This window comes from Phaethon aethereus, assembly GCF_964289735.1.
Source record: "Phaethon aethereus genome assembly, chromosome: 19".
NCBI lineage: Eukaryota > Metazoa > Chordata > Aves > Phaethontiformes > Phaethontidae > Phaethon > Phaethon aethereus.
Genome location: NC_138595.1, coordinates 1,307,107 through 1,869,212, shown reverse-complemented (window position 1 = coordinate 1,869,212; position 562,106 = coordinate 1,307,107). Strand labels below are relative to the sequence as shown.

The 562,106-nt window shown below is 47.4% G+C and overlaps 8 protein-coding genes across 12 annotated transcripts; 5 read left to right on the top strand and 3 right to left on the bottom strand.

Annotated features, from left to right (window-relative positions):
* Nucleotides 1–9,941: 9,941 nt before the first annotated feature.
* On the top strand, nucleotides 9,942–17,539 carry CUEDC1 (CUE domain containing 1; the record flags this gene model as incomplete). The annotated part of the gene is made up of 8 exons (XM_082008503.1): nucleotides 9,942–10,232; nucleotides 10,756–10,883; nucleotides 11,756–11,882; nucleotides 13,478–13,661; nucleotides 14,564–14,647; nucleotides 15,666–15,746; nucleotides 16,580–16,673; nucleotides 16,879–17,539. 8 exons carry the CDS (start codon nucleotides 9,942–9,944, stop codon nucleotides 17,222–17,224), a joined length of 1,335 nt encoding a protein of 444 aa, XP_081864629.1. The 3' UTR covers nucleotides 17,225–17,539.
* Nucleotides 17,540–25,436: 7,897 nt separating this feature from the next.
* On the top strand, nucleotides 25,437–28,496 carry MRPS23 (mitochondrial ribosomal protein S23; the record flags this gene model as incomplete). The annotated part of the gene is made up of 5 exons (XM_082008418.1): nucleotides 25,437–25,480; nucleotides 25,636–25,803; nucleotides 26,375–26,452; nucleotides 26,564–26,687; nucleotides 28,008–28,496. 5 exons carry the CDS (start codon nucleotides 25,437–25,439, stop codon nucleotides 28,164–28,166), a joined length of 573 nt encoding a protein of 190 aa, XP_081864544.1. The 3' UTR covers nucleotides 28,167–28,496.
* A 49,507-nt stretch (nucleotides 28,497–78,003) lies between these two features.
* MSI2 (musashi RNA binding protein 2) lies at nucleotides 78,004–330,324 on the bottom strand (the record flags this gene model as incomplete). Of its 2 annotated transcripts, XM_082008648.1 has the most annotated exons (13): nucleotides 78,004–78,045; nucleotides 79,799–79,953; nucleotides 98,992–99,054; nucleotides 115,055–115,129; nucleotides 122,641–122,755; nucleotides 131,091–131,173; nucleotides 174,573–174,621; nucleotides 243,189–243,281; nucleotides 325,110–325,151; nucleotides 329,356–329,440; nucleotides 329,787–329,868; nucleotides 330,030–330,070; nucleotides 330,263–330,324. In XM_082008648.1, 13 exons carry the CDS (start codon nucleotides 330,322–330,324, stop codon nucleotides 78,004–78,006), a joined length of 987 nt encoding a protein of 328 aa, XP_081864774.1. The 2 variants fall into 2 exon arrangements, with proteins under 2 accessions (XP_081864774.1, XP_081864775.1); XM_082008649.1 differs by lacking the exons at nucleotides 78,004–78,045; nucleotides 79,799–79,953; nucleotides 98,992–99,054 and adding an exon at nucleotides 109,493–111,437.
* Nucleotides 330,325–357,894: 27,570 nt separating this feature from the next.
* On the bottom strand, nucleotides 357,895–373,025 carry AKAP1 (A-kinase anchoring protein 1; the record flags this gene model as incomplete). Its single annotated transcript, XM_082008484.1, has 10 exons — nucleotides 357,895–357,954; nucleotides 358,103–358,168; nucleotides 358,952–359,025; nucleotides 360,486–360,553; nucleotides 361,226–361,376; nucleotides 362,061–362,238; nucleotides 365,012–365,142; nucleotides 365,716–365,842; nucleotides 369,379–369,512; nucleotides 371,564–373,025. 10 exons carry the CDS (start codon nucleotides 373,023–373,025, stop codon nucleotides 357,895–357,897), a joined length of 2,451 nt encoding a protein of 816 aa, XP_081864610.1.
* Nucleotides 373,026–393,565: 20,540 nt separating this feature from the next.
* Nucleotides 393,566–492,684, bottom strand: NF1 (neurofibromin 1; the record flags this gene model as incomplete). 4 transcript variants are annotated; one of them, XM_082008480.1, is made up of 60 exons in its annotated part: nucleotides 393,566–394,557; nucleotides 397,778–397,828; nucleotides 401,244–401,460; nucleotides 402,243–402,289; nucleotides 403,123–403,265; nucleotides 404,449–404,549; nucleotides 405,262–405,389; nucleotides 406,098–406,220; nucleotides 407,133–407,290; nucleotides 408,097–408,232; nucleotides 408,769–408,900; nucleotides 409,471–409,597; nucleotides 409,967–410,107; nucleotides 411,047–411,148; nucleotides 411,837–411,951; nucleotides 412,078–412,139; nucleotides 412,351–412,565; nucleotides 413,748–414,027; nucleotides 414,258–414,398; nucleotides 415,904–416,097; nucleotides 417,146–417,348; nucleotides 418,081–418,421; nucleotides 418,662–419,094; nucleotides 444,510–444,620; nucleotides 444,962–445,108; nucleotides 445,501–445,647; nucleotides 445,789–445,886; nucleotides 446,742–446,900; nucleotides 448,867–448,929; nucleotides 453,534–453,669; nucleotides 454,592–454,695; nucleotides 455,728–455,889; nucleotides 456,527–456,738; nucleotides 456,844–457,025; nucleotides 457,579–457,695; nucleotides 458,328–458,411; nucleotides 458,817–458,939; nucleotides 459,488–459,627; nucleotides 460,064–460,504; nucleotides 461,115–461,198; nucleotides 461,309–461,382; nucleotides 461,711–461,957; nucleotides 462,681–462,824; nucleotides 464,233–464,356; nucleotides 465,714–465,793; nucleotides 467,675–467,788; nucleotides 468,339–468,473; nucleotides 470,398–470,442; nucleotides 471,370–471,501; nucleotides 472,678–472,752; nucleotides 473,051–473,173; nucleotides 473,355–473,528; nucleotides 474,179–474,336; nucleotides 474,828–474,903; nucleotides 475,147–475,214; nucleotides 475,475–475,581; nucleotides 477,874–478,064; nucleotides 480,301–480,384; nucleotides 482,936–483,079; nucleotides 492,625–492,684. In XM_082008480.1, the coding sequence occupies 60 exons, from the start codon at nucleotides 492,682–492,684 to the stop codon at nucleotides 394,415–394,417; spliced, it is 8,598 nt and encodes a 2,865-aa protein (XP_081864606.1). In that variant the 3' UTR covers nucleotides 393,566–394,414. The 4 variants fall into 4 exon arrangements, with proteins under 4 accessions (XP_081864606.1, XP_081864607.1, XP_081864608.1 ...); XM_082008481.1 differs by lacking the exon at nucleotides 470,398–470,442; XM_082008482.1 differs by lacking the exons at nucleotides 397,778–397,828; nucleotides 470,398–470,442.
* On the top strand, nucleotides 423,030–423,797 carry EVI2A (ecotropic viral integration site 2A; the record flags this gene model as incomplete). The annotated part of the gene is made up of 1 exon (XM_082008623.1): nucleotides 423,030–423,797. The coding sequence occupies exon 1, from the start codon at nucleotides 423,033–423,035 to the stop codon at nucleotides 423,795–423,797; it is 765 nt and encodes a 254-aa protein (XP_081864749.1). The 5' UTR covers nucleotides 423,030–423,032.
* On the top strand, nucleotides 431,541–432,854 carry OMG (oligodendrocyte myelin glycoprotein; the record flags this gene model as incomplete). Its single annotated transcript, XM_082008519.1, has 1 exon — nucleotides 431,541–432,854. One exon carries the CDS (start codon nucleotides 431,541–431,543, stop codon nucleotides 432,852–432,854), a length of 1,314 nt encoding a protein of 437 aa, XP_081864645.1.
* Nucleotides 492,685–515,666: 22,982 nt separating the features above from the next.
* Nucleotides 515,667–525,552, top strand: WSB1 (WD repeat and SOCS box containing 1; the record flags this gene model as incomplete). Its single annotated transcript, XM_082008502.1, has 7 exons — nucleotides 515,667–515,706; nucleotides 519,220–519,351; nucleotides 519,775–519,875; nucleotides 522,062–522,234; nucleotides 522,628–522,741; nucleotides 523,521–523,632; nucleotides 524,181–525,552. 7 exons carry the CDS (start codon nucleotides 515,667–515,669, stop codon nucleotides 524,331–524,333), a joined length of 825 nt encoding a protein of 274 aa, XP_081864628.1. The 3' UTR covers nucleotides 524,334–525,552.
* Between the last annotated feature and the right edge of the window lie 36,554 nt (nucleotides 525,553–562,106).

Sequence of the window (562,106 nt, the reverse complement as noted above, 5' to 3'; positions counted from 1 at the left end):
GCCGCTGCCCCAGGAAACCTGCAGGCGCAATTAGGAAATGCAAATACGAATGCAAATTCCTACAACGCCTTCCAGGGCCTGGAAAGTTGTCACTGGGCCATGGATGTCCTGGGCCACCGGTGTCCCTAGATGCGGTGATTGGGAAGGTGTCGGGGCAGGGTCGGGCAGGCAGCTAGAGCTGGGGTGAGCTGCTTTTGGGGTGCCTCGAGCTCTTCCCCAGCCACCCCACGCTCGGTGGCGGGAGGAGCAGGGCACCTCAGCCCATGCTGAGCAGTGACTCATAGGTGACAATATGACATTGATATTTTTTTCCATCCTCTCCGTTGCCCAGCGACAAACAAACAAACAAGCGTCTTAAAACCCAAACTAACTGCCTTGCAGGAACTGTCCCCTCCCGCCTAGGTCCCTTCCTACCGGCGGCTGAAGCGGTGCGGGATGTGCATCCCCTTTAGTGGTGCTTTCCCCCAGCCCCGGTCCGCTTTATTGCTGGGAAATGAGCTCTGACTCCTGGTAGTGGTATTTCTTCCCTCTGCCTGGCATCCTGTCAATCCCTGCCCTTGCCTGCTTCCCCGGGGAAGGCGCACACAGCTGGGCACACAAGCACGCCGGCGATGGAGCCTTGCTGCTCTCCTTGGCGAGGAAAGCAGAGCTTGAGTGGGGGGAAAATAGGTAGATGGTCTCCAGAAAACGGAGTGTGGCACGCTGCTAGGTGGGTTAGTGGCATTCAGGCTCAAAGCTGATTTTAATATTTGCCTCAGTTATGGAGTCAGTTGTAACGGTGGGTTTTTTCTTTGCCGCCACACGTTCTGACAGCAGTCGAACGCACATGCCTGCAAACTTTGCAGCAGCCGGGGAGCTCCAGGGAGCGCAGGGAGGCACCGCGGGCTGCACCGGCTCCCTTCTCCGTCGGGCACAGCCCTGCCTTCACCCCAGGTGCCATCTGCGAGGGGACGGCGGGGACAGGGGGACCAGGAGCCTGGGCACAGCTCGCGGGCAGGACCCTGCCAGTGCTGTCCCTCGCACCTTTGCAGAGCCGGGCTGGGCATGGACGGGGGGGAACGGTGGCCAGAGCCCCGGCCGATGGAGACGGGTCGCCTGGAAGCACGTGCCGGGGCCGTAAGGCCACGGTGGGGATGGGGGATGGCCTTTGGGGAGGATTCCTGGGCTCCTGGAGCCTAAACTGTTGCTTATAAAATCCTTGTGGCTTTGAACCTCCTTGTCTGGCAATTGCCACAGGCAGGCCAGTGCAAAGCAACTGGGACGGGACGGTGATGTGGTTGTACGTGAGTTAATTATGCAAACTTAAAAATAACGAAACAGAAGCAAGATGGGATTTCGAAGGAGAACGTGACCTAGTTTGGTGGCCGGGCACAGCAAGCGGCTGGCGGGCGAAGGGGGCAGCGGGCAGAGCCGCTGCTCAGGGGGCTCTGGGTTTCCCTCGCTGCCAAGAAATGGGGCTGTGCTGGCACGGGAGCAAACTCTGCTGCTGAGCTTGAAAGGAGACTGAGAGCTTATCTGAGCATTGGCCTGGCTTCAAATCCAGGTTGGCATCCCGTATAATTTCCGTATAAAACCGTGATGTGCTGTGATGGAGCAGAAGGAATGGAGCAAACTCAATACTTCAGCTTTTGAGGGCTTTTCTCTCCCTCGTTGTGCCGGGGATGGAGCAGCCTGTTCTTGAGGATGGCTGGAAATGCTTCTGCAGGAGGGGCCTGATGTATTGACGTTAATTAAATATCTCTCCCTGGCGAGGTATAGCATTTCAAGCCGGTTCTCCTCTGATGAGCAATGTCACCCGGCGCGAGGGAGGACAAAAGACCAGCACAATTACAGTGTGACGCCGTGTCCCAGGACAACGAGGATACGGCAGCACCCGAATTGTCAGCTCGGCGCTTTCGCGGGATAGCTTGCATCAGCCATATGGCTTAGTGACTCATAAGAAGAAAAAGAGCTCCTCCATTTGCAACTTAATTAGTCCCTTTCTTCCCTTGGTCTTGGCTCGCAGCGATCCCAACTTGTAAGCGCGGTGCTGAGAGCTGCTGCGGGCTGCGCGGGGCTGCGGCCAGCTCCTGCCTTTGGCACGGCAGCAGCACGGGCTCATCCTGGACGCCAAGGGATGGGTGACCGTGTGGGGTGGCCGGTGTGTGGGGCAGGAGCCTTTTCACTGGCTTTATGCCGTGTATCGTTGCTGTGCCGCATAGCAAGGGGCTGGAGAGGAGGGAGAAGTGAGGGGTCCTGCTTTACCTCTGTGCCCAAAATACCTGCAGGACGGCCCCGGGGCTCCTCGACTTCCCCGGAGAGGCTCTGCCAAGGCGTCTGCACCCGCTCGCCTTCCCGGAGGGCAGGCAGGAGCCAGCCGATGAGCCGCCCGGCAGAGCCCGTGCGCTCGCCCCGCCCGCCCGTCACTGTGGTCAAGATGTGTGAAAAAGCAAAACCACAGGAAGGCGATGGCTTCGGGTGCCTGTGGCTCTCCTCTTCCACGCCAGCGTACTCCTGTCTGCGCGTCGCAGTCTCCCCGTGCTGCCCTCGTCCTCTGAAGCTGCAGACGTGGTGATGGAGGCACAGGACCTTCCTGCGCAGGCGTCCCTGGCGCGTTCACCACGCACATGGCACGGAAACCCAGGGGCTTTCCTGCCCCTCGGCCGTGGTTTAGTGCCCTGAGCGAAGGGGTTGCCAGCAGCCCGTGCAGCGATCACCTTTAAGTCTTTTTACCAGACCTTAATGGCCAGGGGCCTGTCCTGGTAAATAATTCACCGTGCCGGCAGTGAGAGTTTTACTCCGCTAATTTTGTTTCCATAGAAACTTGTGCGGGCTCGCTGCTCCACGGAGCCTTGGGCGCATCAATACGGTTTTTTTCCTTTGCACGTTAAGCAATGGCCCTTAAACCCTGACGGCAGGAGAGCAGCAGCCGGCGATGCTGGTGGCTGGGCGGCACCTCGGCCTTGCTCTGCGCTGCCTGTCCCTGCCTGTCCCTGCCGGGCTGCCTGGCTCTGGGGGATGCCCAGGGCCAGGTCCTGCAGAGATGCTCTGCACCACTGGGCTGGAGCAGGGTCAGCCCAGTCTAATCCCAGGCCGTTCCAGTCCATTCCCAGTATGTTCCTGCTATGCAAAGAGCTGGAGGGGAAGGGGCTGCCTCTGCTCAGGCTCTTTCTCTGTTTTTCCTCTCCCGTCCTTTAATTTCTTTGACCCTTGACCTAAAATGGCAAATTAGCATTTGTGAATCAGCCACGCTAATTAGCCGGGGAGCAGGGCCGTGCCTGCCCCCAGCCTGGGTTTGCTTTCGCGCATTCCCTGTTCGGTGCTCGCTGACCAAATCTAACCCGAAAATTGCCTCCGCGTGCCCTGACCCGGGTCCGGCCCTGGGGAGAGCCGCACACCTTTGTCTCTGCAGGAATTTTTATTTTCTTTCACTCCCCGCTGCTTCCCGGTGCTTTTGTGCCGAGCCGGGAGCACAAAGGCAGAAGAAGGGATAAGCGGCTAAAGATGAGTTTGGGTGACATATGGCATGAGGGCTTTGCATGATGGCTGCAGCCGGCGCCGGGGGGGACGCATGCGGGCGCGGGGGTGCCTGGGCTTCCTCCTGCGAGGCTTGGCATGGATGGCTAGACTGAGGCACGGAGTTTGGTGATGGGCGCAGGGCTTTCCCGCGGGACGGAGGCAGTGCTGGCACCCAGACCACGCTGCTGTCGCATGCGCCTTTGCACCGGGCAGCGCTCGCTCCTCGTAGCCCTTTCAAACCAGCTCTAAGCTGATTTTTCAGCTGGGACAAACACGTTTTGATGTCGGCGGTGAAAGCCGGAGGAGGAGAGGTCACTAATGTTCAGCCACCTCGTGCAATAATCTTATATCAGCCTCTCTGCTTTAGGCAACCTCTTGCATCTAATTTATTGCACGTTGATACAAGATAGATTTGAACAGAGATGCAGTTAAACCGTACGAAGGGATGCTGGGTTACTTTAATCGCTCACACTTGCTTGACCTATTTTTTTTCAATCCCTTCCTGGAAACCTTATTTCATGTTTGAATTCCCTCAACTATTTTAGGAATGTCGTCCTACCAAGATCAAATTACCTTCAATGAAACCAGTGCAAGGCAGCCTCGAAAGGCAGGCGACTTTTTGATTAAGATCTAGTGCTACCTCATTAATATAGGCTTAGTTTGCGGGGGGGGGGGCTGTAATTCTGGCATGGCAAATGTGTGTGAAAGCTGGGGATTAGCGTGGGGTGATGCCGAAGGAGCCTCTACCCTCACTTGGCAGCGAGGGCCCGGGGCTTCCCGGCGTGGCCGGCAGTGCTGGGACCCCCGGGGTTGGGCAGCCCTGCTGTGGATCCTGCTGCATCCCAGCACTGGCAGGAGTGAGTAAAAGTGGGGGCTTTGGGTGCTGCTCCGGGAGGGCGAGGGGTCCCCAGCGGAGCCCTGCCTGGCGGAGTGTGGCCCCCCAAGGTTTAGCTGGGTGACATTGGTTTGTGAGCCGGCTGGGTGCTGTGGAGGGCTGACGTCTGGTCGGCTCACAAAGGGCCCTCGTGTATCTGTCTGGGAGGATGGCGTGGCCGGCCGCGGCTGGGCGAGCAATGGGTGCCCCAGGCAGAAGCAGCCGCTGCTTTTTCTCTTAAACGTGGTTATTGTGCGTTTCAGAGCGCAGGTCTGGCCGCGGGCTCCCCCGTAAAGCTGCCAGGTGAGAGCGCCTGAGCAGTAACGCTGACAGTGCCGGGCGTCGGGACCGGAATGGCTCCACCGCTCTCCCTGGTCCCCTCTCGGCTGCTCCTCTGGTCTTGGATGCTGCTCTCAGAGCCGGGAAGGGAATTTCCTTTTGCAGAGAGGTACGTGCTGCGCAGGTTCTCAATCAGGGCTTACTTCTTCTCTCCTCCTGATTGCTTTTGACTTTTTTTGAAAAGGGCTTAAACCCAGCCATTTTAATATGTGGTAGAACAAGTATTAAAGGGGATCCTCAGGTGCTTTTTTGTTTCTGTGAAAAAGGATTTGCTTGCAAGCAATTTTCCCAGGCTGCAGACCAGGAGGTGTGCGCACGCATCCCCTGAGGCGGACAGGAAGGTGATGGAGGGGATTTGGGAGGCTGATAAGACCCCATCCTGCACATCCTTGGTGTGCACTCTGTGCTTCAGTTTGCTGGTAGACACTACTGTAATTTTCGTTCCCGATCATTTACTCTTCATCCCAATTTCAATCCTATTATAGTCACACCTGCGACCGCCGAGCGGTTGCGTTCCCAGGCTTCTTGTTCCTGCGTAGAGCAATCCCTTTGCAGGGGCCGGGCTGCAGGCAGAGCTCGGCAAATCTGCTCTGGCTGAAGCCGCTATTTCTGGTTGAATGTCCCGAGTTGCGAAGCTTCCTCTGAGAGTTTCCCCTCCAGAGGCTGGGTGCCGGCAGCCCTTGTCTCTAGATAATCCCGTGCATGGAAATGCCTTCTGCACTTCTGCTCCGCATCGCCCAGCTGAGTCCGTACAGGCCTGGGCTTGCGGCCGCCGCTGCCGCCGCGCGATGGCCGGGGGGAACGAGCGCTCGACGGTGCCACCCCCATCCCGGCTGCAAACGGCGGGTCACGGCTCCAGCGTGTTTGATGATCTGCAAACGCAGCGTGGCAATAGCGGGGGGAAGGGGGCCGGGCTGGTTTGGCGGTGTTTGAGCAATCCCATCTGTTGTCTGAGCTGCAGCAGACAACTGGGGAAGGGAATATTCAAGTTTGCACTCGGTGCCAAGGCTCTTCCCTGAGCTGCGAGGGCTGCGAGCGATCAGTCCCACTGCTTTTACAGCTGCTTGCTCCTCCGTTCGGGCTGCATTCCTCGCAGAGCTGAGCAACTGTTGTTTCCAGCGTGACATTACCGGTTCAACCAACCCCTGGGATTATCCAGCTGCTCATCTGCGCCATTCCCGGATGGCTGACGGCCGAGCCGCAGGCAGCCTCCTCCGCGCCTTGCACTGTGCTTGTTCGCGGCTGGAGCTGACCCGAAGCGCCCGCGGCCCCGTCCCTCAATGTGAAAAGCCCATTTCTGTGAGGTATCGAGTGCCCCGCTCCCAGGGCTGGCTGGAAAGCAGCTCTGCAGAGGCGGGCTGCCGGCCGGCACAGGAGGACGTGCTCCCCCAGGCTGCGCGCGCTTTATCTGCTCCCCGAGGAGCGTTATTAAGGGTTTCTCCGTGGCTGCCAAGGTCTTGTTCTCGGCTCCGGCGAGAGCGGATCTGAATTGTGCAAGTCGTTAGTGGCCTGGCTGCGAGAAAAGGCAGGGTGCATCCGTGGGCCTGCAGGGGTGAGCCTCCTCCGGGAAGGTCAGCTTTTGTTTGGTCATATTTTACGGTTTTTAAGTGGTGAGCTAACGCAGGAGCTGGACCCAAGGGCAGGCTGGGGCCTGAGCGCAGCGTGCAGTGCGAAAGTGACCGTGGACATGGGTGGGAGAGCATCCCGTGCCATCCTGGCTCGGCGGCGATGGCACAGCCTGCGTGGGCATCTTCTGTGCTAACCCCCATCCCGGAGCGCAGAGCCTCTCGGATAAAAGCTGGTGTGGACGTAGCAACATGGCAGCCTTTCCTGCAGGTGAGACGCTACAGCGGCGCGGTGGAAGGGCCGGCGCTGGCTCTGCGCCTGGTCCCCAGCCTGGCGTTGTGGTGTCACCTGGCACTTTGTGGCACAGGTCAGCGCCGGGACAGCCGCGGCGGCTGGGTGCGGAGGCGGCTCAGCCGGGAGCTGCCACCGTGTCCCTGGGGTGAGCCAGGACCAGGCACTGCTGGCGCTGTGTGGCTGCCGACCCTGCCGGGACGGGAGGTTTTACCCCGTGCTGCCGGGGCTGGTGGGGGGCACGGGGGCAGTGCTGGCCCCACCAGGGTCCCTGCTGCCGCCTCGCTGCTCCTTGTGACCCGTGGGACGGGGACATGGGCACCCAGAGCTTGCAAAGCCTTTAAGCTCCTCCTGTGATGGGTGCAGCAGAAGGGCAAAGGATTTACGCCTGTGCCTGGGTTTGGATGAATGAATAACAGCATTCAGGGTCTTTTCTGTGTGGAACTATTTTAAGGCAGAAAGAAAGATCGTCAGGCAACTGCTAAACGAGTCATCACAGCCTAATTCTGCAAATGGGGCGCACGAGGTGAAGAGAAGCCCAGCCCGCACCCCACGGTGCCCCGAGCGTGCCCATGCTCGCACCCGGGCTGGCAGTCGGACAACAGCTTTCTTCTTTCCTTTTTGGGAAATCCGAAGGATTTTGCTTTTCCTGGCATCTTCCCAGCCGCTCGCTGACATCACAGAAATGAGGATCAGAAACCTGCCGAGCCCCTTCCCTGCACCGGCGGCTGGGGGTCCTGCTGCCCTCCCCACTGCTCACCTGAAGACGCTGATGCAGTCGAGCAGGAACTGGGGAGGATCCTGCAAATGCAACTACCAGTTTGTGTTTTAAATTAACTCGCTCCGGTGGTGTGACTTGCATCGGTCTGGATTTTAACTCATGCCGGTGTAGTGGTTTGCATTTCTCTGGATGAGCAGCAGGAACTTTTAAAAACTCGGTTTAAAAGCCTGTATTTGCAGCGTTTCACCGCTGCCAGCTCTGCCCGTGGAGCAGGCGGAGCGTCCCTGGCCTGTGCTGGGGACTGGGAGGCTCTCAGGGGCTGGGAGGGTCCCAGCAGCACCATCCCTCGGGGTTGTTTGAAGCCAGATATGCAGCAGAGCCTTCTTGGCACATAAATATCTTGTCCCCATCCCTAATTTAGTTCATCTTCTGACCGGAAGCTTTCAGCTGCTCGGCGCGCTGCGGCGCGCAGTCACGCTGTCCGGCGTGGGCTGCCATTTCAGCGGGTTGTCCCAGACTGTCGTGTCGCGTTGACTAACGCCTTCCCCAGCACAGAGGCGTTTGCACCGGGAGGAGCCGGTCCCTCCCCGGCACGGCAGAGGGATCGCAGGGGGATTGCCAGCGCCTGGTGCGCGGCGGGCTGGGGGCTTTGGCGCCGGTAAATGGGATTTCCCAGCCTTCGCGGTTACAGAGAAGACCTTAAATATATACTCAAAGGTCAAACGCTGGGAGGCAAAGATCCCCAACCACAGGCTCCTCATTACTTTATAGACATTAGGATTTTTATATACATCTGGGAATTTCCAAGCCCGTTTCCTGAGTTCGGGGACTGATTTTACTATTTGAGGTTTATGGGCTAGCGTGGCATCGCTGAGCTAATGGTTCTCTGCAGAAGCTCTCATCTTCATGTTTGGTAGCGTGTGTGTTTGCAGTTGGACCTGATGTAACCTGTTTTGCCCTTGATGTCCAGGCTTTTTCCCCATCATCTTGGAGTAGTCAAATTTTTAAGGAGTGTGTGTACCCTGTGAGTGTGTTATAACTCAATTTGATATGTGCCTAAACCAGCCATGCGCTATTGCAATTGAAGCATAATACCAGAGATGCGAACAATGCCGGCTTTTTGCTGTGAATGAGTCACGATAGCAGAGGAGAAACCGAGAAGCAGTTTTTTATTAATTGACTCCAGCAGATTTATTTGCCCTGAGTGAATAGAGCCGGGCAGGGCTGTCGGAATTGTTTCTGCTCCGCTCACACAACGCTGCTCCGTGCCTGGCCCCTGGCAAGCGGGAGCAGATCCGGGGGCAGAGAGCAACCGCGGGGCCGGAGACGGTTCTCGGCTGAGTGATCTGTTAAATGCACTTCGTTAGCGAGCGGGGAGCGAGCTGGGGGTTCCCGGCGCTGTTTGGAAACGGCCCCTCGAGCCCGGCAGTGAACCTCCTGCTGCTTTCCCGCAGGTCCCGGGAATCCCGGTGGGGTGGGATCCCTGCGGTGTGTGCCTGGGGTCTCCAGCTGCCCTCGGGAGGTGTCAGCAATTCCTCTGGGTACGGAGCTCTCCCTGGGGATGGAAACAGGGGTTAACCAGCATTGCCAAAGTAAACCTTCTCCTGGAGTTTGTGCCAAGTTTCCCAGGTTTTGCAAGTGTGTTTTGCTCTCAGCAGCCTCTGGAAGCCCCTTGGAGCAGGTCGGGGCTGGGAGCCGGGGAGGCGGCCGAGGCCGGGCAAGCGCTGGGGACGTTGGCCCTCACACATGGCCCCGCTTCAGGCAAGGAAGAGCCCGGGTGACCTTCAGAGTCTGCTCCGCTTAGTGGCTTTGAATCTGATTATACCGTTTCGCTAAGAAATGTGCTTGGCACGTTCTTCTGCATTAAATACCATTTTAGGGACAGTTATCTTGAACTCTCTGCCTCCTGCTTAGGAAAAAGCCTTTGAAAATGATATTATGGATCAAAAGTGTTCCTGAAGTAATTCTGTTTCAACAGTGGAGTTAATCCAGAACTGAATTTGGCCCGGCATTTCCAAATGAGAAGCAGTAGCTGTATAATCTGTTTATGGTTTTAAAGTGAATGTTAATCTTGGATTTGGTGGCTTTTCCCAAGGGTCGATTTGCCGTGCTGCGGAGTATTTTAGCCCCCTCCTCTGAAACTCTCTGAGCTGACTCTTATTTTGTATTTTAAAGAGAGAGATTTTGCTGTGTTTATAAATACACGTCAAACCTGGAAATGTTAAAACTTGGGGAGCCCTTGGCGGTGGAAGCAATGCCATTTTTCTTACCTTGCATTTTGTTTGTACAGCGCTTGGCACGGCGCATCTGAGCTCTGGCGTGCCGGCCACGCTGCGGAGTCGGGATGGTCCCATGAGGACGCGGTTGGATGGGTCGAACTGAATCAAGTTTCCCCCGTTGAGATGGGGTCTCATGGTACCTCTGGGTGCTCTGTCCCGTGGGTGACTTTCTCCTCTCTCCCCTCCGCAGGTGGGAGGATGCTGCAGCGCGCCGGGGGCTGACGCGCGGTGCCGCCGGCCGCGGGGAACAGGACCCCCGCCGCCCGCCCATGCTCCCCGCCGGCTGCCAGCGCCCCGTGACGAGCGGCGGCGGGCGCCTGCCTCGCCGCAGCCGGGACCGCAGCCGCCGTGCCCCCGTGCCAGCTGGCCCGCCATGACGAGCCTCTTCCGTCGGAGCAGCAGCAACGGCAGCTCGCGCGGCAGCTCCTCTGCCCAGGAGCTCAACAACAGCCGCCCCGCCAGGCAGGTCCGCCGGCTGGAGTTCAACCAGGCCATGGAGGACTTCAAGACCATGTTCCCCAACATGGACTACGACATCATCGAGTGCGTCCTGAGGGCCAACAACGGCGCTGTGGACGCCACCATTGACCAGCTCCTGCAGATGAACCTGGACAGCAGTGGCTGCGACGACAGCTCGGACTCAGAGGACAGCATCCCCCCCGAGGTAACCCCCGACGGTGGTCCCTGCCACATGGCTATGGCTGGGGGTCCCCTGCCTGGACTCCTGGCTGTCACGGCTGGCTCACCGCGAGCGGGCAGCTCAGTCTCATCCTGCCTCCTTTCTGCCTGGGCACGGTGCTACTCGGCTGCTGCGGGCCGGCAGAAATTTGAGTGCCTGATTTGGCTGATCTGGCTGGTTTGTCTCGGGCAGTTGCTTGAGGCTCAAGCCAAAGCGCTCTCCTCCCTCCCACCCCAAAACCCAACAGAGACCCTTTTGCTGCTGTCAGAGGGTCCCTGAGGGCTGCGTGCATGCGGGGACGGGCTCGTCTGCCCACCCGAAATGCCATGCCTCAAGAGCAGCACCTCCAAATCCTGCCAAAAGCCCCTCCGGGGTAGGGGGACCGGTGCCGGGGGCTGCCCCCTCCTCTCTGCAGCAGTGTTCAGCCTGTCCCATCCCCGCTTTGCTGCCACGTGCAGGTGGGGAGTGTTTCCCCGGCTCGCCCTCACCCCGTCCTCTCGCCCTGCAGATCTTGGAGAGGACCCTGGAGCCGGACAGCTCGGATGAGGAGCCTCCTCCTGTCTATTCCCCTCCCGCCTACGAGAGCCAGGCGTTCGGCAGCCGCTACCCCGGCGCGCCGCCCACCCCGCCGCCCAGGTGAGCCCCCAGCCCTGCGGCAGCGCCGTGCCTTCCGCTCGTGGCAGCCAGCAAAGCACCCTGCGCCAGCGCCCGGGGGTCTTGCTGCGCATTAGCTGGGGCGTCTGGCATCAGTTCGTTAGGGCCGGGTGAGACGAAGCCAAGGGAGATGAACGAAGCTCACAGCTGGCTAAAACATCCCCGCGAGGCCCTAAAAAGTGAACAGCTGAAGGGCCTGGAAGGCCGCTTCGGCAGCGCGTGGAATGGCAAAAATCATCTACCGGAGGCGGGGAGCACTCGCCTCCGCTCGAAAACACCAGGTGCTGGGCGGCTGGGCCCCGCGCGTCGCGGCTCTTGGGTCGGTTTGACTTGCTGCCACTGGGTTGCAAGTCTCGGGGGTCTCTGGCCCTGCGGCGTGCGGGTTCTCCCCCAGCAGCATCGCCTCAGCTGTAGGCTTGGGCTTGCGGGAAAGCAAGCGCCGGTGTCCTGGCCGCCTCTGTGCCAGCCACCTCGGACAAAGGCGCTGCCGGCTGTGCAGGCTGGCGGTGACATCTGGTGAGGTGTTCACCAGCTTCGTGAGTGCTAGGGCTCCCACAGGGCTGTGTTCTGGGAGTCCGAGCAAAACGGGGAGCAGGTGGGAAATTCAGCCTGCGCAGTGGCGTGGCAAGGTCTGAAAAGCAGCTCCCAAAGATTTCGAGCTGGCTAGGAAAGCCTTGCTCTCCAGAGGCAATGCTAACGCCATGGGTCTGGCAGGCGTGCTGTGGTTTCTTGGTTCCCTGGACCACCGGTGGAGCCAGGCAGGGAGCTGCCGTGCGGGCCCTGCGTGCCGCTGCTGTGGCAGATGTCGGGGGGTTTCTCCCTCACCAAAGGTGCTGTCTGTGCTTGCCCCGCAGGACGGACGTCCCAGGGCCCGGCAGCACCCCAGTGCCCGGGCGTTACAGGAACTGGAACCCACCACTCCTGGGCAACCTCCCCGAGGACTTCCTCCGCATCCTGCCCCAGCAGACCGCCGGCACACAGGTGAGGCTCGCTGCCCCTTCCAGCCCGTGTTTCGGCTCCATGGTGCTGCATGGAGCACCAAACCTGGTCCTCAGCCACCCTTGAGCTTGCAGGGTCAGCCCTCTGAAGGCATTTGGGTACTGGGACCCGAAAGTCTTGGAGGGCTTCTTGGTGTTCAAGGCGAGACTGAAATGAGCAAGGTGTGAAAGGGGAATCTTCCAGCGAGGCTGTGATGGTTCTGTTGCCATTAGCCCAGTGGTTAGTGCCAGAAATGTCACTTGCAATAAGCACCTAATATTTTAAATTATTTGAAAATCTTACCTGCTACCCTGGTAAGGTACAGCAGGACCAGCATACCCTCTTGGGGAGAGTGGTATGGCCAGGGTGCTCGGGGCCTGTCGCAGTGTAACTTGGGTGGAAAACCTAGAGCAAACCAGAGGGTTTCCCCTGGGAAAATATTGAGTCCCCACGTGCTTTGTGGCGATTTTGGAGCCACAAGGCGTGGGGTTGCGGCTGCCCTTCTGCCCACATGGGGCCGGCAGTGGGCAGCGTCTTGTGGGGAACGAGCAGCCCCAGCACAGGCTATGCTGGGCACCCGGCTCAGCTCCGGGCACGCTGCATCCCTGGGGTGTCCCTTGGCCCCTTTGCTAACACAGGAGCTGGCCTGCAAACGGGCCCAGAGCCCTCCTGGCACGGCGAGGGGCTGGGGAGGGCTGCAGGCACCCTGCCTTCCCCGCGCATCGGCTCCTCTCTCCCTTTTTGGCTCTAAAGGCAGCCTGCCATGTTTTCGTAAATGATTGCGCTGGCAGTTGAGCTTCGTGGGCTATATTACCTTTCTGGGAGCAGGAACATGCCAATTCATTTGGGCTCAGGGGAGTTGAGGAGCAGCTGCCCTTTTCTCTCCCCGGTAATTGTGTGCTTTTTCTTTTTATAGCTCTCTGAGAGCAGCTACAAATCAGATAAATATTGTAGGCGAGGATGAGGTTGCGGCTGTACAGCGTGGCTCTGGGGACCACACTGGGAGCTGGGGCAGAGCGTGACGTGCCTCGCACAGGGACATTGTCAGTGGGAAATTGCAGTCTCTGCTTTTTCGCTAGGGGTAAATAAGAGCAGCGAGGCTGGCTGAGACCCTTCTCCCTCGCCTCCACACCAGGTTCTGTCTTGGCTCAACCCCATGGTTTTAAATTAAAAATCTCTCCAAGTCTGCGCTCTGCAAAGGAGCTCTTCCGGAGGCACGGTGCCACGCTGAGCCCGGACCGAGGGGTCCCCGTTCCTGCATGGGATGTCTGTCCCTCCTGCCTCCGCTCCGTCCCCCTTCCCACCGGGCAGAGGCAGCGGTGCCCCGTCCCCCTTCGTCCCCCTTTGTCCCCTTTGCAGCAGCACCGTCCTGAGCGCAGCCCCGCCAGGTGCCCTGGGCGGTTGGGTGCTGGGCGTAGGAGGGAGGGACCCCTGTGGGGAGCAGCAGTCGATGGCCATGGGGCTGGGGGTGCAGCGGTATAGCAGAGGAGCAAAAGGCCAAGCTCAGCCCGAGGCGCTGCTGCGGGGAGCTTCCTTCACGCGCCGGCGCAGGCACCGAGACCACTGACCAACCTCTGCTGTGTTTGCCTCCTGCCCAGGGCTCCCACGGCTGCCAGCAGCCTGTGCCACGGGGGCTTGCCCCACGGGGCCAGGGCTCCCTGGAGCAGGAGCGGCGGTGGAAGCAGTACCTGGAGGACGAGCGCATCGCGCTCTTCCTGCAGAACGAGGAGTTCATGAAGGAGCTCCAGAGGAACCGCGATTTCCTCCTTGCCCTGGAGAGAGGTGAGAAGCGCCCTCAGAAACCTCTGCCTCCGCTTTTCGGGTGCATGCCCCCCCGTGACACTGGCTGCCAGGAGCATTGCCCTGCCCGTGGCACTGCGGCTCGTGCCAAAGCAGAGCCAGCGCAGGATGCGGTCAGGCTGGTGGCTGCTGACATCGAGCGGTGGGCTGCTCCCTGGGCTCCTGCTGCTGGTGCTCAGCCGCCTGCCACGAGGCTCTCCTCCCCCTGCCCACCTCTCTGCAGTATCTGTGGCAAAGCCCGGAAGAATCCATAGCAGAGAGCCTCAGAAATACCCCCCGAGCCCAGCCCAGCCAGCACACCCTCCCTGGCTGTGTCCCCTCCACAGGTGCTGGCAGGGCCCGAACTGGAGAACAGTTTTGCCATGATTGCTCCTTCCCTGTCACCACGCTCCTTCCCCGTGAGCTGGCAGCCGCCTGCTCGCCCGGCGCTGTGGGGAGGGCTCAGGGGTGTCGGTGGTTTTGCTGCCGCTAACCAAAGGGCTGCCTTTCCCCTCCCTTGCACTGCTGCTGGCTCCGAGCCCCCCGGCCGAGGGGCCGTCTCCCTCAGAGGTCTCGCTGGTGATTTGCAGGGTCCTGGCAGCACCTTCACTGCAGGGCTCTCCCCCGGCCGCCGTGGCTGGAAAACCACCGGTGTGCTCGCTGCGTGCTTGCGGCGGGCAGGCGGGCGGTTCCTCTGCTGCGGTGAGAGGAGTGCTCCCGCCTGCTATTGTGGGCTCCCACCGAAGTGCTTGTGGTCGCTGTGCTGAAGTGAAGCCCAAGCTCCCTTCCTTGCCATCAGCCTGTCCCTCCGCAGCCGCAAGGACCGGGAGGGGAGAGGGGAGCAGAGCTGTGTGTGCTGCCTTGGGGGTCTGATCAAGCTGGGTGCTGCGCTTTTTGTTTTTCAGATCGATTGAAATATGAGTCAAAAAAATCCAAGTCGACCAGTGTTTCTGTCAGCAATGACTTTGGTTTTTCCTCCGTAATATCAGGTAACTTTCAAGATGCACATGAGCATCAGCAGCTCCTGTGTTCCCAGCCCTTGGCCCCTGCTGGCTGCCTCCGAGGTGGCTGCCAGGGGAGGAAACTGGCTGATCCCTCCCTGCTGCTCCCCCAGCGCTGGAGGGGAGCCGGTGGGTGATGGGGATGGGTGCTGCTGCCCTCCCTGCCCTCCCCACGTGGAGGTGCTCCTGCGTCCTGCCTCCATCCATCCCTGCGGGTGGGAGCTGGGATCCAGTTCCCAGGGGAGACAAAGCCCTCCCTTGTCTTGGCGGGAGCAGAGGGTTGTGCCTGGGAGGCATAATTACTGTTCCCGGGTAATCCTGATTAACCTCGGCAAGTGGAGCAGCTGCCCGGGTTCAGAATTAGAGCTGGTGTCTGTCTGTGTCCCCGTGCGGGGCGAGCGAGACGCAGTGGCTGGGCGGTGCGGCAGAGCTCCGGCTGGACGCGCGGCGCTTCGAGGGCACCCAGACCTGGGGAAAGGGCATGGGCCGAGGGGAGGGGGCACAAGAACATGGCTGTTGGGGTCCACCTGACCGAGTCACTGGGGTGCCTGAACTTCTGCTCCTGATCCGGTGGCCCTGCCGTCCCGGGTGCCGAGTATGGGCACGATCTAATACCCAGAGTGCAATTAGTGCCCCAGGGTAATTTGGGGCTACTGTCCCTGGAGCAGCACAGGAGGCCCCCGGCTCCGCCGCGGTGCTGGTGGTGGGACTGAACTGCCGCTCGCCCCACGTCTGCTCGCAGGCGGCTCTGTGGGACTGAGGGTGTGCTGCAAGCCGACGTCTCTGCACCCATGGTCTCGGGGGTTATATCTGCAGAGGGTCCTTGTCCAGAGCCAGCCCCGGCGCGCCGCTGCTCTCGTCCTGCCTGCTCTTGCTCAGCTCTGCTCCGTGGCAGGGCTGCGCTTCGCTAGCGCTGGAATTGGGTCATGGAAATGATTTGTCTCCAGCCTCCCCTCGCCGTGCACGCACTCCCAGTGACCAGATGTTTGCCTTCCAGGTGACGTAGCCCCCTCTGTAACCAGCGAGGCCGGCGGTGCCGTGTCTGACGATGCCTTATTCAGAGACAAATTGAAACACATGGGAAAATGTGAGTTGGTTTGCAGGCTCCGTGTTGGCAGCGGGACGCCTGCGAGGGCTGGAGGGGAAGTGGGAGCGGGGCGGGCAGGGGAAGAGCCAGCAGCATTGCCTGGCGCTCGCCCAAGCGCTGCCGTGCTCCCCGCTCATGCAGCGTGTCCGCTCGGCATGCGTGTGCCTGCGTGTGCACACCAGCCGGCACACGCATGTCTGCCTGCACGTGTGCGTGGGCTTTCTTGTCACTCCTCTTGGCAGCTGGGCACACGCGTCCCCATTACCCCGCGAGTCAGGCAGAGTGCTCTGCACTGTCTGTCTGTCCCTGGTGCATGTGTGGGTTGTGGCGTGGGTCGAGGATGCAGGTGGTGTTGGGGAATAGAGGAATTTCTGAGCGGGAGTTGTGTGAATCCTAGAAAAGCAAGCAGAGGGTTTGCTGTAACTCTCCCTTTTCCAATCCTTTCCTCCTTAACAAGTCACAGCCCGCTTCTCCTGTCACAAAATAGACTGAGGTCTTTGGGCAGCCTGAGTCAGGCTGCAGCCAGCTGAGGCACTGGGGAGATGTGGGTCAGTCATGGCTAGGGAAGGTCACGAAAATCCCAGCAAGAGGGTAAAAATGTCAGCACCCCCCCCCAGGGACCAGCGTGTCCCTCTGGGTCACAGGACCTGGCTCTCTGAGCCCGGCAGCCTCGTGTGGCTCCAGTGTTTCCAGGCAAACCGGGGGTATTGCTGTGGGGCATCGGGGCACGGGTGGCTCTCGCACCACTGGCCCTGGCCATCGCCTCCCCGTCACCCATGGCAGCTTTGGGAAGGGTTTTGGGGCAAGACCCTCACTCAGCTGCTTCCTTCCAGCCACGCGCAAGAAGCTATTTGAACTCGCCAGAGCCTTCTCTGAGAAGACGAAGATGAGGAAATCAAAAAGAAAACACTTGTTGAAGCACCAAGTGTATCCTAAAAGGGGCTGGGGAGCTAGGGGGGTGTGGGCTGTCGGAGTAGCCTCACTTGGATGCTCCCAGCGACTCCCCAAGGCTGTGGTCTGGCCAGAGCCTCCCGGGTGCCTCTCACAGCTGGGCCATGGGCTGGGAAGGGCGATTGTGGTACCACAGCCACGACCCGGCCCCACAACTGGTTTTCCTTAGTGGAGCGCACAGGCTGGGGACAGCGGCTTCCACAGCAAATCTTCTCGACGACGTCGAAGGACATTCGTGCGGTAAGAAATGCTGTGCTGTGCTGTGCCGTGCCGTGAGCGCCGTCCTCAGCGTGGTTACCTGGGGTCCTGCGGTGCCCGGCCCCGTCCTGCCCCACGCCATCGTCCTGCTGCAGTGGGCTCCCGCTGGGACTGTGCTGGGGCATGGCCACCCGTGCAACGGGCTCGCGCCTGGTCCCACGTGGCTTTCCTGCAAGCATGCACTTTGCCAGGGTGACTGGAGATGGGGATCTCTTTTGGGAAGTCTCGGGGGCTTGCAGCTGGGATGTGCAGCTCTGCGGGATGTGTAGCTCGGGGCTGGGGCGCAGTCCCGGTAAATCTGTCATCAGCCAGATTTGCACAGAGGTGGGTTTTGTGCCAGCCCCGGCCACCCCCCAGGGTTGGTTCAGGTGTGACCGTGTGGCAGAAATGTCCCTGTGGGCCAAAACCTCCTTCCAGTGTTCTCAGGTGTGTTCTGGCAGAGGGTCCCCGTGTCCCAGTCTCCGGGGGTTGTCTGTCTGGGCGAGGAAATCCCTGCCCCAGGGCAGGGGCCGGCCGGCCTCCCCGCTGGGGCTGGGGTGGTGGCCAGCATCCCGGCGTGGAAGCGGCTGCAGCCCCCGCCAGCTCCCGCCTGCCTCTGCCTTTCAGATGAAGACTTCCAAGCACGGAGTCAGCAGCTGCGGGAGGAGGAGGAGACGCCGAAGGAAGGGCAGTAAACGGTGAGAGGCACCTGAGGATGAATGCTTCCCTGTGTGCCTACGAACGCCCCGTCCATACGTCTGTCCTGGCTGGAGGAGGGAGCCGGGTGCTCTGGGTCAGGTCCAGAGTGTGTCTGGGTGGGGACAAGCCCTGTCAGTGGCTGCGGGTGCTGTGGCTGGAAACAGCCCTGGGTGCCACAACGGGCCGGTGCCGGTGCTGGCCACGGTGCGGCTGAGGCTGAGCACATGCCGTTCTCCTTCCCTCCCCTCCTCTTCCCCTCCAGGTCCCAGCGCTGGGGTTTGTTGCTGGCACAGGACGTGCACAGGGCTTCATCAGAAGATGGCTGAAAAAGGAAAAAAAAAACCACCAAACAGATAACCCAGTTTTTTGGCTGTTCCCCCTCTGCTGTTGTACTCCTCTGAAGTACAAGTATTGAAGTGAGGCACAACGTTTTCTTACCAGCGGTTTGAAAACAACTTCTCCTATCTAGCAAACCAGCCAAAAAGGAAAAAAAAAGGAAAAAAAAGTCGGCAGCTGATGTGAGCTGCTGTGGGGGAGCCAGTGGAGCTCAGACTTGGAGGAGCAGCATCCCGCCTGCTCTCTCGGTCCGAGCGGCGTCACAGGAGGAATGAGAATCAGTTGTACTAACGAGGATGCATTCACACGTGGGATCTGCTTGGCCGGAGCACTCCTGAACATATCTCTGTAGCGATCTGATGTAACTTTATTCTGCGCACACAGGAAAAAAAAAAAACCACGTGAGAAAGAGAACCTAACAGTCGTTGTCTACTATTGCTAGGAGTAATGAGCAGAGATTCAGATCAGGTAATAGTCAAATAATATAAATTGTTTATAAAAGGAAAGGCCTTCTTTTCCTAGGCGTTTCACTTTGAATTAAACCTTTGCCTTGGGCATTGCTAAAACTGCCTTGAACTCCGGACGCTTTGTGGGCCGCGGCGTGGCTCACCTCCCGGCGGGGCCGGTGCCACCGCGGGGCAGGACGGCGGGGCAGCACCAAGGGCTGGATTTTGCATCAGTTTGCCCCTCGCTGCCGAAGCAGGACACGTCCCGCCGGGCGCGGTGTGCCGCTGGTGGTCCTGGCTGCCGCGCAGGGCGCTCGGTGGCTCCGGGGCTGCCCCCGCCGTAGGGAAGATGCGAAGCCCGAGCTGGGGGGTTGCAGCTGAGGCTGGCGAAGGCGTTTTCGGCACGGAGAGTTTGCACAAGGGCTTGCAAGCGCTGACGGGTTTGGGGCTGGCCGGGTGGCGGGAGCAGAGCACCCCTCCTCGTGACCACCCCAGGGGCTCGTTTCGCCGGGGAGCGCAGCGGAGGGCTGGGAGGCCGGCAGTCAATGCTTGAATCGTTGCAGCTTTCGGAGATGTTGTCAGGCTAAAAATAATTACGTAAACAAATTCCTTCCCTGTGTAAGTAATGAGTGACGGGCGTAAAGTCAGAAATCGCTCCCGCCAGCGATTTTCTTCTCCCTTATCAGCATAATCTGTTTACTGCTAAATGCAGGAGGTGGCTATAGACGTGCCTGTTTCACTTTCTGGCTCCTGCGAACCAGCACAAATGTTGCAAGATTGGAGCTGCGAAGGCGGCAGACGCAGAAACCCCAGCCATCAAACACACAGGCAACTGTTTTCCCTGCCTCGCCGCGGGGTTTGGTAACAAAAGCCCACACTGCAGGCGCTGGCTCCCGACAGGCTCCTTTTCAAACCCGCCCGGAGCCCGCGTGCCTTTGAAGTGGACGCCAAGATTTCTTTCCCCGTGAGCGGCGCAGCCCGTGCACCTGTTGAGCGCCGCTGCCATCGCCCCGCGGCGACCGATGGTGACCCACGTGCTTCCCCCTCTCCCTGCTCCCTGGCCAGACCGGGGCTGCGTCGAGGTGTCCGGGGCTGCAGGGTCTGGGTAGTGTCCCGTTGGCACCGGGGCTCGGCCAAAGCCTGGGGTGCCGAGGTGAGGGCAGGGCGGGCTGGGCTGGAAGCACCCCGGGACACCGGCGAGCTTTTGGTTCCTAAAAGCAGGAGAAGACCCACCCCACTGAGCTGATCCTGGCTTTGGTGTCTGCTCCTTTTCTTTTGAAGGAAGGATTGAGGAGCATCCCTTGAGTTGCGGCAGCCTGGCCGATGGGTTAGAGCCGTCCCAAGCCACACTGGCCTTGCCTTGGCGTGGGCAGGCTCCGAGCCCGCCCTGCTCGCTGCCGCGTGCCCACTGTCAGGGGCAGGGAGGTTGCACCGGGCTGCTCTGCACTGCGCCGGGTACGATGGGTGTCTGGAGGGGCCGTGTCCCTGCCTGGCCAGGGCGCAAGCGTGGCTGCGGGTGCAAGGGGCTAAGTGTGGAGCTAAGGCTGGGAACAGAAGGTTTTTTAGTTCCTGGGTGGGACGTTTATCCGTGGCCTGAGACTGGCGGAGAGAGAGGAGGGGCTCCGTTCCTACCCTCCGCTGGCTTGGGGGTCCGCAGGAGGAGGCTGCTGTTACGCCTTCCCAGTCCAAAGCAGTTCTCTGCATATTTGGAAGGAAATCAAGCTTGGAACCGGATCAGCTTGTCAGTGTTCCAGCACCTCTTAGCTACCAAGGGCTTAACTTCCAGCGAAGTTTCCATGAGCACAGGAAGCACGGACAGGCAGTCGGGCAGGAGCTCAGGCTCTTGTGGGAAGGAAATTCTGCTTCTCCCAGACAAGGAGGTTGTTACTGGAGGGCTGGTCTGGCACGCGGGGAGGAGAGGCCCTGAAGCACTTGTGCCTGGGTGCTTGCAGCATGTGTTCCTGCTGCCGAGCCCTTGGAGGGTTTGCTGTGCTCCTCGTCCTTGCCGGAGGACGTGGCTGCGGAGGATCGCATTGAGCTCTCTTGGGCACTCTAGCCCTGGGCAAGCCATGTTCCGCATCGCGTCACAGGTCAGTCCTGCTGGAACTGCTGGCTTTAACCACAGCAAGCGGCGCAGCGGGGAATGCCGCTGTTCCTCCGGTCCCGTCTGCTCAGCCTGCGCGTTAGTTGACACGTTGCCTTTGAGTCGTCTTTGTAACGCAGCCGTAGTTTGTTGGTGGAGGGGAGCCCGGCTTCGTCCCCGAGGCGTCCGGCACCCCCTCTGCTCCCTGCGAATGCTACCGGGGAGCCGACGGAGCCTGCACAGGGCTGCCTGCCGGGGAGCAGGGCTGCAGTCCTGCGAGAAAACCGGGAGAGGGAGGGCAGCCCGGGGGCTGCGAGCTGGAGCGTGGGGGCCGTGGAGGGGACGGGTGTCACTCTGCATCCTCCGCTCGCTGCACACGGTGGGTGCGAACCCGCTGGCCTCGCTGGCTCCGTCCACCCTGCCAGCAAAGGCGTTGGGTGGGTCCGGCAACACGCGCTAACCGCGAGGGTCCTGCGCCGAAAGTGGGCACCGCACCCGGGAGCACAGAGGGTTGGCAGCCGGCTGGCAGCGTACGCTTCGTGCGGGCTTGGGGATGTCTTTGCTAACACGGTCTAACAACGTGCCCTTAAATATCCTAGGCTAGGCAAAGCCTTTCTGAATGATGTCACTCTGTAGCCATTTCAAAATATCTTGGAGGCACAAAGCATCATTTTAATGGAGGATGAAGAGTGATTATTTTTATGTCCTTTAAAGAGAAAAATTAAATCTGTTCTAATGAGTAGAAAGGCCACTAAAACCAGCTTGGAAGCCAAAATGCAATTCTTACATAAAAGTGCACAATTCTTAGTGACATTTGTATCACTTCTATACAAAAAGGTTTAAAATGAACAAAACAAACAAAAAAACCCCTGTGACATTTGTGAGTGTTGCTGTTTTAGAATTTATTTCCATAAGTGATTTTTTTTTAAAGATGTTTAATAGTAATTCATACAATAAAGTCCTGGTGTACTCTTAACGCTCTTGTATATTTTGCTTTTTGCCACCATTTTTTTACAGGGGGGGAAAAGAAAGAAATCGGGGTGGGGAGGGAAATGCTTCTTCCCATCATGCCCCCTGTAGCCATGTCCCTCATTGCTGCAGATGCCCAAAAGCTGCCCTGGCTCGTTGCCTCCCTGTGCGTGACGGTGCTGAATTTCCATCCAATGATTTTCTCGAGAAAGTGAGCGCTGGAGACCCGTCGCTGGTGAGCTCCTGTCTCCACCCGGCTGGACGTTTGGCTCAGGAGCCGGTCCCCTCGCGTGCCTGTTGTGGGAGAGCGCGAGAAGAGCACCGGGACCTCACGGTGAGCTAACGGCAGGGAGAGCCCAGGACTTGGGGGAAAGTGCTGGCACAGGTGAGGATGCTTTGGGGACGCCCTGTCCCCATTCCTCCCTGCTTCACCTCAGCTGGCAAAGCAATGCCACCGCGACACATGGCGGGCACGTGGGGCACCCACTGCTCCCCTCTGCCGTCCCCGTGCCGGGGTTTCAGCCGGGATCTAACACCAAGGGCTCTGCTGGGGTCAGAGGCTGCCAGGGTGGGCTCTGCACTGGGGAAACCATCCCAGCGCCGAGCATGCTGGGGCGCAGCACTGCCGGGGACTGCGCCTGCCGGTCCCTGCGTAAGCTCCCAGCACGCTTGTGGCCAGCGAGGCGTGTGGGGACCTGCCTTTCAGGAAAGAGCGGAAAAGGAAGAATGCTGTGGCTTACCCGCTTCATTCTGGAAATAACAAGCCTCTCTGGGACGGGACGTGTGAGTTTTCTTTAAACTGTTTCATTAGCTATTGCACAGCAACTCCTCCGCGTCTGTCAAGCAGGCAGTCTGGCTCCTTCGCGTTGTCTCCTGGTGGAATGGAAATACGTTACAATAATAAATTATTTCTGAAATATGTGTTATTCATCTCCAGCCCTGCACGTTTCTGCACCGTGCCGAGCTGGCAGGATCGCTGACTCTGTGAAGTTGGAGCGTGAGGAGCTGGATGGCGTTGGTGGAATCGCTCCCGTAGGGGCTGGTCCCAGCATTACTCCCGTAGGGAATTGCCTGCTTGGCACCGGGCTTGGCTTCCCTTTCCTTTCACGTTCCTTGCAACAGGCTGGAGGAGGAAAACTTTTGGTGAGAAACTCCTTGGAGGCTCAAAAAGCAGGACCCAAAGATGAGGGGGGGCTGTGCCAGGTGTGAGGGAAGGGCAGGTGCACATCAAGCTCCACTTAGAGGAGCTGGCCCCTGTGTCCCCAGACAGCACCCAAGCCCTTCGTATGGGGAAGGGTAGGACTTTTGGCCTGTACAGGCTGTGCTGTCCTTGAGAAATACCCCCCGGAGCAGCCTTAGCAAGGCAGCATCTGGCCAGAGGGGCTGTGGACCACGGGGACTGCTCCGTGCCTCCACCCCCCCTTGCCGTGGGCAGCCCATGGCTCACAGAAGGGGGGTTATTTCTCAGCAGCGGGGAGCCTCTGAGGCCGGGGGGCATGGCGCTTCGTGAGCAGCCCTGGGTGACAGCGACAGGGCTGGGGGGCACACAGAGCATCCCCTTCGCTTGCGGGGAGGGGGCTCGTGCCCGCAAGGGATGGGGACAGAGTCTGCTTGCCCTGCACCAGCTGTCTGGGAGCAGCTTTCAGTTGCTGGCGGGATTAGAGCTCCCCAGCCTCACGTGTGGCTTGGAAACCTTCCCTGTGAAAGAAGATGCTGGAAAGAGTCAAGGCATTCTTGCCTTAAATGTCAAAAGCATCGAAATGCTGGAGAAACCCTGGATGTTGCCTTCCTGCCGCAGCCAAGCAAGCTGTCGCGAGCCCACGGGGGAGCCAGGGCTTTTTCAAAGACCAGGGCCTGCCCAGTTCTTTGAGCAGCTCAGACGCAGCCCTGGAGTGGTCCCAGCAACTCCCTTTTGAATTCTTTTGCTCTACGGGGGCAAAGGGTTTTTCATTCAAAACCGTGTTTTAAGAAAACCAGCAGCTGAGAAAAGCCCAGGACTGAAGCCTGTGGTCATATGATGACTGGCATGGAGCGCCTGCTGGCTGTCAGTCTGCGATGGAAATTTACTGCCCCCTTCCTTCCCAAGGCTGGAAGATGGAAGGAAGGATGTATTTTTTCCCCGTCAGCTCATTCCCAAGCTAAGGGCTGCATCTAGTGACCTGCATCGCCCGCTGCCACGCAATTCTCCCAAGTCAGGTCGGTGGAAACGCTGACTTGGGGGCGAAGGCTGTTTACACAGGGCAAATAGCTCGGGTGTAGCTGCTGGATTTTATAAATCAAGGTAAAAAATACAGACTGGGGCTCTGTGCCGGGCAGCCAGGCACCGTCTGCTGCCACCTCCTGGGCTCAGCAAGCAGTGCTGGGGCTGCGCAGGGCAGGATCAGGCCGTGGTGCAGTGCCTGGACAGGGCTTGTGCAAACCATGGCGGCAAATCCCACCGTTCGCTCTCCATCTGGGTGAGACCCAACTCCAAAAGGCAACTGGGGCAAGACTGATCCTCCTTGCATCCTGCTGCTAGTGATGGTTGGCAGCCCAATGTCACCGCCGGTCCCCAAGCCTGGGCTGCCGTGGGGACGTAGCGGTGCTCAGCTTGGGGAGACAGCAGACAGGGCAGATGTAAAGTGCCACGGGTGGAGAAGACGAGCCCCAGCCTCTGGGGATGTCATTCCTGCCGTACCGAGAGAATGACTTCACTGAGGAGGTGCAGGTGCAGCACGCAACGGCAATCTCTGATGTGTCCCCTCCTCCTGGGACCGGCCAGCACGGGCGGCAGCAGCTCCTCCTTCCCTTGGGACGTGTCCCTTGTCCGGGGCAGCTGTCCTGCCCTGTCACCCGCAGCAGTCAGCCGAGGCCGGCAGTGGGACAGCCCCAATGGCTCCGTCAGAAACCGGAGATGGCAGCCGGGCCGCTCTGCCAGGGCCTGCACGAGTTCAGCGAGCGTCACGGGGTGACAACTGCTGCCTCTACACTGGTGTTTATCCGCCCTCTCGGTTTGCGCTCACAAGCCCTAAGGCCAGGGGGGCTTTTGGGAAGCACAGCTGGTGTCACCTTATTCCAGGCTTGGTGCTAAGGAGGACCCTGGTATATTTTGACATGGCCCATCCTTTTTGCCTGTCCGCTGCACTTCCTGGAGGGCTGCGGGCCCAACCCCTGCTGCTGCACCCCCTCACCTGCCCCAGGCCCCCGGAGCTGCGCTCTGGCCCCGGGGGCACGGGCGTTGTTGGGGAGCAGAGGAGGGATGCTCAGAGCGTGTCTGAAGGCTGGGCCAGGGGTGAAGGTCGGGGGTTTAGTGGTGGCTGCCAGGCCCAGCGCTCCCTGGCTCTCCTGGGGCACCGGCTTCCCGAGCCACTCGGGGGGCTGGACAGACCTCCCGGCTGGGGACAGGCCCGAGGGGCAAGGCCCGGGCTGGGGGGTCCCTATGCTGTCACCTTCATCTCCTCGTGTGCACGACATGGTGTCAGAGGCCTCCTGAGGAGACGTGGCTTCCCACAGGCCTCGGAACTCCCGCTCCTACCCGTGCTGGGCTGAGGCGGGCGAGGGCGGCTGTCCTGCCCTTCCCTGGGGAGAGACCAGCCCCGGGGACAGGGCTCCCGTCCCCGTCCCGGTGTCCCTCAGTCCGCCTGGGAGCCACTGCCGGGCTGCGAGGGAGGCGGGAGGGCTGCGCTGCTCAGCCGGGACGGCGGGCACCGGCCCCGCGTGCTCGCGTTAGGGCAGGGGGTGGCCGCGTGGGATGGCGACACTGGCCCTTTAATTTGAGGGGGGACACGATCCGGCTGAACGCCTGCTCGGCCATCGGCTGGTGCTGTCTGGGCGCCACCTTCCGCCGCTGCCCTTCGGCTGTTGGCTGCCTGCCCTGGCGGCGGCCTGCTCGGCGGCGGAGTGGGCGCGCGCTTCCGCTTCCGGGTGGAAGGGCAGGCCGGTGCTTCGGGTGGCGGCGCTGCCAGGGCGGGCCCGGCCGCCGGCGCTGCCATGGCGGGGAACCGCATGCAGAAGATAGGGAGCGTGTTCAGCCGGTGCGGAGGGCGGGCGGCCGTGCGCGGGGTCCCCTGCTGCTGGGGGGCGCTGGGAGGGCGAGCCGGGAGGCCCGGGGGCCCGCGGGGGGGAGGCGCAAGGCCGGGGCGGTGCGGGTGGCCCCTGAGCTCCCGCCGCCAATCCTCTCCCCCGGCAGGACTCGGAACCTGCTCCGCATCGGGGTGATCAAGAAGCCGCTGTGGTTCGACGTCTACGCTGCCTTCCCCCCGCTGACGGAGCCCGTCTACCGGGTGCCGCGGCCGCGTTACGGCAAGGTGAAGGATGTCATCCCTCCCATCTTCTACCAGGAGGACGAAGTGCGAGCGTGAGTTACCGCTTTCCTGCCTTGGGCGGCCGCCGAGGGGTGCCTGAGCTCCGCCGCTCACCGGAGACGTTCCTCTGCCCCTTGTCGCTAGCCCTGCGGAGGGAGTGCAGCTGCCCCTCTTGCCCCGCGCCCTTCAAGCAGTATTTTCTCTGCTTGTTGATATCGTAGGGAAGCTGCATCACGCGTTTCTAGCGTGCTGTCACCCGCGAATTTATGATCGCTTTGGGTGGGGAGGCTCATTTGCGGTTAGAAAAGGCAGGCGCCTGTACAGGGCAGAACTCCTGGAAGCCACCTTGGGTGGCCAGCATGGGCTAACTTAAACCTTCTGTGAGGGAGCTACGGTACTTCTCTGGCTCACCAGCAGTGGTGAAGATTAACTGGAGTTTATTAAAACAATTTAAAAATTCTGGAAAGAATCTCTCTGTATAACATAACTATTTCTCCTTCTTCCATTAGCTATTATGTGAATGCTTTTTGTCATATCCTAAATTAACGGACTCCGATGTTGTTTATTTACTCCAAGACATACCCCTTTTTGATGGTTTGAAAAATGAAACTTTTTTTTTAATAGGAAATTTTACAAAACTTATGGCAGTGGACCAAGACCTTTTGACCTGTCACAATCAAACTACAAATCGACTTGCCAGAAGTAAGACTTTTTTAAATTAAATTGGAAATATTTCTGAAACTTGTCTCTTTCTCCTCTTAAGTCAGTGAACCCAAATGTTTGTGAGAGTAAAAATATAATTTTGAAATCTAGGTTTGTTGAAAAATTCAATGAACTGAGAGAAGAAGGAAAAATTGAAGAAGAAAAATTGTTTGAAGAAACGGGAAAAGCCCTTTTAGCCAGTGGGATAATTTTACAGAGAAGAGGAACAGATAAAGTAAGTATTACATATGCACAGAGTTGCTTGGCCAGTGGATTCAGAAAACTTCACTTCCAGGCCCTTTATGCTGAGTTAGTCCAAATTAAATTCTCAGCAAGACAGTCACACGCCTGATGGTTGTGATAAAATGTCTTTGCTGTGCAGAGTAAACTTTCCTCTTAGTCATGAACGCAACTGGCCAAGGTTAAGGTACTTCTTGTGGGACAGAAAAGAGAAGCGCTTTTTCTGGCGATGAAAGATTTAAGCCTTCAGTGCTTTCAAATTGTCCTTTGGTGTGTCTATGTAAACCGTTTGGAAATACGTGTACGTGTTACCATATACATGTTATCTCAGTAAGGTAGCAGGGAGCAAATTAGGACCTCCTCTGGTTCAAAGATAACTAACACGCTTTTCCATCCCTTTTTAATAGCTAAATTGTGTAATGCATTCTGTTTCATCTTGATCCTGAACTGGAAATTTTTGCTTAAGTCCTGCAGTTTGGTGTTTGGTTTTTTGGTTGGTTTGTTTGTTAAAGGTATTGAGATGGAGGATTGTAGTCTGGGGGTTGTTTACTTATATTTTTGGCAAGAAAATAATGGCCCCAAATGTTCTGCTACTGCTTTTTGTTTTCCCTGACTTACAAGAGGGAAGTGTCTCCTGGGCACATGGATTCTAGTTCCTCGTTACTTCAGGCAATTGTCATGTAACTCTTACCATAAAATGGGTTAGAAAAACCAAACTGAGGATGCTTCTAGAGTAGCATGTCGGGCAGAGTGGAGCATGGCTGCTCTGTGATGGTTAGAAATCCTTTACCTTGTTCACAACCAACTGATGACCACTTCTTTTGAGAATGGTGTCCTTTGAACACCCTCAAAAAGAAGGGGGAAGAGCTGTTTATAAAAGCTGCGGTTTTAAACTTTTTAGCTAAATTCATTTATTATTTCCTTTTGTAATACACCCTCCTTTGTCCTTCATTACTCAGTGATCTCTGGGCCGAGGGTCTGTAGTGGTTTTACCAATAAAAGAGGCTGAAGAGGAACAGAAATTGGTTCTGCTTAAAGTGGGCTGTCCCAACGAGCATGTGAAAGGATGAAATCACTGAGTTTCTTTCATCTTTTAGCTTGAGGTCAGCAGTTTCATTTAAATTTCTTGCCCTGGTGATAACCTTGACACTGTATTGTACCTTCACAATAATGTAAGCATGAATTAGAACTTTTCTGTCAGCTTTTTTTGGACATACAAACTGGGGCTGTTGCTTTCTATTGCTCTCTTCAGTCGTGCTTCAACAGAAACTTCTTACGACCATGTTTTTTGGTGATTGTCTGTCTTTAACTGTAGGTAGCACAACAGGGTCATCAGGATGTTGAAACCAGGGATTCTGTGTTACACCTGCAGCTTCAAACTGTGTTGGAAGAGATACAGGGAAAGAAGAAAGATCAGGAGGAGCAGGCACCAGAATCGGCAGAAATGCGGAAGGAAAATCCCTTACCCTCCTAATAGCTGTGCTGTTGTCCTGGGACGCTCAGCTGCAGGATGTGCCCTGGCTGTGGCAGTCGCTGGCTCACGAGCCAGCATTTCTGCCTCCACAACATGGTGGTTATGAGACATTTTCTTAGGGGGAATATGCTCCAGTTATGCGGCTCTAGTGCCTTCCGTGGTAGTGTGTGGGGCACACGTTCTTTTCTTCCATCTCCCCATTTGTAAAAAAAAAAAAACAAAAAAAACTTCTTTCTGAGGTTCAAGATTGTTATCTCAAATGGTGAGTTAGAAAATGTGAGTATAAAAGTGGAAAAGTGGAAAATTAAACATTTTCTTTAAAAGCTGGAAGTCCTGTCTCTTCAGGTGTCTTATTTGCAGTATATTAACTTATTTACTACTTATTTACTTATTTATTTATTTACTTACTTACTACTTTACAGTAGTAAAGATGTTTCTGAACTTCTTGCACTTGACAGTACAGGCCTTGTGACAGTCCTGCTGTTGAAGTGGCAGATACCGCTTGCCTGACACGCTCTAACAGCCATCTGAAATGTCATATTTTTATAGCTAATTGAGAAGAGTTGCTATTTATAGAAACATAATAATATGCTCTTCCTGTTTCATCATTTGCTTAAATTCAGAATAGGATAAAGTGTAACAATACCAGATATTTTGGACCTTTGCAGTTTTTTAGTGACTCTTAATGAAATTGGTCGCCTCAGAGGAGTGAAAGATGCGATGTGACAAGTGTTTGCTGAAGAGAAAGTTGAGTGCTCTACAGAAATAGTTGCGGAAACTTTGGTGTAGAACAAGGTAAGAAAATAACAATCAATCTTACTCCGATTTGGAGCCAACAAGCATTTCATTCTTCCCATGCTTGCAAACTCCAGTGCCTAGCTAAGTTTTTGTTAAAGAGTTTGGCTTTGGGTTGTATGAAAAAACAATTACTGTTTGCGTCTTTTTTTTTTTCCCCTTTTTGTTTGTGTCTTCAAAAAAGAACCAAACTACACTAACAGGTGTAAATAATGTAAAATCTCTTCTCTGGCTCTCCCCAGAAAGGAACGGGGAGATTTCCTTTTGGTTTCATACCTACCTCCCAGACGCTTTCTCCACGATGAAATTTGGTGACACTGCTGCTGTATGTGATGCAAAAAAATGCTGTTATGAATCTGTACTGAATGGCAGTGAAACGGAGGATTTAAAAATGCCCATGGTTTGTTTTTGTATGGCTTGATTTGCTTCCTAGTAGCAGCATGATTACAGAGTAGACTTACTCAGTTATCCTTGGAAGGTCAAACTTTATTCCTATTTTATTTTGTACTTTATTACAAAGAGAAAAAAGCCCTCTGAGCACTGCCGTAGCTGTAAGCTGTGGAGGATGTGTTTCCAGAGCTGGCCTTGGCAGCACAGAGACCTGTCTGAGCAAGGTGGAGCAGGAGTTGCTGCCTGACTTGCTGAATTCATATGCAGCGGTGCCTTAGAGGTGAATATAATGGCTGCCCCTACCCCCAGCACCCAAGTTTGGCAACCACTGTGCTGCGTCAAGGGTAGGAGAAGTCTTAATGTAAACAGATGACAAAAATGCATTAAAATGGGCTTCAGTCTGAAGCAGCACTGGAGGGGAGGTGTGCTGGGAGTAAATTGTAGCAAGCCCTTCGCTCTTCTGCAGCCAGCCTGTGGATGGGGCTTTCCCTCCATCGCAGGGGTCTCCCGTTTGGCTGAGGACCCAGGAGCTGCCCTCCTCCGAAAATCTCTGGCAGCTGGGATGGGAATTTCCCTCCTTGTGCCCGGTTTTCTTGCTTGGGCCGAATGATTCTCACCAGCCCAAGGTAAGAGAGACTAACAGTTCTGTGCCTCCTATGCCACAGCTTTGTGTCTCTGCCTTTCGTGGATTTTTAGAGGTAAAACTTTTATTTTGAGCATCTTGTTCTGCATTTTTAACTGTTGATGATGCACTTAGCTTGCCAAAAATTGCAAATGGAAGTACTTTAAAAGGAGAAGTAATGCTATGAAGTTGAATGCAGTAACACATGAGAGATTTCTCACTCCACAGCTTGGTGGTCTCCTGTTTGTTGTCGCTTCTCTAAAAAATTGCCAACATTACTTAAAGAGCTTTTTCCTCTATCATCTGCTGTAACTAGCTTCATCCTTGCATCTTTACTGAGCTTGGCTGTGTTTTCCTTTAGTCATCTGAAGCATATTAAGCAATAATGTATTAAATTTAGAACACAGAGTAGAGCAGCAGCCTTGTGGTGTTCCCTGAGCGAGTTCCTGTGCGAAACAGACAGGAAGAGAGTTGGAATTTTCTGTTTTTATTTTGTGTTGGGAAAAAGTCACTGGGGTGGCTGCCCTGGGCAGAGCACTCCCAGCTGGACCAGCCGTTCTGCAGTGCGCTTGGCTGGGGAGCGATCGGATTTACCTCACCTGCAGCTGTGGCCTGAGGGGTGGGAGTAAGAGACCCCTCATTTTTTTTTTTCTTCCCCTTCTACATCTGAAATGATGGTGACTGTCCAGCTTCTTAACCACTAGTTTTCATGAACACACCTGAGAGGTTTATTGCAGCTTACCTCTCTGTGTGTAGCCCAAAGCTGCCACGGCCAGTGAGCCAAACTGTGACTTGGAGGGTGCAAAGAAACTTGGATTTGTGCAGCAGCGGTGTAACCTGGCTGGCAGATGGGAGGGTGCAGCTCCAGGCTTTGCCCAAACCCTGTATAAAGCAATGGTGTCCTTCACTGACGTGTGTGCATGCTGTTATTCTGGAGCAGGTACGTGGCCAAATTTAGCTGGAAAACCTGGGAATGTATAAGGAAGGATATGCTTCAAGTGGGGCAGCAGGAGCCATGAGGGAGGCTGGGAGCCAGCACAGGGCTGAGCCAGCCTTGGGGCTGGCTGTGGTGATGGGGCCGCTTCCAGCCGAGTGGCTCTGGACGGAGAAGCCATTAGAGATGTTCCTCTGCGCTGAGGGTCTGCTACGGCTGCTGGGTCATGGGGAACCTTCTGGGTAAAGGAGGTGAGTAATTCAGTGCAATTAGGAGAAAACACAATTAAGACCAGAGCTCTGTGAGTTTTTGGTAGTGTGCCTTTGGTGGGTGCATTTGCGGGCTGGGACTGAAACGCCAGTCACCGTGACCTTGGAAGAGCTCGCCTGCTTTAATTAAAAGCTCTGAGTAAGAGCCTGGGGCGAGCGATTTGTTATTTACCCAGCAGTTACCCTCCGGCCCGCAGCTCTGCGGGAGGAGGGAACGACCCGTGGGGGCGCGTCCCGCGCGGTTTCCACCGTGGCAGCGGGCGGCCGTGGCCGGGCTCCCCGCTAGGTGGGAGCCGCGCTCCGCCGCCGGCCCCACGGGTGGGGAGGGCTCTCGGTGGCCGTCGGTGTGTCCGTCACCCTCCCTCTCCCCGGCCGGCCCTGCCCCACGCGGGGAGGGCCGAGCGGCCGTGTGGACCCTCCCGTGTCGCGGCGGGGGCGTCGGCCCCCACGCCGCGCTGCCTGGCCGGAGTGGGTAGCTGGCACCAAGCAGCATGAAAAATGTGTGCGATGGGTGACGTCGGCTTTGCATTGCCCCGCAGGCTGGCGCTAGCATGGGGAGAGCCCGAGCTTTCACCAAAAACACCCGAAAAAAAATCCCCCGAGCCCGCGGGGTGCGCAGCGCTGGGGTACGAGAAGAGACCAAGGGTACTGGGGGGGGGAGAGCCCCAGGGGCCCGTGGAACCCCGTGCTGACCTTGCTGCCTGCCCGCTGCCTGCCCGCTGCCTGCCCGCTGCCTGCCCGCTGCCTGCCCGCTGCCTGCCCGCTGCCTGCCCGCTGCCTGCCCGCTGCCTGCCCGCTGCCTGCCCGCTGCCTGCCCGCTGCCTGCCCGCTGCCTGCCCGCTGCCTGCCTGCTGCCTGCCCTGGGGAAGGCAAAGGCTGTTCTTGGGGTTTGTGGGCAAAAGATGCGGATGTGACCTTGCCGTTTGCCCTTTGCCTTTGCGGGGCAGCTCGTGCAGTCAAGTAATTTCCTTCAGCCTGGGCAAAGCCATCCTCTGCCATTGTGACGCTTGTTAGTGATGGGAGCGAAGCTTTTGCTGTCTCGCAATCCTACACCCCATTATGCAGCAGCTGTATGACCTTTTCTGGGCTAAGTTGCTGACCTCCTTCCTCATGCGAGATGAGTGGTGTGTGTAGCAGTTCCTCTCGCTGAGTGCCAGGCTATTTTTAAGTGGAAATAAATGCCAAAGTATCAGTTACAAGGTTCCTTACTCCCTGAGGCATCAAAAAGACGATTGCAGGCAGTCAGTAACCCCTTCTACAGCTCTGAAAGCCAGGCTGAAGGTTTTCCAAGGTCAATTCCTAAAACTGTGGGCCTCGCCTGAAAATTTTAGGATTGCCTGCTCTCTAGGGGGTCCCAGTAGGACCTAGAAGTCTTGATTGCAGAGGCTGCTGCTTTTGTGACTAGCCCACTCGAGCACTGATGCCCAGGTTAGCTTGCCCCAGTAGCGTTAGCAATGAAACCGGCAAAGCCGCTGTGCCCAAAGCGCTGGGAGGGGAACGCCCTGCCCTCTGCCCCTTGGGAATGCAGGGGGGCTGCCTCTGTCCCTGGGCAACGGCATCCCGTGTAGAGGGGTGCTGCAAATGGGTCCTGCGCGGATGGTAAATCCCTAGAGGCAGCAAATGACGCGGGTATATTGGTGCAATGAACATCAGAAAGAAGCTTCCAGGGGTGCCATAGCATTACTCAGGCTGCTGCTCTACCCAGCAGCGCCGGTGCTTGTACGCAGGACGTGTCCCACTGGAGTGAGCGCCTCTGGTCCCGCAGCTCAGGGCTGTAGGAGCCCTGAGCTTGGGCACTGTTTTAATCCCAAGGCAGCCGCGCCCCGCAGCGATGCACAACCCCTTCGGCAGGTTGCCTGCGTGGCAGAGCCGGGCACATGTTACTGTGCGGTAACACACCTCTGAGCGCACTGTTGGTCACGTGTGGGCAGATTATCCGCTGTTACGTGTTGAGGGCAAGGGAACTAAGGATTTAATAGGATCAAGTCTTATGTCTGGAGCAGCCAAAATAATTCATCGGCTTTGCTGGAAAACCAGATGATCTGACCTTGGCAATGCCAAGCTTCATCGAGGCAGGTAATAAAGCATTTAATATTTTAAATAAAGCATTTAATATTTTAAGAATGTGGCTCCAAACAAGATACAAAAATGTTGGCATTGCTGCACTGGAGTATTTTTCTGTGATTTACCTCTGCCCACTCTTCTGTGCACATGTGCACACACGCGCACTTGGTCTTCAAATCTGACCCATTTTGAGCTTGGGAATATTCCAGAAATCTGTATCTCTTAGGATCTTAGCTTGAATTTATTGTGTTTTTATACTTGCCTTATTATACTTCACCTGATAGAAGACATGCTGAGATCTATTAAGGAGTGTGATGGCCTTTGTAACCCAGGGATGAGGCAGTCCCATTGCTTGTCACTTGAATTGAGGCAATAGCCGCCTTTGCATCACCTGAATTTAGAAAGCTTTTAGTTGGGTAAATTTGCCGGCTCTCCTAAAGGAGCAGGGCTTGGTGCTGCTTTCCAGGGGCAGCCCACCGCCATGGGGCTCTGCAGCTGCCGTTTCCCAGGGCTGTTGGGGCCGCCGGGCAGACGAGAGAGGCATTTTACACACATTTGTCAGGAAAATGTATGTGGCATTGGAGCAAGGTGCTGTCTGCTCGGGGGGATGGCACACAGGTGGCTTCTGCTTTCGGGAGGGGGTTTGCAAAACCTCGGCAGCATTGGCTCCTGCCATCTGCCTAGTTTTTAAAGTGTTTAAATTAACACTTGTTTAATGCATTGGGATTGGCACTCTTTGTAGTGTTTTGCTTCTACAGCACCAGAAATGCCCATGTAATAGTAATTCCTGGCCCAACAGTTCTGGGATGCATATTGCAGGACAATACCCCTTGGCAGGGCAGGAGGAAGGAACAGCGGGAGGATTGGAGCATCCACACAAGAACAGTAGGTTGAGCTCAGCGGTGGCTTGGGGTGAAGAAGCTGCCTGGCTGCTGTTTTACCAGTAAATTTTAAGTACTTGCAGGACTGACCCACTCCTTGTTCAGTTTTTCGATAGCTGATGCAAGCCACCGACTGTTTGGCTAACCAGCTTGCTTGTGGCTGGGTCAGCTGGGAGGGTTGAGCCCCATAGGGACCCCGTCTGCGGGGCAAGCGTGCTGTTAGGTGCTGCAGTACATTTTCGTTTAATGAACATTTTAATAATCATTCAAGGAAGGCCAGGCTGTATCATGTGCCATGGCTTGGTCCGGGCTGTGAGGGGACCGCTCAGGAGCACGAGGGCTTTGCTGGCGGAGAGTGATGCGTGGTGGTGTTGCAGCCCCGAGAAACCCCCGCAGCCCCGTCCTGGTGAGCTCTTGCCCCAGTGCTGGCAGTGGGGCTGCTCCCTTGGGGCCGGTCACTCCCCTGCCTGCTTTCCTGGGCCTGGGGGTTGAAATCTTCCTGGGACATGGCAGTGACTCGGGATGTCCCCACTGCTCTGAAACCTAGAGCATCAGAGATGCTCGGGAGGGTCCCCCCAGGAGCCCCGGCGGCTCAGCTGTCCTTGGCTCTGTCTGTCTCCCTGTGCTGCTGCTGCCTGTATGCATATTGCAAGCTCATTCTGATGTGTGCTAATGCTATTATCCTCCAGAAATTGAAATCAAGTCTGAACCTATAATGTTTCACTGGGAGGGAATTGGGGTTATATATTCCTGTGTACAGCAGCATTCTATTTCAGTCATAGCATTTAATTATGATTGGTGTGTTAGTGCCCACCAGAGCATAACAAATTGTCATTATGTTATTCTGCTGAGTCTAATTTAATTGGCAAGTTGTCACAAAAGCAATTATCCATCATTTATTTTGTTGCCATAACCACATCTTGGAGAGCACCTGCTGCCTGAAGTGGAAAGGCTCTGCAGTCTCTTGGTCCTGGATTTCTTCCACTTGCCTGACACAAAGACACCATTTCCTCCTCTTATTTAAAAATATGTTCCTCATTTCCCAGCATGGGCTCGTGCGCAAGGCTGGAAATGCCGGAGGAAATGCGCTGTGCAGGTAGCGTCCAGTTCCAGCATCCTGGGGCTGATGCGAGTTACAGAGGTTTGTCCCCTCCAGAGACCCCGGAGCCAGTCCGTTGTGGTGGCTGTGAGTTGTGGTCAGATGAGTAAGTTGTGTCTGACTCCTCACTTCTGGAAAGTTAGGATGAAATAAGGAGAAAAAGGGAAGTTTGAAGACGAGACATTCTCTGCCTGCAGTAAGTAAAGCACTCGGCTTCTTGCAAATAATTTTTGGGCAAAAAGGGGGGAAAAAAAATCCCCCAAGCTGCTGATGGTTTATTTTGGTGTCTAAATATGTGAAGGTGGGTAGGAGTGTGCGCAGAGACGTTCAGAGGGGCAGAAGGGATGCGTGGGCTCTGCCCCAGGACCCTGAGCCCAGCTGGACCCTCTCCTTCTGGAGCTGCTCAGCCCAGATGCAGCTGAGGTGAAGAGCAAATATCTGATGTTTGACATCTGTGTTGGCCTTCACCAAACTGCTCCCACACCGGTGGATTTGCTTCCGCTGGCAGCACCGCTGGCTGACACGGCATGGGACACCCTGCGCTGGCTGTGGCACGGCAGCCAGCCGGGCGCCAAAACCCATGTCCTCTCCCTGCCTGACGCTCCCCAGGTCTGAGAGCCGCTGCAAACCATCACCCAACCTGCTGGCACGCAAGCTCTGGGGTGCTTTTCAATGAGCAAGTTTCAGATAAGGTATCTGGGTTCCCATAAAGATTAGGAGGCTGGCGAGGGAAGATTAGTGTTCTCTTATAATCTAGCAGGCAAAGCACTATCAGACTTCCTGAGACCAACCCAAAACTGCAGATTTTCTCCTTCCTGAGATGGTGTGTGGCAGTGACCAATTAAATTTTGATATTTTGGAGACAGCATCCCAAAATCCTGCAAGGCTAACGCAGACAGGAATGAATTTGAAGCCTGTGACTCACTGTGATAAATGAGTAAATAAATGAAAATCTGTTTTGATGTCTGTATTTCTTTCAGTTACTCCCCTCTCCGCCCTGTCAGTAATCTCTTCCCCTCTGGTTGTTCTGATTAGCTGCTAATGAGGAAAGATGATTTTGTAGTTAAAATAGAGAGAGGGTTTTTTTCCAGGTTCTGCTTTTCTTTCCCTTCCATGCCTTGATTTCCCCATCTGTAAGCGAAGATACTGTTTATTTAAGATGGATGTTGTAAAGTTAAATTAATTGGTATTTGCAAAGCAATTTGCTTCGAAGGTAGGGTACAGTGACTTGAAAAGGAAGGTTAAACCTGAGGAATCATCACTTTTCCCTCCCAGTGTCTCTGCTGGGAGTGAAGCCAAGTGCCGTCCATCTCTCATTGCCCAGCAAGGAAAACCTGCCATTTGCCAAGCTCTTCTGCTCGCGTTCACCAGGAGAAGGAGGTTTGGAGGTTTGTAAGGTGTCCAGCTGTCACTTGTGTGCCTCACTGGCCAGTTACCAGGTTTTCCTCCAGCGACGGAAGTTATAATCGAAAGCCGAGGCTTGCGTGGGGTGTTCATGCGACCCCCTGCAAGCAAGGATCGCTTTCGTTTAGGGCTGGAGCCAACCAAGGGGATAATCTGCAGTGATGCTGCGTGAGCATCGCGGGGCGGGACAGGGCTCCTGCAAAGGGCCGTGCCCGTTTGCAGGGTGAGCTGCTCTGTGAGAGCAGGTCACAGCCCTCTCTGAGGGCATTTGCATAGTGTGGAAAGGCAACAGCTCGAAGAAAACGTTTCCAAAGCATTTCGAGCATCTCGGGTGGTAAAATGGTGTGAGAATGTATGATTCGATATAAAACCTTGGTTTCTTCTTTCTTCCCCTTTTCCAGGTTGCGGGAAGACAAGAGCAGCTTTTGTCTCATAAAAATCCCTGCGCTGCGACGGGATGTGCTGGTGCAGAAGGGACAGCCTCGCGCTTCTCCAGCGCTTGTTTGTGAGAGGTCAGGATGTGAAGGTGGGTGCTCTGGGTTTGCTGGTGCTCTGCGGCAGCAGCATTGAACGGTTTGGGTCCAAGTCTGGTTTGCTCGGCTGCAGCAGGGTCTGGGGGTGCGGTGGGGGCAGAGCCCGGCCACTGCAGAGGATAATGTGTCCTGACAGGCCAGTTCAGTTTGCTGCTGAGCTGGAAAAATTTGATTATAGAAGATGCACTCTTGCCATCCCCAAATTGCATTTCCTTTTTATATCAGAAGAGCTTGTAATAATAATGGGTCAAGAATTGCCAGGCGCTGACTAGACATCACTCGGTGCAGCAGGGCTGAGCTCTGAACCGGGACATGTTCTCGTTACTGGAATGTAAATGGTGTTTTGACAGCACCTCTTGCCTCGTTATCCAAACGCTGCTGCTGTTGCCCAAGAGCACCAAGAGATCTTAGTAAATAGGTAAGTGGAGCCTGAGAGAGTTTCCTCTTTTCCCTGGGCTGGGTGTCATTTGGAGGGGGGATCAGGAGCGCCCATCTGCTTGCTCTCTCCTTGCTATAGGTGATACGTGTGCAGGCACTTACTCAGCCTTTTCTGCGTCCAGAGGGCACCTAGGCAGACGGTTGGTGCTGCATCACTTTGCAAGGCAGAGGAAGAAAGAAGAGTCCTCCTCTGTACAGGTTTGGGGGAGGGAGTGACGCTAATTTGAACAAACTGATTTCTTTTTCCTGCTGCGTGACTCAGGCTGGAATTGCCCAGCCACCCACTGTGGAGAACTACCAGCTCCCTGCACGCTGTGGATCCCTCTGCAACCCTTACACAACCTGCCACAGGAGCCGAGCGCCGAAAAGCTGTCGAGGCATTGTCCTCACCCACCATCCTGCATTGCCACGACAGCTGCTCGTGTGCAGGTGACAGGACCTGGCTCTGTAAATGGCCACATTTGCCTGGCCCGGCATGGCGCCTGGGGCAGCACCACAGCAATGCTGCAACCACTTCTGGCCAGCCGGTTCATTTGCAAACACTTCAATTCTCCGGTGTTGCCTCAGCCTCAGCACCAAGTTCCCATTCCCCACATGACTCTTCTCTCTTCCTGGCTCTCTGTCGGGTCTGCATCCCTTCATGTCGTGCCTGCCACCATGCCGGCCCTCTCCTGGATCCTGGCTGCCTGTCCTATGGATGGGCAAACCTGCTTGCGTGCCGGCTTGGGCACCGGCACAGCCCTGGTGCAGGCTGGATCTGCTGACGTGTGCTCAAATCCTCCATCCTCAGTTCCCTTCGCACGTTCCTGGGACTCCTGCCAGCCGATGGTGCAGGTTCAGAGATGAGTGCTCAAGGAGTAAATGGATGTGATCTGATTCTCTGGAACCTGGGAGCTGTGGCAGTACTGTCCTGCAGGAGGAGAGCTGCAGTCCTGCACCAGCAGAATGTTTCCTCTGGATCCAGTATCCTGGCAAATACAACTCCTCTTCTTCACACGTGCACGTGATGCATGGCACCAGCAGATACCAGGCTCAACTGATATACCAGCTTCGGCCCAGCACCACTTGGAGAGCAGCAGGGCTGGGAGGGCCATGCCAACAGGAGCCTGCAGCGCAGCCCGAAGCGCCCGGATTACTTTTCCCTTGTGGCTTCTCCACCCTGTGAAGTAGGCACTTCCAAGGTGCTCAGGCTGGAGCTCCTGTAGCTTGAAAATCAAACAAAGAGCAAATCGGCATCCCCTTTACTCCTCCCTTTTTAGGAGCATTTAAAATGTTTACATATTTACACATATCTAGGACTTTTCTCCATTTTCATGTGCCTGACAGAGGAGTGCCAATGCCTGTGCGCTTTGCAGCACTACAACGAAACGATCTGGTCTCAGACCACTTATCAGCTACCTGGTGTGACCAGGAGCAATTAAGCTTGCGTCCTACTCACAGCACTGGCCTCTCCCTTCCCACAGTTGCCATCTGTAAAATGAAGCAAAGTGAGCCGTAAGGACGGGTGCACGTGGGGTGCGATGGCACACAGGGTGAGATCTGTGACGGGACCGTTCTCTCTGGGTCACCGGCTCGCATGCGGTGTGGGTGGCGTCTGGAGGTCAGCAGCAGCTTTGGCTGGTGCAGAGACGTGCGCCGTGGCTGCCGTGCAGTCCTGCGGTGCAGGGGTCTGTACGGCCGGAGCCACTGGCGCAGGCTGCCTGTCCGGTTAGTGCAGGGGTGGAGGAGCAGCCCCTGCGCGGCACCTCTCTGACGGCTGATCCCAGGGAGCCGGGATGGAGGGCGTGTTTCAGGGCATGCTCCAGGAGTAACACTGATAGAGATGTTGCAACCTTGAGCCCTTCCCAAGTTAAATGAGATGAGCAGGTAAATGTGCCGTGTTCAGCACAAGCTTAGCTCAGGGTGGTGGCTCCCGATGCTGCCCCATTCAGGGCGGCTCTGGACTTGCCTGGCCTCGCTGGGAAAGCTGCATCCTCTAAATCCCCATGTGTGCTGTGTGATCGAGGGCCAGAAATACCCAGCCTGCATCCCAGGGTCCATTTACATCCTCAGAGCACTTACTTTAATGAATTTTACTCGTTTACCTCTTGGTGCCACTTTTGCTTCTTCCACCAATATAGTTCCAGCAACAGGAGCGGGAGAAATGGAGCTGCCAGCAAAGCTTCTCCTCCACTTTCTTTAATCTGGGGGGTTTGTGTCTATTATTTCTATTCCCTCTTTGCCCTTTGGCTGGTGTCCAGAGTAGGACCACAAGGAGAGGAGTAGCAGAGAGACAGATGGCCATCCTGGGGCAAAGAAATGCTGTTTAATTCAGGTGATGGCTCTTAGCAGAGCCTGGGAGTGTCTGGGGCAGGAGCTGGGCGCGCGAAGGAAAACGGCGCTCGGCGCTGCGGCAATGCCAGATACTTGTGTGACTGATTTATGGGTGAAATTCCTCCAGATGGAGGGGGGATCACGAAGTTGCCGAGTGTGATAAATAACTCATTGTAATGTATTATTTAGCAAATTATAATGAAAAGCAGAAAATATATGGAGGGGAGCAGACAAATATGTTCCCCAGTTGGCAAGTTATTGACTGTTTAGAGCCAGGAAGCAGATATTTAAGAGGGTTTGGGAATTTCCATGGCTTCCCCTACAGATAAATCACCCCTCTGCTGATGTATTTATTGGGTGCCCTGCTGCTGCGTTAGATCCCAGGGGACAAAATCGCTCCAAGAGCTGGAAAGAGGCTACAGAGCGCCTCGCTTCCAGGCTGCTGGTTTGAGTGTAGCCTGCCTAAAAGTTGCGTTTGGCTGCTGGCTGGTGTGCATGGGGTTTTTGGTCCTGGTCCTGTGTTCCCAAGAGTCTATGAGGACTCAAGTCACCCCCAGGGCTCACGCTGGTGGACAAGCTGCGCAGGAGGGTGCCTTTATGAGAGACAAGAGTGTCGAACAAAGTCTGGAGCAAGGACTGGGATACAGACCTCCTCTCTTTCAGCTTCTCTTTTATTGTGAGTATTAAGGGTTGTGTATTGCACTGCCTGTGAGATTGGAGGGTTATTTTTCAAAAAGCTTTTTTCTGAGCAAGAGCGAGTATCAAGAAGTGCAGTATCAGTGCAGTATTACTTGCAGTTCCTTGGGCAAGCGAGGCAGGAGCCCTTCTGTTAGCCTTCTGCTGGGGTGGCTGCAGTGTGCTGCAGGCCCGGCTGGCATGAGACCAAACACTGCTCCTTACAGAGGCCAAAGGCAGAGACAGGAGTTTGGCATTACAGCTCCCTACTTGGAGTCAGGGCGGCTTTCTTCCCTTCTTAAATATTAGTTAGCACCAGTTGATTAGGATGAGGTCAGTTTTTCTCTCAGTGTTTCTGCCTTGTTGGGGCTGGGAGGCCACTAGCAGTGGAGTCACAGAATCATCAAGGGTGGAGAAGACCTTTAAGATCACCAAGTCCAACCGTCAACCCAACACCACCATGCCCACTAAACCATGTCCTGAAGCACCACATCCACATGTTTTTTGAACACCTCCAGTGATGGTGACTCCACCACCTCCCTGGGCAGCCTGTGCCAATGTCTGACCACTCTCTCCGTAAAGAAATCTTTCGTAATATCCAGTCTAAACCTCCCCTGGCACAACTTGAGGCCATTTCCTCTCGTTCTGTCGCTGGTTACTTGGGAGAAGACACCGACCCCCACCCCACCACCACCCCCTTTCAGGCAGTTGTAGGGAGCAATGAGGGCTCCCCTCAGCCTCCTCTTCTCCACCCCCAGTTCCCTCAGCTGCTCCTCATCACACTTGTGCTCCAGACCCCTCACCAGCTCCGTTGCCCGTCTCTGGACACGCTCCAGCCAGTCCATCCTCCCGCTGCGACAAACATCTCCCCGACGCGTGGAGGAACGCCCGTACCAGCAGCACGGTAACCGGTTCTTTCGCTGGGCCGCGGCCGGGGGCTCTTCGCAGGCTCTGTCCGCGGGCGCGTGAGCGTCCCTTGGGGCTCTTTTTCTGAATCTGGATGAAAGCCCCGGTGCTATCGCCTGGGTTGCTGGTGCCCCGGGTGGCACGGCGAGGACAGGGCCCCCGCGGCGTGGGGCGCCCCACGGGCCGGGCCCGCGCGGCGGCGGCGGCAGGGGGAGCTGCCTGCCCGCGGCTCGCGCTGCCGGCGGGAAGGGCGGGAGGAGCCCCCGCGCTTGTCGCTGGGGCTTTTTGCGGTCGTTGGCATTTGACGGCTCCCGGGGCCTGTCCCGGCGATGGCCAGGGTGCCATTAGGAGGGGGGGGTCCCTCGGCGTTGCGGGACGCTCCCTCCGCCCCTTGCCGTCGAGATAGTTAAACGTCGGTGGTCGAGTGGGGGAAAATACGTCCTTGTGCTCGCAGCCTCTGCCCGCCGGCCCTCGGCCTGGCACGGCTGCTGGCCGGCGCAGGCCCTGCCGCTGGCAGCTGCTCCGCTGAGGGCATCCCAAATGGCCCCAGCTGGGCTTCTCCTCGCGGCTGCAGGGAGGGAGGTGATGCCGAACCCCTTGAGCACCACAGGGAGGGGAAGGCCCGGCATGGAGCCCCTGGCACTGCGTCCTCCTTGCTCGGTCGCTTTGCACACTGCTGCCCGGGGGATCTTCCAGGCCAGGGAGGGAGACGAGGGCTGGGCAGAGGCAGCCACATGTCTTGGGATTTTTATACACTCTCAAATGTCATCTGTGACATGGCGGCTTCTGCACAGCTGTCCCTGCCGTGTGATGCTCTGTGGTGCAGGCCCTGTGCCACCCGGCACAGCCGCAGAGCTCCCAGCCTGTGCCACGGGAGAAGCTGCCTTAACCCCTTCCCTAGCGCAGGCGGCCCCGCTGCTGTGGTGCTGCTCTCCCAGGGCGTCCCGGTGTCCAGAGCCCTGGGCTTGGACCCCCCTCAGCACACCAAAACCAGACACTCTTGGTCTGCCCTGCATGCGCAGCCACTGCGCTCCTCTTGTCAGCCCTCGCTCCGGTTTCTGTAGCTGGTGGCTGGCTGGGGTCTCCCAGGAGTCCCTCCCAGGGCCCGATCCAGTTTTCCCAAGCCCAAGGGAATCTCTGGTGGTGTTTCTGGTCATGCAAATAGACAGTAAAATCAGGAGGTGGTTGTACATGTTTATGATACGCTTAAAAACCGAGGCCAGTATTTGCTTTCAGAATAATCGGGAGGAGGAATGAGGCATTGCAGCCATTACCGAGCAGAGGTTGGGGAGGCTGGGGAGGCAGCAGGAGGAGGACGTAGCTTGGCCTCTTTGGCTGTGACTGGGACAGGGATCAGCATCCCTCGAACTGCAGCCCTTGCCCCCCCCATCCCTCAGGTCTGCAGGCAGCCCCAGGCGCTTCTCCTTTGGAGATGCCTTTCTCCTCGGCAGGAGCCGGTGCTGGGTTTGAGTGATGAACTTCCAGCCCGTGATGAGCGCGGGGTTTCCAAGGTCTCCTCTCGGCTGGGACGCTGCCCAATCGGCGCGATCTCTGGATTGCCACAGCCGGCTTTATCGGCAGCACAGATAATGTAGGTGCTTTCAGTTGTACAGAGGAGGAGAAGATAAGGGGCTTGGAGAGAACTTGACTGGGTGACTAAGATAAATTTACTGTACTACAGGAAATCGAAATGTGAAATAAAGATCTCAAACAACTGAAATATTTAAAAAGATACAGAAGTTGGGCGCGCGTGAGAGCCATTCTGAGCGAGCCGGCTCCCGCCGGGACCATCCCTTATCAATCCATCACCCGGCCTGGCTGAATTTTATAAAAGATAATAGGGTGGAGGGAGAATTGAAATAGAAACTATCCATTACAGGAGGCTGAATGACAGGTTCTCTGTGCAAAATAAGATCATAATTAACAGGAGAGAGACAGAAAGTTTTCTGCTTTCTGCAGCTGTTTGTTTTCCTTCCTGGCTCTGTGGGGCAGGGTGGGTGCACGAGGGGTCCTGGGGGGGCTTGGGGCGTGGGCGGGGGTGGCCCCCCAACATCCACCAGCACCCACCACTTTTCAGGTGTTAGCAAGCGGTGTTGGAAGGAAACCAAACCTACTCAACACGAATACTTTCATCAACCAGCTGTAATGTCTAAGAAAGAGGTGCCTTTGCACGTGCGTGAATTCCTCTGGGTGAGCTGGAGAAGGCGGAGATGTTCCTGCCGCTGCGTGTCGCAGTCTGGATTTCATACTGGGCTGACCAGTGGATGTTTGCAAACTCTTTCATTCAGCGTTTCCTTTTTTTTTTCCTGCCTGACAGCACCACTCTGTTCACATGGCTTCCACAGCCTGCAACCCCCCTGGAAGTTTGCTGAAAGGAAATCCAGGCTCTCCTGTGTCACCTCCTGGGAGGGAAGAAAAGTTTGGTGTCCAGGCTGAGATCCAGTTTGCCTTCATGTGCCTGTGGTGTCCTTCCCACCATGGGTCCCGTGGCATTTTTGTTCCTTATTTTGGGAATGTCTCCTTAGTGCTACAGCTGCTTCTCAAGGTGCTTCATGTGTGGCTTTATGGTGGAGCCCTCCAAAATAGCAGCTTTTAAAAAATGTACGTGCTTTTGCAATTTCTTGGTATAAGCAAGGCTACTTGGTCTCCATCTGCTGCTGCTAACAGCTCTTTATTCTCTCAACACAGGACCTCCAAAAGTACAGCCAAGACCGCCAGCCTGCCCTGCTCTGTGTGAAGTTGCAGCTTCTTAATGTTGTATCAAACGTCACCTCCTTCCCTTGCTGCACTCTAACACCTGCCTGTTATTCCTCATTCAAGTAAATGATGAAATCCTTATGAACATCAGCAGCAGCCAGGTTGTGTTCTCCATCTTTAAAATGTCCTTCAAAATATAAATGCCTAAGTGAAAACATTTCAGAATGTTTTTTCCTCTGGCTCATTTAATTTTGAAGCAGCGTTAGGAGCGCTGCTACTGCTATTAAACCCAGTATTTAGGAATGTGAATTGTAAAGGAGTTCTTGAAGCATTTTGAGTTGCAATGAGACTAGATTGGGTGGATTTAAATGCTGGGAGCTGGGAAACTGTGCTTGTACATGGGAAGCCTGACAGGGAAATCGTCTAGAAAGGCTAATGAAACTCCTGAGTAAAAGGCAATAGCAAGTCACAGGCTTGCGATGCTGGGAAGGAAATCATCCTGATTTGCTTGTGTTTAGTAACCTGAGACATAGAATTAATAACATGAGTAGGGACATTTGAAAAATATGTATTATGCCTATTTTGAAACCGTCCGTGTCTGCATGTACTGCTCATAATGTTAACCCTACAGCTAGAGACTGCAGTTGGGCTCCTGAATCTGTTGCTGACTTATTCCATAACCCAGAGCAAACTCAATGCTCCATCTTCCTGGGGCTCTGCCTCCCTTGTTGAAATGCAGGAGTTTGGAGGGCTTCAGGCAGGTGAGCGAGGAAAGGCTGGGTCAATCTGTGAATTTAAAACAGAGCAGTCACTGGGGTACCAGCCTTTCTCATGATGTAAGAGGTATGGTGTGAATACAAACGCGACCATCCGCCTGTGAGTGAGAGAGAGTCCAACAGGTCGTCATGCAAGATGCCCAAATTGGTTCATTCCTGAGATGAGACAACCTAAAAATGCCCAAGGTAGCGGAAATGGCTATATCATTATTCCATGTTATCTTTATCACTGCAATCACACTGTGTGTCTGGATGCAGTTTGGGACTGAAGTATCGGTACAAACCCCCGGGGGGAACTGGAGCCTTTCAAGCCGTGCTGTTGAGCTGCCCGGTAGCCTTCAGACTTTGGAAATTAGGCAAACAGAGGTAGCATGCCGATCCAACACATTGATTGTGTGGTAACCTTTGCATAACCTTTAGAAAATCTTTGGATGTGTGAATCCAAAGCCCAGAGCACATGTATTCCTGGGATGTGTAGCAGCATTGCTTGGGGTTCAGGTCCTTGGACCAGGGCAGAGCGTTCTGGTTTGTAGATGACTAAGGGGAGTTGGCAAAACTGGGGCTGTCAGTGCTCACTTCCCCCCAAAATATCAGTGTGGCAGGAGCCTTGCACCTGCACATCACCCCCTCCGGCTGATGATGCCTGGCGCCGGTGACTGGCTCCGTCCTGCCTCCGCAGCAGGCAGCCCTTGGGAGGGATGCAGCCCACTGCCCACACCCCTCCATCGTGCTGGAAGCAATCAAAGCGCCGTGCTGCCGCCAGATTGCCTTGTCCATTCCAATGATCTTTAACTCCGTTTTTCCCTGAGCAATCAGAAGCACTTTCTCTTCATCCAGGTGGTCTTTTCCCATTTTGCTCTTCCCAGTCCCAGGACCCAGGGCAGTCACATCTCATCACGCCTTTTCTCAAGCCATTTGTATGTCCTGCTTTTTCTGTTGCCATCAATTTAGTTGCAGCCTCCCCTCCCTGCTCTGTTCCCTCCTGTGCTAACCACAGCTTATTTGGGAATGAAACTTGGCCTTCAGAGCCTTGGCAGATGCAAATGAAAATTCCCTGCCCCTGCAGCCAGGCTTTCCAAGCCTGTGCCTGTCAGCTTTTCATGCAGCTGGGAGGGTGGCTTTCCCCATTTTGCTGGGGAGGGCAAACCCCTTTAAAAATTTTTCCCTAGAGAGACTGTTATAAAGCAGATACAAATGTGGATTTTTAGGAGTGACCTATTGGCTGCTGTAAGTGAAGACTGAAAACATGCAGTAACGCTGCTTTCTTGAAGGTATAATAATAATAATAATAATAATAATAATAATAATAATAATAATAATAATAATAATAATAATAATAATGTGGCAGCATCCTTTGGCCATCTGGGCTTTGAACCCTTCCAATTGACCGAGTTCTGTGCCTGCACGCTCCCTTCTGCTCTCTGAGCAAGGTGTCCCTGGTCACCCCCATGCGCTGAAGGTCTTCTCTGCCCTGGAGGGTCCATGCTGGTGCTTCCCAGAGACACGTCCGTCCCCAGGGGAAGGCAACCCAGAGCCCTCCCCGCTCCCGGCCCTCCCCACGGGCTTGTCCCACTCTGAAGTGCTGTGGTCCATGCTAATTAAAACAAAAGCCTTTTTTTGTCCTTAGCTTGCCCAGGCTTCAACCCAGACTAGAAATCATTCAGCAGCACATTTCAAAACACAGGATCATCTGCACTGTGCACCATTAAAAAAAGAAAAATATAAGGTTACGGAAATAAAAGATCACTTAATAAGGAGTCCATCCTGTCTCCAGTGCACCAAGCATCAACTCAGCAGAACACTTTAACTGTGTGATTAAATATAAGCTTGGTCTTAAGTCCATTGCTGTTCAGCAAAGCAGTTTAGCGAGTGCTGAAGTACTTTGCTGAATGGGGGTTTTGCTATCTTTCTGTTTTTCCTTGGGCAGAAGAATTAAACTCATGTTGGTATCACCTATTAATAAGGCAGCAAGTAGCCGAGGCAGTACTCGTGCAGTGCAACAGAGCTCATCATTTTTCTATATATGAGCAATTAAGCTGCACCAGGAGGCCTATGTCTTTATATCATCACCTAATGACAGTGCAAAAGTATTCAGGGGAAGGAGAGCGAAAAAAAATCACATCCATATTTAATTGGCAAAGTTATCACCTTCACTTCAGAGCCCTAACTTACAGCCCTTCTGGCCGATTTCCAAGTCAGATCTATTTCCCCAGCCTGGAAAGCGAGTACAGTGTCCTTATATTATACTTCTGCAACAAAATGCCGTTTGAAAGCTCGTGAACACGCTCCCAACTGCTGTAAGTAACAGATAGTCTATTTTCTTTGCAGCAAATGAAGATATCTTTGAGCTGTTAGATTCCTTTCATTTTTTTAAAGGAAATTATTTGTGTTATTATTATTGTCCAGCCCCACACTTGCCTGTCAGATTAAATTTTGTATTGCACTAAAACAAAAAGCCGTCTGGAGCTCCTCGCATCCTGCGCTCGGTACCGGTGAGTGGCAGCGTGGCCCTTCTCTACGCAGCATTTTGATTCCTCCCAAGGTCTTTTTTTTTAGTAAGTGCTCTAATCTGTTGCTTTCATCCATGTGTCCCCTAAGTCTCTCTAATTCTTGATTGTGTTCCTTGGGGCTCAGCATCTTTATGCCCCGTCTCTCGGCTGTGCATTTCTCAGGGTGGCAGCGTAGCTGGAAAGTGAACAGCAATAGGGGCTGTCCGCTTTCATTACACATGTGAGGAAATCCATTGCTGTTCCGGGGGACTGTATCTGTTCAGCCAAATACCTAATTTACCAGCTTCTTCATTTTCTTTTGCAAGCCCCGAGGTCCTCCTGACAGTTTGCAATGCTTTGCTCAGGCCCTGGGGCTGAACTGAAGCTATTTATCTTTTTCTCTCCTTCTCTCCTTACCCCTCAGAGAGAGATGAGACCCAGCTGGTGGTGGAGGCAGCTGGACCCACGGGTTTCATAATGCATCTCTGGACTCTCCAGCCGCCTTTAAGACTGTCTGTGTCAGCGGCGTCTGACAGCTCCTTCCGAGGGTTGACCCTGCGGCTGTGGTGGAGGAGGGCTCTGGTACCTGCTGGCAGTAACCTTGAAACTACAGTGGGAGAGCAGGTCTGGCCCCCGTTGGCTAACATTGGGAATGACCGCAGAAAAATCGCACCAGGAAAGAGTGGCCCTGAAACCTACCCCTTCTTGGCTTGGCCACCCAACCTTTCTTGGTTTCACCACCCAACCTTTCTTGGCTTGAACACCCAGGCCTTCTTGGCTTTGCAGTGCCCTGTCGTAAGGGCTATTGCCTTACCATGTTCTGAAGAGACAGAGAAAGAAGAAAAGAGAGAAAAAGGAGAGGAGAAATATCGATAACTTCCATCTCCTCAAGCCCAGTAACTAGCCTTTGACACTTCTCCACCACTTCAGCTTCACAAAGCCCTGGATCTCTGAAGATTAATTGATGTAGGCCACTCAACCTATTTTCAAATCCCTTTCAGTTACCATTTAAAACCTTCTGATTTTTTTTTTGGATAAAGTCACCAAGGCTTTTTATGGATTCTCAAATGATTGTCCAGCTTGACAAATTGGATTCTTAAAGCTGGTTCTTTAAAGAAAAGGATGTGGTTTGACAAGACAAGAAACAGCTCATCTTTGAGACAGGGGGGATAAATAAAAAAAAAAAAAATCCCATTCTTCGAGTCAGGTGTTACTCAATGGGTGTCTCGCTCGTCACTGATAATCTTATCTGTCTGTGATGGGAAGGGACCCGCACAAAGAGGCCCCGACTGGGCTGGAGGGCTGATATGCCTTTGATTAATAGGACTGTCCAGCGCGTGCAGAGCCTTGGGAAAGGTGATTAATGCAATTTGATATGAACTCCGACCCCCTCCCCTCGCCGACACCGTGCTGGGGGCACCTCCTGCCGCCGGTGATGGATTGACTCCTGCCTCCCGGTCCGTGCGCGCGGTGCAGCTGGCAGGGTGGTGGCAGCTGGGTCGTCACCCCTGACTTGTGCTGAGGTTTGTAAGGTCATGTCACTCCCCAGTGCTGCAGTTGATGTTTTTGATGGAATTTTATTGTCCGTGCTCAAACCCTGTTTTCCACTAGAGTCCAGGTACACATCATGTCACCAGAGGCTTTGCAAACAGCAAAACTGCGTTCATGTCTAGCGCAGGGATGGGGCAGAACAGCTATGGAGCTTGAGCAGTGTGTTTCTGATCTTTATGAATCCAAACAGGGATGCTCCTGTAGGGCCTCTTCCATACCTGCTGACAATCAATGCAAATGTCCCTTTGGATGTGCCTGAATAAAACCTGTGTGTGGAACGTAGCCAAGGTAGTTGCACCTCCAAGAGCAGTTGGAGTGAGGACCACTGGGAGAGGAGACATCCGAAAGACCTGTCCGCAAGTGCCTGTCTGCCCTCTGAAGATCAGACCCTCTGAGATGTGCTCAGGTAGAGCCCACATGAGGCTAAATCAGCATCATTGGGAGCTCCATGATGACCTGGGTGATGGGGCTGACACTTTGTCAGAGCACCCGTGGGCTGGCATCACTGCTCCTCTGCCCGAAGGTCAAGCTTGGCACAACCTGAAGCTGCCAGCTCAGGCTGGTACCGAGGAGATGCCCAGCTCTGGCTGTGCAGAGCAGCCATGCAGATGGGTCCTGCAGGAACACCGTGGACTTTGGTGGCAGGGCTGCGTGGTGTCACGCTGCCGGCGTTTCGGCTTGTGCTGCAGGGAGAAGGAGAGAGGTGAGGAGACGGGACCTCGGTGCGTTGCAGCCTCCGGGCTGCAGTCTGGCCAGGAGCCAGAGCGTTCGGTCTTCCCAGGCAAGACAAGATATAATCTCTTTCTGTTTAAGAAATACTTTAATTGCAGGCTTTAGCTTTTCATTTTTTAATTGACTACCTTTACTTTGAAAATTTCACACCTAGCAGTTACTCTGAATAATGGAAATGCAGCATAACTCCTACCTGTTCTCTGTATTGAATAAATCCAGGTGATACTTTATATCTTATTATGATTATTTATTACGATGTCCAGTTTAGTTCTGTAGCAGAGGGAGATCATTAACCTCTCCTGCAGTAAAGAGAACTCTCCGTGTTGTTTTCAAAGCCATTAAAGCTTTGAAAACTCCTCTTTTCTTTTTTTTTTTTTAACTTAAAACCCTACAGGGCTGCAGAATAAAATGCTGACACAGGTCAGCTAATGCAGGAGGAGCGCAAACCCTCCTGCTGCGTCTCACTGAATTGCAAACGGAGCTCCAGAGTAAGGAGGAAGTTATTTGCTTGTTAGAAAACACACGCGTGGTGCTGGGAACCCTGAGGCAGATTTTGGTGCTGCTGAGAGAAGAGGAGGTGGCTTGGTCTCAGGAGGGGTGGGAGATGCCACCCGGGGTCTCCAAGGACAAGCGTCCCCAGGCTGTGCGTGGGGCAGAGGGAGGTGGGGTGCCCCTCTGCAGGGGTCCGCAGCTGTTTGGCTGGTCCATGTGCATCGGAGCAAACTCCTTTGCTCCTCCGAGAAGGCCCGTAAAAGCCCCCATGGTCTATTGTCATCTCGGGACGCTCGTGTGGGGAACTTATCTGGAGAGAGATGGAAGCAGATGCTTCCACCCAGGCAGGTATCTCCTGGAGATGTGTATCCACTCTGGAGTCTGCGTTTTGCTCAGGACCCAGAGGTGATCCTGATTAAAATCCTGTCTGCGGTAAGAACGATGCTCACGTCCTACAAAGTCACCTTGCCTCCCAGTCCATGCTGTGTTCCTTCACACCCAAAAGATCCCAAAATAAGGTGTTCCCCATCTCCGTATAACCACAGGCTACTTTAACGTGATGGCTGATGGTAATAAAGCCTTTGTAGATGTCCCCGTTTTTTGGAAGCATATCGTGCTGACCATATGGCTGGGGAATACTGTGGCTACATTCATGATGGGATGTTAATGAATTGGTAACTTTATCTGGCCTGTCTATGCCTCTCAAAAACAAGAAAATGTTCTTCATTAAGCTCTTGTTAAAGTGCCATCATAAAGAGAAAAGCATCTCTGTGTAAAAAAAGATGCTGCAATTCCTTGGTTTTTTCTTCCCAGGTCTTCCAGATGAAATTTTCTGTGTTTGAAAGCCAGGAGATGATTTTCCTAGTGGCTGTAACTACATTGCTCATGTTCTGGCTCCACAAACTTGCTCTTCTAGCCACGATGCATCTCAGGGGAGGTGAGTATTTGCTTTTCTACAAAGTGAACACTGTGATTTGAGTGAATATTGAGAATCAGGTCCTGTTTTCACAAGGCCACCTCCCCCAAGCAGCTGTGGCTCTACATACCTGCTTGCAGCACCTCCATCCCCGTGTCCCGGGGAGCTCTCCCATGTCGAATGCTACCTGAGAATGACTTTTCATCGCACATGGAAACATTATTAACGTTTAAAAGATTGAGGTGTTGAGGCCCAAAAGAAGTTGAAGGATATGCCTACCTGGGAAGAGAGCCCCAAGCTCTGGACATCTGCCTGGGGCTATAGGCACCAGAGCAGAGCAGCCATCACCCCAAGGTTAAGTGGATGGGGACCCCTTGGCAGTCTAAGCCTGGTGTAAGTGGATGAATAATAATAATTATGGAATATTAATATTATCCAGAGAGCATCTGTAACTCTGCCAGTGGATTGTGTGGTGTAACCTTGCTGCCTGCCCGGAAACCTCCGCTGGCTCCTGACTCATCACAGGAGCTTTCAGCATCCTGTATCACAGAATCATTAAGGTTGGAAAGGACCTTCAAGATCATCACCCAGGTGAGCTGGACAGAGATGCCTGGACCCGTGAAACAGCGATTGCTGTAAGCGGTGATCGCTGAGCCGCTCGTGGCGGGTGCCATGCCTGGGTCGAACGGTGGTATGCAGCCCTTGTCTTCTCCTGGGCTACCAGGAGGTTTCACCCCGTGTTACCCACCATAGCACCAAGGTAGGGCAGCAGAGCTGGTCTGCTCAGGCCACTTGTTTTCCACTCTGTGTGAAACTGCTGCTCTCTCCGCTGCCACAGGGAAGGTGAAGCTCACGGGCGGTGGTCCTCACACCAGCCTCCAGCACCGGTGGACTTGTGCTTGTAGAAGCCGTGCTCGACGTACGGAGAGCAGCGTGCATCCCACTGCGGGCAGCGAGCCCCAGAGGCATCCTGCATGCTTCAATTAAAATGTAGGAGTGTGTTTGTGGCTGATGCACTACGTTAACCTGAGTTTGTAAAGATGTCGTGCTGAGCAATGCGGAAGCTGAGTGACCCCTTACCATCTCCCAAGAGCTTAAAGGCTTGGGGTGCCGGAGGACCGTCAGGGTCCGCGGCGGGCTGCGGTGGTGCACGCCGGTGCGGGGGCTTATGCAGGGAAAGAACAAGAGTTTGAGATTGGAAAGGAAACTAGGCCAGAAAATGCAGCAGATAGTTTGCAAAAGGATGATCCAAGCAGCTTTGATATGGATATGTTCCCTCGCAAAGACACAGCGCGGGAGAAGCTCTTTATCAGTGTCAGGCGATGACAAACGACAGCGGGGGAAAGTCACGGGGCTGCAGCGCGCTGTCGCAGCTGCAGCACCTTGGAAATGATACAGGTATCGCCACTGCTCTGTGCCTCGGGGTCCCGCTTCGGCCTTAATTAATCACGGAGAAAAAGGATCGTCTTTTCTTCTGTTCTTTTTATAGCACGATAAATGAGGGAGGGAAGATGAGCAAGAGGAAAATTGCATGTGGGCACGTTTGGGGAAGATCATACTCCATCCCAGTACACAAAGACGTTACTGCCTGGCTGGCAGAAGCCGTTAGGAAACGCAGGACCTGCCCCTGTGTGGGGTAGGGAATGGGGGGAAGGAAGAGGAGGGGAGGCAGCAGCAGTCAGACAGGCACCGAGAGCTGGGACCTTCCCTGCAGGGTGCTGCTGGAGACCAAGGATGGCACAAACCAGCAGGGCTGATTAAACAAGAAATTTAAAAAAAAGGGTAAAAATCAAGCCAGAGTTTCTTACCATTACCTCTAGTCCTTTTTTTAAGAGTTCCCTTGAAGCCTTGTCTACGTAAATGTTGAATTATATGGTTCTTTGACTCTTTACTAGAAATTGCTCTGGATTACTTTTTTATATAATCTGTTTCATTTCCAGCACTCTGCCATATCTCGCAGAGGAATATCTGTAGCTGTCGACTGGCTCATTCTCCTGCTGCCAGGCTGCTCTGCTGCATCTTCTAATAAAGTTGCCCTCTGTTCCACTACAGGGCAGTAATCTGTAATGAAAATTTTATATGAGTGGCTGGGAAACGGAGTTTGAACCTGGGTTTCAAGTACGATTTTCATAATACCCCAGGCATATATACGCGCGATGTTTGGGGATTCAGAAATAAAAGGGGTCGTTTCCCAACAAGCGTGTTTTCCTTAACCCCCCTCTTGATGGGATCACTGGAAATGTTTGTGGCTCAGACCTCACCCTTGTGAGCGCCCCGGTTACGGTGTGAATTTGGGAACCTGCTGGGATGAAGCATCACGGTCATCCATCCTCATGGAGATGGCAACATCCCCGCGTAACCTGCGGGAAGATGGGGCTGTTTGGTGGCACTGCTGTCGCTCTGGCGCTGTGCGTGGGGCTGCGGCAGCCCTCAGCGAGATTCACGGGTCCCGGGGGGCTTGGTGATAGGTGGTATCTGAAGGAGTGAAAGGAAAAATTACGCTGCTTCTCTTTCTAGAGGCTTCAGACGAGATGGGGGATTTTATACGGGTGTCATGTCTGTCCTGCTGGGATCAGTGGAAGTGTCTTCACTGCCCTCACTGAATTTGGCTTGTCCCGCACAGCGTTTCTGATGTCCTTGTTGCCTGTGAAGACAACCTCGACGGCCGGGCTCACTGAGTTATTAACGTTTGCACACAGTGTCTGTGTGCACACATATATTAATACCTGTATTTCCATTGCGGTGATGTTTTCAGTGGCTGCGGGTGCCGGTTACGAAGAAGGTAAGAAAATCCTCAAAAATGTAGGGGAAAGAAAGTCTCTTATGTTGAGGTGGCTGAAACCGTCCCTGGTCTTCTCCTGCAGGACTGGCCTTAAGGACGCAGTCTGGGAGAACGGAGCCGGCGTGTTCCCCGAGGTGGGGACGATGCGATACAACCCCAGCGCCCGGTGGGGGTCTCCACGCTGCAAACAGCTCCTGGGGGGGTCCTGGGGTCCCGTGCAGCCCCGGCCCCAAGAGGAAAACCCAGGAGCAATGTCAAAGCTGCTGGTCCTGTCCTCCGGTTACAGCACCTTGCTCCGGGGTGACGGCTGCGTGCCGGGCAGGGTGGCTCCCATTGGGACGGGATCTGCGGGTGCTCCTGGCCATTGACCTGAGAGGTTTTTGCTCTTCTCTGGCCGCGTGATGAACAAGTCGGTAATTTCTTTTCTGCTTGCTTGTGATGATCCCTGTCTTTTCCATCTCCCACATGGTATTTCTCTTGTTGTTATTGCTGTTACTGTAATTATTCTATGAAAACTAATTAAATGCAGAGCTGCTGGACTGGGACTGGGGTCCCTATTGTGCCAGGACAGGGCAGCAAGTGCCGTCGCGAGCCCTCTCTGCCCCCGCTCGCTAACTCCCTGGTGCGGAGCAATTGCCGTGACGGTTGCCGTGGCCTGGGATGGGATGTGGGCAAGCGCTCAGGCTCAGCCGTTGCTGTTTGAATTCGGCACGTCTATGCTAAACAGGCGGTATTAGCCCTCTCTGGGGTTGATCAATATTTAATGTGGAATTTACAAAGATTGACTTGAGGATGCGTTTAAAACTGGAGCATTAGCCGTAGGTGGCAATTTCCAAGTCGCAGCAGTAGAGTTTGATTATTTAGAGAGATGGCATTTCGTACATTTAAAAGAATCCTTAGGACCGCGGGGCCTGCTGCAGCCCTCTCTTCCCCTAAACTGTTGACTTTTCAATTGTTTTGTTTGCTTACGTTCAATATTGATCACTCTGCCCGCTCGCTCAGTGCCGGGCTGGGCTGGCGGGGCTCGCGCAGCCGGTGCTGGCGGTGGCGGGGATGCAGCTCGGCTCACTTTCGGGGTTTGCCGCTTTACCAGGGTCCCAGAGCCGAAGCCGTTTCAGGGAGCGGAGTCTCGTGGCCGGTGCATGCCGGCCGTGCCGGCGTGCTGCAGGCTGGTGGCATGTCCCCCTGCGCATGCCCCCGCAGCACGGGCACCGATGCACGCCTGTTTCGGGGGGTTAATATTTATCTCCAGGTGAGACTCCACGACCTACCCCAGGCTCGGGTGCTCTGCAGACCGCCCGGTGCCGTGCTGCTCGGCTCCTCGGCGGTGCTGCCGTCCCAGCCCTTGGGAACCGGGCTGGCTTCTCTCCCCACCCCCAAATTCTCGCTATGATCAATTCATCTCCCAACGCAACGAGGCCGGGTGGGACATTATGCATGCACACAATACGCATGCACATAGAGACTAATGAAATTCCTGCTTTATCTTGGTTTGCTCGTCCTGCGAGCTACATTAATAAGAGCTGACAGGTTTGAAATAGCTGATCTGCGTTGATTCAGGTTGCGAATGCAGCGACCACGAGAGCAACTGGGACGCGGGATTGAGCGTGAGGACTTTTCGGTTTATGGGCTGGAGCTGTAAAGGACGGCTCCACCGAAACCAAAGCATCCGGGGGTCCGTGCGCGGCCAGAGCTCCCCGCGCGCTTTTCTGCGTAAAATCAATTCGGGCTTAAATGAGAAGAAGGAACCGCACAGCGCAGATCGTTAAGGGCCAAAACCAGGACGATGCGGTGGCTCCTGCCTTGCTGGTGTCCCTGGGCTGCACCCGCAGGCGCCCGCCGCCTCCCGGGTCCCTCGGGTTTGGTGCTGAGTCCCTGGGAGGAGAGCTTGCCCCCGCGCCGTGCTCAAGGGAAGCCGGGACTCGGTGCGGTGCCGTGTGCCGCTGTGCCGGCAGCGGCGGTGCGGCCGGTGCAGGCACCGGCTCTGCTGTGGGCACCGGCTCCTGGGGCTGGGGTGCTTCGCCTGAAATTTGTATTTCACCTGTGACGGCTGAGCCAGCTCTGCACCCCTTAGCCGGGCAGGTCGTGGTTGGAACGGCAAACCAGCAGCTCTAAACGTACCGTTTCTTCGCTCAGCATCGCAGCGCCCAGGGCGGAGCCCGGGCTTCCAGCCGGGCTGGCAGGGCTGGTAGGGGTGAGCAGGCTTATTCCCTTCCTCGTGAGGTGGCCACAGATCTGGCCCCGAATTTAACTCGTCTCTGCAGTCCTTGTGGGGAGAAGGAAACCCTTGAAATTGCTTATACGAAGGGGAGAAATTATTTCCCTTTCTCCACTTTATCTAATCTTTCTACTAAGACTTTGCTCAATTTTGTATAATTAAAAAGCTTGAAAACAGCTTGTTTCATATATGGAAAAGGAGCACAACATATGGTAGTGACAGCGCTGTTCATAAATACGGATGTTTTTTATATTAAAAAAAAAAAAAGTGGAAATGCATTGCTAAAACCATGAGTGAGGTGTTGGTGAGGAGAGTGGGGGCACCCACGGGTGCGACCTCAGCTGCCCGGCCCCGTGACCGTGCGATGACACCAGCTGTTTTATTGAAAACTTGAATGTTGGGGATTTTCTGCTCAACCCCACAGCCCCCCTTTGCTGCTCACACACCCCGGGCCGGGCGGCACTGCCTGCCCCTGCCCGCTGCCCCGTGGGGCTGGGCTGCCCAGGAGGGGCGCAGGGGCTGAGCCGAGGGCAGCAGGATGAGACCCCCTGCGCAGAGGTGGGTGGGATGGGACCCCCTCGTGGGGTCGGCCCCAAATGCCGTGGCAGCAGTGGTGCCGGGGGGCTGTGGGGATCCAGCCATCGGTGGGGGCCGTGCTGGCGGATGCCGGGTCCGGTACAAAATAGCATGTGCAAAAAAATCAGGACTGACTTCCCCTTCTCCTCCCTCCTCAAATTGAAGCACAAATACGGCAAGTGTTACGGCCAAGGCTGAGCCGCGGCCCCGAGCATCTCTCCCCGCGCGGATTGCTGTGTAAATCAGCCTCTTCATATCGCCGCTTCCCTCCACCGCGCGTTGCGTGCGAGGGTGGGGAGCGCGGGGGACGCGCTGGGCAACAACCCCAGCCCGGAGCGGGTCGCGTGCCGCGATGGAGCCGTTCACGTGGCGCGCGTAAGACCCGGCTAATGCGAACCGGGCCAAACAAGTCACTTCGTCGGCCTTTTTAACGGTAACTTGTGTTCTTTCCCAGCACCTCTTGTCTGAAAAGCCAAGACACTTTCCCGTGCGGGGTGACACAAGCGGTGTCCCTGGGCATGCCGGGGAGAGGAGCCGTGACAGCTCAGTGTGCCCACGCCACCCCGAAGCGCCGGAGAGCCGCCTCCGGCACGCGCTGCCCGCGGTGCGCAGCGCTCGCAACGCGCCGTGGCTGCCCTGGAAGAGGAGGTGCTTCTCCCGCTGCCCTCGTCCTGCAAAACTCAGGTTTCCCCGGAAAGAGGCGGTGGTGACGGCTCCGGGTGGCGGGAGGGGCTGCGCGCGGTGCTGGGAAGAGGCTGCGCATCGTCCCTGCCCAGCTGGCAACCCCTCCGGGGTCTTAGTGTTTCCCGTGTGCCTTAGTAACTGCCCCCTCGCTAATAAACTGGAGGCTCTTCGATTCTGTTGGGTTCTCATCTCGCTTATTTTGCTGCTTATTCTGTAAGAAGATTGAAATAGCAGCAGGATGCGGTGGGCTGCGTCGTGGCGTGTATTGCAAAGCTGCGACGATGGAAATAATTTCAGAGTAAAGACGTTATTAATGAGGACTATAAGCAGGGAAGGTACGCCAAGCTCATGTACCTGATCTCGCCCGGGTTGTACTTGACCAGCACATCCATCTATTGGTTGCATTAATCCATTTTTTAAAATGCCGTCACTGTTGATGTCAGCCTGCCTGGGAGTTTTGTGCCGTTTAAAAGAATCAAAACGAATTAACTCCAGGAAGTTCACACCTGAAATGCTGCTACTTCCAGCTCCCTGGCTGTGAGCGAGGGGGGAGCCCCGGGGGACGGCACCCCCGGACTTGCTTGTAGGACGGCCACAGAGCCTAGAAATCCCTATAGAACTGTTCCTGGTGGCTTAGCTGTGGCCAGACGGAGCCAAGCTCCGGCTGCCGTCCCAGGGCTCAGGCTGGGGAGCGCAGCCCCGTGCCCGCCGTGGGGGGGCCGGGAGCGTGGGAGCCCGGCGGAGCTGCTTGTCCAAGAGAAATGCAAATACGGGACAATCAGCCTCCGCGGCAGCAAAGTAAGCTGTGATGAAACCCAATCAGTTAATAACACTTCAAGGCAGTGGAAGAATTGCAGATGAACATGTTTTTAAATAACTTTTTTTTTTTCCCCCCCACCACAACTGTTCCTCTGGATTTTTACTGAAAAAACCCTCTCATTTCAGTTTGTGCCTCGCACAAAGGGCTGCTGGTTTCAAAGCCCAGAGCCGGGGAGTCCTGGCAGAGCTCTACCATTGCCGCCTCCTGCACTGTTTCGGTTCCTGAAAAGGCACCTCCGTCCTTGCGGGCGGCCCCGCGGAGCCTCCCGCTGCCGGAGGAGGGTCCCGCGGGAGCATCGCGGGGACCCCCCCAGCCTGGGACCCCGGCGTGGGAATAAACACTGCAGGAGCAAAGTGGTTCGACAGACACAGCTGAGGAGCATGAGAAAAAGAAGGTTTTGAGACCCAGAGAGTAATCAAGGCTAATTTGCTGATTTGCCATCCGGAATCGCTTCTTGCATTATTTTTTTTCCCCCTACACAATTTGCTGCCTGCCTTCGGGGAGGGCGGGGGGAGCGCGAGCCCTCCATCCTCCGCCAAGCCTCTACGCAAGCCCCTTCTGCCTGATTAAGGGCTGTCGGGATGATTGATGTGTTCTTGCTTGGAGAAGGTGAGTCCCTTCGCCGTGACAGCCGGGTTTGACAGCCAGGCAGAGACCGGCCCTCGCCGACACCCTCCTCTTCAAATACCTGCATTTTCCCAGCCCGGACAACACCGGGCTGTGGCTCCGGTGGCAGGGCTGTGCTCTCCACCGCGTGACAGCATGTGTCCTGCCAAGGTCAAAAGCCTCCGAAACTGAGGCGTCCTCCCCAGCACGGCCCCTTTGATCCCTGGATGAGGACGGGAGGAGGAGGGGGCTGGCGGGGAGGCAGGCGGCTGGAGGGTGGGCAGCTCCCCGGGAAGGTCAGGGATGACCCCTTGCAGCATGCGGCTCTGCGAGGCGAGGGCTCTGTCCATCCGCTGGCCGAGGACGGAGGGTCTTGGTCCGGACACCGAAGATGCGCAGGTGATGCGGTTTTTCTGAGGTCAAACAGCAAGCCCGTGGCAGGCGGGAGAGCTGCGAGTCCTCGCTCTTCCAGCTGCCGCGAAATCAAACTCGTTGACCGTTATTGGGCAGGGGGTGGTGAAACCCCTGCTTGGGCATCCTCTGCTTGGGCGGTGAGCTCCCGGGGGCTGGGATGCCTCTGACGCGGTGAGATGCTCAGCCCCAAGTGCTGGATCCCCTGTTACCGCAACGCAAAACACGTGGGGTGCTCCAAGACGTGTGTCTTGACCCGGCGCTGCTGCGAGAGCAGCCACTGGCCCTGAGGAGCCGGGCGCGTCCCTGGGCTGGTGGTGGACATGACCAACCCTTGGTGGAGGCACCTTGGGAAGGGCAAGCGGGGCTGCATCGCCTGATCCCGCTCCAACGAGGGTGTCTGCAGTACCCCCAAAGGGAGGAGCTGATGGAGCCAAACCGCAGCAGGCTGGGCACTCTTAGTAAAGAGAGAACTTCAGATGCCAGAGCTGACATGGAAACAAGATAATTGCACTTTGACATGCAGTGACTGAATGATTTTTGTTGCTTAGCATGTAGCTCCTTAAGACATCTCCCCCCTTCTGCAGTAACGTGCATTTCGCCGCAGGCTTGGTTTGTGGGTCCATCACTGACACTGGACGAGGTTCCTCAACACCGGGGGAGCGCTGGAGCAGCAAGGTCAGCCCTGCACTTGGCCTTCAGAGGGCAAGGCCAAGGTAAAACCCATCAATGATGGCTTTGCAAAGATGCTGAGCCTTCCAGAGAAGCACTGAAACCTTTCCATTTCAGGTTGGGGGGTGATGAAGCGGAGGGCAGGTCGGGCGGCGGGCCAGCCTCTGCCGGGGCTGGGGGCAATGGTCTTGCAAATAGACATTGAAACGTCCTGGTATATTTAAGTTCTGGATGGAAAAGCGTGTCAGCAGAGCCATAAAAGCAGTGTCAGAGGGAAACAAATGCGCAGCCGGAGGTAGTTTTAATCACAAATACGTGTTTTTCCGACTGTTGAATGCTCGGCATTCCCTGCCTGGGAGGTTTCCGAGGCTTTCAGCGACAGGGCAGCGTGCTTGGAGAGGAGGCGGCGCTTCGGGCTGCTTCGCGTGGGAAGACGGCGCGGTGCGGGCATGCCGGCAGGGAGGGACCCCTCGCCTGGGTCCTCCTGGGACCCCGGAGCCGCCGGGGTGCTGGGGCTGGGTGTGCACGGGGGCTCGCGTCGCTCCGACGGGACATGCGCATTCGGGGGGCAGCCCGGCGGAAGGCTGTCATGGGTTTCGCAAAGAGGAGCGAAAGCTGCGGCCGGCGTCAGCGGCACGTGGCCGACGCTCGGGGGGCAGGAGGAGGCATGTGGCCCTGCTGCCTCCCCGGCCTTGGCAGCTCTGCAGAAGCGCATAGGCATTATTTTTGGGTGGGCAGCACCCTGCTCCTCGGGGAGGGTGGGTGCCAACCCAGCCTTCTGCTGCGGGGAAAGCAGGCGGGGAGCGTCGCGCCACGGAGAAGGGCAAAAGACACAAAGCTCCTCGGGGCAATGCCGGAGACCTTCCCCCGGGCAACACCGACACGTGGGGGGGAAAGGAGAATTCAGCACTTCTTGAAACTCATATGGTGTTTGGGAAGGGGCATCTGTCCTGGAGAATATGGTGAACAGATGCTCCAGCGCTTATTATTTTAAAAGCTATGAATTTAAAATGTGTTAATTAGGAGGAGTGAGGAGAAACATCAGCAATTCCAACTGATCATCCACAGGAGCCTTGTACAGGAAAATAAATGATAGAGTGCAAAAATATAGCCTGAAGTCACTGGGTAGATGGTGGGCTTTGCTCCTGCGGGACCACGGCCAGCTGATCTGGAGGGCAACTTTACTAAGACCTGAAAAGCAGGGAAATCTGCCCGGAACGAGTGTTTATTTCAAACCTGAGACAATCTGTGGACGTGTGGATGGGGCAGCCGAGGTTTGTCAAAGTGGATGTGGGAATTTCATGTGCTTGTTTGATACACTGCCAGACACCGCTCGTCTGGCTGGAGAACTGTGTAGGAAAGCCAGGACAAGCCCAGTCCAAGCAGCCTCCTCCAAAATCCCAGTATGGCTTACGGGGAAACTGCAGCCCTTCAGCATCTCCTCGGCACGCAGCGGGTTTGTGCGGCGGTGCCGGCTGCTCTGCTGCCCAAGCGCTGGCGAGACACAGCAGTGCCGGGAGAGAACACCATACACCGGCAAAAAATCTTACTTAAGTCTTTGCAAAGCCACAGATAACGCACTGCGAGAGTGAACAAGCGGGATGAAAAATAATTGCACTCCTATTTTTCTCCAGCTTTTCTTATCAACGACTTTATCACCTTTGGTTTTATTTTACACCTTATTTAGACTTTACTGTAATCCCAGCTATTTCACCATTGACACCTCCTTAATACCTTGTCTAACACCTCTGACACCTCTGGCTGATGCCCAGGCCCTTCTCAAGCACAGAGCAGCTCTAGCAAAAATGGAAAAGAGCTAATATGGAGGGAGAGAAAAATTATTTACTGCCCAGGCTCTGTGAATAATAACCTTTGAGGAGAAAGGGTGGGGGCCAACCTTCCCTGTGCAGCTGAACTTTGGTATCTACCCACATTAGTCTACATCTGCCCATTTCTTCTTGTTTAAAGATCGTGCAGCAAGTGCTACGCGGGAAGAAGCAGTGAGGGGATTTATCGTTTGAGGGAAACCGCAACCTATAAAGGCTCAACTTAGTGAACTGAAGCAAATCAATTGCTCTTACTTAGACACCCCGCGCCCAGCTCAGCCCGACTCGAGCCGTCCATCTCCGCGCGTCCTGCTGGCGTTAGCGGGTTTGGTGCCGACCCGAGCACCCGCGGCGGCTCCCTCAGGCGCTGCGGCCAGGGCTTTGCCCCTCGCTGCCAGCCCTGAGGGTGCCTTTTGGGGGGCTGATTCTCCTTTTTGCGGCCGGGGAAGGTACCTGCCCGTTTGCAGGGGATCCCTCCTTTGCAATATCGAGAGTTGCTAAATAGCTCTCAAATATTCCCGTTCTTCTGGTCGGGAGGAGACTAAACGGGACGCCGGGGCACCCGGCTGGGTTTGCGGCGTCACTGGGCTCCGTTCCTCTCCGGGTCGCTGGCCGCGTCCAGCAGCTTCTCCTGCAGGCGATGCGGGCTGGAGCGACGCTGCCTCGGCGCCGAAGCCGGGAATTCCCGCTAGGAAACCTCTCCCCTCCGGTGGTCTCTGGCTTTTCCTGGCAGCACAACCTGGAAGAAATGCCGCTGCAGCTGGCGATAACATCGCAATACACTTCTTTTTTTCCTTTCCTGTGATCTCTGAGCCTGAGGACTGTTGCTACATTACCTAGATTTAACTACCCATTACACAAACTATACCTCTAAAGCGAGGGATATGGCAGCTTTATTATACGTTTATTACATGCTAATTCAAGCAAATAAATTTGCTCCAGCTGTGGAGCAAAGGAGATTAATAACCTCGAAGATCACTTCGCTGCTTTGATGAGTTTCTTGAACAGAGTAGAGTATATTTAGGAAGAGCAACTAGATTAGTCAAAAAACCCCTTTAATTATTAGTGACACTGTGCAAACTGCTTCGTATGAGTGGAATACCAACTACTTAACTCCCTGACCTTATTATTCAAATAAACACTTCTTATTATAGCAACATGACTTGCTCGTCAACACATCAAATCAGCTGCCTGGGTGGCGGTTTGGGTGTCCCCGCTGTGTCAGCAGCCGGGCTGCAGGAGGGGTATAATGGCCTTAAAGGTCCAGGGGCTCCCGCACGGAGAATTTAAAGACCTTTATGTGCTACACGGTGAGCAGAGAAATGCGCTTTGCTGAGATGGTCTCAGTGCTTTGCTCCTTCCCCTGCCTGGGGTGTTTAATACTGGTTTTTATTCTGCAGTTAATTTAGATTTTTCTGAAAGTGCTTACGACTGGTTGCTCGGAACTGCCTGGGCGCCGCTGGGATTTTAACGCCTTCTCCAAGACGCGCGCGTGCGTTTTGGTACGTGCGCAGCCTTGGGTAGGCGATGGTGGGGCATCTTCTTGCTGCTGGACCTCTCCGAGTGGTCACGGCCATCCTCTTTGCTGGAATCCAGGGCAATTGTGCCCTTGCTGGTTCCTCTTTGCTGTAACCGGGGGGCAGGCGGGATGCTGGAGCAGGACGAGGTTTTTTCTGCCCCTTTTCATGGATAAAAAGCAGGGGAAGAGTGGCTTCCAAAAAAGGTTTCAAATGTCACAAAAATATATGCTGTTTGCCGAGAAGCGGGTAATTGTCAGGGGTACTTCCTAGTGCAAGGAGTTCACCCAGCGCCGAAGGCTCTTCTGGGGAGCAAGGCACGGCGTGCCGCGCTGCTGCGGGGATGCTGCAGCGCCCGGGCAGCGCCCGTCCCGTCCCTCCTGCGCAGGGAGGGCTCGCGCCTGCTCCTCTTGTGTTAAACGAAGCCGGTTTGGTCCTGTGTGAGACTTGCGCTTTTTCACGGTGCGGGGTGACGGTTGCTGCCATCAGGGGAGGTGGCTGTTGGGGAGGGGAGCAGAAAACGGGCCTCAGCGCGGCGCTGCGGCACCCACGGACCTGCCGGAGAGCTGGTGCCCGCACTGAGAATAAAAGGATCCGCACCCCTTTGGGTAGGAATCGCGCATTTTTGCGTCTTGCCGCCCTGATTGCTGGAGGAAGGTATTTGTGACCCGGTGCCAGGGCCTGGATGCGGGAGGGATCAAAAGGCACCTTCAGCCTTCTCGCAAGGGGACACGTCCCCGTCACCGCGTCCTGTGCCCTTAGACTGCGGCGGCTGCCCTTGAGCCTGACGGATGGAGGCAGCGGCGGCTCCGGTGAAGCAGAGAGGACGCGGAGCACCGATCCGCATCACTAGTTGCTTCCCTTCATTTTCCCTGGTCCCGTTGCACCCACCGGCCCGGCCAGGCGCGGCAGATGCCAGTGCCTGGGGGATGCTCAGAGGGTCTCAGAGCCCGGGGGTGTCACTGCGTGGGGAGGGTCCCCAGGGTTTGTCAGCAGTCCGTGGGGAGGGCGTGGGTCCAGCCGCTCTTCGAAAAGCAGCAAATTGAGAATATTCTCCTGCCCTCCCCGTCTCTCTCCCGCAGAAGGCAGCCCTTCTGCCTTCAAACAGTTTCTATTATATGTAGAGCAAGCAAAAATGATGTGTTAAATACAGCCCGGGCTGAAGCTCTGAATCAAATCAATTCTTTTCTGATTCCCCGAGCTTTTGAATTTTCAGCCCTGCCGAAGAATTGTTAGCACAAGAATAGGGCTGAAGGAGCAATCCTTTCGTATCACTATTGACTCAATTATTTTGCCTCTTGATTTTCTATGAAGCGGGCCGCAATGCCGCGCCGATACGCTGATTGCTAATGGCAGAGCATTGTTCAGCACCGTCTCCGAAGGCTCGGGGTGGAATACCTTCATCTCCCCACTCGCTACCGGCTGCATTTGGGACCTAGTTTTATTTTGATTGCTGCAAACTGCAAGGCGCAGGGGGGTGTGCAGAGCAGGCTTTTCACCGTGAGCGGCCGGGAGGACCCTCGGCTGGGCTCCGGGCTGCCGGTGCAGCAAAGGGTTACCGTTCTCGCCGGGGCTGGCTGCGTTGGTGACCTTCCTCTGTCTGACCTACTAATGTCCGCGCTCCTGGGATGTTCCCGGTGCTGCCGCACACGCAGATCGATAGGGCCAGCGCGGCGTAAAGCGGCGAGGTTGCATTTACACAGTGTCACGACTATCAATATTGACAGCTCGGACGCGTGTCCTTCGGACCGGCGTGTGCTGTCAGCGCCGGGTTATTAATGCCCCGGCAGCCGCCCATGCCCTGAGCCCCGCAGTGCGGCTGTGGGGCCGCCGGCGGCTTGAGCCTGGTGCCCGGGCAGCGATGCTGAGCCCGGCCCTGGGTGCTGCGTCCCTCCAGGGTGCTCGCCTGCCTTTAGCATCCCAGCTCAGGCATCCTTCGAACGGCTGCTGTGTTGCCAGCCTCCGTCGGGGCGGAGAGGGGCAGGGGACAGGGACGTGGCTCCGGCTCCACCGCGGGCGGCTGGGGGAGTTTGGAGCCCGCAGCCCGGTTCAGGCTCGCTCTTTCAAGATAAACGAGAGGAAGTCCCCACTCTTCAAAAGGTGGCGAAGGAACGGTAGGAAGCACTTTGGATGAAAGGGGCTGAGGAGGAGCAAAACGCTGCCTTGCTTTGAAGGGGCAAAAAGTCCTGTATAAACCCTCAGCAGTTTTGTTAGCGGCCCAAACCCACCGCGGGCTTTAAAAAGGCTGCGGCACGTACGTGCTTGCGCTGCTACCCGTGCAGACGCTCGCGCCGCACCCGCGCCCGCAACGGCTGGGTGCTCCTCCGGCGCGCGGGCGACGCAGCCCGGCTGCGAGGGGGCTGCGGGGGTAGAGCCGCGCCGGGGGCACAGCCCGCGCCGCATCCCGGTTCAAGCCGGCTTTGCTCCGAGGCCTGGCCTCAACGCACCCAGGCAGAAAACTTCTGCCGTTGTGACAAGCGGCCTTGAGGAAGTCGGGCGCAAAGGAGCGGGGGGAGCCTGGGGAGCAGCAGCCCCGAGGTGCAGCCCCGGTGCTGCGGCGGGAGTTAGAGCGGGTGGCCCTGGGGTGTGGGATAAGCCCCCCGTCCCGCCACCACGGCGCCTGGGACACCCGGGGAGCATGGAGGGACGGCGGGAGGGCCCCGGAGCAGCCGCCCGCGGGGCTTTGCGGGGTGAGCGTGGCCTTTCTCTCGGCAGCGCTTGGCGACACGCTCGGAGCAAAGCCGTCGGGGCAGGGGAGAAAACCCCAAATCGATACGGGATGGTGAGTTCAACTGGGCCCATTTTCAAAGTCAGGAGCGGCGGGTGAAGTGCAGTCACCGGGAAGGAGAAACAATTTTAATCTTTTTGGGAAGCAGGACCCGGTAAGGGGCAGCTGCTGGTGCCGCTGCCCGAGCAGAACAGTTTCACCCCGAGCGAAGGGACCGGCGGGGGGGTCCCCGCTCCCTTCGCCCCCCGCCTTGTTCTCTGTTTGCTGCACGAGCCGGGGTGGCCGACATGGCTGCTGCGCATGAGGTGCCCGTGGCTGAGCCAGAGAAGAAAGGAGGCTCGTTCTGTCCAGTTTGCCAAACCACATGGTAGACTTTTTAAAATTACAGTGTAAGAAGTAGCGGCAACGGCCGCCGTCTCCATTTTCCCACCAAGGGGCAGGCGGCAGCGCCCTTCCCACCTTGCGTGTCCTCCCGAGTGCCCGGCCACCGCCGCCGCCTTGGTTTCGTGGCAGCCTGGAGCTGGGGACGAAGCTGTTACCGCCCGCCGAAGCGCACAGTCGAGAGGGTTTGCCATCACGGGCTGCCGCCTCCCGCCCTGCCCTGAGGCGAGGCCGGGCCCCGACGAGGTTGGGGGTGTGCAGCCTGGAGAAGAGGAGGCTGAGGGGAGCCCTCATCGCTCCCTGCAACTGCCTGAAAGGGGGTGGTGGTGGGGTGGGGGTCGGTCTCTTCTCCCAAGTAACCAGCAACAGAATGAGAGGAAATGGCCTCAAGTTGCGCCAGGGGAGGTTTAGACTGGGTATTACGAAAGATTTCTTTACGGAGAGAGTGGTCAGACATTGGCACAGGCTGCCCAGGGAGGTGGTGGAGTCACCATCACTGGAGGTGTTCAACAAACGTGTGGACGTGGCACCTCAGCACATGGTTTAGTGGGCATGGGGGTGTTGGGTTAATGGTTGGACTTGATGATCTCGAAAGTCTTTTCCAACCTTGATGATTCTGTGAGGGAGCCCTGGCAGCGCCGCCCGCGCCACGGGGATTTGCGGGAGCGCGTGCGTGTCCCGCCGAGCGCCGAGGAGGCCGCGAGGCCCACGGCCCTCCTTTGGCCGAGCACCCCCGGGTTTACTTACACCCCACCGACTGCCTGCTCGCCGTGTGAGAGCTCTTCGGGTCTCGGCCACTGCTGTGCTTCAGATCGGCGGAAAACAGGACACCGAGCGCTGGGGGAAGCAAGGCCCTGCGGTGCCCTGAAGTGGCCGTGGGGGCAAGCGCCCTGAATCCACCGGTGGTACCCACCGCGGCACCCCAGCACTGTAAGGCGTGCCCTTGCTTGCTCAGGAGGCAACAAAGTGAAGGGTTTAACGGCACAGGTTAAAAGCAGATGGACTCCCTGGCTCTGTGGCCCCGGTTCCTACCACGATGCCCCGGCACGGCTGAGCACGGTGGGTGGGAGAGCCGCGGCGCGGCTGAGCCTCCCGACATCACCATAAATCCTGGGGAAATTCAAGCGGCTGTTAGTGTTTGGAGATGCTGCAAGTGAGGATTTCATAATCGCTCCCGTCTCTCCGCGGGCTGGCTCGAGACGGGGGTCATTCGGTTAATGCACGTTTCAGTCTTCATTGCCTTTTTAACTAGTTTTTAATCAGTAATTATTAGCGAGCGGGAGCGGTGTGTGGGCTCCTCTCACCCGCTCCCCGGGCGAGTGCCGCTCAATATGTCACGGCAATTAGCATCCAGCGGCGGCCGCGGACACCGTCCCCATCCCCGTCCCCGCACCGAGGCCTCGGCCGGTCCCCAGGCTCTGCGGCTGCGGGGCCGCGCCGGCCGCTCCTGCGGAAAACGCAGCGGCCCGTGGGAACGTGCCCGAGCATCGCCAGCCCCGACCCCGTCCCGGTTTGGTTGTTGATGTTGGTGAGGCCAAGCTGGCTGTGTGGGGTTCGGTGACCCGCGCTGGCGGCCACCCTGCGATAAAGTGGCTTCGAGGACCGGGCTCGTCCACTCAGGCCAAAAAGAAACTTTAATTTTCTTTGTTCACCCTGCAGATGAGGAATTACCGAGCAGCGGATGCGAGCGGCAGACGCCAGCCCGGCCCGTGGGAGCCTGCGCCGCCGCTAATTACGGCCGCTGCCATGGAGGTAAATAGCAGGGAAATCAGCCTTCGACTGATTCAGAAATGAAGTCAAGTATTTGTGCCCTTTGCAAACAGCTAATGAATTACAAGTATCTCTCTATACACAGGAGCTGCCATCGCCTCGTGACCAGCTGAAGACTGCAGCCAGGCACCCTTGAAATGCGGAGCCTGCTGTAATCGTTCATGCCTGATGATATTTAAAATAATTGAATGCAGAATGGTACAAAGGTGGGGTTTTTTTTGGGGTGGTGTGCAATTATAATCAGGGTTTCAGTGCTCGGTGCTCTCGGGCTGCGTGCCGGGTGGCATCTGGGCTCGCACCCACCGCAGGAATCAGTACCTTGCGGAACAAATGAGCTTTAAAAACCCTCTATTTTATTATTCTTTATTAGTAATGAGGAGGTCCTTGTAAATAGCCATGAAAGGAAGTGCTTAAGCTCATAATTAAGAAACGCTGGCTTGGTTTCTGCTGCCGAACTGCAGCCTTGAGATGCCCCATGGGGGATACACAGCTCTGCCGAAACGGCGGAGGGTGCTTGCGTCTGCACCGCAGTTAATAAAGCCGGGAGACACCGCCCGTGTCCCCGGAGACGGGGACAGCCCCCCTTGTAGCAGGGTACCACGTGGCCATGACCCATGGCACAGGGCCGGGGCGCCCTGGGGCGGGGGCTCAGGATGGGGCCGGGGGGACGCGGGGGCTCGCCCGTCCCCCGTGGGTACCGTGGCGTGGGCTCGCTGGGGCTCGGCTTCCCAGCGCCCGCCACGTGGCTTACGCTGCAAAACCCCAAAGGGCCCCGGCTGCCTCCTGAAACCCATCGTTATGGCTCGGTCATAAATGTTTATGACGGGAGGGAAAGGAAGTAAATCACATTTATATCCCTTGTTTTCTTTATTGGGGCACTAATTTGACAGGGAAGGGAAATTTTTGCTTATTTTACAACTCTGAGTTTGGCTGCAATTTGATTTCAGTAGCTGGGAGGCGAACACAAAATCTTATTTTTTTTCCGGAGTTGGTATAAAAATTTACATTTTGACACAGAACCCCGCTAACATTTTAGTGCAGATACAGCGGGCCTCCGGGCTTTTCACAAAACACATAACCCAACATAATACACTCATAATTCACTAATGTTTGCTGAATGACAGGGTTAAGTGGCTGCTATTCCCGGCCTCCCACCACACTAATGTACTCCAGACCTGCGCTCCTTTTCTTCTGGATTGCAGTCAAATCGTTTCCTGCAGCCCTCGCAGTGGAAGCTCCTTCCACCCCGAAATAAACGCTACTTCCGAAATTATTTTCATTTGTTTTTCTAATCTAATTTTCCCCTCGGTGCTCCACTAATCATCAATCCCATTAAGGGCTTGATGTGTTGACTGCTTTCCAGCAAGGAGCCCGTTCTGCGTCCCGCCGCGCGCTGACCTTCACCGGCACGATCCCGGCCGAGCCCCTGCGCCGCCGCTGCCCCGGCACCCCACGGCAGGGCCGGACCCGGAGGCTATGCCCATGGCGGGGGCTGGTGGGGCTGGACCATCCCCTCCATCCCAGCCCAAACCCGCATCCCAACCTCCCGGCTGTGCCCCCGCCTGCGGGAACTAGTGCTGCCCTGGGCAAAATAACGTCGAGTATTTAAGCCAAAAAGGAGGAGGGGGAAGCGTTGGCTCCGCTCCAAGTGCCAAAGTAAAAGCTGGTGAAATACCTGAGCTGCCAAGAGGGTGCGAAGCCAGGCAATGCGCGTCGCTCCTAATGAGAATAACCAGCGTGCACGGGGCCGGGGAACTGATCTAACTGGACTGGGAACGCGTTGCCGCCCGCCGCCCTTCCTGGGAATGGGATTAGCGCCGCCATGGAGAGGACGAGCTCACATTCCGTCTCTGCTGCCTTTTGCCACGGGGGCCAGAGCGCAGCCTGGGAGGGGAGCTTGGGGCTGTTTCTCCCCTTTGAGGAAAACCCACATGGACGGGTGGGCTCCTGTTTATGGGAAATCCGACGGTTTAGTGAAGCTCTTCCCCTCTGCCAGGGCTTGCGGCACACCACTCGCACACGCGCTGGGAACGTGGGGTTGAGTCAAAGCCGTTAAAACGGTGACACTTGAGAGTGAGACTCAGAGCACTGTGCAGGGCGACGGGGCCGGGGTCACTCCAGCCCGCCCCGGGGCCAGCCTCCCACGCAGGAGCAGGAGAGGTGACGGGGCCGCACACTGACCTCTCCCCCCAGGAATAAACATTTCACTCCCCCGAATGAATTGGACTCTATGGATCTGTTCAAAACAGTTTATTGTATTTTTTCGTCAGACAAACACATTGATTTCTGGACCACAGTAGAGGATGGAAACCTTTCACAAACTTATTTATTTGAAAATACAAATATAAAATTATACTTTCCACATCTGTGATGTGAGAGACCCCCATCCACATAGTATTTTACAACAGGGCTTTAGAAAGCCGTACACAGAGACCTGAAAGATGCTTGATATATATATAGATACATATATATATGTATATATATAAAAAAAAAGTCACTACCAAAGTTCTCATCAGTTCATACTAAAGTATAAAAGGAAGGGCTAGGCCTGCCACTGTGCCATAGTTTATTTAGGTACATTTATGACCACCTGAAATGCTTAGACTTGCATCCTAGTACTGATGGAGTTCAGACCTCGTACAACAGAGAATGACGGCGATTTGCTACCTACGACGGTCGACGCGACACACGAGCCCACGCGCGGTGCTACGAGTATGTACAGAACAGAGAGCCGGGCGCACGGGCGAGTCCTGCTTCCCCCCAGGCTACTGGGGCGTCACCCTGCTCAGACACGGAGCTCTCTCGAGACAACACAGTCGGACTGTTTGGGAACCGAGAACCGATCACAAGGATTTACTTTCTCAAACTACTTTTTTTTTTTTTTTTTTTTGGTAATTTTTATTACAGTATTAAAGTATTGCTTAGCTTACAGAATCTCCTCACGTAGTGTTCGCACACGGCAATGGGTTTGACTTGGATTCTGTACGTATGAAACTCTACAGTGTCTGTGCGCAGACCGGGATCTGCCGGTGTGTCTTCGATGCATCCTGTCTCTTCACCTTACACTAACTTCAGTTTTCTGTTTGAACTATTTCGCTTAAAAAAACAAACCAAACCACTAAAAAAAAAATTCAGAAAATTCCACCCAAGAGACATTTCCATAGCATAAAAGACAGCTATGAGTTAGTGTTGTTTTGTGGTTTTTTTGTAAACAGTTTCATATGCAATATCATACATAACCATGGCTGGCCTTCAGTAAAAATGTAGTAAACTATATTGCTTTATTATTGATTATGTTGCATTGAGTGAATGGCAGAAACGAAACAGGAAGGTAACTGTGGCTGGAGTCGCTAGCCCTCATTCACACTACAGATGAAAACAGCATCCTAGGCTTCAGAGCAGGGAAGAAAAGAAATCCGAACACCTTTCAGGTCGTTATTACCAACAATTACCCAATGGTTTAACTAGCCTAGCAAGATGTGTCACATTCACCAGCGGTACGCTGCTGTACAATGGAAAAAAATAAACTTACAGCAAAGAGAGCCATGCTACCTTAAAGTCCAAGCTACAGATTCAACTTAAAATGAACATTTATGAAGAAAAAAAAAAAAAAAAAAGGACAGATCAGGCTTCATTTTAATCAAGCCAATCGCAAAGGCGTTGTTCATTTTGAAGGGGGAGGGTACCCGAGCTCTTGTGGCTTGCTACCGCTCCTCTCAAAGTGGCCCTCGCGCTTGGGATGCAGCCCGTCCCACGGCAGGGGCTGAACCTGCCGGCGCCGCTGCCCGCGCTGGGGAGGCGCTTTGGGTGCCCGTTTCGCACAACTAGATGGAAATCGCTCTCTTTTCCGTCATTCCAGGGGTAGCGGGGTCCGTATGAGATATTTGGAAAGAAAAGGGCAATATTCCTCGTGACGATCCTTCACTCATTGTGCTTGACTAAAACAAAGGTGGAGCTGAACCTTTGTGCTGAAAAATTTACAAAAAACCCCCAAACAAACAAAGAAAAAAAAAAACAACCCCCTTCAAAATGGAATTCTAGATGAGTGGGGGACTAACGTGAACCTTAGTCTAGGTAGCCACATCAAAACATATCGGATTCCACGACATTTGTGCTATGGGCCACTGGGACTTCTCAAAAGGTATATAAACATCTAAAACATATTCACACAGATTAGCAATTTCTTCTGAGCATTCTTAAAAAAATATTTTTTTTTCTCTTAGTAAAATCGTTTTAATATACCGTGCCTCCCTCTTTTAAAAAATAAATTAAAAAAATCCAGTTTTGCATATCTAGCATTAGCATTTAAGGTAGTATGGCACATCCCCTTTTCAAAGTCAAGGGTGGGGATCTACAAATGCCTTAGGAGTTTGCCAGCATTTTTAACATTGTGAGACCTTTGGTTAGTTGAAACCGCATCAGATCAGCAAAAGAAAAAAAGAGAGGAAAAAAAACAAAGAAAAGAGGAAAGGAAAAAAAAAAGAGGAAAACCTTCCCAAAATTATTAGCGCTTTTTTTTCTTAAATAAGAGAAAGTTCTATCCTTACTGGTCCTAAATCTGAATAACTACATCTAAATTTTTAACCTTAATTACGATACACCTACCAATATGTACTAGAAGAGGAAGAGAGGAGGGGGGGAATTCACTACACTAGCATCAGGACAGCACTCTTACAAGATAGCCATTTTATACACTATTAACATACAACAATGATCAACAAAGAATATTCTATGAGGTGACAGGGAATGGAGAGGAAAACCAACTGGTAGTACAGTACATCATCAACATTGACAAAATATCAATAAAAAATTCCCTGATGGTACATAGAATTTCAGGGAATTTGGTTTGTTGTTTTTTTTTGTTTTTATTTTTTAAAGAATTGTTTTATTTATTTTATTACTTGATCAAGTCTCAATATTTAAAAAGCGTCCAGCATTTTGCTTAAACCTGGTTGTTCTGAAATAAGAAAAAAACCTAAAATATTACATAAAAAGCATGATCCTTTTTTAAAAACAAGAAAAACAAGGTTTTCTCCTTTCGGTTAGCAGTATGGTGCCTTGTTTTTGTTAAAGATGCCTTGCTCTACCTTGTCTATTGAATGTCTACATTAGTCTACTTGTTAGTAAAATTTACAAAAATAGGAGTGCAGCAGCTCTTTTTAACAAATGTCGCATTCAGTGTCTTATACTGGCTGTACCTAAAGTACCAAATTTATAAACGTAACAATTTAAAAAAATATTAATAAAACTTGTCAATATTACGTTAAAAAAAGAAGAAATATATCCACACTACAGTATGTTCTTAATGCCACCTACCATGTTGTACTTCTAGTTTGCTGTTGCAGGCCTATTTACCAATATTAAAAAAATTAAATTAAAAAATATCCTTCATAAGTTTCCTCCCCCAACAGAGGACCATATATATAACAGCCAAATATTAAACATGTGCAAATAGGAAACTGTCAGTTTTTCCCCTACCAGTCACAGTGCAATGATGTTTTATACTTTATTTTTTTTTTAAATTCTGTTTACAACTATAATAAATTAAAATCTTCCGTTGCTTCTAGGGTGAAACTTGTAGCACTGAGGTATTCCCAAAAAAACCAAACCAAAACAAAACCAAAAAGTTGCTTTCCTAATTTGTCAATACAGAAAGTAATGGATAAAAAGGTAACCATGCAAGCTTCAAAGCCGCTCTGCCTGCGGCAGGCGAGCGCGGAGGAGGGACCTCGCCTCCGCCCGGGCTGCGCAGGGTGCCCAGAGCCGCTGAAATGACTGGACAGCAAGTTGATCTAGTTTAAAACAACTAAAAAAAAAAAAAAAAAAAAAGGTGTGCTTTGAACCGTAAATGCGTTAAATAGGAAAATCGTAGCTTCCTTTTCAGTCTTGGGAAAAGCAGGTTTTAAATTAAGAAAATACCACTAGACTGTTCCTTTGTAAGCTGTGCACGTCTGACGGCGAAGATGCTGGTATGACGCTAGGAGAGCTGGAAGGTCTACCACGCCTACGGAGCAAGCTGAACAGCGTGTGTGTCGCCTAACTCCCGCGGGCCAGCTCCGGCAGTTGGTCACAAAGTCTAAAACTTCCTTTTTTTTTTCTTCCATTTTCACAGAGAAACTGCCTTAGGCTGACTCCATCACAAAAATAGGTTTGTATTTCTCTTTCTTAATAGTTTATATGTAGTTAATGGAATTGTATTTACAGTATTTTTTTTTTTTTCCAGAATTCACAATTTCAAAAAACCTTATATCACCTCTTTCAACAAAAAAAAGCACTTATAGAAAAAGGACGCACAAAAAGTTTGTAGTCCTTGCCTTATTGCCGAAAATAGATAGAATTAGGTTAACGAAGACGCCACAAACGAAAAGAAGGGCTAGAGAACCTGCTGCTCACCCGCGCCCCCCGCGCCCTGCCAGGCCACCCTGAAACCGTGCCCGCCGCCGGCTCTGCTCCCCCCGCCACCCTCGGCGGCTGCAGAGCCGGTACCGGCGGCTGAGACTCCTGTCACCATCTCAGCATCCTTTAAGCAACAACGACTACGTAAAACAGAAGGGAGAAGGAGGGGAGGCGGGAAAGAAAAACGAAAGAAACCCCTTAATATAAACAGTTACACTATGGTTAGGCTCTCGCTAGATACACAAAGAATTAGAACTACGTGGCTACGAGACTATGTCAAAATGCTACGAAAAAATGTGGTTTGGAGAGGTTTAAAAAGAGGGGGGGAACCCATCAAGAAAATAAAACGAACAAGAAATGGATTTTATATACATACTTTTAAAAGCTGTTTTTTTTATAGTACAGCAGATTCATGAGATGATGAGAGAGATTTTAAACAACCTAAGTCCGTCGAGTGCCACCTCCAGTTTGTTTGCGTTATCGGTGATGATGTAGTGCTCAAAGTCTGATGAGATCACCCAAACGTGGGCCCGTTCAGAAACTTCGCCCCGTCTTGCCCGGACATCCAGAGAGACTCTGCGGGGAGGAGAAGGCGGGAACAGGACACAGAGGAGAGCGAGAGTTAATTCAGGTCAACCGGCGGTTTTAACAAAAAGCCCCACATGTTCGCAAACGCTCCGCAAAGCCGCAGCCTGCTCCGACCCAGAGCACGGGCGAGTCCGGAGCGGCCCGGCTGGAACGCGGAGGTGGCCCTGCGATCGCTGCCGTGGGCGCGCGTACGTGACGCGTTTACTGCTCCTGCTTCCCGGCTCCATGCCCGTGGAAAGCAGCCTGGCAGCCAGGCCCGGGCTGCGGGCAGGCCGCGCCTCCCAGGCGGGCTGGGCTTGGCCGTGTGCTGCTCGGGTGTGGGAGCTACAAAGTGCCACTCGCGATGTGGGCAGGACAAAAACGGCTCCTCGGGCATCTGTTAGGCCAGGAGTTTTCAAGGCTTCGGCCAAGAGCGTCCTGGCCTGTACCAGCAATGGTGTGGCCAGCAGGAGCAGAGCAGGGATCGTGCCCCTCTACTTGGTGAGGCCGCAGCTCGAATCCTGTCTTCAGTTCTGGGCCCCTCACTACAAGAAGGATGTTGAGGTGCTGGAGCGTGTCCAGAGAAGGGCAGCGGAGCTGGGGAGGGGTCTGGAGCACAAGTCTGGCTGAGGGAACTGGGGGTGTTCAGTCTGGAGAAGAGGAGGCTGAGGGGAGCCCTCATCGCTCTCTACAACTGCCTGAAAGGGGGTTGTGGTGAGGTGGGTGTTGGTCTCTTCTCCCCAGTAACCAGCGACAGAACGAGAAGAAATGGCCTCAAGTTGTGCCAGGGGAGGTTTAGACTGGATATTATGAAAGATTTCTTCAGTGAGAGAGTGGTCAGACATTGGCACAGGCTGCCCAGGGAGGTGGTGGAGTCACCACCACTGGAGGTGTTCAAAAAACGTGTGGACGTGGCACTTGGGGACATGGTTTAGTGGTCATGGTGGTGTTGGGTTGACGGTTGGTGATCTTAAAGGTCTTTTCCAACCCAAACAAGTCTATGATTCTAAAACAAGTGTTTTCTAAAGGCACGGCTAAAAGGTAACAGCTTTTACACGGGCACACTGTGGTGGGGATGTATCTCATGATGGAGGCTTCAGTTCTAACGCCCTGTTCCTGCCGGTGCTTACACTGAGATGGAAATAAACCGGGGACTTGGTGTGCAGGCAGCCGCTCGCAGGGCCGGCTGCGCCGAGGAATGCACCCTGGTCACACATTTTTGGGGTTGATCTCCAAAACCCATCCCCAAATGGCCGTGCCCAGCGTGAGGTCCCGCCAGCACCCCGTGGGTCTGCCCCGGGGACCCACAGCTCAGCCAAATTCCTCCTCTATGGCCGCATCCTGCCCTGGGGAGTGGGGCCAGCCGGGGCGGGCGAGGGACCAGACGCCCCGGGATGCGCCGCCGCAATACAAATTTCAAACTCAGTGGTCCTTGAGGAATTAATAATAGGGCTCATTTCCTCCTCTCAAAATCTGTTTTAATTAGTAACGAGCAACATTAAAAGCACTTTCTGTTTTTAAGTCATTAATGGTTTGAGTCTTAATACTGGCCAGTAAATGATGGTTACAGTTTGCTGTGCTGTGGTAAGTGTAAAATGATTACGATACATTAATCTGATGAACACTGCCTTCATTGCAGCGTTATTAGCGTGAATTACGACGTTCTGCTTAGGTCTCCAGCCTGCGTTGTTGTGTACCACCTCGTTATTACAAAGGCTGGCGGCCCAGAAAACGTGAAGGATTCTGACAAATTGATCTGTGAACGTACACTGATACGTGCAAATAATAACTGGGATTAAAGCAAGAGCGCTTATGTCACTTCTTTCTTTCCCATAAAAAATACTACTTGGTGGAGCAGATCAATTGACGGAACAATTTCAGGTAATCTTGGGTGTATGTGGGGAGATGAAGAGTAAATAGAAAACCCCTTTATCCACTAGTATTTAGGTAGAAATCTATTTTTATATAATTCAAAGCCTCCAAACGCTTTCCACAGTTCCCGGCCCCTTGACTAACTGTAATTCTAATTTCATACACCTATTTTGAACGTAAAACATGTGACATTGATCAGGTAGTGCTGGTAGAAAGGCAGAGCAACAAAATCTGTCACATCCATTACATTTGTCTGTACGGACTAAGAGCTCTTGAGGTAAACCTGTGCCATTTAATGGGGGTAACTTCTGTTTTTCATTGACTGACTTTTCTAATCTACTCTGTTCTCGGTGTAAGAATAGTTGTTTGCAAAGATGAATATGCCAAAGGCCGAAAAAATAAAATGAAAAAATTAAACATTTAATTAACTTGAGCTTAGTTCAAAGGGTAGGAAACTGGCAGCCGTCCAAGGATGCATTACTCAGGTAATGTCTTTAATTTAATTTGCTTAGGTTTAATTTTTTTTTAATCTTGATAATTGCTCTATGGTTACTAGTTACAATGTTATCTTTTAGCTGTAATATTTGGTACAGCACTTAATTAAGAATGATGGTTTCTCTGTAATAAAGCAGTGGTGCTTGTCTATTTTTAGACAAGTGCATTGGTAGCGGGTCTATAATCCCCACCGGGATGCCGTCAGCTGGCACTTGGTCATTTCCCCACAGGCTTCTGGGATCGCTGGTTTTTCTGCGGGGTTTTTGGCTCTCCAAATTATTGCACTGTGTGTCATGAATATGAAAACATGACTTTTTTGGGGTTTAGCTCCCAATCAGTCTTCCAGTTTCCAACCCGTGAGATTGATTTGAATAACATAAATCACAGAAAGGAATGATTAAAGGCCAAGGAAAGATGAAATGAAGATAAAAAATTGTTCACTTAAAGTAAATATAGGGGAGATGGTAGTTTAGCACAAGGTACAAATGGTATATACTGTAATACCTCCAAGTGAGATGGCAACCAACCATGTGTAACGTTTCAATGGTATCCATTTGTAAAAGCCGTTGCAATCAAAGGTCCCTAAAATTGTACAATTGTTAAGTTCATCAGTGCTCTATACATGGGAACAGATGATTATTAATTTTGGCAAGAAATTATCAAAGGACTTGAAAGACTGTGTTGCCAGCATGAATAGGTATTTCCAAGAGTTGCTCTGGCCACCGATGACTCGGTGTGCTGAACCCTACGGTTACCTTTCCAAGACCATAATCTTCTCATTCCCCCAGTTGCAAAAATAAGCTTTGGGTTTTCCCTTCTTTATTTTTAAATCAGGGTTAGTAAATGGAGAGTGTTAAATAAATATATATGTAAAAAAAGCTACGGGATTCTTTGCAGTTATTGGGGGAAATTAAGAGGCTGCCAATCTGCAAGTCAAATACAAAATCGTTCTCTGGAGAAGTGTTAGTGCAGACAAATCCGGATACCCACGCTTGTACCTTGTATCCTATGACTTGAAAAATTGGGATGTTGCTGAGGCCAAAGTGCCCAAGTTTTCAAGAACAAACAGGTCTTTTCTTTAGGTAAAAAATGCAAACAAGAGGTGGTGTAAGAGGTGAGAGATGGCAGTTTAAGTTGATGCACCTCTTAGCAGAGCAATAACATTCAGTGTTTGGTACTAGAACTGATCCGAAGGGATTGTCGCGTCCCCGGCGTGACCACAGGAGGGGCAGGACCGCGATGGGAATTGAGCACAAGGGCACAAACGGAGGCAGCAGCATCTTTTTGGGTACTGGTTGCTTATGCAATAAAAATAACACAGTTTCAGGAACTTTGTCTGCACTACGCTCCGGCTCCCTCCGCTCATCCAATTCAGTCAGGAAGTCAAATTCTCCACTCGGTTTGAGGGATCTTGGCGGAGCCCTCTGTACTTCGCCATGTTTATTGTACGAGAGGCAAAAAAATCTCATCGTTTTACTACAAAAAACGGAAAGAACTTCCGCTGCAGTTTTTCTGTTTGGGAGACTGACAGCCACCAAGGAGGTCCAACCACATTCATGCTAACACACACAGGTAAAACAGCGCGATCTGAACAACAGCGTGCAGCTTTGTTAAGCAAATCTCCGTTGCCCGTCATTAGTGAGATTGCAGACCCACGCGGCATTAGAGAGGTACTTTTCCAATGGCTTGACAACAAAACGGAAGCGACTTGCCTGTAACCTGCAGGTGTTAAGGACTGATAGCGATGCCGTAACCGGCTGGGACGGGACCCAGGAGGTCAGCAAAGGCCAGCGTCCACCCCCGGTCCACAGGGATGCTGCAGTTACAGGGATGGGCGGTGGGGAGCAGGACAGCCCCACGGCCAGCGGCCGGATGGCCATCCCCTCACCGGGGTGGCTGTGGGCTACCCCGGGGTTCTGCTGGCTGAATTAATGAGCCGCTTTTTCCTCGTTTAGGCAGGAGCAGGGACTGCTACATTGTCTGCCAGCGGGCCCGTCGGCCGGGGTGGGCGGTTCGGCTTTGTAAAGCCCGTATAGATAAGCAGAAACTTTAAAGCCCGTAATTATTCGGTGTTTCCTTTCGCAGTGTGTCAGGTCTGGCAGACGTCTCCAGCCGCGCTGGTACCCGCAGCGGCACGCCGGGCAGCCCGTTGGCAGCTCCAGTGGGTTGGGCACAGCTCTAGCAGGCTACGGCAGCAAGGTGCTACGCTTGCTGTCAGGTCATAATTAACAAAAAACCCAGTGTACCCCCCGCAATATCACTGAACGATGAAAACACCCCCCCTTGACCGAGAAGCAGGGGCGGCGGCTGTGGCGCCGGCACGCGCGGTACTTACGGCGATCCCGTGGCCGAAGCCGGAGCCCGGCTGCGGGCTGGCGGCGCTTATGTAGTTACCCACGCCGGAGTCCTGGCTGGCCGTGCCGTAGAGGTCCGCGACGGGCCCTGGGCTGTTGGCCCCGGGGAAGCCTCCGGGTCGGGCTGGGTTGGAGCCTGCCGGGGAAGCGGGTGCGCCAAAATTCGGTTGAGCACTGTAGCTATTCAAGACTGGTGTGCAGAGAATAAAGCTGGGTATGAGGCCAGACGCCGGGCATGCACCGTTATTACAAAGCCAAACACCAGAATAAACAGCCTAGGCCCAATTCTAACACTTAACCAAGGCCATGCGATAGGAGAGCAAGTACTGGATAAGAGTCAGCCCGTACTACTACGAAGCTTAGAGCTCCAAAACTATATATATGGATATATATAAAAAAAAAACAAACAATCATTCAACACACTACTGCAACCAGAGACTGGAGGTGCTCATTTTCACCAAATTATCACAAAATATAATAGATATTTTTCAACATCTGACTTGATGCTCATGCAGTAGTAACAAGTTCTCTAGGTCTGGGCACGCCGAGACAGCATTCACATCCCATGCAAACTACAAAGGAACTAGTTTGAGACTACACATTGTGGTAATATTGATATTAAAATGTTGACAGCAAATAACTTCAATCACGTCTAGTAAAATCGTTTTTGGATCCATTCGATACTTTTGAAAAAAACCCGCCCTTTTAAATCGGTAAGCTGTAGAAATAGTTCAATTGGTTTTTTTTTTCTTTAAATGGTATGGAATGGAACAGTTTGGAATTTTTCTTTTTTAATATGACCGAGGAGAGTGTTGTTTTATTTAATTTTTTTCCTTTTGATTTGGAGAGCGAAGACGTACCTTCGTCTCCAAAACCATGCTTGGGACATCAACCAAAATTAAACAAATAAATAAAGATCAAAAGCAAAAAAGAATTCCAGAGGGTGTATGACAACTCACCTCCTAACGTGGAAGTAAAAGAAAATTATTTTTTTTTCCTCCCTTTATATTTTTTTTTTTGAGACAGAAAAACAATGTAAATAAGAATGATACTAAAGAATAAATTTAAATATTAAAGCATGTTAGATGATCAGGCTTCTGGCATTTCTCACAGTTTACGGATGTAAAATTTATGAATAAGAGGTTTCAATGCAAAAGAAAAGTTAGCGGACTAGGAGGAGCTGGATGGAAATGGCTTGCGGGAAGCTGGAGCTACACCTGGCTGGTACTTGCAAGGTCCCTCGGGAGCACACGGAGACTTGCCTGCCCACACCGTGAGGCTCAACTAGCGTCTCACCGCGTCCCCGCCGCGTGCAGGTACCGGCAGCGCCGCGACACACGCTGCGAACGGCTGGCCTCGAGTCTCCCAGCTGAGCACGGTGTCGCACACGCGCCCGGGGGCAGGACAAGTCCGGCGGTGACCAACACCCGCCGCAGGCTCCCCCGGGAGCCAGCCAGCCGGGAGCCCCAGCCGGGCTCTGCAGGTATCAGCGTAACCGGGCACCCGACCCGCGGCAGATCCCATCACCTCCGCGTTCGAGGCCGTGCCAAGATTTCTTCAGCCTTTTCCTCTGGCTGCAACTTCCCGTGCATCTTCATTAAGCGCTAAAAAGGGTTTATGAAGTTTGACAGCCTGCAGTAACGCCGCGCCGCTAGCCCGTGGGTCAGAGCCGCGCTGACCGCCTGCAGCGTTTTGCTGGGGATGGGAACCAGCCCGCGAGAAAGCCGCGCTCTCCCGACAAGGGCAGCCCAAGGGAAGGCTTTGGCAGCACCTTAGGAGGGCTGCGGTGGTCTCAGCCTGGGTTTGCTGCTGGGCCACCGCCGCTCCTGCCCTGGTCCCTTCCCTCCGCACCGCCCTCCCAAGAGGTCCCCATTTTTCAAATGAATTAATTCACTAGCCAAAAAAAGTCAACCCGACTGCTGTCGGCTCCGCAATGACAGGGAAGTAAATTTTACAAAATAAATGATTTAATGCAGCTCTGAACTGGTAGCAAGGGAAAGTAAGTAGGACATCTAAGCTAGCAAGTTAAAAGAAATAAGGCATGAGTGAGTAAACAGGTTTTGGAATTCACTGGCAAACAAAGTGCCTTTTTTTATTATTAAAGATTAAATGTCAAGATAACATTTGGCCTTCTCACTCATGAAGAAAAATATCCAGCTGAGATGTTCAAAAGTCCTTTGTTACTGTAAGCTAGCACTTTTTCTCCCATTTCTTCCTTCTGGTTCAATAAAATGGGTGCGAGTTCTACCGTCAAGTCACGCGGAAAACCCCGCTGGCCAGTCTGAGCAAAGGCAGGAGCGCGGCAGAGGGACGCGGCAAGGCAAAGGGGATCCTGTTAGTAAAATACTCCTGTGAACGCCCGCGGCAGCGCCAGGAAAGCCCATTGCACCGCCATCGCCTCAGGGCCAGGAGCAGGGACCCGCCGCAGCCCCGAGCAACTGCCCAGGCGATGCCCAGAGCCACCATCACCGCATCCACCGCGGGGAGGAGCAGCCGATGCCACGTGCTGACGGGCCGTGGCGATGCCATGGCTAACAGGACAGACAGATGTACACGGGGCATCCGGAGGGAGTTCTGCGTCATTAACCCGCAACCACAGAACTTGCGCAGGGGACAAGGGGACACGCTTTGCCGTCTCCTGAAACCTTGCAAAGAGAAGAGCAAGCGGCGACCGAGGAGCCCCGGAGAGACGCTTTGTCCCCCCAGACATCCCCCCCCGGCCACTGTCATTTACATAAAATCAGAGGATCACAGAAGGGTTTGGGCTGGAAGGGACCATTAAGGCCATCTAGTCCAAACCCCTGCAGCGAGCAGGGACATCTTCAACCAGAGCAGGTTGCTCCGAGGCCCGTCCAACCTGACCTGGGATGTTTCCAGGGATGGGGCTGTATGAAGACTGGAACCACCGGCTTTCATACATGCAGAAAGAGCCGGCAACCAGTTCTTCCAATGTCCTTCTGTTCGCAGGCATGTAATGTAAGAAAAAGGCAATTTTCTATCCGCTGAACATCAGCTGAATACCCCACACTGCTCACAGGAGTGCCCGCGGGAAAACGGGCACGCCGAAAGCACGCGCGCCGCTCCATGGCCTGGGAACGGCCGGGTGGCGGCTGGGGATGCCCCGGCACCGCTCCGCGCCGACTGCTGAGCAGCTGCCCAGAAAACGGTATAGAAGGATGGAAGCTTTTACAGAGCTGACACTTCGCTCCAGGCCCAATAAATGAAACAGCAAAGCTCTCATAATTACTAGGATGCTAAGCGCTCCTCAGAAAGCTGTACTTTAACAACGCACTCAGCCAGGTTGAGGTGCTAAATTTGGCTTCTTATGATAGCTGCACGTAAGCTCACCCGGAGCCAGAGGCACTTCCACCATGGCTTTGAAACAACAGCAAAGGGACCTCGAACAACTCTCCCAACATGCAAAACGTGGTGTGTTCTGGTAAGAAATACCTGGAAACACATTTGTTTTACACAAACCTGGAATAATCTGAGACTAAAATGAAGAAGAAAAAGCCCCCAAAATCCTCAAGACTCCAGATACTGGTTCAGTCCTCAAAGAAAATGTAAGACTCTTCGGAGACGTATCTTTCCGAGAGAGTTCTCGGTGTCAGCTCAGTCTCTGGAGGAGGCAGAAGCTGTCCAGGAGCCACACTGTTGCAAGCTGCGGGGAATCGCAGAGCACTAAGACTAATGCCTTGCAGGCTGGAAGGAATGTGAGACTTTCCCTGGCCACCGACATCCTGTGGTCAGAATGGAAAATAATTAAGGGCAGAAGTTTGGAAGCACGTTACTGAAAAACCGTCAGGGGATTGCGCTGACCCAGGAGAGGGGAGGGAACCACGGCCCGTGTCGATGCCAGTCAGCGGAGACCAGGAGCAAAGCCCGACCTGTTGCCTGGTCCCAGCAGAGGTACTGGCCAAGCTGACCAAGTATCTCCTGACTTAGGTTTGCCAGAAGGACCCATCGGACTGATTCAGCATTGCCTGGGGGTCGGCGAGGCCATCTCCTCTTCCAAGGACTGCCAGCACTCAGATAGCCCCAGCAGTCCAACTCACCATCCAACTGCGCAGGAAACCATCCTGCACCAGACATTTTCACAGCTCTGAGACTGCGGCTAAGTGCCTCCAACCCAAGGGTTTCATCTACGTGTTATTTGCAATCCCAAGCGTCACCAGGAAGCCCTGTGATAGATCAAGGTCTCCTATGCCTACGGAGATCAAGAGACAGCAGCCAAGAGATGTGGCAGTGATGCAAGCAAGGAAGTTTAATGTCTTGTTTGCTTCACTTTGAATTTGCTGTGTTTTTTCTTATGGAAAACGCTCTAAGACTGTGAATTTTCATCAGTAAGTGAGTGCTTGCCTGCAGGCCAGAGGCACAGGCTTCGGGAGCCTCAGGCTCTACTCTACCCAGTGCCACGGTGGCTTGGGGAGCTCTGAAAAGCGACGAGGGAAAGAGAGATGGAGCATGAGACATTGAAGCAAATGTCGGTTCATAAAGCAGCCCCAGAACAGGCTTTTTTTAAATGCGAAGTGTTGGCGATGGTGGGGTTGGGATCTGCTGCACACGGCTGGCGCAGCAAGAGCTGGACCTTGTCTGAAGGGGTGGCTGGGAGAGCCACCAAAACATCAAAAACATCACCAAACGTCGGTATGGCCCCCATCTTCCAGAAGCGACGGGAAGAGACAGAGAAATGCCATTGCCGACAAGGCTGGAAATGGATGAAAGGACCTTAGAGTCGGTGCCTGGCCACAAACCTTTGCCAGCGTTTAGTATTTACAGCGGTCAGGTTTTGCTATGGCAAAAGCCAGGGTTTTGCCCCCGCCCGCAGGTGGGGTCTCGTCTCGGGGACATGTTTGGTGCAACCATGCACATTCACTGCACCCTCTCCTCTGCCCAAGCTGCATCTCCTCAACGGAGAGTCTACGGAAAATCTGCTAAAATAAATATGAATTTGGAGAGAATTTTAAAATGCATTCGTAACCTCAAGACACTGCTTCAACAGGCAAGGCTATTTTATTACTCACTCATCTTGGTGGCCTTTAGCAGAGCCGTCTTTACCCACATTTAACATGTGTGTAAGATGCTTCCCGACACAACGCTTCAACAAGTGATTTCTGTCAAGGAGCTGAGAGCTGGGGCCCGAAACGCGCCTGGCAGCCCAGGTTCACGCAGAGGCAGGAGGCTCGGGGCTGCGAAATGCTCTGCTGGGAGCAGGGACGGAGCTCGCTGGAGCTCGCTTATCAAGTGCCGCCTTCTGCAAACTGCCATGTTAACACCGACCCTGCTCATACATTAACCTGCGTTCAACGAGAAAGGTCACTGCTGAAAGACAAACTCTCTTTCGATGAACTCCTGAGAAATTTCTAAGTCAGGATTCATTATGACATTTGCCTTAGTGAACGGCATATTACGCTAACGAGGATCCAAACGCCTTGCTGCGGGGGCAGAGAGGGCAGCTGGGTAAAGCACAAGTCGGATGCTGGAATCTCACCCAAATAAACTCAATTCAGCCACGAATGATGATGGGAAAGAGAGAGGGAAAGGGAGAAGAAATGTAAGGATTTTGACATTACTGTCCTACAAGGAGAACTTGCATGGTACCGGGCTGATGGTCAGTCCCTTAGGGCCGAGTAAATTAGATGTGATGACAAAGCAACACTTTTGAGCACCAGTGAAGTACATCATTGCATTTCCAAGGAAACACACCAGGCGGAGTGCGTACAGAGGTGTAAGACAGGCACAGCACCGGCATGGCTGTCCCCCGCACACAGCCCACACGGAGCCCTCGGCGACAGCACGTCTCCCTCTCCCACAACACCAAACCCCGAAGACTTAAACACCATTGCGGGCGGAGGACTGGCTCCTACACCGGTCTCTTCACCGATAACTACTGCGGTTTTGCTTTTTTATAAACACATGACAAATATGAGTATTTCAAAAGTGAAAAAAAAAAGAAAGGTGAAGAACGGTGCAAAATGTGGTTAGAGAAACTCGTGGCTGCCTTCCCAGCCATGGTGCACAGGCACGCCTGAAAGAAACCACCGCATGATTTACTGGCTTCCCTCTTTGCGAAGAGGCAGGATACTTCAGGATGAGATATAGTGCCCCGTTATCGCAGCCAGAAATACATTTCGCACTTGAGACAGCAGCTGAGAGCCGCCCCACCTTCTCCCCATCCGCGGGTGCCCACGTCCCTCTCCTGCACCCTGCAGAGACACGTCTGCGGGTACCGCTGGGACCCCGCGGCTGCATACGCTCGCCCCAGAGTGTGCATCGCTCAGTACTCGACCAGCGCTCCCACACACCCCTCTAATGACACTCGCTGGCCGCCTGCACCTCCAGGAGCCGCTCCTTATCCCTGGGCAACAATTCACGCGGGCGAGCGGCTCCGCGGTTACTCCTGGCGCAGCTGGAGGCAGAACCCGGCCTCACACAGGCTGCCTTTTGATGGAGCTGCTCGCCAGAAAGCGGATCTCGTTATCCAGCGCCACACGGGAAACACAGCGACGTGTATAAAGAAAAAGATAAGAATAAAAGCAGGCGGGCAGCAGGGCTCGCGCTGCGCGGCCACCGGCACCAGGGGCCGGGCAAGCGTGGCCGAGTGCCCAGAAAAGGACTGCCCTCCCTCTGTACCCCTCAACTTCTTCTAAAGCAGCTCCTTCTCGTCGGAAATTCACTTTTAGTCTCACGCTGAGCATTTTCTACATCAAGTGCCGGTCGGTCATCTCCGGCACTTCTTTCCTCCAAGGTCCTCCTCGCTCCTGCCTTGTCCCACCGGCCCCGGGGTGGCTTTCTGTACAAACGAGCTTCTTGACAACTTGTTGATCCAGTGCTCTAATTTCTGCATGACTCTCTCATCCACCATAAAGAGCCACGCACAATTTGGCAGGCATTTCTACCATCAATGTTTATGATAATAACTACACGTGCTTGAAAGCAGCAGGAAATTTTCAATATAACTATCATTAAGACAAAACGCTTTAAATCAAAGACATTACCCACTACCAAGACTCAAAGCTCAAAAGATTAGGCTGTTTTTCTATCTTTATGAAAAATTCATATGACACGCTGCAAACATCATCTTCCCAGCTCGAAGGAGTAAATGATATAATAACACCGAAGGCTGCTGACAGGGACGGAAACGGGCAGGGGGTGGGGGACAGGGCAGGCAGGTGCCGTGTGGCAGCAGCCCGGCAGGCTGAGCCGATGCAGAGCCGGCACCGCGGCCCTGCCGGCAGCAGCAAGCGGACGGTATTTCCCTCCGCCCGCGCCGGGTTCAGCGGAGCTGCGAAGCAGGGTGCCGAGCAGCCCAGCTGGGACAGGGAACTACACCACGGTCTGGAGGCGTTTAATTTGAGTCACGTGGGATTTACCGCTGGATTTTAAGAGGAGTTGCACAGATTTTTGCACCAGGAATATCACCTGTTACCCAAGCACGCAAGCCCGCTGTATCGCCTTTGCAACAACCCAAGCACAAACGCTGCAGAGGACATGACAGCAAAACCACGGCGACCGGTGCGGGAAGACTGCTGCCTTCCCTGGGGATCCCATGTGTCCTGAAGCACGAGCACTAACGGCCACGTCGCAGCGCGCATGACCAGCAGGCACAGCGTGGTGCTGATAAATAACCAGCCACGGTATGGACTGCGGGAAAACTTCAGCACCGCATGCAAGTCTTGCATCATTAGTGCTGAGAGCCTTATAAACACCATTAGCTAGCGCTGCCCCCGTTACAGATAGCTGGGCCAAAGCTACTTCTCTGTGCACTCACAGCTGAAGTTAGTGGGAGCTTGTACCTTGCTTTTCAGAGATGCTAACAGCCAAGATGTGATCCACCCGAGACTGGATGCACAAATTAACGCCAGTCTGAAATAAGATGTCGGTGCTCTTGGTTCTTGGTCGCCTATTCAGGCTGCAAGAGTGCACCAGCACAGCACTGAGAATGAAACGCTCACGTTCACGCTCTTTTTTTCTATACCAACCACCGCGTACAGCTCCAGCTAGAGGCACAAACACGTCCGTTTTGTGGTCAGGCTGAGCTATCAGAAGCATCGCCGCCTTCCATCTGCGCTTTTACACACCGGGCCGTTTCATGTCTGAGCCAGCACGTGGCACACCTCAAATTCAGATCAATGCTCAGACTCAAAAATGTCTCAGGAATAATGAGCTGGAAAGACACAGACATTCTGGAGAGTAACAACGTACAACGTACAGCTCCCAGGCAGCTGAAACAGAAAGTGGGAGACAAACCAGAAAAACAAATAACCCCAGCGTTACCATGAGAGGTGCCATTTAGCACATCTCTCGCGGGGACCTGCAAGGCGCAGCCCTTCGCTCCAGCTCTTGCCAGGCAGGCTCGAAAAGCAAACACCTCTCTGTAGGAAGCCTGTGGCAGACAGCGCTCCTCTGCAAGTATTAAGAGCCGTAGGTATTTTGCTTACGACAGCCGGTTCAGTCCCGACTCCAGAAAACCAAACCGCGAGGTTTGCGCCTTCCCTGCCGCGGCTCCGTAACGCGGCGCAGCCCGGCGGCCCCGGCGACGCGGCCGCGGCCGTCCCTCCCCTGCAGCCATACCGGCCCTGCAGGGCAAAGAATAAAACAACCGTCGGGCTCATCAGTCATAAGCGGTGATGAGGCCAAGAGACTGGGAGCTGCTCTCTGCCGTAACAAGGTACTATCTGTACGTTACTTTCTATCTGCAGTCACTCTTTGACAGGTTCTGCCTCCGCAGCCCCTTTGCAAACGGCTTCGCACATCAAAATATCGCAGGGATAACGGCGGGAAGCAGCGGGTGCCGAGCAGGTTCCCGGCTCGGCAATTACAGCGGGAAGCGAGCAGAGCACGGGGAGGGAGCGCGGCCCAGCCCCGTCCTTACCGCCGCCGGCGCCCAGCCCGCGCCGGGCCGCCAATTATTCGCCCCGTCAGACCCGCACCTCGCAGCAGCCCGAGCTGGCAGGAACCGAGCCGGACACGTCGGTGTGATAATGGCGGTTGGGATTTGGTGGCAGCCGCTCCGGAGGCGGCCCCGGCGCCCTCCCTCTCCGGCGCAGCTCGGGGACTTCTGCGCCGGCACCCGCGTGGGTGCTGCGCAGGTGGCAGGGACACAACGGGCGACTGCTCCGCGACCTTAGATGCGCACAGAGCAAACCCGAGCACGTGTGAAAATTCAACTGGTGCAGGTGTTTCAAAAAACCACCACTGTCCCTCTCGTGCGTGCTGCAGGCACGTCAGCAGCACCCGCTCCTGCCAAATACCGCGGTCACCGCATCCGAAGCATCTGCCACGTCTGGAAGCTGTTGATGGGCACCGATTTGCAGAAGAAGAGACACAAAATTCAGCGTATTCAAGCTCAGCTTTTCTGAGTCAGTCCTGCAGTTCTGTGGCAGGATGAATACATGCACTTTCCAGCTTGGCTGCAATTTTTTGCGAGCGATCAATATTTATTGCCTGATCACGTTTTCCACAGCGCGAGTTAGCGGTGTCGCTCGCGCCGGGCCGAGCGCTACGCGGAGGCCACACAAAGCTTCGCTTGTGGAAGCTGCAATCAGGGAGCCAGCTCTTGTCACAGCCTTACCAAAGGATTTCCTCTCGAGCAGCTCATCTTTAATCATTATAAAAGCACAGAAGTTTAATCCATTTTTGATGTAAGCGCTAATAGCTTTGTGTCCTTGAAGTTCAAAGTGGTCTTCGTGCATGTCGCTAATTAGCCAAGCAAGCAGCCATTCAGCTCCCTCTCATGTTTCTAATTAGATCCTTAACAACAAACAAATGTCGACCTTACAAAGGCTGCGCTGCGTTTCTCTCCATTAGTTAAACAGTTCGGGAGGGACGCGGTTCCCACTCGCCTGCACCCGCCCCAGCCCCGCACTGCAGGGTGTCGGGCCGGGGGCCCTCGGGTGCCTCCGCCGCCCGTTGGAGAGGTTCCGCCGAGGGACGGCGTTTTCCAGGGGTGCCGAGCACCCCGCGGCCGCGGGGAGGGGGGCGACCTCGCCACGGCCCCCCAAGCCCACCGGGCTGGCCACGGCCCGCCGCCGAGCTGCTCTGCTGTCCCTCCCCGCCGACGCGGGCCGCGCGCCAGCTGCGCTGAGAGAAGCAAATAAAAGAGAGAGGTAACCAAACCCTGCCCGCCAGTCATCTTTCTGACAGGCTCCTCCGTCAGTTTGACTGGTTTTGCAGTTAATTTAAAATCTGGTGTGCTTTAAAGTTTACCTACTTCGCACCGAATGCTTGGGACTGTTTTCTTCCACTCTTTTTTTGACGCTCGGATGTTTCTAACGTGCGGCACCGGAGCCACTTCAGCAGCACCACGCTCGCACGTCCACGCGCTCGGTTTTCGGGCAAGGTCTTTGCTCAAGCCCTGGCTCTGCAGTGGAGCAGCTCCTGCCCCGGAGCATCCCGCAGCCGGTGCCGCTCGGGCAATGCCGGGCTCGGGGGGGGCGATAAATGAAGATATTCCTGCGTCAGGGAACTGCTGCCATTGCGCTCCTCCCGCGCACCGCGGCCGCTCGCTGTTTCGCAGGATCTGACCCCGGCGCTGTACCTGCCGGCTGTGTCTGCACGTTAAGCTTTAACACTTATTACCATGCACCCAAGTGGCGAGTAAGGGCTACAGCGCGTGGTGCTGTGCTAACGCAGACCTCTCTCGAACAATTTTTCCATTTAAAATGAAGGCAGAGCCGAGCCAGGCGACGCCAGCGCTTTCGCCTCGCGCCGGGTAGCACAAAAGCTGTTGTTACTTTTACCACGGGCAACCACATCTGCATTAATTGTTTACCACAGCCCGGACAGGTCTTTTATTAATATTAATGAGTAACAGGGAACAAAAGGCCCCTTTATTTTTAGCCTACTCTAATTGCGTAGTAATTACTCATCTACAAAACAAATGAGCCGAACTCCATCGCCATAGCAACAGAAACTCCGGCCTCCCACCGCACCACATTAACGGGCTATCACTCCGGTTAATTTTAAATTGAAGCCTTTTGTACAGTAAGAGGCAATACGGGAGGAAAATGAAAAGAAAAAGGGGTCTTTGCTTCACCGCATATTTTAAGTGGCCGTAGCAGGAGGGCATTGCCCGAGGGCACCTTCCTGCTGCTGACAGACACCCATGGACGGACGCTCGGGCGCTCAGGGGGTTATCGGGGCGACAGGAGAAATGCGGCCGCAGCCCGCCGCAGCTTCCTGCGCAATGACCCGCTCCCGCAGGGGAGCCCGCGCCGGGCGCCGGCACAGAGGGAGCGCCGGGCGCCGCGAGCAGGCCTGCCCGGCCGGCCGGGAACCGAGGCCACGGCTGAGCAAGGCGGAGCAGGCACGGCTGGTCACGACACCTCCCAAAGGAAAACCCGAGCTCCTCGGTGAGGAAGCACCGAGGGAAGCTGCCGCCCACCACGCGGCGTCTGGGGGAGAGCACCAGCGCCTCGGCGGGGGAGGATTTCGGCACAGGCACCTGAGAGTCCCCGTGGCACAAAGCTCTGGGCTCTTGCTTTAACTAGCAGGAAACACCCTTAAAAAGACCCAGCTGTGTGAATTTATTATTTTTAAATAGCTCAAGTTTCTAGACCTGCAGACCGATTTTGCGTTCTCGGGCAATTACTAATCCACCACGTTCCTCAAGCTAACCCAGATGCAAGCTAACATCTGCTGCAAGGAGAAACTCCACTGCTTCCTCTTCAGTTTTCTATTGCGTAAGGGAGAGAGAGAAAAAATATAACTCTAATTATGTATTTACTTTTAAAGCATTTGGGGAGAGACTCAACAGCGTGTCAGTAAAACGCGCGCTGCGTCACGTTCAGTAGTTGTTCCACTAACGGGTGACAGCCTGCGACTGCGGCCAGACGGGCACGTCACCCCTCAGCTCGGCGGGGACTTTAGGCGTTTACTGGCCAAAATGCACGAGACGTGCCGATGTGCTCAAGCACCTCACTGCACGGGAGAGCCCGTGCGGAAGGCCCCCGTTTCAAACTTCACCATGACTCGTCTGCATCCCGCGTGGAACGAAGTCTAATTACAACCACCAAGAGCTCTGTCCCCCCGCTTCCGCTGGGAGGAAGGAAACCAGCACCGGTAACCAGCTGCTGCAGGGCTTTGCGGGGCTGGAGCACGGCTGCCCGGCGAGGGTGGCACGGTCCCGCGCGCCAGCGAGCCGGTCCCTGCCCGCGGCACGAGGCAGCAGCAGCGTCCGCGCCGTCACCGCCTGCCGTGCGCCGAGCGCGGCAGCGGGGACGCCGGGACGAGCTCTGCCGAGGAGAGTTTTCCCATTGAAAATAATTCTCCTGATTGAAAAGACTATTAAAAGTTAGCCGCTAAATTCGTTAAAGATTAACTTCCACTGTACTTAAGTCTGCACTTCAGAGTTGGTCACTAATTGCACTGGAGATGATTTATCAAGTGCACAAGATTTTCTATTACAAAATTATTGATTAAGCTGATGTATTTTAACCACAATAGACTCCAGCCGGGAGCCCTGTAAAACGGCCGCTGCTGTGGTCACGGCCTACCAGCAGCAGCACCAAATTGTTTCAAATCTACTGAATTTTCTACTCGGCACTGAAGGCAGCTCACTCCCTTGTGGATCAAAAAAAAAAAAAAAGAAATGGTATCCTACAGCAAAATAAGGCAAACCATTCTTGTGTGTAGCCTGTGTCCTGGAAAGGACCTGCGTGATGCCCGCCCTGGGCCAGCACAGCACTTCTGAACCGAAACAGAAATGACTCCCCTCTCATTTTTTTTTTTTTTTTCATTTGGGGTAATAGTCAGAAAAGTAACTGTCGCGCTCACAAAGCAGTAAGAGGGTATCGCCAGTAACGAGGCCAAAACCGCGCACAGAAATGCAGAGTGGCCTCCTCCGAAGCCACACGACGCTAACGAGAGGTGACCGGCGCACTCACCGCGCAGAGCCTGGCTGCTTTTCTATTTAACATGCGCTATTCGTCTTCGTGCCCACCCCTCGCCGAAGGCGCGCGCGGCGCGGGGCCCCGCCGTCTCCCCCTCCCTGCCGGGCCGCCTGCGATGCTCTCCGGCGCAGGCTGCCTCTGCTACGGAGATAAGCAAAAGATAAAATCTGATGCAGCCGTTCATGTCCCGAGGCATCAGCCGCCAGCCTCTGCCACGTAATTACCGGCGGTTCCAGCAGAGTGAGAAATTTCAGCCCGCTTGCGGCTCCCAAGTGGTCCGCTTGTTAGGTTCTGGCTTTTGAGATTACATGGCTCGGATTAAACTTTATGTACTTTTATATAGTAGAATAAAAGAGGGACAGCAGGTCCATCAGAGCTGCCGTGCCACAAGGGAGTCCTCTCAACGGGTCGAATAAATCCCAAATTGGTTCGTCGCTGGATCTTTGAAACGTTCCTCCTCACGACACTTCTGTGAACCGGTGGCGGCTTCTCTCCCTCCGCACACACAGACCAACCGTTGTCCCGCTTTTTACGGCCGCGATTTCCTAACACCATGGGTGCCTAATGACAAGATTAAATTTTCAGAGCACCTTCTTTAAGTGTAAGACAAGGCTTCCTAAACCCCATGCAATTTGTCGCTCTGCCGACTTTTAGACACACTCCTCACTTCATCATACGCCTGGCGCGTTAAACAGTGGGTCCCCCGTCTCCCCGGCAGACTGCGACCTAAGGGGGAAATTACTCTCCCTCTCGACGCACAAGCGTTTCAGCTGCCGGGTAGCAGTAAGGAAAGTAATAGGGGCGGCTCAGATGGCCTTGCGCAGGCTTGCGTTGCGTCGGCCCCATCCAAGCGGTTGTTTGGTTGATTTACTTTATGTTCTATCAGAGGTAAGGAGCGGATACAAATCCTTAATTACATTTTGAAAGCCCATTCTGGATATTTTATTTCCTTTGAAAGCGCTTGCTGGAATAAGTGCGCTCAAGCCTGCCTCGACTCTCCCCAGCGGAGCAGGACGATGCTCCAACTCGCGCCCCTGGTCTGCGGGAGGGCCGGGGACGTGGGCGCAGGGAAGGTGTGACCGCGCCGTACCATATCTTTTCTGCTCCCAGCAGGCTGTTTTCTGACAAGCAGCAAACTAAGCAAATAAACAAAAGCCTGATTCGGGATCTCGATTGCCGTCTGTTAAATTTACTGACGGCAGCCTCATCTGTGAAAAAACTTTAGAAGTTTAGCACAGAAACCTGGGCACAAGAAGCAAAGACACTTGCTGGCTCAATGGCAAAGATGATGAACTCGCCTCGAACCCCTCATGCTGGTATTTATGAAATGTTAAATCTTCAGTTAAAAATGTTCCCTTAAGCTGGGTGGCATGGCAATGAGTACGACCCACTACTAGCTCAGAGTCTCTGTTGCATAACAAGATTTAAGGTTTATGACCTAAAAACAATTGCTTCGTGTCTCAGGACAGTCTGCGGGAAGCTGCTTCGCACACACGGTATTATTTAGATACCCAAATGGAGTGATTTGCGTTTGGCACATCTGGTCTGTGACTGCCAACGAATGATTCTATGGGCTAATATGGACGAGTAACAGGCTGATGAAGAAACCATGATTGTAAAATGATTTAAAAAATATCTCAAGTTCTTTTAATACAAAATAAAAATAAGAGAATATAGTTATAGTCAGCATTTTAATTCCTAGGGAGTTTAATTTGGGGGAAAAAAAAAAAGGCGTATTTACTATCAACATAACAGCATGTGCGGGTTCTTGTACAGAGGGTGTAGGTTGCCTACAGCCAGCTTCAATTTAAACTTCCAGATAACGGGATTTAGCAAATGCAGTACTATGGATCCAAGCCGTGAGCAGCTCTCTGCTGTATGGCTAGCCCTACGCTTTCAATCAGACCAAGGCTATGCTTTTAACTGCCACGCTAGTTCACGTTGATGATACCTATAATATCAACTCAACAATGCATGTTCTACAACTACATCTACTGCTACCAGTACGACTACTACAGTGCATGCATTTAGTTCAGTCCCACAGATACATACACTCTAAGAACAGGCAAGGGGAGATGTGAAATGTTGTACGGGACGACAGGTGTTTTGTTTTTTAAGTAAGGGAAATTAATAAAAACATCAAAAGAAAGAAAGTGTACAAAAAAATAGAGACATTTCTCAAGAGTTGATATGAGTCGTTTCTTGAACCGTTTCGTCCGAACAAGCAAAAAACATGCAACCAGCTGCTACTAACAAGAAGCTGGACACTGAGAGAGGATTAATAGGTGTGGACAAACCTTCCCGCTGAGAGCGCTCAGAAGAGTGTTTGAGAGGAGGTGTGCACGTCCGAGTGTAAGAGAGGCCGGAAAGTATGCCTCAGAGACACCCTCTCTCACAGCAGCCCCAACCAAGCAAGAGAGAAAACAACAAAACATAACTGCTCACACTCACCATCAAGGTCAGTAGCTCACGTTACGAGATTTGTTATAGCTGGCAAGTATAAAGTACAGTAAGGGGTTGTCGGGGCGCAGGGCTCAAAGGCGGCACTGGCAAGCCAGGACTGGCGCCCAAAATCCAGATGTGCCGGGGGTCGGGGAGCGGGGGGAGCAGCTCCTGGCGCCGCGGCACCGCGCTGTCCCACCGCGCTGCGTGCCGCCGGCCGTCTCGGTGGGCGAAGCGTGCCCGCGGGAGCCCGCGCCGCTCACCTGGGACAGGCGCGCACGGCTCCTCCCGGTACCGAGCAGCGGGAATCGGGCTGGATTACGGATGGCCTTAGCAGTTTTGTCTCCAGTCCTCAGGGAGGAATAGTTGGTGGCAACAGGTTGGGAACTGGAAAAATCTCAGACTTGTCACTGAACCAAAGAGGAAGGAACGAAAACCCTCTCCTGCCAAATTTTCCTTGTCTTGCTCTCCTGCCAAATGAATCCCTCCCATGTCAAATGCAAGATAAAAATGTGCCCCCCCATGATTGTATTTTGAAAAAACCACTTACACGACAAAAATGTTTTACACGTAAAATATGCCAGGTGAATGCAAAAGAAACGTGACATTGATAGTGAAGTTGTCTAGGAGGAGTTTGCAGCATTCAGACTTTTAGGTTTGTTCATTTTCCATGGCTCAGGTCCCAATTCATTAAAAAAATACAAGAATGGACGAGGTTGTCAAAACCTGCTGAGGGATTCGGCAGCCCAGTCCCACCCGGCGTGAACGGAGGTGGCCAAACCTCTCTGTCTGCTCGAGGGACCTCGGCTATCGCCTCGTCGCTGGGACGTCGCCCGGGCACATGATTTATAAAGAGAAGCATCGCTGCGTTCACCCTGCCGGCACGTGAGCAGCTAAGCTGGACGTGAATTTACGAGCGGCGCTAAGCACGAGCAGGGGGAAACGTCCCTTTCTGCTGGCTGGAGAGAGAGCCGCTGCGACAGACCAAAGAGCTTCTTTGTCTGGGAGGGTAAACTGGTGACTGCACCCTCAGGCGCTGCAACAGGAGAAGACGGGGCGAGGGCAGGGAAGACCAGGCGGTGCAGAACCGGGGCCGGGCGCTGCCCCCGGGCAGGTAACTGCGCCGGGCGGGCTGCTGTCGCTGGCTGTTAAGCAAACATGCGGGCTTCCTAAGGGGGGGAACATCACCCTGGGGAGAAACCGAGGTGGTCGGTGCCCACGCACGGCAGCCGGGGGGTCGGAGCGAAAGGGCCGCAGCTTCCTTGGAAGACCAAGATGCGCGTGCGGAGGCGGGTGCTCTCCACAGGCGCCCAGCCCCACCGGCGGGCACCGGAGCCCGGGCCAAGCTCCGGCGCCGCAGAGCCGCCGCGGTGGCGCTGACGCCAGAGAGGTGGGGAAGAGCCGGCGGGACGGGGCCGGAGAGCAGAGGAGGCCAATTTGGAGTGAGCTGGTGGGGCCGGAGCGCTGCAGACGGGGCAGCGATGGGGACGTCTGGGGCAGCCTCTGGGCAAAGCTCTGCCCAGCGGGCGGAGGGGCGGTGGGACGCGCCTGCCCGGGCGCTCCCCAGCTCTCTTCCGTTTACTGGCAGAAAGGGGCCAGTAAGGGCCAACTGTGCTGCGCTCGGTGCTTTTGGATGAAGGAGGGCTGTGCAAATTTGCAAAGGAAAAAGAAAAACCCAAACGAAAAGAATAAAAAAAATCCCCGGCCATTTTTCTTGTAATGAATCGGGCCCATACACTGTAGCGCAAGATCGGTCGCACTCTCCTGCTCCTGAATACAATTCACTACCATTGCTGGATGGACGTGGCGAACCCAGGATGTCCCTTCCGAACACCGTCTTTGGATGGAAATGACTCTACGTAAAACACCGCTGTTCCCAGAGCACGTTTCGCTGCAAATGTGAGCGGCCGTCGGGCCGGGCCGGTGGCAAACCCATCTTCCTCCTTGAGATCTCGGGGCTGGGGAGGGGGGGCTCTTTTGATTCAGTTTTGGGGTTTTGCCAGTTTTGTGCACACAGGCAATTTTGAGGCTTGACAGACATTTCCAAACACCATACTGCTCTTTAAACTTGCCAGAAAGGGTGTTGTTAATTTAGGGTTAGATTTAGTTTCGTATTGCAAGTTCAAATAAAAAACAAAAACAAAAAACCAAACCAAAACAGAAAACCCAACAAAAGAAAAACCAAAAACCACTCAAATTAAAGACAAATGATTTTCAGGCACAGAATTGATCAATGCTCAGTTCAGTTGTAATGGGCACCAAAAGCACTCCGATTAAAAAAAGGAATAATAATCAGGGAAGCAACGTTAATCCAGCCAAACCCTCTGTGCCTTGCTAAGGGGCAACTCACCAGGTCTGTTTGCACGTAAAACAAAACCTGAAGGGCAAAACATGAGGAAGAGGCAGAAACAATGAAGTCTGTTTTCCTGAAATCGTATGCAAAATCAGTCTCTTTTTTTCTTTTTTTTTTTCTTTTTTCCTTTTTTTTCCCCTCCCCCCCCCTTTGGGTTTGTTTGTCCCCCTCCATGAAGGGGCTGTAGGAGAAGCCGGGAGACGGGGACTCCCCACAACCAGTCTGGCAAGTCACCCCTTAGGCGCTCGCTACATGCCACAAGATGAAACCGGGACAGATAATCCTTTGTAGCCTGCAAGCAGTGCCAGTTTGCATGGAACGGAGTTCTCCTGGTGTCTTTCTTTGGCCTCCATGGCATGGGGCTCGCACTCGAGACACGCCCGGGCCTGCGCCCTCCTCGTAACCCCTCGCGCAGCGGTTTAGTCGGGTCTTTTCGGGAAGCGCCCGGTTAACCCACCGGCACCGCCAGAAAAGCCGCCGAGAAACCCCCACTTCAGGACCGTGCCATGAGAGAGCTGCAAAGCCGCCGCCGCGTCCCCCGCGCCGGCGCCGCGCACGCCGGCCAGCCGGGCCCGGCGCGGGCTCCGTCCCGGCTCGACTTGGGCAGGCCGGGGAGCCGAGGCGGCGGCGGGCGCTGCCGAGCCCACAGCTCACTGATGGCTGTACTGAACGCTGAATCACCTGAGCAAAACACTAATTCACGTGTTTAGCTGAATTTAAAACCTAAGGTAATAACGGTAATTGGCAACGATTTATTTATTTTCCTTAAGGGGAAAAAAATAATCGTTTTCAGAAGGGCAGGAAGAAAAGCTTTGACATCCCTCGTGAAAGCAGGCCGGGGAGCGAGGCGGGCAGGGCCGGCGAAGCGCCCGCCGCGCTGCGGGGCCGACAGCGCGAGCGGCGCCGTTCGCCCCGCGCGGGCGGAAGATGCCGTCCCCGAGGGGTCGCGGCCCCCTCACCGCGGGGGTGCCCGGCGGGGGCCGACTCTCGCGCCGGCCGCGGCGAAGGAGGCGACGGCGGCTCCGGGCATGGCGGGAGCGCCCGGGGCCGCCGCCGCCGCCCCGCCCCGGAGCCAGCTGTCCATGAGAAACGAAAGCTTTTTTTCATAAACACAAATTAATTTTTTGGGGGGGTGTCCTTTATAACTTCAAATTTAAACCAAAGAAACAAAGAAACCAACATAATAAAGGAATAAATAAAGAAACGAATCGGAACATCTACCCTGGTTTTTGGCAGTTCTTGCGCCAATCTCCTGCAAGGTGCTCCAGGCCCCGTGGCCTCTGCTTGTAGTTTGGGTTTGGTTTAGGATCGAGTATTTATTTTTAATGTAATTTTTTTTTTTTTTTTGATCATTTGTTTTCAGGTCCCCAGGATAAGTGTGAGGAAAATCAGAGAAATGATGGAGAGCTGCAGCCACACAGAATACCGACAGAGCTTTTACCTGACCCTGCACTCTGAGGGTTTGCTCTTCCACGGGCCCCCCTACCTGATCCTCTTGCTGCCGCCACGGCTGCCGCTGCTACTGGTCCATAAGCCGCTGCCGGAAAACCTGGCCATGGAGAAAAGGAGAAGGGTAAAGAAAGAAGCCAGCGGGTACCGCGAGTCTCTGCGGGGCGCGGGGCGGCTGCCGAGCGCACGGAGTTTCCGGCGGTCGCCGTCCCGGCTCTCCGTGCCATCAACAGGCAGCGGTTTTGGAAAGAGGCGAGCCCTCGCCGGGTGCCCGCTGCCGGCGGTCTCTGCCGGCACAAAGGTGGCCCAAATCCCCTTGGCAGAGGAGGAATGCGGCGGCACGTGCCGCTGATGGCGCGCCTGGTCACGGCACGCCGCGAAAGCCGAGGTGCTGGGGCGGACAGACTGGCGGCAGAGCCTGCAGCGCTCAGCTTACGTCTCCGTACTCTCAGAGGGCTAGGGTCAGACCGCTCTGCAAAACAACGAGGGAATTCTCTTCTTTGCTTATTTGCAAGTGATAATAACGTGCTGATCTACAGACATAGCAGTAATGGAAAATATGAGAAGGTCCTCATGTCAAGATCACAGATTTGCCAGGATCAAGCAGAAAAAAATCACTGGAATGTAATTTAAAAAAGAAAGAAAGAAAGGAAAAAAGCTTTTGAAAGCAAAACAGCCGCAGATCAAGGAGCTCTAAGACATCCACCCTGCTACAGAGGGACTGAGCCCTTACAGATGAATGAAATGCTGCTAGCAAGATCGGAGATTTACTTTCTTTACTTAATTAATATTCAAAAGATCTGCCAGAGGCTCTGACTTTAAATGTATGTGTTTTAAGAGGGCGAGGTCCAGGTGATCAGCAAGAACCCCAAACCCCCTTGCTGCAAAGTCAACAAAAGCCTCGCAGGTTCCTGGTCTCGGGGGAGCTCCGACCGCTCCTGGCGCCTGACGGGACAACCCCGGGGGAGTCACCCCATGGGACCGGCCCCTGCAGCGGGCTCCAGGACTTTGATCACAGCTGCTTTGCAGTGCTGAAGAACCACAGAAAAACAACTGAGGCAACAGAAAAAGAGAACAGTGAGCTAGAAGAACGGAGAAAGCGAGACCCAGAGAAATCAGCAGACTACAAGCCCGCTACCTCTAGCACTATCGTCTCCGCTACAGGTGATCTACCGGGGAAAGGAGCAGAGAACAACTAGGCTAGAGTGACTTGAAGCTACTTAAAACATCAATTAAAAAAAGACATACTTGCATTTAAATATGGTAATAGGGCTGTTGGGGGAAAAAAAATAGTATAGGTAAACATATGCACAGCTACCCCAGGCTGCCGTCTGCTGCCGCTCCCCACGCGCAGAGCCCACGCGCCGCACAGCAAATCCCGTGCCTTAACGCCGAGGTGAGTCTGTTTGTTTCCGTTATGCTGATGAGCTGCTACAACCTCTGCGGAGTGGGATGCAGGAGGAAGCACATCCAGACTGGGGGATACTATAACCAAATAGCCAAGCGCTAAATTCCCTCTCGCTGGTGATGCAGCCACCAACCCCGGTTGGGTCCCCCGACATAGGTTTAGGGCTGGAGCTGCGATGCGCTGGAGTGAGGAGACCTTGGTGTTAGAATCAAACCGACTTTCAAACAGCAGAGACAAGGGCTGAGGCTCTGGGGCTTCGTTTTCATGCAGAGCCATGCCTAGGCCAAGCCCCGAGCTTGCGGGTTAGGCAGGAACAGAGCTGGCACCGTCCCTACAGCCTCTCCTCCTCCGCTCCCTGCACACCACACTGCATGCCCCAAGGGCAGCGTCCTCAGCGTCCCCATGGCACGTCCAGGACCAGCTGGCCACCAGCAAATCTCTCATTTGGAGGCTCCAGTGACTCCCTAAACCATCTGTAAGGGACCAGAGGCGTTGTGGCTTTTCCACAGAATAAAATGCCTCTGCCCAAACCAATCAAATACCCTTCAAATCACAAAGCATCCCCTGAAAACAGCATAAAAACCAGGGCTGGAAAGTTTTGTCTCTTGTTCAATTGCCAGGGACGCTCAGTATCTATTTGAAATGCAGGACAAAAAGTTTTGCCATGCAAAAGAAGAATGAAGTAACAAGGGTGGAGAAGGCACTCCACAGAAAGGGCCTGAACAAAGGATCTGTTACTGCATTCCAGTGGACAGATGTGTGAAAAATTAATCCCTCCACCCCCAAAGCAAGCTATTATCCCATTTCTGAGATAAAAGCATCTGCGCGACATGGCACTCGGAACAACTCAAGTGTGATCGGCTGCTCATGCTCTGCCCGGGAACGCTGCGGCCGGCAGCATCCCGGCTGCAGGGATCGATGATCAAGATGGGCAAAACCCTGCTTACCAGTACAGGCTCACAGCCTGGCTCCACCACTGGAGGATCCCTAAATCAATCCAACATACTGGAAGTAATCAATTCCCCACACTGAAATGACATTTGCCAGGCACTGCATTAATCAGCTTGTTCAGCTGAAAACGAATTTCCCCGTCATCACATTGCTGAGCGCATTAATGCTGTGCGACGTCTCCCAGCTCTGCTAACTAACTTTTGTGCTTATGCGGTTGTTTGCTCCCGAACCTCTCGGAAGTGATTGGCGGCTGACGCTGTCCCCACGTCACAGACGGGATGAAAGGCGACATAAAGAAGCAAAATGACTTGAAAAAGGCATTTGCAGAGAGCCAAGGGTGCAGCCAGGCTCTCGCAGGTTCTGGTCTCAAGTTCCACCACTAAGCCCTGTAATGCCCCTCGTACCAGCCCTACGGCGTTCCTTAAGGACTTCGGTCACACGGTATTCCCGCCCGCTGTTCGTAGGCTTCTTCACCAGACAAGACTTCACAGAACAGCACTACAGTGACAGTGCAATTAATACCGAGCCTGCTTTGTGCACCGCACGGACTTCTGCCTCTATCACCCTTCCGCCTGCGTTGTCACACCCTTAAGATTCGAGAGCTGAGGTTAGTGAAGAGGAAAGCGTTAGCAGGCACTTTTGCTGGTTTCCAGGCCCCCAGAAGGAACCTGCTGGTCGACGGAGCCTCTTGCTGGTCCCCCAGAGCACAGCGAGGCTTTGGCGAGGCTGCGTGCCTGCAATCATTCCCCTCCCCGGGCATGAGTGTTCAAAACGGGGTGAAACGCAGTTCCCGCGCCCCAGCGGCACCTTCCCCGGCGCTGCTCGCCGGGCAGCGGCAGAGGTGGGTGCCACCCGTCCTGCTCCGGCCGCTGGGGAGCCCGGCACAGGGCACACCGCCGAGGGCCAGAGCAGGGGGCAAGGAGAAGCGGTAGCTGGCAGAGCCCCGGGCGCGACGCGCCAGCACCAGTTTCCCTTGGCAGCGCCTGGGAAGTGCGGGCGTCTCCAGGAGCCAGAGCAGGGGTTTTGGGGATGCAGGAGTGCCGGGCGCGGGGGACCCAGGGGCCGCGGGGCGCTGTGGGGGATCAGCAGGTTCTTTGCACCCTGTAGCCAGCTGCCGAGGGGCTTGCACGCTCCCGGTTCATTTTTAATAGGTGGCTTGGAGGTAACTGGGTGTCAGGAACGGGTGCCCGGACCAGAGCGCCTTGCAGTCACCGGGAGCATCGACCGCAGCGTGCTCTGCATCCCATCCCCAGCGACCATCCCACCGCCGGCCAGGCAGCGAGCGCAGCCGGCGCCAGTCCCGCTCCCTCCGAGCCCTCTGCTCTCGGAAGTCAACTGGAAAATCAGAAGGGGTGGAGGGAGAGATCAATTCACTCATCGTGTTTGTTTAAGGCGCTCCGATTCCTGCTGAACCGATCCCTGTCCTTCTTTGTGTATCCGCTGCTCATAACTGCCTAAAGAAAACAAGACACCAAAGCTGTGGAAAAGGACAGAAGTGCCCACTTTAGGCACTGCAATTAGAAGATATTTTACAATAAATGTTTTGCAACGGGCTGGCACGCTGTCCAGGAAAGCCCCGGGGATTCACTTTGATTTCATGCTCTCTTACTGCTCTGAACGAGCTAAAGCCAGTATTTGGAGTTCCATTTTTCACAGATAAAATTTTTCTGCTTCCTGCATCAACAGTTTCACTTTAAATACTGAAGCAGCCTTGTACGAGGGAGGATGCACACATCTGTTTTTAAATGCTTTGCCCTAAGGTCACGGATTTAGTCAACGGCCGGCTGCAAGCAACTGCCCTCTCCAAGGCACAAGTAAGTTTGGGAGAAGGAGGGATCGGGGCGGCGCGCCCCGGAGCAGCAGGGCTGGATTCGGGCAGGCAGCATGCAGCCCTGCCGCCTCGCACTCGGCATTACCGAGCGGAGACCGCCGAGAGCCCAGGATTTAACGGATCTTCCAGGGGCTTTGTGAACAAATCTGGCAAGAGCTGCGCGGCGCGAGCAGGGCCGGTCCTCACGGGGACTCGAGGGGCTCAGGGGCTCCTGGCGAAGGACGTGTCCCCGCCACAGGTCTCTGCCCTGCTCCATCTCGCGCTCTGGCGGGATCATTTCCTTCCCAAATCGCCGCTTTCTCCTCTGCCCCAGCCTGAAGCTCGTTACAAGGCGACCGTGAGCGAATGAGAACCGCAACCATCTTATATCCCCTTGCTCCACCCGAGATTTCTCTATGAGAAATCACTGACTGCTTCAGGCCTGCTCTGTTCAGCCCCTGAAGACTCCAAATATCTTGTGACTCCAAGGAACAGGAGACTGTTCTCTACAAACAGCCAGACAACAGGAATCAAACCAAGAAGAAGTCACAAAGATCATGAAATTAGTTCTTACATCAAAAATATTATGCAAAGAATTTTCTCCGCTTCTAATGGCTAAAGCACTTGGGGCACATGAGGTGGTATGTTTAGACTCTGGCAATAAGCACATGGATTTAAAACAAGAACAAAAATGGAAGCCGAGATTCTCAAATCATCACCTGACTCCAGCATCGGGTTTCAGAAAATAACCAAAACTATGGGACAGGCATGGGGAATAAAAACACCACCGCCATACAACTACGCCCAGCAGAGCCACCGCGTCTCAGGGCGGGACGTTTCGGACGGCCCTACGCACAGCGAGCGCTCAGGATACCCCCCCCCGAAGGACTGCCGCCTCGTACGCCGACGGTGCTCCCCAGCGCGCTGCTCTGAACACCGGTGCGTTTAGGAGGTTTACTTCATCTCCCAGGAAAAAAGTGCAAAGTCTGGAATATAAAATCACGTGCCGGTTGAGTGGGAAAAGGAGAGGGGGAAACTGATACCCTCTTTTCAAACGACGTTACCGGCAGCTTTGATCAGCACAGAAGAGCTTTGCGAGGCTCACAGCTGTCATTTCAAATGGGTTCTCGCTTGCATTATTCTTTCCATTAGGCAGTGTTATCCTCTTTGTGGGATCTTTAGGCTTCATTTCAAAAGTATCAGAGACTCAAAACCATGAAGCAGAAGAGCCTGGTAGCTTTTTTTTTTTTGAAGGCAGGCAGGCGTGGGTCCAATTTACTGGACAAAAATGTAGCCTTTAACGGTGAGCACGCACGAGGGAAAGCTCCATCCCAAAACAATCCCTTTATGTTTAAAACCTCCATCTTTCAGGCCTCTGTCTCAGACTCACCCTCCCTTTCTATAAGGAAACAAGAATGAGAAGAAAAAAACCTGCTACCATTTAAAGCTTTAGATTAAAAACTGAACACTCAACAGAGAAGAATATACACCCAGAGAAATTAAATTTTATCTAGAACTGATGAAAGATTGGGATTCTACCAAATCACTCACAAACTCGTTATCACAGTTTAGCAGCAATTAACTCTTTGGGATTTGACTGAAGACTCTACCAAAGGTCTCCCAAAGTCCGCAGGAAGCGAATGCGGAGGCAGCTACAAGCCCCGCTTGAAATGTCCCGTGTTTCCCACCAGTGACCCTGGTTTGTCTTTAAAGAAGAAGGATAGCGCCGTCCACGCAACAGCGAGCGGAAGGCACCAAGCACGGTGCAGGGCAGACCTCCCCGGAAAGGGAGAATTTCTTTCCTCGGCTTTTGATCAATTCTCTTAACACTTTTAGCATCTCCAAGCCCGCTCCGAGTCCTTTATCGTGACGGCCCCATTAAGTGTTTCCCTTTGTCTTTATATCTGTGTTCCATCAAGCTTATTAAAATCTACTTCACCAGGTCAGAAAATTAGCGAACTTCAGATACAGCACATCATGCAAAATGGAAACCTCATTAAGCAGCGCGCTGCGTTATTCAAGGCACAGGCATCTGCTGCTTAAAATGTACAGTGCGTGGCAAGACTTCGCAGAATTCTCAACGTCAGACACCCGTAATGCACTTCACACCGGATGCGTGTTTGCAGATGGATGTTATTATGAGCAAATATTTCTGCTCTGGAATTTCAACAAAACAATAAAACCCAAATATAGTTAATTTAAAATTTGGCACTTCCACTTTATGTACAGTAAATGACCCATTTTTCAGCTGTTTACCACTCTCAGGCCACGGTTTTTAAAATGAGAATGATGCATTTTTGCCCAGTAATTACTTTATGCATCAGTTAGACAAAGCCTTGTTTGTCTCCAAATCATCATTCTGTGTCATTTCAAGTGTAATAACCCTTTTGCAGTTATTTCACCGTACAGAAATCTGGGAAACTTCTCAAAGGCAAATAGTTTATTCTAAGAAAACTATTTATTAAAAAAAATGCAAAGCAAAAGCTGGTAGCTGATTTAGTTTATTTACTCTACGTAAAAACTGTTCCTATCCTACAGCAGCTTCAAAGGCATCCGCTACACTTCTCAAATGTGTCCTGTGAAAACTATACCTCCCACCATCCAACACTCGAACTCAGTATGTAATTTGGATTCTCCCTAATTTAGTAACTAGTGAACCACAGAGAATTATGAGCTTCAAGTGAATGCAGCTGACGTGGATGAAAGAGAATCTCAACTAAACCGCTTCCTAAATGCAAGTAATTGTGTTTAATACTAAGTTGATCGCTCCGATGAAAGCATTTCTCATTTTAAAGCCTGAAGCCAGATATTTACCATTGATTTTTAATAAACAAGGTAAGTATAAATGAAATGATCACTGCAGGGGGAGGAATACCTGCGAATTCGCCGCACCCGAGCTGCCACTCAGCACAGAAGCTCTGACTTTCTGTCACCTGCTGCTGAACGAACAAGGGCAGGTTAGATGGAACCACATTATGGCATATATTTGAAGTTCAGCAAAGTGGCACTGATTTGCTTCAAGCCTCGTTTCAGTTGCTGCGACGGTATAGAAAATGAGCTATTTGGTTAAACCGCTTGCTTAAATGTTTATGAATGGTCTTAACTACCTGTAAGATAAGTATTATTAAAAGACAGACCCTTGACGATGAACAAAGGCATAAAGAACTCATGTCTGGAGGCTGGAGCTGGAAAAATTCAACGCAGACAAGAGGCAACTATGTAAAAGAGAAGATAATTAATCAGAGGACAAGGTTATCAGAGGGTAGGAAATTCTTCGCAACCTACGTGTGTCGAAGTCGCGAGTGAACGCGCCTCTCGGAGAGATGCTGCAGCCCACCGAGCGCAACGGCCGTCGCTGGCAGAGACGGGGAGCTTCCCACCGCCTTGCTGGAGGATCTGCCGCTGCGTATTTCATAATCCACGTTATAAAGAAGTCAGAGGAGAGGATTGTGATGCTGAGCCCCGAAACCTTTAGGACATCGCTGCAGTGACTACGTATTACTGCGCTTCTGGGCAAAGGAGGACTTGGAAGCTACTTAATTACCAGCTTGAAATCCTCCTACTAAGTGTGATTGAAAAACATCCACATCTGAATGTTTTTGTGCTTTAAGGAGACCAATCTTTCAAGTTCTTTGCAACCCCCAGCTCCCAATTTTTAACAGCTTTACAGTTAAAAATTGTACCTACAGAGGCATAAGGCATAAAAGCAGGCTAGCCGTCATGTTCCGGCTAACGCGGACACGTAGAATTCCTCACAGCAGAACCGGCATTACCAGAACACGTTCTTCTTTCTATAGGGTCATCCATGATTTCCTCCATACATGTGTGTTTGCATTATGCCTCTTTACTCCTGTGAATAATTATTCTCGTTACGCTTCCCAATTGCTGCAGCTGTGGCCTGTTCACCGCAGAGGCGCTCGCTCAGGAGCTCTGCTGCTGCAGTATCACCCCAAAACGCAAAGAGCTCCCGAGAGACTGGCAGGTTTGGGTTTTTTACCTCTTCTCTCCTCGCTGTCCCTTTACGATCACTCATTTTCAGGGCAATAGCCCTGAAGTTTTGAAGCCTGTCTCAAGCTCCATGCACGGATCCGTGAGCAGTCGAGAACAGGACAACCAGCGTTTAGGTTCAACGTTCAAGACGTTCTTATCGCTCAAGCAGTTCCTCAGGGTATCAGTGGAGAAAATCCTAGTGAAGGATGTGGGCAGTTTTGGTCCTTCCTGCTGTCCGGGGAAACCTTAAGAGCAGCCTCACTCGCCCAGAGGTGACGGGGCAGGAAAAGGGGGGACAGGCAGCGTTTTTACCACCCACTCTGCTGCCACTGAAATGGGTGGGAGCTGGACCACTGACTCGGACCAACAGCTTATCTCTTGAAAACCTCACCTTACATTTAATATCCAGTAGATTAAGGGGTGGTGAAAAAGAAACTTTATGCAATTCTCTGCAACGTGAAAAAAATGCAACTCTTCTCAGAAAAAAAAACGTGCCTAAGAGGCAAAGCTGCTTAAGCTCTGCTCAGACTCAGAGAACAGCTCTAGGCACCATTTTTTCCTGCGTCAAAACAAAAGCCACTGTCATCTAAGCAGAACTTGAAGGTGTACCTTCCGGCTGGAAATTATGGGCTTTGCTATATTAATTTCTCAGTTTGCTGTCTGCAGTTCCAGCTGCTCCTCACTCCGGGGATGCACCTGCAATGTGAACGGTCCTGCCCTCCGCCAGCAGAAGAAACCCAAAATCTTAATTTTAAAACAGGTCCAGTCTATAGTCTTTGTTTTCACTGATGGAGGCTGAAATGGAGAGGTTTGAAGAGTGGTAATTAAGGTGGTTCTAGCAGATTTCAAACGCACTTTGTAAACCATTTTATGCCATGCAGATGCAGTAATGTGTTTTAGGTGAGAAAAAGCATGCAGCGCAGGGATGATTACAGCAGATTTTAAGCAGTTAAGAAAGGGTTAGACAAAGGAGTGAGAAACATTTCCAGCTTCGTTCCGCATCTCTTACTGTTGCAAGGCTTAACTAACTGAATAGATGACTTAAAATATATTTTTATTCCCTCCCCCTATTTTGCAGCTGCCAGCAATTTCTCCTTTTCTTAATGTTAAGTTTGACAATTAAAGTATAATGACCAGACAAACTTTGCTCCCATTGCTACGTGTTATACAAGTCTTAGACCTGTGTAACGGTGCTTTGGAAGAGTGTTTTATAGAGTTGACTCTTATTAACACTAACTTCATTAATCCCAAAGAAACCACGTGTATGCAGCATCTCCACTTAAAACCTCTTTCCATCCCCAGAGTAGTCGGGCGCTCGTGTACGCGGGCACGTGGCTCGGGGTCGCTGAAGCACCGTGCACGTCACGCTGGGAGCCAGACCTGGACAGCCTGGGGGAATTCGCTTTATGCTGCCTCTGGTGAGCTCAGCTCCCAGACCTTGCCAGACCGCGCTCAACACGGTAAAGCTGCGCCTCCCAAGGCCATTGCCTGACACCACCACACCTTGCTACGGACGCAACGGCCAGCTCTGCGGCACGCTGAAGCTACAAACCGCTCTCCGCCTCCCGTTCCCACTGCACTCCCCGTAAGAGGTTATTAACCAAGAGCGAGACCTGCAGGAGCAACGTAACGTGCAGCTTCCCAGTATTGCTGGGTGTCCCAAATAACAGATGCAGGAACTTCCTTACCTCACCAGCTTCTCTCAGACACTACGAAAAAGGAGCCTTAAGCACGTCATTATTATAATAATTACCCTTGTCTTTGGTACCAGCTCCTTTTCCTGACCCAGAAAATAAGTATTAGACCTACTAAGCAAGCATCACAAGTAACTTTTACACAGGAATACCTTCCTGGCCGGCCCCGATGGCCGACAAGTGAACAGTTTGTGACTGGTATCAGGAAAGAAACTGAATTAAGCTCTGCAAGGAGGGAGTTGGTTTTAAAAGCCCTCATAATAATGAAAAACGCCAGTTTAGACTTTGAACTCATCTTGCGTTGTATTTTCACAGCACCAGGCGCTGCAGGAGCGTGACCCGAGGCTGGGCTTCACGGACTGTGAAGTACCATTATTAACTAGCAAGTGTGTTCCCCCAAGCTCTGAAAAGTTTGTGAAAGCATGTGTTTTTCCCACCTCTTCCCATATACAAAGGTTTTAATAAGCTTTAACAAACATGCAAGCAAACAAACCCTTAATTAAAAGATAAATTTAAATTCCTGAGCTGAAGGCTTCTAAGTAACTCTGACAATCCCCAACCGTCCAGGTAGCGATGGAAGAAAGTATAACCGAGGCAACCCCAGGGATGGCAACGTCCCCGCTCCGCAGGCAGGGCCAGCGGCACCCGTCCCAGCACGGGGTCTGCACCGCGAGCGCCGGCTGCCGTCCCAGCCGGGGACCTCCTCACAGCCACAGGAGTTACCTGATTTTCCTTTCAACCTCCGAACAGCAGAAACCGGTTCCTGCACGGTAGTGCTGGAGAGTTTGCAACAAGGGTTTCTAATACGCTTACGGGTCTGATGCTTAAACCCACCTCGGTCGCTGGCACGGGCCGCACTGACCGCAGTGGTGGAAGAGCAGACTGCTGGGAATACTGCAATTTTAACACGGAGTCACTCCTCTCCCCCCAATTACAAGCGCACTGTCGTCTTTTTTGGTTTTAATCTTTGCTGCAAACACACCTCGTATGTAACCGTTCATCTGCAGATTCTTCAAACACTGGGTCACACACTTTGAGTGATGGTTGTTTTATTCTTTTATTAAATTGTCATTGGTACTGGTTATTTGGTGCGTCCAAACCAAAATATTAAAACTGCAAGCTAAGAGAGCAGCAACACAGCATGTCCGTTGTAAACAATTTATTATTATTTTCTACCTCAGTTACTTACAGGAAAAAAGTCATAAAAAAGAAAAAAAGAAAAGCACAGATGGACTATTTACAAAAAATGGGAAAATTCACAATAGCCGAAATGTTTGCAAATCATGCACACTAAGACAAGTTCACAAAAGCAAAGCAATTCATAGCAAAAAAACCCAAACAAAATAATAAGAAGCCATACAGATTAAAAAAAGCTATTGCCTGCAGAAAAGTAAAAAGAAAACTAACCAATTATTACATCAAGCATCTTTAATGAAATGAACAGCATAGCCGTGTATTGTAGAGCCTTTGACACTGACATTTTAAACAAGTGGATTAACAAACATTAAAATGCATTACAGTTCTACTGTAAGCATGCAATTTACTTCTCACAAACTTATAAAATGGGTAGAAACACTTAAAGAAAAACAGGATTTAAATACGATGCGCGTTTTCTACCCAAAAGTCCAGAATCTGATCTTGTTAAAAATAAAGCCAATGGATGGAGGCGTTATCGCACGGGTTTGCAGCTCTTCTGCGATTTGGGTGGAGATTAAGAGGCGCGACCCAGCTTAAGCTGGCAGGGGAAAGCTCGTCCCTCTTGCCAAAATTTCAGTGATTTGCCCATGATTTGCAAGCAAAGGCTGGAAGGAGAAGCGACTGCAGGGAGGGTGCGAGAGCATCGCCGGCTGCAAGACGAGGGGGGGTTAGTGGCGCGGAGCCGGGGCAGGGCTGCGGGAGGTGCCGTAACTAAGCCCTTTGGCGGTGGCTTCCAGCCACGGCCCTTGCACGATTACGGCAGCTCCAGACGGAGCCGCCAACCCAAAGCGAACGGACCAGGAGAAAACACGTGTGGGTCTGCTGCGCCCACAGCCGCCAGCCCCACAGGTCACGCCTGTGGACGCGGGGCACTCGCCTTGAACGGTTAAACCCTGCGCTGCCAGTGACCCCAGTGACAGGAGCCGCCGGTCTCGCTCCACCCTGGTTATGATTTGTGCTACTGCCGAACGTCTCTGGGTCAAAAAGCGCCAGCATGTCTCTTTGGGGCCGCTTGTAAGACCCAATCATCATTTTTGCTTCCTTGACAAAGTTATTTCTGAAAAGTTTGTGAGAAGTCATGCCTTCGTAACGCCCCTAACCCCAGTCCTGGTGAGTTACATTCCAAGTGGGCATTAAAAACTCATCACAAAGCAGAGGAAAAAAAAAATAAAAATAATAATAAAAAAGTAAGCAAACTCAAAGCAGTGAGGATATGGAGCCTTTAAAAAAATAAAAATAAAATAAAAAGTCCAGTCAATCAAACCAGCCAGTAAGAGCAGCAATTTTTCAGTGGACATTGATATTAAACATGGACCACCCAGGCTTTTTCTGTTTCTGTCTCTCATTAGCACTGTAGTAAACCCCGATTAATTTGTTATGCATCTTTAAGAACTAGTTGATAAAAATTATGTCTTGTGAAATCGGCAAATAGTCTGCAAAGTGAAATAAGAACAGAAATTAATAGATTAAACTAAAAAGATAAGTCCCAGAAATTAAAAAAAAAAAAAAAAAAAAGACACAGAAAGGGAGCGATTGCAATTAAAAAAAAAACAAAAAAAAAACCACCAGAAAGGCTACGTACTGAGTTATAAAGACCTAAAGGAAAAAAATAACGTGACGGGAGAAGATAGGGCAGTCGCCAAAGTGATTGCGTGCGTCTCGCCCGTGGAGCAAGGGGCCGTCCCCGTGTTGGTAGGCAAGAGCGGAGGGTGCGGGAGAGGGTCCGTCCCGGGGGCCCCGCCAGCAGCTCCGGCAGCCGGCACGCCCCGGTACGGAAACGGAAATGCAAACAGGTGGATCGCGACATTTGCAGTGTCGTTTCGCTTGGAGGAGAGCAAATACCAACAGGACAGTCCAATTCAGATGGGCATTTCTTTTCTTTTTTTTTTTTTTAAATTAAAAAAGCAAATAGGTAACGTAACCGGAGGAGGAGCCGGAGTAAGCGCAGCGGCGGGTGAGGAGCCCCGCGGGACGGAGACTGCTAACAGCACAGCTCTGCCATGACACCCGCCGGGGACGACCCCGGCTCCAGCCGCCCCGCCGGGCCCAGTGACCGCAGCGCAGGCACCGGCGCGGCAGAACAGGTTTCACAACAGAGCTGCGCTGTAGTCAAAAGCACCGCCCGGCCTCCTCCGCAACGCACCGTCGGAGTACAGCTGTGTATTTCCAGGTACTCTGTGTGCACTTACACACACAGAGCGATGCGGGTGCAACACCAGCGCTGCTCAGGTACCGCGGAGGCGGCCGAAGCGCGCAGGCACGCTGCCCGGGATGCTCCCGCAGAAACAGCCAAGTATTTTTCTTTTTGAATCATGACACTGAGCACTGGCCATGACAACGTATTTAAAAAGAGGATTTCCGATTTCCCTCCGCTGGTTTCGCACGTGCTCCTATCTCACGGTGCAAGCCACAGCTGTACCGTGGGCCCCGCGGGTGCTTCTGTGAGCTCCAAAACACGCGAAGGGAAGGGTGGGGGGTTCAGGCTCTTTGGAGGAGGAAGACTACGTGCTGGAACCAGGCTTACGCTATTCGTCCTGCGGCACTGAACGCCTTTCCCCACGGCTGGTCGGTCAGGCTGCCTACTCGATTCCTTCCCACCGGAGCCTGGAGCAGCGGGAGCGAGGGCTGCAGGAGCCCTGTGCCGCAGGACGCGGCTCCCACCAGCAGAGAGGGGAGAAGGGAGAGTGGGGAGAGCCATGCGGGCGCCCGAGACACGGCAGGACACGGTGCGGAGTGGCACTTACTTCCAGCGCCGTTCCCGCGGCAGGAGCAAGCGGTACTGGCACACCCCGTCCTTGAACCCCAAAACGCTCCCTTGCAGCCTGAGCTTTGCTGCTGTGGTACGGGGCTCCCTGTACCACCCAACGCTCCAGAGGGAGCACCCCGTCCTGCCGATGGGTGTCGGAGCCCTCGCACCGTGCCGCCCGGCAGGGAGGGCTCCCGCGCCCGCGCCGCTCGGACAGGTCGTGCTTCCGGAGACCGCAGTCCCCAGAAAAACCGCCTAACAACTCGGTTAACGGTTCTCATTGCCGTTACGGGAGAAATGATCTGAGCGGGAGTGGAGCGAACGACACGGGCAGAGCTTTAAGGCAGGGGAATCCAAGCGAGGCGACGGGGGACTCCGAGCAGCTCCCCTTCCCTGCCCCACGCCCGCAGGCACGACCGCTGCCTGCCGCGAGGTGCACCCGCTTTGCGGTGGCGACCACCCGCTTTGCTTTTCTTCTGCCTAGTCAGTCGCCAAAGAGACTGAAAATAACTAGCAAATAACTGGAAGGCCTGTTTGGAAAAACCAGGCCCTTAATAAAAATACATATAGCGAAGGCTACAGTCAAGCGGCACCTCTGCTGCCAGCTGGCAGACACATTCATTTTGGATGTGTTTGTAATTAAAGTCATCTTAGCTCTGCCGGTTTTCATCATTTAACTTATCAAGGGTGTCTCTCATTTAGCTGTCTTCGTACGAATCAGCTGCAATCGTGAGGACGCGGGAGGAAAGCGTGAGACACCATGCAAACGCCTTCTGAAGCCTCCTCCTCACGTTCAGCTAACGGACCTCTGCCCGCCGGCTCCAGCGCCGCAGCCAGCGCCAGTGGCGGTGCCACCCGCAGGAGCAGCGTCGCCGTCACCACCAGCGGCCGCGTCACCCGCGGCTGCCGCCCCTCCCTGCCCGGCACGCCTCCGCGGCAGCTCCGCCGTCAGCCCTGACACCCCGCTTGTTTCGGACCCGGCCCGGTTTGGGAGGGTGGTAGCCCGGGTGGGAAAGGGGCAGATGAGTTTCCAGTCGAGCCCCAGCAGTTCTGAGGCAGGGCAGCTGAAAAGAAGGCGCTCGCAGCGCGGCTTGCCTTGGCGTTACTAGTCCGAACGCCAGCTCCACAGAAACTACCGTCCCAGGGACCCTGCTGGTCTTATGGACGTTAGTAGCATGTACGCTTCCAACGCGACGTTCCACCCTAACGACCTCGCGCCGAACGCAGGGCTGCGCTTTCGCCCCGGTGCGCCGCAGGAGAGCCGAGCGTCCCTCCACATCCTGGCCCTTCCGGAAGGACCTTCCCGCCAGGACGCCTGGTTTTCCTCCCCGCAGCGCTGCTGCCCCTCCCGCACCCGCCCGGGCTCGCTTCGGGGGGTTTCACCCGCCTTCTCAACGACCCTGAGCGGAGCTGTGCTCCCACCCCTCCCTTTCTAAGCCGCCGAGGAGCGCGGCAGCGGGACCGCGCGTGCGTGACCCCCGCGACGCGCGCGCTCACAAATCAAACGCGCAGCACGCCGGGGTTTCCTCGCCACCGTGTCCGGCTGGGCTTCGGCTGTTAGCGAGCCCAAAACACAGCAGCGTCGCTTTGCTTGTTCGAGCTGCCCAGGAAACCCCAGGGTGAAAGGAAAGGCAACTCCGCCCCGGGCGCTTTCAGCGGCACGCGCTGGAACGGGAAAGGGCTTTTCGCCATCCCCGCTGTGCGCCGCAGCCGGCCCGCGGCGCGGTGCAGCCGCCCCCACCCGGTCCCACCGCCGCGGCGGTCGGCAGCCAGGCCAAGGCAAGGGGGGAAACCAAACCGAAGCCAAACCGAACCATCGACACGCGGCTAGAAACGGTTTCTGTGAAGGACACCAGAGACAGCGATAGACACAGGAAGGCCGGGCTTTTCGCTCCAAGACTGCGCTTGCAATGAACATACACTTACCGCGGGACAGCATGGGAACGTGCGTGCGAGTCTCTGCGTGCGTGTCTGTGTATATCTCTATAATATATATGAAAGGAAAAACCCATCAAAGGGAAGATAACAGCTCTTAAATTATCTCTGTTGCTTTACGTTTTAATTTAAGAAGTTTGTTTTCAAATAACCAGTACCAATTTACACGTTACTAAAAATGTATTTAGAATATGTATATAGAAATATCTATTTTAAAATAGCAAAAATAAAAAAAGTTGTTGTGTGAGATGCTCCCTGCAGACTTGCCTGTCTCAGCTTGCAGCTATGGTTTTGAAAAAAAGGAAAAAAAAAAAAAAAAACGAAGGAAAGAGGGGAAAAAAAGTAAATATGCAACCGAAATGTACGTACCTGGGAACTGATAGCTGTAACTTGGGGCAAATCCGGGATATCCTCGGCCATACGTTGCAACAAAATTCGGGTAACCTTGATCATAGAAACGTAGGAAAAAAAAGAAGAGAGAGAGAAAAAGAGAAGTTTGAACATTAAGAAAGGCTTGTGGTTTTCAAATACAGTGCAAAATGACATGGAGGATGGGTGAGACAGAAAACCCCAGATTTATTCTGCTCATGCAAAACTGCAGAAAGGTTTCATTATTCTCTTGGATAGAACCATCTAGAGCTTGCCTGCCTGGCTTTGTGCGGGAGACCTGTCACTCAGGTAATTAACATGCACTTTGGCATCCGAAGTCCAAGGACTGTGCATACTTGTTAGCTGGAAGAGTAAATGCCAAATGCTAAGGCTAAACACATAACACAGGTTTGCTCTGACATTTGGAGAGCTTACAATGAATGTACTTTGCTTCAGAGCTATTGACAGTTGGAGATTAAGGTAGTAGTAATTCTTTATCCCGGGAGTGTGAAGGACAACAGTTAACACATCAAAGAGTCAGAGGCAGCAGCAGCAATGAGCCAGAGAGTCAAAGAGCTTTTAATTTTTCAGGAAAGTAAAACCCAGGTATGAGAACTGCTTCCTAAAGCGATTTCTGAGATACGCGCAGAAGCGCATCCAACCTCAGGCAGCTTTTGAAGTCTCGTTATGACGGCAACACCGCTCGGGATCGTTGTGTTAATAAGGGTGCTGAAGGAAACGCGCCGAGTGGCGGCTCTGCCGCTCCGGCAGGGCGGCCGGGACGGGGAGGCGGTGTGGTAAGCGCAGAGCCCTCGGGGCGCGGGGCGGCAGGCCCACCCGCGGGCGTTTGGCGGACGGAGGTACCACCGTGCGGCTCCCAGCCCCGCGGGTGCTCGGCCGAGGGCTTCAGCGCGTGACGCGGCACACCGCGCCGGCGTCACCGGCCGTTACCTCTGACGGCCAGGCCAGGGGCGAGGGGGTTCACCCTCCGGGCAGCAGGGAGGGGCGCGTACGTGCTGGAGGTCACAGGAGCCCCTCCACGTGCGGGGGCTGGCAGCGGCCAAGGGGTCGCGTGCTGGGACCCCCCCCCGTTTCAACGTCCAAGCCCCTGTGCAGAACAGCTGTCCTCTCCGGGCTCCCCGCGGCTTTGCTACGACCGGGACGGCCGATGCCACGAGCTGTCCTGTTCACCAAGATTTCCTAAAACTGTAACCTCCCTTCTGAGCCTCAGCGTCTCCTTGTGCGGTTTTCTTAAAAACAGAACTACCCTTCGCGATGCCAGTGCAATAAATGCGTAACGTTCCTGCTGACTGTCGGCGTCAGCCCCGACTCCTCCGGTCTCCAGGAACGACCTCTCCAGACCAAGACACCATCACCGCAAGTTTGCTCTCACTCCGTCTGGAGTCAGCGGAAGTCCCGGCAGCGACAAGAGCAGCAGCTGGGCTGGACCCCCAGAACGGGTTCAGCAGCCAAATGGTTCTTCTGGGGGTCTCCGACCTCTGCTTTTCATTATTCTTTAATGTACCCATACATCGTACTGCGACTTTTCTGCCGCAGCAAGTCCCTCCCTTTCTGATTAGATTTATATATACATATAACGTACTATTAATCATCATCTAAAACTGGAAGATAAAAACGCTCGGATGAATTTTGATTACGGGATTAAGCAGTGCCAGGGGAAAGCAGCCCTGCGATCCCTGGACAGCACGCTGCGGCTTTCAGCAGTATGTACACACCGCTTAGCCCGTGCCTATTTATTTCACAGCTCAACAGCTGGATTCCCTTAGAAATTAATCACCTCTGTCATTAAATCAGATCTTTCGGAGTTAAGCTTTACAAAGCTTTTTTCCTTTTTTTTTAAAACAACAATATTGATAAATGGATTGTTTGCTAAGTAAGTTGCGCCATTAACACCACTGCGAGCTTCACCATGAAAAATCGCTCTGCGGCGTCCGACTGCAGCCCCTCCCCTTGCCAACTGGAAAAAATTAAGTTTTATTCTGGTTTGAACGACTCCGAAGCGGATCCGCCAGCTCACACCCGTCGGGGCTGCAGGGGCCCGACGCGCCAGGCAGCGCCTGCGGTTTGCCCTGGCAGCGGGAGCCGCAGCTGCGGTCCCCGTGGCTCCGGCCGGACCGGCACAGCGGTGGACGGCAGCTGCCCGCACGCCCGTGGTGGTCTGCACCCCGCATGGCGGTGCAGGATGCCGTCTATTCTGCTGCCCTGCCCTGAGATGCTCTGCGGGGCTGGGGATGCTCCTGCCCCAGTGGGTTCGCCTCCAAACCCCCGGCAGCGTGCGGCAGCAGCCCGGCTCTGCCCCGACGGCAGCGGCACTGGAGGAGCTGCCGGGGGGGCTCTCACCTGTACTGCCAGTGCTCAATGCTCTCTAGGTCAGGCAGATGAAATAATAAATTTATAATACAACATTACTTCAATTTTCTTCTTCATTTACTGCTGCAGTGCCCAGCTCTGCTCTAACGAGTGAAAGCCCGATCCACGCAGGGGAAATTGCCTGGCTGAATATCAATAGCACATTAACACTATGCCCATGTGGATGCTTCATCGAGCCAAATTATGGCCATGCTGACCTACCCACCATTTCCATTAGATACCATTCTCATCCCACACTGGGCACCAAACAGTTTATTTGCTTCAGTAGTGCTGAGGAATGATCAATCTCTCTAATTATCCCTTGTTGCTAAACAAAAATCCAAGTTTTGCCTGGATTACCTCCCCTGAAGCGAGACCCTCCTGCCCATGGAAGCAGAACACAAACCAACAACCAGATCTGCTTCCACACCACCACTTCCACCCAGCTCCTGTCTCTGACGTCGACGGCAGCGGGTCCCACACACCCACCCTGCAGTGGGTGAAGGTCCAGATCCTGCCCTGTGCTGGATGCTCTCTGGGCAGTGCTGGCACGCGAGGTGAGAGTGACGGCTCCTGGAAGCACCACGCTGCCCGCCCGACGGTCACGCTCAACTGGCTGTCACACGCTCGGTGGGGGCAACACCCGATGCGGCCACGGCGTCCGTGACCACCGCAGCATGCGAGCAACCGCGCGGCGCAGGGACGGTTGCGCAGGGGAAGGCCAAGGCTCTGCTTCCAGGATGAAAACAGCTGCGAACGGGTAACACTGACCTTTTTACTTACAGCGTACCCGAGGGCATCACAGCATTCCTGGTGCTAAAGCCCATCCTGGCGGGCCCACGGTAAAGCCCGAGCACTGCATTCTGCAAGAGGGGGACCCGGGCACCCTGCGCTACCTTCCATCCCGCACCGGGGAGCCGCGTCCCTGGAGACCGAGCAGCTTGCCACGGCGCACGCACAAGTCGCTGGAAAGGCAGGAGACCCGAGCCGGACTCGCGACTCCCCGCCATCCCACCAGCGCCGCCAGAGGGAGAAATGGCTTCTCTGCTCCAAGCGGGGAAGCGTCCACAACCACTGAACCAGGCTATGGAAATGTCTTTTCGTTTTTAATTTTGGTGATCTGAGATGGAAAAAGCTCCTAGTTAATATGTGGGAACACTGAGCACACTGGGGCCTGGGGACCTCTGCAAAATTAATTCAAATGCTCCAGTAAATGCAAGAAAATTGTTGTCTCCCAATGTTGCACAGAGCAAGCAACACCAAGTCCTTTGCAAGGAAAAGCACGGTCCTTCTGCCAAAGCACAGCGCAACGCTGCAACAAACGCGCTCAGGGTCTTTCTCAAAAGAAACGTGCTGTGACCTTGATGTAAGCACCTGTGGCGTGAGGGAATGCAAACCAAAAACCATCGCCTACAGACACAAGGGGTGGTCGCATACCAGGGAGCAGCTACAGAGAAGTAACACATCTGCTGTAGAAGTTTCTCCTTCGGTCCAACAAAGTTGACCTATCTCCTACTTCAAGCGAATTCAAGAGTCATCGGCGACGGCTACTGTGGGCGCTGCTGCAGCAGCCCGGGGTGTCCAGGAGGTTGTGCCAGCCTCCCGGGGGGCCTGTGCTAACGACGGGCTCCCCTTCCTGCACCCTGCCTCAGAGGCAGGCGCTGCTCCATTAAACAGAGTCTGATGGAAAAAAGGAATGACTTTCTTTGAAGGGCACGAGCTTCTTTTATGCATGAGCTCAGCCTACCTGGATTGAACGTGTGCAGTAACGCAGAGCCCCGCGCTGCCTCGTGCCGCCTCTGAGAGGCTGTCTGAAATCTGCTGTTCGTGTCAGATGACATTTTGGCAGTCTGGGGGTATAAGCTTTATGGGCCAAGTGCTCCTGTCTCTGGAGGGGTTTCCAAGTTAAAAAGAGCCCAACTTTAATAGTAAACACCAGCAAGTCCAAGATGCCCGTTGCCGGAAGGAATGAGTGCTGCAGGGCCCCAGCTCAGATCTAGCGGCGTGGCAGTCACCTCCAGGGCCGGGCGTCAGCGCCGGGACCACCACAACGGCAGCTGTGACGTCCCAGATGCACAGAGCTGCTTCAGATGGGAGGGCAAACGGAGATGACCTGCTATTAACATTGCTCCTTGGTTGCTTTCTTCTTTTCTCTCTTTTTTCCCACGTTTTCAGGTACAGACTTGAATGGAGGGCAAAAAGCCGTGGGGCAATGCAGTGACACCCACACGTCCTTGGGTGACGGGGCTCCTGGTTTGCACACCAGGACCAGGTGACAGAGGTGAGGCTTCTGGGTGCGTGGCAAGCTTCTCGGCCACCGAACCGCGCCCACTCAGCTGCAGAAGTCTGCGTTGCCTTCTGGGGTGGACATGGTGCCTGTTGACGAGCGTCCCTGGGGCTGGGGAGCAGCTCTTCCTACCGGGTGGGCTGCCAGGGAGAGAGAAATCACTGGAACTGAAACCACTCCAGCCGGCTCCTTGCGCAGAGTGGCTAATTAATGTTCCCGATCTCCCCCGAGACTGCGTGCGTCTCACCAGCAGACCGAGCCCAAGACAGCCCAGAAGCAGTCCTGGCAAAAGGCTCAGCCTGCCCACGCTCTTGGAGTCAAAAAATCCTTTCAGAAGAACACTTTAATTTTGTTCCAATCAACCAAATCATCACAGAAGCGGCTGCCTACGCACCTTTAGACCCCGGCTGCTGCAGGCTCCTTGGGGAGGCTGTGATTAATGAAAAAGACCAACTTCCTTAATAGCTTTGGAGGGAGTCGCTCTCCACTCTTTCCTTTGGGTTGTCTCGTGCGTTCGTTCCTCCAATTCCCTCCTCTGCTCATGAACGGCATCTGGAGAAGGTGACCTTGAACACGGGCTTCTGCAAACAGGTAGAAAAACCCTTCAAGAGCAGCTCCAGTCGCTCTGTCGCAGTCCAGCCAGGCGTCTGAAAGGAGGAGCGGGGTACGGCTGACACGGGCCTCCTGGGATCTTGGCAAAACGCTTGGCTACTGCAGACGCCGCCTCTGGCGGGACGTTACGTCGTGCGCCTTGTCGTTTGATGGGTTCATTACGCCCCTCTCCTGGTGGGGACTGGGCCCCACCGCCACGCAGCTGCCGGGGCTTGGGAAGGAGAGATTCGGGCTCCCCGCTGAGCTGCTGCCCATCAGCCCCCTTGAAGCCAGGCAGCCTTTGAAAATGGGGACGTGTAACGGCCATCCAGACGGCCTTGCTCTTGCGTGTTGCCATTTCCTTGTTTAGCACTTAATTATTTAACACGGTGCCACTGTAGCAAGCAGGAACTTGGAAGACGAAAAAAACAGCTAGCGCAGATAATGAAGCATCTGGCCTTCAACATGAATCAATCGTTGATTCTGATTTGAAATCTGGTAAGAGCGCGTTGCGAACCGGCCGCAGCAGAGCCGGTTGGGGTGACCCGACCCGGCCCACCGTGGCAGGACGGGGATTTGCCAGCAGGCACCTGCATCGCTTGCTCTGCGCAGACACAGCTCCGCTCGCTGAGGGCTTCTTCCCTTACTTCTTACAGCTGGAAAGGATCTTTCTCCAGAGAGGCAGCCCTGCTGGGAGTGACGGACACGGCACCTTAGGGCTGAATTTTCCCTTCAGGTCACTGGGGCGGACCCCGGCTCCATTGCCCGGCTGCAAGGAGAAGGGTTGAGGCAACTCTGCCCGTGGCGAGCGGAAGACGGGTGCTGCCCGGGATCGTTTTGCCTCCCCAGGGTGAGCTGGGGTCTCTCCTCCAGCAGCCGGGGGGGACCGGCCAGCAAGGCGGCACGCACCACCTCCACCACTCCAAACCTCGGGCACCGCAAGCGGAAGGGAAAGAGAAACAACAGAAGGAAAGTACGTGTGCTCAAGCACACTGGGAACATACAGGTAACAAAATCACAGACTGACTAGAACAAGATAAATATTTTAACCATAAAATGTAATTGCCAAACACCATGGGGCAAGGTGGCGGTGGAGTGTGGGGACAGAAAAATAAATGATCGGCTGAAATAACCGAATTACGCATCCCAGAAATGGATCGTTCCAGCCACACAAACAGAAGTACTATTAATTCAGAGATAAAGCAAACATGGCAGGAAAGTTTTCCCTATCAAATCAAGCGGTGCCTGAAGTCAGACATCTCAGTATAACAGCCTGATACTCATAGGAACTGAGTCCTCCGACGTGACGCCCACTCCAGGAGCCTTGGGGTCCTCCAGCAGCTCAGACAGCCCGTGGCTCTGCTTGGCAGAGCTCCGGGCAGCCGAGCTCCAGCTTTCAGGCTGGATTTTGTGCTCAGTTTCCGGGATCGTCTAAACCCAGGACAGAAAATTCAAAGCATCCCAGAGAGGCCACGTACCAGGGACGCCGTCCCGGGAAAGGCTCATTCCTGCCTGGGAACACCTCCAGACGCCCTCTCCTTCATGCATGCTTTATGGACACAGCAGGTGACAACCGAGGGGAAGTCCAGTGACACAAAGGGAGGAGACAGTTGAAAATATATGGCGTTTTACAAAAACACATTAGCAACAGATTAGCAGCATTTTGGCTTAGTAAATCTGAGGACCGAGGTTGTCACATTCTATAGAAAGAAGAACTATCTAGGCAGAAACAAATGAGAACCAATTATACCTAAATAGACCTCAAGCACAAACAGAATTTTGCCATTAAATATCATTTATCCCATTTAATTAGTATTTTCTGGACACAATACTCTGGACTAAAATACTGTTCCATCTCCTTGAAACTTGTAATTATTGTTGTGACCTATACTCTTACGCATCTCCCTGCGTTTTCCATCTTGCGTGCCATTTAAGAGCCGGCAAGATTTTCAATTATCTATGCTGAACTGTCAAAGATACCTTTAAAAGAAGGGGAATAATGTGTGACTCAATTCCTCTAAGAAAGGGGAGAGATCATTTTTAGTCAGAATGAACACACTGCATCTTTCATCATTCTATTTTTGCGACTAAGAGTAAAACAGGCTATTTAAAACATCCATTTAAATGCAAATTTTTATATTCCAAGAAGGGGGGGGGGGAAGTTAATCATTTACCACAGACAGGATTATTTTCCCCACTCCACCCCTGCTGAAGTTTTAGACTCACACCCACACAGGGGCAGGGGTTTGCTCACCCCTACGTCTTAAGCGTTCAGAAATCAGGGAGACAACACGGGAGCCGCTGGCTCCGGGAGACGTGTGATGGCTCCGGCACTTACCCAACATTCCCATCCCTAGCATAAAAGCGTCCATGGTATACGGTAATCCACGTGCCCTTCCTCTCGTCCCTGGTGGAAACATCACTTCTTTAGGTTGTGCTTTCTTACATTCTACCTATTGAGCAGAAACATGTACAAATGAGATGCAAATGAATTCCATGTAAATGTCAAATGCAGAACTGATCTACTTAAGGGGGGAGTTTTATTTTTAGCATTTGCCTCCCCACACCACCTCCCCCTCAAAGGTGAACTTTAAGAATAGCGTAAACGGATTTAAAAGAGCAAACGTGTACGTCTCTTTAAAAACACATAGCAAAACCCCACTATAAAATGACAGAAACGCTGATTTAAGAAGTTGCCGTGTTCCTGAAAGGAAAACCTGCGCTGCGTTCACTCTCGGCGACGCTCGCGGGCGTGGAACGAATGGAGGGAGGTCTCCAGCACAGCTCTATAGCAATCGATAACAGAAAACGACTCTCGGTGATCATTACAAAAAGCTCCTTTTAAAATAGGAATAAAGAATCAATATTTCTACCCGGCAGAAATTTTCTGTAAACCCTATTAATAAACGATCTGCACTCTTTCACTTGCAGCTACTCCTGCTGCCTTTCGGAGTGGCTTAACACCACCTGAACCACACGGCGAGTCTCCGCCAACACCTCGCGAGAGGCGGCGACGCAGCCCAGCCGCGGCAGGGCAGCCAGCCCCCAGCCACGCTGCCGGGTGCTGGTTCTCAGCCTCTTTTTAGATGGGAAACGGGAGAAATAAAGCGCTTTTCCATGTTCTCCAGCTCCAGCACCGTTGACTCGCCCCTCAGCAGACTGTGCCCGCGCTCGCCCCGGAGCTGGCACGACCGTCGTGCTGGTAAGCTGCTTTGGAGCTAACCAGTTATCCCAACCCATTTCCACGGCTCTACACCTTAGTCCATGCTCTGAGCAACGGGAAAGCGTGCAGGTGCGCAGTGCGGCCCCGCACAGGGTGCGGGGAAGCCCCAGGCCACCGTCCGCCCCGCCTGTACGGTCTGCACGATGAGGGTCGCTGCTCAGGGGCTAAGGGTCTCAGGCTGAATCCGGAGGTTTGAGCTTTATGCCTCTAACTTTGTTCTTCAACGAGTCCCTCGATCTGCTTTGCACATTTACGCTCCCCCCGGCCCTTGCCTGGCCAGACCAGAGCGGGAGCAGGGGTGCCGCAAGCCGGGGCCGTGCTCCCGGCAGACGTGGCGGCACGGCCACGTGCGGCCCCGCTGCCCCCAGCCCGGCCGTCCCGGCCGGGCACTGCCCGCCTGCGGGCAGGGGCTGGGGAACGGGGCTGCTTGTCATGGAGGACTAGGAGGGCTGGCTCCGACCAGGGTCGCGTCCCCGCGTCACCTCCATGACTCGCGCAAGCAGGCAACCACCCCAGGCAAACCCGGGGATGGCGGCTAATACGGCTAAACGTCTCGGTGCCTAATAGCCCGATCAGTGACTGTGTTCTCATTGTCTTACGAAAACCGACCGCCTGTTCCTAGGCAACCCGATCCGCGAAATTTCAGGTTTATGCAATTTTCATTTAGGTAACATAAAGGTTAACTGACTGTAATGGGAGTATTTTAAACAAAACCACCTACTTCTCCCCTTCCTGCTGCAAACCTCCACAGACTGTATTTACTTTGCTTGCTTGCAACACTCCCCAAAGCTACAATGCTCAGACACTGCCAACGCTGTCAAAACACGCACTTCTTGCAAACAAGCTGCCCCAACCCAGCGAAGTTTGGAGCAAAATCCCTTCTGGAGTTCATTGTGTGCTACTTTTCTGCCAAGAAGTGTTTGGGTCCTTGCGGGAGGCAGCGGGAGAAGGGCAGAGAGGGACCGGGGACGGCTGGCGCGGGGAGGCGTGCGCGCACGGCGCCGGCCCCGCTGCGCAAGGGCAACGGGGAAAATGGGTGAGCGGGAGCAAGAGCGAGAGCGGCGTTGAAGGGACCCGCTCTCCGGACATCCCAAAACTCAGGCACAGCCACAACAGGGCCAGCAATTTCCTCCATCTCCTCTTCACTGCTGTCAGGGCAGCAAGTCCTCCGGGAGAGGAACATCCCAGCGAGGGCCACGGCGAGGACCAGTGCGTCCTGCAGCCGGGGCCACCAGCCTCCACTCCCCTGTCCCCGCACACCCACGCACACACTCCCGTGCGCACACACAGACTCCCGCAGGCACGTGACGGCGCAGACACGCTACCGAGCACGCGACGGAGAGCCCCACGGAGCTCCTGGGCCCTGATATTCAGACAGAAAGAGAAAGAAAAGGAAACAGAAAACTTCCCATCAATGAATTGGTCAAGCGGCCACTCGCGCGCTGAGGCGCTGCTGTCGGAGCGGCGCCGGGGACCGGGACAGCGCCGGTACGTGTGCTCAGTGCCCACCCCACCACTGCCCCGTGGGGACGGAGCCTTCAGAGCCTCCCAGGGAGGAGGGGGTTTCAGCCCAATTGGGCTGTGTGCCCCTCTGAAAGCTCGGTGCCCCAGAAAGCCCCACAGCCCAAAGCCGGGAGCCTGCCGCTCGCTCCCGTCCCCATCCACCGCGTGCCTCAGAGAGCCCGGGGACACGGCGAGCCTGAAACGCCAAGCGCCGGCACCAGCCTCCCTGCCCGCCGCCCCGCACGCCAGCGCAGCCGCTCAGCACCGTCCTCGCAAACCGTCCTTTGCTCATTTTTAATCAGAGGGTCATTTAGCAGGAGCATGCCAATCTAACTTCTCCAGCCAAACGACTGGGGGTGAGCACCAGGAGTGTGTCACTTCATTTCGCAACCACGTTTTTCGGGTTCGCCACCGCTCCAAACGTCACGGTGGCATTGGTTACACCTCGCGGCTGCTTGCGCTGCCAACAGCCAGGACGATAAAAACAATCTAGCCTGGCTCGACAGACAGTTAACAGGAAAATGAAGTTTGGATTAGCACCGTTAGAAACAATAACCCAGTAATTAGCTTTTGCAACCACAAAACAGCCTACCGCTGCTCTCTGAAAGACTAGCGTAATTTATGATTTTCACAGCACACGAGGATATAAAGGGAATGGCAGTGAGCTGCAAAGCATTTTAACTGGGATTTAAAGGGGAAGAAAAAGTCACCAGTAGGGAAGAAAAATAATTCCTAAGCCTTTGTAAACAAATATACGCTATCAAAGGCAAAAATATTCTCCCTTATCCAGCAGACTCCTTCCCCCTGGGAGGGATGACATTCAAGACACGCGACCAGGAGCCCGGCCCCGCTCCGCCACCCCTCGGGAAGGGGCTGCGTGACCCCGGCCCGGCAGCAGGCCTCGGGTGGATTTTTAGGCTCCCCATCCAGCAGCACCAGGCCTTGCGGTGCTGTGCAGAAGCTGCCCACGCGCCATCCCGTCGACAAACGGGGAAAAGGCAGCGACGGGAGGTGAAGCACCACGTTAGCGCACCGGCGGGGGGCTTGGTCGGTGCCTCTTCACCAACACAGGCAGCAAAAGGGGGAAAAAAAGGCGCCGGGCTGCTTTTCTGCGAGACTCCAGACCTCTCCTCCATGGGGAGCGGCGTGGAGATGGCCATAACCACCCCGCAGCCCCGGGGAAGCCCTGGGGGCAGCAGGGATGTCACACGGCGCTGGCGAAGCGGGACGACCGACCGGGCTTTTCCAAGGGGGAACGCGTCTGGATTTACGAGTTGAGCAGCTCTGTACTGAATCACCCCCAAGAGCCCGCCCGCTGAGGGTACTTTGTACATAAATCTGCATGTTGCACAAACTTTCAGTTCAGCATTCCTGTACATCTTAATAATTTCCAGATTTTTTCCACCTCCCCGGTATGAGGGATGTGCTTCACTTTCAGCAGCCTAACAAAGAAAGTTTTAACTCTCAGGCTAAAAAAAAAAAAAACCCCAACAAAAACCCGGGCAGGGAAACTAAAATTCACTATTTTTGTTTAGTCTAGTTTGGAGAATTAACATTACACTGGGGTACTCTTGGGTCAGGCCGAGCAGTCAAAGCCACCAGAACCCCGGACGGCTGAGATGGGGAGTGAAAAGCCTCTTATACCCAGTGCAACAACACGGGCTGTCAGCCCTCAGCACCGGGGTGTCTCGAAGCCCACGGCTAACAGCTTTCCAGGGAAAAAGGGCTATTCTGAGGAAAGCAGAATGCACACATATTCACAATACACAAAAAAAAACATTTTACCACCCAAAGACAAGGCAACTTTGTCTTGCCAGCAACGTGCGATTCACAGTCAGCCGAGATCCGATGACCTTGAGGATGCCATGCCGTTTCATGCCACGGCAAGCCAGAACTATCGCTCCTCTAACAGAGAAACCTGTATTCGCCCAGTCCCGCCGCAAAGGCAGGGCTACCCCAGGTAACAGAAAAAAGGTTATAAGCACTTTTAAATAAACCCATTAGGTCATGCAGAAAGGTGGGGTGGGGATGATGGCATCAGGAGCTGCTCAGCGTGCCCTCAGACCGCAAGAGAAGGCGGCGGCAGCTGCGGGAGGGCAGAAGAATCTGCCCGAGTTTCTTGCGATTCGTCAATTCAGTTTGTCCCCAAAACACCTGGTGACACCCAGGGTTGGGCAGCTCTTACTGTCCCGTGAGGGCTGGAGAACCCAGTCACCCTCGGAGAACGTGGCAAGGACGGCGTCACTGTACAGCTCACGTGCTACATCATCAAAACATGCTTACAGCACTAAACCAATTTCCTCACCAGGGAGAATGGTGATTTCCGGACCCAGATTAAGCCTGGGTCCACAAGCGACTCTTTCATGTCCTGTAGCTTTCCCTTTTGTCCCTTGAGATGCCTTCTGGGCAAGCCAATGCCACGTCTCATTTTCGGCCCTACAGCCACTCCCTGACCCAGATGCTTGCAGAGACGGCAGGTCATTTGGTCAAGCCTCCCCAGAAACATCTGCTCCCCAACCAGCTACCTACAACACCCCAAACGCCTGCGGCTCAGGGTCACGCCTGTAAACAGCCGAGCAGCATGACATGCGTCACCCCTGCACTATGTTCCATGTGTCCCCCCTCCCCCACACAGCCAGCACACTGGTCGTCAACACCAGTAAGACACCAACTGGAGAGGCAGCAGGATCATGCACGAGGCCCAACACCACATCTGGGGGTTGACCTCTGCCTTCCACGGTGTCCAGCTGGCAAAGGACCTGGGGACTTCTCAAAGGAGGTGGTTTGCTGGCTGCATGTCACGTTCCCTCCGCTCCCGGCTCCTGCAGGGACCTCGGACACCGGTGGCCTCGTGCGCCCTCTGCACGTGGTGCACAGCTTGGTCTTTCCAGGAACGGAGGTGCCTTAGACCACCACATATTTGGATGAAAACCCAAAGGCGTGTGGTGTGCAACACCGCGTCTAAAACGTCACCGCAGAGCGAAGGCTGCCAATCCGGGGAGAAGCCTGGAGAGTGCTTATACATTAAAAAAACCCACAACAAAAAACCCACAAACCCCACCATGGGAGAAAGAAACAGCCACAGGTGCTATGCGGTGTCAGAGCCTATTTTAAAACAGCCTAACATTTTTGTCACCCACTCCAGAGTCTCACTGGAGGTTCTGACTTCAGTGCAAGGCGCCCGGGCTGGGCTCGGCTCATCGCACCGCTTGTCCCACCGTGCCCATGACGTGAACGACTCTATCACAGTGGGATCTAAAGGAAAATAAATTACTCCATCAAATTTCTTTTCCAGCCACTTTTGCACCCCCTTACAAAAGCAGATGTCTCTTTGCAAAGCAGCCTGCTCGTGCCAGAGGAACAATATTCTGGGGATAGCTTGTTTGGGTTTTATTTGTTCCCCCCTGCAATGTTTGGAGAGCATCTTTGGCCTCCCACATAAATTCCAAGTTTCATTTATTAAATACCTCACTGGCATTTTCTTTTCGCTTTCATACTGCTCGTTTAATATTACATTTGACATTCTAAGCTTTACGGATGGCAACAGAAGCAGAATGTGTGGGCTAAAAATAGCCTGCCAGGGAGACGGGAGGCTAGAAATAGGCTGGTGAACAGCAGCAGCCCTGCTACCCTTGGCTTGCCCCCGCGTTTTGGGAAATGACAGCATTCCGGAGACGAGAGAGAGCAAGCTCAGGGCGAGTCGGTGCCCGTGGAGCTGCGGATGTCCCAGCCGAGCAGCCCGGCCACGGGGATGACGACGGGGTGTCCCCGTCCCAGCCCACCAGCCGGCTGCAAGCCCCGTGGCCACGGGCCGGGGCTGCGAGAAGCCGTCCTCTCCGAGGGGGAAACGTCAGAACCGAAGCAGGAGCGGTCAGTCTCCGAGGGCGCCGCGGAAAGTACGTCTGCGCCTAAGCCTGACCCCGCCAGCCGCGTGCCACCTCCGGCCATCTGCGCCAGCTCGCCGTCACGCACGCGTGCACAAGCTCTCCGGCCCCTGCATGGGTTTGGTAATCGACCTGCAGACACAGCAGCAACACGATGAGTCAGGCCCCAGACAGGATCATGTCTCATCTCCTCCCTCGTCGGCTGCTTTTAAAATCAGTGCCATAGAAGAAGTGGCAAGAAGAGAACGCACAAAGCACCGTGGCACCTGGATTGCTCACCAAGAGGCCACGGAGAGCCAGGAAGAACATCTTTTAATTATCCGCGACAACAAAACACCAACAGCCGACACTGTTTCTTTCGCTCTTTGTGACGTTCCTCGACTGTTTTCTCCCTGTCCCGTCCTCCCCGTTCCCCACACTGCTGTTACCTTTCCTCTGGGAGGAAACCCTCCCCGCGGCTCTCCCACCTCCGCTCCCGAGCAGGGCTCTGCGAGCAGCCGGCTCCGGCTCCGACAGCCCAGCGGCGCAGAGCCCGCCAGGCAGCATCAAGGAACGCGCTCTGCCCCGCTGCCGGCGCCGGTTTTGCCGGGACACACCACCCCTCCGCTGCTCCTGCCAGCCCGCGCCAGCACCCCACCAGGGCAGTACCGGGCGGCGCCGATCCGCGCCAGGCGAAGGCCGAGCCTCGCTCCGCAGGAAAACCTCTCGTGTGAAAGAACTCGGCCTGCGGAGCGAGACGCGACGCGCACCCGCCCGCCATTAAGCGGTACGGGAATCCTGGAGCGTGGCACTGTAGCTCTGCCCTCCCCACTGACAAGACTTACCTAAATTTACATTCCAAGCGTTTCTAATTTGTTGCTGGGTCTGTTGCCTGGATGCTGGGGTGGGGGTGGTTGCGGTTCGTTTTTTTTCTTTTGGTTTGGTTTAAGGCAGATTAATCAGCATTTAGTAACTATACGGAGCAACGAACCTCCCCACCCACAGGCATCTCAGGCGAGGTGTCGCTGGCGGCCGGCACCAGAGCCCGGGAGCAGGAGGCGGCTGGGGAAGCAGCGGGATGCTCGGACAGGGCGGAGGCAAAGCCCACGGCGCCCACCTGAGATGGAGCGAGAGGCTTCCCGCTGGGCAAGGGGAACTGCCCCAGCCCGGCCACCCCACCACTCAGTTTGCCAAGGGGACCCTTACTTTTCTTGCAGATGCGTATTGCAGTGAGGAACAATATGAAGAATATTATTTCAGTGCCCTGGGAAAAATTAGCAAGTCAAATATTGAACCAGGCCTCCAGCATATGCCAAGGAGATTGCTTTGATCTTATCCACACTAAAAGCTCTATTATTGAATTTAAAGTCTGTGAACACATATCAGACCAATATACAATGCATATCCGAAAACACATTTGAGAAGCAAAGGATGTTTTGACAAAGGGAAAAAGAATATTTTAGCTGAAAATATCAAAGTTACGGCATCGATTGAAATACAAATGCCCTTTTTCATCTGGCTCAGTGGCTTTACTGACAGGGCAATCCGCGACTTGGGACCTGACTGTCATTTAGGAGAAACTTCACCTGGGTCTGGCTCCTGGGTTGGGTCTGGGTGGAAAGTGATTGCGGCTCAATGGCAGCGAGCCACAACTTCCCAGGGGACACAGTCCAGCAGGCAGCAGCAACGTCAGAGCATCAGGACTTGACCAGAACAGCTATTTTGGGAGCACACGGTCTGTGACAGCTACTCCAGCCCCCTCCCCTCCCGAAAATCCCTAACGCAGCCTTCCAGCAGCTGCCACGGCTCTTCCCAAGAGCAAGGGGGTGGAAGGAGGGCTTCTCCAAGGCTGGTCAAGAAGCCGAGCAGGTCGATTCACACCATCTTCAGCCCCTTGGCTTCCTGCACTAAAACCTGCTCTGGGGCAGCTGCCGGAGCCCGCAGACAACGCCTGTGCTCGTGGGGGGACAGACACCCGTCCTGCTGGCGGGGGGACAGGAGTAGAGCCCAAGGAAGCCATGGTCAAGGCTCAGCAGCCTGTCCCCACGACACCTCCGCCAGGCACGCTGTGCCCAGCACCCAGTTAATCTCTCGGAGAAGGTTGTCCCAAAGGGCCACCACCCAGGCATGGCACGTGTGTGTGACAAAGGGCGAGAGCTCGCTGCCGCCAACACACGCTGCGGAACAAAAACAACTTACCATTTTATTATTGATTTCGTGGAAATGAATTTCACAGACTTTTTCCACCACGTCTTCATTTTCAAAAGTTACGAAGCCAAATCCTGTTTAATAAAGAAACAAAAAGGGGAGGGGGAAAGGAAAATATTAGTTAAGTTACGCAGACCTCATTTTAATAAAGCATTACTTAGCCATTGGGACTTTGGAAAACCTTCATAAAAATATACACGTGTAAATACACCTGCTGTCTATGAAGCTGTTGCTGAGATTATTATAGATTAATGGAGGGAAGAAGCATTGTCTCGCGGAAAATTAATATGGTTCTGTTCCAGCTCTTCCATAGGATTTAATGGAGAATTAAAACCTCCTTATGGATTTTTTGATCCATCCTGCAGAATTTAATGGCTAGTTACACCCTGGTTACACGACGGCTCAGAAACTACAATAAGGCCATATTTTCTTTTACACCTTATAGGTTTTTAAGAGCAATCTCTACAAAACCCAATTATATTTCTATGGAACCATATTGATTTTATCTCTTGTTTAATTCCACGGGACTTCTCCATTACAGCTGATTCATTACACGACCCCCCAAAAAAACCCAAACGGGAAGACAGAAGATGATTGCTCATTTACCCCTTGCTACCCCTCACGAGGGAAAAAATACCAATGCTTTCCCAAACATGCAGTAGCAACTTTGTGTTTCCATTCGCTTTGAGCAAACACCAGAAGTCTCCGCTGCTGCGTGCCGGGGCCGGCGGCGCAGCCACCGCAGCTCCGTCCTGTGCGGATGCAGCCAGCCCCGAGGGTCAGCCGGGCTCCGGAGGTGGTTATTTGTCCCTTTCTTCCTGAATTACTTCCTCTAATACCTCATCAGGACATCCTGAGCCCTCCAAGAAACCATTACGTTTAAGGCCTCTGATCTAATCATTCCTCTCTTCGCCACTGCTGCTTCAAAGGAGCCGTGGATTTGGGCTGGTTTAGGGAGGTTTGATGCCTGCTGCCCGCCCGCAGCTGAACGCTGGTTTTGCTCTGCTGGGGCCACACGGCTGCAGACACGCCGCACTAAAGGAATCTGGCAGCTCATCGCAGCTGTACACAGTCACGTTCCCTGCTCATTCCTTAAAAAAAATTACGTAGAATCAAGCTAACAAACAAAAAGCAATCTAACGCGCTACATTTCTGGCAGAGGCTTGATGAGTCAACATCGACACCAATTAAGCTAATGAAATCTTAAAAACGTAACAACAGGATGAACTTCATCCCCCAAACCGCACTGAAAACTCTGCTGGACTCAACGCTGGTGAAACGGCACGTGACGTCTTCACCGCGCCAGGCTGCGAGCCAAGGAGCCGGTGCTGGGGCACCCGCGGGCTGGGGCCATGGGGGAAGGAAGGGGGGGAAACGGACACTGCCCAGCGTTACCTTCCGTGAATAGTTTTGCCCAGCGAGCATCCCTCTCAGCCATGCACCGCGGAAAAGCAGCTTTGTCTTTGCTGACCCCGAAGGAGCCGGTCCCCGTCTGCCACCGGACGCGTGTCCGTCCGTCCCGCGCTGCCCACCTCAACCCCCCTGGGCTGTTTGGGAACACAGCGGTGAAGCCTCATCTCGAGCCCATTTTGCTCCCGACGCTTCCCATCTGCAATCAGCGTCTTCCAGTGCTGGGTCTGCTCCCCCTCCAGCTGCGGTGGGTGCCGTGGCCACGTCCCGACGGTCCCAAGAGCCATCCCGACCCGCTTCCCCGGCCAGACCCGGCGCTCCCAGCACGCACCCAGCAGCAGGCAGTTTCTGTGCCGGGGTCCCACGGCAAGACTTCACAGGACTGCAGAATCTCTGGGCTGGAAGGGACCTTTTAAGGTCATCTAGTCCATCATTTTAAACACACGCTAGGTTTGCTTTGACAGGGCACAGCAGAAAATATTAAAACTATAGGGGTTTTTGGCATCCTACAGGTACAAGGTATGTTTTGCAGGCTACGATACTTGAAGCTGTAAAGGGCATTTGCTGGCTCCCGCAGTGGCCAAGGCGAGGTCTGAGCAGCTCCCAGATGGCTTGTTTGGGAAAGCACAGTGCGCACAGCAATGGGAAACGCTCCCAGCCCTCTTTGGACCCTCTTCTCGGGGAAAAAAGCACTAGAAATGGTTTCTAGATCTCCTCCAAGGCATAATACATGATCCCACAGCACATCACGCTCAAACCAGTGCTCAGAACACTATTTTACTTTGCGCTTAAAGCATGTAGCAGCTTGAAGTATTTTGCTTAACTCAAGTCTTTCATTTGCCTTCTAAATTACTCCATTTAAATCTACCTTAAACAGACCTGTAGTTAAAACTAAAATTTTTGTGGTTAACTGGCCGAATACGGCATCCCAGGAATCCCGGAGCACGCTGTGTCGGGCAATTACTGGAGCTGGGAGCAGCGCGCCGCTGGGGACCAGCTTTGCCCAGCGCAATGAGACGGCAGGTCCGGGTCTACAAGTCATTAATTGTTTGAGCACCAGCAACATCTTCATCATTAGTAACTCATTAGCGAGTACTGCAGTTGAGGATTTCTCTTTCAACTTTTGTCAGGTCTCACTGCCAGGATGGAGGAGAGGGAGGGAATTTAGAGGAGATTAGCCTTAATATGCATAACACCGCGAGAAAGCCCACTGCGGTCATTAGACATTTGGACTCAGAAACAAGTTTCCTATTCTCATCCCACTCCATATGGCTTAAACAGAGGTTTATCAAGAAATTATTTGTCTGATTAAATCAGAGAGCCACCCATCTTTCTGTATTTACAGATTTTATAACAGGAATAAAATAACAATCCAAAGGTGTCAACACTCATTTGCAGGTTTTTAGGAGATCTATGCCATTTTGCCCAGGCCAGTCTAGCTGGCTTGGCAAGAAAAACCAGATGCGCTTGGGTCTGTAAGAAAAACCAACACCAGCTTTTATTTCGCCCTCTCTGGAGCCGGCAGACGGGCAGGGTGGGCGGCTCCAGCGTGCGGGGGGCTCGCAGGTTCAGGCCCGGAGCCCATGCGGGGCACTCGATCCACAGCTGAAGGCTCAACAATATTTTACCTTTATGACTACCAACACCTCTGACTGATCGGAAAGCGACCAGGGGATTTTAATCTGCACGCACTCAGGCACTTAAAATCCATGGGATGCTATTCAAGAGATGCTATCGCTCCTTAAATGAACAATGCCCAAGAGATCATATGCCGCAGAATTAAAAACTTCATGGAAGTGACCGGTAACGGGTCCTTTTTTTGCTTCACTTTTTGAATATCAAATCCCAACTTTTAATAATTGCACACACACAAAAATATTACTGCATGCGTGCCTTGCTAGTTAACATAATGAATACATGCTTGTTTTTAAATTACTAAAACTCTTAGAAACTTTCCTGGACTAAATAGACAATTATTTCTTCTGAGAGGTACTAAGAGTCAACAAAAAAATGGTTCTCGGAAAGTGTGTGAAAAAGATTAACACAAAACAAAGAAGGCTGTTTAAAATGGTGACATAAATAGGATTCCGGTTGTCAAGGAGCACACATTTTAAAATGAAATTATACTGCATCCTTCTGAATGAAGCTATTATTGGAAGCTAACAAGCTCTATTTAAGAGATAAGCATTTAACAGAGTCAAACGGTTAGGTTTTTTATTCAAATGAATAAAACTGAATATTCATTTGAATAATCTTTTCTCTAAAAGAAAAGACAAAGAAGAGGGGAAAAAATAAAATAAGAGGCAAACAGATGCCCCTGAAACGAGAGGCTCCGAGCCAAGCGCGATCACTAAAGGAAGCCGAGACATATATTCATGACCTTCAGGTGAAAAAACCCTCCTTCAGCACCTGCTCAGAAAAAGGAGTCCTTTCACCCCGTTCACCCGCCGGCTAACGGGCACGGATGGGCACCGAAACGACGCGCGAGGCTCTCCCGGAGCGCGGGCGCCTGGGAGCAAGCGGCTTTGGCCTGTGGCAACGGCAGGCGTCCGCACGTGTGCGGGGCTCCGGCCGACTCCCAGAACAATCCGGGCGAAGGAAGGAGATGGAGGGGGCCGTCCCGCGGAGAAGCTGCGCTCCTGTTACAGCAGAAGGAGGGCCATCGGCACGGGGCAGCGGGTGCTGCCTCCGCTCGGGGTCTCGCTGCACAGTTCACCCGCTGCCGCCAGCCCGGCAGCCCTCCCCGCCCGAGCAGGGGCCGGGCTTCTCCCTCGGGCCTGCAATTTCAGAGAAGTGGCTGAAGACTTCTCACGCCATCACCCCCAAACCACCTTCCTTCCTACCTCCTCGAGTGCACGTCAGCACGGAGACACTCGGGACGTCTCGCAAAGCACCCTGTTTTACCTTCTGCTCCCCCCAACTGTGCTCACAGCTGCTTTGCAGCTTCCAGTCATCCTCTCCATGAGGACGTGGAGAGGTGCCGCGGTGAGGGTGAAGGCTGGGGCTCGCACGCTCTCGGGGACGACAGCAGAAGTGCCACCCAGGCAGGTGCCAGGGAGGTCCCCTCCGGTCTGACCTCGCTGCCTCCCGCGGCAGCAGGTTGCGGTCGGGGGACGGCTCATGCCGGGGTCCTCCTGCGGCGCCGATGGCCGAGCGGCAGTCGGTCTGCTCCAGCCCGGTCTGGCTGTGGCACCGCGCCCGCCGACAGAAACGCGCGGGGGGCACTGAGCGGGACGCTGCTTCTTCAGGGGACTGGCTTTGCCCGCTGGGACCTTCCACATCCGCTAATTAGAAGCTAAAATATTTAGGGGTCAATCACCAGAGGATGCAGCTGCCTTCAGTTGAAGGAAAACAAGCTGAAGGTGCTCCGTACCCCCGCAGGCCAGATCCTGCTCGGGAGGGCTGGCTGGCGCGACGGTGACTCCTGAGCGGGATTTTTTCCGCTAGGGAACAGCTACAAGCGTATTATTCACAGAGGAGGGAAAATCTGTCGAAATACATTTCATAGTGCGAGGCAAGATAGCCTCAAATATCTGAACAACCCCGAGCTCCCCCAGAAACACCTCCAGCGCTCCTGCGAATGCCAGCCCAGGCCCTTGACGTCCGACGGCACCGGATGCATCCTCTGACGCACCTTCATTACGCCGAAAAGCCTCCTGTGATCCAGGGCCGCGTTCAGCCAAGAAAGCTGCCCAGGCCTGCGGGTGGACGGCTCCGTGCAGCAAAGCAGAGCTCAGCTGCAGCCCTTTCTGCCGCGGTATTCCAGAAACATTGTTCAGAGAAAGTGACTGAAACCATAAAAAGATTAAAATAATTTTTTAAAAAATTGGTAGAAGCCATAAATAATATTAAGAAGCTGTGCTGAAGATACCAAATGTCAGTGCTCCTGTGTTCTGCATTTTGGTTTTTTCACACTCCAACCAACTATATTTCACACCTTTGTCGTCACTTGAGAGGTTTTATGTCAACCTCAGTAAAATATAGCTGAGATGACGACACCATTGCTATGAAATATATCTACTTTCTCTTGCTAGTTGGCAGCAACTTTTCCACAGCCTGCGTTTTATCTGCGTGTACGGCGATAAATATCGCAGCCGTGTTTGCACACGCAGAGGACGTCACTCCTCAGTAGAACCCCACGAAAGCAGCTTATCGGGTTAAGGGTCTCGCTCTCGCAAGCCCGTGTGCGCATTAGAACGACGACAACAAGGTGATGGCGTCCCGCACCAAAAAGGTTAAACCTAGGCTAATGCCGGGGTCAGCCCCTGAAGGGCTCCGACGGGTGCCAGGGCAGCGCCGCGGGGGCCGGCACCTCCCTCATCAGCTCGCAGCCCAGCACCTGAGCCGGAACCCCCCGCCCACCGCGCGGGCACCGCTGCCCTGTGAACAGGCTCTTCAGCCACCAGCAAAGATGCTCTGGTGGATGAAGGCACCGGAACGAGCGCCAGAGGAGCCTGTTTCAACTCTCAGGCTGTCTGGGGGTCACCCGGTGATGTGGAGCAAGTCACTTCGTCTCACCAGCAGCACTCCTCTTCACCCCAGCTGCGTCGGTATGGTCTGGTTAGACCGCAGGGTCTTTGTAGCTGGCGCTGCCTCTTACTGCACTTACAGCACGCCAAAGCACCAGCGAGCTCCTCGCGCGGTGCCGGGCAGTAATCACCGAGGCTCCTTTGTGCCTGCACAATAATCCCAAAGACCAAGGGCAGGAGACAAGAGCACGGCGAGGAGAGGGGAAGAGGTTTACATGGTCCACATGTACCACATCATACCAACAAGTGATGCAGGCTCTGCTTACATCTCCCTCCTGCTGCTAGGCACGAGTAACCCGACAGTCGCCTGCCGGCGCTCTCGTTGACGCAGGATCAGTCTCCTCTTACACGCGGAACGTGCTCCCGCGGCACCGTCCTGCTCCAGACGCCCAACCCAGCCGGCACGGTGCGAGCGCGGAGCGCGGTCCTGGGTCCCCGCGGTCCCGCCGGCCCCGGCGCTGCCTGACGAACGGCTGCGTGATGGATGGGAGTATCCAGCCTGACACCCACCGCAGCACACAGCATTATAATGAGGAAATATTAGCTCAGGCTGCATTCCCCTTTTGTGTTAGGTCTCAGTACCTGATCTGCTCATTTCTGTTTGCTTCATGCCTCTTCTCTTCTCCCCATATTTAAGATACTTAAGCTTTGAAACAGAGAAAGGTCCAGTCCTGCTGTGGCATTATTTATGCACCTGCTTTCTTGTTTATAGCAACAGCTTTGGCAGCTGGTCCTGTAAACTGTAATAAAATGCGCTTCAAAAAGTAAAAAAAAAATTAAAAATGAAGAAATGGGACCAGACAAGCCAGGCATAATAACATTAAAGCCCGTGTCAATTAATTTTTCCTCTTCTTGATAAACGAGCCCCATTCCATCCATTAATAATGAGGGAAGAAACAAGAAAAGTTGACACTAGTTTAATTTATTTTCTCAACTTGCCTGGTCATATTTCTCCCTGTTGCAAAGCTTTCTGGTGCTGCTGGGAATTGCAAGTGGCTCCCACGCAGCTGATGCATAGATTGGTGTGAATCAATACCATTCTACTTTATTCACACATCCCTTGTAATCAGAGGGGAAAAAGTTACTTAGTAAGATACCGCGCATCCCCGACTGCCAAGCCACCTTATAAAAATAATAATAACAATAGTAATAATAAACCTGCAGGGGAGGGGCGGAGAGGGGGACCTGAAACCAAGTCCTGTGTCGGCTGTCACCGGATCTCGCCTCTACAGACGCACGGAACGAAGCAAGCGGAGGGGCTGGGACGTTCTAATTGCTCCGACAGCGAAGGATGGATGTTTCTAACTTCTCGCTGTCTGCGAAGGTAATTCAAGTCATTACTGAGAGTCTGGGAACGGGGACCTGTGGGCTTAATCCTGCCTCTGGGAAAAGCCATTTGTTCGTTAGTGCCAGAATCCAACAGCCAGGACTCAAAAACTCAGCCCTGACTCTCCCGCCTTCTTATTTCATGTCTTCGGACAAGTCGCTTAAATCTGCCTGGTGGCCCAGGTCCCACGTTTCTTCCCCCCCACATTCTAGTCGCTTCCACAAAGTTTCCATCCGACGCACTGCATCTCAGCTCGTTAAAGCTCAAAATCGTCTCGGATAAAAGCTGTCAATTCTAACTTGTTATTTCCTGTTTTCCCATTTCCTCTGCTGCAACCGCAGGAAAGGAGAGGTTTCAGTTTCTGAAGAAGTAACTTTCTCTGGGTTGACAGAATACAGCCTTAGTTTGAGCCACACTTCTCAGATTTTGCCTCCTTACCTCCAAGGAGCGGTTTGCCGGGAAGAGCGATGGCCACACCTGAAGGCACCTCCTGCTCCATGGAGAAGAAGATCTCAGCCCACCCTTGTGATAACCAGACTGGGAGAGAGATGCCCCAGGAGGTGGAAGGGGAAAGAGAAGGTTAACATCTATGGTCTGGGCTAGAAAATGTCATCCTCATTTGACTGTAAAGTGTGCTCTCCAGCAGTGCTTCTGCGAACGATGCTCATCAAGACAGATGATTAGCCTGCACATCCATTTGGTGTTTATGTGCATCTTGGGTTGGGTACGGAAAACAGTCAGCTCTGCCGGCAGACACAGGCAGGTATTACTGCTGTTTAAAGTGTCAATACATACACCATGACATGAGAGTAAATTCTCAAAATTAAATCAGCAGACAACTGCCTTGGATCAAAACCTCCATCCAAGGTGCTAGCGTTTCAATACAGCGCGGCAGGAGAGCAGAGAGCTGAGGTCAGCCGCGCAGCTGGATAAAGGGCACCAGCAAGATACTCCTTTGCTTTTGTTCCGGAAAGCTGCAAGGCTCAGGCTCCTTGCTCTGCCTGCGTGGCAGTTGCAAAGGGAGCACTGTTCAGGAAAAAAGGGCACCTTGGGGTGAGCAGCCGCTGCGCCGCGTCGCAGTCCGCCCCGCCGCACCGATGAACCCCCCCCAAAAGCAGCTTTGGGGAACAGTTTTCCCTGAAGGAAGGATAAAGGGTACAGGGACTTGCCCCTCTCTCAAATGACCCATTTTAACCAAAGATTTCCAGGCTTGGGGGCGTGTGGGCCCCCCCTTGCAGGGGCCACATGGCTGGGGCCAGGATGCCGGTTCTGGCCAAAGCCCTCGCGGTCGCACGGAGCACCGGGCTGCGCGGCTGCGGACGGGGAACCCCACCGCGTGTCACGGACCGCGCTCATCTAAGTGGTACCTGAACTTTTCATCATAAATTTTTGATAGCAACAAATCTTCATTAAAATTTTATTCTATTAACGTTCTGAAATCAAACTGAAGCGCTGAGTACATAATGACTGAAACGCACACTACGCAGCAACTTACTAAATGCCAGTTCTATCATATTGTTAATTAACAGAAACCATTAATGCATTCACAGATCATTTAGAAGTATTAGCGGCGACCTAAGAAAAACGGCATGTACGTGTGATACGCTTACGTCTGCATTTTTTGCATCTGAATTTTCTACACAGGAGGCCCTAAAGTTTGTTCCCGACTCAGCTTCTCTCCATTGCAGACATCATGTCTCAACGGGTGCATTTTTGTCAGCGGCTCGAGAAGTAAAGCATCAGGCTGAAATACGAGATACCGAAGGAGAAAGTTACCTCGGGCAGCGTTTGCTTTTTGGTCAGTATTTAACTCCAGCTCCTCCCGTGTTTGGGAGCAGACCCACCCTGGCTCCTCACAGCTTTTCGCTGCTCCTTTCAGTTCAGGTACGGACTTCCCAGCTCTCTCACGGGTCGGTGGTACAAAAACGGTGGGACTGCAGCCGGGTGGGGGAGGCGTGGCATAATCTACCGCATTTTTTTTTGCTATCGAAGAAGAAGAACCCAAATGCTTGTAAATCCAATGAATCTGTCTACAACCAGAATGGGAACCTCAGGCTTCAAGCGAACGCTTCTGTCTGTTCGCTAGCGAGACCTGCAGCACACAGAGCCAGGGACAAACCTGAGCGCTGATTTCCATCCCCAAAACGAGTGCCCTGCGGCCCCTCGCTGTGCCACGAGGCGAGCCGAGGAAACCGTCATCACCACTGCGACACCACTCGCCACCTCTCCTGCAGCCAAAGGGCGCAGACCTGCCCGCGGGGAGCCAGCTGCGGCCCCCGGCCCCCCGCCCCTGCCTGCCAGCCCCGCGTGGCAGAGGACAAGGACAAGTGGAGCAGCAGCACGTGGCCGCGAGAAGGCTGGGACGAAGGCCATCGCTCCCCGGGTGCCAGCTAACCCGGTTAGGCTCCCCCATCAGAAAAGAAATTTGCTCCTAATGCGACTGCAGTAGCCGCTGCCCGCCGAGCGCAAAGTCCTGCCATCTTTATCTGTTTGCCTACAGGCATCAAATACTCTCTGCCTGTCAATTCTTCCACAGTTTATTACCAAATTTCTAAAATATTACATTTTTTATTATATCCAAATTCACTTTATTGCATTTGACAATACAGATAATCACATACCATATGCTCTAATGTTTTGAAACCAATGCATGTTGACAGCAGTTTTTATTCATGATGCATAATTCTACCCAGGGCTGACAAAGACGGCGCAGCACCGAGCCTGGTGTTACGGTTCTGTTGTTGGGGGGGATCCTTTTTTCCATTTCCTTTTCTTCATTTTAACAACAGATTTACAATACTGGGAGGAAAGATGCTTTGCTTTCACTAGAAAGAGGAAATTGGCTGAAGAGATGTGCTTATCAAAGAGATGACTTCAAAATATTAATAATGGGTGGGGGTCAGTTATTATAATTAGTTGCATTTGAAACTTGCTGCTGATGGGGTTAGGGAATCGCGACGGCTCACCTGCGAGCGACCAGAGGCTGGGGCGGCACGGTGGGCACGAGGCTGGCCCCCCGCTCCCGCCCACCCTCCTGCCCGGCTGAGGTTGCTCGCCTCTGAACGCAGCTCCTCTTCCCGCGGCAGCCGGCGCACACCCGGCGCGAGCTGGGATGGCCGGCGGAGAGTCCCCACATGAAGCGGACGCCTGGGCGAGCGCTGTCTAGAAGACTTTGAAAGCCACAGGTTCTCTGAAACACCACAGCAAGAGGACAAAGCCCTACGGCCTCCCTTTGCACCCCACCGATTTGAACAAGATGTGAAATGTTTAAGAGCCTTTTCGAAGGGACTCCGCTCCCATCACTTCTTCCTGCCCTCCCGTGAATCCACGGGAGACCCCGAGCTGTACACAGTGCTGACGTGACGAGCTGGAGAGGTCCCTTGCCCTCGCCCCTGCCCGGGCACGTCCCACCTCCGTGAGCAGCCGAGCTGAAGGGCCGGCAAGACCGAGCAAACGCTCAATTCCTCGTTAAGCTGCTGGGAGAGGAAAAACTCAAGCAAACCCCAACTCCCAGCCGCGGTGTTCCGGCAACAGATTCAACAACTTGAAAGATGGCACCGCTGCACAAACCAAACAGGATGCTATGTCTAAATTAAGCTGTAATGACCCGCTCTGAGGTCTTTATTAGCCAGGTAATGATCATTTAAGAGGAGGTTACTATCTTGAGCCAAGGGCACCTAATACCATTACTGAACTTGTTAAAACCTGCCAAGCAAGTCATTATTTCTAACATTATTTCTTTTTCTCTTAACACAGCTTTCTACCTTTCCCCTTGTGGTGCTCGGCCGTAAATCACGGGAGGTGGCGATCACGCAGGCTCCGTCGCCCTTCCCCAGGAGGCTGAATTTAAGCTCCCGCTCACCACCAGCAAGCTGAATGCAAAACAAATACCCCACAAGAATGAAAAGCATGCTTTGAAAAACTCCGACCTTAAAAGGCCCATGGAGACAGGCCGCAGCACAGCAGAAGCACGTAGCGGGTAGTGGTCTTCACAGCCCGGTGGCCTCAAAGAGCCGGTGGGCCTCTGGAAGTCGTTTGCAGCTGGCATCCGATGAGATGCCGCTTGGCGCCGCACATGGCTCACGTGCCGCGTGGACCGCCGGCGTTTTGGCTGCGAAAAGAGGAGCTTAAACAACAGCCCTTACGGATTTTGGGACTGGCAAGAGAAACAGCAGCTTCAGAGGCTGCGTGGGAGCTCGGGGCGAGCCCACCTGGGGACAACCCGCCTGGTGAGAGGACGCTGCTCGGCCCTGCCGCTTCCCCAGGCCACGAGCGATCGGGCAGTGAGGCTGCGGCGAGGCCAAGGGCAGACCTGCCGCTGACGTTGAGAAGGGCAAGACGCTGAGACGTTTTCCCGCTTGCCCCAGTTACTCCCCCCAGAAAAATAATATCTAATCCCCTCCATCCCCCTTGCCCATCTTCGGTCCTACAGAGGTTCGTGTGAGGAGAAGAAAGAAGCAGCTAAAACCCAAAGCAAGCACGCAGCAGCTCTACAACTTGGCGAAAAACGTCACCGCGCGCTTGCACGCATCGCACCGGGCTCGCCGAGCGCAAGGCCGGGCCCCGCAGGCTGGCCTCCGCCGCCCGCAGAGGTGCTGGCTCTGCCCCAGGAATGGCTCCCGGCTCCACGGTCTCTGCAGAGGGAGGGAGCGGATCCGGCGCCCGGCTCCTCGCAACTCTGGCTGGAAAGGAATCGAGGCGGCTGCGTTTTACAGTAACCCAGCGTGGACGATGTTATGAACGACACCAGCAAGCTGCCAGCTCAGGAGCTCATTACTGTCAAGGTACAACATGGCTGGCTGCCAGGCCCCCAGCTTTCACACTCGCTATGCCAGAACATCCACACACAATTTAATTGCATTATAATTTCAAAAGTGCTTTTCAAACTGGAAAAAGGCATTCACTGATTAACCAGCGAAGAGCAAAATTGTTTATGAAATTGAATACAAAAAGCTACAGAAATGTAATTGGGTCGTTCTAGCACCTAATTTTCAAGCCATTTTCCCACTTATTTAATCACGAGATACAAAAGGAACTAGTGAATTGACTTCATACTAATTAGATTACTCCCCGCGATACTCCAGGCCTATATTCCAACTGGTGGATAGTGCTGCTTTAAAACGAAACAAAAAATGTAGCAGCAGCTTGTCTGGGGCCATAACACATTTGTTTCCCATCAACCCTCTCTTACCGGAGGGCCGTAAAACCCAGGCCAAGTTTCCCCACCCTGCCGCAGGTAGTCACCCAGAGATCGCTAACTTGCCTGGAAAGGAACGAGGAACGTTTGCCAAACGATCGTGGCCGCGCCCGGTGCGTGGCCGAGGCCCGGGTGACGACCCAGGGCTCCCCGTCACGCCGAGCATCGCCAGCCGCCCCGCGCGGGCGAGGCAGCAGCCCGGGGCCAGCCCCGCAAGCGGAGCGCGCTCGCGGCTGAAACGGGGAGCAGGCGATGGAGTAGGACAGGCTGCCCGGGCCGGCCGGGATACGCCGTCCTCCCCAGCGACGCACGTGCGGGTGCCCGGCGCGGGGGAGAGCGCTGGGGGGTGGCTCCGCCGCCGCGGGCCGGAAAACCCCAACGCGCAGAGCTGAACCCCGGGTCTGCCCAAGGGGAGAACGTCCCTCCTAAAGCCGCCACAGAACTACTGCTAAGCTGCCTTAGGAATGCAGCGCAAGGTCACCTCTAGGCGGAAAACGTTAGTAAATTTGCCGGCAGCAACCCAAGGGAGCGGCGGGGGAAGTTGTGCACGAAGACTTTTTGTGCACCCTACGGCCTCTCCCCGCCAGCCACGCAAGGAGCTCCCTGGGCCGGAGGAGCCCGGCCCCACGGCTCCGCGCTGCCCAGCCCTGCCTGCCGCTCACCGGACGCGGGCAGAATCCGGCGCCGGCAAACGGGCCCGGGGGAGAAGTGGGGGCTGACAGACTCGTGCATGAACGCACCACGCGCCGACTTCATGGTCGCCTTTTCAGGGTGGCCACGCACCCCGCCGCGAGCTTCAGCAAGGCTAGTAGTAGCTGTAGACACTTTATTTTATTTTAAATCAAGTCACTAAATTAACAGGAACGTTTTACTAAGCCTCCAATATACTAAAGACCGGTATTTTGAAGATACGTATAGCACACACATGCTCCTTCGCAGCATACGCTTGCAGGGGTTTCTTTAAAGCTGCCCAAGACCCAGTCTGCACCCGATACAATCTGCTCACAGCTTTTTCACTAATTTTAAATTTTATTAGGTGCAACATAATTGATTATATAATCAAATGTAGAATGTACATTATCAAGATATTGTAGCACTTCACAGGCCATTTAATCAGCATATCTGGGACTGTGCCAAAATGAATTAGCCTGCATTAAATTTCAAGTACATATTATTGGTTGTATTTGTCTCCATGTTTAAGCAGGCGCCTGCTCTCACAAAAGAAATCTGAAATCCTTCAATTATAGAAATAGATTATTACAAAAATGGAAGTACACTTTCCCGGAGTTGCTGCTTCTGCGACGAAGAGCCCTGGAAAGCTCCCTCCCTCCCGGACAATCACCGTGACTGATGAAGGGAGCAGAAGTTTTCAGTATTTATTGACTTTGCAAAAGTAGAGCATAAAACTGTGAAGTGCTTTTGTACTTTGAGGATGCACTTAGCAAATACAGGGGAGACAGAGACTGGTAATGGCGCGAGGATCGGGACGGGCTCTCCGTCGGTACAGTAGCGGTTCTGCTGGCGCTGACAGACAACCAGAGCATCCGCAGCGCTGCACGCTTGCTGTGAACCTGCGAAGGGCTTCGCACCCCACCCATCCGCATACCCAGTGGGACACACCGGAGCCCTGTTACCCTCAGCGTGCCTTCAAGGGAGGAAGATACTATCATCCCCCTCCTCACCCAGAAACGGAGCCGAAGGCAGAGGTCATACAGGTGGAGAACTCCCACCCTGCTGTCCCCCACCGAGACCCTTTGGTTGGGCTCCGTGCAGGGAGCCAGGGCCAAGCATCCTCAACAGCATGCACGAGCCACGTGCCTCCACACGTTCCGCAGCGCCCAAAGGCGTGCACAGCAGCTCCTCTTCTTCCTCCCAGCCGTGCCACAGCTGGGTGCGCCCAGGAGACGTACCTGGGGCGGCCCGGAGTGAGGAGAGCCCTTCGCACTGCGCTGGCCCTTGCTCCAGCCGCGGTGGGAAGGCCCCCTCCTGGGCTCTGGTTATCACCAGGTAACCTGCCACCAAAAGGCACCGGTAACGCAGCGTCCCGTGGCGTGGATACACCCGAGTCTGCGGATGGGGCCACGGCTCACTACCACCCCGGTAAGCCAGCGCCAGCTGAGCACAGCAGCTGCTGCTCGGTTCCCGTGTCCTCAGAGCCAACCAGTCCCTCCGGATGGAAAAAGGGATTTGCAAGGACAGGGATTTCTACTTGATTTCAGCAAGCGGAGAAGCACGAGGCAGCTCCGTGGTGAAGGAATGCAGCCAAAACCCACCACCGACACTACTCCTCTCCAACGTACCAGCCAAACCCAGAGACCTCTCCTTGTTCCTGCCTCCGAAATTTAATTACCACCACCGGAGAGTTCAGGGGCGCAGCAGCTGCCGGAGGTGCCCTGAGAGAAATGACGTGTCTACAGGATTGACTTCACAGGGGGAAATTTTTCAAGCGGCAGAGAAGCTGCGCTCAAGGTGACTCCTGTCTACCCGGTTACTGCAGCAGCATCGCGACAGCCCAGGGCTGGGGGGGACAGACCCACCGCAGTGGACGGGCATCCCCCCAAAACACCGTCCTCTCATGCCGCGCCTGGGCTCGCTGGCCAGACGGTCCCTGCTTCCAGTGGATGTTACAAAGTCCTCCCTCCCGGACGGCAGAGGATGCAGTGCAAAGCAAAGCACGCTTTACTGTCAACATGCAGGCATCTCCTTTCCTCTCATTAACACACCAGCATCAGCCAAGATAAATGGGAAGGCAAAAGGCCAGGCTTTACCACGGGCGCACTCCGAAAGCGGGCTGCGGTGATGCTGCTGGCAGCAGTCGCTGCAATCCCCAGGCAGAGCCCCCCACTCCGGCTGCACTCCGGTGGAGACGTCCCCCTCCCGCCGGTCCTGCACTGGGGGGGACAGGAGAGCCAACGTGAGCCTGGGACAGCCCCAGCGTTGCAGCCTGCACCAGCTCGGTGCTCCTCTGAACCGCCGCGGGAACGGGCAACGCAACGCTCAGGCGAACGAGCACACGAGGGCACGCTCTCCAGGCTGCGCCTCCGCAGAGGGACCCTCGCTACAAAAAGCCCACAATCTTCATTAATCTGTCACAACTGTGGTTTACCTGCTGTATTCACACCTCACTTGCAGGTCAGATGTTGCCGCGTGTGAAAACCGATGAAATACTTGGTGACAAGGCTTTCTTACGGGTCTGCTGTCTGCAGGGACATCTCACCCACCCTGGGCTGCACCCCAAAGCGCTGCAAGCCCTGGTTGGGAAGGAGAGCGTGGACTCCCCGTTGCCCCGCTGCCTCTATATACCATAAGGCAAAGGAATAAAGAATTAGGCACCAAACAACAAAAAACTGCTCAAGGAATTGAAATAAATACTGCCTAGGGTGGAGGGAAATACCAGCAAAAATGAGCAGCTTAGCCTCAGGTTAAAATAATACCTTTGAGCTGTGCAGCATGACCCCTCCAGGCTATAGCTTCAGGCAGCACACAACATTCTTGGACATTATTAATATCCTTGGCCAGGACTCCATCCCTGCTGCTCATGCACCGTATCAGGATTTGCCTAAGCAAACAACATACACTACTGTGAGAAAGAGTGCCTGGCTATGACAGATGCTTTGGCTATATGCACCATTTGTTCCTCTGGATACAGATGTAAAGTATTTGCTGAGCTATTCCTGAAAACCACCTCCCACCACCAAGGAGAGGTCAGCACGCTGCAGTCTGGCCGAGGGGGTGCAAGATACGGCCTCAAACATCCCTGCAAATGCTGAAATAACCCAAGGTTTTCCCCTCTGTGCGTGGGTTAAAAACGAGAAAAAAGTTCAAACCCCTCTGGTGTGCTGTTCCCAGGAAAGCTCCGATCAGAAGAAATAGAGGAGAGGGGGGAAATCGCCCTTTTTTAATATAAGCTCGAAGTCTGCTTTTTTGTTCAAGACCACAGGCAAAGAGAGATAACATCAATTCCTTCAGTACACAAATGCTTATCAGAGCGAACAGGTTCAGGTTTAGCAAATGCGCTTCAAGCAAATGATGAATTACATTAAGATAATCACTTTCTTACATATATATTTAGACTTGGTATATGGGGGAAAAGCCCTCATCAATTACATTAACGCCATTTAGAAATTCATGTCAGCTTTTACTTGACAACTTGAGAGTTGCCTGTAGATTTAACTGATAGGGACTTGTCTCAAAGGCACCTTTAACGTGCACGAAAGCGCCGGGCGGCTATGCAGGGGGTGGTTGTCCTCCCCGGCTCTCAGCGAGCGCACCGAGTGACGTTTCATTACTCTGCTGCGCCGAGGGCGCAGGCACCTCTGTGGGGCGACAATCTGTCGAGAGCCGAGACGCACGTAAATACAACTGAATCGGCGGCATCAGCAGCGCCTGCAGAGCAGGCAGCGTTGCTCCTCAGGACTCACATGAACAACACTCACCTGTTTACTCCTCTGAGCACTGGCAACCTTATTTTTTCCCTTTTCTTTTCCCCTGGCAATGTCTGTATCAAAAGGAGACAGGCTTTTCTGAAAGACCCCGCGGTCAGTTTGCAGGGCCCTTTATTGCAGAAAGCCAGGCTTTGATTTCAATGGCACCACACTTTTTTTTTTAAAGGCACTACATAAAGAAGAAATCTTCAGTCACTGTCTATAGACTTTTTTCTTTCCCAGTAAGCCAGATGCAACCTGCTGGGGAAACGGGCAGTTTAGAAGTGGAAGGCAGGCGAGCGAAGGGTTGTAACAAGCACCTTACGTCTGAAGGAAAACTAAGGCCACATAGTAAGGCCATCCAAAAGAACTGACAGATAAATAAAAATATCCATAGCACATGCACTCACAGAATTAAAGCCCTGTATGTTTCCCGAGGCTGCAACGCATACTCTTCTGCCAAGTCCATGCAGCCTAAACACAATTCCGCTCTCATGTTCTGGGGGTTTTCTTGGGTTGGTTGGTTTGGTTTTTTTAAGAATGTTACGAACCAAAGAATGCTTCTGGAAGCATCTGCTGCCACGTGCGCCCAAGACTCCTCTCGGGCTGCCCTATCCAGTGGCAGAGCGCCGCGCGCAGAGCGCCGCGCGCGGGGACTCCCCTCCCCGGGCCAGCAGCCGGCGCGGCCCTTCCAGCTCCTCCGGCGGTCCCCCAGGCCCCTTTCCGCACGCCCCAAAGGGGTCTTCAGAAGAGCTCACGCTCTCTGCCCTCCCCACCGGGCTGGCAGGTGTTTCTGCAAGCTCTCATGCACCGGACCCACTTCTCCACCCTTCCTGCTGCTGGAGGAGGGGACATAGCGTCTTGCAAGGGGGTTCCCCTAATCGGCGTTAGCTAACGCAGCGCAGAACCCCGGCCATGCAGTGCTGGCGGCTGTCGCAGCGTCTCCTCATTAACGCCGTGGACGCTTTCGGCCCCAGCATCCGCCCAAAGCTCCACACTCCTCTTCTGAAATGGGGCAAACAGCTTCGTTTTTACAGTAATAGTTCCAGATGGGCAGGAGTCATCAGATTTTGCATGTGTCTGGGGGCAAAGACTGACAGTGGCCAGGAAAAAAAAGTATATATACAGATTTTTAATATGGCATATATTTTTTATATGGATGACATACACTTACCCCGACACGGGTTCACATGGAAAACCCAAAGTCTGTACCAAGACACTAAGGCAAGCGCAGTTCACGCACACAGAGCAGAACTGGTTTTATGTCTCTGCTCATCCTCTTCTGTCCCCCCTGCTCCCCGTCTGTGCACAGATGGGAAACCGCACCTCGGAGGAACCGAGCGTGGGGCTTCGGGCCACAGCGGGCGCAGCCACCGTATGAGCAGCGACCACGCACGTCCGACCAGCTTGCAGTCACGCTCCACTGACCTGACACAAGCCCAGTGCTATCATCTTCACCTAACCCGATCTGCGCTCTGTTACATTGTGGATGCTTTCTGCTTTTTCAGCCGTCTGTCTCACAGAAAGAGCACGGACAGGGCAAGTACGCATCGCTTCAGCCTTGCTGGGGAAGAGGAGCTAATCCATTTACTGCAATCATTTGTTGGTATTACCAATCTCCTGTTGAAGTGACCAGAGTAAACCTAACATACCTTAATCATTTTTTCCACCGTTGGAAGCCAGGCATAAAAAAAAGCCAAGAGTGTATTTTGGGAGCACTGTTGGAAAGATCCCATTGTTCTTTGCTGCATCAATAAAAGCAGTTTTGCTGTTTGATAGTATAAAGTGTTCAAGAACCAGATGCAACAAAGGAGCAGAATCACTCTAGGAAAGAAAACTTTTAATAGGGACCACACAGAGCCAAACAGCTCTATAAAACAGATCTGCTGGTAATGGAAAAGGAAAACAAGGCTCTGAGACAGCCACAAAACCCAGAGCCCTTTGCTAATAATCACGTCCATAATTTCAGTACGCTTTCTAATGTTCCTCAGATATGGCAGATGCTTTCCTTCCTCTGCAGCTGCTTTTCAAGACCATGCAGAGACAGAAGAGGCAACAGAGCGGTCACTTCTCTGCTGAGCATCAGACCCCAAATAACCATGCCTTTGTCGTCACTGGGTGCCTTAATGCCATCTTCGAACCTCGCCTCACTGATCGCCCCGTGCCGCTGCAGCCGAGCCATTCCCGGCTGCGGGTGGTTCCCTTGAAGCTTGCTCCCCTCCATCTCCCCCGGCCGCAGCTCCAGCGTGGGCACCCTCCTGAGGACGGCCGCTCTGCTGTGCCCTGGGGAGCCGCACGCCGGAGGACGGGCCAGCCAAACACCGCCGGCCTGATGGGTTCCTGCCAACGCTCCCCCGAGAAGAGCGGGCCACCTTCAGCGGTGACCTCCTCCAGCAGCCTCCCCCTGGTCGAATTCATCCCAGCCCGGCTCCCAGGTGCGTACGCCCAGCGGTGCTGTACCGAAAGCCGCCTCCTCCTCCTTGCATTTTTGGTGACATTGTTTTATGGATTTCCCCACACGCCCAACCTTTGTTCACACCATCGGGGAAAGCGCTGAAATCTTTACGCTTAAAAACAACAGCTCCACAAACAGGAGTCACAGCCAAAGGAAAAGGTGAACTAATTAGACGCATCGGAGCGTTCCCTGCAGCATTTTCACAGCCTGGGTGCTCCCGGCCCAGACCTCACGCCACTGCCCGCTGCGTCTCCCTGACCCGCGCTCATACCCGGCCCACCAGCCTCCGCGCTCGCCCGCAGCCGGAGCAAACTGTGCCACCCCTGAGCAGCCAAAACCCCGTGGACCGAGTCTGACTCCCCGGCGCGTGGAAGGCTCCTGACCTGAAGATGTGCCTGAAACCAGAAAGGTATGGGGGAAGGCACTCCCAGCACTGTCACGCCAGCAGAGCGGTTCAAATTAGAATACCCTTTGCTTCCCGGCTTTCAAAACAGACAAAGAAATTGCCTTTGGAGAAGCGGTGTTTATGCAATGACCTTTTCCTATTGTGTCTGCAGGCACTTGAGAACAAAGCTGTGGCAGAATCTCACCGCAACTTCTGGGTGACGGGAAAGACGGCCATTTAATGGTGGCTGCGGAGGCTGGGGAGTCAGTTCAGGGTTTGAGGGTTTCTTCGTTGGCGTTGTTTTGCTAGGACAGTGCTGAGGACCAGAAACCCACCACAGCAGCTCGGCCTGACACCCCGCCCGAGCCTCACATGCCGCTCGCGGCAGCCGGCTCGGGGTGCTTGCGGCACTCGGAGCTTTCAAGTGCCGCTCTCCGCCTGTATCACGTTTTGTGAAGGGTAAAGCCAACTGCAGGGTGCGGGGATCTGCGTGCGCTCGCAGGGAACACTGACCGCTCCCGGTGCAGCTCAAGCACAGAGGAATGCTCCAGCCGGGCTTCGCGCAGACAGCTCCTCCACGCAGACTCACGCTTGCTCAGGGGCTCACGTCGGGGCAGGGTGCCCCAGGACAAGGGCTGCTGCTGCAGAGCAAGTCCTCGCCGCTTCTCACCCTTGGGCTGCCTCAGCAGCGCGCAGCCACCCCGCCCAGAACGCCCCGTCTCCAAACCCCCCTCCACGACCCTGCAGTCATATTTTAACCTGAGAGAACAAGGAAACTTCTGGGGCACAGCATACACAAAAGCTGCCTGTCTTACTACGAAAGTAAAGGCTGGCCGTTCCCAGGAGACTATCCCGTGGCACAGAGATGTGAGGAGCCCCAAAGGAGCCCGTCCCCATCCATCCTGGTCCCTGGGGGAGGATGAGGGTCGACAGACCAGAGGACGGAGCTGCCAGTCCCCCCACCTCGTTCATCCACTACCCGCCCCCGCGACCTCGGGCAAGCTCCTGCTCTGCAGGACCTTCACCTCCCAACCCCGAAAGAGAGGAGTGCTATTTGTAAAGCCACCGGGATGAAAGAACCTACAGTATATACGGTGGGGAAAGAAGAAAACCCAACAAACCAAGAAAAGCCTTGCAGCTCTGCGAGGCACAGTACAAAAGCCTTATTGCCAGTCAATGGGAACAGACTATTTATAGCTGAGGATCATTAGCTGTATTAAAAAAGTTTGATGCTCTCTAACAATCTATGTCATTTCAAAACGCTGGCCTTCCCCCTGACGGCCGGCTGATAACTGGAGCGGCAGCGCTGAATAGAGGTAATTATACGCTAGTTCAATAGGCTGAGCCCACAACTGCGCTGAGCCCCACTCCGAACGCAAGCCTGTCCTTTCCCCAGGGCTCTTATTGCAATATTATGCCAGCTCCCACAGCCTACCACAGGAAGAATACTGCTATGTATACTCTCATAAAACTGCATAATTATGAATAATGCCTTGGTTTTTAACAAAATAAATTGCCATGCACCAAAAAAGTGCTTATTCCAACCTAGCACTGGAAAAGATTAAAATGCCAAGTGAAGCGAAGCATCCCTCTTCTGAAACACCAATGCTCACTGTTACTTATTTCCGTTGGCCACACCAGCTACCTGGCTGTGGAATAAGGGCAGGGCTGGCAGGACCACTGAAACGCCTGGTGAGCACCACCATTGCAGGGAGGACCTGGACCAGAGGTGCTGAGCATCATCCAGAACAGTGGTTCCTGGGCTCCTCCGTTATCAACCCCAGACATGCTCTTCCAGCCCCGATCAAGACATTAACAACGAGGCACGCTTGATTCTCATCCAGCTCCAAGTTTATCAGCTTGTAAGAAACGTACAAGCGAGAAGCCACAGATAATGCACTACCGATCGTTATCGCCAAGAATATAAAGCTCTTGCGATATGACACATCGAACATATGGTTTTAAAGACTTAATGTTTTGATCCAGTACACGATGCCATTGTCATTTCAGCCTGGTAAGACTGACATCCGCCTGACACCACGTTCCATCCACCACACGACGCACACTTTACCCTTTGCCAGACAGCACAGGACTCGGAAATAACGCAGCCACCACGGAGGTTTCTGCACGGCTACCGCTCCAGCCAGGCATGCTCAAGGCAAGCCGCGAAAATCATCTTCTTCAACGGGCTGTGCGACCGATGGAACCGGTATAAAAAAAGCTATTGATTGTTTTGATTATTTCAACATGTACCAGGGCCAGCTGATGCTATCTCCATCCTGCCAGACCCACACCACGAGCTGCTCCCAGCCTTGTCAATCCAAACGCCCAGCGAGGCTGCAGAAACACGCCGACCTGGCACAGCTGGCAGCACCGGCTCCCTGCCGGCCCTCCCTCCTTTGCCATCGGCAGCCTGGATCCGGCCCGATGCACTGGCAATCAGCAGCAGTTACCATCCAAACACTGGCTGGCAGCTGGTGAGAAATACAGGCCACGAAGCTGGGCTTTAAATGGGTGTCACGCACATCACGTGCAGGGAGGCATGTGGCAGTATTTGGCAACCTCGCCAGAAGGCGGAGGACGGGAGCCGGAGATGGCATGGCAGGAAGGCCGTCTAATGAAAGCCCAGGGATTCCCCACAGCCGAGTCACCCTCTCTTCTGCAGCGAGGGCAGGTCGTGGCGCAGGCGGGACGCTGCTGGAGGCTCGCTGCCTGGCTGCGCTCTGTCTGCAAGGCAGATGAAAAGAGGCCTTTGGCATCTTGGCTGTCAGCCTAGCACCCTTCACTGGCACTAATTTCCCTGCACCATTTTGGAAGATGAAAGGCAGAGGCCAACGGTCCTTTGCTTTCGATGGAAATCACCTCTTCCACCGGAGCATCGCATTGCTGCTCCTCATTTAGCAGTCTGGCACCTGCACGCTGTTAAAACCCTTCGAGGAGCTCCAGGCAGCTGACAAAAGGCGAGCGCATCGCTATCAGTCACGTAGCACGGACAGGCAAACTGAGGCACGGAGCCGCGGGGAGGTTTGCCACAGGCACCGGGGGAACCAGCAGCAAGGCTGAAGCTGGACCCTCGTGCGACTCCCTTTTGGCTGGCTGACGCCAGCGCTCAGCGGGGATGTGGGCACGAGAGACTTGGCACGAGCCATCGCACAGTAACTCATCAACTGGCTGCATTTCAGCTTCAAGTGTCTGCACAGGGGCACCGGGAACTCGCAGCGCGTGTGCAGGCGGCCGCAGGGAAGTCTGGAAGCCACTGCGATGTGGAGCTCGGAAGCAAGCTCCTGGCAAACCAAGTCCAAGAGCCGGTACGTAATGATGGGCCCTGCCCCTGGGTGCAAGTTTTAGGCTTTGATCTGTACCGTATCTTTGGCTGAGAAAAGCCGAGATTTCCCCCCAAAGCAGCAGAGATGGTGTCCACAGACGCGCAAGGAGACCGCCTGATGGCAGCAGCCTGTGACGACTGGCACAGGGGGTCGGTACAGTAAGAGCGTAAACCAGGAGCTCGGTGGCAGAAACCCACTGGCGTCGGCACCATCCCAGCCCGGGCTTTGCCACACTCTTTTGCCGAGCGGTTCTGTCCTTTCTTAGCGAGAGGCCGGATGTGCCAGTAACACTCCGTGACGCCGTACATTTACTCTGAGAGTGGCAGGTCTAATGACCATGCCAAGCCTCGCCGCGTTTTTAAGCGCCTTGCCTTTAAACTCTCGATAATAAGGGCTCTCCTTCCAAATACTCCACACAGCTCTTGTTTCTCGAGTTGCCATCGCTACAGAGCACCGCTTACAGGTCCCTCCAGCCTGGTACAGCTTCATTAGTGCCTGGCTCCCCGAGCAGGGGGTATGGACCGCGCCGATGCCGGAGGGGAAGGGGCACGCTGGCTTTTGCTGCCCTACCCGAGTTGTGAAAGTGCCTTCAACACCGGCCGAGGGCTTTGCCAAGCCCCACGCCTGCCCGGAGGGGGCTTTCGTAACACGTTTCATGGCAGACCCTCCCATCTGCGCTCCCCATGAGAGGGGGTTTCCAATCCACCACCACGGCTGGCCCGGGGCTCCTGCCTCGCCACGCTGCTCTCCTCAGGTAAACATGGTGCTTTGTAAAGTTATCTTCTGCCCACAAGCGAGACACGCACAAAAGCAGCCTTTCTGCTAGTCAATAATGGAAACTTTCAACGGATCAGGAACAGAGATATTTCAGCAGGTTTCGAATCGAGTTCAGAAAGACAGCTGGGGAAAGAGGGGAAAACATTCAGATATTTGGAGGTTTTCTGGCATTTTGGCAATTTTACCTTCTTAAGGTGCAAGAGTAAAAGGTTTGGGCTTATTTTAAAAATAAATTGCAGCTTTAAGTTTCGTATTCTTGCCTCCTGAAAACACTTTCCCAGGAAGAAGAATTAAATCTGACCAGAAAACGTAGGGAAGTTGCTGTTACCCACTGTGTGGAGCTCAGTACTTTCTTCATTTCTACACATGTACCAAGTACAGCCACCCTGGCTGCTAGGTCCTCTAACCGGAGAGAACTCAAAACCCTCAGAAAAAAAAGAAGTTTAAAAATACTGTAAATGGATGTAAAAACGTCAAGTGAATTAAACAAATGCTGCTGCCAGCTGCCCGCAGAGAGGAGAACAGCTCGGCACCCGCCAGTCTCCCGACAGTGGGCACGCGTGGGGCTGAGGCCAGGGCAGCTCGGGGGACAGGCAGCAGAGTGAGAAAACGGAGGGGCTCGGTCTGCCGGGTGGCTCCGTCCCGTCCCCGCAGCCGAATCATCCCCCGGTGCTCCCAGTCCGGCTGCACAGGGACCAGGGGGTCGGGGAAAACCCCGTCCTCTTGTTTGCTTGCAACAAGCCCCCACGCCCCGCCGGAGTTTCCCACTCGGTGCTACAAGTCTAAGACTTCACAGGAGATAATTTGACGCTCAAGGCCAACATTAGCAATGCCTGTCTCTCAACTAATCAGCAGGCAATTAGCTGGAAGAACTCAGGATGAAGCTTCAGATGAAGAGTAAACCTTCAGCCACTAAATTCCATCCTCAAATAATGAGACTTCATTTTAATTTCACAGTGATAATATGGCACAGCATCCCCTCCCCTTATTTACCTCCAGGAATTGACATTAGCATTAAAAAAAATAAAATACCCAGCAACCAGCTTTCACCTATTCCTATATATCATCCATCATTTAATTTGAGAATGAAGCTCTGTTAATGGACGCAAACTATCATTTTGAGCATGCAGGTAGTGTCAATATTTGAATAAGCTAACAACAACAACAAAACACAGGGGACTAATACATGCACGGTCATTCTTTTTAACAGGAAGGATTCAGTTTTAATTTTCACAGAATATTAAAACAAATTTTAATTAGATTATGCTCGTGCCTCTCTAATAAGTGCTTGCAAGGGGAACTCCATCGTGCAGAAATAACGCTCCGCAACAGAAGAGAACAACTTGCCAGGTAAGTAAGTAGCTTAATCATTGAAGAGCTTTGAGGTGGCTCCTTTTTTTCTTCCCCTCGTTGTAGCCTTCTCACACTTTGCAAAGAGGTTGTCAGAGATCTTTAGTCATAATCATTTCTCTGGAAAATGAAAAGTGAGCTTGACCAACAGGAGTGAGATCAGAAAAGAAGAGAGAAGAAAAAAACCTGCCAATATGTGAAAGACATCCTGTTCCTTCCCAGTGACCCAAAACGCCAAGGTATGGTACTTTAAAAAGGGGAACAATCTCCAAGGAACAGCTTGTATGCGATGGAGACCCACGCTGCCTCCGTTGTGTTTTCCTTTAGCGGCTCACGAAATCGCTCGTGCGCTTTTGCTATGGAGGAGAATTTAAAAGCAAGAAAAGCAAAGAAGGTAAAATATGTAGATAGAGCATCACCCTTACGTAAGCCCACGTCTGTCACGAAGGCCAGAGCTCCAGTGGCAGCGATGCTCAGCGCTGCGCCAACACAGATCAGCTCAGCTGCACAGAACATCGCTCCAAGACATCTCCTCGTTTCTTCATCCCAAGGGATATGACTCGCTCCCCCTCTCTCCCTCCTTCCCAGGGTGACTTGCAGCTTTCACCGAAGCCAAAGGCAAGCGGGCAACGCAGCACATCCAAAAACCAGAACCCACCTATAACCACTTTATTTCTCGCCTTACAGGGTCCGCAGCCCTGAACGAGCGCCCGCCGGGGCCTGCCGCACCGAGCCCCCTGCCACGGCCCGCCGGGGCCGGCCGCGCCGAGCCCCCTGCCACGGCCCGCCGGGGCCTGCCGCGCCGAGCCCCCTGCCACGGCCCGCCGGGGCCGGCCGCGCCGAGCCCCCTGCCACGGCCCGCCGGGGCCTGCCGCGCCGAGCCCCCTGCCACGGCCCGCCGGGGCCTGCCGCGCCGAGCCCCCTGCCACGGCCCGCCGGGACCTGCCGTGCCGAATCCCCTGCCACGGCCCGCCGGGACCTGCCGCGCCGAGCCCCCTGCCACGGCCCGCCGGGACCTGCCGCGCCGAGCCCCCTGCCACGGTCCGCCGGGGCCTGCCGCGCCGAGCCCCCTGCCACGGCCCGCCGGGGCCGGCCGCGCCGAGCCCCCTGCCACGGCCCGCCGGGGCCTGCCACCGCTCCGAAGCAGGGACAAGCCCGTTCGAGATGGGGATGCCCGCCGGGGCCGGCCGCGCCGAGCCCCCTGCCACGGCCCGCCGGGGCCTGCCACCGCTCCGAAGCAGGGACAAGCCCGTTTGAGATGGGGATGCCCAGCACCGGCGCGCGGGAGTCGGGCACCGTACCGGGCAGAGCGTTAACTCACCCAGCAAAGCTGCCATCCCATCCAGCCTCCTTTCTCCATCACACTGGATAATTGGGAAAACAGTTTAAAAATAATCTCTATTTTTAAGTGTTCTACTTCTAATTAACAAAATCTCACCGGGACCAAGGGCGGGGGGAAGCAATTACGCAAAATCCTGCGTTGCCACAGTCCTGTGATTACAGGTGTAGTTACCAAGCGCACACAGCGACTGGCAATCTCTGCTCTCCCGTGCACCCCCTCCCAAAGCAAGACCTTGATGCTGTGTAACAATGGGGAGTTAGGGCAAAAAAAAGGTTAGGCCGACGCGGCGTGGCGGCGGCAGGCCGCCAGCAGCAGGGACAACAGCTCTGCGGGATGGGACCAAAACCGTGAGGCAGCCTCAAACCTCCTCGTTTATCTCCGATTAAAATAAACCAACACCGTGGCCCATCTGACACACGGGTCTTTCGGCAGCAGAACCAGCCGTGGCAGCGCTGGTTTCCCTCCCCGACGCTGGCACGGCGCGCGTCGACCACAGGTGACCTGCGCCACGGTCAGAGGGACGCGGCCGAACCCCGAAGCCGGTGCTGGCACAGGCAAAAGCTGCCGTGGGGGACACAGCACAACAGCAGGTCCGGCTCTACAGTCGGCCACAGGCTGCCCTAAATAAAGTAATAAAGCACACCCCCCCCTCCATCACACGTACTTGTGACCAGTGGCCTTTTAAAAATATTTTTCTTCCTTTGTTTTTTATTCTTTCCACTTTTTACTCAATCGGCCCCCGTGTTTACAGCTCACCACACCACAAATCCTTATTTCATGTCACCCACTGGCCCAAGCTGTCCCCACTCACTGTTTCTCCTAGACAAGTTAATAAGATGGAAGGCTCCCCGGAGGCCTTGAGCCAGCGAACATTATCACTTGGAAGCAAGGCAGAAATACTGACACATCGGAAATGACTTCAAGCCTATTAATTACCCTTTCTTCTCTGGCAGATCTTTGAGAGAGAGCTTGACAAATTGAAAGGCAGCAGAGATCATCCTTCCCTGCCCCAGAAAGAGCCCCCAGCCACATCAGCAAAAGCAAAACGCCCCCCCCCAAAAACCCCAAGCACGTTCTTTGTTTTGTTATCAACTAATTCATCGAAAATTAGCTGAAGCAGAGGCTGCCTGTTAGGACAGATCTGCTCTTTCTCCTTGTGTTCCCATTTCCTAGGGGACGGAGGAGGCAGGATGCCATGTGCCGACACGCAGCCCCGCGGAGAGCGAGAGGCTGGGCCGGCGCCGGCCGGGAGCCGCGCGGTCCCACGGGTGCATCGGCACAGCTCTCCCACCCGCCGGGGGATGTGGAGAACCAGCTGCTGCCGCACCGGGAGAGCCGGTCTTGGTTTGGAGCTTCCCATCACTGAATGTCAATAATCTCCATTAATATGATCAAACCTGGTACCCCAGACGCGCTTTAAGACCTTAGTGACTGTCCCTCAGCCCATTCTTCCCCTCCCTCAAAATGGATTTTAAAATCGTTGCTGGCATAATTGATCCTAATTATTATAAGCGGTAGATAGTAAATGCATTCCTACATGCAATGTCGTTTCAACTACGGGCTTTCAGCAAAGTCTATTGTATAAATAAATGACTGGATTTCTTATTCAAGAACTTCAGATTTGACAGTATTAATTTTGATGCAAAGTAGCCACGCAAGTCTAGATAAAGTCACTACCTTCCTCTACGGCTTTATTTTTAAGGTGATTTTCATAATTTCTGGTTAAAAAAAAAAAACCCTACAAAATAACTTGAATAAAAATCTTCAAGCCATTACCTAGAAAACTATCATTAAATCATTTGTTCATTTTTTATTAGTATCGCTGTAATTAAAGAGAGTCATATTTCAAAAATATATCTTCAACAGCACTTATCAAAACCCATCCCTGCAGCCTATCAATTAGTATTACAATAACCTCGCTCCCTTGTTGCCTTTGCTATTAGCATTTTGATTGAATGTCTGTTGAAAAGTGACTGGTAACAGAAGATTGTGTTCAGAAAGTAATGTTTCTTTATTCGCTTTCATTGAAGCTTGTCTAGTTGTCTCCAGTTCCTACTCAAAAGAGACAAGACAGTTCCAAAAGCAGTAATTTTGATGCAGGATTATTTTTTTTTCTTCTCTGCGAGGTGAGATAGATTGGGTTAGGCTGGACACAAATGCTATTAGATCACTTGACAGCAGATTTGGGGTCTGCCATCGGCTCTGACCTAAACACACCCAACACACACAAACTGCCGGAGAGGTGTCATGGCAGTAACGGCCGATAAACGTGTCCCCGATAAGCTGGGAAAACACATACCTTAGGTCTTCGCAAACGACCTTTCAAGAGAGATGATGATGATGATGGCGACGATGATGATGATAACGATAACAACAACAACATCAACAATAAAAATAATAATAATCTACTCAGGGAAGTTTTTGGCTACGTTTATTGCTAATGGTATTGAATGTAAAAGGCAACAATTTATTAAATAACCCTTTGCACTTTGGGAATGTATCACTGCAACTCAGAGAGAGTTAAGTTCTCCAGCCGTAATAAAGCCTCTAACGAAGGATAGATCTGTAACTAACGTCATTACGGAGGGGAAATGGATGCATTCAGCAAGTACCATGAATTATAAAGACAAGAGTTCATTAAATCTACTACATTAAAATAAAAATGACCTGCCATGTCAGACAGTTCTATTTAGCGATATTCCCACTGCTGATGCCTTCCCCTGATAAATCACATTCAGTAGGCACAACCAACGGTTATCCAAAACATTTCAATTACTTGGACGTGCTGGGAACTCGCAGGCGATGTTGTGTCACCCTATAAAAACACCACGAGCGCAAGGTTCGCTTTTACGCCTTTGAGGGGAAAACAAACCGGCCCCACCGCCGAGCCGCCCTCCCGCCGCGCCCCTGACGCGCTCCCTCCGCTCCCAGCGCGGTGGCGATGACAGTCAATTAGACTAATAAGCAATTTAGCAGGGCAGAGAGAGAGGGAGACCTGGCATCGCTAGGACAGGGCTGGTACCGACCACGCTACAATACCCACCCCTGCAAAAGCACGGCGTTCACCACGCCGCGACGAACGCAACGGGGCCGCGGAGGTCCCTGCTGCGGGGGCTGCTGCGGCCGGGGGCGTTCGAAGGCAGCGGCCGGGCTGGGTGAGGAGAAGACCATGGCTGCAGAAGGCAGAGGCCAGTCCCGCCGTGCTTCCTCCCCTTCCTCAGCCTCCTCCATCCCACCTGCAACCCAGCCCGGCTCTCGCGCTCTCGACGCTGCTCGGGAAGGCTTTCCAAAGCCTCCCTCCTCCTCGGCAGCTCCCTCTCCGCTGGCAGCCAGCCAGGAGTGTATAACGGTGTCAGGTAGCAATTTCATTTTTAAAATGCTCTTATCAAAGATTTAAGGTGAAAGATAAGAAGAGCATACTAAATCATCATAAAGGAAACACTGTATAAGGCATGGTATTTTACAAATCAAAACAGTTATCAAAATGAAAAGGTATGACTATAAAAACAAATGGAGCCAGCGCTGAGGAGAGGAGGGGAGGGAGCGCGCCAGGTTGGGGAGACATTGATCAGATTTCGGGTTTTCTTGGCAAGTCTCAAAGCCTGTGAAGAATGGGAGCAACAACACTTTCATTGTCATTTTAAAACAGAAATAAAACCCCAGGTACGTTTAGATGTAAGCATGTACACACACCCCCCCCCAATACGCAAACATGCGCTTATTTATATGTCTTTTCATATAGATAGATCTATAAATATAGACACATATTTTTCATACCATTACCCACGGCTGTTGGGTGCTTTTATCATAGTCATCTGACCTGGAAAGCATCTGTTGTTAATACCACTGTTTTATTATTTATCAAATCCATTTCTTCATAGAGTGACTAATTTTATACCCACAGCTGCTCCCACCTTCCCTCCGCAGCTGCTCCTTCAGCCCCCTCCCTCTCCCACCACCACGTGCCGCTTCGGAAGCCTCCCGGAGCCCAGGGCCGGGTACGGAACCAGCGCTCTGTGCTCCTGCCCTGCGAGGGACAAGGTGGAATCCGGCTGAACGCCCAGGAGAGAACCTGTGCGGCACCGCCGGGAGCGTGGAACAGGCTGCTGATCTGCAGGAAAACAAATCCCACACTTTGGTCATCTGATTTTTTGGGGTTTTGTTTGTTTTCCTGCAATTGCAGAGAACTTCCAGAGACTGGAGGAAAAGGTTTTCCTTCTTTGTGCCTGCAGGATGGAGCGTGCCAGCAGGCGGGAAGCGAGCCCTCCGCTCCGGGCTGGTGTTGAGAGCAGAGCACTAAGTGGAGGGAAAGGGGCTCGCAGAAAGGGAGAGATCGGCAAAAGCCAAACCTGCCTCTATTGATATTGCTTTTGAGTGATTTTAGCTCATCCGAACTTCCCGTGAGCTGACGGGGGAATATTTGTTGCTACAATGATGCTTAAAGCGTATTCTCTTGCCAGGCTTGTCCCTGCGGATCCTGCCCTAATTTTGAGCGCGCTGTTGAGCACGTGTGTGCACGTGTGACTCGTGCAACAGAGGAGGAGGATGGTTTCCATCACCAGAACCTTGCTGTGACTGAAGCCAACCGCACAACTCTCAAATGACTTACACCGGGGCCGGGGACAGCCCCACCAAGAGTAAACATGGCAAAATGGTGCCACGGTCAAAGTCCCGGCCCCGCGCTCTGCGTCGACGGGAGCCGCAGGCGAGTCAGTTCACCGCTCCGCGCCCCTGATCCCCACACCTCACCAGCTTCACCGGGACCTTGCAAGCCTTAGTTCACTACATGCCTGCGAAGAGGTTTGAAGTGACTCACGGCAGGGCTGTGTAGGGTTAGCACCATTGCATCAGTTCGCTCTTGGTCTCCTTCCAAAGCGGAGAAACGACGAAGCTGTTAGCATGCATAGGTGTTTTAAAATGGAGAATAATCTGCGAATTATTACACTAGTTGAAGGTACCCTTTCTGGTCCAGAAAACACTCAATAAATTAAAAAGAAAAAAAAACCACAACCCAAATCTGCTGACTTGCAATTTTGTGAAGGAAGCTGTTTTTCAACTTACTTATTCTATCAGATCCAGTGAAAAAAGTGCCAGATGTTCCTACTTCAGCTTATATATACAAAAAACATACAGAATAAGCAAAATCACTCCTTGCCAGTATATATTAATCAACCTAATTAAAGAAATCTTCAGTCAAAATGCAAGGTTTTGGGAAAACCGTTATCGAGCACAGGTAAGAGGGCAGCGATGCAAAACGGCGCAGACCCTGTGCGAGCTCCGTGTGACACAACCCACCCGGCGTCACCCCGCACGCCCCGGGAGGCTGTGCCTGCCAACACAAACTCTGGATCTCCAGATATTTGGGGAAGCGAGCTCAAAGGGTCTCATCTGACGGAGGGAAGAAGGGGAAGATGGAATGGTGGAAGAATCACTCTTTTTAGAGACTTTTTGTTCTTCCCTGGCTGCTGGTGGGGAGGTGAAGCCAGAGTTACAGAAATCAATCCTCGCCCTTCCAGCCGAGAAGTGGGAAGGTGCCAGTAAAGCAAAGGGCAAAGCCAAGCTCAGGCGCAGCCCAGCGATCAGCGCTGCTCCTTACCAGCAGAACGGGAGCCGAACGCAACGCCGCCGGCAGCTCACACCGTCCATGCGGTCAGGGCTCTCCGTCCTTCGCTTCCAGCCATTTGCCACGGGCTCATCAAAGCCAGCAGACACACGACGATTTACAGCAGCAAACTGTTTGCCCTTGCAGCTCCTATTTGTTCAACTCCTGGGGCAGGAACTTAGCTCTAACTGCGGTCCAGGGCTCCCAATTTTCTCTCTTTGGGAGAAAAGCCCCTGAAACGCAGGCTACACGGACGCTGCCAAGCCTTCACGTAAGAGCTGCTGACTGCCGCAGGGCTCTGTGCAGGGAGCGGCAGGACCCAAACCCTCCCTGCGCCTTAGGCCACCACTTGCAAACCACCACGCTGGCACTGGGCAGGGACACGGCGACACGGGGCAGGGACACGGCGTCCCCCCCGCTGGAGAGCCGGCGGATGTGCTGGGGCTGCAGAGAACTGCAATGACCTGCACCTTCTCCCACCCATGGATGCCAGCAGGCTCTCCGGGAGCACCGCGCACCCGCAGGGCCGAAGACCAGAGCTGTATCAGGGGAAACCAGAGAAAAGCAACGGGCTTTCTTGGCCCACCCTCCAAGAATGTTCTCATCCATGAAAACCTGGACAGCCTCCCATGCAAAATCACTGCCCGCACCAACAACTGCTTCTCCCCGCACGCCCGACCACGCTGTGAGCGCGAGACGGCTCCCGCAGGGCGCCGGGCTCACCGAGACCCCCAGGCCGGAGCCACGATGCCGCCGGCTCTGCGCCACCGAAATCAGGCGGAGGATGCCGTGGGGCGCAGCGAGCTGCGGACGCTCTGGGGAGTGCGGCGGCAGAGGGGCAGGGCCGGGGTGTGCAGGGGGGCAAGACGGCAGCTGGCGAGAGCCGGGGCAGGGCGAGGGAGGCTCTGCGGGACCTGCCCCGAGGCCAGACACAGTGTCACTGCAGCACACATTTTACCTAGCTAAGCCAGTAATTTTAACAGCTTCTAATTTCCTAATACAAGAGGATTGATTAGGTGGAATGTATCCATGCAAGAGCTGTAAACCGCTAATTGCAGGGTAGCAACGTTTCCATTCACACACCCCACTGCCAAGCCCTCCTTCGGCAGCAGAGTCACTCGAGGCTTTTGCCTTGCAACAACGGCCGTGGGAGCAATTTCTGCTCCCCAGGCACAGAGCAGGGCCCGGGCCAGGCACACGCTCAGGCACTCCCACCCCGCTGCGCAAGGCAGAGGCACCGTGGAGCTCGGACCGGCATCCCGCACCTGAGTTACCAACGCTGAAAAATAAATGGCCAGAACACCAGAATCGCAGCCGGGGATGGCGAGGACAGCAGAGAGAGACCGCGGCAGAGCCCGCTCCAACAGGAGGCTCCGTCGCAAAAGACTTCGCTACCAGCGTTATTTGTGTTACCTACGTTTCTGCTGAATCTCAAAATTTTGGGGCTAGGGGATGTGTTATCTGTTTATTTACACAGATCACCAAGAGGCTTTACATACGGCAACGACCTTGTAAAATTGAAGGCTTCGGCACCCCCTCAGCACCATCCAGGTCCTGGGCACGAGCGAGGTGGCAGCTGATGGAGGCGATTTACTCCAGGGACTGCACCGGGCACAGAGCAGCAAACCAGCCCCTTTTCTAGGAACGTCCTCCTCCTCTTCACTGAAAGCGCTCTAGAAGCTTTATTATAAAACCCAGCGGACATAAAGCATAGGTATATGAAAAATAAAAGCTCCGCCCCTGCCAAAGCACGTTCAAGAGGACCCGCTCAGTCTGCTTCCAGCGATCCACTGGGAGAAGACAAACACACCAGGGAGTGGAAGCTGCGCAGTGCGTCTCGGGATTCTCACATCACATTTTTGGGCACAGGCATGCTGCGAGTAGCTGCCTGTTTTCTCAAGGTCACCAGACTGATTTTAATTCTGCTTGTTGTATTAAGACTGCCCTTAAGGCTGCATTGCACATCTATGTGTTTGATTTTGTTCTCCTGTTTCTGGCCTTTCCTCAATTAACATTTTCAAACAGTCCCACAAGACTTGAAGCACTACCTGCTCATCACTTTGCTCCTGCATTCTGGGAAGCAAAAGCGGTTTGGTTTCATCAGCTGAGTAGATTCATAAGCAAGAACTTATTCACGGCATTTAGGGTTTCTTGCCATTCACATATCATCAGGATTTTTGCTAATTTATGTGTCACTCAAACCGGCTGCTCAGCAGTGACAATAAGGATGGCAAACTGAAGCGGCATTGAAACGACCTCACTGTCTTCTGGGCGCAGCTTCCGCTGGGAAGATCTCGTTGGCTGTTTCTAACACAAGCACTCATCCCGGCAGAGCTCACACGTACTTTCTGCAAGCGTAACAGAACTATTATCAGAGTTTTTAAAAAGTCTTTAAATATTTGCACAACGCTTGCCTTACGTTTTCTGAAGAACCTTTCAGAGATGAGAAAGGTTATTCTGATTTACTTTGCACTCTCCAATATGACTGTAGTCTAACTGCATTAGGTGATTGGTACCGTTCAGTAGTAAGTGAATGGGAAGATTTCTCTTTTTAAGACAGCAACCGTTAGCCGCAGTTCCACGGGGAGGAAATGCCCCGTTTTCTGCCCGCGGTCCTGCCCACGGCCAGCCCTGGACGCCACGCAGATACCTCCTGTGAGACCAGCGCTGCCATCTCCCATCTTTCTGTGTCTCTGCTTTCCCATCCGAGGCATCTGGATATCAGCCTCTGGTGATCTGCAAAACCATCATTTATTACATCCCAATAATTTCAGAAAGTTTAACTGATATTTGAAAAGCCATTTAGTATCTTCTGTATACAGGTGCCGCAGAAAATGCTAAATTTCCTCCTGCACACCTCTTCCTTCCTGCAGATTTTACGCTCTGGCTGAGACCCTCCCGTCCTGCAGTCGTTTCCATCACGGGAACGAGCGCAGGACGTCGCCTCCCGCGTCCGTCAGCGCCCGACACCCACCTTGCAGCGCTGCCCGCGACCCAGCGCCGGCCGTCGGGGCGCCTGCCATCGCCTCGCCTCCCGTGGCCTTGCAGCCAACCTCTCTGCTTGCTACTGCCTGCGTTAGGGCTAATCGAAAGGAGGCTGGATAAATTAAGAAGGTCGAAAAGGTCTGGCTGTGTAGGGCTCCCCCTCTGGAGAGAGGGAATTAAATAATTTGTTTACTCACATGAGCTATGAAGACAAGATACAAATGAGTTTCACAAACCTACTGTCCTTTACAATATACTTTTAAGTTGATATACCTTAAAGCCTGATTGTGTGACTAGAGACTTACAAACTAATTGCTGGGCTGTGTTTGCAACTTTACTGGAGGTTGGCGGGATTTTTTTTCTTATTATTATTGCATTTATTTTTTGAACAAGAAAATAAAAATGTCAAGCCATCTCCCAAGTGCTGCTGGCAAGCCGAGTCTCTCCTCTTCTTTAGAGAAAGCATTTGCACGCATCTATTCCTTCGGTGCATCCCGGCCAGTGCAGCTGTTCGCTCTTTCTCCTCCTCTGGATGTAATTTTCATTACTGGTATAAAATTAAGCAATAAGGTATGACAGACAGTACATCGCTGGGCAATTATTCCAAGCCTCAGGTGGCGTCATCCAGCATGAGGCTGGGGGCAGAATGACTGTAACCACCCGAGACGTTCAATAATCGCCTTGAAAAGCGTGGCCAGGAGCCTCATTTGCTATTCTGAAACAGAGTCTACTGGGACGCAGGGCTCATCCTGGCTTGAATGCGTTTATTTTTACACTTCACGTAAGGTGCCCTGATGCAGCAGCAACAGGCGCTGGCCAGGAAATTAAAAGACAAGGGAGACGGATCCAAGAACTGGCAGCTTTTCCTTTTTGTTTTGTGTTTATTAACACCGAAGTAGGGAGCAGCACCAAGCCTGTCGAGCTCGGGGCCACCGTCACGCTGCCGTGCGAAAGCCACCCCCCCACGGTGGCTGTCACCCCGGCCCGCGGGGATAACGCTTACGGTCCCCGCTGCCCAACGCAGAGACCCGGGGCGGGAAACGGAGGCCAAACGGGACATCGGTGGGATGTGGCCACGCGGCCCCGAGCTCGGGGCTGAAACCACGAGCCCCCTCCTGGCCTCGCCGGCCGCGGCCATCCCATCCCAACTCCTACCTTGGATCCACCCGGGACGGAGGTGAACGCACGACACGAAGCAGAGCGGTGTGAATATTGCTCTTCAGCACTGCAACCCTTAATGTGTTTTATGGCATGAATATTTATAAGTGAGGATGTAATATTAAAAACATACACATATAAAATATTAATATGGCACATGTCATAGCTGCAATCTAAATAGATAGGTATGACTGATGGTGTCATCGCTCAGCCATCACCACTTTCACCGATAGGTCTGTAAATGGTAAATAATATTAACTAATGAATCTTCACAGCCCTCACGCCAAGTTTTGAAGTAAATATTTGCTTAAAAATCACTCTAAAAAACCCCGTCTGCAGCTACTCCTCCCTCCGAACCTCCGTGCCTTTGGCACGGCTCCCCTCCGTCTCCCCGCGTTGCAAACCCCAGGTCCCCGGGATGAGCTTCTCCGGCGAGGGAGCGGTGGGGCTGGGCCGAGCCGAGCGAGCGCTTCCCTCCAAACAACTCACTCTCTGGAGTCCCATTTATGAAGTGATAAAACTGACACGGGAATAAAAGCCCATCTCATCTAGGAAAGCAGTAACGCTAACACCGCCTCCATTTATAGCCCATGTCTCGCTCTTCATCCAAAGCCCTTAAAGCACTTTATGCTCTAAAAAACCACCACCGTCTTTGTGGATGCTTTTCCAAAATCCTGGGGGTCAAACCTGGCCAGACAGCAGCTCTCCCTTTAGCCCCATCCTCCTAAAAGCCAAACTACGTGAGCAGGCGAAAGGTTCCCTCCGAGCTGTTCTCAAAACGCACGGTGCTATCGCCAGATCGCTGCCAAGAAAAGCTATGCTGAAAATGACCAAATTAGGCCATTATTTCAATATATTTTAAATACTCTCTACTCAAAAGTGCCTGGGGATGTATTTTTAAATGCACATGACCTTGCCCTACTTGAGGGAGACGGCAATAAACAAATAATTGCAGCGACTCTTAATTATATTTATAACTAATCTATAAAAATGTCAGAGGTCAACTACAAAACTGAGATTTTGGCAGCCAGACAGGACACAAAAGGCTATTTTTCTCCTAAGAAAAGCATCATCCTTCGCAGAGGCACAGACGATATCTCACTAGCAACATCACTCCCGTCTCTTCCAATAAACACGACCGTTACGCCAACCAACCGCTTCCACCTGGACAATTACTTTTATGCACTGAAATCTGCTGGACGAGGCTGGCGCAAACACGAAGCACGACCCTCACGTTCCTCCTTGAGAGCGGAGGCCGTGGGAGGGATACAGCGGAGCCTGCGCTCCCGCGTGCGGTCTCGGCGGTACGGCGCGCGCCCATCTTTCCAGTTTTAGGTTAAAGCCAGACCTCGGGCACGCCGGTCTCCAGGCGGCTGCGGAGCTCCCGCGGCTCCACGAGAAGGCTGCTGCGATGCCGCGCCGGGCTGCCGGGACCCTCCGTGTGCCCCGCTCGGGGGCACGGTGGGCAGCCCCCGGGCGCTGCGGCGGCTCGGGAGAGCACCCCGGGGAGCCGCCGGCTCGGTGCGAAGCAGGGGTGCTCGCCCGTGACCCAGTCCCTCGCCCACGCAGGGAGGTGCCCGCCAGCGCGGCCCTGCGCCAGGCACCCTCCTCGCAGGCGCGGGCGGCAACGGGGGCTTTGCAGCAACTGCAAATACCCAACTCATTTTAAAGCTCTGCCACCATCAACGCCTTCTTTTGCAGATGTTTTAACCCCTAACACAGAGGACATTGTTTGCATCACACAGACAGCCTGCCTTTCTTTAATTTTGTGTAGTTTTAAGATTAAAGAGGGCCAAATCACATGCTGTCACTTCCCTCCTCCCTCCCCTGCCATTCCTAACCATGTGGGAGAGCTAATTGATATGAAAGTAACTCTGGGAGCTGTATGGCTTTGAAAAACAGATAGCGTTACACTCAAAACCGGCAACTGCAGCTCGGGGGATGCAATCACCCAAAATCTTTATTTGTCTTTTTCCAAGTTCAGGACATGGGGCTGACGCGACGCCGTGGGCAGCTTCCGGAGCAGGCGATGGCCACAGGCAAGCGTGAGAGAGGGACAGGCTGCGATCCAGAGCATCCCGCTACGGTAACTAACCATACGCCTTCTCTTGACTCACCTCTGCCCTGGTGCTTTACAGTCGCAGAAAGGAAGGGGAATTGCCACGCAAATTTATCAGCAGACACTCCGCTCCGTGGCGTTTTCCCTTCCACACCACGTACGCAACCCGGGGAGGGCTGAGCCCGCTCCCGCACCCCTCGGCTCAGGCGCTTTCATCCGACCCTTCCTTCCTCCCTCTTCCCAAGCAGCCCGACGCATTCGGCACTTTTTTCCTCAGCTTTGCTGGGTCCGACAAACAAGGCTCCCGCTGCCGGGGCTCGGGGCCCGCCCAGCGCGGGCACAGCACCAGGGCGAGGCGGCCGCCCCGTCCAGCGCCGGCTCACCGAGGCGCCCGGCGGCACGTCGGTGTGCCTTCGGGAGCTCCCCTCCATAATGAAGTTGGAAGGACATCATCATCTTGCCAGGCTCCCTCCAACCCCACGGATCAATAACTAATGCTGAGCTCCAGATTTTATCTGCTCTCTGCAAGGGGAACAAAATAACACCGCCCTCTCTTTTTTTTCTTTCCAATTACTAAATCCTTTCAAGATTGACCCAGTAATTTTCAGCTCTATGAAATTTTAGGCAGCGAAGAAAGTGATGAAAGTGATCTGCCAGAGTGTTTGGAGAACTTTTGTGTGTGGTTTTGCTCCCTGGACAGAAGTGCAAAAGTACAGTACGGGGTACAGAAATAGAGAATTACCAATACTTTCTTTCTAAAGAGAAATGGCATCTGAACTAAGCTGACCCAGAGGTATTTGTCTTCTAAGTGCCAGTTCATTGCGTGCCCACTACCACAACTAAGTGGCCAAGCCAGAAGGAGAGCCTTTGCAAGGCGACAGGCATCCCAGTGAAGCTAGGGACCGTTTTACCTACAGTACTCCAAAAATTAACCGCTCACTTCAATTAAATACCCACGGATTTTGTAGCCTGCCATGAATATGGCTAGACAGATAGGCAAGAAATGCAATAGCTCTGAGTCTTACCTTCCTTAGAGAACATCCAGGAATAGTTGGACATTAAAAAAGACACCATCAGAGGCAACAAAGTGGTTAGCTTGATGACATTTTTAATGTTATAAAAGTTATGTGCTCCACTGGCAAGGCGTTAAGTTTTATTTTGGGTAGGGTTTTCAAGCCTTCCCAAGGTATTAATAAAACTGTGCAATGACGCACAGCTTTGAAAATCCCTCTTACTGTGTCTGGTTAAATCTGTGCATTTCCACTAACTAATCGATGTCAGTCCAGTGCCACGCACGCAGGCAAGTTGAACGCTACGAGAACACAGTAGCGTTACACAAGTAACACACACGTGCCAGAATTATGTCAACAAACAGCCTCAATTTGCTTGCAAGAAAATTTATCTCGCCTCCTAGCAGTAGGGAGTGAATTTTAATTCTTTTCCTTTCCCTTTCCCTTGCCTACGTTGATTATTCTGGGCATAGACTAACTACAGTAAACCACAATGGATATTTTATCTGCCATTTCTCTTTCCCTTGGTTAATTTGACGATACAGATTGCAACCCGCAAGTGCTTTTAAGAATTGCCATTAATACTGGTGCCGCACACTTACTGCATTTTAAACATCTTTCCAACGCAATCAGAATGTCACAATTTGTAAAATCTGCGGTGATTTTATAAACAATCGATGCAGCAGAACTGGCTTCATCACAACAGCCCACTAGCCAGTTTATTAGCCTGATCAGCAGTAGCTACCTGTACAGAGAGGGGGAAAAACGTCAGAACGACTGGATAAATCCAGGCGCGAAGATGAAGATGACTCGTTGCTCTGCCTTTTACGCTTGTTTCTTCCTCCCACCCATGGTGGGCAGAGGTAAAGACCCAGAGCTCAGAATTTCACATCCCTCTGGCAGCTGCTCCGGCCGCAGGAGCGCAGCCCGTCGGCACCGGCTTCACTCGCTCACAGGAATTTTGGCTAATCCCAGCAAATAAGCAGCATCGTCCTTCACCCAGCAAAAGGCTAAGCCTGTTCCCTGGGATACAGCCTCGCAAACAGAGCTGACCCTGCTGGGTGCCAGCGAACCCCCTTGTTTCCCAGGAGCCGGGGGGGGCTCCAGCCCACGCTGCCCCTGCACGGCACAAGCAAGCGGGACAGACCCGGGCCCAAGGCCTGGCGCCGGTGGGGCGTACGGGAGGTGCGGGTAACACTACCTCCACCCAACGGCACCGCGCGTCTGCCTTTGGTCCTTTTGGACTCTTAGTTCCTCCCTGCTTACACCTCATCGAGGAGCTTACTCAAGGATGCTAACGTGAGATGTTACGGCTTGCATGTAGAAAAAGCAGGCTATAAAAAAAAAATTATCCAATGAAATAAATTCAGAGAATTCCTGGGGGGAAGAAAAGGATGAACCTGTTGCCTCTATTCTTCAACACACATCGTGGGGAAAAAACCCTTTGTGAAAAAAACAAAAGGTTTCATGGCAGCTAAGGTGCCCCACACCTGCAGCCCTCCACTTCAGCCGTTACGGACCTTTTCTCCAGAGAGTGGAAAGATGCTTTTGAAAGAGGAATCCGTCCCCTGGGGCTTACGGCCCCGGTTCACACCTGACAGCAGGGCTCCCCAGCGCACTATTCCAGCTTCCCCTAAGAGCACAGAAAAGCTGACCCAGAGCTGTTCGAGCAGAGCTCAGCACTAGCAGAGCACAAACACCAACACTTCCCGGTGCCCTCACGCCTCGGAAAGTGCTTACAGCAGCACAGTGCCACCGGCGCGGGACCAAGGAGGGATCACCTTGAGGTAGGCAGGAAGAGACGAGTCTCTCGCTTGCTGGAAGCAAAGGGACGACTTACACACCATTGCTCTATTTTAATGTCCCTGCAGAGTCTCCTGCCTGCCCTGGCAGCGGAGCCCAGGCGAGGCAGCGCAAGCTCTTGAAGAGACCACCGGTGAGTTCGGTGGGCAGGAGCAGAGCTCACTGCAGGCACAGCCAAGCGCCTCAGTGGGAACAAAACTCCAGGATTTGGGACATTTCAGCAAGCAGAGACTTTCTCCTCTTGCCTCTGGAGCAGAGCCCTTATCTCTGCCGATGGGCTGGTGTCCCCCAGGATGAGCTGCCCACGCCGAGCCCCCCATGCCTCCTGCCTGCTGTGCCCTTGGAGAGGGATGGCGGAGACCTGCTCCGTGGGGTGGCAGGGGCAGAGACAAGAAAATGCATGTCAGGGACTTGCGAATCGGGCTGCAAAAGCCTCAAAAGGACAGGGCATGGAGATGAAGGCCAGGACACACTGCCAGCCTCTCCGATGCACGCCACATAAACTTGCCAGGTTAAGAAAGAGTTTAAGAGAAGAAAACAAGGAATACAAACAGAAGCAGGCAGAAGACTTGCTGAAACACATTCACAGGGGCCAAATCTGCTGAGTACAGCCCTTGCTGGGACCAGACCCCCTGGCACTCCTTGAGCCCAGACGCCAGCAGACCACGTCAGAGCGGGGACCGGGGGGACCTTGTGCCCAGCACAAAAGCACCGCATAACGCAGCTCTTAAATGCAACAAAAAAGGTGCCAAGATCCTGAATGAAGACAGGTATTTATGGCCCGTTTAAGGGTGGTTGCAAAGAGAAGCATGGAAAATTCCCTGGATATAAAAGGAAGTTGTCAGGGGCTGAACTTTCCAAACTATATATGAGCCGTGATCACTTGGTCCCTGCTACAAAACTGACGGGCGCAGGCTGTTCACATGCCTTCCCTGGCTCTGAAGAGCTTATCTTCCCAAGCAAGTCTTTTGCTCACTGCTGCTGAATTTTCCAGGGTACTACGATCCCTGACTTCAGAGAGGGATCAGTGCCTGGGAGGGAACTGCTGGAGGGAGGCGACGCCAGCCGGGAGGTTCGCCTGGCTCACCCAGCCATCCGCATGCACCAAGGTGCTTGTTAAGGCGAACACCAGGGCAGCGAGTAATTCAGACAGCGCTGGGAGGTCAGGTCTTCTGACCCTGCCGTGGAGATGAAGACGAGGAGAGGCGGAAGCGGCCGGGCCCTCCGGGCAGCTCCCTTCTCCCATTCCCAGGGCTCCCATCGCTGCCCGGCCGGGCGCAGGCTCCTTTACACCTTCCGGCAGCCTCCCTAAACACGCAGGCTACGTACACCACCCCGAGTACTGACACTTCCGTGGCTGAGACAATATCGTGTCAATCAAGAGAGCACCCACCAAGAGGCCGGAGCGCAAAGGGCAGACGACAAACCTTGGGGCCACACGTCCACGCCGTCGCACAGGGGCAGAAGCCACAAGCTGCGCTGGCTTCTTGCACTGCCTCCAAACACACACGGTGTTAACACAGGGAGACTGGTGGCATAGAATCAACCTCGTTCGGCGAGAAGGGAAGAAGAGGGCCTCGGGGCCTGTCCCCAGTGCAGTTTCTGGTGGCACTGCGAGAGCCCAGGTACGTTTACCCCTCCCAGCGGAGGGCAGCGGCTGCCGGGCCGCGCTCTGCCTGGAGCTCGGCGTCTCTGCTCGCCGAGAGACAGAGGAGCGTCATTTATTTCCACTGAAAGGAATGGCCATAACACTGAAAATAATCCTCAGCTCATTTTTACAGAACTGCACAAGCAGTGATGAAACCTTGTCTCTCTCGTGAAATATGTGGAGGGAAATTCCTCTTCTGGAGATCCTGCTTATCCTGAGATACCACCACTGGAGGACGAGCAGTCCTCAGCTTCAAAACTCCAACATGCTTGAAACCCCAGTGGAGGGGTTTAGCACCTTAATTTCCCGGTGTCTCAGCTTAACCGGCCTTATGCCCAGCTTAATCTAATGCTAGCCACCTCGGTACGAACCCTCTGCTTCCCTGCAGCCTCACCACACACAGCTCCCTGGGCTTCACTGTCTCCAGGGATGCCACGGAGCCTGAGAATGGTCCTCCCAAAGGTAAGTCATTAGACTGACCAGAAAAGCCATTTCTAATAAGGAAATCCACGTGACGTGTAGCATTACATGCCAAACAGCCCTTCCTCTGCAACGCCTGCAGGACAGAGGGGTTCAGTACCACTGGATTTAGCCACCGGCTCATCAAGTTGATGCTGATTTTTGGCTGTGCTCACCATGCAGAAGCCGTCACAAAATGTGATGTCTGAGCTCCCGCTCTCTCTTACCTCTATGCCTGTTGGTCGTCTTGTCAAACATAAGCATGGCGTCCTCCACCTGCAAGACAGAAGAGGGGAGACGCGAGCTTTAGCACACCAGCTGCACAGTTTGCAAAGACACAACAGACAAACTGGGGAGGGGAGACAAAGGCAGGAGCAGTCTCAACTCGGGTACAAACGATGCATCAGATCTCCTTGCTTTTGCTCAGTCAGCTCTTCCTTCTGGAAATCTGCTGCTTTCAACCCCTGCCCTAGCCGACATTTGATCCTAAAGCGGAAAAGCGAACATTAAAAGTTCTGTTGCCCTAAAAAGCCAAATACCCAAGCAGCTCTTCGGCCTCTCGTCCGTCCCTATCTGTGCCTCATCTCAGCCTTTTTCCCTTTTGCAGGGAGATAAGGAAGGGCCAAGAGAGGAATCACGGATCAAGCCCATGACTTCTCCACATTAGAGTCGCTGTCTTGGCTGAGAATTAGGAGGTTTCAAGAAGTATGAGCAGGGTAAAATCTGGTCAGCCAAGAAAGGTATTCAGAGGTTTTCAAAAGGCCTTTTGAAAAGCTAGAGGAAAGAGGGGAGAAGGAGGAGGGAGAAAGTTTAATTCGCATCAGGCTTGGCATTTCCACTTCAGAAGAGAGATGACTGATGAAACGTATTGAAGTGCAACCAAATTGCTTTCAACTTTCATTACTATTTGCATGATTTATTCCACCTCCATTTAAACTGTGCAGCCACACCTAAAATTTTATACTTATTTTAGAAGGATGCTGTGCTGGAGTTTATTTTCCAGCATTATCGCATTTTAAAAACTGTTGCTCAGAGGTTGCAGGAGCTGGGGCAGGTCAGTCCTGCAAACTGCAGGAAATGTCCTGGGCAATCTTTCTGAAAAGAAATTACAGACTCGCTATTCTCCGTTGTAAACTAGGAGCCGACGAAAACCTGTATTGCCACTAAATTGCAGGAGATGTTGGGGGAAGGGAGAAGAGCTTTAAAGAAAAGGTTTTATTCTTTAAAGGACTCCACTGGTTGTCTGTGGAGGTGGGGGGTTTTTTTTGTATCTTTGGGTTTGGGGGTTTTTTAGGGCTTTTCTCCCCAGTAATTTTTATGATACTTCCATGTTCTTATATTCTTTCTATAAATCATTTATTTTAGGAAAAGTGATTTACAATGCAGTTACACGCTCTCTTCACCTTACACAGTGCCACCAAAGGGTCTATCCTGCACCTCGGCTGCCTGTGCCTGCTTTGTGCTGACCTCTTCCCTTCTACCAACCGGTTTGTGCAGCAGATCAAACCAGGGAATGGCCCCAGGTTGAAACGAACCGCACTTGCTCTCCCGGGTTAGTTTGAAGCCCGATGAGTTCCCCGGCATGGCCAAGCGAATGCTTGTGTTGACACGAGGGACAGGCTGCTGCAGAGGGCAGAGAAGCAGCACCTCACGGGAAGGTGCGACCACTTTCGGCAGCTGTGCCAGCTTCTGCTGCCTTAACGTGATCCTGGAATTACAGCAGGATTTGAAAGCTCCCGCCTGGATAAAGTCCACGGTTCGGGGAGTATAGTTTGACTGTAGTCCTCTCATGCAGGGGAGTACACATCCAGCCTACTTCTGTGCAGAATTACAACCTCGGTCTTGGCTGGGCAGAGGCATATTTTGGGACGGTGGTAAAAACACAGCTTGAACCTCTCTTAACTATGGGACTGAAATATGTTCCAGGAGTTAGTAAAAAAATACAGTGCAGCAAAACCTTATACAATGCCTAAACTCATCTGAAAACCTGTCTCTGGTTAATTTGTTCTTAACCGTTTCAAAGTGGTTTGCGAAATGTGTTAGCAACGGCCTGAGAAGTGGAGAACAGCATGCCTCCTTGATATCCATCTTGAACAAGACCCAAAGATGCTGATGCACTGAAAAATCTGAGCCACGTTAAGCACAGAGCCATTTGTCCCGCTGTCCTTTTTCACTCCAAGGAAGAAAACTCACAAGTATGAGCAATACCAGGAGGCAGATAAGGACAGAGCAGCCCTTCACCCAACCACCACCACTTATCTCTGCTCCAGGGTTATGTTTGCGCAGCAATCTTTATTTTTCATTCTCACAGGTCCTGGCCTCACTGGAACCAAAAATTACACGTTGCACCTAATGCTGTTTCCTAGAGCATCGTGGCTTCCTCTGCATCGGTCCACGCCAGCGTGCTGACCACCCTTTTGACCCCATGCCAATCGCTGTTGCAGAAGTTTCAACGTGCAACTCTTCCAGCGTAACCTTTCTGCCTCAAAACTCGTACCAGAGCCCAGAGGGGTCTCGGACGCACGACAGCACAGACTGCACCGGTCCAGGGAGGTCCTCTGCTCCCCGAGCTGGAGGCTGCTGCTGTGCGCAGGCTCTCCTGGCTGGACCCACACTGAAAGGGCTGTCACTTCAAAATGACGCCTCCTCCTGCAAGGACATCACCGAGGACTTTAAAAAGGCTGGGCTTGCACTGCTGTTAGGGGGAGAAGAGAAGTCAAGACGAGGCACAACACGACTTTAACCTTACTTTCGCATGGCCACGTCCCAGCCTGAAGTCCCCCACAGGCTGACGCCCACGCTGCGGGGTGCCAAGCCCTCTCTTGGGCTCAGCTGTGGAGCAGCACCGCGAGTTCGAACCTCCTGCGCAGGCTCGTCCTGCTCCGCACGGTGCTGCCGTGACAGAGGAGGGACAGGTCCCGGCACGGGGCCCGGCACTGGCGGGGTGAGGGCTCTGGGTGCAGCTCCTGGGCATCTTGGGGCTCTGCAGTTTTGTTCGCCTCTCCCACCTGTGCAACGCGACACGTTGTCGCACCCCCAGAGACACGTCCTCTGGGCAAACACCGTTGTGTGTCATGTGTACTAAGGCCCCGTTTCGCTAGAACGATGATCTTGGCAGAGACCTTTTTAATGCAAATAAATCCTTAGTAGCAGTAACAAACGCAGCCTGCATGGGCGAATCCAGGAGGTTGCCATCGCGCTGGCCGGGACCCCGAGCAGCGCAGACACCCCGGGGCGGGCGCTTCATCGCTCCGAGCAGCAGCGCCTGCTTCTGGAGCAGACCCGGGCGCGCAGCCGCCCACGCACGGGCCAGCCCCGCCGGCTGAAATCTGAAAACCTGCACGGCGCGAAGCGGCTCTGCAGCCGACTTTCAGAGGTGGACCAAGCATGCCTTTAAGAAAAAATAATCAGTGGGGTGTTCTTTAAGCCAGCTGGTGCCCTTTCAACAATGTCTAATTGGTTATCTTTTCTGTTTCCTAAGGTCAGAACATTTTATCTCCGTCGCTGCCCTTTCTGAGTTTACCCCACCCTGCGTTATTTTTTAGGGCAGCCATTGTAACAGAAGAATAGCCTCTTTCCTCCATAGTCCAGTGACACAATGAGACTTCTTGAAACCTCCTGAATAGATAAAGTGCAACGGCAAAAGGAAAATTCTATTAACACTTTGCAAAATAAAACATCTAAGAGCTGGTTAGACAAGAGAGAGAAGAAAATCAATATGGAGAGGGCAGCGCGCTTAGAAAAACTTTTCACCAGTTGCAAAAAGGTGGCGAGGGTACGGGAGGGAGGGGGAGAAAGAAACTTATTAATTCAGAAAACCCATCAATGGTATGGAAATCTGGCAGAACAGCAAGAACTGAAACGAGAAGAATTTGAATATACAAAGGGCTGAATAGAATGAGAAAACCGCACTGCCTCACACACACAGCCGTTTCTCACGGTTCTCTGCGAATCAAACACAAGCGGCTTGTTCAAGTTTTCATCAAGGAGAAATAAGGGACATAGTCAAGGTAACCGGCAGTAAACCCTGTAGTAAGCAAATTGATCCCTATTTCAGGGGAAGGAAAAAAAACAACCCACAGATGAAACTCAAGTAGATTCAGGAGCCGTGACTGTCCCAAAGTTAACCCCCTCCTCCAACGTGAGGCTCCCTTGCTCGCCCAGTATTTTAAAGATGCTTCAACAGCAAGTTTTCCAGGTCTCAACTCAAAACATGCAACGAGCACCTTGCTTAGAAAAGAGAAGGAAGTTTTCTCCGGGGGCAGAAACAGGAGTGGAAGATGCACTTGCCACCTCCAAGGCTTGGCTGGGGTCCACCCTGGACTGGTCGCCCACCACACAGCGCCAGCCGAACCCCGCCACCAGCCACAGAAGCACATTCTCTGGGCAGAGCGAAAACATCCCACCAGCGAAGAGCCGAATTGCCCCAGTAGAGGTGTGAGACGCTGAGCCACCAAGCAGAGCACCGCGTCCCACCCGCTGCCCTCGGAAAGCAGGCGGCACTCCAAAAATTTATCTCTTTTCAGGTGTAGCATGGCTCAATACGGAGGCTTAGAGGAGCTGATTAATTTGAGCTAATGATTGGCATCAAATGAGAGCGTATTACAAAATAAACACGGTCTTAGCACTTAAGGCAAGTAGAAAAAGAAAGAGAAAAAGAGACTTGCCAGATAATACCAGCTACAAATGGACACTTAAGCCCAACAGACTTCCCCTCTGTCCCAGCATACCCCATACATACATCCAATTTAGACCCAGTTTCTTATATAAAGCCTAACTAATGGGCTTTAGTTTGTTTAATTATTTTTTTTTCCAACCCACTTGGGGCTCTGAGAAAAGGAAGAGCTATACCACTTCTTTAATCACTGCCTGGAAGGAGGAATAGAGGAGAATGGGAGGAAAGAAAAAAAACCTGGAGGAGCCAAAGGCTTTAATAATCCTAACAGTTCCCAGGGTTATTTAAAATATGCCCAACCAGTTCACAAAAGGCTCCAGAGAGATAAATGTATTTGATTTTCTTCCACTTTAATGGAGGCATACATTTAAAGCAACAAAACCAGGGTGACCTAAATAAAATGACTATTAATTGTACTCGCAAAAGGCTCTAAATTTAATGCAACTGATCTAGCCCGGCACAAGAACACACAATATTCCCCATTCATTTCTCCCACTTTCCTCTCCAAGATTTTCCAGGGGCAGTCCGGAGCAGGCGGAGATGATCAAACCCGGCGCCAGCCCATCGCCTGTCACACCTTAATGAAGAGGCTGAGTCCTCTGTGAAGACCAGCGGCGGTCCAGCAAGCTGCTGTGGGAGAGTGCTCCAGAAACGGGAGCACGGTGCCGCCTCGAAAGCCGAGACGACCAAACCAGGATGCTTTCTGGAAAACTTCACGCCTCATCTTGTATTTCTACAACCGCGTGATGTCTGCACGGACCAGCAAACCCACGAGGTGGTCCACATGCACGCAGCTTGTAAAGCCAGCGTTCATTTACAGGGTTCCTGCACGCGCGCAGGAGTAACAACAGCCACTATTTCATGTCTCCAAGCTCTTTTTTTTCTTCCATTTGAATCAAGTTTATTCATTGAGGAAAACCTCCACAGGGAAACTACCGTAACTATACAGAACGGACACACAGCAGTCTTTATGCCTCACACTCCTCCTCATCCAGCCCAGGAAAGTTTTTCCTGATCCAAAACCCGAGTTTCTGACAAGTCCAGAGCAGGTCGAGGTGTCCCTGCGTTCCCTCCACGCGTCCCCCGGGGACAGAAGGGCTATTTGTTTCCAACACTCCTGAGCAAATTCGGTGCTGCATTCTCCATCCCTTCAAGGTAAAGAAGAATTGGGGCAGACAAATGAAACAACGCACTGTAATCGAACGCTGTGGCAATTCAGACTGGGTCCTGGGAGAAAAGAAATTACAGAAGGATGACATTCAGCTACACACAGCTGGGTTGTGTTTCCACCCGCTCCGATCTCCGACTCGTGCGCTTTACAGGTCTATTGCTGCTTCTGCTCTCCCAAGAAAAGTGTGCTGGATATTCTGGTCTAATTCCTCAAATTATTTATACACACTGCACAACTCCTCCAATATTTTGCTTTCTGAAGCAGAAAAACCTCTTAGCTGCTAGTAAACTGTCAGGTGCTATTACTTTAAATGTGCATGTGAAATCTATGCACGAGCAACGTGCTCCTGCAGATTTACAACCTCCCCCCACGTAAATTAAGACAAATGCCTATCGCATGCCAGACAGTTAGAAAAAACTGTTCCCCCACACCAGGCCTCCGGGTTTGGTTACAATGGAATTAAACAAAGAAACAAAAACTTTAACCTTTTCCCCTCTTTCTGTCCAGCACGCCCCATTCCTCCCCGCATGGCTCCTTCCCCTGTCCGCAGGCACCCGCGGCACCCTCGCTCATCGCCCAGGCGCCTTCGCTGCGAGGCTGGGTCCCTCCCCACGCCAGCCAGTGGTGCTTCCAGCACCGTGTCCCAGCACAGATGACCACACTGGACCACAGGCTCCGGACGCAGAGCGTGACTGGTCCCCGTTCCACCACACCACCACACTCCTGCCTTCACCGTGGTGGGTGCTGTCTTGGCCAACGCACCAGGGAGCAAACCAGAGACCTCAGGGCTGAAAGCACGAACCACTACAGCTTCACTCGGTAGCCCCGGCTCCCGGCTGCGCGGTGGGAGTTCATATCCTCTGCGGATCAGGCGGAATTTGTGCAGCGCTCCCCGGGAGGCTGGAGACGCACGGGGAGGTCTCTCGCTGAGCGCTTCCCAGCGGTTCGCAGCAACGACTTACCAACCGAGGACTGACATATTATGCGCCACGATAATCATCAATGCCATACTGTGCAAGAACAAATTCCAGTGCTAGCAATTTTTCCCCCCAGCAGTCAAGTCTTTAAAAGTCTTCTTCAGCAATTATAGCTAATAAAACTACAATTTTATTCAACACACACATATCATTGTAACTAATTTTGCTCCATCAGGGCTGAAATTAAAACAGTCATTCAATCACGTTAATCTCAGGGCTCGCTCACCAGCCGTGACATGGCAAAGAGCATCCCAAATGCTTGCCAAAAAGCACAGTGGCTACTCTTGGACTTCAAAATGCTCCTGCAAAACACCAACACGTTACTCAATGCTTACTCTACCAAGGGGGATGTAAAAATGACTAATGCTCTCCAGAAAAAACAGCTTTCCACAGCAGGACAAATTAAAGATGACTCCATAGGCGATTCCTCCTCAATTCCTTCTCTGGCATTAATAATATGAAGCATTGATGAAAGCAAGGCTCTTTGCCACGCTCACATCAAGTTATAAACCATATGAGGACTCTAGGAGTTTTCCTTTGACCTGCTGACTTGGCTGAGAACTTCCCTTGTCCCCATCACATTTCCAGCATCCGTTAGCTAACACCACTGACTGGGAAGACAAAAAAACCACCAACCAAAAAACAATCCCACAAAAACCTCCAACTAACAAACAAGCAACTCAGAAACATAAAGACAGTTCTTTCTTCGGGCTGCTGTGCCACTACAGGACCAGCAGCAGGGAAGGCAGTGAAAGCAGGAAGGAAAAGAAGCAAGGTCAGTGCCAGTAAGATGGGGCAATGGGGCTGGTAAGGACCTCCACCCAGCGCCGTATAAACTCCCAGGGACATTTCTCCAAAAGGCACAATGTACCTTTGGAGGTGCAGGCTATGCAGCCAGGACCACCACCAGAGAGAGGCACAGGGCTCCCTGCAAGAAAAAGGGATGCAGAACAAACCGCTCTAGAAGGCGGCGTTAACAACTCGTCATTCACCCGGGCACCGGCAGCTCCTCTCTCCCGAGGAGGTGGCCCTCATCCCCCCGTTACCTGTAACGCTGGGAGGCCTTTCACAAGGGGACTCCAGCTGAAGGCAACAGTGACACGGAGAGCCAAGCAAGAGCACCGCAGAGCTCCGCTCTCCTCGGCCACAGGGCACGTCTACGTTTGCTGGGCTTTTGCGGAGGCAGCACAGCCCGCCTCCGCCGGAGCAAAGCAAGCCTTGGGCTGGGTCCGATCTCCGCAATCAAGTCCTGTAGCCAGGTCTAATTGCCCAGAACAATTTATGCCCGCCAGCGCACAGGCAGCTGTCCCCTGGGTCTCCTTTAGCTTGACGGGAAATAGGTTCCAGCACTGCATTTCTGAAACGGAGTAGGAGCGTCAGAGGAGCCGACACAGAGATCGCGTCTCGGAGAGCTGCGGGAGCCAGCGAGACGTCCCCGACCCTCCGGCCCTTCTCCCAGGCCAGCAGCGCTGCAGCTAATAAACATCCAGCTGCAGTTCAGCGCTCTGATCCCGACGGAAAAGGGTACAGAGGGTACGCACGACCACCCCGCAGCAAGAACCTGAGCCTCCGCTCCACGTGGTCACTGAGCAACACACACAGATCCCAAAAAAACGGGCTAAGAACACCTTGCTAGATGCTGTGCTACTTACAGCCCTGCATCGATGGAGATTTGCAGCAACAAACTTAAAATTTCACCACAGAAGAGCAGCGTCGCCTACTGAGAACGGGCAGAGACGTGGCACTACCCAGTGCCCGAACGCTCACAGCCTCGCTGGTCTCTGGGGACAGCTGCAGGTCCGAGCGTGCCACATTCAGGACCTCCTACGTGCCTGAAAGATCTCCGGGTGGCGACAGAAACGACAAATGCCGCGTGAGTACAGCCAGAGCTGCCACGTAACACACCGTGTTTTGGTATCCACCAGCGTATCTTTTGGTATCCACCAGCGTAACCACGCACGCTGACCTGGCCACAAACAGCAGTATCCGAGCACCGCGGCGTTTCTACGTTAATTATCCTCAGGACACCCCAGTGAGGCACGGACACACCGCCACCTCCGCCGCTGGGCAGGGAGACAAACCCAGCTCTGCTGCAGCGTTAAATCACCTGCAGCCAAGCAGGTCCCGTGGCGGCCGGCACCACCGAGAATGGCTGCCCTGCACCCACAGAGGCCATCGCCCGCGTTTGGCCCAGTGGATGTGCCGCACCCACTAAAACCAGACTGGCACCGGTGGGTTTTTGCCCACGATGGGACTTGAGGTGAGGGCAACCCAAGCGGCTGTTGCAGCCAGCCCTGCGGCCTGGGGCACCCCCGGGGCGCTGCTGCCGAGGGCTGGGACGTGGGGGACAGCAGTGGGAGGACTCCACGTGCCTGGGGGCACGTCTCCCGCGCAGAGCTGCTCCCCTCTTCCCCCGGCAGCGTTCCACGTCTGCTGCCGCACACGCTATCGCATCCCCCGTCCCAGACAAGACGCTTTCTTTAAAAAAAGCGGAAGCTAACGTAACGAAGGACAGAAAGCAGACACCCATACTTGTTTCTGGAAGCAGACTGATCTAACGCCACACGATACACATGTTTACATGAAGCTGTAGCATTTGGTTAACAAAATGGATTCATGACTCAGAGCAGCGGCTCCATCACTGCCGTAATAAAACTCCAACCCACATTTCTGCCAGAAATCGGTGCCACAGAAATTTCTGCTGTGATCAAAGTTAGTCCGTGCTACAGTGTGAGACAGGGAGCGATTGATAACTTTAAAATATATGTCAACAGCTAAAAACACTTCAGTATGTGTTAAAAAGCAAGAGAAGGAGCATATTCTGATCTCGTTCAATCTGAAGCCAGTGTTAAATCACGGCGCTCCCGCTGCCGCCCTTCACCAGAGAGGCAAGAACAGAATCTAGTTCAAAACATCTGCTGGAGAGCCTCCAAACTCTCTTACAAACATTTAATTCACACTGCCTCAAGACATCTTTGTGTTTTGCCCATCTAATAGACAAGGAAGAAGGTGGAACTAGAAGGGAAATTAAGCTACAGGCATTTTAAGTGACCTGTATGCGGCCCCAGAGCCAACCATGATCCCGTAAACCTTCGCCTTCAGCTCCCTGCCGGCATCAGGAGATCTATCTCCCACACGCACCCTTATCTACATATTTATTCAAGATGTCAGGTCTCCCTGCACACGTGCACATGCATATGCACATATCATGCATTATTTTCTACAAATTTCCCCAACAACTGAGTAACTCTTGAGAAGAGTTTTCTTGCAAGATCCACAAACGTATGAAGAACCCGAGCTCCATCCGTCCTGCTCCAGCCCTGTGCCCTCACTAACTGCCTGAAGAAGTTATCACCAGACAAAAACCTAAGACAAACACACACAAACTGTACTTTTCAATGCACACAGAGTCATTTTAAAATGTTCCTTTTGGCACTCACACTGGAGCCATTAGAGTTTACATGTTTAAGCTTCTCCTGCTGAAACGTAGGAGAACTTTTGTTCTCTTGAAAGCAAACGCTGAGAGCTCCACGTAACCCCATCACTCAACCTGAAACTTGAATATGTCAAATATCACAAGAGTTGTGGCAGAACCGCAAGAGCCGACAACACTGAAGTTCAGCTCCGCTCCTTCACTCCACCCGGCGCGCTCCGGCCGAGCCCCCGCATGCAGCGAATCGCCCCGAAAGGTGCCGCAGGGCAGGGAAAGGGCTGTTCCCCTCCATGCGGGCAGCGCAGCGGCAGCGCTGGAGGAACGTTGCTCCTTCGGCATTTCAGCAAGCCAGGTGCAAGGCAGTTTGTGGTTTTGCTTTCACGCAACATTAGCTGCCGTCAGCAGGAATAATTCTTCCCCCCGTCACAGTGCTCGTTTGCATATTAGCACTCCAAAGTTGCAATCTGTTTTCTTTTCCAAACAATACTTAAGAGGTGCTGCCCGTTAGGCCTGGCCGGCGCCGATTTTGGAAACCATGAGACTGTGACAATTCCAGCCAAAGGAGAGGCAGCTCCCGTGAACACGCGTGTGCACCCGCGCGCAGCTGACGCGCATCCCCCTTTCTCTCCTGATGGGCTTTAGCTATACTGATCAATACCACTACCTAAAAAGCCAACCAATTTAAACATCTGTCCTCCTTTCCGGGCTGCAGCAAGGGGGACATCGCCATTTCATGTCATTACAGCATCAGTTCAAACTCTGCCGATCTCAGTTTGCTTTGCACAAGGCATTTTCCGTTCAAGGAACTCAGGTTTTACAGCTGTGGAGCCAGCTGAAGGCCAGGCTGGCTTGGACCCGGACCTCTCCGAGGGTGCCGCGCTCCCGCTCAAGCCCCCAGCTGCCCCACCACCCATCCACCACCCGGCCACGAAGCCCCACGCAGGTAGGCAGAGGATGTCCGAATTAGTGCGTTTCCTGAAAACAAGGATGTTAAAGTGCACAGTGACAACCCATCAAAATTATGCAAGGGACTGTTTTGGGCCACCAGCAAACTGTGCAGCAAATTCTCCCGGACAGAAGCCTTCGCCTGCTTCCCCTGAAGCCTGGGAGCTCGAGTCCGACCTTCCGCACGCGACGCCAGCCATTTCGGCTGCTGGCCGCTGCCGCTTGCGACGCCGAGCTTACGCTAGCGAGGGAGCAGGCTCCACAGCCCCAGCAGCGGCTGCCGCCTCCAGCTCCCCCACCAGCCGCCGGGCTTTGGGCAGGGTCCAGCCTCATCCAGGCTCCACGTGGGAGCTGGACCCAGCAACGCCCAGGACAAACAAGGCTACAGCCCCTCTCAGCGGAGAAGGAGCTTCAAATGTTTGTGGAGCTCTTGCAGGTCCTGGGGTGAAGCGTGCTGGATCCCGGGGAAAGGCTCTTCTTTCCAAACCCGGCACTTCCCCTACTCACGCAGCACGCTGGCGCGAGCAGCCGGTCTGTTTGCTACAAACACACGCGCCGAATAACGAGATGCGGAGAGACCATTAAAAGCCACGTGCCAGAAAGAGCATCAGAAACCATGACCCTGAACACCGAAGTACAACGCATCGCGCTCCGAATCACACACCGACCGTTTCAGGAACAAGCCCTAGTAAATGGAAGCTACTAGTAAGTGTGCCTCGATTTCAAGCACGCGGTTAAGCCCAGTTAAGTCCTTCCACCACGTGGTTTCTGCAGGCGATGGTGGCATTTACACATTCTCCTTTCAAGGAATCTGCTCAGCCAGTGACAAAGCCTAGAGACAGGTAGGCCGGTCCCACACCTCTCCGCCACCCCATCCGAGACGACCGGCACCAGCACCGAAGCACCGTTCTGCCGTGCCCGCTGCACGCGCCCTGACGGCCTGCGGGTTTTCCTTCGGAGCCCTTCAGCCACAGAGGGAAAAGGAGCTCGGAGCCTTGCCTGCTACAGAGCTACTGCGAAAAACTCTGCTCACGAGAGTCTTTTTACGGATGCCTTTGCAGTACAGGCCCGACACAGGTACACAGGTCTGATTAAGAGACATCCTGAGCAAAGGAACAGGATCAAGTTTAAAGAGCTTCCTGCTGTCCTTTTGTAAATACCTGCTGAATAAGTGTGAAGATAAGACAAGTATTGCATTACTATGTTTCCTGATGCATGAAGGGCTTTTTTATTGCCCAGAGTTTAAAAAAAAAAAAAAAAAAAGGCATGAACGATTGCCAGTCAGCTTCAGCAAAAGGCTCAGCTGCAAAATGAAACAGTGTAGTTTATTAGCAAAGAAAAACTCATCTAAGTTTCCCTTGACTGTAATGAAAAAAAAGTTTCATTTTATTTCCTGCTAGATCCTTTTTTTCCTTTTATTGTCCTTTTCACATACTGACTTGCATATCAAATATTTTCCCAGGGCTATTTCTTCGAAGCAGAACTCTCTCCTCTCTTGTCCTTCAACCCCACATCAAAGATAGCTTCTATCTCTACATTTATGGATTTTTTAATTTATGGAAAAAACACGGGCAACCTGGACCCTTGCTGTAACAAGTGTTGCACATCGCTGCGCTCAAGAACGGTGCCGAATTGCCGGCTCGGCGGTCCAAGCCTGCTCTCCACCCCCGGGCCTGGCAGCAGGCAGAACTCTGCCAGCGCAGCTCGCTCCCAAGTCCTCGACTCCTGCGCAGGCCGCTGACAAGGTGGGCGTTCAAGAGAACTGTACTCAGACCAGACTCATTACACTGATGATTTTTGACTTTTTTTATTTAGGCTGTACCTTGGAGCAGAGCCCCTCCGCTCCTCGCACACACACTGACACGCTGCCTGCTCCAGCGGCTCACAGCACTAACGCGCAGAAAGCAACAGTGATTTTCCCATCGTCACAAATTAGCGGTAAGAACAGGAGAAGACGAGTCCCTGGATTTGTTTTCACAATCTGCTTGAAAGGACAAGAGCTCTGCCCCGGCCCTGGAAGAGCCAGAGCAGGGAGCACCGACTCCCCCGGGCTTACAGCCCCGCTCACGTCCCTGCAGCACTCGCATGTCGCTCACCTTCGAGAGAGGAGAAACGACACAAACGAAGCACTAGCTCCCGTTTCTGCTGTTCGTGGGTTTGGACTCTTCCTTCACCTCTTTCAAAATACGCCAGCAAGTCTTGAGGAGAAGGCAGAAGCCCAAAGCCACTTGCGGGAACGTGTCTGTTAAGTCTGTTCACCGCAGAAAGGCAGCGTTACCGGTAAGCTTGGCGCCTGCTCGCTGTCCCAGGCGGCTCCCAAGACGAGCAGCACGGCCACGGCACACCGCTTTGATCGCTCCAGACCTGGGGACGCTCGCTGCAGCCTGGCCCCCTTTAATTTGAGCTCAATCAGGGTGCTCAGATAGGAGCGTTGGTTTGGGCCGCCGGGATGGATTTTTAAAGTACCACCTTGATTTTATTCCCCTCAGCTCTACCCCTTCCCACTCTCCGGTCAGGCTCCTAAACAGCTCCTGCTGTAATAAATGCTGGGAAAGGCAATCTGCCTGGAGAACGGGCTATTAAGGCTGAATACAATATTAAAAAGAAAGCAATTAGCAGCACTGGCTGCAGCTCGGCACAGCTCCTCTCACACCTCGGCCCCTCTCCGAGCCCCTCGAATGTGAGCGCGTCCCGCTGTGCCCCGGTGTCGTATTGTTTGGAGAGAGATTTAATGCCCACAAACGATGGTTATTGGCGGGTAAATTGAGTTTTACACGTGTCAACAACGCGAGCTCTCATCAGTTTGACAGAGCCTCAGCCCAGTCATTTGAAACCAAGGTTCAGCTGCAATTTCTAATTACCCCTGGACAGCACAGGGATTACAGGGATAATCACCGTACCCAGATTTCTGGAACTACGTTACTACTCCTTTAAAGCCCATTGCAGAAAAAACCCCGATGTTTTCTGTTGTGTTTTTGTTGTTGTTGTTTAGAACCACATTGACATGGCGCTTCGGGACATGGTTTAGGGGACATGGTGGTGTTAATGGTTAGACTTGATGATCTTGAAGGTCTTTTCCAACCCTAATGACTCTGTGATTCTGTGAAGCCATTCAACCTCCCGCAGCTACTTAAATCATGAAAATGTTTTCTGTAAAAAAGAAATAATTTTCTGCCGTTCATAAATGAAAGTTAAAAAAAGGAGACTCCTCCACCCTTAACAGCCATGTAATGGGGGTTCAAGGCACAGGCAGAGGGTTAACTTCCAGTACAAATGCCAGGTGGTTGAATAATGCCCTACACGTGGAAAAGGCCAAAAAGCCACCGAGCAGAGGTGCCACTAAGCCGCCGCGGCGGGCAGGGCCGGGGCCGGGCAGAGGCAGGCACGAGCCGAGCAGGAGCACCGCGCCACTAGGGAGAGACAATTCCAGCCATTAAAGCAGCGTCCGGCCACAGACACCACCCTCGCTCACCACAACCGGATATAAAGGTTACGGTAAGGCGCACTTCGGTGGCATCTCTTCCCAGGGGACATCGAGGCGCTCCGCAGGCCCTGCACCTCTCCCGAGTGCGGGGAGACCGGGCGCCGTCGGGTGGAGCTGCCTCAACCCGTCACACCGACCGGGGCAAACCGGGAAAGTAACCCAGACGCCTCGACCCAAACCTCCTCTAGGCGCAAAGCGGGGCGCCCTGCCTGCTGCGCTGCGCCTGCACGTGGGTGCAACGCCAAACACGCCGCGTTCCGCGCTTCGGTCCGATTTCTCTCTTTGCAAAGGACGGCTGACCGCAACGACGCGCATTTGCAAGCGGCCGGGAAAATGGGATTCAAGTGGGAGCTCCCGGCTCTTCGCTCTTCCCCGCCCCTAAGCCCCGGAGAAGAGGGCAGCCCTCCCTTCTCCTCCCCGACAGGGCCCAACCGCGGCCTTTTAACGTCGTCTTTGAAACCCCTTGGCTTCAAACGCTTTTTATTTCTTGCCCAAAAGCTATTTGAATGGATTATGTCCCAGTGATGAATCTCTCCTAGAAACGTTACAAGAGACTCTCGAATCATGGCAAAAGGGCTCGGTAAATCAAACAAGCCGCAAAAACGGGCAAAGAGAGGATTTTGGTATTAAGAGTAAGGTGACAGTCCACATCAATCCCGCATGACGGGCAAGATGTCCTTCTGAGGTGTGTATATGTATTTTTTTTAAACTTTGCTTCATCGACTACACTTTATTATGCCGAAATAACGCAAGATGCAATAATTAAGCTGCGATCTCAGTGGATTGTTCACAATGATAATTCCACCTTTGTAATTCAGCTTCAAATAAACCCCCTTTGTTCTGTCTTATTACACAGATTCTGGTATCATTCAAGTATATTAACTGTAGCCTATTACTGTCACACAAAAATGCTCCCTGAGCCATAGCAAAAGGCTCCCCAGACAAAACTTTATGTCATGTTAATCCAAGCTTTAATAACTACGAGGATATATCACTGTATTCTAATTGTGCTTTGTGTTCCCGCGTACCAAACCCAGAAGATACCGCAAGCGACAGAGGCAGCCCTCTTCAGCCGAGCCGCAGCCCCGCGGCCTGCCCGTGCCTGGCTGGCTGCGGCGCAGGAGCGCGTTTCCATCCCGAGCAGCGGGGCCAAAAGCGGCGATTCAGGCCAAATCCGGGCTCGCGCCAAACCCCGGTCTCAGGCACAGAGGGAAGACTGGGCCGGGGGTGCTAAGTGCCGCGGCTGTTACTGCAACGGAAATTAATACCCTCTAAAATAGCGCTTAAACAGGGATAATCAGCATTATGGAAATTGTACACATTTAATTCTTCAGTGCTGAAAACATTACATGATAAAGGACTGTACTCAGCAGAGCATTCATTTTGTTGCCAATGCTTAAAATAGGCAAATGAAAAAAGAAGGAAAAAAAAAAAGAAGAACCTGCAAACAAGCAATGAAAAGATTCACAAATTTGTAACAGTGCCGTTTCAAGCGCTGGCTGCGAGCTGGGAAATGTTCTTAAGAAAAAGCGGAAGGATCTGTCCCACCCCCACGAGGCTGAGGCAAGGGTGTTCTCCCCTGTGTTTTGCTCGTGCTTTTGCTAACCCAGTTTTAAGTGCCTTGAGAAACGAGATTTACACCCCGTGCGTAAGGCAGGCCACAGTGCTGACCTCGCAACTAAACTTTACCACGGCGGGGTAAAGCGGCCGGGTTTTAACCTGCCGTTCAGCTGCGGGCATGGGCCCTTCCAGCTCCTCCTTATCCTCATACTCTGCTCATTTTCTACTGCAATCCTCCCCATTTTACTCCTGTAAAATTTGCTTCAATACAGCAAACTCAAAGCTAACCCAACAAGAAAAACAACGGACAGGAGCAATAAAGAGGAGGGAGGAGGAAAGCGAGAGCCGTGACGCGTTCCGGGTCAGAAGACAAGCGGGGGCCAGAAGCAAACCGGCGCCGCGCGCAGCCCTTGTGCGGGACGCGGGTTCCTCCTCCCGGCGGTGCCCGTTTCTCTGGCCTTTTCTGTAACACGCAGCAACACCTCGCCTTGTCACTCCCTTCCTCCAGCCCCGGCTCGCGAGAGCTCGGAGACTCTCTGGAGAAACTTCTATAATGATTAACCAAAACGCTACCAAAACTGAAGGAAACGTGACGGCTTTCCTTCCTGTACGCTCACCGAGACCCCCCAGGGCCCTCCCAGCACCGTAGTGCCAGGAGAACACGGGTAACGGAAATAATATATTTTATGATATTTACTTGTCACCGATTTATAACACTTAACTACTGTAAAGGGTTATTCTGTAATGTCATAAAACCAGACCCCGTGTTTTGCATTAAGCTGATCGACAACCTGTGTGAGATCTTACATTTCTCCGCACGCGGAGCTCTGCAAAATGCCGCGTTACAGTAACCGAAGCTGCCGTCCGTCAGCATACAGCCCTTCCAGCTTCTCCCAACTCTGCATCACTGAAACCCGTGAAACGTTATTTCCTACTCGTTTCTAAGTTACGCCGAATCGACTGTCTCTCCAGCAAATCATTGCAAAAAAGCGGATTTCGGGGACCAACCCATAGAGTCGTTACTAACGGCTCCATCTTTTCAGGTTCGGTGCCGGCGCTCCCCGGCTGTAGGCACAGCAGTTTGTTTTAGAGTCAAGCTTCTTTTCGTCACTCCAAAGGTCAAATTAAACCAGGACTGTCAGGGTTTAAAATTACTGAACGACTCTGATCGTGCCTTTCAGCCACCAGCTCTCCGAGAGCTCTCCTGAGCGAAGAGGCAGCAGCTCCCTCGCCCGCACTCTCCCACCGCCCGTTTGCCACTGACCTCCTCTCGCTCCAGACGGGATTTGCAGACTTTCCAGATCTACACATTGGGCCCCCAGGGAGATCGTGAGGATCAAACCCACATCTGTCTCGAGTGTCAGAAATTCAAAAACAGCTCCTTCAGCTCCCCAGGCTCTAATTACGTGGCATCTTCCAAACGTTTCCTGGTAAGCCCAAAAGGTATAAAATGCTGTACATTTTAGTGACAGGAGGTTCTGCTTATTGGTGTGAATTAACCTTAGAAAAACTTGGAAAACTTCACCGGGTACGTTAAAAAAAACAAAGATGAGTTCAAATGAGACTAAAGGAAACTGTGAGGAAATTCTGCGTTTACTCCTGAAGACACGGCATCCACCAGCACTGAGCGGGGAAGGGTCAGCCAGGGCTGGGGCTCAGGCAGGGCTGGGTGCGGAAGGGAAAACGGCTCATTCCTCAAACATTGCCACTTTCATTTGTCCCACGTTAAACGAAAGGAGCACTGAAGACCGGCGGGCAGCACAGAGAGGGGACCGAGGCTCTTTGAGGACAACAGCGAACTTTGACCAGTCCAGAGCACCAACACAGACGCCAAGGGCTGCAGAGATGCAGCAGCTTGGTTTTGTTTGGCCAAAAGTGACAGAGAAAAACACCAACTCCCCTCCTGTACTTCCACTGGACCCTCGGGGGAACGCCGGCGCACGCCGACGTGCACAGACGTCCCCACGCGTCCCGGCCACCAGCACCCGCACAGCTTATTAACTGCTTTTACTGGGAAATCAGAAGGAGCATGCAAAAGCAGTGCAGCTCAGAGAAGGGGAGAACAAGTCAGATGGATTTACCTTGGGAATTATCAAAATAAAAAAATACACCCAATACCCCTGAGAAGTTACCTTTCTCTCAGTTCCTGTTTCACACGGGCTCTGGTGTTCCACAAGCCACCACCTCCACGTCAGGAGATGCACTTAAAAAGCCACCAGATTTTAACTATAATACAGTCGAGGATTTTATTTGCCTCCTGACATTAGAGCCTCTTGGTTCTCTATTTTGAGGTTGTTTTCTACAACACGTTTTAAAAATGAAAATGAACAGTCTTGTGTAAATCACAAGACTCCAGAAACCAGAGTATTCCTAAAGAAAAAAAAATTTTAAAAAATGACTGAACAGCCTGGGATCCCTGATAAATCATGAAATTTGGCAGCACCCATCTGACAATGTTTATTTTTTTTCCCCCCCAAAGTTGTACTATGCTGAACATTAGATCAAAACAGTTTTCTTTGGCAGACACAGGTTCTGCTCTGCATTCCCCTTCTCCTTGACACACCATATGGACTATTCTTAATGAAATATATTTAGAGGCATACAAAGCTAGCTCAGCACTGGTCTAAGCACTGCTTCTCTGGAAGTCAGAGACTAAAAAGACTCATGCATTTTTGAACTATCACTTTTGATTTGAAAGTCCTTAAGAGTGCAGTCAGTAAGCTCAGATTAAAATAGCAAATAAAGCTTTAGTGATATAAAACACACATAGATATATAAAGTAAAATTACTCCTGTTTTTACAAAATGCCTTGAAGTAGCATGCTATAAAAAGAGCCCAGTGAAATGAGAAAAACTGACCTGGACAGCTTCAATACCGAAGAGATAACAAGACAAGCAGAAATTCATTAAAAAGCGAGAGGTGTTTTTTTTTGCAGCAAGATAGAAAGAGTATTTCCAATACACTCAGAATATAGGTACAACACAAACGTGCACCAAGCTTCCAAGGAAAGCTCACAGTGACAGACCAGTTACTGAGGGAGCTACCTGAGAGACCATTTACGTGTGGCTGGCCAGAACCCGCAGGTGCTGTCGGTGCCCGTGGCAAGCACAGACCCTGCCTGGCTGCGGCACGCGCCAGCCGCGAAGCCCAACCTCCGCGGGGGATGCCTCGTGTCCGGCAGGACCCCAGAGCACGCCGGGGCTCGCAGGGCTTCAGCTGAAAGGGGACCGGCCCGGCCACAAACCGGCACCGCTGCACAAATGCCAACTGACCGATACCATCAAACCGCGGGAGCTCTGAGCCCTAATTCACACCTGCGGGGCCGTGGCCGGGCAGCAGCGCAGGGGCTGCAAGGGGGACAGGGGCCAAACCCCCGGGCGGCTCAGCGCAGCCTCCCCGGAGCCGCGGGCTGGAGCGGCCGCGGCGCAGCTGTCCCCGGGAAGGCACCGTGCACCCAAGCACAAAAGGCTAAAGGAGAGTCTTTTTTTAGATTGACCAAATTATCCGCCCACGAGCCCAGCAACTCCCTCGGGATTTCCATCGACTTAAAGGAAATCTGCCATTAATCCAATCAGCGGCAACGAGGTGGGAGGCCTTTGGAGCGGAACGGATCTTTTAAGGAGCAAAGTGCTTTTATTTTGGGGGAAAGATCTGCGTCAAGGTGCTTTTAGTTTTGCATTTCCTCTCTCCCTCTTCTTTCCTCCTCCTCGAGCAAGAGGCAGGATGGACAGGCGTTATCTAAAAAAAAATCTTGCAGCGTAATGTCAAGATCGATATGTTGACCTAACAAGTAATGCCAGCTTTAGTAGTGTCTTAATGATGTGATCATTATCTTCTTACCTGAAGTGCAGCAGCAGTTAGCACGTGTGCCAGCAGGAAGACTTAAGACTATTCAGTGCAGAAGACCACAAATACTTCCCCATACGCAGAGATATTCTCCACGTTTGGTGTCTCAGGGAAAAAAAAAAAATAGCTACCCATGCTCCCAAACATTCACAGTGGGCTCAATTAACCAAGCACAGTGGAAAAGATACCACTGTCGTGGAACAGTTACTGTTTCCCTCTGGGTGATGCTGCCTTACAGGCTTCTGGTCATTTGTACCGAAGTCTCCCAGATCTGCTTCAGAGCGCTTGGAGACGGCCGGGAATTCGTACGGTGCGCGGAGGAAGTGGGAGAGGGGAGACGCCAGTCTGGAGTGACTGAATATACCTGGATTTTATGAGCCTGGTGGATTCGCTCTGTCCTACGTCCCACTTGTCTAGGAGATGCTCAGTATTTTTGTTAAGTACTATGAAACTTGTCTGGCCTGCCTGCTGTACCCAGGATAGCTCAAAAGACTCACACTTTCCAAAAACACTGGTTTTACAATGAAACTGAGACTCAGTCACGTTGTAAAGTTTTTTACTTCGCCCTCGCGAACACTGCAGACCGGTTTTGTACCTGCCCTTCCCACCCACCCACGCCGGATGCCGGCCCCCTCCCGGGCTGCTCGGCTGCCCGAGCGCCTGGGACGTGCCCTGGGAGTGAGGATCCAAGCGTCCAACGACACAAGAGTTGAAGAGAGAGCCCCGAGAACAGGCCCTTGCGGCTCTGCGCAAAGCCGGCAGACAGAAGAGCTACCCCTAACCACAGCAGCACCTTCCTGTGGCAACTGCCTCCAGAAGAGCTGTCAAACCCAAAACAAAAGGTACAATCGACATTAGAAAAGATCCCTTCCTATTACCACCCTGCAAACCCCCACCACCGGTCCTGCTGCTTTGACTGCAGGTCTAATGTGCTTCAAAGGCTAAAACGTGTACCCCACACGTGAGCCTCCATCCCACGCCCCGAACCCGCACGCCGATGCCACCGCGCTGCCGGAGGCAGCGAGGGCAAGAAAGCAATACAAGCAAACAGCTACGGATTAGCAGGAATGCAGCGTTTTTTCTGTCTATAATTAATAAATTATTCCAAAACACCCCCAAACCCAAGAGAAAACAACGGCCCCTTCTTGAAAACAGTAAGCTGGAAGAAAATCCATTTTCCACAAGTAGCTTTCTCTGGCCACCAGAAATAGCAGAGCGCAGTAACGCATTAGCATGAAAGCAGCCCCAAAAGTTAGCTTTCAGACTGTTGTGATTTGTCTATCTCCAGAGACAGACCGAGAAGAGATGCCACTAAGACAATGCATGCTTAAACAGATTTCAAGACTGAAATGTGTGATTTTTGGTCTAATTCCAAAAAACGCTAGCCAGTGTGAAACATCTCTTTCAGTTGTCTGCCTTGGATCTCCCTGGACAACGCTAGATAAAGAGGCAATTTATCATTCAGCTGAAGGTTGTGTGCAATGCGTTATCTGTCTTCCACAACGATCTGCGCGTTTTGTGCAAGCCCCGTGTTTTGCAGACTGACCTCCCTCCTCCATTTTGAGATACCATAGCAACGTGAAATTAGCACGCACAGAACTGTTAAATGAATAATTTACTGATTTCGTAAGAACCTGTCTTGCAATTTATAGTTCTATTATCTTTTATATCCACGTCTTAACTCCTTTTGTAAAAGAGCTGCAATCAAGCTAAATAACATTTGAAAATCTAATAAGCACAGACAGACGCCCCGCTCCGGGGCGAGCGGTGCGCAGCCGGCGTTGCCGGTTCCCGTGTCCGCTGCGGGTCGGTGCCCCGGCCAGCGGCGCCGGCTCCCCTTCCCCTCGCTGGCAGGGAGGCGTTTTTCCCTTGCCGGCTATTCAGGCCCAATCAAGGAAGCACCAAGCAGCATCCAGAAATATCTCCCTCTTCAATCTACCAACTGTCGTTTTAAAACCTGCAGCCAGTGAAGGGCAAAACAGGCAGCTAGGGCACGTACGGCTGCAACGACAAGCGGGGTATAAAATATCTCGGAAAAGGCTTCTCCAACACTATCAGAGATGCTCTTCCAGTGACTCAACCACATCTTGTCACTCATACTCAATTTAAAAGATATTTATAAAGACAGTTTGACGAGAGATTTATTTTCAGACTTATTTATTTGGGTGGAATAGGTTAGATTATTTTTGTTATATGCTCTTCAGCAGAACGGATATCTCCATTTGATATACATTACGAGCCACAGATGAGCTTGAGAGATGCTGCGGGCTGCAACTTTCCAGCCTTTCACACCGTGGAGAGGCATCGGTTTAAAGAACTAGATTCAGCATCCCCCCGGGAAGCCGCTAACCAAACAAGCCCAGAGAGTAGGACAGCTTTCCTTTGATTGCTTTGTTTTTCAGTTTCTATTCCTACCGGAGAGCTACTCCCGGGGTTTAAAAATTAAGAACAGTGCAGCTATTAAACCCAGTGTTTCTGAAGTAGGTGGAGATTTTCAAAGGGAGATTCAGAGAAGGTCCCACAAGGAGAGGGGTATGAAGCCCAGAGAGGCCGGCGAGAAGGACAAACACAGCCGCCTCCGAGCCTGGCCTCACCTGCACCTCCCGAGAGCTCGTCCCAGGCGCCTGGTACCCAAGAGCGCAGTGCGGCCAAAGCAGGGCCCTGCCGAACGGCACAGCCGGCGAGGCTCGGTGCCGGCACAGCCCGCCGCCACCCCGGTCACGAACACCGCCTCCCACGAGCCTGCAGTCATCCAACAGGCAAATCGCTTGGAGATTACATTTGAAAAAAAGATGAAAGAAAGGGATAGCACAATATTACTTACTTGGTATTTACAATCTGAGACAGAAACAGCATGGAAATTTTCTTTTCTTACACAGGAGCCCTGGGCTTTTTGAGGCGAGATGGAGGCAAACGGTGCAAGAACCGGCGGCTGCGATCCCTGGCCTCCCCCGGCTGCCTCGCGCCTGGGGATGCTCACGAGCAGAGCGACACAGGAGACTAAAGCTCACGTCGAGAAAGGTTTACGTGGGAAAGATTTACCTCAGCGTGCCATATGTAAGAGACTAAAAGCTGGCCCATGTAACAAAACGGGCCAACTGCCAGGTTCCTTCATTTTCTGATCAACAGCGTAAATTAGTCACCCTGCCACAGGGAAAAGAAAGGGGCCGGAGCCGGGACTGAGAAAACAGCCCCCAAAAATATGAAACACCAAATGATAGAAACTAGGAGGAAGAAATTCAAAATGGCGACCCGAGACAGTGAAGTCTTCTTGCAGACATCCTTACAAACAACATGAAATGAACATGCAAACCTTTCACATCAGGGTCTGAAAACAGGTTTAACTAGTGCGAAGCAGAAAAAAAGTGAAGACTTTGGCGTTTGTTGCATGACTTGGAGATAAGATTTTCAAAGAAGCCTCAGACAGGAAGGCGTCCGGCTTCCCACAGAGCTGCAGGCGAACAAAGTGGGTATAAACCAGCCATGAACAAATTTAGGTGATAAATTTGGTGAGTTTCTACCCATCACAGCAGCAAGGTGTCAAACAAGCTCTCAACAGTACTAGAGAGGGTAAGAAAAGCCAACACCTTCCAGCGCAAGTACCCCAGGAGTTTTAGAAAGGCTGCACGATGAGGCTGCCTAAGATGGCAAGAAACTTAGCGCTGAAGCCCTTTCCAGCATGGTGCTCCCAAAGCCGAGGCTAATCCACTGTGGCCCAAGGAACCACAGGGGATTATGTGGTAAATACATCGACATGAGGAGGGCTGGTCACTAAACATAATTACTTCTTTTTCAGCACCTTCAGAACATACAGACACCCCCCATAAACACGCATACACACAGATGGAGATATATGCATAAAAAAAATTAAGCAACAGCCAAAATCACACCTGCTCTGAGCTGTCCTGAATGCACCTTGCCTTGTTATTTTTACTAACATCGTTGGGACTAAAAAGCAAAATGTGTCAGATTCCAGGAACACTGGAAGAGGAAGAAAAGAAACAGTTCTGTTTAAAATCTCTACTTCCTTTCACTGTTTATTGTTCCCCATCTCTGTTGCTGTCTCAAACACAGCTGGACAATAGCAAACAAAGGCCTGTTAAACCCTGCTCTTAGCGTTTTATTCCCCAAATACCCATCACCTACAAGAGAGAAAAGATAAAAGTGAGGAGTTTGACCTGACCGCACTCACAATGCAACTGCTTCCCGGTCTTCTGAACAACATAAAAAGGATGTCAGGAGAGCAGATGGATTGGAAGAGAATTTGAAAAACAACAATAACAACAACAAAATGAAACCCAAGACCTAAAAGCTGTCTCCAGCCAAATAAAGCTCCTCGCTCCGTTCCGATCCCCCCGGATTGCGCGGCGGGCATCCCAGCACTCTTGCTGGCATCGGGAACCAGGGCTCAGGCTGTCAGAGACACCCCGCTGCCGGCAAAAAAATAACAGAATTCAGTGGTGTAATGGGACCAGAGCGTTCACCGCAGACACTTCTCGGCACTTCACGAACATTAATCACATTACCCCATACTCCTGCAGTGCTGGCAGGTTGCCTTGATGTTTTACGGCTGGGAGACTGGCACTAAAAGCACTCAGTGCTCCCCCTGCTCCCAGTCCCCCGACCTGCCCGGCATTAACCATTGCCCAGAAAGGTCCATGGTTATTCAGGACAAAAGCAGTTCCTTTAGGAAAGGTTTCACATCTTCCCAAGACCATAAAATTAATGGATCTTAGCTTAATTGTTTGTCTAAGAAAATAGCGCAGGAATAGCAAACGTTACCCACTCTCGCGTTTAGCTTAAACCTGAGTTAACGGTTTGCTCTCAGCACAGGACACGCTGACCGTCTATCACACAGAGGAGCCCCATGTCGACAAGCCTGGAGCCCACCAAGCACTGCCATCATAACACAGCGGCCACGAGCTTTCACAAAATCACTTCCTTTCAGGTTTTTCAAGCAAAATGCTAAACCACCGGCATTAAAAAGCCTGTCTCCTTTAAAGGAGGGGTATTTTTTGCTGATGACTTCAGTGAGTGTTTAATACAGCTTTCACCAGGAGACAGCAGGAGCAGAAAGCTCAGTGGTCAGGACTAAGGTGCTGCTCCCCTGCCGAGCCTGCCCCACAACCCTGCCCCACAGCCCACAGAGCACCCACCCGGCACGGGGACGTCCTGGGAGGAGAGCAACGCCTGGGGACACGCACTCAAGCTGTGAGCATGGCAGCGGAGAGGGCCAAGATTGAACCCTTCATTATTCTGCCAGGAAGTTTTAATTCTGTGCTATAAAGCAGCAGAAGCTGAACTCACAGCGGGTGCCCCCTTCCCCCCAAATCAACACGCGGCGTCAGACACCCGCTCTGGAAGAGTTGCCGCAGCCCCTCTGCTGCTAAAAGGTTGCTGCGCACTTCGATGAAACCGGAAGGACAGGTCTCTGCTGTTCCCAGCTAACCTAAAGGTTAAGACATGCTGGTGCACTGTTTGCAGTAAATGGACAACTGTTCAGGTTTTATAACTTCTTCCAGGAGCTGCTAGCTGCCAGCCTTCGCTCTGCCTCGTGCCGCGCCGGAGGACACAGGCAGGGACGCGGGGCGGCCAGCGCCGTGCTGCAAGTGAAACACGCAACGCTTGCGGAAGGCCAGGCGGGCTGCAGAAGGGGCTGCCCGCACGATCTGCGTGGTGCCAATTACCGAACACAGACGCGTGCTGACAGCATCGCTCTAATTAGGCTCCTGTAGCCAGGCCTGCAGCACGCCCCGCGTTCCGCTGACCAAAACGGAAAAGACGTCCCCAGGAAAATGGAGAAACCTCAGCAATTACTCTGAAAAGTACCAGCGTGTGCATCCCACGTGGAGGAAAGCAGACTGCCACGGAGCGACCACTTAACCACAGCCCCTCTCCAGTTCCCCAGCGCTCTCCCCCGCAGACGTGCCGCATCCCTGCTCGACGCTGCCACCAGCGCGCTCCGCCTCTCCCCTCCTGCGTCCTCGGCTTTTCCCACCTACGCAACAGTGGCAACGCTGGTCCCGACCTATAAAGAATAACAGCACTCCCCTCTCTTCTTTGGCTTCTACTAAATCATCAGTGCAACAAAAGGGATTAGAACAAAAGGTTAAATTAACAACTTGGCGGAGAACACCGCCTCGGTTTCCGGGGGGTTTAGCCAGCACTTACACTGAAGGCCTCAGCAAGGCTCATGCAGTCACCCCCAGGCCTGGGTCGGTATCTGTACTGTCACCCACAAGAGCGCTGTTCAGCCCGCAGAGCGTCCCCGGTACACCCTCCTCTTTGGGGTGGCGGACGGGAGAGCCCACTTCACGCCTCCTTCCGCCCCTCCGAGAGCTCAGCCCGTTCCTGGAGGAGAAGCCTCCTACTGCTGCAGCACAAGGCTTCTTATTAATGTGCTTTTCTCTTAGAAAATAAATAGAATTTTGAAAAGGGTTTCCAGTTTAATAACTTGTGTATTTGATTACAGCCTGTTTTCAAAGCTGAGGCAAAAAGCATTAAAAGACGACCCGTGTGTGACCGGCAGCGGGGAGGCGGCAGAGCAGAGGCTCTCTGCAGAGCACCGCAGCCGCGCCGGGCCCCGCAGCCGCCCGCAGGCAGGTGCATCTGGAAGAAGTTACGCGCCACCGGTAAATTGAGGGCTGCCGTATGCATCCTTTACCATGCAAACACCACACCTACCCTTCCTGAGCATCCACTGAACCACGCGCGTGTCCGCAGCACGGCATGGTATCGGCTCTCCAACCAGGAGAAAGAACCCCAGAAAACACTCAGAAAGTAGAAAACCATTGTAATGAAACATACTCCAGTTATAGTCCAAAACACTAAGTTATACAAGAGACACACAGCAGAATTTAAAGGAATTACTGTGAATTACTGCAGTGGATTTAAAAAAAAAAAATTACATAATGAATTCTTTCATTTAAGAAGCTTCTTTGCAAAAATCAATTTCTTGCTGCTTTGATTCAATTCCAGAAGCTCCAGAACATCCACATGCTGATCAAAACAAGATTTGGGGGTTTATAATCTTCAGAGATGCAGGGGATGGGCAATGAGAACGGCACGCCACCGGCCTGGGCTGTATTTAATACGGAGCATGTTACAGTCCGGCTCATGATGCCCTCGCTCCACGGAGCGCCCACGACACACGGGGTGTGAAACCTGCCACCTCCAGCCCAGAAATCACATTTCTGCCAAGAACTCTATTTCTTGCAGGGACAGCATCAGAGATGAAGTGTCCTCATTAGATGCTCTTTTCTTGCCAATGAAGTAACTTGCAGCACTAGGTAATGGCTGAAAAGAAGATGCAAATCACAGTATATAGCTCTATATGTTTCTGAGTGGCAAACAATTCCAGCTTGTTTGACAACTCTTCCTTAAGACGAAGCTAAACTGCCCTTTTGTGCCCATTAAAGACTCACCAGAACAGAGTCTGAACCCAGACTATTGTTTAATTAAAAAAAGAAGAAACAATTTTGTTTCCCTTTTAAAAAAAAATATAAACATCTTGCTGAGGATTCTTCCAACAGGATGTTTTTGAGTTCATTAATGCTCTCAAACAATAACCCTGATAAAAGATAGTTGCTTCTCTAGGCAGTTCAGAAAATGATCCTTTTTCCAAGGGCCCAAAATCCACATTGTAATCATCTCCTAACAAGCAAAGTTTTCCAAAACCAGCACTGCTACCAGGCGAGGTGCTAATATGCTGCAAATCAAAGCAAGACAAAGCAAAGTCCACAGCCCAATTCTTCCAACATTTAGTGAAGGAAAAATACCTACCAAATGGAGGCGGGAGGTTTGTGTGGGGTTTGTGTTTTTAATTATTATTCCTTTGCACACAACTCTGTTTAAGATGCCGTATCAAAAGCTCAGCAGATTTGAAACAATCATAAAACCATAACCAGAACAACCCGGGAAGAAAACAAACCAAGACAAAAAACACAACCCGAGACCCAGACCATCACAGCCTCTTTGTACGACACCAGTAGCGGATGCATCGCAAGTGCTGCCTCCACACAGGGGTTCTCAGATGAAGCAAATTTAAGTGTCTTTGACGCACTGAAATAGCGTATGCCTTGTCATGAGCCCAGCTGATGATGCTGCCAGTGGGGTTTTTTTCTGCCACTTTATATGAGGTTATTTCCATTCCTTTCATTTTTTAAAATTGTTTCATTATGTTTGTCTAAAACATGTTCACGGCCTTGGAAAAAAAAAAGCAAGAACAAAAACAAATCAAAATCCTCAATATGTTGTTCTGGAATTTAAAAAAAAAAAAAAAAAGGCAGTGGGAGGAGAAAAGCAGCACAAACAAGCTGTCCAGCGCGGAGCTTTTGGCACATCTGCAAGTCACAAACCAGAGGAGATTCTCCTCAGCCTTCCCTTCCCTCTTGTCGCCCCTCGGGCACCCCAGTCCCGCCGCAGGATCCCCTCCTCTCCCGCCCGCCGGGGCTGGGGCCAGCGCCTCTCTCCAGGGCCATCACGCAGCCGCGGTGCTGCGAGGGGACGGGCCTGGGCCGGTCTCTTCCCCGGCAGCACCGGCTTTGTGCGGGACCGGCACCAGCAGGGAACAACATCTGGTGGATTAAGTAAGGCCTTCTCAGCTCTTCCCCCTTCTCCGGTACCAGATGCTCCCAGCGCAAGCGGCGACTGCTGGCGCTGCCTGGTTGCACCGAAGGCGGAGCGGGACAGGGAAACTGAGGCAAGCTCTTCCCGTGCCCAACGGGAGGAAAAGAAAGAGGAAAACAGGTTTGCGTGAGGAGGACACAACCACCAGTGAGATTCCAGTTTCACCTGTGCTCCCCTGAGCTAAGACAGCTGAAGAAACCAACCAACAAACAAAACCCCCAGGCCACATCACCAAAAAACTAACAAAAACCGCTTCCCCCAACGGCTCAGCCCCTCGAAGCTCGGCGGCTCCGCAGCCCCCCGATCAAACCCCCCGCGCCCCGGCAGACGCGGGACCGGCAAGGCGCTGCGTGCAGCCACAGCGGCGCACAGCCGCCGACCGAGAGGCGTTCCTCCCCCTCCGTCACTGCAAACCACCGGTACCGAAACATATTTTACCGTTTCCCAACAAAGGTACCTCCCCGGTTCCCTGCAGCCAGCCAGGCTTCACACCTCCCCGCCCCGGCTCCAGCCGCAGCCCCACGCGTGCCCAGGGCACGGCTCTGCAACCGCGCTCGCCTCCGGGCAAGCCGGGGGGCTGGGTTTGAGCCCCTGTGTGTGCATGTGTACACGCATCTATTATATAGAGATACATATATAAACATTATTTCCCTTTAAAGAAAGTAATTCTCACAGGCCCACAGACAAAAGTGCCCCATCTCAGGGAATGTTTGTTTTTATTTCTTTTTGCCGTCAATGAATTTTGCTCATGGCAATGGTTTAAAGCTGGACATATTCCACACAGAAGCTAACCAGAAGCATTTGTTTCTCAAATAAAAGCCTCAATTGGGAACAGGCTATATAAAAAAATATTTTTAAAACAGAGGCGGGGGGGGTGGGGGGAAGAGTCCTTTCTTAGTCATGCGAGCAAAACACTGTAGAAGAGGAATGAAATGCAAGTGCGAAATCATGGGAACTCAGCACTGGAAGGGACATCCTGTATCTTACAGTCCTTCACTGTCTTAAGCAACAGTGTATGTTACTCCTTTCACTTACTGATAGTCTGAAACTTAATTTCAACCGCCAGGCTAAATCTATTAATCCTACTTCCTTTGCTTCTCTTATTGACTCTGCTCCTCGGTCCAGTAATCCCCTGCAGGGTGCCTAACGTGTCCGCCCGGAGAGGCACCCCCCCACTCCCTTTTGCTGGACGAAACGACTCGTTCCAGCTTCCTCCCTTTTTCCTCAGTCATCTTAATAGCCTGTTGCTGCAACTGCCCAATTAGGATTCGTTTCTCTTAATGACTGCTGATCAAGTTGAGGTCTTGTGTACGGGCATCAGCACTTCCCTTTCTTCACCAGACATACCTGCGCGCTTGGCAGAGCTGGTTCCCCTTTGTACTTGAATCCTCCTCGCACGCTTCTCCTAAAGCGCTTTTTTTTTTTATGAGCCCCTTACAGTGTTTTATTACATTAATTTATCACACTGTAGTATTTCAGTCTTCACTGTCGTTCCTAGCTGGTCCTGTGCAGTAGCTGGATCCTGCTCTGCAACAAGGATGCTCTGCAGCTTCGAGTCACCGGAGCCGCCCGCACCAGTGCCCTGCCGGCGGCCCTGCAAGCACCCCACGGCACACAGCGAGTGCCACCGACACCGACGGTTACTGCCCGGCCCCGCTCAGCTGCCAAAACCATCACTTTCATTACAATGCCTTTTAAAAAAAGATCTTCATAAAATAGAAATAAGTTTTTGGATTTGGACCGCTCTACCCCCTCGAAAGCTTGCAAGGCGATCGCTGCTCCGCGGTAGCGAAACCGGAAAGCAAACTCTAACAGTGAATTGTGAATGAAATGCACAGCGTAAGCAAACAGACTCAATGACATAAAATAAAATTATCAAGTTTTTGGATGTAATCCAAACTTAATAGCACAGAAGGAAATGAATGTTGAACTTGTGGATTTTTAACCTCAAGTGTCTGTTTAATTTAAAAAAAAAACAGCTGCTGGCTACATATTTGTGCGCTACACTTTCACACAACACACACATCGCCTGCAAGAATCTCCTACATTTAAATAAAATTCAGACGTAGCCAACTACCACAGGAATAGAAAATAACCTTCCCGGGCCCTAGCTGCTCCCAGCCGGCTGGGGAGATCCTCCCGAGGGATGCCCGCCCCTCGCGCGCCCTGCCCGGCCCTGCCCGCATCGCCTCGAGAACGGGCTCTGACGCCAGACGCGCGGAGAGAGCACGGGCAGCAGCCCCTGCCCGTGGCAGCTCCCACCCCATGGGGACAAGGGCAGAAGACAACCAGCCGTGGTGAGGGCTCCCCGTGGACGTCCAGCTCTTCACTACGAGCCGTCTTCGGGCTCAGGGGCTGTGGGTGCCGTTACTGACCACGGGCAGCAGGAACAGCCCTGCGCAGCCGGACGAGGATCTGCCACCCGGGCACCGTGGGGATCACCCTCACCCTCCCTGCAAGCCCCCTCCGCTGGGCACAAGCCAGGGAGAGCGAGGAGGAGCACGGCCCTGCAGTGCCTTAACCCTTCCTCACCCTCCTCTGGGGATGGGGTCACGCAGAGCGCCGCATGGAGAGAAATATGCTCCAAAATGGGTCATCTATTCTGCACCCTTGTTATTTGCAGCTAAGTATAATGGAAAAAATTGACTGTTTGCTTGGTGCAATAGGGCATGACTCTGTTTACACAGAAATAATAGCTAAACAGTGATGGATTCTAAATCTCCATTACAGTGAAAGATTTGAAGGAGTAAAGCAGTTAGAAAAATAATTGGTTTTCTTGTTTAGTTTTAAAAAGCCTTTACACACTGCCAAATTGAGAAGACTTCTCACTTTATTTTGTTTTTTCCTTTGGGGAGGCATTATATTAACAAAGGGAATAAAAACAACCTCAACCTACTTAAGGAAAAAGGAAGGCCTTTGACCTTCACTGTTAATCCGGAAGGTCAAGGGTTGGGAAGCCCAGGAGATGCAGGACCACAGCCCACAGTCCAACCCAGGCGCGCGAGGCACAAGATGATAAACATGGCTTAGCACTCAGGGCTGGGCTTCTGCTGTTCTGGGGGTTTTGTGGGGTGAAGCAAGTAATATTAGAGCAAACTGGAAACTTTTTAAGTTTTAAAGGAAAAGAGGAGAGAGAGATTTAACTTAAGCACTCTCAACCAAGCGCCCAACCTGGACAGGGACGCAAGCGTGTCACTGTCCGGGTGGAAGAGGTACAGTCAGGAACCTCAGGGGTCAGAACAGGAAGACTTACACAGCCAGGTCCGACTCAAACATGAAGCTTTCCCGGCACCTTTCATTTTAAAGCCAGACTGGAAAACAAGCACCAGCTAACTGGCAATAGCGTAATAATAACAGTAATGAAAACCACGCAAGACTTCTCTATAATGGAAAAAAGGCAGACACTTATGAGTTCAGAGCCCCCCAGGACGCTTCTGAATATTTCAAACACTAAAACGAGAGACTACGTTTTCTGAAGGCAGAGACCTTTCCCCTACCCCCAACTCCTCTGAGGCAGCTCTTTAAATTATTTAGCAGCACGGCTATTACGTTTGGTGCTGGAGGAGACGGTGGCACCCACAGAGCAGGATGGGGATACAGCTGCCGGTGACATTTGCGGCATCTCGGGGGAGTCTCAGAGACCCGAAGCATGCCGGTCTGAGCCACGCTGGGGTGATGGTGGCCGAAGGGCTCCCCACGCCGCTTTAGGTCATATTTACATACAAAAGAGCAGCTGCTGTGCAGCTATTATGCCGCAAACTTCTCAGCGGTGACCCGTGGTGGGTGCGGGAGGCGGGGGAGCAGCAGATGCAAAGCACCTATTGAGGCCCCATTAATTTTTCAGGAATTCTCAGGCTTTGGCCTTTACAAAACACGGCAGGAGGAGGGAAGGGGAGAAAGGGACTCTAGCCAGGAGGACAGTCTCTCCCCAGCACCCCTCTCCCCATCAAACGGCTTTGTCAAAACAGAGAAACGAATAAAAGCTGATCTGAACTCCTCGCGGTCCCTAATTAGAAGGGAAAAATCCCGGGCGGTGATTGAAGCGCGAAGCGGCCCCTCGCAGGGGCGCGGGCTCACCAGCACGCCGCACACACACGCAGAAAGAAGTTTCCCTCCGCGGTCCAATTTCCGGAAATTTATTCCAGTTGTAAACCATTAGGTACCAATTTTTCAAATAAACCTTAGGATTCAATAGCACTGGCTGCCTAATAGACTCTGAAAAATCTTTTGCCGGCTTGCAGCTGAGGAAACGTTATCTAAAAACATCTTAATAAGGCTCTTGCTATTCTTTCACCTCGCTGCTTACTCAAGCAGAGGCCGTGAAAGGCAGCTCAGCGCAGGTGGCCCAGGGGAGCGGTAACGCTGGGGAGGCGGCGATGGCCCACGCCAGCCAGCTCCGAAGGCGGGCCACCACCCCTCAGCATCACCCGACAGCCCGGCGAGGGAAGGTCCACAGCCTGCCCCATGCAGCCCTGCCTCCCGCGGTCTGCTGCTCTCTAGTCCTTAACTAAAGGGCTGGGGGAAAACCCCCCCAGTTTCTTTGCGGCGTGGAGAAAGAGGTCTGGAGAGGCACCCACCTCTCGCCCCACCGTCACCCTGTATCGCTCACAAGTAGGAATGCTTTCCCCTGAGGTTCCTTGCACTGGGAGGCACCGTGAAGCCGGCGGGTTATACGCCGTACTTATCAACCAGCCTGAACGCGGAGCACCTGTGGACCCCGCGGCCTCCCCCACTTGTGCCCACGACCCTGCTGTGCGGTGGGACGTGTTTTGCAGGGGATGAAGGGGGACACGGGGCGGCTGCGGGCTCCGGCCCAGGGGAGCGCGGCAGCTCCTCAGGGCAGGCTGTGAGCAGCCTCCTCGCCCTCGCCGTCCCCCACGTTCAGCTGCCAGCACACTCACGTGGCCGCCGCTCAGCTGCGAGTTACAGCCATACATCACGGCCCAGTGAATTACAGAAAATGAAAATCAGCATCAGTTTAATCTTAATATTCCTGGCTGTGGGTTTCAGCGGTTCAGTGGCTCAAGGTCACACTGGGAGGGAGCAGACCAGGACCGTGAAAGCTCGGCTCCAGCCCTGGGCTGTCCCTCTCCCCTGCTCTCTCCTCCTCCGAGGGGGAGCTTGGCCAAAAGGTCCCCAAAGTTTTCATTGGAGCTGTTGTTTAGGAAAGTTTAAGAGCTGCTGTATTTAAAAAAAAAAAAAAAAAGTCACATTATGCAGGCTGGAAAGCTGGTCAGCAATGACCTTGGCTAACTAAAAGGCCTGTGCTCATGACAGAGGAAAAAGATCTAATATCCTATCTCCAGCTATGTGAAAATTCAGATTATATGTCTAAGTGCATGCACCTCACGGTTTTTGTAGCTATCCCTGGGGCAATCCGATAGCATGCATCTTTCCAATACTTTATGTTTAAATAAAAGCAAATATTCCTATTGGACTCCTTTACAAATTCCTGCAACACAGCTTAAGGAAATAAATGTCTCATTCCAAAACCCACCCCCAGGCTCAACCTATCCTCCCTACTTTGCATGCCATTTATATATAATTGACTCCGAAAACAATGCCAGGTGGGTCAGAGAAGGGCTTCGCCTGCTTTTGTAGCAAGTTCTCATAGCTTCACAGAACGGCACACACGCACAAAGCTGTAAAATCAGAGCAGCCAGAAGTTGCCGAAATTCGTTCTTGTATAAACACCGCGGTTGAATGCTTTTTGAAGAACGCACGGAGAGAAGAAAGCGTACTCACCATGCTTTAAGCTCTGAACCAAGTTTTATAACCAGGATCCAAAGCCTCAAAAGGACGGGGGGAGGTGGTGGAAATTAGGCTTATAATGGTAACGCTGACAGATTTACCTTCCGTGTTAATAGAACATCTCTGTACTTAGGAAGAGCCAGAGCAGCACACTATAATCAACACTTGCACGATATCCACTTGACTGTGTGAATATCCCAACTCCGCTCGTATGAGCAGCTTATAGGAATTACAAAGGCTGAGCTAGCGAGGAGAGAAAGGATTACTGAGGGCCACAGTTCATTCTACTGCTGCATAAACAAAATATGACCTTGATTAAATTAATAATCAAACTTAACATGCCCATTAAACTGTTGCCGAAGAGCTGTGCAGGCCAGAGAGATAACCACCCACACTTCTCCAGCCCCAGTGGACAAATGGACACGCTCAGGCTTTCCATCTCCAAAAAGCCTAAACAACCGCTTAGCAGGATTAATTTTTAGTAACTCAGCACTTTGTTTTTATGTACTTATTAAAATTTAAGACACTGAGTCATTGACCCCTGTAATTTTTCAATTGTTCAAACCATGAAGTCTGGGTTGGCTAATTACGCCTGAGCAGCTGTTGGAGACGACCTTGTGATCAGTGGGGAAAAGTGATGCAATACTATCGGTTTACTAAGCCCACAGCAGTTCCTCTCCTCCTCCCCACCCCGTTATCATTTTAAATAAGTTCATGAGTTAATTACACAGAATAATTCAGAGGGTTATTTGGGAAAACAAACCCTCTTGATAGTCTAATAAATGACAGCCGCAGCTACATGCATATGGGGTACTTGCAAACTTCACCTTCACCAACACCATGAAAAATCCAGTATTCACGTGCTAGCCTTCCTCTCCAATAAAGCCGGAGCAGAAGCGAGGAGTCAGTGGTACCCAGATCCAAGCCCTTCCACAAGAAAACAGAGCAGCATCGTGGCTATTGGTGTCTGCTCCCGGCGCTGGCGGAGAGTCTCTCAGAATTTTGTCAGGGTAAAAATAAAAGCCAGGCCTGTGCGGATGACCCAGCAGAAACTGAAGAACTCCCTGCGACAGCTGCTGTAGTGCTTGAAGTGTCTGGTGAACAGTCACAAGTTCTCTGGAGGTTATTGGTCTCCAGCAGTTTCTGGGCTGACTTTCAGGAAGAGGGAGAAAACAATTCCTAGAAAAACAACTAAGAGGAATTCTCATCTCCAGGAAAAGGGAACAAATCGTTGAAACAAAGTAAAAGCTGAAAGATGAAGAAGCAAAAGAACAGGTAATTTTCAAATGCACAAATAACGTGCCGTGTGTCTATTTACCGTCGTTGCCTGGGGACAAATGAACGGCGGTGTGGGAACCCTTGATGGAGACCGCTCCCACCCAGCCCTGGCCAGCCAGGTCAGACGCCCTTTCTCCTCCTGCCAGCCTAACTCCAGCCACCACCACCAGTGCTTGCTTATGCCAAAAAAAGATTTATATGCGCTTTCGTTTGTGTCAGAAGACCCTTCTACTCCACGCATTGATGGCTTAGACACCTTACAGAGTAGGTGCGGGGTTTTAGGATGACACCTTGAACTGTTCACTCCACCTTGCTGCTGAGCCTGACAAAGAGGTTCCCTTCCCCACTGTGTCCTACCACCCTCAATGCCCCCAGCCCCGCCAAGCGTTGCTGGGTATCAAGCAGCGTAAAAATTATTTGGTCTAGAAAAGTTCTATTTCATTATTAGGCTTTGGTCAATACACTCGCATAGCTGAGAGCACATCAGCCCTGTCCTCCTCCAACAGCTGCACCCACAAACTACCCCACCAGCACCCATCAGACCTCACTGGCTCCCAGTTTAACCACTGTAACCAGAAAAAGAACGAGATGATATACATCCTCAGGCTCACAGCAACAGCCGTTAGGATTCTTCATGCTCCTGGGAGAGGTAAAAATGCCTTTGAATCTGCAAAGACCACCAAGAAAGATGCTACAAACATAGGAGGCGATTAAAACAGGCAGCTATAGGTACCTGAGACCAAACAGAGCACTAAGCAATGCCCAGCACCCGGCACCAAAGCACCCCAATTACATGAAAAGTTTCTTGCTATCCACAAACCAGCCACCTAAAAAACAAAAATCCCCCACCAAGAGCTTGAAAGTGATGATTTCTAAAGCAATTAACAGCCCAGTATTAAGCAAGCGAGCGCACGTGGGAAAGCGTGGGGAGCTCCTGCTCCGACCTAGGACGCGTGAGCAGCCTGCCGCATTCCTCAGGAGCACGCACGGCTTCCCAGCAAGGGCAGCAACCAGCAAGAAAATAAACTGCATCTGTTGGCAATATGCACAAAACAATTACAGGTAAACTGGACTTCCTTCTGAAAGACCGAACAGAATGCTGTACTTACAATACCGAGCGCATTCCTGTATACATCCGAGACCATTATTTCACAGCAAAACTTTTGCTGGAGCAAGCATACAAAAAGCAGGGGGTTCTCTGTTTCAATTACTCCCACTCCCCGGTATCTGTGCACTTAGTAGCTAAATGCATTTAAAAGATGAGAAGACCAAAAGGGAACTTTATAGACCACTGCTGCAGTCGGTAGTCCAATCGACTTTGAAGTTTTCCATTAAATCAGACAGAAAAATTACTCACTGCAGCGAGATGCTGAAAAACACATTTCTTCTTCTGCAGACAGCAGTGTTTATAAACACGCAGAAGCACCACAAAGGCCTTAGGGTTTGTTTCCACTAAAAATAACAATTGTCAACAGAGACACCATATTTCAGCATCATGAGCTGTTACAGATTTCTATTAAAAATTAATATGCATTTGCTATTATTACATACAATTTATAACTGCATATAAACCCAGACATGCAGTGCCACAAACACACCTCAGGGTGTGACCAAGAGCGCTCTCAAAAGCTGGACCGCAGAGTAGCTCAGATGAACTTCTCACCGAGTTCAGCTGCAGTGAAGCGAGTGGGCTTTCCTTTGCAGCTTTTTTTTTTAAGCTATGCATTAGCAGATGTTCTTTTATTTTTCTTTTCTTTTCTCTCTCTCTCTTTTTTTTTTTTTTTTTTTGGCAGGGGGGAGGCAGGTAGGGGTGGTAATAGAGCAGAGCTAAGTGCTTCCAACGTGCGTGCACAGGAGCGGCTCTGCTCAGCTCGTCACGCCGCTCTAGCTGCACGCGTGCGTGTTGCTTCAGACCCACGGCCTCCACATCTGCCACTGATGAGCACGTGTGTTTATACTGGAACAAATGTACGCAAATTTTATTGTATTTTTTCAAATGTGCCTTGTTTACAAGATAATATCCTCCAGGAGGGTGGATTCTTCTGTTCTTCACTGTCCTGCATACAAATACACAAGGCAGAAAAAACCTCGCATTCATCTGCTTTGCCTGGGCTTCTCACAACAACCGCGGGAAGCAGGGAGCGTACACGTGTCCTCAAAGCACCCACAACTCCTGGGCTGCGGTTTCAGACCCCCCCGCAAGCCGAGAGCTGCTGGGGGTTGGCAGGGGTGAGCAGGCACTGCTCCCCGGGTCTCCTCTGTACCTCCACACTCCTCAGACAGCGGATGAGCCCCTCCGTCAGGACCCCACCGCATCCTCACCAGAAGTTAGGTTTGAATCGCGGTTCGTACGATGCTGAGCACACAACATACATCAGTGCTACTTACAGTCCTGGGGTCCCTCAAGAACTTACAGATACATGACATGCATTTAAATTTCAGGGTGCTGAACATAAGAGCGAGGTTGTGTGAGGTATGTGGGGCGGAGGGGAGCTGAGGTGAAGCTACAGTCAGAAAAAATTACTTTGTTGAAACAGAATTGGTCAGTTATCTTCAAGCACTCCCCCAAAAATATTGGCTACTTTTCTTTATCTCCCATAGTTACGAGAAATTGCAGGTGTCCTGCAGATACCCTTCTGATCACTCTTGGCCACTTTCTCCTCCACTATAATCCCTCTTTTCTACCCAGGTGTGACAAAGCAGCCTCAGTTATTCCCCCTCTGCTCGGCCCATGACTCCTTTGGGTGCAAGCCTGTGACTGTTGAGATAAATCTCCAGCTCTTGCCACTCCCCTAAAACAAAATACAAGCTGTCACCTGGATCACTGACCCCTTCGTTGACTTTTTATGGAGATTCCTCTCCTTCCCTGGCCTGGAAACCACCTGGCCACAGAGCAGCTGCTGGGAATCCTCTTCCCCTTTTGCAGTCTTCATCACCACAGGACGGTCCCTGGTCTGGAAACGTTAACCATTTTTCAGGAACCAACCAAGCGGAAAAATGTTACTTCTTCTGCGCAGGCTGAGCTGGTGAATTGCCGTTGCAGGAGAGAGGGATTTCTCTCGGAGACACTGGGACCACACATGTAAAATGCCCCAGGCAGGGAGAGCAGACGGCAGCACACGTACAGCCCTGAGGCACGAGGCTGACCAGCCCAGCAAACCTAACCCTGGAGTCTGCTGCAAGTCAAGCTGTGAACTCAAACCTTCGGAGACCACCAGATGCAACCCCAGTGACAGCACGTGCTGGACAAGAGCCTTGGATAAAGACCAAACTACCTGTGTGCAACTTCACACCCCGCACCGGGTCACTGCACCCGAGACCGTAACTCTTCTTCTGCAATTTGCAGAGGGGACATGTTTGGTGGCGCTGCCCAGGAGCCCAGAAATTGCTGCAGACTCCACAGTTACCAGTAAACATGTACTCAGTGTCACCCACAGCTCAGGTGGCTGCTAAAGAGGAGATGAGACAGAAAAAAAGTTATTAGTCTCCTTTTGAAAATAAATCTGTAAAATCCAAAGCAGGCAGCTTGAAGTTTAAACTCAAAGCAAATTAGGCTGATCCCAGAGCAGCAAGGGGAGCACCTCCATCGCATGCAGCGGGCAGCACTGACCCGAGCGCTCCATGTCCTGCTCTCACCCCATGCTACAGTGGCCAGAGGAGAGGTCCGGGCAGGGCCAAAGCTCCTCTCCAAAACCTGGGTACGTTAGAGCAGCGATACCAGAAGGGAGCGTGTATGGCCCTGGTCACCTCTGCTGTCCCTCAGTCACATCAGTGCTGTCAGAGAAAGGGCTCAGGCTGCAGCGAAGCTCTGACTGCTGACAAATGAGGCAAAATGCAAGCTACACGATAAGCAAAAAGCACCTAAAGGCACTTAAATCCAGTCTCCAACAACTGGCTGAGTGACAGTGGAGTACAGGGCAGAGACTGAACTACAATCAGACTGCTAGATGCAAGGACAGAATCCGGAATTCATTTAAGTACACTAAACAGGCAGTTACAATTTCAAACATAGCTATAATGAGGAGAAGGTCCATACTTAAAAGATCTCGCTGTGTCCCACCCTGCATCGTGGTTTTCCCACATAAAAAATTGGTTGAAGGTGGGATACTGTTCAAAACACTTCATTTTTTTTTCTCCCAAGCATCCACCGCTTACCCGGCACACAAAATTTAAGCTCTTGGCTAGGGCTGCGCCCAGGCACAGGTCTGACCATAGCAGCTAGAGCGATGCAGGGAGCAGACTTGAACACAGCCCTTGGCTCTGCAGCACCAAAAGCAGGGGAGCTTTTGTGTTTGCTTTAGGAAGACTAGACAGATGCGACTCAGAGGCAACAGTAGCCAAATTTTGGCTGGTGGCTCACCCCACACACGCCAGCAAACCTGCAGCCAACGGCAGGAGCAGTAAGCGGCGAACGCAGCCCGCCCAGCCGCTGGCTGCCCTCCAGTGAAATTCATGGAAAGACGGCTTTGCAGTGCGGTGCAGACACGGGACACGGGGACGCTTCGGCACAAGTCCGTGGAACAGGAAAAAAGGCCTGTGCCCTTCACGTACCTGCGTTATCCAGGCAAGGCAAATCAGTTAGCTTATTATAAGGGATAATTTGCTGGTCTGCTTCAAGTTGGGCCAAACTGCTGTAATGCGATAGCGCTGTGCCAAGGTGTGCTGACCTCCCCCAGCCTTCCCACGCCAGCTTTCCTGAGCACAAGTCACCTTTGAAGATACTGCTCTTGTTAAAAAAGAGGACAGGAAAGAGCAGGGAAAGCCAGAAAGCATCACCCATCCCCTCTGCCAACTCAAAGCAGTTTTGCATGAGATGAAAAGCCCTCTTCTCAGCAAATACGCAAATAACAAAGGATGCTTAGGTGACAGAAGGAAAAACACTATCCAGAAAAAGGCCTAGGATGTCATTGCCTAAGAACCCTGAATGCCTATTCCAGGCTTGCAAATCCCAAACCCTTGAGATCCATTTTAAATCAATATTTTACAAGAAAACGGTGACATTTTTAACAAATGCAATTTATTTTGGGAGCTTTTCAGACACCTCTAAGCTGAAATTTGTTGGTATATTCAAGATGCTACTCTGTAGTGGGGCCTGAATGCAGCTGCCTGGAAGAGGAGACATCACTACCCGCCTCTGGGAATCGGGGCTTCACCACTTACACCCACTACCTTTAAGTCTCAAAACACACTGCAAGACTGTCTACCCATAGCTAATATTCAATCCTGCTCGCACCTAAACACTTCATTATCTCTAATGCACGTACCTCCAACACTTTGCTACAGTAAAGGCAGTGACACTTCAACTACCTTTTACAGACGGGAAACTGAGGCAGAGAAGAAGTAAGTGACTTGTTCAAAGTCTCAAAGAAAATCCGTAACAGTGCTGAGACTTGAATCCAAACATTTTTTTCTAACTCCCAGGCACTTCCAAGCTCTCAGCAAGCCCTTGGGACCACTCCTTTTACCATCTGCACAAGTGAGGACAAACAAGCAAGTACCTTTTTTTTTTTTCTTCGAGGCCATCTAACAATGATGCATTACTCCCCAAAGAATGCTTCCCAACCTTGAAATGACCAAAAAGCTCCTTACCAGCTGCCTTACGTACTTGTTCTTGCCTCCCATTTATTCTGCAAAAAAAGCTGTATTTAAAAGACTGTTTTTAAAATGCACTTGAAGACGACAGCTTAACTGTCAAAGGGATCAAGAGCAAAAGCTCCTGTACCTCCATTAAACTCTAACTGCTCAACAATTCTCGCAATCTGCTCTGAGGACTCCTGACAAGGGGGTACACATAAAATACTCAATCCCATATGCTTTTAAATCACCCAGAAGAAGCATGTTTCTGTGACACTACTCCTCCTCCTCTACTAACCAGATTTAAGTGGTAATTCCACAGGAAGGGTGATTATCACTAAAGTTTTAATGAGTTGCCATCTGTACCCTGCACTTCATAAATTAAGAGCGTTCCACTACCATGCTGTCCAGGAACATAAAATGTGGCAACAAAGCATTACAAGGTGATCTAAAATAGTACTTCCCTTCTCTCAAAATTAATGGCTTTAACTTGGCAAAGAAATACGCAGCAGAGAAGAAAATGAAGAACTGCATTTGGAGTCCTAGGAAACGTATGAGAAGGCTTTATTTAGCACCATCAAGACTCATGGCTCTTATTTGGCTGGATCTAAACTTCAAAATAAAATTATTAAGCATTAAGAAACATGATAAATCTCGTATGCCATCTGAGACGGAAACTGTGTACTCAGTTACCAAAATATGTTCAGCAAACTGGCTACAGCAAATGTAATAGTTATATGGATAAGAGCTTCTCTCGGTTTTATGGCCAACAAAAGCCTACCCTTTTGTACCTTGAAAGTTCACAAAGTCATACATCACCCAGGCTGGCATGTTTGCTCCTGAAGTATCTAAACTGTTGCAGCTGTCTCAAAGGATTTCAAGAACTAGGAGCCAACAAAGCATTTTTCATTAACAACGTGGAGAGCAGAAATCAATGGTCCCCCGATGTCATGTCATTTCAATGGGGCAGGGGAGGAGATGGAGGGAGAAGAAATTCTAACAACACACGTACTGCAGGCAGGCTGCCAAGCCACGGCGCACCATCTTCCCCTGCTTGTTTCACCTCACAAATGACATGCAGAGTAATTGCTCCCGATAAACTACCTATGTGCATATGGAATATCACAACAGCTCTGTACGTTTATTTGTACTTTCGCACATGCACACTGTTAACAGGAGGACACTAGTGAAAAAAAGACCCGTGGTGACATTTTCTTTTCATAAGATCTGTCCCAGAACTCAGTCTGGAAAGAGTCCAGGAGGCTCTAAACTGCCTTGTGTCCATCCCGCTGCCGAATCCTTCGAGCTGGAAATCATCTGGACTGTCCTAAGGGCATATCCACCCAAATAATGGCAGGTCCCCCACCAGGCACTAGCAAGAGGGGCTGGAGAGCACAAGGCAATGGAGCAGCCAAAGTCAAATCTCTTCACAGGCTTTTACAGCCCAACCGTTATAAAAGTGCCAGTTAATGTTTGCCGTATAAGTAATTCCTGCTTTCAGGGAAAAGTGAAGAGTGGTTTTGATTTTGTTTACTATTTCCATGAAAGAGAACTCCACACCAGAGCTCCCATCTTTCAGTTGACTGACGCAGCAAGAGCGGGAGCTTTGGAAGCTTTTCACCGAGGAGGAGCGGAGCTCCAGAGCGTTCGGCATGGCACCACTCCTGCCACAGTGTCATGGACTAAAACCTGCGCAACATTCGGGTCCCCAAGTCCGCCCCACGGCACTGCAATAAAGCAGAGACGGGGTTGTTTCCACTGCCGTGCCAGGAGGAAAGGCAGAGGAAGAGAAGGCAGAGAGCACGACACTAAGCTTGTAGAAGAAATACTGGAGCAGCCCAAACTCATCCAAGTGAGCAAGAGTCAATCCTCTGTTAGGATTACATAAAACCTGTTGAATGTTAATACATGCTGCCTCCATTCTCCAAACAGTTTATGAACACTATAATTTTCTTCACTAAAACACTGTCTAATAGCACCAATCCCCCTTCTAATTATAGACATCTCTTATGCATGATAATCTTTACACAATTAAGCCCACTTAAAAGAATAACTGATTAAATAGAAAAGTGTTTAAATAACATATACGGTTGCGATAAAAAAAAGGACAAGAGCTCAAGAGATTGAAAACTAAAGCAGAAATTCTACCCTTAAGTGTATAATAGCGAGTGAAACAGCAGCCCCAACTTTCAAACCTGAATTGGCAGTGCAAAGTTGAAGCATTAATATAAAATCACTCTTCCATTAGAAAAAAACACACACACACACACTAGAAACAAGAACACAACTGAACCCACACCTGCCCTTATACAAATTGTGTATGGAAAGACATTAATCTCCCCTCAATATGCTCTTTGGAACAAAACCAGTTGGTTTCATTTCAAGTGCAGAAAGCTCCCTCACCAAATGTTACTGAATCTTCATGTCTAACATAGGTAAAGAGTCCTCTACGTAAAAATATACTTCGGCATACTCCAGCCAGAGTCAACACTGGCTGGAAAGGCTAGAGTGCTACCGCTCCGCAAGCAAACCTGTGTTCTGCAACGGCACCGGTCCAAACACACCAGTCCCATGAAAGCGACAGGAGTTCACCCTCTGACACGGGAGGGACACAGCTTCTCCTGCCCTCTCGGTACACTATCTCCCAACCCGTCTGCTTTGCAACGGGAAAACTCGAGCTTAGCCCAGGGACCGGACCATCCGCTCTATTTGAATCCCTCCAAAAAACCCCACTTTTATTCTCGTGGGTGCTAGCTTTTATGACTGAAAGTGCCATCCATCAGAAGCTTGTACTATTCTGCTGCTTATTTCCATTGCAGAAGTTAGAGGTCAGAACCAAATATGCAAGTGACTGTACAAATAAAAACGAAAAACATCACCCCTGCCTGATAGGTCCTGGAATTGAACCGATGATAAACATCCAGATAATGAACAGAATATTCCTCCTCACTGCTGGACAATCTCAAAGCAAACAGTGCCTAGACACAGTTTTTTCTTTTTTTTTTTTTTCCTTCTTTTTTTAAACGTATATAAAAAAATCACAATCTTGTCCTGGGACCCCATATAATTAAGATTCATTTAGATTAAGTTTCAACTGGGAGTAGATATTTTTATAAGCAGGGGTTTGTCATGGAAGCAGTGGCACAGGTTTCCTTTTAGGAATGCAAAAGCTTATGAGAATAAACTCTCCCAAATACCCTCTAATTTAGAGTGGGAAGCTGAAAATATATCGGAGGAAAAAACCCGTCACAATTAAGAATAGACTGTACGTGAAATGAATTGATGTCTCTGCCCTGGCCTGCACCCGTGCTAGCAAAGAGACAACCTGGCTTCCCTGCCCAAGAAAAGGACAGGAGAACCCTTGTTTTTTTTACAGCAAAACAAGCGCAGTTAGCAATGCCTGGCACATTAACACGGGTGCTTGCACCGACAACCAGGTCACCCAGCGCGGGCAGCCTTCATTTGCTCGCCGAAGCAGGGAGGCTCACCAGGGCACCGGCCTCCGCTCAGGGGCTCTTCTCTCCGTCCCGCTGTGCTCGGCTGGGCGACACGCTGAGCGCGACACGCTGAGCGTGCCGCAACAGGAGCGGCTCCCTGAGGTCCAGCAACACGCCAGACCCAGGGGAAGAGGGTGGTATCATCCCGGCAGCAAAGCAGCGACAGCGGCTGGAGACGATCAGGCAGCTGCCAGCCCTTGCACCGAGCGGTGCCCACGCCACCGGGACGGGCAGCGGCAGGGGAGGAAAACAGACGGCAAAATATGCAACTCAACGCTGTGCTCTGAAGCCAAAGCAAACTCTCCCTCCGATCCCGAGCTGTGGGTTTCCCGCTTCACCTGCCAGCACAAGCCATCTTAAGGACCTCTCTCCGCTCAGCCGCCATCTTCGCTCTTCCCAGCTGGGTCAAAAAGTCTCAATTTTTCACTTTTTTTCAGAAAAAACAAAGTCAGCTCAGAAAATATCAATGACAACAAAATACCTGTGTAGGAACAAGAGGAAGGAAGGGATGAATTAGGAACAGGAACAACACCCGGTTCACAGCGCTGGGGCTGCGGGCATGGAGGCAGTGCCTGGGGGAGCAGGGGCGAGCAGCCCGCCCAGCCTTGGCACACCGAGCTGTTGCCTTGGACGCTCCCCCAGCCCCGGCCTGCTGCTAGGCCAAATGCCTCCTGGCCACAAGGCAACCAGGGGCGTTCAGGGAGAGGCATGGCTCTGCCCCATCGGAAAGAAACGCAGCCACAAGGGCACGCATGGCCATTTGCACGGCCTCTCTGCGCACCATGTACCCCATTCCCGCTCCCCTTGCTCTCCGTGGCTGGTTAATTGTGACTGAACCAGCATCGGTCTCTGGTGTTGCCTCCGTCTACAAGGTGGAAGACTCGCCTGCGATTGACATGTGGCGATTAAATGGCTGTTTACGTTACACCTCCTTCCTAGCCCGCAGCAACCGAGCACGAGGCCACCCACACGTTAGCTGGGCTTTTCACAACGCGGGCATAAAGGAGTAAGAACTCAAACCGCTCGCCCGAGGGAGGCAGCGCTGCTAACCTCCGTGCTGCCGGCTGCAGCGCTCCGTCCTCGGGTTGCGGGTGCTCCGCACTCGCCCCGCGCGCACCGTGGGGCCCCACAGGCCTCATGCTGGCCCCAGGGCAGGCGGGAGGGCCGCGCTGGCGCCCATGTGCACGACGCACCGGCCGGCGAGGCGCCCGGACAAGGCAGAAGTCGCTGTGAAGAGCTTGTGCTCAAGAGGAACAAGCAAGGGGCTGGGAGAAGAGCGACGGAGCAACACCCCCAGCGTCACAGCGCTCCGGTACCACCGTCCCACGGGGAGCGCTGCCTCCGCCGCGGCAGAGGAGCGAGTTTGGGCGCACACATCATCTACTCTGCCCACAAAAAGCGTGTATACGTGAGGAGCAATTGCAGGCAGGCCGCACCGCTCACGGGGAGAGGGAGGGCAGCAGCGTGCTGCCAGCGCTATAAATAGACGGGTCTATTTTTAAGTTGACCACCGCTTAGCACAGTCAAACTTCCTCCCCTTCTGCTCCCACTGCCATTGCTATGCTTTACGGTCTTGGTCAGCCGCGCACACAGCACCAGGCTCCGGGACCAGAGCAGACCAGGCAGGCAAACACCGCTGCGTTAACCGCCTGGATGGAGTTTGCTTCGCCGCTGGTAATAAACGCTACACCCTTGCGCAGCTGCCCTCAGCCACAAGCTTTTCCCTGAACGCCAGCGGCAAAAGCCCGGCACAGGGCAATGCCGTTTCTGGAGGTACCACAGCCTCGCACAGCAGCGGAGGCTACAATGAACACGAGAGCTCCCACCTCTGTAAGTGTCGCTGCCCTGCTGCGCGCCTACCTACCAAAAAGGAGGTTCAGATTTATTTTTTCTTAGAGCTACTCATAAGAGGGATTTCCCCCTCCATTCCATATTGTAACAAATATTATATAAAATTTGAAAGAGTTTCAACTACAGCTTTTATTTACCATTGTGCATATGGGCCAATGGCTGTGGCAGGCTACCAAGTTTGCCGTCAAGTTGGCCAAGTTTGCTTTTATTACTTCACTACCACTGTGTATCTCGCTTAAGAACAACGGCTGCCTCTAATGCCAGCACCCGGGCGGCTGCAGCAGTTGGATGGAGGGCTGTGCTGCTCTGCCCGGGCCAGCTGGAGGGCACCTCGGGAGGCCCTGGGAGGGAGGCAGTTTCCCTGCAAAGGACGGCGCAGCGTCACTGCGGAGTTAGGAATTGCCACCGAAGGTCTCGCGCACACCCCACAGCACCCACCTGGGTAAGAGCTGCGTGAGAAATCGTTAAAGACCCTTCTAAAATGCCATGGGGGGCTGGCACTCGGGCTGATGCACCTAAGGTTTCTCTTGAGAGGAGACTGGATGCTTGTAAAAGATGAATCCAGCATCAACAGCTTACCTGGGCGAATCCCGGTGACCTCTTCTTCACAGGAGTTTCATCTCCTGGGATCGCTGAAATTGCAAGTGTCTGAAAGCACCAGGCACAGAAAAGGCCATACCCGAGGTGTGGAGCTGGACGCCCGCACAGCCCGTGCTCCACAGAGCCACCACCCTTGGCAAAGGCACGACAAGAGTTCTGCCAACAAACCCTTAGCTTTGGACTTCGTGTGAAACGGGTACACTATAATTGCAACAGATACTACAAAAAGCAGGGCCTTATTTTGAAAGAAGACTCACAGACTGCTCCGTTTCCAATTAAATCCTTCTATTCTTTGAGCAAGACTGTGCCGCAGCAGGTAACTGAAGTCTCCCAAAGAGATCTGGCACCATCCAAGATACCTGCAGCTCAGCACTCGCTGCCTCGGCAGAGATGCTCTGAGGCAAACGCAGACAATGCTGAAACGCTCAGATACCACGCACTATTTCAGACATTTACAACCCAATGATAAGATGCCTTTTCCAGCAGCTCCCTCAAAAAAAAGAGGGGGTAGCATCAACTTCATTTCCTGGCGGGAGGCGATCCTACAGCTGTGCAGCAGCCCCAGCGTTTCAGACTCCACACTCACGCCAATAAATGACCTCCCCACCTTGCAGAGCGCAGCGTTTCCCACTTCCTAAGGTTGCCGTATTTCTTGGCCTGCACAGGTTAAAAAAAAAAACAAACCAACACCCAAGGACTGACCTATTGGTTACATTTTTAAGCCAAGTTGTTGCTTGCTAAATTGTTATGACCTTCCTCATCCCCCCTCTCCCCTCCCCGTCATGAGCAATAGGAATTAAATTGATTCAGTCTATCAGTGTTCTGCATCTAAGTGATTAAATTCAGCCACTAGAAAAATCTGTTTTGTGCTGCATCTGAGGAAAAGCAGCACTGTCATTGGATCCAGTCCCCGGCCGCCGAGGGAAGGAGGCGGCTGCGTGCGGGGGAAAGGCACAGAAGGTAAAATACAGACTTGGTCATTGTGCTGATATCATAGGCAGAATCTTTTTTTTTCCCCCCTTTTTAAGACGGAACAGTTATTAGATGTATCATCAAAAGTAGCTTCAGTCAGAGATTCCTGGGGCAGACCAAAGAGGAGGAAACGCTGCTAGGGCAGCGGTGCAGGCAGCAGCACCTCCACAGCATTAGCACATCGACGTTTCAGACCTTCAATGTCCACAATCAGTGAATTATTGATTCCCAGACAGATGTTAGAGGACTGGAGCAAGCCGGGCTCACCAACATTTAGGGCAGCTCCTCATCCCCAGCACAGCCTGTCTCGCGCACAGACACAGACCAGCATGAGTCCTGCCTGATGACCAGGCAGCATTCCTGGGAGACAGATGCCATGCTCTCCATGCTGGTTCCGGCCCTCACAACCAGCTGACCATCTATTTTAAGCTGCTCAGCTGGGATTTTAGTTTGGGACACCCAAGCTGAGAGGAGCATTCTTCCTCCTTCCCCTTCTTCCACATGGCAATTAGAGAAATTAAAAAGGCTGGCGGATTTAATGCATCTGCGCGGCCTCCTTCTTCAGAAAACACGCTGGACAGAAGGAGCCAGACCCGATGGGTGTGGGAAGGAGGAGTTGGGGAGGCAGGTTTGCAATCTGTATGCATCCGCGTAAGCGCCCAGTGATCCACCGACCACGGTATTGGAGCCAGAGAGAATCCAGCTCCGGCGCTGCCGTCTGCCGCGGTGCCCTCACCCCCTGCCCTTGCCGTCCTCCGACCGCTGTCCGTAGGGACTCTTCACCCGCCTACGAGACACAGAGGCATTATGGCTGTTCTCTGCCCTGCAGAGGACCCGGCCCTCTCTGTTTCAGAAATTTAGTAAGAGAACAAATGCACACAGAGAAAAGAACATACTGAAATAACTGCCTGTTCAACCCGCGTCCTCCAGCAGTTCCTCGCTTCCTGCATCTGTGGGACTTCTGGCACGGCCAGTGCTCTGACCTCGGCTGACCTCCCCAACTGCATCAAAGGGCCTCATCTAAATGGGTCACTCCTCGCAGAGGGAGTAAAGTTCAGAGGAAGCCAAGAGACTTACCGGCTGCCTTAACCCTCACGGCCCCCCTCCAGCACCTCTGCTGGGGAAAAAAATAAAAAAAAGAAGGAAAAAAGAAAAAAAAAAAATCCACAGTGTCAGAGACAAAACACTATGGAAAAGAAAATTCGGATCCACATACTGTGGCAGCTGAATTTTAAGCAGTACGAAGTCTAAGAATACATCTGGAAACACACATGCAAATTCTTCATAGCTAAAAATAAATGTCTCTGCTGTGTATTACTCTCCAGAGTAAAAGAGAAGGGCTAATATTAATTGAAGGGTTTGGTTTCATTTGTTTTATTTTATTTTTATTCAAGATCAGAGCTGATAAATTATTCCTTTAAAGTCACATAAATTATCCCGATAATTTAAAGCATTATACACTTAAATTAATATTACTTATAGCAAACTACCAATTTGCCCCAGGCAAACTACGTTACCAACAGTTTCACTTCGTTTTTGAAGTCAATATCCTTTGCTTTGGAATCAAGTGTCCTTCATATCACCTCTGCAAAACGCCACGTCCTCTCTCCCCGTGCGCTTTCAAGGTTTAGGACTAGCAAATATAAAATGCACCAGACTCACGAGCTAGAGCTCTTCAGCAACGGACTCGATGCTGATTTACATCAGCAGAAGCTGCTGCCGTATTTTCCCTATCAGATCCTTAGAGGAAAGCTTACAAACTTAATTCCCTCTTTACATTTGCTTATTCAAGTTCCAGCTGCATCTCCCCCTAACGTCCCATTAGGGCTTTCCTTTTAATTACTTTTTCATGTCATCTGCACATTCCTTGCAAGGTCCTCTTTCTAGGAACTTGGCTCTCCCTCGCCTGGCCCCTTTCTTTAAGGCTGTTTTCTTCCTTCCTCCACCCTTCCCACAAGCCACCCCGCAGCACCCCGTGCCTCCACCCTCCACTGCTTGCCCACGCCAGCCCCCGGCACGCCTCGGTTTTGACATCCCGCGCTCATACCTGTAAGAGGCAGGGAGCAGGGGCACAGGAGACACTAAGAAAATGGGAAATAGGGCTGAGCACGGAGCATTTCATGCACGAGCATTATGCACTTGGCTTAACGACCATTTCGCATTACACAGACTGTCCTTGCGACTGTCATAAAAGCAGGAAAACAAACTACTTGATTGCAGGCAGGTGTGCAAACCTATTCCCTCTGCCTGCACCTAACACTCTCTGGAAACACCTTTAAAAAAAGGAAACCCTTGGAGAGATCACAGAGGGGAGACGCACGGCAGAGCCGCCACGGCTGTCCACGCAGACAGGCGACCAGGGCCCCTCAGGGGCCGAGGGGACGCTCTCCTGGCCCACCCTGGCCCCGCGCCGACACGGCGCGCGCCGTCAGTCGCAGTGAATGCCTCAGCCCCCACCACCTCAGGAACTCGGGGACGTGCTGCCTGCCCCCGCCCTCAAACCAAGGAAAAAGAAAACGGTTTTGCCAACAGAAATTGCCGAGGAACCACCAGGCTCCAGAAGTCCGGCAGGCAGAACAAGGCTGAGGTTCACCCCAACTAGAAGGAAACACCAAACACCCCAGCTGCCGTTAGCCGTACCCCCGTACGCAAAGCACATACTGAGCCGGTGCGTGGCTAAGAGTTAGGGAGGTCACTCCACAGCAAAAAAGCATGCTCCTTTTAGGAAGGTCTAAGTTCATTTTTCTGTTATATAGGCTGGAAAAATAGAACATCCTTTTTCTTTAAAGCTGTGCCCATCTTTTTTGTAGTGCAGCAGGCAGAAAGACATCTTTCTTCTCCATTCTGCTTAAAGATCATCTTCTTCACTACCAAGACGAAATACTGGAATCAGTGTCAAGATACACAGGAGAAATCAGTTTACTCGCCTAGTACAAAACAGCAGAAAAGTAAATTCACCGACAGATGTGGCTGATAAACTACTACAAATTCAGGCCAATATCCTTCAAGTTTAACTACACATCGCTGCAAAAGACAAGACAGATCGGCTACTTGGACAGCACTTTGAAAATGTAAAGTGCCATATAAGTATTATTATTACTAGCAGGCTGCTGAGGATGTCTCCTGTATTCACCATCTGGGAAAGATGACTGCTTTAAAGAGTCTGTTTGAGAAAGTCCCAAGAGCAGTTACCATTTCCCAAACACCCTCCCATCAGCCACAGATGATGCAAAAGGGTGAAGCTCCTTTTCCCATTTCACCTTGGCTCCTAGGAACCCAGGGAAGGGTTAAAGACCGAAACTTTCACCACTTAGATGCCGACGCTGCTAAAAATCCTCCTGCCCACCCAACACGGGGCACTCTGCCAGGACGTTTCAGTCGCACATTTCCCCTGACAAACCACGGAGAGCATCACACACCATTTCCCTCTCCTCGGTCTGATGTTCGGTGTAGACCGGACGATTTGTTCTGCATTAATATTTCAGTAGCACTATAAGCAAATGAACGGATTTCTTCCCGGGCTGTAAGCAGACAAGCACACGTGCTTCGGATGCACCGCGTGTGGCTGCTGCCGCACCTATGCGTGCCGACACCGGCACTTCGCTACCAACTCCTGCTCGTCGAGGCCACGAGAGTACAGAGGAGAAAGAGATGTAGAAGAGCGTAGGCAAATTCTTCATTCAATGGGAACATTTTTTCCAGCCACGTACCGCTCCAAATAAAGTGTCCAACTAAACCAGCGCAGCCCACGGGGCTGCTGACGTCTGGATCACATCCATTCACGCCCCATGGGTGTACATCAGCACAGCTCCTCTCATCTCAGGGAGTTTGCCAGTTCACATCCGCAAACAATCTGGCTGAAATCATCAATTACCTCTAATTCTATTATTTTTAGAGCACTTCCCTGATCACCGAAGGCCACGGCAAAACCATACTACATTTTTACACAGCATTATTACCGTGATAAGGCTGAACAGCCGCTGACGCAAGAACTGGCCTGTCCTATTTCCGTAACTCCACTCCACTTGGATTTACATCATGCAAATACAGGTCAAAAGCAAGCCTCCAGTCCCAAAAGATGTATCATCTCAGACTGCACCTTCTGTATGTTTTATGGAGCAAATTTTGGGGTCAAAGAATAGTACATAAACCTATCCACTTAAACAGAAAAGCAGGAATGGAAAATACGACCTACAAGTCAACTAAGCACAAAGTTAACTTTCCACCAGGAATCCGTATCCTAATTATTGATGAACAAGGCACAGTTCTGGCATTACAGAGGTTTTAATTTATCCTCCTCAGCTGCTTTGGGGATGGGGAGCAGCCAACATTTACTACTTATTTACTTCAGAAACACCACTGCAACCTGCTAAAGGTGCATCTGCTAATGCCACTAAGGTATTTAAGTCAGTGGCTCACAAGAGGCTTGATTGCCAACTAACCCCAGCCACGAAGCCTCACGCCTTGTGCCAGCCAGCTGCCAGCAGCTGTGGTGTCAGAGGAAGAGCTTAAAGCTGCCCAGACAGACTCCAGTGATCCCAGCACCCCCACGTACCACCCAGTTAGTCAGCAGTGTCACAGCCACTCGTGCATATTCCTGAGCTCCACTTTCAGCAACGGAGACGTTGGGGTTATAACTAATGCTCTGGCCACTGCCACCAGGAAGCCTCACGAGGCAACGTCAGCCTCCCCGATTCACCAAAAGTAAAATGTGCTACATGATGTGCTTTGAAACGCCGAACAGCAGCAAAGGAGAGGGCATCCTTCCTTCAGCTTTGATTCTGATTGCTCATTCTTGCTTTACTAGTAGAAGCCCAACACACATCCTTAGCCCATCTGCAGGAAAAAGCAGCTGAACTCTTCACCAAAAGAAACGCTTCAGCCCCCTCTTTCTCCCCAGAAAGCTCCTCCTGCAGACACAGACCCCCAGCCCCAGGTCCAGCAGCTTTCAGCGAGTGGCACAAGGCCACGGCAGCAGTGGGACACTCTTCGCTGCACACCCGCCACGGCTGGCGCTGGGGACCCGGCAGCATCAACAGACAAGGTCACATTCCAGGGAGGCAGAGCGCAAAGACAGGGCGATGTTTATGTTGACTGACTTGCTTTCGCCACCTCTGGGTATTTAATCTCTGCCCCTCTTTCCTTTTGATGCAATGGGCTTCTCTGGAGTCATCACAGCCTAAAGAGTCTATCAAATAAATGAATCCAGGTTTTATAAACAGCCAGCACAGCTCACTCGTACGTTGCTGACTACCAACAGCTCACTTCCATTTTGACAGGCATGCTTTCCAAGCTCCAAACAGGAGTAAGACATTTCAAGTGTCCAGTACGTAAATAAATACGACAAAAGCTCAATGAACTTTGCAGCACAGCCGAAGCGCAGCGTGCGGCGCTGGCAGGGGTGTGAGCACAGCATGCAGGGCAGCCCCAGCCCCCTGAGGTGGGCCACTACGGCTCTACGGACCCCAAAGGCAGCAGGCAAGGGCTTTCTTTCTTTCTCCCTCCTTTGCTTTCCCCCAGTTCGAGAATCTGTTGCTGGGCTTGGAAGTGACGCAATCTGGTCTTTACCAAGTATTTTCACTTTCTTAAAGTCAAAATACAGTGAGAAGGTCAAATGAAATAAAGCTTTTCCATACCACCTAACTGACTTTGTGAACTTTGGAGCATAAATCTAACTGAAAATGATGGCTGGGGGGGGAAAAAAAAAAAAAAAAGACAAAAATCAATAGCTGTTACTTCTAGAATTTTACTGCAGTTCTCTTTTCTGATTGTTTTCAGAAAGTACAGGAGGGAGAGGAGAGGAGTTTCAAACCATCCAAAAATGGTAGAATTTTTGTTACGCTTAAACAAACCTCTGGTTCAAGTTGCCTTGAACTCAAGATCAGTATCTGCTCTGTATTATCAAAGTCTGATTTTTGTTCCTTCTCTTTTATTTTCCTTTTTAGACGTTTATTTTTGAAAGAGGACTATGTAACAGGGCCTCTTCCATTTCAGGAAAAGTAAACAAAATCCTTCACAGGGAGGATCAGGGATGAAGGAACAAAGCCAACTAGACTAAACTGTATGAAGGTGAATTTATTTGTTGTTATTTGGTATCACAGCAGCACTATGACTTTGATCAAGGTCAGGGCAAGGTGCTGCACACAGACACGCTCACTCCCCCTCAGAAAAGCCTGCAATTACAGCAGCAATAGGAAAGCCACATTATTAGCCCCAGATTTTGGATGGAGACCTGAATAAGACCAAAACAACACAGCAAATCAGTGCCACGTCCGCAAAGCTAAATTCCTAAACCATGGTCCCAGCACAACCATAACTCTGTCTTTCTCCTCTTTACCCCTGGACTTATCTGACAGCCACTCCAGCTAAAACATCACCTTTCCTCAGTACTAACTTATCTAAGCTCAGCTAAACCTCACACCGTCAGCAGTGCAAAGCCCTGAAAGACATCTTTCCAGGGCAAAATGCAACCAAGTCACCATGGAGAATCCATCAAGTCCTGAGCAGTTTCAGCACTAATACCCAAGTGCAAAGAAACCATAGGTACAAAGGATCTGGTGGGATCTCTAGGACTTCTTGGGCTAATTTGGCTTTCGTATTTGGGACAGCTAAGGGCTATGTGCTCCTGCTAAGACCAAAGTCCCTGCAAAAGTTTATGTGCTACAGCAAGGCTAATTCTCTGGGTGCAGACATGCTCTTAAACACAAATATTGTGAGGGGGGACGCTGAAAACCAGAGCAGAAGAAACCTAGGAAAGTCCTCTCAGTGAGAGGATTGGACCCTGCCAGAGCTGGGTTTTGTCCAGAGCATTCAGGAAATTAAACGGACAGGAGAGAGGCCAAAAATTTCTTTAGCCTGGTGGGGATAGGAAGCAAGCATGATAAATATTCCTGCTTATTAGAAAATGCTTGACAAATAACATGAAGCCTGAAGGGGGTGTTAAAGAGAAGTATATTCAGTGTTACGGGAAAGTTAATGAGAAGCTGTAACCATTATGTATGTATCATATATGGAAAACTAGGTGAGGCCCCTATGGACCATTATATACTGCATGAAACTTTACGGACACTGTAATGCATTATTTGTAATTATTCCCTTGCATACTTCAGACCCTGGAAACCAAGAAGAGCTCACCTAGCTTCCTGGTGGTGGTTTAGCAATGACACCTTGCTTGTTGCTAGATTTCTGGGTTACTTTAATGAGAAATAATTGGGTTACTTTCCAAGATTCCACAAAGCCCATATGCAATGAACAAAACCGCTGAGAAAGTTGCTGCTGCGTTGCAGTGCTCTTCACATCCTCTACCTTCCAGAGCGTCACCTCCCCTGGTTAACCATTTATCTACAAATATGCTCGCAAAAAACATTGGCACTTCTTCTAGTTTAAGTTTGCATTGTCATCATCCATCTCTAGGGAGAGCCAGGCCACAGAAATAACCAGCTGCAACATCACAGCGATTGCCCCTGCAGGAGATGTATATAATGAAAATTGAAAGCTGCAGGATGAACTTCTTACATACTTGTCCTTTTGGTTTATTCATCAGAAATAATTATCTGTGCTCGCATTCACAGGAGCACATACTTTATGATGTACATCAAAATTTAATGGATTTTTAATAATGCTGTAACTACAGCAGAAGCAGAAAAACAGACAGACATTAAACCATATGTGCTGTGTTGGTGGGTAAACGGCGTTGAGCAAACATCAACAACGTGTAACCGGTTAAGCATCAGTGACAGGAACTGTTACTTCCAGTATCTGAAAATCACAGTGATCTCTAATCCTGAACATTTAGCTTAAAATCTCCCTCAGTAGCAGAACTTAGCGTACACGTGAAATGGCCAAACGTTGCGTTTCCGCATTTCAGGACCCTGCAGGTGATACCCTCAGCCTTTGACAAGCATCCTAACTCCCCAACCTAGTTTCTCCACCTCTGCAACAGAGAGAAGCAATACAAATATACCCCAAGACAGCAGCATGGGAATGTGTCTGAATTCTCATTTCTTGTGCCAATTAAAGTACTCCCAGTATCTTACAAAGCTATTGATGTCTATTCTTCAAGCATCAGCAGAGATGATTGCTCCAGCAGGAGAGACTGACACTCCACACGCTTTCCTCAGAAGCCACTCCGCAGCTACCGAGTCAGTGCAAAGCATCACCATGTCACCAATACTCGGACTAACATCTATTTATAGAGTAAGAAATTATATACGTGGTGTCCCCACCAACAGTGACGCATCTTCATTCAGGCATGAGTCACCTATTCACAAGCATGTTTCCAAAAATAAATCCTATTTACCAGAATTAAATTCTACATGCTCGGGAGAAAACGTGTCCTTAAAAACAAAACAACAGGGAAAAAAGGCACGCTAGAAAACCAAACAATAGCGAACAAGCACTGAAGTCTTCAGCCTGCAGGTCTCCGTGCTTCGCACGATCAGGCTGAGGCTGGGAAGGTGTAAGATGTGACAATGAAGATGGCCGTACGTTGTCATTACGAACCCCTGCCAAGGTCACCACAGTGCTACCGTCCAAAAGGAAGTATCCACAATACTCCTGGCGACGCGCGCTTTGCAGAAATGGTAAGTATATTGCAGTTATTAGAGAGAAGAGACAGAGCGAGCGCCAAGTAATCCCAGAAAATGTAGTGTTAAATAGAGGGTTCAAACCACAAAGCTGTTGATGGGGAATGTTAAAAATGTCAGCGTGGCTGAACGACATTCGCCAGCGGTGAATGTCAAGTAGCGAGCTACTGTTCGGCAGATGCAATAAAAAAACGTAAGGGTTCTTGGGTAATGGGACCAACATTACAGTTGTTGATACAAATTATATCCAGAAAGCAAAGAAATAAATGGGGAAATAAATAAATAATGCAAAAATGGAACAAGTTCAAACTTCTTTTATAGTAATAGTCTCCAGTTGAGCATAATCACCAAAGCTATAGTGATAAGATTGCCAAAACTAGACAAACATCTGTGAGATGAATTCATCTCAGAGGGGAAGCCAACAGCTTGTTATCATTAAAGAGGCAATGCTCTCTCTGCGTTTGAACTGCAGGCCGCCTTGTTACTGCGTTTGCCGAGGCAATTGCGCCAGATGTTGGCAGCTATCTTCAGATGGATGACAAGCACCTGCTGGTGGGGAAATTAAATGCTCGTCGGCCTCCTATCCTTCAGGGGAGGGCGGGCCGGGAGGGGAAGAGGGGGAGCGGTGCCGGCTGACCCGCTGAAATAAGCCCATTTATGCAAAGTGACAGTAAGTGCCGGTTTGCCAAGCAGGGAGAGCGAGTGGAAATTCGCTGGACCTCTTCCAGTGCCCCCGGAGGAGTCTGCTCCCACCCTCCCGGTCCCGACAATTAACACGGCGCCAATCTGAACTCGCTAAACCCCTCAGAGTATCAAAGGCAACAGAGGGACCTTCTCCCAAAAAGTCACCGCTCGCACAGCAGCTTCCCCAGAGGCAGAGCATCGGCCCCGCGGGGTCTGCGGCACCCCGGCTTGTCCAGTAAACCCCACTAGACCGAGCTCAGGGCCCAGCACCTTCAGGCAACACAGACCCAGACCGTTCTGTACAGCCAGCGTTGAAGTAAATAGATGCTCCAAGTGGAATCCTGCATGCGCTCATGTTTGCGCAGATTTAAAAGCAACGTCCTGGAACAGGAGTGCAAAACGTGATCTCACTTTCACCGCCAGCCGGTGGTACGTGAACGTGCCTTACCGGTGCGCTCCAGACCAGCCTCTCTCAGTTCTAGGAGAGGCAGGAAAGGTCACGATGGGCACGGCAATTCGTTTTAAAAATGAAAACACATAGCAGCTTCTTCTCTGACAGACTTGCTAGTGTTTTCAACTTTCTGTGGGAAGAAAAACTGCAAAATGTGAACTCCTTTTCTATAAGCAATCATTTCTTTATGACGAATCCAATGCTCTTACTTCTTCAAACTTCCACAGCGATGACACTGCAGCAAAGAGACATATTCCGTGGTACCTTCTGCCAGCAGGACCCATCAGAGCCCAGATCACTATTTCAACAACATTTTGCCCTGGATAGCAAGTTGAAAATCCCATTGCTAATTCCTGTTCACTCAGCCCCCTTGAGAACGTCCCCAAGAGAGACAGTGTTCGTTTGATCTAAACTGGCCACATGCATTTTAGGTATCCTTCAGATTAAGAGGCAGTTAATCCTCATTTTGCTTAGATTATCTTAATTGGCTCTTCATTTGAGCTACTTTGCCCTTGTCCCCATTTCTGAAGTTGTTTTTATAAATACATATACTGTACTACAGAGATATAACTACACACCTCCCTCCCTCTCCGGCCTGGCGCCCGTTGCCCAGTACCGGCTGACTATTGGTAGGACTGATGTTGACCAACCTGCCACGCTTGGCTACCACCCCACTTCTACCAAAATATGCTCGGGCATGTTTTTTCCGCAGAAAATAAAATACTAAGTTCTCTTAAGAGAGATATACACGTGTAAGATGGACGTCAAATGAATTTCATATTCTACCTCTGCAGAATTAGCGTAAGTTTAATTAAGCTGGTTGTACCTCAATATAGCATGTGTGAGCAAAGCTCAGTTATTTCACCTCTAGGACTGACTGAAAATCATCGTGTGGATTTTTAGCACTTTGATGGAAAATCATAGGAATCAATAAAAAGAACAAGCACACAAACAAAACGAGAACCACCAGGCTCCGCACAGAACCCTCCACTTTATAAACAATTTTTCCATCAGAAAAATACAAGTTTTTAAAAATCCAGCTGCAGAGCCAACCGGGCATTTCCTTAACACTGTACAGCAAGTTGAGACACAGATATGGCTGGAATGAGTGCTCGAAGGTGTGCTGGTGAAGGCAGGGCTTTATTCCCAGGAGCACAGCAAGCTCCGCAGCCGTGGGGCTGGGCATGGGGTCACCGACTCCTGGGGATGGAGGGGAGGGAGCGCCTGGCACCCCTCTGCTCGCCAGTGCCGTTCCCCGCGCAGTGCCAGCTGAACGGGTTACGAGGCACCGAGTATGGTCATTCATTTCCATATGGAAAAAGCATAACAGCACTTCATTCCAGTAATGCGTGCTCTTTTTCCACATTTGGAACAATTTCTATTAAGTTCCTCAAGCATACTTTTAAAAGCCCTTTTCTTAAGGGCCCAGACTCAGAGCTCCATTTAAAAAATCCTCACATTTCACATCCTATCACTAAATATTGGTCTATTTATTATGTAGTATGAGGACAACAATGAAACACTTACTCTCCAAGCAGTTATGTTTTAACTAGCTCGCTTTAGCTGATGAGCCTACCCCAAATTTGTGAGCAGTGTAGCGCAAGCTTCCATTACACCATACAAAGTTTTCAACAGCTGCTGCTATTTTTTCATTAGACAGCTAAAGTTAAAACATGCGTTTTCCCAAGGCAAAGGTTTGGCACCCTCAGCTGCAGCTACTCGAAGAACAGAAGTAATGTTCTGGATGCAGGTTATCACTTCCAAGGGTGGCAGGAGCAGTGCCTACATTTATAAATATGTTCCTGGAGAGTCCAAGAGGCTGCGCTTCAAGACAAGTGCCAAAGTGGAATCTGATGAAATTTTGCAGTATATATTGGAAATACCTGTCAGAAAATTTTACCTCACTCCTATTACTGTGGTTTAACACCATTATCTTTCGCTTTTGTTGCAGCTTGCTGGGGCAGAGTTCATCTTGCTGTTGTCTTTCTGCATAGCAGCCAGCCCCATGGGCCCTGCTCCAAAACAGGGGCTCTGAGATGCTACCAGAGCACAACAAAACCCAATCATTTCCTTCCAGAGAAGTTCTACATCTACAACCCCACTCATCCACACTGCAGGGATAATTTAAAGATGTTACTAAACATGAGTAACTAAATTTGTTAGGTATTTCACAGAATCACAAAGGTTGGAAAGGACCTTCAAGGTCATCAAGTCCAACCATTAATCCAGCGCCACCATGTTCCCTAAACCATGTCTTGAAGCGCCACATCCACACGTTTTTTGAACACTTCCAGAGATGGCGACTCCACCACCTCCCTGGGCAGCCTGTTCCAATGCCTGACCACTCTCTCAGTGAAGAAATTTTTCCTAATATCCAATCTAAACCTCCCCTGGCGCAACTTGGGGCCATTTCCTCTTGTCCTATCACTAGTTACTTGGGAGAAGAGGCCAACACCCTCGTCGCCACAACCCCCTTTCAGGTAGTTGTAGAGAGCGATAAGGTCTCCCCTCAGCCTCCTCTTCTCCAGACTAAACAACCTCAGTTCTCTCAGCCGCTCCTCATCAGACTTGTGCTCCAGACCCCTCACCAGCTTCATTGCCCTTCTCTGGACACGCTCCAGCACCTCAAGGTCCTTCTTATAGTGAGGGGCCCAAAACTGAACACAGTATTCAAGGTGCGGCCTCACCAGCACTGAGTACAGGGGCACAATCACTTCCCTGCTCCTGCTGGCCACACCATTCCTGATACAGGCCAGGACGCTGTTGGCCTTCTTGGCCACCTGGGCACACTGCCGGCTCATGTTCAGCCGGCTGTCAACCAGCACCCCCAGGTCCCTTTCCACCGGGTAGCTCTCCAGCCACTCCTCCCCAAGCCTGGAGCGTTGCATGGGGTTGTTGTGGCCAAACTGCAGGACCTGGCACTTGGCCTTATTAAACCTCATACAGGTGACCTCTGCCCATCGATCCAGCCTGTCCAGACCCCTCTGCAGAGCCCTCCTACCCTCCAGCAGATCAACATTCCCACCCAACTTGGTGTCATCTGCAAACTTACTGAGGGAGCACCTGATCCTCTCATCCAGATCATCATTTTATACAGCTTATTGCGTTTGCATAAAATAAAAGCGGGGGTGAAAAACAAAGTCGACTTTCTTGGGGTCTCAGAAAAGATGCAGGTCATTTTCATGGGTTTGGCTCAGTTGCAAGACTGATACAAAGACCCTACAAACCAACAGTCGCGCACATGTTGGAGGAGGAAACATGAATATTTTCTTAGAGCTTTTGCCTCCCCAAGCACAGCCCCTGATTCATTACTGATTTCATTCGGGCTCTTAGGATGCTTCTGGGCTGCCAACGGTGTATCAGCCTTTGCAAGCTCAGGGTCAACACAGCTCTACTGTATGTGTACTAAAGTATGTGAGACAGAATACAGGGCACTAGCCATAACCTTATGCGTCGTGTCCCCTCCCCAATCACATCAAAAGATAGAGAACAGTTGTTTTAAAATAAGCACATTTTAGCCAAGGGATGCAGGGCCTGCCCTTACGGCTCCGGGGAGCTGGGCTGCCCCAGCCGTACCGGCGGCAGAGCTGCACGGCCCGCGCCGCAGCAGCTGCCAACGCCCGGCCCACGTGCTGCGCGTGCGAGCTCGCGCCGCTACCAGAGCGATCCCTTCGGCCTGCGTCGAGTCCGCACCCAGGAGGGCTGCGAGCGACGCGAGTGTTGGCGTATTTACATCTCCCGTGCCCTTCAGAGCGTACCAAGTACGAAAGGCAAGGCGACGGACGGCGAGATAAACCAGCTTGCCCGAAGCCAGACAGCGAGTAACGCAGGACAGATGTTCGGGGCCCCGACTCCCCACCACCATTACCTAATCTTACACGGGTTACGGCGCTGCAGCACAAAAGCTTCCTTCCCATCTCACTTATCTGGAGTAGAAAAGGAAATAAAATTGTACTTCAAACTTCTGCCGAGTTCTGATACAGCCTTCTGGCCCACAAATCCCGCCTTAACATTTCCTCTTTTCGTAAAATCCAGGTAGAAACCAACATCTAATTTATAACAAAACCACTTCCACAAAGCATGCGTCTTATTACAGACCACCTAAAAACTGACTTCCTGTGCACAACTTTTCACTGACAGAATGAAAACACTGACTTCTTTTTAAGCAACGATCGAGTTTCTCGGTTTGTTTAAAAAAGAAAAAAAAGAAAGAAAAAAGCATGCGTGGGAGGGAGAAGAAATAATAAAAAGTGCTTTAGGCCATGAGGGACCCCTGTATCCCAGATCGCTCTGTCACATGCCAAAGCAAAAAAATTTAAAGGAACTTTCATTATCCTTTGGAACATCATGGACACAACATTCAAATACGGAAATCCAGAAATACTGAACTTTTAAGGCACAAGGCAGCAGCGTGAACAACGCCGAACGCCGTTCCGTGCCACTGTAACAAAGAGCCCCCACAAATCGTGTTTTTCATTCTCTCAAACTTATCAGAAGCTGCAAACGGCGACGTCTATTGCTCGTTCTGTTTTAAGGAGGTGCAATGATTCGAACTGAGCAACTTCTCCCAAGGTACACCCAGGCAACTTAGAAAAAAGAATGTAACGAGCTACAAGCTATGTCACACCAGGTCTCGAGCTCAGAATCGCTTTGGAAGGGAGCAGTGAGGTTAGCAGCAGTTAAAAAAATGCCAACGCATTCTCTATCTTACTGCATATTACGGATGTTTTGGGATCTCCAGCTATTACAGACTAGAATGTAAATAAGAGTCCAAATCTGTCCCTTCATTTAACAAAACGTAACCAATTCACAAATATTGAATCTGGAAATACAATGCTGAAAAATGTGAAAAGCTAACAACTTGTCAAACCAAAAGGTGACTTTTCTGCAAAGCAAATACTTTAAGAATAGACCATCCATGTACCCTATTGACCATTAAATCTACATATCAATGTCCAGCAGATGTAACAATACAATTCAAACTGTATGCCAAGTCTAAATTAACTAAGCTTTCACTTTCATGCAAGCAAAATTCCTTGCACCTCCTGACTCTGGCCTTAGCCCCAGCTCCACAGAGACTTCCAAATCCCCCCAAAATGAACCCAGGGCAAGAAAACCACCTTTTCTCATGCTAACAACTCTATTGTAATAACATCTTCAGAGGCCATACTCGAGGTCCCGGGAAAAGTAAACCACTGGAGTGCTTAATACTACAACGGCATGTTAACTCGTTCACACCCAGCCAGCCTTGCCAAACAAGGAGGAGTTTTCTCTCATGTTTTCTTGATTTATTTTTTCACAGCTGTCAGGGAGGGAAGCATGTAGGAAGCAAGTTACATAAACCACCCAATTAGGCTGAAATGCTCAGTGTGGATCACACCTCCTTCCCTCTGCTACCCCCAGCGCAGTTACGCAGAAAAAGCAGAGGGACTTTTCGTCTGTTACTCAGAAAAGATTCTTTTTTCAAAGGTTAAACCGGTCATTATTCGCATTGCTGTCCGTGTTACAATGCATGACATTGTAGGAGCAAAGAAGGAAATTCTCATCCTCGCGTGTCGCTGCCCGCAGCCTCGCTGCGTTCAGCTTTTCTTGCAAGACAGCGCTGTGGCTCTGCTAAGGTGCGCCTGCAGCAGGGACGGCCGTCGGGAAGTTACTCTCACTTGCTTAACTGCCGCTAGACAAAACACCACCGCTACCGAAGGGAGAGATGAGAAAACTACAAGCTTTCAAAAGCTCAACGGTTTCACAGGAAAAAAACAACCCCAACATCAGAAGGTAGATATTACTATTGCAGCAGTCTGTTTTGCGTCTCGCAGGAAATAACAAGTGACTGCACAAAACATTTCGGGTCCAGAGATGTAATTCAGAAATCCTGTCTTGTTTCAAAATTTCCAAATCTTAAAAGCCATTCTTGAGGAAACAACATATTTCAAGCAAAGTTGAAACATGCCTACAATTTGTCTGAGGGACCTCGTGGCGAGCAAGAACAGAAAACAAAATTAATGCGTACTGGTCTGTTCCAATTTCATCCGAAAATTTAAAACAAAAGGCAAATGCCACAGTCCCTGCTCCCAAAAGTCATTTTAGAATTGCTGTGAAAGAAAAAACCTAGAGCCAGTGCTCCCACTTCGAGATTTTTAGAAGTAAAACAGCTGGGGCCAGGAACACCAGAGCTGCTTTTCTAGCAGTTTGAAATAATAATAACGTAAAAATATTGTTTATCCACAAAACTATTTCACACATCTCCTTTAAAAATCACCATTCTTTTTCAAAAAAGTATAAATTTAAATGTATTCTCTCCCACACAAGAAAACATTATTTTTCTACAAGGACAGTCATATATGGGCTGATCTAATAGCTCGACAACTGAAACGGACTTCTAGCGTAACTCTGTTCCCATCGTGCTGGCAACGGAGGCTGGAAGGACACAGAAGCCTTTTCATTCAAAGGACTGTTCCCATCAAGACCCATTACAGCATTTTCAGTAAGAAGATTTTTACTCAGAATTCTGTTTCAACAACTGGGTCCAAAGGTGGACCTGGAGCCCAACCCCATTAACGTGCCAGTTAACGACCGCACGCCGCCGTCTGCTCATCGGGGCGGTCCCGCCAGCCCACGCCTCGAGCCCAGCTTGTGCCACGCCAAGGCAGCCTCGACGCGAAGGGGGACCAGCAGCTGGGCAGCGGAAGGGTTAAAACCCCATGTCAAACAGCAAGTCCTGGCCCCAGACCAGAAGGGACATGGGAACCAGGGCAGCTGAGTTATAAAGGCCTTATTGTAGCAGCCCACTGGATTGGAAATGACTTGTAGGCCTAATGAAACAAAACTTTGGCAGTAAAACAGAATGAAAGGAATGAGACAATAAAAGAGAGGAACAAAGGGAGCAGAGTTGTTTCAGCTTAGGAAAATAAGCTCACTTTGTTGTTGGTAAAAGCCAAAGCCGATTAGGATAAACCAATGACTAGGCATAAGTCTTCCAAACTAATTACACAGTTCGCCATGTGAAGTATAATTGCGAGTCGCAAAACGAGGACTACACTACTTTCACAGGAGCTCTATAAAGGGAGCATTACCTAGTAAAAAACAAACCCTAAGAAGTCCCTTATCATCAGTTGCTTGCAGCTTAAAAGGTGCAGAACATGCATGTCCCGAGAGAAGTGCAGTTCACTAGTGTTCAGGCGCTTTCTTCTGCTGGTCACAGTCCTCCGGGTGAGGCTTTAAGAGGCTATTGGTTCCCTCCCCCTTTTTTTTTTTCTTAAATGATACCAGAAGCCTTAAATGCTCCAACATGTCCTGGTCTCAGGGAGCACCGCTTTGCTTACGCTTTCAGAAAGCCACAAAGCAGGTAGATCTGCAGCCAAGGCCCCGCTGAGGGCTCAGGGCACGTGTGGCCTCCCCGGAGCGGAGCAGCACGGGGAGGACAGCGCAGCCCCACCAACCTTCCCTTCGGGTCTCCTCACTTCTAACACTTGCTCATTTAAATTCTTTTACAACTTGGTCTTCACAGCCAGCTTTTCACACGTCAGCACAAGGGCAATGCTGCAGACCCTGCATGAGGACAACACGGCCGGTGAATTTATTTTGTTTGCAAGAATGTTTGAAACATCTTTGACTGAAATAACAGAGGATCACAGAAACAACTGCAGTAGACTATCAAGATTAGATAGTAAGACAATGGAATTTTTTTTTTTTTTTCCTTCTGATTGTAAACGGTTGTGGCTTAGTTTGGAGTTCTGTTTTCATGGCTTAGCCTCCTCGCATCCTCCTGTGGAAGCTGCTCCCTGGAACCACTGGAAGGAGAAGCCTCAAGCCCCAACTCTTGTGCGGATACTGCGCTCCCTGCCCACCTGCACCAGAGCCAGGCCAGGCCGTGTCCCGCCTGGCCTACGGGCCCCAGCCAGCCCCCTCCTCGGCACCCAGACCCCCTCCTCGGCACCCAGACCCCCTCCTCGGCACCCAGACCCCACCAAGCCTCTCCGGGGAGCCCCGCAACAACTGTACGTGTGCAGGTTCGGCGTCACCAGCTCTAAGCGCTCCGCAATCACGAGGCTGTTAGCTGCGCTGCTTCCTGCTCCTTCTGTTAAGCCTCTTGGCTTCACTCGGGTAGTTTTCCCCAGCCTTCCTCGGCACCTTACAGCAGCCAGGGATGCCCATCTTTGCAAAATGAAAGCTGGGACTCCTACAGATCCCGGGCTTTGCAGAAAGGGAAAATAACCACCATCAGAAATTACACGATCAAAGTCTCAGGAGTTGCCATTACCACGTATTTTGGTGCTCTAGCGGACAGCATTTTCTCTGGTGAAGTCAGGGAAGAGGGTTTATTAAAGCAGTCTTTTTATTGGAGAAAAAGGGTTCTGGCATTTACTTTTCAAAAAGCTGCTGTTTCAAATTCTACACTTCATGCCCTTTCCTGCCAACTCCAGTTAAATGAGCGAGTCCGCCTGGCCCCAAAGCTGGGAGCTGTTCTAACCACGTTGTGTGTTTTGAGAGCTACCTCCAGTTACCAGAAGAACCTCCCCTGGTTGCAAAGCTCTTCTCTGCAGCAAGTACAAACAGGATTTCAAGAATCACAGCAGTAGGTAAGCAATTTTTTCCACACCAATGAAATAAGCTCAGCATTTCAAAGAGCAAGTCACCTGAGATGCTCTTATCAAATTGGGCGGCTCCTCTACACATTAATTATGTAATGCAATTTTCTGTATTTTAAGAAAGCGCAAAGCAAATGCAAACCTTGCCAATGGATCATGACGCACTGTTTGCATTGTAATGGCTTGACTGGAGAGCGAGGCTTGTGTGCGAAGCGGTGCACAGATGTATCACCAGTCCCTGCCACAAAGAGCTCGCCACGTGAGCGAGCGCGTCCAGGAAAGGTGGGGAAGCGGAATGGAGAAGGAAGCAGCTCCTACAAGGTCCCACAGGGCCACTCCCGGGTCATTATATCCACAGGCAGCATCCCACCCACTGCAGCGTATTAATGAGTCTTCTAATTTAGCTGGACCACAAGTCTGCACTTCCTACAGTCATTAACTATCTCTGCATCTTCTCAAAACCAGGGCTTTGGGGAGAATCTCCTCAATACACCCCACAAACCAAACTGTCTCGGCTGACAAACAGCGAAGTGCAGTAGAGAGAACTTGAATGCCTGCGTGCAAGATCAAGTCACGGTGTCACAGCCAAGAAGCCTCTCCTCCAAAACACCACCAACTTCATCAACACAGCGCCTGTTCACAAGCTAGAATAGGGAAGCGTGAAACAGGGATGCAGCTGGAAATGGTCACCTGGTAGCACAGGCGCCGAGCCCTGTGAGCCCGAGTCCTACGGGAGCTGAGCTCTAAGGACTGGACCACGCAGCCTCAGCAGGACATACCCCAGCTCTGCTGCCAGAGGAATGGGTTCCAGCCTTGGTCGCAACTTGTGCAATTATTTTCAGCACCTTATTAAGACACTTGAAAAAATATTTGATTTTCCAAAAGCATCGCCTTTTGAAAGCCAGAACTCTTTTAAGCTATCTCAAGAAAGGCAGAGCACGAAAGCAGGAACTGAAGCATCCCAAATCACTAGTCACTACTGAGAAACGCAGCCTAGTTGACTGCATTCTCAGGGACTGTAAAATTGCAAGCATGAAACTACCAGATGGTGAAATTAAAGAGACTATATTAAGACAGCATCCAGACAATATGCAAAGCACTTATATTGAAACTATTATTAACTTCAAAAATACAGGTTAGAGGAGTTCTGCAATTAGAGGTAACTACAGAAGAAACATCCAAAAGCTCATGTAATCCTTTAATAAAAGGCTCAGCGGGCTGTAAACATCCTGCCGGAATCAAAGATTATTATTGAAAATAAAATGAATGGTTTGCAAAACAACTATCAATCCAGCACAGGAACAATTTATAACCTTCCCTCCTCAGCCCTCAACAAAATACTGCCTGACCAAAGCTTTTCAGGGCAGATAAAAGAAACATAAGCTAACTAGAAGCAATGGGAGCTGCTTTGCTTTGGGATATCCTGCTGCGTCCTCATGCAATCATGCATTTAAATCATCGATTGATGCATTCCAAAAGACTGGAATCGAGCTGTATGGAGCCCCGTGGACAGTGGGGCTGACCAGAGTCTCTATGGAAGGTGGTACCATGAACTGCTTTCAAAGCTGGAAGCTTTTCACCTTGTCAGCCTCCTGACCAAGCATCCAGAAGCCCTGGGGATCGAGGAAGCTCCGTGGAGATTGGTGGCAGTAAGCTCCAGCTAGACAGAGCCTGGATTGTGGGGTTTGAGCTGTTCCATCACTGTAAATACTATTCTGGCAAGGTTCAGGTTTCCTTCCTTGCATAAACTCTTTTTTTAAAAAAAAGGTCAGGATTCTACACATATTTCCACAGGATATTACATAAAGATTTCTTAATAAGAAAGTAAATGGATATTCTAGTGACTTCTATATTATTCTTGCTATTCACGTGGTTCCTTCAAGCATTTTCACAACTTAATGAGCTCTCTCAAATACGTCTATCTGCTCCTTTTGCCACTGGAACTGGGGTAAACAGAAGGCTGATTTTATGGAGTAGACAACTGTGTAATCATTCAGCTAAGGGCCAAATTCTTCCTGAACATACACAAATTCATTTCCCAATGATTCTTTTTCCTTTAATGAAGGTAAACAGTGTCGGCAATGATATACACATACACATGCGACAAACACAAAAGGAATTCCAGAAGCCATTCCAGAGGCTTCAAGAAATTACACTGAAAGGCAAAAAACACGACCCTCCTTTCAGCATAGGCCTCATGGCACTTTCGTTTTTCAAAACACACTTTAAAAAGAAAGGGGGGGAAAAAAAGAAGAATTCAAAATATGTAGTGCTCACTTGGGCAGGAACTTACCTTGCCAAACTGTTCAAAGTATTGCTTTACGTCTTCCACTACTGTATTAGCCGATAATCCACCTACAAATATTTTCTTTGTTCTTGTGACCATCTGTAAGAAATTACAAGACAAGCACACGGTTTAACCAGATTATTTCAAACAATATGTGGAAAAAAGAAATATTCTTCAGATGCCATCCCTAACCCCGTTAATGAGAATATTTCTTTACAAAAGCAATTCACATTCTATTTGATTAGATACTTCTTTTTTTCTTTGTCTTGTTTTGGTTTTATTTGAGAAATGGCTGAGTAAAGGCACTCAATAACAACTCTAGCCCCGGGATATTTTTTTTTAATAAATGATTTTTATTGTGCTTCTCAATGCAAATATAAGTGAAAGAGGAGTCCAAGTGTCATATACTCATAGCTACTGTCTCAAAAAGACATGCCATTTCCCCTCCTTTTTTTCCTGAAGACAAGGGTGCATGCTCTTTGGCAGACAAAAGGTAATCACATCAAATCGAAGAGATGTGTTATTAAGTTTCCATGGGTCAGTTTAAAAGGAACTTGCACGGTTACTTTAAAAATAATCAAATTACAAAAGATAGCAGGAAGTAGCGATGCAGTTCTCTGGCTGCCACAAACCACGTTTCAGCCGAAATGCTCACAGTATCACCGTCCATCGGGGGCTGGATCAGGCCCTTCAGAAACCCCTTCATGTTCCCCAAGACCCCAGCTGTGCACCCAGCTCTTCTTGCTGACCTACACGCACCTGAGTTTGGTCCATCCAAGGGGCAGGGATGATGTTGGACTCCCTACAGAGGACACCGATCAGATAACCCACTATCCATAACCTGTAACCCTTCAAGACGGGCAGGATCCAGCCCAGGGACCCAAATCCCAGCGGTGGCAGGGGAAGCTGGTGTCTTTGTTGGGCTGATCCCAAACTCCTTGGAGCCTTGTGGGCCACCTTAAATCACGGCAGAGCCAAGACAACCTTGTCAGCATGCTCCGAAGGGATGGGCATCATTCCCGTATGCTTGGACAGAGGGGAAACGCCCCAGCTTACAGCAGGCAATGCCCTCACCACCAAGACAACTAATTAACAGCCTACCCCACCATATAGAGCTGTTTTAAAGTCAATATTGAATGTTAACTCAAGAAACCAACACGTCAATATGAAATTCATGCATTAAAGCACTTGAGTCTTTGACGGAAACTGGCAGAAGCAGCCAACTTAGAACAGCTGAAAGGAAAAAATGCCCCGTAACTCCAGAACCAGGACTTGCCCAGTTAAACAAGGGCAGCAAATGCTGAAGCAATGCAAAGGGAACACCACCGGGCAGTCAGCCGGAGACACAACTGCTGCAGCTGCTCAGCGCAGAGCCTGGAATTTTTCTCACTTTATTTTATCACTAGAGACAGGGTACGTTCTGTGATAGCTACTGAAGGTCGCGAGGCGCAGCCCAGCACCTTCTCTGCTCCGAGGCACTGAGGGCTGCCTCGAGGGTCACTGCTGTTGCGGCAGTACGGCCGCCCCACCACGAACGGGGGCTCCCACCAGGCTCTGCCTCCACACCACGAGACCCATCCTGCACCCCAGACCCACGGAGAGCAGCAGCGCTCCCCCAAGCGGAGCTGCCGTGACAAGCCGTGCCGTGCGGCTGCGGGCAAAGCCTTCACAGAACTGAGACACTGAACAAAAAGCTTGGAGCAGCCCCAAATTCTCTCTGTGCAGAAAAAATTAAACATCACTCTCGTCTCCGCTGCCATTCAAACTAACCAAGGTAAGTATTTCCCTCAATCGGCCCCTAGCCATGCTTTAGAGAGCTTGACTTTTTTTTATTTTATTTTAAAGTTGGGAAGAAAAGAGGAAAAAACAGTATAAAAATTCAATTATTTTTTCCTGGCTGCAATCTAGGACTCCGAAATTGAAGCCCAAGCATATATTTTTCTGTAGAAAATTGTCATTTACAAATAAAGAATTGGCTAAAGCCGACTTGTAACTAAAGGATTTTGCAGGGCTGTCAAGAGCCCTCTGCCTGCCAGCATCTGATTTAAGATCAGGCCAAGCTTCTGTTGTCATACAAAAGAGGGAGGAAAGCAATTATTCTAAAGCAATATTTGAAATTATCATCATTTTTATATTTGACCAAGAAAGAAAAAAGAGCTACTTCTTTTAGAAGCAAGATTGAAGGTTAAAGAAAAAAAAAAAAAAAGACTACTTTGTTTCAATAGCTTCAGTCAAAGAAAATATTGGTAATGACAAGCAAATTCACAACATTTTAATGCCTAGAGATGCGTTGTGAGCTGGGAAATGGTTTCAGAAATCAGCTCTGTGGTACAAAAGTGAAGCACAAAATTAAGTCTGCTTTTACAATCTACGTTTTCCTGAAGAGACGCTTCAATTCCTTTGTTATACATATTCCCCTCAGCAAAAGAACAGACTAACATGTAGCCGTAGCAATTCCTCCCATCCTGGCGTGCCTCAACAGGAGATTTCCTTGTCTTCCTTTCACCCGCGGCAGACTTGCCACGGGCTCAGCCAGGGGTCACCTTCTCACCCCCATCTCCCCCGACCCAAAGATCACCAGCAGCCCAGGAGATGTGGTCATGAGACACGCGAGTTTGGAAGCCAGCCTTGTCCCCATAAAGGTCTGGATCTCCGCGCTGCAGAGGTGAGCGAATGAAGCCCGCGCACCGCGGTGCCAGGACGGGCTCCGGCAGCTGGCGACGAGGCCAGCACCGCGCTCAGCTCGGATTTAGCCCAGGGTGCCTGGGAGAGCCCCAGCAGACGAGAAAAGCTGCCATTTGTGCTGGAAGCACCCATTTCTTTCTCAAATGGTACGCAGTTGACTTGTCTGTGCGGGTACAGCCTCACCAGTTTTCAACTATAGATAACTGCAGTGGGAGCCGGACCAACTGGAAACAAAGCCTCCAACTCCTGCTCTAACCTGCAAATCCTCCCTCACCAGCCAAACAGCCGAGTTACGAGGCAAGGCTTCAGCGGGGTAAGAACTGCAGAGCACCGCGGTCCTGCTCTGCACGGGGCTCCCCGGCTCTCAGCAGAGCAGAGCGTTGCAGCAGACCCACAGCCCATGCCATCAGCCTAACAGCTAATAGCCAAAGGTTTGTGAACCTGTTAGCCAGGCATGATGGAGCACTCAAAACACATAAAACAACTACCAAAAAAAAAAAAAAGTATTCACTAACTCAGGGATTTTACTATACCAGGGACACCTTCGTGTAAATCAGACACTGACTCACCAATAAAACAGATTTTAAAGCTCATGAAATTGCCAGGACCAAGCACATTCACACACGAGTTCTGAGAAAGCGCAGGTTAACCAGAAAGTCCCAAGAACTCTCATTGCTAGTGGCTGCGAGGACACACCAGAAGATCACCTCACTGCTCAGCAAGTACCCACAGCTGACTGCAGGGACAGGGCTTCTGGTTCATCCGGTGAGCGACGTTCTTACTATCTGGTGGGATATTCTCCACCACCACCTCCCCACATCTGCCTTTGTTTCAGGGAGGAAAAACAAAGGGTTAAAAGGCATTTAATGAAGTACACTTAGTGCTGTTTAGTAAACATTAAAGATGACAAATGACCAGAAGCACAAGGAGCTGAGCCAACTGAAGAGCTTCTCTTTTAGAAATTAAATTTCTCATTTGGCTCAGAAAATAAATCAGCATATCAACAAAAAAAATTTGCAATTTTATAAAAACAAACATTCATGTGTATATCTAAGAAAAAACACTCATATTAAAAAAAAAAAATTATAACAAAAAGCCCAAAACCCTTCTGAACCAGTCCCCAGTCTGAATTCCCTCCAATGAAAGTCACTGAGGATCTCTATTCTTTCCTGAGAGTAAACTTAAAATCTGCTTTCTGGAGGTTGCTTACAGCCAGGGCACTCCCACAAACAGCCAAAGGGAGTCGCCTGCAGTGATTTTGGGTTCCGTCCCTCAGACTGCAGCTCCATCTGCTCTTTGCCTGGGGTGGGAGCAGCAGCGTTTGGGTAATAGGAAATGATTTGTGTGAATCAATCGCAAATCCATGTTTTATGAATGACTCCAAGAAGTCTAGGTCACTCAGAAACCACAATACTTCCAACTGCATGTCTTTGTTTTTAATTTGCAGTATAACATATCTATCATTCACTACTGCAGGGCTCTGCAAGATCTAGGTATTAAATGTTTTTGTACACTGAAGGTGTCCCTCTCTTGCTGCAGAAGGAATTGAGAAGGGAGAGTTAGAGCTAATGCTGGTTATGAAGTCCGTTAATTGTAAGTACCTGCAGAATTGCTTTGTTTGTATACTGTGTTAGTGTTGCAGTTAATCAAAACACATGTGACGACTACCGCCAAGAGTCATTCAAGGTTACAATCTCTTTATTGGCTTGGCTGTTGAAAAATACATTTGCCTTTGTGCCCTGAAACTAAGCAAACACTTCAGGTGGTGCAGAAGCAGGAAAAAAACACCCTGTTTCAGCAAGACAATTCTCATTTCATGCCATTTTTTTGCAAGGTTAAGGTTGTTAATTAGATTGGTTTGGGGCGTATCAGGTAAATCTTCTCTAAACAATGGGCTAAAGATGCAGTCTCTGGAAACAACAGTCCTGTCCCACGCAAACATGTCGATATGCTAGGTGAGCTAAAACCAACCGACCAGGGGAAAATGAAGGAAGTGCAGGTTTGCAAAGTTGGAGCCTCCAGTTCAGTGCCAGGTAAATAAATGCCCTTGTATATTCACATACCAACTCTGTTCTCGGTTTTCTTGCTGTTCCCCGCCCCCCCCCCCAAAGTGTCTTATTATCATGACTATTAGAAATTAATAAAGGGTATTTTAAGCTGATTAAATAATTTGCAGAATTCCCAGAATTTCAAAATCTCAAGCAACAAGTACCCACCACTATTTTCAGATGAGCCACGGCCCAGTCCGCATTTAGCGCAGGAGCTGCATATTTGACTTCAGGGTAACGGGTTTAAGTGTCACTGCCCCAGCACCCTCTACACAGCCTTTTTTGCCGTTCCCCCCCAGGGTTTCAGTGAAGAGCTCCGGGCTTAGGAGGCATGGATGAGGAGGCTGGAAAGGACGAGCGCTTACATCCAGCTCGCACAGGAAGGAGACCGAGTGTGTCACTGGCAGGTCTCACTGCAAAGTAAAATGCTTTGAAAGTGTGTTATCCAAAGGCGCAGCTAAGAATGACCTGGGCAAACGTTGATGGCAGCAGTCAAACGGGGGGACATTCTGCGTGCCATCACGCCGCTGCTTGAAACAGGACTACGTTCTGACTGAGCAGCCGCTCTCCACAAGCAAGCGGCAGAGGCAGGCGCTGAAGGGAACCAACACGCAGGAGGCTCAGAGAACACCCTGGAAACCGGCGCAGGGACCCAGCCTGGTGCGCGTGCCTGCGTGGAATTCATTAAGGCCTTACATCCTCAGCTTCTCAATATGGTGGAAAGGGGCTAGAGTACTAACAGTGAATATGCATCGCAAATTGCCGAAATTAGCATTAATTTCAGATTAAACTAATTATGCATATGTAACTGTTTTCCAGAGCACTTTCCTCCTTCTTGTATGATAGCGTGCATGCGTGGGTGCATGCGTATTCCAGCTTGCTCACCTAATCTGCAGTTTGACATTTCATCATTTCTAATGTATCCGCCTTCTAAATAGGTTTATAATTGGAAAAATCATCTTTGGTATATATGCTGAACTGCATTTTATACCCCATTCTGTTGTACATTCAAACTACAGCATTACCTCTAATTAAAAACAACAATAACTCATGTAATAGGGGAAGTGATCTTGTTAACTAAATTGCTAGGCTTCTTTGGCAGAGCACAAACCATAAGCAAAAATTCTCCAGGTTTTTTTTGCCTCCGGGATCCTTACAGCAAGTTCCAAAAAGCTATTAAAAAGCAAACTGAAACATCATGCAAAGCCCACAACGAGAGAAGGCAGCATTTACTGAAAGCTGCCACCCTTCCTCCATTCACCAAGTAAGAGAAACACCCCAGGAACCATCCCCTTCCCCAGTATTACTGGTCGGTTGACAAACGGTGGACAGTTTTTGCTGAGCACTGTGCACCATCGGCTAGCGAATACCAGACTCTCAAGCTCCACAACAGCAAGAGGAACTCAATCCTGCGCAAAGGCAGCACGGCTTTACGTGCCACGTACAACACGCTTAAGTATTCAAAATAGGATTTCAGCACGATGGTGCAAATACCTTGTGCCTGACCCCTGTGTAAGCTAATGTCATCCTGTGAGAACAGACTCGAGCTATAGAAAGGTATGCAGGAATGAAAGAGCTCTTTAATCCAAACAAGCGGCACAGATTCCCAGCGGGATAAATCAGTTCCCTTGATTTCTGTGGAAAATACAGATGGGTTGTATTCTCCCAGTCCATTCACAAATGAAACTGTTAACTCAGTCCCTGCTGTATTCCTAGGTTTTGGCTGTCTCTGGTTTTGCTGTTACCTTCGGGAGAGTTGGGTTTTGGCTGGTGTTTTATTTTTTTTCCTCCCTCGATGACTATGGTATCAGCAGGAGGCAGAACACACAAAGTGATTTTTATATGACAGACTGAATTGGCAGCAATTGCCAAAGCCATCCGTGGAGTTTCACAAGCAAATCTGGTCTGGATCCAGCAGAGCCTTTCCTGGTCATCTTCCACACTAAGACCAAATTTAACTCTCTTGTTTGCCCCCCTGGGAGGACCAGCCCCTTAGTCACTCGCCGGTACAGTTAACGAACAGCAGCCTGTCATGGGCCACAGCCATCCCCCCAGGAAGGGGCCCTCCCCAGGAGAATAGCTTGCTGTCCAGGCAGGAGCATCCCGCACCCTCCCCTAAGCACCCCGCAAACCATCCCAGGCGCAGCGATGCCTTGACGTGCACCACCATGAAGAGCTCCCTTCATGGGAGATCCAGTCTCCTGAAAATTAGCCCCAGCTGTGAAAGCTCAGCGCTTTTTTTTTTTTTTAAGCAAAATCTGGCTTCAAGCTTCCTATCAAAAGATACAGTAAAATTCAGCAGAGCCAGACTTCACACCCTCCAGAGAACAGGAATAGATCATAGCCCCACAGCCTCACTATAACCAGTTATATCATATCCCTTAGGGCTGCTCCCTTCTACTGTGCTCTAGTTAACTCTTTTATGGGTTACAGAAGCAAGGTTCAGAGGCAGGAAGAGGGAAACAGAGAGAAAAATCTACTTAAATCCCCCTGGTTGCTTTAGCTTCTCACACACAGTATGTAAGGAAGGTAACTTAAATATTCACTGAGCGCAGACAACTTATCTAACATGCCTGCCTGATTACTGTTCAGCAGCACTTAAAAACTGCATTAATGTGTTTCAGTGAAGATAATTATTTTTAAAGGAATACATCTCAGGACCACAAATGGAGATCACTGCCCAATGTGGCTGTGCAGCAGGGGCGGGATTTTTGCAATGCCCATGGAATGAACGGACGAAGGTCCCAGTGGGAAGCAATTAAGACTCTGCTCCGCAATCTACAGGCTACCGGCAAAACTTCACCTTGTACAGAGAGAGACAGAGAGAGGGATGGCGTTCTGCCCGGGGACCTCACATTCAAAGACATGGCAGCAATATTTGATGGGAACGCAGCATTAACTGGCCATTACAATGTTCATCAACTCCTCAACTTATATCCTGCTGTCTTCTGGAAAGAGACCTCATATGCCATATCCCAAATACAACCAGAAAACTTGTGTCCTCCAGCAGGACATACAACTGTGAGAGAACATGTTTACAAGGGCATGTTCAAGGTCGATTTGGAGTAAGGCTCTACAGGTGAAGTAGGATAGACTGAAGTTTGTCAAACTGAGAAACCAAGCTGAACAGCTTCCCAAAACATACCCACGCCCTCATTTTTAGATCTGGAACAATACAAGGAGAAGACAACCAGCCGTCCCTGCTTTCCCAAACCCAGGAGGGGCATGCAGCAAGACAGACACTGCATGGAGGCTGGATATAACAGTGAGCGGCATTTTCTTCCGCCAAAGAGCGGGCTGCCTTCCCCATACAGGCTGCACTGTTGCAGATCTGCTGAAAGCAGAGATTTGTGGGGGGCTTCCACAATTAAGAGCGGCTGAGGGCCTGCCCCAGAGGACAATCACAAAGGCCAACAACTTCAAAAGTTGTATGCCTGGAGTTGAATGTCCAAATCTATACTGAGGCACTTCAGTGGCCTAATTTTTCCAGGTCCTGCAGGTCCCATTGACTCAAAATCCTCAGCCAAGAGAATTCACAATATTTTTGTGATTTGAGTCATATCAATCCAATTAAAATCTATGTCTGTTAGAGCAAAAGGAGTAGGTAAAATTGAGTAAGTATCTTCCACTGTTGCCATATTTGCATACAGCTGCAGTTGCCGCCCGAAGCGTCGCCAGCTCCCAGGCGCTGCAGGCACAAAGGGAGACCTTCCCACTGGCCAACCTCAGGCCAAACGGCTTGTGGAAGCTCAGCAGCTTTTGCTTGGATGTGACTCTGCCTGCCTACTATCCAGGTGGGCTGCCAAGCCCATGAAGTCACATCGGCATATCAAGGCTGTCTGCTAGGAGCCAAAACATGGATCCTGCACAGCCTTCCGTCGGTAGCCATTGCTGCTGGACAAACTGTCACCGGGCAAGGCATCAACCAATGTGCCGAGGACGTGCTCTCATCCTGTGGGGAAAAACTATCCTTCTTCGGCTGCTCCCCCCAGGAGAACACGCACAGGCAGTCACGCTCTTCAGCCAGCCATACCTTTTAGCATGCAAGCAGCTTGCTCTGTCAACATGCCCAAAAGCATGTGGTTCTGCAGCTAGAACAGCTTTTATGGTGCTGTCAATGAACTTTCTCTAAGCATGCCCTTACAAAAAGGAGAAGGAAGAAATGTATTTGGAGGTTTAACAGTGTTTAACAAAATCCAATAGCACAGTCCAATTCGGGGACTAAGAAAAGTGCACATTCTGTAAGAGTTCATATATTCTTCCAGCTCCAAACACTGAGGTAATTCCAAAAAAAGTTTATTGCCTCTACAGTGCAGAAAGCAGATAGAATTTAAATACTTCTATGTTAGTATCAACTAATTTTTCATGATAACCCTGTCAAATCAGTGATGAGAGCTCTCTGTTAACATTCTAGATAACATTCTGCTAAAACAAGAACAATTCTCAGGAAGGGAAAAGAAATGTGTAAAGCAATTTACCTCCCTCCCAACATACTCCAGATGATTTCTCTGAAAAGAACAGAAAACTTTAACCCTTAGCCTTGATTAATTTCATCTACATAATATAGATGCACATGGCAATCAGTTACTGATGAGCAAGTTTTACTTCATCTGCTGAGTCAAGCTAATGTCTATGCAACACGCTGCTTGGCTTTTTCATAAGGGTGAGCTTTTCCTCTGATGCGAGACCACTGAAATCTTGCAAAATGTCCAGATTCATCTGTTAGTGCTGTTGAAATACTTTCACAATTTTATGAAATGCCACATTTTCTTTTATCCTCTTCCCCCCACACAAATGGCTTGGTGAATTGCGAGAATTACAGTACTCCCACCTTCATCTCACAAAAGAAAGATGCTTCCCCTGCCAGGGAGGGAACCCACCAGCCATTATGAAAGCAACATAGTTGTCGGTCTAAAGCAGATCAAATAACCCTTGACTAGGAATAAAAGGGCCCCTGAGGAGCAGCATCGAGAATGAAGAGTGGAAGCAAGACGAGCAAAAACATTCATACTTTTTCCAAAGGCAGGCAGCACCTCGAAGCTACAAGAGCTTGTCTCCCTTGTGTGATGTTTACTCACTTTCTGACCACGGGGCAAGTCATTTTAGTCTCCATAGGGCTGATGTATCAAAGAGTCTTGGGAGAAACTCAGCTGGAGACTGCAGGGCTCAGCATTTAAGCATACATTTTAACTCACAGCGTTTGTGGAAGCCTCATTATGTTGAGTACGTTGCACAATCGGCTCTCTGTGCCTTGATTTCCACGAAAAGAAGAACAAAAGTATGCCCCCACAGCTCACTGGAGCCTGTGAGGCTTCACTCATTAAATGTCTAACCCGCTGAAAGTCTGATTTGAAGATGCGGGAATAGTGCAAGACATTGTTACTGACATTATTGTTATTAAAGGAACAATAAAAAAAAACATTATTCTTAGCTAGGAAGATCATACCAAACTACCAAGCAAGAGATAAATCAGCCAAGGTCTCCAAAAAAAGACATTATTTCTCCTTTACTTCAACATCTTAATGTGTATGACTTTTTTTGTGCTGGAAATATATTTCTATAAATTCTCCTCTCCAGAAAGCTTTACTTTCAGAAGGGAAAAGTAGCAGATAAAATACTACCCATCAAAATTAACTCAAGTCTCTAGTAACATAACTAAATCTGCAATGTTACAGATGTTTTATAGCCAGGATGTCGGATCCGTTTAGATCATTTTTACAAACCCAGCAAGAAATATCTCCCCGATGCTGGAAACGACACTAGCAGGTCTTGGACCAATTGTTTATCCGAACAAAGATGCAGTAAGGAACCACAATAACTACCGGCCAAAACTCGGAGGGCTCATTTCTCAGCCGCGTACCAGCAAGACCGAGAGCCAGAGAAGGATGCTGGGCTGAGAGAGGAGCCAGCATTAAGACACAGGGGCAGGAAAGGGGGTAAGCGTGAGAACAAGTAGCAAAGGAGCAGGGGAGGATTACCAGTAAGAACAAAACGAAAGCAGAAAGGACTGCTACGCCCCTGAGAGCACAGGAGAAGGAGCACGTATCCGCAGTCAGTCATCCCCTGCCTCCGCTCGCAGTGCGCAGCCGTGTCCATTCCCAGGCCCCGAGTCCCCCGAGAGCGCCACTGAGCAGCCGCTCCGCAGCCGACAGCAGGTCAGACAGACGCAACCGCCTCGCGTTCAGCGTGGGCGCCTCTTCCAAGGCAGGCCATCGCCGCCGCCCGAGTGCCAGCGGCCTGAGCCATCCGGTGGTACGAGCCAGGCTCCAGCTCCTGCGGTACCGGTCACGCTTCTTCGTAAGACCACCCTGCAGCACTCCTAACGCTTTGAGGTGCCAGCCACACCTCATCTGGTGGCAAATACAGTATCATCAGTGTGCTTAAATGGCCTCATCTGGCACCAGCGCAAACTCTGCCTGCGAAGGGCCTTTCATTCCCATAGGTTCAGCATCTCCTGCTGCTCCCCCTCGGCAGGACCCAGACCTCCTCCACGCAGATGGACCCCACAGCCAGCACGCCTCGAAGCCTCTGATGAACTAGATGCAAAAAGTAGTCCTTTTCCAGGAATAAAAAAGTAGCTCAACTCCAGCTGCTGCGAAGGAAAACCAAAGAAAATGAGCGACAGCTTGCTCTGCCTCAAATTTCATGTAGCCGTTGTTGTACAACAGCAGCAGAAAAAAAAATGGCTCATTTAGCCACAGCGTGTTGAACCCTGGAGCCAACGTACTTCTTCCATTCATTAGAAGTAAGGAAGCCAATGACCCACTGCCCTTCTACTACTATCACCACTAAAGCAAAGAGATCATTGGTTTCTACACCTGTAAGTCCTGCCCAGACCAAGGCGTGCAGACACGTGTGACACCACGATGCACAGCACAGCCCAACGCGCAGCCAGCGCGCCCAGGAAAACCAGCATCGGAGCGAGGAAGGACTTTGGCGAGGCTGCGAGGGGTTGTCACACACAGCTGCCTCTTACCGAACACAAACCCACCATCCACCTCCACACGTGCCTGGGTACGCAAATGGGAATCGTTAGCGCGCCACATTAATAGCTATTACCTTACAGGCACACACACCGCCTGCGCGCGTGCTGCCTGCCCAGGCTGAAGGCACACTTTGACTGATGTGCAGTTTTACTTTCAAAGCTCATTAGCAAGTGGTACCCAACACCGAAAGATTTATTATCCAGAATGATAACTGCCTCATGCTGCTTTGTTTGTTAATTGTGACTAGCTTTGCCTTCAGAAGGGTGGGAGCCTAATAAATCCGTTATCTCCAGGAAGAATTTATTTAAAGCTGTTAACATTGTAAACCCAAGTACTTGGCAAGAGATTCTGCGAAAACGGATGTGTTTATACACCGGCATTTGGATGGCAGAACACACAGCGTGACTCAGCACCCAGGCTTTAACAAGACCATCTCTAAGCAAGACCTTGATGGGTTCAGGCAGACTTTTGTCCACCAGAACAGGCCAACTCTCGTGCTCATTTCCCACCTCCCACATGGGGCTGTGCCCGGACAAGTGGAACTGCGCACCACCAGGCTTGGGCTTACAGCACACCAACTCCCCGCAGGGGCTCAGGGGACTTACAAAAGCAAGACGGAACCAAGGCGTTCCAACTTCAGGCACACCTAACTAAGCCCGGGCTCACCCTCAGCCCTCCAGCAGACACAAGGCACACTGCCAAGCTCTGTGCTATAAGCAGGTTGCAACCATGGTACAACTGATCCTCAGGATGGCCCCATCACAGCTCCCTGTCCAAAGTCAGGAGTTGGGAAAAAGAAATGCATGACATGGAAGCGGAGGCTCCAGGACTGGAGGCAGAGAGCCAGCAAACCACCCCAGAGCTCACAAAGCCTCCCTGCTCCCTCTCAGGCAAGTGTGCAAATGATCTGAACATCTCATCAGACAATGCCTCCAGCTCTGAGCCTGCCTGACCCCCGAGGTCTTGCTTCAGAGACGTCCTCAACCGCTTGCCGGTAAGATCAGCAGGAATGACCTCCCTGCACATCATGATGTCAAAACCACAGGGGTTTTTTTGCACTGCAGCTCTCTGTTCTCAAACGTGAGGCTCCCCTCGTTCCAGCACTCACAAAATTTGGCAGAGATAGTGGATTAAAAGAAAATTGTTGTCATGTTGACAGTCCTGTCATTTCTTTTTCCCCCTAGGGCTGCAAGACCTGCAGCGCTCAAAGAAATCACTGAATTGTGGCATTTCGGTCACTAGCTTAGCCTCCTACCTACTGAAGGACAAGAAAAGGGGCTGCTGGTTTCTTCCTTCCCCACCAAGGCTCAGAAGCACAGTGCTGTGCTGTTTAGGTGCCTTATGGCTCCCAGAGCAACAGCTGCTACAATGAAGGGACCCATTCTTATCCAATATATAATACCAACAGGTCTCTAATAATAATTATGTTACTGGAAATAAGTATTTGGCTGGAAATACACTCCTTCTCCATCCTCTCCAGTGCAAGAACTCTGCCAGTATCAAAGACTATCACAGCTCAATACACTTACAGACTTGAAAGTACCTAGATCATTACAACACTGCCAAAAATCTCACATAAAAAGGCCAAGTCACTGAGATGACTGGATTTCCAGGTCTGGCAGGACATGAAAAGCTGGGACAACTTCCCATGAACAGCCACTTGTGTAGTTTGACTCAAGCCAAATCTGAACGCCATTAACATCTGCCTCCTGCCTGATACATGGGGATTAAGCTGAAGACCTCTAAAGCTCTCTTCTGCAATCTACTGCAGGGGAAGAGATATTCAGAGGATACAGTACCGGGAGAAAAGCAGCAACACCCTTGCCAGCAGGTCACCCGTGAAGAGGCAGATACGCTGTTGGCACTGGAGAAACCTACCTCAGCATGGAGTCCCAAACTGCAGCAAACTGATCGCCACTGTTAGGCTATCTGCAGGGCGGTGGGAGATTTCATTCCTCCCAAGGAATCGTAAGGTCTGTAACTACGCTGGAAATTTTGATGTAAGACTAGAAGCTCTTGTGCCTCAACTTGCATAGTCAGACACAAGGCTAAGGACCACGCCAATATTTGTAAGAAATAACCTATGAACCATGTGAGCATTTCTAAGCTACACACACGGTGCCATACATCAAAATAGTTCACAGGCTAACAACAAAATCTTTCATAGAAGTAATATAGAAAAAGATTAGAAAATCTAATCTTTCAAAGATGTAATCCCACCTCTCCAGCCTCCCACCTTTAAAGTGATATGAAGTATGTAAATGAGTTTCCAGACTGAATTAATGCATGGGAAATGTTTTCCTCTTACATGAAGGCTAACATCATCAAAATAAGGAGGTCACCACCAGCTGCACCCACAGCCACATGAAACCAGCAGGAAGTCAGGACCAGCTCCTGCCTGTCCTCCAGGAGAACTTACAGCCCTAACGCATCACCCAAGAACTGTGGCAGCCAGACATCTTTCTTGCCTCTTTTTGATAGTGATTTGCTATCCATTTTTATGAACCACGGTCTGCCAGTCTTTCCAGGTCCAAAGTTCTGCCCTGAAGGCAAATACGCCACCAGCTGTGGCAAGGTTTTGATGGATCCTCTCCAGGAAGAAGGGGAGAGGAGAAAGCAAAGGGGTGGCAGGTTTGAAAATTTCAGGTTATACATTCAGCTCAAGTTCAGCAATCCTTCATCCATTGTTAAATCACAGACCACATGCTGCGAGTTAAAGACTTATATAGGACTCCAGGGACTAATCGAGGAATGATTTCAGCTTCTAACTGTGCTCTAACCAGGCACTTAGGATGCAAAGCACAAGTTTGTGATACTGCTGTACACTGCATCAAAATGACTTTTTGATACTTTTCTGCAAATAACTAATAAGGGGGAGGGGGGAAAAACCCACATCACCCTGGCGTTTAACATAATTCTTCCCCTCTGTCCCCCGTCCTTATATTCACATTTGTGACAAACAGCCTCTGTCTTCAATTAGGTCTACTTTATGCATGCATGAAGCCCCCAAAATATGAAAGAGCTTTTATGCAATACCAGATTATCTAATGTGCACATATTTTGCAAAGGAGCACCTTTAAAGTACCTAGTCACAGAGAAGGGGGGGAAAAAAGGCATTCCATTCAGCAGGAGAGAAAAGGGGAAAAAGAACCACATAAAAGCTGCAAAAAAAGAAACTGAATGCATTTTTATATTAAGCAATCAAGTGCTGTCACACATTGAAAACACAAAGCATTGGAAGTTTAAGTGGGCATACACTAAGGGCTTTACCATGGGACACACTTTTTCAGCAACACAGAAAGCACTCCCTTATCAACGTAGCACAGTAAGAAGCAGGATCTCTGCCTATTTAAAAAAAAAAAACAACAGAGAAATAACTTCTCTTGACAGCCTGACAGCTGACATTCTTAACTGAAAAAGCTATGTGCCAAGAATTATCAGGCCTGGCTTTTCTCTCCCTGATAGATGACAGAGCAAAAAACAACAACGGCCACACACATCTCATAAATCACAACTTTTATTGAATGCCTCGCCACATAATAGCAACAGTCAAACTGAATAAAGACGCTTTTCAGTGCTCATCTGTAAAATACTGGGGAAGAATAGAGATCATTTCTAGCACTAACAGCCTATCCCAGATAGAACAGGTATTAACATCAGCATTGCCGTATTTCTTATGGAGTTACCTGAAGAGTTTGAAGGGTTTTTTAATCTTTCATTGTTTAAGAAGCACTAAAGAAAAGAGTGCAGGAAAGACAAACAGAAATTAAGTGCAGAGGTAGAAGGAAAGACCAAAAGCTCTGACCAGGTAAATGAAGTCCTACTGCTGACAGTAACATCTGTACTGAGAAAAAAAAAATCCGGCCTTCAGGATAAAGTCGGTCCACAGGGACACAACCACTAGTTGCAGAAACTGGTATCATGTGCCTGGGTTTTTCTCTCTGGAGCACAAGGAATCTGTCCACAGACTTTCAGGAACTGGAGAGACAGGTGAACAGAGAGTAGGTACATGCTAGATTAGGAGAAAGCAGAGGTGCCAGCCCCAATCAAGAAAAATTAGTGTGATCTCCCAAGTCAATTAACTGGGAGGAAGACTGAAATGACAGTAAAAGGAGTGGGGGAAGGCAAAGGATAATTTCCTTAAATAGAAACTTGTATCTGATTTAAGATCCTGATTTAAGAGAACAGCCCCTGACTACAGCACCAGCCTGCAAAAGCAAAGTCCTGACATGATCCGCCAGGGCATCTCTCAAGTGAAAAAGCTCTCCAGGACCAGTGCTGTGCCTCATAAAGCATCAACGGATCTCCCGATCCCAAAAGGGAATTTCTGGGCACTCTGGAAGACGAGAAGCTTAATTAATGGCCCTTTATAGAAAGATATGGACTAGAGCACGTCAAATCTCGTTCTGGGAAAGCTCTGTGGGCTTGGGGTTTTTTGATTTTTGATGTTTTCTTTTTTTCAATAAAAAATGTCATTCTTTGTAAGAAATTTTGTGGGAAAGTGACAATAAAAGAAAATACCATAATGTTTTGAAGGAGGAAAAAGGGAAGAGGAAGATTAACGTTTGCAACCAGCTGCAGGTTAAATCTATGTCAGCTTTGGGATCCGCCCTGCAGGCGACAGCTGAGCAGCATCTCGCTGGGTGCCATGTGAAGGACAACTCACCAAACAAGGTGAAGGAGATAGTTAAAGCTAACTCCTCTTAAAAAGCGAGGTATGCTGACTACAGTAGCCCTTTACAACACACACAAAATAGTTCCAGGTTTAAAGATATGAAATATTGATTCGGGGGGGTTTATTACATTTTAGGATCAGCTATGAAATGTCCGTTCCTACAGCAGTTCAATTTTGCCTTCTGACAACAGCTTGGGCCTTAAAAGTTTCCACATTTGATGGTGAAAGTACCTTATCAGAAACCACAAAGACTAACTTTATTACCCAGTGCACTGCTGCTCTAGGGACACAGAGTGTAAAACCTGGTAAATATATTAACTACCGGCAAAACCACCCAGCAACATACGACCCTGGTGACACCAGCACAGTCTGAGCATTCTGGATATACCTCAGGTGACAGATGACTGACAGCACTACCATCTACTTTGTTCTCTTTCCAGCAGTCACTCTGGACACCTCCAGGAGAGCTGTGCTCCTGCTTCGGCTCTCAGGCGCGGGGAACGACTGCGCTGTTAACGCCAGGCTGCATTTCACAAACGGGATGCTGCATCCGTGAATTCCTGCTGCATGCAGAAGATGAAAACACTTTACATCCCTCTCTCATAAAACTTGTGCTGTAACTTTCATGGCAAGGGGACTGTGCTTCGCAACTGCTCAACCAAAGAGCACTTGGATTTGTTGAGTCACTTCTGACTGCATAAATTCCACCACCAGTGACTGGCTCCACTAAGATAATAGTAATAATTTCAATTTCTCCTTTTATCTGAAATAGCGAAGCGTCAATAGTACCTTTCACGTGAACAGTTTAGAGGCACTTTTTGATTTCAAGAAAATCCTAAAAATGCATTTTCATCTCCCTTGTAATAGAAAATTTCTAATACAATCTTTCCAGGACATGAACCAAAGAAAGCAGAGGGGCATTTGTATATTAAATCAATTACCAGAACTTCCCTTCACCCAAGCTAATTCAAATTTCCTGCAATCCATACCAGTAACAGTATAGAGGATCACAGCTGGTATTTTCAAAGTAAAATAACAAAATAAAAATACAAGGCGATCTTGGTCTGCAACCCCACTGCTACAAGACAAAAATAGACACCCAGCTCCTACTGAAATTCAAGTCAGTGCAAGTTTGACACCTAACTCCTTTGAAACTTTAAACTTGAGCATAATTTCAGAGTGCCTCAACCCACCAGACAAGAGTCTACAACTCCCACCACAACAAGGAGCCTCCGAGGACCCGTGGCCAGGTTTATGCAAGTAATCTGGGCTCCAGGACTCTCCAAGTCTTGTTTCTTTCTTGTACCAGCATTTAAGTGGCTGTAATACACACAAGCACAAAATATTTTCTAATAAGCGAAAGCCTGACAGAAGAGCCTGCTCAAGGCTTTGCAGGAACAAGAAGAATCGGCTCAGCAGATCACTGAGGTTTACCCGTCTTCTCCTCCTTACTGGCAAGTCCACAGAGACACATCCCTTTGACATTTGCAAGGGTCTGGCACGCTTGCTGAAACCCAGTGACTTGCATTACAGTATCACGAGACCAATCAGGCTTATAAAGAAGTGACAAGGTCACTTTGACGGGAAGAGGAGACGCAGGGTCAGAGGTGGACATGACAAAGGACCAGCGCTTGCGGGTCAGCAACAGGATGGATGCTGTACCCTCGGTGCTCGGCCTTCGCTCCACCACCAGGCACGTACTTCTCTGACGCGTTAGCACCATCGTGCAACTCAGGAAGGAATACGCTGAGCACCGGGTGACACTGCCAACGCAGTACCTGTTACCCACAACTCACCAGTGGTCACCAGTAAGGAGAAGGCTTGACAAAGTCAGCTGTCTTGCAGTCTGTATGAAAATGCTTACAAAGCAGGCAAGCACCAACCATTCGCGCAGCCCACAATGTTTGAGGGTATAGAAACACACGAGCTGAACCTGCAGGACAGCAGATGTAACTTAGATAGGAGGGAGAACTTGTTAGATTAGAAAGACTGCTTGGAGAGACCGGGAGACTACTTCAAGTCTCCAGGACCAAGCCATACAAATACCCGATGTTGTTATAATGAACTTTTCTGTGACTTCTGAAACAAACGTCCAGCACGAAACGAGGCAGAACAGAGGTGCGTCCCCCGCCAGGGAGAGAGCAGCGGGAGCCATGAGAAGGCTGTGCACCTACTGGGCGCTCCGCAGCTCCAGTCGTGGCTTCCCACCACCCGCAGCCTTGGCTCGAGAAACACGGTTAGCGCACGGCAGGTCCCCAGGGGCTGCTCGGCCCCGCTACCCTCGTCGCAACCCCCGCACAGCACTAGCCCACGGGCAAGTGAGGGCAGTCATGCCCAGGAAACACCAAACCTTCTGCACAAAACACAGACCGCTCTCCCCTCACCGCTGCACAGGGTGTCCCAACATCAGTTACTACGACTCCTCGCCACCTGACACGTACAACCTGGCCACAAGCAAACAGGGGACATCTGGCTTCGCTCCTCACGTATTTGTCAGGCTCCAACGGGGAGCGCAAAGAACGACTTGTTTCGAAAGAAACAAAAAACAAAGAACGAACGTCTCTTGCGCCCCATCTTTATTGGCTGGGCGTCACCATCCCACGGTGACTTCTGCAAGCTGCCCAGGCCTTCAACTGGGACGCTAAACCAGTTCTGTGCTTTTCAAACCAGAGGCCTCGACCTCAAATTTTATTAAGTGCAAACCCCTTTCTGTGTCTGTTTCCACGATTATCTTTTTTGAGAAAGCAGGCTGAGCATATGTTCCTGAGGCTTTTGCCCACGCAGTGGGTGGGTGTTAGAATAAACATCTATGCAAGATGGCTACCAAATGGGTCTAAATATTTAAGGTGACAGTTCATTTGCTTGTTTGTTTTCTTAAGTTCAGGATTAACAGAATTAGGCCACTACCAAAGTTAATGAAACAACTTCCGGGCTAGATCTGAGCCCAAATCCCCAAGCAAGCTCGTTTTCCCTACGTCAGGCCCCACGTTACAGAAGGGCAAGGCAATCCTCTCCGTGCCTTGCTCCAGCACCCCGACATTGTCAAGGCAGCGCTGCCACAGACACGGTGACCACGCTGCACCCCAGCATTTGCTGCTTCCCAACCGCAGAAACAACTCGCGCCAGTTATGCCGCATGCCGGAAGATTTGCAAAGACAGACATTGTGAGAAGTGCTTTTCTTTCTTTCGGAAGAAGTGTAAGAAGGCAAGGGGGGGGGGGGGGGGGCGGATTTTGTTTCCAATATCCATCTGCTCCTGCTGCTGTTCTGCATGTAAAATCACACTTCTGAATTTGTGACATCCTGCCTGGTTGCTGTGGAAATAGCTATGCCGTCACCTGCAAAGGCCAGTTCCTTTCGTTTGGGAAGGAGCAGTAACAGAGATAATGTGTTCACTTAAGTGTTGCTCTTAACCAACCAACCAGCCAACAAGCCTAGATAAGGGGGGAAAAAAATTGAGCGAAAATGACGACCAGAGCAGATTTGCCTCTAAACCAAATGTTTCCTAAGTTTCCCAGGAAAGCATTAGCATTTCTTTAATTTTCTTTGTTCCATTAAGAACTACAAAATCCACCATTAATGAAAATTCAAGAATGTCTCTGTTCACCAAGCGTGTAGCCATAAACATCAGCATGTATTGTAGTATTTCTAATCTGCTTCATGAGAAGGAGACGTGTATTTGTCTAAAGTGCTGCATCATTCTTTCTATACAAGGGCCCCATTACCAGACTGTACTTATCTGCAAGTCAAATTATGATGCCACCATCTGAATACATTTTCAAGCCCCCAAAAACAAGCCAGTAGTTTAGGCTACCCACAGCTAACTCAATCTGACAGGCACAGCCCTGATGCCTGCCAGTGCCGACTGACTGGCTGGATATATTTAGGCACAGGAGGGGAGAAAGGGGGAAGGGAGCAGCCGAGTTACAGAATTCAAGTATACCGTTAGTAACCAAAAATAACAAGCACTGATTCAGCTACATCACTCAGAACGGACTCGGCTCTATCACGCAGAATCCAGCTAATGGAGAATTTACGACCGCAAGGGCAATGCAAAAAAAGACACGTAACAGATTCAGAAGAGCAACTAGGGAATCCGCACCCTGGGCTTACAACATACACAATAAAATGGCCATTTCCTTCCTGCATCCATCTTCTAACGTTGCCCAAATAAAGAAGAAAGTATGAAATTGGAAGGTCAAAAATTTTCTGGTTTTAGGAAGGGGCAAATGAATATTGTATATACTGGTGCGAGATATATGTACTACATATTATCTACTATGTAGTCTGATGCTCTTCCTCTCTCAACTCCCGTCCTTGTTCCAAACACTTACTTTGAGAGGGAAAGTGCCACTAGCTTAGGGAACAGGCCCTCTCCAGCATTAAAGGACAACATGCAAAGTGTATTTGAAGAGCTGGATTCAACCTTCTCTGCCCCTTCTCTGAAGTGTTATGCTAAACCTTGGAAAGTGAACGGTATTTACACATGGAAATCAAACACACACAGAGGCAAAAACATCCCCGATATATCTTCAGCTTAAAAAGGGAGAAGGCAGGGCCTGTTTGTTTTACTACACTCTACCGGCATCTAGAACGTCACCTGAAGCTTTCCTCAAGTCTGCTGCTGGACCCCTGGAGATGCGCTCGGGACTCCTTCTCGCCAACACAAAGCGGTGGGGAGCTCTCGGCAACACCCAAGCAAGGAGGTAAACATCAAACCAGCCCACAACCCCTTACAGAAAGGCACGCAACACGTGCATGTGATGGCGGCAGTAAGCTGTTAGTCACCGTCCCTCCACGCCGGGTGCCCTAGGTTGACCAGCCTAGTGCTAGAAAGGACTTGCAAAACCTTCAGAGCTTGGTATCCTGGTTTGCACTGGCTGATAGTGAGGTCCAGAAGTTGACAGACAGCTTTAAGGCATAGTCCGGCAAGCTGAAAAGCTTTTGAAAGCCGAGAGAGATTATTCCAGTACCTGCCCCAGCACACAGGGGCGGTCCACAGGAGCTGAGCTCTAAATACCGGGGATTCCAGTTAAGTGCCTTACCAGCAACACACCACATCTTTTCCGGAATGGAACACGGACCAGGAAAGTCTAAAACAAACACCTTCTTCATTTAACATGAAAAGTGTGTCATTTTTCAATCCAAAAAACACAGGCCAGCTTGTTATGTTTTCAGAACAGTGATGCAGCCTTAAAATTTTAAGGTTTTGTTTAAGAAAAAAGGAGAACCTTTAAATGAAAGCTGAATCAGGCACCAGAACCTTAATTTATCAATTAGACGCCATCTGTGGACTGTGTTCCTTGAAATAATTGTTGAATTTGACAATGCACTGCTGCTTTACAAAGTTTCTGCCAGCCTTGCTACCATTTAATTAAATTTCTGCACTTAACTTTGATTGCACTGAAAGCACTGCTGGTTTCTGCCGATTGAGTCCCTTAGCCACCTGCTGTGTTAGACCTAACCATGTTTCCACAGTTATATCAAAAATTATGTTTTTTATTTTTAGTATTCTGTCTTTTTTCAGTCCTCACCAAAAGGAAAAATAATAAAAACCCCAATGATTCTACCGTGCTAAAGCCGTAATACTCAATATGTAAAGAAGCAGCAACTTTCACGTCTCCCAACAAAAGCTAGATGCTTCCCTTTTTGTTCTCCACTACGAAACAAGTGTCAGGGCATGACGGCTTAATGTGCTGCATTTTGCTTAAACAAAATGAGTTTCCTGTGCCTCCTCATTATATTTGTATACATCTCTTGTATTTATATCTAAAGGCAAACATACCCGTAATTTACATACATAAATATTGCACACACAAATAAAGATCAAGCTGTCATTCTCTCTTTAACCCACAGCACAGTTTGGGAAATAGAACTTCAATAATGTCAAATTAGCAGAATGAAGAGCCCTGAAAGCCTATAAATACCAGCAAGCATACGGCTTGCTGCAGTGAGTAACCCCACCGTAAGAGGAGCCAGGCTGTCAGATCTACCCTTGCCGAGCACGTGGCTCAGCCAATGCGCAGGACGAGCTCCCAAGCACTCACAGCTCAGCTCATCGCACAACGCGCTCGTTTCTGGGTCTGTGCTTGAACACTGTAATGAACAAATGACTCCTCCAACCGCTCTGCTCCAGAGGATTCAATCCTACAGACAGCCTAGGCAGCCCTGCCACGGTACAGCAATGTCAGGCACCCCTCAGGGGCACTGCCTCTTCCAGAGGTAAAAGGTGATTTAAGTGCATTTAATTGGCGTAGGTTCACTCTGGAAAAAAAATTTAAAATTGTAGGAAATTAATGGTACGCTTGCCCATTTTCTCAGCTATGACGACTGCTGCATCAGCCTCCCTCTCTTCCCCTTCTGAGTTCCTGTTTGTTCAATCAATGGGAGGAATAAAACACAATGCAAGAATTGAGGCAGGTGGAAACACGGTTTCTCTTCGCACCCTTCTGACTGTTAAAATGGGCAAAGCGTTTCCTCAACCCCAGTGAAGGAGTTCATGCTAAATTAATGCATCCTAGATATTTTTAAATCCTTCACTGTAAATGTCATGGAAGTACAAAAATGTATTTTACCTACTAGTGTTAAAAACAAATAAACCAGATGTAATGGCAGAAGAAATTCAAAGCCAGTAAGAAAAAGTCAGTGTTTATGTAGGGTCTACAATTTAGGACATTCTAATGGCATGCCAAGAGAGGTCACAGAAGTGGTCCAAAGCCTGCTTCTGGGCTTTGCTTGGGCCAAGGAGAGCCAGTCATTTAGGTATTTAAATTATTTTAATAATCCTTCATAGAAGGTTATGAAATACTTATTAGCAATCTGTGGGGCTGACTAGCACTGCTCCAAGAAAAATACAGATTTTGGCAATTTCGAGAAGTGTGTATTCTACAACTGGAAAGGCTGGAATAACTCTTTCAAGCCAATAAAAGGCATGAATAGATTTTATGACGCATTTTGTAGAAAATTACAATTGCATAATTAAGTCTCAGTAGCAACCCTCCAGTTGCTACCTCTGATTAAGACCACACAGCTAATTTAGCGCTGAGGGACACAGCCGGACTGCCTTCTCCACAGCCTTGGCTCTAACGTGGAGGGACCACTCAAAGGGATGGAGGACGCCTGACTCCCTCGCCCAGGGCTTGCAAAAAGACTTTGGAGAGAGGTTGCAGTTAATGCTACTAGGGGAGAAAGGGAACCATGAGGAATGTGGCAAAATTATACTTTCTCTTCCACAAGGCTGAGACCATCCTGGATTCCTCCTATGCTGTATGTTTATACAAACCTATTTTCTCTCCAGCTTCATGGTATCAAAGGCTTTTACCAATCTCAGCAGAAATATGAGCTGTTTTAGGGAAAACCTCGTTTCCATGACCACAAACTGAACTGATTTGTCATTTTTAATAGTCTACTATGCCCAAAATCAGCACGAGACCAAAGTATTCCTGTTGGAGACGAGGACACAAACCAATTCAAGGCTAAGACTTGGCACCGGCACGAGTTCTGCCTTTCAAGTCACACCTCGTCCCACGTGGCCAAGGGGGACCACCACGGTCAAGGCACAGCAGCTTTTTTTATAGCTCCTGGTAACGAAGAACATGGCTTGCATTCAGGCCCAGTGGCCTAGAGGTTCTTCTTCCAGTCCTCACGGGCAGGTACCCATTTACATCAAGACTAACCAGGGAGAGGCTTTGAATCTGCTTCTGGGCTGGTGCCAAACTCACCCCTCTAGACCCACACAAAGCAGCCCGCACACCTTTCCTGCTGCGCCCTCCCACGTAACCTACATCATCTCACTCGCAAAGCTTCTGGTACCAGATTTGGGCAGCTTTAGACAAGAACATGCTGTAACAGACCTGCTTTAACACCCTTGAATACAGCAAGTTTTGTTCCGGTTGGGCAAATTCCTTCAGTTGTGTTAGCACTGTGCCCCTGGGCAGTTGGTTTCCACTGCCCGAGTACCAGATCTTGCAGGAGTATTAGGGGTCAGTTACATTACAAGGAGGTATAGGAAGAGAAAAGACACTTTTCTTGGTCTTCAGTTCTGCCCTGAATTAACTTTTAATACAGAACAGAATGTCACATTTGCTTCTCTCCATAATCTAAAAATTCCTCCTTATGCAGCAGCAATAAGGAGGGCTTTTAAAAATTAAAAAGACCTGAAAACCACACAAGGGTATATTTCATGGCTATAAAAAAGCATTTAAAACGTAGAGTTAAAAAGGTGTTTCAAGTGTTTTCATCAAAGGAGGGTGAAAATGGAAGGAAAATAGGACTTTTAAAATGCCCATTTTCTTTAAAATCAGCTTCATGAGTCAGAGCACACAGAAACCTTTTTGCTGCTATGAGGATCCTGTATTTAAGTCCAGCCAGCACCGCATCCAGTTTGTTTGCCGAAACTAACATGGCAATTACCGACGATACGCTGCTCCTATGGCACAGCCTTTTCGGCTGCGTTTGCCTGCTCTCCCCCTCTCGGAGGCAGGCGCTCCCTGCGAAAAGCCAGCGCGCAGACCCGCTCCCGGCCTCTCCTCACTAACAGCAAACGGGACACAGGTGCAAAGCCAAAACCCTCAAGTGAGCTAGAAAGCTCCATCCAGTTACCGAGCACACGTTCACCTCGTCGTAAGTACGCTCCTAACGCAGGCCGCTGGGTGTTGGGCACATCACAGCAGCGGTTTGGACACTGCAATAGCTGTGCGGAGCCTCGCGTTCAACTCGCCGCTTTCACAGGCGACAAGGCCTGCGGGCAAGAAGCGTGCTCCTGGCATTGTGAGCAGGGCCAGGGCGGGCTCCACGCAGCACCTACCTGGAACCTTTCACTCGCCAGCGCTGCAAAGAACAACGGTAAAAATAAAAATAACAACAACATCCAAACTAAGCATTTTGGCAAGAGAACTGCTCCAGAGCTCTCGGGGAGCATTAACACGGCCCCAACATGCTGCTCTGCACCGTCACCATCTGCAGCCCTTGCCGCACAGTCAAAACTTCATCTGACATCTCTCTGCAGTCCCGTTTTACTTTTATGTCCAGTTCCTAGCAGCGCAAATTAAGAGCGTTTCAAAACACAAACTGAGTATTTGCTGTTACTGAAGTTAGAACACAGCCATGTAAAAGCCACCAGGAGCGCTTGGGGGGGATGCTGCGGGCAGCACCCAGAGCCACTTCAGGATTGTTTACAGGCTTGCTTTGTTCCAGCATGAGGTTCTTTTCTGTCATGAAGGTACACTGTAGCTACAAAACACACAGAGAACGGCAGCCAAGATATCCCACCAGCTCTGGAAGGGAAAGCCCAAATTCAGAGTAATCAGGGAACGCTTTTTCAGGGCCGGCTTCAGAAACATTTGCATCTAGCTCAACTGCGGGGCAGGAGCGGAAACCTCATTCCTGGGCTGGCTCATCTGGGCAGGTCTCAATTCGACAAATTCCAAGAACCTTCCAGCAGGTACAAAATTAGTGCAAAGCAAAAAAAAAAAAAAAAAACACCAAACTTTATACTGGTGTTGCCTGGACATTGCCTTGGTGGCTTCCCCTGCTTGTGTGCGGTTTTTACGCATGCCGGCCCACGACAAGACGCAGTCGCATCAATGTGGCTCTACTGCAAAAATGACAAAAAAATCCTCCAAGTTTAGACAGGACTCCACCGTCTGCCAGCTAGTAGCTGGGAAACAGCAGACTGGAATTTATTAATCCCCCCTCCCAGTATCTTTCCCCCCTCCAATCCTGATTTTGTTAAAAACCACAGAAAACTAATCAGCATGATCTGATGGAAACGTGTGTACTTTCAACAAAAACCTGTGGGAGCTGATGGCAAACCTTTACAGCTGGCTATCGCAGGCACTGGCTGCCATGCAGTGGAGTTCTAGAGGTGTCGTAGCGTTTGCTAAAGGCTGAAACATCACACAACACATCATGCTGCAACTCAGCAGTGCCCTGTAGTGTTTCTTCCGTTCCTTTATTATTTTCAGTTAGCAAACCACAAAGTTTATTTTCCTAAATTTCTGCAACAACTCTTAAAGTAATACCCTTCAGCTCACCATTTTTTGATCACATCCTCCAAGCATCTCAGATCTTTACCACTAAACCTCAAACCAAGACTCCAGCTGTAAATCAAGCAGAGCAAGCTCTGATTTACCTCTCACCTTAAACCAACAGGATATTACAACAAAAATATCTCGGTTTGGTTGCCTGAAGGAAGCAGAGCATCCACATTACAATTAGCTAGTACTAGCAACATATGTAAATCAGCATACGCTACCACATGGACCCTCCCTCCCTTAAACTGAGCAAAGTGCAACTGAGCAGTGCTGAAATGCAAATTACCCATAAGAGAGTTTGGGGACATGGAGGAAACATAAGGACTTGGTGTCTGGATGCATTCCAATTTGAGTAGTTGCAAACTAAAACAACACTCAAGAATGCATATGAGGAAGCTTTTATTAAAAAAAGAATCCGCTCTCTTTAGTTAACAGTGGGAATGATGCAATTACGAGAGGGAGCCAGGATACCCTCAGGCCTCAAATTCTATTCTAACTACAGAGAAAGGAGAACAGAGGAAGCAGATTTGTTCTGATCATTCCTGGAACACGGCATGGACCAAGCCCAGCAGCCGCTTGGCCTTTCGGCACAGAAGCGAACCACCACCAACACACACTGAAGGTGTGCTGCAGACTGAAAGGCTCAGCTGTGCTCTTTGGTCACGAACAAACTCCAGACAACGGCAATCAGATGCCATAAATCCACACAGTGCGGCCCAACGCCGCACGGACACTCCGAGCTCAGACACGCTACTGTAATTCCAAACGTCTCCACTACCAGTTAATTGATTAAACAGAGAGTTATCTACGGTTTCAATAGGTGCCACAGCCCAGATTTCTTCATCAAGTAGTGGCTACCAAACTACCACATAGGGATGGCTTAAGAACAGGAGAGCCCATGATGAACTCCCCACTGCTTTTGAAAGAAGTCAGATAAAATTTGCAGCAGAAGGGCTGCACCAAGGAAATGGTGAATCAGGAATACATGCATTAAATATAATGGTAACCATCATTTTTGACCTACAGTGCAATGCATTTGCAAATGACTAGTAACACACAAAATGGAAAGACAGGGCTTCCATTGACTGCTAACCTTCACTAAATAATTACATTTACATATAAATGTAAACATACATACATCAATAAACACCTTTTAACAATACAGCTGTAAAACTCGGTCATTCCTTTTAAAAATGAAGTAAAATTCCTTGTTAAAGGAAAGCCTGAATACTGTAGCATATCCAATGCAAACACCGCAAAGTGACTTCAGCAGAGAGTATCACTCACTGGAGATTAACGCATCCTTTTTTTTCTCTTTATAAATCATTTGTGTATTGAAACATGCAGCTAAGTCAGCTAAAGCACAGATCTAATTAAAGAACCTGGAAACTGATTACTGAACTATGTAACACATGAGGGGGGGTTTCTTTTTTTTCTTCCAAGAAAGATCTGGCCTGAAATCTTATCAGTCCCACACATACCAGAATTAGTCTCTGCCTTTGTGCGAGACAGAAACTAAATCTACAAATCGTCGAGCAGAACTCATGCTTGAGATGAACAAAAAGCAGCTGTCTTAATCTGTTAGATTATATTCTGTGCCTTCCACTATCAGGAGACAAAACTGCAGGTGTAGTGCTCTTCAAAGCCAGACACTAGGAACTAAAATAGAAATACAAGTGGTTAAACTGAAAAAAGTTACATGCCTGTTTCTCTAAGCCAGGTGTGAAGGTCTGGGAGCCTCTGTGATGGCGTGGCAGGAGCGCGGAACGGGACTGCGGCTGTGAACGCCAGCGGCAGCTCGCGCTGCCTCCCCGCCCTTCTGGTTCACCAGGTTTCACAGAGCTGCAGCGGAGCAGAGGTCTTCTGCCCATGTGCTACCAGTCCTTGGGTCCATCCTTTGGCAACTCTCACCCTGGGGGAAGTGCCAAATAAAGTTCCATTCACGCTTGCCTCACCTTAAAAGAAAAGACTTGTTTTTTCTTCAAGGACCCCGGTCCCGCAGCAGTCAATGCCTGGGGAGGGATTTCAGCCGTAACTTTCGCTGCGGGCAGCAGGAACGAAGATGCAGTTGGACCAACCATCTGGATCAACGGCTGCTCTTATGGATGGGGCCAGCACCAGCAGAGCCGATGCTGGCGGGGGGCCGGGGCCACAGAGGCAGGAACTGACGCGTGGGAGCTTCGTGCTCCTGCTGCAGCCATCAACAACGCATGGAAGAGGTAATTGGGAAGACGGTCTAGTGGCAGCGCCGCTGCAGACGTCTTTACACTTTCCCCTGGTTCCGAGGTGCTCAAACTGGGCCGCGCCGCCGCGCTGGAGCGTGCACGGGGAGCACAGAGACTGGAGCCCACGTCCCGCTTCCACCCACTTTGCAGGGCGGATCACTACGTGCTGTTAGCTTTTCAGCCCCTTCGCACTGCTCCCAGCCGGTACCAAGACAGGCAATTTTCTGTCTCATTCCCAGGAGCCAAAGAGCATCCCAGCCTCTCGCACGGCACATCAGGAGTGCTGGGATGTGCCTGCAAGAAGTCTCAGCAACTCCCCCCAGAAGCCAGCAGTGCTGCAGGCTTTGTAACTTCAGTCAACGCAGTGCCAGCTCACCCCACGAAGACTTGGCTTACCCGGGTACCAACCACCCGACCTACCGCTCCAGCAAAGACACGTTCTCGAGGGAGAAATTCACGGACCCACTGCAGATGCTCGAGGCATCACCAACAAGGACTCAAGCGAAAGGCACTGGGACGTTTTTGCTTTAGAGCGTTAACTACTTAATAATAAATATATTTGCCATAGCATCAATTTGTTCTGAAGGACCAGATATTGTTAAAGAAATGCTTCTTTCACAGCTACATGCAGTCTGTTTCCACTTGCCGCTGTGTCCGTGCTGGAGCCACCCACTAGTGGAAGATGAGGTTTCGCAGCAGCGTGTGCAAGCCTGGCACCAGAGATCCATAGGATCCAAAGCCCTGCCAGATAGAACCCCTCCTTCACCCTGCCACTGCTCTCACCTACAGCACCGGGGTAAAGAACCTGTTCCCTTCTGATCAGGGGAGAAAATGAGTGGGTTTACGGCCCCTCTTTTTGTCAGTTAGATACTTTTGATTCACCTATTCTAGACTGGCTTCGCACAAAAGCTGATGATGATGGCCATTAGGTCAGACACACTTTAACACCATATATTGCTATTTTAAAACATGTTGATGCTGCTCTGAAATAACATTTTACACCTACACCCTAATCATCGTTATGGCTTCCAACAGGTTTTAAATACAATAGTATTAACTGCAATTAATTCATTTGAAATTAATGTGGATATTGCAAGCACTTCAGCAAGATCTCCACTGCAATTCACCATTCATTACTGCACCATTATTTTTAAGTGTTATCCATAAAGCAGGCTGCCAGTGCATTTGCATTTAGGTGACAGAAGCAGGAATATAGAGGAGCAATAAATTAGCACAAAAATTAAGCAGAAGGAGGCAGGAGAATTACCACAGCCCATTGTCTGAAGTTTTAATATTCCTAATGACTTTATGATTCACAGTATCACAGACCTGCAAGAGCAGGCAGTGGGCTGCGCATCCCTTCCCTCCGCAGCCGGGCACACACACCGAGCCCAAAGCCATTACACGCTCATACTACTGCTTCAGTGCATGCATACTTCACATTGCTCACTCCGGCCGGCTGGAAGATCAGTCATTAGCAGACAGAAAATAAACAGGATATAGCCATTAGAAAAGCCAGCATATCCATAAGGTAAGGCAGAAGTAAAATGTATTAGACCATTAAATATGGTGCACAGCAACATTCCTCCATGGGAAAAAAAAAAAAATGTCTTTGGTGCAGTTAACAGCCATTTTTAGAGCATTAATGACCTCAGGTGAAAACAAACTCGTCATTAAAAACACATTTTAAGGGGATTAGCTATCATCAGGACACACAGGTTACTTAAACTGAAGTAGTTCCATATGGTTAATTTATAATTTCCATGGTATTAATCAGCAAACAAATTCTGATGGTTCCTAGATAAAGAGTAAAAGGGGCAGATTCACACAGCTTCCTCAGAGCAATCCTAACTGGAAGTAGCACTGGCAGAACAGTTTCATTTTTCAATTTGCTGCCTAAACTGAAAACAAAACAGAACCAAAAAACCAGGAGGAGGAGGATAAATTTGCCTATGATTAAACAAACATGTTTTCAGTTTGTTGGCAAAACTTAAAAGAAAAAAAAAAAGAAAAATTTCATTTTGAGTCAATCCACAACATCTTGTTTTAACTTTGAACAGAAATACATTGCGTGGTTCTTTCAGTTTATTTAACCCCTTTTAAACCTTTTGTCTTTTAGGCACACTTTCAAATAGGGAGAACCCATAAGAAAAGAAAATGGAAGTTTGTTTGTCTTCGAAAATATCAACACTGTGGCCTCCAATTTATGTCTGGTCTTTCAAGTTCCCCTTCCTACCCTTCTCCTCCAAGCTCCATCTTACAGAGATGCTGTTTATGAAAGAAACTTTGCTACGTGCGCTTGCAGGTGTCACTGGGTGCCTCATTCCCCAGAGCAGGATCTCGGTGCTACCCAGACTTCAGCCAACAAGGAATGGCATGCCCACGCCGCAGACCACAGGGAACCACTCGCATCTTGTATAAACGCAAAATATAAGTACCTTTATGTACAACCCGGCTAAATAACATACTCCATCTTGTTGGGGCTAGCACCGAGTGCAGAATGTCGGGCACACAACCGGAGCAAACAGCCAGACTACCGCTGCCTGCGCCCCGCGTGGAGCGCGTGCTACAGCTGACCACGGCTAACAACGTCTCCAGACCCGTCAGTCTTTGACTGCAGCCTGACAAGCCCCTGGCTGACAGTCCAGAAGGGAATGATTTACTGAAGAAACAATACGGGAGACACGGAGCCGGGAAGGATCTTACCCCGACAGCGCTGCAGCCCAAACAAGCCTCAGTGTCCGCTGCTGCGCGGCCGGCAGGCGCCTGCCGCGGTGTGCGCAGGCGCAGCGGGAAGCAGAGGTTGGTGCTGCAGGAGCAGCCTGCAGCCAGCGTCCACGTGTCTGTGTTCGGAAAGTTATACCGATAGACAGCTCCCATCCGGACTGATCCCTGAGCAGGGGTTAGCTGTACGGACAGACGGAAACGCTGAACAGCAGAAGTTCGAGGGACACCAGTTAAATATTACTGAGCAACGCCTTGCAATGGACCTCACTGGGACACAGACACAGTCTCAGAGGCCATCAGTCCTAACCCAGTATTTCAAGACTTGCAACACAGTTTAGTGTCACCTACTGATATCTAAAGGTAAGATTATCTAAGACATCTAGATACTTATGGTATCTAAAGATAAAGCCTTAAGACACTAAAGGGCACCAAAGTTGTACTACAATAAACACAAACAAATCTTAAAGCAGGATCACAACTTACTATTGACTTGACATGCACTTGCAAGCAGCCAAACAAAAACCCTGAGAAAAGGCACATGCCTACCCACCACAAGAAGGGAGAAGACATACTAAAAAGTAAAGCAAACTTTTGTTCATTGCAAGACTGAATCATTTGAATAACGAATACACTGCTAAATACATGCTCCCCAGAACCTAAAGTCATTTAAAATGTGTTCTATCGCTGAAACCTTGGGGGAAATTTTAGAAGTTCAACTTCATCCTTATGAAATAACAACTCCACCACACTGTAATAATTTATCAAGATGACTGTATAGGGCTCTGCAGAGAACAAACAACACGTTTGAGACTTCAATTTGTACCACAAAACAACAGCCTTATCAAATAAAACACAGTTAAATTCTGTATGGCTAAATCTTTACTGTTAATCAGTCTAAGAAATGCATCTTCCTTCTCTGTATTTCCTAGTACCTCCACCCACCCTAAATCCATTGTACGCATACAGGATACAGATCAAAAGGCCATCCTGGGCTTGTCCAAAGCAAAGACTCCCTCAGCAATTCAAGAGATCCAAAACATGTTTCTGAAGTTTCAGAGTTTTCATAAAGCAATCCCATTTCAGAATACAAGGGAAGGATCTACAGAGGCAATCAACATCTCCCTGACGCCTTCGCCATCGGAGATGGGGCTGAAGAAGATGAGCACAAACACTGACCAAAGCAAGCCTCCTGCATGCTTCCACACCTGTCTTTTTCCAGTCCACTCAAGAACTACATTTGAATTAATCTTTTTGTCAAAACAAAACCAAAACAAAAACCCCAACCAATCAACCAACAAAACCTTTCCAAGAATGTAGAGGCAGAAATCCAAACACAGCTGAGCTCAGTTCTGTGCTTTACTAAGGTCTGAACTAAGTACTTATTTGGGAAAAGAGGGCCTAATTTCTTCCCAAGGTCATTTCAAGGTTTTCATACCAGCAAGAGAAGAATTATTTACATGTGGCAATGTATCCTGTGTATTCAATTGGGAAAGTAAATATGACTTAAAATACAATTTAACATTTTTTGTTAAAATACAATTTAACAAAAAAAACCCCAAAAGACAAATCCCTGCCTCAGAGGGCCTATTTCTGCAGTTAAATGTGAGTACAGGATGTCCATGTCCCAAGAAGGTGTTGTGCCAACATCCCTTAGAGCTACATCAAATATAATTTTCAAACCAATTAGCTCAAAAAGCATCAACACCAAAGCAATGCCTTCCACATTCTAATTACTAGGCCATCCTATTCAATTCTTAATGAGAGAAGAGACAAAGGCAGTATATGTATTAGGGTCTACTTCAAGAATTCCTTTTCTTCTAGCAAACAGATCCTCTTTTGTTCTGGTTAAACACCAATTACTCCGTTCTCTCTAACATGCAAATCAGCTGAAAATAGGGCATGATGTATCTCGATCCCGCACCACTACAAGTTTGAATGAAGGGGGAAAATAAAGCAACCCTCTAGGGGCTTTCAATTCCAAGTACTTTGTACTCTGATAAAGCTCTTTTCAAAGAGCTTTTTGTATTATCTACGGCAGTTCCCATAAGCAGCGATTTTGCCATTATGCCAAAAGAAATAGCACACTTAAGGTGTGTAATATAAGCAAGGAAAGTAGAAGTAGCCAACAAAGCTGTTTACACGGCGCTTTTAGCTGTCCCCACTGCAAACAGCAAAACTCGGAAGCGTTATGAGCATTACTACACCTAGGGAAAGAGTTAGAGCAGAAAGCAAAATAAATGCACCGAGTCGGAGCCCAGCTTTACAATGCGTTGCTTTGTACAACTCGCACATCGTGGAAGACGCCGACCAACAGCCCTGAAAAGGGGAGCCCTTTTTGGACAGGCTGTAGGCTCAACCACAGCCCTTGCTCTGCCGCCTCCTCGCCGGCATTCACCGCTCCGCTCGTGTTCTACCGCAGAAGTTTTAAGATAAGTCTCTGCTATTTTCGAGTCCGTTCATTTACCACACTTACTGGCTTCCGCAGAGTTTGCGCTGAACTGCTGATACCTTAAAGCCTCTGCTGGCAGCAGACGGAAGGTTTCCCCTTCTCTGGGGCTGCTGCTTCCAAACCCAACAGCCATGCCCAGAGGGTCAGCCTGAAGATTTATTTTGGAAACCAAACCGGTAACTGTTTTCACATCTTTTGTCATTGCTCCAGTCATTTCTCCTTGAGAGTTTCTAAGTGTCACACTCTCTTTGTAAACACTTTAAGCAGTGTCAATAACAATTTAGGAACTGTTATATACACAGACACACAAGCATTTCTTTAGGGAAAGATATATTTTTAAATATGGAAATTTGCAGATCTCCGTACGAAGACCTGAGCCCTACGTTTGCAGTGGAGTTTAGCAGTGCAAACTGTGGCAGAGTCACTGAAGTGACCAGGGTATGAGGTTCACATCTCCTCCCCTGCAAAACCTGAGCCTCCGCTCAGGGAGAAAGAGGGGGAAAGGGTAACCATTTTGTGTAACACCCAGTGCGGCGTGTATGGGGCAGTGATCACACCAGATTCCCAGCCCAGGAGGAATGGCTATAGAAACTTTTGACTTGAAACAACCTCCTTAGATTAAAAGTAAACTAGCACGAGCAGTCTAAATGGTGGCTGCCCTTGCTCAAAACGTCAGGAACATCCTAGGCATCAGAGGCAGGAGGCCAAAGCACCAGAGGAGAAAGCAGTGGCTTTGATTATCCTACACTACGTCCTTTGTGGTGTGACTTGGTTACACAGAACACAACCACATAACTAAATTTAAAAATGCATTAAAAGGGGAAGAAACATGTCATTAAAAAGTTTAACGAAGAGCAAACACACACAAAGCCAACTCATTCTGACCCACTTGGCCTGATTACTTCCATCCGGCTGCAACGAGACACAAGGCAAGCCTCAGAAACTCCTGGCTTTCCTCACAAGTCCCTGGTGCACCTTTCCAAATAGTAGATGGTGCAGTTTATCTGAAAAAGGCTGAGCACATACATATACTTTATAACAAGTATGTTACTGTATCTACAGAGACATGTATCAGAGAGAAATTAAGCTACACAAAAAATTATGTACTGCCAGCCCTGTAGTCAAGAGGATACAGAATTTGTTGGCCAAGGTATCTAATAAGTGTTTGCACTACAACAGTATTTTTGTAATTGAATATTCTGTAAAAAAAACCCTTTAATTTACTTTATAGAATGTAGGATGTATGCTCAACAGAAATTACACACATGCTAATACATACATTATATACACACACACGCCACCTCTGCTGTTGTTTTAATATAGATAGAATACATAAAAATAGCTCATTTCAAGGAGATGGACCCTAGAGTATTTCACATTTATAAATTCAGCCAAAAAACACAGCACATTAGTCTCTTCTGCCAAACATTATAGACAATCTTCCAAAAAAGTTTTCATCTGTTTTGTTGGCCTTTAATATATTTTTGATTTATGTAATTTTGAAATTTTTCCCCTTCTGTAGCTTAACAGAAAAAAAGCATTCTTCTGATTCCAGATTCAGAATTTCTTTAAAGAGAAACCAAAGGTAATAAATCTGAAGTGTCATGCTGCTACTGTATCACACGAGCAAGAAGTATTACAGCATGTGTTGACTATAGCTTCCAAGCAAAAAAAAAAAAAGGTATTAAGTAACAGTGTTTTCTTACATTACACATTCTTTTTTTTGCCTGAAGAGTGTATTTCTTCAAGTTTGCACACAGATGTTCTTCATACATCAATATCATATGCATGCAGCAAGTTGCTAAAGCTCAGGTTCTCTCCCATCTGCTTCTTTCCACATAAAGAAGTGGTAAAGCTTAGGGGCAAGATGTGGTAACTTTGACTTGGGATGCACAAACACCTACGCTCTGATCTGTTTTGTGGTTGCCACAACCAAACCAAGCTCCGCATTGTGCTATTCCTTGTACAGCTTCTACCCCAAACTTACGGCAAGTTAAAGAGTCCAAGACAAAGTGTGGGAGAGCAATGGGGTACAATTAGTACCTTTTAAACAGGAAAGAATCTAAACTGGCATTAATGCTTTTACATCTTACAAGTAACAAAGAAAGCCAGTTTCTTACCGAAAATCATTATGCCAGCAGCCCAAACCTGAACACATCTGTTGTAATATTATAGAGCTACCTTATCTTTCTGAATGGAGCACATAAACAGATTTATTTGTACAGTATATCAAGTAGGACAACTTCCTCGTTGAGAGAAAACTTGGGTCACAGTGAGTGAAGACCTGACCAAGCGCACAAGCAGCTCCAACAAATTTAGTAGACCTGTCCTGAGCTTAAAAGAAGGCATGCACTTAGACACTTCCAAGTCAGTGAATTCTCTGCAAACCACACCTTTTCCCCTTTTTTCGCCTCCAAGGGAACCGGTTCTCTCAGCCACCTCCAATCCTGGCAGCAGGGTAACACAGTCAAACGTTGAGTCGTTTGTACAAGTATCAGAACTCAACTGTGTCAAAAATCAGCTGCACTAGCTATACTACTCTTCTTTGGGGGTCATTATGAAAGGGGAGGAGAGCAGCCTGAGAGAAGCCTGAAAATGGAAGAAAAAATTAGCAATAAACCATGTAACGTAATAAAAATGGCAGTTAGTCTAGTGAGTACATAGACACCAGGCTTATTTCAGTTTACCACTGAGAACTAAGGATAACTGCAGGGCACTTTAAAACGTTCATTCCTTTGCGTTAATTGCTGTTAGAGTCATGGTTTAGTATATTATACCAGCCTCAGCTTGCTCTAATTCTTTATCCTATTTGCTTTGGCCAGGATACTTAAAAATTGAGAAAAAAGAGCAGAAAATGCTTTTAATGATTATTCAAGGTGGTATGTGGAAAGGTATTACCAAGATGTTCTGCAAGACACAAGGATGCTCCTAAAGGCATCATACTTTCACTCGTAAGCCATAAAACCGCTAACAGCTTTCACGTGCGCCGAGCAAAGTCGCGAAGAGCCATCTCCCACGCACCACAGCTAAAGCTGTTTGCACCGCCGGGCAAGAGATCCGCAAACCAGCTCTCGTGGAAACACAAGCAAGGACACGCTGAGCGGCAGTGCCAGAAGAGCAGAACGCTGTGCCTCTGCCCCGTGGACACCCTTCTACACCGGCAGTTTCCACCACCCTTGAAAACGTGCACAAGCTTGTACACACATACCTACAAACAAGCAAAACGGCCACGTTCTGGATACGACCAACAGACCCTGCGGCTCCCACCTGTCACCCCTGGGGGCTGAGCACCACCGAAGGCTGGTCCCCACCAGGAGCAAGGCTGCAGCTCCCTGGGAGCAGGGTAAGCTGCAGCCTGGCTGCCTCACTACCCCTGCCGCTCCCTGGACAAGCGCTCCCGCTCTCCGGAATGGCTTTGCAGAGCTCCCAGCAAACTCCTTGACACAGATCCAGAATACAGAAAGAAACAATGGCAATTAGGCCCCGAAATGAGTATTTGAATTTAAAAACAACAAACAAACAAACAAGCCCACACAACAACAAACCACATGCACACAAAACCATCCAGAAAATCAGATATAGACAGAGCTGATCATATCATCCCAGTCGAGTCTCCCCATGTTCCTGGAGAGGCAATAGATGACCTCCATGCCTCAGAACAGAAAACTTAAGACACACAAATGCTAAGTAACCTGCTTTAAAAAAAGAGGGGGGGGGGGGGAAGCAAGGAAAGCAGAGGTGAAAGCCAGACATTTCAATCATGAGTTATGAATACCCAATACAATGCATAAGAGCTGGCACGGCTGCTTCAAATCTGCGTTGCCAAACTCCAGCAAGAGTCTCATTACCAAATAACTGAAAAGCAAAGCTTTGCCATCTTCTCCTCTATCTCTGAGGTTAGCCCCTTGGCACTAGCACACCCGCCCCCCCGGAGGGTACGGGTTTGGTGCGTGGTTTGATTCGCATCAGTTTGCGGCAGAACAGGAACCCTCTGACCACAGGTCAGGGCACGCACGTGGAATTGTGCCAGCGCGTAGCAATCCACTTCGGCACGTTGCCTACTGCTGAACACGTGGAAAGAAAAATAATTGACATTTTCAATACAACTTCATACCTATATTAATGTACATAATTATACAGATTACTTAATAACTGCATTATAAACATATTTACCTACACACAACTCATTAAGAATCAGAAAAGCACTAAACAAAAAAGGTAAGTGAAAGCTTTTACAAAGCCATAAAAAGTTAAGTCACAACTCCACACAGAAGTAGAAGTTTGCTATCTCGAGACTAGAATTACAATGCACTCTCATTTTGTATCCTTTTATATGAATGATATCTCAAAACGCTTTATGATGTTAAATAACACACAGCTGCACAATTTAATGAGCAACAGCAACAGGGAAAAGCTGTATAAGGAAGTAAAAAGAAAAGATAGGGAAGCATCTGATTTTCAAGTGAAAGTTAGTGAAGTGAAACAGCAATGAAGCAAGCATTATACAGGGAAATTGTTCAAGATGGCAGGGTCTTCTAAGGTAAAAGCTCTGGGAGAACAGAACAACAAAGGAAGTAGATTCACTCCCTGGGTGGTTAAAGCCAAGAGGGATTTTTAACTTCTAGTAAGGGATGACATCTTGGTTAAAGGACTGTATTCTGTAAAACAAGAGTTTCAGACCACGGCTTCATCACAGGCCTCCTGGGTGACCTCAGGCAATATTCGTCACCTTTCCCTAGATTTCATCTCTCCCTTTTCTAGGGAAAGATGATCTTGTTGATGTCTTTCCCAAAAAGATTTCCTGTCCATTCTATTTACCTTTGAAATCTCTTCAGCTCTACAAGTAGACACATGGACAGTGAGGTCCCATGCCTGGCAGCTGATACCACATCAGGCAAAAAGGCAATGAAAAGGCAACATCTCTTTAAGGCAAAACTGAGCCTCAGGTTTCATCTCAGGGAGTTTATGACAAAGAGACCTGCAACAGAGTATTTACAAATAACAAGTAAATTGTGTGAGTGCTCAGCAGCACTACTGGACAGAATACTCATTAATGGTCTCGTTTACAATATATAGCTCCTACACTGCTCATACCCTGCAAGGAGCTGGAAACTCTAGCATCCACCCTCTAAAGTTATTATTCAACAACAAACGAGTACTATATTTAGAACTTTTTCCATGAAGTAGCAGTATCCAAGGGCCATTGAGCCAAGAGGCATTCAAAGGTTAAACAAGCCTATCGGGCATTCCTCCCACCCCAAAGTTTCTGTATGCAGGTTACATTTCAGTTCTCTTACACATGCATCTCAGTTTTATAAAATATCTTTGACTCAAAGAGTGAGATACTGTACCAAAAATCACCCTCCCTGGTGCGTGCATCCAGGTAGTGACTTTACAAATACAGGAGCACATATACACAATTACTTTGACTTAATTTAAAAAAGGCTTTGCTAGCAAAGATTAATTTAACACATTAAACAATCTAGAAAAACCCCACAAGCCCCCCTACTTACTTTTCTCTCAGCTACTTCAGTTGCTCAAGTTGCTCTGAACAACACACATTCTTCACTCTTTGATTTTGTTCATATTTTAGGGAACAACTGTTAGACCACACAGAGATTTAGATTTCATTCTCTGCAAGGAAGTGTGGCCTAGCTACAGAAACAAGCAGAGAACAACTCTTAGCTCCACTGGAGTTATATGTAGTCTTCAGGAAATTAAAACTACCTCCAGCACCAGTCATCAGCAGGGTTTGAAAACTGGGACTTGCAGCTCCCTAACACAATATCCCATCACTTGAGCTAAAAGAGCAGCATGACTACATCGCTGTAGGAGTACACTGCTATCTGCATACAGAAGCCGTGTGGGAGGAAGGGCCATAACGCAACACATTTCACAAGTGTGTTACAAGGACAAGTTCTCTGTGCATCATTCCTTTACCCCTCTCTGCCTTCAAAAGGATAAGGCTGCACTACTTTCCTTCCAGAGCTGACACAAGGCTTGAGCTGTGTCTGTAAAGCTCTTTTACATCCTGCAATAACCAACATAAAGACATCTAAAAGCTCAAGACAAATGCGTAGAAGTGCAACAACAGCTGTGGTCTGCTAAACTGAAGTAACAGATAAACCAGTCCAATCTCATTAATAAAAAAATATCCACCTTGCTAAGCAGCCCAGGCTAGAAAAGCAGTCTTGACCAGTCAGTGCCTTAAATTGTTGCTTGTGTTTCCTCCCAAGCTCTTATGAAACACGACCGGTGGGGCTGGAAGACTCAGCATCCAAGGACAAAGAATCAGCAGGCATGTAAGCACCAATATTTATGTAATGTATGTCATGTTCACAGCCACAATGAAATCATTGTCTTCCAAGGGAGTTGGTATGTTTGGAGCACTTGTTTGTTATTTCTAAAGATGCAGGAGGCAAAGCAGTTAAAAATAAAGAGGTCACTGCATGAAAAATTAATCTTTAACTGCCTACGCTGCTTTAAATGACTTGTAAGGATTATAGTGCACTCCCCAAGCTGAGAGTACCTTTGTTAACAAACAACTCCTCAAGAGGTGGTAGATGGTAGACCACTGATAAAAGTCAGCTGGTAAGTTTTATCAGCTTGCTTTATGCCTAACAGCTACTCTTTCACTAGTTTAATTTGGTGGGAGCTCTGCCCCCGAAGACTGCAGAGAGCACAAGGGTGGGTGCGCCTTACAAGACTTCTAAACGCTGGCACGAGCAGCGCTGCTGGAGAAGCGGACAAGGCAAAGTCTTACCAGCTCTCACAGCCTTGCCTAAGGCCGTGCTTAACGTGGAAGGAGCGGAGTTCTAAACCAGTCTCATGCCTCCTGTGAGGAGACAGCAGAGGACTCCCTTAAAACTCAACCCGTGTCAACAAGAGTTGTTAAATCCTTAACAGGATGTTATGTGCAATACAATTTTAATGCTACACGCATAATCCAACCCTGAAGAAAAGCGAGAAGAGGCACACAGCAGAAACGTCATTTCTTTCCCCTATAGCAAGGGACGGTTGTTTAGCACTTGGCTATCAGCAAAGAAGAAACTTCAGCATTAGTTACCAAGGTGCATCATAAAAATCTAACTTAAAAGAAGAATTTAAAAACTGAACCTACGCTTGGCATCTCCAAAGAGAAGTCACCCAGCTCCGAGATTCATGACCTGCAGTATAAATCCACAGTGTACAGTCTGGAGAACCCTCTTAAAGGGAGGTATTACAAATAATATGTTAATATAAACACAGAAGCCTGTTTTTAGTCTAAGAAGTCTAAGGCCATCTAGTCTAAGGCCATCCCTGGATGGCCTCTGGCAATTTTGCACAAGTCACAGTGCCATGTCTCAGTTTACCGGATAAACAGGAACAGCACCTTCTTATCTCCCAGCACCTTCAGAAGATTCATGTTTCTTAAAAGCACTTCTAAATCAGGACAGCCCTCTTCATTTCACCTTCTCCAGCAGAAAGAGACAAAGCACACCACTGCCACAAAATTCACCAAAGCGGCCTCATCACAGATGCAACAGTTGGAAACTGACTCTTCTGAGAGACGAGGATTAAGGATACAGCTACCCATTTTATTCACTAAAAAGTGTCTAAACCACGTCAGCTGTATATGAAGTGGCTTGCTGCACTCCAGACAACTGGCAGGGTAACAAACTGTCACCTAGGTGACAAAATAATGACCCTTCTGTGAAGCTCTTGCAGCGTCTCCTGGCCATAATTGGATGCTGCTGTTCAAAATGCTCAGTGTGGGAGGGAACGAGATGGTACGATCATGGATTTGGAAAGGCTGCGAGCTAACCTTTGGCTCAGTAGGCTAGAACGGACTGCTGCATGATGCTGTACTCGAAAGATCTTGATGAGGGCAGCGGAGGCTTGCTGCATTGGCAGGTCTGCAAAGTGCTGGGCAGAATCAGAGGGCGCGAACAGGGCAGGTTTGCCTCTCAGTCACCGGCTCAGCCTCCTTCTACACCAAAAGGCGATGCTACGCATCGACACACCTGCTACAGTTGCCATTAAAAGACAACAAAGGCATTAAACATGAGACACCACTAAGTATTCTTCCCACTCTGTAAAACATCATTCGTGTATTTAGCATCTTGTACACAGTATATCCATCTGCAATCGGCCCACCTGAGCTCCACAAAAACAGGAATGTTGTTCTGCAAGATCTTAGAAGCTATCCAGGCCTATCTCTAAACATAACAGCATGAAGGAGGGGACTAAAGAATTTGAAGAAAGCAATAGAAGCCTTTGAACTCCAAAAATTTTTTAGTTTTCCAGCATACAGTCCTCTAAAAACAGCATAGCTTTAGCTGGCATGACATTAAGTACGTTGATTTCCATCTAAAGAATGAAGTGCTTTGCCAGTCCAGCAACAGCCTGAAGCTGCCACTGCAAGGAATAATAGAGCAAATATTCCCTGAATGCTCCTGCCTAGGGCAAGTAGGGGTGTATCTGGTATCAGCAAGTTGAACAAAATGGAGCTCTTCAAGATCTTGGAGGAAAAGCGTTCAAGAAAGCAGAGACGGGTAATAGCTGACGTATCCACACTCAAAGATCAGTGTAGGTGAAACATAAGTTACAGCCCAGTCTGTGGTGGCAGAGGGTCTCATTCCTCTGGCTCCAAAGGCGAACAATCAATGAGACAGAAGAAAGCTGGCTCAATTTAATGGATTCCAATTCACAGTAAAACAAACAGCAGCAAGACTTGACAGTTTTTGTTGCCAGATGAGCCTTACACACATGCACTTGATTTTCCTCAGGAATAAGCAAGTTCAGTCAAGAAATCGAGAGGCATTACTGTCCTCTGAAGGAGAGACCACGGACTGCGAAAGCCAAGGAACAAGGCCACCAAGTCTTGCACAGATAGCCATGAGCAGATGAAAAGTCATTCCAAACAGGTCTGGCCTGGAAAGGGTTACAAACCACCTTGCTGCTGTTCGAGAGGCTGCACAGAATCAGCTTACCAGCTACCTGATGCAACGGGAGGAGGAAAACACAGCATACAACTCCTCTGTTGGAAAGAATCAGGTTTAGTTACAGGCTTGCTGTACCAGCAGGCTTGCTACAGCTTCATGTCAAGTATGCCTTCACAGCAGGTCCGTTAGATTGGTTGTAACAATTTAAAGTGTTGAAATACGTCTGCTAAAGACACATAATACACATACTTGAACCCCTACTTTCTACAGAACCAGCTCCCTTCCAGCAGCCGGTGCCTGAACTCGTCAGGCTGTCACACTTCATTAGAATTAACTTAAGAAGATAAGCAACCTGGCTGTAATGAGGACAGCTTGGTCAAGTGGGCTAGGCATGCTACCCTCGCCCAAGGAAGAGAGACAGATGAAAGTCCCAGAATGCAAATTTAGGCTCATTAATCCGGAATGCAGTGGAGCAACCACCGCGCTGGACATGGCCTGCCCCAGCACACACGCTGGCCTCGAGCCAGCAGTGGTACACAGCCATGTCAGGTAAGGAGGAAAGGGAAAAGTAATAAAATAATACTAGATGATAAAATATTTTAGAATAAAAATGTCACTTTCCGTGGCTCCACTGAAGTAGCACATCACAAGAAGTAGGGCCACTGCTTTTCACAACCCTTTGTTGCGCATCGCGAATCCATAGCAAATAGCAGACACATGCAAAGAAAAAGCATTTGCTTAGCGGAAACTCACTGCAGTTCAGGACCAGGAAAGGCCGAGGAGAAATCTGATTTAAGAAGAAAAACTGAACTGAGTACACTCATTTCTTTTCTCTTGGCTTATTCCTGTACATCAGCTTCTAAACAGCCAGGAATAGTTTCCATTGCATTTCCCCATAAATTCTGCTTTGATCATTCAGATAAGCATTTGTTGCCTTCCCCCTGAAACAAGAATAAACTTTTCAGTTCATGCTTATACCAAACCCAAACGTCTGACAAATGAAGGCAAAGAATAGAAAATATTTATATACACCCAGGAGTACATATGGCTCCTTGCAGCAATTGGGGTAATGCAGTAGTAGGGGTTGCATCAGAAGTTTAAAGAGGCAAGCTATAGCTTGAAATGAGCCATAGAATCCCAACATAACTCAAGATGAAATGGAAATCACCCTCTGACTAAGAGGTTTAACCAAGATTAAAATGGCAAAATAGAAAAAAAAAAAGCATTGCTCAGCTAATCTTGCGGCTCTCTTCAAGTCCTATCACATCAGCACTGGCACATTTGCACATATCACTAGACAGGCTCAAGCCAGGTGAGCTAAGGCAAGATAAAAGCAGATGCGGGAGAAAAAAAGTCCATGTGTATGAAGACTTCCTGTGCTCAGGTCAAGTGAAGATTAGACACACAATGCTGGGAGGACTAAACTTTCTGTAAAACGGATATTTCCATAACTAAAGTTTGAGAAGAGTGTTTTGCTTGTTAGGAGACGACAAAAGGTTGAATCCTTTTGATCTTTCCCTTTACCCTCCTCAACAGAATTTAAGTCATTTTCTTTGCTGAGCTACAGATCTAGCCAAGAACCACATTCCTAGGTGTTAGCATATGGCCTCATATCCCCAACAGGACTACATAAGATCCCAGGTGGGTATGGAGGAGACAGACACTGTATGATGCATAGAACTTCTAATCCAGGTTGTAGGTAAAAGCAGTAATAGATACCTTGTGTTTCCTTCAAGCAACACTTCCTATGGCTATTGGCAAGTTTAACTGTTTTGTTCTTCTGCGATTACCCAGAAGGTCCTCCTTCCAAAAGGCAGAGCTGGAGACTGTAATCACTAACATCTAATCTAATGGATAATGATAATGGAAAAAATGAACTAAAAGAAGGCAGGTAAAAAGACGACAGCATAGGACTCCGACAGTATTTCTGTCAGTGCTACTAGCCGGCTAAAGAACAGCCTCCAAAGTAATACTCCGTATTCGCCCATTACTGTCACGGACCTCCACGCACCTAGAACTTCACTTTGGCCAGTAGGAAAAGGGCAGCATGACAGCAGGACACTTTAACCGCTGGCACAGGACTGTCCCGCTGGGGTCCCGCAGCGTGAGCCGGCGGAACAAGTGCTGCTGCCGCCAAGAGGAGTGCAGGAGAGGGGAAGTCTCCAAAACATTTGCTCAAAAAAGCTCCAGAGTAAACGACGTACAACCTGAACAAATGGGTTATCACTAGGTACCTACAATGCATGACATGCTACTAAATGAAGGGTAAGAGACACGTTTATACAGATTTCCTGCCTACCTCCTGTGACAATTCAGTAAACATTAGAAAATTTACATTTAACAAATCAGCATCTAAATTTTAACCGGAACAGGTGTTCCAGCCTGTAAGCACCCTCTTGAAAGCCTTACTGAAGTCTTAATCCTTCATGTCGTACTCTCTTGAAGCGATGAGGCAGAAGTTTGTGGATTTGGTATTTAGAAGGTGTGGCTGCAGACAGTTAGTTAAAGAACCCCTGCAGCAGCGATGTGCGTGCGCATGTAACGCCACAGAACGGGTGATGTTCCACACCAGGTTCAAGGCATCTCCTTGCTGCCAGTAATTTATTCACACACCCAAGCTCTTAATTCCTATAGAGGCATCTTTAAAAAAAATTTGCAATGCCTCAGTTATTTGGAGGCTCCAAAAAGGAGATTCACTAGAGCAGATAAGCCTATTTTGTTTATTTTTAAAAAGCTGTCTTCTTAACCTTGGATTTGAATGGAAGATTTGACTCCAGGAAAGTCTATGAAACGAACGAACACACAAACACACACACACCACCCCAATATTACAACCAACTTTGGACAGCAATAGCTACCATCAGGCCACCTTCAGATGGAAAGCCACAGCTTCCGAATCACTTGTTCTTGCAAACCCCTGCAGTTAACTACCGAAATACAGACATCATTATTGCCTCTGGATTCCTCCTAGCATCAAAGACTTAGCTCTGACAGAGCCCAACTGGCAGTTAGCTAAGTCCTCTGAGCCCCAGAAATCTAATTAGATAGACTAAAAATCACAAAAGCCTCAAAATACTCCAGCAAATGAATTTTAGAAGAACTGCAGTGAAATAAATGCTGCATAACCTTTTGGACCCAAATTTTATATCCAAAACTGGATTTATTTTTTCTTTTTAATGATCACCAATTAGAAAGCCCACATCCAAGGGTAGGTAGCAGAAAACATTTTCAGTACGCTGTGAGAATAAAAACTTTTATTGCACTTGTAATGGAGAACCTTCACATAATGGGCATGCTGATAAAATTCAAAAGGATGCATCTCTCAAATCCCGTTTAGGTGCAGCATTCACAGCAAGCTGCAGACTTGATCAAAATTTTTTTACTCTTTGCTTTTTGGACAAACACTCAGGTTTCTAGAACCACAGAAGGACAATTCTGTCTCCAGTCTTTATCAAGGGCTTGGCGGTCGGAGGGTGAGATTTCCCAGAAACTGTTCTACCAACCAACCGCCCAGCCAAGGTCACCTTGCCATCCAGACACCCCTTCAGAGTTTTTCTTCAACTCCTCAGGCCCCCAGGTTTTCTGCGCTTCTCCTAGAGAGGGAAACACAGCAGATAAGAATCTCATATGCCTGGGGACGCAGAGCAGAGGGATCGGTGTCTGCTTCTGCTCCACCCTGTTTTGTTTCTCCACAGCTGCTGAAGAACTGAGCCTTGCACCAAACCCAGAGCCACTCCTCTCACAAATTATTGAACAGGAGCCATATCAGAGGTAACTGGTAATGGAAACAAGATGGTGGCAGTGCCTCAAGATACTAGTTTAAATGGTTTCATCATCTTTCAAATTAAGTTTACACAGGAAACCCAACTTTCCATTTTTTTTGCAGACCCCCACTACCCTCTTTAGGGGACAGAAAAGAATTCTCTATGCCTACTGACCCATCCTTCATTCATTTATGCAAACACAGATCTTACCTCCCCTGCATTCTGGAGATGAACCAAGCCAAGAGGGTTTTCATGCCCTCCCTCCCCAGGTGCCAGAACCTCCCAAGGCGTGCAGAAGGGCGAGCTGAGCTCAGCAGGGCTGCTCAGAGGGTGTTGGGGGTTTGTCTTCGCAGGGGGGTTATCACTGCTGATCACAGCTAACATAGGTTTCCTTGCTGGCAAAGGATTGCCTCAGATGTTCGTTACTTTACAGCAAATTAATGAACCAGGATTTACAGGCACATAAAAATTCACAAGGAAACAAACAAATCTCAGATAATGTGTGAATTTACATCCAATATGTTTGGAACATGTCAATAAAATATTTATCATTACATTGTGCCTCTCCCAACTGTTGTGTTTTCCTCTTGGCAGAGGTTAAAATGACTCCCCCTCACCATCCTGTGTGTATGTTATAGATATGCTTTCAAAACCGACTGCCAGTGGGGAACAGCAAATTTGGTTCGGAGCATACTCCTTAAAATTAAGCTCTCACAGAACAATTCAGATTAGGAGAGCAAGACTAAGTGTTTAATCTTCCCCTGCAATGCTTGACAATGTTCCTTTAGGGGGAAAGAGAAATGCACAGCAAATCCGTTTTTCTAGTAAGCGTTTCCTATTGCCAAAACCAATTCAGGACATGAAAACTCGATCCCTGAAATCGGAATCCAGCTGAAGAGTAACGGAAATACGTATCCATACAAACCACCTGCACCTCTGTGCAACATTCCAGGTTTGGCTAGTAAGACTCATCCACAACAGCTTGCTACCTGAATGCTAAAAACCGTTCTGAGAGAAGAGGGCACACACACCAGCATCACACTCCCAACACCAACCTCTTTCTGCAAAACGCCCCTTTAAAAAAAAGCTTGAAACCTTCATGTATGCATTTGTTAAGAAAAAAGTACAAAAACACTCGAAGTATACGCACATGCACAAAAACAGACAACCCCTTTCATTCACACAGACTTTTAATCCTAAAGGATCCCAGTTGCTTTCTGAAGTGAATAAACGTTATCTGCTACAGCACGATGAGATCTACACAATCATCTCCAGAGCAAAATGCAACCACTGCTTTAATGATAAACCAAACAACCAGAAACAAAGGAAGAAAAGACAACAAGGAGGAATGTCATTTAGACAGATTATTTTATTGAAAAAGTAAAATGAAAGAAGGTCTGAGTTTTAAGTATTAGGGAACCCTCGGCGGCTGGTAGCTTATATCTTAACCTCACATTTCAGTAGCACCAGAATTAATATTCTTCACTTATCTGCTCTGCCTAATGTCATCAGAAGATGTGCAAAAGGAAAAGGAGGGCAAATATCAGCCTCTTTCACCACCACTGTTTTCCAGACATGGTTGTCTGTGGGAAGAGACAGACAATTTACTTTTTTTAAATAAGGCTTATGCCTCTCCTCCTTCCCCACAAGTGCCCCGTTCAGAAGGAATTCCCCTTGCAGGCTTAAAAAAAAAAAACCTGCCTGATACAACTTGAAATTAATTTTCTTTGGGCAATTTTCCTGAAAGAAAACAATAATAATAGGGGAGTGTCCTGCTGAGGTTAACCACTAATGCGGTAAAGTAAGATGGAAGGCAAATGGTGTAAACCTACTTTGAATTCCCATCAGAAGCTGGGGGAGTATTAGCTGTCAAACAGCCCGTGGCACTTACACTGCTCCCTCCCTCGTTTAACTGCTACCGTAAGAGAGCTAGAAGATTTTGCTATTCTACATATGGCTTCAAATACATATGCAACAAAGCCTGAAAAATGAGAGGCAGATGAGCTACCTTACCCAGAGGTAAGAGGTTAAAAAGACCTCAAATCATAAAGCCTAGTACAGTATTTAATCTTTGAAACTAAAAGTGTTAAAAAAAAAAGTCGGTGTCAATCAGTTCTTCATGCCAGCCACCCTCCTGCTGCAATGGAGGCACTTTGCTCCAGAGCAAAAAACAATAATCAAAGGTTTGTCTATGGAAGAGGAGGAGACCGCTGCTTATGGAGACATGATTCATAAAAGTCAAGAGAGAAACATCATCCAAGTTTTCACGATAGAAAAGAAAGTATTAGTCTTATGGGGTAGGTAGGAAAATTTGCTTCAATCTCTTTCACACTGGTTAAACTTGGATCTCCACTTCGTTAACAAACGTGTGCAGTAAGCCATGTTCTGGCAGTGCACGATCTCTGTTAGTGAGTCGTTGGTGCTGTGCAAAGCCAGAGCAAGGAGAATACATACTATTTAGGTGGCTGAATATGGGAAAGAACAAGAGAGAGGAAACTCTTTACACTAAGGCCTTAAAATAAGTTCTCTCTGGCCCTGCCACCAAGCCTTTTTATTTTCACTAGCTATCCTAGCTAAAGAAAGCGCTAAAGTTGCTCCTCATATTTCATTAAAAAAAGCTCAAGAGATTCCTTTCAGTAAGAACTTCCCTTCAAATTTCATTAATAAGAGATGGCCTTTATGCTGCAACATGTTTAACAATATTCCCCTCCTGATCCAGGAAGGGAACTTTTCCTCTTTTGGACTACACAGCTGGTGCATCAAAGGAACATCCTTAAAAAGTTCGGCAGGATCCTAAAGCTCATGCTACAGAGAGCTCTGACAGCGCTCGCCTACCACAGACTTTGCTATGCAGTCACAGCCAACATCTCAGCAGAGACCTTGTCCTTCCCGGCTACTTGAATACGGGCTCCAAATCCCAAGGTCACTTTTGTTTTATTTTGGCAAATATTCAGGTATCCCAGCAAATCAGGATTTCAGTAAACATTTAGTTCAAGCATCTATTCTTAAACAAGGAAAAAGCCACAAAAAACAGCCAGCAGAAGTCACTTGCTTAACATCGTACGTACAAAACGTCAGATCTCAGCAGCCGTGCAGATGACCTTTCTCCCGAGAGCTCACCCTCCAGCACTGCCCAGCTAAGCTCACAGGTCTGGGAGTTGCTTCCGTGGGTTTTTTGTTTGTATGCTCCAAACCTTAATCTCTCTTTGGGTTCAGACTTTTATGGGACAGTCTCTGAGCTTTCTAAACGTCAGGGCACATTTGAAATTTCACAGGGTGAGCTTCCAAAGTTATAGCCACTTGAAATAAAAAAAAAATCTACCCACAATCTTCAGCAACTCTGAAAGAGGGGACTACAACCTGTCCCCAGCCCAGGGAGCAGCCAGGCAAGTCCCCTTACCTTGCGTTACCAGCATCCGACGTGACTTCAGGGGGACTCCTCCACGAAGGCAAAAATGCATCTTCCTCCTCACTGAGGGACTTGGTAGTTGCTCTTTTTCCAGAGACTGGTTTTAGTAGTAAGCACTTGCCCCTACTCTTCCCAAGACATGACTCTTATATGAAATGCTTAGCCATGCCAAGAGCACTACACAAATGCAAGCAGAATGGGCCTCATATCCCCAGTCACCACCTCGCAGGGTACCCAAAGGGTCCTTGGACCTCACCCATGGGGAAAGAGGAATTCACAGTGCCTGGAAAAGGGAACGCATCATATTTTCCAACAGCAGTCCTGCTGGCTCAGGAAACAAGTTTTTATCTGTAGGATGGCAGCTGCAAGCAACGTTTCAAGACACAAAGGAATGACAGTGATGGCATTAGAGAGCTACTTTGCCCCACAAGCTTTAAACTCTGTCAGGGAGGAGACTGGAAGGACAGAAAACAACATTAACATGCGCTTCAGATTCATTTTTCAGGGAAAGAAAGCTTCCTCTACCCTCAATATCACCCAAATATATCAAGGTGATGGAAATCATATTATGATAGATAGATCAGTCACTATGATATATATGTTTATCATGTAAGTAGCTAATTGCAAGCATTCCTTTCTCTACCCTTAACTTCCACTCCTGGATCAACAAGACTCTGCTAAACCTGAAATGACATCAAGGAGGTGATCTAAAGAAAAACCCCAAAATAAAACAAAAACAAACAAACAAACAAAAAAAGACATGACTCAAACTACAGAAAACGTCTCTCGATCCCAACACTTCCATACATCTGGAACCAGTGGCTCTTTATTACAGTATTTTTAAAACTCCCTGCCATTCTCCTACATTATGGATTAAATTGCCTACAGTATTTTCCCTTGGCATAAATGGAATTTCAGTTGCATGCATGTCAAAAGGCATTTAAGGACACTTTCATCATCACTGTTATTCTCCTCATGTTATGCCAGCACCCACGGAGGTCCAGAGGAGACGGGGGCCCTACCTCGTTAAGGCACCGCACATGGACAGCGCAAGGCTCCCTGCCCCAGAAAGCTCGCAGTGAGAGCAGGCAAGATAAACAGAGACAGGAGAGAACGGGAGGCACTGAGAGGATGTGTGACAAGCCCTAACTCAAGCAAAGGAAAGACTTGAGCACAGGTTAGATACCCAGTACAGCAGCCTGACCACTGACCTGGCTGCTTTTTATTGTTTAAGCTCATCTTTGGTAGTTGAGTCTTCTTTGCAAAGTAGTCTGAAATCCCAGGAATCTAAGGTGCTGTACACAGGAAAAGAAAAACTTAAAAGTGAAAAGACATGACTATTAATACACACAAAACCCAGCTATTCAGTCTGAGAGGGAGAGCAGCCCACGTGTTTCTTTCACTATCAGAAAGTTTCAGCACAACCCAAAGCATATCAATATACTGTATAACCTCACACAGTTGTCACAGCCAGGTTTGCCCAAGGATTTAAAAATACCTTCCAAAAATACAGAATTGCACAGATGTAATCCTATGTCCAGTTTTTTTACTCTTGCATGCAGTTCATATACAACCTTGAATCTGGACAACTGAAGGTAATGGACAGCAGAACGCAAGTATTTTTTATCGTCCGAAATCCTGCTTTGGTCAGTAGAAGCTTAAAATAACCACTGCCTTCTACCCTGCTCAATGCCCTTGCAAATGGAGTCTGAATGACCTCATGTTTTCTCCCAAGGGATGGGTGAGGCCGGCCAGAAACACAGCTGGAACCTTCAAAGACACTGAAGACAAAATAGTCTGCAAAACAAAATTTCTCCATTGACTTCAAGGCTCAGTCATTCCCTCAGCTATCAAGCAGCCAGAAAAGTAAGGTCAAACTGGGGATGCCCAAGTTATCCCCATCCTGTCAATAAAATATAAGGTCTTTGGAAAAGGAGACCACCTTTCAGTTTTATATGCATTCCTCGCCTAGTGCTGAGCCCCTAACAGCAGCTCCTCACCACTGCTGCAGTACAAATAAATGAGGTAAAACTTCCTTCCAGACTCCCACCCTACTAACCAGTGCACTCTGCATTCATTTCCACGACCGATTTTACACTGCTTCCTGTGCACAAAGGATCTCAATGTCTTCTGACCCAATGAAAGCATGAAAAGGAACATAGAAAAAGAGAAGAAAGAGAACTGAAACGTCAGGTGCTGGGGAAGCATGCCATTCCTGCAGTTCTCCAAGAGGAGAGGAGACAATGGGAAGAGGTCTATAGCATGCTTAATTTGCATAGTAAGACATCTGAATCATCTATCTCTTTCTTACTTGCCTTCAGCTCTGACCAAAAATTCATTGTTTCAAAAAAAGCAACTAAATTTCCACATTATGCATCTACACAATGCCCATTGATCCACTTCTGCAAGAAACTCTTCCTGTTTTCTGCTCTGGATTAGTATACTTCAGCTTCAACCATCCACGTTGGATTTTTAGCAAATAATGTTACGGAACACAAATTTATATGTGAGCGGGAGGAAGAGAAGGTGGTTTGTTTGAACCCGACCACAACACTGGTCTCAAGCTCCTGCAGCAATAACTTCCAGCCTGTCCCCCTCTGAGCAGAGAGCAGGTCTTTGGTTTCAATTTGACTATTCTTGAACTTCAAAGTATTTTCCTGCTGTCATATTCAGTTACAGATCTGAAAAGAAAACAAGAGACCCCTGAGTGGTTTTCAGTAGGCCTACCATAGTTTTGATTAGCTCAAGTCAGTAATCACGATGAAGTCTAGTTAACACAACTTGGGTTTCAAGACCAGGCATTCATATAAATACGGCTCCAGCACCAACTGTCAGGCCCTGTCACCCATCTATCAGCTCCCATGCCTTAGCTTTCTACATCTGTGGAGCGGGTAGTGGTATTTCCCAACGGAGGATTAAATGATTGCATATTGCTTTGGAAATTTAAGACACTTAGATGTGCACCCACCATCTTTTAATCTGACCCCCTCCGATTATTCTGGTCTTCACAGCATCCACCCCAGCAACAATCACAACTCTGACTTTCCAGTCTGTGCTGTACCCCTGCCGCAGGGCAGGCACCATCATTGTCTCCTAAGATAAAACTTCTGACTCCAAGCATTTTTTTTTTTCTCGTGCTTTTGCAACGACTACAGGGAGGCAAGGCAGGGACCATCAGTGTGCCAACATCCCCTTGTTCCAGGGCACTTATTCTTCAGCAGCTTAATCAACACTGTCATATGTAAATGGCTACAACTCTGGCCTAGCAACTTCTTGTCAAATCTGCCTTCCTTCATAGTCCTCAATGAGGAAATGGCTTTTTGCAGACACCCCGCATCACAGAGCGCCAACCTCTGAAATTTTAACAGCTACCCGAAGTTAAAACAAAGATGCTCACACACTGACAATTAATTATTTCCCCTGACTGAGGCGACTTCAGACAGGCTCTGCGAAGGCCCTGAGACCGCCTCAGCCAAGCCCTCAGCCGGGACGCCAGAAGAACCTGCCCGCAGCTGCCTAGTGGGACGGCTCCCGCGAGATCCGTGCACCAAATCCTCCAGGTGACTCCTTGGAGAGGTCTGAAACCACCTCCAAGTGAGCGTGTTGCTATGGAAAACCACACAGCGCCTTTATTTACCTAACAATAAGCGTTATTCATGCCTTTCCCACAAAAGCTAGTAACAGTCCAAAACCAAGAAAGTAAGGCTACAGCATTCCTCAGACATGAAAGGCAACACTGAGAGCAGGAGTGCAAAAAAGAGACAGCAAGAGTGCAAACTTAAAGCGTGCAGAACTCTCATTGCAGCAACTGAATAATTCTTTTAAAAACTCACTAAAACTTTCACGTATGTTTTTAGAAATAGGATTGGTTCAGACAAGTAAAGGTTAAAAAAAAAAACCCCACAAAAACACAAAACACACTATTCCATGAGAGCAAACCTTTTCTATTTCCAAGACTCCTTAAAAGAAATTTTGCTTTGCAGATAATCAGTCATTACTCAGACCCATAACAAACTCCTTTTTAAACAGAAAGGGAAAACAACAAAATATGTGGATTATTTGTATAGCTTTCTCCCTTTTTGAACTATAGTCTTCTTTTCTCCTGTCCCCTATCCTTCCAAATCAGCTGAAAAAATTAAAATCATGGCTCTGCATAACACTGCTCCCTCACCAAGCAGAAGTGGCAGCACTTCCCCCTGGAGCTAGCAGGGAAAATTCAGGTTGTAAGGAATGGAGCACTGTTCGCTGCGTGTCCCTGCCACACACCCTCCGAAAAAACAAAACCTCGAAGCACGCACAAAGAAAAAGCCCCCACCCCTTCAGCAGACCAGCCGTCCCTACGTCACCAGCCACGACAGCAGCGCTGGCGTGAGCGAGCGACATGGTGCCCGCTGAGCCCAGCGTGATCCACGAGCGGGAGCCGGCTGGCCCCGGCAGCAGGGCCGGCTCCGGCTCTCTGGCTCCCTCTCCCCCCAGCCCCGCTCCCCAGCCCACACCACCGGTGACCGCCCAGAGAGCGTGTCCAGTGTCAGGGAGGCTGCCCAAACCCACGCCGGAGACCGTGGGGTGTCCGCTCCCAGGGGAAGGGCTCCAGGGAGGCAACTAGCTCGCAGCCGGCTGGCTCCACAGAGCCCTTCAGCACAACCCTGCGCTTCTTTGCCCTTTCTGTTTTAATTTTTATTTTAAGGGGAAACATTATGGTAAGTATATTGCTGTCAGTCATAATGTGAAAAGACTCCAGCTGGCAGGAAACCAAGAGCTGCGACGTTAAAAAACACCACCGGCACCAGTTTTGGCAAAGAAGTACACTCACATCATGGACTTGGGGATGAGAACATCTGACCGGGACTCAGGATCGCTCCCTCAGCTGATGAGCTGTGGCAGCCTTGGGAGAGCCTCTGTGCCCCCCATGCCCTCAGCTGCAGCGTGGCAATCCAGGCAGTGCAGGGCAGGCTCCGGTAGCATACAAGGACAGCGAGAGGCCCCACACCCCCGCTCTCCGCAGGCACGTGCGGCTGTACGCCAGGACCTCAGCACCCCAGCAGACCGGGTCTACCTGCCGCCGGGAAAGGCCACCATGCACGTGAAACGGTGCCCGGGTTCGCACGCCTGGGCTGCTTGCAGCTTGAAAAGCCACTCCTCCTCTAGACAATGCTCTGATACAAACTAAGATTAATTGAACAGCTGTCCAACGAAGCCTGCTTTAAATAATCCAGATGGAAGCTTGTGCAGATGATAAATTAAGAATAATAATCTATCCCTCTGTGGTGCATGCACCTTTCCTTCGCACCCCTCGGCATGTCTACGCACACACGCTTACAGCCCAGTTCCAGCAACAGGCCCTTACTTGACAGGGAAGCATTACAATCTGGTTCTTGATTGTCGGGATTCAGTAGGTAGCCTTGAAAGAAAGCCACGTTATTCAGGTAGATCTGCCCCAAATGGCCATTTTTAAGCTGTGGAAGTAAAGAGATATCTAAAAGAGCTGGTAATTGTCCCCAGAACTCAAAATACCACTACAGTTGAAAGAAATTCAACCACTGCAACAGAATAATCACCAGCCCCAAGTCAAATTGTTATTCTCCTCCCCCACAACATGCATGCTAACTGCCCCCACAAGAGCATTTACCAGAGGCTTGTATTTGGCAAGTCAGCAAGCAGCCTTGCTACAGTTCGTTAGCTTTCCTCTCCAGACACGTTTGGAAAGGTTCTCTAACTCATTTGGTGCATATGGGCATCCTGTCCAAACCCAGATCTTCAGCAAAAAGAAGTCCTCTCTTTCACAGTATGCTTCACTACCTTAACTTCATCATCACATAGTCTTAAAAAAGAATTTGCAGAATTTGCAACAATCATTTTGCAGGTTGTTTTCCCCTTGGAGGAAAAGCAAGAATTGGAAAGGGTGAGAAGAGAGCGGATCCTCATTCCAAATTAATGTAATTCGTTTAAAACTCTGCCACCACCTCCCCTCGGGACATACAGAGCATGTCTGTACCACACTTGAGGTCTCCTCCCGAAGAGGGGTGTTCACTCCTAGCACTTTCCAGGGTAAGAGGCTTCCACCTCGCCATAGGAAAATCCTCAACTTCAGGTCACAAGTAGCGTAGCTGAGGACCCTGATAAGCCTGGCAGGAGCTGAACCAACTTCTGTCACTGATGGCTTTGGACAAAAGACAGACAAACACAGCAGAAAATTTCTGTGACGAAGGTCCCAATCCATCAAAGCAACAGAAGTTTAAGCACACGGTTGGACCAACTTCACTGGAACAGCTCAAGCACTTGACTTCTGCACACACAAACCTTGGCAAAAATGGGAATTGTTTTATATTTGGGGGGTGGGAGGGCATTAACAGCAGCTCCCATCTTGCTTCTAACACAAGTTTTGTTATTTCTGTCAATGTCATCAGAATTGAGTCAATATTCGAAAGGCATATTTACATGAAATGAATGAACTGAAAGAGGAATAATTCAAATCCTATTTTAAATAAGCTTGAGAAGTACCTATGTAAAGACTTCAAGACTCCATCACGACACTATCCAACAGAAACGAGGGAACAAATGTTAATCTAACAAGATGTATGCACAGCATAAATCTCCACATTCATTGTGCAGACAATAACATCTACCCACAGCTTATAACTGTATTTAACATTCATTTATGTAAATTACAATAGCACACATATGATAAAATTGTTAAAGCAGAACGTGCCCTTTGCTAAAAACAAAAGGACTGACAAAAAAAGATATTCTTAATAGTAATAAAAAAAATCTATTCCTAGTTCAACTTATTTTAAAGTATATGCTCTCAATCATGCACTATTAATTTCCCCAATTTATTACAAAGCCAAAGGCAACAAATTGCTGTTACGGAAGCAATGACAAAAATCACCATGTCAGGAGGAAGAAAAAAAAAAAAAGAAAAAAAAAAAAAGAGGCATTAAGCAGGGAGTCAAGTTTGATGAACGACGAGAATGAAGGAAAAGCCTGTGATTATGTGAACTGGGAAGTGAGAGTTACAGCACTAAAGATAGATAGCAGAAAAAGTGTTTAAAGCCTTCCCGTAAGAGCAGGCATTGTACAAGAGTGTCTGGGCTTAGGGAAAAAGATAATTTTAAAACTAATGTGTTGCCCACCTTGTGGTTAGAGCACAGGAAAACCAAACCCTTACCTGAATCAGAGAAGGAAGAATGGACATTATTGTGGGAAATTTCATTCAACTATGTTTAAAAATGAAATGCACAAAGCTCTGGAGATAATGCCAAGTTGTATCTGGTTCCAGTGAATCTCTGACTCTGAACTCTAAAGCAAGATATTAACTTACAAACACACTCCCCCACAACATCAAAAATAGAAGCATTAGATAATTAGAACATGGTCGCATTGGCTAACGATGTCCAAACGCAGGGAGGACACCAATTCCAGCCACTGTAGCAATTAACTCGTCCTTTAGAGCCACGAAAGCTGCCTCGTAACGGAGCAGAGCCACTCATGGATACAGTTTACCGGCGTGCGGTGGCTCTGTAAGAGAGACTGACAGGCTTATAGGAAAACTAAGCAGCTTTCAGGAAAACCCAGTGGGATCCAGTAAACCTCGTCGCAGTTTCTGAAGAGACAGTGTGCATGTGCAACCGCTCACACCAAAATTTTGTCATTGCAGTCCAAATCAGCAAGAGTAGCAGCGTACGTTAAAAACAACTCACATTTCACCCGCATGGAGCTGCTTCCCCTCAGACTCCTATTTCAATTATTCTGCATACAACCACGCCCCAAACACAATTTAAAAACATCAAATCAACAATGTCCATCAAGCACTAACTGCTTATTTCTGATGGTACTGGAGGCAGTGATGGGAAGTGAAAGAACATCAGCCAAGCCTAGGCTTCTCGCTATCCTTTTCTCAAGAGTCACATCTCTGTAGAACAAGGCACAGGGATGTACACCCAGTCATGCAACACCTTCCCCGCCTCCCACCGCTCCTCTGAAGACAGATTGGCATGGGGCAGATTAATAATGACAATTACGCTCACCAGATGCTAAGGAGACGTGTCTCTGAGTCACCAGACATGCTCAAAGACGAACACGTTTCCTGAAGTACCAGCTGAGGGAACATAATCAGAACTACAAGTACAAGAAGAATTAGTACAGCACAGAAGGGCAAATACTGGACCTAGTTAGAACACAGCATTAATTTTTCAATGGGAAATTAAAACATGAAGTTAGTATTTTCACTCTCAGGGGGATTTTCAGACAGTTCTCCCCCCTCTGCCCAAACCATGAAAAGTAACTGTACGGGTTTGAAAAAGTCAAAAAATGCTCCAGTTTTGACTCCAATTTCTCAGGTGCCTTCCACCTCCTAACACAAAAAGCGAGCACACAGAAGAGCAAAAGACAGAGGGAAGCAATAAATTTTGCAGTATTTTATCATCAAACATAAATTGGATAAAAAGTAGTTTTTATGGAAGCTCTCAAGCAGCCTTATCAAATGTGACATTTCAGTCCAGATTTCTCAAAAGCACTTCACAACAGAATCCTTGAGGAGTGAGATTAATTGTTACTCTATCCATTAAACAGACAAGAAACTGAGGCATAGAGATCCTCAGCCAGAAAGCACACAGAAAGACACAGAAAAAGAATTTTTAAAGAAAAAAAAAAAAAAAATCAGAAATTTCCTTTCTGATGGAACCACCACATCAATGAAAGCAGTTGCTTTCATATAGCCAGGCCATTGGACTTGGTACTTGCCATCAGCTGATGCTTGAGAACCAAGTGAAAATACCTAATTTCTAGCCTTTTAAAATACAAAATCCTTTCGCATTTACACATCTCTACCCATGCAAGCACTACGCAAATACCACCAGAGATACAAGACGAGGGGAATTTTCTGTGACATACCCTGGAAAACACATAAAAGAGAGTTTTGTTGCCTTTTGCTTAGGAATTCTTTTTATTTTGGAAAAGTATTTAAAATAGCACATTTTGCCAATGCGCAGAACAGGTATCTCTTGGTCTTTTTTCCCTCTCAACTCTGGAAGAGCAGGCAGGCGTAACTCGCTCTCTGCCACCACGCTCCCCTCTGCCATGGCCCGTCCCGCTATCAACCTCAGCCACGCGCGTTGGTGGTCCCACATCTCTCCACATTTCCCCCACCAGCTTCTGACAACATCTGTTTAAACCTAAAACCGGAAGCCTTAACTGTGACTAACTGAAGTGTTGGACCAAAGCAAACGGGCTGGAAAGATTTATGACAAAGAGTTGCTGGACTTCTTCCCAGTGGCAAGGGATAAAAAGGTCAAGTAGATATTTGATTTGTGCTAGGAGATACCAAGCTTTGCACGCACCCCCCTCCACTCGTGCCCATGGACACTCCTCATACTCCCCAAGTAGCTTGAACAGCAACAGCTTCCGAACAGAGAAGTTCTGAAGATGAAAAACACACCAAACTCACTCATACGTCTCCAGCAAACGCTGGAAGAGATTTGTTTAGCACAGCATGCATCAGGATACATGTGCCCACATGAATGCCTGAATTAGAAAAAATTAAGCATTCATATGCATACCCATCTATTCCTAATACATTTTCCCTCACTGATTACATATTCCAAATGAAGGCAACAGAGGGAAGAAAAACTTAAGAGAAAATTAATCAATCAGCTACTTGAGCCTTTTACGCTTTCACAAATAATCAAGTAACGGTGGCAAAGTATCATGGAGCATCTTCCGCATTATATGCGGGGAAAAGTATTCAACTCCGCATCATGATGAGCTGAGAAAGGTTGCATTGCAGGGCAAGCTCACCATCCCCTGCTCATGTGAAAATTACAACAGCGGGGAGCAGAGGGAACAGCTTAAAGCCAGGCTGAAGTTGTATTTTTATGCGCACACATAGACAGATACCCACTTCAGCTTTTTTACCTTGAAAAAAGGAGCAGAAGGGGATTTAAAAAAAGAGAAAAAGCAAACACGCAGACAAGCTAACGCAGAGCACGGCCTGTAAACACCTATTTGCAGGCTCTTCTACACCAGCGCTTCTTTTAACACAGTCCCTTTTTCAGTCGCAGATGAGGGATGAATAGAAGACAACGCGCTAGCAAGTGGAGAGGCTCCAGGGAACTATGACTTCTTGTTTGTTATTTGTTCACATCCCCAGGGTGAGATCCCACGCCATCAGAGCTCCAACCCTCCTCCCCTGCAAGTCAAGCCATCCCCTGCACAGCACCATTAAGTTAGCCAAGAAAATAACAAGGTACATATGCCGGTTGAGGGAAGCTGCTGTTACATGATGAAGCAGAGATGGGATAACTTGCATCAGTGTATTAAATTGGACTTTGTTATGGCATAAGTTGACTTAAAGTGGCATTAATGGTTATGGAAAAACACTCTCTCCCCCAAATACATAAGAGGCTGATCAGACCAACTAGAGCTCCGCTCGTAATGCTGCTTATTTCACTTAAAGCCTTATTACAGTACCACAGTGCTGTTTCGCTTTTAGAGAGGGATGTCTTTACAGCATTAAAAAGGTCTTGTGTTTAATTAAATTAGCTGCACCTGTATATATTATGTGCAATAAATCAACTATAATTTGCTACCATAGGCAGCTATTAATCTTGCCTGTGTTATTTATTGCTCAGCATCATTAGTAAGAAGGCTCTTCCAGGATAGAGTAAGAAATAGCAGTTTAGGGACCAAAAGCTATAACTCATTTTGCTTTCCCTTCTCCCTTTTTCAGTAGTGTCAGTCACATTTCTTACACACTTGAACAAACAGGAATATGCAAGACATTCTGGCATCCATTATGTGTGTGTTCATACATATATTTATATAGAAAAAATAAAATTAATATTCCCCACACATCTCAGTCTTGACTTCTATTTGCACATATCTACTAGCAAAATGATACAGCCCAAAATGTTAAGCCCATAAATTAAAAAAAAACAAACAAACAAACACCAAACACACAAATTAAAACAACAGTCCTGGATTCTTGCTCCTTCATTTTATGTAGCGGAGTAATGCTGTCATACTCCAGCTATGCATATACCATCTCTGAATACAATTTAGAGACTTACTCACCTAGGGATCACAGACTGCAATCCACCACTTTAGCAAATAGCTGACTGTATTACCAGCACTTTGCAACATATTTCTTTTTGTTTTGTTTGGGGTTTTTTTTTGGTTTAGACATACAGACACACTACTGGGTTTTGCACAATTTGGCTCACAGTCAAGATCATGATGGCACTATCAGTTTTGCTTCATAATTTACTCACAGTCAGAGTTTAGGAAGCAGTAGCTACTGGCACACAAGGTGGCAAGGGCAATACTTGCTTATGTTTGCAAAAGACACTGATGTGTCTGTCCTGCCCACCTCCCTACCTTCCCCCACACACACCTACCTCCTGCCTCTCTCCTAGCTAAGCCATCATTTAAAGCAGCAAAAGTAAATCAAGGACCCACAAGATTAAGAAATACCACAAGCTCAGAATCCTCTACCTTGGCTCAGCATACTACCAACATGTTTGCAGAAAGCAGTCTCTGTATACTGCTCTCTGCTCTTCATGGGTTTATTATTTTTTTTTAAACAGCTGCTACAATGCACTGATGCTCACGATGCATTAAATTCTTTCCCTGCAATATCTTTCAACTGCTTTAACTGACAAGAGAATGTTACGCAACAGCTAATGTAAGAGAAGCCGTCTCGGTGAATGCAAAAGTATTTTGAGTGCTTGAGGTTGCTGCTAAATCAGAAGTCTGCTCTAAACATATGTATTTCGCGGTTTCTATTTGATTCCTAGACTTGGATGTGAAATAATATCTTGGTTCCTCCTCCCCTCTGCAAACATATGTGTGCATATATTTTTTTAAATTATGTTGTTCTTTTAAATAAAAATAATGGCTGACATTGACATAATCAGTGCTGGGGCTTTCAGAAAAATGGTAGCCATCAGGACACACACAAGAAATTAGTGATAATCCTAGCAGGAGTGGAGAGTAACTGCAAAGGCACCTACTTAGGCAGTTAGGGATGAGGGAAAAAGCACTGGCATCCTAAATCGCACAACCCTTTAGCATCCAAAACCACTGCTGCTCTGTCTCCGCAGAATTGCTCGTCTTTACTACATCTGAGTCAGAGGAAAAACAGCGAAGAGCCTGAACTTTATTTACAAAAATTAGAAACTCAACACAGAAACAAAACAGCCTTTTTAGAAATGAGTAAGCTAAATTTAAGAAAAATTTAGTCCAGCTGATAGATCTGTGGTTGCAAAGAGCAGGACTCCATGCAGGTGGAGCCAGAGCTGGCCAGCTGTGGTCTCTCCTATCTCACCTTCATCATCAGCTTCATCATTTCACCACCCCTGCGCTGGCCTTCTCTACCCGGGCCTCCATTCTCCCACACGGCCTCCCAAGCTTCTTCGTGAATGAAAACAGCCAGCTCACCCAGCAGCCTCCGGCCCTGATCAGCCCTCCTGCTTCCCTCCCCACAACATTTTTTTCAAAAACGCCTCTGTAACTAGCAAAGCAAACACATGCGAAAAGCTCCGGGCTGGCAGAGGAGCAGGAAGCACGGGCGGTGGAGACCTCAGAGAGCCGAGGAGCCAACAGAGGCATGCATACCACACAAAGCCAGGGAGACAACACGCTACAGTAAGAGAACTATTAATAACGAGAAAAATTAAAAGGACATTCAGGAGTATTACGAGCCAGATTGGAAGCTGGCACTGGATGGGGCTCAGGGAGGCTTGACATTAAACCCGAAACAGATTATGTAACTTAAGCTGTCCAGTGATCATCTGTTCCTCTGGTTCGGCTTTAAAGCGGCAGCGGGGCTGACAACTGGCTCCAGCACGGACCCGGGCTGGGGACCACTCGCTCAGCGTCCCCGTGCGCTCCTGAGAGTCACGCAACTGTCGTCCTCTCTGTGCATCACGAACACACGCCGCATTATTCCCTTCTCCACTGCAAGATCTGCTAACACACGTTTTATGCAGCGAGCAACCAAAGAGCACACGTGCAGGGCTGAAGTTGGTTCTGCTCTGCCATTTAAACACTGTATCCTGCTTGTAAATCCCTGCAGTTAAGCACTGGAAAAAAGCAAACCTGTTTCTCCACCTCTGAGGCATGCACTGCCCTGCACGCAGCATCAGCTCCCATCCAGATGGACAAAATGGAAAACCCTCATTATCTTTGCAAAATGCTTCAGCCAAGGTGATATGCTCAGTTTCTCCACCTGCAAAGCAAGCGGAGTTTAGGAGGATTTTCCCTGCTCTCCCTTACCCAGAAGGCCAACACCTATAAAAAGAAGGCATGCCCAACAGCTAATGGGGTCTTCTTCAGAAAGGCTCTTATTTCCTTCTGTTTTTTCGTGGTCTAGGATCAGCTGCTGTTCTACATAAAGTCATTAGAAAAGCCTGCCAGCCATCATCACCTCTTGCCCCTCTTTCCACCCTCTTCAGCGAGACTCAGTCCAAGTAGGGAATGAAAAAAGGCCCGATGTGCACTGGATGGTTTGCCAACGTGGACATGCAGAGAGCACAGAGAAGAGCATCCGTACGCAACCTGCCATGCCGATGGGATGGGACACTTGGCAGAGGTCACTACAGAGCAGCAGCCCACTCTCCTCACCTCACTTGGCTGAGCTGACTGCAGGACGCAGACATTTTCATCAGCCCCTGCTTCATTTCAAATATTATCTCCAAAATCTACAGCACACAGAAACACCCTCCCTAACTGAACCCAGAATTGGAAAGAAGTACCTGTTAAAAAAATAAAACAAGAAGCAACTACTGCATGTGTTCAGAATAATTTCCGCAGGCTGGCGCAGCCAGACAACCGCTTCGGACTGCACTGACTTGAGGCAAGTGCTGCAAAAGGCTGTGCCGCCGCAGCTCTCCAAGCACCCCCTCTCCCCCGAACCAACCCGCAAGCCCTGACCTTCACGTCTCATTTTGGTGGCACAGGTCAGTGGTATAACAGCTCCCTGTTTATCAAGCCTGAATACCAATAACTTCGTCACCTCTGAGAATTAACAACATGAGACCTCAAAACACACTTTATTGGTTACGTCAACGACTGGAAGACGCTGCCCGAATCCTGGCGGAATGGCAGAAAACAAAAGTGGTCTCAGCATGAGCAGGGAGCAGGGACTTGATTATCTGCAATTAGCAAATCGATGATTCTCCAAGACACTGATTTAGGCCAGCGCTTCTTATTAGCAACAGTCAAGGAAAGCACAAGGGCAAATTGCATCAGAGCCAAGCCCAGTTCCCAAATACTGTCTCGTTTAAAAATTAATCTTGCAAAAACTCAAATACATACGCACAACAGCATCGCTTAGATCCGCCTGCCTGGTACAAGCTGAACCTAGCCATCAGACAGGTGGCCCTAGTCACTACCACCATGGAAACAAATCATTTTATTATTTTTGCTCCAAATACATCGGTATCTCAGGTAGTCAGCTGTTAACAGCCCAATCCTGAGGGCACATACACATTTAAGTAACTTTGCCAGTGTTACAGGCCTGCACCCTCTCTGCGGGGTGGAAACGGCTGAGCATGAAGCCTAGCGAAGTCCCTGGGAAGACATCCACTGGTTCTGGATGAGGCCCTTCTGTTTTTAAATACTTGATCTAATTTTGTCTTGTAACACTACACAAGAACACAGCTGTATATTTAATCGCAGAGTTAAACCATTAATTTACAAATTACAATTTAGTAATACTCCCTATTAATAATGCCATTACATGGGTTATGTTCACTTTCTCTCTGGAAGTTTAAACACAACAGGTCTCGCTCAAACAGCTTAAAATTAAACCATTACATCCATTTGAGATCGGGCACAAAGACAGGTATGATGTAAAATATACAACAGCAGACAGCTTGAATATACCTTTTACTTTCATTTGTCTGAGATGTTTGTGCCAAGAATCCACTTGAGCCTGCTCTTCACTCAATTAGGAAGAAAAAATTTGTTTTTAAAATGATTAAAAGCATAACACTGCCCAGTGCCATGTACCCTCCAATAATCTTCAATTTGTGTGACTGTCTTTGAAACTGTATCAGAGCAGTTTTATCACTCACAGTTTGTATTTTTGGTTTACTAATCCCTACATTTCCAGAGGGGTTACTGGAAGAAAAGGAAAAAACCTTAACCCAGTTTTTTTAAAATAAAAACAAACAAGAAGAGCCCCAACATTTAGGTATTTTAAGCAAGAATCAGACAGGCTCGAGCCCTGCTGCAGAGCAGCAAGAGAAGTGTTGCTTTATACACCAACATGATAAAATTAAAAAGGCTGAGTCGGATTTCAACACCGTTACTTAACCGGCTTTCTGCACAAACACCTCAAGAACAATGCTGCGATTTACAGACCGCTCGGCGCAGCTCCGGTGCGGACCCAACAGGCCACGGTGCGCAGAAAGTTGCTTAGTTATGCTTTTATGGAGACAAAAGGACTGGCGCCTTCGTTCTTTCCCTTCACAAACCCAGATAAATTCCAGCCCTGAAGTACAGGAAATTAAAACAGAATAATAAACTAAGAAGAAACGCTTCCACCAGGGAAGGAAATCCCGATCCACTTTGCCTGTGCCCTGCAAAGAGTTAAAGCCTGCAGCCCCAGCCCTGCCCCGTCCACCCCAGCCCTGGCCCCGCTGATTTTAGCACAGCTGCTACCTGCAGCCACGTCGTCGCACGAGGGGAAAGCGCAATTTTGAGCTTCTCTTTTCATCTCTATGGTGACAAAAAGCTCCGCGGAGGGAAATCAGGGTGCCTTCCACTCAAAAGGTTTCTCATTTTCAATGACTGCCTTTCACAATATTTTAATTAAATCTCTGGTGGGGAAGCTTTAAAGAAAAAAAAAAAATCTGCAGACTGTGGGGCTCATTTAGAACAACAGTTATGGTAAAAGTGGGGGGGGGGGAAGGTACTTAAAGCATTTTTAAAATAGAAAGATTCTTTGGTTGAAGATGTAAGACTAAATCTACCAGCTTGCAAAGTTTTACAAAACCGGCATATGGAAGGACCAAAAAGTCTTTCGGTAACAAAACCGCTCTGTTGCATTTAAGTTGCCTCTGGAATTTTAGCAGAGGTTGAAGGACCACACAGGAAAGCGCCCTTTCCCCAGGGGACCGAGCACAGGCCAGGCACGAGAGAGGCATCAGCGGGAGGGCGGATTCTGGAGGAGCCCCTTTGCCCCCCTGAAGCAGTACCACCACCGCCCCGCACCTGGCAAGTCAGAAGATGCAGTAGCACATTGAACTGATGCCGTTTGAAGGCTGGGGTGTAAAAGCAAGGTCGTGGCATTTACCTTTGTTTCTAAAAAATCCCAGTTCGCTGCCACCAACAAAACAGAGACGCCCACAACCTCAAAGGAAGGGGCAAGTCCATTCCGCAAACCCGCGCACACCACCGCTGAAGGACAGCGTGCACAAAGCGCTTTCAGCTTTCACCAACAAAACACATTTATCATCAGTACCTTCTCCCAGCAGGACATCCTAGAGAACGCGGTATGCCCGCCGTCCCTTCACCCGTGGTGCGTAACCTCAGCCCATGCAAGCTGGGGACCGCAGCAGAGCTCGCTGCCCTCCCGCCGCACCACCGGGGGAGGCAGCAGGGCTAGCACGGGCGCTGCGGCAGGCCAGCAGCCCGTCCTCCCTCCCGGCACACACCACCGCTGCTGGAAGCCCGGGACGCCGAGCGGGCAGCGCTCTCCTTGCGGAGCGGAGCTGCAGCCCCGCCACGAGGAGCCCGCACTCAAAGCAAAAGCAGGTAAGTGCTCCTCAGGTCTCTGACACAGCCTGGGGAAAAGCCTATCCGAAGAAAAGGGGATGGAACCACTGAAGAGGCGCTAGAAAGTCTGGACAAAAATAACTGAACACGTCCAGAAAATCAGAAGGTGGCAGAACACAGGAAGATCAGTTTGGGAGACCGTGGTTCTGGAGGACAGCCCTAACAAAGGTCACTAAAAGCCTCACAGACCAAAATGCTTTCTCTAGGATGCCCGTTTCAACAGCAAGGCAGAAGCAGTTTAGCCGAAGAGGCATACTGTAGAAAAACGGAAGACTCTGCGATTAAAGCCCACAAACAGCACCAAGAGATCCAAGTGTGTTCACAAACGTAAAGCTCTGGACAAAGCACTGTAACTCTTACCCAAGCTGTCTTGTTTCACGTGGCAATAATACCACCTCTTTATCGAATATAACTGCTGAAAGAACATACTCGTACTGCAAGGTATGGCGAACTCCTTAGAAAGCAAGCTCTGTGACAGCACAAAGTTTTCCAGTACGACACAAACCAGGACAAGCATGTCGCTAATTATTTTTTTTAAAGTTTAACAGTCTACTGAAGTAAAAAGCAAAGTCTAACTAGATACGGGAGAAGAAATATTCTCATCCTCTTTGTAAAATAAAAATGTAGACAGAGGGAGGTGAAGTGGCACAACAGCCTGTACCAGACCAGCGCAGAGCCCCTGCATCCCAGAGCAGCGCCTTTGTCGCCACGCTCAATAGAAAATGCAAGTTATTCAGCCAGGCTGGCCACTTATCCAGCATTCCCGCTTGTTCGCTGGAAATTGCTATTCTAGGAGCTATCCAATCTTTTAACGACTTCTGGACTAGTCTGCATTTGATTTCAGGGCAAAGGCCAAGCCAAGAGGGAGACCCCGCAAGGCACTCCTCCCTCCAGCTCTCAGTTCATTTTTAAGGCAGTCTCAAAGATGAAAACAAAATGTTTTAGTGCTCACAGGGGCTAAATATCCAGAGCTCTAGAATGAAATACAACCTCCTTTCAAAGCCACTGATAGGCAAAAAGTATGTTCTTTAAAATAAAACAGTGGGGCGGGAGTCATTCAGGACCAAAGGTTTCTTTTAAACTGACACAAACAGAATTGCCTATTTTTCATGTAAATTTTTTTTTTTTTTTAATCATAATCACTGCTGCAAGTCCAGCTACCCCTGTACGTAAACCCCCTTCCACATACATATTTTCCTGGGGGAAAAAAGGCTTATCCCCACAAAGGAGTATGAAATAAATTGCTTTACTGAAGGTTAATAATATCCTGTCGCCGTGGTAAAAGACTCAATTACAAAACCTTCAGAAGAGCTCCCAAGGAACTCATCTGCCTGCAGTGACAGAGGCTTAAGTAGCCAAAATACACAGAAAGGCTAAGCACTTCCCAAAAGAGAGGAAAAGGGGAAGAAGACAGGGGGGTTAAGTAAAAAACCTGGAAATTGGACACTCAAGGTTATAAAAAAAAAAAAAAAACACCCTAAACACACACACAACCACAATTCCTCTCTGCACACACAATTCTCTATAATCTCAGCAAGAATTATGGCCTAGGGAGACCAGCACTAATTTTAGTATCAGATTTATTATGCAGCAGGGAGCAGAAATCAGTCAGGCCCGTCTCTCACTCCTAATGGGCAGAACTAGATCACGCTCCGGGAAGGCTCTACTGAAGAATAGCTCAAGCCTGGTGAAAAACAAAGCCCCTGGGGCTCCCCAAAGCACAAACACACTGCGTTCTTAGAAGCCACAATAAAACACAATGATACTCCTCATTTCTACAGCACTGCCTGCCAGAGGATCCCAAAGCACATGAATTAAAGCTTCCAGCACGCCTGGCAGAGGCGCCTGCAGCAGCAAGGAAGGACAGCACGGTCTTGAGGGCATTCAGTTTGGGACCCACAAGCCCAGGCTGCAATTTTTCCTCTCCTCCGCCTCTACAGACGTACCATACAGGCAAGCCCTCCGCGTGCGGGAGGGCAACGCTGTTTCACAGGCAACGAGCTGCTGAGTGCGTGCAGGGTGCTCAGAGCTACAGCAGCAGCGATGGCCGTAAAAGCAGCATTTTACAGCGATGGAAGCAGACACAGAGGTTAAGTGCAGCTCAGGAACAAGCATGGAGTGCTGACTTGCCAGCTCCAGCTGCCTCCCCTTACCACGCAGACGGCAAAACTCCTCAGCACCCAAGTTCACCAGCACACCTTTGCACACAGAGCCCTTGGTTTCAGCACTGCTTTGTGCTGCTACATATTCACAAACACATAGAGCCTCCCCCAGAAATTAATCAAACCCTGGCAGAGAGCAGTGCTGCATTCGTTCCTTCCCTTTTTTGCCCCGTAGTATGGTGGCCGACTACAGGTTTTGAAGCATCAGTCAGATGCTTCATTCACCCAATCAGGATGGGCGTGCTGCATTCGGTCTGCGCTCACCCTTTCATCTCGGACATTTTATAGCTTACCCCCGCGTCTGCTTGTGCCCCCCTCAGACTGAGCATCACTAGCATCATTCTTAAGATGCTTCAAATGCCCAGTGAAACCAGGCCTATTCTCAACAACTGTTTCTAATAAGCCAATATTAGCTACAAAAGCCTTCCTTCAGTGGGTTTTCATAACTGACTCACACCCGTCTCCAATGATGCAATACTAAGGCAATCTTCGTGCATAGCTTCGTCACCTTCTGAGGACTGAGGAAAATGCAGAGTTACTCACACGGCACCGACCGTGGCACAGCCAGGACGTCAGCTTCTCAAACCCCACGTCTCCTCTCTTCACCAACACCTGGAAACACACAGCACGGCGGGTGCAGCCCCAGCGCCGCGTCAGATCCAGAATAACCCTCTCCCAAGGCACCAGCGATGTTTCGAGTATTGCAGAACATGTGAGCAGCACTTCTGTTTTCCACATCCATAAAACAAGGGCGATGACACTCACTTCATCTCCATATAATAAGAATAAGGGTCAGATTTAAACGAGTTTAAGTCTTTTGTGAAAGTAGGATGTTGATGTCTCCAGGAACGTTTGTCCCACAGACTTTGAACTACACTTTGAATAAAACTTTTCCAAGAACCAGTTTTTCATTGGCAGCTCACTAAGCTGAAGACCAGAAACTTCCCAAACATCACTATCTCATTTTGATTTCAAACAGAGGACAGGCAGGCACGCATCTCCAAAAACCACATTACCTACTTTGTGTGTCTAGGCGTTTTACTAGTAGATTTCTGGTTTTGCTTTTAAAATGGCCTTGAGTATATTAGGCAATTTAGGAGCTTTGCTTTGACCTGCTCTAACACAAGTTAGTGGTTAACTCCTGCTAACTTCAACGAAAGCAATCATCACCAAGAAATTCAGAAAAGTCCACCAAAAACATACATGATCAGTTGTGGTTTTCACCTGGCCCTAATTCAGTGCTAGAGTAAATAAAATCAGATTTAGAAGTTTTGGATTCCTCTGCATCTATTTTTTCCCTTCAAAATAGCTGTCTTTTTGCCTCCAAATTTCAGAAAAAAAGGAAAAAAATATAACCAGTTTCCTGTCCAACAAGTCGTCCCTGTCCCCCCCCCCCCCCGCCCCTGCAAATCGCCCAGAGAACAGTTGCCTTCTTAAGGCCCAAACTTAGCCCTGGACCATTCCTGTACAGAGATGACAGGACTTCTGGCTCCTACCCCACTGCTTCCACCTCACCCTGCGCAGGTGACTACAATGAAAGTTATGAGGCTGAGAAATAGACTTCAGGCAGTGAATACACATGCCTGGAACGCAGGACAGCAGGAGAGCAAGGAGCAGAAAAGACAGCAAGCACACCCGAGTAACACTGGCCTGGACCAAGTAAACTCCAACCATCCAAGCCTGTGCCTATCTTGGGATCACTAACCTCAACACAAAATGCCAAAGCTCTGCATATACTGCTGCTTCTGCCGCTCTGGCTGCCAAGCGGCAGAAAGCCTCTCATTCAACATTTCTCAGGGCAGTGAAGACATAAAAGCCTCTTTACAAAACGGGCACCAGATTACGGTTCAGGAACGTCACGTTAGATTTAGTCACTTGGTTGTATCAGCAGCACAAGCTCCCCTTCTGCAGAGCAGCACCACGTCATGTACGCAGTCCTCTGAAGCACCCAGTGCGTTCACCAAAAACTACCAGGTGATTAATACTGAGAATTTCAGACCTTGAAGTCTGCCAAGCAGCAGGAAAGAATCTCGCATACAACCACCAAATTACCTCTTCCTCCCTCTACCTCTTTACAGTCCAGAGCACATTTTCACCTGCATAACCAGCACCAATAATGAGGCCAAGCAATTCAGGACTTGCTCTCTGATCTCTGTTCCACCTCAAGAAGCGCTTGGCAGCATCCATTTGTCTGCCTTGATCCAACAATCTCCAGTTCTCAGGAACACAAGACAAACAGGTGCTGTTGTCCTTCTCTCAGCTGGAGGAAATTCAGAAGATTTCAAGGAAACAAAGGGAGGCACCCTCCAAAGATGACAGGCTGCGCCTGCCAAAGACCTCTAAGAACATTAAGAAACAGCAAAATTTCTTTTGACCATATAAGATGCTTACCCTGCCAACTGCATTCCTTTAGCTGCAAGCTGGAGGAAATAAGGTTATGTATTCCGCAAGGACACTTGTCCTCTCCCACCTTTTTCTTCCTCCATCATTTTCAAATTAATTGACACTTTATTTTGCCTTCCATATATTGCAAGAGATCAGGATTACACAGCATCAGCTGAATGGTGTTCTGCACACACTCTCATCAGCTTCATGTGTTCAGATGACAGTGATGGGGACTATAAAAGCATGAAGACAGATAATCACTGCTTATGTCTGCAATTATAGTTCCAATAAAGTTTCTTCATGGCTCTTTAGCAACAAAGCCTTCGGACTGGTAACTAAATTGCTTTAATTTTTTTTCCTCTTCTATATTTTGTTCTTTTCCTATTGCATACACATACTTGATTAAGAGACAGAGAAATGCCCATACTAAAATATGCACTAGAGATACCTACAAAACAGAGGTCCAGAAATCTAAACTGACTTCTAATAACTACAACAAAATCAAAGCCGTGCTCACAAAACTTTGGGGGAATCATAACTATGGAGGACTTTCAACTATCATTTTATTTGATCTGGAAGATTAATGACATAGAGGATGTGAACAGATGAAAAAGAGGGGGAAAAAATAAAAATAACACAAGATGATCACAACTCCCTCTTCATACATAAATTACCAGGCACACTGCATGCATAACCTGCTACTTTGATCGCAGTTCACGGGAGTAGGTGAGTCAGGAATTTAAAGCACAAAGGCACTGTGGTGAGAGACTCTCTCCAGGTGCTTTTCACGCCATCCAGCCACCCCGGGATCCCAGGCCAGCTAGGGCAGGACATCCCCACTTGCAGGCAGAGGGGGAACAGACACACAATTACGGTGCAGCCTGTCCAGTGCTGCGCTTCGCAGTGGAAGCACGTCAGGACACACTCCTCGCCTCCATAAAACGGAGGAACCACCGCAGCCATCCCCCCAAGCTCCAACAGGGAGGAACGACGGGCCACACAGAGAGAAACGGGTACGGTCCTGCGGTACAAAGGAGAAAGCCAGCTTCCAGAAGCTGGACCACGGGGGCGGAGGAGCGTCCGGCGTGGCTGAGCGCCCAGCTCTGCAGGGAAGGGAGGAGCCAGCGGGACTCCGGGACACCTGCAGCTTAGCACGCTTCCCCCTCTCCTCTTGTTACCGAGGGCACCAGGATCGACCCCACGCTGCAACGCGCCGCTGAGCCCGTTTAAATCCACTGCCAGTCTCGCCCCTTGCCTCCCAGCACAAGCACTGCGCCCCAACCCCCATGCTCGTTTGTAACCACCATGTGACCGGCGTTAGCCATAATTCATACCACAAACTACCTTTCACATGCTGCGGCCTAGCGTCCTTATCTCGCTTCCCCCTCCCCGCAGCCTCGCCTCACCGCCGCTCTTTGGAAACCCCAGCGCACGGCAGGAACGTCAGGACTCGGCAGTTATAACCTCCGCTGCGCACCAAAGGGCTGGCACTCCAGTCAGGGCTTCCCTTGTAAGTTTTCCAACCAGAAGTCGTTAAAAACAAAAAACCCCTCAGTTTAACCCCTCAAAGACAAGTCACATGAAGAGCCAGCAGCGTATGATACTGCTTCTCTTCACACGCTTCCTTCCCAACGTCCGGGGATGCCACCAACATCTCTCTCGGACTGAGGCGGCCGTTTACCTTGTGGTACCGAACCTGGGTGTCAGGAAGCGGCTGTGTTCTCTGCCATGCTAAGATGCTTCGGATAATCCCGTTGCCCTTCTCTGCGCCGACCCTTGCCTCTCCAGGCTCAACGGCAACATCGGTACCAGGCCCATCAGGGCCTTATTCGCATTCCCACACGCCATGCCAAGGAAGACCAACTCTTACCGACGGCAGCTCCCTGCTTCCTCAGTGGTCAAACCCAGCTGACAGTGGTCCTGGGACATTACCACAGCAGGTTTTACAAGGGGTTTTTTCACCAAGTAATATTTGACCAGGGTGGAGTTCCAAGGTGAGGTACGCTGCGCATGCAGCAAGCCACCCGTCCGGGGCTGGAGTTACAGAGCTGACCTACAGAAAGCAACTGGGGAGGAAAGTGAGCTGTCTAGTACTAATACATCAATCAAAAAAACCCCAAACACCTCATACTAGAGACGTTTTGAGGAGAGGGAGCCCCAGCCACGAGAAGCCGACATCTTTCGCTGTAGTTGGCTCAGGGGGCTCGCTCGGGACTCACATGAGATCTCCCAGGGATCCTCAGCACATGGCAGAGCGCAGCGGCCTGACACCGTCCAACACAACGGTCGGTAGCCACCCCGGACCAAAAGGTGGGGCGATACCCCCGTGTCCTCAGAAATTTCCTATCGTACTTCACCTCTCAGCATTAACGTCAGATTTCTCTTCGATGTTTTCTGTTCCCTTCCACAATTCACTGAGCACACAGCACTGCTATAGGCTTTGCAGGCCTGCCAAATACAATACCAGAAGCAGGAGAATTTCACCAGCAAATGAACATCTTTACACTCGTTCACAACACTTTGGCAAAAGGATAAATGCTCAGGGTATGTATCAGGCTCTGTGCACAGCTCGGGCTCAGAGCAGGGAACAGCACCGATGCATCTCTGAAAATAAATGATTGATAGACATGGCCAAATGGAAAACTATAAAGAAGTTTCACTCTTTCAAGCAATCACTGCAGAAGAACCACTAGCAATGTCCCCTTCAGCAACACCTTTTTCCAGCAGTGCAAACAGCAAACTTTCTGCCAGTGCTGGGGGTTTGCAGCTGACAAGCCTTTGCGACAAACCAAGCCTCCGACTTGAGCGGTATCTCTCAGTCCAGTGGGATTTACAGACACTTGAGACAAATGCTCGGCTCCTTGCAACCTCCTTATGCACCACACCAAATCACCCTTCGGGAAGATTCCTGAACAATGTTTATTCAGCAATTGTTGTAAAAACCTCTACTGACTCTCTATCTAGCAGGCATTCTGCTTCCACCAGCATTCAAGAAGCTTGAAAGTCTCGCCAGCACTTCACAGTTCCTACCTGACATAAATCAAATTTTCAAAACACTTCTTCACCCGGTGCTCTTCACCTTCTCTTTGATGCAAAACGGACCCACAGAACAACATAAAGATGAGCTCAGTCAGAAATACTAAACACAAATTACAACAGCACAGCGCAGCTTTGGGGACACTACAGAAGAATTTCGTACCCTCTGGGCAACACCAGCACTCCAGCCCTGAACCACGAGGACTGGAGCTGCAGCAGGACCCTGCCCCCGTTCTCAGCCACGGAGGCCTTGCTCCAGCCATATCGCACAGTTGTATGGCACACACAGAGGAAACTAAAACCAAGAGGACTTAACATGGGAACTACTTAATTCACCAGATATTAGTTTCTTTCCCCCACCCCACCATTTTCCCTCCCACCTGCCAGGCTACCTCATTACTGTCACCCTGCATCAGTTCTTGCTACAGTAGTTTTCTTGGACCTTTGCCCCTTCAGTCAGCTTGAAACCTCTTCCCTATTGTACATCAGAGTCGATGGGAAATTAATGCAAGTCTTTGTTGGGGGGAGGGAAGGGCAGAGGGAACGACGCTTTCTGCTGCTGTCAATACTTCTTTTCCTTCACCCTTCTTGCCACGTGAACTTCAGCAACATATTAAGAAGCCTTGTCTGCATTTAACTGTGCTTGCTGAGCTCTCTGGAACTATTCCTTATGTGTAGAACTGCAGACATCTTAGCAGGGTAGGGTCCTTCTTTATAATACAAAGTTCCCAAAGTAGTCTTAATACTTAATTTAAGCCTGCTCGGTCACGACAATACACCCAGCTGCAGATGCCGCAGCACGAGGAATGACTGAGCAGGGGAGAACTGCCTAACATTCTTCAGATTTTCTCTACACTCAAAAAATAAATGAAGTATTTCCAACAGGAGAGCAGCAAAATGCCAAAGTTTAGAAGTAACTTATTAATACCGCATGCTGATCTGACTACAAAGATTCGCATTAACTTTCAAATTACTCAAACCACAATTTCTACAGCAATAATATCTTCGAAACCTAAGCCACACTGAACTACTCACAGTTTACAGAATTATTCCAGTGACTAAGGGAAATAGAATGTGCAATTGCAGAGCTAGAGACTAAATTAAGCTTAGACAATGATTTTTTTTTTTTTTTTTTTTTTTTTTTAAGTCTGATGCTACACTGACCTTGCAATCACTTTTTTGAGGAAACAGCAGATTAGTATTTTCTTTTGAGCGAGATCCTCTGGTGGAAGAGACAAAATGAGAAAGAGATGAAACTGGCTATCTCTGAAAGAGAAGTGATGGGTCTGACCATATACAAAGTACTGTCAAATACACAAAGTAATCTTTTAATCTTTTTCTGCTACAGGCTCCACACAGTTCAACAAAGCATTTAATAATGTGCTTTTAGTCCATCCTGATTCAGCAAAGCACTTACCCACATGCTTATGCCAACTTAAGTATATGCTTAAGTGCTTTCGCACAATAGGGACAGAGAAGATTCAGGCCCTGCAGATGAACCATTTTCTGAAACAAGCCATTTTTTCCTAAGATGACTGGCTCTGTTTACAGCTCCTCCTCCCTTTATAGCATGACCCAAAATGTCTTTGAAGAGAACACTAAAATGCAACTGAAAAGTCAAATAACTATTAGGAACAGCAAAGACATCTATGTATGCCTTAATGAAACAGAGGAGTTGTTCTTTTTCCTTCTCAGCATAACATACACCTTGATCTACACACACCACATTACCCTGTTTCAATGGTTCTCTAAAAATAAAAGTTCCCTTAATGCTTTGGATTTCACAACATTTATGAGACTATCACCAGAGTCAACAGGCTAAAAAAAGAATCCATTAGCATTAACTGGCCTGTCACTGGCAGTGACAAATAAATGAATTTGATGGTTTTAGATCAGTCATTAGTAGACCTACCCCCGGGCTGATAAAGGCTCAGCACTTTGCAGACGAGATGTACTCAATCTGGAAGCAGAGAGGAACGCACAAGGGTGTTAGCATACTGCTCTTCTTCCATTTCCCTGACCTCCCTCATTTCAGACCCTTTCCTGGCATATCCAAGCAGCAAGGTCTCGGTGCAGACGAGTTACCTGGCAGACGCCATTAAAAATAATCTAACAATACAGAAAAGCACAGGGAATGCAGAATCCTCTTTTTAAAAAAAAAAGAAAACACAAAGCAAAAAAATCCCAACTTAGATGATGTTCAATTTTAATTTTTAGTTAGCGGTAAGTCAAAGGGAAGGAAATTATATTAGGACTTTTCTTAACATGAGAGAGGCTCTTAGGCAGGGATAATGGAAATACATACATTTTATACAAGTACAAGACAGTCTGTGGGTATCAGGGACAACCTACCTGAGTGGTTGGGGAGTAGAAATAAATGTTTACATCTCCAAAACCAAAAAAACTACAAAAATCCAGCTCAGCTCTTGCTTCTGACAAAACTCACTGCGCTCCGCAGAACACCTTGCACAGGCACTTTTTCCTCTGGCTGCCAGCATCTAAGAACAGAGATCACGCTCTACCTCAAACAGATTGCAGAGCGCAGGAATCTGAGCCCAAGAATAATGGGTTTCAAAACCCAATCCTCTACCACCTGAGAAGACCTGGGTTGATTAGCCAAGAGTCAAGACTCATCAACTTTTCCATTTGAAAATCCAATGCCGGAGGGAGACAAATTCTAGGAGCAGCTTACCCCGGACGTGGGATCTATGTCAAGGGTGGCTGAACAAGATACTCGAACACTGGCCATCAACCATAAAAAGAAATCCCTCATATCGTCTGGTAAAGACTTCGTATTACTCTGTATGCAGAAGATACAGCAATATTAAGGTACACGTCTCTGCCTGATGCTACGACCAGGAAATGCTTCCTATCTCACCCCATCCAGACCTGAAAATGCAGAGGAATTTAAAAAGAAAAAAAAATTCATAGGGAAGAGGTCTGACCTTGCTGCTCTTTACAGCCTGGTGGAGAAGGAAGGGTGGCAGGAGAGGAAGAATCCCGAGTTCTGCTAGCGTGTTCATTTCACATTCTTTTCAAAAAGACTTCAAAGTCTACCCAATACTTAAAATAAGATAGGAAGTAGTGGGACTACCCTGGAGGAGTTTACAGGCAGAAGCAGGGGAGGAAACAAACAACAGAACTCTTGACTTTCAAGGTCCATCATTTGCTTTGGAATAAAATCTCTCCCTGCTACCCTGGCTTGCGCTTATCAGGCAGCCAAGGGATGCAGACACTCCACCCACAGTTAACTTAATTGGAATCAGACATCCAAATCCACTGGTTAGCTTGGGGAAAAAAAAAAAAAAATCCCAGGTTGGCCTCGGTGTTATTCCAAAAGGGCATGCCCTCCATTTGCTGCTCTGGAATAGCCAGCTTCACATGGGTTTAACCAGGAGCGACTCAAATGAAAGGAGGGCTGTTGACACTGGGGTTTTTTGCCCAAGAAAGAACAGATGTGCACAACTGCACCTCTTACAGTCCACGTGCCCAGCCAGACAGGAAACCAGCTAGTCCACAGACAAGGTACGCACAGTTTGCAGATACACTGACTGACTGAAGCACAGAGATACCAGAAACAGTTATCGGTTCTGCACTGTCCTCTGTTAAAATAAAACACGTCTAATAAAAACACTGGTATTCAGCATCACCATCTGATCATCAGACAAAAGGCTTCCCTCACCGAATAAAACCCTTTTTGCCATTTTGTAACCAAACAGTCACCAGAATACTGTACCCAACGCACGTAGATCAGATCCCAAATTACAACGTGCAATCTTGACAACAACCACCTCTACTCTGGGTCATCAGCAGACAGGACGCTGGACATCCAGCACCCAGCCCACGCCACCGAGCTACAGGAGCACCTCCAGCAGCCAGCAGCAGTAGTTGGCTTGCCCTTTTTTTTTTTTAACAGCCGCTGAAGAGGAAGGATACGGATTGTATCCAGCAGGTCACACACACAATGCTAATAAATGCCGCCAAATAAGTAGTTCCAGCTTGTTGACTTGCCGGAGCAATTCCCAACCATATGCATTATGCCCCTGTAGTGAGTGCTGGGAAGAACAGGCACCTTGGTCCCACCCTGGAGGAACCTGAGTGCAAAATACAGCCTCACTAACTGTAAACTTTGACTGAAGTTTTACCTGCGTCTGTTTCATACATGGCTCTGCACGACAAAGCATCCACATTTCTATACCAGTAAGTCACACGAAGATACTTTCATGGCCAAGGAGCTTCTTCACAGACTGAAGCTGCTGTCCTTTTGCTCTTCAGGTTTGTTTTGCTTTTTAAAAAAATCCCTAAGGCAGGGGGGTGAGCATGGAAATTGCTTACATTTGAAAATATCTAATGAACATGCTAAATTTGATAAGGCTTCTCCAACCTAATATAGCAGGTAATGTCAGAACTGACAGGCTATGTATATTAGAAAGTCAAATTATTGTAGTCTTCAGTATTCAAAAGGGGGGTACAAAGCTACTACCTCCCCCCAGTCATTGCTGCTTTTTAAGGATTTTTAAGTCAGCAGAGTTGTAAATGATCAACTGTTACAGAGCGCCTTCCAGCACTTGGAAGCAAGACAGATTTTTTTATCAAGGAACAGCAGCCGTGAGAAAGCACACCTATATCCTTTTCATCTCGCTGTTAACCATATACCAGAACCTCAACAAGTTAAACCCCTGCAGCAAATTTCCTAAAACAACGGCTTCCAGTCGTCCTGGACTTCACAAGGAGAGCAGGAGTACACATCATGGCGTAATCCGCTGGAGGCAATCACCGAGGATTTTCTGCGAGGGTCATTCTAAGAAAACCAGGGAAGAATGCTCTGCTGTTACAACCTGCCACTTCTTGCTCAAAAACCAATTTGCATCACCAGAGAGGTGTCAAATCATGGAGACACAGTTTAAAAAGCCCAAAAGAAAGCATTTTACCGGGCTACAGTCTGAAAGGGAAGACTAGCCAATTAAAGTGAATCAGACAGGGGGAAGGAACGAGCACAAATTATTGTGCGCGCACAAATAAGTGAGCGTGACCCCGCAGACCACAGCGTGTGATCTGGCAAAGGAGGGGAACGCAGCCGAGAACCAGCCGTGCCGCTGCTCGCTGAAGAGTTAATGGTGCTGAGGCAGGTCAAAGGGCTCCCGAGGGAATGGATGGATGGATGGATGCAGGGGAGGGATGGAGGTCTGCCTGCACGAGAAGGGGGATCACGCCCGTAGCCTTGCTTCCACCTCAGCACCCAGTCACTGCCAGGAAGACCACAGAAAAAAGCCCAATCCCCATTTTGCTAAACATACCAGGAAGGAAGACTACTCGGGGGGGGGGGGGGGGAAATCTCCCCTCACACCCAGGGAGAGACAGAGACATTTCATTAAATGCCATTAATCTCCACAGACCCAAGCATTAGCTAGTTAATTAGGCTAAAGTACAGTCACATTTTAACGCTGAGTATTTGCTATTCAACTGGGATAAATGAACAACTAAAGTCCAAAACCTTAATTCAGTATCTAATTAAAAAAACAGAAAACAAAAAAATCCAGATCATAAAATGCTGTCCAGAATAATATGTCATAAGTGATGTAATATTGCATCTGATTTTCTCCAATTTGCTAATAAGGCTCCTTTCAATCTTAAGATATTTTTTTTCAGGTGCCCTGCAGAAATCCCAACACTTCAGAAAGGACAAGTGTGTAAAAAGCAAAAACAGACATTGCTGACCTCTCCAGAGCGAGCGAGTTCCTGCTAAGAGTGGAATCCAGCAATGTTCCAGGATTTGACCCCCATTTGAAAGATGTCTGTTACCAAAAACAAACAAACAAACAAAAACCCTACCTGGAGAAAAACAAAATCCCCTTTGTAAAAATGACCTGATTTTGCATTCTTTAACACGAAAATTTAACTCGCTAATATCCTCAGTATAAGACATGCCCTGTTTTTTTTAATTGTTACAGAAGAAATCACATGGGACAGCTTAACAGCTCTGTTGTAAGCCTTATAAACTTTTACAAACAACACTGTAGAAACAGATAACTGGTAATTGAAGACAGTTTAAAATGTAAATAAGCCTTTAAAAGGTACTGGGAAGGGGGAAAGGAACATCAGTCACAGCGCAACATCTTCATACTTTAATTAAGAAATCCTTCAAAATTCTGGTAACTTTAAATTGCATTTTACAGACAGCATTAATCCAACAACATAATCCAGAAGCCACAAACCTTACAAACTATAAACTTGCTTAGCACAGGAGTGAGCCAGGCACACCACTAATCACTAATACGTTATTAGATATGTCCTATGAAGGAAAGAACCTCCAAGTATTTGACTACATTAGTTTGGTTTAAAATTCTGCAAGTAGGCTGTTGGGTTTTGTTCTTTTTTTTTTTTCCTTCTTCTTCTTCTTCTGAAGAAATCACTAGCACCTCTCCTATATGCCTAGGGTTTTTAAATTACACGTCGTTTTTCCTAGATGCATGTTTGGTACAATATTTAACATTATGGCTCCACAGGCTATTACACTGCTTGCTTTCATGAGGAGCTATATGCAATAAAATTGTTCGGTTGAACTTGTTCAGGTAGTCTCCTGTCACTGACTTTAAACCGCTTTGCCATATTGACTTGCATCCACATCTTTGCAGCCTTGTCTTTCCATTTTTTAAAAGAATACTGAAGTAACCCAAAATGATTAGAGTGTACACAAGTGGCATACACCAGCTAAATTAAGTTCCTCCGATAGACTCTCAAAAACAAATAAAAAAAATAAAAAAAATCAATTACGAAAGTTGTCTTTCAGCCTCTGGCTTTCAAAATTCAAATACAACTGACTGCACATTTGGATTTGAAGCTGATCTGCTGTTTTCGTCAGGCACAGCCTAAAGAGCAACAAGCACTTCTATTCCATAAGCAGTTCCTCCAGAAGAAATGGCACCCAGCAATATTTCAGAGCAAGCATGCAGACAGAAGCTCCTCTGCACATGGCTACAGCGTCTTTGTCCCAATGTGGAAACTGGCCGCACTACGGCAAGAGTGCCCTGGAAGAAGAAGGTCACTTCTCCAGCCAGCCTGATCAGCTAACAGACTTAAAGCTCATTGTTTCACTGTTCTTGCAAAAGAATACCCCATGGCCTGAAGAGTTCAGAGCTTCATCAGAAACTTGCTATCCAATGCTTATTAGTCTCCAAACACATCTCTGAAGTTATACAAAAGAAAATTTGCAAACAATGAAGGCAGAGATATATTCCCATCCATCACAACCACAGAACTGAAAGCTCAGCTCAAAACAAGCCTGAAGTCTGCACTTAATCCAAATGCTCTTCATAAACACCATGCAAAACATATTGCGTAAAGTAGCATAACAAACGCAAGTAGTGCGGCAACAATCTCCCGCTAGAACCAGAGAAGTCTCTCCTCTTCAGCCAGCCGCAACCGACTGGGACTCTGCAAGGAGACGGTTAAACTGGAGACACGCAATACCGCACAAAGCAGCTCTCCTGTAGTTTCACAGCCATACGCTGATACCCTTAAGACGCCATGCACTCCAGCTTTAAAAGCTTTCATTGCCAATTCCCCGTTTGAAACCTGAACTGCCTGGCAACAATGATTCTCTGTGTGCCTAAAATCCTATTATTGATCCTCCTACTTACCTTAGGCTGTGCTCGTCGGGGAAATGCAACTTTAGGGTCAATCTGAGGAAAAAGAAAGGGGGAAAAAAAAAATAATCAAGAAGATAGCTTTTGTTGTCAATTTGTATTTTTTTTTTTATTCACTGAATTATTAATCCCTCATTTCTCAGGTTGATAATTAAGCCCACTGGGTCATCTAGAACTACTCTGGAGCCGATGGATCACAGTCTGAGTTTATCTGGGGGGTGAGTTGGCAGGGGGGAAGGAGACAGGAAAAGAGGAAGAAAACATGTCTTCTGTGCACCTCCAACATCACCTTCTGGGCAACAATCTCCCACGGTGCTCAGGGAGCTCCGTGTTAGTCTCTGGGTGCTGCCTCTACAACCAGAGCTGCACGTTAAACGTTATTATCTGCGTGCTCTGGAGGTTGCACAGAAAGACAGCCAGCATTCCTCATCAAGGTCTTAACCTGTTGTTTTTGCCACCTGCACCTTCCTTCAGTTGGGTTTGGGGTTTCTTTGTTTTTCTTTTCCTTTTCTTCTTTGTTTTGTCAACTGACTAGCAACACCACACAAAAAAGAAATGCAAAACACAAAGTCAAATTATTCACACTTCAATTATGAACACTAAAACATTAGAAGGACTACAAGATTATCCTTCCTAACAATATGCCAAATCGATCTGGTTTGCTCACCCTCAAAGAATATATGTGAGCAATGAAAGACTACAAAGGGGCATTTATGGGAAGGGGTGGGAAGAGAGGAGAGCAAGACACAAATGAAACATGCAGGCATTTTAAACCAAAAGAAACCAAGTTCTTTAAGAATTATTTTCCATGAAGGAGCTACTTAAAGTATTATGAATGAAGCACAGTGCCCCCAAAGAGACAAAAAAGGAAGAAGAAAAAAAAAAAAACCCATCCTCTTTGTTTTACCCCATGCCCCCTTGTTTTAAGATGCAGCATTGACTCCCATTGCGCTGCATAAATTAGAAAGCATGTCCACCCTGCAATTCCAAAATGCTAATTCTGCAACTTTAAAAGCTACTTCCACATGGGTCATTTTTAAAAAGAGACTTTTCTCTACCATTCAAAAATTACTTAAAAAGACACCACTGCAGATGCATGTCTGGATGTAAATAAAAATCATACTTTTTAAACAACTGCCCAGCTTAAACTGTCATCTTTAAAAATGACTGCAATAAAATGTCTACGCCCTCCTGATTTCACCTCTGGTTTTCAGCAGCATCTGCATGCAGACATCTTCTAAACAGTCTGAAAAAGGATTTTTTAAAGGACTAAATCCTACCTTAACTGTGCAATTTGGGACTGCTTTCAGTGTCATCTTTGACTATATAACAAACAGACAAAACTAACCCTGATCGTGTTAAGGCATATTTAGAAGCAGATGCTTTCTTTAATAGTTTGGGTTTGGTCTTTGTTGGGTGTTTTTTTCCCCTCAAACTAATCCTGATTAGGAAAAGGGAGATGTTTCCATTTGGTATTGATATTCCCATGGTGATAAATATTCCTGTCACTGATAAATAACCACAGGCCTCTCCTAAAAAGCAGTTTTACTCAATTAATTTGTCAAAATGGGAAGTAGCACAAACATTTGATGTGCGACTGATAAACTGATCTGTCTACATTAGGTACAAATGTAGTATTTTTTAGGACATACCTGAGAAATGAGCGATTATATGCCACTTTATTGTTCAAAAAAGCATAAGAAGTAAAATTCTTTATCTAGAAAGCTAACCTTTTCATAGAGATTAACATTATCTACGAATACATTCAGCACTGACTAGGCATTTGTCTACTGGGGAAATACAACAGGTACGGATTTTCCACAGCGATACCTGGAGGCAAATATGCGCGTTTCTACATTTGCTTCAAAAGCAAAAGTTTTCTCAAAGAGCCCCGGTCCCACCAGAAGGACCTCACTGCAAAGTCCCACAGGCCAAAAGTCGGAAGAGCCATTAAACTCTAAAGCAACATATTCATTTTTGAAGGTCAGTTCAAAGAGCACAGAGTTCTTTGCACCACAGCGACAGCCCTTCTTAAATAACTGAATTTTCCTTCACAAACGTTTTGGATAAACACCGTCAGCATTTGAAGACGAACGCTGGCAATCAACACGGCAAATCCATACCTCTTGCATATCCCTGTCAACTATTTAAACAACAACCAAAAAAAAAAAAAAGAAGAAAAACTTCTACCAAAAAAAAAAATTAGTTAGTTAGGTACAATTCTACTTACTGTATCTACAAGTCCTCTAGGAAATGACTATAATACTATTTCTGATATGAATGGCCATTACCTAAACAAAGCTTTTAACGTAACTGTAAACAAGAGCGACGTTTCCATGCCAATACCCAACCGATCTGCCTCCTGTGCTGAACGTTGAAACAGAGTCAAATGCTATGTTATACTAAAGAACAGTTACTATAATACGTCTACAAATAAACAGCTGAAAGGGAACCTGGCTACTTTCATGTTTTACTTTTAAGCTGCATTACTACCATCTAAGGTTGATTTCTTATTTAGATTGATTCAATCATTATCACACAATCAAAACAGAGGCAAATTTGTCCCGGTCAAGCTTTTCACCCCTCCCCCAGAGAAGAGCAAATTAATACATTGCAGGGACTAGACTGTGATACAGGAAAAAAGCTGGGGGAGGACCTAATTATAGCCAGAAATATGACAGGGTGTCCTCCCATGATTTTTTTTTTTTTTTAAAAACCCTCGTTCAAGATACTGTTTGCCTTTGTTCTTCTTATCTAAATTTATCTTTAAAAACACATAGAGAATATAGCAGTACATGAAAAGTCTGGTGAGTTTAATCTCAGGAGCACAGTTGAATCGGTTATCTTACCATATCTGATTAAACCTAAAATCAAATTATTAAGGCATGTGAAAGCATGGGCTACGTGTTCAGACAAGCCCAGCAGAATTTGTAGGTCGAATTAAAACACTAGATTCCACCTGCTTCTACGAGAGCTTTGGGCTGTTTGTTTTCATGTAAATTACTTTTTTTTTTTTTAAATCATACACTTATGTTTGCTCCCTGCCTCTTCTACTCTTCATTTAACTATAGTCTCATCCACACAGGCACACACAAGATGCTCCATGCTCCAGCACCGAGACAGGATTCCTCCTAACCCCACGCTCACGTTAAAATAAAACCTCCAAGATCCAGAATACGTTCTGCAAGAGACAGTTACAGCAACAAACACGCTCGATAGTCCAGCGGCAGCTCTCTGCCAGCCACTTACACCGGCACGGCCCTTCCCTTCCCAAAACACGACCCTTCAGAGCCATCCCTACCGAAGCGACGGTGACCTCTACCCGTGTCCTTCCCCCCTCCCCTTCCAGGTTTGCTGGGGTTTAACGTTGCAACAAAGTAAGAGGCAGGAAAACTTCATCCTTTTGCATGGCCTTGATGGCAGGGAGAGAAAGAGGGCCTAAAGCTACACTGATACCTTTTGTTTGACCCCATACTGAAAATGCCTTATCAGACCAAGGGGCAAACTTACATGTGGGGTTTGTTTTGGTTTTTTGCCCTTTTTTTTTTTTTTTTTTAAAAAAAAAGGTTAATGTAACGTTTATTATAAAAACAGATCAGCCAAATCTCACAAGCATTTTCCTTATGTTATCCGCTGGAGACTGAAGGTAGCGAAAAGCTCTGGAGAAACAACAACAAATCAGGACTTGTGCTTCTCTGCCACATCTGCTCTTGTATAGCTTTCCATAAATTAGCACGCACATTTCATAAGGGCCCTGACATCACAGGTGAGGGGATCTCTCCAAAAAAATGACTTTGGGAAATGACACCAGAAGCAGCTTTTGTGATTTGACAGTAAGTCACTCCCACCTTGAAATGCACACACCAATAAATAAATAATCAATCAAAAGAAGTAGAAAGTTCCCTGCAGAAAGCATTCTGCAGCAGAACGGAAAAAAAAAAAGTTGGATATTACTCTACGATTTTTTCAATGTCACCGCTCAGTAATATATAAGGCTGGGGGAGGAGCCATCGGTCGGTATGGGTAAATTCGGATTTTTTTTTTTTTTTTTAAAAAGTTACTGCTTTTTCTAAGTTAAAGGTGGACTCTAGGAGGGGGAAAAAAAAAGCGGGGGGGGAACCCAGCCATGCAAAGTGCGGTTCAATGACAGCCTGACACTGCCCCAGAAAGCCAGCCGGGCCGAGGGCACGGTCCCTCCAGGATCGCCTGTCAGGGCCGGGCAGCCCCACGCAGGACCTACCGTCTTGGAGTCCAGCTCGTGGTGGGGCTGACCCAGGACTTTGTCCACACTCGCCGGATCCGCGAACGTAACGAAGCCGAAGCCTCTGCGAGAGACAAAGAGCGAGGGGAAGGGGGTGGGGGGCGATGAGGACCAGAGACACGAAGTCACCAAAATAAATGGCCGTTTCCTGCCCCCTCCCCTTCCCCCAGGCCTCCGGCCCCGAGGGCGGCCCCGGCCCCGCACCTCTCGGTACCGGCCGCTTTGTTTCCTCCTCCCGGCTGGAGGGATGCGGCGCGGAGACACCTCGCGAAGAGCCCCAGCGGCCACGCGTGGGGTGGGCATGGGGATGGCGGTGTGCGTGGCCAAGGCGCGGGGGGGAGGAGGGTCCACCCGCCCCGGCGGCAACTCGCGAAGTTTGTCAACCCGACTCGGGTGGGCGGCGGTTTTACCTGGAGCGCTTGGTGGTGGGGTCCCGCATGACCATACACTCTCTAATTTCTCCGAATTTGCTAAAATAGTCTCTAAGGCTGTCTGCGGAGAGAGAGAGAGGCAGAGAGGCAGAGGAGGGGAAAGGGGGGGGGGGCGCGGGCAGGCCCCGGCGCGGCGGGACGCGGCCCACGCGGGGCGGGACGCGTGTGGGGGGGGGGCTGAGCCGCGACGGGGGGGATGTCCGGGGGCGCGGCGGCCCTTACCTGGTGAGGTTTGCCAGCTGAGGCCGCCGATGAACATCTTGCTAGAAGGAGAGAGGAGAGCGGAGTTGAACGCCGGTGCGGGATCGGCCATTTTGACGGGGCACCTCACGGCGGCGCGGAGGGGCGCGGAGCGGAGCGGCGGGGAGCGGGGCGGGGGGGGCCGGCCGGTCGGCCGGCCCTCCCCGCCCCGCTCCCCGCCGCTCCGCTCCGCGCCCCGCCGCCCGCCGACTTACCCGGGGTCGTGCTGCGCCTCGCCGGGGCTCCCCGAGGTAGCCTGGCTCCCGTCCGCCTCCATGGCCGCGCGGAGCCCGCAGCGATCCGCGCCGCGCCGAGCGAGAGCCCCTGAGAGTGACCCCCCCCGCCCGCCCGCCCAACCCGCCCCCCCCGGCCCGGCTCCGGCTCGGTTCGCTCCGGTTGCTTTTCCCCTTCCCTTCCCCCCTCCTCCTCCTCCCTCCGCTACCGGAGGATCTCACTGGAGAGGCGCTGGGGAAGCAGCCAGATCCGTCACACGTGGGATCGGCTTAGCTCAGCGCCGCGCCGGCCCTCCCCCCCGCCGCCATCCTCCCCTCCCTCCATCCCGCGCCGCCTCCCTCCTTCCCCCCCTTCTCCCTCCCTCCTTCCCTCCCTCCCGCCCCCGCGCCACGGGGCGGGGCCCGCTGCCGTCGCGTGGCCCTGCCCTGACGTCACTGCCGCGCGCGCGCCCGCGGCCCACCCACCCCCCAGTCCTCCCCTCCCTCCATGCGCGGGCGAGCAGCGCCGAGCGCGAGCGCGCGCACGCACACACGCGCGAGCGCACACACACCCCCCCCACACACACACACCCCCCCACACCCCCTTCCACCCCGCCCCGCGCGTGCGGCACCCACGGTGCTGTGCGAACGGCATAGCTGGTCCCCGCAGGACCGCTCCGGGCGTATCACGCGTGTCCGTGGGACGGTCCGCAACGGCAAAGCAGACCCCCCGTGTGCGTGTGTGGTGCGGTGTCCCCTCGGTGAAGGCGGCGCCAGACGTGGGCTTTCCCGCCCGCGCCCCTGCCCTGCTGCCGCCTCGGCACAGCCCGGCCGGGGCCGGGGTCACGGCGGGGGCTGGGGAGGGCCCGCTGCGGGGCGGCGGCCGGCGGGGGAAGCGAAAGGAAGGTCGGCGCTGGTGAAGAGCCGGGCGTTCCCGTGGGCTGTCGCGGCTCCTGTCACCAACCCGGGCACCGGCACCGCCCCCCGGGCCTAACCTACGGCCCCCTCGGGCTGCTCGAGGAGAGCGGCCGGTGCCCCCATGTCCCGGGGCTCCCACGTCCCGGTGCCCCTGCGTCCCAGGGCTCCTGCATCCCGGTGCCCCCATATGCCGGGGCTCTGGCGTCCTGGTATCCTCGCAACCCAGGGCTCCCGCATCCCAGTCCCCCCATATCCCGGGGCTCGGGCAGCACGGCTGCCGCCTGCGGCCCCAGAAGGGCACAGCGCAAGCGACAGCGTTTACCCCCAGCTCCTACGTTTTATGCTCCGCGCTGGAACAGCACTTTGCAGTGTCAGACGGAAGCGGCGATGGGGCTGCCAAGTATTGTCATAATTATATAAGGCGAAAGCAATCCGTTTCACCTAAATGAAGAAGCGCGGAGCGGGAGCGCGGGCCGCCCGCCCAACGGGACTGGGCCGCGTTGCCCTACATTTTCAGAAACATCCATTGATTTGGAGAACCTCAGCTTGCCCGAGACCGAGTGCCTCCCGAATGAAGCCCTCCCGGCTCGGTGGCTGTGCCCACAAGAGCTATTTTGGGGTCGCCAACTATTTCAAGCTCAGGAATTATAATTTTTTTTGCTGGGGGGGCTGGGGACAGTGTGTAAATGCACTTTCCAACCGTGAGAATGAACAAGACGTAAATGAGAGGATGTACACAGGTCCGGTAGGTCAGACCTACCAGAGAAAGAGCCATCTTCGTGTTTTCATGCAGACGACTCTAAAATCTGATAAAATTCCCTTTACTGGGTTTGTTTAGTCACAAAGTGCTGACTGCCGCACCTGCGCGGGTCGCTGCGCTCCTCGTCAGAGGGGCCCCAGCAGCGGGCAGGGGCCGGGCGGCCAGGGGAGACCCCGGCTGCTCCGGCCGGGAGAGGAGCTGACCCTGCCCCAGCGGGGCGAGCAGCACTCGCCTGCAAAGTGAACGGATCGGGGGGAGGACTAAAGAACAGTCTTTTTCTCCCCCCTCTGAGCCTCCTTCAGATCGTAGCCATTGCTCGTAATAATCACTGGGAAATTACTCGTCAGGAGTGTGGTTCCTGGGGTTATATTACCCCTTTAATCTCTCTGACCACGGTGCAGAATTTTAAAGGGGTTCCAGAAAGAACGACCACGAGACAGATTTAGCTGATGGACAGAGGGAACTTCAGTGGAGCTGATTACAGCTCAGGGGGGAAAAAAAAGAATGATTTCTATATATTAAAACGAAATCTCCACTGTTATCTCTTACATCAGTGAAAATTACAGGTCAAATAGCTTTTGAAAGACTTTATCGGTACTTTCTCTTTTCCGCCTTTCCCGGAGCCGTGGCTGGGTTCAGGCAGGTGACCACTTTCAATCTATTCAGTGATTTTTGCTATTTCTCCTGCACACGCTGCTGAGATTTACAAATTTAGCTCATTTTCAGCCAGCCTTCCATTACTGTTTGTTTTTGCCCTCGGTGAGGTTTACAAACCTGAGCAGTTAATGTATGTACATTAAGCTGAAAACCTCCTGGGTCCTTACTCCGGGCATTTTGGCAATGGCCATTTTGGCAATGGCCATTTGATGGCTCTTGCCGGGGGAAGATCCCATTAACGACCGATTTTCAGAAAGCCCAGGAGAGCGCAGCCAGGGAAGCGGGTGCAGGGCTTTCCCCTCTCTTCGAGGCTGCCCTCGCACCTCTCCATCCCGCTGCGCCCAGCGCAGGGCCCGCTCCCCGAGAACACGGTGCGCCCGCGGCAAGCGGTGGATGTTGCAGCTTTAGAGAGCGGCGCAATGCAAACCGCTGCCCGATTGCGTCTGCAGAGCACGCCCGGTCCAGCCGCCCGCGATCCTCAGTAACGTCACCGAAAACCAGTGAGCCCATTTACCGTGCTTGCCGCCTCCGCTTCCACCCCGGTCGGCACACACCCATGACAAGTAATGACTCCACAGCTTCCCGAGGAGCAACTTATCCTAACATTACCTAGGGCAGAATTTGGCCCAGGGAGTTAGTAAAGGTTCTGGGCTATGTCCAGAGGAAACAAGCTTCCCCGCTGCCTGGCCCGAGTACGGCGGACGCAGGCAGCCCGCTTGGCTGCCCTGGACGCAGACGTAGAGAGAGGAGAGGCTCAGAAGAGGAGTCAGCGCTGCCGTGTTTCTGTCCCCAAACCCGCCAGCAGAGCCCTAAAAAAGGGGCTGAGCACTTCACGGCCCCGTGTTCCAGCGAACAAAAGCCGTAATCCCTTCACCAGGGATGCTCTGAGAGCGCGTTCAGCGCCTGAAGCCCACGGGTGACAAACCAGGACCCGCTGCCCTGCTCCTTGTAGCAGGCGGCAGACAGCACCCGTCTCCAAAGGCGCGGTTTCAGCCCCGATCCCCAGCCTTTTCTCCAAGCCGGGGAGAGTTTCCAGGCTTGCCCTTTGCTCTCCTTCTCTCTGGCTTTTAATGTTCGTGATAAAAATCTGAACTCCCAGCAGACTTTCGGAAGTAGCTAATGAACTGCAAAGCTGACATCTGTAACTGCTGGTCAGCGGTAACATTCTCCCTGGCTGCGCAATTAAAAGTTGGAGCATTTACTCCAATAACGAGGAAAGTTACTGCTGTTGATTCAAACCAACCCAAATTCGAGACGGCAGCTGTGTAGACAGCCCCATTCAGGAAGACCACAGCTGTCCATGAACTCATAACACCTCGTAACAGGTTTTAGCCTCACTGGTTTCTTGTCAATACATGGCAACTCTGCGCCACGCATCAGATTGAGATTCTGAGTTCGTCGAGATAAACATTCATAAGGCCCGAGCAACGTGTGACTGCAAATCTCATTGAAGATGCATGGGTCCCGAGAGCCTGATTTCTGAAATAAATACACCTTGGGCTCCTAAACCAGCCAGGGGCTTTTGAAAATACGGTGCCAAGGAAGGAAGCCGTCGGCTGCGCTGGGTGTAGTCCCCGATCGCCCACGTCGCGGCTGTGTGCCGCGGCCCCGAGCGGGGCTGCTGCACGGCTGCATCTAACTCGCGCTGCCTGGAGAATGAGCTCATCTATCTGGTGCTGGAGAAATCTGCATTTATGTTTTGTACGCTCTATAAATTCAGTGTCATAATAAAAAGGGTCTAAATCTTTACTGAATAATTCATTTTCATGCATAGGAAAGAAATAATGACCTATATTATATTCAATCTATCATTTAGTAAGTTCTTGAGACTGATCGGCCGGTGGGTTTCGGGATTCCCCGGTGACTAACAGTGCGCTGCCTGTTACCCAGATGTGGCGTCACCTGACAAACGTTATTTAGACAGCGTTACGGCGGGGCGAGGCACTGGGGAGCTGCCAGGAAATCAAAGATCATTGAAAATGCAGAATATGTCATTGCAAACAATTGGTCTTGTTGATGCATCTCCGCCTTTGGCGTTACCCCCAGTGTCTCCGGCGAGCTACACAAACACGCCAGGACATAAGCTTGGCCAACCCCGTCTGGGAGACGATACGGCACGGAGGAAGGAAGCGACGTCTTCGGGGGCCGTGGTTTCGGGCCGGCCGGGGGGGGTCAGGGAGGGTTGGCCAGACACAGGCCACATCCCCAAAGGGCCGGGAGAAGGCTTTCTGCGTGTCCCCGGCGTGCGTAACGAGAACAGGCTTCCAAGTGCACAGCACCCAGCGGCATTGCTGTGATACTTGTAGGCAAAATTTCAACAGGGTGCAGACTTAATGGGTCAGCTGTTTTTTATTTTGTTTATTCAGGCTGTCCATCCTTTAACACCCAGCCAGGTTTCCTGGCGGCGAGCTCTACACGTCTTGCCAGGTCGCCAGTCCCTCTCTTCGTTACCGGTTGCTGAATCACGTGAAACGAAACCACAAAACACAGCACCCGGACGCTGCCCGTCCGCGGGACCTGCCCGTACCCGAGAGCAGGTGCTCGCCGGGGACAAACCAGCGGAAGCCGCTTGAGCCTGGCTGCCCGAAAAGGGGTTGCTGGAAAACACAGCAGCCAGTCCCTAAACTGAAACGGGTTGTCTCAGAACCGGTAATTTTAGGGAAGCGATACCGGTTCACACCTAGTGCAAATGTGGCTCTAGGCTTTTCGGGTAGACACTGAAGTTTTTCTTGGTGGAAGTTCCAGATCTGCATTGAGTTCTTTCAGCGTCTTGCTAATGAAGACGTTACGCCGACCTTATTAAAAACATCGGGATTTTCATCTTCATTGAGAAAACAGCATTTTTCAACTGTTTCAAAAGAAGAATAAAACCCAAACCTTATCAGGCCTATCTTTTAGATGATAAGAGAGGGGGGAAAGCTCTGTGAGGAAAGATTTCAAAGCCTGCTTTGTTTTCAACAGCTTTGAAATCAACAGACAGCCCTGAGAATTTTGTTTTTCAGAACTACGGTGTTTAATTCCATTTACTACTTCCAGGCAATTCTATATATATACACCGAAAAACCCAACCAGGCCACTTTAAACGAATCCTCCTGCTTTTTTCAGATGTGTCATTTCTCCTGCGGGTAGGATTGCAGGTTACAGATCAATTAAGTTAAAAACAAAAACAAAATGAGGAGGAGAGGCAGGGGAAGAAGAGGTTTTGTTTTGTCCCTGTGCAGCTCTCGCTGCCTGATCTGGCTCAGGTGACTCGCAGACAGCTTTACTTCATCTTAAGGAGGGTTTTAGCACGGATTTTTTCAAGGACCTTTCCTTAACTACGCCAGTTGATAGCAGCTGGAAATCCGGCCACCCATTTCTGTGCTTAGAAGTGCCGGAGCAACCCGAGTTAGCCCTCGCGTTGCCCCTCGCTGTGGGACGGTTTGGCGGCAGGTCCCAGCGGTCCCGCGCTCGCTTTGCTCCGCCGCGCGTGGCCGTGCGGGGGGCAGGGGCCAGGAGCAGCAGCAGCAGCGGGACGGGGGCTCCCGCGCGGCCGCCCGCGCTCAGCGGCACCGTGCCCCGGGGCAGCGCGTCCTGCTGCTGCTGCTGCTGCTATGGCCCCGGTCCGAGAGAGCGTCTCAGAGCCCGGGCGATGCCGCTGCTGCGCCGTGGGGAGATGCACTTTTTGGGACACAAATACTGGTGGCTAGAATTATGCCAGGAATCCCATTTCCTTCCCTCTGCCAAAATGAGGCTGTCTACTTTATTTTTCTACCTGATTAATTGTAACCAAAGGCCTTTAAGAACCTCTGATAAACTGTTCCTGAAGTCCAAACTAATATTATTAACTATGAATCTTCTCCCATAAATAATTCCCCGAAGTAGATCAATGCTACAACTGAGGAGTCAATGGATTCACTGGAATCATTTCTTCCTGTTACTCCTGGATTTTTTTTCCCTGTCGCCACTGATCAATTATGATGATAAAACTACCCTGGAACACCCCCAAAATAAAGATAAACAGCGTGTATTATCAGAGGCTGGGGATGTGTGCAGCATGGGGGATGCGTTACCTTCTCTGTGGCACATTTGTTTTCCCCTACAGACAGTTAAGGGAAAAAAAACCGAGGCAGAGTAAATGAATGGTCTGGGTGTAACACGGCATTAATTCCCTGACCTTCTGCATTGAGTGACTAAGAATCTCAATCTCAATTATTCCTTTCATGATGGAATCTAAAATAGACACAGCAAGTCCTCACATTCTTGCTCAAAACCAGGAGAGGTGGAATGAGACGAGCCAGCCCGATCATTTGGTGCTGAAACCACATTCATTATCAGTTCCACGTCATTCAAAAAAATTGACTGCAGGAGAGAGCAAGAGCATCCAAGGAGAATTACTGCAAAACGTGCACTGGCAGTATCTGTATAAATACAGACACACAGTTATATATGCATATGCACTTAAAATTCACAAGTCTGAGGCTGAATCAGGAGTAGGAAAAACAAGTCACTCCCTAGAGGGCATCATGGCTATGGATTTCCAACCGGCAGCTCAAAATTGATGAAAACACCCTGAAAGGTTGATAAGCAAAACCGACCCTCCGTAGATGGTGGGGATCGTCGCAATTACACGCGTTCACCCCCACTAACAGGGGCAGCCTGCAGGACCCCGTTACAAGCTGTGGACACACCACGCGACCTGCCGAGGCTCAAGGGTGGGAGGCCATCGGTGACGAGGCCCAAGGAGGAGGTGAAGGGCACTATTGATTCTGCAGGACTAATTGCTCTGCAGATCCTCTCTGTTGCACAACTATAACCCCAAGCACCTGTATTCAGTGGCTGATATAATGATGATGACAACAGAGAATTTTTCAGATTTCCCTGGCTGTCGGGAGCGCGGGGAGGACGCGTCCCACCGGGTCCCCTCGCCCAGAGGAGAGGCACCGAGCTGGCCACTGCTCTCTGGCTGGAGTATTTTGTCCCGGTAGCCGTATGCTCCTCTGGCCAGTGGTCCTGTTTTGAAGCTTTGGCGTTCATGCACCTCTGGCACACTGGAAATGGCAAACCCACCAATTTCTGGTGTTTCCTGTCTGACTTGAGCGAGTTAACTAGATTATTTACTTCTCTCCAGTTAATCAAATAGTTCTTATTCCTGATACAGGAAATTCCACGACCATTAAGTTCACATCAAAGGAGACACGAGCAAGAAAGTTTCCATGAAGCTTTAGACTATCTCAGCACAGACCTTCAATGGGTATAAAATTGTCATAGTTACACCAGCAACGTATACTGGCTAAAGACCAGCGGCTCACGCGTGCACCTTTGAAGGTGTTTTCCTGCAGCTGAAAAGCAAGGATGAAAAGGTCCCAGACCCAGCTGTGCGAACCTCTCCATGCACGGGGCTGTGTTCTCAGCTACGCTTGGCCCCGTTACCGCGTCGCGGCACGGCAGCGCGCAGGCAGGAGCCTCGCTCACCGAACGCGGTGGCTGTTACCGAGGCTCCTTGGTCCCCCCGTCCTGGATTTACCTTTAACCACTGGCTTTCCAGCAGCGGGTGCGAACCGGACTCCTAAGTTTGCGTTTCTGGCCAGGGCCCGGCGTGGCACGCGGGAAGGCTGCAAGAAGCGCCGGAGACAAGAAGTCGTATGCAGCCTCTGGCCACGTCTTAAATTCCAGCATCGTACGTCAGGAAGAAACGTGCCTGGTAAATGTAGCTGTAACTACATTAAAACAGCATAATTTAATTCTAACCACATCATTACGGAGGCGCAGATCAGATAAGCTCGGGGAGCTCAGGAGAGGCTGGAGCCGGGGTTCGCCCGCCGCGCTGGGCTGACGGGAGCCGTGCCGCGCTGACGCCCGGCCCTGCCCTGCCCGCCGCCGCGCCCGTGGGACCGAGCGGATCTCGGGCTCGGAGGGCGTCGCGCTTCCTCCTGGTGGGATTTCGCAGACGTTTAAACTGCAACCCCCCCGCCTGCCGAAGGCGTCCTCCGCCCCCTCCCTCCGCTCCGACCGGCCGTCTGGCGAAACCAAAAGGGGCAGATCTCTGCGCCCCTCGCCTGGGACGGTGTTTTGCTCCGCACTGAGCTTTACCAGTCACAGGCAGTCCTCCTCACGTCCGAGAGGCTCCGTCAGCGCGTCCGTGCCGGGGTGGACGTCGGCAGTGCTTGCCGAGCACCGGCAGCCCATCGCTGAGCTGCCGCCCCGGCACCCCACCACGCTCCCCAGCCCTCCGCCCCGCTGCCCCGGGACCTCCAGCACCCCAGACCGGAGCCCGGTGAGGGGACGCGAGCGAGGAGGAGTCACTGTGCCCCCACGGCAGCCTCCTCGGGGCTCGTCCATCCCAACACGCTGCTGCCCGAATGTCATCCTCCCTCAGGGCGTCGGTGTCTTGGGCAAAACCCCACCCGACCACCACGTCTGGCCATGGACCAACAAACAATCTTTGAGTTATTACAGAGAAACATCCTCATACCTGGGAGCATTCTTTTCTCATATTTACGAAATTTCTCATCCTTGAGCATCCTCTCCCCTTAGACGTAAAACACTGATGCGCCGACTGTCAAGGTCCTGGATCCCTGGTCTGACTTTCGGGCAGCCATGAGATTAAATCATTTGTTCCAAATCGTCTTAAGCAGAGGTTAATGCTGAACTTGTGCTTGTGCCTTTGCTGAATCAGGACTTTGCCGATTTCCTGCTTTATTTATTTGGCTTTCTGTGATTGCTGAGCCGTGATGGCAAGGATCCTACCTTGAACCTCCCCCAGGACTTCTTGTGGTAAAAAGCAAAGGCTGAAAACACTGTGCAGTCTCTGCTACATCAGGAGAGTAGTTTCATGAAGATTCATGTCTTTCATATTGTCCTGTGAAGTTAAACAACAGAGGAAAATCACTTTCGAGGAAGTGAAGATCTGCTGCAGCAATTTAGATGTAAACACGATTAAGTAACTGGTCGCGACATACCTGTCCCTTTTGGTCAAAGTTCAGCTGGAGTTTCCATCGACGTTAAGATCAAGCTATGCAAATATGTTGAACAGGCTTCATCAGGAAAGTAAGGTTCAAAAGAGATTTTGGGTGACCAGATCTATAATAATGCTCCCCTCGGTCTTTCTGAGCCGGATCCCCATCTTCGGGTCCTTCATTTCTCTTCCTGCATCATCCACCTGCCCCGTAGTGGCTTAATACTCACACTTAAACACGCATAAAAGCCTGTGCAAGCCGCAGCCGACGACACAGCAGACCTGGTTTCCGGACTCCAGACACCAAATCGAGAAACGCCGCAATCACTCGCGGAGCACTACGCTGTCGTGAAGTCACTCTGCCGCTTCATACTTGTTCACATTACTTCAACGGGTTCATTTCACACCAAAGGCTCTCGGCTGGATCGGGCATCGTCCCTCTCCCCTCTGCCTTAACGCCAGATGAGATGGCGTGCCCTCCTGGAGGCGGCACGCCGCCGGATCGCAGTGCCATAGATGCCCTGCCGTGTGTTCCGGCTGCGCGTGACCGCCCTGAGGTTACGTCCCTCCATCCCGCCCGGAGCGGCTTGCCGTGACGATGGGGTGGTGCGGCGCCCGGAGCTGCGGCGAGCCGGGACGCCGGCTACTGCGCCCTGGGGGAGGGAGATTTTTTAAACCTCTCTTAAATCGGGTGGGCCACAATTGTGGGAGCCGGGCTGAGGGCTCGCAGTGTTGGATCAGAAACCCTACAGCCCCGCGCCTCAGGAACCACACCAGTACCAAATCCACTCTGCCCAGCTAAAGTTAGTTCAACGCACTGCGTGGGCATGACGGTGTCTTGGCGGATGTCGTGCCAGATTGAGTGCGACCTTTTTTTTTTCGCCCCCCCCCAGCCTGGGCATGATGAATGCATACCCTAACTAGTTCAACCAAAATGGGACCGTGTATGTACCCCCGATGCCCGTCCTGCTCGCCCGCCCGCCCAGCAGCGCGCGGACCCCGCGTGAGGAGCCGGGGAATCGGCTTCAGGCCGGGTCTGCAGAGCTGCGCTTACTGGAGCAAAAGAGACTCAAACCCAGGCCAGCCATGGGATTTTCTGTGCAGACTTTTCTGTATCGGTTCAAACCTGGCTGGCACAGGGCGAGGTGCACGTTCAACTGGCTGAAAGAAGAACTGGGGATTTAACGCTGTGTTTTGGTAACTTGTTTTTGAACAGGCACAACTACAAATGTGCAATTTGTGAGTGTAAATACACTTATGAGTTGGTTATAGCTAAGCAAAAATCAAGCTGCTCTTAAGCTGAGCTGGGAGCACCGAGCTTTGGTGGTGATATTTAGAGCTCTCCTGAGCCCCTGGGTGTGGAGTGGTTTTCGAAAATCGCTGGCTTTTTTCTTTTCTTTTTGTTTAAAGTAAATGTATAGTCTTTGAAGCTCCAAGGGAAGGACTTGAAAAATGTGACCTTTAGAGCTTTGGTACTAGATGACAAATAAAAAGAATCCAAAGGACAATTCCTTTAAAAAATACGTGGCTATTACTTAGTGAGCAGAGAAAGGAAATAAGGATGACATGTTTTGCTTGGAGGCCAAGACTGGCAACAGCCTCTTCTGTTATCCTTAAAATATTGTTGGGATAACACGGGACCGGCAAACGCCTGCTGTACGCGGTGTTGCCTGCCCGATTTTGCAGGACCGGGAGCTGCCTGGGTTCAGGGCTCGCTGCGCTGAGCCAGCAGCCGTGCACGGACCCGAGGCGGCGGCGTTCCCAGCAGACCTGCCGCAAAGTCGCTTGAGGAGGCCGAGGTAAACGCACGGCACGGCTCCAGAAGGTGACGTTTGCTCGGCTGGTGCTTGAGAGCGTTTCAGCTTCCCCTTTCCAAGTCAAAATCTCCGCGTCATTTGGGAACCGCGCCGGGAGGCCCCGCAGGATCCTCAGCGGCTACTCTTTGTGCTATTTCTTATCAGGATGCTCTTCCAAGGAAAAGAAAGAACTTGGAGAACTTGGGCAATTCGTAGCTGGAGTGGACAGAGTCTTCTGGACATGTTCTTCCTGACTGAGGCCATTTTGGAATAATAAGTCGTTAAAGCTCTGTCGCTCTCATGATGTATTAGTGTAATGCATCGTCAGAGCAGCGTGGCTCCAGTGATGCATTACTCGTCACGTAACGTTAGCCTCTCACCACCCGGACATCCACCAGCAAGAACATGCTCAGGTCAGCCAGTACATTTTAATTTATTGTTTTCAAAAGCTTTTGGAAACTTGCACTGTTTATTTTGAAACTCAGTTTTCTTTCCTTTTGGGTACTAAGCTGGGACCAGAGGTACCATTTCCAGGCCTCTGGAGAACTGCTGCCGTTCCTGGAGAACACTCCACAGGCTTTACCGTGCGATGCTACTCCAAAGGTGAAATGGCTCTAGGAACAAACGGAAGCCAATGGAAGCCCCTGGGCTTCCTCCCCATTTTACCTTGCCTATGCTGGCAGCCCGGGTGAGTTATGTCTGCAGTTTACCCGAAGAACAAGTATTGCAGGGATTGCAGCCCCACGGACTTCTTTGGACCCCCACCTAGGCGCCAAACTCCTTGTGCCGTGTTTCCCACGTACCACCCCAAAAGCCCTTGGTGGTGCTTAGCTGGCGGGGAGTGCTGCGCACAAAGGGCCGAGGAGGAGTTCAGTTTGCATCACCTGAGCCCACGTGCCTCGGTTTCCATTTCTGAGCCCAGCGGGCTCTTGCTTAAGAATCCTGACGTTGCTATCCGGAATAGCCCAACCACCCGAGCTCGGATACAGTGGGATATGTAAGATCACGACTGTCCACCTGAGCAGGACACAGGAACGAGAGAGACCAGCATCATGTCTGAATTCCGCCTCTTCCGCACCAGCAGGTCTGCCCCGACGTGGGAGCTGCCCCCCAGCCAGCCAGGGCCCAGCCTGAGCCTCCCTCGCGGCCGGCGCAGCCCTCAGCAGGAAGGAATTCCTCATGAAACCGTCGTCCAGGTGAACAGGCGACAGCAAAGCTGCTCAGCGGACTGCGTTCAATATAATCTGATGGCGAAATCCGACCTGAAAGTCTAGTCGCAGCAGCCCATCGCACTATTTTGGAGTCGCATTTCTGAGCCTTCCCCTTCAAACGCGCTCCTCCGGCGGCACGTGGCGCCAGTCAGTGTCGCTGTCGGATCACCAAGGCACACAAAGCTTTTTGCCATGGAGGTGAGGGGTGGCTTGCTGGGTTTGAGTCACCTCCTTGGTGGCCAGAGGGAGAAATACGGCAGGACTAGATATCTCCAAAAGCTAAAGAGAGAAGTCCCCCGAGTTCTTTGATTTTTAATCTGTTTCGCTTTCACTGTAGCACAGTGCGTCTCGAAGACCCCTTGCAGACGGTGCCCCCCATCCCGCGGGCGGATGGACCGGAGCGAAGGAGAAATGCAGGAACTGCCACCGCGGATGAGGAGGCGATCCGCGGCTCGCTGTCCCGTCCGGGGACCGCGGCCGTACCCATCGCCTCAGCGGGCAGCGGCGGGCTGAAGCCATCCACGGAGGCACAAAATTCCTTACCGCGGGGGAGAAAGCCCCGAAGCCTTAGTGCTCACAGCCCTTTCAGATCTCTGCCTTTGTTTTTTAACCCCGCTGGCAACGGTCCAAATATCCCTTTTCCCCTGAGAGTTTCTCATCCTCCTCTGAAATTCCAGCCCAGCACCGGGAGTTACTGGAGACTGAAAAAAAGGAGCGGTTTTGGCACGTCCGTGCCAATCCATTTCTTTTCGCATCGATTTTCCCGCGGCCAGAGCACACAGCACACGCTGGCTGCAGCGGCACCGGCGGTGCCCGAGTCGGTGGACGGTTATAGCGGCGCGGGGAAGGACGGTACCAAGCCCAACATAAAACAGAAAGCCATCTGATAGGTAACGGATCCTCCGAAATATTTTGAATGCATGGTGAATCAGGACGATGAGTTTATATCTGAGCACTTTATAACAGAGGTACTGTACTGTCGCGCTAGGGCTGGAGAAAAAGTCCTGTAAATACCACGTGAGGGAGAGGAACCGTGGTCCAGAGGCTGAAGACCTCAGGTCTGTTTCAGGTGCTGCCTTTTATATGTCAAAAAACACCAGAGGAGTCACATTTTACCTGGTTGACTCCCTTCCTTCCTTATTCCGCCAGTTTCCTACGCCGGGGCTACCCCCGCACACGCAGCCGCACTCTGGGCCGCAAAGGGCCTCTGCGCCGGCACGAGGACCACGGCGCGTCCCTTCCCGAGCGGCCGCCGCATGTGACGGCCCCGTGTGACGGCCCCGTCCATCTGTTTGACCCAAGTGTGGTCACAAGCCCACTGTTAACACGAGTCACTCGATGGAGCCGGTGACAGGCAGTAACAATTGTCAAAGCTTTATCTCTTTTAAAGTGTTTTCTTTTTTAAAAGTGCATGGAAGTTTTAAAAACTTTTTACAGTTACTCCTTCTTCCCCCGTTTGCTCACCTCCCTGTATTGCTGCGGGTTACCAGAGGTATAGCACCGCTGGTTCAAATCAGTACGGGACAATATTTAGCTGTTCCCTGTCAACAACAACAACAGCAACAAAATTAAAGCCAACACGAACTTAGCCGAGAAAGTAAGAAGGCGGCAAACTCAATTACCGTTTCATCTGGCGTTATTGTAGCTTTGCTGCTCTTTGTCAGGGACTTCTTCCAGGCAAAATTGGAGAGATTATCTTGTCTGGATGTTATGAAGTAGCTAATCCCTCCCGCAAGCGGAGGAGAGCCAAATGCTTCACATTGGGCCGGTAGACGTGTAAACATGGTGACAAAGTGCTGCCACGGGCTCCCTGGCTGCCCCTGCCCGTGCTGCCAAAGGCCCTTTGGCCAGGGCCTCGCAAGACGCCGGGATTTCTCCAGGAGAGCCCGCAGGGTTCCCCCGCGCCCCGCAGCCCCGGCCAGCCGGCGGCCCGGAGCACGCAGCTCCGGTCACTCCGGCCGCAGGCTGGTGTAACGAGACGAGCGTAACGAAGCATTAAGAGGGCAGCCGGCGGTGCCGGGCCGGCAGCAAGTGCGGAACAGCTCGCCCAGCCCCGAAAAGGCAACTCAGGGCAAGGGGCGCAGGGTGGGAGCCGCTCGCGTGTCCCCACGCCGATAACCGCGGCACGAGGGGCGTCGGCAAGCGCGGCCCGGCGCGGAGAGGGGCGGCGAGGTGCTCGGGAACCGAGAGCCGCGGGCGGGGACGGGGCTTCGGCGGCGGGCGAGTAAATCCCCCCGGAGCCAGCAGCTTCGGCGCCCCGTCCCCTCTGCTGCTTGCGGGGGACAAGAGGGAAAAGGTAGGTTTCGAAAAGAGGAAGGCCGCCGCTTAACGTCACCGCCGAAGGAGTTCGCTCCGGGCCGGGCCAGCCCCGCCGGCGGCAGGCGGCCCCGCCGCGCAGCGGGCACGGCTGCGGCGAGCAGACCCCGCAGGCAGCCCGGGAGAGCCCCCGGCCCCGCGGCAGCACCGGCTCCTCCCCGGCGGGGAAGCGCTTCTGCGCGGGGAAGGCGGCAGCGTGACAGGGCGAGGTGAGCGCCGAGGGCTCCGCTCCCTGCGCCGGCAGGCTGCAGCGGCTGCCTCCCCCTGCAAAGCTCCCCGGGCAGCAGTGAGGAGGGGGATGTTCCTGCCTTCCTCCATCCGACCGGCTACAGGACCCCCTCCAGCGGGGCAGGGAGTAGCGACCGCAGAAAGCAGCACCGGGGAAAAAAGACCTGCCCACCGACCTTGTATTCACGAGGCTTTATCTGGCGTATATGAAAATCCTCCTGGGCCGTTATTTCCAGTAAAGACAAAGCCTTAGCTTCATGTGAGAACGGCTATTTTTTTGTCACTTCATACTTAATGTAACCAGGGTAAGGTTATCTTAAACAGAAATTCATAAAAGTCTATTCTTCAATCCCACTGTACGTTAACCCAGAGCAACATATTTATGTAAACAGCACTGACACAACGAACACCCTTCGGCTCAGTGAGATCTCTGCTACAGCCCTGAGAAAAAGGAGATCACGAGCCCTCGTGTACCACCACCCCGGGACGAAGCCCGCTCACCCTCCCTCTTCCTCACCGAAAACAGAGGGACGAAACAACATCTCACCCCCCGCCCCGAAACCCGACAGCTCAGGTAAAACGTATTCGCAGAGCTGGGGAAATGCAAAGGGTGGCTCAGCTGGAATAACTGACCAGCCGCTCGGCGCTGTCGGTACGGACGTGGCTGCGCGCACACACACGCGAGTATAGTTAATGATAATTACTTCTTTTCAGCAGCAAGCGACGTGCCCGTTACAACCAGAAATGATTTTGCTATTTCAGCGACGGGAAATCTGCAAGTCAAAGGTGAGGGAATGACTGCACGGAGCAGCCAATATTAAAAAATCACAATCTGGCAGCCGGCAGCAGCCTGCGATTTCTGGGAGAGCTGGATTGCCAATCATTTTTATACCTCTGCGCTTTAAATAGCAATAATGTGTTGAATGTGAAATTGCCTGTGCCGATGTGGTTTGCTTCACGCTATTAAAATACAAGCGTTGGGACACATATTACACATTTGTGATTCTTCAGAGGCATTGTTGGGGGAAAAATACAAACTCCAGTAGAAATCTGGGGGAGGGTGGAACTAGGAGGTAAAGGGAGAGGGAGAAGTGGGCAGTCAGGTCTCTGAAGATCACGAGTATACAAAAGGAGACAGGGAGAACACGGTTTAGCTCATCTGGATATGCCCAGGAAATAGCCAATTATTTCAAAGTCATTGGAGTACATTAAGTGACGGAGATTATTTCCTGTAACGTTTATTCCCTAGTCGATTCCCACTTGGTTTGCTCTGGTTTGCCTTATTCCAGATCAACACTTGGCCCAACTCCGGAGCTCCGGAGCTTCCGCGGGAGCCGTTTCGCTGGTTGAAGAGCAAAACCGAAGATAGGACAAAGCATTGCATACTGCACGGGTAACCTGGCTCCCAGCTGAATTTTGGGTTAGTAGCGCCTGTCCCACCAGTGCCCACTGCAGGGTGCCTCACCCAGTACCTTGCATGAGACAAAGGGCGAAGACGCCTGCAGGGCGTCGCGGCATTGGGATTGACCACCCAAATCCCACCCTCAAATCGTGTAACTGTTCCCATTACACACCTTCCTACGAGCGGCCGGTGGGTACGGCCAGGACTTTCCAAGACCGTCGGTAGTGCTCTGGCAGCTTTGCCTGGGCAAGCACGCAGAGTGCCGAACCCTTACCGAACACGTTGCTTCGCGTCTTCATAGGAGCATTTTTGCTCCGAATCAGGCAGCCATTATGCACTCCGACAGACACATAATGCTCTTTGGATGAATGGGTCCCTTAATCTATGATTTTACAGCCTCACTGATATAGAAGTATCCACATACAACGCATATCTGTATAAAAAAAGTGCCCAAGCCATCCCTGCGTAAACAGCTATACTCCTGGAAGAGGAAGAAGCTACGATGCATGCGGAGTGTTATTCCTGCCCGTCCCAGAAGTTATGGCAGGATTCACGAATCCCCACCCCGCTTTCTGCTCTCTGCCAACACCCCCCTGCTCCGCCGACACACGACGAGCCGCTTCCCCCTCACACCGGCCGGGCGCCAAACTTCGGCAAACCTCGCGGGAGCAGGACCCCCCAGCCCCGAGGTCTCGGTTCCACGGGCTGAGGGTGGATTAAGGAAAAAACCCGTGTGCCTTTAGTATTGCCAGGAGTAGTTTTGCTACAGCACCGTCAGCGCCCGGGGCCAGGCGGGGCGGCTGCTGTGCCGGGAGCTGTACGGAGGAGCGGCGCGGCGGGGGTCCTGCCGCCGGGAACACGGCGGACGGGCGGGAGGCGAAGAACCGGGATGCGCGTTTTAGAGATAAGGAACAAAGCAAAGAGATTTAAGGTCCTGTCATACTCGAGGGCTTTATTAGCAGATAAAGGACTGATTTTTTTATTAATATTTTTTAAGAGAAACTGTAAAGTCCTAGTCATAAAAGGTGCCAGAATGGAATAAAACCTGAAGTATCTCCGTTCATCATCCTCACGGACCCCGCGTTCTTTAAACAAGGTCACGCAAGCCCAGCACTCGAACCCGCCCTTCTCCAGCCCCTTCACTGCCTCTGCCCAGCGGCGGCAGCCCGCGCGGCCCGGCCGTGCGCGGCGCGGCCTCTCTCCTCGCCGCGCTCTAACTTTGCAGGACTTTGTCGCTAGCAGCCAGCGGCGACTTCACCTTGAACGGCAGCGTCCTCCGGCCGTCCTGCGGCGCAGCGCTGCGCGCCCGCCCGGCGGGAGCCGCGGCACGGGCGGACCCCAAACCCAGGCAGCCAGAGAGCACAACGTAATCAAAATAGAAAGGCCGAGAAGATTAACTTAAAAATGTTAAATGAGAAGAACACAGACTTCAGACGCGAGCTGGAAGGCGAATTGTGCTCAGAGGAGAAAGCAGCCCGGGCGGTCAGGTGCAAAGGTGCTGTGTTTACAGCCGTGCGACGCAGAGGAGAAGGCGAGTGAGATATTGATTTGATAAGCAGATGAGCCGAAATTCTGAATGCATTGGAGATGCTGATAGGGGAAAAAAAAGAGATAGATGGAGAGACAGGGGAACGCAAGAGAAACAGCTGTGTACACTGAGATGCATGAGATGTTATGGAAAATAGAAGGTCATCGTGATCCATGAAATTCTCAAAAGAAATGGGAGAAGTGGAGATCGCAGGGAGACAGCAGATGTTTTCATGCCAAGACAATGATGGAACCGTAATTACAGCGAGATAGAGCATCCTGCATAGTCACAGCAACAAAGAAACAAAACAACCCCCCAAACCAGACACGTTTGATTGGCAACTGGAAAGGGCTGCAAAAAAAGCAATAAGCGTTTCGCCCTTCCATTACGCAGGAGTCAGACCAGCGGAAGAAAGCGGGCGCCTCTTCGCTGCCGAGCAAGAGCGCTGCCCAAGAGGTCAAGCTGCCAACAAAAATCCACGTATCTCTGCGGGTCTCACTCACAGCAGAGCTGGGGGCTCAGAGGTCGGTTTTTCTCCCCACTTTCAGCAAGGGGGGAGTCCTGGCACATTCGGCCTGAGGCTGGCACGTTCAGCAGGCCACGGGGCAAGCGCTTCTTCACCGTTCCTGGGCAAACCCGTCCCAGGTGTCCTGCTCAAGGTCAAAACCTGAGTGACCAGCAGAGCCGGGAACAGGCTGTGGCTGCCGGGGCCCCGGGCACCTCGGGGGGTCCCGTCCCACCTCAGCTGCCGCTGGCCAGTCCCCCAGGGGCCCAGAGGAGGACGAGCGTGGTCTGAGTCTGGGGTCGGGGCTTCTCTGCTTGAAAGCTCAGCTGTGCTTGCGAACTGCCAGCCCTGCGGCGTAGTGACAACCCTGCACGGGGACACCGAGGGGACCGTCCCCTGCGAGACGGAGAAGAGCCAAAGCTGCTCAGCTGGGGGGGACCTCTGGGCACGGCCAGCACGCACCATGAGCCCCATCCCAGAGGCTTCAAAGGCATCACTGGGAATACAAGGTTACTTCAAGCAAAGACAACTAAGGGAGAAAAATTAGAAACTCGGAGGGACTAGCGTAGCAGAGAGCACTACAAGAGGTTAAAGAGCCCTCAAAAACGCACCTCTGCGTGCAGATCACCACAGGTTCCCACGTTCTGACTCAGATCTAGACAAGGGCTAGACTCCTTATTTTGCAAGACAGCTTATCCTCCCGTTTGCCACACTCCGCACCTCTTAAGACAAAGCTCACAAAGTCGGTCCGGGCAGACCTACATGGTGCTCACTGCCTTCGGGATGAGGAAGAAAAGGAAGAGGAGAGAGCCCTGTGACCGCACCGTTTTTATGAGGTGCCGAGATGCACTTCTGAACACAAAAGCGACCGCAGTTACACTCAATATGCAACACGCATTTAAAATCCCGGGCTGAGGCAGCAGCCGGGACTCGCCAGCGCAGCCCCGCTGACTTCATTTGCTCCACGACTTTATACCGGCAATGCCCGAGCCCTCGTTTGTACGACAGGTCTCTCAGCACAACTTTCCCTCCGCTCGCCTGGGCCAGCACCATGCCGCTCGACCCGCGGGCAGCGCTGCCCGTGGCAGGCAGCAGTCCTGCCTGGCTCGCGGTGCCCGAGCACGGGGCTCCCCAGAAAAACCGGCAGAACTTGGCTCCTGCAAGTCCCTACTTCCTCCCTCAGTGGTGAGAACAGGTTTGAATTATTTTTGTTGGGTCTTAAAAAACAAAGTAAAAATACAGTCGTGATATATGGCATCATTCGCCTGCGAAAGGCTCCTGAAAGCGCCGGGTTTGTCTATGTCAGAGCAATGATGTATGTTTAGGTTGTGACTTGTCGCTAAAATGCAAATGGGCTTGGAAACATGAGAATAAGGTTTGAATTTATTGCTGATTAACAAAATAAAAACACCTTCATGCTCTATATTTGCAGCATCTCAACAGGAACATTTTGTCCTGACTCATCTGTACTTTTCCGGCCGTTGCCTCTTTGTGAAAAGCCCTCTGAACGGTGTTTTTCACTAGCCACATCTACGAGCCCATTTTTCAGCCCGGGCACAATGCGCTCGTTTCATTTTGGCCAAGGGGAAAAAAAAAAAAAAAAAAAAAAGGACCTGATTCGAAAAAAACAACCACCACCCTTGCCGCTGTGCACTGCGGTAGCTCTGCGCGGCAAGGCACGCCACAACCCCAGGCAAAAAAACCCAAGCGAATTAGGGGTCGGTCTCCGCAAGTGAAAAGTAACACGTTTTCTTTACCATCTCACGTCCAGACGCTGCGTAAGGACAAATCTGCAGAAGCAGAGAGCCCAGCTGGACCTGCAAGCAGAGGGGAACCCCCGGAGCGCGTACATCAAGGCCCTCCAGACGCACTCGGCCGCCCGGGATCGCGCAAGCTGCGCCGCGCGCGCGCGGCTCGGGCCGCGGGAGCCGGGCCGCGCGGACGGGCGGTCGCGGCCGCGCTCGGCTTGTGCTCGAGCGCCACCTGCTGCTGCCCCCGCGCGCGCTCCGCGCCGCCCCGGCCTCGCGTGCGAGCGGGGCGCCCCCCGCTTTCGTCCTTGGCACCGGCGCCGAAGGCTGGCGGCCTCCCGGGGCGGGAACGGGACCCGGGGGATGCCTGAAGGTACAAGAATCCCAAACCGGCTTCTCGCCGCTACGGCTCTTTCCTCGCTCCTTTGCCGTTGCTTTTCTGGCCCCGGCAAGCGCCTGGGGCAGGACCGGACACCCGCAGCGCTGCGTGCTGCCGTTCCTCGCCCGCGTACCCGCCCGCGCCACGCTGGTTTTCGCCACAGAAGCGCAGCCACGTCGTCTGTCCTAAAGTAGGAGAGCGATCCTACTTTAACATCCAGAAACGTAGCAGAATGAGAGCTACGGACTGGACGAGGCAGCCGAACATGTCTTTCCCGCTCCTACAAAAGTCCTTCCAGCTGAGAGCAAGTGCCTCTGGAGGAGGGGCTGGGTTCCCCGGCGTCCCTCCCGAGCATCCCCTCTGCGCCGGGGACCGGAAAGCTGAGGAGGAACGGGAGGCACCAGCAGAGGTTGGGCGTACGTGAGGCAGCTGGGGGACCGCTGCTCTCCCCCGAGCGATAACGTCCCTCTGCTACCCACCCGTCGCGCCCCTCCGCGTGCGGCAAAGGGGAGCAGCACGCGGGTGACTCGCGGAGGCTGCAGGTGGGCAGAGCTCTGGACGCCGCCGGAGCCTGTGCTGCCCGCCGAGGACTGTACGGCAGCGATGAGCGAGGGGAAGGCAGCAGGCGGAGAGAAAACCAGCTCCTGGAGAGGAGTCCGCGCAGGAGGGAAAACCGGCTCCTTGCCCTCTGCGCACACGTGGGGACCCGCAAGCACGCGGGAAACGAGGGAATGATCTGACCCGTTTCCTAATGGGTTTTTGTCATCTCTGGGCACTAGCTTCCAGCAAGTGTCTAGACGTCGACAGCAAACCTTGGGGCCAGCAGCTCCTGCAGCCCCGTGCAGAGCTTTGCAGGGGAACGCGATACAACCGAGACGCTTCTGCCGCTGTCTGCTGCTACGGACGGGAGGGCAGCTCCGGGGAGGGCCGGGAAAGCGGTTTAGGTGCACTTGGAGTCGAGGCCCAGACAACAGACAGGAGAGAAAGCCAGATCCAAAAATTACTTTGAAAGCGCTGTTGTCCAGACATGAGGGCACCTCACTCGAAGCAGTATGAAACACCTCATCAGCGTTCCTGAATCCCAGCTGCAGAGTTCAGGTACAAAAAAAGAACATCACGCGCACCACACACGGAGTTTTGAAGCCGGGGCACAAACTGCCCAAACCAGTGAGTCCCTTTGATCCTGTCTCCCCTCTCCCAGGGGAAGGCTGGAACCTCAGTGCAGTCACGGCTACAGTGCAGCTCCTGCTCGCCGCGAGGATGGAGAACACTGTCGTAAACATCCGACCCCATTTGAGGCACCAGCACACACCTCGGATACTGCAGCAGCTCGTCTATGCTCTTCATTCAGCACAAGGAGGAAAGCTGCTGGCACAGTTTCACCTCCGAAAAGGCACTACAGGGCTAGAAAAGGTCCAGGGCTGGGTGTCGGGGAGGATGTACGGTACCCACCAGCTCCTGTGTAAGGAGCTAAATAGACCTCGGACGCTTCAGCCTGGAGCAGAGACAGGCGACGGAAGAGAAGTCTGTAAACTCACCGGCAGCACGGACAGGCCAGAGGAAGGGCCATTACTCACTGCTCCACGGTATCGGGGTGATGGATTAGCCGGGGTGCTTTCGGGCAATTTAGAAAACAATCAGGAAGCGCTTTTTTCACCCACAGGTAATTAGGCTGGCACACGTGTTGCCACAGGCTGTCCTGAGGGTCAGAAGGACGAATGGACTCAGAACACCATTACGCAAATTCACCAGAGGTAGTTTGTATGTGTCTGTTAAATGCAAGACCGTGCAGCATTTGGCTCAGCAGTCCCTGCACGGCTCCTAGCTGGGAACGGGGCGCGTATTGGGGCAGAACCGCTCTGCAGGGGATCTCTCTCCCGTACCTTTTGCCCGAATTACCTGGACTGCGGGAGTGGGTATGGGCCAGGCGGACCGTCGGTCCGACGCCTGCGATGACCAGTCTCACACGGCAGAGCCCCATCGCCCGGCACTTCTGTCTCACAACAACCTTTCACCTTTCCGCTGGCAAAAAGGCCGAGCCCTGGGGCTCTCCCCCAGGTGCCATCATGCCCCCATTGCCCGCTGCAGCCAGAATTTTTTCCTCTTGCTTTGCAGTGCTGCTGGGTTTTTTTGAAGGGTGTGAGGAGGGAAGGGGAGAGGAAGCAGAGGTGACTGAGGCCAAAACACGGCCCCTGAGGCAATAAACTAAACGCAAGACACGTTCATGTTCTTTAATTCTAGCTCAGCAGCCTCCGACACGCAGGCTTCCTAGGGACAGCAGCAAGACGGGACCGGACGGATTTGTGTGACACGGTAGAACGAAAGTAAAAATAAAGTTTGAATCTGATTTTTTTCTTCTTTTTAGGAAAAGCTCACGGCCAATGAAGTGTCCACCGCGGAGCCAGGTTCCCTGCCGTGCCGCGAGCCGGCTGCCCGCGCGGCTGCGACAGGTAAGGAGCGAACTGCTCCGTGTGCCGGTGGTTCGAGTGCCAGGAAACTCACCGCAGGGCTTTGCCTAAGGGCTGGCCCCGGTGCCCAAGAGGGTCTGGCGGGAAGGTGCGCTCGCCCCAGGGACAAGCTCCCGCTCAGCTGCCAGGGCAGGAGGATGGGGCAGAGGCTGTGGAGCCAGGAAGCCTTGTAGCAAGCACCCCTCGTCCGAGGAAGGAGCCCGAGGAGGGGAGGTCTGGGCTCCCAGGGGCTGCTTGGCGGGGGAACGCCGGAGCGTGCCTCACGGCCGGCGGGAAGCTCTCGGGGCGGAAATTATAAATTAGGCATCTCCAGAGACCTCATTCATTTTACCCATAATAAAATTAGCACTCTTCAAAGGGGAAGGCTCCTTTGAAAGGCGTCAGTCGAACTAACCCTGTGGGACGGCTCAGCTCAGACGCAGGAATGTTCAACCCCAGGTTTGCAGCCAGGAACTGTACAGCGCTCTGGGGATGCAGCTGCTATTACGAGTAGCACGACCCCTTCAAAACCCACCCCAGCTACGTTCCCGAGGTCTGGCAGGGCACAGGGCACCACCCCTGCCCTCGGAAAGGAAGACGCAAATACAACTAACTTGTTTCAACCTCTCCTGTTCCTTTTTTCGCTGTGCCTTTCAACCAGCTCCTTTCCAAGCGGCCCATACTCACATCCCCCCATCTCAGCGAAGCCACTCACCCTTGTGCATAATGTAAAAAAAAAACCAAAAACCCAAACCCCAAACAAAATCCCCCAAGCTCCTGGGGTCCTACTGAAGTTATTAACATATCTACAGGGGCTGAGAATTCTAATTTTAAAGAAGGAAGGGATGCCTATTTATTACTTGCCAATACCTCCTTATTTTGGTTAATCTCACCCTACAATGTTCTGTTTACTACAGCTTAAAAAAATAGGCAGCTTACACCACAAGTAGGGCACAGGATGTTTTTCCACATTGCCGAGCCAGAGGAAAGCGAGGGACACGGCGCAGACACCGGGAGAGCTCCCCACGCCAGCTGCCAGCAGCTCCTGCGGTGTCCGGACCTCAACACAGCCCACGGAGCGAGCGGAAACACTGTCGTCACGATGAGTTAAACTTTGTCGTGAACAACAAGGAGCACATTCATCCCCATGGATGAATAGACTGAATAGTCCAGGGCTGCTCTAAGCTCCTAAGGAAAAAAACCCGCCTCTTCCAAACTAACATGCACTGGTTTGAATCTGACAGCTATGACCTGCACCTGGGAAAGCTCTCTGGGATACGGGAATAGAGCCGAGGGAGACCCACTTGCTTCCAAACCCTGAAACGGCAGCGTCTGCCTTCCCTTGGGACGGTGCTACCGCCTCGGGACTGTCCGTCTGGGTTACACTCCTCCTCCTCCTCGACGGCCGGTAAGCGAGCCTCCTGGGTCGCAGCCACCCTGCTCCGACCCCCCCAGAGATGACAACAGCCCCGTTTCACCTGGTCAGCAAGACTCCAGCATTGGGACCAGCTTCGGAGAAAAAGCCTGCAGACGATGAGCCGGCAGAGCACCGGCGTGAGGCGGAGAGGGGTCCGGGCGGAGGGGAAGAGGGAGGGCTGCATTACCCAACCCGTGCAGAGCTGCACCTTCTCTGGAAGCGGCTCACCACCGCAAGCAAAGCCCCAGCCCAGCCCCTTCCACGCTTTTCTTGTTTTAAATTCCCATGCTCTGGCAAGGCTGCAGCTCGAGAAAGCAGGGACAAGTCTCTCCTCCATGTAGTTCTCTGTCCTGGTGTGAACCGAGCCCCAGGGGCTAAAGCTTCCCTGAGCAAAGAAAAAGCCCCGAGGACAAACCCAGAAGAAATGCAAGGGAACTCCTCTGGGTGCTGCACGGCCCTGCATCTGCATCAGACCGACATCAGAGCGCAGGGCTCTTCATTTCCTCTTGGCTTTTCCTCTCCAGCCTGTCCGCCGTCGGCACTGGCCGGAGAGAGCTGCAAGGGCACCGCCTTCGGGCTGAAATGCAAAGCCTCCACGAGAGGTTGGCTCCTGCCCAGCAGAACTGGTTTAATTAGGAGAGACCTCCCCTGGCCGGGAAGGCACCCAGTAAGGCACCACTGAGCTGCCGAACCACTCAAGTTGCAGAGCTGAAGGACAGACAACCTCCTTCGCAGCCACATAGCAGCTTCTTCCTCCCCCGGGCCAGCAGCTCTGCCCCGGGAGAGACAACTGGCAGGCAACCTGAAAACAGAGCTGCTGAGCGCACGCAGCTCAGCGCACCGCGCTCGGGACAGCGACGACTGCCAACACCCGCAGCGCAAGCCGCCAGCTACAGCCTGCTGCCTGCGACAGCCTGCCGGACGGGGAAAGCTGTCCCTCGCCACACACGGGGGGCTGGCACGGACTGAGGAATCCTGTGAAGTGAACCCCTCTTCCTGGGGTGAGGGGCAAGGAGAAAGGACGGCGTTGAGCTTCGCTAACTTCCAAGGCCACTACTCCCCCACCAAAAATCCTGATGTTTTACTCTTCACCTATCACTTGCCTAAGCAGCGCCGAGTTGCAGTCCAGAGCATCTACAGCTTGTGTGTATATCCTGCAATGAACCCCGTGGAGTGGTTTTAAACCCGGACATGAGGAAGACAGATACCCGGACCCTGAACAACCGTGCATGCACATGTATACATCTACAGACCACAGAGTACTTCAACACACTTCGTTCTTGCAGCCCTGGCTTAGTCACTCCAGCCCCTGCCTTCGCTTCTTTTCCATGCGGAGAGCATGAATACATCCTACTGCAAGGACAGACATTGCTCCAATACCAGGGGTTAAGGGGCAAACTGTTCACTGTGACACAAATTCACATCATCACACTGCTTGGCTTGAACAAGAAACCTCTCAACATTTTAAAGAGGGGATTTTATAGCCCGCACAATAGAAACAGACTCCCAAGCTTCACTTTTCAACACACAAGCGTGACAAAAGGGACATCCTGAGTAAGTTAATTCCACAAATATAGAACGGTTTCAACAGCCTTGAGTAGTAAGGCTTTTTAGTAAGTAATTCATCATAAAACTAAACCCTGTTTTCAGCTGGAAGTAAAAGGAACCCCGGAAGAGTTGAAGCTTGACCTTTCTGCATCAGTTGGAAAGCCATCAGGATCTTCTCTCACCTACTTACCCCACTTGAGCTCCCTTCCCATCTCTACATCGCAAGAGGTCAGGAAATGAAGGCTCTTAGTCATCACAGTTTGATTAAGACGGCTTAAAAATTTGAGCTTTAATTGAAATGGAAAGAAACATTCCAAGATATATGTTTTATAGATTTAACTGAGTTACCAAATTTAGTTTTCATTGGATGTTATTGGAAACATGAACATTAAATCATAAGCACCGAATAGGAGAGAACTCAAAAACAGGATATAACCATATCATATCAGGAGGGATTGGACCAAATGCTTTTGTAGGCAATTATCCAAATGTGTGATGCACTGACATGTTAGCTCATAGGAGGTAAGGATATCCTTGAATCCACCTGAAAAAACTTCCGAGGACTGACTACATCAACGTTTTCCTGGCAAGTATCTTCTCTGCCAGCAGTAAATCCCAGCTCAATACATATCTAAAATGATATACATTAGAGGGCATGTGTTTAAGAGTATTAAGTCAGCTTAAATGACTTGAGCAAAATATTAAATATGTGATAGAAATCTAAAAAGGAGCAAAAAAAGATTGAGAGACCACCACTGCAATATTAATGCCAAGTTCTTACTTTTTTTTTTTTTAAAACAGATCTGTACAGCAACATAGCAAAGAACGCAGTGATCACAATTCAAACCAGCAGTCTAAGGGAATGCGAACCCCGTAACACAGCAGAGCTGAAACACTCCCAACATTCAGATGCTCCAAACATGTCGGCTACCCTAATGCACTCCAAACCAGTTCTACCTACATAGGACATTTTGGTGTGAAAAAGTTTCTGTAAAGTTCCCTTTGTTTCCAGTGTTTTTCTTGTACAAAATATTACAATGGTTTTTTTAATATATATTTACAGAGTTGCACAGATAGAAAAATATAAACTACAATTGGGCTTGGCAATCAGTTCTTTTCTTTAAATACATGACATTTCAGAGCAAAAAGTGTAGTGGTAACATATCCTGCACTTCAAGCCCCTGCACAGAGCAGCTTTCTTCCTTAAGCATATCAAGCCTTAAAAACCATGACTGCAGTGAGACATCTGCCACGAGCGCAACGAATGCAATTCATCTACCTCCTGGCATAAGGAAGACACAAGATGAATGGTGTTTGTGCAGGTTAGTGGCAAAATACAGAAAAATCCATAACTGAACATTAAATTCCTTAATAACATTCATTAATTTCATAGGCAGAGCCTGTTAAAAAAGGACAGCCAATGTAACTTTTAGGAAAAGCAGACACTAAGCTCATGGGGCATTATACATCTTGAACAAAAAAATGCAACCACAGTTAATGTTTCAGGGGCATTTGCTAGCTTCAAGCAAGCCCCAAGGTTTTAAGGGTTTTTCCATTTAACTTTTGAGTAGAGGCCAGGGAGGATTTTTTTTGCTTTAAAGCTACAGTATCCGTCATTATGGCTTTTAACACCCTGCCTTTCACCAAGATGAGGTACGTGTTTCTAGTGAAATGGTATAGTTGAGCAAAATGAGTTTCAGTGGACCACAAGACTCCGCACTCAGGTATGAACAGGTTTTCTTATGAAAGGTTGCCAAACCAAATTGTAACAGTGCAAAATAAGATTTCTTCTTTTGTTTTTTTCTGCAGAAAGAGTTGTCGAGGCATCTAGGACATCACTAGTAGTCAAGCCACTGAGCAAATCCTCTTTCCACCAGAGTTCTGTTTATTGACACCACCTAAAGCGGAGGGTGAAAAAAAAAAAAAGTAGAAAGGTAAACAAACCACTAGCAAGAAACATCAGGAAGTTCCTAATCAACAATAAGAAGCCTGCGTAATCATAAACTCTAACAGTGTTGAAAAAAGTAGGAATGTCAACATATGCACCTCGTCTCCCATCAAGTTCCACAGCTGTATCAGTGGCAGACCTGTTGCGCTGTCATAATTCGTGACCTGGAAAATAGAAAAACATCAGTGTGCAGCAATTCTGGTCCCAGACATGGAGGATGCAAGGCTGGCATCATGCACTACAGATCAGCTACTCAAACTTCTGTGTAGGCTAAAGGAAATGCAGCTCCTGCCAGCAGGGACAGCCCGCTGGCATGTTTGCTGTTGTCACTCCGATCCATGCCCTGGCTAGAATGAGCGATGCATTTGAGCCCTGCATTAAAGCAAAGGACGCTATGCGACAGAGCATCGCAAATGCTATCAGCTTCCCCCTCGTCCCAATTAACTCACGTGGAGAGCCACAGCCACTGCTAGAAGCACTTCGAGACAGGTAAGAGGGAAGCGCCTCTTTACTGCGATCAGGCACTGCGTGCAGGAGCCTTTGGGACCCTGCCAGAAGCCCGACTTCTCCCTCTGGCCAGCCAGAGGCCAGATCCCGGACATCAGTGTGCAGAGACAGTTGAGACCGGCAGAGCAGTGCAGAGCCAGGTGAATACCTGATCCGCTGGACAACAGGCCACTCTGTGCTCTGTGAACCCCTCCGGGTGCCCTTCCTCCCTGCCCGCATCAGGAACGAGAGGGAATGCTCATCCCTTCCCAGCCACACAGTCCTGAGCCGTGATGATGGAGAACAAGGAAGTTCTCAGCGCCAAGATTTCTCAGCAAGAACCCTGCCCAGGGCTTACAGGCTCTGGCTTTGATTTCAACACACACAGTATGCTCGGGGCAGAGGGGATAACAGCAGCAGTCAAACCAGCAGCAAGGCTTTTCCAGGCAGCTCTCATGTACCTGTGCCACTAGCACTGCGCCTCTAGTCATCTCTCTCACAGCGGCGTCGGCTTCGGATGAAAAGTGATCCTCGTCTTTGGAATGGAAAGAGCAGGAGAAAACAAATGAGATATTCACAGGCTTTAAAGGCCAGAAGGCACTATTAAGCTAATCTCGTCTGACCTCCTACATAAGTTAGGCCAGAGAATCCTCACCTCCTGTTGCTGCAGGCACTTGCTGAAACCAGTCTATTAAGCTGGAAACCACACAAGTATTATGCCTGCTGTGTTGCTGAAGGGAAAGGATGAAGTGCTTTCTAAAGCCACTAGCTAAGTTAAACATGATGAATGTGGCTGATGAATTAGGAGGCTTTAAAGGCAGAAAAGTATACTTCTCCAGTACCTTTGAGCTGCCATTAGTATTTTCATCCTTAATAAACTAAGCTCAGGCGCCTGAGGACTACTGACCCTGCACAGAGTGCAAGACTGTAAACGGGAACTGAAAAGCATTTGTACCACGGGCTGGCCGGCACCTGAACCGTGCCGAACGCACTGCGCGCACGCGCTGGCGGCTCGGCGCTCTCAGCCTGCACAGCCTCTGTGGCTGACTCCACACCTGTAACGCAGCAGAAACCCGTGTCCCAGGCAATAAAGCTATATCCAGACTACAATGTAGATTATAAGTGCTTTCATTTTGGAGGAAAGTTGCTTATTTCCTATCAAATTGATGCAAAATTTTCTCCTTTGTGCTCCCCACCCTGAGACCATCTCCATCAGCAAGTGAACTTCTTACAACCCCACAAGTACGGAAGGAGGTCGATTACCTCAGGGAGCACACAAAACACTGACTTCTGCTAGAAGCAGCTTAAACCTTGCCATCCCCCCGCAGGCTCGGCAGGGCCCGTACCTCCTGCAGTCCTGCCAGCCACGAACCCCCGTGGTTCCCAGCCTGGCCTGACCCCTGGCTCCTACAGCCACCCCTCCCGCACCCAGAAGGGCAGCTTTTCAGACCCCAAACACAGCATGCATCTCCAACAGCACTAGAAAAGGGGGGGAAAGCTCAAAGAGCAAAACAGAAAGCATTTCTAGGCAGTGACTGACATTCTTCCAGTGCTTAGAGGGTAGTCTTTTGAACGCAGAACTATACATGTCAGTCATTTTAGGAGGAAAATGTCAGATATTTGTCTAGCAGAGTGAAAACTAAGTTTGCATTTACAGCTACTCTGTGACAGAAGGTGGCAGAGTCATTACAGCTACTTCACCTATCCCCTGCCAGTCCTGCCAGCTTGCTGTTTATGAGAGCAATTCATTCTCTCCTCCATGCAGGAAAATGCCTGGACATTTATCATCTTTCCCCTGGTGTCTGACAGGTTACACTATGCTAGAGCATTTGGAAGAACAAAATACAATTTTTCCAGTCCTTGCTCTAGTCACATCGGAGGCTGCGCTTGCAATAGGAGGGAGAAAGTTTAGACAGAATCATTGCTTGTACACAGCTGGCATCCATTTAAACCTGCAGGAGGAGTGCCAATGGTACGTCTCGAGAGCTCCATTACCTGGAAGTGGCACCACGTTGTCCAGTAAAACTTCTGCTCCTTGGAAAGGTAGTGATAAAAAATCAGACCTTAAAGAAGACAGAATCAATCAGAGTAAGAACATGGCTTTAAGTTACTCTTGTACTCTTTAAGGTGACATTGATTAATCAATTGCTGTAACAGGAATTCAGTTTAAAACGGATGACAGTCCAAAAAAAAAAATCAGACCATTCTCCCACCAATCTAAGCAGCAGCAAGAAATTGTCTGATTAGCATGCCAAGTTGGATTGGGCTCCAAGCAAAAACCAACTCCATAATGGAGGCTGTACTGCTTTTCTGCCACCTCTGGGGCACAATCAAGTATGTAATGGGCTTGTGTAAGGAAACCCTCATTCAATACATCTCTTCCAGCCAGTGGGGCTGGGACATAGAGAATCTGAATCTTATTCGCAGCTCATCAATTAACTACACTTTGGGGCCTCCTGAAGGCATCCTTTTGTCAGCTTCCATGCTGAAGTGGCAGAAGTTGCCATTTCCTCTCCCCTCCCCTTCAAAAAAGCGTTGCAAGAGCTTGCTGTGCTCCCAAGGAATCCACACCCACTGCTGAGACAAACCTTTCTATTTTGAGAGAGAGACAAATGAGACAAACCATTTCCCACTTCAGCTGTGGAAAAACCTATAAGCAATTCAAACGCTACGGATGCCTCTGATGAAGATTCAGACCAGATATAGCCTCAGGCCATGGAAGGGGAGCTAGAGACCTGATTTGTCTGAGTGTGTCAATCTTCACTTTGTCGTATCCTCCGTAGTCCACGTATCGGAGCTCCACTTCACTGGTCTCTTCGAAGTAGCTAATAACTTGAGCCCGTAACCATGCCCCATCCACGCCCGGAGCAGCGCAGATAATACCAACTGCAAAACATAAAAGCGTACAGAAAAAAGGCTCAGTATAAGTGGATTTCCAGGAATCAGCACTTCAGGTGCTAGTAGTGCCGCACAGCTATCCACCGAGAATCAACAGCATTTCCTATGCTGCTTCCACCTTCCTCCAAACATCACCCTGCCTGCAGCCGGGACACAGGAGAGCTGGGTTTGGCTCCCAAGTCTCCGTCTGGCACTACCACACTGTTCTACCCAGGTATCCAGATCCCTTCCAGCCTTTGCTCACTAACAGTGAGGTCTGTCTCCAAAAAGGAAAGTAAGCACAAAAAACCCTTCCCATGCGATGCACCCTCCACTTTACGTCATGTGCAGACAGCGACACTATGAAGATTTGGGAGTAGTTCCACACTTTGTCAGCAAAAATACACCAGATGCCAAGCCGGTTAGAAATTACCCAAGACAGACTGTATCGCATTCTGAATTTCAACATGCAACTACGTGGCTGGGGAGGTATTCCAGGGATCAGTGGGGTAAGGAAGAGTAGAGCAACATCTGTACTCTTGCAGCAGCTTAACGAAGATGAAATGACAAGTGGACTATCGCATACTCATCCACTGGGAAACTTCCCAAGCCTAACGTGGGGGCGTCAGGCTTTTGCATGACCCTAGAAGAAGTTTCTCAGTTGAACAATTTGTGAGCAGCCAAGTTACTTGCCTTCTACTGGAGTTGGCAGGGTGGGAATTTCAGGCTGAGAATAGCAGGCATACATCTGCTGGTCCAGGCTACGCAGGACATGGAAAGTGGGGTGTGTGTGCTGCTGTAGAAACATGTGTCCTGCATCGACTTGGTTTGCCACGACCACTTCTACAGTGACTCCATCTGGGAGGAACAGCTGTCATGTGCAGAAAAGAAATTCTCTTTAGTGTTCATTACAACACAAGCTTCATTCACAGCAGCTCCATGCTCCAGCAGCAACTCCTGAGGCTCACAGCCGTGGGTGGAAAAGCCCTGGCACTCTGCTATTTCACTTCCAAAGGCTGCCTTGGATCAGGAGCAGAAAGCTACTCACTGTTACTCCATGCTGTTCTAAAGGAAATTAGACTTGGGGTGGGGCCCACCTTGTGCACAAAAGACGATCGATCAAGCACAGAGCTGCTGTAAGACTTATTTACACAAAAGCTCAGTGAGCAGAGTCACAAATGATGCAGCTCAAGTCGTGCTGCACTACCAACACAGTGCAACTTGCAAGGATTCCCTGCCCACGGGGGTTTTATAAATCCAGGTCACCTTCGCAGGGATTGTCCAAGATTTGTCAGAGGTCTCATTTTAAAAGTAATTTGCCTTGGCTACTAGAGAGCCTTTGTGCCAGGCAGCTTCTGAGCATTCCTGTGCTCAGAATGCTTCTAAGATGCCTTTAATTTCCCAGCATAGATTCACTTCTCCACAACAAAGCCTGTCTTCACATCCATGGAGACAGTTACATGCACAGTTACTTTGTAGGTTCTAGATGCCCAACGTAGGCAGAGAAATGTTTTTAAGTATCCATATAGCAAAAGAAGCATGGAAACTCTTTTGGGAAATACTGACATGAAAACCTCCTTTAAGTATATTTAAATACCATAAGAAAGTAAAACATTTTGAGAGGACCAGCTTCAGGATTTAAGGACAATACCAGTACTGGCAACAGATCAGCATGGCATTTGGACCTCACAGCAAGTGGCCCTTAAGCAATCAGCTCTGCTCCAGACTGCAGCGTTATCTGCTTAGGCAAACATCTAGTCTGTAGGTAAAAGCCTACCAGGCCAGATATGCAACTCCATGAGATTAACCAGAGTCTGGTGAAACATTCTGCTACTTGTCCGAGGGCAATCAAGAGAGACTTCAGGGCCTTGGGACAACTAGTTAAGGGATGAGGAGCATAAGTAGTGTTCTCCTCTATCCTTCTAGTTGCAGGGAATGATGAGGGAAGGAGCAGGAAGAGCCAGCAGATCAATACCTGGCTCTGAGCCTGGTGTCACCCAGCAAAGTTTGGGATTTTTTTGATTGTGGGTTGGTCTACACAACCCCAGGCCTGCTGGTGGCAGATGGGGTACACGTGTCTCGAAGAGAGAAAAGGATCTTTGCACACGAGTTAGCAGTGCTCATTGAAAGAGCTTTAAACTAGATTTGAAGAGGGAAAGGCATAAAATCAGGCTTGCTAGAGATAAGCCTGGGGGCAGCATGCCAACGTTTGAGGGACAGTGTGCTAGAGAGGTCCTTCGGTCTGTCGTCTCAGCGGAGGTAGGGAATGGAGATCCACTCGGCAGCAAAGACACAAGAGTTATATTGATGTGTTAGAAACCACAGAAGCACCTGAGAACAGTCACGTTGGAATTAGGGCTTTTCCCCAAAAAAAGTCAGTAGGGTCAGCAGCCCAACTGAAGTGCCTCTACACCAATGCATGCAGCATGGGCAACAAACAGGAGGAGCTGGAAGTTGTTGTGCAGCTGGGAAACTATGCTATAGTTGCCATCAGGGAAACATGGTGGGACAACTCACACAACTGGAGTGCTGCAATGGACGGCTATAAACTCTTCAGAAGGGGTAGCCAAGGAAGGAGAGGCAATGGGATAACCCTGTATGTTAGGGAGTGTTCTGACTTCCTAGAGCTTGCTGATATAAATAGATTAACAACAAAAGGAGGGCCAAGCACAATCTAAGCACAATCTCCACCCTTTATTGGATGCTGGGAGAAACATAGTGATGAAGGATGAGGAAAAGGCTGAGGTACTTAATGTCTTTTTGTCTGTCTTTAATAGCAAGACCAGTTGTTCTCAGGCTACCCAGCCCCCTGAGCTGGAAGATGGGGATGGAAAGCAGAATGAAGCCCCCATAATCCAAAGGGAAATGGTTAGAGACCTGCTACACCACTTAGACATACACAAGTCCATGGGACCGGATGGGATCCACCCAAGGGTACCGAGGGAGCTGGCAGAAGTGCTCACCAAGCTACTTTCAATCATTTATCAGCAGTCCTGGCTACCTGGGGAGGTCCCAGCTGACTGGAGGTTAGCAAATGTGACTCCCATTTACAAGAAGGGCTAGAAGGAAGATCTGGGGAACTGCAGGCCTGTCAGTCTGACCTCGGTACCGGGGAAGGTAGGTTGTAGCGAAGTGGCTGTCAGTCTCTTTTCCCAAGTAAAAAGTGGTAGGACAAGAGGAAACGGCCTCAAGTTGCACCAGGGGAGGTTTAGATTGGATATTAGGAAAAATTTCTTCACCAAAAGGGTTATCAAGCACTGGGACAGGCTGCCCTGGTTGAGTCACCATCCCTGGAGATATTTAAAAGACATGTAGATGTGGTGCTTAGGGACATGGTTTAGAGGTAGACTTGGCAGTGTTAGGTTTACGGTTGGATTCAATGATCTTAAAGGTCTTCTCCAACCTAAGTGATTCTATGATTCTACATTTCTGAGCTCAGGCAGAACAGAGACAGCAGTGGAAGAACAGGTAGATAAATCTGACCTGTAACGGTTACACAAGCTGGACAACAGGCAGCCACACAAAACCAAACTATTTTTGAGGGCATCTGTGAACCAGCCACGTGGATATAGAATACTATGATGGCAGTGACCAACAACAGCCTTCCACCCTGACATCAGCGTAGCCAGCAAGCTGGGACTTACCCAGGCAGTCATAAGGAGGGAATGAAGCGTCAATGGTGTTGGTGGAGGTAGAGCGTAGATGTTGGTGAGACACAGCTCTTTGAACTTCTTGCCAATCAGGCTTAGTACTTTTTCTACTTGATGTGGGGAGCCTCAAAGACAAAAATCCCACAGAAAGTCTGTAGCACAGATATGCTGAGGACACCCCCACTCCCACCATGTGAAGCAATATAGTTACCGGAAGCCTTCTGAACTATGTCTACAACTTAAGTTTTAAGAGATTGGCCATCTAAGCTGACATCAGACCAGCATGAGCAACTCAGACTGCCAGGCCCCAGTTTCAACAGCTTTAGCCTCCAGAATGAACCCAATTCACTGGCAGATATTTTTCAGTCACAATTAACCTAACATCCTTCACAGTCAAGACTGCATTTGCCAATACACATCCCATAGCTCCTCCTTCAAGCCTGAAATGATCCTGTAAAAGGTGTTGGTTAACCTACAGCAGCCAAAGATGTTAAAATGCATTTGCACCTTAGAATAGAGGGTTCATCTGCCAAGGCACAGGTGACTTGGCATATACCTCTATGGTAACAGCACTGAACAGAGAAGTTTTGTAAAGCACTGGACTCATGAAGCCACTAAATCTGTTTAAATTCCTTGCCCATCTAATTGAGGCCCCCAAGCTACATGTTAGACCATGAATAAAGAAACATTCCACTTACCTTCGATGTGACAGACTTGGGAGTCACGGAAATAAGGTAGTGTCGAGACATAAATTTTGGCACCAGATGCTTGCCTCAAGAAGCTCATGTATCTTCCTTGTTTGCCGATCAAGCGGCCAACTAGTTCCTTCATGAAAGAGACAAGAAAGTAACAGGAGGAGAAGCATAGATCAAACCACACCAGTCTCTGGGGCTTATTTCACCCACATTCCCAGTTCCTGTAGCGCAGGCTCAGGCAGAATATCTCTAAGGCAGTGCTGGACCAGCACAGATTTCAGCTGGTCTGTGATAAGTCAAGGTAGATACAGATCAGTAAGCACAGCTCATTTTGATAGATCCATCTTCCTATCTTCTAGAATGACATAGAGACACGATAGGACAAAACCAGGCCTGGTAAAGGCTACTGTCTTCCTACAGTCTAATAAAGTCACATCCTCTCCCCATCTCCCACCTTGTTTGTTTTTTTTTTTTTTTTTTTAAAAAGCATGCCACATGCATTTTTCATTCAGATATGAAATACTAAGTTTTAGCAATTTTTAAACAAACTAACTAGATTAGAAAGGGAGTAGACAAATTCACAAGAGAGTAAGCCAGGCTATCATGCCTGTTAGACTAGAGAGTCCCTGGCCAGCTGTGCAGGGTGATGAAGAGGTGGCTGTGCAAGCCCTGTCACTTCTACTCTTCCACTGGCACCTGCCAGCACTTAGTGTCAGAGACCAGACACCAGAGCAGAAGTGTTGGGCCCAAGTCAGTATGGATAATCCTGTACAATGTAAAGTTAGCTACTTTCAGAAGAGTGGCAGCTTGCCTTCACTAACCACTGAAACCTACTGTTCTGCTGTAGAGCTGCTTCCTTAGCCTGTGTTTTCCCGATCCATTAAAAGGCATGTTACACGTCTTCACTGGGCTCACAGCATCCAAGCACCCACGGCAGCATGCTTATCCCGCCAGGAGCTGCTGCCTCACGTTACTGGCTGTCAGTATTTGGGTCTGCTGAGAAGCAGAACTGCAAGAGCAACGCTGCGCAGGACAGCCACAGGTGACTTTGAATATACAAAGCAGGGAAGAAGGTATTAACATAGTCCTAAAAAAAACACAATCTCTCAACCCAAAAGAAAGTTCACTATAAAACCAGAGACACAGCATCTCCACAGAATAGTTCAAGACTGAAGGCAGCCTGTGCTGCAGTGATCCTGCACTGGTGGAGTTCCCAGTCCTGAGGGATATGGGGCAGGCAAAGAGTAAAGTCAGGGCCCTGAATTTTAGGAACACAAAATTCCAGCTCTTCAAGGAGTTAGTCAGTAGGACCCCCTGGGAAACTGCCCTCAAGGACAAGGGAACAGAATGGAGCTGGCAGATCTTTAAGGATGCTTTCCATAGAGCACAAGAGCTCTCAATCCCCAGGTGTAAGAAATCAGGAAAGGAAAGCAAAAGACCAGGACAGCTGAGTGGAGACCTGCTGGGCAAACTGAAGGGCAGGAAAGAAATGCACAGGCAGGGGAAGCATGGACTGGGATAAGTACAGGGACACTGCCCCATTGTGTAGGGATGAGGTCAGGAAGGCCAATGGTCAGCATGACTGGAGCTGAACTTGGCAAGGGATGCAAAGAATGATAAGAAGGTCTTCTATAGGTATGTCAGCTAGAAAAGGAAGGTCAAAGAAAGCATAACCCCCTTGGTGAGTAAGATTGGCAAACTGGTAGCAACGGATGAGGAGAAGGCTGAGGTACTCCATGACTTCTTTGCCTCAGTCTTCACTGGCAATCTCTCTTCCCACACCTCTCGAGGGGATGGCCTGCAAGACAGGGACTGGAGGAGCAAAGTTATTCCCACTGTAAGAGAAGATCAGGTTTGAGACCACTTGAGGAATCTGAACATGCCCAAGTCTACGGGAACTGATGAGATGTATCCCAGAGTCCTGAGGGAATTGGTTGATGTAGTTGCCAAGCCACTCTCCATGATATTTGAAAAGTCCTGGCACCCAGGTGAAGTCCCTGGAGACTGGAAAAAGGGTAACATTGCACCCATTTTTAAAAAAGGTAGCAAGTAGGACCCTTGGAACTACCCACCCAGCCACCTCACGTCTGTGCCTGGGAAGATCATGGAACAGATCCTCCTAGAAACTATGATAAAGCACATGGAGGACAGGGAGGTGATTCGAGACAGCCAGCATGGCTTCACCAAGGGCAAGTCCTGCCTGACCACCCTAGTGGCTTTCCATGATGGAGTGACAACATCAGTGGATAAGGGAAGAGCTACTGATGGTGTCTATCTGGACTTCTGTAAGGCCTTTGAGACAGTTCCCCAAAAACATTCTTCTCTCTAAATTGGAGAGATAGGTATTTGACAGGTGGACTGTTTGGTGGATGAGGAATTGGTTGGATGGTCGTATCCAGAGGGTAATGGTCAACGGCTCAATGTCCAGATGGAGATCGGTGACAAGTTGTCCCTCAGGGGTCCGTACTGGGACCAGTACTCTTTAATATTGTTATCAATGACAGTGGAATCGAGGGCATCCCCAGCAAGTTTGCAGACAACACCAAGCTGAGTGGAGCAGTTGACACACCTGCGGGACGGGATGCCACCCAGAGGGACCTGGACAAGCTCGAGGAATGGGCCCGTGTGAACCTCATGAGGTTCACACAAGGCCAAGTGCAGGGTCCTGCACCTGGGTCAGGGCACCTCCTGGTATCAGCACAGGCTGGGGGACGAAGGGATGGAGAGCAGCCCTGCCAAGAAGGACTTGGGGGTACTAGTTGATGAAAAGTTGGACGTAAGCTGGCAATGTGTGCTCACAGCCCAGAACACCAACCGTGTCCTGGGCCGCACCCAAAGCAGTGTGGCCAGCAGGGTGAGGGAGGGGATTCTGCCCCTCTGCCCCGCTCTGGGGAGACCCCTCCTGCAGTGCTGCGTCCAGCTCTGGAGCCCTTAGCACAGGAGAGACACAGACCTGCTGGAGCGGGGCCAGAGGAGGCCGCAGAAATGATCAGAGGGCTGGAACAGCTCTCCTATGAAGAAAGGCTGAGAGTTGGGGCTGTTCAGCCTGGAGAAGAGAAGGCTCTGGGGAGACCTTATTGCAGCCTTCCAGTACTTAAAGGGGCTTCTAAGAAAGATGGGGACAGACTTTTTAGCAGGGACTGTTGTGACAGGACAAGAGGTAATGGTTTTAAACTACAAGAGGGTAGATTTAGACTAGATAGAAGGAAGATAGGATAGTGAAACAGGAAAAAAGGATAGTGAAACCCTGGCCCAGGTTGCCCAGAGAGGTGGTAGATGCCCCATCCCTGGCAGCATTCAAGGTCAGGTTGGATGGGGCTCTGGGCAACCTGATCTGGTTGAAGATGTCCCTGCTCACTGCAGGGGGGTTGGACTAGATGATCTTAAAAGGTCCCTTCCAACCCAAACTATTCTATGATTCTATAATGGGGAATAATGGTCCAACAACCAGCATTACCCTAAGCGTAGCCCTGACATGCCTCTTGTTTACAGTTGCATACTGGCTCTTCACTCCTGTTGAGTCCTAATGGGAGCTAAATGCTTAAATCCTCGTTGATTTGTTGTTGCTCTGCCTGGGATGGCACTGAGCCAGTACCAGACTGGAAGAACCAGAAGATGGCTATGTAGGGCAGGGCAGGATGCACGAGTAGGCCAGCGGCTGGTTACCTTTGGGACCTCTATTTCCCAGATAATGAAGTCGGACTTGCTGGATTCTCCTCCTAGCTTAGAGCTCTGGCGAGTCACTGTCTTCCTCATGGCACAGCCACTGTCCACAAAATCCACGCTATTTACATGCGAACCTACAAGACATGCACACGTGTCAGCATTCAGACAACCCACACAATCCAGCTACCAGACACAAGGCCATGGAAAATACATCATTTCATGAAGAGGTTACATTGAGCTCTTCCTATGCATTCAGTTGGGGTGCTCCTGTATCAGGTTCTCCAGTATTTCAGAAAGGGTAAAGTCCCATCACACATAGCCTATAAAAGTTTCCTTTTATTCCCAGAGAAAAACCTACACACCTCTGGAAATGCAATGGAAGGAGGCCTGAGCTCAGCAGGAGTCCTTCAAACATGGGGACACCTTACACAGCAGCAGAGACAAGACACGATAAAGTCAGTTACCAGCTGAATGAGAGCTATGCTACCATCAACACTGAGCTGCTGCTGCAGCAAAGTGTTTTGCATTTTCCCCATAGCTTAAACAGGGTTCTTCAGAGGGAGTTTAGCATGCAGGGAGGGACATGCAACTTATTCATCTGCTCTTTGCACTGACATTACGTTCCTGCCCCAACAGGAGTTGCACAGTGACCTGAGTGCCAGCTGTGCCCACTACTAGCTGTGGTAGGAGATTGCCTCTTGCCCAGATTTGTCATATGCTTGAAGAAACAAGGTGCCAGAGCAGAGCTATGTTTTGTTCCCAAATCATCAGCCAATACCAGGACCATTTCTACTTGGGAAGGGGACAAACTCAAACAGCTTTCTCCCACTCAGACCCTAAATACGGTCAGTGTAACACAGGGTTGATCCTTCCCTCCAGATTAACAAGCAGAAGCATGACACTCCTCACTTGCCTGCAAGTATTCAGACCACCTAGAGCAAGACCAAAGAGAAAAAAAAAACCCCACCCAACAGCTGCTTCACATTTGCCACATCTTGACTAGTAACACAGTATAGATACCTCGAAAGTCAAAGGCAAACAGTGCAGCTATTTGATGTAGACTTCCTAGACAAGGATGAGGATAAGTCTCACAGCCTGGGTGTGAAGGTCAGCTCTAGGGCCTCTTAACCAACTGAGCCATGTTATCAACTTCACCTGCTACATCCCCTCTCCATACCCTTCAGCTGTCTCAGTGCAGAGCTTTCAGCCCTTGTCATCACCAGGCTCCACAACACATTCTTGTACCTTCTTGTCACACCAGCATTCACAACAAAGCAAAACCACTTTCTTCCTCTGGTTACTCTCACTAGTGAAAATGTTTTATGGGTTTAATCCTTAATTGTTGGCTAACTCAATCCCCACATCTTGCAACAAGCAGCGTTCCATCTACTTTGCAGCAATTACAAAAGACATCCTATCATTAAAGGCTGTTGACACCACAGGGTCCTATCAAGGATTTTAACATCCATTCCCAAGGTCACACAGGTTAACATTTGCTCAAGTAGCTTTGTATTCTGCCAGGCGCACATCATCCAGGATCTAGAAGGCAAAAGCAACACAGACAGATGGGGGAACTCTGTTGTCATTGCTCCCCGTTGGGATTTTTTGGCATGCACCTGCCCTTCCAAGCAAAAAGGCTTCAAGGTAATTGGTCGGCAACCAACTGATTTCATCACAATTCATCAGAGCACCACTTCCCTGGTTTATCCAGCAGCACCTCAGAAACCTGCCTTACAGCTTCCTTTCAGCAGCAGCCCATAAACCCAGATAAGAACCCAGTGCTTACCAGAGGCTGCCGGAACTGAAGCAGAAACCATTGGTATTAGCAAGTCTCAAACCAGCAAGGTGTTCAAACAGCCTGGCCAACACCCAGACACAGTCCGTTTCAGTGGGCTACGCAAACACGTGCTTAGCTTTAGACAATGAGCTTTGTGCCAAAAAGGGACCAGCCTGTTCACCCCTCCGCAGTACACCCTGAAGATCACCCAGCTAGCACTCGATCCTACAGAGATGGGAATTCTGAGAGCAAATGCATACCCACCTGCACAGGGAGGGCTAAACATTCATCTACTGGGGAAGGGAAACATGAAGAGGATTTATCTGAACATATTCTGAAGCAGAAGGCTTACAGTACATAAAATGCTTGTTCATCACATTTTTGTAGGAGAATTTCCAAATCCCTTACCTCCTGAGTGATCTCCATCCATCCCTGCTGCCCTGCTACACTCATGATGCAAGTCTGGACCATCCTCTTCCAGTATCCCATTACTGTATGGCCCTTTGCTGTCTTCCAGTAGCTTCAGAGTAGGAAGTTTTTCACTTGGTACTGAGCTCTGCTCAGCAGACTTGTCTTGGATCGCATATAGGCTCAGTAAGTCCGAATGCTGGCCTGATGCAACAGACAGCATCGTGATCTGCAAAGGGTCCTCCACAATTGTCCCACTTTCAGATGCGTATGTGCTGCACCCAGAGTCCTCCGTAACCAAAGGCGACTTCTCCAGTGACCCTCCATGATTTTCCACAGGAGTCTGATCAACTCCTTGGGACTCACTGCACACACGGTTCTTCACTGAACAATCTTTTGTGTCTCCCTGAACAGGGCTGGATAAATGGATAGAAGTGGATGCATCACCAGAACCAGACAGCACTTCCTCAGTTGCTGCCAACATGACCTTGGAAATGATCTCTTTTGCTACTTGCTCAATTTTCTCAACTTTTTCCTTGTCCAAACTCATTCCTCCAATCTTCCCTCTTTCCAATTCATCTCCTTTTATCTCTGTGTCCTCCTCCCGATGCACAGGTACACTGCTGGTAATTGACTCAGACATCTCTTCTTCCCTGGACGGCTCCAAACAGGCAGGCTCCAAACTATCCAGTAACACGCTCACTGCAGAATCATTGTGACTTGATACAACTTCATCTTCATTACTGAGAAAGGCTTGCAGGGTATTGGCTTCCTTCTCCAATCCCAAGCAAAGGGCTGTCACAGAGCCAGTATCCAACAGCACAATTTCTGGCCTCTGGCTTTCCTTAGGGGGCTTAAACGAAGAATCATCTGGCTGCTCTGCATTGCTGATCTCCGTGATTCCCAAAGACTCTTGCATCAGTGTCGCTGATGGCCACTGATCTTGGTTTGCACTAGAGCTTGAATCCTGCATAAGGCTCACGGCAGCACTGCCGTGACACTCTGTGCCCTTTGAGATCAGAGGGAGACAAACACAAGCAGGGACATTGCTTTCATCTTGAGATCCTATTGTTTCTAGCTTTTCACTGTCGTCCTCAGGGGTGCTGGGCTGAACTGTCATTACTGACAGGTCTGGAAGGTCCTGTGAGAGCTCTAGCCTCTCATGAGTTTGACACAGAAGAGAGGGCGTTGTCAACCCTGCTGACAGCAGGGAGGTCGAGGTTTCATTCTCTGGGCATTCCTCCTCCGGTGAGAGGCGCAGTCCTCCATGAACATATGCTTCTGTTTTGGGAGATGACTCATTCTCTGGCAATTCTTCCAGCTGCTCTTCTTCAATGGCTATTACTTGTTTGTCATGATAGCTTGCCTGCTTTTTTCTATGCGAATAGGTCCACCAGCAGCCAAGAAGCGCCAGCACTCCAGGTATGGCATATGGGATGACATTCCGGAAGCGTAAAGCCATTTTACAGAGTCTCGGCAATCATACTAGAAGGAGAAACAGAAACAATAATGAAATAGTCACAGGGAAGGTAAGAGGAAGGCTAAAGTTTCATGAATGCCTTGAGGTATTTCTGGCAGCATGAACAGGCTGGTTTTCCAGCCGTTCTTTAAATTCACATCTCTGCTCTGCCAGCAGACCACAGAATAAGATCCTTACCTCAGACTAGGGATAGCTGGACATTTCTCACCATCACACTCCTCAGTTTCACCTTACCTCACCTTTACACTTCAAGCGATTCCACCTTCTTTCTCCCGTCTCCCCTTTGCAGGGCAGCACTACAGACAAGGACAGCATCCAGCACTGCACGTTTCCCCAGCACCAGGCTGGCTTCACGACACAGCTCTACCACAAGCATTCCAAGACACAGACTTGACCCACTGCAGGTCTCCCCAGTTCTCCGCTGAAAAGGCAGCGTCGCGTTCCCCAGAGTTCCATAGGTTGACAACACGCTTCTCAAACAGAATTGCTCACTGCAGGTGAAGTGCTCTGCAGACTCTCTCATCTGCAGCATTGCAAGGGCACACGACTCAAGTCTGCACTTAAGTAGGAGCTAAACAGCAACACGCAGCTACTCCATTTACTTTTACACACACAGTGTAGGACTCCCTAAACAAAGAAGAAAGAAGCAAGTGCCTCCCAATAACAAGTTGTCCCTCTAGAAGATTTTGCAGTAGTGAAGATGGGAAATATGCTCTAACACCCTTATCAGAATAGTATTTGTTTAGCAAAAGCAGCTTTTTTTTTTTTGGATAGAGACACTACTACTTAGGAACCCAGCTCCAAAGTTTGTTCTACATCTAAATTTACTATGTTGACAGCTGCCACTCCTGTGACTTTCAAGAGCTGAAAGCTGTCTTTTTTCCACTAGAAAGTGTGTGATCCCTTCCCCACCTGGACACCGCTGAGACCAGCCTCACCTGGGTTACACAAGGCAGGGCTGACATGCCTTTCCTTTTCCTTAAGGGAAGTACACAGCTGGCACCCACGTCCCCAAAACAGTCTTGCTGCAAAGCACACACCTACAGTTTATATTTTCACTGGGCAGGAATTAAAGGAAAACACCACACATCTGACAACACTGCTTACGCACCACAGCCTTTTCTCCAAACGGGCCTTAAGACTTTTGCCAACGAGCAATAAAAATAAAGGTTATTTTCAGGAGATAGCGAAGTCCTAGAAATGGGAACCACCCACTGGAAGAGAGTATTATCTAGTTCCTCTTCAGAAGCATAATATTTCTTAGACAAGAGAAGACAATCACATCAGTCAGTTGACTATGCTTAGTCTGTCTCAACCGGAAAAAAACTTTTATTATCAGAGCAAGCGTTCTGACCACAGCTTCCAAATACAACTCTCCTTCGGGGCCCCGACTTTCATGAGGAGCTGATTACATTCTTGCTGAGGGACAAAAACATGTCTCCCTCAGGCTCAAACCGAGCATCCAAGCCTCAGATAATGTAATATTCACTCCAGATTTCTCACCTCCTCCAGCCACACGCCCTCCCATCCCACAGGAGCAAACAGAGAACTTTATCCAAGGCAGCTCGGACACCAGCCTTGCTTCTGTACCGTTTGCCACAGAGTCCTATTGACTGAGGCAAGTAAAGAAATGAACGTCAAAAAAAGGTACTAGAACATTTCTTGCTCAATCCCAAATCAAAGGTCAGCTGCAGACATGATTTAAGAGATCCCGTAGCATCCCCAGGATATCACAAATGAGGTATTTATGTTGTTCCACACAGGAAACTTGAGTCTGGGATCCTTGGATGTTCATATCTGGTATTTTCTAAATCCAAGTTACTTCCAGCTGGCTTTAGACAGTCAGGTAGAATGGCTCACTGCTGAGGATGAACTTTTGGAATAGATTTGGAATTGAAAAAAAAACCACCAAACTTATGCAATAATGTGGATGTTTGGTTTTTGGAACTCAGTAAATGGAAAGGGTGAATGAAGCCTGTACATTCCTAAGACAAAAGGTTCACGTTTATGCTCTGCAGCACAGTGGCACATTGTGAGCCGCTGCGAGTGCTCATCTGCCGTCCGCTTAAGTTGTTATAATTAATGCAGAACCACCCTACAAGCTGTCTCACAGGCGTACCACAAACTCAAATTAAAGTAGCTCACGAGTCCATTCCCAGCAAGCCTTCCCGATTAAACAGACAGCCCTGTTATTATCCGATGCCCTATTACGTTGCACCAACTGCACAAACAATAGTCGCACACAGTTCTGCAGCGCAGGGAGAGAGTAGCAGGATGCCCCACAGAGGGACAGGCCTGTCCCAAAAAGCAGTTCTAAGAGTCATTTTAAACATTAATATCATTTAAGATAAAGAGCTTCACTCTTCTGTGATATTTATATCGGGGTGACTGGTGGATTTGCTGACTGCTCCTGTGAAGCTCATTTAATTTCATGTTTTTAATTTGACTCGTTTTGGCAAGAGCTGCGTTACACTATCGGTGACCGTGTTAAATGGGAATTCCACATCCTTCCATCAAGCAGGAAGGGATAAGAGGCAGTGGCTCTGCACAATACGCCAGCAAGCAGCCTAAAGCACTGGCTTGGCTAGGGCACAGCTAACACGGACAAACATCCCCGTACGTAAACGTGACAGGAAGACTCTGGTGGCCCGATTTTGATATGCTGGTCACAACGTCGCTTTTTATGTCATGCCTAGAAGATGGCCGATTTTTAACCTGCTCAACCAAACGGTAGTAAGATGCAATGCATACTTCTCTCTCATCCTAAAGCCCCCATCCACTTTCCAACAGGCTTAAGAGCGACAAAACCCTCTCTCCATTGCCAATTCGACAGCCAGTTCAGGACCGCAGGGGCAACGGGATCATTTAAACACAAGTGGGGGAAGAAAGCCTGGGATTTTCCTGCCAGCAGCAGAACAGAAAATGGCAACTTGTCAAATCACATGGCCTTAAACACTGCCAAACTGGCGGGAGCCCGGCCCCACAGTCCTCGCCCTCTCCAGGCAGGAGGAGCCAGGGGGAAGCCCAGCAGCTCCAGAGGCTTTGCAGCGGAGACCGTCAGCTTGTAAAGGCCAGAACCAGCGTGAAGCGCCGGATGCCCGAGTGCCGATTCCCAACACGCAGGGCCCCGCGCAGCCCCGCGGCAAAGCCAGCGCCACGCTCACCTGCCGCATGCGCTCGCCCTGCGCCACCCGCCGCTTCCGCTTCCTTCTGGCATGTCAGGAATCCGGCCCAAATGTCACACCTTGAACCAAGGCGCGGCCGGAGAGCCGCAGCTGGGGCACGGGACTTTTCCAGCTTGCTAAATAACCCCCACAGCAGGTCAGGATGGGGTTAAGACACCCAGGGGAGGGGCCGGCAGCTCTCCAAAGCTGTATCCTGACTTGATTTACGGAAACCTCCTGGTAAAGATCAGGGAGACGAGGACAAGAGTGAACACACACACTCACCCGCCGTTAGAAAAAAAAGCCAAGGACAGTCGGCTCCGACTTGCTCGCAGGAGCGTCCCAGCGCAGTTTTGAGCCACCCCGTCTCCGGCCCGGACACGCAGCCCGTCAGTACACGCAGCCTTATAAGGTGAGAAACGTCTGCAGCACGAGGGCCGCCGAGGAGCCCCGTAATTCATCCTCCAGGCCCGGGAGGAGAGCCCCGCAAGCGCTCGCTCCAGACTGTCAGGGCTCTCTACGCACAAGGAGGTCTGTTCTGGGGGCAAGCTGCTTCGTGGCTCTACAAGGAGAGGGGCGAGGACAAGTCCCACGTGACCGAGCCCCCATGCTCCGCAGGGACGTGCCCCACGGTGCTGCCGGTCCCTGCCCCCTCCGCTTGCCTTCGGCCCCAGCACGTGAGAGGTTACGCCTCCAAAGCCCGAAAGCAGCGGAAATCACGGCTGGAATTAAAGAGCGTCCCGAAGGATCACAGAGCAAACCAGCAGGCAGCCAAATTGGAAATGTAGCTTCAACAGCAAGGCCAGGATGACTCCCTACAAACCCTATAGTTAGCGATACAGCACTCGGGAAAGAAATGCTATCTGGGTGAAGGAGAACTAGACGAGGCTGGCACAGTTAAAACTAAATGGGACCACGTGGGCTCTTAAATTTTTCCATGCTAAAAATAACCAGTAGCACATGCTCTGCCTTATAGGAGGCATAAGAACAGGAGTTGACAAAAACCTGAAGAACTGGAGGCCCTACCATTAAGGTTAAAATAAGAGAAACTACTGCACAGAAACAGTCACCGGAGCACTGACTTGACCTACCCGTGGCACAAGGCCATTTCGTCAAGAGCTGAATTGGCACGTGGCATTCCAATCTTTAAACTGCAGCGTCTTTGTTTTGCACACAAAGATAAAGGAGGCAGCCTGTCCACAATGGAGGAAACAGTCCCCTCTGTGAATGAAAACTACTACTTAGGCCACTCTACAACCTTAAAATATTTAAGAGCCAGAAGTCCTATTTGCAGAGGGATAAATTGTGACCTAAGTAAAAGGCTGAAAAGGTTGGTGGCTGTAGAGCTGAACTAGAGCTCTCTGGAACAAGAACACCACCAACACCAGGCTGTCTTTTATCTCTAAGATAAAAACTGCTTGCAATGTAATCAGCTTCACAGAAATTCCTACAACAGCTCACTCCCCTCCTTTGCAGCTGGAGCTGCTACGCTGATGGCCCAGGCTTTAGTAATAGTTCATTTTACAGCTGCTGCTTCTGTGTATTTTCTCCTACTCAGGACCCAAATACCGGCCCAGCACAGCTCCACGGCTCCAGCAGTATCACTTCCAGGCCAAAGCCGGGCTCAAAATAGTTTCTCTTTAAACACTCAAAAGCAGAGGTTTACAATAAAAGTATCAGCCTAGCCAAACTGTAGGGTTTTAGAAATCACCAAGAAGCTCATATATATATATATGCAAGCACTGACCACCAGCAACCCTCACCACCTGCACACTGCCTCTTAGATTAATGCAAGACCTTGAGCTGATCACTCTTGCTATGCAATAAGCCACAGGTTACACTTTGTAATTAACATTAACCCTATCAGATTATCATGCTCTTTACTGCACTTTATATCTTATTACCTCCCTGCTCCAATTGTTTCATTATTTATAGTTTTCTCAACCAAGCTAGCGTCTCCCTGTGAATCCTCTATTACAGAGGAAGGCAAGATCAACTTTTCACCGCTTTGCCAGAAAGATATCTCAGATACAGCAGCAAACTTCAGAAACCACTTGTGCTGCTTTACCAATACCACCTTTATCTTTCTTGGGTATTCCTCAAAATTTGGTGGAGGGGTTTGTTGGGGTTTTTTTGCCAGTTTCGGAATCCACTCCAGAAACAGAACCAGATCAAACATTCTGCTTCCTCAAGCTAGCCAGAAGAGTTTAGCACATAAGCCGGAGGCCCCACGACCTTTCTATTATAATCCGGCTTTACACTGCAGAGAAAGTCCTCTCATGCAGCCTAACCCACTCTGAGCGCAGGTATCCCTGACCGGGGAACGAACACCACTTTTTACAGCCAAGAGGGTAAGACATCTGCTGTTGGGGTTCTTTCTGAACAGCTACCTCCTCGACACACCTACCAGTCCAGATTCAACTATTAAAAGTGTTTTTTGTAGAAGACTGAAGAGAATCAGTCCTCCACAGTACAGGCAAAGCAGCTTTTACTACCTTTATAATCTACCAACACATTACAAGAATTTCCCCCAAATCCAGATTTTATCATCTTTCATTCTTCCTGCATTTTCACCCAGGTTGGAGAATAGGAAAAAATTATTTGCCGGAATTTCAGAAAAAATACATTCAATACTGAGCATTTTGTGCTTGCTTCTACACCAATGAAGCTAATGCAGCCCTTGCTATGGGCAACACGGTGTCGTGTCCACTACAGGTACAGCTTATAAATTAAAATGTAAAAGCAACCAGCTAGGTCAAATGCCTGGCATCTGTATCAATCCCCAAAACACAGGCACGCACAACACCCAGGAGCAGAGACTAAACTAACCAAAGGCTTCCAATATACCCTGCACACAAGACAAAAACAGACTCGAATTTTCAAGGAGACAGAATGCTGAGGTTTACATCACAACACACTGATACCGCTGTAAGAGACAGCAAGAAAGGAGGCAGCATCGAGACCAAACAGGTATCTGGAGAACAGCATCGTCAAGACCTGCTCGCTAGGAGGTTTACTGTGTAGAGCAGCAAGACCTTGATAACCAGCTTCTCGAAACAAAAGCTGGACTAGACTCAAACAGACAAGCCAAAAGCAGTGTTGTGCATTTGGAAGCCTTGTGCCCAGAGCTTGGCTTGCTGAGAAAGAATTGCAGAAGCGCAGAGAGAGGAAAGGATATCAAACATTTGTGAAAAAGGCATTCTATATTCATCTACACTAAGAAGGGACAGCAAAGGTTTCACTGAGTCATTTAGACTGAACAAACAGGAAGGTAACTTGTAGGCATTAGCAAACTTGCTACAAGAAGTTATACAACATACTTGAGACCTAATCAGAGAGAGACATGCTTCACTTTGATCCATATTACAGTAGCGCCTACAAGCCCTCGCCCAAATTACGCTAGGGCTGTTCTCTTACAGGGAAAGGCTTCCCCCAAAGACTGCAGGCTGCCTCCTTTCTTCACCTTTGGCAGTCCTTTTCTCAAAAAGCGAAGCCAAGACACAGATGTAGTGACCTTCCTATAGTCACATCGAGTTGGAGGAAACACAAGGAATAGAAAATAGGTACTCCAACTTGAGAGACGAGAACCCATTCTCTTTACCAAGCAGCAAACAGAACACTATGCTCCATTCAACTTGAAATATTTTAGGGAGGTGATGTGCAAATTTCTTTCCTGCAGCCCCGAACACCAAAAAGTTCTTCCTAACCCTGCATTTCAACAAGAAATGTAATACAAAGCTCATAACAAAAGAGGCTCCTCTTTAAGGAGGGGGAAACTGCAGGGTCACAGCCCTAAGATTTATGAGGATACACACTCCGGTCCTTGTTGCAGAAACTTCAAGTTTCCGATTCACAGACTTATCCCCTATGCAAAGCTAATGCCCCCGATACAAGAGGCACATGCAGATCATGAGCTTTTGCCAGGAACTGCTGCTATTTATACACAGGGAGTCAAAATCAGCTATAGCACATGGCGGGTTTCTCATCCCCATTGCCAGGTGTCAGCAGAGGTCAAAGGCAATCACGACCTCCCCGGGTCTCCTCTGCTGAAGAACGGTTTTAAAGGAACTTGTATGAAATATACAGCTCTGCTAATAGTGACACACAGGGCCCATAAATTCAGTCAGCTTCCAGCCAGGGTACAAAATGCAGGAGCCAAGTTAAACAGAATCCATGTAGTGGACAATAAAAAAAAACCACACCGTAACAGGGCTGAAGACAGACCATTTACAGAAGCAGCAAGTGACATGCAAACAGATCACCTTCAGCAATCCCCATGAGAAGCAAACTCAACAGCCTTAATTCCCAGGAAATATGAAGCACCTGCTGAATAAAATAGCTCCTTCCTAGTATCTGAAAGTGGCTGCCTGAAGTTAATCATCACTTCATGAAGTTTAACCAGCCATTTGAATTAAGAGTTCCACAGAAGCACTGTAGTTAGAAATCAGGATTTAAAAAAGGCTAGTCATTAGAACTGAAACATTAAACAATTAAAAGTAATTAATGTTTTCATTAACATGGTTTATTACTTCTAGATGTTGCTAAGGGCACCTGAGATACCAGCGCTAATCTTATTCCAGTCTCCCTGAACACCAGAAATACCTTAAATAATTTTTCGCATCAGTTAAGTGCACATGAAAGATGAGTCTCATAGATATGTGGGGTATGCTGCTTTTAAAGCAGTATGTTCTTCAGATAACTCTACTACTGCAAAAGAATACTTGCTCTCAAACACCCCCAAAAAAGTGAGCCTGCAATGTTTTCAAAATGAACACGGGAGTCTCAAGGTAGCAATCAACTGCTGCCAACTCTGAACAGCTCTGGCTGCAATCCTCAAACAAACTCCCACCACAGTTAACTCCCAAGAGAATCTGCGGGAACTGGGAACCCACGTACCATGGTGGCTCTGCACTGCAGGTACCTTCATCTCACACCGTGGGTGGTGAGGGGAATTCCTGTTGTCTGATTTCAGGCATTGTGGAATGTCTAGGTTAAAGCCAGGGCTTTCTAGGCAGTTGATGAGCTTCAGTATTAGTATCTCAAAGCATCTCCAGAGATCTTTAAGAAGGAATCTTGGTTCCTAGGACAGGTATCTAAACTCGGTATGAGTAAGGAGAACACAACTACGTAAGCAGCAGCTTCCAGAAGGCACAACAGCTGGGTTCCTGCAGCACCATCCATGCAGACCCTCCAAACCTAACAATGGCATTTGTCTCCTGTCTGAAAGCAAACAGCCTGTAGCCCTGTTGTACAAGATACTGTTACAATCACGGTGGGACTCACCTGCCTAAATACCCCCCCAACTTTTAAGAGTCCTTCAAGAGCTCAATGAAACAGAAATTGAGGGACTGTCAGCCAAGTGCTACGACAACAGCAAGCGATGCAGTGAGAAGGTGGATTCTATCAAGCTTCAAGCACAGCTTAAGTTCTACAGGCTTCTTGCTCCTTTTAACTTACTAAAACGTCATTTCCTTCAGTGCACTAGGCAGCATATGCAAGCAAACCAATTAATCAAGACCTAAACCATGCCATCAAGATACACGTAGTGAAGCTGTACTACCTTTTTTCAGAACCACAGATACATTGAGGTTACTCGATGACAGGTACAGTAGCTCAGCAGATGCCTGCACAGTATTCTACTGTGCTTCTACAGGAAGCTCATTGAAGAATGAGGAGGTTAAGTGACTTGAACTGGGTCACATAGTGACCCCCCAGCAGAGGAATAAGCTCAGCTCTGTTGCTCTGACAGCTCAGGTCCACGTGCTACGAAGAAAAAGCCATACCTCCCTCATGAGCAGTTGTGCCGCACTCCAGCACACCATGTGCTCTTCCTTGGCTATACTGTGCACATGTGTAGGGCTGTAACTCAGTAGACCATTCACAGGCACAAAGCAAACAGGAGAAAAGTAAAGTCACCATCTCCTGCTACTACCTTCCCCAGCAACAAGCCATTTCCTTTCACCTGAGACAAAGTCCACAGAGGCTCTGATAACGCTCAGCAGGTGCTAGCCCAACCGCCAACCTGACCAAGGCAGCACACGACCCTGGAAACACAAAAAGTCAGAATTACTTCCATTCTGAAGCCCCTTCCTTTCCTGTAATAGGCGGGCTGTGGTCAAATGAAGCTTTTGTTGCTGTTTCCTACTATTACGAAAAACTTCCATGAAAAGGATGCCCTCAGGGAGATGCCTATTCATTCTGTGTTCCCTGCTTCATGGTATAAGTTACTAGACCGCGATAAAGAACTTAGCCACACATAGATCAAGTTGCCCAATTCTGGAACACGAATAACTTAGATCTTACTTGCTTCAAGGAGGGGCAAGGAAAAAAAAAAAGTCAAAGAACAAGGATTCTTCTAGGAAAGCAGGGCTACTGAAAGATTACTTATTCAGTAGCAATATAATTTAATTCCTTTGCCCCTGACTCTATTCCATACTGGCTTACAAACAAATAGAAGTCACTGCAACATATGAAAAGCTTGCTAATAACAGTTTTTATCGGCTATTACCACAACATAAGCAAGCCTCGCCATACCAGACATACAAAAGACAACACAAGGCATCCTTAATCTTTACTACCAGGTCTGCAACACTTGTGTCACCTCTTGCTTTCATTTCTAAGTAGCTACAGCACAGTTTGCAGCAGGAATGAATCACGTTTAATACCAACTCAGCCGATTCCTTTGGCCTGCACAGCTGTTTCTCTTACAAACGTACTAATGGACTTTGCGACTGTCGACTGGGAAACGAGCACTGGAGCGCACCTAAGAGCGCCGAAAGACTCGGAACTGCCCCTTACTGCGCCGAGGCCTCGGGGAGCCTTCGCGCCCCAACGCCCGGCTGCGGCGGCCGCCGCGCCCCTTCCCCGCCGGGGCCACGCTGCCGCGGCAGCGCAGCCCGCTCCCCGCCGGGCCCCGAGCGGCGCTGCCGGCGGAGCCGCCGCCGCGCCCGCGGGCAGCCCCGCGCCCCGCCGGGCACTCTGGCCGGGGTGGCCGCAGGAGGGCCGGGTGCGGCGGCTGGGCTGACCTTGGGCGCGGCGGCACGGCCGGGCTGTGCGGGACCGCTCCCGCGGCGGCCACGGCCTAACGAGCGGCAGCCCGCGGGGGGGACGGCGCCACCAGCACCCCCCACCCCGCTTCGCCGCCCCACGGCCGCCCGGCTGGGAGCGGCGGCCCCGCCAGCCCCGCGCCGAGGGGAGCCGGCCAGCTGACAGCGCGGGACGGCGGGCCCCACCGCTCCCCGAGGGCTCGGCCGGCGGCCCGCGGCGGTACTTACGGACAGTCCGGCGCGACGCCGCCCTCCCCGCGCCGGTGCCCGGAGCAGGTCCCCGTCCCAGCCCCGGTCCCGCCCGCTGCCCCCCGCCCGCACCAAGCCCACGTGCAGCCCGGCCGGGCCGCCGGGCTGGGACATGCAGCGCCTCCCGCCGCCACGCCCGCCCGCCACGCCCCTCTCGCGAGATCGCCGCGTCCCGCGAGACGCGTCCTCCCCAGGCGCCGCGCCTGCGCACTCCCCGCGGCCAGTACCTGAGGGAGCGGCGCGGTGGCTTTCGGCGTTCGTTCGTGTTGTCACGGCCTGGGGACGGCGTTCAGGCCGCCTCCGCCTCGCTTCCTCCCTCCCTCGCGCCTTCCGCACTGGCGGGGATTCGGCGCAGAGGGACTCCGCCCGGCGTGAGGCGAGCGGCGCGGAGAGGTGCCGCCGAGGCCTAGCCAGCCCCGGCGGTGGCGGCGTCTGGACTGGCTCCTGTGGTGCCCCTCATCCCCGCCAGGCGACAGGCTGGGCCTCTGCCGGCAGCCGCCCTAATAGAGGGTTTCCCCCTCGCTGGCGTGGCGCAACCCCGCCGGGTCCGCCTGCAGCCCGGCAGCCTGGCGAGCGCCTCCTGCCCCGGCACAGCCGCCCGGCCCGCCCTGTCGCGGCGCTTTGCCCCGAGGGGCCTGCGAGGTGGCGAGCCGCCTCCTCTCTTACCGGCAGGACCTGCTGTGTCTTCCGCTTCGGCCAGTCCTTGGGTGTCTGATTCACCTCTTCAAAGGGCTAGGAATGGCTCTTTGCGCCTCTTTCCTCTCACAGTTCTTAAGGGCTGTATCTGAGCACCCTCATCGGCTCCAACTGCTCAACCGTGTTCTCTGCTGGGATCATCAGGCTCATCTCCGCCCCGGAGCCAAAGCACTTCATTGTCTCCCAACACAGCCAGACACTGCTAGCTTCCACCGTGCTGTTCAGACAAGTAAACAGAGGTGAATCTGTGCTTTATACAAAGTTTTAGGTGAACGCTGCATATGCTTCACTGATGACAGTAAGCAAAGGTTAGCTAGCAGCTACAGCAATACGGGATTCCAATTCCAGCTCCAGCTGCTGTCTGCCTAGGCTGAACCAGAGTGAGAAATGAAAATCTGCATTTGGGCAAGGTTACTGCTTAGCTGCAGTATCACAAAGTCGGAATTAATGGAGACTTTTGTTTTCATTTTATTGTTAAATACTTGGGACATTTCCCCCCTGAGCTTTTTGCCTATTTAAAGAAAATACGGTGTGTGAATGATTTCTGTGTCCCAAGGAATCTCCGAGGCTTTGGTGGGGGGATACACAGTAAAGCATGGCTTGTTGTTGCTGGCACTGGAACGCTCTTTGGGGCAGGGGGGCTTGTTTGGCAGTAGCTTTCAGGACAGCTCTGGGCAAGTCATTCGGAGGAGACTGTGGGAAATTTATAGTTATTCTAAGGAGCTTGAGAGTTCGCACAGGAGACTGATATGAAAGAGGAAAAGGATATAGGGTGTGGCTGGAGCAATCTGAGAAGCAGCCATGCCTTGAGAAAAGTTCCGCCTGACCTTTATGGGGGAATCGCTGTTTATTCCTGTGTTAATAACGCTGTAACACCCGGGAGCAGCGAGTTTGGCCTCCACGCTGGGGCTGTGCGGGAAGTGCCATTTGGAAGTGGTGTATCCTCTCTCCAAATAATCAAGCACAGTTGGATGGAATGGCACAGAGTCACCAGAGTCCCTTTTACTGGGTGTTTCTCCCTTCCTATGCAGCCTGGTGCTGTATTCGCTTCTGCTGCAAATCAGAGGGCAGCTGCTGCATCTGGGCACTGGGGTGGCCCCTGGGATGCTGCTGTACCTGCACTTTTCCAGGATTTGGTTCTGTGTTGTGTGCAACGAAGGTGAAACTGTTCTTGGTTTGTCACTGGACCTGACTTTGTAGTAACAGAGATGGCTCTGGATTTCCCAACGGAACAACTTAGGCTCCTCTTTTATCTTTTGGAAACTCGGAGGCAAAGTCAGAGAGAAAAAATAGGCCAGGCTCATGCAGGTGTGCTCTGGGGCAAGAAGAGGTAGCAGAGAACAGCAGTGCAAGGAGAGGTGAGACTATCAACCAGAGTAAGTCCTGGTGGTAATCAGTGGGAGCTGCAGCAGTGTAGGAAAGCACCAGTCTCCTTACAGCTGTGAAAGCCTGATCTTCCTTTTCATCTAGAAGTAATAGATTGCTCCAAAACTAGCCTCTGTCCTTTTCGCAGTAACTAAGCCTTTTATTCTGCAGACCCTTTTCTGCTCCTGTGAGCTTGCCTGGCTTAGCCAGCATGCTCTATGCTATGTAATGATGCAGGAAATCTTCTGTTGTAAACACCTTAACAGCAGGACACCAGGGTAGTTTTATTTGCCTAACTAACTGGGCCGGCTGGAGTTAAACCTGGTCGGTTGTTTATTTACACATGTATGCAGAAAGCAGTTAGTACATTAGAAAGTGTAAATGAGTAACTTAGAAAAATCACAGAATCGTGTCTCTGCAGGATTGTCTTTCCTAAATTACTAATTTGTGTAAATATTTTTCTGTGAAAAGCTTCTGATTTGCCTCAATCTTTTTGTTTAGAGCAGTCAGAAATTAATAATAAACATCTGCTTAAAGACTACAAATCGCGCCACACATGAAGCAGAAAAAATACAACAATGCCAGGATCTTTGCCCTTTTAATGTCTTTAAGCTGAAGATCTTGGAAGTTTGTTAAGAATTCCGCCCACTGACGGCCATCCTTGGCGGTTACAGTTGGGCAATTCAGAGTTTATGATGCCTGATTGTAAGATGTTGAGAGATTTGTCGAAGGTCACAAAGACAGCCTCTGTCAGACACACATGGTGACTGTAAGCTTTTTAAGCTCTTGGGACAAAACCGGTATCTTGCTCTGTGTGCAGTGCATAGCTGAGCTCTTACAGCAGTTAAAATCCGTAAGCTTTACTATAGTGAAAAGAAAAATATATTCCATTGAGTAATAACAAAATTACACTGATATCAAAGAAAACAAGCACTGCTACCAGAACAATTAACTGCTTCCGTGTCTGACAAGTCACATTCTTACAGAAACAGTTCCTGTCTCTGAATTTGTCATGAGTGGGCAACAGCTTTCTAGCCTGCTATTCCAATTTTCGTGATGATTTAAAAAGCAAAGAAATGCTCCTGGCAAGAAGAATTGGCACCATACAAATTAAAAGGAGTATTTAAAATGAGAAAAGAACAGGTCAGGTATGTCAGCATCCTCGAGGCCAATTTATTCTTGCCTTTTTTTTATCTGTGCCTTTGTTGCAAATTACAGGTATACGCATTAACATCTCAAACAGAACTGGAAAATTAAGGCCAGCAGAGGTGTAGTTGCTGATTGCTTTGCAAGGTATTTGATCCAGTCCTTGGAATGCTACAGCAGGTTCCTTGCACTCAACATGCACCTGGTTTCATGTCTCTGTAATTGCTCTCTTCTGTTGCTTTTGTCAGGAGCAAGGGGTGCGTCGTGGTGCCACACGCTACGGTGCTTCTGGCCTCCTGCGCCACAGCCGCAGCCGAGCCCTTGTCCCCCAACAACCGGCCGGGAGCTCTGTGGGCAAGAGGCTAGGCCGCTTCCGAGAGCCGTGCTCGCCTCTGTGCGGGACTTCCTCAGAGCAGTGTGACTGTGTTTGCGCTGCAGCTGATGGAGGCAGTAGCAGTAATTTTTCCCTGTTTTGGGATCTGCATGAGACCAGGAGTTAAAAACAAGGACGGGCCTGACTGGAGGGAGAGAGCAGAGGAGAATCAGCCCTGGAGAACAAGATCCAGTACAGCTTTCGGAAGGACGGAGTCGGCAGAGTTGGCGATGGCCTCTTCTCCCCTTCCCCTGAGCATCTCTTCACATGAGTAATTCAACGTACGGCAGAATTCAGCAGCACAGAGGCAGCCTTTGCTCTTTGATCCCTACCGCACAGAGACTTAAATGCTAAGCGTTTTGGGCAAATGCAGGAATTCCCTTCCTCGTTTTGTTGTGCTGCCACCCCAGCGGCCTCACCTGTGTTTGTATTGTGGGGCCTTTAAGCCTTTGTATGTTTTGCATTGCTCTGAACCAGCCTCTTCTCTGGCTCAGAGCCACTGTTTCTGTGCTGTCTCTGGCCCGTGTTCAGTCATGCCTGTTTATGGACAGTTGGGTGGGTCTCTCACGCTGCCCAGAACTTTTCATTGCACCCTCTTTGCACGTGCTCCTGCTGTGAGGAGAGCTGAAAGCCGCCTCCTTTACTTGGCTGGTACTGCACTAAATGCACTCCAGGCCTTTTGGAAGTGAGAAAACGGCACTCTCGCAGTGAGCTCCGGGAAGGGTAAGGGTGCGGTTAGTAAAGGGAATCACCAAGAAACGGGCAAAAACTGTAGCTGGTACTGCGAGGAGCTGGGGAGCACAGCCAGCAAGGGGAGGAAATTAGCAAACCAGGGCAAAGGGAATGGAGCCCAGGACAGGTGGGGCAGAGGCACCCACTGTCCCCCAGCCTGGCATCTTACAGCTTGAAGGTAAGGTAGCCTCAGGAAGCGGAGCTGATAAGCTAGAGTGTGGAAAACCCATTCCTAGTCAGGCCTGTCCCTGATCCACCTCTTCTGGACTGGCCTTTTCATTTACCTTTGCCTTCACAGGCCGTGGAGGAGGTCTGGGTGACCGGTTCATCAGTTCATGCAATGAGTTCTGTCAAGCACCCCGATCTCCCGGGCAGACCTCGTCCTCTAAGTAGGGTAACTGGGGGTAGAAGCAGCAGAACAGATATTTCTAGTAGTTCTGAAGAACAGCTTGCTATGAGAAAACAATTAAAATACAATTTAATAGCTCAGTGGGATTTTCTTGAACATATAGTTAGTTACTCATCGCTATTTATAGCACTATCATTTGAATATCCCTAAAGATGCAGTTGTCAAGACTTCTTTTTCATTACTGCTTTGAAGAACAAACCTGTACTTGTTTTAACAAGTCACATCACAGGAGATGTTATTCTACACTCTCCACCCACACAACCCTGGGATTTATTTTCATTTGAGAGCTTGTTAAACGTAGCAGCAGTCAGCTGAAGAAACCCATGTTCCAGGATATTAGGATTCACACCTAGAAATCATGAACTTTAGTAGTGGGAAAGGACCACTGTTGCTTTGAAATGCAACGGTCAGTAGCACTCTTCATAGCTACAAGAGGTTGGCCTTACAGTTCTGTGACACTGACTCATCCCATTGTATCTGTTCAGGTTCTTGTGTTCTCTGTCCACCTTTCCTATAGAGATGGGCCTCAGGAGAGGATAGAAAAATAAAAGGCACTTGACAATGGCTGCAGTGACAAAGAAAGGGCATTAAGAGTTTAGTATGAAACTCCTGGGATAGCTGAAATAATACAAATATTGTGAAGACCTGTTATTCCTGGTCAGAGACATTTGGAAATATTTATGACAGTCAAAGCGACAGCTTAATATTCAGGAATTAGCCACTCACATTATGGGTCAGTCTTATTGCCCATGAATAACAACTCCCTTTCTCTTCCTCCTTGTACAGTTTTGTCCTACTTAACTCTAGAAGAGAATTTATACCCCTGCATCAAGAAAGTTCTGAAGTTTAACTTTGCTTATTTTTTTTCCTTTGTAAAATATTTTAGCTGCATCAGCTGGGCAGGGATTTTGAAGCTATTTCCTGAGACAGAACTGCTTGCTCCAAGGGTGCAATTTTTTCCCCTAAATAGTTTTTCCAACTGCATAAAGACTTAAGTAAAATAAAATTCTTTCTCCTTTCACTCCCTCACTCTGGCTACAGTGTCTTTTGCTATCTCAAGTGGCAGGGAAGCTCAGCTGCCCAAAAGAGGAACTTCAAAAATGTTTTTAGCAGCAGTGATTTAGCACGCCTCGTTCAGGAAACATCTCCCGTATGGCTCCCTGCTCTAGTCAGCGCTGCCATCTCTGGTTTAGGATTAATGAACGCTTCGGCTGAAGCAAAGAAAACATGCTCCTGAAATGTAGAAGTGCAGAAACTGTGTCTCTTGCGTCCGTGCAGTCCCTGCTGGCGGCAGGAGCGCTGCTGCGAGTCACCTGGCCCGTATGCCCGCATCTTTATTTTCAACTGAGCAGGCCTAATGGTACGTTCAGTATGCAGGAACAATAAGATGCCTCAGAAGTCATCAATGCAGTCACGCTTTAATGTGTTTTTACATCCTTTTACGATTCACAAAGCCAGAATATAAGTACTTATACATTTTTAATAGGAAAGTAATATATTCCCCTAAAAGAAAAATAGATTTGATTAATCATTTGTCATAAAAGTTGCCTGACAGTTGAAACTTCAAGCTTCTAAGCTAGAAAAGCTCAAATAGACAAATTATACTGAAATGTTCTTTACAGACCAAGCAGCTGTTTTATTAAAATATTAAATTTACATTTTAAAAAGAAATATTCTTATTATTCAATTATGATCATCTTATTGAAGTGACATGAAACTCATGACAATGGGCTTTATTCTGTTCAAGTTCTGTCCACAGGCAATCAGTTTTGCCATTATTTAGAACTGTGCAAGATCACACACGCACAGAGAAGCACCATTCTGGAAAGAGAAACGCGAGACACTGGACTGCAGTTTGGTTCTAATTTTCCCCAGAGAAAGTGGGTTTTCAGGTCTGGGAGTGGGGCTGGATCCAGCGCCTGCTGCAATGAGCCCTTGGTGCAGACCCAACGGACCCATCCAAATCTCACCATCACAAGCGGCAGAAAAAGGATTTCAGAATACACCACTTTTGTCCCGCAGCACAAGTGAATGACCTTCCAACAACTTGAAGCAGGTTGAATTTACATTTTACTTCAAAAAAAAGGGAAAGTACATACATGAGGGGAAAATGGGGTGAACAACAATTATCTGAAACCAGGTTTCTACCATTTTTACCTATAGTTACCGATGGCGTTTGCATCAGCAGGGCTCTTGCCAGCTGTCGCACGCTTGCTTACAATATGAACAGGATTGTGGATAAAGGAAATATTTTTAAAGTTGAGGCCCAAATGGAAATATAAGGTATCATACACAGTGTAAGTTTATAGTACACAGCATTTTTTTTTTAAATGACATAACGCAACAGCAGGAAGGAGTAGTAGTAGTAGTAGTTAACAGTTACTAACACTAGAATAATCAAATTTGTATGTTATACATATACAGCAACTAACTGCTTTACAAAAAAAGCAAAATAATACAATATATTGTCACGTATTTACAGTGTAGTAAATATACTTTTCTGTCAAATTTTACACAAAAACTATTTACAGGTGAATATACTGCATTAAAAAAAAATTGTGGGACCAACACTAAAAGTGACTTTCTGTGGTAAGTTTGTTGCAAAACAATGATGTGCTTCATTGCATTTGGAAAAAAAAAAAAAAACCAAAAACAAACCTTAGAATGAAACAGAATAAGCCCTAAAACCTACAACCCAGTTCGGAGCAGAGCACTGGAACGCTCCCGCGTGCTCAGTCCACGATACTTATTTGAAATGTTTCCTCATGCACATTAAAGCAGAAACATTGGCATAATTAACAGGTACGTTATGCACTACTCAAATACTACTGAATTATCTTTAAGTCAGGGAAAATACAAACACAAACAAAATGTTAATCATCTTTACAGTACTGAACTGGAGTTAGTGCGTAATGGGCAACATGTTCTAAAACAGGGGTGTCAAACATACAGTCCCCATGCTGTAGTTTGACGGTCCGCACGTCAAAAGTGGATTTTTCTGAATCTAAGTTTTCAGAGTATGCAGACTCCACGGCTGCAGGACCAGCCTTCAAGAAGGAACTGCCCGCAAGTCCGCAGGCTGCCTGAAGCAGCGCTCGGAGGTTGGACCCTTGGATCTGTCTCCCATGCCTCAGGCCAGGTTTCAAGCCCACTTCCTCACCAGCAGCCACCTGCTGACGCCTGCGAGCGAAACGGAGGAACGGGCTGAGGGGAGGATGGAAGCAGGCTGGACTGGGAGCCGAGCGCCGTGCTCACAGGGGCGAAACGGAGCAGGATGGGGAACATTCAAAACAGGGCAAGAGAAGAAATCAAGGAGGAGGTGAGAAAGAAAGCAACAGAGCAAAATAACAGCAATGGCCGTTACAGGAAGCAGGTGAATCGAGGGATGTGACACTAAGGCACCGAGCAACCGACTACCAACAGAAGTTTAATCACTGAAGAAAGGCCGTGTTTCCCCCCTTGATCCAAGCACAAGCGTCCCCGCTGCTGGCACCGGGAGGTAACACTCCCGTGTATCGGGGTGCACGTGACCCTCAATTAAACCTCGGCCAGTGACTAATTATGCCCACACTCAGCCCCCATTACCTAACGTGTTTGACACCCCTGCTCTAAGAAAGTTCAGGTTCTCTCACTGAACCGCGCACTGAAAACATGAAATGACTCCCCCTCCTTCCAGGAAACAGAATAAATTAAATTTTGTTGACTTACTATATGGATTACTGGGTTTTTTTCTGCTGGGACTGAGAGCCTGGAGTAGTTCTAGTTCTCACATTAAAGGTAATTTTAATCACTGTCCATTCTGATTTCACATTATATGTATTTCAAAGAATGAATTAATTCTGATTTAGGGACACTTTTTACACAGGCAATGTAGAGTACAGAGTTGCTCTCAAATGCACCCAGTCCCAACAAAATGGATTCGGTAGTTCATCTGGAATTACTATTTCTGTTCAAAGAAAATCTGCTCGTAGGAGAAACAACTGACAACTATGTTTTTCTACCAGCAAATTACCTTTACCAGAGATTCTTTTTTCCTCCTACCTACAAATCTTCAGGCTTCTACAATTCATTGTCTGCAGCAAGACGGAAAGGGCTGGAATGAGCCTGATTCGGTGCGACCCAGCGCGAATGGGCAGCGGTGCTGCAGGTGGCTCTTCGCAATTTGACATATGAGATGAGAAAGGTTTCAAAATCAGTGACTCTGATTTACCGCTGTTTTACATGCATAGCAGCTCGGGACACGGCGCAAATCACCGCTCTATTCCTGCGGTCAGTTCTAGCCTCACCATCCCTTTCGCAGTTCTGTATCAGTTCAGTAACCGCATTTCTACTGCAGCTCCTACACGACTGAGAATAAAAGAATTTGGTTAATTGCACGAGTCTTCATCTTTTCCAACCTATCTCAAGACTGCTAATTCTACGTTTTCCTCTTGTTTTGGCAAGCTACTTGCATATTAAGTTTGTGTTCATAGTTTTTCCAGGACTGTAAACAAATTAAAGAAATTAAATTGTTATTTTACGAATCAATATAATAAAGGTATTTTTATTTACATAAATGTTACATTGTTACTGCATGGATACATGTGAATTATGTGCTATACCAATAAAATCTGAACACTTAATGGTACCATTCTCTAATCATTTAGCTGTGGAGTTTGATTTACTGAAAGCCACTAACAAAATTGCACTAGAGGATTTTATTTTATATAGTGGATATACTTTTTTTGTTTTCCCTTTAAAGCCACTTTTAGATCGTTAATTTCTAACATACAACAGGGATCTGAAACTGGGAAGTTTATCTGTTCTTCTGCAGGACATATGCGTAGCCCTCCAACGAGCACCCAGATGACAGGCCCTTTCGTCAGAATTTCTGCTCCCCTCCGAGACCAAACGCTCCGCACGTTTTCAGTCCGTGCGGGCAGCGTCTGCAGCACCCAGCGCTGCACCTTTACACGTCATCAACATAGCAGCATGGTCTTGCAGTCGTCCATCGCCGATGCACGGCTGCAGCTGACAAGTCTTTCACAGTGACAGCAATTTCAGTTTTGTGTAACCCCCTTACAAACTAAAACCCCTTCAAAGTTCTGCAAGACAGGGTTGACTGCCGATGGCTGTACTGGTACCAGGAATTGCACTGCAAACATTCAAACGTAACCTGGATTTGACACAGTGTCAGTTATTTTTAAATTCATGTACCTTAAGCAAACGTTACTGGGTTTATATCACTGCTTGGGCAGCACGAAAGCAGCTTTGCCAAACAGAGCCCCCCAGAGCCGGACGTTAATTCATTAACTTTTCCCCGCCATACCCCACTGGTTGTTCTGCCAGGAATTTCTCGAAGGTGCATATTGTTGGGAAGGGCAAAACTAAAGTCTATGCTAAATGGAAGAAAGAAGCAATAAATTTTCAACACTGCTACAATGACAGCATAATAGTCAGTTCTCAATGATTTTCTTTCCACTATACAACCTTTTTTAGTGCAGTTAAAGTACAGAAAAAAAAAAAAATTGCTTTGGAAAAAAGCCAGTTTGTCCAGTCTGGTCCATACGCAGTCCAAGTGTGTGAAGCTACGGGCTGGGGAATGAAAGAGACTCATGCAGCCTCCTTGTCCTCTCGAATTTATTGCTAATTACTAGAAATCTAATCTAATCCACCACTTCTGGTTAAGCTCATTGTACTGCGGCTATCGTATGTTTAAGTATGGTAAAAAAAAGTCCACAGCTAAAAATCTTACAGGTTTGAATTAAAACCAGGATTAGAGTAACTTCCCCCGGCTTACAAAGCCACTACCTCGAGAAGTGTGCAAACGGGATTAAGGAGTAACACTTTCCTTTAGAGAAGACGCACACAAGGCAGGTAAGAGAAGCAAGGTAGAACCGTCTACGGGGAATGGCTTTCGTGTTCGGACAAGGTACGGTTCCGCAGCGCCAGAGAGCTCCACACCTCCTTCGGCTACAGAGTCCGCCAGGATCTGCATGAGCGGGTCTGAAACACTGGCGTAAATCAAGAACAGAAGGAAAGAAACGAAGGCGTTAAAAGTTCAGGCAATGTTTCTAGAGTTGATCATCTGGCAACACGGCTGACAGGATGGGAACTTTAAGTGCAGCATCACAACCGGTGCGGGGGCCCTTAGCGAGAGGCCCGCGCGTGTCAGTCAGTTAAAAAAAAAAAAAAAAATTAGGAGGACATAATCACACAATCTTTTTGATGCTGTGACGTTTGAAACTGCCAGCACTTCGCTGCTTCTGCACTTGGCTTGCGGAGCCGTGGCGCATCCTGCCGCTGTTGGAGTGTCCGGCGGTGGGCGAGAGCTCCACGTTCTCCTTGTCGAGCCCTGCGGAAACACAAGGGCCGCGGTTACCGCCGCGGCGCGCGCCCCGGCCCCGCCCTTCGGGGAGCGCCGCCCGCCAGGGGGCGCCCTCCGGCGGCGCCGGGCCCCGGCGCGGCTCCGGCCTCCCCCGGCCCCGGGGTAGCGGCGGGCGAGGGGCCGGGGGGGAGCCGGGCGAGGGGGAGCCGAGGGGAGCGGGGACGCCGCGGTCCGAACAGCCGCGGCTCGTCCCGCAGCGACGCCGCCTGCCCGGGAAGCGCCGCGGGACCCGGCCACGGTGCACTTGGAAAAAGGGATAAGCTGTTGTTGGTGGCAGCTTAACCCCAGCAGGCCGGTAAGCACCACGCGGCCGCTCGCTCGCTCCCCTCCACCCCAGTGGGACAGAGAAGAGCAACAGCAAGAAAACCTGGATGTCCTGATTAAAAGAACAGTAATTTTAAAAAGTCGCGCTAAATGAGGGATTTGTGGAAGAAGAAAGCAAGCAAAAGAAAACAAGTGACACCAAGACAATCGCTCAGCACCCCTCACGGGCAGAGCGGGGCCCCGCCGGAAGATGGCCAACCTCCCCAACGTCCCCCTTCTTTTGGCCGAGCACCACGCAGGCCGGCCCGGAGCAGCGCTTTGGTGAGCTGGGCTCACCTGCGTGGCAGGGTCCCCTCCAGCCCACTGCCCACCCCGGCTACTCCCCGGGAGGCCAAGCGAGGACCAGAGCAGGCCCCGTGCTGTGCAAGCACTGCTCAGCACCGTCCTGGTCACAAATCGAAAAACGCAGCCCCGCGCCAGCTGCTATGAAGAAAACTAACTCTACCCCAGCCAGGCCCAGAACACTACTTCAGGATGGGATGTATGACTCTGTGTTCAGTGAAAGCCCTGACTTCGGCCACATAAAACACCTCCACATGCTGAAGCGTGATGCCTACTCACACCGATCTGTGCACTCACCTACACATAACTCATAAAATTCCAATGTGACTCCCATGGCTCATTCAAATAAACTTCCCCCCCCCTTAAAGTTGCAGATTGCATTTGATGTTAATCTGCCTCCTACAACAAAAGACAAAATAATTTGGCTTAGGGGCTCTGGCTGATCTGTTTCAATCTGTAACGAGCCGTTTGAATCTATTTTCAACAGTATGAAAACAGACAGGGGTATGAACTTGTTCACCGAGGTCACCTAGTCAGCTCTTAAAATAGAAACAGGAAAGGTATTTCAGATGGCAAATAGCATGCATAAATGTTCACCTGGCAGATGAAGGGTTCCCCTCCATCCTCAAAGCTTTCGTACCAGTATCCGTACCCGCAGAAAACACCAAATGTAAGTCTTCCAGGCCACAAAGCCCTTTCTGACTCTAGTTTTGAGAAGACTGAGCAACTGAAAGAGTTTGACTCAAGTCTTTTCTGGCATTTGCATTTTCTAGGAGGAAGAACTGACAGACTGTCAAATCTGAGGGCTTCTTCCAGCCAAAAATCAACAGCCGCTATTGAACAGGGGAGTGGCGGAGTGAGGAAGGTTCGTTTCTGAACCTGCAGAATTCTGCTGCAATGGCAGAGGCTGATTCTTGCTACCAAAGATTCATGTGTATTCAAGTACCTAAAATTCCCCTCAACACTGAATCTTGGCTCACAAATAAAGATCAGTAAAAGTACGTATAGTACAAATCAACGTTTGCAGGACTCTCTCTCATTGCCAGGAGGAGTGAAAGGCTTAGCTGGCTTATTTTGCATAGAGCAGAGATAGAACAGATGCAGGTATTCACTCACGTGAAGAGTTAAGTATCAAAGTGTAGACACCAATTATAATGATTTAAACCCTGGCAAATTGGGAGTAAAAAATAAGTAAATCAACAATTAACTTTTAATAAGGACAACTGCAGGAACAGTTTTCTAAGCAGGAAACGCACACCGAAGAGGCGAGTCTGGAAACCCTTACAGGAACCGCTACTGCCTGAGTTCAGCTCCACCAAAGGCAGGAGGAGGCTTACAGAGCGCAAGATGAGGATGGAACCACACAGGCGTCATACCCAAGCGCATGTACTTTTCTGAGAAGCTTTGGACGTTCTCGGCAGGATGAGGTAACTAATATGTTTTGCTAAAAGAATCACATCAAACCAACCTTGAAAATGAACTGCTTTAGTGTAATCTTCATGCTGACATGATGACAGCCCATGAAAGCCTGGGGTTATGAGCTGTTACTCCAACAGCTTTGGACACAGTCAGTAACTTGGAAGGTATAAAAGCTGAGACTTCTGTTTCAAGCAGACATGCTTCCAATCAGTTATTACTTCTATGCTGATGCTACTATGAGTTAATCATTCCTGTAGCGATACCTTACTGTAGCTGTCACATTATTTCTGCAACAAAATTAGTGTGTTTGATGTGTGTTTAGCAACACTCTCACCACTTACAGTACAAGTGCAGCGTTGGAATGAATAGCAGGAAGGGTGTTATTATGCGAGAGGCTAAAAGTACAATCTGCAGCAAAAATTAGGGTGTCTGACAGTGAATAAAGAAGTTAGAACAAAATCCTATTACTATAAATGGCATCTCCCACAGTTATGTCTCATTCCTATAAGAAACTGATTCTCAGTGGCATTAGCAAGACTAAAGACGACACTCCACATTTCGCACGCGCATAAGGACAATTTCAGAACTCCGGCCAGAAGCTGGCTGCAGGCTACATCATCCTTCCCCTCCGTGTGTGGGGGTGAGCTTACAAAAACCACAAACTACGATGAGAATAGGAAGCAGCCCACGGGTATGAGCAAAAAAACCTATTCTGCAGCTTCTTCTTACTTCTCCATATAGAAGCAGATACCAAATGGTGTTGAGTACTCATTTTACTGAGCTGCTGTCTGCTGCAGTTTAGCCTAAAGAACTCGTGTCCGTTTTCCAGTGGCGTGTAACTGAAGTTAACGCTGACTTCCAGTGAATCTAAAGAGCTCACCTGAAATAGTTGTTCATTTTAGCTTAATACCTGCATTATATTTCACATACCAAGCATCCACCTTTCTATTACCAAATTTATCTCATTCTTAAGGATGTGACTTTCTTTGCCTGCTCTATCATCTGATGTTATTAGCATCACACCAGAAATGCAACAGCTTAGCACTTACACTGAAGCCATTCCCGTGTCAAAGGGATCAGTAAACCACTTCTCATGCCACAAGCCCAACCCTAAAGCAGATCAAGCAGTATTTCGTGCAAATATGATGAAAGTAGAGTGTACCTTGATGAGGAAGCTGCACGAAAACTGCAGATTTAGAGCAAGGCAGAGAAGCTTCACAGACACAGAATGAAAGAAAAAATGTTAAGTGAATAATGTCCATGACAAGGGGAAGGGGAGGAAAAGAGATGATAACAGACAAAACATTTATAAGCAGTGATCTTGCCTAGATGTTTCCAGATAAAAGAAAATAATTTTTCATGTATCTGCAACTTAACATGTTTGTAACCATAAGAAAAAACTCACTTAGCTGAAACCGTTTCTTGAACTCAGTGTGACAAAGTAACTCAGCACTGCCAAATACTTGATTTTCTTTTCAGTAGTTCTCAAATCAGAGTAGGTGGATGATAGATCTGCATCCCTTATTAGTCCCATAGTTGCCTTGCTGTTTCAGGAAATCCTGTGGCCCACTTTTACTTCATATTCTGTAATTCTTTCACCAATGATTTTTATCTTGGCAGATATTAGGTCTTCACTGCTTAGTCCCTCACTCCTGTCTCTACAGTGTGAACATGTACAGCAATGGCAATGCCATCACACACCTCTAGGCAGTTAATGAGAATGCAAAATCCATGTATGCAGCTATGGAGCTGTATAAAGTGCCAGAAGACCAATTAAATTTTTAATACAATTAAACAGCTTAAAAAGCAAAGCATGTTTTATGCAAAGTTGTGGTGGTTAACATACCAATTTAAACTAGTGAAAATGTACATTGACTAAAGTGGAGCAATGTAATAAACATGGGATAAAGAAGCAAAATGAAAAGCTCCATGTTGTGACCTGGTCCACAATTTCAGAAGCGGGAGGTCCCCTGATCAAACCCCAAGTCTTTGTATTCAAACTGCTAACATGAAGCAAGAATGCTCAAGGAAATAGGCAAGACACTAATAAATAGTAAGAGATGATGGGAAAATACCACTTAGATTAAACATTAAGCACAAGGCTTTCATAAAGGAGTAATCACTTAAGGCTGTTTCACACTAGCTGGAAACACCTACAAAGGCTGATTGAAAAAAAAGGAACCATTAGTAATCTCCTGGCCTCCATATCAGTCTTTTAAAACTTAATTTCCAAGCAAACCATGCACAGAGTGTCATAAATGCATTACCACAGACTCACTAGTATCTTGAACACGTTCACTAGTTCCTAACCTCATTTGTGGAGATGGGTGCTCAACCAGCGTTTGATAAAAGCCATCTGTTTGCAGAACACTTGAAAGAAATTTTTGACAAGCTGGATTAATTCCTTCCTCTTAGCTAACAAAGGAAGAAGGAATAGAAAGTGAGGCATAAGGAAGGAAGACATTTACATAGTAAAATGCTTTTTTCACCAGTAGAGGGCCTAATCCTGTATCATCACTTCATCCTTGCAAAAGAACTGCTGGGGTTGCCACTTATGTTACATTCTAAATGGAAAAATGCTGCCCATAACGTACTTAGTTTCACACTGACAGCAAAGTTGATTTTTTTCCCTTTAATTTTATCCTTCTCCCTGTTCTAATATCACAGATAATACTTACCTGTATGCTAAATAAGAAAGTTTCTATCAAACCACTTTCCCATAATCTTGGTTGTTATCTGTACCTGCAGTGTATTAGGACTTTTTATACAGAACTATTTCTATATACATGATGAGTTGCATGACAATATAATACAGTGGATGCATTCGTAACATATAATGGACATTGTAAAATGCTAAATACAACAGCAGTCTCTAAAACTCCTTCAAACTCAACTTTTTCCTGTTCTTATTACTCAAATCAAATGGGATTCCAGGATGCAACCAGTAAGCCCCTGTCAGGCCAGTGCTCTTTCTCTTGTTCTTGGGCAAGAATACAAAACAATGGCAACAACTGTCTCCTTTAGGCTAGAAGTGTTACTGATAAAGCAGCAGAAAGAGAGGTGACAACTGTGGAAAATACACTTCACACTTTCTCTCCCCATTTGGGACGACATTATTTAATGTAATATATCATCCTGAACTGTCAGGAAACTGGAAAGCAAATCCTGTTTTGAGTCTATTTAGACTGACAGGCATCTTAAAATATAATTTTAGAACATAGCATCAGTCTACCAAGAAGGTGATCTCCCCAAATTGAAACAATTTAAGTTGGCTTCTCATACTGGGAAAAAAGCGAGTTGTAATCACTTTTCACTGCCTGAAATAAAGAAAACACTATCCCCAAATTACTCCAACACAGAGTACTGTCTTACCTCTCTGCATGTTGCACCTCTGCACGTCCCTCACCTCTGCACTACTCATCATACTGAAGAAAACACATGCATAGTGCCTGTGAGAAAACTGGCAATCTGGAAGACCAGATTTCTTGAATAAAGCTAAGTACAGCTAAGTAGAGCTTATTTCAGGGCTAGCAGAAACCAGCAAACAACAAGAGTGAAAAAAACCCAAAACACCTCTGTAAATATTATACCCAAATACAAGTGGTTGCTAGCCTTCCATCAAGGTTAGAAACAAAGCAGAAATAAAGGCAGATTGACGTCAGTGTTCACAACTGCAATAGTTAAATCATCATGTAAGAAATATCACACAGCATAATCTTTATGACAAAGAAGAGTAAAGTATTTCCTCAATGTATGAGACACTAATCCAAAAATCACTTCAGGAAGAGTCTTCATGCAGATTTCTTTGACATAAATTCCATTTTCTTCCTATATTTAATTTCTTCTAGCTTATGCTTCGTCTGCTATACTGAATAATTTTTACTCTTTTTTCATTTTTCACCCTGAAAATCCATGCTTTTAAATTTAACCTCTGCATTTCCCTGTAATTTCCTTCTCCCAAGCCAGAAGGAATTCAGTGGGTTTACCCATTTACTGCCTTTGATGAGTGTTCTTTTCTTGAATGCCTTCATTTTATCATCAGCATATTTCTGGCAATACAATAGTCTGAACTGAGCCAGTATTCCATACGTATCGACATGAATACTTTTTTTTTCCTTCGAGGGAGAGCATGACCTCTGTATGATGCTGCCTATATCAGCACTGACCTTAAATCATATAGTCAATTGAAACTGAGTCAGCCCAGACACACTCTTCCGCGGCACAGTTCTGGATTATTTTTCCCATTATGTGCTACCTTGTAGTACCCGGAGAGGTATTATTCCTCTTGTGAAATATCATGATTATATATTTGCATTTCTTAATTTTCAAGGTTCCACTGCTGCGTATGTCCCATATTAAGATGCAGCTGTTATTTGTTCTGATGCACTTAATGCTATTTCCTTCACACATAACGGCTTGGAAGACAGCTTTTGTGCTGGACAAAATCCAACATCTGAAATGCCAGTGTAGTAGCTCAGTAAACAGTTTAATACTCTTTTGACTCAAGAATGCAACAACATCTGATGCACAAATACATCTGACGAGACAATGAGGCTGAGTGTTTGGCTACAAAAACAGTAAATTCAGTACATTTCCCTTACGTATGTAGTACCAGAACAGCTACTGACCTGGGGAGTGCTGGGAAGTTGCAAGCGAGGTCATGGAATTGGAAAGGTTAAGGTTCGCAGTAATGCTAAGCTGGCTCTGCACTGCGGGAGGATATGGAGACGTGGGCGTCAGGAGAGATTCTTCACTGGTTTCCTCATCGATTCCAGGCAAATACGTGTCAATCAAGGCATCAAGAAACTTCACTATGAGCTCAGCATAGTCTGGGATTTGTGTTTGCTGTGGGTGATGGGAAAAAAAAACCACCAAAAATTAGTTCTTTTCTTTCTACTTTTCTATCAGTATGAGCTTTGCCCCAGAAAGCGCTCTAATATCACACCGGTTTTGCCTGAAAATTTTAAAAAGCATTTGATGTGAGTATCTGTAAAAACTTATTTGTGATCTTTTCCAGATTAACTTAAACGCACACATTAAAGACCACTCGTCGGTGTAATTTCAGCAGTGTGTGGCCGCACAAGGTCAGGAAAGAGGGGCCGTTTCATCCCTGAGGCGAACTGCCGCAGCTACCTGGCCCCTAACATCCAGAACGCTGTCTGCTCTGCTCAGCTCTTCTCGTTACGATGACTAGAGGGAACAAATAGCAGTACAGCTGGTCAGTGCTCGATCTATTTGTTCTGTTGTAACAGAAAATTTAGCCTTACGCAATTATCATTTTTATCAAATTAATCCTTTACACTGTAAGATACACATAATAAACTAAAGACTTTCTGAGTGACACTGTCCGTCCCAGGCCCCCCACTGAACCTGGCAGCAGTAAAAAGGTGTATTTACACACCTGACTGCTTTTACCCAGCTTTGGTAATTTGACCTTACCGAGTCTATCAAAATACGTGATGCAGGCTCGAAAACTGTTTTCGCTATAGAAGTCAGCCTTATATTACTAACTTGCTGATATTCTATGACTTGTCATTTTTGTGCATCTTTCCCGGAGCACCAATGTGCCTTACACAGAAAACGAAAGCAAAACACTCATGAACTTAGATACAGTGTACTGTTCTTACCTTAGAAAATGGGCCAGCAAACCTCCATAACCCATTAAATCCAAAACCTACAGCAACAAATTGAATGTTAGCACAAACACAATTTTCAACTCACAGAAAACAACTAGAAAGTACACACAGTACATCACTTGGATTTCCTTAGGCATGGAAATGAAGTATTTTGTTTTGGAGATACAACACTAAATTTTGTCCAAACCATGCGTAAAAAAATTAAGGCCTTTAAATTCATATATGAAATACATAAGTTGTAAAAACCTTGAAATCTCAGAACCATTATTACAAGAAAATCTTGATGATGTTTTAAAAGGTAAATTTAGCATGTGAATACACATCCCATTTTAAAAATTCTGTCAACATTTAAGTTCTTCTCAACTGTCATCTGTTTCTTACGGATCTTCTTGGCAAGTTTCTGATTAATGACCATAAAAAAAAATTAGGGCTTAAGTGTTGAAGTGCCACATTAAAGTGAGCTTGGGCACTGAAAAAACATTACTCTATGACATTTATCAATAACTGAACCAACCCCTAACTTACAAGGTTAAATTAAAACTCATAATTTATCACCACCATTCATGTTTTGAATTTCTTTAATTTGGTTAGTGGAAACAGAATACTGAGTTTCAACTTCTTTTTACTCACATAGATGGTGTAATACTTTTAATATTTGGCGCATATTTAATATAACTGCAGCAAGCAGTTTTAATATTCATGTCAGTAGGGTTTTTTAATACACAAACATTTATTTTTACTAGGATATATGAAGTTGGAGCAATGCTCACACAAGACTGACTGTTCTATTAGGGCTGCAATTCTGAAACATGTCCAGTAGTAAATCTAACTCAGAATACAACAGTTTTTTAAAAAATTGGAAAATATTTACTCTGCAGATAAGAAGTTTGGTATTGGGGTGGAGACTCTTCATGGTAGACAACACTCTGGACGATCCCATGAATTGGATTCAACAAATTCGGATCCTGGCACAGCGATAAAAGGGTATTGATCTTGGAATCCAACAAATTATGCCTGAAGAAAAGAGAAGTGGCTTATTTTTTGCTCATTAAATAAAATAAAACTGCAGTTTCCAACTGACTGTAGCAAACAGCAGTTAAGGTGTCATTTTCAAAATCGCAGCTATTTTAGAAGTAGAAAACAATTCCTATAAATGTTCAGTGAGGACTCTTACGATGTGTAACACTTTCAAAAAATTGTACTAACAATATAACCCATTAAAGCATACCTATGCAATACTTCAAATTGCAAATATTTTGATTACTTTCAACCAAAAATTATTCACTGGACTTGTGTACATGTCAGAGCTGTAATTTCAAAGAAGCTTTTTAAACTTGTGGGGGAATGGTCTCAGTTGAGCTCCCTTGCAGAACTCATGTGTCGTTTGTTTTTTTTAATACAAATGCCAGTTACTTATAATTGTGGTTTCCATAACTCATGGAACTTGTCTGTACTTTGACCATTACTTTATGAAGCCAGAAAAAGGTAGCATTATTTCTAACTCATGCACAGGTCCGTTTTAAAAGTCTACTCATGTTCATTTCTGATAGTTGGGCTTCCCTTACGTACACCGACTCCAGTGAACTCTACTTTTAACTGCTATCTAAAGAAATACACCCAAATTCTATCTTGAACTATGCTTTAAATCAGTTTTGCTATGCACTTGGGCTCCTAATTAAAAAACCTGGTCTGACTGGGGTGAAAATAATACTTAAGAGACAGTATATACTGACTTGTATAGAAAGCTACATGAACATATTAAAACGTAATCTGACTCTCTGCAGTCGCAAGGAAGCGATAAAGCCATGCGAAGTCATGAGAGTAATGCCAGCAATGATGCTGAAAGCTCTTGGAAGAAACTGATGGCTGTACAGACAGGCTCCTTAGCAACAGCGGTACAGCCTTCTCCCACGCTCTGCCGCCCTGCCTGAAAATCTGACGCTGAAGAGCGCTTTTGAGGACCATCTGCAGCAGTGCTATCTGAGGAGGCCTATTCTAGTACAAACATTATATTCATTTAACACAGGGAAAAAGGACGATTCTCAAATTGCTATGGACGTCTCAACAAGGCACGGACAGATTGCAGCTAGTAACCTACAAATGAGTAAGTACCTTGTACGTGCTTGTCCTGGTCCAGAGACCTTTTAAAGGACTGGCCAAGTACAGAGTCATCATAAACAGAATTTTAGATACTTACACAACAGGAAAGACCTTTGGGAAGACAACACTGGCTTCTGCTAAATACTCATACAGAATCCGCTGGTCAAACTCATCAGTAGTGTACTTCACTAACGTTGCCTGTCATAATGTAAAGCATTAAATTAGCATGCTTCTAATTTAATTTGAGTAGTAATAGGCTTCTTGTTGTTGTAGTTTAAGGTTTTAAGATTTCTGGACAGCAGAAAGCAGCATTACAAAAGATTAATTTATGTCCTCTTTGGACACAGAATCAAGTTATTTTACATGTATGTGGGAAACAATAAAAACAGTTGGTAATAGCTTCTATTTTGCAAAAAATTTAGCCAGTGCGTTTTTGACAAAATGGGCAGCTGAGCCTTTCTGAATTATATCAGGAACGGTAACTGTATTGGTACATCTGAGGAAAGCAGTATCATACTGTACCTATATTACTAGCTAATAATTTAAAAACCGAGTTATGCTGGGATTCCAACAATTTTCACTTCTTAACTTTTTAAGTATAATATATTGATATCCTTTTATTATATGAAATTAGTTTGTGACAAAAACCTGCCGGAAAAAAGGGAAAATTGTTGGTTCTACAAAACAATACAGAATAATAAAAATTCAGCTCTCAAAGAGCATTTAAATACATTTCTAAAAGTGATTCCTATAAAGTTTGAAGAAAGGCAACAAAAGAATAGACGTGCGCATCACAGTGATTCTGATCCATATGAATTCAGAAACACTGCAAGGAACATTTATGGTTCTTTGGAAGGTTAAAAAAAATATCAAAAAATAACAGACAGTAATACACAGCAAGAAGGCTTACGAGAACTGTAAGCAGCAGTGCTTGAATTTTTGGGTCAGTCAGAACTTCTTCATCTAGGAGGACATTTGACTCAGAAACAGAAACTTTTCGAAGATGTGGGTGTTGCTGCGGTGATATTCTCTGGGTTTCTGCCAGATTAAAAAAAGAGCAACTCATCCAATGCAAAATAAACCCAAACCAAAATAGAATTAGCTCTTGCACAACAAATTCAGTCATATGCAAACTTCAGAGTTCACCGGCCTTTTCATAAAGTATAAAAGCAACAACTATGCTGTCACACTGGCGGCGCTAGATCATTACATGGGATGTATTACCAAATGGTACGCAATAACCCCAATTTCCTATTCAGTGAAATACAGGCCCAGGGGTGGTAAGTACCATATTCGGGGTCAGGCAGCAGGCTGACATCAGATACAACAGAAGAACCCTGGTCTTGCATTGCAATTGGGGATGGGGGCACAGGAAGCAGATGTGGGAGAAGATGAAGAGAGGCATTCTAGGCATTAGGTCACGTTCCATCTCCTGCAGAAATCCGCAGCTAGGGCTTATTAACTTACAAAAAGCCAAATTTTATTTATTTCATTTCGCTCCTGTATCCAGTACTTTATAGCTGCCGCTTATTCTGCGCCTGCAAACTGAGCAACTCTAATTCAAACCTCAGTTGCCAGCAATATGGAAGACTGTACTCTCCAGAAGCCACTGCTAAGAAAGATATTTCTCCCTTACCTTGTAGTAACCTAGGCAAATAAACATTGAATTTAGAAATAATCCTTTGTATATGTATACAAAGCATTTAGAATTAGTATTATTCTTAAAATGTTAGTCCTGTTTCTCACCCATTTCATAATCATTTTCGGCTACTCTCCTCATTTTGGGAGGCGTTGTGATTCCAGATTCCATGTCTTGCCTTTTAGGAGCCTTTGTGTCGGATATCAAATGGTCAAAACTTTTCCTTGTACCTAAAAACAATTTATCAGGCAATTAAAAACATTAAACCTAAATCCATATTCTAACTTTTTTCTGATTTTTCTGGCCAAGCTACTCTCCTATGGACGACATATTGATAGGAATCTGGGGACATTTTCACCATTTTCAGGGATGGTAGAGAAAATACGATCACACCATGCCGCTCTCCATCACAGTTTCCAAAATGCTTCACAATACATATGAGGAAAGCATGCAATTTATTCAAATATGTAAGCTGTGGGCATGCTATGGTTTCCTGGTCAACACATCACATTGAATAAACATGCCAAAATGTGATTACTGAAAAGGAAGCAGTAATAGGATCGTAATGAAAGAAATGCCCCTCTTCTTCCATATATACCGTGTAACGTCATAGGGTAACCACAAGTTATGCAAAGCAACTCATCTTGTTTCTCTGATATTAAGACTTTGCTTGTAAACATGATGCACTGAGAAGCCATGAATAAAAATCAGATTGCTTACAAAACATCTAACATGTTTTGGGACCACTTCTTCTAGCATAAGACAGAGTATTCAATATAGTAGCTAAGCTAAGGTGTTCAGCTTCTTGGTTTTGTTGAAAGAGGGCTGGCGGCAGAAAATTGGCACTATGAATCTTTGAATTTGGAATATCTTTTTTGCCTTTTTTTTTCTTTTCCCTTTTTTGTCCACTTCAACATGCACATTTTGAGTGTAACACTTGCTTCCCTCTCTTCGTGATCAGAACTGAGTTAGTCCTCTTTAACTGTACAGTGTTCTGTAATTCGTATTTTGTAGGAACTGCATATTTTCTCTGAATCAGGAATATGCACTTAAAGTCAGAACAAATGAAAGTATAATTTTTCTCCAGTAACACCTCCTGGGGTATTTGGTAGACAAATTCATAAATTAGTTCTTTTAATAACCTAGAAGCTTTTTAGTGTTCGCTTGTGAAGGCTGCCCCATATCCAAACTCATGGATTTTCGCGTTCGAGGGCTTATCTGTCCCACTGTCGGGTAACTGGCAGCCAGATGTCTGTCTGACCCCTTTGGTGATGACCATGGTTGATTTTCCTTTAGTGTCCTGAAAGTGCAGAGAAATTAAATTAAGAAAATCTTTAAAACTGTGGACATTTAGGCATAAATTTTCAACTAGCCAAAGTACCCTTTATTAAACCCATCTTTCCTGACAGGCTAATTTCCCCAAAACACGTATTAAGAAATAGTAATTACTTTGCTTGCAAAAATGTCTGAGCTAGTGAAAACTAACAATCTGATATGAATGTAATGCTGAAGAGATAAAAAATAAAGCAATGAAGAAGTACACAAGCAAGTCAGCCTATGAGGCACGATGAAAGATATTTAATAATCAGTTACTCCATACTGGACGCTAAAAAGACAAATACTGAGTAAATCTATCTCAGTAATCTGCATTGATTTCTTAGCTTATCTCTGTGGCTGCTTATAGACAGGCTATAACGTGTCAAGATTTTCCAATGACACGGACCAAGTGATTACTTAGTACATGCCTTGGAGCTCTTAAAAGGACAAACAAAATTTTCTTCTAAAATATAAATGAAAAATGAGATGAAATTAGGTCTTGTAGAAAAGATGTCAGCAAAAGGTTTAACAACCTCCAAAGCAGTTAGGCTCTGAAATAGCTTTAAGGATCTCAAAATTAAATCTATACGAATTCGATATCCCAATTTCTCTGTAAGTCTTGAGCACAGTACAAGTAGCATGTTGGTCTGGAACCAATAACAGAACATTTACTTAGCTTTATGAACGTGGGTTTCAGTTCTCAATATACCACAGGTTACCTTTAGATAACTTACTACAGGAAACAAACATGGAAATTTGGATAGCTTATCTAAAAGTCAGACAACAAACCTATAGCTAGTGTCACTGTGATGTATGGGATATGTATCCATAGGAACATTTTCCACTGAAACATCTGTCAACAAGAGGGACTTCCTATGTTTTAGGCTGCAGCGACTTCGAACTTCCTCAGATACTGTCAGCAAAGCTAAAAATACAAAGAAAGCTAATGTAAGTTTTCCACAGTAGGAAGACATTGAAGAATGTAAGAAATATTCCATCAGTTTAAGTTTTTTATTTAGTACAAAGACGACCACTGAGATTTAATTACACCCTACTGAAACGTACAGATTAAAAGTAGGTCATTTAAAAAGAACTATATTCCCCATCCAGTTACAATTACATGATTTAAACACTTGCCCTCACATGGTCACAATTTCTATTTCTAGACCACTAGAAATTTGAATGTTCTAAGCCACACACTTCAGTATTTAAACCAAGAAACCTTCAGCCTCTGCGAAGTATTTTCCAAGTTGCACAGCAGGTCCCATGCTGGCAAGCCTTCAGCCTGCAAAAAGCTTTCACTGATACACCCCAGCCTAGCTGACTCTTGACTATGTCCACTTAGAAGTTTCCTTTATGTTGGTACAATTTTATCCACCTAAACCCATAAGAATTCCCACAACAATCCATTCCTTTGCAGTTAGCACAAATTTAAAAGAATGTTTGTTTGTTTAATTTTACCTGCTAGGTAAGCCACACTCTGGGTGTTCACCTCAAACTTGTCACAGTTCCTATGTTTGTTAACCAGAGCTAGTAGTGTGTGTAAGATCCTTACTGTTCTTGCTACAGTGGTGGGAGAAGGATGCCTGTACCCTAAGAAATGAGGTTAAGATACCAAATATTGTATTTAATATTTGAATGTGTATTTATGAAGCATTAACATTTTGAAAATATCTGTAAATATTCTTCAGCATGTTCTCAGGACACTGAGGGTAAGGAAGCACAACGCTAACAGAAAATTGCACATTCAAGACTAGTTCTTTCTGTCCCTCCCCCCAAAATAACATAATTTCAAATGTCTGTGCACATACTACATCTATTATCTCACAAATCAGTCTTCTAAAGAAACAGTGAGCCTGAACACAGGCAAACAGACAGAGAAAGACAGCATTCTTGGAGGAAGAAGTAAAGAACTGCAGCAAATGAAGCCACACATGCCCGTGACAGTTACGAATTTCTATCATTAGCATTAAACACCTTCACAGGACATGTATAAAGGAAACCTGGGAAAGTCCTTTAGTCAAAGAAATTTAATTCTGTATCTAGTTTGTAATCCAAGTTACTTAAAGTCCACCACCCACTTTTTCCCCTTTATCCTTGGACTTGTTTTTATTTCTGAATTAAGAGTGTTCATCTAAAATGAACAGCAATATATATTCTTACCCTTCAGGAGGTGTCCCACTAGTGCAAAGTTAAAGTTGGAGTTGAAATTTAGCCCAACAAAATGATCCATCTGCTTGCAGTGCCATTCGAGTGGTCTCCTGATCTCCATAAACACCTCTTCTGGGCTCTGACCCAGAAAAAATAAAATACAAGAGTACCTAATCGAAAATTACTCATCGTATCGCAAGGTGTTTTTTTTTTTTTAAAGTGACAAAACAGTAATTTTAAGAGCTTACATGAAAATATCAAACACACTCTTGAATACAACACATCTGTACAATTCTGTTCCGATTTAGTACAGAGTAACAGCAGCTTCATCTCTACATCTTAGTTTTACTGTTGATATTACCCACGTGAAACAATTTCTAACGCAAATTCCAGTTTTAGTTGCTTAAACCAGTCTCCACGAGGACAGGGAATTTTTTTTTTCTTTTTTAACAGATCTAACTGCTTACCTAAACTACGGGTTAGTCACAGCTGATTGCTAACAGCTTACCTTATCATTGAATACTCGAAGGCTATCCAGGGTATGCAGATTCTGTTCAAGGAGAGCTGTACCTGCCGAGTACAAGTTTACTTCATCCAGCTGCAGTACCGCCATAGCCACCCAAAAGAGGGCCTTGTGCATAGGAGAGTCCTAGAAGGAAAAAGAAAAAGCTGCGATTTCGCTTTCAAGTCAGTTCCCGTAAACGAAAGACAAACAGGACCGACACGTGGTTTTGAACACGCATTACTGTCCTTCTTGTAGCAGGTCTGTCCTCAACCACAGTCCAACAACACAGATGTTCGTATGACCCGGTAGTCTTAATGCACTTAACAGGTGAAGAGTAGCTTCATTTCAAGCCTTTTCTCCCCCCAAGCCATTCCTTCTCTCCTCTACTCCTTCCCTTTCTCACAGAAAAGGTCAGACGCACGTTGTCCTACGCCACACCGAGCAGAAACGTGCCGTCTGTTACCGGTTTGAGAGCACGCACCGAAAATGGATTGCAACTCCGCACATCTAACCGGCCAGGCAACTTCTTCTCCGAATCAAAAAAGCGTGCAGGACCAATGGCAATCAACAAATCCCGGGTCTCTTAAGCAGCAGATTTTTCTAGGAACAAGTTTTATTTGCTAACAGTAGATACGTGAGGCTCTTCACTACTGGCCTACCTGTTGGTATGCTGCTCAGGTAAGAACTTGAACGCAGCATACAGATGGCTAAATTAATAGCAAATCAGGCAAGGCTAACGTTTATTACAAGCCATGACCTGAAAGGCAATATATTAACAGTACACACCTGAAAGCCAAGACTGAAACTCTTTTGGAAAGAATTAAGACAGCCTTTGCCGACATTGCTGTGGCTCAGTTGGTGAAGCAGAGCAGCACATTCTAAACCGCTTTTAAAGCCTTTGCACAGGTCCCACGTACACACATCTGACGTATTTCCCATGTGAAGTACTTTCGAGCATGAGTCATAGCAGTGAAGTGTGAACTTCAGATACCACAACGCTTAACTTACACTTTTGAGATTATACCCATAATTACAAATTTACAAAACATGTTCTCTGTTTAGTCTAAAAATCCAGTTGTTTACCTTATTAAGAAGAGGCTGCAGCTTGGTGAGGGCTATCACTGTAGCTTCTATTAGAACTTGGCTATTGTAATTATCAGGGCCTTTTAAACAGCTCTCAAGTCCCTTTTTGTAGGGGGAAAAAAAAGTAATTAAAAATACAACCATAATTAGATTTTGCTTTGTAAAACGAAGATCAAAGCTCTAAACAGTAACTGTTGCTCTCAGTTAGTTTACAAAGCTTGAGCTCATTTTAAACCAGTTCTCCAGGACTTTTACAAATGGAGATTTACACAGAAGTGATATATATATTTGCTGAAAACAATTGCATGATATGTATTTAAAAAGTAAAGGTGCAGGACAGAGTTCAAGAATTAGAGAATTGCTCTTTTAAATTCAGATTGTTGTTCAACTGAAGTTTATGTTGATAAAAGTCTAATAAAATGCCTAAAGGAAACACACTTAGCACACTGTTTACTTGCTATGGAATACAACCTTCTTTAGAAAATATGGAACATCATTACCAAGCCAGGCAGTCTGCTTCAAACTTTTCTTATACAAATGCCCCGTTCTTCATTGTATTTACTTATAACACATTAGATTATTAACTTCCTTTAAGAAAGAGGAAGTTGTGAATCATGTGCATGCAGCTACATGCCTTAACACAAAATTTCACGTTTATTTAAATCCTGACTTCTGGATCAATCTCAGTGTCTCAGATTTTAAACTCAATATTGAAAACTATTGTTACTCTAGAAGTTGCAGCACTGATGAAACTTATTGCCACCAAATCGATTGCATATGGGTCTATTACCTTGCTAAGAATTCGGATTATTTGCTTTATTTGTCCATGAGACACACGTTTACTTATACAGCCAAAGACAACAAGTGCTCTTGGCTGCAGGGATGGGTTATATTGGAATGCAAACCTGTGAAGAAACAGAGTACACTATATTAAACAAATACACAACAAATAGGCTGTATAGTGAGAAGCTGAGATTTCTAAATATGCTACACAGGCGGGCAGGGGTTATGCTTTGAGATCTACGACATACTTTTGAGCTAGTTCAGTCCACTGGTCCAGCCATTTGCACGTTGGAATATCCCTCATACAAGCCTAAAAAGAATTAGACTGTTTGAATACATGCAACATTAAGACAAAGTATTTTTACAATTCAAAATGTGCAGTTACTTTAGTTCTCAGAAGTCAGCTACTTAACTATGTATGACCACATCATGGGAGGTACACCTCACCGCACTGCTTGCCCGCAGAGTGTAAGCAGTGCCATTTCCCTTACGGATAACGACTTTTGGTTTGAACCTCATACCTCCATGATCTCCAACAACGCTTCAGTAACGGTTTCCAGCGAAGTCAGTGCAAAAGTCTCCCTTTCATAGGAACCGGGTGAAAACGACCTGTCTCGATAGCTGGATCGGAACGCTATGACTGCAGCTGATTTCACTTTGCTGATTCCAAACAGCAAATAAAATTTGGGCAGCGAGAACTCAGTCAAACTCAGCCTTAAGACTTGCTTGGTCTCCTCTGTTGAAAAATTTCTATGTGTTACATTTAAACCACTGAAATCCGATCCGTATTTTCAACACTCTTAGGCTCGCCCTCCCATGAATACAAAAGTAGATAATCATCTTATATGTCACTCTACACGATCCAATACCATTTTCTTTGCTACCTCTCCCACAGTATGCCACAAGAACTGTGGTCTGTTGCATGGACTGTTGAAACCAGTCACCAGGAAGACGTATTCTAAAAGCAGGTAGAACAAAACTTGTTTAAAGATGCGGTTCTGTGAGACTTCTCCTCACACTGGTACCGAAAATGGAAACCTGAAGAGTTCCTGCTTTGAAATACCAACAGTACTGTAACTTCAAACTGCAATCAAATTCTGCTTTTGGCTCTGGCACTGAAATGAAGAAAGCCACTTAAATCAGAAGAAAATTAAGGCTCTGCTACTAGCACTGAATATTTTTACAATTCTGAACTTTCATTTCAGTATACTTCAAATTCGTTGTTTAAATGGGAAGGCTTGCCCTTCTCTCTGTGCGTCAAAGAAAAGCTTTTCTTTATGCATATATGTGTACGCGTGTGTGCATTCACACACTCACTCTGTTGAGATATATATACATACACATAAAATGAGCTTTCAGAGACTTAAAAAAAAAAAGACAAGATTACATAAACTTTTAATTTTTTTCTGCATGAAATCTAGCCTGGTTTTATACTGTACTTCTATGGTAAGAAGTGACAGCTACATATTTGCTAATACCAATTATTTTAGGACTGCTGAAATACAGCAGTATGCAAAACACCTGTTTTAACAGTATAGTTTCACAATTCCCTTACGTAATTGATATTTTTGTTACCACATTACGCAACTCTTCAAAAGCTGCACATCAGCCAGTTTTAGCACAGGCTTATTTTCTCCTTTCTCTGCATTACAGGAACTTACTGGTACTTTCTCCTCTTCTTCTAAAACCCCTTATGCAGACAATTGACATTATGCACCTGCCCTAATCCAGATAGTAATTTTTTAATTCCATGGTCATTGTTGTAGAACACATCCACATTCTGATTGTATGCAAGCTGAGTTACAACACGGTATTTTCAAACTCTCAGAACAGTTTAAAGAGAGAAAGACACGCAAATATTTCTTAAACAAATGAATGAGCAATCAGCTTAACTGAAAATCTGGAAAAAAAAACTTACCACTAAAGTGAAGCTGTGAACAAGTGCAAAGAGAATGAATGATGTTGATGACGAGACCATGAGTGGAAGCTCTGAGAGAAAGGGGACCAGTGGCCACCAATAAAGTAACTACATGAAAGAGGTAGGGGAGATGTGCTGCCACATCCAGAGAATTGTTAAAGGAGAGCATCAGCATGTAACGTGCTAGAATAGCAATATCATCCCACATCAGGTGCTGTTCCAATGTAGGAGTTGGAGACAGACAAGTTTTGTCAATTATTTTACACATCCTTCCAATCACCTGAAAAGAGAGCAACCATTTTGTTTTACTCTAATGCAGAGCACAGCTCAAAATTTCAGTAAAAACCATTACAATTCAACATTGGAATTATTCTATTGCTTGGAACCCGCTTTATCATGGTTTTTTGCATCACTGCCTGTACTGAGTTATCAGAAAGCATCTCAGTGTCACATTATTATGTAAGTTGAAATTACTATATGAAAGGAAATTAAGGCAAGGAGGGAACTCACTTTGCTCGAAACCAATTTTACATTTCCAGAAGCAAGCGCTACAGCTGTGTCTGCCATAACCTCAGCTTTTATGGATCCTAAGCCCCCCGTGGCACTAGTTTTGATGAAACTGTCCAGCACTACATCAAGGAGATCCGTTATCTGTTAAGAGAAAAAGAATTCTTTTTTATAAGTTAGATTAAATGTATTCTTCCACAGTAAACAGTCTTTTAAATAAACAATCATTCATTTTTTTTAGTTGAAGATGCATAACTACTAAAAATTGAAGCATCAGTTTTAGTGATTTGCTACCCTTCTGGAAAAACGAATTCCATCAGATTTTACTCCAGATCAAACTATACTTTAGTTTGTATTATTTTATTTTCCATTTTAAAGTATAACTATTCATAAAATGCTGAATCTAATAAGAAGAAACTAGATTTGAAGTGGAAGGAAAAAAACATACTTCCAAGAAAATAAGCAAGATCTCATCTGTGAAAGATTTTGCTTACAGCACTAGCCATGCATGAATACAGCTACCAGTTAAACGAGTTTCTTATGTTAAAGAAAACAAAAGAAAAAACCCCAACATTTAATATATGCAGGTAAGAACCCAATCTGTCCAAGTGCACAGAGAACTCTAAATGTAACATGCAGGCTAAGATCAATGATATTTCAGTAATGGTGCAAGTTTGTCTCTCATTATCTTACAAAAATTGGTTTCAATTCTGGGTCAGCGAAGTCAACGATAACTTTTCCACCAACTGCTGTGGAATATCTAATCTTTTAATTTTGTGTTCTCCACATTTACCTGTCAACAGACTTTCATACTGGACAGAACAGTCATATTGCTCTCAGTGTGATTTAAGCTTTCAAAATACATTGTTTGGTTTGTTTTGGTTTTTCTTTTAGCCAATTGGACCAAGCAAGAAAATGCTGTCATGCATCCATTTGACAGTTCTCCCACATTCTCCAAGAGTAGCTTTGTGATGTTGGGCTGCATCAGTTTAGATGACAGTTAATAAAAAAATAAAATGAGTAAGACAACGGGGAAGTTGATACAGAGCTTGTGAGCAAGCTTGGTCACAGCAAGTAAAGCTGGTCTTGTTTGTCTAAACACCTCCTCCATGAATGGGATACATGACATTAGCTTCCCCCCACCACCACTTTCCTTACTTCGCAGAGAGGATGAGGACAGAATTTGGCTAAGTGTTAAGCTAATGATCAACAGGAAGATTGATATTCTATTAATTGTAATCAAAATGCTTCTGTTTCAAAAGTGCAAACAGGAAAAAAAAAAAAGTTCTTTCAATGCCACCCTCTGAATATTGGTACTTTGTTCTTTCCATTCAGTACCCATACGTTCAGGAATTTTGATGAAATAATTGCTATTAATTGAAATATTACTACCAATACCAAAGACACTGAATTTTCCATTCTCAGTGGGGGCCAGGAACACATTCCTAGAAGCCAGTGTTCATTAATGATTTTATGAAGTGTTTTATAGAATGGAAACTTCTGAAGAACTTGCACACTACTCTCTATACAGCGAATATACGTAGGTCGTGTCAAGATCCATTTTATTTTTTCTGCATTAACATTTAAGTGGATAAAAACTCTATTATCTGCTTATAAAGAAATTGCAATAAATTATGCAGGATTTGTACCTGTCCAAGACTTCCCCATATCTTAGCTTGAATGGAAGGATACATCTGTTTTTCATTTATTGTCATTGTTATAAGTTTATCAAGAATAGCAGTGACTCGCTGGCGCTTAGCATCATCATTGTGTTTACAGAATCGGACCAGGTTGGACAGCCAGGGAGTCATATACTCCAGACAAAGATGTTTCAGTTCAATACCTGAAATAAAAATTCACCTTGTAACACATAAATAGAGAATGGTGCTGATTCTAAGTGATTATTTGTGAACACTTCTCCTTTCAGTTTTACTGTCTAAAATAATTATCAGAGCTGAGCAAGTAACATTAAGCAAACAGACAAGCTTCAAAAAGAAACATACTCTAATAATGACATCCAAGAAACTTCCGTAGGAATCTGGCAAGGAGATATTGACATTTTAATATCTTATTAAGATATGTGACATAAAGATGTGTACATTCAGTATTAGGCTGGAATGCTTAAGATAATTTCTTTTTAATCTTGAGAATGTATTCTAAACAGCTTCCAACAGCAAAAGTCAGGGCTCTATTATGCCTGGAAAAAAAGGATGACAGAAATAGTGCAACAGAACAAGACGCACAACTGAGAGATATAATCAATCTGAAAAGATTAATTTTGATATGACTAAAGAACGCTATAACACTTCTGTGTATATATATATTCTAGAGTTCAAACTTCCACTATCATGGACCTCAAATTTTGATTTTTGTTCTGCAATATTCTCTACTACCGGTGAATTAATAACAGCCTGACAGAGGTCTATCCAAAGCACTCACTGTACAAAACTATCGACAGTGATATGAAACAAATAATTTGTACTGTGATCTCTTTGAATGAACTTAATCCTCTAAACAAATGAGATGAACGTTAAAACAAGTTTTACTAGACATTTCAAAATTTGAAAGGCAGTTGCTTTTTTTTTTTTTAAATCTACTTCATGAGAAAGGAAAGGGCACATTCAAACGTGAGAAGTAAGGTTTTTGTTCCAACAGATGCCATTCCAGTTTGTGAAAATGTCTGGCTTCAGAGTATTATATAACTTGATTATTAAGAAACAGATATAAATGGATAATATTGAAAACAGCTAAAGCAGCTGTAAGTAGCATTTGCAATTTAAACTTACTGCAACTCAGTAACATGAGGAAGCTTAACTGACTGAGCTAGGCAACTAGCAAGCGAAGTCTTTTCAAATTCATGGTTAGCATTAAGGAATACTAGTGTTACTTACTAGATTTGCTAAATCCAGAAATGCACTCTTCCAAGAACTCTAAGGTAAGGTGTGGTTCGTTAGCTGCAAGAGTCTTACTAATAGATACAATAAATAGTGTGTTGTTGGCAGGAATACACAGACCTGAAGTTTCCAGTAACTGGCCCTCAATCTTTAAATTAAAGGTACAGGTTAAGGCACATAGAAGATTATAGGCAGCAGACCTGTAACGAAGCAAGCAACATGACTTGTAATAGTTTTCTTGTGCATTTTAAAATATACACATTACACCAAGGCATCACAGTAGTAGCACCGACATTTTAAAAATCAAATCAATCCTGCTACATAAGAGATTACATTTAAATCTGAACTTTTTCCCTGCACCAGTTAAGAGGCAGAGACAAAAACATTTGCCTTTCAGAAATGAAAGAAATTACTCCACTTGCTAGTTAAAGCTATGCTTGAAGGACTTTGCACTGGACTTCTCAGAATGGCTTTCAGTTCCAGGAAATGCTCAGTATTTCCATGCGTACCTGAGCCACTGGGAGAGAGACTGCCAAGGGCGCCAGAGGCTGCGGCCGAGCCAGCACCCAGTCTGAGGTGGTCCTTTCTGAGAAGACCCGAGAGCCTGCTCTAAGAGGTACAGCTCCCAGCTCATTAAACAGGAAGTTCAACACCGTGAAAACCAAATGTACCTAATAAACGAATATTGCAAAGCAGAAGTATTTCTCCTTATAAGGAGAAATTAAGCTTCCTACATGCCTCCAGTTACTCTGACAGTATGTATGCCTTTCTTTGGCTATAGAAAACCCAATCTTTATATTATGAAGCGCGTTTTATGGAGCTATGGTGAAAGAAAAATTGTTTTGTTCAAGAGAGATTTGCTAACGCTAAGAAAACGCTGGAAAGAATTCACATTTTTGATCAAAGTTGGCATTGATTTAAAAGATCTGTACCGCAAACTGGGGTCTGAGCTTCCCAGGTTGAGCAGCGCTATGTTGAGTAGTGTTCCGGGGACATCCTTAGGACGGATTTTAGTATGTTGTGGGATGGAGTCTGGTTGCGACAGCTCCCACCGTGTCCGTATATGAATGATGGACCTAACGATGGCTTCACACTCCTGATGCATGAAGGTGAGTGGTGTGCCTTGGTTGGCAATGGTTAAGGTAAACTGGTTCTCATCAACAAGACATATTTCCTCAATTTCAGAGGCGTAGTATATATCATTTAAAAACACCGTTTGTCCCAGGACTCTCGTTCGTTCTGCTGATGTGACCTGCACAGCTGTCGACCCCACCTTAGAAAGAGAACAGAAAAATGGTTCAGCGCCTATTGTTAACAATACAAAGAGAGAAAAGTTCGACCATTCTAATTTTATAAAGATAAAGGTATGAAATTTTGTACTTCCTAAAGAGGCATGCTAGTAAGTTGTGATTTCTTCTCAAGACAGGAGAGGAGAATTAAGAGACAGTAAAATCATATTCAAAACCTTATAAAAGTGTAACAGTTCACTAGGAACAGCATCGAAAGGACTTACTTTAATAGAAACTTTGGTGTCTTTGTGAGCCAGTTTGAGAGCATTGTGAAATACTTTCAAGTCCTCCTCCAAAGCCAAGGTAGCTGCTGGGAGTTTCTGCTGGTCGTGTTCGATGTGCTCTGCCAGTTTCCCTGGAGAGTCTATGAAAATAAGCCTTTTGCTTCCTTTCAAACCTGTCAAGAGCCTTTCATGGTATTTGGTGTATTCTCTGACCCAAGAGTTACAGTTATAAATAAAAACTGCTGAGACATTTTCATAAGCAAAGCCTGGAAAAACTACAAACCATTTAGAAAGAAAGTCTGTTTTAAAGCGATTACTGGGGCCAGCGTGTGTGAGGTCCACTACAATTTCGTATGGCTTTGCATAGTATGGCTTCAGAGTTAGCAGAACATGGTATATCAATAAATCTCCGTTGATCTGACCTGTCTTGAATCTGTAAGAAAACAAAGACAGACATTGTTGGGTTTGCATTTTAGATCCACGTCGCAAGCATTTGAGTGGTGTCTTACACATAGTACTACTACACTGAACCAGACTGATCTTTCACACAGTTCTAAAAACCCCGTCGATGAAAGCAGTGACACTGGACCGGCAGCTACAGCCCAAAGGCATCTGTCACCATTCTGTCCTGGCTCACACTCCAACCAGGTTCAGTGCCCGGTATGACGAAGCTTGACTTGGGATTTAACTCGATTTCATTCTGAAGTGCGCGCAACCTACCACAGCCAAGCAACCTCCAGACAGACAGGAGGTTTATTCAACAACAACAAAAATAAAACCCATGCTGGAGAGCAACAGCGCATCAATTGGATCAGAACTGGATTACATGAAAAGAGCCCAGAGTTTCTTTAAAAATAAAAGTAAAGTGTAAGTCCCTCAAACTAACTTTTTAACGTCCTTCGAGTCAAATTATATCTACTTTCATATGTGGAAAAATATTTCAGAAGTCTTAATTAAGACCAATTAAGCATCCACATACCAACGTTTTCAAATGATCTCAAACTCATTTCATTTGCTATATACTGCAGCACACTACCACTTGGTGGAGTGTTTCTAAGAATGGTCAGTCCTCTGAGTAGTACAGAGGATTTGTCTACAAAATAACTCTTTCCAGAAAAACATTCAGATGATATATGAATATTAAGAACCTTTTGTTCTCGTTTAACAATTCTCTGAATTTTATGAGACTGGATAGCACAACTGCCTAACCCAAATCTCCAGAGTTAGCACAGCAGACAAAAGTCTACTAGGAAAAATTAATTAAAAATCAAACTCAGCAGTAGCCTGTGAACATCTAAGGTACTTTTAAACACCTACCACTGTCCCAAGCTAGCATTAACTCAACTCTTTCAAGGCAAACCAACAGGCTATGGAAAGAGCCAACAAACACTGTAAGCACATATGTAGTTTTAGTGTATTGGGACACCGCTCTTGATAACATCGGAGGTACACCCCCTGAGCACAGGGTAACTGAGGAGAAACCTCATGAACGTAGAGCATTTGGCTGCCAAAGATTCGGGTTTTTTTTCCTCCCGTGTTACTTCCTGTTGTTCTGAGAGCTAATTTGGGCGAGTTGGTGTTTTTCCCCCTCTAACGTGTCATGGTATAGTTGTTACAAAAAGGAAGTGTGTCATCTCTGTGGTTTTAGTCCTCCACTTAGAGTAAACGACATGTAATTTCAGTTACAGATTTGCTTAAAACACACCAGCGTTGTCTAAATCTACTTGCTTTATGTTAATGGTCGTTTGCATCCTAAGAGAAAATACATACACAAGGAAATGTTATTATTAAAGGACTAAATAACCGAAACACCAATTTTCTTTTGACTACATCTTGGCAAGGTAAGTACACATTTTCCTTCTCCTATTTTAAGTTCCACTTCAAAGTTTCTCAGATTTTGTAGAAAATTATATGCAAAAGTATTTTTAAAGAAGTTCAAGTAACTGAAAAATAGTAACAACCTGTACAAATACGATCTCCAACTGAATTAAGGAAGCTGATATAACTGTATTTTTAGTAATGGTAAAGGTTATTCACAATCAGACTCCAAAGAACGAGCGCTGACAGTTGCTGCTTAGCTCTGTTGTTCCTACGTATCGCAGATCTTACCGCGCACTGATACAAGACCCTATCAATACCTAGGCACAAACGGCTGAACTAAAAAGAAAAAAGCAGCTCTTTAATGATCGGTTCCTTTGCTCTCATGATTTTAAGTGAAGCCTTTAACAACATCAGTTTGTTTATTTTTAAGAAAAGCACATCTGGTCCTGAACACTACAATTAACACTGGACTTACTGTACTCTTGGAGGGAAGTAGGCAGAAAGAGAGTTGCAACTCTCGGACAGTAACATTCAGTGTTGGATTATATCTCTACCGGCAAATGTATCTCAGTTCTGCAGGTCAGGCAGAAACTTTATGTGAAATGTTCTGTTTCCAAAAAAAAGCTTTGCTGTTTTTTGCTTTTTTTTCCTTTTTGAAGTACGCTACAAGGCATCATCCAGGCAACCTTATATAATCATAGAACGGTTTGGGTTAGAAGGGACTTTTAATGGTCATCCAACCCCCTGCAGTAAGCAGGGACATCTTCAATGAGAGCAGGTTGCTCCGAGCCCCGTCCAACCTGACCTGGGACGTTCCCAGGGATGGGGCATCGACCACCTCTCTGGGCAACCCGCGGCAGGGTTTCACCACCCTCGCAAAAATTTCTTCCTTGGATCTAGCCTAAATCTACCCTCTTGTCGTTTAAAACCTCTACCATATAAAGATAAAAATTCTACCTGAGCTGTAGTTGATTACTAAGGTGGTTTCTAGTTCAAACTTAACAATAAGGATTCATCTCAGAATGGAGTCTAATTTTATGTTATGGGTGAACTGCAAAAAAAGAGATACATATATCTTCTGCTGCTCCTTTGTCATGTATGGAGAGACACGCATACATGTGTGTGTATGGACATTGGACAACAAGTCGTCTGGACAACACCCCCTGAGCACAGGGTAACTGAGGAGAAACTGTTCCCTGGTTACGTAGCAGGCACATCACTTCTTTCATTTTCCTGGAGGACTTCAGCAATTCGAACTCCTGATTGCCGTTTGGATTTTGCCAGATAGCAAGGTCACCCTTCCGATTTTTGGGAGCGAATATATTAAGTTCTTTGGCCGGCATGCTATCTTTTGACTATGATAAAAGTAAACATTGTCTGTAATATTTCAAAATTACCTAATCTTGCAAACATACAGATGTGCTTTGTTACCTTTAAAGTAATAGCTTCAAAACCAAATGTATTTATAAAAACTGCACTGTTACTTTTGGTCATTCTCTATACAATTTATATTTGAACCAAATGTAGTATGTAATATTCAAAGAAACATTTTGTTCTCTTAATGGAGACAGGTGAAAGGGAGACATTGGATGGGATAATAAGCCTTAAACTCCGAATGTGTCTCACACATGCAAATTGGACAAAACAGCAGCAAAGTGGTTCACTGCTTGTCTGACTTGTCACTATTGTTTTGAGGTTTTTATCTTAGTATCAGACTGACCTAAAGATCAGCTTCCTGCCCTCCAGACAGTTTCAACAGGTACAAATTTGAATACTATACAAATGTAAAACAATATACTAATATATACAATATACTAATGGTAATATCATTTGCATAATTATCTCAGGCATTTTAAAGAAAATGTCAGAATCTGTATCATGTTGCGAGAAAATTTTGAGAAGTACATTTGTGATAAATAGCCTTTTGTACAATAAAGCAGAAAAATTAGAGAACAAAGATTTTCCTATGCATTTATGAAATACTCCAGACAGCTGTGCTAAGAAATATAAACAATTAAAATAAGTTACTTCTGTCACTTACAGGAACATTTTAGATAGAAGTTTTTCACTTGACTACCTTTACAGGCATGGTTACATTTCCCACATTCAGAGGAACACAGGAAAGTAAGAAGCAGGCATCTGTACATTTTAGATCGGTTTCTCCTTCCACTGTGTAAAAGCAGAAGTGATGCACTAAGTTGTAACATGGCCAACTTTAAAGAGGAGGAACTACTACAGAGCGTGCCTCTACATCACTGAGTAGTTAGTAGGAAACACCTTTCTTTGTTCCGTGTCGGTTTTAATCTTCATATATTTTCTATCAGCCTCAAACTGTCAGAAGTTTGAGCCAACCTACTCTTTCAGAATACCAAGTACTTGAACTTGTCTTTCTACATCCACTAAAAATGAGGTCAAGTTACGTTTTTTTTCCCCCTCATCAAAAAGGCTGTTGCCTACTATTCCCTGAGAAGTCAGATTCAAACCTCTAAGAACTACCATTTGTTAAACTAATACCATGATTTGTATTTTTGCAGGTAACGAAATAGGAAGATGAAGACTAAGAGACATAGTAAACCACACTCCGCCTTCCCTGTCATGATAATCTTTTCGTTGTGTTTGCAAACAAGTGCAAACCATACCGATCATCCCAGGGTTCCCAATGAAACCTGGAATCCTATCAGCCAAAACCTATGGGGAAGCCAGAACGTAACAGAAGCCAATACAAATTCTCCTCCAAGCCTCAATTTCAGCAGCAAAATGACTACTTCTGAAATGCAGGCAAGTACCCTGCAATCCTTATCCTCCACGATGGCCCAAAATTCAACATCTTCTCCTGCCAGAAGTGCTGTTTCTGCCACTGGAGGACCTAGGAATACCAGCAGACCCAAGAGCACCATGACAAAGGAAACATGCGAAGACAATAGGTCTCTTATACTGATTTGCTTCATTATAATAGCAGTACTTGTGCTTATCTGCACCTTCTTATTTGTGTCGACAGTCGTAATAGCAAACAAAATGTACTATCTCAAAAAAACTAAGCAAGGAAAACGCAGGCCCAGAAGCAATGGTGATATTCTGGCGACTACCAGTTTATGGCCAACTGCCGCAGGAACGTGGCAGAGGATGCCGAAGGAGACAACTGGAGCTGACTTGATAATGCAGGACTTACTACCAGGGAGAGATGCTGCGATCCAGAGGAAAAGTGAAGATGAAACTACTGAGAAACTCACTAAGGAAACAGACGACAAACAAGAAAACAAAGAACCATCAAAGTCACGCAAACCCGTTTTAACCAATTTTGTAGTTGAGATTTAATTCATACCGAGGTAAAAACTCATCTTTTGCCTTTTACACATCATTAATATAAGGCAAAAAATTCAGGTTTCAAGTAACAATGTGAATTTTAACACAGGGGTTTTCCTTTTATGATAGTGAGAATGCTGTCGCAACTTGTAGATCTAAAGAGGATACGGTTGTGTTAAACAGCTTTCTATAAGTAGTATCAAGACTGGTTTTACTCCTTTGACCAGAAATGATGGTGATAGGAGTTGAACAGGATAAAACAAAAGGACAGAAGTCTGTGCATTCTCAAAGATCATTAGGGATAAAAAATGGAAAGGACTGTTAGACTAATAAATATACCACAGCACAGGTATAACCAAGTTGCTTTTTTTAAGAAAACCATAATTCAGTCATAACTTTAATTCAGTCATAACTTTGATGCAATTATTCAATCAGGAACTAGTCCCTCTCAAAATGCCCTTCCAGGTTTTTCCATCAAAAACTTCTTAAACCGGCTTAATTGCTGTTGAACCAGATTAAGATTTTAATTATATTTATCATGTTTTGACTTTGTGGATAACCATGTGAAGTTTGTATTTTATGTTAGAATGAGAACTGTTTCAATTTGTTATCTCCAATAAACTAGCAACAGCAGTTTTCAAATAACTTATGTGATACTATTTCTAAGTCAAAATATCACAAAAAATATTACACAAGGCATTTTGGAATATTATATTCCTGTAATATTTGCTGGAGGTCAGTAAAGGTCGTCTTTCATGGCTAGCTGTGATTTCTTGCATCACAGAAACACACTCCGTATTAGGACAACCACGCCAAAAATTTCTTCAGAACCACCACAACTTTTAGTTCCTTTATTCTCAGAGAGACCTGATTTTCCCATATTTCTGGGGAGATGTCTGCGTCTGGTCTTACTAAAGCAGAGCTTTGTTATTTTGAGGAAACATGAGAAGCTTTTCATAGGTTACTTCTTGGATTAAAAAGAGATCTGTTGCACCATGGTTACAAGTGCTAAAACTGCATAATGACAAATCTCTAAACATCCTGTGCATCTGTAATAAAACGTTTTTGACACAAGAGACGGTTGTAGAAGTTTGAAAGAATCAGGATATACGACTGAATCCCCAATTCACCTTCCATTATATCACCCATAAACTTACCTGAAAGGGCAGGTAAAGAAGCAACAGAGAAGCAAGACAACAGTATCACAGAAGCCACGACAGCACGAGAGCTCAAAAAAATGCAACTGCCTGTGTCAAAGATGGTTTGTGTAGCAAGGAAGATAAAGTTGGAAGGAGTTTGCAAGCTTGGCCCAGAACTGGGAGTCATTAGAAAGTAAGTTCATTGGAGATGGGGGAAGAAACGAAAAAAAACAAAAGAAAAATCAAACAAAAAACCCTACTCCAGGGCAAATTCCAATGAATCTGCCATAAACCACATATTCAGACCTTCGAGCTCAAAGGGAGGAGGCACAACGCAACACCCCAGTAGAATGGGAGGACAAGGGATTATGTCAGGCATTTCTAAAACATGAGGAGAAAGACCAGAAGAATAAGGGCAAACTGTGAGAGATGGTGATGACAACCTAGTACTTAGAGATGAACTGAGAACATCTAACACTGGTGACAGAAAGAGAGCTAAAGGACAGGGTTGAGGGATGCTGCATTGTAGTTACCTTCTCCTTCCCCAAAATGACCACGAGCAGGTGAGGCAACAGCAGAGGCTGTGTCAGTACAAAAAAAAAAACCAATCTGAGATAGCATAAGTGGGAATCTAATCTGGTTACATGTAGAAGTGCTCACAGCTGGGAAGGTAACAGAACTAAAACAGGAGAATGAATCTAAGAGCTAGCCAGCCGGCACACAGAACACAGCAAGTTGCTGGCAGGCAACCGATTAAAGGGGTAAACCAGCAGTGTCATAAAAAAATCAGGCAAAAAAGGAAAGAATCACAATCATATCAGTGGAAGAAAAAAGAACTGTCAATGAGGTGGGAACTGTGGCAGAAGACAGGTGGGGACCATGAGGGTCGAAGAGAATGGGGATGAGGTGAAGGAATCGGACAAGAAACTATGAGTTAGGATGTAAGTATGGGATCAGGATTTGTGTTTGCTGCAGGAGTAGGGAGAGTCTGAAAAAGAAAACTTGTGCAATCAGAAGAGAGGCACGACAGGAAAAGCAGGAGGAGATGAAGACGCTGCAGCAGGATCTGGCAGTAGCTACTTGGCACTGGCAGAACGCATTCGCAAATGCTGCGAGGACATATTTGTGCGGGTTTCTTTTTGCCAGGCAGCCTTGCTAGGCAAAAATGCTCAAGGGGACAAAAGAAGGTAGTTTGGGTTACACTAAATGGTACGGACAGAGACAGAGAGTGGGGAAAGAGGTGCTCACAGAGCACAGCCCCCCATTAATAATGCCCAGCCACAAACCAACACGGAGAGCGGGGGGCTGGCGTGGGTGCCCTCGGTAGTGATCTGCCTCTCAATGCAACTCCACAAACGACGATGGGTAAGCAAGCCAGCACCCTGTGCCCAGACGGCTTTCTGTGACTCATGGTAATGAACCTGAAGTTGCTTTTTCACTAATAATGACGACAGCACACCAAACCCATCCCCCAAAATTAAATCAGTAAGATTCAAATCCAATCCAAACTTGCAGAGTTTTTGACTCACACAGAAGTAACTACAACTATTTGCAGAGACAGGCAAACAAGTATTAATGAATTTCTACACAATAGGGTGTTTTATAAAGACAGACCTGAAAAGTGTGCTCGTAAAGCATACAAACTCTGAGGTAAGGCTCTTAGCAATCTCCCTGCTCGACACTTCCTGCAGCAAGTGTTGATAAACTTCCTCTTTAGCTGCAGAAACCTACTTCAACATGAAACGAGCCATTTTAAGCGGCTTGACTTTCAGCACACAGTCTGCCTTCCTAAGGCTTCAAAGAAAGACGATGCTTGCTTGATAGAAGATCAACGAGCAGGTAAGGATCAACTTCAAGATGGAAAGGCTTAGTATTTGTATTAATTGGTTTGAAAAGGAACTGCGCTGTGTAGAGCATTCTGTATATCCCGACTTCAGGGTGTCTTCAAAGCACTTGTTGAATGTCTGTATCTTACAAGTATTAGGGTTTCAAACACATGTTCTTTGGTGTTGTTACTATGAACTATCATGAACTCTACACGTAAGTATTTTTTGGCTGTATTTTGAAAAGAGCAGAAGAAATTGAGTAATTTTTACCTGTTATAAAGCTTACAGAGTTTGGATTATAATGTTCTCAAGAAGCATTAATTTACTACTCATAGGTGTTTATACTGGTGCATCGGAAATTTAATTTTGCATATTTGTAAACCCACAAAGATTTATGCATATTAATTTCCCAGAAACAGCTTCACATGACTGGGATTATAGTAACTAATAAATTAGCTCAAATTGCATGAAAGTCGCTTCAGATATAAAAATGCTATGTAGTGGATGCATTTTATGATTTGCTTCATACGGAGACATTCAGAGACCTGAACTCTAAACAGTACAGAGGGGGAGAATTTTTTTCATGCCAACAACTTAACATTAACACAATCTCCTTCACTACAAAAAGCGTTCCACAATTTATTTATAAAAAGAGTTTAACATTAGAATGCCGTTCCATTACAGCATCAGTATTTGGAAACTTTAAAAATTATTACGCTCTACCCTTAACTGCTGAAGAGAGGCAAGAACAGGAAATAAAAGTTTGACAGAACTGCAAAAAGCCTTTTATTTAGGTCTCGGCTTATATCCATCAAAACCAGATAATCTTCTTTACTCATGACAATCCTGTTTTTCAATACTGCTGTGAGTGTTTCATACCTTGTTCCAGGTCCACAACCATTTACACGACTGATAAATGTTATTTTGAAACACTGTTAGGACTTCTCTGCTGATGCCTTTTTCTGGTAAGGTGGGAAAAAAGGTAATAACTAAGACATTCTCTTCAATGTCACTTAATTAGAATGATCAATAATGTCGAAAATCTGCCTGTTTGTAAAGTCAGTGACAAACCTGCTGATTATGCAAATGGCAACAGACAGGAAATTTTAAACAGAGTTTAATACTATTTTCACTACTATACTATGAACATAAAATTGTCTGGTGTCAATGTCAGTAAAGTGTAACTATACAACAAACAGTTTTCAAGTTAATATGTTCTATCTCATTCCTGCTATAGGAGGGGACGTATTTAAAGAGGCTGCAGGAGAATGCCCAGCAACCAAGTCATACTGTTTCTCTTCTATGGAGAAATCTGGAAATCACTTTCCACACCAATACCTCAAAACGTCTCCATGAATAGAAGAAATGCATACGCCAGTATCAGGAGTCCAGTAGAAGACAAAGCTTCTCTATATCACTTGCAAGCAACGGAGCCCAGTTTACACAAACCTGGAAGAGCACTGACCGTTACGACACCGCCTCCGCTCCCCAAAGCACACGCAGAACCTAGCGATGGAAGCTGGACAGCGGCGCTGATGATTGGCATCATTTTGATTAGTATGATAATGTCTATTATTGTAATTCTTCTGTGGAAATGCTGCAAGAGGCCAGTCCTAGTTGATTCAAATTGGGCAGGACGTTCTCCATTTGCAGATGGAGACACACCAGATGTCTTTGCGGACACTGACCAGGCTACCAAACGTTCATCGGTTTTATTCACGTTGCCTTGGAAACTGAAACAAGACACAAGCTTACAGAATGATCCCATTGCAGAGAGACCAGCCAACTGCACCACCAGCGACGAAAACGGCCAGCTGCCTCCACCAGTAGAAGACCACCCTGCAGCCAGGATTTCGGTTTCCAGCCCAGAAGCGTCTCCAGCTCCCGCCCCGGCAGCGGCAGGCTGCGCACGCGACTCCCGGCCTCACCCAGCGGCCGCACCCCAGTCCCCCGCTCTGCCTCCTCCACCCGCCTGGCTCCTGGAACCAGCCGGGGACCACGGCTCAGACCCCAGCAAGCACCGCCAAGCTCACTCGGAAACGGAGCAACAGCTGCCCCCGCCACCCGAGTTCCTTATTCAAGAGATTCATCAACCACTGCCCCAGCTGCCACAGCCAGAACACCCTCTGTAGACTGCCAAAATTGATTTCCAGCACACTTCACATTTTTCTTAAATGAAGCGTTCTTCAAATAACTGAAAAAGGAGAAGTTGACGTAGGCAGGAACAGTGAGGCCACACCACGGGCATTTCCCCCGTGTTTCTTAACTTCAGCTTTCACAAAAAGGAACGACCCGCTTCTGCCTGAAGCAAATAATTTCAAAATACAATAGGATTGTGCCCACTAGTTATCTGTAACTAGGGATTGCAGATTCCGGAGGCTACAGAAAAAAGAGTATGCGTACCTCTGTGCGTCGGGCTATACACATACGTAACACACACACAGGCACGGAGCTCTCAAGGAACAGTACAGCTTCAGCGGTACTCAGAGCTTCTACGTTGCCTGTTCTACTGGGCCGTATGAGCAAATGCAATGAATTCAAGTTCATTTTAATAAAGCTTTCTAATTCAAAGATGTTTTGTTCACTTAAAGCGCCACGGAGCATTTGCTCAGATACAACGGTTTGAATTCAAAACAAAGTCGAAACACCTCGACACGCGTACACATCGTCTTTCACGCAAAGGCTCCTTTTCTGCACGTGACTGGGGAACAGCTTGGCAACAATGCATTATAAGTATCTGAAACAAATCCTCCTAATAGCCATCAGTCGTTCTTTACTAATCGCAACGAGATTTCCTGTAGATCAAATATTGCCAAAAAGTTTACTGGCGTAAAACCTCCAGTCCCTTCACACTACCGTCTGGGAAAGCAGAGAACGGTACGAGTAAGCAATTGCTACAGCCGCCGCTTAGAGCTGAAACGGCTCCAAACACCTGAAGAACAAGCACAAAAAGGCCCTCTTTTACCGAGATACTTTTGATTTTTATAGGTAAGATAGAAACGGTCTGCAGGACACTCAGTCAAATGATTAGAAGAAGTAGTTGTGTGCATTCACTAATTTCGTCCTCTGAAGCAGTATTTTCAGAATGCAGCCAATATCACTAACGTTAACTTTAAAAATTAATTTAACGTTCCATGGACGCCAGATTCCTTTTCACTCAAGGTGACTAAGAGTTTTACAGGTTCTTTTCTGGGCCCTGAGTACAAGCGAAGTTCACTGTCCCGTCTAAAATGATGCATTTTGGTCAACTAACCTTTTGGTGGGAAGTAGGAGGGTGGTCACAGAGGTTGGTTTTGTTTTTAACAGTACTGAATGTTAGATTTATCAAAAGAAGCTGTTAGATGCTGAAGCTAGCTTCCCATGACATCTCTGCAAAATGGCAAAGAGTTTGTAGTTTTGAAAATGTGGAGGGAATATATTAGTGGATGTTGCACAGAGCGTACGTTTGCACGTATTGTAACTACAAACTTAAAAATCTTTAAATTACGACTAAAATTAAAGTAATAAGTTATGCAAATGCAATTCTAGTGCATACAATGGACAGAGGAAAAGATATTTACAATTTTTCCTACCATTGATGTAAGTTGTATGATTGTCAGGTATAGTATAGCTCAGCTTGTAGGATTTTACAGATTTCTATGGGAATTCCTTATCTGAATTTCTGTATCGTAGCTTAAGCTAAAATAGCCTACAGAAATTTCACTTGGTACTGTTTACGTAGGCAATCTTACATGTTATGCTTTGATGTATTAAGATAGCATAAGATATAGACATGGGGAAGTTAACCGATTCAAATTATAAAAACCAACTATTTTATTGAATATGCTCGCTTTGCAATAAATTTGAGTCAGCACCAACGACAGCTCTGCAGTCCTCCAATGTAGTGCAGATCAGGTGGTTGCAGAGCCCCAGCTAGCAGCAATACGATGCAGCTGAAGAGGCAAGCACAATCCACAGACAGCAACTGTAGCTACTCTCTAGAACAAGACGACCTCTAAGCTTAAATCTTTCACAGAGATGATGTGCTGATATTGGAGAAGAGATTACGGTAAGTTCACGGTTTTGTTTTTGATCACAAAGCCTACTACAAAATTAGAGACAGAAATAAGAACGAAATTACTAGTTGATGACAGATGCTTGCACCAGAAATTTGCTGCAGTGTCAGAGATTTCTTACTAACATTAATTCAGCTTTCAAATATTTGTTACCAGCTTTGGGAATGTGATTAACACTCTAATAAGGAAAGTAATAATGTGCATGTTAGCATAAACATGGAATTTAGGTTTCAAACTAAATTCCTAACCATTTAAGATGTATTTTAACCAATTCCACTTAAGCAAATAGCATGCATGTATGGGGGGGACTGCTACATTGCTGCAGAGATTTGTAAAGCAGATCCAGTTGACAGCCATTTTTTCATCCTGTATAAAAGAACACATTATTCCAAACATAATATAGGCTTGAAATCACTAAAAACAAGAAGCAGACATTGTATAACATTTGGAAGAGACTTGCATTTTCGGAAGAAAGCCCTCATTTGAGCTTGAGGGGGAAAGGGAGATGAAAAAACAAGTCTCATTCTGCCAGACAACATGACAGTCTATGAAGGGATGCTTTGTAAAGTCTCTCTTGAACAATTCTAAAAAGGACCATTCCACAAAGGGGTTTATTGATATTTTTACTTAATTTCTCCTGCAAGTGGTCATTGCAAAGACAACCTTTATAAAAGAATAAAATATATTACATAGATTTAAAGGGTGTCATTTTGGTATATTTATTTCCAGGCAACAATGGAATACCCGATATTGAATACATCTACCTGTCTGCTGGTCCTTCTGTTTTTCATACCCACGGGTTTGGGTGTCTGTCCTTCTAACTGTACATGCTCAGGAAATGACAGGAACGTGGATTGTTCAGGCAGAAACTTAACTATACTGCCACACGGACTTCAAGACAACATTACATATTTAAATCTGTCCTTTAACCAGTTCGTAGATCTCGATCATCAGCTAACGAGATTCACCAATTTGAGGACCCTTGATATTTCAAATAATTGTCTCAAGAATGTTCCTGCTCATCTGCCCAAGTCCTTATGGGAATTATATGCCATAAACAACAACATCAAAGTTCTTCAGAAACTTGATACAGCTTACCAGTGGAATCTTAAAGTGCTTGATGTTTCCAGGAATATGGTGGAAAGAGCTGTTCTGATCAACAACACACTGAGCAGCCTCAAGTTTCTCAATCTCAGTAGCAACAAACTTTGGACAGTTCCAACCAATATGCCCTACAACATAGAGACGGTGGATCTATCCAGCAACTTCTTGTCCCAGATACTTCCAGGAACACTGGTGAGACTACAACACCTTACAAGCCTCTATCTGCACAACAACAAGTTCACATACATTCCTGACAAAGCTTTTGACCAGCTCTTTCAGCTGCAAGTAGTGACACTATATAACAACCCATGGTCCTGCAGCGATAACCAAAACATCCCGTATTTGCTTAAATGGGTGCAGGGAACAGCTGCCAGTGTCATAGGGGCTCCCTGTGCTACCCAGTCTGCGCTTTGGCTGAATGCCACACCAACGTCAGCCGCTCCCGCAGCTACAGACTCCAGCCTCATGATTAAAGCAATGAAGGCAGCAGACAGAGCTACTTCTCCAGTGGCAACTGAACCAACCAGGATGACAAAAATGCATAAACAATTTAAAGCTAAGGAAGTTTCTACCTTGGCAACCTTAAGCCAAACTGTACGGTTTACGAGCACAGACCGACCACTGCTCCTCTACCCAGAAGACCTGACAACCAGAAAGGTTAGTTCTCAAGAAGCAGCAGCCACACACACAATCTACATCAAAGATTCAACCGAGGTGAACTCAAGCCTGACTCAATCAACAGGATCATCCACTACTCCTATGACTTTAAGTATCACCAGTGGAATGCCAACAAACTACTCCAAAATGCCTCAGAGCACAACTGCTACGTTAAGGAAAGAGGAATCCACTACAAATGTTTTGAATACTCACTCCAAAGCAAGTATCTGTGAGATATATTTGTTTTACGTTGCGATGCTTAACGCAGTGGCAATGTCTATTGGCTAAGGGCTTGTATCTTGTGAAAATTATTGAGTTTATTCCTGTGATACATAACTGGAGTTAAGACATGCAGGTCAAATAATGAATCAAAATACAAGAAATTCGAAGCTCGGACTCTGATCTAAAGAAAATAACAGTTCTTAATTAAAGAAGTGCACACTAATTTCTTGATACTAAGCTGCTACTTATTTTACTATGTCTTAATTGAGTAAAACTAACCCATGATTTTGTTCTTAAAAATGTGCTTATTTTGTATTTAAATTTTTAATTTACTTGCACAGAATAAAACATCAGAATTTTAAGTACTGATTTTATGTATGATTTTGTCATTAAACAACTGGAAAAAATAGAAGGCCTGTATCATATCTGCATTGTCTCGCTTGACTTGCCGGTGAGCAATTCTTGTAATATAGCAGCACAGACTCTTTGTAAGTTACGATGACATGCAAAAGGAAGGGAAAAAATAAAGGAACTAAACCTAGCTGTTTCACTCATCAGAAGTTATTCCTGAGAAAAATCGCTAGCATGTGTATCTATGTTTGCTTCATATGTATTACGGTATTTTAAATATGAAGAACAACAGTTTTGAATTTAGGAATTAAATATGACAATGCCATGATGTCTACTAAGAGGGTGTAAACTGAGAAGGCAACATGGTCCAACTTGAGCATGGGAAAAGTGGTAGGGGCTGACAGCTCTTTTTGCTATGTCTTGACTTAGAGACTGCAGGCAAGTTATTTCTCACTCTCCATATTTAAAAAGAGAAACAAATAAAAGTAGAGGAAAACCTAAGACGTTCAATGCCATGACGCTCTCGAACAACAAGGAGTTACCTACACAAATTAATGAAATGGAACTCCTTAACTTTATTTCAAGTGACGTCCAAAATTCTGAAATGTTACCATAATATGCTTAAAAGAATATTGCAAATCAGCCTGTATCAAAGTATTACTTTCTGATCAGCAAGATGAAATATAGCCAATTTCTAACACAAGTTATGTAACAAATAAATCAAGCAATTAGCTGTCAAGCTGTCATTGAAACAATCCTTGAATCTTGTGACTTAAAAAAAAATTTAATTCAGTCCATGGCATTGGACATGCCCAAACCCTTGCTTTATAAGGATGAGCATGAACGCTATTCTCCTTGACATCTGCACCACCAGTGAGTAGAAATAGTTGCACGCATGGTTCTGTCCACTCTAGGAAAATAATTTAAATTATGTGGCAAAGGTACTTGATATAATACAGATGAAGTTTTGCAAACAGCATGAAATGAAAACTGAAGAACAAGTTCATTGAAAAAGTATTATTCACTTAATATTACAAATCTTTATACAATGTTTTCCATTCATTTCAGGCCATTTAATTTCCAGTTATTGTAGCATGAAGGTGCTGCAAAACCCAGAAAACCTCACTACTGAGACTGGAGTCCTCTACCTGTTTCTCCTAGGTGTCAGTGAGGGCGGTAGACCATTTACAACCACTGGTATCAGAGAAATGACAACTTTCCAATTGTGAACAGTATTTCTATAACCAGAAATATGTTTTAATTTCTAACAATAAATGTTACACAATGAATTTGTACAGTTATTTCATTGGCATTTAAGTAAAAATAAAGTTACATTTGTATTGAACTGAATTAGTGACAGCCCTTCTTTTCAAATAAGCATAGTAGTACCACTGAGTAGATAACATTTGATTATAGAAATCCATTTCAAGCAGACATTTGGCTCAATCTTCATGTCTTACGGGGGAAAATATGGTTAAATCAAATTATATTATTTTGATACTGATGTATCCCTAACATTGTTTATTAATAAGCTGATGAGATAATAGTAACATAGGGTATACCCCTCCCCTTCCTACCCTTTAGAATGTGCAAATACCTAAGGCATATATCTATCCACTAGAAAAAGGTAGCTCTTCCTCCCTCAGAAAAAAGACTCCACACATTTGATAGGACAGAAAACTTAAAAAAACCAAACACCACCAAAAAACCGCCCAACAAAACAAAACCAAAGACTGACATTCCATATACATTTTGGGTAGAGAAGAACTAGTTATCCAAGTCAAAGTTTAGGCAACCTTGCCCATTACCAATAAGTGCATGTTACCTCCAACGGCCAGCAGAAGTGGAATTTGTGCAAGTGGGCAACTCCTTCTGACAGCTGGTAGCCACTTCATGTAAGTTCCATATTTTCCCCAGGTTAAATAACCTGACATGAACTGATAAATTCCACTAACTAGGATCAGTATTGAAAAAATGTCACTGCCTGCTGCTCTCTTCGGACAGTCAATGTATTTGGTAAATACTGACGGACGCTAAAACAGTATCAACCTACTTATGTTCAGAACTAGGTATTTCCTAGAATTATCTCATCCATACGGTATTGTCCCACACAGCCTAAAGCAGCTTACCTTGCAAGGCAGGACAGAGACCACAAAACGAGGTGCCATGACTAAACTGCCTCGAGTTGAGGTAATTACATGAAATACTACACATGTCTTTGATGAGCAATTCAATACAGGATGCCAAATTCTATCGGATGCAAAAAACCTGCATGGAATCAACTTTAAATGCTGTGTTTCACCCATGATGAGACTATTCAGTGAACAGCGACTCTATGAAAAGCACTGTTTTCCAGAAGTTGTTTGGGGCAAACTGCAAGTCGCCATACTGAATGACTTGCTACCCAGACTTCAAAGTCTTCAGCATGCTGGTAAAAGCCTGGAAGTGGAACTGGGGTTGTGGGGTTTTCCAAACACATGTCCAGGATTGGGAAGCTAGGAAGCAGGAAAAAAAAAAAATCGCAGGTGCATATGAAAGTGAGATGGCACTCCCAAATTTTAAGACTACACTCTCTAGCCAAACCTTGCCTGTGGTAGATGAAGGAAGAGGGCTTCTTAGTCAGATTACTTTCAGTAAAGCAGACTGAAATTTAGGTTTCCTTGTATTTTTCTGGAATACAAATGAGTTGAGAACGGAGCAGCGAGTAGGCAGGCGAATGTGGGAGTCGTGCACTTGTTGCTTGGCAACAGCGCAGTCAAATCGAAATAAAACCGATAGGCATGGACGTGAACGCGACAGCATTGGTTTGTGGTTTATAAACACGCTGGTCATTCAATCCACGGTAAATATAAAATAACCTACTTGCAGAGAAATTCTTTTTTTCCAAAATAACTATTTAGGATTCCAGGACAATATTCAAAATACCCAAAAAAGTCTATCACACCTTGTAGTAGCAGTACGCTTGCTTTTGAAAGGTTAGAATTGCTGTAGGGATGCCTGCGGTCTGAAGCAATAACTCAGAGGTTTGTATTCCTATTAATTAGTTTGGGATCAGCTATAAAACTTATATGGCAGTACTTCAGGATCTGTATTTATTGATTTATTGATCATTTTAGTAACGGTGTAGGGATTAAAAACAGAAGAGCACTGGCTTCGGAAGTCAGGTTGTTGCCCAGGAAGCAAAATGTGAAGAAAAATTACAGAAGGATTTAAATTTCACAGCACAAGAAGGAGATAAACTGATCCAGATATATCAGTAAAATGACTCAACAACGCCCTAGCAACAAGCTCTCAAGCTACCAAAAAAAACCCCAACCAAAAAAAACCCCCAGCCTGCTGCAAGCCTTCAAACATCCTGGCAGCTCCAATCTAAACAGTCTTTCCACATTTCACGCCTTAAAAAATGACATCTGGCTCAGAAGCACAAGACAAACGCCCCGAAGAGGCACCACGGAGCCACAAGTCTATTAGCAGAAAAGATATCAGAGCACCATTCCAGAGCCAAGCCCACTCGCTCGCTTTGACAAGGCAGCCTCACGGAGAAAAAGTGAAGAACTACATAGCTGCTGAAGAGAAGGCAAGCAACAAAAAGGGAGGTCAAGGCAAGCACTATTCCATCTAGTAGCAAGGCTTACGTTAAAGCATAACAATATTTTTATTAGGTATCCAGTACCTGGATAAAATGTACAGAGATCTGCTCCTTGGCACCCTTTTACGCAACACGGGAACGCTTATCTGACCTGTACCATGATCACTACTGTTTAGCAGTCATTTTGTATATTCCTTTGAGGAAATGAGGTTTGTGTTCATTCAAAAAATCCCTGGGACACAGTTTATAAAGCTATTTTATAGAAGACAACTTTTCAGACTGTTCAACTGTCAGGTAACTTGGTCAATGCTTAAAACTTCAGAATTTCTGTAGGGTTCAGTATCACAAAACTAGGGAAATCATCTCCATTCTTGTAAGACTGCAGAACAGTAGCTCTGCAAGAGATCAGAGGCCATTCTGGAGCTCATTTGTATTTACGGTCTTTTTTCACCCCAAAAGCACAATTCAACAGCAGACAGCTTGCTGACTGTTGAACCCACCAGCTGGGTGGAGCACGCAGATCATAAAGCAGCATTAGAAAAACACCACAGCAAACTTGCACAAACACTTGCCTCCAAATATCTGTCAGATGGCCAGTTACAAAAGGATTCACTTCCACTATTGTCTGGTGTTCAAAATGTATTTTTAGTCAGCCACTCCTTTCTGCTGAATTCAACAATCCTTAAGCATCAGTTACTAAATAAAAGGTCACAGCTATCCATACTACTCTGCCAAGTAAAGCAACTTAAAATGCAGAGTTATACACAGAGTAGGTATTTTAAAGTTCCATAGTGATGTAAACGAAATTACGTACGTAGTAGTGAGATATACAGAACTAAAGAGTTCCCATGCTAGGAACTTTATAGTGTCTGAACAGCTACTAGTTAATACAAGAAAGTTCAGAAAGATGAAATGACATAACTTATTTTGAGCAAGTGAGAAGATGAAATATTTGTCTACCTTTTTTTCTAAAGTTGTGTTATCTCAGCGTGTGATCAGCTATTAGTAAGCTGATAATTAAAAAGTATTTTGCAGTGCTTTCTATTTAATGTTCTCCTTTTTCAATTTTTACATCTATTGTGTCAACAGGCAAATTCTCTTGTGGCCGTGTTTCACAGCCAAATTTCAATATACACCCATAACAGAACAACACTGTGATTACTATAGTTACACCCAGTAGCTACTAACACAATAAACAAGTGGCATCCTGCTTTATTATTTATAAACTAGCTTTATTAGGGCCCATTACTGGCTTGTCCAGAGTTGGAAAGGTTTATTCTCAAACATCGCTGTACAATCACCCACTGAGCTGGCACCTTTTTCCAAGGAATATCACATATGCAAATCACAATTGGTATTTAATGATGCCAAAGACTGTATGCTTTCTCAGCTAAGAAAGCGAGCAGAAAAAGTTCAATTATTTGCAAGTAAAGGGCACGAAGACATCAGTCATAAAATCTCATAGTTCTCATCAATAGCATAACTATGCATAATTATGAAAAGGAGATTCACCTGCACTTGATCAGATATTCTGCAGAATTCAGCCCCGTAACGAATAGTTATCATCACTGTTCTTTTAGTTTTAGTGATGCACAGCATGCCTCACTCAGGACAAGTGGTAAGTGGTACATATACTTAAAAGTGAATGATACTGTAAGCCCATTTCAATGTCAGATTACATATTTCTGTAAACATGTCACCAGCTTCATTCTTTGATTCTTGGATGCGTATAATCGAGTTCCAAGGAGTGGTTAATCAATTCCCCAGCCTTTCTGCCAATATCAGCGTTTGACTGTGTGAGAATTATAAATTTCCTAACTATACGTAGTCCCTAGAAATATTTATAGATTTCTTACACAGGTTTTATGCGTTGACTTTAACCTATCTCATCCTCGGTAAACAAGAAAGAATCCTGAACTACTACTTAAGGCTTAAGCTCTCTTCCGCCTCCTTTTCAGGTACGCTGCTGCACAGAACTTGAGATGCAAACCACGCAGTGCTGAAAGGACAGGATCATTATGTATCGATAATACCTCTCCAAATGCCTGTAAAACCACTTTCCTTCTACTCACCAACATTCTAACAGCACACTTAAAACATCACTGCACCTTGGACCAGCTAACAGTCAAATACCAAGGTTTCAAATACTGAAGTAAGCACAAAATAACCACTAGGTCATTTTCATTTATGACAGATTTATCTATAAACAGTTTGCAGGCCTCAGCTCAAAATACTGAATTAGTTCGTAGCATTTAAACAACAACATATTTTTGCTGAGATCACGTCCACGTGTATTCGTTAGTAAGTCATAACCACTACACCTATTAACTTCCTTACAGATACAACACTGCTATTAAGTCAGCCAGCTGTGGACAATTTTACTTTTCTGCTTTTAAAGAAAAGGTAGGTAAGTGCTTTAGGCTTAGCAAGCATCTGTTGCACACTTTTGTATCAGTTTATTTCCAGAAATTCTTCCTTTACAGATGAAATAACCATTCCTTGCTCTGCAAATAAAGAAAACGCACCGCATGGCAAGTCTTCACAGAATACGTAAGGATGCCTTGGGTCACTGCCAGACACAGTAAACTTTCTGAAGATGGGTTATCACTGTTCTTTATGCTTGCGTGCCTACTTTCTTGTCTGAACAGGGCAGGATGGCAATGTAGCCGTTTTATGTCACTTGACATGAAATAAGACAGTGTCTAATGGAAAAAAAAAAAGAGGAGAAAAATGTGGCAAGCAAACACAGAATTTTTTAAAGAGAATTCAAATGACTGCCTTCTCTTCTAACTTTGTATATGGAAGGGGCTTCAGCATCTGAGATCTTGCTAAAAACAAAACGCCAAAACAAGCACCACAAAACCAACCAGACAAAAAAAACCCAAACACAAAACACCCCCAAACAAAAGGAAAAGGGCACTAGCTGTCTGTCAGTTAGCCCTGCGGGTCCACGAACTGTGAGCTCCAACCCAAGCAGCAGCGTACGTGTGTGCCTCCACGGTCACACCGGGCCCCTCCAGCTTAACTACAGCAAAATCCTCCTTACAGGAGCACCGGCACCGTCGACGTCGAACGCCTTTTGCCTAGAGCGCGTGAGCTCGCTTTAGCACTCCTTTCCCATAAGGCTTCCTCATGCTGTCGTCCAAGTGGCTTACAAAGGAAAACAACCCAGATCAGAGCGAAAAACACCAGTTTACTCTGAAGAGAGCTGGTCAACATCCCTTTTCTCATTAAACTGCAACTAAGTCCTTCTGTTGAGCATGCAAGAGATATCACACTTACTGAAGCAGACACTGAAATACCATCCCCCTACCCCAAATGATGCTATCAAGCATTCCAAGTTCCGTCCAGATATCTACTTGTGTCCACCACACATCTCACCTGAAGAAATGAGATGTCTTCTCCCCTTCTACAGGCTCAATCATACTAAAATTAACAAAGTAAGGATACAACAGCACTTTTAATATTAATATAGTAATACTTTTGTTGTTGTATATTCAACATAACTCATGAAAGGTGTGGGAGGAACAGCACCCCGCAATGTTGGCCTTAGAAAAGGACTAGGTGTCTTACAAAGTCAAAGTATTCCTGAAAGTACATATTCTACATTTTTATCCTAAAAAGAGGATAATTTGTCTTGTGATGTATACTTGCACGAGTCTCAGAAACACAGTTTCTGAAATTGATGGAATTGAGGGGAGGAAGGGAAATGCAGGTGGGAGTAGGCCGATAAAATCAATCCAGCTCATCCTTCTAATCTGGAATAGTCTGACAACTTTTTTTCAACAGCGAATAAACACAACAACTGGAAGAAAAATTGAGTTTCCAAACATCCATTTTTATTCCTGAATTTTCATGACCAGTCTTTTCTCATGACAGCAGTACGACTGGTTTAGAAGGAGTCCAATCATAACACATCCTATATTCTTCAAAAATCTACTGACATTCAACTGCATAGTTATGTAAAACAATCAGCATGCCTTTTAAAAAACATTTATTTAAGCTGATACATGCTGTCCATGAGTACATATCCTTTTTTAAGCCTATGCAGAAATCAACTTTAAGAAAAATCATAATCCAAGGATATGCAATTTTAAGTGTTCGCAATGAGTTAGTCCCCTACAAAATAGAGCAGTTAAAAATGTGTCCTTAGTTAAACTTTCGAAACTTTGTGTGCAGATTTAGTGTCAGAAATCCGTAGGAAAAAATGAATTAGTAATCAAACAGAAGACAGGCAAGGTAATTTCGGTTTCAGCACTGTAGACACTCACTTTACTGTCAACTCTGTATCCCCTTTGAATCTTTAAGGCATCACTAACGCTTTTTCTACTGCCTAGCATAAATGCAGTGCTCAAACTTAAGATTCAATAAATCTGTTCCTAATAGAGAATTACATGGGACATTCAGATACCCCAGTAAAGTCACTCTACAAGTCACATGCTGTTCAGTGTTTTCTGATACTAGATATGCACACACGTGTTTCACTGAAAACAAAATTATTCTGGTTTTGTTTGAGCAACGATCACTAATATTCCAAAAGGAAGATTTCCAGAACTTATCCCTCTTCTCAACCACTTTGTTGTAAAATGTGAAAGATACACATGATAACCTAATTTAGTACTAGTTAATTACTGTTGGAAACTTAAATGCACATTTATACTGCAAACTGAAGTTGCATACAAGATTTTGTAAAGGCCCCCTTCAGCCAATACAACAGGCTCAAAGGTGACTCAAAGACCTTAAAGAGGACAGAGAAGTGTGGTACAGCTTTTGAAGACAGAAAATTAGGACAGAAGGTAAGTGGTACTACTCATCTTGTTTTCTTTGACTCCATCCAAAGAGTCAGGGGTATTGAAAATGCAGAAAAGGGGCCAAGTTAAAGGCAGGCAATTTCCCAAGCAAAAGGAAGGGAAAGCTGCAGGATGTCTTAGATAAATGTTCTCTCGTAGAAATTCTATTCCAGAGTTATAAATCACTGGAAAAAAGTTCAGATAGAAGTAGGTAAGAAACCAAAATTTATATAATGAGACTTTCTTTGTGTTACTCAGTATTCCTTTGATTAGCATGAACTTACAGATTCATTAAGTGTAGAGCTGACAAAAAGCATGAGCATTTTACTCTCATTCACACGAATGTTATCTGCAAGTGGTACCAGCCGTATTACACTTGCTTTTTCCTTCCACCTTTGTACTGCCTTACACCTAAAGTCTTCCTAAGAGCTAGCAGCGAAGCAAGTGTTTGAGAACTTCCGCAGCAACAAATTTAAGAAAATGTAAGCATCTCCTTCCTACACTACCTGCTTGAAAGCAAGTGTTCTGTGTTTTTTTGTTTTTTTTTTAAAGCATGGAAAAACCCTTTGGTATGCCTGAACAAAATTCCAGAAGAAGGAAACTTTTTGACCTTTATTTTACCTTTCACATTGATACTGAATAGAAGTTTTGTTTCTTTGTTGCTCTGACAATCAAAAACATAATAAAAGAAATGCGAACAGATGTATTCGTTTGTTGGATCTCTAACTGCATCCTGGCTAGGAAACCATATTTAAGTAGCAGAATTCAACTACCAAGTTAAAGATTATATTTGGAAAGGTTCTTCAAAGCTTGCTCATTATTTTAGCCTCCAACTTGAATTTGGAATAAGGTATGTTTATTATACAGTGGTAAAACAATAAAATCTTCCAATGATTAAATTGTTCCTTATTTTAAAATTTCTCAGAGATTACAAAAGTCACAGGGTATGACAGAGCACAGATTTTCTAGGAAAGTAAGTCTGTAACTCAATCTACAGGGTGAAAAGCACTAGTGAAAGCAATGAAAAACTATGAAAACTAATAAAATTAAGGATCTAAGATTTTAATTAATTGAAAAAATCTTGCATGCCTGCTGGTATGATTTTTATTAGAAATATGAGAATTTGAAGAATGCCTTGTTTGCAAACATGTATTGGCTATTTATTTAAATTGTTGAATACAAACAGAAGATACTGCTAAAGTGTTTCCCTCTGCTTGTTTTCATGTTCTTACATGAACTCAAAGGGTCTGCAGAAGGTTCACCACTGACGACACCTCCTCAGATTGTGACAATACTTTTTGCTGGAAGTGGCACCATCAATAAAAGTGTTACCACTGGCACCATGAGTAGCAGGGCCACTACCAGCAAGGATCACACTATGGACAGCAACACGCACCACCAGGAAAAGCTCTCGTCCCAACCTTACCACCCAACAAGCAGGTCAAGCAAGAGCTCCCCAGAGACCACAACCACTCCTAACCATGCCACAGAGAAGCACATCAGCAGCAAGGGTACCACAAGCACACACCCCACTGGTGCAGCAGCCACCCCACTGGCATCACAAACAAGCACCCCACCAGCAACAGAAGCACCAGGAAGTGCCAAAGCAACCACATGAACTCTACCAGCACTGGTGCCACAGGCAGCTCCACCAGCATGAACTCAGCTACCACCAGCAGCACCAGCAAAAACCACATTGGCAACAGCAGCAGAAGCAAAACCGAGAGCCCCGCTGGCACAAAATACATCGACAATAATCCAAGCATGAACATCCATACAGGATCTGCCAGCATCAGGACTCTCACTACCGCCATCAGTGCTGGTGAGAACTTCAGAGACCTCGGCGGCAGCACCACCACGCTCTCCGCCGGTGCCAAAACCAGCAGTCCCACTGCTGCCAGCCAACACCTCACCAGCAACCCAGTTACCAAAAGCAAAGGCACCAACAACACAGCACAGCGAAAGGTACAACAGCTCTAATCTTATCTGTACAGTTCTGTCTTTGATTGCACTTAGTTGTGAGCACACTGACTTTCCTTTTCTTAAAAAGACTGACTTTTAGTAATGAGTGTAATTACTATGGAAACCATTTTGAACATGCTATCCTCTGTGCATTTTATAATGCAGTTATTTAATAACTAGCTTGCAATACCAAGTTCCAGTTATATTCTTACTCTAGCTACAGCTTTATGACTGCAAACATTAGTTTTAATGAAACTACTAGCTTTTTTTTTTTTTTTAATTTTTATTGTTTGAGAGAGAGAGAATTGTGACCATTGTGACTTAGTTGACCATAAACTGACTGATATTAATCTTGGAATATTCTTCCCCAATTCTTCAATACTGCAGCATGTGTTACTCATTGTTATGAATCACTATCTTCCACAGAAGACAGAGAACTTCCAAAATTTTGCCTTATTGGAAAAACACAGTCTTCTGCAAAGTTCACATATCAACGTCTGCTTTTCTTATTAATTTAGTGATACTTCCAATGTTCTCAATCATTTCCAAAAACATGGTATTATTGTCACTTAGAACATAATGCTGAAACTGAAGCAACACCATGGTCTTGACTACGTGTGAAACTTCTAAAGACTTTAAAATAGGATATAGGGACCATTGTGAGAAATTTTATCCCATGTTTTAGCTTGTTACTCATTTTATACTTGAGAAAACGAAGATGCTAAAATCACTGATAAAGGGTTAGCAGTAATGTGGTGTAGATGTAGTTTACTTGAGACAGTAAAAAATTAGTAAAATGTATTTAAAATTTTATGTATTTTTCCACAGATACTCACATACTCCTGGGTGGAAAAACTATGAGAGTTCCAATTTAGGAAACAACTCAAAAAATACTGTCACCAAAATTTCACAAATAAGCTATTTTCAGATTCTTGTTTGTTACAAAAGTTGGTGTCCCTTTCTAATATACACTTGATACTTTTGATTTTACATGTTTATCTCAGACAGGGAAGGTGAAAGATTCCTTACCGCCGAGCAATGTAGTAGAAAACAGGATTGCCAGCTTTTGATGTCCCAGCTTGGTAGAAAATATTTAATGTTTTCAGTGCTTTGAACTCCTCTTTTTCATGTACCTGATGCCTAAAAAGCAGTACATTGACATCAACTTTTCACAACTGCTTTAAAAACAAAACAAAACACAAAACCCACCTAAACCCTCTTTATTTGCTTCTTTAAAAAAAAGCATTAAGCTCAGACAATCCTGAATCTTTGTTAAATCACAAACACTACTGCCATCTCCAGTTCTCAATTTAATTCGGGAAATTCACATCTACTCAGAAACTTAAAAGGTATATGTAGAGCCAGCTTTTTAAACTCCCCTTCAAAACAAAAGCTGGAGTCTTAATAACTACTTATATTTGCCTGACGTGCTCAAGTCTAGAAACTCACAATGCGTGTCCCTTCCATGATAGTCTCGTTACCTTGTCATAAATTCTTCAAATTTGGAACTAGTGAGATTTAAACTGGACCAATGGGTATCTGCCACGGGTTTGTGCTCAGGAGGACCCAGATAGGCCAGAAGAGTAGCCATCTTGTCAAAAGGTCGTCTTCCAACAGCCTTGTGGTCCCTAGAAACAGCATATTACTTGAAAGTCCTTCTTTACTCAGCAATTCCTTTGGGTTTTTTGCCCACCACCCTCCCTTACCTTGAACAGGCTGCACTTTCTTTTTTAACATTAAAAAGTGTTCAACAAAGAAATAAGAAAAGCGTTTGTTACACATAGAACAATTTTTACAAAAGATAAGACGACTATACACTTGCACAAAAGGTTGGCAGTAAGATGGGCAGCAAGTTAGGCATGTTCCCAATAACGGCTTGTCAGTAAGTCAAAAGTCTCCAAATGTAAGATTATTCAGCCACAATATTCTTCTCAGTAGTAACAACAAAAGCATCTGAAAGTATTTCCAAATATTCTTCCCATCAACAACTCCCTTCTTCATAACATTTCTGAAGTCTTACCTGTTGCTGGAAAGGTACTGGCCAATTTTCTCCTGATTGTTCCACAGCAACCGGTGCAAAGCAAGCACATTGCCATCACTGATGAAAGACAGGCTGTGATTGACAGTGTCGCTAGCTGGGCAATCAGATGCAATATCGAGGAAAAACCTAGAGTTCAAAACCAGTAATAACCGTAAGTGTGTAAGGGAAATCTGCCAAGTAGACTCAGGGTACATTAAAGGGCTGTTAAGAACATTCTCCGCTCCCTCTTTACATGAGACAGCCTGAGCAAGTTTTCAAAGGGCCTACCTTCGTGCTGCATCAAAATTGCTTTTTACAAAATCATTAAAAGGCCGCATATGCTCTTCTTTTGTAAACAGGACATGGTTGGCAATACTCTGAAGTATCTAAATAATAAAAAGATGGTAAAGACACATAAAGGTTTAATGTATTAACTGTTGTGACAGTCAGTGTAACTTCAGTGTCGGAAATATTCACTGTGACCTGATACGACACCTCAAGACAAAAAAAGGCCGACAAGCCAACTAATCCATAATATGTTCACTGTCAAAATATTTTCCTTCACATATTTTTGAATACTAGAAAACAACTTCACTTATTTATCAACTTTATTCAGGTTTAGACCAGGAAAATAAATCCTCTTTCAAAACCATCATTTATTAAATGTTAACTATTTCTTCTGGAAATTATATAGACATGTAAAAGCAACAGCATATGCCTATTTAAAGAAACCTGTAATTTCTCAACATTCAAAACTGGTAATACGCACGGCCCTCGGAATCTGTATGCTACCATTAAATCTTTTTTTTCCATTTTAATTTTACAGGAAATAATACCAAGTGAGATTAAAGATCGGAAAAATCACTTCTTTAGCACTAGTATGAACTTAATCAATATCTGGCTGCCATTATTCTCACTGTGGTCAAAGTAACATTGGTTTCTTTGTTTTCAGCTGAGGTTAGAAGTTCAAGCGAAGAGCCAGAAGGCATTCTGTTATCTTACACATGATTTTGGCAAAGTGGTTTTTTTCCATACAGACTGTTCCCTGTACTTACGCTGCTGTGAGCTATAACATTAACGTTAAGATGTATAAACATTGTATGGAAACTGCACTTTAAACAAACATGACGGTTGCTACAAAAAACTACAATTCTACCTAAATTTTCTAACGCTAGCCAAAGAACAAAACTAAATCAGGTAGAACACAGAATATGGCCAAACCAAAATATTTACTGATTCACCTTTGACATCAGTTTCAATCCCCTTTCAATTCTTGGTGGAGGCTTTTTATCTAAAATCCCTGCCTCGTAAGGGGAGACGATCGCAGGATTGATGAACCGTAGGAACATTGCACTCCCAACTGCTCCAATGCTGTTCTGAGGAAATCGCTGACTAACAACCTATGAAGTTGAGAATTATAAAGAATATTTTTGCATTAAAGAAAAGGGAAAGCAAGCTGAGAAAAGCCTTGTATGGTAATCCAACTTTAAGCATTCTTTCCATACCGATCAAGCTCAATACATCTGAGTAGGACTCTCTTGAGTAGGACAGGTCTTGCATCATAGGACAATTAGGAACGAGAGGGAAACAAGAGTAAGGGGCGAGGGGGCTAGCAGACACTAGCTAGTTTTACTTCAGCTTTCGTACAAACTTTCTTGCTGGGGTGAAATTGCTACAATAGCTATTGGGCAAAGCTAGGAAGGTGTATGTCAGAACTACTGACCACTTAATTCCAGGACCCTGCCACCGACAGCAGAGCAGACAAATGCCGTATACACTTGGGTCCCTGCAGCCTTCCCATGAAATACAGCTAATTCTTTTCAAATGAGTGGGTCTTTTAGTTGTGTATTTGCAATTTCTATTGGTCACAAGAGCATCTCCAGCAATAAGACATACACTGTAACGTTTCAGGAGTAATTTTAAATTTGTGGGAAGGAGATATTTGTAGATACACTCTTCAAACCATCGCATCTCAGATTTGTCAAAGAAGGAAAGACAGAATGAGCCAGAGCTGAGTGGCCAGTATACTTCCCTGCCTATATAGACACTGTTCAAAATCACTTAGCAGGAATTTGCCAGAAGAACTACAGATTTAGAATACCATTCCCTGCTATCTAGAAAAAAAACAAATTCTGCAAATGTTGTAAGAAAAAAGAAATCTCCTTTCTTTTTAGGAAATCACCTATGTATTACTAAAAGGATAGTCTATTCTCTTTCATTTCTTTTTCATTTGACTTTGAAAAGTTAAAGATAAAGCTCCTTGACATTAAATATGCTACATGTGGTTCTATAAAGATTCTGTACCTGTATGTGTATTTTCTTATGAGTAACAACGGTTAATCAAAACAAGTCAGATTCTACCTTTCCACAGAATAAAATTAGCAAGCTTCGTATTTTAAATTGTATTGTTATAAACAAATAAAAACCAAACAAACCCCATTTTACTAAAATACTTCAAAACATAACTAGTGCAATCTCAAATCATGCTGCTTAAAACAGATAATGCCATTAGTACACACAAAATATATCAAGAATCACTTTGGTTCAGTACCAACGTCATTCAGTTACCTTGTGATGGAATTACTGATAGTATTTTCATGTAAAATACTAGTTTGCACACAGATTTTTGCATTAAACATTATTACTATTCTGCTCAGTTACAGCAAAAAATAAGGGAGTGTTTAATAAAAGTCTAAATTTCCATTCTGCTTCTGTTTTATTCGTACTTTATATTTTGAGGTCACTGTCAAAGAAAAGGGTAAGTCTCAACTGTTAATGACACAACTCTTATCACATTATACATATCTAAACTCTTTAACACAGCAAGATACTTAAAATGGGAAATCTGCTTTTCTCAGTAAATCAAAACAAGTGCTAAATTTTATTGCTTAGTCACAGGCAAACAAAAGAAAATACATCAGAAATAAGTCATATAAGCCTCTTTTCTTTTCAGTAACCCATATATATTAATTGTTCTTCTCCCAGGATGCAAGCTGAAGTCAAGTTATCAAACAGAGCGTTAAAAACAACTAAACAAACTCAGATTTCCCCCAAAACCAAAAAAAATATTTTTCTTCCACATTTTTTTAATTTGAAGATGGTGGCAAGGGTAGAAGAATCAGAGTATTAAATACTAAGCAGTAATGTTAAAAATGTCTTTTGTTTACTCAAATAGGCACACAGAGAATATTTTAAATATAACTTAATTCCAGTGTTAATCGAAATGAAAGCTATTTTGTGCCAGAATTAGTAGAATGATTTTACAGTGAGGTCAAATAGACTGAAGTAAAGATGTTTTGAACAAACAGCAAAAGATTTCTGTTGTGCTTTGAAAGAAATGGCTAATAAAAAGGTCTCCAAACTTACTGATTTTTTGTTTTCCTTTTTTTCTTTTACGGTAGCTTTATTCAGTAGAGAGTGGCAAGTTGCCTACAGAACAGAGATGAGCACAAACAAGTCACAGCACCAACTACATACAGCAACAAAAAACCAATGTTGACTTGTACATAAATTACACAGTAAAATGTAACAAACACAACCAACAGAAAATGAAATATATAAACTAAAGACTGATGATGGAGTTTTTATTCCACAATTTTATTACATCTTATTGACAAAGCACTAAATACAAAACAAGCAAATGTTGCGTTTCAATCATTTCTACTATTTCTGGCTAGATTAAAAGTCAAACCACATTAATGTGCTCATGATATACAATATTGGGCATTAAATGGTATATTCAGCTTTCAAATGTATTTCACCATCCCCGAATAATTTTAGTGGTAAAAACAGTGAAGTGTTACACCTTTGAAATACATATTAACTTTTAACATAAATTTAGAGATTTAAATCTTCCCAATGTTTCTCTGTGTGTCCTTCAATTTAGTTAGATCTGCGAATCATCATGGTTATTACTACTTTAATAGCTAAGCACTGCCATAAAACACTCTGCGGAAAGAGGAAGAAAAAGCCAGCGGGTCTGCATTAAGTTATTATAGATTTCCAAATCAAGACACCACTTGATTGTGCTTATTTCTGCATTTCAGTTATACGCAAAGGGACCCACCAGGAAGCATCACGTTCTCTCGTATTTCCCATCAGGATCTGAGCAAAGCTATAGCACAGCGGCCTTGTGCGCTGCTCCCCTGCACAGAGGTAAATTTTGGTCTTGGATCTCAATGCTACATCCTTCATACTAGCCATAGCAGTAAATCGGCATCCCTGAGAGGCCTTACAGCAAGCAACCCCTGGAGCTGTACCGACGGAAAGCTACCTATACTCAGCAGTTTGAGAGGATGCACGCACCAACGTTCCAATAATCTTTAGAGTACCACACAAACTGGAACCGGAAGAGAATTTCTACAACTTAAGAACGTGAGAGAGTAAAAAGAAAAGAAAAACAAAACAAAACAAACAAAAAAAAAGAAAAACAAAACCACCAATAAAAAACAGTCAGTAAAAGCTTTTCTACTAACCAAGCTAAATTTAAATAGTTCAAATTTGTGCAGGACCTATTAATATTTAGCCAATGGCACCTCTGCCAAATTTCTGGCTCTGTGTAATTTCTACGGTTAGCTTCTGAAGCAGTCATATACATACTCTATGCATCAAGCTATTGCACTTAAAGCATGAAAAATTTCCACCCCTCTTTGTATGAGTCACTTTGATCAGGCTTGCTCGTGACGACATTAGCACCCCTCGACGTCCGTTAGCTGAAAATGAGCAAGCGTGAATCTGCCACAGCAACTAGTTACATGCAGTTCCCAGCTGAAAACACTTGCTGGGACTCTGTTCTGGTAACAGAAACACCAGCCAGGGTAGACCCCAATATCCAACTAAATACACCGTTTCCATAACGTTGCTGCATTGATTAAAATTAGCTACAAATCATTTACAGAACATACCTGATGAGTATTTTTTGCACACAGATTTACTTTAAAACTCAAAGCATAAAAAGACACCGTAAAGTTCAGTCTCATTTAGTATTACGCTATTGCTTGGGATGAAACGCATTCACCTTATAAAAAATGAAGTTACCTTATAAAAATCACTTATTTGGTTCTTAGGATAAAAACGGATTAACGCTCCCAAAAATTCAGATTTTAATTGTACTTTCTTTCAGATAAAGGCCAGACTCTTCAAAACTCTCTGGAAAGTACACAATGAATTATTACACTATTTGTGATGAACAAACATTTGTACACAAATATGTGTGTTATTAGAAACAGTTAAAATAGTAAATGTTGAGGTTGAGTATCAGTTAATACCACCTATATAATTGCCTGTAAATCATCTCTTTCAAGAACAAACTACCCTTGTTACCAAAAAATGTCAAGGCTACTGGCTCTATTCTTGCCTTTACAATGCTTCCACAGAAGAATCTCTGGCACTGCCAACTGGTGAGTACAGTTTAGTAATTCCAATTCATGTAGGAATTAAAAATGTTTTGCATAGAAGTAATTTCTAGCAACTTATTACTGAAATGGAAATAGATCTGATCCATCATAGTAGAGCACATAAAAGCAATGCTAGAAAAGGATGTGGGACAATGTAACATCTAATAACAGAAGCAACAATCAAGGTCGCGTGTGACATTTTCAGTAGCGCTCAAATATACTCCCAGTCAACCTCTGTGAGACTGAGCATTCGCTCCTGCAGGAAACCAGCCTGCCCCATTTCCCAATTCAAAAAACCAAACCAAAACCACCCCCAAACACACCCCTGCCAACCTGAGTGCAACCACTGTCAGAAACAAAACTGATGACTTTAGAAGCCATTTATACAAGTTGTTAGAGCAGAAACAAAGGCACATCGTTTGCGCGCCTAATTCATTCCAACACCTCACAATGACAACCCAAGATCCGCAACAGTCACAACACGCAATTCACTGTTTCTCACTTCCAAGCTCTAAGAACTGCAGCAGTTGCATTTATTAATACAGCATTCCCTGTAAAAATATGACTAGACCACGTTGCGCAGAATTTTTTTATTACTCATAATTTGTTCGCACAGCTCAGAAAATCAGTTTTCTTTGCTTTACTTGAGACCTGAGATACAGACTGCGTGGCTGAAAGGCCGAAAATAGCTCGCCCGGACCACTTCACTGAGACCACTGCTCAAATACTCTGCCACGCACAGCTCTTCTGCGACAGTCCTCCAACAGGACTGGAAACTGCATTTCCTGTGAGCCCGGAGGGCAGCAGGAGTATCCCCCGCTGGCATTTTTAGCAGCAGCTAAATCCATCAGAAACACACAAAGAGCAAGAGAGAGACCTGTAAGCATACTGGGAGATGCTTATCCACATTTCTGCTGTGGAGAGCCGCAGAACCGGGACGGAGCAGGAGTCGGGGACGGAGCCCGGGGAGCGCCAGTACTGGAACGGGAGGCAGCCGGGAGGGTACCGCTATAGGGGAACTTACTCTACAGAGGACAGTGCACCACGCGGGAAGGCCGCTTCTCTTTAAGCGTCATTTATAAATGATACCAGAAACAAGCAAGAAGTGGATGGTCCCAGCTTGGTAACTTCCCATGGTTTGTGTGACAGCACTGAAGTTTGAACCACAATTAGAAGTCTCTGTAATTTGCCTCATTAGAAGAGGTCTATAAATACATTTGTCTGTCTCCTCCAGGTTCTCTTCCTCCTATTTACCTACTGAATTTCTCAGTACTCTGTGTTTGCAAGATGTTTGGTCAGTCATTTAATCGAAGTACAGCTGCCCTTCACGATACATACTGTAACATACCGCAGGCCTCTGACAGGCAACAGAACCTCGATCGGAATTGTGTTGCCCATAGCAGATGGAAGGTATTTTACTCTGTAGACCAAAATGTATTCCTGTTGTCATCTACCTCTTAAATACAAGAGCCTATCATCCTCAAAAGACAGAGCAACTGCAGCATCTCAGTTACAAGGGTAATGTTATTTACCAAATTACAGGCCAGTGAACCTCCTTCCCAGCACAAGCCAATGGCTTTCCTTACAGCTGTCCACAGCAACCTAGAGACTCCTGCTTTCAGAACAGCGTGACGAGTCAGGACACTGAGCGTGATCAGAACAAAGCCTGAATGATGCAGTGTCTTGACCTCACCCACGAGTGATCTTCTTTAGGAAAGCACATGTAACCACAAACAATTCTCTACCAAATACAGCCAACAGCATTTTATACATCTATTTCCTTCCATTATACTCAGCTTCAACCCACAGTTTCTAAAATTTACAACTTGTGACTACTGTGGTCCCACTGAAGACCATACAGGCTTTTTCTAATGAGCATCTCGTACCCCTTTTAACCTGCTTTTCTACCAAAGGCAGAGGGGGTAAGCTTGTGCCCACCTGTAATGGACAACTAAATAATATTGCTGGAGCAATGATCTGAATAATGCATTTCATAGACAATTTTGGGAAAAATTTACTTCAGAGAAAAATGCTCTTGAAGAAATTGCCTCTATTTTTACACTGAGAAAACTATCTAGAGTCAGTAGCTAGTTTATTCACAAAGTTAAGGTTTATCAAAGGTGTGATCCATAAGACTTTTAAATAATTAATTAACTTTATTTCTGATTTAACTGACCCTGTATAAAGAGCAAACAAGAACATTGTTTCTATATTCAAAACACAGTTTTGCATTCTCTCAACCCAGGAGCATTTTGGGTTTTTTTATATTCCCCTCTTCTGTCTTCCTTATAGATGGCCCATATGATAAACTGATCAAACTGTGACCTCCCTAGTTAATATTTAGTCTCCCATAGAGATGCTAAAGCAGATTATTGCTGCCTTATTAGAGGTCTGAGTTCTTAGCTGTGATTCAAATCCTTAAAAAAAAAATATACCATTTAGTCACCTCCTGATTGCCAACCCAAGTCTTAAAACACCGTTCAGTCCCTACGTTTAGATTCCTGTTATTTAACAAACAGCTGAAAACAGTCTTCAAGAAACACTCACTGTGCACACACTACTGGACCAAGCTCCAGACTGCTAGAATTATAAAAACAAAACTCAAAGTTTAGGGGCAGGCAACCATTGCAGGCATACCTGGTATAAACAATGGCACACACTGCGAAGTTGTGGTGGGAACTCCGAAGAAGAATTAATGATTGCATGAAAAAACTTTTCTGTCATTTGCAAGAGACTCCGCTGGTTCTCTTCAAGGCTTTCTGTAGGCTCCAGCCTGAAACAGACCCATAAATCTATGACCAGCAATCAAAGAAATGATACTAGCTGTACTCATATGTGTGGTAGTAACCTTATTTCACAGGGTAAATAGAAATCTTGCAGAAATATTTATGATCTTTTACACAAAAGTTTCCATCAATATTTTAAACCATTTAAGTTACAAATAAAAGGTCATTTAAAACTCAGTAATAGACAGCTGTAAGCGGGATTCTCTCACAGCATTTCATACAGAGACATGCATACATAATTCCAACTGGTAACTATTATCAGTTTGACGGTTTCTCGGAATGAAATTTTTGAGGTAGACACAGATATCTGAGAGTTAAACTATTAAAAAGAAGGCCTGTCTTTTGGTGAGCTACATAAAAGACAAATACATAAAGTTTTTCTAAGAGTTGGAGATAATCCAAAGCAACAGAACAACAGCTACTAAATCCAAGTCTTGAAGCGATAGAAGAAAAATCAAAGCAAAAAAATTGCACACAACATGCACGCAATTCCATCTTGCTTCTGTAATTAATTCAATGACCTAAAGCTTGCTAAGCTAAGGTCAGATGCTTTCCAGTACTACTGGAAATCCCCACATTAGCGGCCTACATAAAAGTATGAAGAAGCAAGGAGGAGAAGAGGTCCTGCAAGAGCTCTCTATCTTCCTTACTCTCTCAGGGCTTAGAGGACATGCAGCAAAACTCATCTCGCTGTGCTGGACATCTCTGTATAATTCTCCCTGGGTATAAGGATTGCAGGTACAATTAATGTGTCTGGTAAAGTGAGGAGTGGAGAAGTATGAAAGTATGAGAAAAATATTTGCAACAAGGAGAAAAAGAAACCCATTATATTTACAATGACTATAAGTTGACTTGAACAGCAAATAACAAAGAATTACAATACATTTGCTCCCCCCTTGAATCTCAAACCTTGTTGGATCCACCTCAAAGCTAACGTGCTGCCATTCAGAGGATGTGATCACAGTCCTTAACAAAGGCTCCAAAAGCTTCTGCAAATATGTAGCACCATATACCTGTGTAGAAAGAAAATGAGAACAGGTGGCCAGATTAACAAGGCAATCCACAGGAACACTCCAAAATTCTGCAAGTGTTAAAAGTGCCTGAAAACATTTGATAAGTTTTGGCATAAGCCAAATTTCTGTAGAATTGGCGTTTCTATATTATAGTCTCACTTCTGAAACATGTCTGATCAATTTCTACAAGTATTTTAATTAATTTCCAATTTAGAGAAAACTATAGGTCACTTTAATAACCACAGTAACCAGATGGGATCTTTTCTTAGAGCACAGTGACCCAACACCCCATCTCTGTTTGTATAGTACTACACAACTTTTTAAACTGAATGGAAGCATAAACAAGACCTCAGAGTCTGACTCCCCATCTGGAAATTGCCCATTAAAAAAGACCATCAGGAACAGCGTTCAAGCTGGTACTAGCCCCAGAATCACTTGTATAACTAAACTAGTCAGAATTTTAAAGAGCCCTACTATGGAGATGATTTAGGAAAGGATTTTAAGAGAACTAAAACTTCTAGAAATATTTAGCTGTTTGTATCAAGTAAGTTATATTAACAGTGTAACTAGTAATAACTAGTAATCTCTGTTGAAATCTACAAATCTTGCAAACATTTTTGTTACTGCAACCAGTTTTCTTCTCTACAATGCAGAATATACACACGAGGCAAGATGAAACATTTATTGCCATGGAAACTTTCAAGAGGACTAACTGTAAGCTTAATCCTAACTGGTTGGGTCATGAAGTCTTGGCAAAAGGTTAGTTCCAGGAGGATTTGTATTTTTCAGTTGGACCTGAGCGTAAGAAGAATTAGTTCAAACATTAAAACATTAAAAGCAAAACTCCCTAAACTTAACAGATGTGAAAGCTGAGACTAACTTAAACTGAGACCCAAAGGCAACTCCGTACTATTTTCTTCTAATCCAGTTTCTCAAGTGCTTAACACCATAGACTGGTAGAGTTTTGTATTTCGCTAAACTTCTCCTGTTATTGAAGTGATCCGTAGCAGAGAGAAAGATTAGATAATATACCTTAAAACAGAAAGTCATTATTTTACTGGCTAAGCTGTTTCCTCGGAAGAGTGTCTGCATGGAATCTGCTAGTTCAACTTCCTTTGAAAACATATTCCAGAGCAGCTGGTAGAGCAAGTGCCGAGAATCAAAGAGTGTGACCAGGACACGAGCTAGCTCATCCTTAAAAGAAGCAACGAAATGTTAATCTGACTAGCAGTAAGCCAAAGCGAGTACAAAAAAAAGAATTATGAAAAAAACCACCAAGCAGTTTGTACTAATGCTTTAAATTTGCTATGGAGTCTCACACGTAAATATAAAATTAAGCATACACAATCTCTCTTTACATCTTTCCTGTGCTATTGCTTGTCTAAAAATCTGCCTCATGATATCCAGTCATACAAATTCATAATGGTTAGTCCAGATAGATAAGCAGTTATTCTGCTGAATAACAAAGCCCAATTCATCTTGCTAGAATCTACAGGAGCAAATACAGTTAGTTCTGTTTGTCTGCATTACGGCACAATCTGTAATAAATAACCAGCCCGAACAGATGCATTTATCACAATAACTGCATATAAAATTATTCTTAGACATTAACTAAAAATTTAGTATAAAAATGCCATTTATAATCAAGATGTCTGGCAATTAGATTCAGTACACTTTTCGAGACTATACTAAGAAAGGCGAGCCAGCACAAACGGTAGGTCTAATCTCTCTTTAGCAGACTTTTATTACACCCTTAATGTTTGCACTAATTTTTATTTCAAAACTTAATATTTTCAAAAATGTAGGAAATAAAATGCATGAATCAACTTACCCACTGAGAACAAGGCACCACATTGGCTAAAGCCATAGCAATAGGAAGCTCCCCCTGATCACCCATCATTGTAACCAACTCCACCAATCTCTCAAACCGATCTGCTAGCACTGTTTCTGCTAACGTATCAAATTCTGTTCCCTGCTGCAGAATTTTGGTGAGGACTTCCATAAACGTAGCTCTTGTTTGGAGGTCTTTATGATAGCCCAAGCCTGATTAAAAAAACCCAGAACTACTAAGGAAGATGTAAAAATAAATTAAATACCAATGTCTTCATTATGTATTCATTTATGCACAGTTAACTCTAACTACTTTACCTATTGAGTGCATAAGACCACTGTCCACATTGGCATTGAGTAAATTTGACATAGCAAGAACAGTGCAGTGCCGCAGCGAAGCCAGCCTTCGAGACATTCCGCGTTTCCTGCCACCTGTTTGTGCGCTTTCGTCTTCAACTTCGCTGCAGTCATTTAGAAGGTTCATAAACAGCGTGAAATATCTACAGGAAAGAAAGAGACTTGCGTAAGTAAAACAGAGTCTGCAAAGGCAACCATCTGAAAAGATTTGCACAGAGTAGCAAACAGACAATCAGCCTCCCAAAAAATCTCGTAACTGCCCCAAGTAATCTTTCTTGTAGCACAGTCCAAAATTTTAAATGTGTTGTAACAACCAGAAAGCACTGTCCTAAAATCTGTATGCAAATTGTCTCAAACCAAGAAAGTGAATTTCACAGATGTGCCTTTACAACAGATGTCTTGAAAGAGATTTTAAGTTTGATGGATAAAAATACAGTATCAAAGCAAGCTAATCATTCCCATTAATTAAACATACACCTGCATTAAGCAGAAACAAAGCCAAATTTTGCAGTTATTTTCTAAGTTAAAGTGTTTCCATAAACCTAGGACGTAGAGATTTGTGAAATGGGATGTGTAAGAGGTAATTTCTGTTTGGATAATTAATTTCTGCTAGAAGAAAAAACATAGTTTGTGATAGAAGTCACATGGTGCATCTAGAGTCATTGTATAGAAAAATAGCTACAAGTCACTATTTACTTAAGAAATAGCTGAGATTTTGCTTCCATCAACTCAACACCATCTCCTTCTTCAGGCTGTAGTGGAAGCCCCGCAAGAAGAGAGACTACTGCTTCCATACTCGCTTGGTCCAAATCTCTGAAAAATAAAGTTTTAAGAAGCTGTGAATCAATTCAGCACAATTAGTCTCTCCTTCCTCTTCGTAATTTTCCCATGCAGTACCACATCCCTCTTCCTTAGACATCTAACTGCAGGTGAAAAGAATATTTAAAAAAAAAAGTTACTCTAGTAAAGTTCTGTCCATCAGGAAAAAAGCTCTGACGTTGTGGTACAGGTGCAAGCAATACATCTAGTAAGGACAACAACTGCAAACCAAATTTGTCACTAAAAAAACAGTTAAGTATAAATTCAACAATATAATGTTTGATAATTTTACTCTTCAGAATGCATCATATGAAGATATAGCTCTAGCAAGTAAAATGGTCAATCCTAATGCTAAATCAGAAAATGTATTAAAAGGAATTAAATAAATTCAGTAGATTAAAAAAACCAAACCAAAATACACCCACCAAACACCTCAAGAGGCATGTTAGTTAAACCTATGTATTAAATATAATTCTGTTGTTGCTCACCAAAACTTAAGTTTCAATTTTTTTGTCTTTTTCTTAAAATTACTACCACTAAAGAAGTCCACACAAGCCAGCTCATCTGTGGATATCAAATGCTACCTGGTACACTGTTAGCAACAGTACAATAGTATTCTTTCTTACCTTGTCAAGCATTTCACATCTTCATCTGTTGCTTGATTAGACGTTCCCATAACCCAGTCTGTTAGATATTCCACCATTTTGTTCCTGTTACACATAGATAGATCGCTTTAGCTTTGTTTTTTTGTTTTTAACAACCCTTCCCCAAACACACTACTGTTGGCATCATTCTTAATTATTACAAATTCAATGTAAGAACTGTCTGAACCACCACACACTGAAGAGGAACTGAACAAATTTTGTTATACCAAGTAATACTCCAGTCTGTATCACACACAAAATTTTTACATGTGTTTAGTGTCCCCACTATCAAAAAATTTTAATGCAGCACCAGGCTCTAAATTATTCTGAAGACAAAGATAGGAGTACTATCCCTATAACAGGAATACTGGTGGGAGTCAGCTTTTGGTTTATTTTTTTAAAAATGTAGCCAAACAAAATTACACTTTTCCACATTACACCATTCTAGAACTTACAGAATGCAATACTTACCTAAATTTCATTTCTTGGCAAAATGAAAGGTCATCTCTCCTCTCCATCATTACTTCTACTAACTGACATAGCTTAGTTTTTATTTGAATTGCGTGTACCAAATTTCCAAGCACACGCACATACCTGAAGAAAAAAGATTGATTAAATACCTCATACTACAAGGCCCAAATGTCTGACACATCTTTTCAGCTCCATGCTAGAACCTACACACTGGCTGACCCAGCAGACTTGCATAATGGGTTAGCAAGTATTTGGGCTACTTTATTTTCCAAGTGAGCAAGCCAGCCCCTATATCAGCTGAAGACCAGCACCAGATTTCTTCTGGCCAAAGAAGTTTTCTGTTACTACAAAACTGAACAGAAATTCGCCCTTCAGCTAATTTTTCAACCACTAACACCACTGTACAGAAAAGAAACCAGGAATGCATATAAGAATAAGGCCAAGCAACGGAATGATTTAGTTTTTTAAAAAAGTCGCCCCCCATCAGCATACTTTATGCTACATATAAATTATCTCCACAATTACTGAAGTTGTGAGAACCGTACCAATGAGGATCAGAAAATCAGCTGCTGTTTCTCCACGGATGCAAGCAGAAAAGATATAAACTAGGAGGGTTTACCTCACTTCTTAAACATATTACTTTGTATAGGAAGGTCAACAGGATTTCTTACCTAACCAGATTTAGCATCATTGTCTCAATACTAGCTTGTCCAAGGTGTTCTGAACTTCCTTCTGTATGATTGTCAAGCAAATTCTTCATTATAGCAATGGTTTGCTCTACAAATTGCGTGTTGGTCTCAGTTAACAAAACCTACAGGAAGAAAACTGGTGGTCTTAATTCTTTACATACAAAACCAAAAAAAGGGTACTTATCACATATACTGCAGCATTTCAAAAATCTAACGGACAAGCATTTTTTCTAGTATCACCTAGCCAAAAGAATTTCAATGTATGTCAAGACTGAAATCTCAACACTACCAGCCATAACGATTCTGAGAACATTCTCACAGATTCTGGTACTCAGAGTTCACTAAGAATTCAAGAATGTTTTCAATTACTTCATTGTTAAATATAGCCTGGAATCATAAATACAGTAATTATTAATGCACGTTGTCAAATAAAATCACAATGCTTGCAGTTTTCTTGTACAACACACAAACAGGTATCAATTTCAATTACCTATATGAAAGACAAAACAGATGCTTTTTATGAAGACACAAATGTGAAGGAATATATCAACACTTTACCTGTCCTTGAGAATCAAAAAACTTGCTGATGGTATTCTTCAATTTGTTAAATAGCATTGGATAAAGTGCTGGACTCAACTCCAAACCCACCAGATCTTTAATATTAGTCCGTATCTGAAGTCCCACTTTCTCATGGTTACAGACCATCAGAGTCAATAATCGATCGATGAATTTGCTAACAGGAGTCTCTGCATTTCCCTCAGTGGACACCATAGATATCATGGAGCCCTTACGCTCATTGACAGGGCCCATAGGTGGACTGTAGGTTGCTAATCCCGCATTGCTACGATGCTGTAGGCACACTCCTCCAAGGGCACATAAGAACCCCGTCATGTTGATCCACTCCTGAAGAGAATCTGTGTCAGACAAATCTATGGAGCCTCCCCCACTAACATGTGACATTCGTCTCTTAACAATTGTCTTATGAAGACTTTCGGTAACCTGAAAAAGAATGGCTGAAGATGAAATCTCTTCAATTAAACGTAACTAGTGGAGAGAGATCAGAACTTTAAAGCATTTTGTAACAAATCCTGCCATTTACAATTCCAGTCTCAAGAATTGTCTAAGATTCGCCTTTTATAGTTTATTGCGATTCTGTGAACAGAAATCTATCCAGAGGCACTGTTTCTAGAGAAGTTGAAAAAGCAAGGCTAAAAGGGCAAGGGCTTGCCTGGTCAATTCCCTGCTCTGCACCAGGATAAAGCATATTTAACTCCTGTTAGCCAGCGGCTTGTTTAAGAACTTCTCGTTAAAGGGATTTAATAATTTCTCTAGCAGTATTCCAGAGTTTTCACTATTTTTTCAATTTCTTTTTAATTTTTAAGCTCAGCCTCCATATCCCTTGCAGCAATTTAAGTCAAATTACTTCTTGGCCTCTTAGCAAGCATGACAGACAACTGATTACCATTATTTTTCTGGATTACTTTCACAGCACTTAAGTCTGCCCGCAAAACTAATTTTCTAGATTAAAATTCAATTTCGTAAAATAAATAAGCTTAAATAGTTATTCTGAATTTCTAAGGGTTGAACCTGTGGAAAAATTCATAGTCACCTGCCCATCTTCCATTTTGGTCTTTGGATAGTTAAGGATTAGTTTTGTAGCTTGTTCCCATTTTGCATGCGTATCCTCCCAGGCCTAAAATAAGATATATCAAGATTTAACTTCAAAACTACTTGTTGCAACAGTATTTTCTGTTTGCAAAAAAATATGCGTACAAGAGTATATGAATTCAGAAGAAAATTCACCTCTGTGTTGCCTGCAGTTGGATGTTCAATGCGTCTTAATAACGCCATCACTCTTTTCTGAAGAGCTGCTCTCCCTACAAAGGGGCACAGAACAGTTAACCAAGTTTTTTGAAAACCCACCTACATCAAATATGAGATCTTTGAAAGTAATTATTAAATTAACAGAGGAACATATCCCCTTAAAGTGTTTAGAAAAGGATTCTCCTTGTTACACTTTAAAATCCTCATACACTCAGTCACCCAAATTCTCTGCACTTTCTAGCAGTTCTGATAACTAAGGTATTTCAGTGAAAGGAGGAGTAGCAATCAAATCAAGAATCTCAACCTGTTTACAGAACTTGAACACAAATAATAGTCTTATTTTACAGGTAGAAAGGTATTCTACAGATTCATGATTCTTACCTGTTGACATCATATTGCTAACAGATGCAAACTCCATGAAAGTATTGTAGTTTGGCAAAAAATTATGCACCGAGACTTCATCTACTCCGCATCTGATATCTGCTTCCTCACAGAGGTGACGGAAACAGGACATTGCAACAAGGACTGCCTCAATATCCGGGCTCCACAAAAACATGTATAAGGCAACTTCCAATTTTGTTTGAGCTTGGCGGCAAATCGGTGTTCCGCTGCATCCTGCTGTACTTTCCTTGGGAAACAGAGAATTCTGAACTTGCTAATATTGCTTATGTATATGGCAATTTTATTAAAATTCAGCCTTATCCAAATTGTTCTTTAAAACTGCTTTTATTCCAGGAGGAATAAGCAATCCTAAACAAGGTCAGAGATCTTACATGCTGTTGCAGGAGCACAGTGGCTAAGAACTGCTGCTTTCATAAGGATAACCATGTGCTTAGGAAAACCTCATTGATACTAGAAAAGTGTACATTAAAACACAAAATGAATTATTTGGCTCATAAAAGATGTTCTACATACCCTCTTAATTTTTTTTCTGCAGCTAGAACCACTAGTAAAACCAGGCTTGAGAATCTTGTCTGTCAGAGGGTATACCTTACTAAAGCGCTTGATTTTATGATCCTTCATAGTACATTCAAACTGCATGCAATACTTCAAAATGTGAGATTTCCAATTTATTAACAATAGACTAGTGTGTAGGGATGCTATGTGCAATCCTAGAAAAAAAATATTCACCAACATTTTGACTTGAAAAAGGTGTGACTTTAGAAAGTCTGAAACATCATTATTAACCAACATATTAGATAGATACACTATATAGGATACAGATGTCTTTTCCTCCTCAGACATAATTAATTTTAATTTTAAAAATTACACTCAAAGTAATTTAATTTCTACTTGCACCCAGGTTTTTCTCCCCAAGTGTTAAAAAGAATTATTATCACATATTACTTACCAAGGAAGAATTCCCTTTCCCTTTCCTGAGGGTAGCTCCTGGAGCACAGCGTATCATCTCTTCATGGTCAAGAGAAATTTGACTAGTTCCACCTCCAGAGACATCATAAAGGAAGAGAAAGTGGCAGGAACTCCTATCTGATTGCTATAAGGGAGGAAAGAAAAATAATAAATGAACCTATTTTTTAAAAAGGATAGATTTCAGGAATGTAAAAAGCTCTTCAACGTTTACACAGTACTTTTCACACTGGTGCTCTCAGGGCTTTACAAGGTTACCCTGATTAACAGTATCTTAGAATGGTATTTCCCCTTAAGAAATTATTGAGAGAGTCCTATAGGATTCTTGGTTTTAGTGCACAGAACAGAATCATAGAATCATACATAAATACAATTATATTTTAGATGTAATTAAGTCTAAAGAAGCCAAGCGCAGCAGTACTGCACGTTTTATTCTATACATTTTGTATTAGCTCAGAAAAGCAGGAACTGAGATTGTGAAGCAGAGCTCTAACATTATTTTTTTCTGATCCTGATATTAATGAACATCCTCTAAGCACTAAGAGGAAAGAGATTTTTAAAAACAACAAATTACTTCTTAACTGGAAGGAGAACAATAATATTAAGCATAGTCTCTATTTGAAGGACAGTTGATTTCTACCTAGATGCCAAATGTAAAAGTCTTCCTGAATTCACAGAAAGCCAGAATGCCTAAGGTCTTCAGATGCAGTATGTGAGATTATATTTTACGAATATATGTTAAACTGGAGATACCAAAGGAAAAAGCCTACGACTCAGCATCAACACAGACAAAAAGTACCGTCCATCAGTAACAGAGCTACCAAAGTTGAAAAGAGAAGAAAAGAAAAAAGTCATTTAAAGGTAAAAATCCTCTTGCTGAAAGAGGACTTTCTAAGCATGCTATATACTACACATAAGAGAGCATCCTTCTCATGTTAGCACAGCTATTTTCAGGTCAGATAGAAAAAACATAAACCATTCCATTTTTTCTAGTAGATTTTTAATTTAAAAAAGTAATATAGCAAGTCTGGTTTTAATTCTAGCAAGTATAGCATTACATCGTGTGTTTGGTTTGGAAAAAGGCTCTTGAGATTATCAGAAAGAAGCAAGTCAGAATCCTAGGACTCACATGAACATGAGATCCAAAGAGAAATTTTTATTTCACCCATGAAGAAATATATTTTATCATAACTAACATTCCCTCACCTTGCGGACTACTTCCCTTTGTATTAGGTAAATAGGTATCAGGCACCAGGTTTCTGCGAAACACACATTTTCCAGGCAAGTAAGACAACCTGTGTAGCTAAAGTAAAAAAAAAAAAAAATCCTAAATCTAACTTCAGTTAACAATTCTAATCAAGGGTGCCTCACAAAGCACCATCTCTCAGCAGAGAGGGAATCAGAAAACAGAAAGTGTAAGTGTAGCTATTAGATCTCTTCTAATCATAAAAATAACCTGGTAAATACAGGGAGTGAGAAAGCAGAGAGCAATTCATTTTAATGATCCTAACAGGTAGATGATAACATTTACTTACTTTGTTTTTTAGAAGAAATTTATTCCTACAGATGAGAATCTCCCGCAGCCACTTGAGGATTTCCGTACTGCTGAGCATCTGATGACTAGTTAGTTTCTTGCAGATATAAAAAAGCATTTGTGAACTGCAGCAAAATGAAATTCAGCATTAGCTTTATAATCTAGTAACAAAACTTTGAAGATACTACATTTCACATGAAATCAGCAATTAGCACGAATATCCTATATATATACTAGCATCATCTTTTAAAATGTATAATAGATATAATATAGGTGTGTACATTAAATGACAAGCTCCCCTCGGACCCTTCCCACCGCCCAGCTGGCTTTTTTAGTTCCCTAGAGGAAGTTAAGCAATTTGGGTACTTGTTAGAAGTCCGGACTCCAGGGCTGTCGATTCAGAAGTCCTCCATTTATCCACAGAACAGATACAGCACAGACAGTGGCAGTACAAGTTTACCTACACTGCTCTGATAACGTGTCTCAACTCTGTTCTGGAAGGAACACATCTAGGGATGTTCCTTCTTCATATCCATTCAGGCCTCAAACTCTCTGTTAAAACTGCCAAAGGGTCCAAATTAGTGTCAATTTTAATGGGTTTTTCCCCCAGCCCAAACAGACCACAGACTCATTTCTACTACTAGAAATTACAGTAATGAGTTTCAGTTATTGCCCATCTAGGTAGGGCTCAGCCCCAAACCTATCGCATAACAAGCCCCTTGAGCCATATTAAGCAGTCACGCAGGCCCATTTGTTGACGCTGGTAAGAATGTTCCTCCTAGACTGTTGTTCCCTTTCTTCTAAAACAAACACCCACACCAAATTCAGATTAGATCACCAAATATTTCTTTTTAAAATTGTTTAGCTCATGCACTTCTTAGAAATCCGAGTTTACAGATTCCTATTTTTTTGTTTTGCATTTTGTGTAATTCTGACTTTTTTCGAACTTCATTTCCCTTAATATTCTCCAAGAAATCAACCAAAACAGCTGCTGTGAAGTTATAAAAAGCAAGATGACTTTAATGAATAAAATTTTTTTAAATACACAGGAAAGACAAAAGTCAGGGCAAACTACTACCTTCTTTAGGTGAGGGCTTCAGAGTCAAGATTAACAAATCCACGCTCCTAGAATTGCTTAGTATTACCCTCCCTCAGCCCCCCAAAAGCAAAACAGAATTTAAACAAGTCATAAACATTTGAATGAGGTGGAAAAGTCTCTAACTTTTCAAACTAATAATCATTTCTACACCTTAACGTCAGGCCAAAGAGAGTCATCAAGAAAGCTAGCAAAAGGTTTGTTTTATTTTTGTAAAGTTCGTGTAGTATAAGGAAGATAAAATGTTTTCATGAATACAAGTCATAATTTTGACTGCAGATTCATAACGATGTTGCATAGGTTCCCCAAAACATTCACAGCTATTTCAAAAGAGAAAACAAATCAAAACAGCTACTTCTCTAATTTACAAAAATTAACTTACATACCTAATTTCCCAGAATGTTTCAATAGGTGCATCAGGATTCCACAAGTCAATGCTGTCTAACTGGTGAAGAACTAGCAAGGCCTAAATTCAAAACAAAGTAGAGTTTCGCTTAAAGGCACAAATTTACGAAGTACATCAGCACAGGCAGAGAAATAGGTGCAATCACATATTAACTACATTGTTTTTAAAACATCAAAAGATATAAAAGGCATTTCATATAGAAGAACAAGAGTTCACTGTTAGTCTATGTCAAAAGTATTTAGGCTTTATTACATATTTATAACCCAAACCTAGAGGTTTTGCCTTGTATTTCCATACAAATACACACTGGGCCACAACTTTAATCAACTTCAATCAATTTTAAACACATATGGTCAAAACTTTAATCTCTGCTTTTGATTTTAGTGAGATTAACTACAAAATTTTAAAAATCAACTACTTATAAAACAGTTGAAGACAGTTTTCAGAAGAAATACATATCCGATAAAAATTAAACTGGTCAAAGACTATAGACAAACAGAAAATTATTGATTAAAAGTTGTTTATCCTTAATTATATCGCGCAACTATAGCAAACAAAATCTCTCCTCTTAAGTCTTGGGGTTGTCTGACATACAGGCAAATAAATTTTCACTTCGGAGAAAATTAAGTTAAGGACAGAAATATAGAAAGTCTTATCTATTTTTTCCTCAAAAATTATAAAAAAAGTTTGCTGCAAAGGGTTTACTATTAGAACTTCCTTAATAATCTGGTAGTCAAAAACAGACATGAGAGGCCGATCCTCAGCTAGTTAAGAGAATAATTAGGCAGATTAAGGATTAAGATCAATAAAGAATCAAGATTAAACAGTACACAGAAATTAAATTACATAACAGCCAAAACTTTTCAATCTTTAAGTTCCTGTACATGACCATAAGGATGTTACCAACCAACACACACTTCCCAAGAGACTTTCACACTGAAAAGGATTATTCTTACACAAGAAATATTCTTGAATTCTTCCATTAAACTATCAAGAAATATGTATTTCATACACTGATAGGTAGTAGTATATTGGCCCTCTTCACAGCAATTCTTGTTAAGGTAAGTTTTAACAAAAAAGCCTTAGTTTACCTACTAAGTTTCAACTATTTATGTAAAGTTTTAACAGAATAAAGTTATAGTTAATCCTTTTTTCAGTCTACCTGTGAAAACCTAAAACATGAAAGATATCAATGAAGCACACACTCTACAGTGCACTTCTTCGAATGGGATTCTAAAGAAGGATAATATAACTGGCACCATGGATTAAAATAAATAAGAAATAAATTTTTCTGTTCCACTATGCACAAGGAGAAGCTGAAGCCTGCTTTCATTGCATATGAAGTGCTCTGGAGACCCATCGTAGTGAAAAAACATACAAAGGCTGTAACTGAACTGGCAAGGTCACAGAATCAGCAACTTTGCATGGAAAGGCTAAAAATCAGAAGTAACTTCAATGATTTGGTAGCTTCTTCAGTCAAAGCTGGCGGGAAGATTTCAGTAGCCTTAAAAGTACCCTCTCCATCCCTCGACACACACACAGCCACCTCTGATTCACAACAGGACACGGGACCAGCCACTGCGTTAGGCATTTTTCTCACAGCCATTTAGAAAACATAGAAGAGAAAGGGCAAGCTCAATGGCGCGCTCTGCAAAGATGGAACAGAGGAACTGTCAAACTGTATTTGATCAACACCAGGGACGAACAAACCATAGTAAGAGGTGCTGGGCAGTCACAAGAGGCAGCATGAATCACTTGTTTAAATCTTCTTATAGGCCCCTCCTATAACACTTTCAGTGCAAGAGACATTTAGAAAAAGATCAATGGAGACCAAACTCTAAGACACAGAACTTCGCAGCTAATCAATACTTCAGAGCTTCTACAAAAGCCTTGATTTGTCTGTGTACTAATTGTTTGGCATATAGAACATTTACCCCTTACCTCCATGGCTTCTTGTGCTATATCTGGCATGCTGGATTGGGGAACGAGTTGTACAAGGCCTGTAATTAATTCAGCCGTGCTACCTTGCGTCTCAGGCCCTTGCTTCCTTGGATTCTAAACAGAAAAAAGGAAAGCAAGTTGTTAAACTTTTTAATGACTGACCACTACGGCAGAATTCCTGTAATTAAACTAGGAGGATTTACAGATCTTCAAAAGTACCTCGTTTCTTTTTAAGCTACGATACTCCTTGCATATCCTATCTTTGACAGAATTGAAATATTTTTAAATTAAGCAATAAACAGACTTGAGAAAATGGAATATCTAAGAGTGCATCTGTCTTTCTACTCATTGAAATGATGACTAATTCCCCTCCTTATTTTATTTTTCTTCTTGTTCTATTCCCCTTCTCCATCCCTGCCCCCCTGTCCCCTACAGAATTAGAGCTTTATGCTCCCTTTCATTGTGTTGTTCTGGTTCTGTAAAATGTCTTATAATTTCTTTTTTATTTTGGTTTTTTTTTTCCTTTGAAAGAGGAGAAGCATTATAACCACAGAAAAGAAAGAGTATGGAAGTATCCTAGGTGACAGGTTTATGTTTTAATTTTTATTCGTTTAGTAGCTTCAAAAGTAAATTTTACTGTGAATGAATAGTATTACATACTTACACACAGCAAAAGCTTTGGATCAGCATGGATCAGTTTTACCAAGGATAACAGCAAGAACTTGTAGCTTCTGGTTTCCAAATCAGTAGGTTTTTCTTTAAATTTAAGGCTTGTCATTTTCTCCTTAAACGTAAGACTCTGATGAAAGGAAAAATCATAGTCATTGTCAGAAAGGTAGTCTACAGAGTAGTTATAATTAAACATCTTATGAAGTGTATTGCTTTTATAATCTATAATTCATTAAAATGTTTAAAAGTATATTAAATTCACACAGAACAGTCGCATAGCCTTCTACTTAAAAATCCCCTTTTACATATGCTATTACTTTATTCTATCTTTAAAGTTTACTTAAGAATTATTTTAGTGAGTTGCACATGGACATAACAAAAAGTTTTGCATAAGACAAACTGTGGCAAAAGAAAAATGGATAAAAGGACTAACAATGATTTAGAGGGATTTTCTCTAGTCCGAGAAAAAGAAATATACACGTTTCCCTGTAAGTTTGAATACATGACATAGCAGTGAACTTTCTTCCAAAGGAAAAATATTCTCTTTATTTTCTGCCATAATCACAGTCCAGCACTTTCATCTCTATGAACTCTGAAAAATGCACCTTTCAGTTTTCACATGGTACACAGTGCATCGCTCAAATAGAAACAAAAAATTTAAAAACATAGATTCAGCTGAAAAACCAGTAAACTACTTCTGTACCAGTCAACTTCCTCATGTGAAATGGAGGAAATTTTAAGATATGTATTGAGAGTTCACATAAGGTAGTCTGGTTTGACTCCAGTGTGTATATGGATGCTACGGGTTGTAAGGATTTAAAAACTTGAGTTTATGCTACAATCCTACAGTGTGCACAACCCTTCAAAGTGAACCCCGTTGTATGGCAATCAACTGCAGTTTCTTCATCTCAACAAAAATAACCTGGATGCATGCTAAAGTCTGTGAAAAATACTGCATATATGTGTGTGTGTATACATATACATACATATATATTAAAAAAGTGAACTTGCGTTAATTGGCCCCCAGTATGTTCAAAGACAAAAAATTTTCATCTCTCCAATGAGTTTACAGAACTTGTATTTTCATTAATTTTAATCTAGTATCAGTAGGAATTAAATTAGCATTTTTGCTTACAGCTACCAAAATAGCTATGAGACGGTAACTTGGAAAAAAAAATTGCTGCTGTGGATATTCAACACAAAACAGAATACAACACTCTTTAGAAATTCAGCTTTTTAAACCATTTTGTCTAGTTCATTATTTGCTAAGATTTCAAACAATAACATGAACTTGTCTTTCACTTTCACTAAACTTACAAGTTTTCAACAAGAAATCTAGCCTGAAATCATCCTCAAGGTAACAGAAGGATAGATATGACATTGTATAATTAAATTACACAAGAAATTCGAACCTCATGCTATTTTGCTAAATAGTTACTATGAAAATATGTAGCATAAAATCTACCACATAAAAAGCATCTGATGAAGAAATTGATATCGCACTGGTAGAGGTAACTAATTCTGTGCTAAAGCTTGGTTTGCTACCGTTAAGTGAATTCTGAGAAGAGGCACATGGCAAAAGAAGCCGATTCATTTCTGTGAAGCGATTTACTTCACGCAATCAAAATGAAAGACTATCAATAAACAAAGACAGGGACATGACTGCTCTCCGCAAACACAAAGGGACAGACACCAGTTTGAAGCTAACAGACAACAGTGGAGCAAGAACAAACGGGGGTAAGTTAGACATAAGTTTAGGCTGGAAATTAGAAACAGTTCTAACCACCAGAGCAGGGAGGCTCTGGAAGAGCAGTGTGATGGAAAAGTAGGGGCCAGAAAGAAAAGAACCAACAAAGAGCCTTTCCTTCTAGGAAGGAGCCCAACTGGTTGTGCCAAGCAGGGTGCTGCAGAGGTCTCCTCCAGCCCTCCATTCTCCTGTGAAACACGCTACCTTCTGTACCCAGATGGAGTGAGGTGACTGCAGTGGTAACTATGCACAGAAAAGTCAGAGTAAGGAAAGGCTTTTCTGCGGTAGTTACGAGGGTCATACTTACAGCAACAGAGGCCCACTGCCATGCAAAACAGTGACTGGTTGGCATCTGACCATGTGAGCGACAGCAGCCAATAAGAACGGAAAATAAGAAGCAGAAGACAAAGCACCACCAGTCAATGTCAGAGTTGCCATTACAACACTCCTGCTATTTTCTCAACAGATGAATATACACATGTAAAAAGCAAGTTAAACATGCTGTAGCTTTCAACTAAAGGTATTTTGATAATTTCCCCTCATGGGAGAAGCCCAATAGGAATATTTTCATTAATCATTTTAGGCCTTCTAAAACAACCAACCAAGTTCACTTGACATATACAAGTCCTAGATGGAAAGTTCAGAAGAAAAGCAACCCAGCCACATGTGAACTTACTAAAAAAAAAAAAAAAATTTGGATTAATTATCAATTTGAATTTACTCAAGATTTTTTCCAAGACAACCAAGAATATTGACTTTATTTCATAACGGTTGAAAAATATTTTACTTTGTTGCTGTCACCAAAGACCAAACAGTCAACTTGCTCAACAGAAAGCAATTAAGACAAATTAAAAGAAATATTCGTGCCAATCATGGTAAAAGCATTGCAGTTTTTCAGAAATTGTTTTCACATACAGAATGCTTTTGTTTTTCAGATTAAACAAGAATGGACATATTACCTGCTACACACAGAGCAAGAAATCTTAAAATGAACAGTTAGCCACAGAGGACAGTTACAGAAGAAATACTTCTATGTTGCCAGTTTAAAAGCAGCATCAAAACTGAGAAACATAGATCACTGACTAGAAACAGTGAGTCAATACACCAAAATCTGCAAGGTTTACCAAGCATGCATGGCGCTCTGTTGCTTTTTGGACTGCCATGTTCTTCCCCCCCTCTAGTTTCCAGTCTAAAGTTAATGCATAAAAAAGCTAGAATGGGATGGAGACACAGGAAAAACAAAGGGTTTGCATTTTAACAGCTCCTTTAGAAGCCCTACCGGAGTCATGCGAATTGCTGGATGTGCCCCACAGCCCTGAATAGCTTTATGAAGCGTCTCACTGAACATGCTGCGAAGCTCCATGGAATGGCAGTACACGGCATCAATCTTGGGCCACCAGTCCAAGGCAGACTAGAATTAAAATTAAAACACAGAAAAGCTCAAAGGTAAACTTGTAATATATGAGTTAGATTATGATTTATTTTATACTTCTAAAAGCTATAAAAGCTGTAGTATAACTAATCTTTACACGTGAGTATTTTACACAGTATTACAGATATGTTACTTTTGCATTCTCACCATAAAACTCATAATATTTAAACGAGCTGTAACAGAAGCAATACTTCCAACTTGTCTGCTTACTGTATTACTCTTCTTTCTGAACAAGTGCAAACTCTGAAATCATGAATGCAGGAAACCACGGTAGATTTCAGGATACTGCATGCTAGTAAATAATACTTCAAAACAAACGATGTGCACTCAATTCATTGTGATACACTAAACAAAATGGAAAATTGGTATTTTAAGTGCTTGATAATATCTGAAAAGCTGTACCACTCCACCACAGATACACGACCACATTTACAGCATCATTTTCTCTCCTATTTGTCAAAGTGCCTAATACTTTTTTTTTTTCCTAAATAGAGTGGTTTTGTCACAATGTTGGGATAAATTAAATAGAACATTTTACGTAAATTAAGTAAGGCTGGTTGCTCAACACTGACTGATTCTATTTTCATACTGATCAGGAAAATATTCCTGAACAGTATAAAAATTAAAGTTGTATTTTAGTGACTTAAAGTACAATAACATATTGTAGATGAACAACTGCACAAACTTTCAAAATATTTTTGGCACTCAGGATTTACTATAATTTTACACTATTTAAATTCAAACTGGATCAAATCCCTGAGCAAAACCATGAGGCCAGCTCTTCCTCCAAGTTCCCCAGTCAGTATACTAGAAGTAGCAGAAGGTGGTGTAACAATGAATGTCCTGAGAGTGTTTTCATTTATCAATAAAGCAGTACATATTATAAAGGCAGAGAACACAAGAATCATTTGTCATCCTACATTAGAGGTATTAAAACATATTTTTATTAAAATTTTACACTGGAATACAAGCTCTCAAACTGGGAATCCAACTGGTGGACAGCATGAACAAAGATTTTTACGTCCTTCCTTATTAACAAGCAGCTCTTGCAGGCAACAAGATTTGGTCTACTATTCAAATTGTATTTAATAAGCAGATACTGATCTGAATAGAAGCCACAGATTGCTGGGCTGATTAAATACTTTCAGAACTTACATTTGTGATTATTCGGTGGAGCGAATTTACCAGTACATAATGAAATGTTGATGGGGAATTCTGTGCCAAGCAGATCTACAATAAAAATACATAAAAGCCACTTAGGAACATCTTTTTCTTTGCCATCTTTCTTATCACACTGAATAACATACTGGAGGTTTTTTATTAAATTGACAAAGTTGCCAAATCTAAACATGAGGAAGTCTAACCAGCTAAGAAAAGATTTATAAAAACATGCAGAGATTTATTACTAAGGTATATTTATACAGTTGAACTTATTCACGACCTTCCAGCTGCTGTTAGTGTACCTTTCATAATTGACAGATCATCAATAGTTTGTGGAGAATGACTTACCAGTAAGCAGTGTTCTCACCTTAAAGTGTTGGTTATTATGAGGGTTTATGCGGAAGCAGGAAACTAAGCAGTCAATCATAAGGTCCACATCTGCATTCTGATTGCCTCTTGAAAAAGGTTTGCTTGGATTAAACAACAAATTCTATATATTTCAAAAAAACATAAATATATAAATCAGATACCAAGATTATTCTTGTCTACTTTCAATACAAAACTTTCCACTGAAAAACACTATGCTATTCAATTAAGAAGACATTAAAAGCTCATTCTAGTATTTTAAAATTCTAACTTCTTCATTGCAATTAGGAAACAGACATTTTTACCTTAAGATCTAGTACCATGGACTGCACTAGTAGGAAAATGACCGAATTATCTTCCCAGTTGATATAGGTCGATGCTTTGCACAGCTTAACACAAGCAATAGCAGCACTTTCAGTCAGCTGTCTGCTCCCACCGTGGCCTGCAAGTGCTTTTCTGAGATTGTCCAAGAACAGTTTCTGCAGAAGCCAAATCAGAAATAGTTATAACCAGAGCTTTGGTAATCTGTGGTGAGGGTTTTTAGATCCTTACACATTGAAAAAACAACAAAATTGCATTTTCTGATCAGAAGTCATGGATATTGGGACTGCAAAACCAACCTGATGCAGCATTCTGGAGAAACATTATGTTTATTAAGACATTCATTTTCAATGATTCAAGGCAATCAGAATGGCGCAAAGATAGATGGTTATTTACTCTTAACCATAATGTCTGCAGCCACATCACATTCAGCATCTGCTACAGGTACTGCAATTATCAAACACACAGTACACACACTGCAGAAACCTAGATCAGTACAGTATAGGCCAGGCAGAAGCTTGCTACCGGCAGAGGTAGGGGAGATCACAACACTAGGATTCAAATCTCCAAGGAGATGTAAAAGTTCTGAAATTATACCATTTGGGACATTCCACCTATATGAATTATTGCCAGTGAAAGAATATATGTTAGGTGAGAACTTAAAACGGGTGCAGAAATGTACATATGGTATTCTGATATGCTTTTTAGGCAGGAAAGACAAGTTAATATATACCTCAAATATAAAATAAGCAAAGAGAAGCATCCCCTAGAAATCAGAGCCAGAATTCAGATACTTTTCTTCTCTTACCTTATTCATTTTTGTTTCCTCTACCACATCCTTTGCTATATCTTGGATTATCTCCGGACACAGGACCAGGAGTATGATTTGCAGTGGCCAAACTGCTGCTTTACGCTTTGTGCTTTCAGCAAAGCCATCCACTAAGTCAAACAACTTCTCTGCACAATCTGCATAAAATATAACCCCAAGTTCAATACCAATTTTAATTATGAAAAGGTAAAGAATAGGTATAAAAGAGCAGAAGGATAGCTCCACCTACACAGAAAAAAGTTCTGGTTTGCACATTACTGAACGTAAAGGGGTCTCAACCCAGTTAAATATATGGTTTACCTGAAAATATAAATTTTCCTCTCTTTTTGACTAGAGACACATACAGGTGATGTTCTCTTAAGTTTTTTTCCCTGAATCAAGATGAGAAGTATATATTTAAAGAGTCTCCATCTTTTGGGTTTTATTTCTTTGTGTTGTGAACAAAATTAATCTCTTTAAAAGGCGAGTCAGGAGAGAAAAGAGATAGCATTATATCCATGCCTGCCCAGAGAAAGATTGACAGAAATTTGTTCCTTATTTGCAGGCTGCACAAGAAGCAAAAAGGGCACAAAATGCAAGTGAATGTGAGAAACCAATTTTGAACGCTGTATTATTTGTTATGCCTTACCAGCCATATCAGTCTGTGGTGTTTGATACAGCTTTGTGAACTCATCGGGATAGTTTTCCACCCAGTTCCAAAATGCCTGCAGATAATGCAAAACACCTTTACAATTCAGAGCTTAAAAATATGTTTTCTGAATTATGTATTTAAATGAAGAAAGATTTTTCTCTTACTTCTAACCACTCGACATTTCTTGCAAAACACATACGCGTCAAAGGGATGCACCAATATATATTTTATAGTAAATTACTGAATTACAACTATTCCTAAATTAGACAGTCTGCAAATAAGCAGTGAAACAGAAGATAAATATTAAAATACTTACCTTTTCAAGACTGTTGATAACCGCTAACTGAGCTACTTTCTTAAGGGCTTTAAACTTGAATACAGTCTCTATAAAGGTAAAACATTTCTGCAGTTAGAAAAGAAACTTGGTTCTAAAAAGCAACACAGATTATAAAAGACGTGAAGTGCAAAGCAATTATTAAATCAATGTCTTGATGCATTTTTAAGTATTTTGGTAAATATATGACTATTTGGAGTAAAACACAGCAATAAAATTGATATATATTGATACATATCAATACCACTGTGTCATCTCTAACTAGCCATATTCAGGTAAAAATATTTCAAAACACAGGCTCTAATCGTACCTTGCAAGAGTCGTTTTAGTTTTGAACAATCCACACTGATGTACTGTAAAAGTTCGATATCATGAACATCGGCATTATCTTCTGAACAAACAGTCAGTTCCTGTAATCTAAAAATATGCAAAGTAAACTAACTTCTCAATCAGATTATGTCAGATAGGAATAAACACATAACTATGATTCTATACAGTGGAATAGCAGGGGACTATTATATGATCTCCTCATATAATATGATCTCCTCCGATAAACTTTTCCAGGTTTAGAAATGAAAGACAGACCTTCCATGATTAAGGGTTAGTATTATAGTCTTATTGCATACTCACACTGAAAATGGATCTAGAAATACCACTGATGAGTCTTACAAGGTACCAATACCGTCTGGTGATAGTCTGTTTATACCCAAGATTTCCCTAAATCCTTCTGTCACCTACCATACTGTAGCAGTAATCTTGTGATCTTTCCATCTAAATATTAAATTTATGGAATCATGACACCTTTAGACTGCTGCTCCTTAACAGCAAGTCTTACCCCAGCTAATTTCTCGAAAGCAAAGCAGTGACTGATGGTACTTAATATCGCCAAAGTGAGCTACAACCACTCTTTGTAAGCTAAAGAAGGTCCATGTTTTTCTGGCCTAAAGAAACAGCATGAGGCTTAATCACACCAGTTTAAACACAATGGCATCTTTTCACACTTTTGTATTAGATGATTTACTAAACATTTCATCAGATTCTAAGACACTAATAACTAAATCATATGTTCTCACAAACTAAAGATTGCCATGTCTTGTTCCAAAGCTACAGATGTGTTTTAGACATGGAATGTGATTTCTAGTACTACACACAAAAGCAGTTCTTCATTTCTTCAACGGCAGGGAAACTTAACAGCCCTCACTGGGAATGGGAAGGTCCCCACTGCTGTGCTTTTCGTGCCAAAAATCCCCCAGCTGCTGTACAAGGGCTAGAAATATTCCTAAACAGGAAGCACAGGTCAAAAGATCAGCAATGCTAACTGTCGGCAAGCTGACCCCTGTGGAGATCAGCAACAATTGGTCAAATATTTAACTATTTATGTACAAGCCATCTTGAAGTGAAAAACAGGTCAGGGAAAAAGCACTATACTCCAGCTCAAACAGATGGTAAGAAGGGCTTTGGCATTTGAGACCTAAACCATGCTACAGACATATGAATAAATATAGACCCGTGGACTAGATTCAAAGACTGTCAAAAAATTTAAATTGAAAAATACTTCCTATAAAAAGAGTAAAAGAAATTGTTTCCATTTCCATAAGCAACAAAACATAATCAACCTATTGAGTTAAACCACATCCTCCATGCTGCCAAGTATATTGAAACAGAAGTTAAGGGCCCTGCAGAAGTTTTAAAAATCCTTAAAATTTCAAATTATTACATAATTTTAGACTGATTTCTAAAATACAAACGTTTTCCAAAATGTTGGAATGGAACTAGTTTTAAATTACAGGGAATATATAAATAATTGTTTCAACTAAATTGGCACACTCATTGCCATGCGACCACATAAGGCTGCCCAAGCTCCACTTCTAAAAAATCAAGGATGATTTAGCTGTAACAATGTATGATAAGCGCTAAGCTACTTCAAGCAACTTTCAAAACACATCAAAGTATCGCAGTAATAAAAAGCTTAATACACAACTCTAGTGGATTGGCAAATGCTGAAGCATCAGAAGGACCAGAAACAGGGCAAAAAGAACAAATAATAGATGGAATCTTTGGGCCTGTCTCTCTTCTCACTTAGAACAGCAGAAAAGACAGTTATTTTTACAGTAAACGTGCTGTGAAACTCAAGTCAGAAGACAAATGGGTCTTTTCCAACAACAAACAGTCCAGCTGTTTTGTCCCCTTCAGACATAAGATAGATTTAACATAGAAGCCTCCAAGCAGGAAAAATCAGGAAGAAAAACAGCCTTGGGGCTCCAACAGAGCTGTACACAATTAGAAATTTTGCATTCTAAATTCATGAGTAAATGGATACAATCCATTATCTTCAGCACCCTTTTTTTTCCAAAACACCTTGCACCCACAAGAACTTACTCAACTTATTCAGCTGAGTTATCATTATTTTCACTCTATACCACCATTTGACTTGTACTTCTGAAAGCAGAATAGAAAAGCAATAAATGCAGCTCACAGAAAATATGCTGGCAGTAGCCTAGAATGGACATGAAACAGATTAATTTTGTAACCTGAAACTCAGGTAAAATTTGAAAGGTAGAGGGAGTTTCACTTAAGAACTATCTTGTTAAATATAATTTAAACAGTGAACTTCTCTGAAATTAGGAAGACTGCAATTAATGACAGATGTTCTAGACACCAGTAAGTAGCAGATCTTCTAACTAAGATAGGCTACTGAAAAACACCCACCTGGTGGAAATGCGGCTGAACACAGCATTAAAGTTATTGCAGCTAAGAGAAAAAAGAACCCCAGAGGCAGAATTACGTAGTTCAGCTGCATGCTGGTTCCCTTCACGGTAAGTGTGGATGAAGTGGCAGATTTCTGGCAGCAACTGTTTTACCAGCATAGTCTCGTCTAGTCGCATGGTATCCTTTGGTTGCTAAAAATAAACATTCAGTATTTCATTAAATTCCATTTTGTAGGTTTGGAGGCAAAAAAATGGAGCATCTGCCATGAGTAGACACAGGACCTGAATCTAAATTTCTAATTCTGCCTGCAGGCTACCACCGACCATAGTGTAAGTAGTCTACACAGAAAAGGCTTCTCTCCATTTGAACAATAACCCGTATCATTCAAACCATCCTACATTTTCAGTTAAGTCCCCAAAATATGTAGGACACCAAGTTGGTCAATGTCATCAAGTATCTAGCAAAATATCAAACTAGTTTTTGAAGTAAAACACATTTCTGTTTTGAAGAACACACCTTGCTGATCTGTGTAAAGTATTAGCAGTAGAGCATTAATCATGTCAGCTTCGAACGGAAGCTCAAAGGGCAAAGACCCACCCTTGCTTCTCTTTTGGGTAGTACTCTAACCACTACATTTTGACGACAAATATTTTATATTAAAAAAATGAACCAAAACCAGAGGTGCTTCTCCCTTGCTCTTGCCTGGGATTGCTCTATTTGAGTCAAAAATGGCTTAACTTTCCTGCAGAAGAATGAGACATAAGGAAACTATTTACAAAAGAATTCAAAGTGAAACTTTGCTCTACTAAGAGCAAATTTTAACAGAAGGGTCAGCATTAAAGCTTTCTAGAATTCTACCATTGAATTTACCATAGGGAATTGGGAAGTTTCAGAGACTCCCACTTAGTTGACCTGAGTCCTGTTGCCATGAGAACTTGATGAAACATTGAGCAAGAACAGCAAGCAAGAAATACGTCTGAAGATATCAGAGAACACAACGCTCTTTGTATAGAACTTTGGCTCAGTCTTATTAGACATATACTGGCTCAACTTGCTCTCATTTGGATTGACAAATCAAGAAGTACTTGTCACAATTTCAGGCTGTTCAAATATCATGCTTTATCAGAAAAAAACCCCACTAACATTTCAAACAATATGCATATAAGAAATATTTGGAAGAATTAATTTCTGAAGTTAAAACTTTTTTTTTTTTTTCAAACTCGCTGCATCAAAGACACATAAAGAGCCAAAAAGAGGTATCTACCTCAGCTGTAAAAGCTGAAAATTATTCTGGAAAACGTATTTACCTGGATCTTTTGTGAATTTAGAAGAGTCCACAATTATTCAGACTGTTTTAGTACTATAAGATATGCTGCTTGACAAATCTAACCATAATAAGGTCATTACCTTATAAAGAAAGAACCTTCAAAAACTGTTGCAGGAAAACAGCAAAGAGCTTAGATGATTTCATGACATTCATCCAGGAATACAGCTTTAAAAAAAAAATTCCTTTCTTGTTAAAGGAATAAACCATTGCAAATTTTGCTCACAGTGAAGTTTGGCTTTGCAATTACACAGTTAGCACAGTAAGTCGTACAACCGTTTACATCCCAAAGGTAACAGCAGACTGCCTTGCAGCACGGCTCTGATTGGAAACCTCAGGACTGGACTCCCAGTGGAAGTTTGGACGTGGTTAACTAATGTAATCTAGGAAACACCTGCAAAAGTAATCTTTGGAATAGTGATAGCAAAGTTTCTGCTGTACATACAAGAAAAATTACTTAACAAATGAAACTTTTAGGAAACTTAAAGAAAAATCCACACTGTATGCAGAAAACGTAGTACCATAAATCTTACGCTACTTTTAACATAATTTACTATCCCTTTACTTTTTCCTGTTTAACTTGTGGGGTGAAAATGTTTTGATGCATCTATTCAAAAAATACTGAGCAGAATACGCCACAAGCACTCAAAGCTTATAAAAATCTAGTGAAGCTTCATAAGCACATCAAATTCTCATTTGATGTCTTCCCTTACTCTCCTTCACACGTCTCCGAGTACAGTTTTCCAGTTGTCTGCAATTCTTTTTAACACATGATTAAAAGGAAATAACTTACAACTCCACATATTGGTTGAGTAGTGGAAAGAGCAAGTTCAAAGGTGTATTTGAACCTATTTAAGCTGAAAAAAGAGCACTAATTTTAAGCGAGGAAAAAAGCACCCCACAAATCCTTAATTTATCAATTATATCAACTACTTGCATCTATAAGAAGTTTTAGTGTTCTTAAATGGTATTAATCCTACTTTGCTCTAAATCAGAGGGGTTTTAACTTTAGTACCAGTAATAATAGATACACAAGCATTTGACTTGTATTCTCTAACTCATTAGATTCCAACTTAGCAATTGCTTTATGCAAGCCTACTCACCCCAGCCAGACATTTTTCCAGTGTATCCAAGATGATCAGCTGAGATAGATACAAATTCTTTTCAGCAGTTTCTCCAAATATTCTCTAGAAACAAAAAGGGTATGGATTAATCTGATACACAGAAATTTGCCTTGTAACGCATTAATGTAGCAAAGTGGCACAGTAAGTTATGACTCCTTTACTGCTCTGGTCTTGAGTTTAGAAATAAAGACAGCAAAAATTAGATTAAAATAGGAATTAAAACCTTATCACTGAAGAAATATCCCTGTCCAGCCTGCAATGCCAAATCTAATAAGGAACAGTTACCGCAAAGTAAGACCGGAGGTACACTGCAGCCCCTTACCTTCATCAGGCCTATAATTTATTCAGATATTAAGGTTATACCTTTTCAGAAGCTATTTTGGCATCAAGTACTGCTGACTGTTTTCCAATTATGTATTTCATTGCCAACATCTTAAGAGAACTGATGTTACAACAAATCCATAGACAAGCTTCTTAGAGTGTTGCAAAACTTAGCACAGACCACAGGAAGAAATACATGAGACCCTCCAAAAAGATGCCACACTTCAGATACAGGATAAAGGCAGAATTCCATCAGGTGTTTAAGCTAGCACCCGACTTTACTGCCAACAGTAGTGACTAGTTCCAGCAATATTAAGACAGCAAAATAAAGCAGAAAAGATTTGGCCAAAAATATATTGGTACTACTGCCTACACATGGAACACATGTAGAAGTCACCCAAAGGAAGTTATATTTTAAACCACAGGAGAGTTTAGCTCAACTAAGTCTAAGTTTCAGCAGAGTGCAAACCCTCAAGACTTTTTTTCTAAATTAAGACCATTATGACAGACTATTGGTCTGTTTTGTTTCAGCTATAGAAATCCTTCAAAAATACTGCTGATTCAAACAGTAGCTCAGTCCATCAAACATAAAAAATATTAAGTCTTGCTCCTCAGTGCAAAGCAAATGTTGACTTTTTTATTGACATTTTTAGCTAGGTCTTTCCTCTCAAAAATCTATATATCACATAGAGAAACCTGTTTTAACTGTATAGTTTTCTCATTTATGAGACAATCATCTTACATATCAAGACATTCCTTCATGCCTATGAAGTTTAATTCAAATAAATTCTCTCAAAAGGGATTACAGATAGCTTTAAGCAGCCAAACTTGCAGTATGGCAACCTGTTTTCCAATTTTATAAACTTTGTGGTGTTTTAGCAGATGCACATCTCTGTACAAGTGTACATCCAAAAGAGCTCACTGCAAACTATCTTACTAAAATCATAAAAAAAAAAAGTATTGCTAGAGTTTGGCCAGTTCTGTTACCTGTTTGTGGAGATTCCACATGGATCACAAATCACAGGGCTTTAAAACTCTGTGAACTAAACTCTTCTCATGACAAATCCAAAACCAGACCTTCCATATTAAAAAAAAAAAAAAAAAAATTTCAAACCGCATCTTTCTCCTCATGAAGGATTCCTAAACTTTCCATTTAGCCAACTTGATGGTAATAGTTATTTTTCTAGAGTTGACACTATGGACATCCACAAACTTTTTTTTTCTTTTATAGGGTTCTCTTCTCTCTGGTTCCACTGAGATCTATTTTAAATGACAATTTTAGTGATGCTGAGGAGTCAAGTATTTTGAGAAAAACAGTATGCAGAAGGAAACCATCTACCAAGACACCTTGCTCTAAAGATTTCTCTTTGGGAACTCATAGAAAAATCACCTTGAATCTCATCCCTTCACATCAGTCTACTACTGTCAAATATCAACATTAAGTGGTTTAATGAGATACTGTGATCCATATCAAACAATAAATGGAAGAGATGTGCATCACTCCCACACATTTCTCATTCATTTTTTCACTGACTAGTAAGGTATCCCTTTGGAGCTCTGAGTCTACAGTGGCAAAGATTTTTCTTACAAGGTTCTTACTAGGTTCTGACTGATATATTCTATTAAAAATATATGTATTTTTTATACATACACACACAAATGCTAAAACATCCAGACAGCCTGGAAAATTCAAATAGCCTAAGTTTTAAATCCTTGTCCCTTCTTCTTCCCTTCTTCCTTTCCCAGAACAATTCCTGGCAGGTCATGCTCTGGCAGGACAGATGGGGGGACCTCCTAGTGCTGCTGCTCAGCAGCTCCTCTGCCCCGCTGCATTCCTCCTCTAAACACTTTGCTGGCACTGCTTCCCTAGATAGCTGAAGCACCTTTCCATGCACTGGCAAACATCCTCCCCCACCTCCAAGAAGCAGCGCATTCTACCGATATCTAAACGTTGCTCAGAGACCCCATGTAGTATGAGGTGCCTTCACGTCCCCGCTCCCTAGCTAGCCAATACCTCCCAGCTACAGGCCGCTCCCATGCCTGACAGAAGATTCCCCTTCATCACGACCTGCCTTCGGGTTCCTCTGGCACAACTACCTCATCGCCTTTACATGTCACGCAGCTCAGTGCTGTTGGTGAACGTTAGCACGTGAGGATGAAAAGAAAAAAATGAAGTGTAAAAGGCAAACGACAATTTGACTAAATTTCAAGTGACTCTCTGCAGGTAGTATAATGTGAATAAGTAACAACCATTTTGAAAAAACACCCAACTACCCAAAATTAGAAAACTTACCATGTTATTAACATTTTTTAAGATATTAGTGAGACCACTGATGACCAGGGAAAACTTGTACTTGGAAATGTTTATGAGACATTCCTTGTTGTGCTCCGTACTGACTTTGGTGTGGGTATTCTGCTGGCCAGCCTTTATTGGAAGCTACAAAAAGAGATAAGTATTGTAAGCTTTTAACACTGAAATTTACATCTTTAAACATGGCTTAAAAATTTTTGAGAAACAACCTTGAAAAACATTCTACAAGAGACAACTACAAACACATTGATTATTTTATTTTCTCTACATTCATCTTTTTATTAGTTATCCATAAAACAAAATACAGAAGTTTACCCGTTCCTTTTTCTGAATTGAAACTAAACCTCTATTTTGTGATAAATTTTCTACAAATCAAATGTCAAAGCAATCAAAAGCTGCAGAAAAACAGGAGTTACACAGAATTCTGAGAAGAAAAGTTTATTTACTTCAACAATTGGCTTACTAAATAACAAAAATCTTCACGAGGCTAATACCTGTAAGAAAAAACTGCCTCTTGAAACCTGAGAGGAGGTAAAAATCACAGAGGCTCACAAAGCAAGTGTGGAAGGTGGTAACAGCGGTTCCAGGCACGTCCTCCACTCCTTCGCAGGACAGCAGCGGGCAAGAGGCCCAACAAGCGCTTGCAAGCCAAACACAACTTGTGAGCCCCACATTACCTACCCTTGCCCAACATCAGGGGTGAAAACTAGACTTGAAACGCATCTTTCGCGGGAAAGGTAAGATTCCGAGTGACTGCACAAAACTGAGATGTTTCACCTACTAGACACTGTTTCCTGCTGTACCCAAATTCTTCAAGGGTCACAAACAAGTCACTTCCCAAGCACCCGCTCACTTCCCTGCACGCGCCTCACTGGAGTCGGCCCGTTACAAACCATCATGCAAAAAAATGTGAGAAGCAATTCTTTGGAAAAATTAATTTTACTGAGGATTTATACTTTTAAAAAGCAAACAAATATGGGAACAAAAAAGGAATCAGTATTATCACCTCTTTTTGTAATTCACACGTGCCATTCGTATTGTAAAGCGTGACCTAGGAATTCACCATCTATAGAAACTTTAATTGCTACTACAAGTTTTAACCAATTTTTACTACAATTATCAATAAACGTGTATTCTGAAAGACACTGATAGCTCAAAATAAATGCCACAATGTAATATTTTTTCATTAGAAAGGGTATCTTTACCCCCCCCCCCAAAAAAAAAAAAAAGGAGAGAGAGAATTTAAGAGAGGTTAAAAGCAGGATTCCAAGGAATTACGATCAGCTTTACAGCTGCAAAATGCTTAAAGAGCAACCTTGCAGGTTGCGGGCCTCTGCAGACTTGGTGAGGGTACTTGTCTACAATGTCATCCAGTTAAACTGCTGTCAGCAGTCAGGAAGATCTCTACCAATCATTTAACATTCAACCCTTACCAAAGAAGATAGTAAAGGCCCATACTTAAAATGCTAGATGAATTGCATTAAAGAACGCCAAACTTGGAACATTTTTTTTCAACAGTTTTGACTGCATCATTAAACGCAGTGTACTTAACACCGACGTCTTCCATTTGTAGGGAAATGGACCTCTCTAATACACTATCTAGTTTTTATACCCAAGTGTAATTTCCATATAAACCGTGGTTTGGTTTGGGTTTTAAGTATCAGTTCTTTCGGTACCACAGGCTAGGATCACAAGGGAAATTGGCTGGTTTTCCTAAGAGAATGGTTGACTCTTGCGTGAAAAAGTGACTGAACTGCCACACTAGATCACACCAAAGCCCCGCCAGCAGCAGAAAGGTCTGTAAGGAATGCTTGCTCTCGATTCAGACAGTGGCTTGGCACCAGGCGTTGCATCCAGGGAACCCTGCATAAGAAGGTCTAATGCTTTTTGCCCGCACAACCTCCTATAGCAACAAGTTCTACAGGGCAATCAAGGTAATTTCCACTTCATTTTGTAATTCTGTTGCAAGTGTTCAGACTGTAATGCTTTAAAACAGTGTGATGCATTTCAATGTGCTAAAAGCAGAACAAAAAACAGTTATGACTCAAGCTTTGTTTTCACTGTTAGATGTTATTTTTACAATACATTTTCGGAAGTCATTAGGGGAAGATAGATACATTTAATTAAAAATTTCACCATTACTAGTACTATTTATCTGAATTTTCAAGTCTCTGTGCTGACAACAGCAGAAAAGCTTAACACCACTGAGTGATGAAACTCTTCGGAAGTGCCTCTCAAAGAAACTGTGTCATCGATCTAGTTCTGTATGCTTCCATGTTATAGAAACATCGTATTACACACTTCTGGAGCTTCCTGCCACAACAGCCACTGCAACAAGGTCACCTAGAAGTAAAACTGCTTTTTATACCACTATTTAAAATAGGAAACTATATAAAAAGGAAATATTAGCACTGCTGTTTTGGAATTTTTTTATTTCTCAGATATTTCCTTTGTGCACTCTGACATGCTGGAGCATTATATGTCCCCTACCAGAATGCAGCGCCAGTGAAATGACCAAAAAAGAAACTATTTACCTTCTATACAAATACCCATCAATCTAAACATTACAAGAAAAACGAAGGGGGGGAAAAAAGGAAAAAAGTTGAAATTTTACTTTCATTGCCTTTGATTTTATTTTAGAAAAAAGAAAGTCTGACACAAATGGTTTCCTGTGTAGCTTTTCTCTGAATGAGAATCAGAAATTAAAGCACAAAGCTTAAATATAACTGGAGCTTCAAACTATGAACACATGCACCATTTTAAACTCATCCCAGTTCAGCAAAGGGATAGTCCACTACTCCAATTCAGCTATTTTCACCATTGAAACAACAAGCAATAGTCAACAACCTTAGAACTACATTGGTGCATATACAACCCACACTGAGGCATGCTGCCGTATATCCTCTCTCCCTCTAATCCAGTCTGACTATACCTCATTAAGGTGTCAAATAAACTACAGAGGACAGGGAACAATGGCGTTTTGGTCTATAATTTGCCTTATTTTATGCAGCAGACAAAGACAAGATAGATAGATGAAATCTGGACTCTTTCCAACTATCAAATTTTAAATCTTTTAAAGATCAATTAAAAAAGAACATTGCTGCAAAAGACAAGGAAAAGCCATTAAGTAGCTGAGCCTGACAGTTGCAATAATACAGTACAAGACCCAGCGTATCCTGAATTCAGGATACAAGTCATGTTGTGTATCAGGTATCACAGAAACAACTAGAAAATCAAATCTGTAAGATGAAGCGTCAAAGTATCTACCAGCTTACATCAGCCACACAAGCTCCCTAGTTGTTAAAACACATCTTTTGACCACATAGACAACTTTTTTTCCTAGAAACGTATTGCTGACTTCAATTTAAGAAGCCCTGCTGACCTATCTACAGCTTCTTCCAAATCTGCTGCTGATACAATAGTGAAACTGAACAATTCTCACAAGGTTTACTAAATGCAAAGAGATAACAAAGCACTATCAGGGGGGGAAAAGGCAACACAGATTGTATGAGATTATTATTTTCTTTATGTTTCCAAAAGGCGTAGAGTAACAGATAAACCTTAGAGAGCTGAACCACATACCCTCAAGAAGACAGGATTGTTAAAACTAATCCAGATGAATTAGTGGCTATTAAAAGATTTCTTTAAAAAAAAAAACAACAACAATATTTATTACCCAAAAGATGCAAATTGCTCTCTCAACTTGCCAAAGTGAAATTAAATTCTTCTCTCTTAATGAAAAACATAAATTAAATCACTAATCACAAATATTATTCAAAAATAATGTCATTTAAGAAAAAAAAATGTGACTAGGGCAACTCAGATATGGAGAATCACAGCACATGGTCAGCTGCTAGCATCCTAGAAAATAATCCTAAAAAGCACTTCAAAAGTCTTTTCAACACATAAGTTTGGCATCTGAAAACTTACTGCCCCAATGCATTACTATGGCAGAAGCTGTTAACCATTCTGCAGTGGTGTCTGGCAGCCACAAGTCGCCTGGTCAATTTTCTGTCTACAGCGATATCCAGCAGGTCTGCAATGCTGCTGAAGAGAGAAAATGCAACGGTTTTCCTATGCCAAATCACTCTTACCTATCTGTTTCTGGAGATAAAAGCATTCCAGTCTCCAGATTGTGAGACAGTAACTTTGCAGTTTAAAATTAGAAAAAAACCCAAACACCAAGTACTTGGCTATTCCAGAGGAGAAAAGAAAAAAAGATTTAATGTGCATTCTTAACAAGATCTTTACAGTCAAATTATTAAAACTGGCTTTGAAACTTTAAAGTGCTACCACAGAATTGCAAAGCTGTTTAAAAAGCACAAAGCATTGTGGTATCTGACAGCATAGACTGTCATATCTTTGGAAGTGGCCTCAGTTTAGTACTTCTATCCAAAAACGTTCAGTTCAGGAATCCTTCTTTGATCATAGATGTTAATTATTAAGACAAAAACAGGTGCTTTCCATGTCTGTAGAAGAGATAATAGCACCTGTTTCAGGTACCCTCTAGCCTGATGAGGTAGGGTATGATCTTTTGCTAAATGTACTTGGACACTGATTTGAAACTAACACCACTAATAGGCTTGAACGCCTGTAAGATATTCCACTCAATCTGTTGAGAAAGGCTAACATTAAGCCATGGATTTTTCTTTATCACCTATAATTAATGAACACAAAGTTTAATCGCCTCTATTTGTAAAAGACTGTACTTAATATTGTTATTTTCAGAGGTTACGGAGCAAGCGTAAGTGCTTTATCACTTCAAAGTCACTATTTCAACTTTTTTGTGCAAGATGCAACTTCGCAGAACACTAAGAATTCACAATCTGACAGATAAACCACAGGATTCAAAATGACAGCGTTGAAATCACTGTCCTGACAAACCTCTTAATACAGACAGCAGTCACTGCCCAACCATACACAGGTACACGCCGCAGTTCAGCACTTCCAAGATTCAACTTCACAGCGGTGGCAGACTGCAGAGCCCTCTCGCTGCCGCCACTGCCTCCACCGCATGGAAGGCACTGAGCGCTAAATCACCATTGGTGCGGGGAAGGTGGGAGACCGTTCCAAGGGATCCACCTCAGGAAAGGAAATTCTTGTCTATAATGTGCTCATTTTCAGTAAGCAGCTTGAGATGTCTGAATGCATCTGAGGCTTGTGCCTTTGATTCAGATTCAGGAGAAAGTAACACACATAACATTTAGGAAAAAAGTCCCTAGTGTGATCCTTAACAGCATAGAAATCTACCTAGCTTTTCTCTTTCAAATAATTTCTTGCAACTTCTTCAATAGACTGTAACACACAGACGTTCTGGTGAAAGACAGAAAATATACACAGCACCACTCTTTCCTCAGCATCAGGACGGTCAGCTTCTTCCCAACTATAAATGTGCATTGCATCACCTTCTAAAAAGGCATTATTCAGTAAACTAACCTCACAACTAAGCCTTCAGAACACGGAACTCTGAGAATATTTTATACAGGTTGCTCTAAAAAAAATTTTTTTTTCGAAAGGTTACCTAAAAGTTGGTACTGCAAACAAACATATATTTACCTGTACTGTTAACACAAACTGCTGTGTTAAATAAGGAAGGATCATCAAATCATCTCAATGCTTTTCAGCAGCTCATTAACAGACTCAGGTAACATCTGTTGCATGTCGACCATCCCCTTATCTATTCTTTAGGCCACCATCTGTGTACAGTATAGCACTTTGTTTTGAAATACGTTACACACGCTGTTTTAGAAAAATAAGATCACAGCTGCTTCAGGTTTATGTTAGAGAAAGATGAAACAGCCCGCTTTGTGCCTAAGAGCAGTGCTGTAGTCTGTCTCGGTTCTTAGCTCCTGTGGAAATCCATTTCAGTCAGAGCAGTTGTGGAAAAAAGTTCCACCTTCTGCATAGACCAGCCCTACCTTACAGCAAAAGGTACCATTTCACTCCGGGAGCACAGTCAGCATGTGAAATACTTTAAAAAACTTCTTATTACTACTAGGGCTTTCTTAACAAGCCAAGATGAAAACCGGCAATGAAAACCACAAAGCTGGTACTTGCAGCCAGTGCTTTTTCAGGTCCCCAGTTCTGTAGAGGTTTCAAATGCTGCAGAGAGAATCAACAGGAGGAGGGAATATTTGCTTTAATTTAATGCTTTTTAATGAAAGTAAGAATGGAACATTCCTACTGGCTTCCAGTTTTCACAAAAGCTTTCTTAACTGAAAGCAGTATCTCATAAACTACAAATGGAGAGCTTAAGCCATAATCCACATAATAAAGTGCTTCTTTCTTTAACCCATATCATAATCACTTAAGTCACCATAAGTTTATACAGGATTAATACCTTTTATTATATCTGATAGTTTCAAAACAGTCTAGATTTAAATGGTTTAGGCAGTAAGGCTTCTCTGACTATGCTTAGAACTATTTCACTACTCTATCAGCCTTCCCATGATTTCAGCTTGTAACACATTTAAAAATAAGTACATAAAATTGTAAGTGAACATTTCCATAGGAAAAAAGAGATCATTTTATTTTACAAAGACCTGATTATGTCTGAAACCACAGAGAATTTTACTAAAACATAGCCTAGCCTCTTTGTGCTACTGCAGCCTAATTCCATCCTGATCATTGAAGAGTTTTGAAAAATGTAGTAACTAGTCCTACATACAAAATCAGTCAAGAGATTTCATATGTGCTATACAAGAAGTGTGATCTAGCCTCACATGTACCATCAATAGCTTCTTTCTGCACCAGCTGAAACCTTCACGCAGTCTTCAAGGGTAGCTCAAAGAAGAGTGCATTGCAGCAGTTGTCGTCTCAGAAGTGAGTGCAGCTGGGCAAGACTGGCAATATATTTGAAACATGTATTCAGTGAGACAGGCATTGGTTAATAGATAAAACTATGCTTGCCAGTCATTTTAGGCCCACAGAATTGTACACACAAAAGCAGATTTTGGTTAAAGCAGCATTTATAACAATAAACAAGAGTAGACAAGAACAGACTGGTTTGCACTATTTTCTTGTTTTCAATACCGATTAGCATTCTCTCAGTTTGTTGTTTCCTCTGTCTTAAAATGAATTCAAGAACTTAGAAAATGAAATGAAAAGCCTGTCTACACCTATAAATTTTGGTGAAAGGTGGCTACATTTTCCTCTCTATAAAGGAAGGAAGAAACCTTGAAAAGTTTTGTCTTCTCCCCCACAGAAAAACAAAACCAAACCCTAAACTAAACAACCCACAACAAACATGAGCTCCCCTTCTTTACTCAAAAATACTGATAATACAGTAAGTAGTGGCTCCCTCAGTGCTGAACCAAGAGGTCCTGCATTTAGAAGGGCAGACATAGCATGCAAAAACTCAAAAATGCATTATCACCACTAAACCAGTGTGTATATATTCAGTACATTTTTATGAAGTATGAACTTGATTGCTCAAAGGAGCAGTCTAAAACGTAACAAGTAGATAACTTGATAAGCATATGACTACCCAATAATGACACAAACGTCAGGACTTACAAGAGGGACACAAATATCACCATTGACTGACAATGCATTTAGCAGCAGTTGTGTCACAATAACGTGGCATTTGGGTATTCAGCTAAGAATCCTTTCCACTGTGACGATCACTGTCAGACCAGGCAAAGCAGAGGAAATGATGTATTAAAAGCAAACAAACAAAACTGAGAATCCCAAGTTGAAATTAATAAATGAGAGAGAAAACTTCTCATAAAAAAGTAGACATTAATGTCTCATCCTTGCTTCACAGCTTCATTCACTTGATGATACAATATTATTTTAAAAACTGCACTGGTTAAACAAAAGTATGCAATAAATTAATCAAACTTTTGTAAATAGCACCTATCACATAAGCTACACTATGACTACAACAGTCAATACTGTCATGTGTGTTATCCCTGCAACTCCAATATTTTAGCATCTCTAAAATCAGAACAGCTTCCTTCCTGTCAGGAAAGGATTCCTCCCATACACCTATCTGTAATTATCCTATAAAATATATAGAAAAATAATTATGTTTAAAAAGCTGAAGTTCTTAACTCCTAACAGATGTTGGCAAGCCAAATTCCACAATATACGTAACAAAGCCGACGACAAAGCCTAGGGCCTTTTAACACCTTTTTACACAAAGAAACATTTTCTTGCATTATTGAGAGCATAATCAGTACCATGCTTTTTAAGCTTATGGAAAAAATGATCTATGACTCAAGATAAGGGGTGGCGGGTAAGTTAACTATGCAAATATGCCTAAAATGTATTGGAAAAAACTGCATCATTTTAATGTCAAAAGACAAAGTTTGATGGTTTCCTTTTTTTAAACAAACTTCATTTACAGCAGCTTTAATATAAACATTAAAAGAACAGCTTATTTTTATTCAACCATGCCACAATCTTTCTGTAGGTTGTTAAAAGCCAAGCATCACCCAGTGGGACATAGGATTATAAAGCAGGTGAACAGAATTCAATCTCTAGAACCAGCTTAATGTCTTTGATAGATGTTACACTGAACAGGGTCTCACAGAGCTGTGCCTTGGTGACACAAAGGCTGTACTCACAGTAGAGAAAAATGAGACAGACAACACAGAAACTGATCATTCAGCCTAAACTGAGCTCACACTTACATGTCAAGAAAGCACCTTGGAAGTAAAATTGCAGCCTAAGCACCGAGCTTAGCCTCACTGAGAAAGTCATGCCACCTAATCCCAGTAAGCAGTTTCTGCATGTGGATCAGAGAAATACAAAGTCGAAGGCCAACAAATCCCTCTTCCTTCCATTCAGAAAACCCTTCTCCAAACTACTAGCACTGACTTTTGTAAAGAGAATTATCTATCATGATAACATTGGCTAGAAAACCCTCTTCATCCCATAAAACTGTGCTCCCAGTGATGTGGATAAAATTTCACACCAACATCCACCATTACGCCATGGGGAACAAGGTGGAATTGCTCGAGCAGTTTCACGTAGTCCTCCTTAAACTCATTCCTGAGGCTTTGCCTCCTTTCTGATGGACAAGATGATGTAAAGCGAAGAAGCAAATTCCACAGGAATGTCTGCGAAAAGCAAACACACTTTTGGAAGAGGCGGGGGAGCAGAAGCGAAGAGGAACCGGCCATCTCACCCCCCCGCACCGCACAGAAGTGACTGATACGCCGCCGCACCTCGAGCGGGCCGGCACAGGGGAAGCCACTCCGCCACCGGGGCTGGGCTCCCCCCTCCAGAAATAGGTGGGAAGCATCAGAGTGCCTGGAAGGGATAACAGACCGGCGGGCAGCACCCGGCCCCACCCAGCCACCCTGCCCAGCACAATGAGCGCAGCCAGACGGGGCCGAGCGGGGACCCGCCGCCGAGCCGGGCGCTGGGGGGGCCCCCTTGGCGCCCCGGCACGGCCAGGAAGCCGACGGCAGGGTAGAAGGCAGGGAGCAGCGCTCCCACCGGCCGCCTCCGCCCCAGGGAGCGGGGCAGCCTCCCCCACCGCCCGCAGCTGCCGGCGCCGCCAGCCTCCGGCGCGCGGGGGCCCCTCACCTCCGGCAGCGGCCCGGCCCGGCCCTCCCTGCCGCGCCGGCACCCTCCGCGCTGCCCCTACTCCCCCGCCGGCCCCGGCCCAGCGCGGCGGGGGTGGCCGCGCCGCCGCCCCTCCTCACGGCCGCCCCCGCTACCTGCTCATCGAAGCGGTTCACCACGGCCTGCACCCACTCCACCGGCTTGTGGGCCGCCATGTCCCCCCGCCTGCCCAGCCAGGGAGGGGGGCGGATCCCCGCAGGGAGGGCGGCAGGCGAGGCGCCGGGCGAGGGGAGGGGAGGGTCTCCGTATCCCTGGCGCGCTCCGGGGCCCTCAGCTCCCCGCAGCCATCAGCGCCCAGGGCCCGCCATGACACCACACCGGAAGCGGGAGCCCAGGCCGCCCCCGCCCGCCCGAGCAGCACCGTCGCGGCCGCCGCGCCAGGGGGAGCGCCGAGACACAGGCGGCGGCGGGCGGCGCCTGCGCGGCCGCGGGGACGCACTGCGCCTGCGCGCCTGCGCCGCTGCGGAGGGGGGCTGCGCGGCGCCTGCGCCCCCCGCCCCCGCCTGGCCGGCACCGCCCCTGCGCCTGCGCCGCAGAGAGGCCAAGCGGGAGGCGGTGACAGCCCGTGGCGCATGCGCCGTCCTCCAGGGGCGGGGCTTTGCCGGGGCGCGGGAGGTGGCGCCCGCGGGTGCGGCGGGATGGCCGGAAGGGTGACCAGCCGGGTGTCTGTCGGCGGCCTGGCCGGGGCCCGGGGCTGCTCTGCCCCCTCCCTGACGCCGCCTGTGCGGGGAGGGAGCCCGGCGCCCCGCAGGCCTAGCACTGCCCTGCCCTGCCCTGCCCGCGGGGCAGCTGTGCCCCGGGGGCACGGGCTGGGAACTCGTCTCCGACTCCCGAGTGTGTTGCGGGGAGAGCGGCCGGCCTCGGCGAGGGCTGCCTGGGCCTGGGCTCGCGGTTCTCCCCGGGCGGCCTCGCCGCCGGCGGGGAGCCCAGGAGGCGCCTCGGGCTGCGCCGGCCGCGCGCGGTTCTTCCCGCGGACCTCAGCACCGCCGGCCCGGCGGCGGCGTGGCTGGGCCCGCGGGCTGGAGGCTGTATCCTGTGGCCCATATTCCGGTCTCCGCGGCTTTCGGAAGGAGCAGCCTGACCTGCCGCCCTCCCCACGGGTAAAGCACGAAAGGGCCCGGCCCGGCGGTTCTCCTCTCGCAGCGAAAGCAAGGGCGTCAGGCTGGGCAGGAAGGCGGCCGGGGAGGCCTCTCCTGGCCCTGCCGGGTGTGAGTGTTGGCTGTCGCTTACCCTGCGGGGCCGGGGAAGCAGGGGGAAAGGCAAAAAAAAAGTGAAAAAGTACTGAAATAGTGTAAACTGCTCTTCAAAATACCAGGTTGTTTTAAAAGTCTCCCTTGAAATTACTTACTCAATAAATTTATTCTTATTGTAGACCAAACTTCTATCCTTTGACCACAGATGACAAGGGAACGTTTTGCCTCCCCACGCTTGAGGCATGCATTGGTCTAAAGTTTCAATAGGATTCTACATGATGATTTACACCTTCTCTTGGCAGAAAGGCAAGACAGTTGGCAGATACTTTATTCAAGTTGCAGTGGCCATTTCAAAGCCACTGTGCTTGGCAGATTATCTACAATTTTGATATTGTATAGAGACTGGAATTTATAGCTGTATCTGACCTTTTAAATAAAAAGTTTTTATAAATTCCTTTATTTCAATTTAACAGCTTCTGTTATATCTCAAGGCTTCACTGCAGAACTCTAGCAGTAACTAAAAATATGTAATGTAGCACAGAAAAATTCTTCCCCAGCCTAGTTATACAGTACCCAGCCAATTGTTTACTCTTTGTGACTCAGAAAAGTAGGATACACGGATAACAAGACAAATAAACATCCACTTCCAGTTTCCCTCTTGGGAATGTTAATTTGTTTTCCTTCTGGGTTGACAGAAGCACAAAATAATGTCCTTTCATGCTAGAGTCAAGTTAAAACTCTGACAATATAAATAAAGTTGCAATTCTAGCAACAAATTCAGGAACTTGGTTCATAGCAAATATTTGAAGAGGCAGATGCTTTATAAAAATATGAAAATCAATTGCAAATATTTGATTTAAAAAAAACCAATTGGTTGAAGAATAAATAGTAGTTTTCTGTCTGTACAACTTGTGGTACTATCTTTCAGGAAATGCAAAAAGCATTCTGACTTACACAAATTATAAAGTCTAATATTAGGCTCTTAAGTGCACTGAATTTTGTATTATCCATTTGCTGTGTACTATATCTGTGGTGTAAAGGCTATTGATTCCTTTGCATTAGGGTGCATTATAATGGTCAGCATTAATGTGTTTCGAAAAGATTTTTAAAACTAAATGTCTTCTATTCTAGGAAAGACTTCTAATGATTGGTTATATATACTCATGTCCGAATCAAACCAACATGGTATGTGTATATATCTGCTTAATGGTCAAAATCTTAACTGAGTTGGGTGGCAAGTGAAGCTGGTCCCTGGAACCTTTTCTAATCGTATTTGTACATCTGAGCACAAAGAAAGGCTCAGGCAATAACCACGTCAGCAGAAGAGTGGTTTGTATCACTGCATCATTTTATAAGCCTTTGTTATTCTCCCCAACATTCCCCTTGAACAGGTAAATGGTTACTTCAAACTCTGGGAAATAGGATGAGATTAGGAGTCTGTTCTCCAAGACTTCCAGCTCCTATGGGCTTTCTTCCCCGAAGAGGTGTGCAGGGTATCTGGGAGCAGGGCCAACTCCGAGCTCCCCAAGGTTACAGAGTCTGGTTCACTCCACAACCAGAGGCTGGACTGACAGAAAATGCTTTGTCAGAAAGCGCATAAAAGCAGAAATGAACCCAAAACACTCACTGGATTCAGTGGGGCAAAGATCTTACCTAGAATTGTTTATTAACTTATGATTAAAAAAACCCTGAGGGCTAGGAATCATCCCTTCTCATAGTAACTCCTCCAGCGGTCCCTTTGGCTGGCAGAGAAGTAGGAGCGGTAGCATTCGGCAGAGACAAACAGCTGGAAATTCTAAGACCTGGGCCAGCTCAGCTCTGTCTGGAAAGGGGTCTCACTGTTTGAAACATCAGCCTTAAAACCAGTCTAAAACTGCATGGAGTGAGGCCTTCCTCAGCCCGCAGACGTCCGCTCTCTGCTGACGCCGTCTTGGCTGGAGATGGCATCGCTGCTTGTCCTTGACCAGCACCTGCCACTGGGAGGGATTGCATGAACACTCCCTCCTCTATCTCATCCTCGCCTTCCTCATGGGCTTGAACGACATTGACTCATTTTGCTGGTGATAAAGGACATGCCTCGGAACAGTTACCCATTTTGCCCAGCAAGTCTATAGCTCTGCTTACAGACAGTGCCTATACGGCACAGCCGTGCAAGCGGAGCCCTCCCTCCGCTGACGTACCTTTCACATTCCCAGCAGATAGCAGGTCTGGGATAGCTGGAGGCCGAACCACTCCTGCTGGGCCCTTCCTCCATGAATTTGTCAGATCTCCTTTTTCAACTGTTTCTATATTTGACCTCTAAATATCCCATAGCAGTCAGGCAGGAATAACACCCACTTAAGGCAACACAGCCACAATCTTGACGGAGATCTCTACATTCTGCCAAAACCTAAACAATCATAATTCATGTAGGGGGTAGGAAAGGGCTTCAGCTTACTGATATGCTTACAAAAAACATGTCCCGAAAAGCCAGAGAGAAATCAGGGGTGATAAGATTAGCTGAGAGAGAAGCATCTTGGGAGCTCTTGACTTAGGTAGAAAAGGACAGGCTCCTTCTTCCCTTCAGAATTTACTAAACAAAACAAACAGTGCTTCTTCCTGTTTCTCATAGTGTTTTTCCCAAAGCACATTTGTTCCCTAAAAGCAAACATGACTTGCTGTAGTATTCCTAGGTTTTAGACGAGGGGAAACTTCAGAGGTTGAATGGCGATGTTGGAAATTCTCATAGTGTTTTCCCCAAACTCTTTGGAAAATTCCAGACAGTATTTGGTCAAAAACGTTCTTTCCCAATGCTCTCTGCTTCCTTTTAATTGTTTCCTCTTCTTCCTGGGTTCAATACAAAGTGCCCTGAGACCCCCTATCCTAGAAGTGATCTGCTGACCTAGAAAAAACGCAGTATCTCTACTATTAATTTTTGTGCTAGACCCTATCTGTTGCATACACGAAAACCCACAAGATTTTGTCCTCCAACAGGCAGACACATGACAGTTTATAACTGCTAGTTAGATATTATTTGAAGAGAAATCATTCCAAGTTCCCTAGCTCCAGTTAACTTCTGAGTTGTGGTACCATTGACAATCTTGTGCTTCTTGGTTATCTTGGTGGATTTTTTTAAGATACTTTAGCAAGAGCTTCTTAATGCACTTCCTTAAGCTTATATGTAAACTAAAATAAGAAATTACACCCTAATGCATCCACAAAGTCTTGTCAGGGTTTAATGGGAATGCCAATGGTTTTTCCTCACTAAAAGTTTCCCATTGTGGCTGCCAAAAGTGGCACTAGCGGTAGGAGTCATATGCAAGAGGAAAGTCCCTGCTATGTCTCTATTCCCTCTCAGCATAGGTTTGGAACTACTAAAACCTGAACAGCCAAGCCACTAGAATTACAAGTTGGAAATGTATCTACATGAGAACATGAAATTTCCACACACTGATGTTTTTAGTCAAGCCAGAAAATGCCACTTGAATCACTTCCTTGGATGTATTCTGGCACTTCTGCTTTTCGCCTGAGTAAGAAAATGGGCAACCAGATGAGAAAGTTGAGGCACGGAGGGAAAATGACCTGGCCAGACCTGCAGTAAACTCCGCACTAATTCTCAACTCACTCGCTTTGTCCTTTACTCCGAGTAAGGGTGTTGTTCCTATGTCGTTAGATAGCATCATTTAACAACACAACTTCCAATAAAATTCCCTTTAAAGTTAGAAGCCCTGAAGCATTTCCTTCCTTTGTGATGTGTTTTACCCTATAAGATTCAATTAATTTCTAGGTATCACCTACAATTTACTCAGGAGATCTAAGCCTCTTTTTTATTATGCCTTGGCTCTTGTAGGTGACACTTCTCTTGGCTTCTTGCCAGAGCATATGGATTTTTTTCCCCTCCCACATCTTTATCTTTTGCTTTTCTCTATTTTGTATTTTCAATTCTATTTATTTATTTATCCTATATTTTTTTCTCCTACTCACTGAAATCTCTGTTTCATACTTCAATTTCTTCTCTTTATTCCTCCCATCCCACTTTCTCATTTGCACCAGCATTTGTCAAACACTCCAGCAGTGGCTCAAGTATGCTAAGTGATACTTTTTAATTTCTATTTATCAGCTTTGGTCCAGAAACCTACCATCACTTACGGAGGCATTCCTCTGTGAGGCGCATGTTTGGTTTCAATTCCTGATGGATAGGGTATCATTCTGGAGGAAATGTGCCAAATCTGGGATCGGCATCAAAAATATTTTCCTACTGTTCTTAAGTGAAGCTAAACAAACAAACTTAAGTAAATGAGGAAGGAAGGGAGGAAGGAAAGGATCTGCCAAGTTTTTGGTAAGAGGTAACTTACTATTTCTAAGCTACAAACCCCTTAAACACCGGTTTTAATCTAAGAGCTGGCAAGCTCCCAATGAAAGCTGTACAGCCTCACTGGCAGTGCTACAGCTCTTTCTCCATTGAGATGCTTGGTTGTTTCACCCCCTTTTGCACGGTCTCCAAGACATTGGACATTGCTCCAAGAGATTTGTCCATTAGAGGGCATTGGAGGCCACTGAAATCCCTGAAGTTTGAACTAACTAGAGGAGAGGAAAATAGTCCGTATTTCTTTTTGTTTGATAAATGAGTGGTGTGTTTGTATTCTTTCCATGACAAGTATCTTATGGACTTACCTGACATGTGCTGGATAGATTTCAAATTGTGAAGAACTTTTTCTGAAAGATTAAGCCATGGGTTTTCTTTTGTATGCTCTGCTTCTCAACTCCTCCCTGACTGCAACAGGATCTGTTAAATATGAGGAGAGCACACAAATTATCTGACTAGATTAATAGTAAACACAGAATGATGGATTATACTTTAGGGAAATTAGAGATTCTGTACAAAATATTCACACTGGAACTTTTATACCAGAAAGTCTAACCAGCAAAGGATAATTAAAATTGTAGCATATTGTTTCACACGATCAACTTCTAAATGCAAATATTTCTGTTCCAGTAGAAATGTCATTTGAATGCAAAACACCAGAAGTTTAATCCCTGCTACTTGATCTGATACGAAGAAATAGTCCATTTTCAAGACGTCTTAAGAGCTCAGATATTCTAAGGGAACTTCATGGAACAGAATGTTTTCTGGAACTGAGGCTTATGCCGTGCACTGGAAATGGATAAAAACATATCAAGTCAGTGTCTGCCATTTTGCCTTAGAGGTACAAACAAGCTCTTTGTCAAATCCTAGTTGAAATTTGTTTGATCACAATCACTCCCAGCGTATGTGTGTATGTTCTAAAAACTTCCCAGGAATGAGATCATTTTGAGTATCTACTTTTTTCTTCCCCTAGCAAGCAATGCCTTTCCCAGATATTACAGTCATTTGGAGAGGTTAAGTTACTTAAATATTATAAAGCATATTTTAATTGTTCTGGATGACTAATCAACTCAGCCTAGATTATCACATTGCTCTGAAGCATAATTCAAGGTTATCACTTCCTCCCCCTGAAATTCTGTTTCCTTACTCGTTTGTCATACAACAGGCATCAAAAAGAGGAGAGACTTCACAGGAGAGGAAGACCAGATAGACCGTGTGACTTTAGTACTGACTGATATTTTCTGGCTTCTTTTCTGGGTGATCTCATAGAAAGGGTAGGAGTTTTATTCACAGAAAGCAAGCTGGAGGTCTGGAGCGTCTCTGGGATGAGACCCAGAGGAGGGACAAAAACACAGTAAGAGCTGCAGGCCAGTCATGAACCTCCTGTGCTCTCTCACTGTAAGGTACTTCATTAGGTTCAGTCTTCCAGGTGAAGTGATTGTACTTTACTTCCTAACAGCACTGAAACACTTCAGTACTGTTTTTCTCCTTCGTAACAAATCAAGAATATTGCAGATATTGCACTCTGTTGCTGGGAAGGTGCCGATTAACTCCCCATTAACTCCCTATAGTGGATGCTACTATAAATAACACGAACTTCTACCTCCTTCTCTTGGTTGTGCTGTGATTAATTGGTTTTTATGTTTTTAATCTTTATCTGTACCTCATATGGCTGTGTACTACTGCAATGTGGGACAGCTGCCTCTAACCAAAGCTTTGGGTGGCTATAGCATATGGTCATCTGTGTGTAACGACCAACGATACTCATTATCTGTGTCTGTGGCTTGGGACATTTTAACTGCTTACACAAACTGCTCCCCAGGGAAAGCAGTCTTGGTTTTCCAGTCTGTGAATTTCTGTTTGGGGCCCTGACTCTGTTTCATTAGAAAACACTAAATGGTACCTGTTCCTTCTTATCTGTTTTGGTTTTTTCCAGTAGCCTTTTTCCTTTGCTGTTCACTGCTCTCCAGTTGTTTGTGAGTATCCCTAAGAACATCTGATGCTCCATTCCCATTTAGAGCTGAATGGGAATTCGCTGAATTCTACAGCAATACACTAGGTTTTATTACCTGAATGCAGATTGTATGGTAGACCTCACAAAAAGAATTTTTCTGACTGTTGTTCTTGCCAGAGCATCCAGCATCCTTCCAGCCCTTCCCATGTACTGGATGTTTCTACATGTTTAGTAAATTCACCCACTGACTGATACAAGGCATGTTCCTATTCTCAAGCATGATGTGTGCATCCACCTAAGAATATGCCTCTTAAATCTGACAGCATTATTGTCTGATGCCTTTTAAGCAAAATCTGTTACATTTGCACCCCTCTCTCACTTGGTAGCAAAGCCAGCTAACCTGCTAAGGGTACATCCTCCTGCAGCACGGCCCCCCTGGGGACATGTAAGCTCTTCCTGGCTGGTTTTTGCTCGACAAGACACATTCGCTTTCCTTTCATCTTGCTTACAGACTCCATCTTCTCTGCATTCGGCAGGGTATAACTTGCACAGTGTTTCCACGGTAAGCAATGCTTCTTCTGGGTAACGCCTTATCCTTACTTTACCAGGCAGGATTATTTGTAAAATCACATTACATTTGCTTGAGTGCTTGTCTTCACAAAGCTTTCTAGCGCCCCATGATCAGCTGTGTCAAAGGCTACTCACACCCAAACAAACCTACCCAACAAGTCACAGATGAATGCCCATTGCTCAGATGAACTGTGAAATTAAAACTAGTCTCAACTTGCACAATAAAAGACTGGGCCTGGTACTTTTTTCCCTTGACACTGTATAAAACCCTGTGTAATTTCCATTAACTTCGGTGGAATTATTTCTCAGCTAGATCAGCTGGCTTTAGATTATAATCACATAGTCTCAGAGCCAGGATTTGGATTCAGTAACATCAGCACAGCAATGAAGTATGTCTTTTGTTGCGGCGTCCAAGATCTAAGCTCTGCTGACACAATAGCATTCATACTGCACTCCTGCTCAATTCAGTAATGACAAAATGGCTGGTATCAGAAACATATGATTTACTTCTACAGGTATAAGTCAATGGTTTATCAAAGATCAGTGTTGCTGTATCTGTACTGTTATTTTAACTTACTTTAAACACACATACTTGTGCAGCATGCAGAAATGCCACCGGGCCAGCCCATTCACCAAAGATTGCCTTTTTTTCTTTCTCTCTCTTCTTAATTAATCAGGTGTACAAGGGTGACTGAAGAGTGTCTGATGGAAAGATAAGTCTTTAAGAACTGGGAGAAATTGAAGACCAGAATTTAGTTTTCTGCTTCCTAAACAACCTTTTCGTAAGCCTCATATTAGCCTGTATGAATTTATGAATATAAAGACTCTTTGTTACCGAACAGTTTTTACCAACTACTGCTCTATTTCCTTCCCATGAGTCACACTATTAGCTTATGCTGCCCTGTTTAATTTCAGCTACCGCTTAAGCCCACACAAGCTTTTCTAAAATAAAATTTTAAAAAAGCTTATTTGAAGTAGACATCAAGCAATTTGAATGGATGCTACATGGCACTGCCCTCTGCATACAATACATGCTGGTTTGCTGGGCTTCCACATAGTGCTGAATGGCATGGAGTCCTCAGCTGCAGTGTCTTAGAGCTGCTGTTAAATGGAGCTGAAAACTGAGAATAAAGCTTACCTAGGATGGAAAAGTAACAGTACTACTATTTAAAAATCCATAAGGAGAAACATAGGAAGGTAAATTTTAACCCCGTTGAAATTAATTAGACTTGAGGGTCATCCTTTACCTGGATGATAGATAGATAGATAGATAGATAGATAGATAGATAGATAGATAGATAGATAGATAGATAGATATTTTCTAAATTTACAGATGCTTGCTAAGCAACCAGAGGTTCTATTTTTGCTACTGTCTTTGAAGCATTGCTATACTTGGCACTGCGCAATGCTTGTATCAATGGCAAATCGTGACCTGACTGGCACTAATATCAAGATCACAGTCTAAAGTAATAATTAACTGCCTGCCTGCTACCTCATAGTAAAGTCTTACATAAACTTTACGAAGCAGTGCAGAGGCCTATAGTATCCCCTTCTACGATCTTTTGTTTTCTATAGATAAAGCCACAAAGAAAAGGGATAGTAGGAAGGTTCTGTTGGACGTGTTGAGGGATGTTTCTTGTTTCTGAGAACAGGAGTGTCTAATTATTTTTAATCCTTAAAGCAACAGTGTGCCTGGAACTGTGAAGGACCCCAGAGCCATGACCCTCTTCTGAACAACACGTCTACATTTGCACTTCCCTGGTGAACTCTTGGTTGGTATCCAAACATAGGTCCAGTCTTTTTCTTTTAATTTTTAATTTTAATTTTTTTTTTTTATTATTATCTGGCCACATGGGCAATGAAAATGCTGGAGAATCAAACTGCTGGCCACAAGTAGCTCTTGTTGCCCTAAACTTGAACCTGACCCCTTAAGGATCTGAGCACTCATTAACCCATTTTGCATTTTTGTAATCTTTTTTTCATTATGGGTGTAATCGTGCAGTACTGCAGGTCCACAGATTTCCGGAATATCATCATGTGACTTAAAAGCAGCAGTGAAACAAAGACATCACCTCTGCCTTACTTGCAGTCATAACAGGGATTGAGAAACAGGAAGAAAGCATTCCAAAGCTGCAAAGGGCAGGGAAAAATGCCAAGCTCTTTCGAGACTATGTAGTATGACAGGAAAAGCCAGCTCTGAAAGAAAGGAGAGAGAAGGCAAGAGGGAAAAATACTTCCCAGCTCAGTAAGAAAGCAAAGACAAGGTTACATCTGCAAAACACATGAGCTTCCCCCAGCTTATTCCTGTAATGGAATTGCACTGAAAATATTTTCCTGTGTTAGACTGGCAGATTTTAAGTGATCAACTCATCTTTTCCTTCCATATATACAGAAATAGTTACATTGCTATAAAAGTCTATTTCTATTCTGAAAAGCAAAAATATTATGCTGTCCTGTGCACTTCTACAGCGGTGTAGCTGTATCTTTATCAGAACTTTCGCTGTCACATCGATTTAAGTTAAAAAAAAATTACACTCTTTCTTGACACAGTCATGGTAGTACAACCTTCAAATATAGACCAAAAGGGCACTGAATGAGCTGTCTTGTGAGATAGAAGGCTTTACCACACTAGCATGGAAGAGATTCTAATTGCAGTTTAAAGATTAGAAGCTGCACAGACATAAATTGGGCATGAGTAAGTTAGCCCAGCCTCCACGTGGAGGCTTTATCACCCTACACCGAAGTTGTGTAACACAGCCCTTTACTATACAATGTGCTGTTTGCATTGCAGTAGCTTGTAAGGACTCCCACTGAAACCTAGACCCCTTTATATTAGGTGCTGTACAAATACGGATTAAAAAGAAATCCTTTCCTTGCAACCTTAAAAGATGAAGCAGGCAAAAGTCAAGAGGGCTTCTGCACTCAGAAGCAGAGAAAGCCAGTATGACTGACTCAGTGGTCACGCAGCAAGTCAGCGACATGGCCATGAGTACAATGGCAGTCTCCTGGCTCCCAGATCAGTGCCCCTCCTGCTAGAAAACTGTCTCTTCACCAGACCCGTAGAGAACTGCTGAAATGCCCCTAGAATGTAGGCTTGGAGCTTAGCAGCATAAGTGAGGATAAACACTAATTAGTAGTCTCTAATTTGGGCACTGTAGCAGCAAAAAGTGAGTTTACCCATTTTTTATTTACTACTATAGCAATGGAAGGTACTCTATCATTAAGACCTACCCTCATATTGCCATATTACTTGACAACACTGCCTTGCGTGTTCCTACAAACACTGCTATCAGCCTTCTAATTGCGCTGTAAACCATGTTTCGCGGCACAGGATGTTTATACCACCTGACGTTGCATCGATGCCTGACGAGGCACTAACACATGATGCCACAGCATTACGTCCTGCATCGATTCTACCACACCAGCTGCGGGACCAGCCGCTCATCCGAAGCCCTGGTTTCCGTTTCCAGTGAAGCAGCAGCGTATGACATGGTCCCCTCCTCGTGCAAGGGCTGCTCTTCTGCGCATCTGCAGCTGGTGCTTTGCCATTTCTCGAGTGGCGTTGGGCCTGTCACACAGCACAGGTTTTGCCTGACTGATCCGGTGCCCATGCAGGAGATGATAGAAAGGTCTCGGTTGAGAAGGCAAGACCTGGGGCGATGACGGCGGCTGCCCAGACAGGCCACCTCCCAGAGCAGCCGCCGCCACATCCCCCAGTCCCCACCCAGCAGGAGGGCCAGGCGCCAGCCTGGTGTTCGGAGACCTGGGCATCAGCAAAGACGACAGCGTAAACACAGTCCTCCTCTGCCTGCATTACCCTGGGCAGCAACGTGCAGCACATTACTGATGTTCGCTGCCGTCGTGAGAGAGTTACTGCTTCACAGCCAGTGCGTTTCCCTACAGCAGCGTGCCCCACACGCGGGCTCTGGCCTGAAGTGAAGCACCAGCTAAGGAGATCTACTGAGAGTAGCTAGAACCCAGCTAATTCAGCACCCTGACTGTGAAGCTCCTACCATCAGCCTCAGCAGGGGTAAAGGGATAGTCCCTAGGTTGAAGTACTGGACTCTGGCTCTGGAGGAGTTTTAGTTCTTCTATAGACTATTCCACACAGACTTCGGTAAATCCTTGATCTTCAGTCTGCATTGGTGTACTCACCTATGAAACACTGCTATTAATAACCAGTAGTCAAAGCCGTTGTGAGCTTTAAATCTTTAATGTAGTAATATTCTGTTTGCAGGAGTACAAAGTGTTGTTACCATCATAGCACAGGATGTCTGACTGAAAAGCAGAATTTATAGCCCAAATTCTACAGTGCCTATTTTTAACGTACGGTGTGTTGCTGAACTAGGATATGTACTTCCTGTTCATGTCTGGATATAGGCTTAAATTTCAGGTCTTGCAAGAACATTCTCTCTTTCCTGTGCCTTTACTTAGCAGCAGCCTTTTCCCGCTCAAAACTCCGGTGACCAGACCACTCACAGAGCTGAAGAGGCAGCGTACGGCTGCTGTGAGACAAAATGTTCAGCCGCAATTACCTTTGTTCTGCAGCCGATCAATCTGTCTGCAGGTCTGAACACGTACATCTCATTCCCCCTGTTTATGGTCACCAAAACGACATCTGACAAAAAGGTAAATTATGCTCCCACAAAATTCTGCTTTGCTTTAGTGGGGAACCTGTTGCCACTATCAAGGCTTATTTATTACACATTTTCTGTACAGTCTGTGACTTCAAGAAGGATATAATGAGCGTATAACTAGAAATCTCCTCAGTCTCTTTCGGGAAACATAATAAACAGTACAAAATAGACCCTAGTTAAACTTGAAGTCATACCTGTCTACACACTGCCCGCTACACTGCTTGCACAAGATAGTTATTATGTACCAATTTGTGTATTTTCAGTGCTAATGGCAACACGGAGCTTTTACTTTTTGTGCTAGAGGCTGCTGGAATAATGGAGCACATAATTACATCCAGCCACTCTTTAGTTCTCAAATTACAAAACCGGATTTCTGTGCCAGGCCTTCAGGAAGTAGGAATGGAAGGAATCTCACAAATAACCTGCAATTACACTAATGCAGAGAGCAAGTCCTTCCCCTAAAAGCTACCGGATTCGCTGGAGTGGCTGATCACAGAGCCAGACACGATGCTTCAGTGGAGGAAAAAGTAATGCAGGAGGTAAATTACAACGGTCACAGTTCTGGTGCCTCTGTATCCAGGTCTGTTTAGAAAGAGAGAGAATGAAAAAAAGCCTGCAGTGTGGAGGCAGCGAAACAGGATAGCTCTGTCTGTGTTGCTATAGCTTATTCCTTTAATTTACAGGAATGGGCTGTGCTCACATAAAGTACTTTTACATGGTTACAGCTCTACTTGCAGTATGAGTCTGTAGTGCTTTAACTCTGTCTAATTCCCAGATTGTTTTACGTACAATGACAGAAAACTGTCTGCAGACTAGCACTCAGATTTGCACAGATCTAGCTCAGATGTCAAATGATACTGCTCAACTGTCACATTACAGAAATTCGGATAAAGGAAACGGAAATCTGGTGGTGAAGGAAGAACTGAAGAAGATATTACTGAAAGGCTCAGCATAGCTAGCTTTTTTGAACGCTACATTGCTACGTGTCTGTAGAAGTGGTGTTACCACATACTGACTTTTTCTAGGCCAAGAGCTCCTTAGGCAGCCTGCGGAATGCAATGTTTGCAAGAAAGGATAAAATGTACAGTCAGAAGGAAGCTCTGTTAACCCATTCCTATGAAAGGAACTAGATAAACCTTTTCGAAATACTCTCAAAACACTGTTTCGACCTCTGGTTATTAATGGACCGTTGCTCATTTGCTTGAAGTCTTTGCTGCTTATATCTCCTTCCTACTTTTTTCTTCAGCTTTTAAATGTTACACCAGTTCTTCAGTACACCCTTCCTTACAGCTTTCTCTTCAGAGTGCAAAGACACTGAGAGATAGCGCTGATGGACACTCCTGCTACTGTGAAAACGAGTAACAATCTCTTGCAAAAAAGTTACAATAAGATACCAGGGTCATGTTTGGTAATAAACTCTCCCAAATCATTGCCAGATTTTACACAAAATCTTGTTTTTCTAATATTGACCAACTCCTGTTCCCCTAGCCTGTTTTTCCTTCTTCTTCCCCTGTCATGCTTTGATTCAAGATTGTAAGTGTGTTAGCAATGTGAGTTCTAAGTCAGTGATATAACTGAGAATAATCTTACTCGTATCACTAGTTACCTTTACTAACCCCACCTGGATTTTATTCTGAATATGGCTGCCTGGAGAAATTCTGTCCTCTGAGCTGCAGGTGTGTTTGTGGGAATTTTCCTAAAAGCAATGAGAGGTATACATGTTTCTTAATAAAGAAATTCGGTCTTAGGGCGTTAGTTTTGTTTGCCTTAATATCTGTCTTTACACTACTATTTATTCAAGTTCATATTCTAATATTTACTTTAAGACTCCTTTACACCACTCTTACTCTGTATACACTGGGCAAACACAGACACACATTCTCAGTTTAAAATAAAAGGCTCCATTGCAAATAAGTGAGTTCCTATTTTCTCCCCTCACTCTTATACCTATTTCCAACATTTTTACAACCCATTAAAAATGAGGACTAGAAGAGGTCTTAAGAAATTATTTCGTCCAACCTCCAGCTTCAAAGAACCTCCATTTCTCTCAATTCTTCACCTTTTCTGTAGCCCCTGCAGCAACAGGCATGGATACAAACCACCTAAATATTTGCAAGCTCAGTCCCACATCAGCCCAGGCCCATCTCTGATCTGTAAGCAAACGCTCTTTATCTATAAGCAACCTGCTCTTTCCCAACTCCACAGCAGCAGGAATGCAGCCTTGGCTGTTTCCAGGCAGAAGCTCTCAGACACAACCCTGTAATTCCCCGACACGCTGACTTTTTCTGTTCATATTGTTTTATTAATCTGCTTTGCAGAATGTAGGTAGTCTATCCCTTTCATTTTTCCTGTTAAACTCAACTTGCTTTTCTATAAATTGCATTTATAGACAATTTATTGACATTTACAATGACATCCTTCATGCAATTGATTTTCCCTCTGTTTGCATAATCCTGCTAGTCCAATGCCAAAACACGGAGTTCATAAAAAGCAAAAAACATTCTTCTTATTGTAAACATGCTCAGCAGTTTATTACGACTACATCCTACGTTAGCATAAATCACTGTACATTTCTGCCTTGGGTCAGGTATTTAAAAAAAAAAAGATGGCTATTTCATATTCACACAAAAGTGTGTGGGACTGGAATGATTCAGAATATTCCCTGCTATCTTGTTATCTGTTGCACTCAGAGTCAGCCCTTCTTCTGACTTGGTATGTGAATGCTTTGACATTCCTCTGGTCTCACACCAGCTTCCCAGTCCCAGCCGTTTTCGGCTAATGCATGACTGCATCAGGCAGAAGAGAGTACACATCCCTTGGCACTTGCCGAGGCAGCACTTTCACTTTGAAAGGTGCAGCTTGTCACCCACTGGGACGTTCAGCTCTTCTAGCTTGTATGTACCAAATACCCCTGGGTGCTTTCCCTTCAGGACGGTGCATGCTGCTGAGGAGCCAGGGTGAGAACAGCCTCTGCCTCAGAGCCGACCTCAAGCGCAAGCAAACGCTGAAGCAAGGGCTGCATGATGCGCTCTGCTTGCCCAGCGCCTTGCCTCGCCTCGCCTGCGCGCCTCTGCCCCAGCTGCTCCTCCCCAGCAGGCTCTTGCTGGAGTACTTAACTGCACTGTACTTATCAGGAGAAAAGCAGGACAGGAGAATAAGCAGTCCAAGAAAGGTTATTTTAAAACTGGCAGTCAGGGCTTATTGCAGACCAGAACATCAGCTGGATAGATCCTCTGCCTCCGTATGAAAGCGAAATGAATGTCTTCACAAGGTGGGTCTGTCTCCCCTGGCAGCACTGCAGTGCTGAGAGCTGTTTGATCAGCCCTGCCAGCCAGACCTCGGTGCCCTGAAGAGGAAAGTCAAATTACGAATCTGGCATCTTGGGGAAGGAATGGGAGCAAGTTTGCAAAATGAACACATAATGGAGGGGACTGAAGTATAGCTCTCGGCAGCCAAAGAGCTAAGCCACGTCTGCCTGGAGCCTGCAGCTGTGCTGGCAAAGGCAAGGGGGCCGGGCGGCATCGCCCCTCAAACAGCTCCTGGGCTGCCTGCCTGGGCTGCTTGGCGGCAGGAGGAGACGGCAGGAGAGAAGAGGCCTGTGCTGAAGCTTTGAATTTCTTTCATGTGCATTCAGCAGGAAGCAGGCCAGGACTGGACCTTTGCTCAAACCCTGTCAAGCATTGGCAGGAATTTGTGTCGAGGAGCGTCTCTGCATTCAGTCAAACGGCACACAGTGCTTGCTGAACGGCACTGTCCCCATCCTCACCCTGCGTGAATGTCAGTAGGCCTGACTTTCTATCGTTTAACACCTCTGGCCTAATTTATGTTATTCCCTCATGATACATTTTGCTGGGGTGTAGGAGGCTTCTAAATCTACAGGGTAGAAAAGAGACTGACCCACAAAATAATTCAGTATTCAGTTACAGTATTTTGCAGCTCTCATAAGACACAGCACCTCTGTCTCAGAGCACTATGTTACCATTCCTGAACTGAGTCGGTTATATTTAAGTTTGGTTAAAGTCTGGGCTTAATGACTCATCCAAATTCACCTAGGAAGCAGAAATTAGGAAGAGAAGCTAGCTAGATTCTACATCACATGCTTTGGCCACGAGGCCTTGTATCCTCTCTGATTTTAATGAACCAATTAGAACAATGTTTTTAACCCTGGTTATAATGAGAGACTTGGTGGTTTGCACCACTGTAAATAATCAGATATAATTGCAGAGCAGAATGAGGGAATTGAAGCCAATGGAATACAAAACTGAGCTCAGTAACATTTTTCACTGCACAGTGGAAAAGAATGTAATTTCAATTCACACAGAAACACTGCAGGCTGAGTGCCTGCGCCCGCCCGGCACCACGCTCCTCCTGCAAGGAGCCTGAACGCCTTCAAACAAATTGAAGTTATTGGCAGCTGAGATCAGAGAAAACACAGGCTGAAGAGGAACAGGTGAAACTAATATGTTTTAGAAAGGATTTTTTAAAGAAGAAGTGAAATAGCTGCGTGGTGCAGGTCAGTGATATTTGAGGTTATGCTGACATATATCAGGGTGTGGATACAGGGAACTCACGTGAGGCTGACTTGCTTTCTCTGTAATACAGGGACCCTTTCCTACTATCCTTGTTTAGGACAGTTCAAAACTCTGAGCATGACCTTCAGCCATTTGAGATAACAGCTCTTGTTACTGCAGTGGGTAAATTTAGCACAGATGTTTCTGAAAGCAGCTCCCTTACAAGGTACAATACCCAAGGCTAGCTTGCAAAGAAGGAATGGTTTTGAACCTAAAAGGAATAAACCTGAACCTCTGTCTCCTTATTCCAGTGCAGCTGCTCATCACAAAATTGCTGAATTCACCACATCAAGCCATCTGCTCTATTTTATACCCAAAGATGTGGTCCAAGAATTATAAAATCCCAAAGAGACCAAAAGAATGCAGAGAAAAAATTACTGTAGTCTATCTCTGATATTCCATCTGCGCAACTTTTCCATAGCACACTCTTTTAGGAGACCTTTACAAATTAACCTCTTAGGTACCAGAAGTGCATCAATTTATGACCATCTATAGAAAACTAATTCTAGTTTTCATGACAAGCAATGGTGAATAAGCTGCAGAGCAACGGGGGAGAAGGGGACAGAGAAATGACAGCTCAGAATTACAGGGGAGGTGGTCTCATCTAGTGCCTGAGGTGCCTGTGGGAAAATCAGAAGATTATGCTCCTGGCTGCTCCATGATGATCCTGAGAAAGCGTCCTCATCTCCCTGCTTCCCCTCCCAACTATTGTTTGTCTTGTCTGTTTAGACTGCAAACTCTTCAGGGCCAGAAGTCCCATACTAAGCAGCTGAACTGTGCCAGTATTACTTGTAGTCACCAGGCAAATAACAACATGTACATGAAATGAATAACAGCTGAAACTGTGCCAGTCACAGCAGCATTTCACGGCAAGGAATACGCTATAGCAAGGGTGGCAGGGAGAGATTGAGAGGGGCAAAGACTGCTTAGCGTTTTAAAAAATATTTACAGTATATGAAATTGCAAAGTACACAAGGTCTCATACACTCTTAACAGTTTCTTGCAGGGCTGGGTGTTGGTTTATTTGCATGTCAAGGTCTTTTAACCCTTCAACTTGTGGGGCTGTCACTTGAACCACCTTCACCTTCTGCTGAACTTCAGTGTTATTGGATCACTGCTTGGAAAGCCCATTAACCTGCTATTTTGGCCTAAAGCTTTTCAAAGAGAAAAAGGAATTTTCTCACTCAATTCCTGTTGACTACAACCCTCAGTGCTTTTGAAAATATCTTTTTGTTTGAGTCGGGCCCTTGTTACATTCTCTCACAGGTCAATAATCCATCCTTCTTTAACTTTTTTCCTCTTAAGGAAGATTACCACTAAGGCCTGCACATGCTGAGCACAAGGCACCTTCCTCTCACTGCAGTCCTAGCTCCTGTAGTCTGCTGAGGACAGAGGGACCCGGCAGTGACCATTGCTGCAAGAAAGGCCAAATGGAAAGTCACGCAGGACAGACTGCGATTCTCCCAGTAGAGGTCTGTAGGGTAATGCTTCCACCAAGACTGCAGCTGGCAGCTGCAGTTCCCAGTGATGTCTGTAAGGGCTATACCTACTCAGCCCCTCAATGGAGAGGTTCAAGCTTGAACCCAGGCCCCTGGAATCATTAGTCAGTCGGTGCTGAGTTTTCCAGTGTGCACTGTGGCAATAACAGCAGCTAATCTATTTTGGGCCTCTGACAGCACTTTCTTGTTTCTGACCAACACAACCTCTCTGCTGCTCACCATTCTCTTCACTGCAATCCCTTTTTCTTTTCACTCCTCTTTGCTCTCTCTTTCTTTCTTCCTTTCCGCTTTTCCCTTTCACCTTCTCTTTTGCCTCCACAAACTCATGCTGAACTTTCTCCATCCTAAGGGCACTACTCAAAACAAATGGGAGCTTGTGAATTATTAACAGTGTTGATTATAAATAGCGTTAATTGTTAATGACAGCCAAACCACCAAGATGCATGCACTATTGCACAGATCAGCTACCTTGGTCTTAGTGTGGCTGGCCTTAATTGTCTCCTTACCTATCATCTGTCAGGAGTGCTTTACAGAATGACAAATGCAAAGAGGGAGGACATAACCTGTGGGCCTGAGAAAGCACTATGGGCTTTTCTAGTACTTTGCTATGTATTTTACACTTACTGTGCTGATCTAACTTCCAGAGGTCTGTCTGTACAACCCAAACAACCACAACTAACTGAAACTGATAGCCTCAGTGGTCGATGAACAGGAAAGCCTTGTTGGGATGGCTTGTGCAAGCTGAATGGGGACCTGCACAATAAGCAGAACTTGGACAAAAACTGTGGTCTAAATTCCCTGCTGATCTGTACTAGGATTCATCAATCCGAAGGAACAGACTTTCAGCGGTGGAAGCCTTCCAGCAGGAAGCCATAGCAATGGTAATGAAGCACAGCAAGCACACTGCTGAGAGTCTTGCAAGTAGCTAGAAGACAGGAAATGCATGTGGCAAACACCTAGGCTTATTTTGCAAACGCCAGGTAATATTACAAAGGGATACAAAGAGAAAACAGCACCAAAACCAATTTCTATAAAAGCAGCACAGTCCCTTATTTGGGGTACACCCTAATTTCAGATGGTCTTCCTAGTCCAGTCTAATGACTGACTGAGTCAAAAAGACTTCAACAAAGCTGATTAAGAAACATGCAATCACAAATCAGTTAAAAAAATCAGAGCATAAAAAATAAATGAAATGTGTATAACTAGATTCACCATGTCAGAATACAAGAACGTGAAATAAGCAGACCGTGGGGCTTCAGTAGCCTGGGGAAAAGATCCATAACCTGGATGTTGGAAAGTATTTCCAAGACAGGAAGACAACAGAAGTCCTTTCATTTGTGAAAGCTGCGTGTAAAGTATTGATGGAGAAGGCACCGAGTTTATTAGCTTCTCACCTGAACAGCACTGTGGAGACTTGGCAGCTGCATCCATACAGGAAGATAATGGGAAACACATAAATCAGCCCTGAGCCATCTGCACGGCCTTGCAGCATGTGACTGTGGGGTATGCAGCCTGGTGCCACCCTTGATTCCACAGCTATGCCTCACCAGTGAAGCACAGTAAAAATCACCCCAAAAAACATCCAGTATGCTTCACTTACAAGGAAAATAAACATGACAAGGGCACTGAGAAAGGAAAGGGTGGATTCTTTACCTCCTCAAGTTCTGACTGATTTTTAGAAACACATGTTTTACCGACCAGAATGGTTGAGTTAGTAACTTACAGACAGAACTCAGCTTTCCACCTCTTCTACTCTGGCTTCAGACATGAGACGACACCCTTCTAGACAGGCATGGAAAGAGAAGGTACTAGTAATGTCTCCAGGACAGCCTGTGACACCAAAAAAATTCTAAGAAGCTTGCAAAACCCCGGGAATTTACATATCACAATTTGCCCTTTTGTCCATGACACACAAAACGCGGATTGGAAGGTTCAAAGATTGGCATTTGGACTCTGGTGCTGTAAAGGTCGAACAACAGTGTAACTGCTGGAAATCTCCACTGTTTGAAGGTGTGTTACATTAGATTAAATTATATTCCTCAGACTAAATGAGCTAAACATCTCTTCTGGCCCTCAAATCTATTACATTAATGAGGAGAAAATCACTTGAGGAAGAAACACCAACTATTGGAGAGGTACTTAAAGAAATGCAGAGACTTAAAGAAATAACAAATTGCTAAATACTTTTCTTCCTTTAAAAAAAAATAGCAAAAAAGCCAGCAACGTGGTAATACTCCTACAAAGCTGCCTAACTCAACTGCTATCTTTCCCTGGCTGTAACAGCCCCCCAAGGTAAGCAAACAGAACCCAACCTTATTCTGTCTGTGCGTGAGGCTCAGACCCTTAGGGGAAATCTTACAAAGTGAGTCATCTCAGCCGTGAGATCGCCTGGTTCAAACATTCACAATTTATGAGTAACACGAAAGCAGCATTTCACAATATTCACTGGCTACAAATCTGCCTTGTTATAAGGAGTTGTTGAGGGGTTAAATGAAGATAGCTGCCTAGGGCTTTTCCATCTGCAGCAGATTGATAGAGCAGGAACAGAATTATGCTGCTAAAAAGTACTGTGTCAAATTAGTGCTATGATGTGCTAAGAGAGTTTATACAAACCAGCGTTAATCCATGCTAGTGTTTGGACCACCAAACATTCAAAACTTCTTTCTGTTCCTTTCTTTGACATTGCCTCACTACATGATTTTAAAAAAGCTTCGCTGACCTTGCTTACATAAGGGTAATTTCTGGATGTTGCTACAGCTGAATACCTAATCCATACAGCTATTTCAGTGTATCTATCAGTGAGGTCACTACTTTGGAATGAAATCATAGTTATTATCTGCAATTAATTATTCTGCTATGTGCTTTTCTGAAGTCCAAAGAGATAGCAAGGAAGAGTCACGTAGCCTAGAACAGGGGCAGAACTTAGATATGCAAAAGGAGAGAGAAAGAGGAAAAGGAAGGGAAGGAGATAGGGGAATACACAGACATTAATACAAAATCACGCAGAGAATGAGGCGGCCTCAAGGTCTCTCTCTCCAAGTTGTTTATGGACAACTCTGTTAACTTAACAGAGTAAATTAAAAACTTTACATAAACTAGACCTGGCTGGGTTTAGATGCTGAACTATACATGTTTAGAAAGAAACATCAAAGACTAGGGAACTCCCAAGAGATTCCTAGCCTCTGGTTACGGAAGATGAAATCTAGTGCACATGTCACTGTCCTACACACATTCTGCAATGCAGTCATATAAGCTTTCATGTGTTTTTCGGTTTATGTGTTGCCTCGCAGTCACACGGTCAGATATCAAGGATGTCACAACCTGGCTTAAAAGGTAATGGGGACAACCTCTATCTAACTCACTGCAGCAGGAATGTTAACTGCTGCTGACTGGGCATTTAAGCGACATAAGAACATTTCTTACCTCGTTTGAGGACTCTGCAGTTTATTTATACAACCTCATCAGTACATCCCCACAACAGCAGCTATAAAAACCCTTTTGGTTTCAATATTGGGGGAGTTGCTATGGTTCTTCTCTGTACTGTGAAGCCCCATGTTTTGAGGGAGCAGGTCACTACAGATTTACTCCCTTAGTATAGTTAAAATGTGACTCATCTTTTGGCATGGATGGGATTGAAAGATGTTCCTAAAACAGGTTGTGACGGCAGACCCTGCCAAGATGGCACCGCAGCCCAGTCTTTCTACTGCTTTACTGTGTAACATTCTTCCTCCAGACACAACAGGAACGGGGTGTATTTTAAGCACTTCCTGAGGGTGTTCTACAGCAAAGGCTGGGTTCTTATCAGACTGCGAGTGCTGACCATCTCTAGGAACATAACTCTGTTTTTTGCCGGGTGGATGGGGGCCAAGCTCCCCAGGGCAGGGAGAACCAAGGCGATCTGGGGAGCCAGGAAGTGCTCAGCCAGCACGGGCGGAAAGGACGAGGCGCCGGGGCCACGCTGCCGGGTGTCGAGAACTAGAGCGCTGCAGTTCAGCGAAGAGGCGTAGGACTACAGCACGGGGCGAGACCCACAGTACCGCCGAGGAACGGAAATCAAATCAAGGGTCAAGTGCGGGAGGGCAAGCCAGGAGAAAGCGCAGGGGTAGAAGAAGGGCTCCCGGGAGCCGCGCGGGCCAAAGCGGCTCCGCTAGCGGGTTGCCCTCGCCTGCAGGCCCCGGCCCCGTCGGCCCGCGGGCGGAGCGAGGGAGGGCGCGTCGCCCGACAGCGGGGCGAGGCCGCCGCCTCCCCGCCCCGCGCTACACCCTGCGCCGCCGCCGCCATTTTGTCCCAGTCCCTGCGTCTCCGGCGAGCGGCGGTCGCTCTCGCTCCGTTGCAGGTCCCGAGCCGGTCTGAAGGGCGGCCCCGTAGATGGCCAGCTTTCCCCTGAGTGTTAACGAGAAGCTCATCGGTGAGGGGCGAGCGCGGCTCGGGCCTGGGGGGTGGCGGGTGGGGTTAACGCTGTCCGTGACCGGGGCTGGTTCCGTGCTCGGCCTTCCGGGTGGCGGGGTTGCCGCCGGCTCCCGCGGGCGGGGAGCAGCAGTGTCAGGGTGCGGGCGCACGGCTGCGCCGCGGAGCGGGGCACAAGTGCCTTCCCCTCGCCCGCTGTCTCTCCGATCTCACGGTAGGCAGCGGCAGCTCCCGCTGTCGGGAGGACACCGCCTGGGCCCTCCTGGATTTTAGGGGGTGGCTGTCGGTTACAGAGCCCACGTTAACCATGAACGCATTATTCAGAGGCTTCCTTCGGCTGAAGCTGCTTCTTCCATCAGTGGGCAAAGTCTTGTTAAATGGCGTTTAGGTGACATTATTCCTTTCACTGCCACTGACCCGTTCTTCCCAGGCGTAAAAAGTAAGTTGGTGCTGCCCGGCTGAACGCGGAGAGGCGGCGGCAGGGCCTGCCTGCGGGGCAGCACCCGGCTGCCATGCCGCGTCCCCGGGGCCGCTCGGCCACCCCCGGCCCGGGCCCGCTCCCTACGCTCGCGTTCGCCGCTGGCTACCAGCCGGGCGGCTGCCTGCTGCTGACCGACTCCTGCCGCAGATGTCCGCCTTCGGAAAGCGAGCTGGAGAACCGCGTCGGCAAGGTGCCTTTGAAGCTCCAGAGCTGCCCCCGCGGCCTGGGTTGCGGAGAGAGGGTGTGGTGCATCCAGTCACGGTGTAGAGCAGCGAATGCGATCGCGCAGCGCTAACTTGTTTCCTATGGTTGTTGCTTAATTTATTTTTTCTGAAGGAAGGCAAGCTATTGCAGTGTGCAAGTGTACTCGGCATTTTTCTTTAAAGGTAAAAAAAATCATTACTGGGCATCTTATTTGCTAAACACTGAAGTATTAGGTCAAATTGGAGCATGGTTCTATTGCTGTCTCTGGACCTTGTGTTACAATAATTGAAGTAATAGCTGGTTTCAGTACATTTTCGATTTATTAGAGTTCTGCTTCTGATATCAAGATGTGATACTACTCACATGACAACCAGGACATTTTAACACTAAGCTGTTTCTCTTTAGTGACTCAATCTCTTTTGCAGCTGAGGCTTGGTCTTTTGATCAGTTATACCATGACAGTAAGACCCCTTCCCCAATTGCTTTACATGCTATGAAATGAAAGCAGAATATTTAACATACTGCCTGGTTCCCTTGTAACCTTTTAAAATATGCTGGCTTTTTTTTTTTTTTAATGGAATTTCCTCTTTGTTTTCTTTTTAGCACGGTCACGCATTGTAGGAGAACTCTTAGCCCCAACTTCTCCTTTTGACAAGAAGTGTGGACGTGAAAACTGGACTGTTGCATTTGCTCCCGATGGATCTTACTTTGCTTGGTCTCAAGGGCATCGCATAGTGAAGCTGGTTCCCTGGTCTCAGTGCCTTAATAACTTGTAAGACAAAACCATATGGCTTTTAATTCACCTGAAAAACTTAAGAATTTCAAAATAGGAGATAGTTTTTAATAGATAAAACCACATGTATTGGCTTTTTAGGCTTTGGCATCTTTGGGAAAAACTAATTCTTTAAAGCAACAGCTATTGTTTTATCTCTTCTTCTGTGGCCAGTGAAACAACTGTATCTCAACCTCATAAAGGCTATGGAGGAGTGATTTATTAATTGATTCAGATGCTGTAAAATAAGAGGAAATTAGAATGAGAAGGAAATTTAAAGACTTGGCCAAATCTGGACTTCTAAATTTCCTATCAGAAAGATACTTGGTTCTACCTTTTAGGAAGTTACTTAAAGGCACACCTTGTTCCTTATCATTCTTATCAGAATGCAAGTTAAGTTCCAAAAGAGGCATTTTATTTTGGCTCACAGGTTTCATTTTAGTGAGGTTAGTAACCAGTGGTTGCATCTTTGTAGCTAGTTACATTTCCCCTCCCAGCAAATCCCGCCTCCCTTGTTTTTTCCCTTTTCTGGTGGTGGGTTAATTGGTTTTCAGATGCTGACCTCAGTATGTCTTGGAAGTGAATTGCAGGGAACTTCTTGCTCATTTAGCAGAAAGTCTGAAAAATTTTTGTAACTAATTTTTCTGATAATACTTTAAAAATGTTTTTCACAGTGGGTTAAGTTAACATATTGCTTTCTACAGAGGTAAAAACATATACAAAAGTATAAGTATTATTGTGTGAGGGGGTTTCCAGGTGTTAATAAGTTTGGACAGTTATTAGAAAAAGATGCTTTTATAATTTGAAAATAAAAATGCATCATTATGGGCCTCCAAAATATAGTTATGGCAACTCACAGATTTCATTACCTCTTAAAGACTTTTTCGTTATTTTTCAAGATACTTTATGATAATTTTTTGTATTTTTGTTTCTTTTGCAGCTTGTTGCATGGCACAAAGAATGTTGCAAATTCTATCAGTACAAGACTTCCGAGGCAGAATAGTGACAGCGGTCAGAAAAATAAGCCTTGTGAACATATAATAGACTGTGGTGATATCGTCTGGAGTCTTGCTTTTGGGTCTTCAGTGCCTGAGAAGCAGAGCCGCTGTGTCAATATAGAATGGCATCGTTTCAAATTTGGGCAAGACCAGCTTCTACTTGCAACAGGCTTGAACAATGGGCGCATCAAGATATGGGATGTATATACAGGTAGAGTATGTGAGAGGAAGTTGGTACCTCATTGGCACTTTATGCAGCAGTAACGTCATTAATACACAAAATTAATTGGTTACAGAATTTTAATTGGGAACTGAACCTTGAATACAAATTAAGTAATCTTAAAAAAAAAAAAAAAGCATTAACTCCTGCAACTAGAAATGTTCAAATACTGTTATGGGAAGGAACAGACTCAGGTCATGCTTTGAGATTTAAGTGATGGAAGATGAAACCTTGTTGCTGCAAAATGGTTAAGTATGTGATTGACTTTGTGTATATTGGTTGTTTACTCTAAAGTCTTCTGCTGGGTTGTAGTTTTAATATACCTTCAAACAAAGGAAACTTTCAAAGCGTGAAGTTGTTCTCTGTTCTTGTATATGGGGAAGGATTATGTTGATGAGGGCTTTTTTTTTTTATTTAAAGTAAATAATTGTTCAAATTATAAGAGACTGAACCTGAAATTAGGGAATCTCAATTTAGCCGGTAGCACAGCTGCTAGGTTGGGAGAGAACTTCTCAGCTTTAAAAAGCTGAAACTAATGACTATTGAGTCAACTAAGACTATTGAGCTTAGAACAGAGATGTCTGTCAAAAGACGAGTCTTGCCTTATTTCTGAGGCATATGGTTTTAGTGTACAGGTTTACTGTCATTTTCAGGAAGTTACCTCTTGGTACAGAAGAGTCTAAAAGGATACAGATGCTGCTTGCTCTAGGGAGCATTTCTACAAAGAAAATTTGGCTTTACGTGCTGTAATTTTGTGTTCTGTATTTCTATTCATAAAGCATTTGATCTGAATAAAAGTACAGTCCTTCATTTTAAATTGTGGTGTTTTTATGTAACAGGAAAACTCCTCCTTAACTTGATGGACCATACCGAAGTTGTTAGAGATTTAACCTTTGCCCCAGATGGCAGCCTGATTTTAGTGTCTGCATCCAGAGACAAAACACTGAGAGTGTGGGACCTGAAAGATGATGGTATGCATTTTAAGTTTATCTGCTGAAATACATAGAAGAAATACGCATGTACTCCTCCTTTTTTATTGCTATAAGCTCAGTTATGTCAGCATTTCTTAAAATACTAATTTTGTTCTATTAGTCACTCACTCTGTATGCTCTCTTAAAATTCTTTATATGTACCCTAAAGGTATGGGTTGGTTAAGGTTATGGTTATTGGCTGGTATTGGGTTAAGTTACAGTGCATGAAGTGACCTTTTTGAATAGGGATATAGCATTTATAGGCTGCATGACAGAATTTTTATTTCTGTGTAGAATGACTCTGCAAGATGTAGTTTGGAAAAATAGTATAAAAATCTACAAAGGAAGAACTAATTTGGAAGAGCTTATTAACTATTACAAATTAAAATTAAAAAATTCTTACAGGAATGTCTCTCTTTTTAGGAAATATGATGAAAGTGTTGAGAGGACATCAGAACTGGGTATATGGTTGTGCATTCTCCCCAGACTCTTCTATTCTCTGTTCTGTTGGAGCTAGTAAAGCAGTATGTGTCAGAGTTTCTTGTTCATTAAATCTACTGAATTGTGTGCATAATCATTTTAAATCTAAGTAACATTAAGCTTGTGCTCGGTGTCATAAACATCTAATGTCTTATGATAATGTAAAAGTGCATGAAATTAAACTAGCAAATGGTGCATTGAGACACTGATTTATGAATTGAACTTGCACTGCTTTTAGTTGAAGAAACCATAAGCATTCTTTGAGAAATAGTTCTACACATCTGCACGTTCATAGTGTAAAACCAAAGAAGATTAAAGCTTCCAGTATTAAAAGTTACTTAGATTAATGCATAAAACTATTTTGTTATTGATTTTATCCTTTCTATTTCCTGCTCAATGAAAAGGACTTTTCAAAGTCTGAGCCAGTCATGGTATCTCCTGCTGAACAAAAATGTTTCTACATGTTTTCCAATACAAATGGCACTCGTGCGTAAAAGATCTAGAGCGAAGAACAGCATACTGGTTTTGTTTTCATCCATATTCTAATGCCTTCCTAGAGAACTGAAAGCAGTGCAGGTAAAGCACGTATGCCATAAGCTGTTTTTCTTGGCACTGAAGAATTAGGATAAAACGGAAAGGGGAATTCAGTCTAGTTACAGGGGCTTTGAAGGTAGTTTAATGAAGCCTAGTGATGCTGAGTAAAAAGCACAGTTCAGTCACTGGATACCACTTTATATGGATAACTGTTCAAATGCATTTTATACTTTAAATTATCAGTGCAGATTTGATAGAGAATAGTTGAGGGCTGGGTTTTGTTTTTTCTTTAAATAGAGCAGATGTGGATGTATACATTGATATCTTTAGGCTGTGTGTTTTCCATAAGCTTCTTGCTTTCCCTGTCACAGGTGGTGGCAGCAATATTGGTGTGATTGAGGTTAAGCTGGCACCACTCACACAGGAGCACAATGGTGTTAGCTGGGCAGAAAGAGTGGCATCTCTGGCTACCAGGCTGGGGGCGAACTTTACCATAGGACGAAGTAACCTTGCATTCGACTGCAAGGTGTACTGTACGTACGCAGGTGCTGGTTGATGTCCACTTTCTGCTTTCTTTCTTTCTTTTTTTTTTTTTTTTTTTAATAATTTTCACAGCAGTGAAACACACTGACTCCTAAAACTTAGTTTCCAGTTTTATGAAATGTTGGGGTCTCCTTAGAGAAATTGGTCAACGTTTCGATAACTCAGTTTATAATGTTCAGTTTTAGGAAGTGTGCGAGGCATTAAGGCTATGTTTGCTTTGGTTGAACATAAAAATTTATCCAAGATGTCAGTATTTAATCTGTGCAGTAAAACAGAGTCAGGGGAAAAATCAAGGACCCTAATGAGCTCTCTTAGGGACATAACATCTTATGCTAAAGACTTACATTTTCTATAAAATTATGCTGCTGTACATAGATCTTTCCTATTAAGTAATTCTGCACAGTCTTTATTTTGATTATGTATAATGTACAACTGCATGTAAAATCCCAGAGTACTATCATCTTTTATCATTTTTTGTAATATAATATGCAATTAGCCGGGTAAATTGCAATATTAATGTCTTTTTTTACTGTTGACTTGATTTAAAATGCATAAATTCTTTCTAATAATGTGGTTAGACTTCCCTATTGTTTTGCCAAAGACATAACTTTTGGCTGTGAAAATTCTTTTTGCTTGCAGTATCTGTTTCTCTTCCTAGGCTGACGTTGGTGATCCAAGCCAATTGTAAACAAGTGATCTTAAACTCAAAGGGATGCCACTGGAGTAACAATATGTTAACCTTACATTTTCTGTCTGTATATTTCTTAAAATTTTGGTAGTTACTGAAAAGAGGGGACTGTAGAGTTTAACCCTATTTATTTCTGCATATTTTAATAAAATAGTTTCGTAATACATGAATTTCAGTAAGCTACGTGGTTAAATTGTGTTGCCTTTATCTTATATTTTGGCTTATTTTGTTAATAACATTTAACAAACTTGAGTTAGAACTTGCATGTCTGCTTTAATTATTTTTTAAAAACTTGATTTTAATCTGAGTATGACACTGAGCGTATTTCTTAATTGTAGTAATTCATAATGCCTGATTTTAATATAATCCTAAATAAGACTAGCAGCTATACGTAAAAAAAAAAAAAAAGTACGTGCTTCATTGCATCTCTGAGCAGAGCTATAACATCAGCTTATTTAATTGCAGGTTTTTCTCTGGGATATGGATAAGTACTCCATGATACGGAAACTTGAAGGACATCACAACGATGTGGTAGCTTGTGAGTTTTCTCCTGATGGAGCTTTACTGGCTACTGCATCTTATGATACTCGAGTCTATGTCTGGGATCCACATATTGGAGTTATTCTTATGGAATTTGGGTAAGTAAAGTAGTCAAATCTGGAAACATTCTTCTAGAGTGAAGATGACTACTGAAAATTAATGGGCTTGTATATTTAACTGATGATTAGACTTGGGAAAAAACTTAGCAGTGGCTGATGGAAACCCTAAAGTGGCAGAGCAGTGGAAATTATTCTTCTAGCTGAGAAAGTACACATTAAAATATCAGTGCTTTAAATTCTAATTTAAGCATTTTCAACAAAGCTGAAGTGTTCAGTACTACAAAAGATACAATAGTTCGATCTCCACTCCTGATTTCATAGTTAAATGTTCAATCCATTTTTTCTTCCTCAGCCTTGCTAGTCATGGCTGAAGGAAACACTTCCATAGTTCTTAAACATCATGCTGTTAGCTAAGTGTGTCTCTATCTCCAGGCATCTGTTTCCCCCTCCTACTCCAATATTTGCTGGAGGTGCAAATGACCGATGGGTCAGATCAGTATCTTTTAGTCACGATGGACTACATATTGCAAGCCTTGCTGATGATAAGTAAGTATGTGGAAAGGTTTGTTAGACTCCTCTACTTCTTCCCATAGGACGTGAACTTTTAAATACTAAGTCAGCTTTTTGTTTTTAACTGAGAAATTACTTCTAATGGCCTTGATAAAAGTAGATGAGTTGCCTGGTATATGTTAATGTTCATTTGAATATAGAAATAATTTGTTGTGTACAGAGTAAAAGATCTGAATAACTTAAGTGTGTAACAGCTGAAAACAGAAAAAGATGTGTTGTAAACAGTGAAAAATGTAAATGGAGTTAATAATGCATAGTGGTAGATTCCAAAGTAAAAAGAAAAGTATTCTGTGATCTCATATTCAACTTCTGCTAACACTGCAAAATAGTATTTTGAAGAATTGTGTTTTAAGAATATGAAGAATGCTTTCTCAAGATGACAGCAAGTGTATTAAACTATCTACTGAAGGGTTTTAGTTTTTTTTAATTAAGAATTGTTGGGATTTCCTAGCATATATGACACTTCAGAGAGAGATTGTCTCGATCCATAATTCAGGTTATTGCTTTCTTCTGTCAAAGGCAATCTTTTAATAGGCAGAGTTAAAATGGTTGAAGAGGTACAGACTGAGGTATATGTCAGGAATGAAGAAGTAATTTGGCATTTCAGGCCAAATCTGAAAGACCTTGTATGCATATTAAAATGTTTACAAAAATTCCCTGAGCTCTGACTAGTTCCTTGTGCAGTGTCAAAGAAAATATTGGACAGGATTGAATGTCTACTCTGATGGCTTACTACTTTGTTCTTCCCTTTTCAGAATGGTAAGATTCTGGAGAATTGATGAAGAATACCCTGTACAAGTTGCACCTCTGAACAATGGGCTCTGCTGTACTTTTTCTACTGATGGCAGTGTTCTAGCTGCAGGGCAAGTATATACTTTTTTTTTTTTTTAAATTCCTAAAATATTATGGTAACACAGAATGCTGAAAACAGTTGCTAAGGGTTCTAAAAATCTTCAGTTGTGACTTGCAGCTTGGTGCTTCTGACTTGATTTTACTTCTGGTATTATTTGTTTAAACATGCCTGAAACAGCAGTAAAATAAAGCAGCTGATAAACTAATTTCTTATCTTTGAGAATAAATAAAAGACAGACCCACAAACATGTGGCTTGTAAAAATACCATTAGATAATCAAGGGCAGTTACTCTGTTTCAGCTGGTGTACTCAATAGCTGTTGGAAGATCTGCTCAGGCCTGTCGCACAGATAATAAGCAAGTTGCTTATTGTGCTGCTGTAGCTTAAAAGAACTGGCATCTAGTGTAAGTGAGTCTGGAATAGCTAGAACTAAACAACAGGAAGTCCAAAGTACACTCCCCCTAACTAGCAATGTATGTGAGAATTTGTACTAAGTTGAAATCATTCAGGTGGGATAATTCTGGTGGTGTGGGGGTTTTTTTGTCTGTGTGTGCAGGACACAGGATGGCAGTGTATACTTCTGGGCAACTCCAAGACAAGTTTCCAGTCTCCAACATCTATGTCGCATGGCAATTCGAAGAGTGATGCCCACCAGCCAGGTCAAGAACTTGCCTATCCCATCAAAAATGGTGGAGTTCCTTTGTTACCAGATTTGAATTAAAAGAAAAAAAAAAAAAAAATCAAACTGGCAGGTGGCCCAGCTGCTGAAACTGGCTAAACACTTTAAAGATCCTCAAACTTTACAGCCTTTAAGCTTAAAGCTCTACAGGTTTTCAAGAGCTATTTAAGGTGATAACCTATTTTGTCAAAATGCCTGACAGATAAATTTTTAATATTTATAGAAGACAGTAGAAGTATTCCTGGTGTTCTCAATTTTCTAAAATATAACTGTGAAAACATGTACATATATAGACATAAGCTGCTACATGTTATCAATGTACCTTTAAAAATTGCTTTTATGATTTTTAATGTGTATCATGTATATATTGCTTTGGTAGAGCCATCAGATGCATATGTGCTGTAAAGTGGAAGGATAGCTATTATTCTGGGACACTGAGAAAAAATATTGACTTAAGGAAGCTTAACTGCTCTGTATGTATGTACATTGGTTGGGGTTCAGGAAACTGATCCACAGATAAGAGTTCATGCTAGCTTATTTCATGAAGAGGTACAGCTTGGCTTTTTAGAGCAATGTGTGGTGAAGTAGGTTACGGTAAGGGTTGGAGTATATCTAATGTAAACCCAGGAACGGTGACTGTGTGTCAGCTAAAGGCAGCCTTAAATTCCATAGCAGCAAACCAGGTTAAATTTCAGTATTGGGCAGTGTTAAAGAAATATTTCCTTACATTTCTAAAAATCTGACTACTGTATTATTGCCTGATAATGTGTCTGTAATAAGAGAAATTTACAGACTCAGTGTATTATTATTGAACCCTGTAATATCTCTGTGGGGTGATTATTGGTTAATGGCCAAAGATAAGCAAAATACTTGGTTTTGCCTCCTGTTATTTATCTGTACCTGCAGATATAAAGAATGTATGCATTGCATAAAATGCCTGATTATATATATTTTTTTTGTTGAATTTTTTTTATTAAAAACTTGTATAAAAGTTTCCCAGTATCACATCTGGTGACTGATTTATCAAGACTGTCTACCTGCAACAGTTCTATCAGCAATCTGCTACCGCAGGACTCTGTATAGTTTTCCTTTTCAGGACCACAGTACACTAATTTTGGTGAAACTTGCTGTGGGGAGCTACAGCAAGATCTTTAAACCTTTTATATGGCCAATGGTCAAAAGCATATGTGATGTAAGTGTTCCCCTGCTCCCGCATGGTGCAGAATGTAGGAAAGGGGAGTTCTGACTGCAACACACATGATGCCCACAGGCTGTAAGATTGCATACACTCAACACAGCTCTTTATTCCCTCACTCCTCCAGAGCACTGTTTTGGTAAGCCCCTTCTTTGTCATATCAAGTATTAGTTCATGTGTTGTAGCAGCTAGGGATTTTGCAACTTGCAATCAGGAGACCCAATTCTTTTCTTCACGGGGCCAGTGGCGTGCTACAGAATTGCAAAGTACCCCAGTTCCTGGGTGGGTGACAGGTATGAGAAGGGCTTCAGCTGCTCTCAGAGAGCAGAAGCTTTGGCTTAGGGATGAGACGTAACTGGGTGCCAAGTCCCCAGGAAGCAGCTGGCACTTCCTGAGGGGCTGACTTCATCCTCATGATGATGGGTGGGAGACAGAGCAAGAGGAAGCCTCACGTCTGGGCAGAAGCACTGTTTCCCCCTCCCTCACTCCAACAAATGGAAGAACAGCTTCTGTGCTCCTCTCAACTTAGGTAGTGCCTGCCTAGAAAGAGCAGACCCTTGCAGCAGCTCCAGCAGTGGTGGAATGGTGAAGAACTGAGAAGGAGAGGTGAAACTGGAACAAGAGGACTGATAAGAACTGTTACTCATTAATTCACTGCCTATAGGCTAGTGGCAAAAGCTCTCCAGAACCATCAGACTAGAGTCATCCCATCAAACAAGCTGGCAAGAGTGCTATGCAGAGAAGGCATCCTTTTGATGATGCCCTGTTCGCACAAATCCGTTGAAGCAAATATGTTTGTTTTTTCTCTATTATACCATTTATTTGAGCAAGAGGACAAGGTCAATCTATGCAAGGCCAGATGCTGAATCATCACAGCCCCATCAAGTCCAGTGCAGTTAAAATTGTCTAGTGACCATGACATATGGCTTTGCAACCTTTGGTAACTCACTTCCTTTGTATTTTCATAAACTTGCCAGATGGCAAATCACAGAGTGAAGTTAGTAGGGAAGGAGGATGTGCAACTCCTGCTGTCAAAAATGGAAAGGAGATTGCATCCAACTCCATTTGATCAAGTAATGCATCTTTTTATTTTTTGTGTGGACGATGCTAAATGCCTTCCTGACTTCCACCAGCTTAGCTAGTATATAAAATAAGTATAACGGAATAAATTATTTCATTCTCAGGCATGCTATTAGTATTTTAAGAGCCTAGAATGCCTTAGAACTGCAAAGGCACTTTTCTGCTTCAACAGTCTGGTCTCACTGGCAGATGGATTTTTTGATCATGGCCGCCTTTTCTTGGGTGAAGTACAAAAAGTCTATGACAGGCAGAAAGAACTCTTACTGAGTGCAGCCCAGCAAGCCTTAGCCTGAGAAGATTATAAATATCCCTGCTGCTCTGTGTCTATATTGCTACACCACCGTCAAATGACAACACTTGCATGTCAGATTCAGTGAAAGTAATGTGGTATTTCAGTCTATTTTCAATGTAACTCATTTTATTTGCACATATACAAAAGAAGAGAGACAACCGCCAATAGCAAGCAAGCAATCTTCTCTTCTCAAAAGCTCAGCCCCAGACACCCAGGCCTACTTTCCAGGAAGTTTGTTTCCAAACACCACAAATCAACTTTCCACTTTCCAAGGAGTACTAACAGAACAAAGCCAATGGAACAGAACTTCCTCAGGAATTAAAACCCAGCTTGCAAGGAAATAGAAAGTGTATGTGTTGCCACGCTACTTAATGACTCACTCATTTGGCACAATATTTTTCATAAAAATATTGCACCTAATTGAAGCAAGTATTTCCCTCTGTTCTAAATACAGGTATGATAAAGACAAAGCTTCTCATACATTGTCCAGTTGAAGGAAGAACTAGCGAGTTCCGTGTCCCCTAACACATCTCATCTCAACTTGAATGCAGATAGGACTGAAGAATAGCAACCAGGCATGAAGTTTTCTGCGAGGGAGCTTCCTAATTTATAAACACTTGCTCCCTCTAAACGCAGTCACTCAGATCTGTTCGAGTGCTGTGTTCTCCGTTCTGCACTCTCTGCTGGGAAGTTACTCCCAAGGCAGCAGTAGCTTTTCCCGTTGGAGACCTCAAACCAAAAAGCAAGTGGTTACCAATATTAAAAAATAGCAAAGATTAAGCAGATGTATGCAGACAGCTGTGATGTTAAAGCATGTACTTAATAGCTCTGCCTGATGAAGGAAATAATTATTCTATGATCTTAGAACAACATGCAGAAAATTTGTCAGGGCCATTACCATTGAGGGTACAGTCAGGAGTGAAGGGAATAAACTGCACCTCCAGGATGTTATTCAGATAGATGGAAGTGGTTTGTTGACTGAAGTATGCTTTGCTGTTGTTACCACGCTGTAAACAGTCTGGCCTAGTTAAAAACAGCTCATAAAGAGAAAAACTGAACTGAGCAAAGTAGCATCTTTGCGGTGTTGGTGTGCTGTTTGGCTGGGGCTGAGCAGAACTGGTTTTAGATCTGTTCACAGCCATCTAGAAACATATTCTGCATGGCGAGTATTTCTGTGATCAGTGTAATTAATGTCTATAAATCCTCTTGCAATCATCTACTGAAGCGTGCTCTGGGTATTAAAGTCAACAAAGTTGACAGGAACTGAGGCAAGGGAGCCGGAAGCAGAGCTAGTCCTGCAACACGCTGACACGCTGCTTGCGTTACCCAGCTATTGCAAACACAGCCTCACTGGGGTTGGCAGCAAAGACAATTAACAGGAAAAAGGGATGATGCAACAGCTTGCAAAATTTCCTGACAGGAGCAGAAATATAAAGCAAGGGAAGACAGAAAGACACAAAGAAATAATTGAGAATTGCTGAGTCAGAAGCTCTTTTAAAAAGGAAAGCATGTTAACGACATGAAAGCGATAGATAGAGGTAGTCAAAACAGGCAAGAGGAACGTGGAAATTTCTAATTCACTGAGCAGAAATTTGGTCATTTACTCTGTGGCTGGGCACTGGTATTTGAAAAGTTGAGTGGGTTTTGGGCTTTTTTTTTGTTATTGTTTATTAATCCCATGCAGCAATATAGAACAGATGTTTCCATCAGGGGCAGGATGTTGTACTACGTCGAGTATTTACTGCTCTGCTCCATTCCTCTGTGCCTGAGCACAGTAAAGTCTCAGTATCACCACGATTCTTGACTGTTTTCTAGGACCCCTACACCTCAAGCCCTGAGTTGGCAGACTCAGGTGTCCCCAAGATGAAGGAAAGGCACAGATCTGTTTCCAACGACAAATTTGGCTCATATGTGCTTCCTTATACTGCAGAAGCACCTCCAAAGCACAGGCGAGAATGTCTCTGTTGCACTAAGGCACTACACAGAGTTGTGGGAAAATTAAGAATAGGTGATCAGGAGTCCAAGAGATCCAGAATAACTTTCCTTTGATAAATGTTGCCAACTTCGAGAGATTTTTCTTTTTGGATTAGAACACTCTGCTGTTCAAGCTGTATGGCCTCTGGATTTCTTCCCTGCCCCATGTTCACATCATACCTAGCACACGAGTCTTGGTTTATAGCCAGGACTTCTGGTGGCTGCCACAGTACAAACAAGAAAATAACTGAAATACTGTAGTCCTGTTTGTTTTTTCTATAAACATAGTGTCCTACTGGTACAGGTTGGCCTGCTATTGACTCTATTTTATATTTACCTGTCCCTTTTTGTCTACAGCATACAGTGAATGCTTTTCATTTTGCCATGTTTGTCATCACAGTAAAGGCTGAGCTTTTAAAACATGGTTTGTGCTACCAGACAGGTGCTTACAGAGCTTTCTCAAAAGGCATGAAAGTATTATAAGCACGTGTGAACTGGAAACATACTTGCTTAAGTACCTCCATGAACTGAGCTAGAAGCCAGGCTTGCCAAATGCCTATTTCTGCAAGACCAAAGTTCCAGGTCTGCAATTAGCAAGTATGACTTAAATGTGGAGTCTTGTAAGAGAGGTTTATTGAAAGGTCCCCTCAGGTTGCGTTCACTAAAAGCTGTGATTTATGGAAATGGAGGAAGAAAACAACATCCCTGCTCAGCGCACAACCCCCCTCCTTCACCAACTCTGAACACTGTGTCCCTGTATTACAAAAGGAAACTGCCTCCATGAAGTCTCAGCCTGTTTCTCCTAGCTCTGCCTCCATCAGTTACTCTGTCTGTTCTAACCTTTGTCTAAAATTATCATTTATGTCCTGGGAAAAAGAACACAAGCTTACCTCATTAGTGAGGGTATTTATAACAATTTAAAACGTTTATAAGCCTCTGCCTGCTATGGTGGGATACCACAAGGTGAGGCTCACAATTGATTCATTCCCAACATCCTCCAGGAGTTCCCAGTTCTGACTGTTGTAGAAACATGAGCCCATCAATAAGGCCAGGCATGCAGCTTCTCCCAGAGATACAGAAACGTCTTCTCAAAGCACAGTAGGGCAACCAGGGAGAGGGACACAGCATCCCAAGAAGCTTACCTGGGGCTTAACTGCTCTATCCAGATATGCCTAAATGTTAGAGATGTTTATGTCTGCACCTTGCAGCTGTAGGAAGGAGGGGTAGAGGATTTTTCTACACTATCATTACATGACTAATTCCAGACATTCCTGAGGCTCATGCTAGTGTATCAGGGAAGACACACCTCATTAGCTGAGTCTAACTGAAATAGAAGTGGTGCGGCATTATGACTTGAGCATATCAAACCTGGTTGAGAAGTGCCATGACAGATGAGTTACAAAGCTGCTTGTGTTCCTTGTAGCACAACAAGACTCAGGGGGCTTTGGGTGATAACCAGTTATATTTTGTGGAGAGATGTCTAGTGCTCTTCTGGGAATCTAACAGCAAAAGACTGATTTTTGATCAGTGCGTATTTATCCTCCCTTCCATTTGCTCATAACAGGAACTTCCACAGGAGGAGAGACCATGGGCTTGACTGCAATTAAACCTATCCTAAGCTGCTATCAATTTCCTCCTAGCTGTTCTTAAGTAACAGCTGTCAAGGACAAAAAGGAAAAAAGGGCAAGCGGGGGCGGGCGGGGGCATAGGCATAGGCATAGGCATAGGCATAGGCATAGGCATAGGCATAGGCATAGGCATAGGCATCTGAGCTCACAGTAAAGCCCCTGTCCCACGTTCCAGGGACTAGTCCTGAGCTGGGTATTCTCTGCTTTGGTGGTGAGCCCTGGCCAGCGCAGTGAGGGCTGCAGCAGGCTGGGCAGACGGCCCTTAACAAGCATCTGTGACCAAGAGTAACTGTGGAGAGGAAGAAGGAAGGAACATTTCAGACAACATGCTCCTCTTATTTCCAAAGTAAATCCCATATTCTGCTGCCCTGGAAAAGTCTGTGCTTTAACTGCCGAAGTCTTTCACACAAGCACTAAAACTATTAGGTTGGATTCTCATGGTGTAAATACCACAGAGCTAAGCGGATTTTCATCTGAAAATCCAGCTCTACGCAGCTTCCTGCTAGCTCCATCCCCACAAGGCCATCCTGTCAGATGGAAGTTATTCTTCTGGAAAAGCTCTGAAAACAGTATTTATTTTCCACGTTCATATGCAGCATTTTAGTTGAATCACTTCGGGAGAGACTGAATAACACTGCTAAGTATTTTGTGTGATTTATTTTTTTAATACTGAATGAGGTCTTCCATTGGAACAGTTTAGAAATCGGGTGGATGAATCCCATGACCACTTTTCTTTACATACTACAATGTTCTCATAAAGGACAGAGGTTATGTAAGATCCCATGGGAAATCTGGTAAAGGTGTCAGACAAAAACTATTTATCCAAGTAATTATTTCAGATTAGAACCACCTGAGTAAGGCAGATAGGTTTTATGTGTGATGCTGGCTTCTGCACAAGGATAATTTTGTTTTATAAACACCAGTCCACACAGCACACAAATCCAGCTGCAATAAGCCATTTCAGAACAGCTTTAATTATTGATGTACTAGAACAAAAAGCAAGCCAGTGTAAACTTCAGATAAGTAATCAGTAACTTTGTTTAAGTCATTGTAACAGTATCACTTATCAGCGAGGTTATCGTATAAATAGTTGAATTCCAGACAGAAGTTCTGGGGCAGATATTATTTATTTCTAACATGAGATTAGAAGATCCTGAATGCTCACTTTTATACCAGATGTCTGGGTTCTTTGCTGCATCAAGGAGAAAAAAAATTAATTATGGGCTTTTATATTAGAGTTGCTAGACTGGGATTACACGGCAGAAATCATAAGCCCATCTCTCTTAAGGACGACTTTCCGCTTGCATGTAAACCAACTGCAGTTCCTGCCTGCGTGGTTCTCTGCGTACGTAGAAAGAAGACAACATAAGCAGAAAAACCTGCAGGTGAAGTCATCTCATTGCAGCCCTTTGTATGTGTAGATCTGCTTTCCCTGGTGTTTCTAAACTCAACACAGAGTGGCAGCTACTTTCTAATGATAGCAAAGGAAGATAGACACACAAAGCTGTGTGCAGTCATGAGACTGCTGGGATATTTTTGCTGTCTAATGCACAGAATTAAGGCAAAAATGAGTTCTAAGCACACTTTCTCTTTCTCCTGCCATCCAACAACACAGGGTTTCATAAGACAGTCAAATACAGAGTATTTAGTTCAATAAAGACCTGCCTTCTCCTGTAAAGCCTGTGAAGTCTCCCTGAACTGCTGCTGAGTGTCTTGGTGGGGAAGACGAATTATACCTGAAAGACACTAAGCAGGCACAGATCTAGGGGATAAAAGCCATTCTGAGTGCAAAACTGCACGAAGGACAAATACAGAATTAGTTTAGAAGTTGGGCTAACATCTTTCCCAAGCCATCCCTGAAGTCAGCATTTTCCAGCAAAAGCCACCACCCTATATAATTTTAAAACCTTATTAAAATCCTACGTGCATCTTCCTCTACAGGCACATGTAATCATCCAAGCAGATAGTTCACCTATAAAAATAACAGCCTTCCTGTCATTACAGGACTTTACAACTCCTCATTCATTTAGTATTGAAAAATAGTGACACATTTATGAAAGTCTTTGCTAACATATAGCTGCTATTTTAATGCTTTCTGGAGCTCGTACAAAGCCATGGCGTATTGCACAGAAGGGAGGTATTATGGTAAGACCATGACAGTAGAAGTTAAAGTTATCAGATCCTTGGTTTACTAAATCTCCAAGAATCCTCATGTAAGAAAAGGAGCCACAAGATGGATGTCCTTAGGGATAATGTCAGGTTCCACCATTCATGACCATCTGTGAAGACGTAAGTGCCAATGGCTTACTTTATCCTTGCATTTGGAAAGAAAAGTGCCTCTTTGCTGTGTTTAAGATCTCCCTATCCAAAAAGGAGTTTTGGCCTAGGGCAAAAGTCATTGTGGATAACGACTTGCTCCATCTTGCCACAACCGATTTGAATCCTGGCACGAGGGAGCGCAGTACCTTTCCAAGCTTCAGCTCCCCACTCCCTTAACACCCCTGCTTGTACATCAGTCTACATCTTCCTGTACCTGCCCTAAATTAGAAAGCACCAACTGCTGAAGTCAGCCCACCGAAGGCCTAAGTGAATAGTGAGTAACATCCTGAGAGATGCTTTGTCTATGCTGTGAATGCAGATATGGAACAGGTCTTGATTGCTGTTATGGTGGGGCACCTGTTTCACATTTGATCTCTAGGAGAGAAAAGGAGATCTACTCTCTGGCTAACGGAGTAACATTCCTACTGTCAAGAAGTTATGAAAACTGAACTCTTAAAAAACAAACAAGATTTGTTACTATAACACATGAAGTGAGACCCCTGTAAAGGAATGCATTTTTATGCATTACAAATTATTTAAGACCTGCAATAACTAACATTTCAAAGTTGTGATGGTTTTAAAATCTCAACTGAATTGGGAAAGAACAGCTCTGTTTACATTCAGGGCTGGGACTACTCAAAATGAATGATAATAGGACTGTAGGGATTCAAATCCACTTTCTAAAAAAGTACCTTTAGGTACTTTTCAGTCTGTCCTCTGAACTGTCAAAGCTGTAAGCATGATTTTCAGTCTGGCCAAAATTGCAGGGACTTGGTATGGGTAAAATGCATACATAATTTATTTTTTTTAATCCCAGAAAGGTCAGAAAGGCTTGGATGACATTTAGGCACCAATGCTACGAGTTTAGTTGCTACATAGGACCTGTATAATGCTGAAGAAGTTAGAGTGTGGGAGAGCTGAGGCTAGTAGTGTTGCATTGCTGGTGCTCAGAAATCTCTGAAATTGCAAAGGCCCAGGGGAGAGTTATGGATGAACTGTTACTTTGGAAAGAAACTCTGACTGAGGGCTGCACTGGCAAAGAGCAGACCTGGCCTGACTCCCATTGAAATTAATAGTATTAATCATGCAAGTGTGCCCTACGGATCCCATTCATCATTATGAACAAATGTGTATTATACTGCTATAAATTAAGATATGCTGTGCAGAACTGTGCTTCCATTGCAAGGTATGAACTAGCATTTTCAAGGAGGCATATTAGAAAGTATAAAGACAAGAGTTTAGGAGTATTTAAAGCTGGAGAGGAAAGCTGTCACTATGTGTTTCTGAAAGACAGGCATAGGAAGCTTTTCCTTACTTTCCACCCCTTTAAAATCTGAACTACCACTTCTCCATGCTTTCTCCCATCTATAAAATTTCCAAATCTTGCACGCTCTGCAGAAAAACATGGTGGTTTTGGCATGCCAACTGGTCACTACCTTGAGTTCACCTTTAATCTCTTGACAGCATAAGGGCAGAAATAGCTGCTCTGATGGATATGATTCAATTTAAAAGCACCACTCACTAAGGCTGCATTTTTATTACTCAGATCAGAAGTTCATTACAGATAAGGTTAATTGAAGAAGTTAACCAGCCATGCCGTCCAACAGAAGCCCTGAGTTCCTTTTTATTTTGTCAATAAATGTCAGAGCTTAAGAGATTTAAATACTAATTCAGCAACTTGACTGGAAACACACCCTTTAAGGGTGAATTATAAAAGCAAATTTTATATATATGGGGTCACTTACTGCTCTATTAGAATAAATTTTTTTTTTGCTTCTTTTTATGGCTTTTTTGTTATTATTTCAATTATGTTAGGCCACAGAAATCCCATTGTGCTATTTATGCATGGCAAACCAAAAATTTCATCAGGTCAATGACCTGTGGAAACATGTTTCCTTTTTAATTTTACCAGTATAACTAAACCACTAAGCTTTCACTGATGCTACTTCCTTCTCTATTACCTCCTGCTCCAAAAATCAAGCAGTTCTTTGGGAAGACTATGTTTAATCTGCTTTCATATGATATAACATCAATTGCAAACAAGCATCTTGTACCAGAATAAATACCAGGATGGAAAAATTAAATTGAAATTATATGGAAAAAATATATCGGTGGTTAGCAATGTAAATTCACATTTTCCTGTGTACCTGTACAGGAGTCATTAGGGTATGTTTTGATGGTACTACTAATTATTGATGAGCTCCTTGTGGGTACAGCAGAAGAAACACATCCAGAGGAAAGATTTAAAAGAGTAATATTGCTTCATCTTAATTGCATCAGGGAAAAGAAAAAAAAAGAAAAAAAAATCCAAGGTCCACTGCAGATAACAGCAGTGAGAAGACTTAGTTTGGGAAGAACTTTGATCCTGATGTGGCATGTCACAAGACTGAGATATCTGTTTGCTGCTATCCCAGTCCAGAGAGCTGTTCTGTTTTTTGTTAGGCCATTGGCATTTCTAAAATGAGGATCCCTCCAGGAATGGGGACAGCTGAGAAACTACCCCCTGCCTACAGACCTCAGCAACATGTCTACAAAATAGCAAGGCATCTTAGAAGGTCTATAGGCCACCTGGCATCAAAGGAAGGTTTCTAATGTGCCAAGTGATTTTCTTGACACTGATTCTAAAGGCGCCGTTCATTCAGTTCTATCAATCAAGTGAAGCAGCTACAATCAGCACACGCAGGAGAACAAACGAGAATTATGTGGGTGGCACATTTTTTCTGTTGTTGTATAAATCAGCACCAAGTCTGGCCTGCAATTTGCTAATGCCATTTCTCTGATCTCAGTGCTATCATAGGTGAGTTTGAGCTACTGCCTAGAGAACCCTCTCCTGACTATACTCCAACACAACATGAATAAAAATCTAGCTAAACAGAGCACATCATGACAGTAATCTGATCAACAAATGACCAGATCCTAATGAGTCATATTCACAGCGAAGAAAGACTTGCAATAAAGAAAGGAAAGTTTGATATACTGATTGTGCTATAACATGGATTGATGTGGCGATGAGTGCCTCCATCCATGTGTGTCTGTGTGTAACTAACTCAAACATGGTGGTGCCCAGCTGACCACCAAGGTTTATTTCCTGAGCCTGTGAAGAGCTTGGTACTTGTGCTGCAATTGGCACGATAATCTTGTTTCTGAAGAGGCGGCAACTGTGTGGGCGTTCACTGTGGTGTCCCAGGGGAAGGTACAAAGACCGCTTGGCATCACAAGGTTTATTTACTGTGTCTACTGGCTCATGAAACATTAGAGAAGCTGGAAGTGGACTGACCTGCTTACAGCTTTGTGTTTGGTGAAGAGCTGCCAGGATGGCGTTCAGCCAAGACAAGTGCTGCACCTTCTGATGTGACCCTCTTGTGATAAAGGCTTGAGCCACTAAATATCAGAAGACAACCTGCCCTGGCTTAATATGCCCTGCTGCAGTGGAATACACATTGCACAGCCAGCCTTCTACTTGGAGAGAACGGGTATCTTTGCAGTTAATCTGCATGATCAGACCCTGAGGGCTTGATTTAAACAAAACTGCTACTGTTTGCAGAATGGTACGCAGGCCAGAGCATGAGCTCTTTTGGCAACAGACTCCAAAAGAAATTAATTCAAGATGTCCATGTGTGTAGAACTTCTTAAATTACCCTTTTCCTATGGAGTTCTTTGCCCCAGAAAGCTAAGCCCGTACCAGACCCCAGATTCCTCTCAACAAAGATCCTTACATATCAGCTGGGAGGATGTTTGTGCAATGTGATGTGTAGAGAATGGTTTCCTCTTTTTAGTATCAGTTCTGTCTAGTAATTCATAAGAAAAGGGGTGTTGAGGGGTTTTTATGTCTAGTTTTTTCCTTGAATCTATAATAGTTCTTGGCTTTAACAGCAGATTTTATTAGCTGCTTATTATTCAGAAATAAGCCAGTATTTTGACTAACTATCTCAAATCATACTTTAATTAAAATGTAAATCAGTAGCATATATGGAGAAATGTAAGGATAATAGCTTTCAGAATGTTTATGGAAATCTGTAAATGTTTTAATTATCTTCATTTGTGCAATACAGTAGCATCCAAGCCTTTAATAAACAAGTCTCTCTAGTCCAAAGAACTCCTAAGTTAAACAGACAAGAGACAAAGCTGTGAACAGAAAACGTAAGCCCTCACTTACAGTAAATAAATGAGGCACAGAAAGGGAGTCCAGGGAAAGCTGTGGCCAACCTCAGAATTTGATTTTCCTCCCTTATGAGGTAAGACAGTACCTTTGGCACACACTTATCTTGCATCTCCGAACAAATATCAAATGTAAATGCAGTTCTTTAAAGTCAGTCTACAGGGACTGCTCCAGAGATTTTATTTCATTCATCACTGATGTAGTTTTGCCGCTGGATTGATTTTCTCTGCTCTTTCAAAACACTAGTCTTGTGATTTCACACCAGGTATCAATGCTTTTAAAGCTCAATTTCCAGAGCAAAATTATCTGAGCTGAATCTCACCTCAAACCAAAAGCAAGAGAGCAAAATTTTGTAATATTTCTAGAGACGTGTTTGAGAACATGATCTCTAATCCTTCCTGTACCAAATCAAGAGGTACCAAGGTACCTGGATCATGTTATTTTTAAGGCCACATGCTCTTTAAAGATAAGCTCAGCATTTTATACTGACCCTCACACTTCAGATGAGTGCGTCTGGCAGTGCTACACCCAGCTCTGACCCTGTATGTATTCTGATGAGTTTTTACTTTCACATATGACCTTTGCTGCGATCTGTTCAACTTCTGAAAAGCTGGGATTGGTTTGACTTGTTGCTGTATTCATTTTCTAGGAAAAAAAGGCATGGGGAAGGAAGGAGGAGAAACCCCCTTAAAAAAAAAAATCCAGTTAAAAATTTCTACGATCACTTTGTGAGAATTCGTCTTCCCCCCAGCCCAGAACCCTTTCTGGGTCTGCAGTGCTCTCTGCTGGGTGACACACGCTATTGCTCACCTGGTGGGAGATGGAAATAGCCTCTTCAACGGAAACTGAGGGAGCTGCTGCCTTCCAGGTACGTCCCCTTGGCTCACAGTTCTGAAAAAATGTTGAACCCTGTGTTGTCAAGCTTCAAGGTGCCACCTGCTCCATAACTGCAGAAACCGCTTGCAAACAAGAGAAATGTGGCTAAATATACAGCATCCAGGAGTTAGCAAATGTCTGCTATTCTCCATCTGTTGTGCTTGGTGTCAGCTGCCACGGGACCAGATCCTGGAGTTATTCCTGATTCCTACAAGCTTTACTTATTGGAGTAAAACTTAACTTTCCAGTAGTTGCAATGATTATAATACTGGCTTTCTTAAAAAGGTATTGTGAAGCAGTGCTGACAGCAAGCGGAGTTTCATATAAACCAGATGAAGGGGCAAAACCTCCCGTCTCTCAGGCAGTCTGAGAACATGCAGGGAAAAGAGGCCGATGGGGGAGCATGACAGGGTGCCACTGACTCCTGTCCCAGTGGCTTCTTGGTAACTCCAGAGCTGTTAACATTAATGCTCTTGACCGACCCTGTGGTTCCTTTGTACTGCTACTGTCTTAACTATAATTTGAGGCAGTGGAGTTCTGGACCGGGACTGGGAAGTCAACTGCAGAATTGGTTCCCCAAGGAAGTGTGCGTGCTCACCCCTGCAGGCTTCTGGGAGAGGGCCCTGATGTTCACTGGTGACCTCCCCATGTTTATGCACGAAGGTAAAGACCCTGAGGTCAGAGTGGAGAAAGTAGCTCTTTAGCAGGTAATAAAACCACAAACATGTGTTTGCACAAGGATTTGCAGTTAGGCCTGGGTTTGGAGGTAAGAATCGTGCAGCACCTCCACTCTGCATCATAATAGCCATTTGCATCCTGCTGCAGATAGGACTGGTCAGCTTTAGAGAAAGAAAATGAGCTCTGTGGGATTTTCTGTCCCATTAGTGTCCTGGCGTCTTGTAAGTGGTGAGCTTGCTTGTGTACATTGTAAGCAACAGCATCAAGTATGAAAGAGTTCTGCCAAGGCTGGGAGACAAACCTCTGACTTCTTTTGTTTCCCCTGCTTTGATTTGGAAAGAAACAATGCATGAAACACAAGCAGTCCTGGAAAACCAAATAAAGGTAAGACTTCAATGCTTTCTTTTCCTGAATACACACCTCTGTCAGCTCTTTAGTCTTTCATCTCTTCAGAGACTAAAGGTCAGTTGGGCCATATGTGAGCTGCTGCCCTCAGAGAGGAAGGAAATCACACATTAGGCACAGCTTTCTAGGCCTGTCTTCATACACTTTGTGTATGAATCATCAGAGCATGACGGCAGCCTGGTGGTGACTAGAGACTGGCATCTAGCAAATCTTGGTTTCCTCTTTTCAAGTTGCTCACTTGACATCTGCAAGCAGTATTTTTATGGGCCTGCAAACAATCATGCTTTTGTTTGGTGGGGCTGTATTGGAAGACTCCTTTTGCGAAAGTGTCAGGAGAGTTCCAGCTAAAGCTGCTTATTTTCATCACTTCTGGGAAACACCAGTCTGGCCCCTGGCCTAAGGAAGAGTGGAAAAACTGCTCTTCCAGCAAGTACTGGGGAATTGCTTTCTGAAATTGTCCCAAACACAATGAAGCCATCAGTCACCACTTTATAGGCTTCCAGCTTCATAACGACTTTGTTCCTCTGTCACACATAGATGACATTTTGTTAAAGAATTGAGGTTTTGTTGCAGCTTTAACATCTTAATGTTCTGTTTTGCTCAACATCCTCAACCCAGTCTTGCAAATAATGTCTTTCACTGCTATAAAGTTAGCAGTTACTTTTCCAGCAAGGCAGCTGTGGGAAAGTTGGATTTAAGATGCAGGTATTTATTCCCTTTCCATCTCTGCAATCATCTTCCTGTTTCCTGTAGCCTTAACATCTTGGTGCCTCAGTTCCTAATACTGTCCCATTACCTTATATATGACCTGTTAAATACATGCATTCAAACATTTGAAAAGTCATAGGATACGGAACTTTAAAACAATTAAATAAAGTTGTGTTCTTTATTACTGCCTTCTGGGACCCATGTAGTCATATCTGCAAGCTTCTTTTATTCTTTTTTATGAAGTCATGAAAATTTGCTTAATTTTTGTTATTAAAGTGAAAGCTGAAGTTTCCATGAAACCATGTGACTCCAGGAAACGGGGCTTTTAAGTGAAAACATTGTAACGCTAACTGTAAGATTATGAGACCAGGCAGATGAGTATGAGGGGCTGAGTTACTCAGGTGACAAAGGCAAGGTCTGTAGATCAGGACTATAGCTCATATTCAGACGCTATCCCTCTCTGTACCATCAAGATCACTTTCCAATAGCTGCTATGGGAATAATGTTTTTGTTGCTTTTTAAAGGATATCATCACTTAGATTTTGGTATCAATCACTTTCCAGGGGTGAGCCATGACAAGCTGGCCAGTAACAGGGGCAAGGATGTTTGCTTCTATCAAAAAAAAAAAGTCAAGGGATTCTTTTTTGTAGTAACCAGTAATGTCACCACTTCTTTCACATCTTATCTGCAGTAAACCAGGCACTATGGTACTATTCTGACCTGATCTTTATGCTGAAACATCTATGCTGAAGATAGATTTGATCAAGATTTGGTAGACACCCCCTCAACAGTACAGTATGGCAGAAGGTCAAGGAAGAGAGCAGAGCACCCTTTTTTGTTCAGAACTATCACAACTTCACAGCCCTTGTGCTACTTAGAGGTACTGCCCTCCAATACAGCCCAAGCAGCCTATCTTTGCTGTTAGTACAAAGTACTTCAGTGGGTTTATAACTCCCAGAGCATAAAATGGAAGAATTATTCTCATTCATCATGAGGACTGTATTTTCAAATGTATTTTTTTCTAATGTGGCAGCATGGATGTGAACAGCTGTTGCCCAGATTTACAGACACGGGGCTACTACGTGACAGCTCTTGTAAGAAAGAAGTAATACGAAACACTGGCAGCGTGAGGAGGCAAATGTAAAACAGGAATGCAGGGTCTCCTGGAATACCTGTATCAATAACACTGTGCTTTGCCCAATGGTTATTACAGTCACACATGGGGTCAAAGAGCCTCCTCTTTGTGGACAAAGCAACCTCAGGCTTGCAATATCACACCCATCATTTGTCTTTTAGAAGTCTCCTTAAGGAAGTGCATTTAGGAGCAGTTATAACCGGATGGTGTTCATGGTCAGGAAAGAAGTTCCAGGAATAGCAGGTATGAAATCATGTCTGTAGCACACATGCAATCCAAGGACTATTTTTAGGAAGAAGCCTAAACCGGAAGTTTAACAGTGGGTCTTTTAGGACTTGTTTCTGTTATAAAGATGAAGACAGTTAAGTGAGCATTGCCTGAGTTTACAGTGTCACATGAAACACCTGAGGGTGCCAAAGAGACCTTTTCAAGTGGAGTAGAGAGGATAAAGTTAGCAAGGATATGGACAAATTTTTAGGAAAATGCATGAGAGTGGTATTTACAGAGGGAGGGGACCTTGGGTGACTTGCATGACATGCACTGAGAGTCAGGGCAAACGGTGCCTGAGCACCTACTGTGCCTTTGATATTCCTACCTTCCATTTAGTTCTGCATGCAGTATAACTATCATGGACTCATTATAAGGCACTTAAGTATCACCTACTTCGACATCACAATACCTTTTGGGATGCAGAGAAGTTCTGGAGTACATTTGAAACACAAAGAAGCTGGGAACTGTCACATCAGAGATGTAAACATAGGTTTCCTCTGTCTTTGGTTAATACTTGCATTATGGAGGTGTGTATTCTTTCTTTAAAAACAACAGAAACGGGGCTGGTTGCTAGTAATGAGAAGCCAGAATTTTAACAATGTCTTATTTTTTAGCAAATGTTCTGATTATTTGGTAATCCTTAATTTATTAATTGAGAAACAGAATTAATTAGACTTTTTAAACTACTTAATCTAGTAATAAAATGTTAAGATCCATGTAAGATAATGCTTTCCTGTTTTCCTTGGCCATTTAATTGAGGCCAAATATTGGTCACCATCTTTTTTTTTTTTGTTAGAACTTTTGTTTCTTTACTTATACTCAGGACTCGCTTGCTGGGCCAGAGAGACCTGGTGTGCCTGCTGGAGGTCAGTTTCTTTAAATAAAAAAGTAATCCAGATCAATGTGGGATTACAGCGCACAAAATCCCCTCATGGCTAAGCAGGGTCAGTGTTCTTGGATGGCAAAACTGCCCTGAAGTTTTACTTTGCAATAAAATACCTGGCTTCTTGCTGGCTGCTGGCTTCCCCTCCCAGCAATGAGCTTGCCACAGTGCTATTTTGCTTTTAACTACCCACCTTGGTCCAGGTTCAGCTGAAAGGATGTGCTCCACATGCCCCCAGGATTCCAGCAGTCACAGCTCAATGCCTGCTTAGCCGCTGAGCTCAGCAGTATAGATGCAGCCCCAGGTGCTGAGCCCTACAGAAAATCTGCCTTTTTCTTGGGTGCCAAAAGATCAGCTGAGCATGCAGGAAAATCCAACCCTATAAAGTTGGCAACATTACTTTCCTCACTGCTGTTTGGATTCAACAGTGTCTGGTCACAGCGGCCAACTTTTGGTATTGTGGTAAAAGATTAGATCTTATCTGCGTTCAAAGAAATTGTAAGGGAATTCTCAATGTGTACACAAGGCCAAATCCAGAGGTATGCCAAGCCAGTGACTTCCACGGGGAGCCATCTCTCCTTATGAAATTGCCTCAACACACATACATAAACACCCCTGATTTTAGGGTCTCTGTGTTAGGATGCTGTGGCATCATAAAGTGCCTTTCCTGTGTCTTGTTTGTTTCTCCTTATTTATTTTTATCTCCTATGAAATCATCACTAGCAGCAGGAGCTGTTTTAATTGTCTCCGTGCTTCTGACAAAAGTAGGAACATTTTGCTTAGACTGAGGCTCAGCAGAGGCACCCTTCAAGCAAAGTGTTCAGAGCTCACTTCAGAAAGAATCTTTACATCAGGATTCCCCACCACGGACACAGAGGATGTTACACTACAGGATCCTGTGGGGTGCCACAGATGCCTTAGCCTCCCAAGAAAGGAGGGATGCCAAAAGTGACTGGGAGCTCTGTCCACAAGTGTCCATTGTGGTTGCTGAATGACACATCTGCCTGCTAGAAACAGACTTCTGAGTTGTGAGCACACTTATAGCTGGCCAGCAGCCTGAAATTACTTCAAAGCTCTGAGCTGGGCCCAAGGGGTCCAACATCCTCTTCCTCTGAGCTCGCACAACACCTGTGCTTAAGCAACAGCCGCTGCCAGGAGCTCCTTTTCCTGACCAGAGATGCTAAGACCTACACATCAGGAGATGAAGGCAAAGCTGTGCCAAGAACATCAAAGTAAACTTCTATTGGCAACTGTACCTTTGAGGAAAGTGGGATATTTCTTATGCAGGACATTAGCAATGATTTTAGAATAGCTGTGTTTAAAAAAACTAACAACTTCAACAACAGGAAACAAAGAAGGGAAAGATTTGAAACCAAAGTTCTCCAACAGAGAATACGTTACAGCATGGGACTCCAGTGATAAGACTCAAGCTACTAAAATAGCCACCTGAAAAAATATTTCATCAGGACATGAGAGTGAGCAACTCTTAGAGATTGTCTGAGGTCACCCCTCACATTTACCTCCACATTTCAGCTACCGGTAGGAGTGGAATGGGTCAGTGGAGTTGCAGGTACCATTCCCTTCAGACTGATCCAAATCACCTGGAATGCATCTTATTTCATAATGCCCACAAGAAGAGAAACTATACGCTCTCACAAGAAGAAAATAGGTTTGACGATGATTTATGCAGTGAGTTTGTTAAGACCACGGATTATTTACTCCATCTTCTTAAGCACTCCAGAGTCTCTTGCTCCTGAGGTTTATATTTTTTTGTATATATATATTTATATATACCTAAAAAAAAGTATACACACCTCTACTATTTTATAAACATACACACGCATGAATGGAAACTCTCCGTGGCTGCCCGACTCCCTTTCTCGAAGGCGACGGCCTCCGACGCCCGGAACACCAGCGTGTTAAATTAATCTAATGAAAATAGCTGTCTCCCGGCAGGATTACATTTTTTCATTTCCTTCGATTGTCTGCACCTCCCGCCGGGGAGCACCGACCCCTGCCGCCCGCCCTGCGCCGCGGCTGTTCCCCGCCCGCCCGGGGAGCCGCGGCGCCCGGCCCCCTCGGCAGCCCCCTCCGGCCCCGCTGCGGCCCGGCGCCCTCGGCAGCCCCCTCCGGCCGAGCAGCCCCCTCCGGCCGAGCAGCCTCCTCCGGCCCGGCAGCGGCCCGGCCTGGCAGCGGCCCGGCCTGGCAGCGGACCCCCGGCCCGGCTGGCTGCAGAGGGCACCAAAGCCTCGGGAAGAGGCCCCGCCGCAGGCGCGGCAAACGCCGTTCTTTTGCCGGGGCTGGGGGGCAAGAGAGACTTGCGAGGGGGCAAGGGACAAAGCCCGGACCGTGCTGCAGTTTCGTCATATCTGTGCAGCGCTACGGGGATACCCAGAATCCTGTTACGAAACACTTGTGCTTCAGGACCATCTGGCACTGCCGCTGCTGTGCTAGAGAGCCCGTGGCACCAGAGAGGCTACACCGCTGTGCAAGGATTTACAGCCCTCCAGGACTTCGTTCGTCTGGGTAGTGGCTGCATGCCAAATGCAGTAGCAATAAACACATTGACCCAACCAGAACAATTTCTTACTTAAGTAATTTCCCGGCCTGGGAGAAAATGCAGAATGGCACAATGTTATTGGGTAGCTGTCGCTAAAAGTCATACATGTTGCTTCTCTCTGAGAGCAGCTGATGAAGCCTCAGCAAGTGCAGGCCCTCCTGGCCTAGGAAGGCAGAATCCAGGTGTGCAGAGAAGAGCTTGCATAAGGGCTGTCACCTCCACAGCAACACTAACGCTGACGTACACATAACCCACATCTGTCCCTGGGCTTGCCATAGCAATGAACAAAAGCTCTCATAACATTTGCAGAGATGTGAAAGGGAGTTCGGTGCTCATACTCAATGCTTTTCAGAATACATACTACAGTCCCAGGGAAAAGTGGGACATCATCCTGACTACTCTCCTTACCTGTGCATCTGAATGCATTAGGAAGCAAAATAATCCACCCAAGAAGGACTTTCTCAGGACACATCACAGTCACTTTTCTGACAATTAATCACACAGCTAACTTGTTATGTTGACAAGTGCTCACTCCAGCAGGGAACTAAGTGGTTGGTGTGAGGGATACCAGCCCTATAAATCAGCTGACAGTTTGAGGTGTGACCATATTCTTTAGCTTCTGATAAATTCAGTGAGTCTGTGTCTCTCTCTGGCTTACTGGAGGATGCTCTTCATGCAATACAGGGAGAATGGGTTAAAGAACATCTGGTTTTGGCAGAAAGAGCTGTAAGTCTAGAGACAAGTCAATTGGGAAACTTTTCAAGACTTCAAGAGACACTGGATCAAGCCCATAGGGAAAGGAAATAAGCACTACTCTTATCTGCAACATCAGTGCTTCATGTTTAAAAGCCTCCATAGATAGCTAGCATCTGCTCTGCAACTCTTCTGGTAGTACAGAAGTGTTTATATATTTTTATCCCAGCATCTTTAAATAGCCCTATTTTGCGTAAAAAATGTTGAACCTTTTACTGCAAATTCCAAATGTAAGGTAAGATCTCAGCCATGAACATCCCAAACCTGTAGATATTTCAAGTTTTCATCTGAGTTTAGCAGACAAGCTCCTTCATTCCCAGTGACAAAAAAGGATTGTATTTTCACTACGACCTCATCATTCACTCCCATTGTGACATCACTGCAGAATAGTTATCTAAGTAACTTGATAAGCCCTTCAGGGTTTGTTGTTTGGGTTTGTGTTTGTTTTTTTTTTTCACTTTTAAATCAGTAAGAGCTCCATTGTTGCTACAGATAAGCAGACAGTTTGGGTTATTTGAGTGCAAACTGCAGATAAGATGACTGTCTCCTGGAGGCTTTTGTTGTCTGTTTCTGCTAAGGGCTTTTTGTTTCTCCCCCTCTTTATATTAAAGTTCTTTGAGGTTGTTCTGCGTGTGTGGGAAAGTACAGTGATCACAACTGCTTCCACAAGTGGTTGTGGAATCTGTACTACCCTTGGGACTCCCAGCCTGAATTTGCAAGTCTCACTTCCATGTGTGAGCTGGCACACCCTCCTCTGCAATAACTCAGCCTTTCCCCAGCACTCGTGCAAGAGAGGGTTGAAGGCTGGGCAGATTCTTAAATGCTTCCCTGTTAAAGATGTCTGTGACACAGAATCTGGGAACCAGGATCCTTACATGATAAAAGGGATCCAACTCTGTATCAGCCTTGGAAAACACTGATTCTGTGAGCTTACAGCAAGAAACATGTCAAGAGAATTCACCTTCTATGTGTTGAAGTAAATAAATAGGGATTTGGCAAAGATAAAGGGTATTTATTCAGTTTCAGTTATAAGAATGGAATAGTGCTGTAAGATGGAGAGAACGTATTAGCCAGAACTACAGGATTCATCAGCAGGTTCCGATTCGTATGATTCAGCTGTGTAGAGGTCACTGCACTTCCTCACTTCCCCACTCTCTGAAATGCAGGCTGATATTTATTTACCTGTCCTAAGACAGAAGCAGATGACTCGGTGAACGCTAGCAGAGTGCCAATGGCCATTATTTCTAGAGCTCAGAACTTTTCAACTGAATCATACATACACCACAACCCAGGTCAGGTGGATTTGATGTGCATCCAATCACTTGTTTTTTCCCCCCTTTCCCAAATGATTTAGAATCACAAAATTGGTATAAAGAGCCGACCTATAAGCAATTGTTTCTATGTGCAGATAAAGCTTGTGTCAGAGTTGTAGCATGCTACACTGCTTTTCATCTAATTTTTTGCAGCTCTTACAACAGAAGGGAACTGTTCTAACCATCCAGCACAAACCCGGGCAGCCCAGGTCAGGGCCTTCTCCCATGATACTCTGACTACATTCCTGTTCTTTGCTATCATGGTCCCAGGTAATAATCAGAAGGGAGTGCCCACAGTCACATGGGGGATGAGCCAGTCCAGTCTATTTCCTGATTTTCAGGGTCAACAATTCCTTATATTCTTTGACACTTACAGAGGATTCTCCAGGCTACCAGATGAAACAGTTGCAGCCCACTTTCAGCTCTGCCAGTAACCTACAACTTGAGACAGGCAACTAACTTACCTTCCTTTCTTTCCTGGGTCCTGCAAGGATTTCAACAGCACTTGTCTTCGAAGTCAGCTTAGGGCCTAGCCTATAAGGAAACCTCTGAAAAGCTCCTCTAAATAGAAGTCATCACGATAAATTACTCCTAATTAAATAATCAACCTTTTCAAAAACCTTGTGAAAGAGATAGTTAGGTAAGTTTTATCAGCCCTAGTTTACAAGGAGATCACAAGATTACCTGTGAGGCATGCCCAAAGCTACGTATCACATACAACCAGAAAGCAAGCCAGGACTGCATTCCTCTCCTAATACCACGCTGTAACTTCCAGAGAGTACACTGCCTCCAAAACCAGCCTTGATCATCAGGACCTCTTTCTCTTGAACGACTACTCTCTTCACCTTTCTATCTTATAGATTTTGCTTCTTTAAAACATGCTGGAAGAGGCAGTGCTAGTACTTGAACTGCACTTGACTATGAGGGGTCCATCCTCATCTACAGATAACTGTAACACTTACTAAACCTGCCCTGCACCTTGGTAGAGCTTACACCAAGCACCACAATAAACCAGACAGACCTCCAACTACAAACTCTCCCAGCAACTCCCCTGATTCAGGCAGTTTAATTGAGCATTGAAGATAATCTATTACAGCTGGTTTGTAAGTGTCTGAATTCATAATTCTCATCATTTGCAGAGCTTTTTTTTCTTTCCCCCACAGAGGCATTTGTACAGGGCTCCATGCCCTGTTATGTTTCAGTCTGTTTTTCCATACTGCTTTCCACTTATCATCTCCACCACCACACCTGCCATCAAGGAAACACCTAATATATTTGTGTATCTTCTGTTGCCTGCAATATTTTAACTTAATTCATCAGGGCATCTGTGTTTCCTGACAAGTGTGTAAAGAAAATTTATATACTAGAAGGGTGGTGTTATAGGAGGTTGAGGTGACGGACTGCTCCGGCAGTGTTCTCCCTGTATCACACAAGTTAGATAGTATTTCTCAGCTCTCCAAAGAAAAAAAAAAGTCTGTTTTAACATGTTTATAACTGTAGCTGCATCCTAGAAAATAGATACCCTGGGGAAAAACAAAAACCTAGCAGGTATTTACTACTTCTGCACCTCCTGGTATTCTTATTACTTCTTCTTTTGGTATCTTTTTGATTTCTCTGCATGTACTTGCCTCAATGTATATATCTTTGAAGCACCTCTTAGAAAGGAAGTGTTAATAAAAATACCCTGTGCAGCAGATGCGCATTGTGATGACTTTGCTAAGTGTTATGCCTCTCCATTATTCACAAGCTTCTACCAGTCTGCTCTCAGCAGGACTGCCATATGTAGGATTAAAGGAAGCAACAAAACAAGAACAAAAGTAAGGTTTCCCTGGCAGCACAGTTTATGTGCCTTTCTAATGTCTTGCTTTATCTGTCTCATGGAAAAGCGATAGCCCCTGCAGAAGAGAAAAATAAATTATGCCTTAATTAAGCCCTTTTTTAATGCTTTTCTTGCATCCTCAGTGAGGGAAGGCTGTGTCATTCTAACTGCATCCATTTAGAAAAAAATCACGTATACTTAGAACCTTAGACCCTTGGAAATACTGTAAAAGCAGACAAGTCCCGAGCATCTGTGCAGCTACCCGATACATTGCAGTCCATGTGATTATTTTTCACCTGCTCACGGTGCAGACAAAACCCTGTGTTCTTTTCTCAGCTCAGCTGCTAATGCATAACTTTACTTTTTCTTCCCCTCTGTAATTCCCAATTGCTTCTCTGAGAGCAAAGCTACTCTGTTTGGGGATGTCAGCTTGTGCTGACAGCAAGAGCCTGGATAACTTGACTCAAGGAACAAGCAGAAGAAGGGACAGCCATTCATTTCCAGTTTATCTCTGAATGATCGTGTGGCCTAATATAGTTAGTTGGGCTGCCTGTGCGTAACCTTTCAGATGTGTCAAGTAACTGTGAGCAAAAAGCAATTTGGATTTTGTGGTTAATTGTATGCCCCAAACAAAGCATTTCTTACGGGTAGGACATTGATGAGAACTTTTCTTTGGTGTCTAATCAGTAATGAGTTAATGCTACAGCTTGGCACTTTCTTCATAAGATTATCTTCCCCAAGCAGGTAGGGATTCAATTATCTCTAATATCTCCATCCTTCTATGAAATTTGCTTGAAATCAAAAAATACTTTATCAGGGAGTCACACAAGCTGCCTTGGTCCACCCAGCGTTTTCCTAAGGACAGGCAGCATACCATGCGGAACAGAAGTTCGTGCACCGCTGCACCGTGTTCTGGTGCACAGTCCACCTCTCACCCGTATGTCTCATGCACTCTGCCAGTCGGTGGTTTGGACTGAGAACTCCCTATGTAATGACCGCTGTAATCAGAAGCCAATCTTGATTAGTCCCTCTACACATCACTGTATGGTAAAAAAGGTGCATTAAGTCTGGACTGCTAAAAGCTAGGTGGAAATGCTTTGACCACATCACAGTAACAACAATTAACAAGGCTGTTGTAGCCTATTCCCAGCTTTCCCTACACTGCTATACTAAGCAAAGCAGCCTATTTGTTTTTCTAGCACAAGCTGACCTTCTGTGCAGTCAATATCTAAAACACATTGTCTGAGAAGAGGGAGTTCACAACATTGAATTATGCAACTATATGAGTGCACCCAAGCGTTTAGCAATGCAGACTGCATCCATTCCTGCTGACTAGTTGCGATTTTCAGATACATTGGAACCGGCATGTCTTGAAATGTGAATTCTTTGCAGATGGCTGTATCTGCTCAGCATACAGCTGTAGGCAAAACTCCACTATATTTTGAACAGCTCTGCCATTGCATAGCTCTGGGGCGTGTGAGAGAGGGAAAGATGGGAGCAGAAAGACATTTGCAGCTCCAGTTCTACTGTTTTCCAGATGGGCCATGGCTGATAAGTGGAGCTGGGCAGATTTCTGTAACAGCCCTTCTGACTGTGAAACTTTCCCAGTTTGAAAGGTATGGAGGGATCAGGTTGTAGAGAAAGTACAGGGAGCACTGGCTGGGCGAAAATTCCTAGCCTCATAGCATAGGTGAACCGCACATGCTATTTTGAAGACACCAAGGACAGTGAGCAACTACTGAAATTCTACAGACATATCACTTTTTAACAGAAATACAGAGCTGAAAAGGTCAATATGGGTTCTTTCATAGCTTGAACACCTACATAAAATTATTAGCAAGTCCAACATCCCGATTATCCTTCATGGAAGCACTTGAATGCTTGGGGGTTTGATATCAGATTTCCTATTTTAAATGTGAATAGTTTAGGGTAAATTACAGTGTTTATGGTTTGAAGGGAGCTTTATTGTTTTATTTTTTGGCAAAAGATAAGCAATACTACTGAACCATGCTTTCGAATTTGGAGGAGTTTGCAAATCTCAGATGGCACAGAACTACTGAGCTAACTGAAAAGAGGTTCATGGGTGGACAGGAGCTGGAGACATTCTGTTTCAAATAGCTATGACCGCAGTCCCGCCGAAGAAAAAGAAACAGCATGAAGCACTTACATCTAGTATTATAAGTTCTGACTTCATTTAGCTCAATGAATATGTGGAGTAACTCCACTAAACCAACAGAATTGTTTTTAACTATGACCATTGTAATGGGCAAAAACTGACCTTTTGAAAAGGATTCTGGGAAGCACAGATGTGGATCACATCTACCCTTTTTGTCCTTGTAATTTTAAATCCTAAGTGCTCTATATGGTTTAAAAAGATATGTCAGACAGAGGAAACATTATCATCTCTACTTCATAGGGGACGCAGACAGATTAGATGATTTGCCCATGGCTATACTTTCTGAAAGAGCCAGGAACTGAACCAGACTGGTCCAGTCTCAATGTCTTAACCACAGGGTCATCATTCCCTTCCTTGAAATGGTTTCCAAAAATCATGATTATACTGACTGGAAGCCAAAGTAGTGGAAACATACTCCCAATAAACCGCAAGCTACAGTTATAGGCTTTTTCCTTGCAGTGCCTAAATAAAGTTTCAGAATATTTCCCTTAGTTCTTCAGGATGTAAAAACATGTTCTGGCTTGAAAAGGAGACAGATTTACCAACGTGAATCTGTCGTTTTTGAAAGTCATTTTCAATTTTTATTCAACAGGAATTTCCCATGCGAAAGAAACACAACGTACTGCTTTGTGCCAACATCTCCTTTCCCTATAACTGCGATTTTATTCATAGGGAAGAGGAGGACTGATTTGAGCAAAGAACAAACAGAAAACTGCATCAAATGGTGGAAACAAGAGCACCTGAGATGCGAGAGACACCGTGCCAATCCACTGGTTCTTTAGCCCAGTTAGCTGACCTATTTGATTCGTTATACTCTGCCACTTTCCTGTCATGGCTTAGTGTTATGCTTTGAGTTACCTCAGTTGTGTTGGTAAATTATATAGGACGAGGGCTGCTGCAAATACTTTGCATTAGTGTAATGCAAGTGATCAGAAACTGCAAAAGCTGGCAACTCAGAACCTTGTGTGGAGTGTTTGGAAATATATTTGCTATAAAAAGAGTTGAGAATAAAAACAAGAAAGGAAGATGGAGAGACATGCAGATGGCTGTTGTAGGACTCGTGTCACCCTCCTTCAGTCAGAAACAAAATCCTCCCTGTTTTTTTAGATAGCTTTGCAAAGAGGATGTGCTAGTATTACTTCCTGACACTGGGGGTTTGTTATCAGTGCGTATGACGAGAGACAGCATTCCAGAGAGGCAAAGGTCTGTGTAAACTGGTTGTCATCCCCAAGTACAGACAGATCCAACTTTCCAACTGCCTCTTCATGATGATCAAGCTAAGACTAAGAGTCTTCTCTGTCTTATCCCTCAGATGAGTGTCCAAGCTACTGTAGTACATACCACATGGGAGACATGGAAAAACTTTATTTTCTTAAGATCATTCTTTTCTATGTCCTTTATACAAATTTTTGCCTTCAGAGAGATTTGCCTCTCCCGTGTTAGTATGCTTAGAAAATAGAGTGGCACCAATTTCAGGACCTGCAGTTAGAATTCCTGACCTCTCAGTCAGCAGCTGTGAGTCATCTGCTATTTAGTGATAAGCAGGTCATTTAGCCTTGTGGCTTCTGCTCAGAACCTGACCATGAGCTAACTGAAGTCCAGGGGAGTGTCTCCCCTGGTTTGATTTGGACCTACACAGCTACTTACAGACACACTGAAAAGATAGTGCCCTATGGAAGTTTGAAGTCTTCTCTATTAGCTTTTTCAACTTTCCCTCTAATGACAATAACTTACAGTTTTGGGTGCACAGGGATCATTCCAATTGCAAAAGCTGGATTTCTTCCACCTTTCTTCCATGAATGGAGTGAGACAATCCAGAGTAGAGAAAATGTACTACAACAAGCTCTGATTTAGCAAAATACGTCTCCGCTGGTTTGTGTTCCTTCCCAAGGCAGCACACCTGAAAGCGTGCTTAGGCAAAGCCTCAGCAGTAGCAATTAAAATCAGATACTAACTTGACTTCAGTGTAAATGTTTGTGTCATATTGACTGCTGTAGCACTTAAGTATGGATTTAAAATAAACTCTATGCTTATGCAATGTCCTGAATAAAAACACTTTCCTGCACTGAGACCTCTGTCCTTATTGTGATCAAGTGCTCAGGTCTTGTCAGGCAATATTCACCATCAGAAAACAATGGTGACTTTTACCTTGTGAACTGCAGAAGTAGGCAGTAGCCAGGGCCAGCTGACTGTTTCTCAGCTGGCTGAATTCTTCCATTTTGCAGTGAGAGCAGAGGTAAAGAAACATGTGAGCTGCTGGATCAGGAAGGACTAAGCTCAAATATGAGGGAAAGTGGTAAGGGTTTACTTTGTCCTTTCCTGTACATTTGTCTGCCATGAATGCAAAGGACTTCCTATTTGGTGCTGTGGGGTGAGAGCCAGAATTTTCAAAACTTTGGCTCAGCTCCTGCTAGCATTCATGTTCTGCTTATCTTGCTTCCGGTGCAAACCATTTCCAGAGATGGTGTTACTGAGAAAGTCAATGATTGTGATGGAAACTGAGGAAGAAGAGTTAGCAGAAAACCAAGAGACTGAATTCAAATGCTGACAAGAACTGGCCATGACCATTCAAGACACTTTCTGTCTAAGGAGATTTTACTAAAATCAGAGCAATGCCAACTCATCCCAGGTATCTCTATGAGCCTCAGCAGCAGGCTATGCTCTTCTCTGCTGGGAAGCAGGCAGAAGAGCAGGACTGCAGTACTGAGATTGCAGTGGCACTGCAGTGTGTCCAGACGAGACCAAAGCTGTAGAATGCAGCTCAGGAATAAAAGCTTGACCACTGCACAATGAGAATCAGTTCAGACCTGGATTTCTAAATCACCTTGTTATGTATGTGCCCTGATTCAGCAAGACACAGAAGTCTATCTCCAAGCCTGACTTTAGCATGACAACTTGTGTTTAAAAATCTTAGACTGAGTCAGGGGTAGTATCAGGAGCTATAACGTAACACCATGCATATCAGTTTTACAGCCCAGGATTTCAGATTGTCTAGACCTTATCCATCCTGCCTCCCCAGAATGTTCCATAGCACTGAAGCAGGACCATGAGGCACTTAAAATAATCAGCCATAAATATAACTGACTAACAGTGTCTGCTAGTGCCTGTTGCAGGAAAAGGTTAGTAAAAGTGTCAGCACAAAGAGCTCAAAGGGGTTTTGACACCAAATGGATAAAAAATCAGCCTTCTTGGTGTATGGTTTTAAACTCCATCTATTGGTCTGAAATGGTGTATTCTACAAGACTTTATTCTGATTATCATGATTACATGTTTAGGAATATCATACATTATAACCCACAGAACCAAAATGCAGAGCATTTCTACCATGGTATGCTTTCAAAATGAGAAACTTAAGTCAAATGTTAATGTAAAAATTATGCCCATTGGATTTTATAAAGACTTTTACTGTGTTCAAGTAGATTGCAGAATACGTGGTTCACTATCTTCTGTAGCATCATCAGAAAAAGATTTATCTGCATGTACGTTTCTGCTTGGTGAGTAGTTTGGGCAGTGACTCTCTGCTGTGTAAGAAATGAAGTATATGCATGAAGCCCTGGCTTTTTACAGTGACTGCAACAAATGTTTCCATTTAAAGGAAGTTTTGCATAGTCTTGCACAGAAAGTTCAGGCTATCTTATTACTTCTTGCACTCATACTAATGTACGCTATTAGCTGGTTAATTCATGGATGCATTAAATAGCTTAAATATGGTATTACTACCATAATCCACAGTCTGAACTATATGCAAAGTTCAAGTAGGGATTTGGATAGTACATGCCCTTAAAGGTGACTTTCAAAAGAAAAAAAAAGTTGTAAATATTTGTTTGCTGAGAACTAAGGTGTACAGAAACAGCCTAAAGGTATTTTAAAGGCATTTCTTCTTACTTTTCTTTCACCTGGCAAACTCCCGTTCAACCAGAATTGTTTACTATTTATAAACATACCATATAGTGAAGACTCCTGGTACAAACAACTAGTGACCATCCACACCCTAATGGGAAGGGAGTATCATTCTGTGAACGTGAACAGTACCTTATTGACATCTCTTCATGCTACCACAGCCAAGGCAACAAAACATTTGCAGTTCCCAAGGACTCACAAATCAAGACACAAAGCTCCTTTATGTCAATAATTTGGCCTACAAATCATCATAGAATAAAAAGGGTAGTTCTTTTCTTTGCCTTCTAGTTAAGAGCTAAGATGGCAGATTCTTCCTGCTGCTTTTGTTTTCATTTTAGTCTGATTTGCCCTCTCCCTCCAGGCTTTGTTTTTAAAAAATGCGATGGTCCAGTGGATGCTCTGTCAATATTTTCCTCTTAAACTGGAATCTCAATGCATTGGCTACCTTGAGACCTGACCCAGTTTTATACAGCATGGTACGCAGAACCCTTGTTCCCCAGGGACCGTCAGCAACTTGAACAAAGCCCTGCACACAGTTTATACGGCAGCTTTGGGTCTCTGGTACTGGTCTGACATACAGAGAATGAAAGGAATGGGTTAAGTTTTCTAGCTAGTTCTGAAAAACAGGGTGCCACTGTGAGGCAGAATTAAAATGAGAATGAATCCAGACTGCAGTTCTTTAGGATATGCACTATTTTCTATAGATGTCCCTTTGCCTCTTCCCTTCAAAACCCCACTCTGTCTTTAGCATATATTACAAGTATTATACTGTTTTATAGAATTCTAATTAAGAATAGTTAGGTAAGGTCATGAAATCTTCTAGACCAGAAACTAAGATTCTCCCTTTAAATATGTTTCTCTACCAACTTAGCACTACAGTAATTGTGAACAAAGAAAAAATGCCAGACTCTAATCAGCACGCAGCAGGGATGGGTCATGAACACAGTTATCTTTCTTCTCACAAGCCTCCCCTGGATAAAGGAAATGCCCTAATACTCAAGGCATCTTGGACACCAGATGGCTGATTATTAGACATTTTATAAAGAGGAAGGAAGTAAAGAGAAACAGCCTGAATTTTCATGGTACTGTAGGGACAGGGGAAAGGAAGGCGGAATAAGGACCTAATCCAAAACTTACTGAACTGGGAAGACACTGATTTCAAAGGACTCTATATCAGAAGGAACAAAAGATCTGTGTTTGCTTTTCCTTCTGCAGATTAATTCTCAACTCATCAGGAGCTAGAATGATTGACAGGTGAATAAAATGTCCTTTCTATTATTACCACTGTAATGACTTACAGCTGAGCCAGTTTTCTGCAGGAGACGGGTTTGAGTTTTTACATACTCATAATAATGTTGCAAGTTTTCTTTAGACTATCTGCAGGCTTTTCAAAGACCTGGTCTCCAAAAGCCTGACTCAGTAGAGCAGGAGCAGGCTGTGAGGCCAGGAGGAACACCAGAACGCACTGGCAGTTGCTTGCAGAATTCCATCTCCTGTGAAGGAACTCAACAGGCAATGCTGATCGGATGCATTTGGACTGATCATATAATTTGACCCAGCCTGTTTTACAGTGTCTCAACTTTTAGAAAGCTGTGAAAGTCAGCTCCTTCCATTTTTATCTATTGTGGGGTTCTTGCAGCTCTTCTAAAATAGAGATTTTAGTCCATCCAGGTTCTCTCCAGAGACAGCTATGTAACAGAACTACAAGACGTGCACCAGAACGCTTACGGGAAAGAGACTTGATGGGTGTTTCACAAGTGGAAGATGGCAATAGCTCCTCCCAGGTCCCATCATGCATGATGGAGGAACACAGCTACATCAGACATGCAAATGAATCTTGGGAAGAATGCGGATGTTGGATCTAGCGGTCTTTATGGCCCTGCTCCTCCCATGGAAAGGGATGTGGATTATCCAGCAGGCCCTGCTGATGCCAGGACAGCCTTCTTGCTAGGTATGTGATGAGAGACAAAATGAATTGCTTGAGAAATTTATGTGGTCACCCCACTTCTGAGGCATTGCCGATACAGATGTGCAAGAAGGGCTGCAGAACTGGAAATGAGGCCTCCCACAGAACAGTGTGAGAACTGGTGGTAATATCTCTCTCCACACAGAAGAGGCTGCATCAGGAAAAGTTTGGGGTTTTATTTCCTTTTGCCAGTGAAACTGGCATCGAGTCAGAGTTTTGCTGACAGAAGCATGGCACACAGGGGTGTGAGGAGTTTTTTATCATGTTGTTAATCAACACAACTACATTGCCAAAACCCCCAGTGCAGGACAAGCCTCATGCAGGGCGTGCACAGCAGAATCTGGACTCATGTCCTTTCTATAGGCCTGTCACATTAAACGAATCCGAGAGCACAGGGTATAATGTGAACAGTTGATTAACCCATACAACTCCTTTCCCTTTATTTAAAACAACAAAAAAGGGCTTGGGGGAATGAAGCTAATAGCCATGTGGGGTAACAGCACTGAAAAATGTAATGATGGACCTTGAGCCTTTTTTTCACACAGATGAAAGAGGGGCTGTTGTGATGCAGTTCAGCAGCGTTCTAATAACAGAGGTAGCGGCAAAAACAACTAAAACCTTCAGCCATGTTTCAGACTCAGGGCTGTAATCTCCTTATGCAATACACTTGACAAAGCTCTCTTGTGGAATATGAGCCTGCTTTTTCCACCACAATATATACCCCCTTCCTCTCTTTCTCGCTCTTTCTCTCTCTTTTCTCTTTCTCCCTCTCAACATTTAACCAAATAAACTGGTTATTTTGCTGTAGATAAAACAAACATGAGGAAGCTCTGCTTGCCGGGATGGGCATGCCTTCTGAGGGAAGAGCAGCAGCTCACGTGCTGCAGTGTTTTGAGAGGTAAAGCTGCCTAATTATTTTTTATTATCCCTGTGTTGTTTTATTAACCAAATATTTGTCTTTTTGCCTCATACACATCTAATGCCAATATACAAATTGCACAAGGGGATTATGCCAGCATGAGTCAATCTTGGGTGTGTTTATCCTCAGAGAGACATAAGCCTCTGTTTCTAGAGGCGAGTGTTTCTTATCCTTGTTAAACCTATGAATATCTTTTGCCAACAAAATTTGTCACTTTTCACTGTTGGCATGACTGCTGCTAGAACAAACCCCGCAGACTGGCACGCCTCCAAGTGGGGTGGGGGCTAAGTCCTCTGTGACTATCATTATTTAGTATTTACATTACAGCAGAGCATAGAGGCTTCTAGCTGAGATTCAGGCGTTGTCGTGCAAGCAGAGAGTAAAAGACACTTCCTGCCCCAAATAGTTTATAGTCTAAACAGAAGAGACTGGTGATAAGTAGCAGAGAAAAGGCAGCATTATTGCAGCACAGCTAATGCTAAAGCAAGACTGCAAAACCCATGAGATTTTTCTAAAAATAAATGTTGAGTTTTTAATTTGTTTTGTAGACTATTAAAATTTGTATATTCAAGTTTTCTTAAAGCTAGAAAGTTTTTGGTTGCTGTAAGAGCTGCAATTCTTGCTTACTCACATGACTCCAGGAGATGAGGTCTTATAAGATGAACACATCACTCCAAAGATCCTCCTTTCAGTCCCATTTCAAAGTTCCTGTCTGTTGACCTGTCTACAGAAAACATTGAATGTAACTACACAGCTAGTTTCTTGTGTCCTCCATTTGTGGAGCAAAAATTGTTTTTCTTACATTGCCCAAACGCAATGGTTTTTCCCCACCCATGAAAATGATTTTAAAGAGCAACAGTAATGTTTAATTTTCACATCTCTTCCTCCATTATTCTTGGCATACAGTTCAGTTTCCTGTATCTATCCGTGTCTCATTGGTATATACTACTGTCAAACCTGTGGATTTGCTGTTCTATCCCTTGCTTTTGACCTTGCCATTTTAACTGGCAGAAGACTCTTATTAAATTCCTGGATTCTCTGATGACAAGTGATGCAAAAGAAAGAAAAAAATAAGCAGACAGAAAGGAGTGGGTGTTTTGCCTGCCCAAGGTGGCCTCTACTGTAATTTGTGCGGGAGGCTCACCACATGGGCAGCTGAGCAGGAAAAAGGCTGTGGAAGAAGTGGACCTATGCTAAAAATTTTCTTAAAGGTGCAGGCCAAATCTAAACTGGTATGAACTGGTTTGGCTCAGTTGCAGGCAATGGAGATATTTAAACTGGGGGAGAATGGTGAGGATTTGTCCCATGACCAACACCTCACTATCTTCACTTTCTCTGTATATTCTAAAAAGAATATCCAACAGCAGGTCTAAAAATAGGCCTTAAGTTTCTCAACTTCACAGCAGACAAGCATGCCAGAACTACTGTGTATTATTGTGCTGCACTGCAATGAGAAAGGAATACTCTTACTGTCTGTGTAGGAGGAAGCCTTTGACGGGAAAATCATCGATAATAAAGGCCTCTTTTATCTGAAACACCTAACATTTCAGCTCTTCAAATCCCAACACTGCATTTTCTTAAAACAGGTTTCTATTATGTGTTAAACACATCAAATAGAGTAATTCAGTCTCATGATCTAAATTCAGTGTTGTGATAGCTGAATGAAATTGGGGCAAGCTAGCTAAAAACGTAATAGAAGCTTTTCATAAAAGCAGCATGTGAAATGCATCAGTGCTTTTCTTTCTTCAGGAAAAAAAAGAAAAAGGTCTTTGCTTTTCTCCAGTGAGCTTATGTTACTGAGTTGAAGACCCTTGACATGGTCTGTAAGGCAGGACTTCCTAGAGGCGATGAGCAAGGTTAGGACTTCATTGTGGTAGTTAGCAAAAGAAAATTCTTGTCGCAGAGAACTTGGTCTGTGTGAGCAAGAGATATGCGGGGCAGTGGGGAAGAGAAATCGTTTCAGTTCTTAGGTCAAGGATTTAACAGTTTTCTCTGATCCAGTTTAGGCATTCCGCATTCTGTTGCTGTTGTCAAAACTATTGTTGTTTTTTGATATGCAACAAAGGCCACTATACACTTCACATAGGAATGAAGTACACAATGTGTTTGTGGTTCCCCTTATTCAAGAAGAAAAGTGGTTGCTTCCCTCTACAGAATGCAATTCTTATGTCTACCACACATACACTGTAAATTCAAGAAAAAGTCCTAACAAGTGCATCAATAAATGTCTAATGTATGACATGAAAAATATTACTTCCCTGAACCTCTGGGCAAAACAGCTCGTTCAGTGTGCTCCTTCTAGCACTGCCCAGCCATGGTATTTCTCTTCAAAACCTCTGATAAAGAAGTGTTTTTATCCCCCTTTTCTGATAGACAGAGAGCTATGACTCCAGAAAACTTAAATTATCAAGACACACAAAGTTTGTGGTAAAACAGCAACCTGAATTCAGTTGCAATCAACATGCTTTCCTTCCATTTCTTTCTGTATCTTTGTTTTCAAGGCAATGGCCATGAAAAAATCACAACAGGGTCAACCTGGTAGAATTTTAAATTCTCTGTACAACATGCACGATGCTGGGAAATACTGCTCACTAGGCACAAATGGTAATGAAGCTGGAATAATTTTTTCCCCCAGTCTGAGCTGCATTCTCCAATACACATTCTCAATACAGACCTCATGTGAAATACGGCGTGTTTAAGGATTTAAATAAAGACCCTAACATAGATGTGTTCGACAGATGAACAGAACCTGTGTCCCATCGTAAGAACAGTGTATGGGGATGCTCTGTCACAGCTGGTTTTGTGGGTCTGGAAAAAGGGACACACACCCTGTGAAATCCTGCTGGCCTCATCCATGTAATCACAAAAATTACAGTCCCTCCCCACCTCCATGTTCACAAATGTCTGGTCCTGGTATCTCAGCATCACATCTGTTCAGTGGTCACCCTGGATGACGCAGGCTGCAACTCTGTGGGACACCCAAGGTTGCAGTCCTGTATTAACACCACTCTGGGTTCATCTTGGCGTAAGAGCATGGTTCCCCTGCGGTTCAGTGTGTGCAGCTCTGCCTCTTCTTTCAGCCTTGCTACGGGAGTCAAAGCAGCTATCTAGAATGAGAGCAGCTCACTTGCATGTAATCTGCTTCCACAGAAGAGCACTCAGAGATTGCCCATTTCTCCTGTGAGTGCAACAGCCTCACGAACAGGCGAGCCGGCGAGCGATGCTCAGCAGGGACATGAGTGCATGGTGCATATGGAGTGTTTAGTCAGCACATTTTTCCATGCAGGCCCGGAGGGCAGTCTTGTATGCTGGGACTGGAATGCTGCCCACTTATGGTAGCCAGTTAATGAGGCCGGCACTCCCAACGCGGTACACAAACACTTGCAGAGAATGCCAAGTATCTTGTGATGCACAGCCCACAATTTTCCTAGTTTGCTTGCTTAGGCAATACACTTGGTTTCTTGACTATTAGCAAATGGATGTTCTCAGGTGAGTATACAGAGAATATCTATGAGATTATCCTTGTTAATAATATTTCCCAGTTCGATGGTCACCTGTATGTGAAGATGTCAGTCTGTCAGAGTTCTAAACACTAAAATTTCCAGTGTTAAAGCAAAGAGGGGGTAGATAAAGACTTTTTCACAAGGCCAGAAATATGGATTTAATAAGCAAAAAAGTTACTTTCCCAAAGCCATGGGACTCATCAGATGGCAGACTAATTAAACCTTAATCCAGCAAAGCCCTTAGTGCATATGAAATTTACAGCATGTGAATAATGACAATGAAATCAAATACTTAACCTGACCCACATTCTTAAGAAAATTACTAAACAGCATATGCCACACTACTTGATGCAAATGCACACAAACTAATGCGGATACCAGTATCCATCTAACAATGAGAAAAACAGCTCAGGGTCAGCTGATTTGCCCTGCTCTACTGCCTCATGTCCTATAATCATATTGTTTCCCCCCTCTTTTTTTGCATAAAACTGTCTTTTGGTATTGCCATATGTGGCTCAGACGTCATTTTAGCGTTTAAAACCTGGTGTCAATCTAGTCCAAATTAAGGAGGCTACCTCCTGTCAGCAAGATGCACCCAAATTGCCTTTCTGCATCTCTCATGTCAGATCAACAGTCCTAATTCTTCTAATAATTGGGAGATGTGTGATTCCTGCACTGACACCTCAGTTTTGTGTGAGTCCATCAGACAGTTAGGATATGCAACCAAATGCAGCTGTAATGCAATTCCCTGTGCTATTTTTCTAGCATTTCCATTGTGAAAGCTGAAACCACAGTGATTCCACGAGGCCATAATGAAGTTCCCTCCTACTCATGATATGAATGAACCCACACAACTATTGCACTCAAGTGTTTATATTCACTAAAACATGTTTATAATAATGCCCACTTCATGTACTAGACCTGCACTTATTCTTTACTAAGTAGATGTTTATGTCAATTAAAACATGTACCTGGTTGATTTATAGAACACTTGGGGAAAGCTATTTTAGGAAAACTCTCTATGGCCTTAGTGAGTGACTTGTTTATAGCTAGCACTTAAGTTTGTGCTGGTGTAATGGCACAGAGTGTCAGGGAGCTCCGTAACTGCTCACACCACAGACTCCGGCCCCAATGGCTGTGGTTGTGCCACGGCTGCAGCAGGCCACCCCATCTGGAAACGCGCAAGGGGCTTCTGTGGGATGGCGCTGAAAAAGTGCAACGCCATTTTCATGCTGGTTTTAACCCCTGGACCTTCAGGTGTTCGTGGCATTGAGTGACTGCAGACACAGGCAGGCTTGT